We start from the raw sequence: 504,113 nt of genomic DNA on the forward strand, positions 1-504,113 counted from the left end.
CTCGCTCTGTAGCCCAGGCTGGCCTCGAACTCACAGAGATCCACCTGCCTCTGCCTCCCGAGTGCTGGGATTAAAGGCATGCGCCACCACTGCCTGGCTCAAGAGAAAGTTTTTGGAGCTAGCTCTAAAGAATGAAATTAAGCCTTCATGGCCAAGGAATGGAGTGAGTTTGGAAGGGCAAAAAAGAAAATGATGGGGGACCAGAGAGATGGCTTGGTTGGTTACAAGCCCTTGCTGCTCTTGCCAAAGACCCAAAGTTGGGAGTACCCAGCACCCACTTTGGGCTGCTCACAACTTCTTGTAACTCCAGCTTCAGGAGATCCAATCACCCTCTTCTGGCCTCTATGGGTACCTGCACTGATGTTCACCTACCAACACAGATACATATACCTACCCATAAATCAAATCAAATCATTTTTTAAAACAATTATTTTGCCAGGCGGTGGTGGCGCACGCCTTTAATCCCAGCACTCGGGAGGCAGAGCCAGGCGGATCTCTGTGAGTTCGAGGCCAGCCTGGGCTACCAAGTGAGTTCCAGGAAAAGGTGCAAAGCTACACAGAGAAACCCTGTCTCGAAAAACCAAAAAAAAAAAAAAAAAAAAAAAAAACCACAATTATTTTGCTGGGTGGTGGTAGTGCATGCTTTTTAATTCCAGCACTCAGGAGGCAGAGGCAGGTGGATCTCTTATGAGGTTGAGGCTAGCCTGGTCTACAGAGTGAGTTCCAGGACAGCCAGAGCTACACAGAGAAACCCTGTCTTGAAAAACTAAAAAACAAGAAAAAATATTTTAATAATTAGGGGTTTATATTATGCTTCCACATAATCAATTAGCCGTCACTCTTTGCAGCTAGTGTTCTTGTAAAGTAGGTGGGGTTCTAAAAGAATGGATAGGAAGGACTGATGTTTTTGTTGTTTTTTGTTTGTTTCTTTTAAGACAAGGTTTCACCATGTAGCCCCAACTGGCCTGGAACTCACTGTGTAGACCAGGTTTGTCTACAAATTCACAGAGATCTGCCTGTCTCTGCCAGCAAGTGCTAGGATTAAAGGTCCACCCCACAAGAGGGTTTTTCAGGAGGGTGAAGAAAAGGCTCAGCCTGGTGGTGGTGGCGCATGCCTTTAATCCCAGCACTCGGGAGGCAGAGCCAGGCGGATCTCTGTGAGTTCAAGGCCAGCCTGGTCTACAGAGCGAGATCCAGGACAGGCTCCAAAGCTACACAGAGAAACCCTGTCTCAAAAATACCAAAAAAAGAAAAAAGAAAAGGCTCAAGTGAGGACCCCAGCTGCAAGTCATTTCCAACTCTGCCAGCAGGGGGAGGCATAAACTGAATTTCCTGAGAAGGGGAGTGGGCTTGGCCCCTTGGGTTGGATAAATTCTCATTCCAAAACTCAAGTCAGCTCAGCAGCCAGGATGATAGGAATGAGGGTAAAGGAGGAAACTACGAGAATTGCCTGCAGGGTCTTTGCAACGTGTGCTGGCTAATCTCGGTTGTCAATTTGACTACATCTGAAATCAACTAAAATCCAAGCAGCTGGGCATGCCTATGAGGGGTTTCTTGGTTAGGTCATTTGAAGTGGGAAAATCAACCTAAATCTGGGTCTTATCTTCTGCTGGCATCCCACATCAAAGGACCTGGAGGAAGGGACTTCTGCTACTTTTAGCCTGCTTTCCTCTTCAAGACTTCCTTTATGTATTTTATGTATATGAGTGCTCCGTTTGCATGTGTCCCTGCAGGCCAGAAGAAGGCATTGGATCCCATTACAGGTGGTTGTGAGCCACCATGTGGGTGCTGGGAATTGGACTCAGGACCTCTGGAAGAGCAGCCTATGCTCTGAACTGATGAGCCATCTCTGCAGCCCCAGTTCTGTTCCTTTAGAGAACTCTAACTAATACAGGTGCCTCCTCAATCTGCCTTCCAGGGCTGGACGTGAACCAGGTGCCGAAGGGTAAGGAACCCTTCGTAGGAAAGTGTCCCTATCCAGGGCATGGTGTCCTCCACTCTGGGCTACTCACCCACTGCCTAGACCTCAGAACTCTGTCGGTAGGCTCATCCTCTCCTGAATTTCAGACCTCGTTGACAAATTGGCTATAAGATACTGTCATCTCAGAAACTCAAATCCGACATGACACTGAGTCCATATCCCATCCTCCACTAGATAGCTATCCTCCCTCAATATTCCTCATCTCCATGAACAGCACTACAGCATCTCAGTTGTCCATAACAGACACAGAGGAGCAGGGCTGTAGGTGTGGCTCCGTGTTTGGTAGGGATTTACCTAACATGCAAAAGGTCCGGGGTTCCATTCACAACACAGGGAAGGAAAGAAGAGAGAGGAGAAAGGAACTGAGAAACATCCTTGAGACTTTCCTGTCCTTTCTCCACTCACATTCAACAAATCTGGAAGGTTGTGGGGCTCTACCTCTAAAACACATTCCCAGTCCAACCCCTTCTCCCCATCTCCACTGCCACCATGCTGCTCTCAGCCACCATCATCACTTCCCTGGACCACTGCAGTCATCTTGGCTGGCCCGAAGCCCTCAGTCTTCCTGACTCTACCTCCCAAGTGCTGGGATTACAGGATGTGCTACAAGGTACCCAGTTTAAATGGTCTTAGATTTTCTTTTCAGTACTGGGGATCCAACTCTGGGCTTCTGCCTGCTAAGCAAGTACTCTACTACTAAGATAGGTTTGGGAGACAGGATCTCACTGTGTGGCTCACATATGTGTGTGGGAGTGTTTGTTACTGGAGGGGAAGCCCAGGGTATTACACACGCTAGGCAAAATTGCTCCACCAGTGAGCCGCATCCCAAGCCTCCACTGCAGTGGAGCACTGATTTGTGTTGCAGTTTCTATTTGTACCTTTTCTCTACTGTCTGGTCTCCAAGAAACTAGAGTGACCAAATCTTGCCCTTGTCTCAGCTTTCCCAGCCTTCAAGATCAAGTCCTGCCTTCTCATTATGACTTACAAGTGCTTCCAACAAGCTCTCCTACCTCATGTCACACTCCTTCCCACCCCTTACACATATATGCCCACACCCTGCTCAGCTGAGTGTCTGCAGCTGCTCAGCTTTCCTCTGGGCCTTCGCACACTATTCCTATTCCTGGACTCTTCCTTGTCTCCTTAGCATCTTCTATTCACTCAGTTCTCCCTTCCAAGAACTCCCTTCCCTCTTCCTTCCCAAGAGTCCTCCCCTGTAACCCCCACATCCTGCTTTTATTACATGGATAGATTCCATGGAATATAGCTGCCTGGTAACTTATATCCACCCTTCCCCCATGGTCAAGAGAGCTCTGTGAAGGCTTAGCTCTTCTTTTCAAAGTGTTCGCCTAGCACAGAACTATGTGTATAGTAGCATATCAGCAAATGTGTTAGATGAATGAAAAAATGGATGGTTTTTCAATATCTTACTCCAGAAAGGAAGCAGGGGGCACCATGTTAGGGTCAGAATAAAACCTTGGGTGGGTTTGATACATTCCTCTTGCCAGTACTACCCCATCTCCCTCTTAGGCCTGCCTCAAGGTGGCGCTGGAGGTAGTACAGAAGAGTGAGTTACACCCAGGATCAGGACATTCTTCTGTTTCCTTCCTAGATCTTATACTGGGGCAGAACCACCCATACTTGGCTGCAAGATGGGTAACTCCAGCCATTGCCTGGTGTTGGTGGACTCCAAGTACCCAGAATCCCGTCTTCCTAGTCCACAGACACTCGTGGGAATGTCATAAGCTTTTTCTTGGTTTCTCTCCAGTGGAGAACCCTCCCTCCACATAGGCACCTAATCTTGATGTCTGTTTTTCTTCCTGCTTCCTCACTGGCACTGAGAGCAGCTCTCAGAGACAACTGGGGGAGGGAAATGGGATGAGGGGTAAGCTTTTCTAGAGCGTTTGAAGGCTTTGGCCCCCTGCCTAGATCTGAGTCTGGGACTGTGTGTCCTGGAGAACTGGCTTGTTAGCCATCTGCTCTGAGCTTAAAGAGCCTGGGGGCCCTTGGGATGCTCTGTTCAAATTCATCAAGGCAGGGTGAGAACAACACAGCCAGGACCGTGGCCAGTCTGGGTCTCTGCAGGTATGGAGCAAAGGCACACAACTGGCACCAGGGCACATTTACAGTATGGCAGGGCCCAGAGCAGAGAGCTCCCAGAACCATACCTCTCAGCATCCCTTTCAAGAAGCGACGTGGTATGAACAGCTGTTTGATGCAAGACCCTTTCCCAGAATCAGTGTATCTTTCACCAGATGAAGGAAGCAAGGTTCAGAGGTGAGTCACCTTGTGTAAGGTCATACAGCAGTGTCTGGCAGATTCAATGAGACCCAGGTGGCAAGAAAATAATGATCATACCCTTCAGTGAACAGACAGCCTGAGGAGATAGATTTGGAACCCATGACAGTAGAGAGCTTCTGGAGCTGATGTTTAGTTTGCCAGGAATTTTCTTTTCTTTTTTTTAAGATTTATTTATTTATTTATTATGTATACAGCATTCCACCTGCACATATGACTATAGGCCAGAAGAGGGCACCAGATCTTATTCTAGATGGTTGTGAGCCACCATATGGTTGCTGGGAATTGAACTCAGGACTTCTGGAAGAACAGCCAGTGCTCTTAACCTCTGAGCCATCTCTCCAGCCCCTTGCCAGGAATTTTCAACCTCAGATTTATAGTAGGTGTGCTAGAGATCTTTTCTTTTTTAGACAGGAACTCTGTGTGTAGCTGTGGCTGGCCTGAAACTTGATGTGTAGACCAGGGTAGTCTCAAACTCACAGAGATCTGCCTGCTTTTTCCAGTGCTGAGATTAAAGGCATGTGCCACCATACCCAGCTCCTTTCACTAGAGATCTTTTGTTAAAGATTTATTTTTAGTGTGTGTGTGTGTTTGCGTGTGTGTGTGTGTGTGTGTGTGTGTGTGTGTGTGTGTGTGTGTGTGTGTGTGTGTTTGCAGGTGCTTTTGGGAGCCAGAGGTGTTGGGATTCCTTAGAGTTGGAGTTACAGGCAGTTGGGAGCTGCCTGACATGGGTGCTGGGAATTGAACTGAGGTCTTCTGCAAGAGCAGTATGCACTCTTAACCACTAAGCCATCTCCCCAGTCCCACTAGAGATCTTAAATAATTATAATACAAAATTGTCTATCAAAGAATCAATACATAACGGCATTTATAAAGAGCTCCTGGAGGCCGGGCGGTGGTGGCTCACGCCTTTAATCCCAGCACTCGGGAGGCAGAGCCAGGCGGATCTCTGTGAGTTCGAGGCCAGCCTGGTCTCCAAAGCGAGTTCCAGGAAAGGCGCAAAGCTACACAGAGAAACCCTGTCTCGAAAAACCAAAAAAAAAAAAAAAAAAAAAAAAAGAGCTCCTGGAAACCAATAATAAAATTGTAGCCCAAAATAAATGACTGGAATAGATACCTTATGAAAAAAAATGAGTGGTTGATAAACACATGAAATATCTATCATAATAATTAGTCTTAGAGAAATGCAGTTTAAAACTATAGTGAAGGCCGGGCATGGTGTCTCAATATCTATAATTCCAGGCCTTGGGATGCTGAATCAGGAGAATTGCCAGTTTGAGGTCAACCTAGGCTACATAGTAAGATACAGGCCAGACTAGACTACAGGGTAGCCCTATGTCAAAACTATGTAAAAAAAAACCAAACAAAAACAAAAACAAACAAACAAACAAAAAACATGAAAACCAAATAATACCAAGTTTGGGCAAAGGTGCACATCTGTAATTTTGTTATTTGACTAGTGGAAGTCTAAATTGGTATGATCTCTTTGGAAACTGGCAGTCTCAAAAATCAAATGTAAATCTACTGATTTTACTCAGGAATATTTACAGCAACTTTATTTCTGATAGCCAAAATCTGAGAACAGCCCAAAGTGTGTCCCTGAATATGTGGGTTATACCTTGGCATGTTCACATGCAGTGGTTTGAAGCTGATGTTGAGACCTTGATTCTTGATGATATTGAGGGGTGGTGAATCATCTAAGCATTTGAATCGAGGGATGTGCTGCTCGTGAGGAATCCACACCCAAGAGAACTCTTAACTTTTGTGGGGTATGGGATGCTTTCCTGTCTAGCAGAGTTGCCGTTAGATTTTGTCTCTCCCATATCCAGCCTTCCCCTTCGACTTTCTGCCATGAGTTGAGGAATACAGGATCCTCACAAAAACCTGAGCAGATGCTGGCACTGTTCTTTTGGGCTTCCCAAGCTCTAGACTAATGAACCAAAACAGTCTCTTGGTCTCTCTCCTCCTCCCTCACTTTTGACAAAAATCTTCTGTATCCCAGGCTGGCCCTGAACTTGAGCTCTTCTTCCCTGAGCCTCCTGAGGGCTGGAAGTACAGGTGTGTACCCCAGAAGCCTACTTTACTTTATAAATCACATAGATTTATGCCGAGAATAGTGGCACATGGCTTTATTCCCAGCACTTGGGAGGTAGAACAGATGGATCTCTATGAGATTGAGGCCAGCCTGGTTTATATAGCAAGTTCCAGGACAGCCAGGGCTAATAGTGAGAGCCTGTCACAAAAAATAAATAAATAAAATAAAAATTATATATATATACATATATATAATATTACATAGGTTCAGGTATTTCATTATAGCAACAGCAAAAACAAACAAACAAAAACAACAAAAATACCACACAAGGGAATGCCACTCATCAAAAACGAATGAACTGCTTGATCAGTGCAATGATTTGGATGAATCTCAGAGGCACTATACTAAGTGAGATAGGCCAGTCTCCAGATGTTACCACCGCTTGATTCGGTTTCTAAGAAGTCTAAGAACAATCAATATGAATCCCTAATAGAACTCACTATGGAGGTTGTCTTGGCAGGGGTCAGGCGAAGCAGCTAGAGCAATGGGGATGTTTGTATTGGGACACTGTCTTAATTAGGATTACTGTTGCCGTGATGAAACACCATGACCAAAAGCATCTTGGGGAGGAAGGGTTTATCTGGCTTACATGTCCGGAACCACAGTCCAATGAAGGAAGCCACGGACGGACGGGGAACTCAAGCCGGATGGGAACCTGAAGGCAGGAGCTGACAAAGGCATGCGTGCCGCTTTCTGGCTTGCTCCTTAAAGCTCCCTCGGCCTGCTTTCTTAAAGAACCCAGGACCAGCAGCTCAGGGGTGACCCCTCCCATAATGGGCTGGGCTTTTCCACATCAATTACCAATTAAAAAATGCTCTACAGGCTTGCTCACAGACAGATTTTATGGAGGCATTTTCTCAATTGAGTCTCTCTCCTCTCAGATGACTAAGAAAAGTAGCCAGGACAGGCACTTAAGACCTATGCATTTTTTTTGTATCTAAATTATACCTCAATTAAAAAAAATGTCAGGGTCCCATCCCTGACTAAATCAAAATCTCTAGAGGTAGGGCCTGAGAAAAGATACTTTAAATTTTTTTCCCAGGGCTAAGAATCTAGTTTGAGAGGTAGAACACTCTTTTAGCACGTGTAAGGTCTTGGGTTCGATTCCTAACGTTAAAACATATAAATCTTAGCCTGGCATGATGGCACATACCTGTTATCCCAACACACGGGGCTGAAGCAAAAGGATTGTCAGAGTATAAAGCCATCCTGGGCTATATAGCCTACTTAGAGTTCTGGTGCAGAGTGATTGGAGCAAGACATATTTGGTTGGGGTGCTGTCTTATTTTCAAAGTCTTCCAACAAGGCTTTCAGATTTAGAGAGGGAAGAAGGGGTTGGAGATGGAAGGGTTATTTTTCAGTTCCTTGAAGGGAACGAAGCTGATTTTAGTCTTAAGGTCTGGATCTGGCTGAGTGATTAGCACAGTCTTACCTATTCACTAACTGAGGCCCTCCTTGACTAGGAGAGCTGCCTTGGAAATTATCGCCTTTGAATTAAACAGTGAGTCATTGCAGGCAATAAAACAGCACCTCTTTGTCAATATTCTCTGCTTCAAATTTGTCACTAATTCCAGCTGGCCTCATCCCAGCAGATCTGAACAACCGGAAGGCAGAGTGAATAGAATTTGATCAGTGGCTCGCCCCCGCAGGATGAGCTTGAGGTTGTCTCTGTGGGCCTTGTCCCTAAAAGATGTTCCAATGGTGGTGGTTTTGTGCAGAATAGAAGAGAGCTAGCAGGAGCCTTGCTCCTGCTGTGCTACAATGGCAGGCTGTGATGAGGCAGAAAGCTGAGAGAAGCAGAGAAGGCAGCTCCAGGGAATTGGTAGCCGCCGTGATGACTACCTATTATAATGCTAGCAGGCCCTTGTTTTGCAAACTATTCCAGACCTCATTTCTACCCCCAAACTGACACCCACAGAGAAACTGGGGCCGGTGAGGTGACAGCAAGGAGCAATGGCCTCCTAGCTGCCTGTGTCCTTTGTCCTATTAGTCCAGGAGCATCGGAGCACCCCGGCTCCCTGCCCGATCTCTCATGCACTCACTGAGCCCAGGCAGCTGCTAGGTCATTTCCCTGGAATGTCAGAAATGCCAGAAAGCATGCAAATGGACCCCTGTGAGACATAGCCCTGAGCAAAACAACTTCCAATTTACCAGTAGCAGTCGCCGCCTCCCAGATAATAGCCTGTACCCAGACAGGTGAGAAGCGGGTGGTAGGGGGAGGGAAAGGACTTGGAGAAGAGAGGGAAGCAGGCATACTAGACAAGTGGCCCTGCCAGGGTTGGCACTTCAGGGAGGGGTTTGGGCGGTGGGGGGCGGTGGGGGGCGGTGGGGGGCGGTGGGGGGCGGGGGTGGCTCAGACACTGAAGAGGCCTCCGTCCTGTTTGTCTGGAAACTGGAATGTTCTTCTGGACAAGCATAGCAAAGCATTTCCTTTATTACATACTGGGCCCCTATGGTAGTGGGCACTTGGCTTGGCACTGGGATTGCAGAGCCAGGGAATGTCAGCTCTTGCCCACTGCATGACTCATAGCTTCCTGTGAGAGTGAGCTGTAGAGAAAGATCCTGTCAGAGGACTCTGTTCATTCAATCAGGGTTTATTTACTTAGTTGGTTTTGGGTTTGAAATTTTGTCTTTTAAGAAGGTTCTTCCCTTGGGGTTGGGGATTTAGCTCAGTGGTAGAGTGCTTGCCTAGCAAGCTCAAGGCCCTGGGTTTGGTCCTCAGCTCCTGGGGAAAAACAAACAAACAAGGTTCTTCCCAGCCAGGCAGTGGTGGCACACTCCTTTAATCCCAGCACTCGGGAGGCAGAGGCAGGTGGATCTCTGTGAGTTCGAGGCCAGCCTGGTCTACAGAGTGAGTTCCAGGACAGCCAGGGCTGTTACACAGAGAAACCCTGTCTCGAAAAACAAAACAAACAACTTCTTCCCATAGCCCAGACTGGCCTGGAATCACTACATAGCCCAGGCTGGCCTGGAATCACTACATAGCCCAGGACATAGCCCAGGCTGACTTCAAACTTGTGGCTGGTATTACAAGTGTGAGCCAGCACACCCATCTTCAATAGTTACTTATTGAGCACCTAATACGGCAGACATTGTGTTAAGGATACCGCAGTGAACAAAACAGAACAGAATTTCCACCCTCATGAAGCTTACTTTAAGTGGAGGGAGGGACAAATTATAAAAGTAAAACAGTGTCAGATGTGTTCATCCACAACCTCTAGAGACCCAGAACCAGCAGAGTGGCAGCACACACGCAACACTCTTACTATAAGGAATGGACTCAGCCAATTAAGAAATATTGTTTTAAGATTTACTTATTTTTATTACATGTGTATGGGTGTTTTCCCTGTATATGGGTCTGTGCACTATGTGTGTGTTTGGTACCCATAGAGGCCAGAAGAGGGCATCAGATCCCCTGGAACTGGAGTTACAGATGGTTGTGAGCTGCCATGTGGGTGCTGGGAACCAAACCTGGGTCCTCTGCCAGAACAAGTGCTCTTAATTACTGAACTCTCTCTCCAGTCCCAAACTCGACCAGTTTTAGAGACTGAGAACAAGATCTGCAGTTGGCAGTTGGGAGACCAGCCAGACCCATGGTATAGTTCCAGTTGTAAGTGCCAATTAAAGGCAGAGAAGATGGATGCCACAGCGTGAAGTCAGACAGAGAAAAGGAATTCTGACAAGCATGCTGGCGTACACCTATAATTTTGTCACTCAGGAGGCAACAGCGGGGAGTGAAGAGATGCCTCAGTGCTTACAAAAAACCGACTGCTCTTCTGGAGAACCCAGGTCGAGTTCCCAGCACCTGCATGGTGGCTCACAACTGAGTCTGATGCCCTCTTCTGACCTCTTTGAGCACTGCATGCACGTGGTTCACAGGCATACATGGCAGAGAGAGGCAAAAGTTGTAACCAGGGGCCAGGTGTGGTAGCACAGGCCTTTAATCACAGTGCTTGGGAAGCAGAGGCAGCCTGCCTACATAGTATTCCAGGTCAACTAGGGCTATATAATGAGACCCTCTCTTGGAAGGGAGGGAGGAAGGAAGGAAGGAGGGAGGGAGGGAGGGAGGGAGGGAGGGAGGGAGTTAAGCAGTTAAACTTGCTGCTCTTTCAGGAGACTGGTTTGGTTCCCAGCACTCATGGTGCAGCTCACGCCTGTAACTCTAGCTCCAGGGAATCTGATATCTGATATTCTCTTCTGGCTTCCACAAGCACCTGCATGTATGTGGGCACACTAACCCTCACACACATATACACATAACTCTGGAGACAGAGGTGAGTGGACATCTGACTTCTAGGCCAGCCTGTCTACATAAAAAGTTCTAGGCCATCCAGGGGCTACAATATTGGGACCTTGTCTAAGAAAGAAGAAACGTTTGATGGGTGGTGGTGATGAACACCTTAATCCCAGCACTCGGGAGGCAAAGGCTGGTGGATCTCTGTGAGTTTGAGGCCAACCTGGTCTACAGAGCAAGATCCAGGACAGTCAAAGCTACACAGAGAAACCCTGTCTCAGAAAATCAAACAAAAAAACCAGAAAAGTTCAACCAGCCTGGGTAACATATCAAGACCCCACCTCAACAAAACAGAAGGTATTCTTCTCAGCCCTTGACTGTTGTACTCAGACCTTCAAGGGACTGAGGGAGGGAGGCCTACTCACATCAGCTAGAGGGATCTGTTTTATTTATTCTGCTGGTTCAAGCATGCTTTGCTTTTTTTTCATTTTTTTACAAAACTGAAGATTAAAACCAGGGCCTCAGGACCAGGGTCCTGCTTCTGAGTTAATACCTCCAGCCTTACCAATTCAAGTGTTGCTATCATTCTGGGTGCTTCATAGACACCCAGAAATAATATTTAACCAAGTTTCTAGAGCCAGGCAAATGCTTGTAATCGAAGACCTGGGAGGTGGTGGCGGGGGAATCAGGAGTTCAAGGTCAGCTAAATAGTGAGAATGAGGCCAAGTTGGGTAACATGAGACCTAGTTTCGAATTCTTTTTGCTGTCTTCCCTGTGGTGTTGTCAAGTTGACAGATAAAATAAACCATCGCAGCTGGTGAGAAGGGCAGGAAAATAGAATGTGCTGGTGGGATGCAGGCTGCACACTTGTACTGGAGGATGGGGCGGGTTTTACCAAGTAGGTGTCATTCAAATGAAGGTTTGAAAGAGAAATTGGGCGTGGGGTCACACACATTTAATCCCAGCATTTTTAATGCCCAGGTGGGTGGATCTCTGTGAGTTCGAGGCCAGCCTGGTCTACGATGTAGCAAGTTCCAGGATGGCCAGGTCTACGTAGAGAAACCCTATCTCAAAAAAACAGAAAAGAAGAAGAAAGAAAGCAGTGAGTGAGCAAGCGCACAGCTTTCTAACCATGTTCCAGGCAGAAGCCCTAGGTACAAAAGCCCTGAGGCAAGAGAGTCGTGTTGGGTTGGAGAGGCAAGGAACTCTGTCCATCTGGAGTAGAATGAAAACCGGAGAAAGAAGTAGAAAGGCGGTAGACTGGTTCACCACAGCAATCTGAGTGGACAGAGGAATTTATCCTACACTCCAAGTGAGAGCCTGTAGCTAGAGTTTTCCTGCCTGGCCCACAGTCAGGACAAATCCCTCTCACCTGCCAGTCCCACAGCCACTCAGACCCGACCAAGTAAACACAGAGACTTATATTGGTTACAAACTATATGGCCGTGGCAGGCTTCTTGCTAACTGTTCTTACAGCTTAAATTAATCCATTTCCATTAATCTATACCTTGCCACATGGCTTGTGGCTTACCGGCATCTTCACATGCTGTTTTTCATCGTGGTGGCTGGCAGTGTCTCTCTGACTCAGCCTTCCACTTCCCAGCTTTATTCTCCTCCTTGTCCCGCCTATACTTCCTGCCTGGCCACTGGCCAATCAGTGTTTTATTTACTAACCAATCAGAGCAACACATTTGCCAGACAGGACATCCCACAGCAAGAGCCCTTGCAGAGCTGAGAGTGGGGCAGTGACCCACTTTGGCCTGTGGTTTGTTTTTGTTTGTTTGTTTGTTTTTGTTTTTATTGAGGCAGATACTCATTATATAGTGTTGTACTTTAAAAACGGCGGGAAGAAGTCATGCCATACAACAGGGCCCATGTAGGAGGTTTATTGAGGGGAGGGGGCAGGGACCAGTCCCTGGGGATGAGGAAGGGAAAGAGAAAGGAGAGAGAGATGGGAGGTGTACAAGGCCCATCTTTTATAAGAAAACATAGTGAATGCCCACAGGGGGTTAAATTAAATTAATTTAATTTAATTTAGAGAATTTTGCAGGACCAGAGACTAGCCGTTCCTTGCCCCTCCCCCCAGCAGGTAACTAACTTTAACCAATTCAAAAGCTAAGAATGCCATCAGATTGTATCTTAGAGTTTCTGTTGCTGTGAAGAGACACCATGACCATGACAGTTTTTTGTTTTTTGTTTTTTGTTTTTGCAGAGAGGGTTTCTCTGTGTAGCTTTGAATCCTGTCCTGGAACTATTAGAGATGACCATGGCAACCCCTATAAAGAAAACATTTTTTTCTTGTTTGTTTTGTTTTTTTGAGACAGGGTTTCTCTTGTATAGTTTTGGTGCCTTTCCTGGATCTCGCTCTGTAGACCAGGCTGGCCTCAAACTCACAGAGATCCGCCTGGCTCTGCCTCCCGAGTGCTGGGATTAAAGGCATGCGCCACCACTGCCCGGCCTGTCTCGGAAAAAAAAAAAAAGTAAAGAAAAAAAGAAAACATTTAATTGGTGTGGCTCACTTACAGTTTCAGAGGTTCAGTCCTTTATCATGATGAGGAGCATGGCAGTGTGCAGGCAGACATGGTGCTGGAGTAGTAGCTGAGAGTCTTACATTGTGCAGGCATGAGGAAGTGAACTATCTCACTGGGAGTAGCTTGAGCATATATGAGACCTCAAAGCCTGCTCCAAAGTGACACTTCCTCGAACAAGACCACACCTACTCCAACAAGGCCACACCTCCTAATAGTGCCACTCCCTATGAGATTATGGGAGCCAAATACATTCAAACTACCACAGATAGTATTTTGTGCCTATAGAAAGGCTTCTCCCGCTGGGTGGTGGTGGCGCATGCCTTTAGTCCCAGCACTCGGGAGGCAGAGTCAGGTGGATCTCTGTGAGTTCGAGGGCAGCCTGGTCTACAGAGCGAGATCCAGGACAGGCACCAAAACTACACAGAGAAACCCTGTCTCAAAAAAACAAAAACAAAAAAAAAAAAAAAAAAAGAAGCCGGGCGGTGGTGGCGCACGCCTTTAATCCCAGCACTCGGGAGGCAGAGCCAGGCGGATCTCTGTGAGTTCGAGGCCAGCCTGGGCTACCAAGTGAGTTCCAGGAGAGGCGCAAAGCTACACAGAGAAACCCTGTCTCAAAAACCAAAAAAAAAAAAAAAAAAAAAAAAAAAGAAAAGAAAAGAAACAAAAAAAGGGCTTCCCCATCTCTATGTGTCTGCCTCTCATGTACCAACAATGTATTTTATTTTTTTTGACAGTTTCTCTATGTAGCCTGGCTGTCTTAGAACTTGCTTGTAGACCAGGCTGTCCTCAAACTCAGAGATCCTCCTACCTCTGCCTCGCAAGTGCTGGGATTATTAAAGGTATGGGCCACCATGCCCATACTTCCACCAATGTATTTTAAAGATTTATTATTTAGTATTTTATGTGTATGAGTGCTCTATTTGCATGTATACCTACATGACAGAAGAGGGCATCAGACAGAAAAGGGCACCAGATCCCATTAAAGATGGTGTGAGCCACCATGTGGTTGCTGGGAATTGAACTCAGGACCTCTGGAAGAGCAGCCAGTGCTCTTAACTGCTGAGCTGTCTTTCCAGCTCCCCACCAGTGTATTTTATATTTGCCTTGATTTATGACTTTCTCTGTTCTCTAAAACTACAAAAACTCTGCTGCTCCACATTGGAGCATGGAATTTGGGGTAGCCTAAATCTGTGTTCCCATACTATGGTCACTCAAAATGGCTCCAGAATAAACTATCTTCTTATTCCCTTTAAGATGAGAGCTGTGGGGTGTTTTTGCATTGACAGTTGTGAGGAATTCTTTTTGCTTTTGAGATGTGTCTTATGTTGCCCAAGTTGGCCTCAAAGGATCCTCCCACTTCAGCCTCTGTCTACTGAGCCTCAGGTGTGGACTTCTCTGCTAGTTTATGAAGATTTAATAAGATGATTATGTAAAAACCCCAGTTCGACAGCTGGCATAAACTAGGTGTTTCTAAGCCCTTGCTGCCCGCCTTCTTGACCTCCCCTTTGGGAGGCAGCTGGAGAAACTTCTGGGTGGAGCTGCATCTAGAAGGAAAGTGATGGATGAGTGGGGCTTTGTTAGGCAGAGAAGAGGTGTAAAGGGGGTTATCTTTCTCCCAGGCAGGGGAGATGAAACCAGTGGGCAGGCGAACAGGCCTTGTGGAAGATCTTTCTCTGGAGGGGCTGTGTGAGAACATGGAGTTCCTGGGTGTGAAGAAAGTCTGACACACCCAAAGTCATGTGTGTTGGTTAAGTGGTGGCGGCGGCAGCCATGCCGACTACTGGATGCTGCAGTGGCAGAAGAATCACGAGCCAAGGTTACCTTTCTAGAGCTTTATTAGGAGAGAGAGGGAGGGAGGGAGGGAGGGAGGGAGAGAGAGAGAGAGAGAGAGAGAGAGAGAGAGAGAGAGAGAGAGAGAGAGAGAGAGAGAGGGAGGAGGGGGGAGAATACGGAAGGAGAGAGTGCGTGTGGAAAGAGGGCACAGAGAGAGCACGCCCGCTTTTTAGGCTGGGACGCCGTCATAGGCTGGTGATGTAATTAAGGACATAATCCTTACATCGTGCAAGCAAAGGGCCCCAATGGAAGGTTGAAGGTTGATTGGGAGGCCAAGCTTTTGCTGCCTCCCCAGCTCTGCTTTGGACAGGGCCTGGCCAAGAAGACCTTTGAAGCCCTCCGAGTTACACGATGAAGCTAGTTGTAATTATGGCAGGGCAGCTTCTCAGGGTGAGAAGCTGCCGAGGTTATCACTGTGTAGAATCACAACAAATATCTGGGTTGACTCCAGACTAGGTGGACCTCCTCCCACCAGCCGTAGACATACTAATTGCAAACATACAGCCCCCAGGGCAGAGGCTTTGAGAACTGTCTTTGTGTTCTGACCTGAACCACCCCGGGCCTCAAGCTGCTCACTATCAGCTCCTGCTTATTGCACAGAAGCGTGAGTCTCTCTGACCTTTAGTACCTTTAGGTCCTCCACCGAGTAGACATGACTTTCCTCTCAGACTGCACGCGCCAACCCCTCTGCCCCAGGATATCTGATGTCAGGGTGTTTAGATTTTTATCCGGCCTCATTCCTGTTTGTTCTGTAACCCCAGACTTGTCTCCCCCCAGGCCTTCTTTTCTACCTCTGCAAAGAAGAATGTAAATGAGTCCCCTTTCCCAGGCTCAATGGCAGGCTCCAATGGGATTTTCTGAAACTAGGACTTAGGGACTTGGCTGGGTGTGGTATGCACACCTGTAATCTCAGCATCTTAGAGGCAGAGGCAGGAAAATCACTGCAAGTTTGAGGCCAGTCTGGTCTAGAGAGTGAGAGTGTCTCAGAAACCAAACTGGGATAGCAAGAAAAACTTCACGGGTGTAGACAATTACTGAATCAAGCAAGCTTGGTGACCTGGTTTGAGCCTGAGAATTCACATAAAGGGGAAAGAGAGAACTGACTCCATGTCTTCTGACTTCCACACATGTGTTTATGGCATGTGTTCCCACATACATCATGCACACATATTCATTCACATACAATAATAATAAACTATATATATATATAGTTTGTTTGGTTTTTCATATATATATATGTTTGGTTTTTCAAGATGAGGTTTCTATGTATAGACCAGGCTGGCCTCAAACTCACAGAGATCCGCCTGCCTCTGCCTCCCAAGTGCTGGGATTAAAGGAGTGTGTCACCACTGCCTGGCACAACAAATAATATTTTTAAAAACAACAACAACAATAACAACAACAAAAATGTATGTTTTACCTTGCTCTTCCACTCCTTCCCTGAAAAAAAAAGAAATACAAAGGAATGGACTGGTCCCAGGTATAACAGAGGAGAAAGTTTATTATAGATAAAAGGGAGAGCATAGCCAGAGGCAGAGACATCTGGGAGAGTTCTAGCTGGGCTATGTGAGGAGAGGTGGGGGAGGGAAGAGAGGAGAGGAGCTGCTGACCAAGAGGGGCAACCTGGCCAAGAGACAAAGGACCAGGTAGCCAAAATGGCTGGATTATATAGGGAAGGGCAGATGGGGAAGGGCAGCCCAGCCCCTGGGCTGGAGAGTTCCGAGGAGAGGGTGGATGGAGTATGCCAGTCATAACCTGTAACAGGTAGGGATGCTGGGAGAGCCTGGTGGCCAGGTCCACTTTGATATGTCAAATAGGCACCTTAGCTGTTTGTCCTGGGTTTGAGGCCTAACACTCTCCACAGTTAGTACACAACTACCATGATGTGACTCAATGTAAAAACTGGTCAAATTGAAGAAAGGGGAACCAAGCTCTTTAAAGTTTTCTTCTGATGAGTAAATACTTTGATAGAATCTTTAAAATAACAGTAATCATATTATATCCCAAAGCATTTTGGTTATTATCACTGCTTTATACAAATTCCTTGAGTGTTTTTATTGAGCAGTCAGATTGGAGAATGGATTTTGAAGCCATTAGGGGCCAAACCTACCCTTGTTGGACAGGATCCACCTGTCTCTGCCTCCTGAGTGGTGAGATAAAGGCATGTACCACTCACTACGCTTCTCTTTATTTGTGTGTTTTTATTTTGAATTTTTTGCCTTTTTTGAGACAGGGTTCTCAAGCTTGCTATGTAGACCAGATTGGCCTCGAACTCACAGAGATCCTATTGCCTCTGCCTCCAGAGTGCTGGGATTAAAGGCGTGCGCCACCACCACCTGGCTCAAACTCGAACCTGGAGGCAGGAGCTGAAGCAGAGGCCATGGAAGAGTGCTTCTTACCGGCTTACTCCTCATGGTTTGCTCAGCTTGCTTTTTTTTTTTTTTTTTTTTTTTGGTTTTTCGAGACAGGGTTTCTCTGTGTAGCTTTGCGCCTTTCCTGGGACTCACTTGGTAGCCCAGGCTGGCCTCAAACTCACAGAGATCCGCCTGGCTCTGCCTCCCGAGTGCTGGGATTAAAGGCGTGCACCACCACCGCCCAGCCAGCTTGCTTTCTTATAGAACCCAGGACCACCCATAATGGGCTGGGCCCTCCCCCATCAATCACTAATTAAGAAAATAGCAGCTGGGCAGTGGTGGCATACACCTTTAATCCCAGCAGTCAGGAGACACAGGCAGGGAGATCTCTGAGTTCCAGGCCAGAAGGGCTACACAAAAAAACCCTGTCTTGAGAAAAAAGAAAGAGAGAGAGAGAGAGAGAGAGAGAGAGAGAGAGAGAGAGAAAGAAAGAAAGAAAGAAAGAAAGAAAGAAAGAAAGAAAGAAAGAAAGAAAAAAAAAGAAAGAAAGAAAAGAAAGAAAGAAAAGCAAGCCATAGCTTGCCTACAGCTTGATCTTCTGGAGGCATTTTCTCAACTGAGGTTCCCTCCTCTCAGATGACTAGCTTGGGTCAAGTTGACCTAAAACTAGTCTGCACATCCATTTATCTAGTTATTTTTGAGGCAGAGTCTCACTGTGTAGCACAGACCAGCCTCACATTCCTGAGTACTGGGATTGGAAGAGTTCACCATATACCCGGGAATCATTTGTCCCTTTCTTGAAGCCAGGATGCTGGGAGTTGGCCTCCTGTTTCCTTGCCCTCACTCTTCACGTCCAATCAGGTACCAAGTCCTGTGACTTCTGCTGCGTCTGTGTCACCCTCGTCTCTTCACCCTCCGGACTGCTTACCTAGTCCAAGGCCCAGCTGTCCAAGACACAGACCTCTGGCGCCTTCACTACGTCTCTTCTCTCCTTCTGGCCTCTCCCCCACTCAGCAGCCAGAGTGAGTTTTAGAACAAAATTTGAATGTTGATTCTTTGACCCAAAATCCTTTGATGGCTTTATTTAAATCCAGATTCCTATACTTGTGTGATGAGGTGCTGTACCAGTAGACAAACTTAGAGGATGGGTTCTGGAGTCCACTGAAAATTTGATTCTGATGCCAAGCCAGCCACCTCATTGTAGCAGGCTTTCTCACACTGCCAGCCCTCCAATCACGACACGGAGACTTATTATTAGTTATGAAAGCTCGACCTTAGCTTATGCTTGTCCCACTAGCTCTTATAACTTAAATTAACCTGTTTCTCTTCATCTACGTTTTGCCTCAGGGCTTTTTAACCTTTCATTCTGTATGTCCTACTTTCCTGCTTCCTCCATGTCTGCCTGACTGGCTGGCCCCAGGTGTCTCCCTCTCTTTCTCCCTTGTTCTCCGTTTTTTCTCGAGCCTAGATCCCTCTTCCTACTTATTCTCTGTGCCCGCCAGCCCTGCCTGTCCTTCTACTCCCTGGCTATTTGCCGTTCAGCTTTTTTATTGGACCAATCAGGTGCCTTAGGCAGGCAAGGTGAAACAGCAACACATCTTTACATCATAGGACAAATGCACAATAACAAATGTAACACATCTCTACCTAGCTAAACAAACTCAGCATAAACAAATGTAATACATCTTTGCCTAGTTAAAGTAATATTCAGCAACACCTCATAGCAAGGATGACCTTTTGTAGCATTTAATTTTTATTTTACTATTTTGCAGTACTGGGGATTGAGACCCAGGCCTAGCAAATTTTAGGCATATGCTCACTCTATTACTGATCTACACTCTCAGTTTCCTGAAAACATTTTTTTTTCTTTTAGAGACAGTATCCGAGTATGTTGTTGAGTCTGACACCAAACTCATGGGCTCCTCCTACCTCAGCCTCAGGGGTGACTTGAACCACAGGAATACACACACACCACATGCCAGCTTTGGCAATTACACACCTTAATACTATGCTGTCAGTTACCTCTGCTTATTTCAAACTTAGCAGGGGCCAGGCATTATGGCACACCCTTAATCCTAGCCCAGCACTTTGGAGGCAGAGGCAGGTGGCTATCTCTGAGTTCCAAACCAGCCTGGTCTACATAGTGAGCCCCAGGCCAGCCAAGGCTACATATTTAGACTTTGTCTCAAAAACAAAAAACGAAAATGAAAGTAAAAAAAAAAAGAAAAGAAAAAATAATTGTGTAAATAAAATTATCAAGACTAGTAAGATAAATCAGTATTGATTTAGTACACCAGTGATGAAGATTTTAACAAGATAGCTCTTGTTCTTTTGTCTTGTAACCTGTTACTAGGAAGAAGTCATTCTGATATTACTTTGGGTCTTGTGATTCTCCCCTCCCTGACTTCACTTCTCCAGCCCTTTCCGTTTCACTGACTTGTCACAGACTCTCTCTCCCCAGACCTTCTCATTATCTGTTCTCTTCCTGGAACACCTTTCTTGCACCATTGGCTGATTCCCCTTTTTGTCTTGCTAAGAGCCTACCCCAGACTAGTGAAGATGGCCAGTCTGTGGGTCCCCCACACAAGCTTTTCTTCACAGGGCATCTCCTGCACTATATTGTAATCATTTCCTTCTTGGCCCCTTGGAATTCTGGTCATCGATTTAATAAGGAGTTGGATATCCTGCTTTATTTTCTTTAGATGGGGTCTTTCTGTGTTAGCTAGGCTAATCTCAAACTCCTAGGCTCGAGGAATTCTCCAGCTTCAACCTCCAGAGTAGCTGGGACTACAGATATGTGCCACTGAACCAGCTAGGAACCCTAGGAATTATTCGCCGCCATATTGGAATTCTAAGCACTCTGCTGGGCCCATACACCCATAAATGTTTGCTGAGTGAACAAGAGATCCACCTGGCAGTAAGCAGTGTTCTCTCTCACTGCACCTCCCTTCAGGGCGTCTTAGGCCCTAAGGCAAGCTTCTTCAAAGCCCAAAGTATGACAAAGTGGGATTGAACAAAAGTGGATGGGTTGACTACCTGGTCACTCTGAGAACTTCTTGTATCTGCCCAGATATTATATATAATTGTGTGTGTGAAAGAGGATCGCAAGTAGCCAAGGCTGGCCTCAAACATTTTATGTAGCTGAGGATGAAGCTGAAGGTTGATCTTCTGCCTCCACCAAGTGCTGGGATTATAGGTGTATACCACCACACCCAAGTTATGTTCTGGGGATCAAACTCAGGACCTCATGCACCTAGGCAAGTACTCTTCCAATGAGACACATTCCCAACCCTCCAGAGGTATTTCTGTCCTTGAGTTTGTAACACTCTCACTCTTAGTGAAGGGGTGGACATATGTTTTCTTTTGTTTCTCTATGTAGCCTTGACTGTCCTGGAATTCACTCTATAGACCTGACTGGCTTTGAACTCACAGAGATCCACCTGCCTCTGCCTCCCGAGTGCTGGGATTAAAGGCATGTGCCACCACTGCCCAGCAGTGGACTTTTTTTTAATCTGTAAAATGGCTTTCTTGTGGGATCTTCTTGGAGATTGTGTTACTTGGAGATTCTGAGGTAACACACTCAGCCGTGCTTTGTAAGCTACAAAAGGGCTGTACATAGTACTGATAATTGAACATGGAACATGTGTTCTTTGGCTCACTTCTCTTCAAGCCCCCATATGGACACAGGCTGTCCTGTTTGTACAGCAATATCACTTGCAATCTGGTTACAATTGATTGACATTATCACTTTCTCTATATCTGCCAGGTTCCCAGCCTGCAGCAACACACGGATCACCACAGAGACAGAAAAAGCACCCTTGTCTCAGTGGCATCATATTTACAAACAACTCTTAAAGTGGATTCTTTTGCAGATGGCTGATCTCATCTATTCAATCCTGATTCTGTTAGTTCCAATTTCAGAAGGTGACATTTTCCAACTATGTCCCCTTAAGCACAAGTAAAAACTATGGATTTCTGTTTTTGTTTTCAGTGCCTAGAAAGTACTGGCGGCACAGGAAGGAAAACAGACAGATGCAAGGGAAGGCTTCTAGGGAAAATTCAAGATGTACCTCTCATTCATTCATTCACTCACAAACTCCTCTGCTCAGATCCAGTGTGCCAGTGACTGGGCAAGTGCGTGGTACAGAGCTGTGGATGATATTGATCTTATAGACCTCACAGTCACTCAGGGGAGACAGACTTTTTTTGGGGGGGGTGGATTTTGTTAAATATTTTGGGTTGTAGCCTAGCCTGGCCTTGAACTCTCTAAGTTGTCAAGCTTGGTCTTGAACTTCTGATCTTCCTGCCTTCATCTCTTAGGTGCTAGGATTACAGGCATGTACCACTGATACCAAGATAAGCAGACAGTTGTCATATGTGTTGGAAGAGGGAAGAGCAGGAAACAGTGCATATGGGCTCCTAATTTTCCAGAGATTTGCCAGACTAAGCAGCATCTCAACTGAAGTCTGCAGGACAGTTGAGAGTCAGCTGGAAAGTTAGGGAAGAGGGTAGGCAGGAGAGCAGAGTGAAGAAAAACTGTTCCTGAAGGGAAAAAGTGTCCAAAAAGCTGAAGAAAGAAGGGGACAGGGTGAACTGGGGAGCCTAAAGGCAAGTTAGGAGCCAGGTGTGATGCTATACACTTGTAATTCCAGAACCTGGAAGGCAGGGAGATAGGAGAACCACAAGTTCAAAGTTGGCCTGAGCTACAGGGTGAGACCCTGACAAAAAAGGAAACGGAGGGTGCTAGGTGTGGTGGTGCACACTTTTAATCCTAGCACTCAGGAGGCAGAGGCCAGTGGATCACTTGAGCCTGGTCTACATATCAAGTTCTAGGCCAGCCAGCCAGAGCTACATGGTGAGACTCTGTCTCAAAATAAATAAATTAGTAAATAAATAAAAGGAAATATAAGAAAAGAAGTGAAATAAATAAAAGAAAAAGTCAAGGACTACAGGAATAGAAGGGTCATTGAAAATGGGATGGGGGAGAAAATGATGAGTTCTGTTTATGATATGCTGAGGTTTAGTTGTTTGGAGACCACTCAAGAGGAAATGTCCAGATGTTAAGTGACTGTGTAGACTTCAAATCAACAAAGAGGTTGTGTGTAGACTGGAGAAACACCTCAATGGCACCAATACAACAATTCAAAACCATCTGTAATGACATTTCCAAGGGATCTGATACCTTCGTTTGGCCTCCACAGGTGCCTACATACACATTGTATACATATATTCACACAGACTTACACACATGTACATAAACAAAGCATTAAAATAAATCTTATGAGAAAGAAAAAAGAAAGCTGTACTAGTGAGCAATAAATCGGGAGCTCCTGTGTAGTCATTCAACAGATAAGTAGCTTAGGGCCACTGTAAAAGAAGTGGTCTTGCAGGCTGGGCGGTGGTGGTGCATGCCTTTGATCCCAGCACTCCAGGCAGATCTCTGTGAGTTCGAGACCAAGCACAGTCTACAGAGCGAGATCCAGGACAGGCACCAAAACTACACAGAGAAACCCTGTCTCGAAACAAATGAAAACAAACAAACAAAAAAGAAGTGGTCTTGCAAGAAGCCCAAGGAATTTGCTTTTGACTGAATAGTCAATGCCTTTGAACCAAGAGGTGTTTAAGAGCAAGTAACAGGATTCAGGCTGAGGATGGGACCATACTGTAGAGGAGAGACTGGGCTGGGGCCAGATGAAGTAGCTTTGCTTTCTATCGAGCTCTATGAGCCAGGTAGAAGAGGAGGGCCCTCATGAAAGGTACTGAGATAGCACACTTGGACAGGACCAAGATAGCCCTTGTAGCCTGGTAGTGTGGTGTACTGCACCAGGCTTGTACCAGACTGGCAGAGATAACTTAATTTTTCAGAGTCTTCAGCCATAGTGATACATACCTTTAACCTCAACACTTAGGATGAAGAGGCAGGAAATCTCTTTGATTTCTAGCCAGGGCTGCATAGTGAGACCCTATTCTTTTAAAAAAAAATGACAATCACTGGTTTAGAAACAGCTATTATCATGCTAAAAATATTAGGGACATTTAAAAAGTTTTTAATAGACAAACTTAAGATTAAGTAAATTACACTAAACATGAAGACATAAATACTGAACACATTATTTCCTGCAGCTGAGTGTAAGGCTCACTGGTAGAGCATGTGCTTAACATGAATGAGGACCTGAGCTCAGCCCCTAATACAAAAAACCAACCAAGCAAAAACCAGACGGACCAAAAAACCCAGCACCAAAACCAATACAAATAAAAACAGCCCTCATCACTTCATATCATATCACATCATATCACTACTTATGATGCTATATTTTACTATAATCTATGCCCTCAAGGTTACTAGAGCCTGTTGTACCTGCATGGTACCACAGGGGTCTATTCCCAACGCCCTGTTTAGTGAAATCATACCTGTAGCTGCCAAACATTTTAAATCAGTGCTTGGCTAATTATCTAGAACAGCGGTTCTCAAACTTTGGGTCATAACCACTTCTAGGTGAGTCTTTCGACACTTTCACAGAGGTTACCAAAGACCATTGGAAAACACAGATATTTACATTAGGATTCATAACAGTAGCAAACTTACAGTTATCAAGTAGTGACAAAGATAACTTTTTTTTTTTTTTTTTTTTTTTTTTTGGTTTTTCGAGACAGGGTTTCTCTGTGTAGCTTTGCGCCTTTCCTGGAACTCACTTGGTAGCCCAGGCTGGCCTCGAACTCACAGAGATCCGCCTGGCTCTGCCTCCCGAGTGCTGGGATTAAAGGCGTGCGCCACCACCGCCCGGCGACAAAGATAACTTTATGGTTGGGGGGTCACCACAACATGAGGCACTGTATTAAAGGGTCGCAGCATTAGGAAGGTTGAGCACCACTGTTCTAGAAGGACGTGATGGAGATAATGTTAAATGTGCAGATTAGAGTGAGGTGGTGGCGCACACCTTTAATCCCAGCCCTCTGGAGGCAGAGGCAGGCAGATCTCTGTGAATTCGAGGCCAGCCTGGGCTTCAGAGTGAGTTCCAGACACAGAGAAACCCTGTCTCAAAGAAAAAAAAAGATTAGATTTGAAGTGTTTTATGGTTAAGCACACTGGTGTATGTCTGTAATCTCAGTATTTGGGAGGCTAAGACAAGAGGATTGTGAATTAAAGGCCAGCCTAGGCTACAGAGGAAGACTGCATTGTCATTGTCTCTGGTCATAGTGGCCCAACATGGAAGGAGAATCAGGAGTCATCCTTGGCTACATATCAAGTTTGGGGTCAGCTTGGGCTGCCTGTGACTCTGTCTTTTTTTTTTTTTTAAAAAAAAAGCAAAACAAAAACCAAACCGAACCAAAAAGCCAAACAACAAAATAGTAAGTGTATTTCTTTTGTAACCGTTACAACATGAATGTACAAAAAATTAAGGAAATACTGTTACAGGGTTTAAAAACTGGTACAGCAAAGAAGTTGTTTACATCATTGAAAATGTGTGAACTTCCAACATCTGTATCTTTGTTGTTTTACTTTTTGCCTTATTTTTGTTTCAGACATGCTGTGTAGCCTTGGCTGTCCTGGAACTCGATTTGTAGACCAAGCTGGCCTCGAACTCACTGAGATCCACCTGCCTCTGCCTCCCAAGTGCTGGGATTAAAGGTGTGTGCCACCACCACCTAGCAACTTTTGGAATTGTTAAGGTTATAGGGACTGTTAAAGTTGGAGTGAATTAATTTTATATTATAGCATGATCATAACCCTATGGGGACAAAGGTGAAAGGTTATGGATTAGAAGTGATGTGTTTGGATGCCGAATTTATGGGGTAGACTTGTGATGGTGTTATCAACTTGATAGACTCTAGTATCATCTGAGAGAGGGGCCTGTGGGGGCCTGTGGGGGATGATCTTGATTGTATGAATTGAAGTGGGAAGATTCACTCACTGTGGGAAACACCATTCCCTAACTGGGCCAGTGAACTGTGTAAGTTGGAGAAAGAACTGAACAGCAAACAATGAATATGTTCATCCCTCCCTGGTTTGGCTGATGGGTATGATATGACCAGCTGCTTCTCCTTAAGTTCCAACTCCTTAAGTTCCCTGCCATGATGGCCTGTACCTTGAACTGTGAAGTAAAAGAAACCTTTTCTCTCTTAATTTGCTTTTGTAACAGTATTTTATCACCATGACGAGCAAAGAAACTAAGATACTACTACAGAGTATGTCTAAGGTCAGTTTGGACAATTTTGGATATTATTGAGACTCTCTCTCAAAATAAAGAGGAAAAGGAGGGCTGGAACCTGGGAGTATAGTTCCGTAGTAATTTGTCTTTTTGTTGGGGACATAGGTCATTTAGTTGGTAGAGTGCTTGCCTAGCATGCACAAAGCTCTGGATTCAGTTCCAAGCATCACATGTACTGGGTATGGTATGGTGATGCATATCTACAATTCCAGCAGCTGGGTGGTAGAGGAAAGAGGATCAGAAATTCAAGGTCATCCTCAATTGTATAGCAAGTTTGAGCCCAGCATGAGCTACCTGTGACCTTATCAGAGAGAGAGAGAGAGAGAGAGAGAGAGAGAGAGAGAGAGAGAGAGAGAGAGAGATAGAGAGAGAGAGGAAGAGCGAGCGCAAGCGCACAAGTATGAGTGAGCTGGGGACACACAGCTCATTAGGAGCATAGTTGTCTAGCACTGCTTACCCAGCACATGTGGGGCCCTAGATTCAGTCTCCAACATTGAAGTAAAACAGCATTCTGCAAGGATTACCTGTTTATAAGGAATACCCAATGGAATACTATGGTTGGTTGGTTTGTTTTTGTTTTTCGAGACAGGGTTTCTCTGTGTAGCTTTGCGCCTTTCCTGGATCTCACTCTGTAGAACAGGCTGGCCTTGAACTCACAGAGATCCGCCTGGCTCTGCCTCCCAAGTGCTGGGATTAAAGGCGTGCGCCATCACCGCCTGGCGGAATACGATGTTTTTATAGATTTTTTAAATGAGTGTGGGTGTTTACCGTCACGTATGTATGTGCACTGTGTGTGTGGATGGTTGTGAGCTGCCGTGTGGGTGGTGGAACCGAGTCTGGGTTCTTTCCAAGAGCAGTAAGTGCTCTTTTTTTGGACAGGGTCTTACTATGTAACCTTGGCCTGGAATTCACTAAGTAGATCAGACTGCCCTTGAACTCATAGGGATCCCCCTGCCTCTGTAGACAAGTACTCTTAACTGCTGAACCATATCTCCAGCTCTTGAGTATTGTGTTTTAATCTTTCTTTTATTTGTCGGTTTTCTTTTGGACAGTACTGGGGATTGAGCCCAGGACCTCATGCATGCCCAGCTCATGATTTTTGGTAGGATGCTGTCTTGTGATTCCGGGTAGAGGCAGTGAGCCTCAATTCCCATCCTTTCATATGATCCTGGGGGAAGCAGCAGCACTCTATAGTGTGTTCTGTTGCTGAACTATGGTATCTGCTAGGTTAGTGTTATATTTGGGGATTTTGAGGTAGGGTTGCATGTAGCCTAGAAAAACCTCAGACTGTAGCTTAAGATGCCCTTGAACTCCTAAACCTGTCTCCACTTCCCAAGTGCTGGGATTACAGACGTGGGCCACCACTCCCAGTTTAAGTTAGGGTTTTTTGTTTGTTTGTTGGCTTTTTTGAGACAGGGTTTCTCTGTGTAGCCCTGACTATCCTGGAACTCGATCTGTAGACCAGGCTCTGGCCTCGGACTCAGAGATCTGCCTGCCTCTGCCTTCTGAGTGCTGGAATTAAAGGTGTGTGCCACTATCTCCTGGCTTTTAAGTTCAGTTCATTAAAATCCCATTTTAATTTGTAGTTCCTTTAAATTACAGTGGGTTCCACCACACTAGTTCACTTCTCAGTTCTTTCAGACAGTGCATATAAGCCATTTTGTTTGGAAATCTATAGTTTATTCTGATGATACTGGCCTAGTTTCCTAAGTCCATTAATACAACCTGGTATTGAGATAAAAATTTTCCCTTAGTGAACCAAACCCCAGAGAGGGCTGTGGCACACACGTGTAATCCTGTAAGCAGGACAAGAACACCCAGTGCCCCCCTGCCACCTGGGGGTTAGTAGCAGCCTGACGACTGTCACATTAACCAAGTACCACTCCCCTACCCAGAGAAAGAGTGATCCCTGTTATGTAGTTTAAGTCATGAATGTCCTGCTTCCCTCTCTAAAGACATAGCATGGGTACACATTAACAAAGGCCACTTCCCCGAAGTGTAAAATATCCCTTTCCCTAAAAAATTTGAAAGCTTTCTCATGGTGGTACTGAACCCACTTCAGACCCCTGCCGTGTGGTCAGCAAAAGACTTTTTGCCTGAAAAGAAAATCCATCTTCAAACCTACATCAAACTTTACCAAACATTTCCCAAGTTGAGGCTAGTTGCTTAAACAGTTTCCTCAGTGGGCCTGGCGGCACACGCCTGTAGTATCAGATGCTCAAAGGCTGAGGCAGGAGGGTTGAGGGATCAAGGAAGGAAGGAAAGAAAGAAAGAAGGAACGCAGGAAGCAGAGAGTGAGATAAGTAGGAAGGCAGCCAGGTGTTGTGGTTCACCCCTGTATCCCAGCTATCCTGGTCAATGTCTGAAAAACAAACAAAACATCCCCGTGGTAGTTTACCAAACAAATGTAGCAGAGTGTTAATGAGCAACACATGGAGCTTGCGTTTCCCTAGGTGATTTGGATTTGACACTCTGACCTTTTTGGTATTTTTGAGAATGTTCCAAGTATAACAGGCCCCCCCCCCCCCCCCCCCCCCCCCCCCCCCGCCACACACACACACATACACCAGTGTAAAGTGCTATTAATGTAAAACCACAACTCTTAACCTCCGAGAGGGTAAGAGACAGTTTATTCTGAAGTCAAATATGAGAGACTTCAGCTCAGGAATAGAGATTCGGGTTTCCCCAAATACCATGTTCCAAGGTGGTAACAGCTCCAGTAAGTTTTAGATTAGCAGACTAGAGAGAGGCATGAATCAAGACCCTTCAGATACATTGATGCAAACATTGGGGAGGCAGGTTCTAATAAAGGGACATCTCTGCTATAGGCTTCAGCTGCTACCTGACATGCCTCGCCTTTTGGTTGGCGGAGTTTAGGGGGCTATTAATAGGTTGCAAAAGGTTTTACCTGATTAGTCACAAGGATATGACGTCAGACAGGGGTGTGCAAGGAATGGTGATAAAAGGGGCTGAAGATAGCCTGACATAAATTGTAATTGGGCTTCAGACCTGCAACACTTCAACCTCTTCACAATCCCCGGAGTTTTCATCCATTAATTGGCGTCGTAGTTTCAGTGTAAGGTTGTTTCATTGAAGAGGCAAATAGCAAGACACCCGTAATCCCAGCACTTGAGAAGCCTCTGAGGCAAGAGGATCATGAAGTTGAGGCAAGCCTAGGGCACACATTGGGGTCCTATCTTTAAATTAAAAACAAAATAAACAGCAGGTGTCGAGTGAAGTTTCCCTGGGGAGGTGCGAACAAGCATCTCTTCACCCCAGATAGAGCACTAACACAAGACAGACCAATGCAAAGATTCCAAGGCCAGCTTGGTGAACCCTATGGTGTATTGTGTTTAAGAGCACACCCAGGTGAGAGGTTACTTACAGGAAGGAGCCTTGGTGACCCAAAAACATGTGCATTACCTCAGAGTCCCACCCCATCATGAAGGACAGACAGACCTATGGAAGCTTCACCATCAAGTCCCCTGTTAACTATCCTTTTCCCAAGCATTTCCCATGATCACTTGCAGCTGGGGGGGTTGGTTAAACATACAGGTACTTGACCCCATCCCTCTCCTACTCAGGAGTCAGTAGCTCCATTATCGTTACTGTAAGGACGAGGTGTACACTGTTCTGCTCAGTCATTGGCCACAGCTACTGTGCCATGGTAATCTCTATCCCCAGATGATGGGATGATCATGTTATGCCAGGAGGAAAAAGGCGTACAAGGGGGATGGCAGTGGGGCACTAACTAGTCCTGTGGACTCGGAAGGCCTGAGTTGAGACTGGACTGCCTCCAACAGGAAAGGGCACGGAGGCCAGTGTAGCTGGAATAGACTGGGGAGTGGGGGTGGATGGGTAGATGAGGTCTGAGGGCACATTTGTCACATTTTTAAGGGCCTTGCAGGTGATGGCTGCGGCTTTGGTCTGTGAGGTCAGTGCAGCCTCTGAAAGACCTCAATTTACACCTAAAGGTACCATTCCTCTGGCTGCTGGGTTGAGATCGCAGGGATAGAAACTAGGGACAGCTAAGGGTTAGTGCCATAGAATGTTAGCAAGTCAGTGGTGGCTCTCAACCATTCCACAACGTATGTATATTTAATGAGACATTCTTTTTTAATTTTATAATTTAATTTTACATATCAGCCACGGATTCCCTTGTTCTCCCTCTCCCCCCAGCCCACCCCCCATTCCCATCTCCTCCAGGGCAAAGACTCCTCTGGGGATTGAGTTCAACCTGGTACATCCAGTCCAGGCAGGTCCAGTCCCCTCCTCCCAGGCTGAGCAAATGTCCCTGCATTAAGCCCCAGGTTCCAAACAGCCAGCACATGCACTGAGGACAGGTCCTGGTCCCACTGCCTGGATGCCTCCCAAACAGATCAAGCTAATCAACTGTCTCACTTATCCAGAGGGCCTGATCCAGTTGGGGGCTCCTCAGCTACTGGTTCAGTTCATGTGTTTCCATTCATTTGGCTCTTTGTCTTAATGAGACATTCTTTACCATAAATACTCTGCCAATTTAAAAAAGGCTAGTCTAGCCTGGGTGATGGTGGTACACGCCTTTAATCCCAGCACTTGGGTGGCCGAGCTGAGTTCAGGGCCAACCTGGTCTACAGATTGAGTTCCTTGACAGCTAGAGCTACAGAGAAACCATCTCAAAAAAACAAAACAAAAAAGGCTAGTCTTATTTGGAAGAAAAGCAAACATCATGCTAAGTATTTTTAATAAATTTACTATGAAATATGTAGAGCTTCCTGCATGCCTCCCTCCCTCCTTACCTTCAACACCATCACATGGCTAGCTTCTATTTCCACACCTATTCCTAACTCACTAGGTTATTTAATAGAATACTGTACTGCTTCCAGCCGGGCCATGGTTGGCTCACACCTTTAATCCCAACACTCGGGAGGCATTGCCAGGCGGATGGATCCCTGTGAGTTCAAGGACAGCCTGGTCTGCTGAGCGAGATCCAGGACAGGCACCAAACTACACAGAGAAACCCTGTCTTGGGGGAAAAAAAAATACTGCTTCCAGTAGACACATCAGCTGCTCCTCAGATCCTACTGCTGACAGCAGTATAAAGCCCATCCTGCTGCTGGTGCAGGGACATGAACCGCAGTGGATAAACTTCTGTTTATTTTGGTCTGTCTTATCTCAGGGCTATTTGTCTGCTTTACTGTTGACATGAGTGCTTAAGATTTTAGAAATCAAACCAGAAGGCCTCCAGACACCAGCAGAAATCAAAGCAATATACTCTTGGGAGAGACTGATAAGTCTAGGCATTTATGAGCCTACTGCCTGGAGTTTTTCACTCTGTACGTGGCTCGTGGGACAGGCGACAACCAGATTTGGGCTAAGGCCAGCACAGATCTTTTCCAAAAAGGTGATGGGGGCTGGGCATGATAGCTCAGCCTATAATAGCACACTAAGGGCAGGCAGGAGGATCGCTCCAAGTTCTATGCCAGCCAGGGCTACTCAATCAGTCCATTTAAAATGCAGTGATAACGGGGCACTACCTCCTCTTTCAGAGGACCCGGGTTCAATTCCTAGCACCCACATGGCAGCTCACAACTGTCTAACTCCAGTTCCAACCAAAAAAAAAAAAAACCCTCAGTAATACATTACTTATATAGCTATATATACCAAGGCCCTGGGTTAGAGCTTCAACATCGCATCCAAAGTTGCATAGGTGTGGCAAGTTAAGTCTGACTCACCCAGGACCTGTTAACAGAGGGACCCCACAGATAGGAACTAGAAGATCTAAATCAGCCCCAGAATTTGATCATTATTCATGTTATAAACCACCAACAAATTGTTTTTGAAAAAGGCGACACAGAACCACAAGTACTTCATCATGCTGTTTAATCTAGCACATTGCCTAGAAAGGCTTGTACAAATACTCCTCCAGCATGTCTCCTAGAGACCACTTCACCCACTGCTCTGTTTGGCCGCTAGCCTCTTGTCTCTCTCTTCAGCAATGGTGAGGCGGATTCCTTTTCCTCGGGGAAGAGAAATCCATGGTTTGTTGCCCTAGATGAAAAGAATTAAAACAACTCCATTAGCAGGATAGCATAGGACACAACTGGCCTTTAATTTCCCGGAACTAAAGCCAGTGATAGGCTGGCTGTTGGGGAGGTGGTCCTGAGACTCAGATATACTAGTTTACCATCAATTCCTGTTGCTGTGGCTATTTTATTCAATCACTGCCCACATCTGTAGATACAAATTTGCCCTTCATACTTAATCCCTCCCAAGTTTACTGTGTAGTTGGCACAATTAAGGAACACCTAAGGAGGGTCATTCCTGTTTAAGAACACCACCCACAAACCACTTAAGCAAGATTCACCCCATTACTAGCTTGCTCATGAATCAAAGCAATGCCCAGCACTGTCTACACCTCCATGTACTGCTGGGGAAGGGAGACCCAGACTTACCTTGCCAATAACAAAAATGTTGGAAAGCCGAGTGGCAAAGCTGTTGCCATTGGCATCTTTCACATGAACCACATCAAAAGAGCCAGGATGTCTTTCTCTATTGGTGATCACACCAATTCTTCCCAAGTTAGCACCTCCAGTCACCATACACAGGTTACCTAGGCAGGAAGAAACAATCTGCCTCAAGCAAAGTACAGGATAAACTCCTAATCAACCCCCTCCCCAAACAAAAGCCAAGCCAACCTAGCCCTCTCCCGCCAGTCTAGCTACTACTTCTATGCACCTGTAGCCTGAAGATTTGTCCCAACCCTCAATTACAGCTAATGAACCCCTCCCCGACACAAGTAATCGACTGCTTGAGGAATTTCTCAGGTCCTGATTTTATCTCTCCTGCCCGGGTCACTTCTGGGTCACTTCTAGCCCCGAGGTAAAGCTGTCGCAATCGACATATAGCCCCGAGGTGAAGCTGTTGCAATCGACATACTCCAGGGATGTTACCACTACTAAAGGTAGTCCCATCACCATTAGCCTGAAAATGAGTGTCTATATATTCTGACAACCTAAGTTGTCCAGCCTGGTCTTTAACTTGCAGCCTACCTGCCGCCATCTTGATTAGCTGGTAATAATTTTGCACTAATTGGACCAGTGTAGGAGCAGGTGTCTCTCATACCTCTCCCTCAGCCACCAAGACTATTCTAAGCATTTAGATCAGTGAAAATCCAACAAACCCTCAAAAGAAGCCAAGTCCCAAGTGCTCCACAAAGCTTAACAAAACTTGCATCTGGAAAAATCCCAGAAACCAACCAAAACTTTTACAAGTCACCCAGGGGACAAAGGATGCTTACCGGTGTCAAACTTGATGAAGTCGGTTATTTTGCCTGTATCCAAATCAATCTGAATGGTGTCATTCACCTTGATGAGGGGATCAGGGTAGCGAATAGTGCGAGCATCATGGGTCACCAGATGTGGGATTCCTTTTGTGCCCACAAAGATCTTTCTCACTTTGCACAACTTGTACTAAAAGCATAAAAGGGTTAAACTCACTTAGTCTAGTTCAACTCATTAGTCTGTGTCAAGACTGTTTCTAGTTCTTTATCAAAATTAACCTCTAGAGATATTTCTCCTTGCTTCTAAAAGACAACCAGAAGCCACTGCTCTAACAGTCACAAAAATAAGCTTCAAGACTAGAGTGGCTGGAGATAGAGCATGTGCTCACCATGTGAGAAACCATGCTCAGGACCCAGCACCAAAGAAGTTAAAAAAGCAGGACCTCACTCAACTGTGAACTCGTTCCTAAGTGCACACACACGTTGATCGCTGCCTGCTGCCTTCTACCCCCCCCCCCCCAACTTAATGCCCTACTCACCTTGGCCTCCTCAGGTGTTATACGATGAACAGCAAATCGACCCTTGGTGTCATAGATCAGACGGAAGTTCTCTCCAGTCTTGTCAATGCTGATGACATCTGATACCAAAGAATAAGGTTACCATAGCAATCCTCATTACCCCACAATGAACTGGGGGGGATACACTGTTTTTGACTCCACATAGTTTAAAGTAAAGTGAAATTTGGTTTTCAGAAGTTATCCACAAGTATGCCCCCACAACAGTAAAAGTACTAGTAATTTCCTGTTCACCTGCCATTTCGGGGAAGGAGTTAAGGGGTGGCCACTACCAAGTGTCTTTTCTAAACACTCACCCATAAACCCAGCAGGGTAGGTTATATCAGTCCTGACTTTGCCATCAATCTTGATGAAGCGCTGCATGCAAATCTTCTTCACTTCATCTCCAGTCAGGGCATACTTAAGTCTGTTCCTTAGAAAAATGATCAGAGGCAGACATTCCCTCAGCTTGTGAGGGCCAGTGGATGGACGAGGAGCCTGTAAAATATTTTAAAACCGTTATTTTAGGAAAACCATTTATAGGGTTTACTCAAACCTATCTCCTGGTTTTGAGCTCTGCGAAACAGACAAGACTATTTACTGCACCAAAACTTTGGTTATTTACACGGCTATGTTTAGAAACTTACAAAAAGTATCTCCGGTCTTAACTTCAATTCCACAGCATTTCCTCCTCCACCGGATGAGGTCTGCCTACTTTGAGACCTGAGTCTATCTATGTATCCATGTAAGTATACTATGTAACACGTGGAGTAAATGAAACACAACTCTATCAAAACGGAGGTAGGATACAGGTCTAAGAGAGTAGAGAACCAAAGATCCTCTGCATTCCGCTTCATGAATAAAGAAGCTAATTAAAGGTACACTTTAAGGGACTTCCACCACAATACTTACAAACACGCCGGTCAATTTATCCAGCATCCAATGTTTTGGAGCTGCTACACGCTTCAGATGTTTCTTGGGACCACGAGCCTGAAGGAAGTTTTAAACGAAACATTGTTAAATTGTTTCCGGTCTTTTCAACTAGCAGCTTACAAAGAGCACTGTGTAAATTCGTTAATGAACTGACTTTCACATTTTCCTGGTCAACAAAATGTGGGTAATGTTTAAAGTACAGGGTCCAAGTAAAATGTAGAAGAGACAGGTAAGCATTAACAAGCTCCTAGTACTTCACTATACAAAGTACCTTGGAGATTACAATCTTTTACATTTACACCACGATCCTGCTTAAGTGTGCCTGGTCACAAAAATTCTATTCTTTCTATCTATAGCACCATGCTTGTGAAGCGCCCAGTGACTGGACCCAAGACACACAGGCAGACAGCAACAGAAAATGGCCCAGGACGTTATCTCACCTGTCAATCAAAAAGTGCAGTACTAGCACACAGCTGGACAAAAGTTTCAGGTATAGAAATCAATCTAGCTTCGCCATTACCACGTGTACTGCTCCTTTGTATAATAAAGGACTGGTACCAATTTCCACATTCAAAAGCGGAAGGAAGTCTTTTTAATGCTTCTTACAGACGTTTACCCGCTATATAATGTAAAGTCAGTCCGTGTCACAAAGACAAATGCGTCAAGAGCCCATTCTCCAAGCAGAATGCGCCCACCTGCCCCAGGCTTGCGGTCTGCACTCCTGGCCCCTCGAATTTCCTGCCTGGGAGAAAAAACGCTTCTCCAGGGGCTAGGACATGTGTGATCGAGCCAAAGGCCTTGCCTTCTTCGACGGATTTCCCACCCTAGCCCAGGCCAGTTATCTCCCTCGCCGCAGAGGCCATCTCCGCCAGCCCGCAGCAGTGCTGCATTTGCCTCCACCCTGCAGTCCGCTGCACCAGCCCTGATCACCCCGGGTAGCCTCGGTCAGGGAGGATGGAAGCTGATGCAACCCAAGAGCTCACTATACCCCTGCCTTACCATGGCTGCGCTGGGAACGGAAAGAGACTCGCCTTCTTCCGGTGAACGTAGAAATTAGGGTCGGAGGCTGCGCGCGCCGCGCCCAAGCCTGGAATGCTCCGCCCAGCCTGATTGTTTCCCAGCAGGCGGGCACTCTCTCTTGCCATCTGCTGGTGGGAGGTCAGAGGTCCGAAGCTAGGAAACCGAGGCTGAGAAGCTGGTTCCCCCTTACACCTCCACTTGTTCTCCTTTATGTGCTGAGTCCCTTTCCAGACTGAAAGATGAGTGCTGGGAATGCCCAGACCAACCGCACCAGACATCTGCCTGCAAGGAGAATGCTCCCACAGATGGTTGGGTGATAAAAAGATACGTTTTAATACTTGATACTTATACGAGGTTTCTCTCATCTTCCAGTTCCTTTTCTTATACATGATTTCTCTCATCTTCGAGTTCCTGAGCCAGTTAGCCCCATGGTAAGAGATAAGTAGAGCCAAAGGTACTTTGCTCTTTTGCAGATTGCTGAAGCAAGTGGACCATCCCGGGTGAGAGGGTAGGATATCTGCTTGAACCTGGCACCCTGCCCACCCATTCCTGTAGAACACATTGGGCACTTGTCGTACTATAAGGGAAGAGAGGGAACATTAGAGAGTGTCTGGTTACCTAGCCAGTATAGATCTGCTTGTTCTGCTTTCCTCCTTTGAAGTTGTCCTTCATTCTCCAGTTCCTGCTCTGAAGGAACAGAGCCCTCTCAGTTATCTGTGGTCTCCCCCAGGTGAGTGAACTCTGCCCATCCTAAACCCCAGAGATTCAGTCCCTTTAAACTACTATGAAGAGGGAGTTTTTCCCTTTCCTCTTCTCTGCTCTCCTCCTCTTCGCTCTCTCATATGTATGTGTGTGTATGCATGCACATAATTTATAATCATATATATATATATATGTGTATTGGCATTAATGACTGTTGGGGAGGAGTCACACCCTTTTTAGATGTACAGGTATATATATGGATAAAATGCATATGTGTATATATGTATATATATTATATATGTGTGTATGTATACATATATGTATTTCTTTTGAGACGGAGCCTCATTAGGTAACCCAGGCTAGCCTCAAATTCATGGTTCTTCTACTTCAGCCTTCTAAGAGTTGGGTGTGCAGTCATATACCCCCCATCTAACACCACCCCTGCAACCCCCCAGCCCCGCTGTGTAGATGTTGTAGTCGATGGGTTTTTTGTTGTTGTTCTGTTTTGTTGGAGTGATAGATTTTCTCTAAGGCTGGCTTTTAACTTTTGGACTCAAGCAATTTTCCTACCTTAGCCTACCAAGTACCTGAGACTATAAGCAAGCAGACTATATATTTATTTATTTTCAATTTTTTTTTCTTTTTCGAGGCAGGGTTTCTTTGTGTAGCCCTGGCTGTCCTGGAACTTGCTCTGTAGCCCAGGCTGGCCTTGAGCTCACAGAGATCCACCTGCCTCTGCCTCCCAAGTGTTGGGATTAAAGGCGTGGGCCACCACCACCCGGCTATTTTTAATTTTTTGAGACGGGATCTTCTAGACAGGCTAGGCTGGCCTCCAACTCGAGATCCTCCTGCCTCATCTTCCTAAATGCTGGGATTATAGGCATGTACTACTATGACCAGCCTATATAATTAATATTATTGTTATTATTTTACTTTTTTCGAGACAATTTCTCCGTGTCACTCTGGCTGTCCTGGAACTACCTCTGTAGCCCAGGCTGGCCTCGATCTCAGAGATCTGACTGCCTCTGCCTCCCAAGTGCTGGGATTAAAAGTGAGTGCCACCACCACCAGGCTTTGTCTTTATTTTTAGTTAATGTATAGCAATTGTACAGATTTATGGGGCACAGTATGACATGCTTATGCATGTATATGATGTATGATGATCAGCTCAGAGTAATTTCTACATCTTTCACCTCAGACCTTTATAACTTCTTTGTGTTGAAAGCATTCAGAATCTTCTCTCCTGCCTATTTTGAAGCATTCAACCAAATATTTTCAGACATCACTGGCCTACTGTACAATCCACTGACCGTCCTCTTTGCGTCCTTTCCAGGCTCTGGGAACCACTACTCTCTACTGCTTTGTCATAATCGTTTACTGTAGTTTATTTGTTTTAGGTTTATTTTTTTTCCTGTGGGTATAACTGTTTGCTTGTGTATAGTCTCTGCACCACTTGCATGCCTGGTGTCCCCAGAGGTCAGAAGAGGACCTTGGATTCCCTGGAACTAGAGTTCTAGGTTGTTGTGAGCTGCCGTGTTCTGAGAATTAAACCTAGATTCTCTACCAGAACAAGTGCTCTTAACAGCTGAGACATCTCTCCAGCCCCTTTATTTTATTTACAGAGAAATAATATTGTGGTGATTCTCTGACAATTTCATGTGTGTGGATAATGTATTTTGGTCATAGTCATCATACACCCCCATTCCCCTCCCTAACCCCGCCCCAGGATTTCTCTGTGTAGCCCTGGCTGTCCTGAAACTCTGTAGACCAGGCTGGCCTCAGAGATCCACCAGCCTCTGCTTCCCAAGTGCTGGGAGTAAAGGCGTCTGGTCTGTTTCCCTTTCTTATCCTGCTCCCTCTGGGACAATCCTTCTTCCCCTTTGGACTTTAATTTTTTTATTTTGGTTTATTTGTTTATTTGGCTGGCCTAGAACTCACAGAATCTGTCTGCCTCTGTCCAAGTGCTAGAATGAAAGAAAGGCCGTGCACCACCACACTTGGCTGACTTGTGTGTGCGCTCTCTCTCTCTCTCTCTCTCTCTCTCTCTCTCTCTCTCTCTCTCTCTCTCTCTCTCTCTCAACTTACTGAAGTAGCTGGGTGTAGAGGTACAGGGCTACATAGTGAGACCCAAACAAATAAAAAGCCCACTGAATTTAATGTGCATGGGTGTGGGTTGTTTACTGGATCATGGGCAACTTAACAGTGACTACATTCCTGAAGAAAACTAATTCTTCGGGAAAAAAAAAGGAAAAAAAAGAAAGAAAAATGATTCTTCAGTAGCCATTAACAGCCCATAGCTCTCCAGCTAAGGATGGGGCCTCATGAGCCCCTCCCCCATTTCATGCAGGAATGTTAATGACTGGATCTTTCACAGGTCTTAGGCAGGAAACCACAGCTGCTGAATTCATGAGTACACTGGCCATGTCGTGTTCAGAACATCCTCTGGCTCTCAAATCCCCTGGGAGCTTTGCGTGCGCGTGTGTGCAAGCACACGTGTGTGTGTGTGTGTGTGTGTGTGTGTGTGTGTGTGTGTGTGTGTGCGCACACACTATTGTTCCATTTTGGAGGCTGGCTCTTTCAAGACTGCCTGTGAACCCCATGATTCCTCAGTTTGGAACTGTCGTGAGCAGTGAGCAGCCCAATCCTTTCAATGGTACCACCTAATCCCACTCCTCAGCTTTGGAGATGCCTACAGCTCCACTGTCTGTCTGAGAGCTGCCAGGCCCCTTGGGTCCTCCTCAGACAGCGTAAATCCCTCATTTTCCCTGATCCAAAGCTTACCTATGACACTTAGCTCAACAGGCAGGAAGGAGTGATTGGCTTGCCTGCTCTACTAAGCTGAACATCCCCGGGACAGAATTGACCTAACTCGTTCGGGCAGACCCTTCACCACTGACAGAGAACTCGGCACTTCATTCAGCACTTGGTAAAGAGCTGAATGAACAAATTGAGTCAGCAGCCTGCTCATCTTGCCATCCTCCTATACTATTCCTCCCACTGTGGGTCTGAGCTCTGGACTCAAGAGGTTCCATTTTACAGATCTCTGTTTCTGTATTCTCTTTACCCATTAGTAATCTGCAAAGGAACAAAAGAAAAGTGTTTTCTTAGCTCTTTCTCCACCAGACAGTGTTAAGAAGGAGGGAAAGGAGTCCTTGTTTAAACTTTTTTTTTTTTTCAGAGAGCTATGTTTTTTGTTTTTTTTTTTTGTTTTGTTTTTTGTTTTTCGAGACAGGGTTTTCTCTGTGTAGTTTTGGTGCCTGTCCTGGAGCTCACTCTGTAGACCAGGTTGGCCTCGAACCCACAGAGATCTGCCTGGCTCTGCCTCCCGAGTGCTGGGATTAAAGGCGTGTGCCACCACTGCCCGGCTATGTTTTACTTAAATTGTGTAAGTGAGATTCCTATTCATCTTCCTCTTCACCATTTGATTTATGGAAGACATTTTTCTATAGGCTAATCCATAATCTAAAAAGATTTTAGCCTCCCCTCCTGGAAGTACAGCCAGCATATTCTTTCATCAGCTTGATACAGTACAAATTCTTATCTTTAAAAAAAAATCTTTTATTTATTAATTTTATTTTATGTGCATTGGTGTTTTGCTGTTGGTGTTGGGTCCCCTGGAACTGGAGTCACAGACAGCTGTGAGGTGCCATGTGGGAGCTGGGAATTGAACCAAAGTCCTCTGGAATAGCAGTCAGTGCTGTTAACCGCTGAGCCATCTCTTCAGCCCCCCAAATTCTTATCTTAATAGTGAAATGTTTCACTAAAGCTTGCCCAGTGATTGGGCAGAACCAAAACTTATTATAAGCCACAGTCATCCTAGGGTCCCCCCTGGTACGTAGCCTCCCTGGACCTGTGGGTTGCAGTCTGATTGTCCTTTGCTTTATATCTAGAATCCACTTATGAGTACATACCATGTTTGTCCATCTGAGTCTGGGTTACCTCACTCAGGATGATTTTTTCTAGATCCATCTATCTGCCTGCAAACCTCATGATGTCATTGTTTTTCTCTGCTGAGTTGTGTATATGTACCATTGTGTATATGTACCACATTTTGTTTATCCATTCTTCAGTTGAAGGGCATCTAGGTTGTTTCCGGGTTCTGGCTATTACGAATAATGCTGCTATGAACATAGCCGAACAAGTGCTCTTGTGGTGTGGTTGAGCATTCCTTGGATATATGCCCAAGAGTGGTATAGCTGGGTCTTGAGGTAGATCGATTCCCAATTTTCTGAGAAACCCGTAAGTCAACTTTTATAGTAATTTCTGTTATAACTAATTATTGGAAAGAAGCAATTAAATTGGGCATGGTGCCACACACTTGTGATCTCAGCACTCTGCAGGCTGAGGCAGTCAGGAGGATTGTGAGTTTGAGACCAGCTTGGAGTCTATGGTGAGACCCAGTGGCAAGAAACAAGCAAAACAACCAAGGACAATTGACTGAAGATGGGGGGCTAGAAAGGAAATGGAGGGGACCCGATTTAATGAAGGTGGCATGCTTTTAGTTTTGGACTCACTGTGAAGGGAGTGGTGTAGCTAACAGGATTCAAGGAGGAAGGCCAAACACTGTGGGGCACGCCTGTAGTCTCAGCATTTGGGAGGTGGAAGGAGGAGGATCAAGTTCAAAGTTATCCTTGTCGGTTTAACAAGTTCAAGGCCCGCATGGATTATCTGAGACTGGACTCAAGAAAAGAAAAAAGAGAAAAGAGTTGATCTGAGGAGTGAGGGATGACCATGGGATATCCACTTAGAAAGGACAGGAGAAATGGCTGACCAGAGCTGTCCTCTAGATCAAGATCCCAGCGTTCATTAGAGGAAGTGTTGGGGAGACGAGCAGCCTGATCTCTTGCCTCCCAGGCCGTTGATTTGTTTTTATACCACAGTTTGTCAAAGGACTTGAGAGAATCAAAACATCCCTTTCAGTATTTTCTCTTTGCTCTCAATTTATATTTATGCACAAATAACATTGTAACAATAATGAAGGGAATTTGGAACATGGTAAGTAAATTGCAAATAGCACATCCCCAAACACCCTAAACACATCATCTGTCCTCATCTGTCCCTCTCCTGTTCTTTTTCTGATCAGTTTGTGTACATGCATACTTTTACATAATTTTAGTCCCAGCATACAGACCATTTTCTATTCTGCTTTGATTATATTAGGAACGCGTTCTGAATCACTACATAATTTCCATAATTACCATTTTAACAGCTGCATCATATTCCACTAAGTGGTTACCCCATAATTAACAAAAGTTCTCTGTTGTTGAACATTTACTTCCTTTTCTTCATTACTTTTTCTTTCCTAGGAATATTGCTATGGTGGACAGCTTCTTTCAATAGCTGTTTCCTTCAGTTTGGTTATTGCCTTAGACTAAATCCACGACTGAAGGAATTGCTCGGTGGTTAAGAAAATGTACTACTCTTTTTAAAAATTTCTTATTTGTTTACTTATTTTATGTGTATTGGTGTTTTGTCTGCATATATGCCTGTGTACTACTTGAATGTCTGGTGCTCTCAGATGCCAGAAGACAGTTTTGGGTCCCCTGGGACTGGAAGATACAGACAGTTGTGAGGTACCATGTAGATTCTGGAAATCTAACCTGGGTCCTCTTGTAATAGTAACCAGGACCTTAACCACTGAGCCATCTTTACAGCTCAGTATGTACCAGAGTTCGGTTCCTAGCACTCCAGCTATAGGCATATGCACTCAAGTGCTTATATATTTAAGCACTTGATTAAATATATTTAAGCAGTCGGGCAGTGGTGGCGCACGCCTTTAATCCCAGCACTCAGGAGGCAGAGCCAGGCGGATCTTTGTGAGTTCGAGGCCAGCCTAGCCTACAAAGCAAGTTCCAGGAAAGGCGCAAAGCTACACAGAGAAACCCTGTCTCGGGAAAAAAAAAAAAAAGGTTGGGGATTTAGCTCAGTGGTAGAGCGCTTGCCTAGCAAACGCAAGGCCCTGGGTTCGGTCCTCAGCCCTGAAAAATAAAAAAATAAAATAAAATAAAATAAAATAAATATATTTAAGCACATAATTAAAAATAATAAATTAAAAAAATCAAGAAACCAACAAATAAGCAAAAAGAAAAATCCATTCCTTCAACTGCCATTTATTGAGTGCCTACTCTGTGTCAAGCTCTGTATTATGAACTCGGGATGGCGAGATGACTAAGACCTAGCTCGTGCTTGCAAAGAGCTCATATTATAATGGTAGAAGCAGGGCAAGAGGGAACCCGCTGGGAAGCTGGCAGAAAAGTGGTGGTGAAGCAGGTTGGATCTTGGATTGGACTTCAGCCTGGAGGTACACAAAGGTAGATCCCACTGCTCCCTGAACCCTAGCAGCACAGAGAAGGAACAGTCAGGGTTATTGCAGCCATTCAAGTAAGAAAGAGGCCCATGAGACCCAGATCTGTAAATTTGGGGTTAGAGAGGCAGGGCAGATTAAAAAGGTGTTGCAAAGCTGGGCAGTGGTGGCTCATGCCTTTAATCCCAGCACTCGGGAGGCAGAGGCAGGCGGATCTCTGAATTTGAGGCCAGCCTGGGCTACAGAGCGAGATCCAGGAAAGGCGCAAAGCTACACAGAGAAACCCTGTCTTGAAAAACAAACAAACAAACAAACAATAAATAAATAAATAAAATAAAAAGGCATTGCAGATGGAATAATGACAGGATCTGACTGGGAAGTGATGGATGGGGGGCGGGGAGCTCAGCGAGGGGCAAGGAATTAGGGTGATTGCCATGTTTCTGATTTCTTGTATTTACCTGAACCCGAAGGCAGCAGAGCAGCATGCTTGGGGTGAAGGGCAGGAGGTCTGTGTGAGGGGGGGACCTAGGGTGGAAGAACCCTTAGCTGAGAGGTATCTTATACACACAAGCCTGAACTTAGGTGTGTGATCTTGACCACAGGCTCAATTCAGAACTGGTACATCCATGATGTGTCCACAGGAGTGACTGGCAATAACCACCCATCAAAAGGGAGCGGTGGGTCTATGGATGTGGTTCCGCAGAGGACTCTTGGCTAGCATATGCAAGGCCCTGGGTTTTATCTTCACCACAAAACAAGCCAGAACCCAAACAAAGAGTACTGTGCTAAAGCTTCTGGAATTTCTTCGAGTAGCAGCTGTGCATTGCTAAGAATGGTTCCCAGAGGATCTTTGCAATTCTACCACACTGGTGCCAGCTCCGTAATTGCTTACTTTAAACTTTTGCTAATGTAATTTGTTTTAATTTGCACTAAAAGCCGTGCTAGTGATGTTCAGCGTTCCACCAGATACTTGTTTACACATTCCATTTTCTCCTGTGTGGATTGTCTCTGACCATTTACCTTTGGGAAACATGGGAGGGACTTGATCTATTTTCATGAATTCTTTATGAAATACAGAAGTAAATCTTCTGTCATAGCTTGAATATCTACTAGATTGAGGATTCTGTCCTTTCTAGGTTTTTGTTTTCAAACAGTCTTACTATGTAGTCCTGGCTGGCCTTGAACTCATAGAGCTCTGCCTGCCTCTGCCTCTTGAGTTCTGGGGTTAACCACTACTTGTCGTTCTATCTTAAAAACATATTTAAGCCGGGCGGTGGTGGCGCACGCCTTTAATCCCAGCACTCGGGAGGCAGAACCAGGCGGATCTCTGTGAGTTCGAGGCCAGCCTGGTCTCCAAAGCGAGTTCCAGGAAAGGCGCAAAGCTATACAGAGAAACCCTGTCTCGAAAAAAAAAAAAAAAACATATTTAAAATCTTTATCAATTTAGATTTGATAGAGTTATTTTTGTTGTGTTGTAAAGTATTTATAACAAAGTTAATCTTTTGTCTATTTTAAAAAATGATTTAATTATTCATTTGTTTTTATGTGTATGAATGTTTTGCTAAATAAATGTCTGTGCACCATATGTGTGCCTGGTGCTCAAGGAGGCGAGAAGAGGGTGTCAGATTCCCTGGAACTTGAGTTACAAACAGCTGTGAACTGCCATGTGGGTGCTGGGAATCAAACCAGGTCCTCTGGGAGAGCAGTGAGTTTTCTTTACCCAAGCAATCTCTCCATCTTTCCAGCCCCTCTTTTTAAAACACACGCACACACACGCACACACACACACACACACACCCACTGAATCTGGAGCTAGCTGTTTCCTTCGGGTAGACTAGCTAGCTGGCAAGCACTTCCCGGGGCCACCTCTCTGCTGGGGTTACCGATGTGTACCACCACACTCAGAGTTGACCGAGGTCCTCATGCTGGTGCGGTAAGCACTTTCCTACTGAGGCACCATCTCCCAGCCCCGCCCACTTGTCCATTCTTAATAGTAGCATTCAGTGGCATTAAATCCATTCACAGTTTTGTGCAATCATCACCACTGTCTATTTCCGGAATTCTTTCATCTTCATAAAGAGAAAATGTATCCATTAAGTTCCTGTTACCTCTGCCTACACTTCCTTCCTTTCTTTTTTGTATCTTTTATTCTTTGACTTTCCATGTGTGTATGACGTATCTTGACCACATTCCCCTCCATCTCCTCCCTCCCATTACCTTCCACACCCACCGCACCTCCCCTGCCACCTTCAAGTCCTTTCCATTGATTCTTTTGATTTAAGCCACTGATTGACTGAGTCCAGTTAGTACTGCCCCTGGGCTGTTGCTTGATCTCGTTGGCTTACTCTTGTGCAGGCACACATAAGTGCTGTGAGTTTCTGAGGACAACAGCCATGTCAGGCCAGCAGACATGCACTCACAGCACTTTCCCCATCCTCTGGCTTTTACATTCTTTCTTCCTCCTCTTCCATGTTGTTCCCTTAACCTTGGGTGGGGATTGACATAGATGTCCCATTTAGAGCCAAGCACTCAGCATTCACTTTTTCTAAGCACTTTGGCCAGTTATGAGTCCCTGAACTAACTGCTGCCCACTGCAGAAGAAGATGCTCCGGCCAAGGTCTGAAAGCAGCACTAATCTATGGGCATGAACATAAATGTTTGGAAGGCAGTTGGAGGACATATCTATTTAGCAAAACAACAGTAGTAGGTTCATCCTCTAGGGCTTATGGCCTCCTGAGTCACTGGCTTTTGTTTTGTTTTGTTTGTTTGAGACACAGTCTCACCTGTATTCCTGATTGGCCTGGAACTCACTCTGTAGACCAGGCTGGCCTCGAACTCACAAAGATCCACCTGCCTCTGCCTCCCAAGTGCTGGGATTAAAGGCGTATACTACCACACCCATTACCATTGGCTTTTGGCCAAGATTACAGTATCAGGCATGCATTCTTTCAAAGGCTTAAAGGCTAACACCCACATGTAAAAAAATATAGTATATTTGTCCTTTTGGGTCTGGGTTACCACACTCAGGCTGATTTTTTTTCTAGTTCCATACATTTACCTGAGAATTTCATTTTTTTTTTTTTTTGAGACAGAGTCTCTCTACATAGCCCTGGCTGTCCTGGAACTCACTATGTAGACCAGGCTGGTCTGGAACTCACAGAGATCCACCTGTCTCTGCCTCTTCAGTGCCACCACGGCCTGGCTGTTTGTTTTCTTGATGTCCAGTTTTTAAAGTTCTTTATATATTTAAGACATTAACCCTCTATCAAATATGTAATTGGTAAGGATCCTTTCCCTTTCTGCAGGGTGATGTTTTGTTTGAATGATGTTGTCCTTTGCCATGCAAAGGCTTTCCAGTTTCATGAGGTCCCATTTATTAATTGTTGATCTTAGTGCCTGTGCTAATGGTGTTCTGTTCAGGAAGTCTTCTCCTGTGCCAAAGCGTTCAAGAATATTCTCCGCTTTCTCTTCTACCAGGTTCAATGTATCTGGTTTTATGTTGAGATCTTTGATCAATTTGGAGTTGAGGTTTGTGCAGGACGATAAGTATGGATCTATTTGGATTCTTCTACATGCAGTTTGACATGCAGATATCCAGTTTGACCAGCACCATTTGTTGAAGTTGCTGTCTTTTTTTTTTTTTCAAGACAGGGTTTCTCTGTGTAGCTTTGCGCCTTTTCCTGGAACTCACTTGGTAGCCCAGGCTGGCCTCGAACTCACAGAGATCCGCCTGGCTCTGCCTCCCAAGTGCTGGGATTAAAGGCGTGCGCCACCACCGCCCTGCCGAAGTTGCTGTCTTTTTATCCAGTGTGTATTTTTTGCTTCCTTATAAAAAATCAGGTGTACATATATGTGTAGACTTACGTCTAGGTCTTCAATTTGATTCTGTTGATCAACCTGCCTGTTTTTATGCCAGTACCATGCTGTTTTTATTACTATAGCTCTGTAGAACAACTGGAAATCAGAGATTGTGATACCTCTAGAAATTCTTTTATTATTTAGGATTGTTTCAGCTATTCTCTCTCTCTCTCTCTCTCTCTCTCTCTCTCTCTCTCTCTCTCTCTCTCTCTCTCTTTTCCATATGAAGCTGAAAATTTTTCCTTTCAAGTTCTTTGAAGAATTATGTTAGAATTTTGATGGGGATTGCATCGAATCTGTAGATTACTTTTGGTAAGATGGCAATTTTTACTATATTAATCCTATCTATCCACCGGCATGGGAGATCTTTCCATCTTCTGATATCTTCTTCAGTTTCTTTCTTCAAAGACTTGAATTTTTTGTCATACAAGTCTTTCACTTACTTGAATAGGGTTACCCCAAGATATTTTATGCTGTTTGTAGCTATTGTGAAGGGTATTGTTTTCCTGATTCCTTTCTCAATCTGTTTGTCGTTGTATATAGGAGGGCTACTAATTTTTGTTTTTTGTTTTTTTTTTGGTTTTGGTTTTTCGAGACAGGGTTTCTCTGTGAAACAGTTCTGGCTGTCCTAGAACTCACTCTGTAACCTAGGCTGGCCTCGAACTCACAGAGATCCTCCTGCCTCTGCCTCCCGAGTGCTGGGACTAAAGGCTTGCACCACCATGCCCAGCTGGAGGGCTACTGATTTTTGTGTATTAACTTTGTATCTTGCTACTTTGTTGAAAGTGTTTATCAGCTGTAGAAGTTTGCTGTTGTGGTTCTTAGAATCTTTTATGTAGAAAACAATATCGTCTGCAAATACATACTTTAATTTCTTCCTTTCCTATTTGTATCCCTTTGATCTCCTTCAGTTGTCTTATTACTCTAGCTAAGACTTCAATTTCTACGTTGAATAGGTTCAAAGAGAGTAGACAACCCTGTCTTGTTTCAGATTTCAGTGGGAATGCTTTGACTATCGCTCTGTTTAGGTCTGTGGTTCTCAACCTGTGGGTTGTGACCCCTTTGGAGGCCGAATGACCCTTTTGCAGGGGTTGCCTAAGACTATCTGAAGATACAAATATTTACATTACAATTCATAGCAGTAACACAACTATAGTTATGAAGTAGCATTGGAAATAGTTTTCTGAGTGAGGTAACCCAGACTCAGAAGGACAAACATGGTATGTACTCACTCATAAGTGAATATTAGATATAAATCTAAGGACAATCAGACTGCAACCCACAGAACCAAGGAGGCTACATAGCAGGAGGGACCCTAGGATGACTGTGGCTTATAATAAGTTTTGGTTTTGCCCAATCACTGGGCAAGCTTTAGTGAAACATTTCACTATTAAGATAAGAATTTGTACCATATCAAGCTGATGAAAGAATATGCTGGCTGTACTTCCAGGAGGGGAGGCTAAAATCTTTTTAGACTATGGATTAGCCTATAGAAAAATGTCTGACATAAATCAAACAGTGAAGGGGAAGATGAATAGGAATCTCACTTACACAACTGAAGTAAAACCTAGCTCTCTGAACAGATGAAGATAGGTTTCTTCTGCATCCCAGAATCTAATCAATATTTATATGTATAATTCAGCTATTATTTGGCTTAAAAGGGCTTATTGGGAAATGCTATCATTTTTACTATTTTCTACAGAGAAAATATTTTCCATTTTCAATAACCCTGGACTTTTGAATTATAACCTGTTTTTAAGTTTAAAAAAACGTCTGTATGATATACTGGTTTTGTGTGTTTTCTGTCTACCTCCTATAATAAGAGAAGCATTTTTTAAAACTTGTTTTTCATTTTCATTCATTTATTTATTTTTCTATTATCAGCTTGATACAGTACAAATTCTTATCCTAATAGTGAAATGTTTGATTGAGGCTTGCCCAGTAACTGAGTAAATCCAAAACTTATTATAAGCCACAGTCACCCTAGGGTCCCCCCTGCTAGGTAGCCTCCCTGGATCTGTGGGTTGCAGTCTGATTGTCCTTTGCTTTATATCTAGAATCCACTTCTGAGTGAGTACATACCATGTTTGTCCTTCTGGGTTTGAGTTACCTCACTCAGGATGATTTTTTCTAGTTCCATCCATTTGCCTGCAAATTTCATGCTGTCATTGTTTTAAGAGAAGCCTTTTTTAAAGTTTATTTTGTTCAGTGATAGGATTCTCAAATATGTAGAACAGTGCTTTGTACAAGGTTGGCACTTGTATTTGTTCAACAAATAAATTAAGACACTTAAAAAAAAAAAAGATCTAAGGGAACAAAAGGGGGAAAACAGTAGACAAGCTGACCACGGCTGAGAGCTGGCTGCGGAGACCTTCTGGCCTGGAAAGACAGCATTCTCTCTTGCTTAAATAAAACAAGGCCTCCAACATGGTGTCAGTTGTCCTAAGGCCTGGAGGAGCTGTTACAAGGTTGGGAAGGGATTGCTATTTAGTAAGCTAAAGATAGCCCAAGATAAATGGTACCTGGGCCCTGGACCTGCAACATTCCAGCCTCTCCACCATCATGGAGGCTCTAAGCAATCAGCCTTGCAAAAAGTTCCGGTTTGAAGCTGTGGCTTCTTTCTGGGAATATATTTCACGTGTCATCTTCTTGAAGGCTGGGACTGCAGATGTGGACCACCACTGCCAGACTGTCTGGGTTTTATATAGGTGACATTTAAATGATGGGAGTTGAAAGGTTATAGTAACACACGCAAATATACAAACATAGGAAAACTGTCCAACAGCGGTATCAGGACATATATCATGAATGTAATAAATCAATACACTTAATGTAATTAATGAGTATCATAAATATAATTATTGAATGAATACTGTGAATGTAATCAATGAATACCACAAATGTAATTAATATCATGAGTGCAATTAATGAATATCATGAGTGTAATTAAATAAATAAATAAAGAAATAAAGAAAGAAAGAAAGAAAGAAAGAAAAAGAAAGAAAGAAAAAAGAAAATAGTTTTCTGGTTGGAGGGTCACCAAAACATGAGGAACTGTATTAAAGGGTCATAGCATTAGGAAGGTTGAGAAGTACTGGTTTAGGTTGATGTTGGCTGTGGGCTTGCCGTAAATAAATTTTTTTTTTTTAAAGATTTATTTATTTAGTATACAATGTTCTGCCTGCATGTATGTCTGTCTGTCTGCAGGCCAGAAGAGGGCACCAGATCTCATTACAGATGGTTGTGAGCCACCCTGTGGTTGCTGGGAATTGAACTCAGGACCTCTGGAAGAGCAGTCACTGCTCTTAACCTCTGAGCCATCTCTCCAGCCCCGTAAATAATTTTTATTATGTTGAGGTTTGTTCTCTGTATCCCTAGTCTCTTCTATGACTTTTATCGTGAAGAGGTGTTGGATTTTGTCAAAGGCCTTTCTGCATCTAATGTGATGATGATGTGTTTTTTGTCTTTCACTCTGTTTATATTTTGGATTATGTTTACTGATTTTCATATGTTGAACCATTCCTACATCTCTGAGATGAAGGCTAGTTGATTATTGTTGCTTATTTTTTTAAAAATGTATTCTTGGATTAGGTTTGCAAGTATTTTATTGAAAATTTTGCATCTGTGCTCATAAGGGATATTTGTCTGTAATAGTCTCTCATGGTTGGTCTTTGTGTGGTTTAAGTATCGATAAGGGCAATTGTGGCCTTGTAAAAAAGAATTGAGCAGCCAGGCGGTGGTGACACACACCTTTAATCCCAACATTCAGGAGGCAGGCAGATCTCTGTGAGTTCGAGGCTAGCCCAGGACTGGCTCCAAAGCTACACAGCGAAACCATGTCTTGAAAAACCGAGAAAAAAAAAAAGCAATATTCCTTCAGTTTCTCTTTTGTGGAATACTTTGAGGAGTATTGGTGTTAATTCTTCTTTGAAGGTCTGGTAGTACATATTAAGAAATTTATTACTTTAGGTTTAAAATCCTTTAGGTTTTCCCATTCAGTGGAGTACAGGTTTTTAAAGTATGTCCTTATGATTAGCTGGATTTCCTTAGTGTCTGTTATGATGCTCCTATTTCTGTCTCTAAATTTATTAATTTGGATATTCTTTCTCGGTCTTATAGTTAATTTACATAAGGGTTTATCAATTTATTGATTTTTCTCAGCGAACCAACTCTTCATTTCACTGATTCTTTCGTTTTCTTTTCAAGACAGCGTTTCTCTGTGTAGCCATGGCCATCATGGAACTCACTTTGTAGACCAGGCTGTCCTTGAACTCAGAGATCCACCTGCCTCTGCCTCCTGAGTGCCACGATGCCTGGCTTCATTGTTTCTTTTTATTGGTTTTGTTGTAGTTGTTCTGTTTCATTGATTTTAGCCCTGAGTTTGATTACTTCTTACTGTCTGCTCTTTTTGGTATTATTTCTTCATGTTGTTTAAAGCTTGTCATCAACTTTTTAATATGAGATCTCTCCGACTTTTTTTCTGCATGTGGGCACTTTATATGAGCTTGCCTCTTAGACCCACCTTTATTGTGTTCTATAGATTTGGGTATGTTGTTTTCATTAATTCTAAAAAGTTTTAAATTTCCTTGTTAATTTTTGTCTTGACCCATTTTTCACTCAGTAGTGAGTTATTCAGTTTCCATAGTTTGTAAACTGTCTGTTGTTTCTGTTGTTATTGATATCAAGCTTCAATCTGTGGTGGTCAAATAGGATGCAGGGTATTATTTCAAGTTTCTTATATGTGTTGAGACTCACCTTGTGTCTGACTGAGTATGTGGGTGAATTTTGGAGAAAGTTCCATGAGCTGGTGAGAAGAAGGTATATTCTATTGTGTTTGGGTGAAATGTTCTGTGCAGATCATTATGTGATTTTAGCAGTAGTAGAGTTTCTTTTATGAACTTGGGTGCCCTTGTGTTTGGTGCTTAAGTGGGAGATTGTCCTTTGGATGAGTATGTGGTGTCCTTCTTTATCTCTTCTTGTTAGTTTTGGTTTGAAGCCTGATTTGTTATATATTTAAACGACTACACCAGGGCTGGAGAGATGGCTCAGCGGTTAAGAGCACTGGCTGTTCTTCCAGAGGTCCTGAGTTCAATTCCCAGCAACCACATGGTGGCTCACAACCATCCGTAATGAGATCTGGTGCCCTCTTTTGGCCTGCAAGCATGCATGTAGACAGAACACTACATAATAAATAAAAAAAAAAAAGGCTACACCAACTTGTTTCTTAGGCCCATTTTCTTGGAATCTCTTTTTCCATCCTTTGATGTCTATCCTTGATGGTAATGTGTGTTTCTTGGATGCAGCAGAAAGATGGATCCTGTTTTCTAATCCAATCAGTTAGGTAAATGAGACCATTAATATTGAGAGTTGTCTAAGAGCAGTGTTTATTGATTTCTGTTATTCTGCTGTTATTATGTGGGGTCCCCCTCCTTTTGATTTACTGTTCTGGGATTGTTATTCCTTGTGTTTTCTTAGGTGTTGTTAACCTCTTCAGATTGAAGTGTTCCTTCTAGTGCTTTCTGTAGAGCTGGATTAGTCAGTACTATTTAAATTTGATTTTATTGTGGAATATTTTTTTTTCCTCTGTATATCATGATTGAAAGTTTTGCTGGATATAGTCTGGATGGGCATTCTGGTCTCTCAGAGTTGCAGAACATCCATCCAAGCCCTTCTGGCTTTCAGAGTCTCCATTGAGAAGTCAGGTGTTATTCTATTGGGTCTGCCTTTATATGTAACTTGGCCTTTTCCCCTTGCAGCTTTTAATATTCTTTATTCTGTGTGCTTAGTGTTTTGAATATTATGTGGCAAGGGAAATTTCTTTTCTATCTATTTGGTGTTCTGTATGCTTCTTATACCTTGGTTGGGGAAATTTTCTTCTATGATGTTGAAAGTGTTTTCTGTTTCTTTGACTTGGGTTTCTTCTCTTTCTTCTATTTCTATTGTTTATAGAGTTGGTCTTTTCATAGTGTCCCTGATTTTTTGGACGTTTTGTGCCTGCATATTTTTAAATTTAACATTTCTTTGACTGAGTTGTCCATTTCTTCTACCTTGTCTTCAATGCCTGACATTCTCTTTTCCATGTCTTATACTCTGTTGGTGAGGCTTACATTTAAGGTTTTTGTTTGACTTCCTAAATTTTTCATTTCCAGTTTTATCTCAGTTCAGGTTTTCTTTAGTGGTTCTTTCTTTTTATTTATTTATTTTTTGTTATTAATTTTTAAAATTTATTTTACATACCAACCACAGTTTCCCCTCCCTCATCTCCTCCTGTTCTCTCCCCACACCTCCTCTCTACCCCAAGATATGTTCTTGGATTCGGTTTGCCAGCATTTTCTTTTTTTTAAAATAAATCTTTTTTTTTAATTTATAAATAAGATGTTTATTAGGATATATTCCATGAAGTGCAGCATCAAACAACCCAGTCTTTTTTTTTTTTTTTTTTTTGGTTTTTCGAGACAGGGTTTTTCTGTAGCTTTGGTGCCTGTCCTGGACTAGCTCTGTAGCCCAGGCTGGCCTCGAATTCACAGAGATCCGCCTGGCTCTGCCTCCCAAGTGCAGGGATTAAAGGCGTGTGCCACCACCGCCCGGCCAAACAACCCAGTCTTAAAACTTGTACTCACAAGCTGGGCGGTGGTGGCGCACGCCTTTAATCCCAGCACTCGGGAGGCAGAGGCAGGCGGATCTCTGTGAGTTCGAGGCCAGCCTGGTCTCCAAAGCGAGTTCCAGGAAAAGGCGCAAAGCTACACAGAGAAACCCTGTCTCGAAAAACCAAAAAAAAAAACCAAAAAAAAAAAAAAACACAAAAAAACTTGTGCTCACAGACTGTCTTCTGGATGCTAGTGACATCGGCAGATATTTGTACCTTGCACAGTAGTGTTCTCTGCAACATATCACACACTTTAGCTAACAATTTCACCTTTGAATTCTTCCAAAACTTTGAGGAAATTCCATCTGGCCAGCATTTTCTTGAGTATTTTTTGCACCAATGTTCATGAGGGAGATTGATCTGTAATTTTCCTTCTTTGTTGCATCTTTGTGTGGTTTGGGTATCAGGATAACTGTAGCCTCATAAAAAGAGTTTGACAATGTTCCTTCTGTTTCGTTGTGTGGAACAATTTGAGGAGTATTGGTATTAGCTCTTTGAAATTCTGGTAGAATTCTGCACTGAAACCATCTGACCCTCGCTTTCTTTTGGTTGGAAGACTTTTAATGACTGCTTCTATTTCTTTAGGGGTTATAGGTCTATTTAAAGTATTTATGTTCTTGATTTAATTTTAGTATGTGGTACTTATCCAGAACATTGTCCATTTCTTTCAGATTTTCCAGTTTTGTGAAGTACAGGCTTTTGAAGTATGCTCTAATGAAGTATTCTCTGGATTTCCTCAGTGTCCGTTGTTATATCCCCCTTTTCATTTCTGATTTTATTAATTTGGATGCTCTCTCCCTGCTTTTTGGTTAATTTGGATAAGGGCTTATCTATCTTGTTGATTTTCTCAAATAACCAACTCTTTGTTTCATTGATTTTTTTGTATTGTTCTCTTTGTTTCTATTTTATTGATTTCACCTCTCAATTTGATTATTTGCTGGCATCTGTTTCTCCTGGGTGAGTTTGCTTCTTCTTGTTCTAGAGCTTTCAGGTGTGCTGTTAAGTCACTAGTGTGAGATTTCTCCAACTTCTTTATGTGCGCATTTAGTGCTATGAACTTTCCTCTTAATACTGCTTTCATAGTGTCCCATAAGTTTGGTATGTTGTGCATTCATTTTCAATGAATTCTAGGAAGACTTTAATTTCTTTCATTTCTTCTTTGACCCAGTGGTGATTCAGTTTAGCGTTGTTTACTTTCCATGAGGCTTTCTGTAATTTGTGTTGTTGTTGACTTCTAACTTTAAGCCATGGTGATCCGATAAGATACATGGGGAGTTATTCCAATTTTTTTGTATCTGTTGAGATTTGCTTTGTGACTGAGTAGGTGGTCAGTTTTACAGAAGGTTTCATGAGGTGCTGAGAAGAAGGTATATTCTTTTGTGTTTGGGTGAAATGTTCTATAGATGTCTGTTAAGTCCATTCTCTGTTAAGTTTCTGTCTGGCAGACCTGTCCATTGGTGAGAGTAGGGTGTTGAAGTCTCCCACTATTAGTGTGTGGGGTTTGATGTGTGATTTAAGCTTTAGTAATGTTTCTTTTACAAATGTGGATGCCCTTGTATTTGGTGCATAAATGTTCAGAATTGAGACTTCAAGCTGGGCAGTGGTGGCGCACGCCTTTAATCCCAGCACTCGGGAGGCAGAGCCAGGCGGATCTTTGTGAGTTCGAGGCCAGCCTGGTCTACAGAGCGAGATCCAGGAAAGGCGCAAAGCTACACAGAGAAACCCTGTCTCGAAAAACCAAAAAAAAAAAAAAAAAAAAAAAAAAAGACTTGAGACTTCATCTTGATGGATTTTTCCTGTGATGAATATGAAATGTCCTTCTCCATCTCTTTTGATTACTTTTAGTTTGAAGTCTATTTTGTTAGATATTAGGATGGCTACATCAGCTTTTTTCTTAGGTCCATTTGATTGGAAAATCTTTTTCCAACTCTTTACCTTGAGGTCATGTCTGTCTTTGAAGTTGAGGTGTGTTTTTTGTATGCAGCAGAAGGATGGATAGGATGGATCCTGTTTTCATATCCATTCTGGTAGCCTTTGTCTTTTTATAGGCAAATTGAGTCCATTGATATCAAGAGATATTAATGATCAGTGATTGTTAATTCCTGTTTTTTTTTGTTTTGTTGTTGTTGTTGTTGTTGTTGTGTGTGTGTGTGTGTGTGTGTGTGTGTGTGTGTGTGTGTGTGTGTTTCCCTCCTTTGGGATTTGCTGATGTGAGATTGCCTGTGTTTTTGTGGATGCAGCTAACTTCCTTGGGTTGGAGTTTTCCTTCTAGTACTTTCTGTAGAGCTGGATTTGTGGATAGGTATTGTTTAAATCTGGTTTTGTCACAGAATATCTTATTTTCTCCATCTATGGTGATTGAAAGTTTTGCTGGGTATGGTAGTCTGGGCTGGCATCTGTGGTCTCTTAGTGTCTGCAGAATGCCTGTCCAGGACCTTCTGGCTTTCAGAGTCTCCAGTGAGAAGTCGGGTGTTATTCTGATAGATCTGCCTTCATATGTTACTTTTTTTCCTTTGCAGCTCTCAATATTCTTTCTTTATTCTGTATGTTTAGTGGTTTGATTATTATGTGTGGCGAGGAGACTTTTTTTTTTTTGGATCCAGTCTATTTGATGTTCTGTAAGCTTCTTTGTGTCTTCATAGGCATGTCCTTCTTTAGGTTGGGAAAGTTTTCTTCCGTGATTTTGTTGAATATATTTTCTGTGCCTTTGAGCTGGAATTCTTCTCCTTCTATCCTTATTATTCTTAGGTTTGGTCTTTTCATGGTGTCCCAGATTTCCTGGATGTTTTGTGTTAAGAATTTGTTGGATTTAACATTTTCTTTGAACAATGACTCTATTTCCTCTGTATTATCTTCAGCACCTGAGATTCTCTCTTCCATCTCTTGTATTCTGTTAGGGATGCTTGCATCTGTAGTTCCTGTTTGTTTACCCACATTTTCCATTTCCAGAATTCCCTCAGTTTGTGTTTTCTTTATTACCTCTGTTTCAATTTTCAAGGCTGTTTCCTTCACCTGTTTGATTGTCCCCCCCCCCCCCCGGCTTTCTTGGCCTTCTTTAAGGAATTTATTGATTTCCTCCAATTTTTTGTTTGTCTTTTCCTCTACTTTTTTTTTTTTTCGAGACAGGGTTTCTCTGTGTAGCTTTGCACCTTTCCTGGATCTCACCCTGTAGCCCAGACTGGCCTCGAACTCACAGAGATCCACCTGCCTCTGCCTCCTGAGTGCTGGGATTAAAGGCGTGCGCCACCACCGCCCGGCTTTCCTCTACTTCTTAAAGGGAATTTTTCATTTCCTCTTTAAGGGCCTCTGTCATCTTCATAAAGTTATTTTTAAGGTCATTTTCTACTGTTTCATCTGCGTTGGGATGTTGGGTCTTGCTGTTGCAGAAGCACTAGGTTCTGGTGATGCCATATTGCTTTTTATGTTGTTGCATGTAGTCTTACACTGATGTCTACCTATCTGGGTTAGGGATAACTCTAGGTACCGGTGTTGATTCTTGTGATGGCATTGTCCCATGGGTCTTTGTTCCTTTATTGTTTGTTTCCTTTATTGTCTCTTGCCCTGAATGGCCAGGGGTTCTGGTGATTGGCTGGTTGTCAGGCCTAGTAGGGTTGCCTCAGCTGAGGTTTGTAGGGGTTTGGGTGCCTAGACCCAGCATATCCTCCGGTTCTTCTGGCTGGTGTGGGCTTTACTTGTGCCTATGAAGTCTGCTCTTCCAACTGGTGTGGGTTGTGCCTGTGCCTATGGAGTCTGTTCTTCCAACTGGTGTGGGTTTTGCCTGTTCTTCTTACTGTTGTGGGTGGCCCTTGTGCCTATAGGGTCTGCTGACGTTGCTGGGGAGGGCTGTTCATGGGGAAGCTGCTCTTCTTCCAAATAGTCCAGGTGGTGTTTGTGCCTCTAAGGGCTGCTGATGTTGCAGGGGATCGTTGGCCGGGGGAGCATGATGGGTTTGGTGGGTTTGGGGCAGCTGAGTGAGTCTTGTAGGTTACAGGGTCCAATGGGTGGTCACAGTGATGCAGCAGCCTGTCTATAATAGGACTCTTACCTGGTACATGATTCTGGTTCTGATTTCATGTCTTGAACCATTTTCATTATTTCATTCCACTGTTTGTGTTTTTGCATATTTTCTTAAGGGATTTATTCATATCTTCTTTAAGGTCCTTGAACATATTCATAATAGTTATTTTGAAGTCCTTGTCTTGTCCCTGCATTTCTCAGAGCCTACTGTAATAGTGTTACTGTGGTCTGGTGGAGGCATATTGTCTTGGTTGCTAGCATTTGTGCTTTTGTGCTGGTGTCGAGGCATCTGGGGTTGGGATGACTGAGGTGATTCTAGGTGATGCTATCTGGTCTGTGTTGGATGGTGTTCCATTCCTTGGTTTCTGTTGCCCTCTTTGGTGGCTCTGGCTTACCTAGTAGGAAGTGCTTCTGCAGATTGATGGGTGGCAGAGAGGAGTCGAGGTGGGCTCGGAGAAAAAGCTGAGAGGGACTGTAGGAAAGAGCTAAGGGGATCCTGTCCACATCAAGAGGTGGGGTCCCCAGGGAGTAGGAGGTGTGGTGGGAAAACGGGTTCCTGCAAGCAGGTTGCAGTAAGGCAAAGAGTAATTTGGAGGGACAGCAATGAATGGGCTAGGGAGATGCTAGGTCTAGAGCAAGAGTTTGAGTCTCCAGTGAATGGAGTTGAGCTGGCAGGAGGGGCACCTGGAAACAGGTTGTTACAGGGCTGAGGGTGAGAATGGAGAGATCATAATGCAAGACAGGAAGCATAGCATGAATCACCTACTTGAGTCCCAGCCAGATCCCCTGGGGATCTGGGGATGGGGGCTGATGCTAAGAAATGGGGTTAGGCTAGAATGGGGGTGATGAGAAGGTCCACAGGAAGGAGGAAAGCTGGCAGTACACCAAGGTTTGATGGGGTCCCCCAGGAATGGAGGTAGAGTGGGAGGAGAGGCACCTGAGAGCAGACTGTTCCAAGGCTGCTGGTGGTGGGGAGACCACAGGCACGACGGCGAGGGAGGACAGGAAGGAGAGTGAAAATTGCCTACCTGAGTTTCAGCTCAGTGTGGCCACTGGGGGTCCCAGGTAGAGTGTGTTTCTAGCTATTGGTGGCTGACACAGAAGAATGGCAGTGGGCTAGAAGGGGGTGCCGAGAGGGCCCACAGGAAAGAGGAAAGCTAGTCCTGCACCAAGGTTTGGCGGTGAGGGAGGACAGAAAAGAGAGTGAAAATCACCCACTGGAGTTCCAGCCTGGTGTGGCCACTGGGCTATATTTGCATATTTTTGTTTTTATTTTCCCCTTTCCAAAAAGTCTTTACTGACACAATTACATGCAAGTCACAAAGAGGCTTCTGCTTGCAGAGCGTTCCTCTTGCTTCTCTGTTTCTTCCCATGTTTTTCCAACTGTAGACCAAATCCTAGGCGATGGCCCCTTCATCGGTTACCTATCTCTTACCGTAATGAGCAGAGACAGGCAGGCTTGCTCCTCACACTGTTCCAAGGACTTTGGTCATAACCTGCAGAAGGAAGGCTTTGCTGTGTACACCCAGCGACAGAACAGTGTCTCAGACCCCATAGGTCTGGGGGTGAGACAGAAAAGAGTGAAAACCGCCTACCTGAGTTTCCAGTGGTGTAGCGACTGGGGTACACGTATTTTTTAAGTTAAAACTCTTATTTATGTGTATGTGCTTCTGCGTATGCACATGTGTGTATGGATGAGTGCCTGTGGAGGCCAGAAGAGGTGTCTGATTCCCTGGAACTGGAATCCCAGGCAGGTGTGAGCTGTCTGATGCTGGGAACTGAACTTGGGTCCTCTGGAGCACCAGTAAGCACTCTCAACCACTGAGCCATTTCTTCAGCTCCTAAACTGTATGCATCTATTTATTGTTTGTTTGTTTATGTGTTAGATGAGGTCTCTTTGTGTAACCCTGGCTGTCCTGGAACATACTGGATATGTAGCCCAGGCTGGCCTCTAATTCATAGAGATCCACCTGCCTCTGCCTCCCGAGTGTTAGGATGAAAGGCGTGCACCACCTCACCCAGGATCTAAATTGTTCTTTTGTTTGTTTGTTTGTTTGTTTTTTCAAGTCAGGGTTTCTTTGTGTAAACAGGGTTCCCTGGCTGTCCTGGAACTCACTCTGTAGACCAGGCTGGCCTGAAACTCACAGAGATCCACCTGCCTCTGCCTCCTCAGTGCTGGGATCACAGGTGTATGCCACAGCAAATTAGTTTTTTTGGGGGGGCATGTTCTTGATTAGTGATTGATGTGGGAGGAGGGCCCAGGCAACTGTGGGTGGTACCACCTCTGGGCAGGTAATTATAGGAAAGGTGGTTGAATGTGAGCCTAGAAAGCAAGCCAGTAAGCAGCAATTCCCCAGGCTCTCTGCTTTAGGTTCCTGCCTTGAGGTCCTGTCCTGGCTTCTCTTTATGATGGACTGTGAACTGTAAGGTGAGGTAAACCCTTTCCTCCCCAAGTTGCTTTTGGTCATGGTAGAGTAGGACTGTCACTCATTGTATCTTACGTTTCTCTTGTAGCTAAGGATGCTCAGTATTTGTTTTATTGTTTAAGATTTGTTTATTTTTTTATGCACACCAGTGTTTTGCCTGCATGCACGTATGTGCACCTTGTGTGTGCCTGCATGCACGTATGTGCACCTTGCGTGTGTGCCTGCATGCACGTATGTGCACCTTGTGTGTGCCTGCTGTCCTCAGTCAGAAGAGGATGTTGGATCCCCTGTACCTGAAGTTACAGATGGTTGTGAGCTGCCATGTGGGTGCTGGGAACCAAACCCAGGCTTCCTGCGGCACCAACAACCTCTCTTAACCCCTGTGCCACCTCTCTAGCTCCCTGTCTTAGTTAGGGTTTCTAGTTCTGTGAAGAGACACCGTGACCATGGCAACTCTTATAAATGAGCACATTTAATCAGGTTGACTGGCTTACCCTTCAGAGGTTCAGTCCATTATCATCATGGCAGGGAGCATGGTGGCGTGCAGGCAGACGTGGTACTGAGAGCCCTATGTCTTGCAGGCAATAGGAAGTTGACCGTGACACTGAGTGATGCTTAAGTGAAAGAGACCTCAACATCCGCCCCCGTAGTTACACACTTCCTCCAACAAGACCACACCTACTCCAACAAAGCCACATCTCCCAATAGACCACTCCCTCTGGGGGCCATTTTCCTTCTAATCACCACACTCACCGTATTTATGGTTTTTAGGAAAATACCCATGTATAAATATATAATTGGTGCAAGCCTTTAATACCAGAACTTGGAAGGCAGAGGCAGGCGGATCTCTGTGAGTTCAAGGCCAGCCTGGTCTACAGAGTATAAGTTTCAGGACAGCTAAGGCTGTTACACAGAGAAACCCTGTCTTGAAAAAGAAATCTGATCAAACATTTTTACCCATTTTTAAAAAGTTATCTGTTTCTTGTATTTTTCTTCTCTCTCTCTCTCTCTCTGTCCCTCTCTCTCTTCTTCCTCCTCCTCCTCCTCCTCCTCCTCCTCCTCCTCCTCCTCCTCCTCCTCCTCCTCCAATTCACAGAGATCCACCTGCCTTTGCCTCCAGATGCTGGGATTAAAGGCATGCACCTCCACACCTGGCTTTTTCTTTAAAAAATTAGATTTACTATATTTTTACGTTTTCATTTTTTGGTCATTTTATTGTCTTATATGAATGGGTATTCTGTCTACAATTGTGTCTGTGTACCACACTCTTGCAGTACTTGAAGACGCCACAAGAGGGCGATAGATCCCTTGGGTTGGAGTTACAAGGGTCTGTGCACTGCTTTGTGGGTGCTGGGAATCGAAACTGGGTGTTCTTAACCACTGAGCCACCTCTCCAGTCCTAATATATATAAATAAATATATTTTATTTGTTTATGTATGTATGTATGTATGTATGTATGTATGTATGTATTTATGTGTATGAGTGTTTTGTCTGCATGTATGTAAGTGAACTGCCTTCCTACCTGGTGCCTATGAGACCAGGAAAGGACATTGGATCCTCTGGAATTTGTGTTCCAGACTGCTGTGAGCCTCCATGAGGGGGTGCTTGGACCCAAACTGGGATCCTTTGCAAGAGCAACAAGTGCTCTTAACTGTTAGGCCATCTCTTCAGCCATCAAGATTTATTACTTTAAAATTTCAAATTATGTGTATATGTATGTCTGAGTGTGGGCTTATGCATGTGATCACAGTACCTTCTGGGGACAAGAAGAGGATGCCAGATCTCTCAGAGCTGGGGTTATAGTCTGACATGGCTGCTGGGAACCCAAGTTCAATCATCTGCAAGAGCAGGATTGTCATCTTTCTAGCTCCTTTTTCTTTTCTGTTTTGAAGGTGGGGTCTCATGAAGTAGGCTTGCCTTGAGTATGTTGCCTAGGGAGACCCTGGACTTTTGACCCTCTAGCCTCCATCTCCTGAGTTCCGGTATTATAGGCATGTGCCACCATGCTGGATCTGTGGGCTTTCTAGGAATTTTATATTTGAGAGTTCTTTATATATCATAGATATAAATCCTTTATCAGAAGTCATTTTCAAATGTTTTTCCTAGATGGTGGTTTGTCTTTTTACTTATTTTTTGAGAGACAGGAACTTGCTCTGTAGACCAGGCTGACCTCAAAGTCACTGAAATCCACCTGTCTCTGCCTTCCTAAGTGCTGGGATTAAAGGCGTGTCTGGCTATCTTTTCATTTATTATTATTATTATTATTATTATTATTATTATTATTATTATTATTATTTTATTTTGTTTTCTGAGATTATAATACAGCTATATCATTTCCCCCTTTGCTTTCCTCCCTCCAAACCCTCATACATGCCCCTCCCTGTTCTCTTCCAAATGCATGGTCTCTTTTATCATTAATTGCTATTACATACGTGTATGTATATGTATATACATGTATATTTCTAAGTACATGGATACAACCTGCTCAGTCTGTATAATGTCACTTGTGTGTGTGTGTTTTCAGGGCTGATCATTGGGTATTGGAGAACCAATTAGTGTGTTCTTCCCTGGGAAGACTGTTTTCCCTACTGCACATCCCTTAGTTACCCGCAGCTCTTTGTGTTGCTTGAGGCCTGGTGATCTTTCCCCTGTCCACTTGGTGCGTCTATTGGTGTCATCCTTGTTCAGCTTGTCTATGTATAGGCAGTCGCGTGGTGAGAATGTATGACTGTACCTTCTGACATTAATAGGAGAAGCAATCTCACAGCAAACTCCCTGATCTTCTAACTCTTGTACTCTTTCTTTTCATTTTTTGTTTGTTTTCCGAGACAGGGTCTCTCTGTGTAGCCCTGGTTGTTTTGGAACTCAATCTGTAGCCCAGGCTGGCCTCAAACCCAGAGATCTGCCTGCCTCTGCCTCCCAAGTGCTGGGATTAAAGGCGAGCACCACCTTGCCCAACTCTAATGGCTGTATCTTTCAATGAGCAGAAGTACTTAATAATGATAAAGTCAACTTATCCTTTTTTTTAAGACAGGGTCTTGTTATTTAGCTCAGGATGCCTTTGAATTCGTGGAGACCCTCCTGCCCCAGCCTCTTCAGGGATGATATTACAAGAGTGTGCTACCAAGGTCTGGCTGCAATTTTTCTTTCTTTGAAGATTTATTTATTTTTATTTTATGTGTTAAGAGTGTTTTCCCTACATGTATGGCTGTACATCACAGTAATGCAGTGCCTGTGTGGTCCAGGAGAGGGCACTGGATCTCCTGGAATGGAAGTTACAGACTGTTGTGAGCCGCCCTGTGGTGCCGGTTCTCTGGAAGAGCAGCCAGTGCCCTCAACTACTGAGCTGTATCTCCAGCCCTCCAGTTGTTCTTGTATGGGTTATTCGTTTGCTTTCTGAACAATCTTTGTCTAATGGAAGGTAATACTTCTACATGTAGGTCTATGATTTGTGTGTGTGTGTGTTAACTTTCACATACAATGCAAGCTACAGATAGGGGTTGATTTTATCGCTTAAGAATAACACATTGTTTTCTTCCTAGCTAATCCTGCCTTGTCTCCCTCCTCCTTCCTTCCCTCTCCCATCCCTCCCTCCTTCCCGTCTTTTCTCCCCTTCCGTGGTGTCAGGGACAGAGAACAAGCCGTTGTATATTCTGCAGCTACCGAGCTATATCTCTAATCTTATTATCTTGTATTTATAAAGGATGTATTTTATGTACATGTGTGTGCACCTCAGTGCATGTATGTATATCACATACATTCAGTGTCTGAGGAGGCCAGAAGAGGGCATCTGATCCCTTGAAACTGATCTTACCGGCGGTTGGGAACGAAGCCTAGGTCTTCTGCCAGAGCAGCAAGTGGTCTTAACTGATGAGCACTTGTCCAGTCCTCCTATTGAATAAACACAAAAACAATCTGCTGGGCACAGTGACAGGTTGAGGCGGAAGATTGCTTGAGCTCAGGGGCTCTAGAACAACCTGGACAGCATGCTAAGAACCCTGTCTTTAAAACGTCTTTTTAGGGGCACAGGAGTCAAGAGCTTTGGCTGCTCTTCCAGAGGACCCAGGTTCAATTCCCAGCACCCACATGCAGGTGGTGAGGTGACACGCACGCAGGTAAAACATCCATCTACAGAAAATAAAAACAAAATGAAGTCTAAAATTGTTTAAAACAACATCTTTTTGGTTGCCCGTGGTGGCACATGCTTGTAACACTAGCACTTGGGAGGCAGAGTTAGGAGGAACAAAATGTTCAAGGCCAGCCTAGGTTACACAGTCAGATCCTCTAAAACTATTTAAAATCTTGTAAGTCACAAATGAAGAGACTACTATAAAGTATAAAATCAGTTTTTCCTACTTTCACATCTACCTCACACTTTCTACCAGTCTAAGAACAGCACTAATTTGAGGGGATTCCTTCTAGACTTTTCCACATGTCCCTGAGGGCTAGACAGAGGTATAATATTGCACCTTTTGAATTGCTTAGGCAGGCCTATTCTGTAGACAGTATGCTGAGACTAGCTTTTGTATGATATGAGGACACTTCTCGGAGACTTTTCCACACTAGAACACAGAGCTCTGCTCCATTCTCTTTAGCTGTGTCATAGTGTCCCTAGCCCCACTCTGTTTCTCCAGCTTCCTTTTTTTTTTCTTTTCTTTTCTTTTGACAATCTTCCAAAGTAGCCCTAACTAGCCTGGAACTTGACACATAGCTCAGGCCCTGAACCTTGAACTTTCAGGGATTTTTTGCCCAGCCATCTTCTTAATGGCTATCTAGGTTAGTTCCATTTGTTTCTAGTGTTAAAAGTACTGCTGGGCATAGGTGCATAATGAGAAGTGGGATTTATGTAATAAACACATACTAGGGCTTTCCATATGTTGATTAATTTAATCATCATCACAAAGCCAAGCATGGTGGCCTGTGAATGTGATCCCAGTATTACAGGACTCAGGAAACTGGGCCCACAGAATTAGCAATTCAAGGCTGGCTTGGACTACATAGTGAGACTTTCTTTCCAAAAACAAAAGGCAGCCAGGTGTGTGAGCACAGGCTGGTAACCCAGAATTTGGGAAGTTGAGGAAGAAGGATGAGGAATTCAAGGCTAATCTCAGTTAAATAGTGATTTCGAAGCAACCGAGGCTACATAAAAACCCTGTCTTATCCCCCAACCCACCCCCCAGAATATCAAGAAAAAGCAACGCTTATGACATCCTACTTTTGAAAAGGTTTGTTTATTTTTATTTAATGGATATGGGTGTTTAGCCTGCACGTGTCCCTGGTCCCACAGAGGTCAGAAGGGGGCATCGAATCTCCTGAGACAGGAGTTACAGATTGTTGTGAGCCACTATGTGGGGGCTGGGAATAACCATTCAGCCATCTCTCTAGCCTACAACTTATTTTTAAAGACAAGGTCTGTAACTGTATAGTTCAAGTTAGATTCAAACTTAAGATCCTCCTGCCTCAGTGTCCAAAGTTCCAGAGTTACAGGTATATGTCACTACATCCCATCGTTTTGTGCTTCTGGGAACCCAAACCCAGCACCTTGAACATGCTAGGCAAGTATTCTACCACTGAGATATATAACTTCATCTTATTTATTTATCTGCTTAAATTTAGTTTAGCTATGAGGAGAAGGCAGGTACGTGCACATGAGTGCGTTTTACCTGCAGAGGCCAGAGGTGTGGGATCCTCTGGAGCTGGAGTTACAGGCGGTTGTGAGTCACTTGTTGTGGGAGCTAGGAATTGAACTAGGGTCCTCTGGAAGAGCAATATGTGCTCTTCACCACTGAACCATCTTTATAGCTCCTCGTTTTATTTTTGAACCCTATTGGATTTTGTTTGTCTTGTCTTGTTTTGTTTTTTTATGTTTTTTTGTTTCCTTCGAGACAGAGTTTCTCTGTGTAGCTTTGGAGCCTATCCTGAAACTCACTCTGTAGACCAGACTGGCCTCGAACTCACAGAGATCCGCCTGGCTCTGCCTCCCGAGTGCTGGGATTAAAGGCGTGCGCCACCACCCAGCAGACCCCATAGTTTTTCTTCTTTACACACAAGGGAACCAAGGCACAACAGTTAAGCAACTCCTGGAAGGTAGCAAAACTAGTCAAAGGCAGGGCCAGCCTCTGATCCCAGAGCCGCTCCAGAGTTCAGTGCACTGGGCCCTTTAGGATGCAGACACAGTTTTCAAAGACTTCCACTCCGCTTGTAGTGGCATGTGATTGGAGACCCAGTGCTACTCTGTGGGAGAGAGAGAGAGAGAGAGAGAGAGAGAGAGAGAACTCCAATTTGGCCTTTAAAGAGGTTGTATAAATGGCGCTTCTACCAGCAGTGTGCGAGAGTGAGTAGTCATTTCCTTTCACCCTTCCCAACACTTGAACATCAAAAATAGCATTTTGGTGACCATCAGTGTGTAACAACACTAATGCAACACTTGCAGGACTCTGGCCCTGCGCCGCCGAGCACTGGGCACCACGGAGCGCACCAGGCTTCTCTCTTCCTCTCCCGGCCCGCTTCACTCAGAGCGGTCTCTGCTGGCAGGCATCTACTCATTTCTGTGTTTACGTTGCCTGTCTTCCTCACTAGGACTTCAGATCTACTTTATCTTATTATTTTACCTGGCTTTTTGAAATGGGGTCCCGCTACGCGTCTCAATCTGACTGTGAACGTACGGTAATTCCCTTGCTTCAGCCCCCCAGTAGAATTTCAGTTCTTTGAAGGCGGAAGTGGAATTAAGAGGGTGTTGATTGACTGCTTGAAAACTGAAGAAAAGGCACGTTATACATGAGTCAGTGAAGGTGCTGAGAAACGGAGCAACTCAGGCCAATTCACACTAGGAGTAATAGAATTTCAAGACTTGTCTGTACTAACACTTTAGCCTTCGTTCATCTGTTCTCCACGTTGTGAATGTGCCTCTGTGTGCTGGACCCACTGAAGCACATCTCGGGGGTTTCTTGTTCGCGACTCTAGGAACAGAGACGCTAGGAACATTTTTGTATAAGTTCAAGTGGACATTCCGTTCTCATTCATCTCAGGCCAGTGTCTAAGAGTGCAAGCACTGGGTTGTAATGTCACTGCCTGGTCCCTCTCATCATATCTTACTCCACACTGTTTGCATTGCCGCCAGTCATGGCTGAATGGCCTAGTCTTTTTTCTCTAATTTAAGAATATTTTATTCGGGGGCTGTCCAGATGACTTGGTGATTAAGGCTCTCTTCCAGAGAAGCGGAGTTTGGTTCCCAGCACCCATGTTGATAGGCTCACAAGTATAGCTCCAGGAGACTTGAAGCTCTCTTCTGGCCCCGTACTCAGGTGCACATACCCACCCACAGACATACAGACAAATACCCAAATCAGTTTTTAAAGTATTTTGTCACTGGGGCTTGGCGGTAGAGAGTATGTAACGCTCCTTCCAGCCCACAGGGGTTTAGTCGTTAGTACCCACGCTGGGGAGCTCACAAACACTGCAACTCCAGCTCCGAGGATCTGACACCCTCTTCGGGCCTCTCCGGACACCCCCCCATATATACATAATTTAAAAATAATAAAGTATTTAAAATGTATTATTAACAAAACATACAAAAGGTAAAGGTACATGAGGAAAAATCTGTATTTAGACATTATCAGTAATATTACTGGTGTCATCCTTTGTAAAACATAGCACAGCAACACTTCCTCAATATTATATCTAGATAATCAGAAGATATTTCATAGCTTACTTTTATGAGTTTAATTCTATCATGAAAATGTACACTTTTAGCAACTTATGTATCTAGTTAATTTCTTTCTTTTTCTTTCCTTTTCTTTCTTTCTTTCTTTTTTTTTTTTTTTTTTGGTTTTTCGAGACAGAGTTTCTCTGTGTAACAGCTCTGGCTGTCCTGGAACTCTCACTCTGTAGCCCAGGCTGGCCTCGAACTCACAGAGGTCTGCCTGCCTCTGCCTCCTGAGTGCTGGGACTAAAGGTGTGCGCCTCCACCGCCTGAGCCAGTTACAGATTTTATACTATTTGTGTGTGTGAGAGTGCAAATGCCGTGACGTACGTGGAGCAGTGGGGACAGTTTAAAGCTGCCTCTCTCCTTCCATTGTGAAGGTCCTAGAGATCACACTCAGGTTGTCAGCCTTGGCGGAAGCGCCTCTCCTCACTCAGCCATCTTGCCGGCCTCTAGTTAGTTTTTCTCTGTTCAGAATAGTGGGTCTCAGTGTGGTATCTCCAGATACACACACATTCCTTCTCCCTCCCTTACTACCTTCTTTTACTAACCTCTTTTCTTCTAGGCTAGCTCTCTCCTTCCCTCCCTCCCTCCCTCCCTCCCTCCCTCCCTCCCTCCCTCCCTCTCTTTTTCTCTCCTCCTCCCTTCCTCCCCCTTCCTTTCTCTTTCCTAATCTGTTTTTCACTTACAATGATGATCTCCAGTTCATCTATTTTTTGCTGGAAATGACAGCTTTTTTTTTTTCTAGACAAATCTTAGGTAGTCCAGGCTGGCCTTGAACCTGTGTAGCTGAGGATGAACCTGCTGAGCCTCCTGCCAGCACCTCTGAGTACTGGAGCACAGATACGCACCGCTTTCGGCATTGCCCTTGTCAACCTCATGGGATTTAGCATCACCTAGCACACATAGCAGAGGGTGGGGGTGGGGTGTTTGAGTGCATCTCTAGCAGATTATCGTGTCGTCCCCCTGCCGCCCCGTGTGTGTGTGTGTGTGTGTGTGTGTGTGTGTGTGTGTGTGTGTGTGTGTGTGTGAAACTTGCCCTTAAAGGACTCTGAGGAGCAGTGTTACCTGGGGTTGTGTAACAAACTTCCGGGGAGATGGAACACGCATAACCCCTCCGCCCCGGCAACACACACACACACACACACACACACACCGACTTTGCCCAGAAAGGGAATCCATGACAGAACAAAGCAAGGATTGCCCTAACGTCTAGCTTGGTGAACCAATGAGTTCTATTGTAGTTACTTAAAGAAGCATGGGTGAGGAATTACAGGAGCAGAAATGACTCAAAGCTGGCTGCATCACCAAGGCCCAGCCCAGCATGGTGACAGCTCACAAAGCTGGGGACCTGGAGCACACTGCGCAGCCTGCAGGCAGCTCAACAGCTTGGAGAGTGTCTTTTCCAGGCAGCTCAGCTGGTCTTTATTTCTTCTAGACATTCAGTTTGGCTGGTCTCTGCTTCTTCTGGGGGGTGGGGGTGGGGTGGGGGTGGGGGTGGGGGTGGCCTTGTCTGAGAGAGACTCTTAACAGTCTTTACTGCTTATATACTCTTGAAGAGGGAGGGCCTGGTGAGTCTGGTCAGTTTTAAAGACTTCCTGAATCTGTTTTGAGTTTTAATCTCCTGTCTTAAGAGCTTCCCTATGGGGCAGTCTTTTTGGAGGAAGCTGCCGCCTAACAAACACCTGCCTGTGTTCTCTTCCTCCTGAGCACTAGGGACTGGATGGGCACTCCCTTAGTTCTCCGTCCATCCTCCACTGACATCAGTCTCTCTCTTTTTCAGTCGTCTCATGTGGACTCTGCAGGGATCTTCAGGCCTCCAGCGCCAGCCTGGGACTGCTGAGCTTTCTGCTTTGTGGACTGAGCAGCTCCTGGGTTCTCGCGCGTCTCCATCATATGGATGGCCATCGTTGGACTACCCATGTAAGCCGTTCTGGTAAATCCCCTTTTATAATACATGTGCATTCTGTTGGTTCCGTTCATCTAGAGAACATGCCTAATGCAGCCACAATAGCCAGCACCGTACTTTTTAGTGACTGTTACACTGTGTAAATGTATTTTCTCCTAAGAAAAGTGGTTGGACGCTTTAAGCAGGGCTTAATGGGCTGTCCTAGTAGAAACACAGAAGACAGTGCCGAGCGCAGCTTGAACTGGGGGGCCTAGCTCAAGAGGAGAGGCTGTTTTTGTGATATTTTGGCAAAGGATGTGTTGCGGTTTTTGCCCTTGTTCTAAAGATCTGCCTGAGGCTAAATTGAAGAGTTTGGGGATTAATGGCATTGGCAAAGGAGATTTCAAGACAGCCTAGTATTGCCTCTGTGGTGTGGTTATTAGTGGTCAGTGTTGTGGGGATTTATAATGAAAAAGAGCAAACTGGGTGACTAAAAATGTGGAATGCACAGTTTGATGAGAAAAGCAGCACCAGGAACTGTAAAGTTGAAGCCGAGTCCAGTGCCCAAGGAGATAAAAAGTTAAAAGAAAGCCTGGTGCTAAAGGACTAAAGGGAGCGGTGACCTCAGGGCAAGACCCCACCTAGCTAAGCTTCCAACCTGTGAAAAGGAGTTAAAGAAACATTTAAGCAGTGAAGGACACCAACAACAACAGAAAACAGATGCAGGTGTAATTGAACAAGGGGGCCATGTTCTAGCTCCAGCAAGCAGCAGAACTTGGCAGCTTCAGCATTAGAGTCAAGGACAGAAGGAAGAATGGGGTTATGGAATCTCCCTCCATGACTAAGGAAAGCCACTGAGGTCAAGTGTGTGTCAGGGGTGTCCCTGCATGGAGCACCAGAGAGGCCATTGTGTGAAGCTGTGAAGGTGAAGCCTAGATTGCTTTGGAGACCCCAAGACATTGGAGATGCCACAGCCATGGGGTACCTGCCGAGGACAGCTGATAACAGAGAGGAGAAACAGTCCAAGAGAAAGAAGTATGTTACAGTCAATAAAGCTGAAAGGAGTTGGAGATCTGAAGAGCACTTTGACATCAGACATGGAGATCAGAGTTTGGAGTTTGCCCTGCTGGGTTTCAGTCTTGCTTTGGTCCAGTATTTCCTCACTATGCTCCCTTTCCCCTCTTTTGGAATGGGAATATATAGCCTGTGCCATTTGCCAATTGTATGTTGGAAGTACATGATCTGCTTTTTATTTTAATTTTCCAGAGTGTTACGATTAAGAGATTGCCTTGAGTCTCAAAAGACTTTGAATTTTGAACTTTTAAACATTGTTGAGACTATGGTAGACTATGGGGACTTTTGAAGTTGGGTTGAATGCATTTTTGCATTATGATATGGCTACAAGCCTGTGGGGGTCAGGGAGTGGAATGTGGTGGTTTGAATAAGAATGGCCCCTATAGACTCATATATTTGAATATTTGGTCACCAAGAAGTGGCACTATTTGAAAGGATTAGAAGGATTAAGAGGTGTGGCCTTGTTGGAGGAAGTGTGTCACTGTGGGGTGAAGCTTTGAAGTTTCTTTTTTAAAAAAGATTTATTTATTTATTATGTATACTGTTCTGTCTGCACATATCCCTGCAGGCCAGAAGAGAGCACCAGATCTCATTACAGATGGTGTGAGCCACCATGTGGTTGCTGGAAATTGAACTCAGGACTCTGGAAGAGCAGCTAGTAGTGCTCTTAACCTCTGAGCCATCTCTCCAGCCTGAGCTTTGAAGTTTCAAAAGCCAATGTCAAGCCCAGAATCAATCAATCTCTCTCTCTCTCTCTCTCTCTCTCTCTCTCTCTCTCTCTCTCTCTCTCTCTCTGCCTACAAATCAGAATGTAGTTCTCAGCTACTGCTCTGGCACCTGCCTGCATATTACAATGCTCCCTGCCATGATAATACTGTAAGTAAGCCTCCAATTAAATGTTTTTCTTTATAAGAAGAATTGCCTTGGTCAGCCCAGCATTGTGGTGGCACATAATCCCAACACTCAGGAGGCAGAGGCAGGTAGATCTCTGTGAGTTTGAGGCCAGCCTGATCTACCGTGGTGAGTTCCAGGACAGCCAGGATATGCAGAGAGACCCTGTCTCAAAAAAACAAAAAAGAAAGAAAAAGTTGTCTTGGTCATGATGTCCCTTCACAGTAATAGAACAGTGACTAAGACTAAGACTGCCAAGGACTCCTGACCCTGCTGCCTTCACCTCCCAAGTGCTGGAAATGCAGGCATGACCATTCTTGCCTCTATATTCTTTTCAGAACTAGCTGTTCAAGAGAGTGATTCAGGTTTTCTGCATCCTTGTTAGCACCTGATATTCTCACTACTTTTTTTGTTTAGTTAAGACAATTTCTATATAGACTAGGCTGTCCTTGAACTTGCTGCAGTCCTTCTGCCTCTGCCTCCTGTATGCTTTTGCTGCGTGTGTGTGTGTGTGTGTGTGTGTGTGTGTGTGTGTGTGTGTGTGTGTGTGTGTGATTCTGATAAGTGTATAGCAAGTTGTGGTTTTGGTTGACATTTCCCTAATGGCTAGTAGCACTGATGACCTTCTCATGAACTGACATACCATCTATATATCCTCTTCACTGATACTTCTGTGCATGTATTTTGTCCATTTTCTGATTGGATGGTTTGGTTTCTGTTGTTAAATTTGGAGAATTCCTTATATATACTAGACTCAAGTTCTTTGTCAAATAGGTGGTTTGCAAAGTCTTAAAATGGAAACTTTTAAAAATTGAATATACTGGAAGAGAGCAAATGGACTGGGCTGTAGGTATAGTAGCACCTGCAGGTTAAGTCCATGGGCCACATGGGGAAAGGGGGCATGGTGTCTTCTCATCTTTGGATGATGGATGATAAGTTTCTTTTTGTGGAGCTCCTGTTCATTTCATGGGAAGGAAGGCAGCCTAGATCGGCTGGTGTGCAATCCCAGGACGTTAGCACGATCAGTAATGTCTAGTACTGATCTGAGGTTAGGGTCATGGGCATCCAGGTCCTGTGCCATTCCAGTCTGGTCTGGCCTTGATGGCCTGACTTGGCCTCCATCGGGATTTCCAGAGCAGTGAGGGTTTGAAGGGAGACAGATCCACCCACAATACATGTCAATAGGCCTTCGAGATGGTGGGTAAAGGCAGCTGTCACCAGGCCTCAGAACCTGAGTTTGAGCCCCGGGTTATACATAGTGAATGAGAGCAAGAAAGGAGCCAGACTCCACAAGCCAGACTCTGACTATCACAGGAGCGCTACACCATAGCACTGTGGGGGAGCATGCACAGACCTTGAGCATGGGCACCATCCGTCTCCCACAGACACCTAAGTTGGTCCTAGGGAACTTGTTCTTATTTTAGATGAGGGGATGGAAGGAAGGGGGGAAGGAGAGAGACAGTTGGGGGAAAGAGGGGCACGAGGAGAGGGAGGGGAGAGAAGAGAGAAAGAGAGGGAGGAGAAGTGAGGAGAGAGAAAGAGGAGAGGAGGGTGGGAGAGAGGAAAGAGAGAGGGGGAGGGAGACAGAGAGAAAGGGAGAATGTAGATACTTTTTTTTCTGGGCCTTCACAGAGCATAAGGTTTGAATATCGGCAAGATCTGTCTTACTGATTTTCCTTTATGAATCGTATTTTTGGTGTTAAGTCTAAGAATTCTTAACCTAGCTTTAGATTTTTTTAAATTTATTTTCTTGCTTTACTAGAGGGGCTGTGACTTATAGCGCTACCTTGTATAAGAATGGTGAATGATGGGGTGGGAGAGTTGGCTCAGCTGTTAAGAGACTATACTGCTCTTGCAGAGAATTAGAGTTTGGTTCCCACCACCCAAGTCAGGTGGCTCACACCCACCTGTCATTCCAGCTTCTGGGGATCAAGAGCCTTCTCCTAGCCTGTGCAGGTGCCTACATACATGTACACACATGCACACACAGAAATAAATAATAAATTTTTAAAAAGAATGGTGAGTGGCACATTCCTGTAAACCTATATTTGGGATGCTGAGGCAGGAGGATTTCTATGAATTCCAGCTTAGCCTGAGCCACATAGCAAGATCCTGTCTCAGACAAACACACACAAACAATAAAAAGCTGAGTGTGCTGGTGCATACCTATAATCCCAGCACTTGGGGTGTTGAGGCAGGATTGCTGCATGCTGGAGGCCAGCCTGGTCTACACAGTGAGTTCCAGGCCAGCCAGTGCTACAAAGCAAAATTCTGCCTCAAGCTGACAGACAAGTAAACAAACAAGCATGGCAAAAACATACTTCCTTGTCTTTTTCTCAACCTTGAGGGAAAGCATTTAGTTTGTCTCCATTAAGGATGATGCTCTTAGGGTTTGTTTGTCTGACGTAATAGAGATGGGATCCAGGGCTCTGCTAGAGGCCACGTGTCCAGCCCTACCATTTTCTCTCCCTTTCTTTTTATCTTTTTTCTCTTTTCTTCTTCCTTCCTTTCTTTTAAAAAATGTACTTATTTATTTTTACTTTATGCATATAAGCATTTGCCTGTAAATATGTATGTGCCTGGTGCCTCGGAGGCCAGAAAAAGGTGTCAGATTACCTGGAACTGAAGTTATAAATGGTCCTGAGCCAACATGTGGGGGCTGGAAACCAAACCTGAGTCTTCTGCAAGAACATTAAGTGCTCTTAACCACCGAGTCATCTCTCCAGCCCCTTTCTTTCCTTTCCTATTAGCCCTAATTGGTTTAAAATGCTTTATGTAGACTAGGCTGGCTTTGAACCCACAGAGATCCACCTGCCTCTGCCTCCAAAGTGTGGGATTAAAGACCTGTACTACCATGCTTGGTCTGCTTTTTAAATTTTTTATTTATATGTATTTTATGTATCTCTAGACAGCGTTTCACCATGTAGCTCTGGCTGTCCTGGATCTCGCTCTGTAGACCAGGCTGGCCTCAAACTCCCAGAGATCCACTTGCCTCTGCCTCCCTCGTGCTGGGATCAAAGGCATATGCCATCATGGCTGCATATCTTGAGTTTTTAAAATATTCCTTTGATCTGATATTTTTTTTTGAGGCCTATGTTGCCCAGGTTTAGTCTGAACTGGAGTCAAGTGATCCTCCTGCCTCTCACATTGCTGGGCTAATCTGCAATGTCATTTTGAGTGAGGTTTTGGTGGTGGTGGTTTTTTTGTTTTGTTTTTTTTTTTTTTTTTTGAGAAAGAAGATGCTGCTATGTTGCCCACGCTGGCCTAGAACTTCAGATGTCTGGCTGCTAGTTTCCAGACTGTACCACCATTCACAGCACGTTATTGAACGTTGAGTGTTGAGCCAACTTTGCATACCAAAATAAACGTCACTTGGTCGTAGTGTGTGGTTGGTCTTCTTAATTTTTTGTTTAGAATGTTTGCATTTAAGTTCAAGAAACATTTTTGAGACAAGGTCTCACAGTACAGCTCTGGCTGGCCTGGAACTCCATACATAGACCAGCTGGTTTCAAACTTACAAAGATCTGCTTGCCCCTCCCTTTTTTTTTTTTTTTGACACAGGGTTTCTCTGTGTAGCTTTGGTGCCTGTCCTGGATCTTGCTCTGTGGACCAGACTGGCCTCGAACTCATAGAGATCTGCCTGGCTCCACCTCCCCAGTGCTGGGATTAAAGGCCTGCGCCACCACTGCCATACCCGGAGCCCCTGCCTCTTAAGTGCTTGAATTGAAATTGTGTGCCACCACACCTGGCTCAGGAAATCATTTGATGTGCTGTTTTCTTGTTTTGTGTGTTGTTTTTGTCTGAATTGGATATCAGGATCAGGGTAATGCTTGGGAAGTAACTTTAGCCCCTCATTTTTTCAATCTCAAATACCACAAAAGGGGAGAGGGGAGGGAGAGGAAGAGGGAGAGAGAAATCCGTAGCCTAAATTTCTACTTCTAGCATCAAGTGAGGAGGTACAAAGAGAAGGCTCAGCAGTTCAAAGCACTGGCTGCTCTTCCAGAGGACCCTGGCTCTATTCCCAGCACCCACATGGTGGCTCAAAATCTGTAATTCCAGTCCCAGAGGATCCGACATTCTCTTCAGGACTCCTTGGGTACCAGGCATGCAAGTAATGCATAAACTTACATACAAGCATACACATAAAACAATAATTCAAAAATTAAAAAAGCTCTTAAAAAAACCCAAACCAGATGGGCGGTGATGGCACACGCCTTTAATCCTAGCATGCGGGAGGCCGAGGCAGGCGGACCTCTGTGAGTTCGAGGTTAGCCTGGGCTACAGAGTGAGATCCAGGACAGGCACCAAAGCTGCACAGAGAAACCCTGTCTCAGAAAACAACAACAACAACAACAACAACTAAAACAATAACAACAACAACAACAAAAAACAACCCACCAAACAAACAAACAAAAAAACCAAATCAAACCCATGCAGATATACACATGTAGAAAAAAACCAAGTTTGGTGACCCGTGTTGTAATCCCAGCTCTTGGAGTAAAGCTAATGTTAATTTCATTAATCCTTCTTTGAATATTTAATAAACTTTTCTAGAATTCTCTGGAGAGGAATCTTTTCCAGAAATTCTTTAATCTTGTTTCTCAAATGGTTATGGGATTACTCAGATTTTCTAGTCTTCTTGGCAGAGTTTCAGTGGCTTGTGGGTTTTGAGGCGCTGCTGCATTTCTTTTAAGTGGTGGCACACACGAGCACCGTGTCAAGGTATTTTCTCGTCCCTCCGTTGATGGCTGTAGGATTGGTGGTGATACTCTTGTTCATTTCTGATACTGTTAATGTTTTTTTTCTCTCCTTTTATCTCTATCAGTCTTGCTAGAGTTTAGTCAATTTTATCGATCCTTTTTTTGAGAAACAATTTTTGTTTCATTGATTTTTCTCTATTGTTTTGTTGCTTTCGATTCTATTGATTTCTGTATTTTTGCTTGGATTTCCTTCTTTTTGCTTGGTGTGTGTGTGTGTGTGTGTGTGTGTGTGTGTGTGTGTGTGTGTGTGTGTGGTTGTTGTTGTTGCTCGACTTTCAGGACTTTGTGCATGCTAGGCAAACCCTCTGCTAGTAACATACATTCCCAGCGCTTTCTGATTCTTTTGTCTGTTTCTTTTGAGGAAGAGTTTCTTGTAGCTCAGGCTGACCTTGAAGTTGAGATGCAGGCAAGGGTGACCCTGAGCTCTTGATCTGCCTGTCTCTAAGTACTGAGTTCTGGGAATACAGGAGCGTGTCCCCACAGCCAATTTTACGCAGCAGTGGAGAATGAACCAGTGTCTTGGGGATGCTAGGCAGTCAGTTTACCCCCTGAATTGTACTCCCAGCCGTAGTTTTTGTTTTCTGAAGAATTCCAACACTGAGTTATACAGTGGCTGCACCAATTTATATTTACCAACATTTATTGCTCTATGTGTCTTTTAAAATTTATTTTTATTTATTTATATATATTTTTATTTTGTGTGTTTTATTTATGTATTTTTAAATTTTATGTGTATGGGTATTTTGCCTGCACGTATGTCTGTGCATCATGTGTGTGTCTTGTGTTAGGAGAGGGTCAGAAGAGGGTATTAGATCCACTGGAGTTACAGGTGGTTGTGAGTTGCCATGTGTATGCTGGGAATTAAACCAGGGTCCTCTGGAAGAGCAGCCAGAGCCACTGAGCCGTCTGTCCCTCCCCTTCAGTAGCCTTTGTTTTTAAGTTTGCTTTGAGACAGTGTTTCACTCTATAGCCCAGGTTCACCTAGAACTAACTCATTATGCCTTCAACACACGATCCTGCTGCCTGTACCACCACACCTAGTGTGGTGTTTAATTTTTTAAAACTCTTTGTATTCTGAATGTTAATCCCATGTTGGATGAGTATGTGGCAATGGTTTTCTCCCTTCTGTAGGCTGCCACTTCATTCTGTTGACTCTTTGCTTTGCTGTGCTGAAGGGTTTCTTTTTTTATATATTTTATTTTATTTACTTTATGTATATGGGCGTTTGTCTGCATGTATGTCTGTGCATCACATGCATGCTTGGTACCCACAGTGGCCAGAACAGGGTGTCAGGTCATCTGGAACTGGAGTAACAGACAGTTGTGAGCTCCATGTGGGTGCTGGGAATTGAACCCAGGTCCTCTGGAAAAACAGCCGGTGTTCTTAATCACTGAACCATCTCTCCAGCCCTGAAGGGTTTCTTTTTATCCACACATATTTATTGATAATGATTTTGACTATATTAGTATGTATAGTGTTCTTAGTGGTTGTTGTATTATCATATATTGTACCTATATAATTTTTCACACCTTACCACTTTTCAAGTGAGTTCACATTGAATAAATTTTATTTGTATGTCCCCAAGTTCACTGATTTTATTCTCTGTCACCTCTATTTTTTTTTTTTTTTGAGACAAGAGTTTTACTGTTGTAGCTCTGGCTGGTCTTGAAGTCACTATGTAGACCTAACTGACCTTGAACTTGCAGAGATCTGTCTGCCTCTTCCCCGAGTGCTCAGATTAAAGAAGACACCTGGCCCTCACATTTGCTATTGAGTCTGTCCAATGATCTTTGAAATTTCAGCTTTTAAAAATGCTATGATTTCCGTTTAGTTATTTTTCATAACATGTTTCTTTGCTAAGACTTTTCCATCTTTTTATTTATTAGCCTGTTTTTGCAGTATTGGGAATTTGAGGCAAGTGCTTTACCACCAATCTGTAACCTTGACCTTTAAAAAAAAACCTTTTTATTTTAAAATAATGTCTCACTGAAATGTCCAGGCTTGAAGTTATTCCATAGCCTGGCAGGTCTTAAACTTTCAATCTTCCTGTCTAACCTCCACCAACCCCAGGATCTGGAATAGCAGTCTGTGATACCAGGTAGATTGGTTTGTTTTTTAAATGTCAGTATTGGGGGTTGAACTCAGGGCCGCATGCATGCCAGGCAAGCACTGTACTGCTGAGCCACGTTCCCGGCACATTTATTTTTCAGTGACATCATAATTAATTGCAAAACTTTAAAGTCTGTATCAAATAGCTGCATTGTTGGGCTCGTCTTCATGTTGGTGTCAGTTGACTGGTTTATCTCATCGGAGTGGTGGTTTGCCTGGCTCAGTAAGATGAGTGATTTTCAATTAGCATCCTGGACATTTCAGTTATGCCAGGTGTCTCTTTTGTAACTTTTAAGACTTACTTTTAATTATGTGCATGTGCACGGCAGGGGGAGGTATGCTCAAGTGAGTGCAGGTGTCCCCAGAGACCAGAGGTATTGGACTTCCCCGGAGCTGGAGTTACAGGTGGTTGTGCTGGGAACTGAACCCAGGTCCTCCAGAAGAGCAGTCAGTGCTCTTAACCGCTGAGCCATCTCTCCATTGCAAGTTTGGTGACTCTTGATCCCATTTAAATCTTTTATTTCAGGGCTAGAGAGATAGTTAAGCAGTTTGGGCCATGGTCCCCCAAACAGTTTCATTTTCTGAGCCTTGCAATGTTATTTCACTTGGCTTCATTCTGCTTTTCCTGGGTCTCCTGGTCTAGACTTTACTGGTCCTCTTTACAGGAACAGAAGACCTTCCAAGCTCCGAGCTGCCTGATTCTGCTGGGTGATATTCTGGGGTGAGCAAGCAGCTGCATTAGGGTCTTCTTATGCTGCAGAGTGCAAGGCTAGGAAACACGAGGCTTTGCTGTTACTGCTACAGGAAAATGCAGTTCCCCTATGGAGCCTCATCTCTAGATAGGGATGGGAACAGCTCAGAACCTAGATGCGGCAAAGCCCAACATCACCGTCTGGAACTTCAGTTGTGGAGTCAGGCTTAGGTCTTCCTGCTAGACACCCGTTGGGCTGCTCTTTTCCCAGTCTCCTGCTTGGAGAAAACATATCCACTTTCCAGTATCCCTCAGTTTTCCTGTCCCCCTTGTTACTCAGTCTAGGGGGATTTGCTAGTCTATGGGAGATAAACATTGTTGCTCCTCAAGTCTTGGGGTTCCTGGCCAGTCTGGTTTTCTCTTTCTTGTTTTCTGTCTAAGGTATATAACTGTACTTCATGGAGAGAAGCAGGGAAAGGTAAGTCTGTCTAATCTTTTTCTCCAGCCAGAAGTTCCACCTCATTATCAGGGGACCCAGCCTCAGCTCTCATCAGAGAAGCTTCTTCTAGTAGGTAGATCGGAATTAGCACAGGCCCACAACTGGACAATGTGCAGAGAACGACAGACTTTGGAGCACTCAGTCCTCCATGGGATGTCTTCATCAAATCCTTCCCCTCAAGGCCCAGGGATCTATGTAGAAGAGGAGACAGAAAGATTTTAAGAGCCGGAGGTGGTGGATGGCTCCAAGGAAGTTTTACAGACCCAACAGGGCTGATGCACGTATGAACTCAGAGAGACTGTGACGGCGTGCACAGGACCTGCACAAACTCAAGCCAGACAAAATGCCAGCACAGAGAAAGAGAAGTGGGCACCAAGTCCCACTCCTGGCAAAGAAATTGTTTGGAATCAATTGTTGTTAGGAGAGGGAAGGATCAGTTTTTTTTCCCTCAATGGGGTAACACTGGGTTCATCAAACCACACACCAGGGCAGGCCTTATGCTCAGGAGTAGTTTGACAACACAAAATGAATTCTATATTGTTTGTATGTGTGTTCGTTTTTTTTTTTTTTTTGTTTTTGTTTTTTTTTTTAGAGACAGGGTTTCTTTGTCTAACAGTCCTGGCTGTCCTGGAACTCACTCTTTAGAGCAGGCTGACCTTGAACTCACAGAGATCCCTCTGCCTCTGCCTCTGCCTCTTGAGTGCTGAGATTAAAGGGGTGCGCCACCACTGCCCAGTTTTGTTTTGTTTTTAAGAGAGAAAGAGGGCCAGGCGGTGGTGGCACATGCCTTTAATCCCAGCACTCAAGAGGAAGAGCCAGGTGGATCTCTGTGAGTTCGAGGCCAGCCTGGTCTACAGAACGAGATCTAGGACAGACACCAAAGCTACACAGAGAAACCCTGTCTCAGAAACCCTAAAAAACAAACAAACAAACAAAACAAAACAGGGTCCCCTTATGTAGGTTTGTGAGGCCTGGAACTCACTGTGTATACCAGTCTGATCTTGAAGTCATAGAGATCTGCTTACCTCTGCCTCAGGAGTACTGAAATTTAAAGGTGTGCACTTACTATGGCTGACTTTTAAAGATGTATGTGTGTATGTGTGTGTGTGTGTTTTACTATGAATATTTTCTCAATACTTTGTCTTTTTATGTAGCTCAGGTTGGACTTGAACTTGTAATCCTCTTCTACCTCTGCAGTGCTGGGATTAGAGGCAAGGGCGTAGAGACCATGTAGTTTTTAAAATGCACTTAAATTTTGGAGTGGTGGTGCATGCCTGCAATTCCAGTCCTTGGGAGGGTGAGGCAGGAGGTTTGCCATGAACCCAAGGCCCGCCTGGACTGCATAGTGAACTCAAGGCCAGGTGGGGCTGTAGAGTGCGACCCTGCCTCAGCAAACCAAAAGCAACCCCCCACAAAAATGTAGCTAAATAATGTAGTTAAATATATCACTGTTTTCCCTAGCTTCTGGGCTTTGTGTCCTTGAAAAAGCCTCCTCATCTCGAGCTTGTTTTTTTCTGGTGCTTTGTTCTGGTTTCCAGCAGGCCCCGTTCTATCTTCTTGGTAATGTTCCATTTGTGCCTCTGATTGGAGGCTGTGCTCCCACCCTCCGTGGTTTTGCTGCCATGTGCAAGTCCGATCCATCCTTCAAGGCCATGACTGCCCGGGAACTGTGAGTTCCTTGTAATCAGGGACCGGGTCTCTTCTAGCTTATCCCTAGGGAACAGGATAGCCACTGGGCTCTTGGAGACATTGTTACCTGTCCATTGTTATCTGTTCCAGGCTGCGGGGCCCTTGCCAGCAGGCAGTACTCCTTCTCTGTGTGCACTAGGGCCTAAGCTGGGAGAGCCTGGGATTTGCCCCTGGAACTTCATGGTAACCTAATAAATGAAGGTATCTGGCTGTGAAGAAGACCGACTGTGAAACAGTGGGGCAGGAATGGAGATTTGCGCACCTGTCCTCCACTGTGTCCTTTCCTGTCCACGCTGTCCCTTTCCTCCCCTAGTAGGCCTGGCTCTCTCTGGAAGATGCACCCTGCCTCCCTTCCCCCTGCCGCTGCTCTGCCGAGAGCCTGCTCAGGTGACCACACTTCTTGGCTGCTGACACCAGGAGGCAGGGTTGCTCTCTTCCTCTGGGAAGCACCTTCTCTAGGTGTGATGGTAACTACAGGGGAGCTAAGGATGCCCATACAGCTAGTCAAATTTCATCTCTGGATGTGGCTATGAGAGACTGGCATTTTAAGTAATCAGCAGGTTGAGTAATGAGTGTGTGACTAAGCATCATCTAATCAGTCGAGAGCTTGAATAGAACTGATAGGAAGAGGAAAGGTGAATTTGAGCCGAGACGTTCATCTTCTGCCCTTGGACTTCATTCAGCACTCCTGAAACTTTGAGCTTCAGAGCGGGGTGCTGTGACTGCCTTCTGACCCTCTCAGGTCTTCACAGTTAGACTGAGTGGCACCACTGGCTTTTCTGCATCTCCGGCTTGCACACAGCAGATTGAGGGACGGGACTCCTTGGTCTCTACAATCTCATATTCGTGTGTACTGCGTTGTTATAGGTATCATATATACTAGAAATAAATAGCATCTATATGTATGTGTATATATTTTACTGGTTTTCTTTCTTTGGAGAACCTTAATATACGGACGATACCCAGGCTGTTCTCTGCCATCACCTGCTTCCCAGTTGTATTCTTGTCGCCTCTACAATTTTCAGATTTTCGGGTACTGACCCCTTACTTGGGTCTCTCTTCCCACCAACTGCTACTGCCCTCCTAGGGCCCCCAAATGCTCAGAGATCAGGGAAACAAGCCAGGGAACAGGCATAGAATCTGGCCAGACTCATGTTTTTCAAATGCTCCAGCAGGGAAGGACCCTGTCTAATACATCTTATCACTGCACCACACCCTGCCCCCGTACCCACATGCTGCTCCTGGGTCACTAGGAGCTGATTTTTAAAATTATTTATGTGGATGAGTGTTTTGCCTGCATGCATGCCTGGTGCCCGTGGAAGCCAGAAGAGGGTATCAGATCCTGGGACTGGAACTACAGTTGGTTGTGGGCTGCCATGTGGATACTAGGAATCAAACCTGGGTCTTCTCAAAGCGCTTTTAACCGCTGAGCCATCCTTCCAGACCCTGCTGAGTTATATTTAAAAAAAAAAAAAAGACAGTTCCCCTCCCCCTCCCCCTGCTTAGGGATAGATACATCTTCATATTAAGGCCCAAAACAGGGTTGACAAGGATGCCCCAGGAACAGATAAACAGCTATTTCTCTGGAGGACCAGAGGCAGTCAGGATTAAGGGAGAGAGTAGGACAAAGGGTTCTTTAACCATATCTGGACTTTCTTTCTTTAAAAAAAAAAATTTTTTTTTAAGATAAGGCCTTTCTCTGTAGCCTTGGGTGGCCTGGGACTTGCTATGTATTCCAGGCTGTCCTCAAACTCACAGAGATATGACTGTTTCTGTCCAACCCAAATTTCTGTTTCTAAATTGTTACTTTGATTTTTGCAGTGCTGGGGATGGAACCCAGGAACGCATGCACGCTGGGCAAGTGCTCTACCACTAAGCCACATTCCCTAGCCCCTCCTACTTTTTACAAGGTTCTACTATATACTTACTTATTACTTGTGAGATGCGAAAATAAATAAATAAATAAAACATCCCAGGTAGATAGCGCTACTTCTTTTTCTGGGATCAAATAACACTGTTTCTTGTGTTCTGGAGAATACAAGATTTCTTGCAGTGTTTGTGCCCTTCTTTCTTGGAGATGGGAAACATCCTCAAAGGCACAAACTTGATCCAATTCTTGTTCCCAGTGTCTAGCAAAGTGCCTGACCCTGAGCAGGAAGGAAGTCAGAGAGGGTTGAATTCGGTGAGTGCCTTTCGTAGGAGGATTCTTGAATGTGCTCACATGGGACAAGCCTCATGATGTTCCTCAAAGGCTAATTCATAATGTTCAGTGGCCAAGGAAGAACACCTTCAGGACTCTGAAATGTGGGCAGCAGTTTCCAGCCCTTACATGAGGCTAGGGCTGCATTATGACCCAGGATCTGGGTTAGTGTCCTTACCTTGTCACTTTTACATTCTTTTGAAGTCACTGCCTCAAGAGATCTCTAAACATTTTGAACTTGTCAAACCTGGGCCTCATTTGTACGTTTTAGGTTGGAGAGGCCTACCTCACACAGGGTAGGCCAAGGAGGTATGAATTAGGGGACACACAGGCTAGCTCAGAGTCTTCTAGGCTTGGAGGGGAAGAACAAGGAGTTGTCTGAGGGGCTTGAAGAAGGCACCTAAAATCGGGTTTTAATGACAATATCTGAATGCTTGGTTATGGAACATTTGGCCTTATCTAGCTCATAAAGGCAAAAAGGGTAAAGGAATAGCCCTAAATGGGTCAGTTAAATTGGTGACTTAAAAAATTTATATGTATGCATTTTGCCTTTATATATGTGTACCACGTACGTACAAGCCTGATGCTGGAGGTCAGAAGAGGGTGTCCGATCCTCTGGAACTGGAATTATGGATGGCTGTGAGCTGCCATGTGGGTGCTGGGAACTGAACCCCAGTCCTCTGCAAAAGCAGTAAGTGCTTTTAACTATTGGAGCATTGTTTCAACCCTGAATTGCTGGCTTTTAGAGTTGGGAGCATATGCCAGGTAGCCAAGGGTGTGCCAATGCCAAGGAAGCCACAGACAGATTTGAAGCAGCTTGTCTTCCAAAAATGCCTTGAGCACCAGCTCCTGTACCCAACCTTCAACAGGACAGTGTTTGTGCGGTGTTGGGGAATTAAAGTTCAGTTCCCGGACTCTGGAGGCGATAAGGGCAGGGGGTGGCAGCAGCAAGAGTTCTGAGACCACCTGTGCCAGCCCTTCCCACACCCCTCAGACTCTTGCAACCCAGAATTACCAAGGCTGTCAGAGTGTACTCCACAACTTTAGACCCCCATGAAGAACACAGCCAGTCAGCTATCTCTTTGCAAGTTACTTTTATTTACAACAGAATTGGTGGCTTTGTTCCTCAATTTTTAGGGACACTTGGCATCAGCAGCCAGAGGGAAAATCTGCAGTGAAATCAAACTCATTCTGCCCCAGCCACAGCTCGGGAAGCTCATTGGCTCGGTCTAGCCCGAGTTCTACCACCAGAGACATCAGCACCTCCTCATCCACTGGGTCAGAATCAATGATAGCAGGGCTCTGGGCACCAGCAGGAGGAGTGATTGACCCTGGCCCTCCCGCCTGGGCCTGGGCCTGGGCCTGGGCCTGCGCCTGGGCCTGCGCCTGCGCCTGCGCCTGGGCCTGGGCCTGGACCTGGGCCCCAAGGCCCCAGTTTTGCACGGGGCCCGCCTCCCCTGGTTGGCCTGGAGTGGCAGCAGCAGCCGCTGCGGCCCCATGGTACTGGTTGTTAAGCTTCTGCAGCTGCATGCTGGCCATCAGGTGAGGGGCAGGGTGCAGGTTGAAGGGTGGGGGTTTGGTAGAAGGGGTGGCAGTAGGAGAGCCCATTGGAGATGCTGATCCAGAGGAGCTGGTGGGAGCCCCATTGGCTTTGGCTCCATTTGAGGTGACCCCGGGGTAGTGCAGGATGGCCACTGCTTTGTGGTCTTTCACCCCGAGGTTAGAGTAGGCCAGAGAATTCATCTCCTGGTTGGCATCCTAGAAGACAAGAAGGTTCACCATAGTAGCCCTCCTCCTGGTTTTCTCTTTGGCATTCACTGGATCTGGAATGCTCCTGCATGCCCTGCATTTGGTGCTAATAGTGAGCAGGTGGCAGGCAGAGCCCCTGGACAGTTAGGAGCCTAAGTTCAGACCTCAGGTGTAGTCCTGGACAACCCATTATCCGAAGTGGGCCTCCCTCCCCTGCTACTCTCCGTGCCCCCCGTGTAAAAAGGGCACCCCTTTGTCCCTCTTCTCAGCCTCACTACAGTCTCTTTGCCACAGTGGTCTTGCCCCAATTCTGCTTCTTTGCTCCCTTCCTGCTGTCTGTCTTTCAGTACCCCTAGTGAGTTCAATTCAACCACTTTTAAGACAAAAGCTGTTCTCATTTTTCCCAAAGCCCGCTGTATCTTCTCTTCAAGCACACTGGCTACACGCCACACCTAGGAAGGCCTGGTGCATGACCTTCTCCCCTAAAGCCCATCTTTCCAGGCCATAGTATCTCCATCTGTAAGTGGCAAAACTTACCTCCTTCACAGAGGTGCTACCACTACCCCCCTTGACGTCAAGTGCAGGCCTTGACATAGTTGGCATTTCAGAGTCTGGGCAGAAGTCAGATAAACTGGTGGGAGTTGATGCCTCCAGCTGGAGCTGTTGGTCTGTAAGTAAAAGAGAAGAAATGATAAACGCGAATGGTTATCTTGACAAAGGAAGCACTAGAAACTTCGAAGTCAGGGTGAATCCATTCAGCTACACAAAGACGCTGATCCGGTTAAACTCAAAACAGAGAGCACCTGAGCAGGAAGCAGAGACAGAGCTGGAACTCTGACCTGGGGCCAGAAGTATGCTCTATTCAGCCAGGGGCTAATGACAACCCACAATGCCAAGAAAGAACACATGAACATTTACTCATACAGGTTATTTCCAAGGCCAGAGGTAGGGGAGGCACTATTCCTGATTCCCAGAGCAGGCATGTCCCTGAGAACACAACGCACCATGTCAATGGACCACTAACACCCAGGTCTCCAGTGGGACTGGGGAAAAGTGAGAATTCAGGAGAAGGATGACCTAGAGTCTCTTGGGGCATGCCTACAAGAAGACAGCAGACGAGGGTGTTCTGGAGGCTGTGAGGCAGTAGGAGCACCAGAATAGCTGGAAACAGCTCAGTTCTTCCATGTCTCAAGCCCCTACAAGACAGTCCCTAGATTGGGCTACCCCAGGACAACTGTCCCAGGGCCCAGAGGCAGGCCACACCCATGTGTGGATGAGAGAAGAAAGAATTCTTCATGGAGGGAAAATCCGATGGTTTTCAGCCTGGAAGCAACAGCAGCATCTGCAGCGGTTTGGAGAGCAGCATCTTAACAGTCCGTTGCCATATGCCTCTCCTGATCATAGGCCAAGTCCTCATACCTGCAATCACTCAGATGGCTTCTAAAGAAATGATTCTCTTGCCCAAGTGCCAACGAGACACGAGAATGAGAGAAAAAACAAAAACAAACAAAGAACCACCTCAAACTCAGAAAATGAAAAATTCTTATTTTCCTGGAAGCGTATATTTGAAACCCGCATATATTCTAGCATTATCGTCTTAAGGAACCCAAGAGTCATTTTCCCAAAGAGGCTAGAATTTGCTGGGACTCTACCCTCCTTGTTACCCCCCCTGTGGCTGTTAAGAATGTTCTGGCTTCTAAAGGTACCACTATCCCCAACTCCTTCAAACAACCGCCTACTGGGGGAAGAGAAGGAAGCAAAAAAGAGAAAACATGGAGGGCCACTTGCCGGGTCCCACACCACTGCTGGACTGAAGTACAAACAGCGCTCTGAGGTAACCCTAGGATATTTCAGCCCTCTGCCTCAAGACAAGGGCGCTACCGCGCGCCGTCGTCAGGAGGGCCAGCCCCGCCACTATTTCAAGTTCCTCATCGCTTCACCTGCGCATCCATCTTCTCTCTCCCGGACGCCACCCGTCCCCGAATGTCCAAAAGAAAAAAACAAAACAAAACCAAAAACAACCCCAAAGCAACACGAATGGGGGAAGAAAACGTGAGTGAAGTGTGTGTGTTCTGGTGTGGGCTCGCCGGGCAGGCCCTTGCAACAGTCCCCTCGAGGCGCGCCAGCCCGCTCGCTCGCTCGCTCGCTCGGCAAGCGGGGAGCCCGTCTAAGGGGCGAGCTTACTTCCGGCCCCCCACGGCCCCGTCTTCCAACCCCCGCTCCACCCCTCAGCCCACCTGAGGGAAAAACTTGGCTGGCGAACGCCGGGGAGAGAGCCATTAAGTGACCACCGCGAAGGCGCGGCGAGCCGCTGCCAAAAGCCGCGCAACAAGTGCCGGCTCCGCGGCTCGCGCCTCCCGCCGCCGCCCGCCCGGCTTCGCCTGGCCGCCCTCGTCGTCAGCCCCGGCCCGCGCTGAAGGAGGGTGAGAAGGGGTGGGGTGGTGGGGTGGGGGGAGAGAAGGGAGCGGCAGGTGGGGGGGCCTCGAACCTGTCCCGGGGAGCAAAAGTTAAAAATGGCACCAACCGGTAGACTCCATCTCCATTGCTACTGAGAAATCTACCAAATCCAAACAGCGCTGCGGCTTGGCTTGCTCGCCCTCCAAGCAGCCCCAGTCAGCCCTCGCCACCTGAAAACTAAAGGCCCGTTGTTTACCGGCCGCTCGCCCGCCCGGCCTCCTCGACGCGCCGGGAGAGAGGCACCGGCGCGGAGGTTGGCCGCGCGCAGCCCCCGGACACCGGCAGCGAGCGGCCGTGCCCGAAAGCTCGAAGCTGCCGTTACCTCAAGGTGCTCGGAAGCAGACTGGCGACGCGGCACGGGGTCTCCGCGTCCAGCGCGACTTTGGGGACCCGCAGCGTCTCCGCGCGCGGGGGCGCACTTTGGCGCCAGTGGCAGCGGCTCGCGCGCCGCCGCGCCGACACTTCCGAGCGTCCTCGGAGCGTCCGAAGCGGCCCGCCGCTCCCGGCCCGCTAGCGAACATTCGAGGTGCCGAGAGGTGCTAGAACTTACCCAAGGTCACAGCGCTCAAAGTGGCGCGGCCCCGGACTCGCGGTCCCACCCCAGGTCAGGCGCCCCGCGAGGCAGGGGCTGGGCGCCGCCGCCGCCGCCGCCGCCGCCGCTTCCCCTGGAGAGGGGCGTGTGCGCGGGGGGCAGGGAGCGGGGTCGGCTGCCTAGGGGAAAGCAAGTTGCCCGCCGAAGGCTCCAACTTGCAGCCCGCAGCTCGGCGGGACCCGGCCCGGAGCCCCTCTCGCTTCCAGTCCCCCCCACCCCCAAGGAAACGAGAGCTTTGTGCGGGGGGTCCCCCGAGCGGCCTGATGCAGTCCGGGCTATTGGCAAAGTCGGGGAAGCGGAGCCCCAGAAAGCGCGGGCGCGGGAGAGGAGCTGCTGAGGCTTCCTCCGGACAAGTGGGCGCCGAGTCCCGCCGGCGGCCGGCCCCCCGGCCCGGCACCTCCAGCAGCAAACAAGTCCCCCAGCCCCTCGGCCCGCTCGGCCGCCGGCCGTGCCCTCGTCTCCGGCTGCCCAGCCCAGCGCCCTGCCCGGCGGCCCGGCTTACCTCCGCGAAGCTGCCTGCCCGGGAGACAGGGAGAGCTCGCTGGGGCTGAGGATCGGACGAAGCGGCCGAACCCACCCGCCCCCCGTCCCTTGGCAAGCTGGCCACCGCCGCCGCTCGCTTCAGAGTCCCGCGGCCGCACAGGCACCCGACCCCAAGGCGCTTGGGAAAAGCCTGCACAGCCGCGCCGCGCCGCCGCCGCCGCCGCCGCCGCCGCACCGCACCGTGCAGCGCCGAGCAGCCCCGGCCGGCGCTGGTGCCCGCCCGCAGCTTCGGCGCCGGACTCCGAGGCGGTGGCGTTAGCAGCCACCACGTTTGGGTCTGGGCGCGGGGACCCGGCTCTCAAGCCCCCATTGCCGCCCGGAGAGCCCTGGCGCACACGCACACGGCAGCAGGCTGGCCTCGGCTAGGAATCCCAGGAAGGACAGACCCTTTCCCCCCCCCTTTTTTTTTTCCCTCTCCCCCCAATTTTCACGTCTTTATAACCGGCTTAGGGCATTATTAGCACATGTCCTGGATCGTGGACGAGTTGGTGGCAAAATCTGAACTGGATACTTACGGAGAGCCCGAGAGGGTGCAGTGCCTTCCTCCAGTCTGGTCCTCCTTGCCGGGAGCAGCCCCGCGCCGATAGGCTGTGGGAGGAGCAGCCGGGAGGAGCGAGCCTCCTCACCGCAGCTCAGCAGCGCACTTCTGCAGCTGTGCCGCCGGGAACATTTTATAGCGGCGGCTGGCGTGTGTGGCCCTTTAAAGGCGCTCGAGCTGGTGCAGTCACCGTGGATCTTGTGAAAGCGGAGGGCGGGCTAGGGAACAGAGTCCGTGCGTCCCCCTCCTGTCCCTCAGCCCTGGGGGCACGACACAGCTACCGGGGTGGGGCTGATGGTCCCAGATTATGGTCACTTCTGTCCCAGTGCTCTGGCCCGTATCTCTTGTTTCTAAAACTGGTGGCAGCCCGAACCCAGGACGTGGGTTCTCCCCACCACCCTGCATGGACTTGCCCAATAAATTCCACTTAGTAATTTCACCGAGGCGAGGGAGAGCTGTTAGTGTCTGTTTTCTGACCTAAATCAAGCGGGTGGCCAGGACGGGCTTCAATGGATAGAGAGGAGAGCTGTTGGCTTAGGGAAAGACCCAGAGGAGGGACTCGCACTCGGGACGGGGTAGGCAAGGCACGGTCTTAGTTTTCTGCAGGGCTTTCTCTGAGCCTGTTTGCCCTCTTCAGGCTACGTCGCCTGGTCGTGGAATGGCTGAGGTTGGAAGGTGCCTTTCCTCCTAAACTCCCTACATTTTGTTCAGGGCCACTTAGAGGGATCATATGGCAGTCGTGGCTTCCCTCAAGGCCCAGGGTTGGTTTCAAGGCTTTCTGTCCTGTGGTCATCCAGGGCAGAAAGGCTGGCAGGATGCAACGATGCTGAGAAATGCTGTTTTACTGGACCGTGGGGCTAGGTGCATGCATGCAACTCACATGGCTCACGGAAAAGCCAAGAACAGGCAGCGGGTTCGAAAAGCTTGCCACAGAGTTCGCAGAGATTCCTCTTGCCTTCCCACGATGCCAGGTTATTTTATTATGATTATATAATTATTCACATCTAGCAAGAACAACATTTTGCACTTGGAGCACATCTCTCTTGTGTTGGTACGTTGTCTTACAAATCCTTACTGAAAGAGATCTGTGGCTTCTCATTTCAAAGCATGTTCCCTGTGACTGGAAACTCCCACCTCACCCCTTGCAGGAAGGCCACCAAGATTATCCCCCTCTAATCAAGCCCCCCACTCTCATCCTCACCCCCTTCCACCCCTTCACTCAACAACTCAGTTTTTACACTATTTGTAAAACATGGTCTTTTGAAAAAGTACGATGTTAAGGAAACGGGGCGGCGGCGGCGGGGGGGGGGGGGGGAGGAGGAATGTTACAAAGGCATTTTCCCTGTGTGTGCCTTGTGTCTTAATTGGCTCTGAAGACCTGAAGATCTTTTTTTTTTCTTCTTCTTCTTTTAGGATCGCAAGTGCCCCGAATTTGCTCTTCTAACAGAGTCGTGTTTGTTGATGAAATGACCGGCTGGCTGACAAAGAGGGGCGCAGATGGAGGGACAGATCTAGGCCCTTCTTTGGCATTTCGAAGAAGCTGGGGTGAGTACCCTGGATAACTGGGGAAACCCATTACCCCTGTTCGGCTGCTCATTGCTTGCCCCCTCCCACTCTGCTGCAGATCAAACCTGGGCAACAAGCACACTCCACACACCATCGCTACACTTTCTCACTTGGCTCGAAGATTGCGGGCCGTGCCTAGTTTCCTGCTGAGAAAAGGAGCGATCTGTGGGACCCTAAAGCTCTACTGGGGTAGCAGGAGAGTACACCTCCAAAGCCTCTTGGTATTTTCCTGAGGTGAGAAAAGTTTTTGTGAAAGCAGAGGTGGAGAAGGAGCGGGCTTAGGTTAGGCTTTTGAATTACGGTTGCTAATTTGGACCCCTGACCTGCCCCCTCCTCCGCTGTTGGACTCTGGAGCTGGTTTGTAAACTGCAGACGCAGCTGGGCTGCAGGCTCCGGATCCCGGACCTGTGGATCCGCCCTCCATCTATTGGATGGCTCCCAGGCCAATTGTTAGAAAGAGGCATATGTTCATCTCGGCTTCTGGAGTGTCTCCGGAGCAGTTGCTCAACAGCTAGCCCCCTCCCCCATCCGGACCATTGAAGGGCAGAATAAGGAGCGCCCTCCACCACATTTCTATATGCCCAAGTTCCAGAAAGACCCCCACCCCACCGGTGACTTCCTGTCATCTCCACTGGCCACCTCCCAGGGAGTAGAAGTGAGAAGGGCTTTAAGCACTCAGCTTTGAAGCAGAAAAGCCACCCATTTCCTTTTGGGGGAATGGGAGTCGAGGTTAGTGGCAGAGGCTGAGAGGGGGCAAAGAAGACATTTGCATTTCTAGGCAAATACGCCTTGGATCACTGACTTCCCAGCCGGCCCCAGGCTAGCTCAGAGCTCCGCTAAACTCTTTTCTCCAGCTTGGCAACTAGACCCCGAGCTTGTGAAGCCAAGAGAGAAGTGATGCTCACCCAGCAATAACCTTCTAAATGCCAGCTGGGAGCCGGACATCGATCCTTCTCTCCCTTGCATCGTCTCATTTAACTCCTAGGACAGCCCTGTGAGGTTGGGTTACCAAAGGTGAAATGGCCTCAGAGAAGTGCCCAAGTTGGCACAGCCAAGAGGAAGGGAGTTTTGATCCTGGCTGGCTGCAGCCTTTACCCTACACCCCTACACCCTGCTGCCTTGGAGGGCAAAAAAGAGATCCAGAGTGCAGGTTCAGGGGTCAGTCGCCTGGATTAGATCCCTTCTCTACCATTTGCTAGCTGTGTGGTCTCAGGGTAAGAGACTGTGTTGATGTGAGTGTGCTCAACTTTTCCTATTAAATGGATGTCCGAACAAATTTACATAATCTGTAAGGGTTAGGAGGACAACGTTAGCTTGATTGATGGATGCTGTGGAGGAAAAATGGCTACTATATGATGGGATTGGTATTGTAAGGTGCCTTCTGATTCTTTTCCTTTGGCCCCGTCCCTGCCTCAGCTCACACTCTTCAGGTTCAACAACACTTGCCGACTGAGTAATTTAAATATCAGACTGAGAGGGGGATGAAAGAGGTCTATAAACTCAGGAAGGAAAAGGAGATGAGAATGCAGATTTGTTTTCAAAACTCCACTCACCACTGCAAAAGGTGCCTGGACTATATGGCAGGAATAAAAATGGGATCAATGAAAGATAATCACGTTTTACAGGTCAGCTTGTAAATGTGGAAATGGACTCCAAAAATATACTCAATATGTGTATAGAAAAGTTTCAAAGTCCAAAGTGAAATTTAAAAAATTGTGTGTATGTGTGTGTACTTTGATGATTTCATTTGCACCACATGCATGCAGGAGGCCAGAAGAGGGAGTTGGATGCCCTGGAACTGGAGTTACAGGTGGTTTGTGAGCTGCTATGTGGGTGCTGGGAACTGAACCCAGGACCTCTGCAAAGAACAGTAAATGCTCTTGACTCCTGAGCCATCTCTTCATTCCTCCTCTTCACGCTTTTATTAAGTATATTTAGAAAAACCAATGTGGTATAACACACACCTGTTACCCTGTACTCAGGAGGCTGACACAGGATCATTAGTTCCAGGACAGCCTGGGCCACACAGCAAGTTCCAGAACAGCCTGGGCTACACACACACACACACACACAAACAAGCACACACACACACACACACACACACACACACACACACACACATATAAAACCAGTTCTCCTTCACATACATATACATATATGAAGGAGAATTGCTTATAATAGAAATCAACCATAAAGGCCCATGGCCAGGGAGTTTCCCTTGATACCTTAACCACTACCTCCCCAATTCCTGATTTTAAAAACTTTTTTATTTTATTTTTTATTTTTTATTTTTTTTTTGGTTTTTCGAGACAGGGTTTCTCTGTGTAGCTTTGCGCCTTTTCCTGGAACTCACTTGGTAGCCCAGGCTGGCCTCGAACTCACAGAGATCCGCCTGGCTCTGCCTCCCGAGTGCTGGGATTAAAGGCGTGCGCCACCACCGCCCGGCTGATTTTAAAAACTTTTATTCATGACAAAATGTTGAATAAAAACCCTGGGTACAAAGTTGCATAAATATCATGCCAAGGTGCAGAGGGTCCAAAGGCTCCAAACCATATATGAATATGTGAATAAAGCGATGGTCAGAGAAACACCCCAAAGACAATGCCAGTAAGGAATACAATTCTGAATGCTTTTTTTCTGTTTTCTCTGTATTATACAATATATTACTCTTTTTTACTGTAATGATTTATTTGGTGTGTGTGTGAGAATGTGCGCACTTGTACCCTTGTGTCCCTACCACAGTGTATGTGTAGAGGTCGCAAGATAGCGTCACATGTCGTCCTGGAGATGTAACTCAGGTCATCGGGCTCATTTCCTGCTCAATTATCTCATCAACCCAATGTCATCATCGACATCATCGTCTTCTTCTTTTTGAGGTATATATATATATATATATAGTTCTTGTTGGTTTTCGAGACAGGGTCTCTATGTAGTCCTGGCTGTCCTGGAACTCACTTTGTAGACCAGGCTGGCCCCGAACTCACCGAGATCTACTTGCCTTTGTCTCCCAAGTGCTGGTATTAAAGACATGTGCCACCACACCTAGCTTATTTTTCTTTTAAGTAAATATACATTTATAGTTAATAAACTCCCTAAAAAGTACATTTTGCTTTTTTGGAGGCAGGATGTTACTCTGTAGCCTAGGAAGGCCTTGAACTTTCATGTTTGGCTTCAGCCTCTTAAGTACTTTGGACCTAGTTTTGTTGAAATTATATGTACATAGAAAAAATGTTGCGTGCAAATATACCCAAATGTTAATAGTGATTATAATTGAGTAGTGGGATTATGAGTAATATTTTTCTTTTTCTTTTTCAAATTTTTTTTGCAGTATGATTACATTGTTTTCTCACAATTAGAATAGATTCATAACTTGAAAAGTGCATAATCAGTAGTATTCTACTTGTGGTAAAATTATGAATGCAAATTGAAAAAAATGGGAAGGAAGTATATTGAACTATTAACAGTTTTTATATTAACTGCTAAGGGATTGTGGGTAATTTCTTCTCATTTTTCTGTAATATGGTCTTATTATTTTTATAATTAAAATAAAATGATACCTAAAAATAGCATATACAATATGATCCAATTTTTGCTAAAAATTAATATGTGCATAGAAAAAATAATAGATTATTTTGAAATGTGTTTGTCTCTGTGTGTTGGGATATGAGTGATTTTTACTCTTTCCTTTAATTTTTTCATTTTCCAAATTTTCTACAGCTATCATTTATTACTTTTAATTATGAAAAATGTAAAAAAAAATGTATAAAGCAGTTTAATATTGGAGTACTTATGGGAAAAGGGTGCCTATCTGGGATTTGCTTTAAAATAGTTCAGTGTGGGCCAGAGAAGACTGGATGGGGCTATAGATTAAATGAGAAAATTGTTGAAGATGTGCAATGAGGCTTTCTTGTGATTTTTTTTTTTGTGAATGCTTGAAATTTTTATAATGAATATTTTTCTTAAAAAGCCTCTTTCACAAAGACTATTTCTCTTAATTTTATGCCAACTGTATGTGATTATCTCCAATTTATGGAAAGCTGTGATTCAAAGAGTTGGACTTATTTTTCCTGGGTCTTCTCACTCCAAGCCCAGCGCTTTTTCCAAATCCCAGGTGCTGTTCCCAGGTGCTGGTGCTGCTTATCTTCTTTTTCTTCATTGTTTTAAAAGTTTTAAAAAAGGTTTGCTTATTTTTATTTTGTGAGTGTGGATGTTTTGCCTGCATTTTTGTGTGTGTATCTTGCGAATGATGCCTGGTGCTCACAGAGCCAGAAGAGGGTGGTGGACTCCCTGGGATTGGAGTTTGGGATGGTTGTAAACTGCCTGGAAGATGCTGGGAACTGAACCTGGGTCTTCTGGAAGACCGGTATGTGCTCTTAACCCCTGAGCCATCTCTCCAGCCTTTCTTGATTTTTGTTTGTTTGTTTATTTGTTTTTGTTTTGTGTTTGCAATACTGGGGATCAAATCTAGGGCTTCATGCATACTGTAGCAGTGAACTGAATTCTCAGCTCTGTTTTTCCTTTCTTTCTCTCTCTTTTTTTTAGTAATTAAAAATAACATTTTATCTGATTATAAATGTTGTAATTGTTCACTAAACAGGATTTTGAGTGAACAGGAATGTACTGGAGGAAAACATAATAATCAACCCCCAAGCACTGTTGTTAACCCTGTGGTGTTGGTTCTGTGGACTGTCTCAGTATCTTTTACTGCAAAGGTACTGCTGGTGGTAAACCTGTTCTAGTGAGAATACTTAGCCATTTCTGAGTGCAGCTGCAGCTGTCTACCCATCCCATCTACCCTCATTCTCTCTCCTTGTCCCCTTCAGAGGCTGTAGTCTGGGTCCCTTTTTAACAATCACCTCCATCCCAAACATGAGGAAATGAAGTCCATTAGCGGAAGTCCAGGTGACTCATCTTCCCTTACCAATCTTGGGACTCTGCCCAGAAGCCATCTTAGGACCCTAGGCATCTGCACCCACTCCAAGTGTGCCTGTGCCTCCATTTCCCCATCTGGAAGATGCTAGTGAGAATAGCAAACCAATAGGCCCCTGCCAGGGAGTGATGAGCTAACGTCTGTAGTGCTTTCCAGCCCCTCTGAGCAAGGTGCTGGAGCTTCCCAAGCCTGGCCTGCGCCTGCTGCTGCCAGCCTAATCGAGTGCCTGGTCTGGCCTGGCCACTCAATGGAGGGAGCGGCTGCATTCCTCTGACCCCGGCCAGCCCAGCAGGCTTGGACAGGCCTGCTTTTGCTCCTGTATTTAAAAAAAAGATGGGGAAGAAAAAAATGGAACGATATCAGTTACTAGGAAGAAAGGACCCTGAGAAAAAGAAATGTGCAGATAACTGGGCACCCCTTGGTGCCCTAGTCAGGCTGTAGATTCTAGCGGTGCTTTCTTATTTACAAAGGGGTGGGGGGATGTTTGGAGAGGGCCAACAGCTGGGCCCAGTTGAAAAGATTCCCTACTTGAATTCCTGTCATTTATACATAATGGAAAAGATAAAGATAGACAAACAGTTTCAGCCATCAGGGTTCTTTCATCCTTCTGGATGATTCTGCCCACTCTGTTCTTTGAGGATGCTAGTCCAATGTAGGCCCCTCCTCTGTGTTTCCTTCTAACATTCAACCTCCCAAGAACCCTAGGAAGCCAACATTATCAACTCTATGTTGTTGACTTACTTATTAATTATTATTATTATTATTATTATTATTATTATTATTATTATTTTGCTGTGCCAGAGATGAAACCAGAGCCTTCCACATGTTACACTACAAAGACCCCATCCCTCACCCCCATTCTGGAGACAAGGCATTAAGGCTCAGAGAGGTGAAATGAGCCAGTGATCACACAGCCAGTGAATAACAGAGCTGGAATTCACAGCCCGCGCTGACTCACCTTGGAGGTCAAACTCCCCTAGGCTACTAACTCCTCTGTCATCTGTGTCTCTGCTTTCCTTCCTTCTACTAGAATGGATGCTGCTCCACATCCATTTGCAAAATGGCGGACACATGTGGGCAGAAAGTCTAAGTGGTTCCAGTTGAGGGAAGAACCCAGTTAGGTGCAGTCATAGGATCCCAGTTAGGGCTAGTCATAGCCGTCTCTAGAGACCATGGACAGGGTGGGAGAGGGCTGAAGCCTGGTGGGTGGCGAAGAGGATTCTGAAAGAACTATCCTCCGGAGAAAGGTGTAGGGTTCAAAGGGAGGGAGTGGGAGGTGCCAGAGAAGTGAAGAGTCGCAGCCAGGCAGCCTGGCCCTGAGCTGTTGGGTTTCTGCAGTGAAGCTGGAGGCCTTGGGAAGGTGTGAGGCTTTGTGGGGGAAGCAAAACTCTGCTTTAAGCATGTTTAGTTTAAGCTGTTGGCAGAACATCCAAGTGGAAATAGCTTGCACACAGCCAGGAATATAGGACTGGAAAGAAAGTGTGAGGTTGTGTCAAAAAGAGCAATCGTCGGGATGACTTTGGGCCAAACTGTGGAGAACTTTCCCCTGCCTCCCTCTATTGACACAGAAAGGAGCTTTCTCCTGAGGACCCTAGAGACACTGTCTTTACTGCAGCCCCACCTCCTTCCCCCTCTCGGGCCCCTCTAGCCTAGCACAATCACAGACACATGCTTCAAATCCCTGAAGGGTAGGTAGTGCGAGGGGCTCTCAGTCTGTAAATTTCCCCACGCCAACGATTGACAGGGGCCTCCTCTCGCTTCTCTGAATACATGCAGGCCTTAGGCGTGCCAGATCCTCCCTGGTTTCTCTTCAGCTTCTGGAACACAAGCCTTTGGGGTCTTGTGTGTTCTCTCTTTTTTGCCACCCGCCATTCTCAGCATAACACAGTATCTCTCAGCTTACTTCTTTCTTTCTTTTTCTTTTCTTTCCTTTTTTTTCTTTTTTTTTTTGTTTTTGGAGACAAGGTTTCTCTGTGTAGCCCTGGCTGTCCTAGAACTCGCTCTGTAGACCAGGTTGGTCTTGAACTCACAGAGATCTGCCTGCCTCTGCCTCCCGAGTGCTGGGATTAAAGGCGTGCGCCATCATAGCCCAGCAGCTTACTTCTTTTTTTTTTTTTTTGGTTTTTCGAGACAGGGTTTCTCTGTGTAGCTTTGCGCCTTTCCTGGAACTCACTTGGTAGCCCAGGCTGGCCTCGAACTCACAGAGATCCGCCTGGCTCTGCCTCCCGAGTGCTGGGATTAAAGGCGTGCGCCACCACCGCCCGGCTTTACTTCTTTTTTTAAAGGGTGGGGAAATGTTTTTCTATCTCACAGTGGTAGGGTTCGAACTCTGAACCCTGTGTTGTGGGAATGTTCTACCATGAACTACTTCTGAGCCCTAGTTGAAGCCATTTTCTGGCTCCCTGCAACATCAGGCTGATGAAACTTCCTTGTGCTTAAGACCTGAGACAAAATGGCGCTTCCCCTCAGTTTCATCTTTTTTGCCCAGAGCATTTTCCTGCATGTCCCTTCCTCAGGTCAGTGCCTTTTCCTGCGTAGCCTCCCAATTCTGACTTCGCTGAGGCTTCACATTTCCCCTCCACTGCCAGAGCCTCTGTTGCCGTGTATACGTGTCCCCGGTTGAGATCCTAACCCCTATTGCTGCGCTCGGCCTTTGACTTTGGAGGGTTACATAGATGTGTGATTCACTTCATGTGCATAACCTGGGGAACTATGAGTATTTCCACTGCTCCCTACTGCCACAGAGGTTAGTCCCTCTGGGGATCAGCTAGTGAAGCTGGAGGTAAACAGGATCTCAGGGCATGTATCTCAGGAGGTCAGGGTACAGGCTGTGCTGTCACCTAAGCATATAGGGTCACAGGCCTGGTTGCTCAAGGTCCCTTTTGTATTACGGTGTCGCCTCTAGCAAGAGTAGCTAGAATTGTATGCTGGGTCTTCCTGCCTTTGTTCATGTCTCATCCTAGGGCCAAGGGCTTGGTGGGAAGAGCCCAAGCTGAACTGCAATGCACAACCTCCATGAAGCTGACTTTGAGGCCCAGCAGACTTGAATGTGGATCCCATATGGATTAGGTTCCTCATACCCCCAAGTACATGAGCTCAGCGGAACATTATTCCTGTCGGGTTTGAATTTAACATCAGCGGTAATGTTCACTGAGCACTTACTGGGTGACAGACCCTTACTGTTCATAGTGTCCACCTACTCCTACAACAGCCTAAGGTGTTCGCTGAAGATTGCTATTATGTTATCCCTGAGTTCCTGACAGAGAAGAGAGGAACAAGTATGGAACCTTACCAAGGCTGTACATCCTGTGTGTTTGAGGTTAAGGAGTCAAGTCAGGCAGACCAGCCACGGAGTCTCTGCTACTGACCCTGGAGCTTTCTGCCTCCTTAAGAACACTCATTGCCACCTTGCCACTTAGTTCATAAAGACCTTTCTCACCTTGTACAAGGTTAGTTCTCATTCTTTCTCCTTACTCCATGTCAAGTGATCATTATTATTATTATTATCAATCCTACCTTCTAATCGAAGAGAGAAAGCTCAGCTAAATGAAGTGCCTTGTGGAGGACACAGCTAGCAAGTAAGAACACTGGGATTTGAATCCATTTCTTCTGCCTCCATTTCTCTTTTCTCCTCTTCCTCCGTGACAGTTCTTACCTTTCTTCAGTCTGCATGTGAAATGATGGCAGAGGGGAGAGTATTTGGGGAAGGAGAGGAACTAGTGGGCAGGGAGCAAGAGAGAAGAGTGGAGAACAGGAGCAACATCTCTGACGGCATGTGTGAAGATGCCATAATGAAACCCATCATTTTACACAATGGACGTAAGCTAATGAAAAAACAAATAATAGTAATAAGCTGGGGAGGTGGCTCCGTCCGTTAAGTGCTTGCGGTGTAGGCGCGAGAACCCAAGTTCAGTCCCCAGCACTCATGTTGTAGTGCTTAACACCTTTAATCCCAGCATTCGGGAAGCAGAGGCAGGTCAGTCTCTGTGAGTTCGAGGCCTATAACCCCAGCACTCCTAGAATCCCATTGCTAGGCAAGTGGAGACAGGAGGATCCCTGGGACTTGCTGGCCAACAGTCTAGCTAAATCAGTGAGCTCCAGGCTCAGTGAGAAACCCTGTCTCCAAAAGTAAGGTGGAGAGAGATTGAGGAAGATACCTGATGTTGACCGCTGGTCTCCACATGTATGCACATATACATACATCCACATACAAACACATACATATACAAAACAAAACTCCAATATTAGGACAGATGAGGGCTGGGGACTGTGTCCAAATCGCTCTGTGTGACAGAGAAGGAAGCCACCATTGCACCTTGTTAGTTGGGGGCAAAAAGACAGACGAACAAGAGGTATATTCAGGGGAGAAATCAAAAACTGAGTGAGAGGAAGAGAAAGCTAATGATGGGGATAGAGGGAGCAGTGGCGAATAGGCATTTGGGAAGAAAACAAGGTAAGGAAAAGAGATCAAATTAGAAAGAAAAAGACCTAAAGTGAGGTGAAAGCCTAAGTGACCGGCCATCTGGAAGCAGCACAGAGCTTGGTGGGGGGGGGGGGGTGTGTTTGTGAAGCATGGAGCTAGATCGACAGGTGCAAGGGCCCAGCTGCTGCCAGCCAAGAGCTGTCCGGGCCCAGTGCCCAGCCGGAAAGGAGCATGGCTGAGAGAGACTTCTCCAGGGGGATTTTTGGCTGGGGGACCATGGGAGGAAGCTGTCCTCTCTCAGAGCCTGGTGGGACTTGCCTCTGGCCAGCTCCTAGAGAGAAGGGGCCTTGACCACTCTTTGGACTTGCATTGTCTTCAAGCCTCTCCCAACTGTTGCCTTTGGGGCCTGGAATATGGATGAGTCCTTGCTTTCTGGAATATGGATGAGTCCTGGAATGGCCTGAAGGGATTAGTAAATGTCATTTCATGCTACCATTAGCTGGAAAGCTCGTAGGGATAGTGGGATAGGTAGAGAGTGGAATGGTTGCCAGAGCCATTGGCTAATCTCCCATTTAGCTCTATGTGTGGCTTCTTCTCATAGTGACAGTCTGACCCTGGTTCAAGTCTCTAGGCTTCCTCTTCTAGCTATTTGACTTTGGGCAAGTGACTGGATCTCTGGGCCTCAGTTTCCTTAGGTGGAAGGTGAGGAAAAATAAGAATATCTACATCATGAGGCTGTGCCAGGGTTGGATGAGATAATGTCTGTGGCTATAAACTCTCAAGTGCTCTACACATGTGAGTAATTATTCTCCCCTGACCTCTGTTCCCCGCTGCTTGGGGGATGGAGTCAGCCTTCCAATCTGAGTCCAGTTCCAAGCCTGACTTCACCTCCTTGGCCCTGTTTTCCTCTTGTCACACAGGACTGCATGGGAAGTCAGGCCTACTGACCCACTGCAATGGGCTTAGGGTCAGCCATGATTTATTGTGCAGTTTTTATTCAGGCCGCAAATGTGGACTGAACCCCTGCTTCACTCACTAAGACCTCAGAGGGGACCAAGGCACCACCTTGGTCCTCAAAGAATTCCTGATAACTATACTAGGGAGATAGGAGAGCAGATGTGGATGAATGGAGTAGAAGATAGGCAGGTGACATCTGAGCTAAGGCATTGGGGACAGCATAGTCAGAGGCCTTGATGGGAACTAGGAGACTAGTACTGGTGTGGCTTTGTGAGGTTACAGGAACCAGACTTGGATACCACATTAAGAAATCCAGCCTTGATACTGTGGTCATTGAAGGTAATGTGGGCAGATAACCATGGAAGTTGGTACAGTTGGTTACTCAGAAAAGCGTGCTTATTGCCTTGACCTTCTTCCTCCACCTTATACCCCTAGTGAGTGAGCTCTAGGTTTCCTGGAATGCTTCCAGGCTTCTGCCCTGAGCATGAGCATGTAAGGCTTGTTGCCTCTCTGCTCCCCCAAAATTCAGTAAACAGGCACTTCTGTTCATCCTGCTTTTCAGTCCTGAATCCTATCATCATCATTCTCTCTCTTGCCCAGCATCCACCTGATGAGCACAGGCTGTCCCTATAACAGCCCTACAGTAGTACAGGCTGTATTCAAGGGTCTTCTTACCACTTCCACAGCTGCTATCCCAGCCCTTGTTGCTGCCCCTCATTTCCTAATTTATTATTATTATTATTATTATTATTATTATTATTATTATTATTAGTGTTTTTTTTCAAGACAGGGTTTCTCTGTGTAGCTTTGCGCCTTTCCTGAATCTCGCTCTGTATACCGGGCTGGCCTCGAACTCAAAAAGATCTGCCTGCCTCTGCCTCCCGAGTGCTGAGATTAAAGGCGTGTGCCACCATCGCCCGGCTATTATTAGTGTTTTGAGACAGGGTTTCTCTGTGAAGCCCTGACTGCCCTGGAACTTGCTCTGTAGACCAGTCTGGTCTCGAACTCAGAGATCCACCTGCCTCTACCTCCCAAGTGCTAAGATTAAAGGCATATGCTACCACATCCAGCTTTAATTTTTGTGTGTCTGTCTGTCTGTCTGTCTGTCTGTCTCTCTCTCTCTCTCTCTCTCTCTCTCTCTCTCTCTGTGTGTGTGTGTGTGTGTGTGTGTGTGTGTGTGTGTGTGTGTGTGTGTGTGTGAATGTGGGTTGTACATGCCATGGTGGTATATGTGAGAGTCATAGGGATTATTTCACTATGTGGCTTCTAGGGATTGAACTCAGGTCATCAGATTTGCATGGCAAGTGATGCAAATTTGAGGTTGCCCTTCCTTCCTTCCTTCCTTCCTTCCTTCCTTCCTTCCTTCCTTCCTTCCTTCCTTCCTTCCTTCCTTCCTTCCTTCCTTCCTCTCCAGCTGTGTGTCCCCCCTTGTTTCCCATTCTGCTTCTCTCATAGATTAGCTTACAGGTGTTTGCTACCATGGCCATCCCCCTTGATTCGCCTGCTCTTGCCCATTACCTGTTTTACTGCAGTAGTCTACTGATTCATCTTAGCTCTCCAGCCCTGCCTTATTTCAGTCTGTTCTCCAAACAGTGGACAGAAGACTCCTAGCCTTCATCCAGGCACTTTCACTGGCTCTTCATCCTCCCCAGAGGGAAAGGCAAAGTCTGTATGAGCTGCTTCCTCGTACTTCCCACTTCCTTTCTTCCACTCTCCTCTTTGTTTCCCTTAGCTCTGGGCACACTGGTCTTGCCATTTCATGGATATGATATGGTATTTGTCTTTTATTTTTTATTTTCCTCCCCACTTCACTCCCCCTCAGCCAAACATGGTCTCTCTATGAATCCCAGGCCTGCCTCAACCCCTCTGGTGCTGGAATTACAGGTTTGCATCACTCTGTCCAGCTTAAGGCTTTTCTTTCTGTCTTCTTTTCTACCTACCTACCTACCTACCTACCTACCTACCTACCTACCTACCTACCATCTATCTATCTATCTATCTATCTATCTATCTATCTATCTATCTATCTATCTACCTACCTACCTACCTACCTACCTACCTACCTACCTACCTACCTATCTATCTATCTATCTATCTATCTATCTATCTATCTTTTTTTTCTTGAGACAGGATCTCATTAGGCTGTCTCACAGGATAGCTCTGGCTGACCAGGAATTCACTGTATAGACCAATCTGGACTGAAACTCAAAGAGACCCACCTGCTTCTGCTTCTTGAGTGCTGGGATTAAAGGCAGAAAAGCACACACATATTGTATAATTCCATTTACATAAACTAAAGGCTGGTCTTTTTTTTCCCTCAAACAAACAACTTTATCAAAAATACCTGGCTCAACAATGAAAGGCTTTAACAAATCTAGTGCATTCCAGGCATGTAAGCCTAAGTTTCAACAAAATCAAGTTAAGTAAAAAAAAAAAAAGTATGACATTCCAGAAGAAATCACCGTGTAGGTAAACATTTAAATATTAATGAGTGATTTATTTACATCTTTAAAAATGTGTAGTAAATATTTAGAAAGATGCATAGGTTAGGCTCAAGGCTGTTCTTAGGTTTTTTTAAGGTTTTTAAAAATTATTTTTAAAGCATGTGTGTGTGTGTGTGTGTGTAAGCAGGCAGGTATGTGTACATGAATGCAGGCGCCTGCTGAGGCCCTCTCTTGGGTCTGGGAGCTGGAGTTACAACTATCTTCCCAGGCCCTTAATCTTCCAGTCTTTACGTCATTGCCCTCCTGCTCACATACCTGCAGTTAAGTCTCTGGTCAACACTGACCTCTCTAATAGGCTTTCTTCAGGTTTATTTTCTTTTTGTTTTTTGAGACATTGTCTCTCATGTAGCCCTGAGTGTCCTGAAATCTTTTTTTTTTTAAATAGGATCGTTTAAAAGAGCAGCTCTATCCGCTTGCTCCAGTTTTTGTTCAGCGCATACCTCCACCAGGTCATATCTTTATCTCCAATCAGAAAGAACCCCCAGCCCAGCATGACGGTGCATTGCCTTTAATCTCAGCGGTCTGACGTCATCGCAGGCGGCTTGTTCTGGATTTGAGGCCAGCCTGGTCTACATAGCAAGCTCCAAACCAGTCAAAGCTACACAGTGAGACTCTGTCTCTAAAAGTGTGTGTGTGTGTGTGTGTGTGTGTCTGTGTCAAGAGGGCAGGGGCAGACAAAAAAAAAGTGAAAAAGTACGTGGTACTTAGCAGACTTTGAGAATGGCACTTCCCACCCTTGCCAATATACAACTGATTTCTGATTTTGATGGTTTGTTTTCTGCCTGATTTTGCTTACAAACATGCATATAATCCTCACAGCTCAGCACAACCCTCCTCACGAGGTGTTCTTTATCACCACTACCAACAAATGCTAGCCTATGTCTCCTGACACCCACAGTGATTCCCAACAGGGCTGCAAAAGGCACTTAGGTGCCTTTTAGGGAAAGCTTTGGAGAACCACCAGAAGCTTCTAGTAACTGTTCTTCCCCTTGAGTCCTCCCAGCATTGACTTAGGTCCCACTATGTGGCGGTCATGGGTACTGAGCCTGAGAAGGTGGGAAGATCCGCATGTCAGTGGGAGACACTGATAGCTAACTAACCAAAGAAGTGTGGAGATTGTCTCAAATTAAGTGATTTTTATTGGCTCTCTTCAGTGAGCTACAAACTCCCCTGTAATTCAAGAAGAGAAAACCCAGAAGAAGGCGGCCCAAGAGGATCTCTAAAGCAGTAGCTAAACACGCTACTCTGTAAAAGGATTCCTATACCAGAGGTTGGGAGAGGGCAGAATCCTGTTAAATTTTCTCTGAACTGTTTTTCAGCCACGCTGTTTATGGAAATACCAGAAACAACTTATGCTTGTGGTTTGGGGAAAACTATTAGCGTTGAGAAGAATGTTGTGGGAGTGGGAGAATTGAGTTGGGGGTTATCGTCTAATTATTTTGTTTATTTGGAAGAGTGACAATAAATAAGCCTCCTTTAAAAAAAGATTTACCAACAAACATGTAAAACATGCCCAATCTCATGAATGAGACGTGCAAATGCCAACACTGGCTACCTTAACCTCTTAGGCCCGTGAAGCCGAAGTGGAGGGGAAGGTGTCTAACAAGCCTCCTTCACACAGGGAGACTGCAGTGTGAACTGCGGCAAAGTTTCTGAGAATCCCAACCCATCATCTTTTTGTTTGTTTTTAATGCACGTGCCCTTTGATCCAGCTGCTGCCTTTCTACAGATTTGTCTTGAGAAAGTGACACTGCAGATGAGCAAGGGGATCGATAGGGACATCTTCACTGCCATGGGTTTTCTTGAGGTGAAATTCGCAGGACAATCAGCCATTTTATACTGAACAATTTAGTGGCATTTGGCATGTTCACGAAGTTGTGCAACTATCTCTGCTGTCTAGTTCCAAAACATTGTCATTATTCCAAAATAAAACCGTTGTCCATTCAATAGTTGTTCACACTTCAGCCAGGCTCTGGGAAGAGCCAAACTGATGTCTATGGATTTGCTTATTTAATTGATTATTTAGAGTATATTATTTAACTTATTATCATCATCATTTGTGGTTTATTTTTGAGCCAGGGTCTTACTCTGTAGTCCATGCAACTCTCTTCTTACATGCAGGTCTGCTCTACTGGGTCCAGTTTATTCTGAATGGTTTATATAAATGGAATCATACAATGTGTGTGTGCTTTTCTGTCTGGTTTCTTTCACTGAGCCTGTTTTCAAGTACCTTAGCACGTCTCAAAACTTAATGCTTTTTACGGCTCAATAGTATTCTGTTGTATGCAGATACCACAATTTTCCATTCACTAGTTTATGGGTGTTTATTTGGTGTTACAATATTTATTTGGTTACCTTTTAACTATTGCCATTTGTTTGGAAGCCTCTTTTTAGTTCTGTAGGGCATGTAGTTAGAAGTGGAGTTGCTGGGAGGTGGGGTAATTCTATGTTTAGTTTGGTGAGGAATCACCAAACTGTTCTCCACAGCAGCTGTGGGATTTGTACATTCCCCCTAGTAATGCACAAGGGCTTCTGGTTCTCCACACACTCAACTCTTGTAATTGTTTCACTTTTGAATTATAGCCATCCTTGTGTGTGTGAAATGGCATCTCATTATGGCTCTGATTTGCATTCCCCAAATGACTAATTGATGCTCAACATCCTTTCATGCATTTGTTGGCCATTCGTATGTCCTCCTTGGAGAAATCTCTAAGTTCTTTGCCCATGTTAAAAACGGAATTGTCTTTTTTGAGTTGTGTTTTTCCATTTTCTCCTCCTTCCCCACTCCCCCTCACCCCTGCCCAGTGGGAATTGACCCCAAGGGCAACTACACAGTAGGCTATCGCTCTACCATTGAGCTACACCCCAGTCCCTCATTTTATTTTTCTTCTCACAATTTTTATTAGCATATAGAAATTATTCAGAATAACAGTATTCATGGGAACTTCTTTTGAGACAGGGTCTATTCAATCCAAGCTGGTTTCGAACACCCATTTTCTTCTGCCTTTATCTCACAGGTGTGGAAATTACAGATATGTGCCATCATATCTGGTTCATGGTGAATTTTTTGTACATGCATATATATTGTACTTTGATCATATTCACCACTCCATTACCCTGTCTTATTTTCCCTCCCCACTAATCCCCTCACTCTTTCCTAATAGTCTCTCTTCCGTCTTTATACCTTCAATCCAGATTCTCCATATTTGATACTTCTTTCTGAGTTTGACTTCTTTTACTCATTGTGATAGTCCCCAGTTTCATTCATTTTTCTGCAAATCACAGAATTTTATTTTTCTTTATGCTTAAATAATACTCCCCTGTGTCTATTTTCTTTATTCACCTATTGATAGATACTTAGGCTGATGCCATAGCTGGCTATTATGAATATGCTGCAAAAACCATGGATGTCCAGGTATCTCTAGGCATGCTGGCTTTAAATTCCTTTTTAGTATATACCCAGGAGTGGCATTCATGGATCACATGGTAACTCTTTAAAAATATTTATTATTATTGTGTATTTGTGTGTGCATAATGTGTATTCATGGGCATCAATGCCATGAAGTGTGTCTGGAGGTCAGAGGACAACCTTGTGGAGTTGGTTCTCTCCTACCTTTACATGATCTTAGAGCATGGAACTCTGGTCAGCAACTTGCCCATAGAGTAGTTCTATTTTTTAGGTTGTTGAGAAACCTTTATACTGATTTTCACAATGGCTGAAGTAATTTACATTCCTACCATCAGCGTATAAGGGTTCCTTCACCCCACTCCTCACCAGCATTTGTTGTTTTGTGCTTTTTGTTTTTTGAGACAGGCTCTCACTATGTAGCTCTGGCTGTCCTGGAACCCACAGAGACTGCACGAGATCCTGCCTTCCAAGTTGTGGGGTTAAAGCTGTTTGCTAGCATGCTCGGCTGCTCTGTGCTTTCTTGGTGACTGCCATTCTGACTGGGGTGACATGGACTCTCAGTGTAGTTTGGATTTGCATTCCCTGATGGCTAAGGATGTGGGACAGTTTTTAAAAAAAATACTTACTGGCCATTTGTACTTCATCTTTTGCAAAAATGTCAGTTTAGTTCATTTGTCCATTTATTGATTGGATTACTTGTTCTTTTGATGTTAAATTTTTTGAGTTGTTTATACATTCTGGATATTAATCCCCTGTCAGATGAATAGCTGGAAAAGATTTTCTCCCACTTTGTAGGCTGTCTCTTCACTCTGATAATTGTTTCCTTTGCTATGCAGAAGCTTTTTAATTTGATGTGATTCCATTTGTCAGTTCTATTATTTCCTGAGCTATCGGAGTCCTATTCAGAAAGTCATTGCCTATGCCTAGATCTTGAAGTGTTTTCCCTGTTTTTCTCTAGTGGTGGTTTCCTGGTAATGGCCTTTGCAAGGAAAAAACTGTTAGTTTTGATGAGGTCCAATTTATTTTTCCTTTGTTGCTTATGCTTTTAGTGTCGTATCTAAGAATCCATTGCCACATCCAAGGTCCTGAAGATTTACTCCCGTGTTTTCTTATGAGTTTTATAGTTTGAATTCTTACAAAACTGTGATCTCTTTCAAATTCATTTTTGCTTCTCCTGTGAGATAGGGGTTCAAGTTCATTCTTTTGCATGTAGAAATGTAGTTGTCTCAGTATCATTTGTTGAAGAGAGAGTTTTTTTTCCCCATTGAATGGACTTAGTACTCTATTCAAAATCAATTGACTATACTTATATTAGATTATTTCTATGTTATCAGTTTGATTTCATTGTACCCCTATGCCTGGGCTTATGCTAGTAACATACTATTCTGGTTACTACAGTTTCTTAATAATTAAAAAAATTAAACAAGCTCTCACTATGTAGTCATGTCTAGCCTAGAGCTGTCTATGTAGACCAGGCTGGCCTCCAGTTTACAGTGATCTGTCTGCCTTTGCCTCCTGGGTGCTATGATTAAAGGCGTGCACCACTATGCCCAACTGTAATAAGCTGTTTGTTTTTCACTGGCAAGTGGGAGTCCTCCAATTGTATTTTTTCTTTTCAAGATAATTTTCACTATTTAAGGTCCGTTGAGATTAAACATATGAATTTCAGGATGGAGTTTATGCAAAACAGTCATATAACATATAACAGATTTTTTATAGAGATTGTATTTACTTTAGATACTATTGGCACCTTTCCAATATTGCCTTTTCTGTGAACATGGGATGTCTCTCCACTTATTTATGCCTTCTTTAATTTCTTGAAAGACAGCATCAATTTCATAGTTTTAGTATACCGATCCTTTTGCTTGAGTATTTTACTTTGTGGGTGCTCTTGTGAGTAAATTCCCTTCTTTTCTTTTTGAGGCAGAGTCTCAAGTCTCCAAGGCTGGCCTGGAACTGACTATATAGCCAAGGATGACCTTGCACTTTGGATCCTCCTGTCTCTACCTCTCTAGTGCAAGAATTACAGTTGTGCACCCTCATGCCTGGTTGATATGGTGTGGGGGATCCAATCCAGGGTCTCATGCATGGTAGGAAAGTACGCTACCAAATGAACCACATTGCTGGTCCATAGCATTGTTTTCTTTTTCTTTTTAAAAAACTGTTTATTATTTGCTGGGAGCAGTGGCACACGCCTTTAATCCCAGCACTCGGGAGGCAGAGGCAGGCAGATCTCTGTGAGTTTGAGGCCAGCCTGTTCTACATAGTGAGACCTTGTCAAAAATTTTGTCTGTCTGTCTGTCTATCTATCTATCTATCTGTCTGTCTATCATTTATTTATGTGCATGCACACGCACACATCTGTGGCTCTATATTCAGGAGTGGTGTAACTGAGTGATATGGTAGGTCTATTTTTGTGTTTTGGGGGAACTTCTACACTGCTTCCATAGTGGAGGTACTAGTTTACAGAAAATGAATGTTCATCTTTCCCTTCAGCCTCCCCAGAATTTATTGTCATTTATTTTCTTTGTGACAGACATTCTGATTGGGGTAAGATGGAATCTCAAAATAATTTTAATTTGCATTTCCTTAATGGATAAGAGTGCTGAACACTTTTCAAAATGTTTATTCTTCATTTGTGTCTCTTCTTTTGAGAACTGTCTGTACAGTTCACTAGCCCATTTATTAACTGCATGATTTTTGGTATTATTTATTTTTTTGAGATCGATTCTCACTGTGTAGCCCAGGATGGTCTCAAACTCTTTCTTTTATCTCTCAAACTCTCATCGTTACCTCTCAAGCGTAGAATATGGGCATAAGCACTATTTCTAGCATTCTCAACTATTTAATAAACAATTGTGTGTCAGGACTTTCCCTTGATTTTCAAGCTATCTTCAATATATATAAGCATATATATGTGCATGTGTTCTACACATCATATGTGTACACATAATTTTTTTTGAGACAGCTTTTCTCTAAATCCATAGTTTTTTATTTTGTTTTGTTTTGGAGACAGGGTTTCTCTGTGTAGCCCGGGCTGTCCTGGAACTCTCTATGTAGACCAGGTTGGTCTTGAACTCAGAAATCTGACTGTCTCTGCCTCCCGAGTGCTGGGATTAAAGAAAGGCATGCATCACCATGCCTGGTTGCTATTTTTTTCAGGTTTTTAAATATCTCAGATATTAATTCTATGTGTGATATAAAGTTAGCAAAATTTTCTCCTATTCTGTAGACTGTTTCTTCAGTCTGGTGATTATTTCCTTTGCTCTGTAGAAGTTTTAAAACTTCATATAATTCCATTTGTCAGTTCTTGGAATTATTTCCTATGCTGTTGGAATAGCAAGGTAGCTCTTTGTGCATTGGTATGGAAAAGCCACATATAGTGTGGAATTTAAGCAAAAAAAAAAAATCAGGTCACAGGGGGCTGGGTGAGGTGGCATATACTTTTAATTCCAGCATTCAGGAGGCAGAGGCAGGCAGACCTCTCTAAATTCAAGGCCAGCCTGGTCTACAGAGTGAGTTCCAGGACAGCTAGGACTACACAGAGAAACTCTGTCTCAAAAAGCAAAATCAGATCACAGATCAGTATAAATTCATCTATGTACAATTTACTTCATAAATATTATTGGGCACCAAACTACATGCCATGTAGTATGCCAGGCACTGGGGCTACATTTGTGTACAAAAATGTAGTGATATATTGTGTACCCTAATAAAAATTGCCTGGAGATCAGAGAACAGAACAAGCCACTAGATTAAACATAGATGCCAGGCAGTAATGGCACATACCTTTTAATCCTAGCAATGGGGAGGCAATGGATCCAGAGATCTATCTGGATCTATGTGAGTTCAAAGCCACCCTGGACTGCATGAGATTGACTCAGTCTAGGAGAGAAACAGAGCCAGGCAGTGGTGGCACACACCTTTAATCCCAGTACTTGGGAGTCACACACCTTTAATCCCAGTACTTGGGAGTCACACGCCTTTAATCCTAGCACTTGAGATCTCACACCTTTAATCCCAGTATTTGGGAAGTACACACACCATTAATCCCAGAACTAGCAAGGAAGTGATGCCTGGGTGGAGAAAGGTATATAAGGTGTGAGGAGACAGGAACTAAAGGTTTTTTGGCTGGAGAGCTTCAGAGACATTCAGTCAGAGGATTGATTTGTGGAGTTGGTGAAGTGAGATGTGGCAGTGGCTTGTTCCTTTGTCTCTCTGATCTATCAGCATTTACCCCAATATCTGGCACCAGAATTTTTATTAACAGATCTATTTAAGATTTGAGCAACACAAAAACAGACACAAATCATTTCCCAACCAGGTGTTATGGCTCATATTTGTGATCCCAGCACTTGAAAGATTGAAACAGGGGGATAAGCCTGCATTGCAGAGTGAGACCCCATCTCAAAACTCCTAAAAGGGGGTAGCTGGAGAAGTGCTTCAGCAGTTAAGAATATGTACTGCTCTTGCAGAGGACCCAAATTTGGTTTCCATAACCCAAGTTGGGTGGCTCATACCTTAACTCCAGCCTCAGAGGGAAACAAAACCTCTTGTTTCTATGGACACCTACACTCATGTGCACATGCTCCTACACAGACATACACACAGTGTCACACACACACACACACACACACACACACACACACACACACACACTCTTTGAAACACTCTTTAAAAAAAACCCTCCTCCATGTCCTTACATGGCTGGTATTATGTCGTAACGATTGTTTTCAGTCATATCCATTTTCCTGTGAGTGATGTAACATCATGCATATATGACTTACATTTTGGAGCTGGGTCTCAGAAGGCTCCTTATTTCTGTTCATGTGGCACTCAAAGCAAGCTTTTCATGATTCAAATCTGATCAAGCGGCTTCTTTTCTTTTCCTTTATTTTTCAGGCAGAGTCTCACTTTATAGTTTTAGGTTGGCTTCAAACTCATGGCAATCCTTCTTCCACAGTGTTGGGATTATAGACATGAGCCACCACACCCAGGAAGTCAATTTTCTTTTTTAGTCTTTATTTATTTATTATTATTATTTTCTAAAGTCAATACATTTTTTATTTAGGGGATTTTGTATGTGATTCCTTCACTGTCTGGCCTTTATTTTTTAATATGCTGGGTTACAGAAGGCCATTTTCATGTAAATAAATAAATACACTTTGAGCATATTCTCCCCCAATACCCCGTTATCCTCTCATTTCTCACCCCTCCCATTCCTCTTAGTCCCTTTGCTTCTGCTTTCATGTCATCTGTACATATGTATTATCTATCTATGTGAAATCTAAGAACTAGAAATGAGAGGAAAACATGATACTGTCTTCCTGAGACTGAATTAATTTGCTTAATAATTGTTTTCAGTCATATCCATTTTCCTGCGAGTGACTTAACGTCATTCTTCTTTAAGGCTGGAAAACTTCCATTGTGTATATAAATTACATTTTCTTTATCTGTTTCTCTGTTGATGGATACTGTGCTTGGCTCTATAGCTTAGCTATTGTGATTAGTGATGTGATAAACATTGTTGTGCAAGGATCTCTGTGGTATGTTGACTTGGAGACCTTCAGGTAAAGGTCCTATACCAGGAGTGGTATAGCTGGGTCATGTAGTACATCATACCAACTTCCACAGGGGCTGCACTGATTCTATTCCCACTAGCAGTGTAGAAAGGTTACTTTTTGTCTGCAACTTTATCTGTCCTTGTTGTTACTTGTTTTCTTGATAAAAAGAGTTTTAATTTGAATTTCTGTGATGGCTGGTGCTGGTGGACATTTTTCATGTTTATTGGCCATTTGTACTTATTTTAAAAATGCATTGTGTATGTGTGCATGTGTATGAGTATATGTGTGTGCGGGCGTGTGTGTGTGTGTGTGTGTGTGTGTGTGTGTGTGTGTGTGTGTGCCATAGTGCATGTCCAGAAGTCAGAGGACCACCAACCTTGAGTGTCAGTCATGGTTATCACTTGCCACTTGACTTGAGACAGGTTCCTTTTGCTGGTTGTCACTATGTACACCAGGCTAGCTGGACTGCAAGCTTCAGGAGCCTCCTGTCTCTCTGCCTCTGATCTTTCAGGGGGAAAACTGAGATTGCACACTTGTGCTCGAATGTTCGGTTTTACGTGGGTTCTAGGGATTCAAAGTCAGATCCTCATGCTTGCATAGCATATGTTTTACCCCCTGAGCCATGTCTCCAGTCCTGGTTTTGATCTTTTCAGAACTGTCTGTATATTATTTGCATCGTCTCTTTTCTTATTGTTTGATTCTGTGTGTTCTTTGTAGAGTATAGATATTAATCTTCTGTTGGATGTAGAGCTAGCAAAGATTTCTCTCCTGTTCTGTAGGTTATCTTTTCACTCAATTATTTCCTTTGCTGTACAGACGCTTTGTAATTTCATGAGGTCCTATTGCCAGTTGTTGCTCTGATTTCCTGAAAGACTGGAATCCTATTCAGAAAGGCCTTGCCTATGATAATATCTTGAAGTGTTTTCTCTATCCTTTTCTTGATTGGTTTTAAAGTTTTAGGCCTTATATTAAGGTCATTGGTCCATTGTAAGTTGGGTTTTCTACAAAATGAGAGATGGGGATCTGGTTTCAAACTTCTACATGTAAATAGCCAGTTTGGCCAGCAGTTTGTTGAAAAGGATCGTGATGGTTAATCTCAGCTGTAAACTTGAGATTTGGAGCCACTTGGGAGATAGGTCTCTGGGCATGGAATGTGAGCAGCTGTCCCAAGTCTCTGTTACTGTGATTTTCCCAAAATGATGCACTATAATCTTGAACCTTCCTTACGTTTCTTTGTCAGGCTGTCTTGTCACAGCAACAGTAACTAAGATACGGCTGTTTTTGGCAAAATCAAACTGTTTATCTTTGTAAACACTCAGGTGACTGTAGCTATATGAGTGAGTCTCCTCTTCCACGGTCTACATACCTGTCTTTTGGCCAGTACTCTGCTCTTTGTGCAGTATACCTTGAACGTAGGTGTGGGGATACCTCTAGCCTTATTCTTTTCGCTTAGGATTGCATTGGCTCTCTGGAAAGACAACCTACTTTGGCAGAAAACTCTTTGAGGGGGCTGTATGGAAAATGATCACTGATCTACTAAGTACAGTAACAGATGTGGTGTTAGATGTTTCTTTTGGTGTGTATGTGTGTTTTTCTGTGTGTATGCATGTCTGTGTGTGGCTGTGGGTGCCATGTCTTTACTACTTCGCCAATTTTTTTTTTTTGAGACAGGGTCTTTTGGTTGTTGTTGTTTTGTTTTTTGTTTATTTTTTTTGGGACAGGGTCTCTCTGTATAACATTCCTGGCTGTCCTGGAACTCGCTCTGTAGCCCAGGCTGGCCTCGAACGCAGAGATTCACCTGCTTCTGCTTCCCGAGTTCTGGGATTAAAGGCATGTGCCACCTCAGCCCAGCAAGACAGGGTCTTCTGCTGAGGCAGAAACTTCTCATTTTGATTATGCTTGCTGGCCAGTGAGTGAGTCTCCAGGCTCCCCCTGCCTTTGCCTTCCAGTGTTGGCATTACAGACATGTACCACCATGCCCAGCACTTGTATGCTGTCTCTCTGGCCTCACATCTTAGGTTATTTTTGTTATTAGAATTTTTTTAAAAAGTGGAGAGTGTAGTATAATGCAACATAGTTCAGCAGTGATCAGCATTCTTCATATTTTGTTTCATCTCCCTCGGCATACATTTTCTCCTCCAGAGTATTTAAAACTGATCCCAAGATACATTATTTCACATGCGAACACTTTTCCTTGTATCTGTAGCAGATGAGACTTAAAAAAAAAACCCTAAACCAACATGTTGTTATTGTGCTTTGCAGATTGTTGACAGTTTTCCCCTTCCTTTCTTACTTTCCTCTCTCCTGTCTCCCTTCTCTTTCTTTTCTTCTTCCCCATTCTCATTTTTTCTTGCCTTTTTTTTCTTTTTGAGATAGTCTCTAGCTCAGACTGGCCTTAAACTCGCTCTATCCCCAAGGATGATTCTCCTGCCTCAGCCTCTTCGGTAAGTGGGGCTATAGGCACGTACTTGAGTTTGTTATTGTTATTATTAGTGTGTGTGTCCCTCACAGGCAGTTCCCTCCCTGGAGATAGATAATACAACTAAGGCTCAGAGAGTGGCTTACTTGGACAAGGTCCCAGAGCTAATGAGTGTCAGAGAGATGCTCACATTTAGGCAGTGTGAGGTGTGCTGCTTGCCAAGGCTCTCCTGGGCAGCTGTGGGCTCGGCACTGAGCATGGGGTATAGGACCTGGCCCTGGCAAATACAGCAGCCGAATGGCTGCAGGAACCCTCTGGGAAGGGGTTCAGCTGGCTAGCTGCTTCCTTTCCTTTTCCTTCTTTCTCCTCACCTTCCTCTTTTTCTGTCGTCCCTTGTCTGTTGATTGACAATATTTGATTTTCTAATAAAGAAGCCTTTCTGTCCGAGAAAAAGTCCTTTAAATACAGAATTGGAAATATACTGCTCTCTCTGTGACAGCTCACAATGAATGTAGCAGAGGTACAGTCACTCTCCCCAAAGGTAAGCGGGCTTGGGAATTTTCCGTTGGCTTTTTTCTTATTTGTAAATTTTATTTATTTACTTTTTCAGGGACCAGGTAATACATTCACATGGTTAAAAAATCAGAAGGTACAAAAAGAAACAGTGCAAGTCTACCTCACTCTTCCCCAGCCACTTGCCACCTGCTTGCACTGCCGGGAGGCAACTGAAGTGTCCCAGTTTCTTGTGTGTTTTTTTAAAGATGTTTTATGCAAATACATGCATATCCAATATATATATATATACATACATACATACATACATACATACATACATACATATATATGTTCTTTTTCTTCAGTGGTGGGAATTGACTCCAGGGCTTTACACACATATATTCTTTTTAAGATGGCTATTTTTCTTAACCCTCAAGTTGTAGACACACCCTAAAGTTTTCTTATAGTCTCTCCGGCCCTGGCATGTTCTTGGGAGGCCAGTGGAAGCCCTCATATGCACAATATTTGGGCTTTTTCATGCAGGCTCTCAGATAGCCCAGGCTGGCCTTGAACCACTGCCTCTACCTCTCAAGTACTGGATTATAGGCACGTGCCACCACTCAGTTTTTGAGGCTCTTTTCAGATGCTCCTATCTTTGAAAAGTCAGTAGCCCCTCACAAGAGCCCGTGAAGTACAGAATGCATTTGCTCTACTTTCCATGTGAGGAAACGGAGCCCGCAAGGCCGAGCACCTTGCTAAAAAAGCAGGACTAGTTCACGTATTTGTTGTAGGGTGAGGGCCCAGGAGTAGTGTGTGCCTTGATCCAGTATGGACTTTGTAAGCAATCAGAAAGTTGTTTACTTCAAAGTCACGGTTTAAAAAATATTCTAGTGGCACTAGTGTGGGGCCGTGGAAAAAGTAAGGGAGCTTGCAGTTCTGGCTAGGGTGGTTCTCTCCCACTCACTATTGGGCAAGCCTCATGGGTTTGTAGCCTCAGTTTCCTCATCTCTAAAGTGGGTATGATAGTACCTATCCATCAGGAAAGAGGACCTACTTCAAGTAGAAATGACCTAGAAGAAGGGGTGCATTCTAATGTTCGCCTCCTGGTTCTAACTAGAGTCACTGGGTTTGAATTTAGTGTTGCAGTAGACAGGTGGACAGCAGTCTTCGGCTGACGAGAGGGCAAGCTCACACCAGTATACACTTGCCTTACCCTGGAGCCCACTTCTCCTGGGGCTGTACTCAGAGCCTCCTGGGCAGTAAGAACAGCCCTGAGGCTGAGCACAAATCTGTACAGTGGTAGGTTCCAACTGACTTTGATCTTTCTCTGAGAGGATGAGATAAAGACCATTTACAAAAATTTATTCTGACAATTTCATATGTGTACATAATGTATTTTGATCACATTCACCCCATCACCCTCTTATTCCCCATTCCTCCAACTGAACCCCTTCTAACAAGTCTCCTCTTACTTTTTTTTTTTTTGGTGACTGACAGTTTAATTAGTGCTGCTCAAACAAGCAATTCATTTTTAGCTTATTACTTTATTTGTGGGACTAGGGTGGGACCCAGGGCCTCATGGATAGTAGGCAGGTATTCTACCACTGAGTTATACCCAAGCCTGTTCTTCTGTCGTAAAATAAAATGTAACTCACTAGAGGAAATCTGAAAAAAATAGGGGGAAAAAGCTCAAAAGCAAAACAAATCATCTTCTTATTTCCTAGTCCACAAAAGCCCATCTCACTTTATGTTTTGGTGCTTTCCCTCATAGCCATTACTGCCTTCATGCCTTTATAATTTGGAACAGAGCAGATCTTAACCTGCTGTGTTGGTTTTGTGGATGGTGGTTCTACCTTTGGGTATTTCAACTTTATTTTGTAAATTTTAAGTGATTCCTGGTTTTACCTGTTGTTCTTTTTTACCTAATGCTTTCCTGTCTTTTCTTTCTCTCCTTTCTTCTCCTTTGTCCTCTCTTGCCTCTCCTCTCCTCTTTTTGACATGCTAAGGGACAGAACCCAGGGCCCTGTACATGCTGGGCAAATGCCCTGCCCCTGAACTGCACTCCAGGCCAGCAGATCCTCTAGGAATGCAATGCATGGCAGCCCGGAGGCCCCTGCACTAGAGTCTTCTGAGGCCTGGCAGGTGGTCATCAGCTCAATAGGTATTTTGGATCCTGTTTGGCCAGAACTGAGGCTGAACTGGCAGTGCCTAGCCAGAAGGGGTCCCATGGCAAAAGGCTCCTCTGGTACCCCCAGAACCTTTTCCTATTCTCTCCGTATTGGAGGCATATCCTTGACCAGGTCCATTCCCACTGCAAAGGCCACAGGGTACTAGGTAGCCATTGCTTTTACCAGGTGGTTGCCTCTCAGGACTAAGGCCTTCTCGGGGACATTGGAGGTAGGTCCTCTTGAAAGGACTGGAATGGGAAGCTGAAAGGGGGATAAACAAACCTTGGAGAGGGCAAACCTTGGCACCTGCCCATTCAGTGCCTCCCCACTCTTCAACTCTTTGAAATCCCCGTTCTTTTCAGTGTAAGCCAAACTGCCTTAAGCCCGGAGTGGATAATTAGAACAGCGGACATTTGAAGTGACTAGTCCACCAGACCCCCTCACTGTTTAATAAGAGCATGGCTATTCCCAGCTCGGGACACACTCGAGGCTTTCTCACTCCCTTCTGTGGAATGCTCTTGCTTGCTTGGGAAAATTCAAGTTAAATATGCCTTCAGACATGCTGCTGGGGGGCCTGCTGGGCGGTGCCAGTTGCTCTCAGTTTAGTGAGCCCCAGCTTTGTGCGTGCATTGGCTTTCTCTTCCCCTTGCCCGAGGCCAGGACTGGGCTGTGCTTGTGTCTCTTAGACTTGTCACAGGGGCTGAAAGAACTTACTAAACATTTGGTTATAAAATCATGCTGAATGGTCGTCTTGTCGTCACTATTGTACCATGTTTCCAGGTGACACCAGCCACTGGTCACGTGTATCAACAGTCTGCACTTGAGTTGGAAGTGTCCTGTCTACCCATGGAAATGGCCCCTGAGACCTCGAGTTCTTATCCCTGAATCCTTGGCAGGGCAAGTTCCTCCTCAGAGTGCAACAAGCCCCTTTTCATAGACACAGAGCTTATAACCCTGCACCTTCTTTTTTATGGACAGGCCTCAGCATAGGCCAGAGCTGGTCATCTGGGCAGAGGACACATGAGTTCCCGATGAGGGTCCAGATTTTACGGTGAGGGTCCTAGGCTGGCCAGGGCAGAATGTGGAAGTAAAAGGTGACAGGGAAAGTTCAGAACTATGTGTGCTCTCAGTGGCAGTGAGAACAATGGGACAGAGCTGGGTTTTTGAAGATTTTATTAGAAACAACTTGAGTGCATAATACTAAAACAAAAGTGGTAGACTCCTCTTCCCCTCCCAGTCTGCTGATAGCCCTCCCCCACCGAACTCTACCTAGATGGCCCTGGGGTCCAAACTTGCCTGTCTGCTGCCCACCACCCAATCCCACTTTCTTGCAACTTCTAACTTGTCCCCTTTAAGAAGATAAAAATACTCCCCTCCCCAACTTGCTTAAAAATAATTTTGAAAGATTAAAAACTGCATTTGTGTGTATGCTTTAAAATAAACACTTTAAATGTTGGATATCTTCCTCTTCCCCCTAGGCCTGGCTCTGGGGTGTCTGCCTCCTCACCCCAGGAGGCCAGCTGCCACTTGGTGCCCCTTGGAAATTTTCAGGAAGTAATTTCTTCCAAATTTCCCCTGCAGTCACAAATTCCACAAACTGCTTGCATCAACACACTGTCTTCATTATAGGCACTGCTTCCCAGCTCTGGAAACCTGATCTCTTTTTGTCAACTAGACCACATGCTTCAGATTCCCTGCAAACAGGAGAGAAAACAGAATTCAGATTCAGGTAACATATATGAATGACATACCTCAATAGAGCTGTGAAGAAGAAAATAAGTAGTTATATTTTGGGGCCAGTTCTCTTGCTGAGAATGGGAATGCGGTGACCCTTTTTATGTGAATAAACCTTAAATGATGAGGGACAAAGGGCGTAGATACCCCTGTCATCCTAGAAAGCAGTATACAAATCAGCAGGGTTTTTGACCACCAGCTGACTGCTGATATGGGGTGGGTCCAGGCCAAACCAGAACCACCACGTAGCTGATCCCAGCTCCATCACCAGTCCAGATTTATGAACAAAACAAATGGTTGTTTTTACACACATACATACACTCTCATGTGCACGTCCAGGTAACACTTTTCAGAGTTAACAGTTAACTGCATCAAATCTTCTTCTACCCCAACCTTTCTGTACTTAACAGGGCACAACCCTTCTGGCATTTTTTTTCACGTGGGTACCTATGCAGTATGGAGTAATGGGCCTTCCCTTTCCCTCAGGCCCAAGAGTTCTCTTGGAAAAGCACTACACAGGACCAGACTCTAAAAGTGATCAGTTTCAGCTGGGGGTGGTGGCGCACACCTTTAATCCCAGCACTCGGGAGGCAGAGGCAGGTGGATCTCTGTGAGTTCAAGGCCAACCTGGGCTACAGAGTGAGTTCCAGGAAAGGCTCCAAAGCTACACAGAGAAACTCTGTCTCAAAAAAAGTTTCTTCACTTCGTCCTTGGTCAGTCTTCTCCTTGTTCCATTTCCTTGAGTAGAAACACCAGAGTCCAAATTCTACTGCATGCTTGTCCTTAGAAACAGGAAGAATACTGTTCTACTTTGAGTTCCAAAATCTAGCACAGTGTGCCTCACACCAGCAGGTACACAGTAGATGGAGAATGATGGATGAGTGGAAGAGGAAGGAGAGAAGGACGTAATCACACACACACACAAAAAAAAAACACCAGTTGCTTTTCTACTTTAAAGAAAATCTTACTTAGTGTTTGGTGCTGGGGATCAAATCCTGATCCCTGTGCATGCTAGGATAGTGTTCTATGATTGAGTTCTACTTCAGTAATTTAAAAATTAATCTGTAGTAAAATTGACTTTCTTCAATGCACAGAGCTGATTCTGAACACATATACATGTTAATGACACAGATGTTTCCTAGCCCCCAAAGCCTTCCGTGCCATCCTTTTGCAGTCAGATCCTCCTGCCTACCTGGCAGCTGCTGATGGGTTCTGTCAATATAGTGTTGTCTTTTCAAGAATGCCATATAAGAGCCGAGTGATGGCGGTGCACGCCTTTAATCCCAGCACTCCGGAGGCAGAGGCAGGTGGATCTCTCTGTGAGTTTGAGGCTAGCCTGGGCTACAGAGTGAGTTCCAGGACATGCAGAGCTGTTACACAGAGAAATCCTGTCTCGAAAAAGAAAACAAACAAACAAACAAAAAACAAAAGAAGGAATGCCATATAAATAGAATCAAGCAGTACAGATCCATAGGAAGTTGCAAATAACAGCAACAACAAAAGCTACAGTATGGGGGGAGCATGTAGCCTTCACCAGGTTTTTTCAGTTAGCATCTTACATGGTTGTTGTTCATATCAAAACTAGGACGTTGACGTTCACATAATTCATAGATAATATTCGTATTTCATGAGTCTGACATGTACTTGTGTGCTAATAAGTATACAGTTCTATACAATTTTATCACAAGTGTAGAGTCATGTAATCTTTATTCTAAACATGATTCAGAACTATTGCATCACAATATAACTCTTTCCTCTTGCTACCCATTTAAAATCTACATTCTTAAAATTTCCATCCTTCCCACTTTACCTTCTCTAAGGCCTTACAACCGTTCACGTTTTTCCATCTCTGAAATAGTTTCATTTCCAGAATGTTATATAAATGGACTACTATAGTACATAAACTTTTGTGACTGGTATTTTCACTCACTGTACTGCCCTTAAGATCTATCCAAAGGGTTGATAGAGAAGTTGATAAGGCTGAATATGATCAATATATATGATACATATGTATGAAAATGCCAGTGAAACACATTGTTTGTTTGTTTGTTTTTTGAGACAGTGTTTCTGTGTAGCTTTGCGCCTTTCCTGGATCTCACTCTGTAGCCCAGGCTGACCTCGAACTCACAGAGTTCCACCTGGCTCTGCCTCCCGAGTGCGCCACCACTGCCCGGCAAAACACATTGCTTTGTATAATTAATAAGTGTAAAAAAAAATCAAAGTTGTGTTCATGAAATACTTGTGCATGTGTAATAGTCTCTTTAACCACCAATCCACTGAAGGACACCTGAGCTTTTTGGCTGTTATGAATAAAGCTTCTATAAACATTCACATACAGGGTTTTGTGTGAACATAGTGTACATTTAATTGTCTTTTATTTTTGAGACAAGGTTTCTTTGTGTAGCCCTAGCTGTCTTGGAACTCAGCCTGTAGTTCAAGGCCCAGGCTAGCCTTGAACTCAGAGATCTATCTGCCTCTGCCTCCCTAATATGTTTAGTTTTATAAGAAACTGCCGAAGTGTTTTTCAGAGTCACTGTGCCATTTATGCTCTTACCAGGAATCTGGTAGGGAGCTGGGTTCCCCACACCCTTGGCGGCATGCAGAGCTGCTTGTTTTGCCTATTCGATTGGGTATATAGTGGTATCTCATTGTGATCTCCCTTTGATGTCTCCTGATAGCTAATGATCTTAAACGTCTTTTATGTGCTAATTGGCTATTTGTATATCCCCTTTTATGTCTTATGTCCATTCTTTAATTTGTGATTTTTCTACTGTTGAGTTTGGAGAGCTCTTTGTATATTTTAGATACAAATCTGTTGTTGGGTATATGATTTGCAAATGTCTTATCTTGGTACATTTGTTATCTCTTCGTTCTACTAACAACTCTTTTGCAAAGCTAAAGTTAATTTTGATGAGGCCAAATTCAACAGTTTTTTCTTATATTTTGGGTCATTTTTTGGTGTTTGAAACGAACTCACAATCCTTGGACCGTGCCTGATTCTTCACATCTTGGTTCATGCCCCTTTATGTCTTATGGGTTGCCAAAGCTAACTTCAAGATGTGTCTCCTTTCTCCTGCACTGTCTTAACCTTTGTCTCATCTCTTTATTCAGGTCACTGCCTCAGCCTCTTCACTGATGCTTTTGATTGTAGGGCTGCTTCTTGGTCACTGCTAACTGTGGTCATACCCTTTAGAGCTAAGAAACTCCAGTATTCCCTGACCATCTGGGAGTCAAGCCTAAAGCCTTATCCTAGACAGGACTCCATACATAGCCCCTGTCCATACATGTGGCCCTCTGCTGAGGACAGTCCACAGAGGACTCCACTATTAAAGCAAGGATCCCTCCATCTGTAAACATACCAGTGCTTGGGGAATAAATGAATACATGAAAGGATAAGACTTTGTGTCGTGATTTAGCAACAGAAGACCACAGAGAGGAAAGGTGGATGCTGGACTCTATTACGCCTGAATTACTCTGTCATTACATTTGGAGACAAATAAGTAAAACCACAGAAATAATTTCCACCAAAAGTTGATGATGAGCAACGTTGAATTTGGGTAACAATAAACATGTAAGCATAAATAATGCCCATTGTTTTTCTCCTGATGTCCAGCTTTTCTTTTTCTTTTTTTTTGAGACAGCGTTTCCCTGTGTAGCTTTGCGCCTTTCCTGGAACTCACTCTGTAGACCAGGTTGGCCTTGAACTCACTGAAATCCGCCTGCCTCTGCCTCCCGAGTGCTGGGATTAAAAGCGTGCGCCACCACCGCCCGGCTGTTTTCTTTATTTTTATAGTAGTTGAACAAAAAGGAAACTGTTTTTGAGACAGGGTCTAACTATGTATCTAGTTGCCCTGGAATTCACTATTTAGACCAGGCCTGCCTTGAATGGGAAGGTTTGCCTACCTCTGACCCCAAGTGTTGAGATGAGAGGTGTGTATTACCACACCCAGCATGAAACTATTTATTATACTGGTCATGAGTCAAGGTAGGAAAATGATAAAAGCATCATAGCAGCTCCATGTCTTGCCCTAGATGGATTTTGCTCATATGTAATAGGTTCTCTGGCTCTCTTGGCATTTAGGTTTGCACCCCCCCATATGAAGCCTGATCTCAAGATGTCTCTGAGTTATGTATTTGCAACTTTCTCTTACACTTTCCCAGGCCTCAAACTGTGTTAGCCTTTAGAATTTTCTCAGGCTACCACCCACTGCTAGAAAAGATGGACATCGCAGCTTTTGTTCAACTACTATAAAAATAAAGAAAACAGCCGGGCGGTGGTGGTGCACGCTTTTAATCCCAGCACTCGGGAGGCAGAGGCAGGTGGATCTCTGTGAGTTCAGGGCCAGCCTGGTCTACAGAGTGAGTTCCAGGACAGGCTCCAAAGCTACACAGAGAAACCCTGTCTCGAAAAACAAAACAAAACTAAACGAACAAACAAACAAAACAAGCAAAGCAAAGCAAAGAAAACCAAAACAGTGTGAGTGGAAACCCATGCTCGGACTAGAGTAAAACACACAAATGGGAGGGATAGGGCTTGCGGCAAACAAGATGTACAAGCTTGCCAAGTGGATCTAGCCATTTGTTACTAGGTAGGCATATATGCCCCATGTGTCTGTATTTTTTCATTTTCCAAGTAAAGTCAGAAATACACATTTTAATGCAAAGTTTCCACAGTGTTAAATGTGGGTTACTGAAAAATTTAAAGAATATGAATAGTCAAGTCACTTTTGGAAGCAAAATGTAGTTTCTGGCCTGTTTATAATTTCTAGTCTACACTCAGGGCACTGCATTTCCTTCTCAATATTCTGGTTTGGATAATTAAGTATACTAAGTCTTCACCTCTGATATACAAGAAGACCTGAGCCATGACTCAGGAGACCTGGGTTCTTTTGATTCTTTGGTTGATTCTTTCTAGTTTTCTGAGACAAAGTCTCAGAAATGTAGCCCAGACTGGCCTCAAACTGAAGATTCTCCTGCCTCAGCCTCCCAAGTCCTGTGATTATAGGATATACTACCACTGACAGACTCATTCGCTTATCCAGTGTTTCATTGAACATTTATGTAGTCAGTCCCTTGTGCTATGTCCCTTGCTAGGTGCTGATAGGCATTTTTCTTAGTCTTTCTTTTTTCATTTAATAGACTTAGAGCAGTTTCAGGTTTCCAGAAAGACTGAGCAGGAAGTACCCAACTAATACAAAACATAATAGAGGAAAGGAACATAGAATGCTTTCTGTACTTCCTGTAAACATAGTTGATCCATTCACCTACTGAAAGCCATCTTGGTTACTTCCATGTTTGGATGATCATGAATAAAGCTGCTATAAACATTCATGTGCAAGTTTTTTTTTTTTTTTAGTACACCTCTTCTTTACCCACGCATTTTTTTTTTTATGGACATGAGTTTTAACTTATTTGAGTAGATACCAAGGAAGCAATTGCTGGATCGCATAGTAAGACTGCTTCCTTAGCTCTGGCACAAGCTGGTAAACTGTCCTCTCAAGTTGGCTGCACGAGTTTACATTCTCACCAACAAAGACTGAGAGGCCCTATGACTCCACGTCCCCCAGCCCTTGGTGTTGGCAGCGTCTGTTCTAACGGGTGTGCCGCGCTACCTTGTTGCTTTATTTTGCAGTTCCTTTGTGGCACACAATGTTGAACATCTATCTACTCATACAATTTCTTGCCATCTGTGTATCATCCGGGAGCTTCGTTTCACATCTTTTGCCATTTCCAAGTTGGGTTCTCTGTTTTCTTATTGTTGAGCTGGTTCTTCATAGAGTGTATATATTTCTCCAGTCTGAGACTTGTCTTCTAGGATGATTTGGTCTTCTTTAATATAGACTGGTGTTGTCCAGAAGAGCTTTCTGGGAAGGTGGAGATGTTCGGCCCCCCACTGAGGGAGCTGGTGGTCAGTGGCTAGCACTTAGAATATAAAACGGCCCATTGGTGTTTTTGTTTTGTCATGGCACTGAACAGAGGTTTGATTCCCTCCTCTGTCTACAACTTTCCTCTTCAATCCATTATCAAGTCCTGTGGATTCCAATTCCAAAAGAGATGACAATTCCTTGCACTTCCTCCCCCTTCACTACTCTTCCATCTCTGAACCACTGCCACCCTCTGTATGGAGAGCTCTTGTAGCTTCCGAGCTGGCTCCCGGATTCTTTCCCTGTCCCCTATACTAAACTATGTATCAGCCGGGGTATTTCATTAGTGCTCAGGTCAGACCTCACCAGTTCTAGCCACATGGGCTTCTTTGTGTGGTCTGAACACGAGTCTCCCCTTACAAGGCATCCTCTTCCTCCAAACTTGCCATTCATTCTCTCTGGATGCTGTCCTTGGATAGTCTAATTTTTTTTTTTTTGTCGGAGCTGAGGATCGAACCCAGGGTCTTGCACTTGCTAGGCAAGCGCTCTACCACTGAGCTAAATCCCCAACCCCAGATAGTTTAGTTTTTGACCCCTCTCATCACTCTGTCACCTTGAGTCTACAGGTTTCAACCCAAAAGTCACCTCTGAGAGGCCTTAGGAACACCGAGTTAAACAGCCCTTTTCCGCCACGTGGTCCTGTCTTGTTTTCACTGATGCACTAGAAGCATCTGTGGTTCTTTACTTGCTGTCAGCCGTGAGGTGGCAACTGTGTCCACCATGCTCACTGCTCTGTTGTCAGCATCCTTTACAGAGCCTGGCACACAGCAGGGGTTCAAGACCCAGTCACAGAAGGAACTAATGTCTGGAGAGCCACAGGGCAGATGACTGAGTACTTTCTTGCTGAAACTTGGCTCATTCCTCCTAAGGACCTTATTATAACATGTCTGAGGCAAGCAAATACATGGCAATAAATGGAGATTCAGCACTTTGGGCTAGTGGCAAATGAGATTTTAGCCTCCTCCTCCTCCTCCTCCTCCTCCTCCTCCTCCTCCTCCTCCTCCTCCTCCTCCTCCTCCTCCTCCTCCTTCTTCTTCTTTTGGTTTTTCGAGACAGGGTTTCTCTCTGTAGCTTTGGAGCCTGTCCTGGACTCGCTCTGTAGCCCAGGCTGGCCTCAAACTCACAGAGATCCACCTGCCTCTGCCTCCCGAGTGCTGGGATTACAGGCATGCGCCACCACCGCCTGGCTAGCCCCCTTCTTTTTAACTAGTACACATTAATTGTACAAAAGAATGGGTTTCAGTCGGGTGTGGTGGCGCACACCTTTAATCCCAGCACTTGGGAGACAGAGGCAGGCAGATCTCTGTGAATTTGAGGCCAGCCTGGGCTACAGAGTGAGTTCCAGGACAGCTAGGGCTGTTATACAGAGAAACCCTATCTAAAAAACCCAAAAAGAATGGGTTACTTGCCAGCCTCTACTCTCTGCTTCATTGTGACACTTTCATATATTAGTACAATGTACTTTTATTATATTCACTCTCATTACCCTTTTCTGTACGCTCCCCCAACAAATAACTCCAAAGACAGTAATATAGCAGGTTGGAGGAATGCCAAAGTGACCCCAGAAGCCCTGGAGGCTGAATGGCCCCTCAGAAGAACAGAAAAGTGAATTTAGGATTGTTGAAAAATGCTTCTCAAACTACTGTCATATGAGTAGTCCTTTCAGGAATGGTGTCCTAGCTACTTAACATCTCTTAGTTTGAGCCAAGGTCTCATGTAATGTCAGCTGGCCTCAAACTTGCGCTTCTCCTGCTTCAGCCTCCTACATTCTGGGAGCTGCAGGCACCACCTCATCCAGCTCTCCACTTAACCTCTTTACCAGATGGTCACCTAATGTTTTTCTGTCTCTCCATTCACTTTTAAAACTTTAATAGCTATCTGGTGTTATATCTGTTCTAAGGGGCAACAAAAGTAAAACTATAACAACAGATTTGTACTTTTTACATCTTGGAATACATTAAAAAACTGTTACAATTAAAAATGTTTTGATAATCCTCTCTCCTGTAGAGGAGCACAAGGCACAAGTGAGAAATAATCGTAAGAATGGTTCCTGGGAAGTTGCTGTCTAGGCTGTTCTGCAGCCATCAGGAATCTCCTATCCTTACCCACATGGCTCCCTCAGTCCACTGTGGTCCACTGCTCTGTACATTTAGTGCACACACCTTTACTCGGCCAGCAGTGGCCTATGCTCAGTTCCGGGGTCACAGAGAAGGGCAAAGCACATTGCTTGCCTTTAAGGAGCACACCAGTGCAGGGATGTGTAGGACATCACCATCTCCAGCGGCAGGGCTACCTGATAAGCATATGTATAGTGCTAAGGGCAGAAAGGGCACAGAAGGTCTCACAGCAGATGGCGTCGTGAAGGGCAAAAGGGAAAAATATTGCAGGCAGCAGGAACATAGTAGTAAGTATAAAGACAACCACAAGGTTGTGGCCAGAGCTCAGGATGAAGGGCAAGGAGAAGATCAAAGTGACTGGGATTTTAGGGAAGAGAGAGGCACTTGTATGCTCTAGAAGAAGCTTTCTAGTTGATAGACAGTTGTGAGGGCCTTCCTTTTAACTGGGGGCAATGGCAGTCCAACAGTTCTTTTCTTTTTTTCTTTTTTCTTTTTTTTTCAGTTCTTTTCTTAAAGGAAAATTATCACTGCTGAGTCATCCCTCCAGTTCTCCCTTGAGATGGCATCACTTTGTAGCCCAAGATGCCCTGGACCACACTGAGTAGCTGAGACTAGCTCAACTTTGAGCAATCTTCTTATCTCAGTCTCCCGAGTGCTAGGATAAGAGATGCCACACCTGGCTCAGTCCAAAGGAATTCTGTCCAGCCTTGGGCATGTTGCTGACATGGGTGGCTGATTGAATTTTTAGCTAGTAACTGTCAACTGGATTGCTTGCCTTGGAATGGCAATCTTTCCTGTCATCAGAAAGCCTTTTAATGACGATTCTGCAAAACCACCAATTACCATTTGTCTTTCTCTCACCTGAATTAGAACCTGGGGTTGTGGATTAATCTCACCAGGCTTCTGGCACTTCCAGGCGATCAGCACTTAAAGCACATTACCCTGTGGCTTAGGGTGCTCTGCTCAGCTTGCAAGGCACCACTGCAGGCTCAAATGGAATCGAAGCAATTTCTAAAATAGCCTATGATTCATTTTTTCTCCCCTCCTGTGCCTAAATCTGCTGGCTCCATGTGGAGGGATGGGCACAAGTAACTGTAGAGGTGACATCACAGGAGTGGGCTGCGTGCCTTCCAGGCAGCGTGTGGAGCTGGCCTCAGCAGTTGTCCATCTACTGGGCTGGGTGATTGCCTCCCAGGCATTTGGGAGTCACAGCTCCCAGGTTCTTTTGTCAATGTGCCTTCTCCACATTTTTTTTCCAGACAAAAATTCTGTGCTGGGAAATCAAGGATAATGGGAATAACAGAAGTAGGAAGGATAATTCAGCTTTACATCTGTATAATGCTTTAAAGTTTCAAAATGATTTGCTCCACCCAAACACCAGTGGGAAATGGAAGCTGAGATTTTCAGCCTGAACTGGAGACAAACTCTTGCTGTCTTGTACAAAATCTTAAATACCTTCTACTCACTTAAAGGCATATCCCAGTTAGGCCTTGCATGCTACTAGAAGGTCTGAGACCCTCTTCAGCATCTTGGTGTTTCCTAGAAGATGGATTCAAGGGGACACAATGGTCTCTTATCCATGCCATCCCATGGAGGCCATCAAATGGTGCCAGTCTGAGCACTGCCAGCTCCTTTTGCACACCCTGGTTTACAGTCCCAGTGGTCCCAAGACCTTTACTAGAGCCAAAGGCATGGCCACTAACTAACTGTGGAGCCTTGAAGATAGGGTGTGTCATGAACATCTGGAAGTGCCACCCACTGCCAGAGTAGCTCAAAGGCCTCTAGAGGAAAATCCACAATTCAGGTCACATCAGCCATGCTGTGGATCTTGAAGGGAAGGGCCACTGAGCTATGAACAGCTGAAGAGTGGGGTGGAGGGATTCTTTTCTTGGAGGAGCCATAAAAATAGTTTCTAAGCAGTCTCATGTTTACTCTGTGATCTTCCAGCACCTGGTCCCAGCATGGCTTGCTGTCCCTGATGTTCTGCTGTCAGGCTCAACATGAGAAGTCTACCTCCATCTAGCTTTCCTCCCTTGGTCTTGCCCAGCATCATAGCCACCAAGCTGGATGCCAAAGGGGTGGCACTGTCTTGCTTGGTCCTCTCAATTTCGGATTAGATTTCAGTGCCACTGTTTTTTGGGGAGGGGGATGGAGGCAGCAAGCTACATACTCTCAGCAGGACTGCAGAAGTGGCGGGTACTCCTGCTGCTGGTATGCTTCATAGCTGCCGTCACCCCCATCCCCATCCCCCAAAATGAAGTAATAGGATACAAGGGCAAATCACAGGTGTGGCCAGGGTCATGAAAATGTCATCTTTGTAAACCAAGATGCTTATATTCAGTAGTCCGTTTTTTCTGATGGAGAACTTGGTGGAGTAAAAAAGTTACCCCTTGGATGGCTGAATCTGGAAACTGTATGTGACAAGTGACAGGCAGAAGAAGCAGCCGGTCACCACCTCCAAATGAGGCTTTTCAGAACTTACTTGTTCTGCTTGCAGTATGTGTGTGTGTGTGTGTGTGTGTGTGTGTGTGTGTGTGTGTGTGAGTGCGTGCGCATTTGCACACATGTGAGAAAGTAGATTAAGGATCACCACCTCAGTCTGTTTTAGAGATGTGAATAAAAATCTTGGCTTGGGACTGCTTCCTCTCTGGTTGACTGATTTTTCAATTGATTTGTATTTATTAGCTAATGAAATTAAAGTTGTAAAAATGATAACAGAAACACAATAAATCTCTCCCACAACTGGCTGTTTCTGTGTCACTATGGTGCATTCCTCACTTTGATTACTTCAAAGTCTATTATTTTGTTCTCAATTATTCTGTTTTTCTGGCACTGGAGAAAATCAATTTGTTTTATTTTCTCTTATTCATGCACTCAATTATGCTCTTCGGGCACATTTAATCACTTTGATGTTTTCATTTTATGGCCCGTCTCTAGGCACTTCAGCTGCTTTGCTGCCAACGGGCAAGCAGGACTAATTTGCATGTCACAATAGACTTGAAATTCTAACTCAATTTAGAAATCTTTATGAAATCCCCCTCCAAAATATGCTTGGAGCTGCAAAGAGGCAGAAGGATGTGGGCAAACCAGGAGTCATAAAGATGCTTCCCTTTCTCAAAAGGTTGTGACATTTTGGTGACGGTGATGTGGGAATGTCCCCATCCAGGTAAAGTGGCTGAGTGCATGGGCTGCATGTCTGTGGAGTATGCTGCAACTTAGCAGAGAGAATCCTGTAGCAGTTGCCTCTGGGCAGCCAGGCCCAGGAACAGGGCCTGTTAACTCTGCAATCAAATGATCCTCAGTGCTGCTGGACCTGGTGCTGAGCTCTAGACAGCTCCCAACCTCAGATAGTTAAAGAGCCTCTGTGTCGACCAAAAGTTGTCAACAGTTAGGCATTCCAGAACCCTGAAAGACTTACCTTATTTTCTCTAATAATTGCCCACCTTCCTTTTGCCCTTGATCATTTTAGCACTAGGAGCTGGAGGAAGATGAGTGTAGTATCATTGCTTTAGGAATGTGTTTTCTAAACACATTTCTAAACACAAAAATGTTTAAACATATTGGGGCTGCCGGCTGCTCTTGAAAAAATTTTGACTTGTTTTGTGCGATAATCAGCTTCACCAGGCGGAAGAAAAAAATGTTTATTTCCTCTTCTAAGTTTGAGCACAATCCTCACCTATCCAGGTAGAATCCCATCCCCCCACTTTCCTCTTGGTTTTCTCACCTACTGAATGGAACTAACAAATTCTCCAGAGACTCTGTACTTCTCAAACTTCAATACTGCCAAGAATTTCACTGTATTTACATACCACAATAGAAACCTTTCTTATATAAGCTTATTTTAAAATGGCTTCGTCATGAGGAATTCCAAAGTTTCTAGCTTGTGAGATGGCTGAGCAGGTAAAGGTCCTGCCCCCAGGACTACAACCTGATTCTGATCTCCAGCACCCATATGATGGAAACAGAGAACTAATTCTCAAAAGTTCTCTTGTGAACATACACATTAAATAAAACATTTTTTTGAGACAGGGATTCTCTGTGTAGCCGTGGCTGTCCTGGAACTAGGCTGGCCTTGAATTCACAGAGATCCTCTTGCCTCTGCCTCCCAAGTGCTGGAATTAAAGGTGTGTGACACCACTGCCCGCCCGGCCATAATAAAATGTTTTTAACTTAAAAAAGTTTCACGTGATATCTATACTTGTACTCTATATTAAAACATATACAATAAACAGACTCAAAGCATCCCTTCCATGGATCTTTCACCCTGCTTTTCCTTTCACCTAGGTTATTCTTCACCTTACTTTTGTAAACCTTTGCTCACTTCATTAAACTCAGATTCTCAAACACCATTTCCTCAGAAAGACTTTTATTGGCCATGGTCTAAAATGGTGCTCCTTTGAATCAGTCAGTAATCAACACTAAATATTTTTTTTGTTCATAGTGTATCTGTTTCAGTAGAATAGAAGCTCTAGGATAGACAAAGTCTTTATTTTTCCTAGTCCATATAGCTAGTGCCTAGGGCAGCTTTTGGCACAGATTAACACCTAAAATATATTTACTGATGAAGAAAAAGTTGAAATAGAAAATTAGCCTAGCAATATCTTGACTCCTCTCCCACTTCTGTTGAATACCAAGGAGACCCACCTACTACTATATCAGTAGAGGTCACATGGGGAGCAGTAGAAAAAAAAGGACCAAATGTGCTGCGGCAGGAAGGTTGGGAGTTTCAGGCCAGCCTGGGCTACACAGGAATGCTCTGTCTAAAAAAACGTGCTACTTCCATTCCTGCCAAGGGGTAGTATGAGTGGAGGTCAAATGGGAGCATGACTTTGTACTCCTGCTAAGCAACAATGAGGTGCTTCTCTTTGTCCTCAGATTATCAGTGCTGGCCCACTATGGAACCCAGACGTTTGATTTGATTACATGTTTTTTAGGGAACTAGACCTAAATATATTTCAGTAGAAGCTAGGCCTTGGTGGCACAGGTCTGTAATCCCAGAACTGGTGTAGGCTGAGGCAGGAGGATTGTAAATTCAAGGCCTGCTTGGGCTACATAAGAAGTTCAAGTTTAGCTTGGGCAATTTAATATGACCCTATTATGGCTTAACTACATCTGGAAATCACTAAAACCGAAGTGGATGGGCACACTGGTGAGGGATTTTTTTTCTTAATTAAATCATTTGAAGTGGGAAGATCCATTTCTAGTCTGTATCTTTTAAGGTGGGAAGATCTACTTTTTTGTTGTTGTTGTTGTTTTTTGTTTGTTTTTTGATTTTTTTCGAGATAGGGTTTCTCTGTGTAGCTTTGCGCCTTTCCTGAAACTCACTCTGTAGCCCAGGCTGGCCTCGAACTCACAGAGATCCGCTTGCCTCTGCCTCCCAAGTGCTGGGATTAAAGGTGTCTGCCACCACTGCCTGGCCCAGAAGACCTACTTTTAATCCAGATCTTTTTGGGTGGGACGATCCACCTTTAATCTGGACCACACTTTCTGCTGGCAGCCTATATAAAGGACATGGGAGAAGGAAGCTTGCTCTCTCTTTGCCTGCTTGCTCTTGTTCTCCATAGCAAGTTCATTCCTTCACTGGCATTAGAGCCTACTTCTTCAGGATTCCAGAGGGAGGACATTGAAGACTAGCCAAGGCATCAAGCCTCATGGACTGAACAACTACTGGATTCTCGGACCTTCTGTTGGTAGACAGCCACTGTGGGACTAGTTGTACCACAGCCTGTAAGCCATTTTAGTAAATCCCCTTTCTATATACATACATACGTACATATATATGTGTGTGTATACACACACACACACACACACACACACACACACACACACACACACACACAGAGAGTCATTCTATAAGTTTTCTTCCTTTAGAGAACTCTGACTAACACAGACCCTATCTCAAAATAAAGAGTGAAAATAAAGTTCTGGAGCTATAGCTCACTGGGTGGTAGATCATTTGCATAACATGGGTTTTACCTTAGGTTCACCTTTTAATGCCATGGGAGGATCCTTGTCTCAATGTCATGTCAGGGCTTTTTTCTTTTAAGAAAAAATCTTATTTTTCTTATTTTTTTCTTTTCATGTGTGTATACACACACACACACATACACACACACATTATCTTTTTACACTACAGGTTCTTTGTGTATGTATTATGGCTTCCTAAGCGGGTGAACAAGTCTCTATGCTCTGTTTCTTGTGCCTTCCCTTGGGCTCTTTTCCTTCTGTTTGTTTTGCCCAGTTCTGATTTGTTAGTTGTTTTTACAATATTACATTATATTACATTAAAAAACAACTAATAGCCCCTTTTTTCATTTTTAGAAGGTTTTCTTTTTTTTACATTTATTTATACATTGTGTGTGTGTGTGTGTGTGTGTGTGTGTGTGTGTGTGTGTAATGTGTGGGTGTGGGTGTGTTACAGTGCATGTGTGCAGTGTGTGGAGGCCAGAGGACAACTTCCACAATGTGGGACCTGGGGATTAACTCAAATCAACAGGCTTGGTGGCAAGTGTCTTTACTGGCCAAGTCATCTCAATGGCTCTCTCTCTTTTTTTAAAGATTTATTTATTTAAGTATATAGTTGTTTTGTCTGCATGTACATCAGCACACTAGAAGAGGGTATTGGATCTCATAGTACTACAGTTATGGACGCTGTGAGCCACCATGTAGGTGCTGGGATTTGAACTCAAGACCTCTGGAAGAGCAGCCATTGCTCTTAACTGCTGAGCCATCCCTCCAGCCCCCATTTTTTTAAATACTGAGAGAGTCCCAAAAAGCCGCCCAGGCAAACCTCAAACTAGGAATTCTTCTGCCTCAATATCTGGGATTGCAAGGGTGAGCTACCATGGTGAGCCACCACAGTGAACCACCATGGTTGGCTCAGTACTTCTTTTTGTTTTTAGCAACTGAATGGAGTTATATTTTTTTAATAGTTCTAGGTATTTTCTTGATAAATTCCTTTAGATGTTTGACATTAAGCCATCATTCATAATAAAAATAGAAATAATGTTATTTTTCCCTTTCTGATCTATATGTTTTTTAGATTTTCCTTTTCTTGCCTTATTGTACTGGCTAGGATTCCCAGTACTATCTTGAATAAAAGAGTGGCAAGATTAGACATCCTTGCCTTGCTCTGGAGCTTAGAGGGAAAACATTCCATTTCGTTATTCAGTATCATAGAGCAGTACACTTTTTGTAGATTAAGTTTTTTTTTAAAACATTTTCCCCTGTTAAGTTGAGGCAGGGAGACACAGTGGCATATGCCTGTAATGTAAACACTTATGAGGCAGAGGCAAGGGGGTTACCACAAATTCCAGGTCAGTCTAGTCTACATAGAGAGTACTAGAACAGCCAAGACTACATAGCAAAACCTGTCTTGGGCTGGAGAGAAGGCTCAGTATGTAAGACACTTACCACAGTCATGAGAACTCCAGTTCAGATTCCCAGAGTCTGCATAGCATACATATGTAATCCCAGGGCTCCTACTGTGAGGTGGGAAGCAGAGACAGAAGCCCTGGAAACTCAAAGGCCAGCTAGCCTGGCATGTGTGGCAGTGAACAGAGACCCTGTCTCAAACAAGGTGTCCTCTGACCTTCGTGTGTGTGCTGTACACCCGTCTTGGTCTCTCAGTCTCTCTGTCACATAGACACACGCACACAAACCAAGACAGAGAGCACCCTCCTCAAAAACACAACAGCAGCAGCAACAACAAAAAATTTTTTCTTTTCTCTTTTCTGTAAGAGATAATATAGAATTGGTGTTAATTCTTCATTTCAGTAGAATTAGAATTATCCAGTGAAGCTATGTGGGCCTGGAATTTTCTTTTGCAAGAGGCTTATAATTTTTATGTTGATACTACTATGGTTAGAAAATACATTCTATGTAATTTCAATCATTTTCAATTGGTTGAGATTAGTTTTATGACTGAGCATATGGTCCTATCTTGGTATATGTTCCTTTAGTACTTAAAAATATACATTCTGTTGTTTGGGGTAGCCTATAAATGTCAGTTAAACCCTATTCATTGGTAGCCCTGTTGAGCTCTTCTATATTCTATCTCTTTTCTGTCTACTAAACTGGCTGATGAGAAAGGGATGCCGAAGTCTCTAACTCTAATCATATACTTTTTTTTTCTTTGCTGAAATGAGAGTTGAGCCAAGACCTTACACATGCTAGGCTAGTACACTGCTGCTGGGCTATCTTCCCAGCCTTAGTGATGGATCTTCTATTTCCCTGTACAACCATATCAGTTTTTCTTCATGTATTTCAAGACACTGATGTTTGAAGCATATACATTATGGATTGCTCTATTTTGGTAGACTGATTCTTTTATGATATGTTACAAAATGTTAATGAAGAAAATAAAAATATAACTGTCTACGGTGGCTCATACCTGTAATCCCTGGTATGTGGGAGACTGAGGCAGGGGAGTGAAGCTCAAGGCCTGCTTGGGCAACCTAGCAATATTCTGCCTCAAAATAAAAAAAAAGTGAAAATGGCTGAAGATGTAGCTTGGCGGTATAGTGGTTGCGCTAGCATGCATAAAACATGCATGAAGTTCAATCTTCAGCACTGCAAAATTAATGGAAAAGGAAGAAAATCCAAATCTAAAAGTTGAGATGCACTATATTTATAGGTTGGAAGACTCAGCGTAGTAAAGATGTCAGTTATATCCAAAAGAAGTATAGGCTTAACACAAGTCCTTTCTAAATCTTAGCAAAATTACTTTATAGAATTAGATAAGGTTATTCTAAAGTTCACATGGAAAAGCAAAAGAACTGGTTTAGCTTCATTTTTGCTTACATTTATTTATCTAGTGTGCGGATGCATGTGTTTATATGTGTGCGTGGAGGTTAGGATTACTTGCAGGAGTCAGTCCTCCTTTTGAGTAGACACGTGGGTCACAGGGATTGAATTCAGGCCATCAGGCTCAGTGGCAAGAATCTTAAACTACTGAGACATATGACCAACCCTAACTAATTTCTTTTTTGAGACATGGTTTCACTATGTAGCAAATTCTAGCACTGTATCATCAATACTCCTGCCTCAGCTTCATGAGTGCTGGGATTGCAGGTGTACACAGCAACATCTGGCCTTTATCTAAAATGATTTTGAAAAGAAGAAACTATGAGGAATCATTCTACCTGATCCCAGGATTTATTATATAGCTATGGCACCCATGACCATGGAGGAACAGACTTATACATCAGTGGAGCAGAAGACAAAACCCAGAGAGACTGAAATAGCTGTTTTAGAGTGTATGGGCATTTTGGAAAAGGAAACATTTGGATTTTCTACTCTTTTGCAGGACAAAAGAGGATTTATATTTTGTCAGACAAAGGATAATCTGGTTTTCAAGATAAATGGAATCCTCTAGAATTCCTAGAGGTACCTAGAGGAAATGGCACCTGAAACATACTCATTCCCTAGTCCATTTCTGAAATGGTCTGTAGGTGTGGTAGCCATATTTTATAATCTGGAATTGGAAAATAAGACCTCAAACAAAGGATTAAAGTTTTTGTTGACTTTTTGGACAGGCTACATAACTGCTCCACTACTGAGCTGTCTCCCTAGATCTCACTGTCTTTTTCTCTAAACAAAATACATGTTACTTTTTTTCTGACTGTGAAACAATATATATTCATGCTAGAAACTTTGAAAATACAGAAAAAGAATAGAGGAAAGAAAAATTACCCATAATTCTAATCCTTGATAACTACTGTTAAAGTACTTTGGCAAAGTATCATTCAAGATGAAGATAGCTGGATATTGTGGCACTTGCCTGTAATCCTAGCCACTGGGGAGGCTGAGGCAGGAGGATCACAAGTTTGAGGCCAGCCTGGGCTACACAGTGAAACACTGTCTCAAAAAAGTTATCACTGAAGATAACAACTGCTATCATTTCTTTTGAGTGCTTTTCTGTACATAGCCACATACTCACACATTCATTATATATATTTGTAAAATTGAGACTCGATGGTTAAACCATTTTGTTTTTACTTAACATATAATACTTGTCTCACCAAATTATTTCCAAAATTTTTCTTTGTAGTTGGCTGCAACACATTTTTCCACGTAAAAATACTAGATGGAATTAACATTATGCCTCAATTCAGTATATCAAAACAGAATATGTTATGAACAGAATAAGGTATTTTAAAAGCATGGGTGTGTAAAACTAGGCTCCCTCCACTGGCAGCTTCCAAGTCCTAGTTTATGTCTGCCTAGGAAACCCCAGAGTCATCTGTGGTGATATTGTGTCCCCCAATATATTGGGTACCCTAATAAACTTATCTAGGGTCAGAGAACAGAACAGCCACTAGATAGACATAGAGGCCAGAAAATGGTGGCACACACACCTTTAATCCTAGCATTCCAAAGGCAGAGATCCATCCGGATCTCTGTGAGTTGAAAGCCACACTGGAAACAGCCAGACATGGTGATATATGCCTTTAATCCCAGGAAGTGATGGAAGGAAGCAGAAAGGTATATAAGGTGTGAGGACCAGGAACTAGAGGACTGTTAGGCTTTTAGGCTTTTAGCAACAGTTCAGCTGAGATCCATTTGGATGAGGACTTAGAGGATTCAGTTTGAGGAAACAAGATCAGCTGAGGAATTGGCAAGTAGAGGTTGGCTGTGGCTTGTTCTGTTTCTCTGATCATTCAGTATTCACCCCAATACCTGGCTCTGGGTTTGTTTTTATTAATAAGACCTTTTAAGATTCGTCTACAGTCATCTTCCTTCTTCCTTTATCCGTGATCCTCTCTTTATAAGTGACCTGCCTCCAAGGGCTGGTGACACTCTTTACATACCACTTCTCATCTCTAGTCCAGGTTCATACAGGGCCACCTTTAGACTACAACATCATGATCCATCTCAAACATCACTATATCATGTTATATTCTCATTTTCTCTATGTGATCTAGACTATTCAACCTGAAATTCAGTCCAGTCAGCTCTGTCCTCAGGCTTCTGAGATTGCCTTGCAGACCATCAAATCCGTACTGTGCTCTCTTCAAATCCCCCAGCCTTCAGAAAGCAATCTCCCTCCAGTTTTACTCTCAGCTGCTTCTGTGCAGTGTCAGCCCCATGATATCCTCATCTATCCAAGGGGGTTCAGTTTTGTGTCTTCATCCAGATTTCTCAATTATTCACTGGAAGCAGAGAGCATGTCTTCGGCCACTCCTAGAGCTCATGACACCAAACACGTGGGAGGTTCAAAAATAACTTGATTGAGTTGAGCTTTAAAGTGAAGACAGAATTATACCTCTTAAAACTTAACTGGTTCAGATGCATTTTGGGAGCCCATGAAGGGTAGGAAGAGATTATAAAGAGCGATGGGAAAAAGCAGGTGGGATATGATTACTGGGCATGGCACGGCACGGCTATCGAAGTGGAGGCCAGCCGCCAGGCCTGGATGCAAATCTGGAGTTCACTACTTGGTGCTATGTGACCACAAGCATGGTATATTGTGCCTGTGGTTACCTGCCTCCTGCCCCATAAGGACATACATGAGATAGCATACGTGAAGTACCCCGCACGATGAGTGTGTGGTACACTTGCAGTTAGTTCTCCCTTCATGGTTTTAGGTAGAAATTTCCAGTTTTCATGAATAATCTGCCAATGGCCTTCATTTCATGGTATATTAAATTTAAGTTGCTAATTTATCATAACTTTGGAGATTAGCCTCCTTTTTTTTTTAGAATTTGAAAAATTTAGCATGACATTTTTCTAACTTACTTTGCAACAAAACCCACAATAAACCTTCCCATTTCTTACATTCTTTAGTGAAGTAAAGATAGGCATCTGTTCAATGGGAAAGCGCAAGCAGGTGGCCAGCTGCTGGAGAACAGTGGGGGGTGAGGGAGGGGTACAGAGAGGGCAGAAAACAGGAAGGGAGATAAGATGTCACAGAGATCTTTACTCAAAGCCTTGCAAACTGGCTCAGGACTTCCACCACAATCCTGCTCCAAAGTCCAAGAAACTGGAGAGCAGTGGTTAATCTGTCCTTGGGATTCACTCTGCCTCCTAACCGTCTTATGCTTCTCAGACAGCAAGAATGGGTGTGTGGGGAAGCCTCATTTCTATGGCATAGCGTCTCTTCGGGCAGAGCAGAACTGCATTGAGTTTAGGGCTCTAGCAGGCCTTCAAGGCTGAGTCTCATTGGCAACCCATAGAAGGATGCTAACCTCCAGACTTTAGGCTGAAATAGGGGGTGCCTTTTTCTCTATCCCCCGCACAATAGTTCTCCCAAGAATATTAGCAGCAGATGAGCAAAGGGTCTCAGCATGGGGCTGTGGAACTGTAAATAACAGACTAGAGCTGGCGGCCATAGCACACTGGAGGCGGCCATAGCACACTGGAGGCGGCCATAGCACACTGGAGGCGGCCATAGCACACTGGAGGCGGCCATAGCACACTGGAGGCGGCTATAGCACACTGGAGTCGGCAGGAGCTGTAAGGCTAGCACTAGCTCTGTCTATCCCCTGTCCTTCTCTACTTAGCTCAGAATGGAGTTCGAAGCTCCAGATTTCCGTTTGGTGGGGCTGATGGAGGCATGTTATGGGTGGAGGTCTGGGGAGCACTAAAAGGCATAGCTCAGGGGCCAGAACTTTAGGAGTTGCTCATGGACATTTTTCTCTTGTTTCCAGGGAGACACGAGATTTTGAGTGCTTTGGATCAGCCACATGGAAGGAGCAGGGTGAGCAGTGTGGGGGTAAAAAGGGTTTACGGGGTGGGGGGGGGCATTGGATAAAGCACATAGGGGTGGTGAGTAGATATGACAGGGCAATGCTGCCATGACAAGGGGTGGGGGAACCAAAAAGGCCAAAGAGACTGACTCCTAAGTTCCCACTGAGACAGACCCCGGTTCAAATGTCTGCGCTAGCCCTCAGCATAGTGTGTGTGTGACTCACACTGGGAGTGGTTAGTAAGAACTTGCTGGATGAAGGAAGGGGACTGTGGCTAAGTCGCTTCCTCTCTGAGCCTTAGTTTCTTCATCTAGAAGAGACATAGTAGCCATTATTCTTAGGATTTCACCTGCGCCTCCTCTCCCCACACTCACACCAGTCTGTTGCTCCCTCCCCAGCCTGCCCTGTAGAGGCTGCTGGACTGTCAGCTCTCTTCAGCAAGGCCTGGAAAGGGCTGGTGTACCCAGGCCTTGTTCTTCCTTCTTGTACGTTCCTCCTCTCCCGCTTCTTCCTCCTTTTCTCTTGATTCCACTCATTGTTTTCTGTATCCCAGGACAAGTTCTGGGAACCCTAAGCATGTGTCGAAACCTCCCGTTTCAATTCCACCACATACAAGTGCACAGTGCACCCTCCCCTCTTTGCAGAGGGTTGAATCTGCCTGAAACATGAAGCTCAGAGCCCCAGGTGGCCCCTACTTGCTTCAAATGCCATTGGTACTACAGAGCAGCCAGCCTCCTACCTCTACCCCATTTCCCCATGCAGAGCTAGCTGGGCCCCTCTGGGAATTGATCACATCAGCACTGTTCCAACTCTGGAAGGTTCACTATGAGCTAATTCCTCTGGAGTATGTTAACCAGAGGAAAGGCAAACAACGCCAAGCATGTGGAGATGGGGCAAGGACGATTTCACACTAGTAGTCATGAACTGTGTTCAGTCATGCACTCTCTAACGTGGACTTTCTTGGGAGCAATGAAATGTACCTTTAGGATAGATCACTGGCACAAGAAGGACAAGAAAACAGACCTTTTCTGTGTCTAAAGTGAGCAGCTTAAGTTGACGTTCTCTGTTATTATTTTTGTCTTTTTTTTTTTCTTTCATTAAAACTGATGGGCAGAAAAGATGAGTTAGGTGCAGTTTACATTCGCCTCTGCCTTTAGTCCTCCTGTGGCATGTGGAATGCATGCAACTCTGTAAGAGGAATCTTTTGGGGTTTGATTTCTAATAGGCTAAAATCGCATTATTTATGTTTCTAAGGGATGTAGTGAGAAAACAGAAAAACCCAAAACAAAACAAAAAACCCAAGGCTGGACAAATCAACTAGATAGACATGCTGGGGATAAACTCCCTTGCAAAGGGGCTGAATCCATCTACCCCCTTCATGCCCTCTCACCTTCCTAAACAACCTGTGACCTGCACCCTGCTCTGGTTTTTAATGGGATGGGGGAGGCACAGTGAGGATCAGCCAGCGTCACTAAGGTTTTTTTTTTTTTTTTTTTTTTTATATGCAAGAACAAATGACAGTCTTGAAGACAGGTTAAGGAAATCTTTCAGAATACAGAAAACTCAAAAGCCTTTGCACACTGACCATTGCCATGGCAACACACTATCTGATGGCAGCCTGCGTCACGAGGCTGAGGGGCACAGTATCAGTATAGCAGGTTAGCTTGGCCATTTTGAGCAGCATTTGGATTTCTTTCTAGCCTCAATTCTTCTAGGTTGAGCTGAGTTTTTTTCAGTTCTGGACTCATGTGCTTTGTTAATTTGCATGGCTAGGGACACAAAGACTGTATAAAAGGGACAGTGAATGGAAAATCTTAACAGTTCTTGTATTGTATATTCACTGTCCTTGCCGCCCACTCTCCTGGCTCCTCATCACCCGTTCTGATTGACTTCGCTTCTCTTTTTCTCCATGTCAGTTCTTTCCTACATTCAGCATTCCCTCCCAACCCAACACGGTGACTCATCAGCCAACCTAAGCTCCCACCAGATCCTTTTCATCTCTCTATGCTCACTGTAATGTGGAGTGTCCTGGATCTTAGCATTGGAAGGAACCCTCTCCCAAGGCAGGAGCCCTTCTAGCCAAATGATCCTCTGCTCTCCTCACTCCATCTTTAATGACAGTTCTCATTCTCTTCTGGACACCCTGTTCCACTTTGGACAGCTCTAATTGTTATAAACTCCTCCTCCTGAATGAAAATCAGTCCTTTTATGACACCCATCCATGAGTTCACCCCTGTGCCCCACAGCCAGATATATATACCCTGTCCTGTTCTGTGACAGCCTTACAGAGAAATGAGGCAGGGCTCATGTCTCTCCGAGTTTTCGTTTCTCCAGAAAGCCCTAGCTCCTCTAAGCAGACCTCTTGGAGCTTGGACTCCAGTGCTTTCCCCAGACTGGCTGACCTCCTGCAACATGTTCCTATTTGTCTAGAGCCTTTTTAAAGTGAGGTCGATACTGCATTAGCATCTCTGGAGGCCACCTTGACCCGGTGACTCATACTGAACTCTGTGTCAACTACTGTCTCTAATTCTCTTTTAGACAAAATGCTCTTAAGCCACATCTCATTTTGCTTGTATGCAGTCCCTTCTGAGAACCCAGTTCCTAGAGCAGATGTTTGCTCCCTGCTCAAGTTCATTGTGTTACTATCCCAATATTGCCTTCATCTGCTAATACACTTCAAAAACGTGACTTCCATGTCCTCTGGGGTGAACTAGTTTTGTTTTAACTAACCCTCAGCATTACTTTTCATCTTGAGCCACCCTCACCCACTCACTCCTCACTCAAGTCTCTTTTCTAGCTTATTTCCCTCTGCATTACCTTCCTCAGATCTCTTGTTTGCCATTTCATTCCCCCAACAGCAAATGGCGCCTCTGTCTGGAGTGAGGTGCCTGGGAATGTGTGCAGGGAGGCAAGGGCGTGCGCGCACGCACGCACGCACGCACGCACGCACGCACGCACGCACACACACACAACGAGCTAGGAGCAGGGTACTGTAGAGGGGTGTGTGTGTGTGTGTGTGTGTGTGTGTGTGTGTGTGTGTGTGTGTGTGCTTTGTCTGGGTGTTCCCAGAATTTGGAGCCTGGATGGGAAAATGGGAAAGAGTGACAAGAGAAACTGGTCCAGCTTCAATCTCAAGGGAAATGGGACTGTTTTCTGGATCAGAGAGGAGCAGAGGGAAGCCAGGGTGAAGGGTGCAGATCTCCAGTCTCCATCCAGACTGGAGCACAGTGAGAAAAACCAGCAAGAGAAGGAATTTAGAGGATCAGAGGGGAACAGAGGGAAGCAAGGGTGCAGATCTTCAGTCTCCATCCAGACTGGAGCACAGTGAGAAGAAGCAGCAAGAGAAGGAATTTAGAGGTCTTAAAGACTAGAGAAGGGAGGAGGATTTGAAAGACAGTGAGGACTTGTAGAGTTGGTAGCCATTGGGAGATCAGAGGAAGGTGATTTGAAACATTAGAGGCAGAAGAAGGTTGGGTTACAGGACTTTACAAGGGGCAATGAGCTGTGAGTGTAAGTGTGAGAGTCTAAAGTTTATTAGCATAAGAACATTTTCTCAGGTCAAAGGAGCCTAGGAAATCTAGTCCTTACCACAGGCTTTGCTGTTGTCATCAAGTGCATCTGCTAGTGAACCTAGCCTGCAGCAGAGACCCTCATAATACTGCGCATTCCCTCAGACGAACCCTAGCTTTGAGCAGGCCTCTTTTCAGACAGGATTACACCCCAAGGAGGAGCCAAAAGTGGGAGATCTGGCACCATCTTTGTCATTTTATGAATAAACAAGAGAATTTCACTCTTTGGGATAGGCAATATGATATCTTTGGCTTCTTAACTCTGCAAATAGGATCCAAACACATACTCGCTCTCTCTGTCTCTCTGTCTCTGTCTCTGTCTTTCTCTCTCTCTCTCTCTCTCTCTCTCTCTCTCTCTCTCTCTCTCTCTCTCTCTCAGCTAACAGGAAAATGATTGCTCTAAATACTTAAAACAAACGATAGATGAGAAGCAAGTCTCCCCTCTAATGGAAAGCTTGAGGGAAGGACCCCCAAAGAGCTAGTAGTCTGTAGAGTCATGACTACCATTCCTCTCTGTCCTGGGGACAGAATAACTTGGGGGTGGGGGAGAGGGCAGTAGCTCTCCTCCTGGGTTCGAATAGGAATGCTGGAGCCCCCTTCAAGAACATCAGAATCTCTGATTAACCCCTGGACTTCCATAGACATGCAGTGCTCTTAGACCATGCAGCAAGAGAATGTCTAGGGAAGAAATTCCTTCCCTATCCCAACCCCTCAAGTCTAAACTCATTTGAACTTCCCCAAACTTAGTTTTTCTGTTTTGCTTTGCTTTTTCAGTGTTGGAGATGGAGTGGTAGGCAAATGCTCTACCACTGAGCCACATAACCCTAGCCCTTAAAGATGGTTTTACTGTTGGCCTTTTCAAAGAAAAAGGCTCTCAGAATATTTTAGAACTGATTTCCCCTTGGAAGTGCCTTAAAGCTGAACCTTTTGTTCTTCTGAAGGTGACATTAGCCAGCCAAGTGACAATCTCAACCAGAGTGGCTTGTGTAGCATTCCGGCTACAAGATGTCAGGCCAAAAAGAGGTTTCCTTTCCAAGTCAGTGGAATGATTAGCTGCCAGAAGACAAATGGGATTTGAGGAAGCCCCCAGCAGCAGGCCAGCACACACGGGGTGGAATCAGGAGGGCAGGACTGGAGGGTGGCGCTCACCTTTGATGTAGTTGAGGATTTGCTGGATTCGCTGGGGCTCATTGCGGTCTGGCCGGCAGCTTGGCGTGATTTCCAGCACATAATCAGGACCATATGCTGTGAAAAACTGTAAGGAAAAGAGAAAGGCCAAAAAACAAACAAAACCACATAAAACTTCCAAACCAAACCACATACAAACAGGACAGTCGAAAGAAACTCACCATTCCTGACAAGGCCAGGGCAGCCTTCAAGGGCAGAGTGGCATGATGTGGCAGGAAGCTCTGCCCTGGTGGCATCACTGTGCTCACTCATTCAGACCTTCAATGACAGCCACTGTGAAATTTGGGAGCTTGATGTCAAGGGTCCCTCTGCTTGGCCTTCAGCTTTTTTGCTCCGACCACAGCTCTTCATGCTCCCTGTACTCTAGCGTGCTAACCCACTGAGCTCTCTCCAGGCTTTGTTCTTACTTAGAACTTAGTGCTTTCCTGCACTCCCTATTCATGCTGCCTGTGGAAAAACCTCCCCATCTTCCAGGCACAGCTCAAATGTCACCTCCTTCACAAAGCTGTCCTTCGTTCTCTGCCAAACTCGACAGCATTCTGCTGGTGCCTCTCTTACGGCCCCCATTCAGAAAGACAGTGCCTGCTTGCATGTCATATGCAGGCCATAGTGGCAGCTGCATGGAGGGTCCTCTAGGTATTCAGAGGCACTGGACAGATACTTGTCAGCAGTGACTACCCTCTCTTCTCTCCACTGGACAGGGGCTCTCTGAAGGCAGGCAGTCCCTGGGTTTTTAGTAATCTCTTGGCCTCACAGCCCATTAGCTTTTGCTGCCTTGGAGTCCCTGCTCCAGGAATGGCAAATGAGTCTACTAAGACAACTAAGTTTTTCTTTCTCTATAGTGAAATTTACGTTTTTAAATTCAAGGAATCAAAATAAAGACTTGTGGAGTCTATTTCTAGCCCACTAGATGACTCCTTGTGACCTTTGGTAAGTCACAATATCTGATTTAGCTTCTGTTAGGGCCCACTTGGGGAAAAACACTCTGTGACAAAGGGAATCATTCAAATGGGATCAGTCTTTGAATGGGAAATATGCAAAGCTACGACTTCTGGTTTTTGGTTTTTTTTTTTTTTAAACAGAAATAGTATTTGTGTGCACTCTCTGGAGAGAGAGCATATGGTCCTTAACACAATGTGTTTCAATAGTGACATTGTTAGGTTGTAAGTAAACCAGTGAATCCAAATTCCCTGAAAACAAAATAAAACAAAACCTCAAACAGTATAGCAGGCATGGAAACAGGGATCTTGCTATGCCCTGACTTTGATGCCACTCAAAGAACCCAAAGTTATTGCTACTGTCCTTTACATTATCCTTGTTAGGAGTCTGGCTGTACATCTGGCACCGTGGGAGATGTTGTGGAACAATCTCGAGATTCTAACAGTGTCTTTGTGGAATCCATGAGATTAATTTCATGGCGAGATAGCTTTTGCATACCATGAAAGAATATCCTACACGTTTAATTGAAAGGAAAATTCCCAAGATTGTGCCAATGCTTCCCATGCCATGTATGTGAATTGACCCAGAAAGGGACAGACACTCAGTCCTCACCACAGATATTACTCTGTGATTCCCTGTGATTCCCAACACCCCAAATTATGGAGACGGAAGCTGCCTTGAGTAGAGATTGTCTTTATCAAATCCCTATATGAAACAGGAAAACAGGGTTACCCGGGGTGGGGTGGGGGAACACATCCAGAAACTGCCCCTCCCATCATGGCTGAAGAAACTTGAGAAGCATTTATTTTTAGCCAAGGAGGGCCCCTCAGTTCAAGTTGTAGAGGAGAAGGCTTCAAACAGGTGTAGTGGCCTCTTCTCCTGAGAAGTGTCAAGTGATGTGCTCATCTCATGGGAATGGAAAGGCAGGCTTAGAGCCACAGAGTACAGGCAGCCGCATCAAAGCAGCTCTTGGGGAGACTTGGCATCACAGTACTATAAAAATAGGAGGCGGGGTGTCTAGCCGAGATAGAAAAGGAGTTACTGCTGTCCCCGTGTACAAAGCTGGCACTGTGGATCCTTGGTCAGCAAGGCATGCTGGAAACGGTCTGGGGCCAAGGGTTTCGAACAGCATATTCTCACTTGAACACCTACTAGGCGACTGTCCACACTTTCCTACTTTAGTCCCCTTTGGCAAAGAGCACAAGGCTGCTAAGCACTTGGTCAGCGGGGGCCAGAACTGCCTGCCGTGTGACAAAACAGCTCTACTAGGGATTAAACCTCTTACCCTGGCTTCATTTGCACCTGGCTTTAACTGATTGAGCCGCACATTGGTCAGAGTCATCAAAAGACCTTCCTTGCTGAAGCAGACTGACTGCAGGAGACAGCCAAGACCGGGTCCCCAAACTTCCTTCTACCTTTGTCAATCAAATACTCTTTTGCTTGGGTCCTGCTAAGTTGCACTGTTCTTGGCCTGGGGGGGACTCAAATGGTTTAAGAAAGTCCCTGTGTTGGAAGCCAGTTATGCATGGCAGCTGGGTGCTTCCAGTCTTGGAGGATTTGCTTGGGTGAGGCCAAGTGAAACAGTAGGCTGTAGTTAAAGTCCCTGTTCCTGTGCTCTAAGTTTGCACTTGTTGTATCCTCTCTGCTAAACTACGAACTCGGTCATGTTCTCGTTGCATAGCCCATAAAGTCAAACTCGTCACAGTTTTCCCTTAAATGTATGTTGAATTAAGATAATTTGCCAATGGTTTAGCTAGGTGTCTGGTTAATTGTGTGGAATAATTCAGAGTCACCTCAGCACAAACAGCTTTCCTGGGCTGTGGAGGCAACGTGACAAGGTGGAAAGAGCACTGGTGTTGGGGTCAGGGACAGCTGGAATTTGGCACCTGGATTTAGCTGTGTGCCTGAGGTAAGCTTGTTAATCTCTGTTTCGTCATTTGCACCCTAGGGATGATAAATGCTGACCTGTTTGGGCTGTTAGGAGATAGTATCTATCAAAGGACCCAACCTGGAGCCTGGGATATGGAAGGACGCTGATAAATGCGAATTCTTCTCTCCTGGGGGCAAAAGGCTCTTGCTTAACCCTGTCCCCTCTATACTCTGAGGAATGCAGGGCGAAGTGCTCAGGGCTGAAATGTAGAAAGAAGAGCCTGTTCCTTTGTCCAGACCGAGCCTTCTGGAAAGATCGAAGCCTTCTGGCTTCGCCACTTGCTTCAGCCATTGGGTTAGCCCGGGACCAGCTGAGAAACTGACTTCTCTCATAGTTTCTTGTGACTTGTTACTACTGATTGTTGAGGTGGAGAGGAAACATGATCATGGTACGCAGAAAAGATGTTGAGGTGGAGGGATTTGGCTAGCACTAGAAATAACTCATGGCCCCACCCTGGAACTGCCCTCCAGCTCCAGGAGAAAAGGAAATGGGCACACTGCAGTCCCATCCAGGCAGGTGGGGCAGGAGATGAAAGGGGCAAGCCGACCTTCAAGGGAACATACTGGCTTTGATCTCAGCAAAGGAAGAAGAGAGGTGCTAACCCCTCTCCACCCCTTCCCCTTTTCCTACAGCACTCCTTTTGCTTCCTGGGCTTGAGTTGAAATAGTTTCGAGGGGAACAAGGTAGTGTGGAGCCAGGGCAAACGGAAGGTATGCAGTGGGGCAAAGGGCTGGGGGGTTGAAGGTAATGGCTGCTTTAGGGTAGTCATTGCAGGGTCTGAGTCTTGACCCCACGAGTCAATGAATAAAGGAATGTAAATAGTTTGTCTCCAGTTCAGTTCAACCAACTTAATTCTCCATTCTTGCTCAATCCTTTGCAGCTCTTGTGCACACAATGAAAACAGCACACAATTAGATACTTGGTTAAAAAGAGCAGTGGGAGCCTTTGAGGTTGTTCTTCCTCCAGGAAACCCAAACCACAGACCCAAATCAGCTGATCTTTCTGTCTTTCCTCAGCACTTCGGAACTCCCTACTATGTGCTGGACTCGGTTAGTCACTAGGGTACAAAGACAATAAGGTTTGCTTAATAGGGGAGATAATTGCAGAACAGTGAGATGAGTGGTACAATAATAATATAACAATAACAATGCTAAAATAAAAGTAATGACAGTTAATGTTTATTAGAGGCTTACTATTTGTCATGCACCTAAAGTATCTAAGCATTTTTTATGGACTGAACTTAATTTTCACACCCAACCTAAATGTTATGTATCATTGTTTCCATTTTAAAATGAGATCTGAAGCACAGATATTATGCACAAAGCTAAGAGTTGGGACTAGATTAGCCTGGAGATCACTTCTGTAAAGTATACCAGAGGAACTGAATGTAGGGGGTCTGGCCAAGCAGGACAGAGGTGGGGAGGAGGTGGTCCCAGAGCCCAGGCAAAGACAGGGAGCCTGAAGCGTAAGAGCACCAAATTAGGTATAATTATCTGTGTGGCCAGCAGACCAGGAGGCAAGCAAGAACTTCGTGGTAGGCCCTGCCAAGCCATGCCTTTACCTCAGACTAGTGGCTCCATGAAGGCAGAGCATTGTTTTATCCTCTGCCATATTGCCAGTTCTCAAAACAATACTTGCACTTCATAGGTGGTAAATAAATACTTGCAGGATAATGGATAGAAGCTTGGAGGAGATGCAGGAAGTGAATGGGATATCTGTGTATACGAAGGGCTCACTGGCTCCCATGTGGAGACTGTTGGAATTTGAGGAATGAGTGTGAGTAGGGTCACCAGTTAGGAAGCTGGTGCTACAGCCCTGGGGGTTGCTCATAGAATTGGGACAGGGACACTTCTGGGAGGAATGGAAAAGGAAAAACTTCAAAGATAGCATCAACAGGATAAAACAGTAACTTGGATGTGGGGAATAAGGAAAAGAGGGGAGTAAAAGACTTCTGGCTCGAGGGATGAACAGTAAGAGGATCCAGTCTGTGGACCCAGAAGAAGGTTTGTGGGGTGTGAGGGGTGATTCTAGTGGGGAGCACATGCAGGGTCAGGATCCCAGTGACAGTGGTCTGTGTGAGAGAGTAGGCCCAGTGTAAGGGGGGGCTAGACCTCTGACACCACATGTGTTATAGATTTGGGAATTAACAGTGACAACAAAGCCGAGGAAGCAGATAAGATTGCCTTGGCCAGCAGGGTGGAGGGCCAGCAAGGAATGGGGCCGAGAGGCAAGGAAAAAAGTCCTGGCAAGCCGGAACACTTTGGGGTGGGCAGAGGGAGTGGAAACAGGTCTCGAAGAGAGTGGGAAGAGTTTATTGTTATTTCATGTGCATGAGTGTTTTGCCTGCACGTGTGTATGTGCACCACATGTGTGCCTAGTGTCCTTGGAGGCCAGATGAGGGCATCGGATCCCCTGGAACTGGAGTTATAGATGGTTGTGAGCTACCTTGTAGGTGCTGGAAATTGAACCTGGGTGCTTCTGCGAGAGCAGCAAGTGTTCTTAACTGATGAATCATCTCTCTAGCTACTCCCACAGAGTTTAAATGAGATGAGGGCTGAAATTATCTTCTTTATGTGTCCACAGGAAGGAGGGTGTGGACAGAGGCTTGCTCAGAGAAGGGTAATGATTTGGACAGGAGGAAGTGGAGAGGAAAATTAAGATGACTTTGTTTCTTTTAAAGGAGTCTGACCTGGTATGGGGCTTGGGGGAGGTAATTTAAGATGGGAGCATCTTGAGTGTATTTACAGAATTGGGGAAAGGGCCTACAACATGGAGGCAAGAACAGCCTGGGAGAGATTCAGATTTGTTATATCTGGTTTTGTGGCCCATTAGACAAAAGAATCACAGGGGGAAAGTACTGTTTTATGCATCTTTATATTACCCATGCCTCTTAGCACAAGGCCCAGAAAACAGGTGTTCAATTCATATTTGTTGCATGGATAAAATAAAGTGTGATTGAGATTTCACAGTGGTTTACATCCAGTGGGAGAATTGGGGTCTTGAAAGATGGGGGTGATGGCAGATAGGCCGTGGTGGGGTATATGTTGCGGGGGTTAGTTAAATGGAATCAAGATGTGTGTGGGGACCGCCAAGTGCCCATGAGCTCACCAGTGTTGGAAAAAGAGAGCCTTGACTTAGGTGGAGGCGACAGACCTTTCTGTGCTAGGCACTGGGGCAGGCTCAAGGGCAGAAAGGCTAGTGACTAGTGTGGAGGGGACACAGTGACATCTGGGGAGAGGCAACAGAGACTTGAGCCATACAGTTGCTGGGGGGGGGAGTAGAAAGGATACCCTAGAGGGAAATAGCAGGAGTTGGCAGTTTGTTGGCTGAGGAGGAAGGGAGTTTGGCAAGGAGTGGAGCTGACTCCTGGCTCTTGAGTCAGGATGAGTGGGCAAACCTCAGTGACACTGATGGAAAGGAACGGAGGTAAATTAGTAGACAGTGCAGGACTGGCCAAGGGAAGACAGGCTTGGTGTCAGTTGGGTTTGGCTTGACAATGGGGCATCATCTGGGTCATGATGTCTGGCAGGGTGTGACAGTGAAGTCATGACAGAGGACCAGGGTACTCAGTTGGAAGAAGGTTGCTATTTAGAGGGATATTTGGGGGATAAGAAGAGTCACGAACAGTAGGACAAAAAAGCCAGCAGACAGAGAGGGTGCAGTGAACAGAAGCCTCTTATAATCTCAGATGAGAAGCAGTAAAGAAGATACTTGGGCTACAGCTTCTTATGCTGGCAACTCATCCCTGGGGCCAGGGCAGCCTCCTCATCTCCCAGCCAGTTGGAGATAAAATGGTACTGCTTCTGTCTAGCCCTCTTCCTGGAATTGTCTGAGTGACTCTCAAACTTCTAATTGTTAACTCAGATTCCACCTTTTTTCTAAAAATTATCTTTAATTCAATCAAGACAAGCCCAAGGTTAGTGTCAATCTTCCTTAGAGACCTGAGGCTTTTCTCTGTCTCCCTCCATTTGGGAACATTGTGCCTCTGACTGTAACCTGGGCCCTGGTCAGGAAGAGCACTTCTTGTCCTGCATTACCTTGTAAGCGGAACTCATCATAACCAGAATAACATAATACTAGCACTTTGAACTCTAACATGGCCTCATATGATGCATCTCAAAGTTTCCTATATCTTCAATTACTCCATCAAAGAACCTAGGTCCAACCATGATGGAAACAAAAAAGCCCACTTTTTCCCAGAAAAAAACATTTCTGTTTACAGGAAAGTCGGTTATTACATATGTCATTGATGGTACATTTTAAGGACATAAAATTGCAGTGGTATTATTGAGAGTAAATTTTATTGCCATGGCTTTACAACACAAACAAACAAAAATAATAACTCCATTAGTTGCTAGATTGAACCAGCAGGAAGCAGAACATCAAAGGCAATTGCTAGCAGGCAGAGGATGGAAGGTAGGACTATCCAGAGCATGACCCAGAGGTCAAGGTGATATGTGCTATTGTAGAGAAGATGTTAGGTGGACATGAGGATGGAAGAAAAGGCAGATTGTTAGTTGCTAGAATGCAAACCTGGTTCCTGTCTCAACTTCAGGCACATCTCACTGGCACTCCTCACTGTACTTGTTGGCCAGAGCCAGTATGCATGAACTGTGGAAGAGTGAGGCTTATACCCCAAAACTGTGCCTTTGAATGAACGAATGAATGATGGAGTGAGTAAACAGGTTATGGAAATAGTTTCTTATTTCAATATTTTTTCTTATAGTGCTGAGGATAGAATCCAGGACCATGCACATCCAAAATATGCCTCTACCATTGAGCCCTTATTTAGATGGTTTAGGTAATTTTTTTCTTTTTTATTGTAATTTTTAAAACTTTAGGTATTGAAAAGAGTTTATTAAGCAAAATAATCAAGTAAACTCAGAAGCATTATCATACTTGAGCAAAAATTACATTTAATCAGAGAATATGCCCAATATTAGCAAGCTTTATTTCATTAGCCAATGAACTTAGAAGTGACTTGTGCACACAACTATAGCCTGTTTGTGTAATTAACTATCTAGTGTGGTTCCTGAACTAGCCAATGCACAGCATTGTGTATGGACATATAAGCATGCATTCTGTTAGGTGCTAAGCATCATTCCTGACCCCCAGAAAAGCTGGAGTAAATGAAAAAAAGAGGAATAAAGTCCAGTGACAGTTCTCAAGATGTAAATCTAGAGAATGATATAATAACAGGAGAAAAAGGAGTAAATGTAAAAAAATATAATAAATATATTGGTAATAAATGTATTGGTTTAGTGTGGGGGGCACTGGACCAGTTAGGGGGCTCATGATCCTAATGATAATACTATTAACACCATCACAGCTGTGCACTTGGACCCATGGCTTCAGACTTTCAGCCCAGTGGGTTTTTCACTAAGCCATGAGTTAGCTAAAGACAGGAACCTCTGGAGTCATGTGTGATGAACCTTTAACCTCAGCTGTGCCCTTTACTAGCTGTGTAACTTAGAAAAGTTCTTCACCTATTCCATCTCTTGGCTTTCTTGATTGTAAAGTGGGGAAATAAGAGAACCCAGCATATAGGGTTGTTGCAACAATAGAAACGAGGTGATTCACAGAAAGTACCTGGGACAGCACCTGTCCTAGAGTAAATTCTCAACGAACACCACTGGTGCTAGATATTCTTCCTTCTTCTTAGGCCTTATCAACTTCACAAAGAGCTAGAACTCTGAACGGAATGGACAGTGAGTAAAATCAATTTCTGTACAAGTGTCTATTCTGACCAAAGAAGAGCTCAGCCTGTCTCCAAGAGCTCTGAGGACAGAAAGAGGGGCAGTGAGACCAAGAGAAGGATCAAGTGAAAGTGACTAAGAAAAACGGACAGGAGGGATGAGAAAGTGGAACTGGTGGGAAAAAAGGAGGACAAGGGGACAGAAACGAGAACGAGTTAGTTCATATAAAGCATGAACAGTGCCTGGCTTAAAGGAAATGCTCAGCACCTGAGAGGAAGAGGCAGAAGAGACAAAGGTAGGACTTTCCACTTCTCTAGGGTTTTCCCTGAAAGCTAAAATTGTCCTTCAGGGCGTGGTTTTGGGGGAAGAACCCTGGCCAAGACTAATACCTTCCCCACATCACTGCGGATCCTCAAGTTTCCACTATTAGAGAGAATTCCTCCTTCATAAATACATGTCGGGCCAACTCTGGTTATAGCATATGCCTCTGCTGATCAAATGAATAGTTTGGAAACAAGCCTATACATGAAGCTTTTTTTTTCTTTTTCTTTTTCTTTTTCTTTTTCTTTTACATTTAGCTTTCCTTTGGCCCAGGATGGGGATAAAGGACAGGAATACATAGGGGTATTGTTTTATCTGGCTTGTTTGCTGGACAAGCACTAAAATGACTTTGGAAACTTATTCCGCTTGAGGATAAGTAACCGTTATCTTGGTTGGATCCTTATACTATGCCAAGCAACTGCCCTTTCTACATCCCTAAGCTACCTGATATGTTTTCCTCAATGCCTTGATCCCTTCATTTCTTAGATACTTCATCACATTGCAGTTCTGCGTCTTCCCCATACCCCGAGAAATTTCAGTTAAGTGGCAGCTCTCATTAATTGGTAGTAGCTCCTGGGGCCACTGTGTTAAGGAGGATTCTGAAGCTAGTCTGGGTTCAGCAGGAAAAAGTGCCATACTCAATTTCCAGTGTACAAAGGGGGCTGTATGGTGAGGAGGGTGGGACTTAAGTCACTTGATCCTGTCTACATTTGTTATTATTGTATTAGGAGACTGAGGGTTAGCCAGGTCTGGTAGGGCATGCTTATAATCTCAGGATGCTGAAGCAAGAGGATTGCAAGCTCAGGATTTTCCTGGAATGAGTTCCAGGCCAGCCTGGGCTACTTAGTGAAATCCTATTTCAAAATCAAGTTAAAAAGGACTGGGAATATAGCTCAGCTTTCCTGAGTATGGTCTCTAATTCTTGTGCCAAGGGTGGGGCAGGGTGCAGGAAGAGCTCAAGGACCAGGGGCAGGGTGCAGGAAGAGCTCAAGGACCAGGGGCAGGGTGCAGGAAGAGCTCAAGGACCAATAGTGATCTCCTAAATGTGCAATGTAAAGTTTTCTTTTCAGTCACCATTCATCCTATTTGATCTCCTGTCACCAGATGCCAAGCTCCCTTCCGTTTTATATCCTCTTCATCACTCTTCATCATTGCTTCTCCCATTCTTCTCAGGCTAGACCCTCCTCCTTCTCTGTGTCTGAAGTACAGTTCTCTGCCACGCCCTCAGCCTCTCTTTCTCTCTGCAAGAGCATACATTTTCTGCTGCCATTTTGATTAAATCTCTGCAGGGGCGCAGTACGTCTGGGCCCCGATGAAATTGGCCCCTTTCTCTGACTTGCACTTAAAATCATCTGTTGAATGTTTCCACCTGGAAAACTTGAATTCTTGGCCTTCAAAGTCTAATGTGTTCCAAGTAGACCTAATCTAGTTTAACTACCTTCATAGAGAATGCTTACCTTTCTTTGTACACTCCATACAACAGGCCCCTTAGCAAAGATTTGAATTTATGACCCTGACCAGGTTAGTGTCCTTGTGCTTTGTTTAGAGGCAGTAGGTTTTCTGCTTTCAAAATACTTTCAATTCTCTGGCTTAAAAAAGCTATCCCTCACTGTGATCTTTTCATTGTTTGATGAGCAATGATTTTTTTTTCAAAAAACAAATGAAATAAATCCTTTCTGTCTAACTGTGTGCAAAGAGATAGAATGAGCCTGGGGCACTCCCAGGTCTGCCACTCTCTCTTGAGGTACTTTGTAGACTATGAAAACACTGGATACTTATCTTCTGGCAGATGCAGATGCTAGGTGCTAGGGCATAATGGTGAAGGCCTATGGCCTTGAAGGGCTTACCATGTAGTAGGGAATGCAGACACGGGCAGGAATACTTCCATTAAGGGAATGGCAGAGGGCACTTGCCTGTCTAGGATGATGGGAATTCTGAAGTGGGAATTGGAGATTGTGAGGGTGAGGACTGGACAATAGGTAAGGCTTCATGAGGAGATGGGAAGCAATAGAGCTGTCTTAAAGGATGAGTAAGGTCTAAATAGAAGGTAGAGAAGGTAAGAAAGGCTGAAGAAACAGAATAATGACAATGGAGATATAGTCAAACGTGCCACCAAAAATTAATTTATAGACCCAGTAGGCTACAGAGGAAAATAGTGAGTAGATCATGGATTCAATGTCAGCCTGGGCTACAAAGTAAGATCCCATCTCCAAAAAAATTCATTATAGAGGAAGACAGAAGATTGGGTCAAAATCAGTACCAGCACAGACCTCTGGGCAACTTTCTTCTACAAATAGCACATGTTCTTTATGTGCTGACTGCTGACAGATGGACTGGTATGGAAGAAAGAGGGCAAAGCCATAGATGGACCAGACACTCCATCATAGTGGGGTTTCTCACTGACACATCCATCAGATAGATTGCTTCAGCACAAATTGGGTTTGCACTTTCTAGGACCCACTGATTCATTTGCTTACTGATTCACATGCTAGGTATGATTCCTAAGCATGCCTGCATACCACACACGGCCTTGAGTGGATGAATGAGACTGCCCTCACGAGTGAGTGGAGAGCCTGCTCTGCAAAGGATCAACTGCTGTGATCTGAGAGTGCCACCACAGAGGTGCAAAGGGCTCCTGTAGGCCATGGGGAAAATGAAGCCAAATAGAGCCATGCACTTGGAGTCAGCCTCTAACTTATTTTTTGACAAGCTTGGAGTTTTCTGTCAGAAGTTCAGATCTCATCACGTCATTCCTCTTGCTTAAGGACTATCATAGGCTCCACCACTGACTTCAAGGCCAAGTCCAATGCAAAAGCAAGATACACAAAGGCCTTGAGTCTGTTCCAGCCAATGGGCTTTACCAGCCTTATCGTATACCAAGGCTGGTCTGAGGCCCTTTCTCTGTGGACCCATTGAGCTGCAGTGTATCTCCCACTCTTTTATCAATTCCACAGTCTCCCCTGAGCCCTTGCTGAAGGTTAGCTCTGCTACATGGTTCCAGGTCCCAAGACAGACCAGGTTCCTCCCATCATCTCACAGCTCATTGGCTAGTATTCTACACTTATCACATTTAAGGGCAACAGTTTCTTTATGCATCTTTTTCCTTTACTAGACAGTGTCCTCCCAACAGTGGGGACTGGGCTCTAGTTTTTTTTTTTTTTTTTTTTTTTTGCATTCCTGACATCTGTACTAGCCTGGCCAGTAGGTACTCCATACAGTTTTGCTGGGGAAATGAATGACTCTGACATGTGGCCAGTTGGGCCTGGTTGTTGTCAACAGCTGGCATTACTTAACATGAGAGATGCATAAAAAATGAAGGGCAGCCAGAGTAGCTGAAAAACAGGCGGCTCTAGTGACATCATGACAAAAACAAAACAAAACCGGAGAAGGCTGAGACAAACGCTCCCACTCAGGCTCTAAGAAATGACTCTCACTTCTGAGCAGCCCTTTTTGTCTGCTTGCCCATTCACTTTTCGAAAACCCAGCCACTGAAATGACTCTAATTATTCATGGTCAGTGGCATATCCAGGAAACACTCAGTTTACAAGCAATTAAAACACACTCAACTAGATTTATACAGGTTGAACTTGATCGTGCTGGTGAGAAGGGAGTGAGTGGCTTGTGTCTTAGAGGGGAATTTGCTTGCCAAGGCTGCGTTCTATCACTCTTTATCTCCTTGCTGCATTGGGAAGGGACAAACATCCGGAGGTACCGCTTAAGGAGAGCTCCCTGTGAAGAGCATGCAGAATCCGGTCCACAGATGTTGCCTTCATGCAGCTGGCTGTCCTTTAAAGGTGTGGGTCCTGCCCTGGCCCACCCACTGAAGGAACGCTCCTCAGCACTGTCCCCAAGAGCTTGGTTTCCACCATGGGAGCCCCTTGCTATCATTTAATCCTTCAAGGTTCAGTCTCCTCACTGATAAAATGGGGACATGAATCTCTACCCCATCATCCTTCAAGAGTTGTTTCTAAGGATCAAAGGAAGAAATCTGGAGAAAATCTCTAGGGGTTAGCCAAGTGAAGGACTTCGGCTTCCATGACGAAGCCTCTAACGCAGGTCTGGCTGTCAGGTCCCTTAAAGGTTCTGTGGCATTGCTCATCAACTGATTAGCAAAGGTACACTTAGTCTTGTCCCCTAGGTTTATTTAAGAGTCTACACAAGGATGATTCATCACCTTGCCACACTCAAGCCAACAGTTTTAATGTCCCTCACATGAAGATGACAGTTAGCAGCTAAACAAACACAGCATTTGGTCAACAGACACAGGCAGCCAAAGTCGAGCACAGAGTCCAGAGGCTGTAGAGATTTTCTGCCTTTCTCTTCCACAGTCGGGTAAGCTTTCTTGGGTTTGGCTCTAAGGGGGAAATGTTCTTTTGCTACTCTAAGAAACTGGAATAGCACAGAGCTAAGCCATTCAGTGGGCCAGTGTGATGTCACACAATTTAGGATGACCAAAATGAAATGGCATCTTTTAGATTAGCTCTTGGAGTTAAGTTTACTGAGAAAAGGACAACAGACAGTTACAAAAGCAAGGTAGGGGAGCAAAGGTCATATAGAACCAGTAAACAGGAGTGATGTCCATCTTGAAGTCTGACTTTAAACTATGAAAGCCACTAGGTACATTAATGGCCACTTTTTTACTCTACATCTGTAACAGGATCCTGGGTTCCTTCATGTTTTGTCATACCTCCCTACTCTTTGGCTCTCCATCTCCTTTGCAAAGAAAACCCAGACCTCCCTTCTCAACCTAAACCATTCCAACTCATTTTTTTTGTTATTTTTTTTTTTCCAGAGCTGAGGACCGAACCCAGGACCTTGTACTTGCTAGGCAGGCGCTCTACCACTGAGCTAAATCCCCAACCTCCTGACTATTTTTCAAGACTCAGCTCAAATGTAACCTCTTTGAAGTCTTCACTGAGTCTCCAAAGGTATAATTCCCTATTTACTCCTTTGGGCCCCCACAAGGCCTTTTGCAGCCCTCTGGTTCACTCTGTCTTACTGTTTACTGGTATTTCTTCCCCCATTAGGCCAGGAGTGCAGCTCTTAGGAGCCAGAACCACATGGCACAAAGATGTTCTCTTAGCACAGAGATGGCCTGAACTCATTCACTGGGTTTGCACAAGACCCAGGGGGAAGTCCCATTACGCCTCTGGCTGTATTATCCCTGCTTCAACACTGGGTGTACCTGATTAGTAACTACCTTGGTGCCAGCAAGCAATGAAAAAATTTTCTGCCAGAGTGGCCAGAAAATATGCAAGGAGGTACAGCCTTGGATAGCTTTCTGGTGCAGGCCTCAACTTAGTTTTCCAAGTTAACGAATGTGAGCTGGAAAGTACTGCTCCCCACTCCAGCCCTCAACTCAACTCTCTTGTGCTTGTTTCTTCCAAGTTGCCCAATAGCACAACTGAATAAGTTTGAAAAATCCAAATGCATCCATTACCACAGAGGAATGCCTTGTGGGTGGAGTCTGATGGGGCTGTGGCTCCTCCAGCCCTGGCTCATCATCTACAACTTCAGATTTTTTGTCTGGCTCTGCTAATAATGCACTCAATGGCTTTGGACAGATCAGCTAATTTCACATTCCAAAATGGGAGGAATAATGAAAATATGGCATGAGACGAGTCAATAAACTTGACTTACATCCCTGTGGATAGGGAGAAAAGTAGTATTGGTGAAATCTGTAGGCTTTTGCGATTCTGGCCATTTCTGTCTGTGTGACTCACTCTACCTCAAGCCTAGATGTACAGCCCCTGGGGAGGAAGGGCAGGCTAGCACCTCTGAACCAGGCTGCCCAAAGTGGACATGCATGGCAGGCGACTGGATTGAAAAGTACAGAAAGGGATGTTCAGTTGTGGGCTGGCCGACAGCTGGTCTCCTGCTTCCCAAGAGGGACCAGGAGCTACAAGTTCTGAAAGCTGGGCCTCCCACAGCAGTTTAGTATTGAAATAATAAAATAAAACTCATGACAAAGTCAATCTGACACATACTTAATGATATGCATAATGATTATTGTGCTGTAGTGTAATTAGGCGTAATGGCAAGCAACCCCCAGGAATGAGTGTGATTATGACTCATTTTTATACAGCTAAACCAGAGATGTCTGAGGTCAGCCAGTTGGGGGTCAGGACTGAGGTTGGGTGGGCAGGAGGCATGGTGTTCCTCTGGCTCCCCTTTCTCTCCTCACCCTGTTCCTTATTAGGCAATAGAGGATATATTTGAACAGGAGTGTGGATCTTGAATGGCTGTTTTCTCTGGCCAACGGGTGGCTGTCCCCTGGGGTTAGATAATCTGAAATGTTCACAGAGGCTTCAAGATGAATAGTCTCATTTTCCATGAGGTCTGAAATTCTACCAACCAGCCTTGAACCTAAAATTTTTTGATCTTGTTTAGATTCCAATTTGAACAAATCTATATTAAAATGTTTTTTTCCTTAGATGATTGGGTAAAATGTGACAGACACTAATATTAGGTGACGATATTATTAATTCTGCTGTTTGATAATTATATTGCAATTATATTAAGTAAAGGCCATTATTGGGATGGGAACGTACCTTGGTGGTAGAGTGCATGTTTAGCACTCTTAAGGCCATGGGTTAAATTCCTAGCATACCCTAATCCCTTATCTACTAGAAGCTCATATTTACTGGTCCTTGCAGAAAAAAATAGAGGACAGAATAAAAATGGTGGCTGTTGATAACTGTTGAAACCAAGAAGGGGTGGGTATATGGTGGTCCATTGTCCTTTTTTCCCTCTCCTTCATATATGCTTAAAAGTTTCCATCATAAAAACTAAAAATTATGTATCACAGACTGCTCTGGCATGGATTCACACATGGTAAAAATTAATGTGGTCATGTTACCACCACCTAGCAATATGCAGGAGCCTCTGAGAATGGGTTTTTGCTTGGGGAGGCTTGATTGGGAGGTGTATGTTGTGACATGAGACACTTTTGGAAAGCAGAACCCCTGCCTGGCATAGAGAAATGTGTATAAGTGATAGGGAATTTTGAATGGTTACAAGACAGTGCGAACGTTCTGGAAGAGAAGTCAGAAAGTCAACAAGAAGAGAGAGAGAGAGAGCATGGAATAGGTGTTCATGCCCATGTACTAGGTCTCTTGCTAGCCTGTTAAACTCCCAGAGATTGAGCACTGTTTGTTAATTGTCCTTGTCTTCCTGAGAGTTCCTAGTACATGAATTTGTGCATTTATTTCACTCATTCATTTACTAAAGTATATGTATTGAGTGTCTTTAGCTTGGCAAGACCAGTGAATACCTGTGGTAAGCATAAGGGATACAGCACTGAGCAAAGCCCTCAGGGAGCTCATATTCTGTATCAGTAGTTCTCAACCTTCCTAATGCTACGACCCTTTAAATACAATTCCTCATCCCATAAAATTATTTTCATTGCTACTTCATAACTGTAATTTTGTTACTGTTATGAATTGTAATGTAGATATCTGATATGCAGGATACCTGATATGTGACCCCCCAAAGGGGTGGAGATCCACAGGTTGAGAACCACTGTTCTAGTGGAAGGAGCCACGCAGTAAATTACAAACAGGTGTAAAATATGGCAGATGGTGGTAAGTATTGCAGGGAAAATAAAGTAGGGTAAGGAGGAGAGGGAGTGCTGCAGAATTAGTTGTTCAGGACCAAACTTGCATGACACTTGGGCTTTTATGAGCTTTTCAGGTACGTCCCCTGTCTCCTGCAACCAGGCTTTTAGCCATGTTCCCTGCGTTTTACTAAGGGCCTCTGATCCTTTTAACCTGTATACATACTTTAACCTCTTTCTTGATTTCATTCTGACCCCTTCCACCTCAGCAATTCACATGGCTCTTTTGAAATCTCCAGCTGCTGCTTCCTCCAGGGAGTGATGACAGGCCTTTCTCCCCTCCTAAGTCCATGCCACCTGGGGGTCTTCTCATGTTCCATTGTACCCTTGCACACAGTCTCTGCTCAAGTGTAAAACATTGTGGATTGTAATTCACTTCCTGATAGATGGAGCTCTTGGAGGATATAATGTGTCTTTTTTATCTCTGCACAGGGCCTAGAACATGGTGGGGATCTTGTATATGCTGATGAATACATGAGTGGATGGATGGATGCATGGATGGATGGATGAATTTTCATTAGAGACTTAGGGTACACCCTCAATGAAGTACTGGGAAGCAGAGTTATTAGTGTGTACTTAAATAGCAAAGGGAAAAATGGGACCAATATCCCTGATTTTATTTTAAACTTGATGATGATGGTTCACAGTCAACAGTTATTGTACAGACTTGGATCCTGACTGCCCAGGTTTTAATTTTGGCTTTTCCTTTTGCTATTTATGTGATTTGGAATAAATTACTTATATTTTCTATGCTTCAGTTTTTCATATGGAAAATGAGGCTGATAACAGTTTATATGTGTTGAATATGATACATTTCTGAAAGAGAATTAGACTAATACCTGATACACAGTAAGTGTGTATAAAAAGGCCTGATGTTATTTGTTATCCTGAATCAGTGACAGAACTAAGTCCTCTATTCATTCTTGTGCTCTGAAAGCTATCCAGCCCAAGGCCTTGGAGATAAGAGTAACTTCATAGAGTTTATATTTGACTCAACTTTATCCTCACACAATAAGAGGGAGGCACTGGACATAGCCCCATTATATAAAGAAGTGAGGCTTAAAGCTATTAAGTAACTTGTCCAAGGCCACAGAGCTTGTAGGTTGAAAATTAGACTACAATCTGGTCTGTGTGATTCAAAAGCCATTGTTTTAGACCCATCGTCAGCAAATAACAGCCTATGAGTCGAATCTGTCCCTCTGTCTTTTTCTTTGAAATGTAATTCACTCTTTTACAGTATATGATTTAGTATGTTTACAAGAAGTATATTTACAAGGCTGTGCAACTAGTATCTAATTCTAGATCATTTTCATGACTCCAGAAGAAAGCTCCATGCCCATTAGGCATCCACTTCCCCATCTTCCATTTCCTGGCAACTATGAATCTGGTTTTTGTTTCTATGGATGTGCAGATTCTGGACAATTCATATAAATGCCTTTTGGTGTATGTTTTTAAGGTTTACCTGTGTTGTATCTGTACTTTATTATGCTTATGACCATGTTTATGCACATAAGAGCCCAAAGAGGAACACACACACACACACACACACACACACACACACACACACACACAGAGAGAGAGAGAGAGAGACAGAGAGACAGAGAGACAGAGACAGAGAGAGACAGAGAGAGACAGAGAGACAGATAGACAGACATAGAGTTGCCTCTTGATATCCTTCGGATCTTTCCATCCATCCATCATCCATCCATCCATTCATCCATCCATCCATCCTATACTTTCACACCTTTAGTTTCAATAAAATAGATTGAAAATATTCAGAAAAAACAAATCTGCACCAAATGTATATAGCCTTTTGTTACTATTGTCTATAAAACACAGTATAACAACTATTTGCATAGTGCTAACATTTTGTTAGGTACTGTAAAATAGATATTACTTAAAGTATACAGGAGGATGTACATAAGACTATATCTAAATACTGAGCCATTTTATATAAGTGACTTAAACATCCCAAGATTTTGGTATTCTGAGGGTCTTGGAACCAATTTACTGAGGATACCAAAAGATGTGTCTGTGTGTGTGCACACATGTCTAGATACACTTTTTTGTTTATTCTTATACCAGTTGATGGATATTTGGGGTTATTTTTGCTTTAAGCTATTATAAATAATGCTGCTATGAAAATCTGTAGATAGTTTTCATAGGAACATTTGTGGTTATACACCTTAGAGGAGAATCCCTAGGTTACTTGGTAACTTTAACTTTTCAGAAGCTGCCAGACTGTTTTCTAAACTGGTAGCAATATTTTAGGTTCCTACTAGCAATACATATAGGTTTCATTTTTTCCTACATGCTTACAGTGAACAATGTGTGTGCACACAGGTGTGTGTTCATGTGTACATGTAGGTGTACTTCCAGAGTACTGGGATTGCAATTGTGTACTACCACGGTCAGCTCTGAATTTTTCTTTCTCTTCTTTTGTGGTGCTAGGCATCAAATGCAGGGGCATATACATGCTAAGCAGGTATTCTAAAATTAAGCTACATTCATACTGTATGGGTTTTGTGGTGGTGTTCTTAGCTGGGTCTGGTATCAGGGTAATACTGGACTCAGAGTGAGTTGGGTAGTTGTATTTGTTAGGGTTCTCCAGAAAAAGAAAAAATATGCATGCATATGCAGTCTCAGGGCAGAAGAAGACTAGTGTCATAGCTGAGCAGTCAGGCTAGAGAGGAAGAGGCCCAGGTGTAGAAAGAGAGAATTCTTCCTTTGCATTTTTCTTCTGTTCAGTCCCTCAATGGACTGGATAGTGTCTACTTACTCTGCACAGGGCAATCTCCTTTACTCGGTCTACTGACCCAAAAGCTAATCTCTTACGAAAAATCCTTTCAGACATAACCAGAAATGTTTAACCAAATTCCTGGGCATCTTTGTGGCCTAGTCACATAATTTGAGGCATTTTTATTCTTTTCTCATTTTGATGAAATTTTCAAAGAACTAGATTTTGGTTTCATTAATTAAATATTTTTCGGGGGGGGGGCTGGAGAGATGGCTCTGCAGTTAAGAGCACCGACTGCTCTTCCAGAGGACCCAGGTTCAATTCCAAGCACCCACATGGCAGCTCACAACTGTCTTTAACTCCAGTTCTAGGGGACCCGACACCCTCACACAGACATACATGCAGGCAAAACACCAATGTACATAAAATAAAAATAAATACGTTATTTTAAAAAATATTTTTCTGGAGCTTTGCGTGGTGATACACACCTTTAATCCCAGCACTCAGGAGGCAGAGGCAGACAGATCTCTGTCAGTTCGAGGCCAGTCTGGCCTAATAGTGAGTTCCAGGACAGCCAGGGCTACAAAGTGAGACCTTGTCACAAACTATTGCCATATTTTCTGTTTTGTATGTATTTATTTGTATGTATGAATGTTTTGTCTACATGTGTGTCTGCATACTACATGTGGACCTGGTGCTCTTGGATGACAAACCAACCAACCAACCAACCAACCAATCAACCAACCAACCAACCATTGCAGATCTCCTGGGACTGGAGTTACATACAGATGGTGTGAGCTGTTTACAGCTCACATTACATTACATACAGCAGGTCAGTGCTGGCAATTGATCCCGGGACCTCTGGAGAAGCAGCGAGCACTCTTAACCAATGAGCCAGCTCTCCAGTCCCCTATCGTATTTATTTTTTGTCAAAATTTTATTTTTTTCTTTCATTCTGCTTGCTTGGGGTTTAGTTGGTCCTTTGTCTACGTTTCGATGCACCCGAGCCCTCTGTTTTCTTGAGATGGAAGCTTAGGTTTCAAATTGCCATACATCTCTTTTGTTGTTGTTAAATAGGTTTTTATAGATACAGATTTCCCTCAAATTATTGCTTTCACTATAACACATAAATTCTTCATGCATAATTGTATGTATGTATGTGTGCATGTGCTATATTATATAAGTTTTAACATATTATCTTCAATCCCAAATTATTTTATAACTTTTCATGAGATTTCTTAAGCACCTCTGACTGTTCCTCTACAGTCTGACTGCTGTCCTCAGACTGGAATATAGATCCATATGTACACATACATGTGTCTTCTTTCTCTGGAGGACCCTAACAAATACAATTTCCCAATTCACTCTATGTATTATACAGAAGTGTAGTGTTTAATTTCTACGTATTTGTGAATGAATTCCTCCGATGTCTTCTGTTGGTTTCTGATTTCATTCTTTTCCATTTTATTTCGTTGTTTTTGTTTGTTTATTTGTTTTGGACAGGGTCTCACTTTGTAGCCCTGGCCAACCTAGAAGGAACTTACTCTGTAGACCAGGCTGGCCTAGAACTCGGAGATCTGCCTGCCTCTGCCTCCCAATGCTGAGATTAAAAGTGTGTGCCACCATACCTGGTTCTTTTCCAGGTAATTCCAAGGCATGTTTGTATGCCTTTTCAATCTAGTTTTGTGCCCTGACAATGTCATATCCTGGAAAATATTCTATACATTCTTGAAGAGAATGCCGTAGTTGCTTTTTTCCTTTTTTTACCTCATAAATCTATTCTTGCTGACCTTCTGTCTAGTTATTCGATACATTATTGAAAACAGGGTATAAATATTTCCTACTATTATTATTGTATTGTTTATTTATTTCTTCAGTTCTAGTTTCAATTTCATATATTTTGTTGTCTTGTTATATTGCATATACATTTATGATTTGATTAGTATAGCTATCTCGGCTATACTTTTGGTTACTTAGACATGATATACCTTTCACTATCTCTTTACTTTCAACCTATAGGTATCTTTGAGTTTAAAGCATCTTTTTAATGAACAGTATATAGTTGGATCACTTAAAAATCCATTTTGCCAATTTCTGACGTTTTCTTTTGAGATAGGGTCATATGTATCCAAGGATAGCCTTAAACTATGTATGTAGTTGATGATGACCTTGAACTTCTGATCCTCCTTTCTGCATCTTTTAAGTGCTTGGAATTATAGGCATGAACCATCAAGCTCAGTTTATAAGGTGCTGGGCATTGGACCCAGGATTTAATGGGTACTAGAAAAGCACCCTACCAACTGGGCTACATCCTTAGCCTCATCAATCTCTAACCTGAATTGCAATGCTTACTTATTTACACTTACTATTAACTATTGGTAAGACATAATCTATGTATGCCATGTTACAATTCATTTTCTATAAGTTTTAGAGTTTTTATTCCTCTATTCCCCCATTTCTGCCTACTTTTTAATTAGGTATCTTCTAGTATGCCATTTAAGTTTTCTTATTAATTTAAATATATGTATTAAACATATGTAAATATGTATTTGTATGTGTATACACACACAATTTTTCTAATGATTGCTTAGGGATTACAATTAGTTCCGTACGTTTTTTCCCCCGTTTGTTTTTTTTTGAGACAGGGTCTCACTGTGCAGCTCTGGCTTACCTTAACTTTTGATAATGCCATTTGGATTCACAATAGTTATTTAACTTCAATAGCATACACACACTTTGCTCCTATATAGCTCTATTTCCTTACCCCTCCTTTCTGTTGCTATAGACATACAAATCATATCTTTATTTCTTGTATACATATCAAAGCAGATTTTATTACTTATTTTGGGCATCTGTGTTTTAAATTATATAGCAAAAAAAAATTACAAAGGAAAATACATCTTTTTCTTTCTTCTTTGAGTCAGGGTCTCACTATGTAGCCCAGTCTTGAATTCATAATCCCACCATGCCTGGCTTACATTTTTACATTTATATTCACTTATGTAGTCATCCTTCCTGGTGGTCTTTATTTCCTTATGTGGATTCAAATGACTGCTTAGTATTCGTTTATTTCAGCCCTAAGAAATCTCTTTTAGTACTGCCCTCCCCTTTGGTACTGGGGATAGAATCCAGGATCTAATACATGCCGCATCCATTCTATCACTAAACTATAGCCCCATCTCCTAGTATTTTCTTATTGAGCAGGTTTAGTATTTCTAATACCAACAGAATCTCCCAGTGTTGATCTGTTAACACTTTAATTTCTCTTTCATTTTGGATTGGTAGTTTGGCCAGATAAAGAGGTTTTGCACAACAGTTTTTGTTCCCTTTTGGCACTCTAAATAAGTCGTCTCGTAGCCTTCTGGCATCCACAGTTGGGTATCAGAAGTCAGTATCTTACTGAAAGCTGTTTGCACATGCTGAGTTTTACTCTTTTTCAAGTTCTCTGGCTTTGGCACGTTATGATATGTCTCCATGTGGAGATCTTTGAGATGATCGCACTTGGAGTTTGTTGGGCTTCTTAGGCATATACATCTTTTACTAAATTTGGAGAGTTCTGGGCCATTACGTCTTCAAATATTCCCCCCTCCCTGTCCCATTTCTCCCTTTTTCCTGAGATTCTCATTGTGTGTTTGTTAGAGTGCTTGATATTGTCGTCTCATTGTGTGTTTGTTAGAGTGCTTGATATTGTCGTCTCATTGTGTGTTTGTTAGAGTGCTTGATATTGTCCTATGGGTCCCTAAAGCTTTGCTTATTTTTCTTCATTTTTTCTTTATGTAACTTAGACTGAATACTATAAATTGACCCGTTCAAGTTTGGTGATTCTGTCTTCTACCTACTCAAATTTGCTGTGAGTCACTCTAGTAAATTTTGATTACAAGTAGTGTACTTTTTGATTGTAGAATTTCTATTATGTGATAACTTTAAAAAGCAATTTCTGTCCCAGTGTTTATTTAGTAAGACATGTTTCTTACACTTTTCTTTTAATTTTCTTGCACATATTTAAATACCTAATTTATGGGCTGAAGAGATGACTCAGAAGTTAAGTGTACTTGCTGTTCTTGCAGAGGACCTGGGTTCAGTTTACAGCACCCACAATTCCCTATAACTCAAGTTCCATGGAATCTGACAGCCTCTTCTGGTCTCCAGAGGCATCTGCATGCATGTGCTGAACATACAGATATGTAGGCATGCCGTACACATACATGTATAAGTACAAAATAATAAGACTAAATCTATATAAATACCCAATTTAAAGTTTTGATCTACTAAGTTTAATTTTTGTATGTTTGCAGGGGAAACTTGTATGGATTTATTCCCCCTCTCCTATATATTGACTATACATTCTTGTGTGTTCACTGAAATCTTCGCTTGGTTAATTTAGTGGCTAGCTAAAGAGTGTGTGTGTGTGTGTGTGTGTGTGTGTGTGTGTATGTACATATATATATTCATAGGATTAGTAAGTCTCTCAATTTTTTTTTTTTTTTTTTTTTTTTTTTTTTTTTTTTTTTTTTAGACATAGTTATGAACGGTTTTATTAAATAAGAAACACAGAGCCAAATGCAGAGTTAAAAGCACAGAGATCAGAGAGCAGTAGCCAAAAGCTGAGACCACCTTCTTTTTTTTTTTTTTTTTTTTTTTCCTTATTAAAAGTTTGTTCTTTATTCTTATCATACATTCAGTGAATATATCTTTTGTAATTTGAATAGTATGAAACTAAACAAAATGTCACTTGTACAGCACAGTTCTGATGAAGGTATTGTTCAAATGATGATTATTGTTAAGGCATGGATTCCTTGTCTTCCGTCTTAAAAGAATAAGTCTCTCAATTTTTAAAATTGTTTTTTGTGTGCATGCATTCCACTGTACATGTGTGGAGGTCAGAGGACTTTTGGGAGTTGGTTCTCTTTTTCTGTCACGTGGGTCCTGGGTTTTGAACTTGGGTCATGAAGCTCGGCAGCAAGTGCCTTTAGCTGATGAGTCATCTCCCAGGCCTCCTCTCATTGGTTTCAACAAATGTTCCAAGCAAATCTTTTCATATTGGGTGTGCTCTCGAGTTAGATCTAATAAAGAAATTCTTGTAATTAAGGCCTTTGAAGAAACCACTATGAAGGCCAAGTAATTATTTGAGAATGAGGCCCTAACGGGATTCTAATGCTATTTTTTTCCTTCCTGGTAGATATAAAGCTATTTATTGGTTTTCACCATGATTGTAGGCTGTTTGTTTTTAAGGCTACAACTTAAACTTGGGTTTTTGTTTTTTTTTTTTTTTTTTGGTTTTTTGAGACAGGATTTTTGTCTGTGTAGCTTTTGGAGCCTGTCCCGGAACTTGCTCTGTAGACCAGGCTGGCCTTGAACTCACAGAGATCCCAAGTGCTGGGATTAAAGGCATGTGCCACCACTGCCCGGCTTTAACTTTTTTTTTTCAATAGTATTTCACTATGTTCTTCAAGCTAGTCTAGAACTACCAGACATCAGGTATCCCCTGCTTCTGCCTCCAAAGTGCTGGGACTATGGAACTTGCAAACACACCCAGCCTCAACCTGTTTTTGTAAGTAAAGTTTCATTGGAACACAACCATATTCATTCATATACTGTTTACAGCTGCTTTTGTGTGGCAGCAATGGAAATGAGTAGTTGGAACAGAGACCATATGGTTTAAAAATCCTAATTTTTGTGATACATCCCTTTATTGAAAATGTTTGCTGACCCCTGCTCTAAACCAGTGCTGTTTAGTATGATTTGTTTTTTGAGACAAGATCTCGTATAATCCAGGCTGGCCTGCATCTTGATAAGTAGCTGAGGTTGCCTTCAAACTTCTTATCCTCCTGCCTCCACTTTCTGAGTGCTAAGATTACAGGCATGTGCCACTATGCCTTATTTATGTGGTACTGTGAATCAAACCCAGGGCCTCATGCATGTAAGACAAACATTCTACCAACCAAGCCATATCTCCAGCTCTTCCAGGATTATAACGTAAGCTACATATGTAATCAAAAGTACATCGAATAGCCACATTAAAAAATAAAAATAAGCAAGCAAAATTAATTTTAAGAATATATCTTTTTTTTAAGAGAGAGAAGGTCTCACACCATGTAGCTGTTTGGCCTGGAACTTGCTGTGTAGATCAGGAAGGCCTTGAACTCACAGATATTCTCCTGCCCTTGCCTCCCAAGTGCTGGGATTAAAGGATGTACTCCTACCCCTGACCAAGAATATATCTTATTTAGTAAACTCAAAATATTGTCAATTTAACATACAGTGAATCTAAAATGATGAATAGAGTATTTGATGTTTTTACTAAGGCTTTGAAATCTGAAGTGCATTAGGCATATATCAAATGCTTAATATCAACAAGTGCCTAGTATTGAGACTATTGAATAGTATATCTCTAGACCCTTACTATTCAAAATATGGTCCCTAGACCAGTGACATTATATCATCCAGGAGCATACTATCTTAGGCTCCACCTTAAACTTACTGAATCAGAACTTGCATTAACATGTTAATGAAATGTATATTAAAACACATATATATTTGAGACATACAGTTGTATATTCCATCACTGTACTATCTTTTTTGGGATAAAGGCCAAGGGTACTGTTTGAATATAAAATATAACTCTTTGGTTAATTTGTCATTCTCTTCATAGATGATGGTTGAGTTGTCAGAACATGAACTAAAATTGACAGTGTACCAGATGCTGAACTAGACACTATGGGATCTGCTGAGTTAAAAGAGGTACAAGGTCCCTAATTTCAGGGAATACCCATTTGTTCAAGGATTCCTGAAGAACACTACTCTGCACAAGAAATCCATCTCCTTCCCCACTAAAATCCTTTCCATAGTGGTCCAGCTCAGATGTAAATGTGGCAACCAGGCGCTAGATTGATCAAGCAGCATTCAACTCGAGAGGTTCATGGGACAGAAACAAAACAGTCGCACTCCATTTGAAACTGGCTCATGGCAACGGTCTGAAGCAAACACTCAAGCTTTTAGGACATGAACTCAATGGCTCTTCTAAAAGGGTACCGACCCTGTGTTTGTATAACAGGAAAGTTATAACATTCATCATGCTCAGATTCAGGAACTGTGCACTCAAGTCAAGGGAAACCTGACAGTCTGATTTCCAGGTTCCAATGACTTAGAATAGGAATTCCTATTTAAAGCAAAGAAAATAAGAAATGAGGAAGTGCCAGTCCTTGTTTCTCTGTGTAGGTGTTGACAAGCTATTAAATCATTAGGCTGTCCCTTGCCAGAAGCAGCAGAATAAATCTTGGAAGTTGACAAATGGTCAGTGGCTCTGTGTGTGCCTGCAACACTCAGAGGCACACACAAAGGGCACACTGTTTCCCTTGGTTTATCTCCTGGCTGTGTAAATATTTCATCTGACATTTGGATTGGATTCTTAGCAAGGTTCCCACCAAGCTGATGGTTTTTTAATCTGCTTTCACCAGCCTACAATAAACTGTCTAACCTGTCTGCACAGTGTGGTGTGCTCTGCCCACTGGCAAACAGAACAAATGGAAGCAGGAGATCCCCGACATACTTTTCTCAGACGTCTGAAGATGAGGAATTGCACTCAAGCTCTGCCTAGGCCAGAGTCAAAGCTATGAGGCACTTGCCTCGCCCAGCTATACCAGCACCCACGAGCTCTTCTTGATGAGACTGGTGCCAACAGAAGGGCACAAAACACAACTTGGGCCTGCATCCGATTAAGGCAGATCTTTGGCTCAGCATAATTATGTGAATGCCAAAGATGAGGATGGCTACAGTCTCATTCATTCTGGGTTGTATTCATGTTGGCTTCTCTTCAGTTTTAGATGAATTCCTTCAGTTGTCCAAAATATACAAAACATTGTGATAACCCAAACCACAAACTACTGGCTCAGAAAGCTCCTATACAATAATAAAAAGAAGGGACATGGATTACTGCCCCCCCAAACATGTTAAGTGAAAGTGACCAGCAATAAAAGAACACCATGAAGCTCCATTTATAGGAAATGTCCAGAACAGACAAGTTTGGAGAGGCAGAAAGTAGACTAGTGGATGGGAGGAGCTTAACTGCTACCGGGGTTGCAGTTTCTTTTCGGTGATAATGTACTGAAATTAGGCCGTGGTAACGGTTTCAAAACTTTGTGTATAAAACTCCTTGTTTCTCTCTCCTCTCAACCCCGATACAGGGGTTCATTACACTACCTAGGCTAGCCTTGAACTTGCTATGTAACCCCAGCTAACTTCATAATTCTCTTACCTTAGCCTCCTGAATGCTGGAACTAGAGGTAGGCACCACCATGCCTGGCTAATTTCACATTTTTAGTGAGTTGCTGGTACAAGAATTGTATCTTAATAACACTGTTTAAAAAAACTAAAGGAGGGGGTGTTGGTCAGTGATAGAGTGCTTACCCAGCAAGCATAAGGCTCCAATCCAAGCACTACACTCCTTCCAATATGGCCAAACAATTAAAGGGTTGCTACATGATATATTTTTAACTTTTTCCCTAAAAATACTCCCATTGAGCAATCTTTTCAGCTTTGTTAATCTGTATGTTTCTTATAGGAGAAAGAAGGGAAAGACAGGCATGCAAGCTGGTACCAGGAATGTCACAGGACCAGAAGAGTCTAGCTGGAATACTACAATAGTCTTTTGCCGTCTTTCTGTTCATCTCTTTGTGGGCAGCTACTGGCAAAACAGCATGGGTAAACTACGCTCTTTCTACTAGAAGCTTATGATACTAATGCTCTTAATATTGACTCTGAGACATTCTTGACACATGAATTGCCTGCTAGATCCTCCCAGGTTAAAAGGTAAAAATTACAATCTTTGTATTACTCATATTCCAATTCTTTGTTTTTGAAAATGGGAATTCATAGATGATATAGTTTTGTACATGTTTGAATATTCAAAGTGAGAAGTGTACTGGGTAATTTATACTACCAGTAAATATTTAAAGAACAAGGAAAGATGCAAATTTCCTGTTATCCTCAAGATGTTTGAAGCAAGAATTCTTGACAAAAATAACCAAAGCAGAAAGGTAACTGTCTATATGTTGGGGTTTCCTCCTAAAAATGGCATCACTTCTGTGAATCCATAGGCTTTATTAGGAGGTGACATTTTTGTCTCGGTGCAGATGAAGACACATATCTGCTGGTAATACTTCTGGTATTACTGTGGGGAAAGCTGTACACAGGAGATTTATTTTCATTTCTTCAGACAGTGTGTTGGACAGAGAAATAACATTTGATCTTTGGAGCTAGGCAGGCCTGGCCTCAAATCCCAGCTCACATTTTTGATTCAGGCCATGATCCTTTAACAGTGCTGGAGCCACTCTTCCTGTCTTTAGTTTCCTCCCTCTCCAATTCATCCTTTATGCAGCAGCCGAGTAAACTCTCAAAAATACAAATAAGAGCGTGCCGTTCTCCTACAGTAAACCTCTTAGTGACAGCACATCTTTGACAGCAGGGTCTAAGCTCCTTAGCATGACTCATACTAGGCTGCCTTCACAGGCTGGCTTCCACACACTTTCTAGCTGTACCTCCTCACCCTCCACCTACCTGTCTTCAGATGATCGATTGTTTTCGGTTGCATAGAAATACACCCACATGCACTTCCCCATTTGGGTTATTATACTCTCCTCGAATCACTTTCCACCCTTCTGGGCCTGATCCATGTGAGTCATTCTTGCATTGGGACTGGGGTCAGCAGAACTGAGACAAGCACAGGCTCAAGGGCTAGATGCTGGGGGCGGAGGGGGGGCGTGGTCAGGGACCTGAGTTAGCCTGCCTCCCCTGGCTTCAAAAGCCAAAAGATATTGACAGTCATTATAAAAAGGCCATTTTTTAGCATAATGTTTTTTAAAATTACTTTATTTAAAATTGTCATGTAAGTAAAAAGTTCCAACAGAAGAAAAAGGTATTTTGTAAGGGAATATGATCCTACTATGCCCTAGATACCCAATTCTTTTGAACAGTTCTCTCCCCATCCTATTTGGAGAGATAGCCTGTATATGAAAGCAGAAAGATAACATTTTAACACAATATTGTACCATACTGTATGCCTGTATTTGCCTTTTTCATTTCACCATATTATCTTGGAGATCCTTTCATAATGTATTAGATTTAATCAATCGTCTCTGGTGAACAAGCATATAGGCTGTTTTTAAACTTCCATAATGCTGTGTTAATAAACCTTTCACTATTCTTGCAGTGTTCCTGATCACCAGAAGGAAAATTCATTATTTTTTGTTTTTAAAAAATCTGTTTCTTTATTTTCTTCTTATTAAAAATTATACTTATTACTCTTGTTTTCTAATTATAAAAGTAATACTTTCCATTTGTAGAGAACTGGGCAAGTATTTTAAAAACACAAAGAAAAAAAGATCATTCACATTTTAAACAATGGTTAGCAGTTTGGTGAATGTGTTCATAGAAGTTTTCTTATTTATATATCTATATTTTGCCAAAGGCTTATTTTCAAATTTCCGGGAGAACTGTGCAGTAAAGCAGTAAAGAGGAATAGGCCAGGCATGGTGGCGCATGCCTTTAATTCCAGCACCCAGGAGGCCAACCTAGTCTACATAGTGAGTTGTAGGTTAACCAAGGCTACATAGTGAGACCCTCCCTCAAAATAAATAATAAAAAAAATTGCTTAACACATTTGGGCTACTATCCTTTGTGAAATGTTTGGCCCTATTTAATTCACAGCTGACTCTATCAGGTATGTATTTCTCTTCTCATTTTACAAGTGAAACAATTTTTCAGAGACCTACACCCTAGGGATTTGATTTCTTTCTCAGCCCTTTTATTATTTGTTTATAGGAGGGCTACTGACTTTTTTGAGTTGCTCTTGTATCCTGCCACTTCATTGAAGGAGTTTATCAGCTGTAGGAGTTCCCCGGTAGAATTTTTGGGATTTGAATTGGATATATCAAATCCTACTCTTATGTACTGTACTTCCTTGCCTCTGCCAACTTTCTTACTCTAGCAAAACAGAAAAGGCACAGATCCCCTGCAATTCATTAGCAAATCTGTGGGCTTCCAAAATGCACATGTACAAAGAGAAGCACAAAAACAAATACTCATTGTGATGGAGTGAAGTGGCAAAAAAAAAAAAAAAAAAATCAGGACCAGTCCAAAGGTCCACAAAGATGGGAAGAGAAAAATAAAACACAGAATAGTCTTACAATGAGATAGTACCAAGCTGTTGAGCAAACAGAACTAGATCTATATGGATAGATCTCAAAAACAACATCAGAGGCAAGAGAGATGGCTCAGCAGTTAAGAACACTGGCTGCTCTTCCAGTCTGAATCCTGCCTCTGCCACTTAATTCATTCTGTCAACTTGGGCAAGCCATCTGTGAAATGGGAATAATAATAGAGTTGCTGTGAGGATCCAGATGAGTAAATATATTTAAAATGTCCTGAACAGTGCCAGGCAGACAGCAATCCCTCCATGACTGCTTGTGAGGCACCATGCTTCTGGAGAAGCTCCTTGTTTTCAGGCACTGCTGTATGAATGGTGTGGGGCTGGAGGGAAGTATCAGACAATTTTTGTCCTTCAATCTAGGCTAGCTGTGAGAAAGTGTGTGGATTACACTGCAATGTAACAAGGCCTCTTTTTGTGTCAGTAACTGTAAGATCTCCGAGAAAAGAGTGATAAACTATTGAGGGCATCTAGGAAGAATTTTACAGAGGACATGGGAGTTGTAGCCTGAAGGGAAGAAAGAATAGAATTTCACTGAACAATCAAGTGGAAGGAAGACTGTTTCCAGAAAGGATTGTCTTGGTCAAAGGCATGGGTGGAACTATGGTTCAGGGCAGACACTGGGTTAGTATAGTGGGAAGAACAGATGAAGGTCCAAATGTACAGAGTTCTGTGTTCTTTGCAAGTATTTATGAACCTGTGAGCTTTGGGAATGTGTCTATGTGTGCATGTGCATGTGTAAACACTGGTATTTGAGGAGGAACATGTTTAAAGTTGTGTTGCTCAAAAGTAAATGATAAAAAGAATGGTTATATATTAGAAACTGAAAGGAAGCCAATCAAGTTGCCCTGATTCCCACACCCCGCCCATCCTCACCTCACAACCTCCATATTCATTTGTTTATCCAATTGCCCAGTTGGATGATTGGGATCCTTGGTGACAATGTCTATTCTTTCATTCTGGTATTTACTACTGTTATCATGCTTTGTTGCTTCTATCTCCAAAATATATCAGCAATCTAGATGATCCTAAAAGCCCCTTCCCTGGTCTTTCTATTTCAGTGGTACTGCCCTCTGATTCTTTCTCTATAAAAACCCAAAGTAAGCACACACACATGCACACATAACACTGCTAGGACTTGATTTATATCCCCATGTACCTGGCTGCTGCATTCAAATGTCCTAGTTCTTTGTGTATCAGTTTTTAGAGTTTGGAAGTAAAGATGGCTAATGAGGTTAATAAGGGGTGTGTGATCTCAGAATGTCATACACCTTTAATCCCATCGTTCAGAAGGCAGAGGCAGGTGGATTTGTGAGATCAATGCCAGCATGGTCTACATAGTAAGACCCTGCCTTAAAAAACAACTGCATGTCCTTATAAGAAGAGAGACCAGAGAGGACTCAAACTCTGTCACATAGCCATGGGAACATGCACTGGGAAGGCAGCTGTCTGCAAGCAAGAGAGCAAGCTGACTATGCTGGCACCTTGATCTTGGACTCCCAGTCCCCAGAACGGTAAGAAAACAAATTCCTGTTGTTTATGGCAGTGCGTCTTGCGGCATTTTTTATGGCAGCCAGGGATGATAATACACTTGGTTTTAGCTCCGTTACTGACAGTTGTTTATGCACTATGTTGTGCCATTTTCCCTAATTGGTTGTCTGGTACAGTTTCTGCCTTCCTACTAGGCCATAAGCTCCTCCAAGTCATGGATCATGCTTTTTTTTTTTTTTTTTTTTTTTAGAGACAGGGTTTCTTTGTGTAACCTTGGCTGTCCTGGATCTCGCTCTGTAGACAAGGCTGGCCTCGAACTCACAGAGGTCCGTCTGCCTCTGCCTCCCAAGTGTTGGGATTAAAGGCTTGCGTCACCACTGCCTGGCTTGGATCGTGCATTTTAACTAACAGGAAGCACCTACATCCAAGTTGGGGCCACAGTGGTAGTCAGTGAATGCTTTCAGAAAAAGTAGATGCAACCTCACAGGAAATATGCTGAGTGTTCATAGTGAAAGGATCCTGGGCCTGTAGCTGGTGTTAGCTGTCACAGATGTCCTGTGTCTCCAAACAAATTAGCATGTTTCTTCCTTCCTATCCATTTCTGTCTTTGCTGTGTTGTTTCTTCCTCCCTTATAGACTTTTAGCTAGGATAAAATGGAATCTGGTAGTTTCAGAGCCTTGGTGACGAAGCAGAGAACATACCAGGACTTTTTGATGCAGAAGGACCTGGGCTCAAAGTCTAGATGTTGTACTTGCTAACCCTGGTTGCCATCACTGACCTGGTGCTTGCTTTCTGCCCACATTACACTCCGTCATAGCCACCCTGCAAAGTGGTTCTGAGGAGCATTGATTTCAGAGTGCGGAGAGTGAGCTGGGTCTCACTGCTAGTTCAAGAACCCCAGATGATTTAGCTTTGCAAAAGCCCATGTTCTTTGTGCCAGACCACAGGCCCCCAAAGAGGATAAAGCTTAGCATTTAGGACAGTGGTTCTCAACCTATGGGTCACAACCCCTTTGACAAACCTCTATCTCCCAAAATATTTACACTATGACTCATAACAGTAGCAAAATTACAGTAATGAAATAGGAACAAAAATAATTTTATGGTTGGGGGTCCCCACAACAGGGTCACAGCATTAGGAAGGTGGAGAAGCACCGATCTAGAAAGATTAACTTCCTATATGAGACTTAACAGGACTCCATGCACCAGGGACCAAAGTTCTTGCCTTTCTTTGGGAAAACAGGAAGCTAATGCCTTCGTGCTTAAGTAATACAAGACTGGTTAGAATCAGCTTTTTAGAAGGGACCTTGACCCAAGAGATAACACGCTGTTTCTCTGGGCTGAGGGCCCCATAGAGGGCGAAGATGTAGTACCATTATTACTGTTGCAGTCCTAGCGCCCTGCTCTGTGCTCAGCCCCCAGAGGCACTCAGTAACTTTGAGAGATGAATTTCCCCGGGGTAGCTCAGGGGATGAACAATCTTATATTCTGGGGTCTGGTATTGTGGCCACTTGAAAGGTGTGGCTATAGAGATTAGGCCTGAAAGCACCAGTCACATAGCTGCTAAGATTTGGAATTGAAGAAGTACATTGTTGTTACATTTCAGAGTCTACAATGAAATAAGATTCCCTGATAGGAATTTTCCCAAAGACTTGAGTCAGACACCCAATAAAAGGGTTACAAGTGGACCTGCATATAATTTGCAAATGGTTTATGTTGAACTACATTCTCTGTCATCTATTCCCTGGTGATTTTCAAGGCAAAAAATTTATTACTTCTCTAAAGGTTATTGCATAATTTATAAAAATAATAAAAATTTATCTTCTTCTTCTTAAAAAGAGGCTAAGCATTACTGCTTTCACTGTCAAGGCTGTTCAGTGCAGACAACTCATATCTTTATTATTGCCATATAAAATGTTTGATCAATCATATTTAGGTTCTACTATAAAACTGAAAATGTGAGCTCTACCTATCCATATTAGCTAAAATGACTGACATTCTTAGGACACCAAGCTTTATGTCATCCACACTAGGACTGGCCCATTCAAATGGCATTTCGTTTTTGGAATCCAACCAATGACAGGCCCTCCAAATAGAAAGTGTCAGTGAGGACTGAGAGCAAAGGCAGTTTCCCCTGCTTCTCACAAGCACAGTTAAGGTCCAGTGGCAGTCACTCTTCTTGAGAGCAGGGAAGGCTGGGGTGACAGAGAGCAGAACTGTGAACACCCGTTCCTACCTCCCAGGAGGAAGTTTGGCTTTGTAAGCTGATCCTTGACAGGGCAGTAACTTATAAATGGAAAGAGATATGGGTCTCATCATTCAGCAAGCATTTATTGAGGGCCTGCTATGTGCAAGACACTAGATAAGCATCACAGCTTAATAAGGAGAACTTTCAAATCCACCAGGCCTTTTCTTGTCATTGCCTTAAAATATCATGTCCTGTATTTTAAAATGACAATGTAATCATGACAAGCAAATCCAAACTCAACACCACTGCAACTTATATTTGCCTTCTCGCAGTGGTGATAAAAAGAACTGCATACTTTAATGAGATTGCACACACTGTTCCACTGGCTTGGAATTCCCTTTCCTTTCTCCCGTCTGCCTCTTGAAATCCTACCTACCCTTTCAGATACAGTTCAAATAACATCTCCTTTGTGAACCCTTCTGACACCCCCTGAGCAAATTAATTATTCTCCTTTAAACACTCACAGATCTCTTTGTGAGGATTCTCTACTCACATACTCTATTTGTGATTTCTTACCCTTTACTCTGAGCTCTACAAGTAACTACAAACCCCTGATTCATCTTGTTATCCCCAGCACAATGCCTGTTCATGGTGGTAGTCTGTAAATGATTGCTGAAGCTGTCTGGTCAACATGAAAAAAGACATCTATTAATATGTTACAGAGCATGCCAGAGTAACCTAACAAGATCTTGCACATAGTATATGCCCAGAAAAGGCTTGCTGACTTTGAATGTAGTAAATACAGCATTTCTCTTAGGTCAAGGCTACACACAGGAATTCTGGCTGGTCCTTCTACAGCGCCATGACAGCAGGCACCAGCCATACATGAATGTCTTTGTAATGTTCCAGGAACAGACCATTACATGTGCCTGAAAGTATCACCTCTGCTGCCCTACCAGAGGGCATAAAATATTCCATTGGCAGTCAGTTCTCTCGGCTAAGGAATTTGCAACAGAAGTATCTTGTCTATTACTTACAGAGGAGAGAAAAATATACCAGAAGTCACCTGAAAGACTTGACAACTTTCAGAGGACCTGGCGATCATACTGACACTTCCCTTACAGTCGTGATCTGTATTCCAGTGGGAGTCAGAACATAGCAAAGGGTCCTGAAAAGAACCAAGATTTAATACAATTGAAAGTGTACCTTGCAATCACAGTGGACAGTTCCTAACAGCTCAGGGTTATGAATTTACTATTCACAAAGGCACTATGTAGCACAAATGTAAATAAGGCAAAAGTTAGTAAATATTATTTAACATCAAAGGACTAAATCATTTTTGAAACATGGCCTTTAATCAAAGCCATTGCAAAAACCTACTGTTTTCTGAATGTGGGGGAGTAGACCCCTTTTTCCTCTTCTAGAAATTGATGTATACAGTAAGTTGTCTTGTGGTTTGAAAGTTCTGCTTTTATAAGAAATATGCCTATCTTGTAGTCCCTTTAGGTAGTCACCAAAGATCTTTTTCCCCCAGCAGAGGCAAAAAAAAAAAAATGGCTGATCAATGCTATATTTGCCAGAAACCCATTAGATGGGTGTCAGACTTCCCAAAGCATTCTAGTTAGGAGTAACTGAGATGAGGTGCTAGGGACAGCTCAGTGGTAGTGTGCTTACCCAGCAAGTACAAAACCCAGGTTTGATCCCTGACACCAAAAAAAAAAAAAAAAAAAGTAATTAGAATGATCTTTGACTCTTTTGTTAAAAAACCAGGATGTTTCACAATTCACAGACAGATGAGGGAGTTCTTGTTTAGTGTTGGTGGTTTAATGAATTAGGTAGAAGGACACATCTAAATTCTGTTGAGTTTAGCTAAAACAAAGACTAGGCATTGCTTTCAAAACAGCATGCTATTTGAACAGTCCAACCCTCTAGAGTCCAGAGATAAGCAGAGTTTCTCAGTGTAATCTCCTCCTGCCTCGGTCAGCTTGCAGAGGCATGGGCGAGAGAAGGACAATGCCAATACAAATGGAACTGTATGCGAAGGAGGCAAACGGAGGGCCAGAACAGTGGGTGAAAAGTTAACTGACTCCGCTTAGACCACCATATTAAAACCAGATGTGGCTACGCTGGTGGATGAGAAAAACTGGTGTTACTGATAGCGTGAACAAACCCTTTGTGCTTTCCTCCCAATACAGTATCATTACAGGGCGCTGGAGGTGTCATTTTCTTTCATTCCACATGTAGCACATTCTCAACAAGTTAAACCGTTTCTAATCTTGTGTAATTAGATAGGTCTCGCTACATCCCTCAGTTGAAGGATTTTATGAGCTCTCTTGTTCTGTCTCCCTTTTGTGACAGCTTCTTTGGGGCTGGAAACTAACATTTACTAACATTTCTTCCCTTCTGGCACCTGTCAGCTGGATGGGCTCTGGGAAAAGAGGGGAGGGAAGGAATGCAATGCCTACCCCCTCCCTGCCAGGCTTGGTATTAGAGCCCTCTTTGTCTCTACAAGGGCTTGCTCGCTTCTGGAAAGTGCTATTAAGTATACATTCAAAATAAACAATGGGCAGAGGGATGAATAAAATGATGATCTTAATTTTTTATTTATCATAAACTTCAAGTTTCTTTATTTACTAAATGTAAAGCCTGAGTGAGGTGCTAGCCAGAGAGGGAAGCTCTTTCATACAGCCCTAGGGTGACCCACCCCACAAAGTGCTGAGGCTCCGCTCTTTGATCTCACCCGCCAGTCACTCTGGGCAGAGCCCACCACTAGCTCCAGCGACCCCAGCATGACTGCCTTCTCTTTCTTTTGGAGGAGAGTTTGAGGAGTCATCGGACATTTGACATCAGAATCAAAGGCTGTATAAACACATGAGCTTTTACTTCAATGCAGAAATAATAATCGCCTTTTGGAATGGAAAGTTTTGCCTTCAAAAGGCTTTACGGCTTTCCCCCAACAAGAGCTTTTCTGGGGTCATTTCTTGACCATTCTGTGACGTCTTTGTGAGGTCGCTGACTGGCAAATGCTCTCCATGTGTCGACGGGGAAATCCAGAATTAAGGCCGATTTATGCTTCTATGCTGTGGGACTTGTGCATGATTGATTATATGCAGGGCCTGACCTCTTACCACAAAATTCTGTGGTTTTTGTCCTCTAATGAGAAAAGACAACTGAAGGAGCGCAGTATATAACAGACGTGGATGAGTGACAGGGCCACCTGATGTTCCCTAGTACTTTACAGTTTATAAATCGCTTTCAGAGTTGCCCTTTCATGGATAGGCAGCATTCACTTCTATTTCACCAAAGCAACTGGACGGCAGAAATAAGAGCCAGATTTGGCACCGACAGAGCCCTGAATTTCTCACACCAGGGCGGGGCCCCTGAGGCGAGCGCTGTGCCTTCCAGGAATAGTACTGGCTGCCCGAGAACGACTCCTGGTAGATGGTCTGGATCGGAGATTAAGTTGGGTTCTCTTTGCATTCCATTTAGCAGTTTGCTCATGCTTTCACTACAGATCAGGCTCAAGAATTCCTCTGCCAGCTGAGAATCTGAATGTTGCATTGGCTGTGAGACAGTATCTTATTTATTCCCATAAATCCCTCCCCCCTCTTGTCCCTGATTACTTTCACCCTAAAATGGAAAGGGGCGGGGGAATGATGTGAACATTTGGGTACTGGACTGAAGCCACCCTTGGCAGTGTTTTTTCATCTCTGAGACTCTCCCCAGCATTGACCATAGGCCAGTGACTCACCCAGAGTAACACACAGTCCCTGTTGCCTTCATAAATTAGTTCCTCAAAAGTGCTGCTGAGGAAACAAAGTCTAGTTCAAGGGTGCAAAGCAAAAGCTGCTTTAAATAACACTAGCCAGTTTCCAAGGAGAGGATGAAGATGTGACTGCAAGTGATCGAAGTGGTTGGTACTCTTCAGATCTCCTCTCCAGGTCCAAAGTGGAGGCTTGAGTCTCTTATGTCCGAGGGAAGTCAGTTCACCTCAGCCCTGCTCGTGGTCTGACAGTCCAGGGGCTCTGAGCACTCACGCCGCTCAGCATCCCTGGCAGAGGGAAGGCATTCCCAACTTGGGAAGGAAGAAGAGTGAGAAGCCGCGGGCACAAATGATGCCTAGCTCTCCACTCGTGTAGCCAGCCGTCCATTAGCTTCCCCATCAGCCCATCCCTCAGTGACCAAGCTTATTTTGGCACACATAGAGGTCTCCCTGGTCACTGCTGTGGTTGCCACGAAGCACAGGAAAAATGTAAAGATAAGAGAAGTCAGGAGGGCACACACATCTGTGAAGATGTTTGCAGGTGTTCTGTTCTGGAACTGGGCACATGAGGAATAGCACGCAGGAGGGCTCTGCACAGCACCCAGAAGTCACTCTGTCACAGGCAGCATGGAGAGTGAGGACAGGCTGCACCGGCTTGCAGGACAGTTTCACTTACACTTCTATTTATAGTCTCAAAATGAAATATGTAAATGGGAGTTCCTGATTAAAAATGCCCATTTGTAGATGCACGGGGGGCTGTTTTTCTACACTTCTGGAGAGCCGACTCAAATATGCTTTGAAGAGCTCTAATCAATAGTGAGGAGGTTAATTCCTCACCAACCTAGAGACTAGGAGGCTCAATGTGCAAGCTGTTTCCCCTCAGGTGGACTTGGAATTCTTGTCAGGTTAGGCTGGAAGTGACTACAAAGTGTATTCTAGTTAAACCCTGTAGAGGACTCTGGAAGAATTGGATGTTATCTTGGGTCACATGGGCTGGTGGAAATTTTCATTAGAAAAAAACCAAAACCCCTAGGTCTCTGGTGCTTTAGCCGAATGGTTTCTGTCCATCCTCCAGCCCTGAACCTTTGGAGACCTCCAAAGGTACCTACCTTGTCATAGTCTGTCCATTTCAATTGCTATCCTATGACAATGTAGAGAAGCTCAGTGCCTGAGCACATCCTTGACCACTAGAGAGGACGTGATTATTCCTGTACCACTGAGCTTCCTGGGAAAGACCACAGTGTCTGTAATTTGTCCTTGGCTCTACAGGAAATGGTAAGGAAACGGAGAGAACCATGCATCCAGGCCAGCATAGCTACTGTGAAGGTGTACGCTGTTTCAAAGTCATGCTTGATTCTTTTTAATTTTCTTCATAAAAACTTAATTTCAATAAAAGTTGTGTAATGGCTACAGGTATGACTCAGTGGTAGTAAACTGGCTAGCATTCATGGAGGCCTAGGTTCTATCTCCAGCACCCCCACCACCCTGGGAGACTGTATATATTTTTAGTATAAGACATGGTGTTTTCATATATACACATTGTAGAGTGATGAAATCCAGCTAAATAACATGTCCTCTGGGCTGGGAGAGAGGAGGGAGACACTGGTCAAAGGATATACATGTCAGGTAGGAGGAAGAAACACCACGACTAACTTAACACTGACTTGCTGTGTACTTGGAAATTGCCAGAAGGGCAGATTTGAAATGTTTTCATCATAATTTTTCTTCAGGTTTCAACCTGAAAGTCTTAGGAGAAAAGAATTCCTCTCTAGTTCTCATTTTAAAATATGATATAGTTGATATGCACAAATGCTTAATATACATACGTCATCTTTGTATGTGATTTCTACATTTAAACACTTAATATATATGTAAGTTATGGAGCCTAATAATAGAATAAATAGTTGTAAACCTACCATTGCCCTTCACAATCAACTGAATATGACCAGCTACACTGAAGCACCCCCTTCCCTACATAATATCCCCACCCCATCACACTGTATGGTAACATGTAATATCTGATAGAGGAAGTCCTATCTTACTGCTCTTGAAGAATGCCTTGGTTTTTCTTTGCATACCTATACAAAATTTAGAACCAGCTCATCAAATTCCATGAAAGGCTCTGTAAGATTTTTGATAGGAATTACAATAGCTATATTGATTGCTTTAGACTATCTACTGATTATAAAGGATAGCTTTACAATATTGAGTCTCTCTACCTCTGAACAGGACACAGCTCTTTATCTTGATAAAGTTTTATAATTTCCTCCACAAAGGATCTCTGGCACATATTTTGTTTGATTTATTCTTGACACCTTCTATTTTTAATGCTGTCGTAGTTTTAATTGCATTTTTGATTCTTGTTGCTGCTGTATAGACATGACACTGATCTCCTTACATTCTCTCTGAAGTGTGTATCAATCCGACTTTTCCATTTAGCTCCCCTGTGACTACCCTGTTGCTTAGTGCAATAGTCAATTTTCAGTTCTTATCTTGCTTGATTTCCCAGCAGCATGTGACACAGCTGACCACAACCTCCTCTTTGAAACACTTTTGTCACCTGGCTTCCAGAACTGTACGCTCTTGATTTTATTTCTTTCTGTCTGATTTGCTAGTACTCATTTCTCCTCCAACATTCCGACTTGGGACTATCTCAGAGCTCAGTCACTAGACATCGTCTCCTCTTTAGCTATACACACCCCCTTGGTGATCTCACTCATCTTGTAGTTTTAAAATTTACCCATATGTTAACTCCCAAGTTCATAGTGCTAGTCCAACTCACTGTCAGGAAGTAGCTAGATAGCTGTATTTTTCCTTCCACCAACTTAACATCTCCAGCTCAGTCTGTCCAAACTGAACTCTATAACTTATCATTTGAAACTGTGCCTCCCACAGTCTTCTCTATCTCAGTTCCTTACTCCATAATTCCAGTTGCTCAGAAAAATCTTTGAGTCCTTGCATTCCCCCGGCCCACATACAATTATGTCAGAAAATCCTACTCATTCTACCTTTGAAATACATATGGATCTCTGTCATTTCTCACAATGTACTTATATTATCCTAGTTCAAGACATCCTAATTTTTAAAAAGTGGGTTTATTAAGATATAATCTAGACAGCATAAAACTCATTCATTTAGCCTTTTGGTGTATTTACAGAGCTGTATGGACATCACCACAATCTAATTAGAGAATATTTGGCTTCCTCTAAAGGAAAGCAGTATTCATTAGGTGTCACTCTTCAGTGTTGCTCTCTCCACACCCAGTTGCTTTAGGCAAATCCTAATCTACTGTTGCTAAAGAATGTGGTCTCTACGTGCAGTGCTCCATTACTCCTTATTACCATTTCACAATACTCCATTCTATGACTATAGAATACCACTTTTTATTGATATGCTGATCATCTGTGACATCTGGATTATCTCCACTTTGTAACATGAACAGTACTGCTGTGAACATTTGTGTACAAATGTTTTCTTCCTTTTCTATTATATTTTATTATTTAAAACAATTCTTAATCTTAAATATATTTTGACCATATTCTTTCTCTCCCCTAAGTCTTTCCAAATCATTTCCCCTTCCCTACTCACCCAAGTTCTTTCTAAGAAGAAAAAAACCCAAAAAATCAAAATTAAACCACGCTCAAAAAGAAAAACGACAAGAAAACACAATCCAACAAACTGTAACCAAATAAAGGCACACACACACACACACACACACACACACACACACACACCAAAAACAAGAACTGTGGAGTCCATTATATGTTGGTCAACTACTCCTGAACTTGAAGCCTGTCCTAAAGTGGTTGTTGATATACCCAGTGTCACACTATTGGAGAAAACTGATTTTCTCTTCCAGCAAGTGTAAGTGACAGTTCAGTTGTTAACCTTTACCCTAGCATCATTTGTTCATTCATTTTTTTTAATATATAGCAAAATAAAATATAGTAAGATAAAACAAAAACTATCACTTCGGAGTTGGACAAGAAACTAACAAAAGGAAAAGAGCCCAAGAGAAGGCAAAAGAATCAGAGATATATTTGTTCGCTCTCTCAGGAACCCAATAAAAACACTAAATTGAACGGGGTGGCGGTGGCACACACCTTTAATCTCAGCACTCGGGAGGCAGAGGCAGGTGGATCTCTGTGAGTTCCAGGCCAGCCTGGTCTACAGACTGAGTTCCAGGACAGCCAGGGCTACACAAAGAAACCCTGTCTTGAAAAGCCAAAAAATTGGAAGCCATAATGTACACACAGAGGACCTGGTGCACACCCGTGCAAGCCCTGTGCGTGCTGCTTCAGTCTGAGTTCATGTGAGCTTTGCTCATGTTGATTTAGAGGGTCTTGTTTTCTTGGTGGCCTCATGTTTTCACTGGGTAAACAGCTAGGGGTGGAATTGTTGAGTCACAGGTTTAACCTTTGGAAGAACTGCCAGACTGTCCTGAAGCAGCTGTGATAGTATCTTACCACTGGCAGCATATGAGGATTCCATTTTCCCATACACTGGCTCTTGCTAGTTACTGTTTGTCGTTTTGACTGTAGTCATCTTAGTGGATGTGAAATGCTATCTCATATGGGTTTGACACTGACGTCTTTTCATGTTCTTCTCAGCCATTTGAATAGATGCGTTAAAATTGTATTAAATTTGTTCATTCATGTGTGTGTGTGTGTGTGTGTGTGTGTGTGTGTGTGTGTGTGTGTGTGTGTGTGTACAAGCGTGCCATGGTCCATGTATGGAGATCAAAGACGAGTTGTGGGAAGTGGTTTTTGCCTTGCACCTTGTGGGTCCTGAAAGTCAATTCAGGTTGGCAGGCTTGGTGGCAAGTGCCTCAACCTGCTGAGCCATCCTGCCAGCCCTTTGTGTGGATCCTTTTGAAAAATATCCTTTTCAGACTATTTGTCCATTTTGAATTATTTTCCTTTTATTAATGAGTTATAATAATTCTTTACATATCAAAGACACAAATCCCAAAACATATATATGATTTCTAAATATTTCCACCTAGCTTATAGGTTGAATTTCTATTTACCTAAAGACAGTACTTGAAATCAGAATGTTTTTAATTCTGGTACAGTTTCATTTTCATTTATTTTGTCTTTTATTAGTGTTTATGCTTTTGGTGACAGCATAATATAAAGCAATGAAGAGTCATATTCATAGCTTCTTCTGAGAGTTTTGATACATTTTGTGTTATTTGTAACATATGATGTGAAATCAAGGTCCAACTTTATTTTTTTTTAACATGAGTACTTATTTATAAAAATATTTTCTCTTCACTGAATAATCTTAATATCTGTTTTCAAATCCAACTGACCATAAGTATGACTTTATTCTGGACTGTCAGTTCTTTGTATTGGTCTTTAGGACTACCCTCATGACATAACTGTACTGTTTTGGTTACTGTAGCACTGTAGTAAGTTTTGAAATCTATATGTAATGATGGCATCACAAAAATCATTAGGAAATAATCCCCCTTCCTTAAGATTTTGGAAGGACGGGTTTTAATTCTTCTTTAAACATGTGTTAGGATTTACCAGGGTTGACCTTTCTTTGGAGGGAGGCTTTTTTAAAAATAGTCAGTTCTGAATAGACCTATTCAGATTTTTAGCCTTCATTCAATTGGAGCAGAGAACACAGTTTGTATAATTTTGTTGGTGTAATTAAAAATATTCTTGTCACTACTTATTTATGTGTATTTGTGCACTTCTATACTATGGGACATATGTGGAAGTCAGAGGACAACTTGCTGTAGTCAGTTTTCTACTAACATCATGTAGGTATGGGGAATTAAACTTGCCATCAAGTAGGGCTAGAGAGATAGCTCAGAAGTTAAGAGCATGTACTGCTCCTCCAGGGGACCCAGGTTCAGTCTTCAGCACTTTCTATCTCCAGTTCCAGAAGTTCCAACACTTTCTTCTGGCTTCCTTAGGTACCAGGCACACAAGTGGTATACATACATGTATGCAGGCAAAACACTCATAATGTGTAAAATATAAATAAAGTAGAATAGATAAATCTCAAAAGAGCTTGGCAGCAAGTTACTTGCTAAGGCATCTCCCTGGCCCTCTCATTCTTTTGTGCTATATTATTATTATGGTCTAGCCATATGGTGCTAAAGTGCTTAAGTGTTCCATGTACACTTAAGACTGTCTATTCTGTTTTCTAGTAGAGGGTCCACAGATGTTCCAGGTCTGATTAGTTTACAGTGTTGCTCAGTGTTTTATTCCCTCTATCTACTTATGTGTGTACACCCACCCACACACCCACACACCCACACACATAAAGTATATATCTCTCTCTACACACATACACACACACGTATTTACTTGATACTCATTAGTAGGGTACTGAATCCTCATATTATTATTTATCTTTTTCTTCATCCTTCTCTGTCCATTCTGTCAGTTATTTTATTAGGTTATTTTGAGGGTCACTTGTCAGGTACCTACATGGTTTTTGTTGTTACTGTTTTGGTTTTCTGTATGTTTGTTTGCTATGTTTTGTTTTGGGGGGGATATAGTCTTGCTATGTAGCCCAGGTCGGCCTTGAATTGTGATGGCTTCTGGCTCAACCTCCACAGTGCTTGGATTACAGTATGTACCACCATGGACTGACTATAATTGTTTTCATGTTGATAAATTGACCTTTTCTATTTTTGTGGTACCAATGATTGAGCCTAGGTCCTCATACATACTAAACAAGTTCTCTACCATAGAGTTACATCCATAGCACTCTTTTTTCATTTTCAAATGTAAGATAGGCTGGCCTTAAACTCACTGGGTAGCCCACAATTTGCAGTTCTACTGCCTCAGTTTCTTTAATAGCTAGGAAAACAAGACTTGCACCACCAGGCTTGGCTGGTTTTACCATTTTGTTATCATGAAATGTTTGCTTATATTCCCAGTAATATTTTTCTTACAAAGTCTATTTTTTTAGTTTTCTGTATTCAATGTGTTTTTTTATAATTGTTGCTTACATAGCACATCATTTTCCTCTTCCTTTTACTCTCAATATATTTGTATCTTCTGGGGAAGTGTTGGGTCTCACTTTATAAAACAGCACTATGACAATATTTGCCTTTAGATTAGACAGAGCTCACCCACTGTTATTCATTCACTGCCATTTTATTTGTGTGTATGTGAGTGCATGGGTGCATATGGGTGCCCATGCATGTGGAAGCTAGAGGTCAAACTCAGGTATTATCTGTTAGGCACCATCAACCTTCTCTTTTGAGACATGGTCTCTCAGTGGCCTGGAGCTTCCTGAGTAGGCTAGGGTGGCTGTCTAGTGAGTCCTAGGGATCCTTCTGTCTCTGCCCCCCTGATAACAGCCATGTATGCCTGGCTTTTTTTTTTTTTTAGTTTTTCGAGACAGGGTTTCTCTGTGTAGCTTTGCGCCTTTCCTGGAACTCACTTGGTAGTCCAGGCTGGCCTCGAACTCACAGAGATCCGCCTGGCTCTGCCTCCCGAGTGCTGGGATTAAAGGCGTGCGCCACCACCGCCCGGCCGGCTTTTTTTTTTAAAACATGTGTCCCGGGGATCAAACTCAGGTCCTCATGCTGGCATGGCAAGTACTTTATAGACTGAACTATTTCTTCAGCCCTACATTTTGATTTTCAGCTCTGCATTTTGATTTTTGTTTTGTATATGCCATATTTGCCTGTTCTGAGTTTTGATTATCTTTTTACAGTAGGTAGTTACTATATGATTTAAAATTTATTTTTATAATTTAAAGGTTAATTTTGAGTTATTTTCTTAGTGGCTTCCTTAGGGCTCACAATTAACATTTTAATTGACTAGAATGAACTTTAGATTTATGCTGCCTTAGTTTCAGTGAAATATAGGCCCTGTCTATAACTTCACCGCACCCTCCTCCTTTTGGTATTATTACTCTATATGCATATGCACATACTTATGTAAATGATCAGCCTTACAAAACATTACTTCTTTATTCCGTTATACAATTGTATGCTTTTTTAAAAGGCTGGGAGAAGAAAGGAGATTGACTATGTATTTTAGTGTTCATTATACTAATACTCTTACTTACTCTCTGGGTTGTTTTCCTTTCTTCCTCTGGATTTGAGTTACCATCTGGTGTCACTTCCTTACTGCAGTACAGCTTTGTTCTCATTCCCTTTCTTTGTGCTATATTATTAATAATTATATTTCTGTTTATAACCCTAACAATATAATTTTATGCAATTAATTTTTAAATAAGTCAAAAGAGAAAAGGGGACGGAATACGCAATTTTATTATCTTTTCATATTAACCACATAATTACCTTTACTAGTATTCTATATTTTTTCATATGGATTCAGATTATTGCCTGGAGTTCCTTGCTTGCATTCTAAAGAACTTCCTTTAGTACTTTTTAAGAAGGTATCTTAGCAGTGAATTCTGTTTTCTTTTACACTGGGACTGTCTTTATCACTTTTACATTTTCTTGTTTAAATTTTTTTCTTTTAATTAATGTAAAAATTACCCTTGTTTATGGGGGATACAGTGCAATACTTCAAAACACAAGTATAACCTGTGCTAATACGGTTAAAGTAGCTAGACACCATCTCCATCTATTTAGTTTATGTTGACAGCTTCGCCTTGCTATCTGTTAGTTCTTAATCTCCAGTAAGTTGTTGTTAACTGTGATCACCTCATAGTACTGTAGAACATTGCAACTTATTCTCATCTAACTATGTTCTGGTACCCATTACCTAACCTCCCTCTATCCACCCCATCTCTTATATTTCCTAGCCTCTAGTAATTACCATTCTATTTTCAGATTTTAAAAAATATTTTATGTTTTAAAAATTATCTCACAACATAACAGGTTTGCTATGGGATTTTCATACGCATTTCATTTTGATCGATGCTCCCCTCCTTACCCTGCCCCAACCCCTCATCCCCCCCCCCATCCCTCTTATACTTTTGCCCCCAGTACTCGACCTTCCACTTGTTGAATGCTGGTAGGCAAATACTGACAAGGCAGAGACAGAATCATGAGTTTGAGTTCAGAATAAGCAGACCAACTTTTAAAAATCCACATATGAGAGAGAACATGTAATATTTGTCTTTATGTGTCTAGCTCATTTCACTTAATGTCTTCTAATCTATCTCATTTTGCTGTAAATTATAGAATTTAATTATTTTCATAGCTGAATAATATTTGATTATACATGTAATATATAATATATGGTGAAAGTATTTTTGATGTACTGATTTCATTTTTTGGATATATGTGCAGAAATCGGATAGTGAGATCATTTATTTAATAGATTTTTAGAGTTTTTTTTAATGTGAAATGTCCACAATATTCCCTCTAAGAGTTATATTAATTCATATTTCCACCAACAGTGCATGAGAACTCCGTGTTCTCTGTGCTAGCATTTGTCATATTTGCGTTTTTGATATTAGCTATTCTGACTGGGATAAAGTGATATCTCGTCTAACATTTAAGTTTTTAATCATGTGTATATGTGTGTGTACCTGTGCTTGTGAGTTCAGGTGTCCACAATGGCGAGAGATCAGGTCCTCTGGAGCTGGACTTAACAGGAGGTTGTGAGCCTCCTGACATGGTTCTGGGAACTGAACTTGGGTATGTCTGCAAGAGCAGTACATGCTCTTTCCCACTGAGCCGTCTCTCCAGCCCACCTCATTGTACTTTTGATTTGTATTTCCTTAATGGCAAATGATGCTGAATATTTTTCACATACTTCTTGGTCATTTCTATTTTTTTTCTTTTGAGAAATGTCTTTTCTGATAATTCGCCTGCTTTAAAATTGGATGCTCTGGGTTTTGTATTGTTGAGTTCCATAAATAGCCTAGATATTAGTCCTGGGTCATATGAATGGCTTTGCAGCTTCCTTCTTTGTCTCTTCACCATCTCGAGTGAGTCCTTTGCTGTGCAGAAGCTTCTTACTCTAATATGATCTCATTTCTCTACTTTTGCTTTTGTTGTTTGGGCTTTTGGGTGCCACCCCCCATTTCCTCGCACCGATGTCTCTTAAGTGTTTCCTTTATGTTTTGTTCTAGTTTCTTCACAGTTTCAGGTTTTACATTCCTTTAAGTCATTGTGAGTTCATTTATTTGTGGAGGGTGAGCAACAGGGGTCAAGTTTCAGTTTTTTGCATGTGGATATGCAGTTTTTGCTAGGACCGTTTATTGAAGGCCTACCCTTCCTCCCGTGCATATTTTGATGCCTTGGTCAAGAATCAGCTGTCTGGAGATACACGGGTTTCTTCCTTGCACTTCTAGTCTGTTTTACTATTTTCTTTGTTGTGTTTTAATGCCTGCCATACATTGTCTTCGTTACTACAGCCTTATGGTGTGTCTTGAGATCAGGCAGCGATCTCAAAACTGCTTTGGCTGTTCATGTTCTTTTGTAGTTCTATATGAATTTTGGGGTTTTTTGGGGGGAGGGCATATTTCTGTAAAGAATGCTACAAGTAGTTTGACGGGGAATACACAGAATCTGTAAATTGTTCAGGCATTTTAATTATTTGTGTTTGTATATGTGTGGACACAGGTATGCAGTGGCACACACAGGAGTGCAGTTTGTATATGTGTGGAGGTCAGAGAGAACACCATGCAGGAGTCAGTTTGCTCTACCTTCTGGGTTCCAAGTACTGAACTCAGGTTGTCAGGCTTGGTGGCAAGTGCCAACTCACCTGTCCAAGGGCATTTAAATAATACTGATTCTTGTAATCCATGAGCAGTGACATTTTTCATTTTCCATATGTCTTCTTCAAGTTCTTTGTTTTTTTAATCAGTATTTCTAATATCAATTTCACTTTCTTGGTGAAATTTATTCCTAGGTATTTAAATTTTTCATAGCTATTGTGAATGGGATTGCTCTTATGATTTCTTTCTTAACAAGTTTGTTATTGATGCACAAAATTGCTACTGCTTTTTCTACATTGATTTTGTTTAGTTTTTAAGATCACCAAATTTGTTGATCAGTTCTAAAGGTCTTTTTGTGGAATCTTTAGGTTTTCCTTTGTATGTAATCATGCCATCTGAAAACAGATTTTTTTCAAAACAGGGTTTCTCTATGTAGCCTTGGCTATCCTGGAAGACCAGACTAGCCTCCATCTAAGAGATCCATCCACCTGCCTCTGCCTCCCCTGTGCTGGGATTAAAGGCATGCAGCCCCACATCTGGCTTGAAAGACTTTTTATTTGTATCTTTTTTTCTTGCATAACTGGTATGGCCAATATTTTATTTTGTAAAGATGTTTTTACTAGATAATGCTTAGTGCCTTTTAAATTTTATAAGATTTATTTTATGTGTATTTGTGTGTATGCCTAAGTGTGTGTGTGTGTATGTATGTGTGTGTGTGTGTATATGTGTGTGTGTGTGTGTGTGTGTGTGTGTGTGTGTGTGTGTGTGTGTGTGTGTGTAGCACATGCATGCAGGAGCCCCCAAAAGTCAGAAAAGCATGTCCAATCCATCCATGAAACTGGAGTTATAGGAGGTCTTGGGTGCGGGGGACAGAACCTGGATCCTCTCCATCAGCAGCACATGCTCTAAATTGCTGAGCCATCTCTACAACCTTAAGAAAAAAAAAAGCCTGCGCTGTGTGTGACGAGAAGTCAATTGCTAATCTTCTTTGGGTTCCTTTCTATGTGCTGAGTCTTTTGTCTTTTGCTTTTCAGCATTTTACTACCTGTCTCCTGGGTATGACCTTTGTTTACCTTACTTGGAATTAACCGAACCTGGGCATGTAGATAAGTATCTTCACCAACTGTGAAAGGGCTTCAGCAAGTCTTTCTTTGACTATCTTTCTTTGTCCTTTTTCCGTTCTTTCCAGTATTCACTTCCGTACACTGATGTACTTAATTATATCTTACATTTCCTGAGCCTGTTTATCTTCATTCTTTTCACTGTCTCCAGATTACATAATCGCTAGTCATGTATCTTCACATTGTTTGATTCATTCCCTTGCCAACTCTAATCTACTGTCAACCCCTATCTAGCAAATTTTGCGTTTTAATTATTGAACTTTTCAAGTCAAAAGCATCTGTTTGGAGCTAGGTGGCACACACCTGCCATCACAGTACTTAGGAAGCCGAGAAAAGAAGACCACCGCCTAGCCTTTTTCAGGCCACCCTAGGCTACATAGCCAGATCCTGTTCCCTTCCCCCCAAAAAGAAAGAAAGGGAAACAAAAAAATGTAATGTATGTGGTTCCTTTTTTCTTTACAGTTTCTATTGACATGCTATCTTCCCTAATTTCTATTTTTTCTACAAAAGGTCTTGCCATGTAGTGCAGGTTAACCTTGAACTCATGATCTCTCCTGCCTCAGTTTACCAAATGCAGGGATTACTAGTATGTAACATCACATCTCTGAGAAACGTCTGTCTCTTGCCTTATTTCTTTAAGCATTTCTACCTTTAGTTCTTTGAGTGTATTGATAGTAATTGCTATGAAATGTGAATTCACTGTCTGAGCCCCTTCAAAGATAGATTTCATTGAATGCCCTCTTTTCTATGCATGAGGAATACTTTTCTACTTTTTTTTAGTATGCCATAATTTTTGTTGAAACCTATATATTTAAAATATGGTATTGGGACCAAGGCCCTCCGCATGTGGGTGACAGTTGTGTGGCTTGTCTGTTTGGGGGGCTCCTAGAGTGGGATCAGAACCTGTCCCTGGCACTCAAGCTGGCTTTTGGAAACCCAATCCCCAAGCTGGGTTGCTTTCCCCAACCTTGATGCATGAGGAGGAGCTTGGTCCTGCCTCAACTTGATGTGTCCTGCTGTGTTGACTCCCATGGGAGGCCTGCCCCTTGCTGAATGGAGACAGAGGAGGAGTGGATGGGGGTGTGTGTAAAAGGGAGGTGGGAGGAGGGGACAAGAGGAGAGGAGGGAGGAGAAACCGTGATTGGTATGTAAAATAAATGAAAAAAGAATCTAGGGCTGGAGAGATGGCTCAGTGGTTAAGAGCACTGACTGCTCTTCCAGAGGACCTGGGTTCAATTCCCAGCCCCCACACGGCAACTCACAACTGTCTGTAACCCCAGTTCTAGGCCTTCTGACACCCTCACACAGACATACATGCAGGTAAAACACCAATGAACATAAAATAAAAATAAATTATTTGAATGACTTTATTCTATGAAGTCTATCCTCCCTGCAGTGTGAAGCCACTGATGTCGCAGCTGAGGTCCACCCCTCTGTTGATTATTTTAACACTTGGGTTGTACAAGCCACTGACAGAGACTGTGTTTAAGCCACTGAAGCCAGTTAAGGTCTTAAGTTATACCATGATGGTTTTGGTTTGGTGTTTACTACCACAGTTCAGGAGTTTATATTTTTTCTCCCTGTTCATCTAGAGATTAGTAGTCTGGCAGTTTCTTCTGTGATAGGTTTGGAGGATGAAAAGCCTTGGGGCTTGAGTGTAGTCCTCTAGACTATCAGGGGTTGAGCTTGATTTTTATTTTAAGCTTGGTTTCCCAGGAGTACCCTTGGGCTAGAGCAGGTTATTATTCAGTCAATGTTTAGCCAGAACTGCATCATCAAACCTCTTGTGCCCATGATACATTTCCCCTGTGTTGGTAGGTCAGTGAGCAGTTCAGGGAATGCTCAAGTCTGCCCTAGGGCCTGAGCTGATTGTTGCCGAGTGGGTGTAGCCTAACACGCAAGCACAACCTCTCAACTCCTAGAGCTGATAGTGAAACCAGGAGGCCTCTTTGCTGTATTTCCCCATTCTCTCCACTAAAATGGTTGTTATACTGTTTTATTTGCATCATAGAGCGGCTACCAGTCTGTCTTCTCTTAAATTTTCTCTACTAAACTTTGCATTTAAAAAAGTCCTGTCCTTAGGCATGGAATTTCCCAGTCCTCATTCCAAATGTCTGGCCCCTCAACCAGATGCAGCAATTCATTGTCTTTATGGCTATCCTATCTCCCATGGGCAGAACGCCTATGTTACTGCTCCAGAGCTAGGGATGGCAGCTCATTGTTCCATCAGTGACGTCCTAGACCCACGTGGGCACTGAAGGGTATCAGCTCTTAGTCTTCTTAGCATGCCATTCTTTGTGTGCAATCTCTGTGTGTGAGTGAGCTGAGGTGAGAAAAGTCAGGGCCTTTACAGTCTCAATCTGCCACACCTAGAGCAGAGCTTGTGCCCTTCATGGGGACTGTGGGTAAAGGGAGAGAGACCGGGTCCTCCTGACCATATGATTTCTTGTCATATAGCTTCTGCAAAAGGATTGGGAAAGGTAAGAAATACAGCTGCCTGCACCACTTTGAGTGAAATCATAGCACAGTCTGGGAACCAGGGGAGAAAGAGCCTCAGTTTCTTGGCTGTTCTTGCTCAGAATAGTGTATTTAGTGTAGGACTTCTGTAAAGCAGAATTGGGGGAGTTTTGGTGGGGGAATGGGTCCTAGCTCAGATATCACAGGCTAGCATTGTCCTTTTTGTGATTCAGTAAATTTTTCTTGAATTACTATTTTGCCAATTGCTATATACCCTTTGGACAATTTCTGGAGACTTTAAATGATTGGGTTTTATGTATTTATTTAGTCTTTGTTGTTTGTAGCAGTTATCACCAGTTGTATTGTTGCTTTGGAGTGGTTATCCAGAGGTCCTAACTCTTCCATTGCAAAAGTCTTGAACATGGACTTGGAAATAGCTTCCTTTTTTAAAAAAACAAAAAACAAAAAACAAAAAACAAAAAACAAAAAAACCCCAACAAACAACTATTAGTCTTTCATTGTCTCCAAAGAAATCCCAAATCATAGTTATAATCCAGGATCTGGATTCTGAAGGTGGGTAACTTAGGTCTAATTTATCTGCACTGTTTCTTTTTCAGACACATAGGTGCCATCCAAAAACTTAGTAATATCTTCTTCTTAACTGTTGTGGCTTGCTGAATTTGGAACAAGTTCAATATCATTTCCTTCAAAGATTATCTTGTCCTTCTGTGCTTGAGATACAGAACCAGCAACACCTGTCCTTGTCCGAACTCTGCAGATGCATTTTTTCCTATAGCTTAGCAGTTTTATTTATTTCTTAAAATTAATTTTTATATTTATTTTATTTAATGAGCATGAATGTTTTGCCTACATGTATGTGCACTGCATGTGTGCCTGGTGCCTTCAAATATCTGAAGATGTCAGATCACTTGGAACTGGAGTTATGGATGGCTGTAAGCCACCATGTGGGTGCTGGGAGTTGAACCTGTATCCTCTGGTAGAGAAATAAGTGCTCTGAGCCATTTCTCCAGCCTTCCAGTGAATTTGTTCAGCCAAGAAATTCCCAATTTCCTCCAGAAACACATTCTCCTGAGTCATGACATTGATGGGGGAAGTGAGACACACAGGCTTCATCTTGTAACAGAAGCCCAGTGTAACGCCCTTGATCATGTTCTGAACATGACTGCAGATAATTCACATAGTAGCCAGTTTCTTTTTGTTTCCCCACCATTTGTCAACCAACAGCCTCTTTTTTCTTTCCAAGGACATTCAGATTTACAGTGATATGACTGGAGGATTCCTTTGGGGCCCTTCATAATAATTGTACCTCCCTTTAGAGTCCTGTCCACATTTTCTGGAATGTCGGCAGTCTAACTGCTGAGAATGGGCTTCATTTTCACAGTAGATGTGGCAAACGGAGCTTGAAACAGCCGCTAACTAGTCTGCCTGCTTTCACTTCTGCTCTTCCAATGACTATTCTAGAACGGCAGCCAGAGTGAGCATGGGTTTATCTCCAGTGCCGTCAAATTCATTCACAGTTTCCTTAAAGGCCCTATACCTCTGACTTGGTAAAACCTGTGACCTCATCACCTACTATTCTTCCTGCCATACATTCTGCTCCAAACACTCTCCTCCTTCCCTGTCCCTCAAGGTAGGCACACTCAAATAATGTCTTTGTGTGGTTTGGGTATTAAGGTTGTATTAATCTCATCGAATGAGCTGGGAGGTGCTCCATTTTTCTTTTTTTTCTTTTTTTTACTATTTGGAAGAACTTTTGTAAGACTGGGATTAATTCATCTTTGACTGTTTGGTTAAACTATCCACACATACTGTTCTTTCCTTGTAAAAATATTTTAAATTACTGACTGAACTTCTTTCTATTTTTGAGGGGGAAAAAAGCCCAGGCTTCAAAATTGCTAATAGCTAAAGCTGGCCTTGAACCCTTGATCCTCCTGTGTCCATCTCCTAAGTGCTGGGACTCTGGGTATATGGTACCATGTGCTGCTTCTGACTGAATTTTGGTGGTTATGTAAATATCTATGTTTTCTATTTCTTCTTGAACCATTTTGCTAGTTAATGTTTCTAGGAATGTGTTCATTTGGATTACATTTGTATGTGCTTATGTGCTTACACAGATATGTGTGTACACATGGAGGACCAAGATTAGCATCAGATGTCTTCCTCAATTGTTCTCCACCTTGGTTTTTGAGACAAGGTCTCTTACTGAACCTGGAGCATACTGATAAGACTAAACAGGAAGCCTATCTTCCCTAGTGAGTACTGGGATTAGAGGTGCTCAGCTTTTTGTGGGTACTGGAGATTGAACTTACATCCTCATGCTTGTGGGGCCAGCATCATACCTACTGAGCCATCTCCTCAGCCCCATTTAAAAGTTCATTTGCTTTCTCTTATTCAGTTTGTATCTACTACATCTATAGCAATTTCCTTCCTTTTTAGTGACATGTCTTTGGTCTTATCTTTTTCTTGATCAACATTTCTGGGATTTTCTCTTCAAAAAAATTTAAAAATTTTTATGAAGAGAAAGACAGCATTTCATATACAGGATGGCTAGTCTACTGGGTGGAGAGCTACAGAGAAGCTAAGAACTAAAGGCGTGGGCTCTGTTAAAATGGGAAACGAGCAGACAGGAAGGGCCAGGTAAAGACAGCAGAGGAAGTATTGTAAAGCCACTGCATCAAGTCTGGATTTCCATTTGAATGAGCAGGGAGTTGCCAGAGAGTTAGTAGGGGCACAGTGGAAATGATGCCATCACAGATGGTCTACACTGTAAGGCTCCAAGGAGAGAGAGGGCCAACTAGCAGGCAGTTACAGTAACCTAGAGCATACTGGATATGGCAGGACAAAGCAGTACAGAAAAAAAATGAAGAGCTTGGACTTGGTGAGTGATTCCACACAGAGGAAGCCGCAAAGGCAGCAGAGTTGCCAAAAGGAGAGTAGATGTGGAGAAAGAGGAGGCTGCTGGTTAGGAAATCAAGGTCCAATTGTAGTACAAATATTACCTTTTGTCAGGGAATGGTGGTGCACACCTGTAATCCCATCTTTTGGGAAGGAAGAGGCAGAACTGCTACAAACTAGCCCTAGTCTACATAGTGAATTCAAGGCCTGCCAGAGATACATAGTGAGAGCCTGTCTCAAAAACATAAATTAAAAAAACCAAGTAAACCAAACAAAAATGATTTTTTTTGTCATTCTTGCTGCATAGGGTCAAATTTCCTAAGCAGTAAAACAAAGATGCAAATGTTCAAGAAATCTGTTAGTTACCAAAATGTCTCTTGAATTTCTTTCCCTGACTCACCCTAACCTAGCCCTCATTGCCTGTCACCTGGATTCCTTTTATTCCCTACATTCTGAATGACAAATAATTGGTATTATCTTAAAAATGTCAATTTGATTATACGCATATTGCTTCTTTGGCCTGTCATTGTCTGTCTGTCTGTCTGTCTGTCTCTCTCTGTCTCTGTCTCTCTGTCTGTCTCTCTCTCTCTCTGTGTGTGTGTGTGTGTGTGTGTGTGTGTGTGTATAACAGTCGTAGTCTAAGATTATAGTGGAACTGGGCTGGGGATATATAGTCAAGTGTAAGTCATTCACTTAGCATGCACAGGGTCCTGGGTTCAACCCCAGAATAAAAAAGAAAGAAAATTAAAGGGAACTGGGGCTGACCCAATTGTTAAAATGCGTACATAAGCACAACCACCTGAATCCATGTTAAAGTAGGGTGTGGTGACTAGCACAGGCCTGTAATTCCTTCAGGGGGGAAATGAGGACAGACAGATCCCTGGAGCTCACTAGCCAGACAGTCTGGGTGAGTCAGAGCTCCAGGTTCAGTGAGAGACCTGCTCTCAAAAAATAAGGTAGAGAGTGATGGATGAAGACACCTAGCAATGACCCTCCATGTGCATGAGCACACAGGTGCACATACCTGCACACACATATGTACACACAAACACACACACATCAACACAGACAAATAAAAAGTGGAACTGGAAACAAACTTCCTATTGACCAGTGACACCACAGCTGTCATGTGGATGACACATCACTCACGTCATTGTATCCTAGTGTAAACAAGCCCTGAGCCGCCAGTCATAAAAAAGCATAGCACACACAATTACAAACAATACCTACATCTAAATATCATCTAAAATGATGATAATGTATTTCATTTTTTTACATTTATTCATTTCTGTGTGTGCATAATGTGCCCCAGGGTGTACCTGGGAGTCAGAGGACAGCCTTTGGGAGTCAGTTCTCTCTTTCTACTACGTGGGTCCTAGGGATTGAACTCAGGTCATCAGCCTTGAGAGCAAGCACCCTTACTGTGACTATGTTTTAGAATAAAATTGATTTAATTCAGTTTTAAAAGCACTTTAAAACAGTGTGCTAGCAGGATGTGGTGGCACCTATCTAGAGGGTGGCCAGCTCTTTTCACACTCTGTTCCCTCTGACTGGAATTTAACTCTTTGTTAGGGTTCCTCACATCTTTCATACTTCAGGCCTCTCCTTGACTTCCTCATAGAGATCATTCTTAACCTCTGTATCATCTCTTTATTTCCTTCTTAGCACTTACTGCAATGTGTAACTATTTAGTTGTGTGTTTACTGTAAAATTTCTATTAGATTTAGAAGTTTCTTTTCTGTTGTTTTAGGCAGGGTCTCATCACTAGATGAGACCTAACATACACTAGTATGTTAGGCTATAACTCCCTTTGTAGCTGAGGTGACCTTGAACTTCTGATCTTTCTGAGTGCTGGGGTTACAGGTGTGTGTGTCACACTGGTTTTAATGTTGTTTTGGGGGGCCATCTCTGGCTCTAGATTGACAAATTCTATAAGGTGGTGACAGTGTTTTGACTGTGGCATTTTTAGTATCCAGATGTCAACAAATAAATGAAAGGAGTAATGGAGGTAGAGTTCTTTGGAAGTAGAGGGTAGTGAAGGGAAAGGAAGACAGATTTTTAAGACGAGTTAGTTCCATTGCATTTTGAGATTAGCATGCCTAGTTCCCCTCAGCTTGTGGTATAAGAAATTCATAGGATTGCAGACAGTAGCCAGAGGACGTGCCACCAGCGCAGAAGTTAGGGACAGTGGAATTGAGTTCAAGTCCCCAGAACTTTGTTAAGTATTACTGTGTGCTAGACTCCATGCTGGCACTGACTGTGGACCACAGAAAGATGAGCAGGTTTACACTTCAACAGTTTGCATTCAAGAAGCCAGAAAAAGGAGATAAGGATGTACAGATGATAATGAAAGGCAGAATTTAATCAAACAAAGGCCTCCAAGGCAGGGGTTTAGGAAAAGCTTCAAGGAAATTTACTCTGACCTTGAAGTCAACAAGTTCCAGTCCACAATGAAAGAAGAGCACAAACAGTCCCTGCTGTTCTTCCTCACAAAATACTTCATAAAGCGAAGGACGAAAGCAAAATATTTGAGATGACCTTGGAGGCACTGTGTTTCAGGGGAGACAACCGGGCTGGGAGTTTTGGTTTTGCCATTTACTATTTGGGAGACCTTGGACAATTTGTTCCTCTTTTTACAAATGGTTGTGCAGGCCTACTATGTGCCAAGTACTTTATATATGCGATTCTGTTGAATCATTTATCTTCCTAAGCTTTAGTGTCCTGCCTTTGAAAATTAGTTGCTTAGATTTCTGGTTCACAAATGTAACTGGTGCTAGGTTCAGACTTGCAGCTATTTCTTTCTGCCTTCGAGCAGCACCCACACTTCTGCACAAAAACAAGAGACCAGCTTTTGGTGATGGAGTAAAGATACTTGAGGTACTCAGGAGATGGGGAAAGTGAGTCAAATGTTAATGGACTGAGGCTTGAGTGAATTTTTGAACAGTGAACAATGTCCTGCCTGTCTGCTGGGAAGCGGAGGTGTTAAGGTGTCCAGAAACGACAACAGTAAAGTGTTACTGAGAGGAAGACACACTGCAGTGAAGGAAAGGGCAACAGGACATACTGCTTCAGATGAGCAGAAGGGAGCTAGCTGGAGGAGAGGGTGCATGGCAGCATGGTTCTAGGGATGGCCGTGGAAAGCCTAGATGTTGACTCTGCGCATCTTTAGACACAAGTGTTCCTAACCCAAAGGAGGGCAATGTATCAGGTACCTACATCTGATTTAAAAAAAAAAATCGATTCTGACTATCCAATTTCTTTGTTTGAATTACCTGCTCACCAAGCAGCTTCCTAGTTTGTAACTGGTTTCTTGAATGGGAAGACCCACCATCTAGAAAGGCTAAATGCAGGTGATAAGGGTCTGGTCTTGCCAAATAAACAGCCACTTTGAGCTCTGCTTTAAAATAGGTTGTGGCAGTATGGATTTGCTCCCCAGAGACTCCTCATCTCATAATAAGACTGAGAATGGGAGAGAAATGTGTGGCAGCAAAACCACAGAGCAGGGAGCTGGAGAGACGGCTCAGTGGTCTAGAGCTCATTCTGGTCTTCAGAGGACCTGAGTTTGGTTCCCAGAACTCATTGAGTGGCTCACAACTACCTGTAATTCCAGCTCCAGAGGAAATGGAGCCTCTAGTCTCTGTGGGCACCTGCACTCATGCACATGAATGCACATGAATACACACACACACCCCCCAAAACAAAAAACCCTAAAACTAATAAAAACTAATAAAACTAATAAAAAATCTTTGAAGCAAAATCTCCTAGAGCAGATCAGCCTGAGGATCTTCTAGTGCTGGTTTCCTGTGAAGGCTGGCCTGGAGGAGTTGCTGGCTTTACTCACTAAATTACAGCAAAACTAGCCCCTTGCATTTGTTCAGTTGCTTTTAACTTTCAAAGTACATTTATATAAATTATCTAATTTTATCATTTTATCTATTATACCTTCTGTAGCTCACACTGCTTGCAAAATACATTTGCAGAGCAGTAACAATGACACAAAGAAGCAGTGCTATTCTGAGTACGTTAGAAAAAAAAAAAACAACTGTCTGTGGCAGGGGCATGGCAAACTAGAACAAACCAAGAAAACAAAGGTAATCATAGTAGACCGTACTGCAGGGTGACCTCTGAATCTGGAGCTGGGCCTAGAATGACTGAGTGTGAAAAAAACACCAAGGTTTGGCTGTAGATGTGTTGATGACAGAGCCTTAGGAAATGCCCACAGGTAATCACAGTGATCAAGGTGGACCTGCAGGACTAGAGTGCACTTGGAGAAGCTGTAATCTAATCGGCTCACTGGAAACTGCTAAAGAATAGCATGCCACAGAGAGGTGGTGGTGGACACATGATTGGAAAAATAATTAGATAGCTAACATATGTCACTGTTTGTTCAGACCCTCCTCTCCACAGCTGGACAGAAAGGCAGGCAGGGATGAGGGAGGGAGTCCACTTCTCTCTCTCCATCCCAGCAGTGGCTCGACAGCAAACAGAGCCGGGCAGACCAGGCAACCATGTGTATAGTGGTCCCTAAGCAGGTAGACTCAGTCATTCTCAGTCCATGATCATCAAATCACTTCAGTTAATCTGGGAAAGAAAGGCCCAGGAAGAGAGAAGACTATTGTTTGATTGATTACTTGCCAAGTATATCTTCTCCTGCAAATTAATGCAATTAAAATATATTTATAGGTCTCTTTCCCTCATTTTTTAAATTTGGAAAAACCTTCAAATCTATAGGAAAGCAAAAGAAACAGCATGACAAATATCTATGTGTTTCTTTTACAAATTTGTTGATGGTATCTAAGTGCTCTGTATTGAAAAGGGATCCCTCATTGAACTGCTGTGGGACCTTAGTCAAAATCCATTTATTGCGGGTCTATTTCTGGGATCTTTATTCTGTTCTTTAATGTGTCTATTTCCTTCAGTACCATACGATCTTCATTACTGTAGTTATCTATTAAGTCTCAAAACTGGCAGAGTGATTTCTCCCACTTTATCCTTATCTTATAAAGTCTTTCAGCTACTCTAGCTCGTTTGTTTTTCAAAATGAGTTTTACTCTAATTTTGTCTATATCTTAAAAAAGTCATGTGAGAAGTTTGTCAGCAGCTGGGTTAAATCCATACATAAAATTGGAGAATGAACTTCTTTAGTATGCTGAGTTCAGTTTATGAACACACCACATCTCTCCATGTAGTTAGAGATTCATTGATTCTTCTAATCATCTTGGTTGACTTTTCAGCATACAAATCTAGTACCTGTTTGCTGAGATTCATACCTACTGCTAACGGGTACAATAGCATAGGCCTGCAATCCCAGCACTTAGGAGGCAGGAGAAATATGAGTTTATGACCAGCTCCGGCCTATACGGTGAGTTCTAAGCCACTCAGCTCTAACTGTGGCCCACCTAGTGATACCATCTTAAAAAAAAAAACCCAACAACAAGAACAACAAACATAGAACCCTAAAAACAAAATAAAAAGAACTCCCGAAACTATAAAATGAAAAGTATTTAAAAATTTGGATAGTACATAAAAACCTGTTCACTGATAGTATATAGAACTAATGAAAACATTTTTTGAGACAGGTCCCACTATGTTACCGCACTGGCTATAAACTCATGAGCTCAAGCAATTTTCTTGTTCTGGCTTCACAAATGCTGGGACTACAGGTGAGCGCTATCATGCAGAGCTCGAATTGATTTTTGTATACTGAGGTAAGCTGCAACTTTGCTGAACTCATTTATTAGTTCCAGGAGGTTTTTGTAGATTACTTGAGATGTTCTGTGTCCACAATCCTGTCAGTTACAAATAGAGAGTTATTTTTCCTTTCTGTTTTGTGTGCTCCCGAGATGCAGTCTGCTGTGTCTTTCAGATACACAAGGCTGAGAGCAGGGATGCGGGTCGCTTTTTTTTTTCTATGCAATCTTTGTGTGGTTTAGGTGTCAGGATAATAGGACCTTAATAAAGAAAGTTAGGAGGTGTTTCCTCTTTTATTTCCTGGAAGAGTGCAGAGAATTGGTGTGAATTCTTCTTTAAATGTTTGGTAGCCTTCTCAGTGAAAACGCCTAGGCTTGAAGGGTTGCTTCCTTAGGGGATGAAAAAGATTCTCATTTGGTGAATTATGGTAGTTTGTTTTGTGAAGATTTAGTCCATTTCATCTAAGTTGCCAGGTGTGTGCATGCGGATTAGTTTGCCGTGTTGACAGTGTTCTCCTGGTGTCTGCAGGGTCTGGGGTGGTATCCTCTTTTGTTGTGTTTTATTTTGTTTGTGTTCTGACAAATAAAGCTTGTCTGGAGGTCAGAGGGTGGAGCTAGGCACTAGTTAATCACAGAGGCCAGGAGGCGGTGGCTCATACCTTTAATCCCAGCCCTGGGGAGGAGGAAGCAGGAAGATCAGGAGTTCAAGGCCACCCTGGGCTACATGAGATTGAACCAGTCTAAATGAGAAACAGAGCTGGGCAGTGGTGGTACACGCCTTTAATCCCAGCATTGGGAGGTGAAGACAAGAAGATAAAGCGGGTGGAGACAGGATCTGGGCCCCCATTTGGTCCGAGGATTCATAGAAGAAAGAAGTTTCTAGTGGCGCTGCTCGGCTTCTCTGATCTGTCAGGCAAGCTTTGTCAGAACACAAACAAGATATCATAGAATAGTCTTGCATTCCTGATGTGGCTAATTTGTGTCTTCTGCCTTTTTCTTCTTCAGCCTCACCACAGATTTATCAATTTAATGGATTGTTCCAGGGAAGCACTTTTGTTTCAGCAAGTTTATTCTTCTTACTGTTACTGTTTTCTGTTTCATTTACTTCTTCTCTGTACGATTTAATTTCCTTAATTCTACTTGTGTCGGGTCTATTTGCTCTTCTTTTCCAGTTTGTTAAGGATGCTGCTTAAAATTATTGATGAGAGACTATCCTCTTTTCAACAAAAGTTCTCATTTTATAAATTGTTCAGGATTGCTTCAGCTGTATTTTACAAATTTTGACATCGTGGATTTTTATTTTAATTCAGTTAAATGTACTTCAAAAATCTCTTAGACCCATGGATTATTTAGCAGTGTATTCTTTGGTTTGTTAGTATTTAAAGGCTATTCCGTTTCTTCCTTGATTTTCTGATTGATTTAATTTTGGCTAGAGAATACACTCTATTTGATTTTTCTTCTTTACAATTGGTGGGTTTTGTTTGATGAATCATGATACGCTTCATTTAAAAAAATTTGGTCATTTTTTATATTATTTTCCTAAAATATATAAAACATGAAGTATGTCATTGTAACCATCTGAAGTGTATAATTCACCAGTATGTTTCACATTTATAATGCTGTGCAAACAACATCACTGTTCATTAGATTTTCCCATCACTTCCCAAAGAAGTGCTGTATCCATTAAGAACTATCCCCCACACTGACCCCTTTCCCCAGCCATTGGTAATCTCTAATTTACATTCTATCTTCATGAATTTGTCTGCTGTAGATAAGACATAAAAGTGGGGTTATATATTATTTGGAATTTTGTGCCTGCTTTGCTTTATTTAATGTAAAGTTTTTAAGGTTTATCTGTGTTATAAAGTTTTGACTTTATTCCTTTTTAGTGTTGGGATAATATTTAATTCCATGCTAATATCACGTTTTCTTTATCTGCTCGTCTCTTGATAGATATTTGAGTTGTTTCCAGTTTTTGACTATTGTGAATAATGATCTATAAAATTGGTGTTTAAGTATTTGTGTTAGTATTTTTTTTCCAGATATTGTCTCACTATGTAGCCCTAGCTGTCCTGAAAATCACTAATTTAGATCAGGCTGCCTTGAACTCATAGAGATCCACTAGCCTGGAACTTTTAGGAGACAGGCCCTAGCTGGAGAAAATGGGTGACCAGAGGGTGTGTTAAGTTATGGCTTGGTTTCTGTCAGAGTACTGTCTCCTGACTGCTCACACTGTTTGAATAGTCACCTCACCCTCCTGTGGCCAAAGTCATGAGCTGCTCCAACCTCGTTTATCTCCCCTGTTACCAACCGTGAACCAAAATAAATCCTTCCTCCTGTAAGTTGGTTCCTGTCAGATGTTTGCTCACGGTTATGAGAAAAGTAATAAACATACATCTTAAGGAGTGCATTTTATTTTAGTATAAAATAAAATTTATATATCTCCTGAGGTAATTTGTGTCTAGATACTTGTTCATTTCATTCAGGATATCCAATTTGTTAGCTTATAATTGTTAATAGTATTTTATCATAATATTGTTCATCTGTGTAAGATCAATAACTATTAAAAAGATTTTGTTATTTTATTTATTTATATGTATGTGTATCTGAGTATGGGTATGTGCACATGAATGGAGCCAAAAGAGGATACCATATCCCCTGAAACTGTATTTACAGTGGGTGTGAGCCTCCTGATGTGGGTGCTAAGAACTGAACTCTGGTCCTCTTTGAGAGCAGCAAGTGCTCTTTACCAATGAGTTATTTTTCCCACCCCAGATCAATATTTTCTGATTTAGTTATTTGCATATTTCTTATGTCACTCTAGCTGGAAGATTTTTTTCAAATTTTAGTTTACTAATTCTTTTTTTTTTTTTTTAGTCTGTATTGCATTTACCTCCATTCTAATCTTTTTTCCCTTCTGTTAACTGTGGATTTAGTTTTTTCTTGTTTTTCTAGGGCAAAATCAGGCAGATTATTGATTTGAGCATAGTTCTTGCAGAATTTCATAACTGCTGGTATATTATGCTGTTTTTATTCATCCCAGGATATTTTCTAATTTCCTTGGTGATTTCTGCTTAGACTCATCCATTGGTTGTTTTAAAATGTGGTGTTTAATTTAACGAAATTTGTAAGGTTTTTCTCTTTTCCTTCTGTTGCTGAGTTTTAAAAGGCTTTTAAAAGCTTTATTCCATGGTATTCTGTACATGGCATCTCTCAATCCTTCCTTCCCACAGCCAGAGCCTCACACATGCTTGACAGGCACTCTGCACTAAGCCACGTCCTCAGCTCCTGATTGGAAAACTTTTAAAATGTATTGGTATTTGTTTTGACCTAACATGGTCTATTGTGGGCAAAGTTACAGTTCTCTCGTATCTATATGATCTCTCCATTATTGAAATAGTGGACTGAAGTTTTCAAGTATTATAGAACTACTTCTCTCCAGTTATACCACTGTTTACTTTATAGATGTTAGGGCACTGTTGTTTGGCAGATATAACTGTTACATCTTCTCAATGAATTGATCTTTTTATTAGTATGCAGTGTCTGTCTTTGTTTTTCCCAACAGTTTTTGATGTAAAGTCTGTTTGCCTGACATTAGGTTGGATACTACAGCTCTTTTAGGTTCCCATTTGTATGAAATACCATTTTCTTCTTTATCATTTTAACTGCATCATTGGATCTAGAAGTAGATGTTGATAAGCAACATATATTTAGATTTTTTTCTTTTTGAGACAGGGTCTCACTATATATGCCTGGCTGGCCTTGAAATTGCTATGTAGACCAGGCTGGCCTTGAACTCACAGAGATCCAACTGCCTGTGCCTCCTGTCTGCTGGGATTAAATGTGTGTACCATCACACCCAGTATTATTTAATTTTAAACAAAAATTCATTCTTCAAATTTCTGTCTTTTGATTGGAGACTTTTAATCTACTTATATTTATTTTGTTTGTTGATTAGGAAGGATATGTTTTCTCTATATCTTCTACCTAATTTTATCTCTCAGCTCTTCCATTACAGTTTTAATAGTTGATTATTTGTAGAAAATCATTTTGGTAAATTTTGTACACTTTTAGTATGTACCATGAGTATTACACTTAATATCCTAAATTTGTTATAATCTAGTTTTGAGACCAACTTTGTTCGGCTTATTTCCATCTACTTCTATATAATAGTCTTGTTTTCACAAGTTAATCGTTTATATAGTATGTGTACCAATTTAAGATTGTTTTTAATGTATTTGTTACATATAGAATGACAATTTTTCTTTACTTCTTTAAGTGAAACCTTTAAATGATGAGCCAAAATGTATCTTTCCCCCTTTTAAGTTGCTTATCTTAGGTATTTTGTCAAAACAAAACTGACTAGCATACACATGGTACAGGAATACTATGGTTTAAATATCCTTTAATTTAATTTTGACAGTATTGAGGGGGGCCGGTTGTTTAAGGATTGTAACATTACTGTGTCCGTGGGCTAGTTAGAACTGGAGCGGCTTCATGATGAGAAGGATGAGTTTAGCCTAACTTTTGTCTTTCTTTCTTAGGTTCACTTGTCCTTCTGCCATGATATCATGAATCATGAAACAAAGACCCTTGCCAGATGATGGAATCATGCTGCTGGACTCTTCAGCCTTCAAAACTGTAAGCCAAATTATATTGTTTATAAATGACCTCATTTATGGTATTCTGTTACAGCAGCAGAAAAACCATCTGATACAGGGATCCATTAAATTATCTATTCTTGATTTGTTTTCTTTTATAGTAGGTCCCATGTAGTCCAGGCTACCCTCAAACTCACATGTAGCCAAGGCTAGCCTTGAACTCCTAATCCTCCTGCCCCACCTCCCAAGTGCTGGGGTACTATTCTTTATACATACAAGTTTACAAAATTATTGTCAGTTGTAGAGGTGATAGAGCATAGGCAGACAAAACAGTAGGAAAAAGTAGCATAGTTGTATCATACATTTAATTAGTAAAACATGTTAGAATTGTTTTGGATTTTGTGATATTTATAGTAACTTCCACCTTTTTAGAGCTTTCATATTATTGTAGTGTTTTTCCTCATCCTGAATAATCACTTTTACCTAATTTTATATTCACAATTTTGTTGTTTTTATATATTCCCCTGCCTCTGGCCGTACAACTCCATAAACTCAGGTCTGTCACTGCCCCTATGTCAAGATTTAAACTAACAGTTCTGTGTCTCCCCCCACCCCCACCAATCTGAATTCTCAGTGTAGGACCTGGGTCTTTACTTCTGGTTTTATATGCCTGGAAGAATGCTGACACGTTGTAATCATTTAATGAATGATTGTTGAACTAATGAACCAACAAACGAGTAGACAAAAATATAAGGTTGGTGTTCATTAGCTGAGGAAGCGAGTGGTCTGGGAGATTACCTCTCAGGATTTGAGTGAATGAGGGAAGAAGTCAAAGTGAGAGGTAAATGTGAGTTCTGCAGTCACTTCTGGAATAAAAAAGGGCTGCCCCAACAGAAGCCTCTTGTTCTGTTCACATAGCTTTGCTGAGTTTCTCTTACTCCTGTCTAGTACCCAGTAGCTGCTGGACCATGGGGGAACTAGAGATTTTTCTTTTACAGCTGTAAACTCAAGGTTGTTATGAAGGCTAAATGAATTAAGGTCTGTGAAAGCATCTAGCAAAGTAACATGTACGTAGTAGGTGCTCAGTAAATGCTGTTTCTCATTTTTCCAGTGACGTCTGCCAATTCTCTTTAAAGAGACAGGGTTTCCTCATTTTCTCATGTCCTTAACCTGTTTTACTTCTCTAAGGAGACATTCTATTTTTCTCACCTTGGAAGAATCCCATCTTCTTAAAGGGATAGTCTTCCTCCCTGGAGCTCTCTTTCCTGGAGACATAAAGTTTACAAGGCTGGCACTTGATTTAGGAGGAAAGGGTCTCATGACACAGTCACAGCTGACTTCAAACTCACAATCCTGCCTCAGCTGGCTGCGATTATAGGTATGTGCTGCCATGCCTACCTGGCGATTTTTTTAATTAATAGTAAATGGAGGAGTCTGGTTTCAATTTGTATTGAAATTTTGTTCCCTGCCATGTACTTAGAGCAGAAGTTAACTGGCAAACAAGTGAAAGTCTCTAACATGTTTTTCAACCAATTCCTCTGATTTTATTAAATGGTGTAATGTGAAGAGGAGAGCAATTGGTAAGCTGCCAGGGTTTGAGTCTGTCTCCTGCTATGGTACTAATTGGGAGAAAGAGATGGTTTTTCTATGCCAAGGCCAGGAAACTTCATTTTAGAAGGTGTCTTTCACGGAAGTGCATGCTTCTGAGAAGTAACTGTGGGATGTTGTCCTAAAAAGGGGAGATGCTTGGGACAAGGAAAGGAAGCTCTGATAACGGAAGCCTGCACGAGGCAGTTGCTGCTCCATCAGACACCTGCTGCAGCCTCCTTCGTCCAGGTGCCCGTTTTGTTGTCAGCATCACCAATTGGAGGAATCAGAAAAAACAGGGTCTCTCTGTGTGACAGCCCTGGCTGTCCTAGAACTCGCTCTGTAGACCAGGCTGGCCTCGAACTCACAGAGATCTGCCTGCCTCTGCCTCCTGAGTACTGGGATTAAAGGCATGCACTACCACCCCCCAACCAGACTGCACTCATTTGAGGGAAATATATTAAGGAAACATTGTTGGTTTATAAAGGCCAAGAAAAATGCATACAGATTGCAATTTGAGAAGTCCATTACTTTTCCTTTTGATAGAAATGATCTGTGTTGGCTTTCTATCCTTTCTTTCTCCTGATTTTAGAGAAAAGGTTAGTGTAGACCATCAACATGGGCTCTGGATCTCACCTCCCTCTCTGTCCTTGAACTCTTAACTCTTCCCATTCCTCTCACCCACCTAAAACACCTCTTACTTCATTCAGTTAACAAACCTGTACAAGCCATTTTCCTTAAGACAAACACCTTCTCTTGAACATCACACTCCTGGGATACAGACTAGGAAAATAAAAGCCAAAGTGTCTGCCATTTTCCCTTAAAATGGCATCTCCCCATTTCCTGCTACTTTCTCACAACACTGGAAACTAAAACTGGGGTGTGAATAACATAACATCGAAGCCTTCCCTCACTCCTGTCAGCCATCCTAGCCATGGTTCTCATAGCACCACTAGTGTTGTGCTTGGCAAGGTGAAGGGAACTCCTTTATTTACTTTACATCGTAACTTATAGTTTTGTGTTCTTTTGTTTCATGAGTTCATGAAAGGAGGCCAATTCGCATTTATTTCCGTGTCCCTAGAAAAGAAAGTTTCATATTAGGTGTTCAGTAAGTGCTGAGTGGGAGAAAAGGGGACCAATGGCTCTTGAAGCATGACCATGTACCAGCTGTTCTTCAGCCCCTGCTGATGAGGAAACAGAAGGCTGTAGCCTTCAAGGAACTTGCCGTGAATCACATGACTATTTACTCTCAGAACTCAAATTCAGATCTGCCTGATTTCAAAAGCCCTTTTCCCCATGCCGTCTCTGTTGCCTTTTGCTTGCTCTGAGTTCAAGCTCTGTTCCTACCAGAGCTCTGGGGCCTCCCCACAGCACATCCTTCCAATTCTTCTGTCTCCATTAAAGAAAACGACAGCCACTTATGGATCCAACTTGAGACGCATTCTCCAGGCTTCTTCTGACTCTCTTGCTTGGCTCTGCTCAACCTCCTCTCCCATTCTTATCAGTTACTTACCTAACATTGTTTATCAGGTATATGAAGCGATGTATACGCATTCGATTTCTATCCAACCTCAAGCAGTTGAGGCTTAGAGAGGTACTACAGTAACTTGCCAATTGTCATACAGCAGGTAAGTGGCGGAGCCCACAACATAGAAACTCATACAGTTGGGTTACGATTTTATCACTGTGATATAGTATTTATCTTTGTGATTGTATTTTTCCAAAATTTCCCTTGTGAGTTTGTTTTTAATGTTTCCTTAATGAACTTCTCCACAATTCTCTTATTGACCTTATGGTCACCCTCATGATTATAAGTACCTCACATCCACCCTCATGATTGTAAGTCCCTCTCACATGCTCTCACTATTTAGATCTACACCCAGTCATGACCTATCTTGAATGGACTCCTTTGGGCGTCTTACTGGCACTAGTACTTGGCATGAAAAAATGCTTTGCTTTTAAGTGCTCTTCCTTACATTCATTATATAGTCACATCATCCAGTTACCCAAACCAGAAAACATGGTGACAGTCTAGATTTCTCTGTCGCCTTTGCCCCCAGAACTCAATTAATCACCAAGTTGTGCTAATGCAACCTCCTAAGCATTTCTTAAATCTTTTCCTCCTCTCTATCCCTACTTCAAGTTCTTTGCCCCACTTCCCTGATATATTGCAACTGTCTTTAGCCAGCGGGGCCTCTTTAAATCATCCTGAGTCATCTCACTGAAACACAGATCTGACCACGTCACTGCCCTCCCATGACTCAGCCTTGCTAACAGGTACAGTTGCAGTCCTTTAACGTGACGTTTGAGATTTACTGTGATTAAGAGCTAAACTGCTTGGATTGAATCTCAACTTTGATACTGTGAAACTCTGGGCAAAGTATCCAGTATCCCTGTCTCCATTTCCTATTTGTGTTATAAATGTGAGGATTAAGATATCCATGTAATAACCTAGCATGGTGCCTGAGATTTAAGTGCTTGGTAATTGTCAGCTGCTGCCAATATCATGTACCTCGTCTTATTTCCTATTATTTTCTGTCTTCAAATCTGTGTTCTAAGAATAGTGTGTCGTTTGTAGTTTCCTAAATGCATCAACATGTTTCACTGCTTCGAGCCTTTCGATCTCAGTTTCCTTCATTTCCTTTGTTTTCACACATTTTCCTGGCTAATACTCATTTCAGTCTTCAGCTCAGACATCATGTTTACAACATCTTTCCTGACCTCTAACCCACTCTCCAGCCCAAGTCAGACTAATTGGCTCTCTTCTGTGACTTTATAGACTTTGTGCATGCTTCTAAGCATTTAACACAGCCAATTGAAGCTGTCTGTTTATATGTTTGTCTTTCCTGCTGGGCTGCAAGCTCTTTGAGCAAATTATGGTCTTTTAATCTGTTGTATCCTTAATATGTACCACAGTCCCTGTATACAGTAGGTGCTTAATCAATCTGTTGAACTGAATGAATGGTTTCCCACTTTATTGGGTAACTAGTTAGGTAGTCGTAATCGTGGTTCTTTGGACCAAGGAAGGAATACCTCTCTTTCCTTTTTAGGTCTTTCTTTCCCACTTCAGTAAATCACTCCAGTGCCCTTGGGACTGCTAAAGTTAGAAACCCTTCCCTCAACACCTGCATCATTCAACATATGTGTCCATTCTCTGAAAACTAAATGACATCGTTCGTCCCAGCTTCGCTGTCAAAAACATTCTTTGTCAGTTGCTACCAACCTCCCACCTGGTCTCCACACTTCTATTCTTTTGCCTTGGTAGCCCCACCCAACAGCACACAACAAGTAGTTTTAACATGCATATTAAATCAAGTAGAATTTGAAAGCGAGCAAGGAAGGGTCTATGGGAGTTTGGAGGGAGGAAGACATGACATAATTATAACCTCAAAAAGGTCAACTATTAATTCTGTTAAAAGCCTTCAGTAGCTTCCCCGTCTACTAAGAATGAGATTCAACTCTTTGCCATGGTCTCCAGACCCCACAGGCTCTGGTTTGTTGTCTGTTCCATCTCATATCTTTAGTCCCTCCCCTGTCAGCCCCAGCCACTACGGTCTTCCTTCAACATCCAGAATAGACCAAGCTCTGTGGACATGACTGCTGTATTAGTTCCTGTTCTCATTCCTGTGATGAAGTGACATAAGCCAACTTAGGGAAGGAAGGGTATATATGGTTTAAGAAGGGACACAGTCCATCATGGTGAAGGCATGGCAGCAGAGACACGAGGTGAATGTTCATACTGCTTCCACAGTCAGGCAGCAGAGAGGTGAATGCTGGTGCTCAGCTCTCTTCCTTTTTATGCAGTCTGATACTCCAGCACTTGAAATGGTGCTGCCACATATAGGATGGATCTTTACTCTTCAATGAAATCTTTTCAGATTTATGTCCTAGAGGTATGGCTATGGTGATTCTAAATCTGGTCAACTTGACAGTTAAGATGAGCCATCAGTTGGCTAATCTGCCTAAATCATGTGCCTTCTAGATTTTTTTTTCTTTTGGTTTTTCGAGACAGGGTTTCTCTGTGTAGCTTTGCGCCTTTCCTGGAACTCACTTGGTAGACCAGGCTGGCCTCGAACTCACAGAGATCCGCCTGGCTCTGCCTCCCGAGTGCTGGGATTAAAGGCGTGCGCCACCACCGCCCGGCGCCTTCTAGATTTTTGTTGGTGGTGGTAGTTTTTGTTTGTAGTTGTTTTGTATATGTGTGTTTAAACCTAGCTAACTTGTTCTCAGTCTTTAAGTTCTATTCTTAAATGTCACATTTTCGGAGTCCTACCCTAGTTACCCAGTCTAAATCTTTGTTAGTGTGTGCTCAATAATTATGCCTTTATGACACTTATTGCAGTCCAGAATTTTAAAAAATTACACATTTTCATTAATTGTATTTGTGTGTGTGTGTGTGTGTGTGTGTGTGTGTGTGTGTGTGTGTGTGTGTGTGTGTGTGTGTGTGTGTGTGTGTTGAAGGGGCAGTTTTAGATGTGGACCTGTGGACCTACCCTTCTATCATGTGTCTCTGGGACTGAATTTACATAGTCAGGCCTAACAGCAAGCACCTCTACCTGCTGAGCCATCTTGCTGGCACCCAGAATTTCTTCAGCTTATTTTTTACTTGTTATTTAGGGTGGCTTTCTCACTGGATTTTAACTTCCCCAATATGGGTACCATGTCTACATTGTTTATCAGTGTAGCCCCAGGACTTGTCACAATGTTCATTATTCTATAGTCATTGAGTGACCAAATGAATTTTGAAATAAATCAGTTGAGTAGGGCAATCTATATTCAATTTCCTTTGTTGTTTTAGGTAACAGAAACTTTACATATTTAGCTAGCAATTTAATTGTTGTGATTTTTCCTACCATGCTCAGTGTAGCTAAACTTTATGGGGGACCTTAGTCAGTCAAGAAAAAGATAGTTTAAGAAAGTCTGGTATTTAGGATTGTGAGTAACTCAAGAATGATAATCATAATTACTATAAGCCAGCAGTTCTCAACAGAGGGCAACTTTGCTCTGCCCCGAACTACTGGCAATGTCTGGAGATATTCTCAGTTGTCAAATTAGAAAGGAAAAAGCAGAGAATGTGCTACTGGCTTTTCGTGTGTAGATGCCAAAGACATTGTTCAGCATCATCACCACCAGAAATGTCAATAGTACTGGCTGGAAAAAAACAAAGAAGAAATACGACTACCAGCTCCTTTGTAAGAAAAGAACAGACTGGCCAGTGAGGGGTGTCAGTGTTTTCCAGGACTTTTCTAGTTCAACAATGAAGTACTAACATGCATTCTTATTTACTCAGACTTACTCTGTTCTTCCAAGCAGGTTTCTGCTCATTTTAAACAAAGATTCCATTGATATGTTTTAGGAAGTTACTAGATGCTCTGAAATTGTACCAAAACTCTATGTATTTAAGTGCTTATGTGGGAAGAGGAGCCATGAGATTCCCAAAGGGGTCCAGGACCACCCAAAGGGCCAAAAACACTGATATGGATAGACCTTTGTGTTTCTAGTCTGCAGCTAAAAAAAAAAAAATCATGTTTTATGGAATGCGTGTTCTATAATGCTGATAAGAAAAGTGTCCTGCAGGGCTTCCTGAAGTAGCAGGCAAGTGTGGTGAAGGCTAGTATCAGCTTCTTCGTAGTTGTCTGGATAACACTTTTCACTGGGCTGTGAGGAGACTATGAGAGGTAATTTATATAAGCTCCAGTGTAGCATCAAGCACACACTAGATGTAAAATGAGCATTCTATTTCTTCTTCTAGGATTATTGTCAGGCTAAATAACTGAAAATTAATGCACACTGTCTGGCCACTAATACATGTTCAGCAAATGTGTGTTTTTCTGCCATGTATTCTTTACACCAAAATCCTGGGTCCTATCAGAGAAAAGAGGGTAAGCCGCAAAATGTGACAGCCTTGGGTTTCAGTTGTAGCACCGATATTTTACTGCTGATCCTTGGCAAGTTACTTTTCCTGTCAGTAAAAGATGCTAATGCCTACTGCCAGGCTGGGTTGCTATGACACATGCATGAAAAGACATGGGTGAATATATGCGAAGGAGCTAGCATATACATAACTAATTGGTGCTTACTGAATGGTAAAGGGGCCAGCAAGGTGGCTCAGTCAGTAAAAGCCCTTGCAGTGCAAGCCTGATGACTCTAGTTTGATCCCTGGACTATAATGAAGGCGGAAGGAAAGACTCAGGCCCACAAAGTTGTCCTTTCACCTCCACATGCCCACTAGGGCACACACCCTCCCACCACACACACACGCACACACACACACACACACACACACACACACACACACACACAAATACAATTTCAAAATTAATGTTAGGCTCTTTTCTCATTAAAATTTCATAAATCCTACTTATATAAAGTCTGTGGGTAACAGGATAGCTCCCTGAATACTTGATAAAACATAAATTCAAATATTCACGTTCTAGCATTTGTCTTTCCTTAAAGCTATCTTTGTTTACATAAGGTGATAATATTTCATTTAGATATGTGTTTAATGTTTTAGTCCATGAGCTGTCAGTTTTACTAAGGGAATTTGGCTAAATTTATAACACATCTAGTATAGCGCCATGTTCAGTTTCTCCAGTAGGCATTCACTGGGTACCAGAGAATCAGCATTGAAACACGAGAAGAAACAGGTCCTTGGTTGAGAGGAATTTTATTAATGTGTTTTTTGTTTCTTTGTTTTTAGACAGAGCCTCACTATGTAATGTAGAGTGGCCCAGAACTCTCTTTATAAGCTCAGGTTGGCTACAAAGTCACAATCCATGTGCCTCACTCAGCTCCCTGAATGCTGAGAGTACAGGCAAGTGCCACCGTGGCTGGCTTGTCAGTTTTATTAGCAATATTAACATCTAAAATTTATTTACTTTTGTGTAGGTGCAAAAATGTACAGATGTTTGTGTGTACAGGCCAGAAATCAATCTTGGGTGTCATTCCTTAGGAGCTGTCGACTTGTGTTTTGAAACAGGATCTCTAACTGGGACCTGAGATTGACTCAGTAGGCTGGCCAGCAATTCCCAGGGATTTGTCTGTCTCCACCATGTGCTACCACACATGGCTTTTGGGTTCCGGGGCTTGAACTCAGGACCTCATGTTTACATGGCAAATGCTTTCCTGATTGAACTATCTTCTAAAATTTGTTGAGTGCTTACTCTCCTTCAGCTGCCTTTGAAAAGCACATTATTTTCAACAATACGTTTAATTGCATATTAACCTCCATTTTATGGATGAAGAAATTTAGGCAAATGTTTGTTAAACAATTTGTTAATTGTCTGGTACACACTGGTACTATGATTCCTTTCTGGAGCTGACCAACGAAAGTATACCTGTCAGATAAATAAACACAGTTTCCGTTGGGTGGTGTAACTACAAACAGTTAACTTTTTAAAATGTCCTATATGTGTGGGAAGACTTTAAAAGGTATCAAAAAGTATACAATGAATAATAAGACTGGACTACTACCTTCTGTTAATGATGAAATTAGCTTCTAGAAGACTAATCCTTATAATAATTTTTTTGAAAGTTTAAGAAACCATTCAAAACCAGGAAGAAATAGAGATAATTCTACTATTGAAATGAGAGAATCACACCAAAGAGTCATATTTTAGGCATTTGGCGCTCAAGCACAAAATTGCCATCCATCACAGTAGAGTTCAGTGTTGCCATAGTTTTATAAAATGAGATTCAAAACCTAAAAGTCTCAAGAAAAGTTCACTAGGTATAAAGATAATCAGGAAATGTTCGATTTCAATGAGAATGTCAACACTAAGATAAAGAACATGGCAGAATTATTTAATAAGAACTTTAAGGCAGTCAATCAGAAAAATGTTTCAGTTAGCATCTCTAAACACACTAGAAACAAAAAGAAGAAACCAATTAGTGATACAAGAAAATAATAAACAAATGGAAATTTTAGAACTAAAAAATCCAATAACCCAAATAAACATACTAGATGAGCCAAATAGAGTAACTGAGATGACAGAAGAAAGAATTGGTGAACTTGAAAGCAAGGTAGTGTGCAGGCTCAACAACAGAGAAAATAGACTGGGAAAAATGGCTCAGGTTAGCAGGAGGAGAACATCAGAGTTCCAGAGGAGAAAGAAAGAAAGAAGGTAGCAGTATAAAAACAAAGAAAAAAATCTGAAAGCAGTTAGAGGGAAATCATGTACTACTCATGTGGGAATAATAGCTTGAATGACAGGGGATTCCTCACCCAAAGCTATGGATACAAGAGGCACATTTGCTTAAATAAAAGGATTGCCAACATACATTTCTATACCCAGCGAAAATATCCTTTGAGAGCAAAAGGGAAATCAGGACACTCTCAGAGGAAGAAAAATAAAGAGAATTTGTTGCCAGACCTGCTCTAAAAGAATGGAGAAGATGCTCTCTAAATAGAAAGAAAAATGCAAAAGAAGAAATAGTTGAGCACGTGGAGGGAGGAAAGAAGAACAGAAAGAATGAAATTTATGCTTAATGGTTGAAATAAAAATTATAGTACTATCTGATATTGTTCTCAATCAATTCATAGAAACTATTTTATGTTACAAAGGAAAGAGGCTAGAAGAACTGGAGGGAGGTAAGTTTTCTTCATTCAAAGTGGCTAAATAGCAACACAGGGAGACTGTGTTGCTATGAGTATGTAACCTAGTAAGCAAACCAAATGCTACAAAATCTATACAAACTGACCGGTAAACAGGTAAACTAACATTCTTTAACAATAGCATACATGAGGTTGGATGTGACAGAGCATGCCTTTAATCCCAGAACTCAGGAGGCAGAGGTCTACAGAGTAAGTTCTAGGGCAGCCAGAACTACATAGAACAACAACAACGTGAAGACAGGAGGAAGAATAGAACAGAATAAAACAAACCGAAATGGCAGAGTTAAGCCCTGACATGTCAACAACTACAATTAAAAATCATTCCCTTTCTTTTTTTTTTTTTTTCTCTCGACCGGAAACACATGAACTATGAACCAGTGGCTGAGGGGTCACCAACTGGATCAGGCCCTCTGAATTGGTGAGACAGTTGATTGGCCTGATCTGTTTGGGAGTCATCCAGGCAGTGGGACCGGGTCCTGTGCTCATTGCATGAGTTGGCTGTTTGAAACCTGGGGCCTATGCAGGATTGCTTGGCTCTGCCTGGGAGGAGAGAACTGTACCTGCCTGGACTGAGTCTACCAGGTTGATCTCAGTCTGTGGGGAAGGCTTTGCCCTGGAGGAGGTGGGAATGGGGGGGGCTGGGGGGAAGGTGAGGGGGGGCGGGAGGGGGGAGAACAAGGGAATCCGTGGCTGATATGTAGAACTGAATTGTATTCCAAAATAAAAATAAAAATAAAAAATTAAAAAAATAGAATGGAATAACAGAAAAAAAATCATTCCCAATGATACTGTTTTCTGATTTGTATTTGTCTTCAGACAGTAACTTTTGAAATAAAAATAAACCTACAAAAATGGTCTAGAAAACAGCAGCAGGCCAGGTGTGGTAGCAGAAGCCTTTAATCCCAGCAGAGGCAGGTGACTGAGTTTGAGGCCAGCCTGGTCTACAGAGCCAGATCCAGGACAGCCAGGGCTACACAGAGAAACCTTATCTCGAGAAAAAAAAGTGTGTGTGTGAGGGAGGGGTAGGGGGGAGGAGGCAGAGGGGGACAGCAGACAACTAATGAGTTAGAGTTCTGTACCAATAAAACAAACTTCAAGGCATACATGCACACATACATAATAATAATAATAATAATAAAATAAAAACATTCTTGCAACTCTAAAAAATGGTCTAAATGTTTAAAGAACAGAGATTGGCATAATACATTAAAATAAAATTATATTCAGAAATAAAAACTTAGTTAAACTATAATGACAACTCAGTGGTATTCTGAGGCACTGGGTTCTATTCCTAGCCAAAAAAAATGTTTAAATATAATGACATAGGAAGATTGAAAGAAAAACAGCACATTGACTCCTATGTAATTTTACCATGTGTAGAGACTGGTGTAACCATCACACAGTCAGAATACTGCATCCATCCACCCCCACAGAAATCTCCTTTGCCCCACTCCATCCATCTCTCATCCATGGAAATCATTAGTATGATTTTCATTTTTGTGATTTTTTTATCATTTAGACATGATATAAACAGAATCATGTACTATATGGCATTTTTTACTTCATTTTATTATCTTTAATTAGTATAGAAACTAGTGAGTTTCAGTGTGACATTTTTACACACACACACATATGTGTGTGTGTGTGTGTGTATATATATATATATATATATATATATATATATATATATATATAAATTATTCTTTGTTCTTTTTTTTTTCAAGACAAGGTTTCTCTGTGTAGTTTTGGTGCCTGTCCTGGATCTCGCTCTGTAGACCAGGCTGGCCTTGAACTCACAGAGATCCGCCTGCCTCTGCCTCCCGAGTGCTGGGATTAAAGGTGTACGTTGTACTTTGTTCTTATTTGTTCTCCCTGGGATACCCTCTTCTGCTGGTTTCTTCCTTCCTTCTGTTTTCATGTCAAATGTATTCCATTAACTTTTCTTTGCTCCACTCCCTTTTGATCTCTCTCCTTTACAGATCCCTGCTCCCATGACATATGTATGTATGTATGTATGTACGTACATGCATATTTAAATTTAAATTTAGATTATGCATGAGAGAAAACATTATATATGAGTCTGGTTTGTTTCACTTCACATAAAGATCACCAGTTCCATCCTCTTTGTTACAAGTGTTATAATTTCGTTCTCTTTTACAGCTGAATACAAACAATCCTTTGTATACATACGCCACATTTTCTTTATTGATGAGTATTTTGGCTCTTGTGAATAGACTACCTCCAAACATGGGTGTGCAAGTATTGCTGTGGTATGCTGATTTAGGGTCCTTTGGCTGTACATGCAGGAGTGGTATATCAATCTTGGCCATATGGTAGTTGTATTTTCAAGTTTTAAAAGGGACTTCCATACTGATTTCTGCATTGATTACACCAGTTTATATTTCCATCACCCATATCCTCACCAGCATTTGTTCTTATTTGTTTTCTTGATGAGAACCATTCTGAGTGGAGTGAGATAGAATTGCAAAAAAAAAAAAAAAAACAGTTTTAAATTGCATTTTCCTGCTGCCTAAAGATATCAAACAATTTCATAATATATTGGACATTTGCATTTCTTTTGGTGTATATGTATGGATTCATGGGTATGGATGTGTGTGTGTGTGTGTGTGTGTGTGTGTGTGTGTGTGTGTGTGACCTTGAGGTCAACCTTGGGTATCATTCCTTTGTAGCTGTGCACCCTGTATTTTTGAGACAGTCTTTCACTGGGACTTGGGATGCAATGATTTGGCTAGGATGGCTGGCCAGTTAGAGACCCAGGGATCTGCATTGCTGGAACTACACATGTGTGCCATCATACTTGGCTTCTTATGTGGGCACTGGGCATAAAACTCAGGTCCTGATGATTATTACTTTGTTGTGGAGAGGATTCATAATTTCATGTAATTCCATTTTTCAATTCTTGGGGCTAGTTCTTGTGCTACTGGAATCCTTTTGAGAAAGTTCTTGCCTATACCTATATTTTGAAATGTCTTACTTAATGTTTTTCTCTAGTAGTTTATGAGATTCAGGTTTATCATTAAGGTCTTTGATCCATTTCTAATTGATTTTTGTACAGGATGAGCAATACCGATCTAATTTCCTTCTTTTATATGTGGATATCCAGTTTACCAAATACCACTTAGTAAATAGCCTGTCTTTTTCACAATATGTTTTTTAACAGTTTGCCAAAGATTAAGTGGCGGTAGTTGTGTGAGTTTATTTCTGGGTCCTCGTTTTATTCTGTTGGTCTATAGTTTTGCTTTTGTGCTAATGCCATGCTGTACTTGTTACTATGATGCTGTAGCAATTTTACGTCAGATCTTTAGGTCAGAGTGGCTATTTTTTGTAACTCCCTTTAGGCCCATCCAAGTTGTTCCTTACATCAATAGTTCATTGGTTTTTATTGCTGAATAATATTCCATAGCATAGATAGATCATAGTCTATTTAACCATTTATATATTATAAGACATTTGAATTGCTTCCAATTTGGACTATTTATTTCTAGTTTATGTGGATGTAAGTTTTCATTTTTCTGGGAACAATGCCCAGGAATGTAATTGCTAGATTATATGGTAAAAAAAAATAGTTGTTTTTTTCAAAGGGACAGACATTAATATATCCCTTGATTACTGTTTACATATTATATTTTTAAAATGTTAATTTAAAATTGTAATTGACAGATAATAGTAGTATATATTTATAGGCACAGTGGTGTTATAATCTGATACAATGTGTAATGATAAAATAAGGGTAATTATAGTTTTCATCTCCTTCAACATTCATCATTTCTTTGTACTGAGAGCATTCCAATTCCTCTTTTCTGGTTCTTTAGAAATATGTAATAAATTGTTGTGAACTGAAGTCCCCCTACTGTGCTGGTGTTGGCTGAACAAAGGGAGATGAAAAGCATTGCTTTTTCAAACCAGTGCTGCAACATCCATTTTTATAGAAGCCGAAGATGATGAAACGGAAGCATCAGTGAGGGGTCTGACTCATGGAAGGAAGGGATTTACTTCACAGAAACTGGGGGAAATTATAAGTAAGAAGTGGAAATATGATGAAAGTTATTCTGTGTTACTAATTTACCATATAGATTCATACAAAACAGATTTTTTGAATATCTATAATTCATCGTTTAAGTTATAGCATTTCAGACCATCCGTAAAGCAAAATGAATGTGTGTGTGTGTGTGTGTGTACACATATATATTTGAAACAGAATCTGAGTCGTTGGCCTAGGATAGCCTAGAACCGACTGTGTAGCCCAGGCTGAAGCTGAACTTGAAGCAATCCTCCTGCCCCAGCTTCTTGTGTGCTTGGATTCTAGGCTACCATGCCTGGTTAAGAGTTGAGTATTTTAAGTGTGGATATCATAAACTCATTAAAGCTAAAAATTGCTAGGCATGGTAGCTCATGAGACAAAGACAGGGACTGTTGCAGATTTGAGGCCATCCTGGTCTACATAGCAAGTTCCAGATCAGTCAGGTCTATATAGCTCAACCCCCAACTTTTTAATAGAAAAAATAATAATAAATAATTAAACGGTAAACATTGCTTGTTACCACTTTTTGAACTAGAACTGAAAAAGTCACTGAAGCATCTTATGAATCAGTCGTCTATTGATTGGAGAACTTCAGGTCTCAAGCTCAGAGGCCAATAAAGCCTTGAACAGTTAGTTGACACTGCTCACTCCTACTGGATGAAAAGTTAGTGAAAATACTCAAGACACTGTCTTTCTCAATGGCTCAGTAGCTTGTTCATTAACAGATTTAACTGCGAACATGGAAACTTAGCAATCCATTTCTGAATTGTATTCTTACCAACAGAGACCCATGTCAGCATGGCTTGACCTGCTGTTTTTTGCCTATATCACGTGGTAACAGTACTAAATAATCTTGGCAGAAGACTTCCTTTTATGTGAATGACTGGAAACAAGCAGAAGTGGTGCTCCAATATCCAAAGTGCTCAATAACTTGTTTGAAGCTTATGGTTTATCTTTGAACAATGTTGCTCATACTCGCATGGCAGTCGAAAAGCAATGGCAAAGAAAATTGTTGGCACATGTACGGATTAGGTCAGGAGGACAAGCATGCCACCGGGGACTGTCGTGTTTCCTACCATAAACTCATACTAAAAAAGTCCAGCTTTACTTGAGAATGTCTTGGTTGAGCACTAAAATTGTTAGTTTTATTAAATCTTGCTGCTGGCTGGGTGATGGCAGCGCATGCCTTTAATCCCAGCACTCGGGAGGCAGATGCAGGCAGATCCCTGTGAGTTTGAGGCCAGCCTGGGCTACAGAGTGAGTTCCAGGGCAGCCAGGGCTACACAGAGGAGCCCTATCTCGAAAAAAAATACAAAAAAATTGCTGCTGGATTTGGTATTCTGTGTGACCAAATAGGCAGTATGATGAGGTGCTTTTGGTATAAACTCTAGTGCAACAGTTGCCTTGAGGTAAAGCTCATCTGTGATTAAGTCTTCATGGAATACTATTCTTGCCCAAAAGAACAACTGATGGATTATCGTGATTGAATTTTTTTTTTTTCGAGACAGTGTTTCTCTGTGTAGCTTTGCACCTTTCCTGGATCTCGCTCTGTAGACCAGGCTGACCTTGAACTCACAAAGATCTGCCTGCCTCTGCCTCCCGAGTGCTGGGATTAAAGGCGTGCACCACCACCGACCGGCGTGATTCAATATTATGATTAAATATTTGGATATCTGGCAAATGTTTTCTAAAACATGAAGTGAGCCTATAATTTTATGGTAAACAACTGAAATGTTTGTTGCCAATGATAACACATTCATAGGTTTGAGTGAAACTATGGTTTCTGCAAACTTGGTTCTGCTACTGTGAGCTTGACAGCATTTTGAAACTGAAGCTTCCCCCAGTGAATTCAGTGATGATATCCATGGTTTTTTATACTGCATAAAATGTGTGAACATTTTGAACGTTTTTATAACTCAGTGAAATGATATTTTCCAAATACTATATATAAGAGGGGTCAAATATCCCCTCAAAATACAGATTTTAACCTAACAGTATGTAAAAGTTCATTGATATGCTTTCAGATTCCATACTTCATTAACCTGAAAGAAACTACCATCTGTAGAGTTTTGGTGCATTCAAGGAATCCACATAATTATCAGAAAAGATTATTAAAACATTCCTTCCCTTTCCAGCTAAACCTTTCTTCCTTTTCACCTGCAAAGCTGCATTTCTAGCATATACTTTAACTAGGACAGTGTCAGCGTAGATTGAAAGAAGAGCATGATGGGAAATGAGCTGTTTACCTACTAAGCCAGAAGGGAAGAGATGGGTGGAAGTCTATAACGACAGCATTTCTTCTCCTGGAATTCCTTTAAGTCTTAGAAAATAGTTCTTTTTCATCAAAACTTGTTATTTACAGTAGGACAAAGTGAATTTATTATTCTTATTTTAAGGAAATTAGCAAAATAACTATATGGAAAAGCTATTAAATATTTGACAGTCAATTAAAAACAAAGCCTCTATATTTTAAACTAAGTCATATGTTAAAGGAGAAAAAATTTTTACATCACATGAAAAATTTAAAAATGTATCAAAATTTTTGAGAAGCAGCTAAATTGGTGCTTACATAGAAATCGATAGCTCAAAATGCTCATATTAGACAAAAGTGTTAAAAATCAATGAGCTAAGTTTTGAGACATGTTCTCACTATCTAGCCTGGCCTGAAACTTACTCTGCAGACCAGGCTGACCTCGAACTCACAGAGATCCATTTGCCCTGCCTTCCAAGTGTTGAGATTAAAGGCATGTACCATCTCACCTGGCCCAATGACTAGGTTTCTATCATAAGAAACTAGAAAAAGAACTAAAAACAACATAGAAAAAGGACAAGGGAGAAAATAACAGAAAAAAAAGAAACTGCAAAGAAAAATGAAGTCTATGAAACAAAAAGCTAGTTCTCTGAAAAAGCAAAAAGCCCTACAAGCCTGACATTTGACATATTCCTGCAATTTCACCACTCAGGAGGGGGTGGTAGGAGGGTCAAGAATTCAAAGTCCATCCTCAGCTACATAGCAGGTTATAGGTTATCCTAGGCTACGTGCAGCCTTGTCTTACACACACACAAGCAGGGGCTGGTGGTAAATTGCTTGCCAGGTAAGCCTGAAGCCCCATGCTTGATCTCTAGTACCTGTGTAGAAGCCATTGTGTACTGACGAGGCAGTGTTGGGGAGGCAGAGACAATAGGATCTCTAGGGCTTGCTGGCCAGTCAGACTAGCCAATCAGTCCCAGGTTCAGACAGAGACCCCGTCTCGAAAAAACAAGGCGCAAAGTAAGTGAGGAAGACACCTAACATCAAACACCCACTTTCACACACATTTTGTAAACATTCACGTGTATCCACACTCCTAGGTGCACGCACACAGACATGGGCATGTACAGAAAAAGGGAAAACTACACTTCAGGGAACTTGATAGACCATGAGTTAAAATAATAGCAACAAAAAATTAGAAGTTGTCAGTACCACGAGTGAGAGAAGGGGCATCCTCCAGATCTTTAGACATTTGAAACAATAATAATGTGTAAAGGAATACATTTCTTGAAAGACAAACTGCCAATGTGCAATCAAGATATGATCATCAATTTTAACAGCTATAAAATATTACAAATCGAAACTTTTCTATAAAGAAAAGTCTAGGCTCAAAGGTTTTCAAAACCAGTGAATTCTATTTAACAGTTTAGAAAGCCATAATATCCATCTTACACAAACTCTTTCAGAAAACAGAAGAGGTGAATTTTTTTCAAGTAATGATTATAAGATAACCATTGTTGCTGGGCGGCGGTGGCGCACGCCTTTAATCCCAGCACTCAGGAGGCAGAGCCAGGAGGATCTCTGTGAGTTCGAGGCCAGCCTGGTCTACAGAGCAAGATCCAGGACAGGCATCAAAACTACACAGAGAAACCCTGTCTCGAAAAACAAACAACAAAAAAATAGATAACTATTGTTCTGGTATCAAAACCAGATAAATACATTGCAAGAAAACAACAGGCCAGCATTCCTCATCAAGACACAATAACCCTTGACCAAGTTTCAGCAAACTAAATAAACAAGATAACACGTCATGACCACGTAGGTCTTATCCCAGGAATGCAGTTATTTTACATGAAAAAAGTTAGTGCAAATCACTATTCTAACAGAATAATGGATGCTAGATGATCATTTTAGTAGACGAAGAAAAAGCATTTAACAAAATTCTATATTCATTTGTGAGAAAAACATCTTTAATTAGAAATAGAGGAGAACTTTCTTTTCCTAATAAAGAACATGCTTGGAAAAAAACCACTATGGTTAACATCACACTTTACAGGGAAAAATTAAGTGCTTTCTCTCTTTGAATAGGAACAAGCAAAGATAAGGATGTTCACTTAGTATTCCCACTCAACACTGTGCTGATGGTCTTAACCCACAGTTACAATCAGTACAGTAAGACAAGAAAAAAAAGAAATAAAAGCATGAATATTATATAAGGAGACTTAAAATTCTAAATTCATAGATGGCATGCTCATGTACAAGGAACATGCTAAGTAATTCCAAAAATCAAGGAGCAAGGTTATATTATTGAAGATCAATATTCTACTTAAGATCTATATATATTCTGCAACAAACAATTAGAAATTACTTAGGATATTCCATGCATAAAAAAATCAGTATCATGAATAACAAGAATAAAGTTCACAAAATTAATGTAAGGCCTATTTATTGTAGAGTTTAAATTAAAATTTGAAATTTAAGACTATGTAAGTAAATGGGCTCAAAGATTAGATTAACTATTAAGACATTATTACTCACAAATAAATACATATAAATTCGGTGGATTATATCACAAGATGTTTACATTAGTAACATCAATTTGTATATAAATCAATTTATTTTAATAGCTACATGTATTTCTTAATATGAAAAAGATAATTTCCTAACCATTTTATCAAAAGCAATCTGGTGAAGTATTTTTTTGTTAGTAAACTTGATGATTATGTGTATTAAGTTGGCGCTCAAAAAGTTACTTCAAATTTCAGATTTTTGGATTATAAAGGTTCAACCTGTACATAAAACTGCTTTATTCAAACATGTGATCAAAATAGTAAAACTAGATTACAGACTATTTTTCCATGTAATAGTGTTACTTATCCATGTACTGGCCTTCTTATGGGTTCCTGTCATGTTTGGGCTTCCCCATGGTAGAGTTTCAGGGCCCAGTCACACATGCATGCTCCATTTCTCTCAAGCTTTCCCAGTTGTGATATCTCTACCCCATGCTTGTCTGTCCAGCCTGGCTTCCCAATTCCTGATTGCTGGCTTTTTGTCATCATCCATTTGATATGGCATGAGGTTGTGCTCCAGGAGCCACCCCTAAATGCTTGTAGAATCTGTGTTGGGCTTGCTTTTTCAGATCCCTTCCCTGTATGGCAATATAGAACTTTCCTTGGGATAGATGGCTTTCTCATGCTTTGGATACATGGCACTTCTTGAAAAAGACAGGAAGTTGGTGCTATGGGTTGACTTATGTTCCCAGAGAGACTATAGTATATTTCTATTTCTCCCATCTTGAAAACAGAAATCTCTTATAAGAATGCTGACAAATATTATTCAAATACTTGCTTGCTTATTTACTTATTTAATGAAGGAATGCAAGTTAGGTGGGTGCTTAACATTTTACCAAACACAGAAAACTAAAGTAGACAACCAAACACGGTGACCAGAAAAACTGTATAGTTTGAGAATCTTCGATCTGAAATCCAAAATGCTCCAAAATCTAAAACTTTTTCATGTTACTCTGATATCAGAAGTGGTAATGACCATACCTTACATTGTTTCATGCAAGAAATAATTAAAAATTTTGTAAAGTTATCATCAAACTATATGTAGAAGGTATATTTGAAACAAATGAATTGTGTTTAGATTACTGTTTCATCTGCAGGAAATCTCATTATTTATATACAGTTGTTAGTTATAAAGTCTCAAAAAACAAGGCAAAACAACCCAAATCTGTAATGCTTCTGCTCACAAACACTGTGACTAAATGTTCTAGGAGTAACCCTGAACCTTTTAACTTAGTTGTATGACTTTTCAAGCTTATTCCATTAGCAATCACCTTCGACTTTCTAACCAATAAGCTTTTTAATTAAAATATTAGATTTATTTATCTTAACTTACATGTATGTGTTTTTGCCTGCATGTATGTACCACATGCATGCCTGGTACCTGTAGAGGTCAGAAGAAGGTATCATATTCCCTGGAACTGGAGTTATGGGCAGTTATGAGCTACCATGTGGGTGCTGAGAACCAAACCTGGGTCCTCTCTAAGAATAGCAAGTGCTTTTTAAAAAATATTTTTATTTTATAATTAATTTAATTTTACATATCAGCCACAGATTCCCCTGTCCTTCCTCCTCCCACCCCCCATCCTTCCCCCCAATACTCCCCCCATTCCCACCTCCTCCAAGGCAAGGTCTCCTCTGGGGAGTCAGCCCAGCCTGGTAGATTCAGTTGAGGCAGGTCCAGTCCCCTCCTCCCTTCACCAAGGCTGAGCAAAATGTCTCAGCATAGGCCCTAGGCTCCAAAAAGCCAGCTCATGTACCAGGGACAGGTCCTGGTTCCACTGCCTAGGGGCCTCCTAAACAGTTCAAGCTAATCAACTGTCTCACTTATCCAGAGGGCCTGTGCTTTTTTTAAAACCATGGAACCATCTCCAGCCCCAAATTAGCTTTCTAAAAATTAAGTTCATCTTTTTTTTTTCCGGGCTCACCTGTGCAGCATTTAAGGCTCTTCATATCTGGTCACAATCCCCACTAAAGCCCCAAGTGTTCTTAGTCTCTTATGTAGTCTGTGTTATACACATAGTATAACGTTTTTTACTGTTCTTTCCACCTTCTGTCCCCTTGGTGTACTGCGTAGCCCCTCCTCTTCACTCAGCAAACTCTCAATCCATTTTGAATATTCAGTTCAAAGTTTCAGGGTCTCACTGGTTGGTCCTGGAACTGGCTGCACAGGTAGCTCAAGCTGCCCTTGAACTTGTGATCCTCCTGCCTCAGCCTGCTGAGTGCTAGGACTCCAGCTGTGCACCATCACTCTCAGCTTGGTGCTAGGACTCCAGCTGTGCACCACCACTCTCAGCTTGGTGCAATGATCTGTTAAGAGTTCACTTTGGCTCTCTGACTGTCTTGGATTTGAACACACTGCTTTGTTGCCTCAATTAGAGGGCAGTATTTTTGAGGACACTGGGTTTACCTTGTTTGTGTGTATCTGAATCCAGATCTGAAACCGTTCTGGAAAGTAGTAGGGGCCACATGAATTGGTAAATGAATGAGGAAGTAAAGGAATACTCAAAAGGGCTTGGTTGATTTAGGCTAAAGGGCTTTGAAAGTCACGGGGACTGCAGCTAGGCCTAGGAAGACAGTACAGAAGGGGGAAAGGGCGTTTGGAGGAGGATGATGATGACTATTATCCTAGGAGATGGATGAACAAAGTCCAAGAATGAGAACAGAGATAGTGAGGAGGTCAGCTGGGCCATAGCTGACTGTTGCAATAGCTTGACCTTGTGACTGTGCTGACTGTATTTCTCAAGTCTCTTTTTGGCTCCCAGAGGGCAGAGTATTTTGTGCTCTCCTCTGTACTCCCTTCATAGTTGATGCACATCCCCTTAGTCACTGTTCCTACTATCTTCTGGTTACTCTGAAAAAAATTATGTGTAAGGGTGTTTGGCTTGCGTGTATGTCTATGCACCATTGGCACGTCTGGTGTCCACTGAGGCCAGAAAAATGTGTCAGATCCCCTGGAACTGGAGTTATAGATGGTTTTAAGCTACCACATGGGTGTCTGGGAACTGAACCTGGGTCTTCAGTGGTTGAGACCACTGAGCCATCTCTCCAGCCCCGACCTTGTTTTTTTTTTTTTTTTTTTTTTTTTTTTTTCCGTTTGTTTGTTTTTAACTGAGACGAGATCTCCTAAATGGTCCAGCCTGGCCTAGAACTTGCTATGTAGCCCAAACTGGCTTCAAACTCACATTCCTCCTGCATAGTGGCCAGACTGCTGGGATTATAGGTGTGTGTGAACATGCCTGCCTGGCCTTAGAGCTCCTGCTCTGCACTGCATTATCATTATCTGCGCATAGTTTCCCTCTCCAGCCACATGAGATTGGGGATAAGGTCTTCCTCACATTTACATTTTTAAGACACTGAGAGTAGTACACTTCCTAGCGAATATTGGATACACAGAAAATATTATTTATCTATCATTTGTTGATTCGATTGCAGAAGACCACAAGGATATTTGTGTGCAATTGTGTATTGTGACACAAAACTTCTATATGCCTTCATACTGCGTGGTCTATTTTTGGCAGTTTTCATTAAAATGATATCTCATTGTACCAGAATACTGTCATTTCAATTTTCTTCTTTGTTCCTTCTTGGATGACTCATATCTCTTATACAGAAGAATATGACAGAAGGGATTCACAAAGGGTTTGGACAAATTTATGAATGACAGAGCCATAAACGTCTGGGTATAAGAAGTGTGGAACACGCAAAAGGGAAGTAAGAACTTGCATTTCTGAGATGTCTGTTAGGTGCCACGAACTGTGTCTCAGGCACTTGACATGCATTACATCTCATTTAATTTTGCAGAACGAATCCATATAAAGGCAGAGCATCTCAATCCATAAGGCTAAACCTACATCTGTTCACACGCACAGCTTCTCCAGGTACCAGAGGCAATATTCGTGTTTATTAAAATTTTATCACTCTTTTAATACAGATGAATCATTCGATTTGCCTTTGTTTCTGAGGAACACAACACTCACTCTCAATTCAGACTTCTACAGCTTATGGCTGCTTTCTGACATAACTTGATCAGTTTTTAGAGTCCCGGTGCTCTAAGTTACAATCCGAGATAGTCCCACAGCAATAACAGCAATTACATTTGTTCACAGCACTTACCTCTATATTTCATTAAGCTTCCAAATACTGAATAAAGGTAAGTCAAGTCAAGTCAAGAAAAGAGACTTCCATTAACCCTGACACTGGCAAATTGTCTCAAATTACAGTGTGCCTTCTATTTGTATTCTAGACATATTGAGTGGTTTCTCTGAGTTACATATTATATACCTCACCTATGTTTAGAAGAAAATTGGAAGCAAATTAGTTTAAGTTACTTCTAATTTAAAAAAAATAATAGAGACTTCATAAAGCATAATGCTCTCAAGTATACAGCATACATTTGGCAGAAATCATAACATTACAAGCAAAGCACCATCCCTCATCTTTGGGAAATAGCTGGAGAAGGAGGGTTTCACAGATTGCTTTGTTATTCTCAGTTACACAGTCTGAGGTTTGTGGCTATACCCTCATTGGTGATAATGTGTTCCCTGCCAGGGCTGGAAGTAGGTGGGAATAGATGGGGTACACCTTCGAATTAGTGATTATCAGCACACTCACAGGTCCCAGATAGCTTTTATTACTTGTTTTGGGAAAACTAAAACAGATGTCTCGGCTTTGTAAAGACCATCTCATATGACTAGAGAAAATGGCAATGGTTCAGATGACACGCTTCACAGTTTGGATGGTCCAGCCCCAATCTCTGTTCCTCTAATTGCTGGAAACCCACCAGACCTGACTTTCTTAGTGATTATGGTTCCTGAACTTTACACTAGTCAAAGGCAATTGAGAGAACAGGATGACCGTCAAATGTGTCACATATGTGTCATATCACACCTATGGCATCCCTAAAAACAGACCAGAACCTAGCTTATCTATTTCAAAATGAGCCCCTTGCCTTTTGAGGCTAGGGGCTGAAAGTACGCACATACTCCAAAGAGTTCTTTGTGTGAACAGGTGACCCCTTCCCACAGTCTCTGTAATTAATTGAGAAATTAAAGTTGGTTGGCCTTTGAGAGCTTTTGTTAAAAAAAAAAGGCAGAAGGTCTTGGCTATTTTGGAACAAGAGTCCACTATTCTGCCAAAACAGTGTGTTATTGTTATTGAAGTGTCTCTCAACAAAACGGTATTGAGTGGTGAGGACGTGATTTTGATTAGGTAGAATGACTCAGCTCTTCCCCTTAAAGAAGAGAGGACTTGTCAGAGCCTTACTTACCTCATGATCTGGGATCTCAGAGGATAGTGTTTTCCCTAGGATGACCCCGGTCAAGTATGTCCAGCAACGAGCCGTGTTGGCAAGGTTATAGCCTCCTGTCTCCATCAAGAATTGTGAAGTTAGGAAAGAATAGTCACAAAACAGGAGAGGGAAGGGGGTAAGGAAGGAGAGAAAATTGTTTTAATAAAAGGTCTAAAAAGACAACTCCAATTTGCAGAATCTTACTTAAACATCCCTTAATGATATTTGCAAACCACCTGGTAGTGGACTTTATGGGGGCAGTCAGATCATGCACAGAGTAGAACTTGTAATTTCAGGGGCAACACAGATTTAAGAGGCTCTCATCACCTAGCAAATATGCATCCAAGGAAGCCAAGCATCTCAGTTCCACCAAGAGACATTAGTGAGACTGAGGACCCTGGAACTCAGATGTCTGGAGGTGACCTACCCAATGTGATGGTTTCTCAGATGAATTTTGCAACAATTCTATAAAGTGACTGCTGGCTGTGATTTGTATTTTAAAGCTATTGGCAGATCTAGTCCTGAAGGCATCCAGGAAAAAGAAAAGGAAAGTGCTGACAGAAACAGACTTCCTTCTTTTAATATCACCACAAAACGCAGGCCTGCTGGCAGAGATCAAAGAAAGTGAGACGAGGAAGGGACTGATGATTGACACCCTGACCCATCGCGTCAGGTCCTGTCACAGTCACCCAGAAGCCATATTACACTGGTTAATAATCAGCATATTTTTGTGCTGAATGGATGTGTTTGCCATGCAAGCATTAGAACATTGGCCTTTAGCTAAATTCCAAGAGTATAAGTGTAAAATGGAATGATTTCCTAACCTCGGAGCAGACCAAAGGAAATAAAAGCAGCTCTATTTTAGGTAGGGTGACCATATACATTATCATCCAAAAGGATATGCTTTGAAGAGCAATAGAGGACACTATTCATTGTTACGCCGGGCTAACATATAGAAACTGGGACCTGCCGTTACCCTTGTCTTGAGCTTTCCTACTATTTGAAAGGCCGGGGAGGCTAGGGTTTCTGGAGTGTATCTTTCAGGCCTCAGTGGGACCGTTCTGATGAAGCTTGAGAATGCAGCCATCTCTACTAATTGTCTATGTGTTAATAAGAGCAGAGGATCTCAGCTATACAGATTGGATATTACTTGAAACATTCCTGGCATGGAAAATTAGTCTGTAAGACAGACTTATTTGGCATAGTTATTAATTTAAAAAAGAATCACTATAGGTTTTATTTAAGGAGTATGCTGCCTCTAGTATACATACAATATTAGTCCATTTGCAAAAATTTCACTTATGCACAAGCATTTTCAGGAATGCACATATTGCGTAAGAAGAGTTATACTTACATATTCAAGAGCCAAGCTTTAGGTTAAAAAAGAAAAAGGACTTGAGCTAATGCTAATAGACTCTTCAAAAGAAGGCTGTAGCCTCAGACAAAAGTTCAATTCTCACAGATGTCTGTTGTAGAAAGGTCTTTTTCCCCCAGCTGGACCTGTATCATAATCGCCATCCTTAGTGTTGTTAAGGAAAGTAATATGCCATGCAATGCTTATCAATTTTATCTTTTTCTGGAGATGAAGTTAATAAATTTCTTGCCAGCTTTTCATAAGAGAGTGTCTCTTGCAATCAGTTTTAATTTGGTCTCTCTGGGGTTTGAAGATGTCAAAGGACTAGGTTGTGCTGCGTGCTTACTTGCTTACATAAGACCTTCCCAGATTTACCTGGACTTGGATTTTACAAGAGGCTGATAAAACTATTAGCTTGTTCATCATATATGCATTTAATTTCTTTACAAAAATTGTATGTGTATGAGTATTTTGCCTCCATGTATGTATGTATACCATGTACATGCTGGGTTCCCACAGAGGCCAGAAGAGGGTATTAGATCCCCTGTAACTGGAGGTACAAAGAGTTGAGCTGCCATATGGGGCTGGGAACTGAACCTTGGCCCTTTGCCAAGAGCAGCAAGTGTCCATAACCACTGAGCAATCTCTAGCCTATATATATGCACTTTTTTATACATTTTTGAGACAAGGTCTTGTGTAGCCCACGATAGCCCTTAACTCCCAATCCTCTTGATTCTGTTTCCCAAGTACTGGGATTATAGACGTGTGCTACCATGCCTAATGGCATATGTGTGCATTTTAATCTCAATCCACTTGACCATACTTTAATATACTAATTTATTGATCCAAAGAAATAAATATTGTGGCTGGTAAAGAGACAGAAGATCCATTCTAAGGCACCTACCTATAAAGTGACTGAGGTTGGGCAACGTTCTAAACACATGATTCTGTCAAACAGACCTAGCATTCTGTTAGTTTAATAATGCAAAAATCAGTAAGAGGGAAGCAGGAATGAATGCTCAAGAGACTATGGGTCTCTCAAGTGTGCTTCATTAGAACAAAATCATGCTTTAGGGGAAAGGAGTGATTCTTGAATGCATCTTAGGCATTCAGTTAATTCATGTATTTACTATTCATTCTGAGTGGAGATAGAATTTCATTGGTATGTTCAAAAACATGATGGTGAGCAGAGAATTAATGACTACTCTGACAGAAGGGTCCACAGTCTTTGGGGGCTGACATCCTCGATTATTATCCAATTTCTTCTTGTTTTTTGGTTGTTGTTTTGTTTTTTTGTTTTTGTTTTTTTTTTCAAGAAAGGATTTCTCTGTATAGCCCTGGCTATCCTGGCACTCACTCTGTAGACCAGGCTGGCCACAAACTCACAGAGATCCAACTGCCTCTGCTTCCCAGATGCTGGGATTAAAGGCGTGCGCCATCACTGCCCAGCTTCTTTTTTATTCAGTGCTCAGGTTTGAGCACAGAGTCTGTGTATGTTAGGCAAATGTTCTACTTTTAACCTTTTTTTTTTCAGAATTAAAACAAACTTCAGAGTGCCTGGGCATCAAAGCACATGTCAAGCTGACTAGGGATGAGCCAGAGTCTATGCTGAACTGTGGAGGTAATCTATTTCATAGTTAGGCTTCTGGGCCAAGAAAATGTGGAGGAGGACTGACAAGTTCTCTTGGTGATTTTCCTTTGAACTCACCTCCTCCTAAAATCAGAGTTGCCAATTGCCACTGAAGGACATACTTCAGACACTTGCCGATCCCCACTGGCGTCATGTTAAAGGAACACATTGGGTCCCCAGCAATGGTATCTGCTCCCAGCTGTAAAACCACTGCTTTAGGATTGAAGGCCTGGTACACTTCCTTCAGCACACTGGGAAGAAGAAGGACACAGATGATCAGAAAAAGGGAAGTTTTAGTTAGGGTTTTGCAGGGGTAGTAAAGTGTGTTGGAGGGACAGTTGAATTATCGAGTAATTGAAATATAACCCGTCCATCACATCAAACTGTCCATCTTAAAGGGCGAACCTGGCTGTATGTGTAGTATACTTTAATAAACCTGACTTACAATAACAATTCCCCTACTTCCGCCATCACCAATGAACAAATCCAAATCTGCCCTTTTAATTTCAGAACCTAGACTTCACTGAACACTTGATATCTACTTAACTTTCATAGCCATGGGGCATAGTATACACATCTATTCCATTTTAGAACCTAGAGAAATAAAACACATACATTGAATAGTTATGAAGGCTTCCTTCTGATAATCTTAGATAGCAATCACACTTGGAGTTTATCACCTAATTATCAGTGGGGGCAAGAAGCACAAGCCTTGAAAGCCTAGATGGTATCAGCTTACTTTTCATTATGCAAAAGACTTGAGCATTCTGAAATACAGTCCTCCCTGGTGCATATGCAACCACGGTATTAGAAGGAGAACAATATCAACTGATCAAAAATTACAATTTGAAAGTACCCCAAAGAACAAGTTGCAGTGGGTAAATAGGGTAATTTTCAGTAGAATCAATGCTATCAAATCAGCCTAACTGCTATTTGCAGAGGGCATGAAGCCTTACAGATGAAAAGGGAAATGTCAATGTGACAGGTAACCTTAGTCAGGCTTCCAATATTATCATTAATTGAACACTGACAATGTCCAGAATGCATTCCTAGGAATTATAAGGTCCTTGCTCTCAAGGGGCTTACAATCTACTTTCCAGACAAAACATATCCCAGTCCTCAAGGGCCAGAGTGACTCTTACAGAGACATATAAACAAGTGCAAATTAACAGACTTCAGAGTTGAGAAAATACAGAGTCAAAAAGTGATCAAAAATGTTGAAGTTAATGACCCTTTCATAATCAACATGTCAAATTATACCAGTGCAGAAAAACAGAAAAGTCCCAGATCCTTCTGAGATGGCAAAAGGAATTCAGGAACATAAAACACTGCCCTCCCCAATTCATATGTAACCAGGAATGAAAGGATGGTCACAGAGGCATTCTTTGACTTAAAGGACTATTCTGTTTTGATTTCTCATCACACAGATGAATGCTGAGTGATTGTAAAGATTATAAGAATATTACAAAATTTATGACATCTGATCCTTAATGCAAGGATTCTTAGGTCTATTCTCTCTTTCATGTGCTTATCTCATGGGTGCAGAGGGAAGATAAGCCACCTGAACAGTTTAGGCGACATTTATTGAGCATCTACACAAACAGAGCACCCTATTAACTGCTGCTGGGAGACACAGAGGAAGGCGTGATGTCTATTTTAAAAAGGTTTCTAGCAAGGGCGGGGGCTACCGTTCTTTCCACTCATTCTTTTGTTCACTTAGCACACACTTACTGAGCACCCACTATGTGCCCAGAATGGAACTGGACCAGATGCTCCAGGAATCAAGAGGAATCCGGCATGGTCTGTATCATCATGTAGCTCAGAATAGAGGGGAATACACAGACTCTGACAATAAATAATTAAAATGCAATGATCAATGAAGTATCAGAGATGGCACAAGAGAGAGAGAAGTGAGCTGCTCCAGGTGGGGTTAGAAAAGGCTCTACAGAGGCTATAAAGGCTCTCTAGGTCCTGAAAGACGAGAAGCAACATACAGGAGCCAACTCTGAAGATGGCGAGGAGGAACCAGTGTACTAATTCCTAGTGAAGATGTGGAGACTAGATCACACATATCTTGTTAGTGGGAATGTAAAATGGTAGAGCCACTCTGGAAAATAATTTAGCAGTTCCTGTCAAAACTAAAAATAGACTTGCCATATGAGCTAGCAATTGCACTCTTGGGCAATTTATTCTAGAAAGTTAAGGCTTATTTTCATGTAGGAACTCGTACATGAATGTGTGTAGCATCTTTACACAAAATAGCTTCAACTGGAAAAAAATCCAAATGTACTTTGATGGGTAAATGATTAAACAAGCCAGCATCCACAGCAGTGGAATACTATTCATCAATATGAAGAAACAAACCGTTATTATATGCAAAGAATTTGGGAGGATTACAAGGAAAGTATGCAGAGTACATAAGGCCAATCTTAAAAAATATATACTGTGTGATTCCATTCATATAACATTGGAAAATCATAACTACAGAGGGAAGAGATTAGTCATTGTCAGTAGTGATAGATGGCTATGATAGGACAGGGTAGCACGACACAGCCATGTGATGGTATAGTTCTATATTTTCATTATAGTTGTCATAATCAGATATGATAAAATTACATAGATACATGAATGTATGCATAATCGGTGGAATGTGAATGAAGTCAATAAACTATACCAAAATAATTTCTTCATTTTGGTGATGTATACTGTAATTGTGCAAATTGTCACACTAGGCAAAGCTAGAGGAAAGTGCACAGGACTTCCCTTTGTAATCTCCTGTGAATGTGTGATTATTTTGAAATGAAAGTTTTGTGAAAGCCAGTGAGGTGGCCCCGTGGGTAAAGACATTTGCAGCCAAGCCTGATGACCTGAGTTCCATCCCCAGGACCCACATGGTAGAAGGGAGAGAACCGACTCCTGGAAGTTGTCCTCTGACTTCTATAAGTAGCTATGGCACATGTGTGCCCCCCCCCAAATAAATTAAAGAATTTAATTAAAAAATTTAAAAGCCTTTTTAAAGCATAGAAGGTAGCAGGTATAAGACCTGAATTTGATCCCCAGAAATGTTAAGATAAAACATAAAGCCCAGCAGAGAGAGGAAGTTGAAGGCTTGTGGACTGAAGTTAGGGGAGCTGGCTATGGGGATGGTTCTGGAGGGTACTAAGAGGAAAGGAGGTTCAGCGAAGAGCCCATGTGACATACAGGCAAGAAATAAAGACAGAAATACATGAGCCTGACTTTTTACGTAAAGTGTGTGAAATGTCTCAAACATTATGTGCGTGTATGTACATGTGCAATGTGTATGCTGTGTGTGCTGGGGACACAATTAAAATTTCACCTTCGAGATGAGTGAACTCTAGTGTAGAATACACTGAAGGCTGATTTTACAACCATCTACAGGCCACTGACACAAGAAAGACAGGGACTTGAGAGGAACTTCCATGACAGAATTAATAGAGTAACATGGAGCGAGTGATACCCAAGAAAAGAAGATACCTATAATGTTCATGACTGGTAATTAGGAGAGAGGAAGGAAAGGAAGGGAGGTGTTTCTGGAACAGTTGTCTTCATTAGAGCTGTAGGGAAAATGAGTCTTCAGGGAGTTCTCATGAAACGGGCTCTGGATGGGTAGAGAAAACAGTAATCAGAAGCTTGGAAAAAGGTAAGGCATTGTGCACACTGAATACACCCCAGTTCACAGAAAGCTGGACGGTGGACATGGAAAAGCACTCAGGGTCTCACTTGATTTGACAGTCAAACGGGAGCCCCTGGAGGTCTGCAAGTACTGATCTTGCTAGAAATACTTCAGAGCTCTGATGTTTGATATAGTGTGTAAGGACAAAATCGCAAAGCCTAGCAGCAGAGGGAATGGCACAGGGCCATTGAAGCTCTCTAGGCACGAGGACAACACGAGAAGGGGGCAAGGCAGGGTGAGTCTGGAAAGACGAGGGGGTAGGCAGATTGTTGGGGTGGGGGACTACGAATGGGTGGTATGTGGAGAAATTACCATTCCCAGTTCATACCCCTCCTCTCGCTGCTTGTTTTTTGATGTGGGAGATACATAAAATTTGTTTGTTTTGGTTTTTGGAGATATGGTCTCACTATGTAGCTCAGGCTGGTCTAGAACTCATGGGAACCTCCTGCTTTAGCTTCCTGGGTGTTGAAATTATAGGCCTGTGCCACTAGGCCTGGCTTCATCTCTCCACTTTGAAGTCAACATCATTTGCTTATATTAAACAAATACTATTAAAATTCTTGTCTATAGACCTATGAAATAGTCTTCCACCTCCATTGAGGATGTTAGCTTCTGGTTCAATTTTTTTTTAACTTTTATCTTTACTTGTCATTATTCTCTGTGGTTCAGTATTTGTTCACTGACTTAAACCCAGAGTCAAGTACCTATCATTTCCTATACTAGTGCTGATAACATATACTTATAATCCTAGTACACATGGGGTTGAAGCAAAAAGACTGTCCAGTAATTCAGGCCAGCCTGGGCTACTAGTGAATTAGCAGGTTAACTGCAACTACATAGTGAGACCCTGTCTCAACAAAACCAGAGGGGGATAAAAGAAGCCAGAGGCAAAGACCTGATGGTGTTGATGGTTCGGTAGCGGGTAGAAGACAGGGAAGTACAAAACACTGTTAAGTGCTAAAATGTTTGTCCGTCCGTCCGTCCGTCCATCCGTCCATCAAATGAATGCTCATTGAATGCCTACTATCAGCCAGGCAGGTACAAGATTGGCAATAGATTTGCAGAATTGAAAAAACCAAACCAAACCAAAAGCACCTGACTTTTCTCCAAGGACTGTCCTAATTCTCTGGCATTATCTTTCTTTTTGGTTTCAGCAACTGCAGTGTCTGTTTGCACGCCACTTAGTTATTCCTAAGCATGGCCATCCTTGGGACCATTTTATATCTAAGACCCTGAACTCTGAGCTACTTTCTCCGCTGCAGTTTTCTGACTTCCCATGTCCTTATTGTATTTGCCCACCTCCCAGTGTGTTTTTAAAGACAGGGCTTCTCTGTGTAAAAGCCTTGGCTGCCCTGAATCTCGCTCTGTAGACCAGGCTGGCCTCAAACTCACAGAGATCCGCCTACCTTTGCCTCCCAGTGCTGGGATTAAAGGTGTGCGCCACCACTGCCCGGCTTATGCTTGCTCTTTATTCGTGTTAAAACTCTGATTGCCTGATCCCTTCCTGTTTTCAAGCCGCCAGTCCACCTGTTTCCTTCCAGAGGACATAGTTAATGATTTCAGAAACTCTGACAAGAATCTTTAATTCCCTCACAAATGGCCATTTTTTTGGCCTTGCCAACATAAGGCCTTTGAATCAACCACAGTATTCACATTGATTGTCCTCTTCTATTGTAGCAAGCTGAAAATTCAAAAGAATTGTTTTCACTACAGCTTATGTTTACAACTCCAGATCATCAAATTTCATAAACATTTATTGATTACTAAAGACCACTCAGTTACTGTAACTTGGCAATCCTTTATTTTATTTCCAGTTGATAAACAATTGCATTTCTTTCATCTGTCCTAATAAAACTTACAGCAGGACAATGAATGTGAAGGTAGCCTGGACTACATGGTAAGAGCCTGTCTCAAAAGGAAAACAAAATAGGATGAAAGGACATTCTTGATATATTAAAAAAAAAATCCAACACAAGCTGGGTATGGTAGTGCACACTTGTAATCCTAGCACTTGGGAGACAGAGGCAGGAAGAGCTGTGTAAGTGTATACAGGGGGCACCGGATCAGTCAGAGCCATATAGGAAGGCCCTGTTTCAAAGCAAAACCACCCCATCCCTCAAATAGCAAACACAAAAAGACCCCCTCAACTCCACTTCCTCCTCATGGGTAACTAACTGCTGATAAAAAGTTTGAGGTGTATCTTTCAAACTCAACTCTTTTCTGCCTCATACTTGAGGTACCTGGTTGAGGCTCTGTGTAGTGAGTACATTCCCGTACTTCTTGTCTCTACCTGAAAATGTCTTCCATTAGATTCCTTCTCCATGAGGCTGTCTTCTCTGGGTTCTAGATTCTCTTTCCTGTTGCTCTTTCTCTCATGTTCTATGCCTGTACCTCAAAGGATTCACTGTCTTTGGTTAACAAATAGCCGGTATCTCTTCCTCCTTATCGGAACTGCCAAAGTTTTAGCAATATCAGGGCCCCCTATACTTCTTCTCAGGGACAGAGCTGACTGAGTCACCTACCCAAAAGTCTTTTCTCTGTTGGCCTTTGAAACTTCTTAGAAGCATCTGGCAGCTGGTTCTACTCAAAGATTCTTCAGTTGCTCAACAGTGTGTACTGCTACAGTAACAGATATTTTGAAAGTATAAAACAGGGGCTAAGGGGGTTTGGGATTTAGCTCAGTGGTAGAGCGCTTGCCTAGCAAGTGCAAGGCCCTGGGTTCGATCCTCAGCTCCAAAAAAAAACAAAAAACAAAAAAACAAAAAACCAGGGGCTAAGGAAACAGTTTAGTCAGTGAGGATGATCCCCAGAACTCATGAAAGAGCCAGGGGTGGTGGCCTGTACTGGGGTGGCAGAAGCGGGAGGATCCCTGGAGCTTGCTGGCCAGCAAGCCTTGCCTCATTTGCAATCTACAGGTTCACTGAGAACCTGTCTCAAAAACACAAGGGCTCATGAGACACCAGAGGTTGACCTCTAGTGTACACACACACACACACACACACACACACACACACACACACACACACACAAAGTATATTTAAAACAATTGATATTTTCATATCATACAATTCCTCCATTTAAAGTGTACAATTTTTGTTTTGTTTTTTAATGTAGCCACAGAATTGCGTAGCCATAACTACAAAGCACTTTAGGACTTTTTCATCATGCCCTGATGAAACCTTATGACCACAGTCACTACTCATTCTACCATGCTGCAAACCACAAACCCGGGAAAGCATTGATCTACTTTCTATTTTTATAAATTTATCTAATTTTGTCCTTATATAAGTAGAATCATAAAATATGTGGTCTTTTGTGTCTAGATTCTTTCATTTAGCATAGTGTTTTCAAGGTTCATCTGTGTTATCACGTGAACTAGTATATTAGTCTCTTTGGTGGGGATTATTGACATAGGGTCTTATATAGTTCAGGCTGGACTAAAAGTCACTATGTAGCCAAGGATGGCCTTGAACACCTACTGATCCTGCCTCTACCTCCCAAGTGCTGAGATTACAGGCATGCAACATCACACCTGGCTCTTCATTCCTTTTTATCTACAAATATTTCCTTGTGTGCTTCTCTATTCATAAATTAATAGATATCAGGATAATTTCTGCTCTTTCATTAATATGAATAATGCTACTGTTGGCATTCATGCATAGGTTTTTTTGGACACATTTTTAATTCTCCTGGGTGTGTGTGCATGTGTGCGTATGTGTGTTTATCTACCGGGTCATGTGATAACTCTATGTCTAAGCACTTGAGAAATGCCAGACGTTTTTCCATAGTGGCTGCATCATTTTACATTTCCACCAGCAATGTTTGAGCGTTCAAATATCTTTACAGTCTTGTCAACACTTATTTTCTGTCTTGGTTTATTTTAAATTAAAATAGCTATTTTTTCTTTTCAAGAACAAACAAAATTTTTTAAGAAATAAATAAAGAATACTTACTTTATTTCCATTTCATGTACATTGTTCTTATGCTTTGTTTTAATTTATTTACTATAAGATTCTCTTCAAAACTTACTTTTCTTTTAATTTTTATTATTTATTGAGATTATATGATTACATCATTTCCCTCTTCCCTTTTCTGCCTCCAAACCCTCTTTGCTCTCTGTCAAATTCATGGCTTCTTTTTTCATTAATTGTTGTTACATACGTATATGTATATACATATATATATATATATATTATTAAATACATAAATACAACCTTAATGGGTAAGCTATACTGTCTCATTTTATCAACCCCAGAAGCCTCAGGCCTCCTGCCTGAGCTCTGCCACGGAGCTACAGCCCTTTCTTTCACTGTGGCCTCCATTTGTAATGAATTCCTGGATGACTAATGAAGTTGAGTATTTATTTATGTGTTTATCTTTAAAGCAGGGTCCAGTCCAGTCCTTTGCCCATTTTTAAACGGGGATGACTTTTTACCACTGAGTTGTAATGATTCCTAATATCTACCAGTCCCCCATTATCAGAGCCATGGCTCACAAGTATTCACTCTTCTTCTGGGGGTTACCTTTGCACTTTACTGATAGGATTCCTTAAAGTACAGATTTGACCTGAAAACACAGTATAAGTAAATTATACAGACTGAACAGGCTATATTTAGGAATATATATGTATACACTTGGACATACATCCATGTACTAACAATTAGTGAAAAAAAGAGGTCATGAATTTGAAAGAGAGCAAGGGGAGGTGTACTGAGGGGTTGGCGGGAAGAAAGGGAAGGGAGTATTGTTGTAATTATATTAGAATCTCAACAAAGAAAAGTTTTAACTTGTAGCTTTGCGCCTTTCCTGGGACTCACTTGGTAGCCCAGGCTGGCCTCGAACTCACAGAGATCCGCCTGGCTCTGCCTCCCGAGTGCTGGGATTAAAGGCGTGCGCCACCACCGCTTTTGACGGTCTGTTTTACCCATTTTTGCTGTTGTTGCTTGTGGTTTTGGTGTCATATCTAAGAAGATAGCCCTTAATCCAAGGTCATAATCTATGTTCTATTCTAACAGTTTTATATCTAAGGCAGCTGTTTATGTGGTGTAAAGATATAACTTCACTGTTTTACATGTTGCTACCCCGTTGTCCCACTCAGTGATCTGTGAATGTGGAGGTTAAATTCATGAGTTACGTCTCTCTCACTCCCATTGCCCACTTGAATCCAGTCTTCTGACCCACAGTGGATCCACCAATAGCTTCCTAACAACTTGCCCTGCCTCAGGTCTCTTTCCTGTCCAGTCCTTCACATAAACTACCAATAAGTTAATTTTCCTTAGGGAAAACTTTGACCAAGTCACTGGCCCTCTCCCCAAATCCTTCTCTCCATTTTAGGTTATGATTCAGAGTCCCTCCTGCTCTACCTCTGGCTTACTTTTCAAATCCTATTACTCAATAACCCCTTGACCTATGATATGTCATCCCCCAGGCAAACTGGTTACCTCACTCACTCTGCATCTTCATACAAGTAGGTCTTTTGTCACATGCTGCAGTGTGGCTAAAAGTCACCTTTTCCCGTGCCTACATTATAGTCATAGTCCTTCTTTCAAGAATATCCCAAATTCCATCTCCTGCATGAATGGAGAAAACACTAGCAGCTAACATTTTTTAAAGACTTTACCCAGAGCAGAGTACTGTGCTAAGCACATGATACGTATTAGCACATTTAACCCTCATAACAATTCTAAGGCACATGTTTTCTAGTTGGGGAAACTGCGGCACCGTCCAGTTCAGAAGTCCAGACAGTATCATACCTCTCTTAAGTGGCAGAGCTCCAGCCTGGCACCGGAGTGGAACCCCTCAATTATTACACTCTACCTGCTTCATGACTTCCTGAACTATACAGTGAAGCAGGTCAAGTACCAGTTTGTCACTCACCTTGTTCATGTAACAGCAGTGCCACTACAGAACATCATTTTTGAGTACTACTTTTCTCAAGTAGACTCTGGTTGTTTTAGTTCCTCACTTTAATACCTTCGCTGCTTTGTCTAATGCTTACAGAATATGGCACGAATTGTTCGAGCTAGGAATTTCAGCTCCTCCATGTTGCGGTTCCCACCCTCTTTTCCAGTCTTTGTAACTTCTGCCTCTCGTTCACTTTACAGTCCGGCCAAACTAAACCACTGCTATTCTCCATACACAACGCGCCTTCTTCCAACTCTGATCTTACTGCTCCCTCTCTACAGAACATCCTTCCAGACAATTTGTGTATATTCAAACTTGACCCAGATTTTATAAATATGCATACACATTTGCACACTTTGTAAAGACAGAGTAATTAGGTACCCTTTAGAACCCAGATCAAATGTTACCTCCTTAATTAAGCCTTTTTCTGAAGTATTTATTTCCTCTGAATGCCCACAGCATCCTAAATTTTATGGTTCTTGCAACTTCCCATGTTTTATTTTATTCAAATGTGTGTGAATATGAAAATCAATCTCTATCTAACATTTTAAAATTTCCCCTAACTTCCTTGAACATAGAATCAATACTTTAGACATAGTAGACATTCAATAAATAGTCATTAAATGAAGAAGTGAATGAAATGCCACCCTAGACCGCTTTTGGGAGACCTTTCCTAACGGCTGTAACAGTACTACCTTCCTACACTGTAAATCATTAATTTTAGGTTTTTATGAAAGTATAAAATCTCTTCCTCAGAAAGGAGGGGGAAGACAGGCATCTCATTACACTACATTAGTAACTTCCTTATAAACACACAAGACATTCATTTGAAATGCAGTTTTCTTGATGAGAAACCTGATCCCCCAGTTTTCAGTCTGGTTTTCAGAGGGGGCTATGCAAATGAGGAGAAGCAGGCACAGAAACTTCAGCAGCCTTAACCTGGGGGAGGGTGTTGGAGCCTGAGCAGGAAAAAAGCTAGGGTTGATGACAGGCATGATACTTTGAGGTAAAAGAAAAAAACCCCAAAGCTTCGAGACATTCACCCACAGCTTCTGCTCTGCACCCTTGACATCATTCACTGGTGGCATTTTCATTTCCAGCACGGGGTGGCGGTGCTAGTGTTGGGGGAGTGGAGAGCATGTATTTATTATTGGTTGGTTAAGGAATTATGAATCTAAAAGTCTCACCTCCAGGCAGTGGGATGCCAAACTGACTGTACAGTCAGGATCATGGCTGGTGGCAGGACGTGGTAACCCTCACTTGTCTGCCTAGCCAGGCCTGTGATAGAGACAGGCTGCCGGCAGGTCCCATCTCCTGACTTTCTAGTTTATAGCTCAGCTCAGTCAGGCGAGCATCTCTCACGTTTTCTAACAAGTACTATCAACACCTTCTAGAGCAGCGGTTCTCAAAGGACCTTTCACAGGGGTCGCATATCGGATATCCTGCATATCAGATGTTTGCGATTCAAAGCTAGCAAAATCGCAGTTATGAAGTGGCAATGAAAATAATTGTGTGGTTGCCGGTCAGCACAACATGAAGAACTGGATTAAAGGGTCGCAGCATTAAGAAGGTTGAGATCCACTGCTCTAGAGGGTCCCTCGCTAGAAATGAAAAAAAAAGGGGGGGCCACAGAGGGAGAGTGTTACTAATGCTTTGAGCTTCCCCAGTCGGCCTGAGAGAAGTTCTTGCCAGCAGCCAAGCCCCTCTCTAAGATATAAATGCTAAACTCACTGCGTTTAATGGGATTCAGAAGAGGGCTGTGTGAGGGACCCAAAGAATCACTCATCAGTCCCAAGTAGCAGGCCAGTCCACTTTTCTTCTCTGTGTGTGTGTTTTCTACATTCTTTCAATCCTATCTCAACTCAGGTACTGCTGACTCATTCTGCAAAGACTCAAGCTGTCAGGGGACTCAGCATATGGCAAATGCCTCAGTGATTTCAGATCTATTACAAATAGTTGTGGGAGGAAGGGATGACAGTGGGGCTCCCTGCAGGCAAGATGACGTGTCATTTCATTGGGGGCCATGGCTGCCTCCTGGACACATCCAGAAGGCATTTAATTCCCTATGATTTTTTTGCTTTTAGCGTCAGACAAGCTGTATGGGTTCCTCAGACATCTAAAACACCCATACCTATAAAATTAAAAACCAATACTTAAACTCCCCAAGCCCACCAACCAACAAACAACCTCACATAACTTTTGTTCTTTTAATTTTCATGATGTAGTTTTGTAGTACTTGAAAGGCATATCTTTTCTCTCATTGCCGAACCATTACATAAAAACATAGATAGATTCTAACTGCCATCTCTTTCTAGCTGGCCTTGTACTAAGTAATTCTACTCATTAAATATATTTCACCTTGGCAACAGAAAGGGCTGTGCACTATTTTTAGTGTGTTATTACTTATCTCTTGCTGTACCTCTTGGAAGTAAACCACTCTCATTCACACAAGGGAAGTGAGTCATACAGAATTAAAGGACCTACCAGTGGCCCGGAGTGTATCGTCAGAGCTAGAATTAGTATACAAATTCCAATTTGAATCCAGTGGTATCATCACTAAGTCCTATGGCTCTAAGGCTCTTTTCATTCTGAAAGGCCAGACCCACCAGCAAGCAGGGTATATAATATCTGGGCAGGTGGTGGGCTGGGCAGAGAGGCAGGTCTGGAAGAAGACTGAAAGGATATGAATCCTAAGGCTCACTGTGTTAATAGCCTTTATGTGATCTGGGATAGGTCATTTCACTGCTCTGAAACCACCAGGGGTGCTCACAGTGCAAATGACATTGGGCTTTGTGTCATGTTGTTGGAGCATGCCTCCTCAGTCCCCCTTTGTAACCTCCGCAGCACGCAGTTCAGGGAGCACACTGGCACAGAGTTGGAAGAGTCTGGATCCAGTGTGTGCATGGTGAGCTGTACAGACAGCTTTGCTTTTTGAACCCTGTTTTTCTTCTCTATAAAACAAGAATACTAGTCTCCCTCTCCCAGGTTATTGTGGAGATTAAATGATACAACATTTGTGAATGTCTTCTCCCAGCGCCAGGCACATTGTAAGCACTGCATAACGCTGAATGAATAAATGAATGGCCTTAAGTCAGGCCCTTCAAGTGCTATGTTAATTCTTAAAGCCCACTAGGATACTGTCGAGTTCAGCACAGCACACCATAGCAGCGACTTCCTGAGTAGTACTCTAATGGTCCCCAAAGGCAGAGAGAAATTTCATAGTGTCACTGCCTGGTTATACCTGTTCTGGGAATACAGTAATTCATTTTCCAGTGCTGCCAATCTATTACCTTTCACCAAACACAAAACTCACTTGAAGAGGGGGCAGAAACACAAGTGCCTTTCTGTTACATAGAGGTTGGGAGAATATATTATTAAAATTGAAACCAACTTCTCTGATTTCTTAGGCAAAAAATCAGATTGGAAGCCAAAGAGCTATTTGGCCTTTGCAGACCCTGGATAGTGATGCCCTTAGGGGAAAGGGGAGAGCTGGAGCCGTTCCAAACTGTAGTTGCAACATCACTGTGTGTATTTACTGCTCATGCTTATGTGCTCCACACTTGTTGCTACTCTCTAGCTAAGCCTTGAAGAATTCACAATTTACCCAGAGCACAGTTTAATTCGTGGAGGGTAAAATATAGGCAGATAGCTCTGCTTCTCATTTCCTAATCATATTTCTGCCTACCCTATAAAACCTCGTTTTCAATACAACTGCACAGCTTTTCAAACTTGTGTGGACAATAATGACTTGTTAACAATAAACATGCCCCTCCCCCTCCCCTCACCCTTTTTTTTTACTCAGGAGGGCCTCACTAAGATTCAAAGCCCAAATCCTGCCATATAGTTAGCACCTGGTACAGCTCATCACAATATAATATCTTCTCCCAGATGATTGGAAGTCTGTGCAATGCTGTCACACAATGAGGTGTGCAAGAAAAAGTTTGGGGATTGATTTTCATCATTAACTTGATATTGCATGGTTTTTGTGGGACTTAAAAAGAAATGCATTTTTATTACTTTTAAGTACTGCACATCGAGTAACTCCAACTTATCATATTTTGGCAGTTATTTTTCTCGGGCAGGATGTATTTTAAACATGTCTATGTTGGAGTGTCTGGTGGATCATTTAGGATCAGTGTCCTGTTGCTTGATGAAATCCAGATCACTTCAATGAAATCCAGATGGGGAAACGGGGTCTCTGGCAATGGCTGCCAGATCTTCTCCATATGAAATCTCTCTAGTCTGTATGCAAATTCAAAACTCCATATCCTGGAAATCCCAAACCAATCAAGTGGCGCTCAGCTTCTTAGTTACTGGACTAAACACAGGGAAGCGATTCATTCTTCCCTGAGGAAATAAGCATTTCTTACATACATCTATCTTGGCACAAAAAGGGCTGGCTAAGCAAATTAATAGTGTAAACAGGATTGCACTGGGGAATGTTTGTCCTACTTAGGAGAATAAACTTTTTATGCACTTTGTGCACATCCACTTACATACAAATAATTGATATGCTAATTACAAATGATTCTTAAAGCCCCTTCCCTGAGGTGCTGTTCTATGCTGTTAGTCTATTTTGAATTACTAGCATGTCCAATGCTTGAAAGTAATAAAAATGCATTTAAAATATTCCATGATTCAGACTGGCTTTCCTCTAATTAGGTTGAGTTAGTGAGGCTTCCCTATATTTAAATAGGATAGATATTTTTCTGCTTCACCCCTCATACATTTAAGATGCCCCCAGTCCCTCCCCATTTCTCCTTCTCCTCGGGATTCTCCTGCATGGAGCTGGTACACACAAACTCCTTCACCCCAAGCTCCCACAGAACTGCTCCCACAGCATCTCCAGGAAAACACTGCCCTTTCTCTCTGCTACTCTCCTAACCCCCACCCCCCATTCACTCGCTAACTTAGCTGGTTAATTGATAGAGCTATTCTTTTAAGTACCAGTGGATATGGCTCTTTCCTGATAGCATAATTGGCAACAGTGCACGCAGACGAAGATCCACCCAAACTCAGCACCAGGCTTCTTCATCAGGTAGTAGAATCTAGCTTTAACCGAACCTCTGTATGGTCCAAGTCAACATAAGCCAGTTATGACAGCTCATGCATCAAAGTAGCTGCTAGGCATAGGGCAGTGTTAGGTGCAGTCATTCAAAGCCGTGCCATTAATGTACAGTTGAAACAGCTCTCCAAGGCAGGTCTGAAGGGGCAGGGCATCAGCTAAAGACTAAGGGGAGGGTAGAATTACAGTGCAAGTAGGAGGCACATGGTGGAGGGAGCGGTGTGAATTTTGACGTTAAAACATTCCAGTGAACACAGATAGAGTCATGTTTGGGACCCTTTTCAAGAGCAGCCCGCGTTAAAGGGTATGATTATCAAGATTCCATTTAGGACAAGGTCTTCCTGACTCGGGGTAGTTTCAGAATATGTTCTAGCATCAGAACCTATTAAACTGTTGCCAAAGAATCACATCACTTTCTCCAGGAGCAGGGATCAGTCATCACTAAGAAAAGAACAGGGAAAATGTGCACCAGCGTAGCACAGTGACCCCCCCCCCCCCCAGAATTCTAGAACATTGTCCTCCTTGACTTAAATGGAAAAAAAAAACCACCACTGAAGACTTCTGTGCTTCACAGGGTGGAGTAGGCTACTTGATGAAATTTGGATGAGAAGAGAAGGAAGTGAAAATTGCATTGCCTCTCTAACCACATGCCTTTCAGGCCCTAAGGACTAGGTGAAGGAAAATACCAGTTCTCACTACAGCCTCATACAAGTCTTCCAGACATGCACGGTTAGCTTATTGGCTCAGGACAACTCAGATAATGAAGCACAGGATCCCTCCCTCCAAATTATCCTGCATTGTGAGGCTCTTAAAGCCTTTTGAATTTAATATTTTAAAAGACACATCAAACCAGGAAGAATAAATGAACGGCCCACTTTGGCCTCCTTTCCACCTGTGGCTAACATTATCAGTGAATTTAATTAGTGTCTGACTCATCTATTTTCCAGAAACAATAGGCAATTTTACATCTGCTACACTACAGAGAAGCAGGATAGAAGTTTATCAAATTGAACAAAAGCATGTAATAAAAATACCTTACTTACGGAGGGCCAAGTTCCAGATGCAAGGCTTACAGAATGAATTGGCAGCTTTTGTTACCTTTATCACTGGACCAGAGTGACTAGTGATTATCCAGGCAGTGTAGCTGTGACCCAAAGGACGAGCGAGGTAGGATAATTGTGTGATGAGTTTCTGCCAGTTCTCCCATTGTAATGAAAATGGAGATGAAGATGCAAGGAAGTCTATGCAATTATTTGTACTCAAATACAGATTCGAGAGAGTTCATCCCTTTTCATCAAACCAAAGAGAATTGAAAAAATTCGTGCTGCTTCAAAGATTTAAGTGCGAATATATGTGTGATATACTGCTGTTGCCACATCATGAAACCCAAAGGAGTAAATTATAATTGCTGGGCTCTCTTTTCACTGTGGATCTACCTGTTTCTAAATTTCAGTGATACAGAGGACCAAGTGCCAGATGCAAATCCAAATGGAAGGTAATTTCTAGAAAAACCTATCATCATTAAAACATCTCTTCTTTAAATATTAACATTAAAAGTCAACATCAAAAGGCAACACCTTGCATTAAATCTCCCTTAGAGATGGGCTTTTGATTCTCTCATTTTATTCAGTTGTTACTGATGGAGTAGTTTGGAGTGTGGATGGAGAAGTTTGGAGTGTGGATGGAGAATCTCTCCTCTATGTGTATATGGCCTCCTGCCAGGACCAAGAGGTGCCAGAGGTTTTTGTCATATGATGCAAAGAAGTAAACAGTCTTTCACAATACTAGTCTAAAAAAGGCACATGAAAGATGTACTTCCCTAGGAAGAGCTCTATGAAAGGACAGATGATACCATTCGCCTTCTACAGGAGGAAGTCAGAAACTGAAGGGGACAGGAGAACTCACAGAATCTCCACGTTCAAGCTTTCATCAAGAATTCCATATCTAAGATGTAAATTTGGGAACAGTTATTCTTGTTTTCTGTCCATAAAGTTACAAATTAAATCTTGAAGAGTCTTTTCTGGCAAAAATCTCAGCTGCACATTCATACACACAATAGACTGTGTATTGGAGTTGTCATGTGATTCATTTGCATAAAGCTAAATGGTTTATTTTTTTAAAATGTTTTCTCCAAGCTCCTACAGTAAAGTTTTCCATCCCAATCTTAGGGATGGTATCTTTTCAATGCTTGTAACAATTAAATTTCACACTTCATGAGATACTTTAGAGACAACATAGTCAATGGCTAGGGAAAGACAGAGGTTCAAAGTCCGGCTTTATCACTTCCTGGATGTATGTGACCTTGGAGAAGTCAATACTTTATCTAATTTTCTTCCTTATAAAATGAGAAGAATCATATGTGCTTTTTTAAATTTATTTTTTATTGTTTAAAATTAATTTATTTATTTTTCTATTATCAGCTTGATACAGTATGTATTCTTATCTTAATAGTGAGATGTTTCATTGAGGCTTGCTCAGTAATTGAGTAAAACCGAAATTTATTATAAGCCACATTTGTCCTAGGGACCTCCATGCTATATATATAGCCTCCATGGTTCTGTGGGTTGTAGTCTGATTGTTCTTTATTTTATATCTAAAATCCACTTATGAGTGAGTACATACCATGTTTGTCTTTCTGGGTTTGGGTTACCTCACTCAGGATGATTTTTTCTAGTTCCATCATCCATTTGCCTGCAAATTTCATGCTTTCATTGTTTTTCCTCTGCTGAGTAGTATTCCATTGTGTATATGTACCACATTTTCTTAATCCATTCTTCAGTTGAAGGGCCATCTAGGTTGTTTCCAGGTTCTGGCTATTACAAATAGTGCTGCTATGAACATAGTTGAGCATGTATCTTTGTGGTATGAATCAGCATTCCTTAGGTATATGCCCAAGAGTGGTATGGCTGGGTCTTGAGGTAGTTCAATTCCTAATTTTCTGAGCAACCACCATACTGATTTCTTCAGTGGTTGTACAAGCTTGCATTCCCACCAACAGTGGAGGAGTGTTCCATTTGCTCCACATCCTCTCCAACATTGACTGTCATTGGTGTTTTTGATCGTAGCCATTCTGACAGGAGTAAGGTGGTATCTCAGAGTCGTTTTGATTTGCATTTCTCTGATGATTAAGGATGTTGAACATTTCTTTAAATGTCTTTCAGCCATTTGTGATTCTTGTTTTGTGAATTCTCTGTTTAGCTCTTTAGCCCATTTTTTAATTGGATTGTTTAGTATTTTGATGTCTAGTTTCTTGAGTTCTTTATATACTGTGGAGATCAATCCTCTGTCAGATGTGGGGTTGGTGAAGATCTTTTCCCATTCTGTTGGCTGTCTTTTTGTCTTATTGACCATGTCTTTCACCCTGAAAAAGTGTCTCAATTTCGAGAGGTCCCATTTATTAATTGTTGTGCTCAGGGTCTGTGCTGTTGGTGTTATATTTAGGAAATGGTCTCCGGTGCCAATGCGTTCAAGAGTACTTTCTACTTTCTTTTCTATTAAGTTTAGTGTAACTGGATTTATGTTGAGGTCCTTGATCCACTTGGACTTGAGTTTTGTGCATGGTGACAGATATGGATCTATTTGTAATCTTTTACATATTGACATCCAGTTATGCCAGCACCATTTGTTGAAGATACTTTCTTTTTTCCATTGTATAGTTTTGGCTTCTTTATCGAAAACCAGGTGTTCATATGTGCATGGATTAATGTCAGGGTCTTCAATTCGATTCCATTGGTCTGTATGTCAGTTTTTATACCAGTACCAAGCTGTTTTTATTACTATAGCTCTATAGTAGAGTTTGAGGTCAGGGATGGTGATGCCTCCAAGGGTTGCTTTATTGTATAGGATTCTTTTAGCTATCCTGGGTCTTTTGTTTTTCCATATGAAGTTGAGCATTTTTCTTTCCAAGTCTGTGAAGAATTGTGTTGGGATTTTGATAGGGATTGCGTTGAATCTGTAGATTGCTTTTGGTAAGATTGCCATTTTTACTATGTTAATCCTACCTATCCATGAGCATGGGAGATCCTTCCATTTTCTGATATCTTCTTCAATTTCTTTCTTTAGAGATTTGAAGTTTTTATTAAAAAGGTCCTTCACTTGTTTAGTTAATGTTATCCCAAGGTATTTTATATTATTTGTGGCTATTGTAAAGGGTGATGTTTCTCTGACTTCTTTCTCAGCCCTTTTATCATTTGTGTATAGGAGGGCTACTGATTTTTTTGAGTTGATCTTGTATCCTGCCACTTTACTGAAGGAATTTATCAGCTGTAGGAGTTCCCTGGTAGAGTTTTTGGGGTCACTTATGTATACTATCATATCATCTGCAAATAGTGAAAGTTTGACTTCTTCTTTTCCAGTTTGTATCCCTTTGATCTCCTTTTGTTGTCTTATTTCTCTAGCTAGAACTTCTAGTACTATATTGAATAAATATGGGGAGAGTGGACAACCTTGTCTTGTTCCTGAATTTAATGGTATCGCTTTGAGTTTCTCTCCGTTTAGTTTGATGTTTGCTGTTGGCTTGCTATAAATTGCCTTTATTATGTTTAGGAATGTTCCTTGTATTCCTGATCTCTCTAAGACCTTTATCATGAAGGGGTGTTGGGTTTTGTCACAGGCTTTTTCAGCATCTAATGAGATGATCATGTGGTTTTTTTTCTTTCAGTTTGTTTATATGGTGTATTACATTGACAGATTTTCGTACGTTGAACCATCCTTGCATCCCTGGGATGAATCCTACTTGGTCGTGATGGATAATTTTTTTTGATGTATTCTTGGATTCGGTTTGCCAATATTTTGTTGAGTATTTTTGCATCAATGTTCATGAGGGAGATTGGTCTGTAGTTCTCTTTCTTTGTTGCATCTTTGTGTGGTTTGGGTATCAGGGTAATTGTAGCCTCATAAAAAGAGTTTGGTAATGTTCCTTCTGTTTCTATTGTGTGGAAACAATTTGAAGAGTATTGGTATTAGTTCTTCTTTGAAAGTCTGGTAGGATTCTGCACTGGAACCATCTGGTCCTGGGCTTTTTTTGGTTGGGAGACTTTTGATGACTTTCTATTTCTTTAGGGGTTATTGGACTATTTAAATAGTTTATCTGTTCTTGATTTAATTTTGGTATGTGGTATTTGTCTAGAAAATTATCCATTTCTTCCTGGTTTTCCATTTTTATGGAGTACAGGTTTTTGAAGTATGATCTGATGATTCTCTGGATTTCCTCATTGTCTGTTGTTATGTCTCCCTTTTCATTTCTGATTTTGTTAATTTGGGTGCTCTCTCTTTGCCTTTTGGTTAATTTGGCTAGGGATTTGTCTATCTTGTTGATTTTTTCAAAGAACCAACTCTTTGTTTCATTGATTTTTTGTATTGTTCTCTTGTTTTCTATTTCGTTGATTTCAGCCCTCAATTTGATTATTTCCTGGCGTCTATTTCTCCTGGGTGAGTTTGTTTCTTTTTGTTCTAGAGCTTTCAGTTGTGCTGTTAATTCATTGGTATGGGATTTCTCCATCTTCTTTTTTTTTTTTTTTTTTTTTTTTTTTTTGGTTTTTCGAGACAGGGTTTCTCTGTGTAGCTTTGCGCCTTTCCTGGGACTCACTTGGTAGTCCAGGCTGGCCTCGAACTCACAGAGATCCGCCTGGCTCTGCCTCCCGAGTGCTGGGATTAGAGGCGTGCGCCACCACCGCCCGGCTCCATCTTCTTTATGTGTGCATTTAGAGCTATGAATTTTCCTCTTAGCACTGCTTTCATAGTGTCCCATAAGTTTGGGTATGTTGTACTTTCATTTTCATTGAATTCTAGGAAATCTTTAATTTCTTTCTTTATTTCTTCCTTGACCCATTGGTGTTTCAGGTGGGAATTATTCAGTTTCCATGAGTTTGTAGGCTTTCTATAATTTTTGTTGTTGTTGAAGTCTAACTTTAAGGCATGGTGGTCCGATTAGATACAGGAGGTTATTCCAATTTTTTTGTATCTGTTGAGATTTGTTTTGTGGCCAAGCATGTGGTCAATTTTTGAGAAGGTTCCATGGGGTGCTGAGAAGAAGGTATATTCTTTTGTGTTAGGATGGAATGTTCTGTAGATATCTATTAAGTCCATTTGAGTCATAACATCTGTTAGGTCCTTTATTTCTTTGTTAAGTTTCAGTCTGGTAGATCTGTCTTTTGGTGAGAGTGGTGTGTTGAAATCTCCCACTACTAATGTGTGGGGTTTGATGTGCGTTTTAAGCTTTAGAAGTGTTTCTTTTATGAATGTGGGTGCTTTTGTATTTGGGGAATAAATGTTTAAAATCGAGACTTCTTCTTGGTGGATGTTTCCTGTGATAAATATGTAATGTCCATCCTGATCTCTTTTGATTGATTTTAGTTTGAAGTCTATTTTATTGGATATTAGGATAGCTACACCAGCTTGTTTCTTAGGTCCATTTGCTTGGAAAGCCTTTTCCCAGCCCTTTACTCTGAGGTAGTGTCTGTCTTTGAAGTTAAGGTGTGTTTCTTGTATGCAGCAGATGGATGGGTCCTGTTTTCTTATCCATTCTGTTAGCCTGTGTCTTTTTAGAGGTAAGTTGAGACCATTTATATTGATGGATATTAATGACCAGTGATTGTTATTTCCTGTTATTTTTTGTGGTTTTCTTCCTTATAAAATGAGAAGAATCATACGTGCTTTTTTTATAGAGTGTAGAGGGTCACAAAGATAAGTGATATAATGCCTACTTTTAGAGCTACTCCTGTCCCAGTTATGTGCACTGCTAGAAACCAAGCTAGAGGCTGCAAAGTTATTTCCTGTCCCAGTGCCTAGTGTAGTGTCTGTTAGACAGTAGATGATACATTTTTGTAGGATGAATGAATAAAATGGTTTTTTCATATTTAAACATGCACACATACCCAGACTAGAAATACATGTCAGATGTTTAGCACAGCACCTGTACTCACAGGTAGCGTCTCCCCTCACCCCACCCTCCTCCTTTATGTTAACTAATGTTTCATAAACAATATACAGTGAGGAGCTGCTCAGTTCTTTTTCAGGAAGGTCAGAGAGGCTTTGGAGAGGTCAATTTTGGTCCCAGACTCACAGGAACTAATGGTACACTTAAAACACCAAGGACTTCCAGTTCCGATGTGAGGCTAAAGTGACAGGACAGTTCTTATGCTATAAAGACACACTGTAAAGACACTGTATTAAGAGTCAATGGTAGCCGGGCGGTGGTGGCGCACGCCTTTAATCCCAGCACTCGGGAGGCAGAGCCAGGCGGATCTCTGTGAGTTCGAGGCCAGTCTGGGCTACCAAGTGAGTTCCAGGAGAGGCGCAAAGCTACACAGAGAAACCCTGTCTCGAAAAACCAAAAAAAAAAAAAAGAGTCAATGGTGAGTGTGTTTTTACCATTCTTTGTTGGACGTGAGTGACATTGAGTATAAATGTGCAAAGCATTCCACTCAGGAATAAAAGCTTAGGATTCTTTTACTGACCCTGCTGTTGGTCTAAAGAACAAGTATTCTCTAGGTTGGCTACTCTGTCTAGCCCAGTAACAGGATCACAAATGTTCTTGAAAGGCAGGTGATAAGCTTTAAAAAATAATTTGATTCCCCAACACTGCAAAAAAAGTGTAAATTAAAATAGAAAAGTCTAGTGTTCTTTGATAAATGGAAAGAGGCAAAAACATTAAGTTGGGGTAGCCTGGAAAGATGACACCCATGTGAAACACATCCTAACTACCTGTAACTCCAGCTCCAGGGTATTCAACATCCTCTGGCCTCCACAAGGACCCGCAGTCATATGCACATACCCATACACATGCATACGCATAATTAGAAATAAAAATAAAGCTTTAAAAGAGATTAAGAGTTTAAAGATTCATTTAGTCTTTGAGTGATTGAATTTTTCTTTAGATCGGTGGTCTTTGATTGAGACCAAAAGTTTACTTCAGTTTTGAGCTATATAATATATGCCACAGGACACAGGTGAATAATAGCCCAAGGATCAACTATGGGTAGATTTTTATTTTAATGAATAGCATATAAACCATAGTTCACTAGAATAAGAATATTTCTTAGGATAGGTTGATATTTCTTCTGCAAAATCTTCATATATGGATATAGACTGCTACTGAGTGAGAGCTCCAGTTTAACAGAATCTTTCCTAAGTCCTCAATGGAGAATTTGTTCAACAGTGTCTCCTTTGGATAATATATTATGTAGTGTCTTTATTATCTCAAAGCTGAGCAGTTGAATAATATTTTTTTTAAGATTTATTTATTTTGTATATAGTGTTCTGTCTGCATGCATGTCTGTATGCCAGAGGAGGGCATTAGATCTCATTATAGATGGTTGTGAGCCACCATGTGGTTGCTGGGAATTGAACTCAGGACCTCTGGAAGAACAGCCAGTGCTCTTAACCTCTGAGCCATCTCTCCAGCCCCACAGCTGAATAGTCTTAGTAAAACAATTCTTTTCTTTGAGAAAGGGTCTCATGTAGTCCAGGATGGCCTCAAACTCCCTATATAGTGAAAGATAAATTTGAATTCCTTATCCTCCCATGCCAACCTCCCAAGGGCCAGGATTACAGACATGTGCCACCATGCCTACTTTATGCATCGCTGGGGATGAAATCCAAGGCTTCATGAATGCAGGCAGGCAAGCACTGCCAACTGACCTTTATCTACAGCCCTAAAATTGTGACTTTTTTCAAAATGTTTTACTGTCGACTTCAGTACATGTACTCACACACATTATAAGCATCTTGTATATAGCTTTCCTATTAGACAAGCAGATATCTAGTAAAGAGCAATTAATTGCTGGTTGTTAGGGGTGCAAAATGATAGTTAGGATACAAACTAAGAAATACTAGCACAACTCTGAATTTATTCATGCATATGTCAGTATACGACATGGCATTTCACAATAGGCAAGCAGTTGGCTCTTCTTGCTATTACTATTTATCGAAAGCTCCCTTGAACCAACAGCAAAGAAGTACTTGTTTTTGTCCTTGTCTTGAACAGTTCTTGACTGTGACTGCTCCCAAAGTCATCAACATATGTAGCATTTTAGGCACTAGGCAAAACATTATTAAGACAATCTCATACCATATTCATAGAGAGCAAGCAGGTCAAATATAGGGAGAGCAGTACCTCCTTGTGTATGTATAGATGTATAGATGCATATATATCAGGGTTTCATGTATGCTTGCTTGGTAAGTGCCGTACCACAGAGCCATACCCCCAGTTCTATGTGTACTTTTAGATGACAATGCTTAATATTTCTTTCCTCCAAACTTTGTGAGTACGGTATGAAGGATTTTCTGAGTTAGGAGTTATTTTGGTGGGATTATTATCTTGATTCATAGAAACTATCTCTACTGGAGCCATAAGCTTCCGTTTGAGGGAAGAGACACGTTGACAGTAGTAATGTACTATTCCTTTATGTTGGTTGATAAAGGGCTTTACTTACAATGCCAACTCTACTAACTCCCATAAAACTTACAGGAAGCTTGTAGAAATCATGGACCTCTGCCGTTAATATCAAATGACCCAAGATATCTAACATGAAATTGTCATTTCAAAAAAAAAAAAAAAACCCCAAAAACTCCAACTCTTTTGATGGTATTAGAAAATATTCATGTAATATTTCCATATCCAGTCTATGGAAGAAATTTTAAATGTGGGGAGTTTGGTGTTGTGATGAAACTATTAAGTCCCTGCCTGACTAGTATGAAAAGTATGAAAGGTTAGAAGCAAGGAAAAGGTAATCTTTTTATCAGAGAGAAAGTGAGGGGAGGACGGGAGGACGGGAGGACGGGAGGAAGGAAGAAGAAAGGAAGAGGAATGAAAGAAAGAGGAAAGAAAAAACGAAAAGAAAGAAAGAGGAAAGAAAAGAGAGAGAGGAAAGAAGAAAGGGAAAGCTTTTCAGTGAATCCCACAGAGAAAATCAGCTCAGGAGCAAAGCAGCAATTGAGCGACAACTCAGACTCCTATATCATCCATGTTAGCCGCCAATAAGCGTCTTTCTGTGTCTGTAGTGAGCGGTGAGCCAGAGACCCGGCAGGCTTACGGAGCAGAGCCAGAGACCCGGCAGGCTTACGGAGAAGAGCCAGAGACCCGGCAGGCTTACGGAGCAGAGCCAGAGACCCGGCCGGCTTACGGAGCAGGGCAGGTGAGAAGGAGAGAGCAGCCAGAGCAGTCATGCCTCTTTCACCTTCCCTTTCGGGCAGGCACATGGGGCAGCAGTAACAATGGCCAGTGTAAGGGGCTCAAGCCCAAAGCACACTAGGTAGAAGCACTCAGAGGATAATTGCTGGGACCGAAAGGCATGTTTACTGGGATTTAGACAACTGCAAAGCCATTTAGATGGCCAAGACTGTTTTGTCTCCTCCGTACTACTTTCCCCTTGTACTCTGCTATCTGAGCAGCTGACAGCCAGGGCCCAACACTGCAACCTTTGCCAAGTGTGCTGTCCATCCAGTGAAACACCTGGTCCTATGGGCCTGGGGAGGAGACTGTGCCCAGATCTCATTCAGGGCCTTGGTTTTTGGTATAGAAAGAAGTCTCCTTCCTGTTACAGGAATGCCAGGTATAAGTCAACAATGGAGGGGCAGATACTTGGCATAGGAAGTCTTCCTGGCACCCCTGGAGTGAAAGGTGCCTTGCCATGGTGCCCTCAACAGACTTCTGAAGAAAGGCAAAGGAAATAATCACGAAGGTTCATATGAAAGCCGGGAGCCTGGTACCCGGGCGATCACTGCACTCCTCACGAGGCTCAACAGGCAGTCCTTGGCTCTATAGGCTGCTGAGTGTCTGGTTCTTTAGTCAACAAGCTGGAAGACTCTTTAATGAATGCTAGCCTGCTGTACTCAAGAGCCGCCAGTCCTGTGGCAGAGTGGATTCTGTAAAGGGAAATCATATGTAACCTTGGAGCTATATTTACTTTTCAAATGCTTCTCATTATGTTTAATACCAAGGCTATATTAAACATGAATTGCCATGGCATTAACTTTTTGAAAAATCATTTATAAGGAATTGGTGTACATAAAAAAAGGAAAATATAGACGAGAAAGAGACAGTTTTATGACTGAAAGATAAATAGTAGCCTTCCTTCAGGAGAGAAGATGCTGGGAAATCCTCAAGTCTGTACATAATATTCAGTTTTTTTCCCCCAGGCAGTCAAATGCCAAGCTGACGGGGGAGAAAGGAAAATCTCAGGAGGTTTTATGATTGGCAGATGATTCAATAGGGGCACATATAAGGTGATCCAGTTAGAGAGGGCCAGATATTCCAAAGTATACTTGCAGGCTGGTAAATGATGATCTTTCAATTAAGACCCAGGAAAGAGCTCTAAGAAACCCTGTGGACAGTCCCCTGAAGAGAACAACTTAGTGGCCTGCTACGGTTAAAAAAAAAAAAGGCAACAAAATGTTGAGCACTGTCAAGAAGGAGATTAAAAGACAAACAAAATCATTTTCCTTTTCCAGAGAACCACAGGACATCTTCATTGGTAATGTTACATAAGCAGTTCTGATCTGCACATCTCAAGGACAGAACACAGCCTGAGGGGAACAAAGAAGGGCAATTAAATCATCAGTGACAGGCTCCAGATTTTTCTCCCAGTCTGACAATACAGAGTTATCCGGGGGCCACGATGACGGTTCTGAAGAGGCCAGTGCTGCTGAATGACTGCGGGATGACTTGCTTCCCCATCTCTCTTGAGCTAAGAGGCACCTTTGAAGTTTTTATTTCTCATAGTTGTGCTCTGTTTACACAATGGCCAGTGAGGGTGGCCAGGACAGGCAGGCCCCTCTGGGAAGTCCCTGCTCTCCACCAGCAAGTGGGAGAAATGTGAGCAGGGGGCGGGGACAGGGATTAAAAGTGTTTCTGTCCCTACCGCTCACTTTCAGTGAGCTTGACCAGTAGACTTCTAGTCAGACTTACCTTGTCCACTGCCACTGTCGGCAGGAAAACGGCACCTGACCAATCTTAATTTGTATGAATATGAGTTTAACCTCTCTCCATTCTGTAGGACTCTTAAACCCCAATGGTCTTCAAACCAAACTGTCTGCCTATATATGTGTATGCTGGTAATTTGATTCTTAACTCTAGGTTAAAAAATTTTGGGCTAGGGAGGGATGTAGCTTGTGTATACAAGGCCCTGGATTCTATCTCCAGCACAGAAACATTCCCTCTTCTCCAATCCCCCCTCTCTTACTCTTTCTCTGCTCTCTGACTACACTTTTACTCGTGTGGATAGGTAGAACACAATAATGAATGGTAAATAATTAATGTCAAGTCTAATATTCATGCCAGTGGAGAAAAAAAACTGAAACATACCCTGTCGGGCTAATGAAACAGCACACATGCAAAAAAGTAGCAGTGAAGGGATTCCCCAGGACAATCTAAACGCTTTTATTCTGGGATGGTCTTTATCGTACTGTATAGCAGGTTAGGTCAAACCTAGGTCTCTGGTCCAGCTGTTTAGTCCTCTCCAACAGGGGATGGTTACCACATTAAATAAGCATAGTCAGTACTATCTAAAAGCTATGTGAGCCGGGCATCGTGGTGCATGCCTTCAGTCCCAGCACTTGGAAGGCAGAGGTCGGCGGATCTCTGAGTTCGAGGCCAGCCTGGTCTACAGAGTTCCAGCCAGGACAGCCAGGGCTATACAGGGAAACCCTGTCTCAACAACAACAACAAAAGTAAAAGGTATGTGAGCATCCAATGGTTTTCATTTTCCAGTTGTTAAGTAAAAGGTATGTGAGCATCCAATGGTTTTCATTTTCCAGTTGTTCTTGAAAACAAGAATCGTGAGACTGAAAAACATTGCACCTTTCAGAGCTCCAATCTACCTGCAACTAGCTCAGTGTTACTGCCATACCTTTCACAGATGTGGTAGTACTTCTCATCCTGTATGCCATCTTGAATGGGCACATTGACACTGTAGTAGCGGCCTTTCCCCAGGCCAACATCAGACATGTCACCTGTTCCTGTAAAAGACAGGAATGCTGTGATCAGTCACCAGGAACACAAGCACTAGGAAACACAAAGGACTGTCCAAGAGCAATTCAGAACAGCAAAATGCTCAGTTAGAACAATTCTAAATTCTTGGTTGTTACTGAGGAGATGAAACTATGAAAATAATCTAGAGAAATACTAATCACAATGTTGTGGGAAGCATGAAAACAATAAGGCAATTGAGAAATATTAATTTATATCTTAGTGGATGAAATAAAATAATAACAGCTAACATCACATGTTATTTGCAGTTATCAGAGTTACATGTGGTGTGTGATGAAATAATAAGTGGCCTGTCTGTTGACGGGCCATAAAAATCACATGGAATTAAAAAGACTATTCATTGTCATTGTCACTTGAAGTGATAGGAGTTAAAATTTTGCATAGAATAGTACAAATAAGGTGTTAACAGCATGGAAATATATAAAAATAAGATCTAAGAAACATGTCAAAGAATTGTAGTATCTAGACATGTAACGTATGGGGAGCATGCAGTTGACTTGCCTGGGAAAAATCCTGGGGAGAATTTGTGCAGGGACACAGTCATAACTTTGGATGTAAAACTGAAGGCGTCTTCTACACCTGCCCGAGAGAAAAGTCAGAGGGATCACTTCAGATATACAAGTCCTGTTTTCAACACCTGACAAACCTAACAGGCAGCGCTGGGAAGAAGGTGAGAGGAGAAGGCAGCTGAAACAGATAATGAGTGGAGAAATCAAAGAACACCAACTGCTGCTTTCTGCTTTCAGTAATTACAGATGGGGTAGAACATAACCCCAATTCATGGCGAACTGTAACTGCGCTTCCCTTTTCCAAGCGACAGGATGTCCAAGTTCACCATGACTTCTCTTCTAAATGGTATAAAAGAGCAAGAGCCCAGGACTGAGGCTCTAGCCACACAAGTGAGTATAGAAAAGTGGCACCAGCCAGGCAGGTTCATGGTCTGTTTTGTTTAAGCGTTTCTAGTTAAATTCTTGGGACTTTTTTCCAAGAACTCTAATATGGTAATCCTTTAAAATATAACCAGCAAATCAGTGACTAGGCTTTATTTAGTTAAAACTCAATGATGAGGTGCCTCTCTATAATATAGATTTGGTTATAAAAGTGGGTAATCCAAAGTCCCATGAGCACTAAGCAACCTACATCTTTCTGCTGAAAAAAAAATAGTCATGGCCCTGTTCCTTAACAGCTCCTGTAGAGGAAGATGTCTGTTTGTTTATTTATTTACTAAAACAAATGTTTGTATTTTGGAGCTGCTTAAAGGAAGTGAGAGAAATACAATTAAATTCTTTAAACCCAGGATAGTAATAAAACGTTAAAGGAGCTTGCTGCTCGCCAACTTCACACTGGCTTGGTGTGCGCCCAGAGTAAGGGGCACCTTCAGTTGTTAATAGCAGCTTTAAAGCTGTTTTAAAGCCTGGAGGAAGATGGGGGGGCTTTTGTAGACAGATGTCTCCTTTCCTCTTAAACAGTCAGCAAACGACTAGATGCCCAGGAGATAAAAGCTTGGGTTTAAAGTAACCCCTCAAAGCCACTAGTTAGGTCTTGGCCATGCTACCCAGTGCTGCGCCATCCTCTTGGGCTCTCAGTCATACCCAGACACTCTGACATGGAAGGCCCATTAGCAAATCCAGGTACTGTGCTCCTTTCTATTTCAAACAAAGATGTTGTCTCTGTGTTGACTTAAATGTATTTAAGTCTTTATTAGAGGCCAACAGAGACCTTACAAAATATGAACTCTATTTGTATATAACAGGTATGTTTGAATTTCCCAAGCCTTGTGTTTTGCCCTAGGGAGGTAGTTAAAACCAGTTAAAGACTCCAGGCAGAAAGCATTAAGTAAACAAAATAAAGTAAATGAAAATACCATTTCAACAGAGGCAGAAGTACTAAACAAGGGCACTTTATGAAAATGCTAATGATTTATCCATCCAGAAATGTAGCAATTTACATTTCTGCCAATCCTGTATGCAGATTCCTGTTTTCTCCCGTGATGACTAATGCTGGTAGTTGTTTCTTTTAACTCTTGGATGGCTCTCAGCTGCATTTCTCTTAGTGTTGGAGCACTGAACACCATTTCTTGTCTCATGGTAAATGCTATCGGGCATGGTTTAAAAAAATCATACTTTAAAAAGGACATGAGAGAGGCAGGGGACGTGGAGTTAATATGAGGGAGGAGAGAGGTTAGGTAGGGAAAGGTGAGGGTGGGCAGGAGTGGCCAGTGAAGCCCCACAGGATGCCAGTGGTAGAATCACGGGAGATTTCAATAAAGCAAATGTGGAAGAGTCTGGGGGTGGGGCAGAGGTCACTGGAAAGGAGGTGCTGAAGAGGGGAAATAAAGTGAAATGAAACACACCATAAAAGTTGGCTGAAACAGGAAACTCTAAATGCTGTAGAAATAACACTGCAATTGGAAAGAACGGTTTCAGGTGACAGTCTTATTTCATTTTTACATGGCTCGGCAGAGTCGGTCTATTTTTGGACTCTGGTACTAATACTCTGAATTCCATAAGCATTTGCTCATTCATAAAACAAATATTTTACTGAGTTGCTACTATATGCACAGTATGGACAGAAAAAAGTAAGCAACTTGATCTCTGCTCTGGGAAAACTTAACAGTTTCTGTGGGAAGAAAAGATATAGATATTTTATTTTTAAAGGGATAGTACAAAACAATACAACATGAAACAGTGATTAGTGTTACAAGCATACAGGGCATCAGCCCCACAAGAGTACTCTTGGGCTGCAGTGGCCGGGATAGCCATGGCTGGAACTTGAATGAATAGGTAGAATTTAGGGCTGCAGTGAGGGAGGAGGAGGTGGCTAAACTAGGGGAAAGGGAAGTGAAGTCAAGGAGGTGGCATTAGAGAAACGGGTCTGGAACAGGGAGACATGCTCATTGAGTAGAAAAATAGCAGGAGATGCTTAGAAAGACAAGGTGAGGCCTATTTGAGGCCTTGAAAGATGAGATAAAGTCTACTTTTCGAAGCCTGGTGGCAGTGGGGTGCACCTTTAACCCCAGCACTCAGGAGGCAGAGGCAGGTGGATCTCTGTGAGTTCTAGGCCACCCTGATCTACAGAGCATGTTCCAGGACAGCCAGGGCCACACAGAGAAACCTTGTCTTGAAAAACCAAGAGAGACAGAGAGACAGAGACACACACAGAGACAGAGAGAGAGAGAGAGAGAGAGAGAGAGAGAGAGAGAGAGAGAGAGAGAGAGAGAGAGAGAGAGAGAGAGGAAAGAAAGTTTACTTTTCCATAAAGAAGACAGTTTTCAAGGGATGATCTATAGTACAACTGAAGTGTTTTTACAGGGGAGACTATATGACTGACCTACTTCTTCTGAGTATCTGATACCTGTGGCACAGGAATCTGCACTTAAAATAAACTTCCCCAGGTCACCTAGATGCACCATCATGTATGAGAACCATTTCTCTAGGCTAGGGGCCATCAAAGTACATGTTGCTAGACAGTAAACATCCTAGACGCCCTAAACTACTTAGAGCCTCTGCACACATTTATACACACACACACACACACACACACACACACACACACACACACACACACACACACACACGTATTTTACAACCTTGTTAACCCACCAGGAAGGTGGTGGCGCACGCCTTTAATCCCAGCACTCAGGAGGCAGAGGCAGGTGAATCTCAGAGTTCAAGGCCAGCCTGGTCTACAGAGTGAGTTCCAGAGCTACATGAGATCCTGTCTCAAAAAACAAAAAGTAAAATAAAAATAAAAATAAACCCTTCCCCCCCAAAATGAAAACCCATTCTTAGCTCACTAGTCATATAAAAATAAGCCATTGTGACATGTTGCCCCTTTTAATGGGCAATGAAGAGGCTATGAACATTTTAAATCAAGGCTGTGTCCCAACCTGGAAAGTAGTCAGAAATTCAGGGGGCATGGTTCTCAATGTGTGTGATGTTTATTTTAACCCTTTGCTGTTATCTTTAATTGTGTGTTTCTAGCAATGTACTCCAATCCCAAGATTATATATGTTGGTAACACAAAGAAAGTGATCACTCCATGAACTGGTAGGCTGTCGGTGAAAACTCCAAAATGTTGGTCCTTCATATAGCCTTTCTACCTTGAGAGAAACGCTGATGAGAAGAGAGGAGACCATCACCTCTAACCCAAGAGTTCCCCTAGAACCCCTTCAAAGGCCCCAGAGTGGTTCCTGGACATTGGAATAAACATGAGCAAGACTTCCCCATTCTTCTACTCTCTACTATAAAGTTTAGCTTCAGGAGACAGGAGAGAGGCAGTGACAGGGGCCTGCCCACCTTGGGCAGCAGAGGGGAACTGCATTAGTCAGAGGAATCTATGCAGCACCTAGTCCAGAAATGACAATTAGGAAAATTTCAATTGCATTAGGCATTTCTCCTTTTATTTGTTGCCTAGAAGTAGCTTTACTGATCAAAACCTGCTGTCCTAGCAGTGAAGTATCTTTGAAACTGAAGGGCTTACCATCTCCATGGTGCAGATCCAAATCCACATAGAGGATACGTTCAAATTTCCGTCGCAATCTTAATATTCCCAGGACAGCATCATTGAGATAACAAAAACCAGATGCTTCATCTCTGCAAGAAAACAAGTTGCTACAGCCAACAACTAAAAAGCAGTCCAAGGGAGTCTTTACAGCCAAGCGTCTAACCTTTGAGTTCTAGTCCCATAAAGTCCCCCTTCTTTTAAGAAAAACAAAAATTCATCTATATGAATATAAGGATTATATAGTAAATGGCCCAGAATGATCAGAAAATGAAATATTTCCATAAATTAAAAATTCAGAATGATTGGTAATGTTTTCCTACTCACAATCACAGTGTTTCAAAAGCATTAGATTATTATAACTATATTGAATAAGACAATGTTTCTCTGACAATTAGGAGATCGTTAAAAAACCAGCAACCTTGGAGTGCCCTGGAGTCATAATGATAAACACTGAGTTTTCTCTTGTAGCACTCTAAGGAAGCTAAGACCTAGCTGGGGCCTTAAAGACAATTTTACAGAAGACGGAGATTGGGTTCTTTGTACAGACTTTATGATATAGCCCACAAGTTGGTTATTTTTTATTTTAATGTGCCTTGGCACTTGTTACTCAGGAAAACTTGGGTGTAGAACAGACAAATGCATAACCCTTTGGGCACATTCATGTACTTGCCTTTCTATGAGTGTAATTTTACAATGTGTAGTGAAGAAGCCTTTGCTAGAAGTATTTTGCTTCACACAAACCATTGTCACTGATTTCACCGGGGCCCTGTAACTTTTTTGTGTTGGTGTTGTGTCACTTTATCCTCTTATCAACATGCACTTGCTCTTTTATTACACTCTTATTTGAGCCTTGCTGATTAGATACAAAAGAACACTATTTATCAAGAGTGTATTAGACTTATTTTAGAGCCTCATTCCAAGTGCCACAGTCTCTTTTGCTTCCATAGATACTTCAAATATCCAGCAACCCCGCCCCCTTCTGTTTCCCATGAGATTTTACTTGAAACAAAAATCTAGGCATGGACACTTGAAATGGCATCACTGCTACTGTGAGAAACCTTTCTAGTGTTTACGTAATGTAGAAAACTTCATGAAATCTCTTTCCAACGAGATTCCACACTCTAAACGATGCCCTGGTTCACATGCTGAATTGATGAAGACAGGTACAATGATGAGCAGCAGATTGGTTAAAAAAAAATCACTGGATACTGCCTGTGCTTCACTGAGAGGACACAGCAATTGTTCTAACTAAATGGCTTGTCCTTAGGTTTGCAACAGGGAAGAAACCAAGGAGAGAAAGGATGAGTTCAACCACGAATCCTCTGGGAGAATTAGATGTGGGGCTCTGAGTGTTCTTGCATGTGCATGCTATTTTCCAGTTCTGAAAATTGACATTCTACAAATCTACTGTCTTAATGCATCAAAAGAGTTAATGTGTTATCCTAATGATCATCAAACACTTTCGGGATGGAACAGTAAGTACTAGGCAAAAGGAGGGAAGAGAAGATGGTCGTGAATAATGATGGCCATAATACTGACAATTCTGAAGTTCTTTTCTGTGGGAATGTGTAATCTCTTCTTTCCTCTAGATGGGATTACCAAATTAGATGATCAAAATCTCATAAAGTGGGGTATGTGGTATACACATGTAATGCCAGCACTCAGTAGGCAGACACAGAATCCTAAGTTGGAGGCCAGCATGGGTTACATGGTAGAACCCTGTCTCATAAAACCAAGGGCTGGAGATAAAGCTCAGAGATAGAGCAATGACCAGTATGTGCACAGCTCTGGTCTCAATTCCCAGTATTAAAACAACAACAAGCAAACAAGCTCTTAGATGAAGGGAGTTTTGTTTTCTTTGGGGAGGGTGGGGTATTTGCTCTACACTTCCACATCATAGTCCATCATTGAAGGAAGTCAGGACAGGAACTCAAACAGGGCAGGAACCTGGAGGCAGGAGCTGATGCAGAGGCCATGGGGGCGGGGTGCTGCTGCTTACTTTTATTCTCATTGGCTTACAGAAATAAATACACGTTTAGATAAGATTGCTAAAATTCCCACAAAATGAGGAAACTGAACTTTCAAGACCTCCAACATGCTAAAAAGTAATCTTTAAAAACCTATCCAAGCCAGGCGGTGGTGGCGCACGCCTTTAATCCCAGCACTCGGGAGGCAGAGCCAGGCGGATCTCTGTGAGTTCAAGGCTAGCCTGTTCTACAGAGTGAAATCCAGGACAGGCAGGGCTACACAAAGAAACCCTGTCTCGAAAAACCAACAAACAAAACAAAACAAAAAACCTATCCAAGTGCCAGGTGTGGTGGTATAAGTCTTTAATCCCAGCAAGCAGATCTTTGTGAGTTCAAGGCCAGCCTGGTCTACATAGCAAGTTCCAAGCTACCAAGGACTACATAGTTAAGACTATCTTTTTTAAACTTCCTTTTTATTTATTCTTTGTAGCTTTCACATCATGCATCTCCCCCATACCTTCATATCCACTCTGTGCCCTTGCAATCTCCCCCTAAAATAATATCCACTCTGTGCCCTTGCAATCTCCCCCTAAAATAAAATAAAATTTAAGAGAAAAGCAAAGAAGAAAAATCTTGTCATCGAAGCTGTACTGTGACACAGTGAGTTACACAATATACCCTTTAGTCCATATATCTTTACTTGCAAATGTTCATTGCAAACAATCATTGGTCTGGTTTGAGGCCTCTGGCTTCTGCTACACCATCAATACTGGATCCTCACTGGGGCTCCTCTTGGATATCCTGTTGTTGCCCTGTGTCATGGAGATCCTATAGCTTTAGATCTGCAGGACCGGCCCCTTCACATGCTCCAGCAGATCATAGAGGGGATGGATGCTGGGGTGTGCCAACTCATAATCTGGGTAGTTGCAGGGTTGGTCAGTCCACCAGGGTGAGATCTCCAGCACTGTCCCGGCTAATTTACCCCTTGCAATGAGCAAGGAGCGGGGCCAGTTCTGCTTTCATACTCTCAGGGTCAGCTCACCCACACCTACACTACCAGGGTCAGCTCACCCACACCTACACTACCAGGGTCAGCTCACCCACACCTACACTACCAGGGTCAGCTCACTCACACCTATACTACCAGGGCCAGCTCACCCATACCTACACTACCAGGGCCAGCTCTATTGTGCTGCACAGGCGAAGTGCAGGGGCCACTCTCCTGAATGCTGCAGCTAGCTGGTGAGAGGCAGGGAAAGCTCTCCTGTTCTTGGGATCTCAGGGCCAGCTCTCCCAAATGCCACCGGCAGTGAAGGGCAGGGCGGGGATGTCTCTTCCTTGCCACCTTTTGGCAGATGAGGGGCAGGGTCAGATCTCTCAAGCTCACATTCTCAGGCTGGTTCATCTACACCCTGTCAACAGGGTCAGCTCTACTGTGCTGCCCAGGCGAGGTGCAGGGCCAGCTTTTCCGAGTGCTGCAGCTGGTAAGGGGGAGGGTCGAGGCACGCAGGGCATCTTTCCCCTGCCCTCACCACCACATGACAGACAAGGGTGGTATGGCCAGTTATCCCACCCTCATGAGAGGGTCAGCGCCCTCATCTGCCACAGGTGGCAAGGGCCAAGGGGCAGTGAGACTCTATCTTTTAAAAAAAGAGACATATTTTAAGAATTCAAGATCATACAATTTATGTAAAATTTTAATAATTAAGACTAATTTAATAATTTACTAAAAGCAATTATATCTTCTCAGTTGCAGGTATAATAAACAGGAGTATTTTTAGTCCACTTAGATATGTTCTTCCTAAACATTTTACAGGTTTATTGATGGAACGAGCTAGCATTACTTCTAACAAATGTTTAATAGTTCGCAAAATGTACATTTGTTTAACCAAGTTGAGCCATTATTATGGCAAACTTTACTTCAACAGTAATTGTGTTTTGTATTCTATTAGCTTAAGATAATTTGTAAGATCTTAAGGTAACTGAAAATTCTGGCTGATGCCTAATTTAATTATTTCTAAGGAAATGTTGAAGTATTAGCACAGAACCTTGGGCTTATATGCATTTGCTTCTTATCTGTGCATGTGCATGTGAATGCATGGTACATTCATGTGTTTACTGCATGCAGAAGTCAGAGGTTGATTTTGGGTATCTCAGGCTTGCTTTTATTTACTGAAGAAGGGTCTCTTGCTGAACCTGGAGCTCACAGATGCGGCAAGTCTAGCCAGTCAGTTTGCCCTAGGGCCCCTCTGTCACCACCTCCCACGCACTGGGATTACAGGCAGGCCACCAAGCCTACCTGGCTTTTTTATGGGCTGGTGATCCAAACTCTGGTCCTTACGCTTAGGCAGTAAGTATTTTATCCAGTGAACCATCTCACTAGCTCTGCTTTTATTTTTATAAGTTACAGGACGCTATATTTAAGTGTGTTAAAGGGTGTGTTCTTTTTGCCACCAACAGAGGGACTTTGTACTATAAAGGTATGTATGTACTATAAGGATACAGAAAGTTGTAGAGGGTTCACAAAAGAGAATTTTATTTGTTTAGGTCAAAGCTGGCTAAATTTTGGTGTATGATTTATAAAATTTCTCACAAGAACTCTAATTCCAAGCATATTGATGAAAAACTAGTTTTGTTATTTCTGTGTCTAAAAGACAAAGAATTTTGGATTCTTAGTCTGTTCTTACAGCAAGCTGGGAATGGCTTGCCTTACCTTCTGGAAAACCTTCTTAGGTAACAAAGATTCTGTGTCTTCCCAGAATTATCTTCCAGGGTTTCCTACTTTTCATGTCCACTGGCCTCACATATGGCAAACAAGCCTTCTTTTTTGGGATCTGTTCCCATCTTTCTCTATTACTTAAGAAAGCAAAGTCTTCTCACTTAGGAAGGAGCTAACAGCTTTAGGCTTTACCATCACTTTACTTCTATGCTTATATGGACAATATTTTATTGTTACTTAGGTAACAACACATAATCCTATCTTAATCAAGTCTCAGAGAGCCGATAGGACAAAACCACAAAGGATTTTTGTTTGACTTCATAAAAAGAGAGGCACCTATGACAATTAGCTTTGTGTTGTGTTATTATTGCAACATCACATAGGCAGAGCCATCAAGCCAAAAGTGGTAATTTGCCTCTCCTAGGTTAAAATGGTAAAATGTTACCAATATAAATATTTCAGAAACTGTATGCTGTATGAGATCATGTATGTCTCCACCGGTCATGATATGTTTCTATTTGTCAGAGTTAAGCTTGCTTCTTTGTCAAATGTTAGACAACTAGAGGACCACAGCTCTCACCCATCTGTGAGGACTACATGCCAACACCCCTAGTGGGTTCCTGAAACCCTGGAAAGTACAAAACACTTTATATATCACGTTTTTCTGTATGTATGTATGTATGTATGTATGTATGTATGTGTGAGATACATAGCTGGCTTATGATAAAATCCAAATTACAAGTGAGGCACAATAAAAGATTAACAATAATATCAAAATGGAACGATTAGAATACAGCATAATAAAAGTTATATGAAATATAGTCTTGTTCTCTGTCTCTCCAGATACACTTTAAAACATTTTTCTCTTTTATTATTTTATGCATATAGGTATTTTGCTTGCACGTATGTCTGTGCACCACATGCCTATCACCTCATGTGGAGGCCAGAAGAGGGCATCAGATCCCCTGGAACTGGAGTTACTGTTATGAGCTGCCATGTGGGTAATGGACTTCAACCTGGGTCCTTTGGAAGAGCAATCAGTGCTCTTAATGCCTGAACCATCTCTCCAGCCCCTCTCCAAATATATTAATGTCCTGGACTGATCATGGTTCATCATGAGGAACTGAAACTGAGGAATGTGAAATCATGGATGGGGGTTGTTGTAGTTAGGGTTTCTATTGCTGTGATAAAACACCATGACCAAAAGCAACTTGGGGAGGAAAGTGTTTATGACATTTTACAGCTTGTAGTTCATCATCCAGGAAAGTCAGGGCGGGAACCTAGAGGCAGGAACCAAACCTGATGCGGAGACCCATAGAGGAGTGCTGCTTACTGGCTTGCTCCTCATGGTTTGCTCAGCCTGCTTTCTTATAGAACCCAGGACCACCACCCTAAGGATGGAACCACCCACAGTGGGCTGGGCATTGCTTTCAACTGAGGCTCCCTCTAGTTTATGCCAAGTTGACAAACACTAGCCAGCACAGGGGCCTAATGCACGAAGTTTTCACTCAAAATTTCAGGAGTTTTTGGTTCAGTGTTAACTTGATCATAACTATGCTTCTTGATTTTGAATCTTGGATCTTCCTAGTCACTAGTTTTCAACTGGGGATTCATATCATTTCCCTAATACAAATGTTTAAGATGTAGTCTAGATTTCTGAATCTCTTTATTTGCTTTCCCTGATAGAGTCTGGGTATAATCTAACTAAATGCTTGATACATTCATTTTACACTGGGTCCAGATTTTTATATGCTATTTCTGAGTCTTTTCTCTATAAAGATAATGTTCATACATTTTTATAAATTAGACACAATACCCTGTCTTCTTTGAAAAGAGTTAATCATTATGTTTACAGATATTTTGTTGACGATTTTTGGATTGGCTTTTATCTTGTTTTGCATGCCACAGTAACAACTACATCTCCTTGTCAGCTGCATTATTATTCCTGTAATGAACTCTCATCAGATTTTTCCCTTTTGAAAATGAGCAGTAATAAGGTAACCACAGCTATTGTAAGCCTTTTGTCATCTACACATTGCTTTTTATGTTTTCTTTCAATGCTTCCCTGAAAGTACCTACCACTCACTATAAGCTAGAGGGCTTCCATCTCAACAAAATACCCTCTGAGAGCTCTGACAGCCTCACGAGAAAGAACTGTGCTGGGGGCTTTTGTGCGCAAGCTTCTGTCGGATAGTTTACTTTCTTTTATTATGTGGTACTGAGGATTGTACCTAGGGCTTTATACATGCTAGGCAGATGCTCTACCACTGAGCTATAGCCCCAACCCTGGTTTACTTTTTCTTTTCTTCTGTCTCTCACTCTCCCCCCCCCCCAGCCTCAGGGGCAGAACCTACTGCCTCACATATGTGAGACAAGCACTTTAGGACTGAGAACCACCCTAGAACAAGTTTGAAGCCACACTAGTGAATAGTAAACTAAGACAAAATTTTGAAAACTAGCTGAAAAGAAGGTGAGTTAATAATTCTCCTAACTCAAGCCTGAAGGGCATAACTATTAATCATAGAGACCCCTCAAGGAGCTGATGAAGGATGATCAGGAGTTCTGTTTGGAATATTGGTTGGTTTGTTTTGAGACAGGGTCTCATGGCTGGCCTGAAACTCACTATACAGAGCAGGCTGGCCTTGAATTTGTGGCAGCCCTTCTGCCTGTCTCCTTAGTGCTGGGATTGACAAGCAGGAGCCGATACACCTTGCTGGCCACCTGCTATTTCCATGGCTTGCTCTTGTTAAATCCTAGCCATGTTAGTACATACATGGTGGCATCCCATTGAGGATTTGATTTGTGTTTCCATGATGACTGATACCAGACTTCTTTTCAGATTCTGGTCGCCCTGTGTATGTGTTTGAAAGATGCCTATTCAAGTCCTCTGTCTAGTCTGAAATTTGTCTTTTTCCTGTTGAGAAGGATTATTCATATTTTCTGCATAGTAAGACCTTATCTATCAGATAAATGACTGACAAATATCTTCCCATCATGTAGGTTGTCTTTTCCTTTTCCTTAATGTTCTTTGACACATAAAAGTTGTTAATTTGATGCCAGTTACATGGCCCAGTGTATAAAGACACTTCCCATGTTAGCCTGGCTCAGTGTATAAAGACACTTCCCATGTTAGCCTGGCTCAGTGTATAAAGACACTTCCCATGTTAGCCTGGCTCAGTGTATAAAGACACTTCCCATGTTAGCCTGGTGACCCAGGTTTGATCCACAGAACCTATGTAAATATGGAAGAAGAGACCTGACTCCACAATGCTGGCATCTGACCCCTCTACATGTGCACTGTGGCACACACACTCACACACATTATGCACACACACACACACACACATACACACACACACACATTTTAAAAGGTTTTATAATTTGATCAACTCAAGTTTATCTCTTTTTTACTTTTAATATTTTTGTCTCCAAGTGGGTAGGGTTACAAGTATGTATCACATCTGGCTTGCTTGTTTGACATGGGGTATCATTATATACCTACCTTAGATTATTATTATTGTTGTTGTTGTTGTTGATTTGGATTTTTGAGTCAGTCTCGTTATGTAGCTCTAACTATCCTGGAATTCACCTCTCAGAGATCTGGCTACTTCTGCATGCAGAGTACAGAATTAATGTGTTTACCACTATGCCTGGCTCTAGCTTGGATCTGAATTTGTGACCTTCCTGCCTCAGCCTCCAAAATCCTAGGATTATAGCAAAGCATGGTGGCGTACACCTTTAATCCCAGAACTCAGGAGGCAGAGACAGAGGCAGTTATATTTCTGTGAGTTCAAGGCCAGACTGGTTTACATAATGAGTTGGAGGCCAGCCAAGGCTACATAGTAAGAGACCCTCTCTCAAAACTGAACAAACAAAACCAAACAAAAAACAAAACCAACAAGAAACCCACACTAGCACCAAAAGTCCTGGGATTATAGCTTTTCACCATACCTAGTTCTTGTGGTCATTAAGTCATCTATGTTTAAAGACACCTCAATTACTGGACTCTAAAACAACTGACCTTTGGTATTACCGCTTAGCAGATGGCTCACTGAGTTTACAGGAACGACAGTGCCCGAGAGACTTTCATACACGTCTGCTTCGGTCCACGCAGGATTGTGATTGACATTTGTCTTAAACAAAGGGGAGAGATGACTGTGTTGAAGTTTATCTGAGCCCTGCTTACCCTAGAAAGCTGAGATGGCTAAGAAATTTTTCCCACCTCTGGTTTTCCAAGAAAAGATGAAGCACAGGGTTCACCCTCCCTTGGCACATTATTCCAGGTGCAAATCCACCTCCACCCTCCCTTATAAGACTTACAGATGACTCACTTGTTTGTCTGCCACTGGAACAACGCGGGCCCCCTTCCTGTTCTTTGAGATGGCTCTCATTCCCGAATGGCCTCCCATTGCAATAGCTGAATAACTAACTGCCTTAGATGCCCACTGCATTCTGTCTTTCCCATCACTGACACGCATGTCCAGGAGAGACCAGGTTCAACATACATATTTCTGAACACTTTGGGGAATGAGTATGCAGTTCTGTGATCAGGCAATTGCTTAAAAAATAACCCCCCCCAAAAAGACAGAGCTCCACCTACCTTCTTAAATGCCTTGACGAGCTGTGCCCCACAAAGTCAGTCTTTAACAAAAAAGCATAATGCTCAGTCAACTGCATTTACTGGTTTTTATGCCCATTAAAGGTCAGGGACAGCCAGGTGTGGTGGCTCAAGCTTTTAACCCCAGCACTTGAGAGGCAGAGGCAGGTAGATCTCTGAGTTCAAGACCAGCCTGATCTACAGAGTGAGTTCTAGCACAGGGCTACATAGAGAGACTGTGCCTCAACAAACAAACAAACAAACAAACAAACAAACAATAAATAAATAAATAAATAAAAATGTCAGAGAGACTGTGCCTCAACAAACAAACAACAAACAAATAAACAAACAAACAAACAAATAAATAAATAAATAAAAAATGTCAGAGATGCTTGGGTCCTGATGTGAAGACTTTGAGGTAAAACATCAGGTGGCCATCTCACTCTGGCAAAAGCACATGCCAACACTGTTCTATCACTTCAAAGATTCTACAAAAATATTTTATAAAATGTTTGCTGCTGATATTTATTGATGGACATTTAGAGTATTCCCAGTCTATCCCTTTTACAAGTAAGTATTCTGCAGCAGAGAATCTCGAATATGCCATTTTGAATATGTACAAATATGTATGAAAGACTATTAGATGAGTAATCCCCGAATCAAAGATTTTACTTGTAATTTAATTAAAATTGCCAAAATTGTCTTGCATTTAGTCTATAATTGTGAATACCGTGTTAGCAAACTTTTATGCATGTAATAATGTAAAAATGGGAAAATGGGGAAAAGTTAGCATTATAGACTTTTAATGATATTTTCTCATTTGGACCTTTCTAAAAAGACTTAATCATATGTCTGTTTTCTCTTTTAGTGTTAACAAACAGCTTAACATTCTTTGCTTCCATTATAGCTGTTTTGGAACCAGCTGAAAATACAGTTTGGCTCTGTAGGTATACAACAAAAATATCAGCCACTATTTATTGGGTGTTAGCCTGTGCCAAGAACTGTACCAAATGCTTTCAGCGGTGTTGACTCAATCAATTCTCACAACAGTCATGTGAGGTAGGTACTATTATTATTTCTATTTCACAAATGAAGGAAGTAAAGTACAGAGAAGTTAAGTAACTTTTCCAAGGTCACACAGCTAGGAAGTAGCTCAGCTCAAACTGGAATTGTGTAAAAGCACTGTATGAAGATGTGATTGACATATAAAGAGTTATACTATATATGTTTCATTGCATACAGTTGGTGAGTTTGAAAATAAGCATACATTTGAAAAATAATTAGACTTCATGTCATAAGTCTCTAAAATTTCCCATCTTCATCTTTATTATTTATGATAAAAACATGTAGCAAACTTTCCAAGTATACAGTATGGTGTTGTTAACTATAGGTGTTTTGTGGGACTCTATAAATTTCTAAATGTCCGTCAGTGGATAAATGTTTAAAGGCAATGCAGTATACATATAAGAACAGAGTGTTATTCAGGCTTTAATAATGGAAATCCTGCCATTTGCAACAATATGGATGAACTTGTAGGACATTATACTTAGTAAAATAAACCAGATATTCAAGAACAACTACTATTTGATTCCATTTAGATCACGAAAAGTATATGGCCAAAGTCTTAGCAGCAGAGCGGAATGGTGGCCGTCAGGAGCTAGTAGGAGAGGCAATGCGGAAATGCTTGAATTCGCCTTTCAGTTGTCTGGCTCTTTGGCCTACATGTATAGTCATCATGATCAATAGTTTTGGTATCTTTCTATCTCGGCTCTTACTCATTTCCTTCCATGTGATTCTTACACTGTTTCTTCTACTCCCCTTTCCCCATTTCAGTCTTGTTAATGTAGGTCAAGTTCATCTATTTCCTATGATTTTACAAGATTTGGATTGTCTTTTCCATGAACACTTGGCTATTTTTTTGTGTTTGTCTCTGTCCCCTTGCCCATTTTCTACATGTTTGGACTTAGAGCTTTTTGACTACTGATCTTTTAGCAGCAACTTATATCTCAAGGTTTCTATTCCTCCCACCAAGGTTTAATCATTTTAGCTTTCAGTAAGGTTACTTGGATTTGAGATTAATGAGTTGTTGAAATTCTCCCTAAAGGCAGGTAAATGACCCAGGGCCAGATTTTCATAAGCTTCCATGTGATCTTTGCCTCTATAAACCAAATTAAGCCACTGAGCTAGACTCTTCATATTTAGAATTTATACAGGAATATGTGTGACAAACGGTTAGGTCAAGAAGGTCCTACTTGTGAATACAAAGAAATTCATTAACTGTATGAGAAAACTACTGAAAACGTGACCCAGGAAGTAAAATAAATGTGACAGCAGTATAATTCTCTGCAGTATAATTTCCCCCTTTCTGTACAGTTTGATATGATAGGCAGTTACTACTGAAGATAAATGAAGACTTGAGAGAGTAGAAAGGAGGTACTATTTGCCTGAAATGTATCAAGAAAACTGACTCTGAATCCGTTATAGTGAGAAGTATCAGAAGGTTCTTTTCAGAATTGGGCCATATTTCCCTTTGGATAATTATACCGTACACTACAAATGGGTGAGAAAGTGTGAACAGTTCTAGTTCCTACCCAGGAGCTTAGATAGTTCATAAACAGAAGAGTCACAGTCGTGAGTGGGTTCATGAAAACTGCCGAAGATTAATTGAGTTAGGGAATAAATTGAGTAGACAGGTCATCATGAACTAAATTCATTAGTTGTTTTCATTGGACACAGAAGGTCTTCTTTTTCTGGCTCTAAGCTTCTTTTGGACACTTTCCTCAGATGGCAAATAGAATTTTCCTGCTCTGAAACATGTTTTTATTCATAAAATGTAGACTAGCAGATCCAAAGTCTTTACTTGGCTGATGAATTTTTCTTTTATGTACCTTTTTTTTTTTTTAAAGAAAAAGCAGCAAAGAAGAACCCTCACAGGTTCCAAAGCCATTTCCTAGGATGTACCTCAAATTTTTCCAGGTTCAGTCAACAATGTCTACCTCTAATGCTCTTGGTTCAGTGGAGTCCAGGAGGCTGAGAGAAGCGGCAAGATTAAGTCAGACCCACTCTCCTGCGCTTACTAAAGCAGAAATGTATAGGTCCTCATATTTGTGAGGTGAGTACTAACTGAAGCTCTCTCTCCAGCTCTCCATTTTTATTTTACCTCATTATTTTAATGACATTTACATTTTATTACATTTACTTATTTGCTGGGGGAGGGGCCATGTGTGGAGGTCACAGGACAATTTGTGGGAGTCAGTTCTCTCGTGTGTGGGTCCCAGGGATTGAACTCAGGTACTCAGGCTTCACGGCAAGTGCCTTAACTCACTCGCCGTCAGTTTTTATCTTAAACTCCTTTAGTGGACTCAAAAATTCAATGGCTTACCTACAAACACTGGACGGGGGACTTAAACAACAGTTTGAGTGCAATCGATGGAAATTGTGCCTGTTAACCTTTCTAGTTCGAGAAAACACAAACGCCCCGGCAAAGCAGCTGGCCCAGGCACGGTGCATATGCATTTGTATTGCTGCACCTGGGCCTGGCAGACAAGATGGCTGTCTCAAGAGCCAAAGACTTTATGTGCTTGCATCCCCAACCTACGTAAGAGACCCAATTAAATTGACTGGAGTTTAGATTAGGTGTGGATAGGAGGAAATGCCATTGTGTTCCCTGAACTGATCCCAACCTCGGCCAAGTCAAGGGAAAAAGTAAAGTGCTTGTTTTAGAAATGCAGTGAAGGCTTTCAGACTTTCTGGCTTCGGTTGATGCAAATTTAGGGTAATTTCTGACATACAAGAAAAACATATGGATGCTCCTCAAATATCCTTTTGCTCACAGGACTATTCTCTTCCTCAAAGTTTGGCCACGGATCACTAAAGTTGTTCAAAACTTAGATTAAAAATATGTAGGGTCTTGTTATAGCTACATTGACTATAATACTAGCTAGATGGAACACAGGTTGAACATCCCTTATCCAAAATGCTTGGACCAGAAGTGGTGCAGATTTAAGAGTTTTTCAGATTTGAGGATATTTTAAAGACTACCAGTTAAGTATCCTTAATCCTAAAAGTCTCAAATCCAAAAATGCTCTGAAGCCTGCAACTTTCTTTTTTGTGTGTGTGATACTGGGTATTGACTCTGGTCTTTGCACATGCTAGATAAACACACCACCCCTGAATATATATTTCCCAAGCACAACCTAAAACTTATGAATGCTCTTTCTATAAGTTTTCTGAAAATAAGTAGCTAAATTTCAGAAGATATTCATAATATTGTACCTAAATTCTACTTATCATCTTTCATATACAGATAGTGACTTCCTAACAAAAATGGTAATTAGTTCAATTTAACAGTTAAGGAATTTTCCTGAGTAGCCTCATATTTAAAGAAAGGCATCATGCTAAAAAGACAGAAAGTCAAGGGTTTTGCCTGGTACTCAAAGGGCTGATGAAACAAGGCTTGGAATCTTTTTGGCTACTCCTAGAGAATGGACTTCTAGTCCCCAGCAGTACTATGGCTCTGTCATGATGTCTCAGTCTCAGGCAGTTGGCCTAAGAGGGGGCAGTGTATGCAGTCAACCAACAGGTAGGTGCTAAGGAGTTGTTCCATGTTCTGGGGTTGTAGACAACACACAATTTCCTGGATCTTGCCCTTGAAGTGTTTTCAATTGAGTTGAATTGAGCTGAAAGACAATATTTATCTACACACATACATATATAGTTAATACGTGTTCAGCTATATGGAATAGACTACGCTTTCTCAGCCTCCCAGCATCTGGCCCTATACTGGGAACTCCCTTCTAAGTGTCTCTGTGGACTTGTGGTCTCATGTATTCTCATTAGCTCCAACTGAAGCAAGGGAGGAAAAGGCTATTCCTCTTCTACAATTGAAAAACAAGATGATTTATGCCTCTAGGTACTTAAAGAATTGGCCTAAGGTTGCAAAGTCTTAAGCAGTCCTATACTCTTTCTCCTATACTCTCTGCTCACACAGTTTACACTGCCTGTTCAAACTTGTTCAGTGTGAGTCTGACGATGTGACTGCCCTGCTTAAAAGCCCCTTGGTGGGTCCTATAGTACATGGCCTCTGATCTCACTATTCCAAACGTTAGCCACACCACACTTTTCTTTGTTTCTTAAATACAACAGCATGCCTGGCCTCTGTACATACATAGTCTTAGACCTGAGGAACACTTTTTATATTTCCTGAGCCCCCTCATCCTTGAAGACCTGGCTGTGATAACATCCCAGAAGTTCCACATTCTTTCTCCAGGTAGAAGAAATGTATCTCCCCCACTTTGTGTACATGGTCCAAGAATTTATTGGACCATCTTCCATAGTACTTCTCAAACCTGATTATGAGAATTACTTCCTGCAGCCATTTCCCCTGCTAGACCATACACTGTCTGGAAGACGGACTGTATCTACTTTCCTTACCTAGAACAGTACTTGGGCACTTGGTAGAGTCTGAGTAAGTCTGGGAGAGTCTGAACCAACAAATGGTTTTTACTTTCTTTCTTTTTTTTTTTTTTGGTTTTTGAGACAGGGTTTCTCTGTGTAGCTTTGCGCCTTTCCTGGGACTCACTTGGTAGCCCAGGCTGGCCTTGAACTCACAGAGATCCTCCTGGCTCTGCCTCCCGAGTGCTGGGATTAAAGGCGTGCGCCACCACCGCCTGGCGGTTCTTACTTTCAAAGAATTGAACAGAATCAAAATTTTTAGAAAAAATTATTTTTATTGTTTTCTTTGAATAAAGGAGAAAAAAGCCTCCAACTGTATAAATGTGATCAACCAGGAAAATGCTGGAACAGATCATTAAGAAATGGACTGGTTATACCCAAATTAGGAAATTTTAAGGGGCTGTGACTCACTGTACAAATGTCCACCCACTACAACAAATAAACAGAGAAACAAGCATGGATTTTGTAGAAGCCAGCCCTGGGTCAGGAGAGCCATGGCATAAGGCCTTAAAATAAAACATGTGGGAAGAATAGGATATGTTTAATTAGATAGGACTAAAACTAAGTTAGCTATAGCCGTGTTGTTTGGTAGACACACTTGAAATTAAAATGACTTGAAGTTACCTGGGAAACAGGTGGATGTTACTCTGGTGAAACTTAATGCTGGAACCCAAAAGGTAATTCATAAATGTGAAACAACTCAGACGGGTGGGTGCTATGCTGGAAAGCCATATTGGAAGGGCTTCCTGCAGCACAGCATGACCTTCTGGATACCTGATCACAACAGCTTATTGTGCAGTATCAAGCTAGATCGATGAAACTTAGTACTGCTGCTTGGAACCCATGGACAGGCTTTCAACTCCGAAATGACTACTTCCTGGTACATTAGCGTCTGCACTGACAGGCATAGGTATAAGAGGCTACTGCTGTCAGTCGTATCATCTTCCTGTGTTGATGATGAAGATACAAAAAAGTAGCACAAAGTCAGGTATGGTAGTACACACCTATGCTTCCAGCACTAAGGAAGCTGAAGCAGGAGGAATTGGAGTTCTAGGTCAACCACAGCTACAGAGCAAGGTCAAGGCTAGCCTAAACCACAGAGCAAGTTGCTCCCTGAAAATAAACAAAAGCAAAAACCACATCCCCCAGGGCTGGATAGATGGCTCTGATTCCTAGCACCCATGTTGGGTGGCTCACAACCATCTGTAATTCCAACTCCAGAGATCTGCCATCTCTGGCCTCAGGGGGCACCTGCACTCATGTGCACATACACATAATTAAAAACAAAAACCAATCTTTAAAAACACCCAGTAAATAAATATAAAAATATTTCAGAAGGAAATTTATGTGGAATTGAAACACAGAAAACAAAACAAACTAGGGTGTGGTGATATATTGTGTACCCTAAATAAACTTGCCTGAGGATCAGAGGACAGAGCCAGCCACTAGATTAGACATAGAGGCCAGGCAGTGGTGGCACACACCTTTAATCCTATCACTTGGGAGGCAGAGATCTGTCTGGATCTCTGTGAGTTCAAGCCACACTGGGCTACATGAGACTGAACCAGTATAGGAGAGAAATAGAGCCAGGCAATGGTGGCACCCACCTTTAATCCAAGCACTTGAGATCTCATGCCTTTGCTTGGGAAGCACACATGCCTTTAATCCCAGGAAGTAATATGGCAGGGCAGAGAAAGGTATATAAGGCTTGAGGAAATAGGAACTCACTCTCTTTAGGCTGAGGATTTCATAGAGGTAAGAACTAGTGGCTGGCTGTTCTGCTTCTCTGATCTTTCAGCTTTCACCCTGATATCTGGCTCTGGGTTTTTTATTAAAAGACTAAGATTCAAACAACACTAGGGGCCAGCGCTCTGTTTTTTTTTTGTTTGTTTGTTTTAATTAAAAGACCATCAAAGATTCGAACAACACTTGGGGCCAGCGATATGGCTCAAGGCTCAGTTAGTAAAGCATTTGCTGTGTAAGCAGGAGGACTTAAGTTTGGATCCTCAGGACCCATGTAAATAGCTGGTGCAACACAGTCTGTGACTGTACTCCCAGCACTGGAGAGGCAGTGCTTGCTAGCCAGTCTAGCCAATCAGTGAGCTCCAGGTTCAGTGAAAGACCCCCTCAAACAATAAGGTCTCAGAGAGCAGATAAAGAAAATACCTAACATTGCTTTCTGGCTTCTACACACATGGTAGCACATGTGTGCACATATACAAACACATATACACACAAAACAGAAACACAAATAACAGCAGTGTTGTAGTTAAAGTAGGACAGGTGGGAAGTCAGTGGACGTTTGGGAGTCCAGAATCCTATTTCGTCAGCCATTCCTTACTTTCTACAACTGCTTTGGAGGCACCTTCAAGGAAAGCCTATAACAGGTGCTGTGGGAAAGGTTTTGATACATGGGACAGAGCTTTATATTAATTAAAACATTAGCTCATGCTCACTACTGGCTAGCTCTTGCACTTAAAAACTCATCCCATTTCTGTTAATCTATATGTCGCCATGTATTCTGTGGCTTTACCTGTATGCCATTACATGCTGCTCCCTGGACGGCAGGCTGGTGTCTCCTGACTCAGCCTTCCAGCCTTCCCACAATTCTTCTTGTCTGCTTATCCTGCCTATACTTCCTGCCTGGCTGCTGGCCAATCAGCATTTTATTTATCAACCAATCAGACCAACACATTCACAGCATACAAAGCGATATCCATAGCACTTTCCTTTTTTTTTTTCAAAAAGGAAGGTTTTAACTTTAACATAGTAAAATTACATATAATAGAACAGTTATCAAGCAAGAATTACAGTTACAATATCTAGTCTATTTGTATTTGGCAAAATTTAAAAAATATTCTATATTTGTAAGTCTAAAGTTTTATATCTAATTTATCATAACCAAGGAAAATTATAGCTATCTAGTCTTCAACTACATCAAAGACCTCAGAAGGATATAATATTACCTAAGTAAACAGGAAATGCATCGTAAGCAACTTCCAAAAATTTAGAGTGACAGAGACAGCTGCCTGCCTGGACAGTCATCCAAAGTTCCTCTGTAACATTGGGGCATCCATCTTCAGCCCATAGGCCTAGAGTCTTTCTGTCATTTTTTTCTCTGTGTCCTGTAGAATGTCTGGCAGTTTCCTCTGCAAAGCAGGAACCTAAAGGACCATCTCGCCTTGCAAAGTTCAGTGGTCACCTTTCTATGGGTCCTGCATGTCCAGTCGATACATTTTCTCAAGCAGTCCAGGCAAGAGCATTTTCTTGCCCAAATGGCTATTTCTGCCAAGAAGAAGATAAACTCCATATGGAGTTTCTTTGATGCCCATCTTTGGCATCAAATCAATGCTCCTAGGAGCAGACATGTCTCATTGTCCAGAAAGTCTTAAGTTTTAAAAAAACATTTTAAATGCCACATTCTGTAGGTCTTTGAAGTGTTTGAAGATTACCTACCTAATTGAATTATATCTATGTATACCTAGAAAACTTAACATGACTATAAGTTTGACTTTCATAGAAGACTAATTATTGTGTCCTCACAGTTCTGCAGCCACTCAGACCCAAGTAAACACACAGAGGCTTATATTAATTAAAGCTGCTCAGCCATTAGCTCATTATCATATTATCATTCCATTACTGACTAGCTCTTGCACTTAAACTCAGCCCATTTCTGTTAATCTATATGTTGCCATGTGTTCCGTGGCTTTACTGGTATGCCATTACATGCTGTTCCCTGGATGGCAGGCTGGCGTCTCCTGACTCAGCCTTCCAGCCTTCCCACAATTCTCCTTGTCTGCTTATCTTGCCAATACTTCCTGCCTGGCTACTGGCCAGTCAGCATTTTATTTATCAACCAATCAGAGCAACACATTGATAGCATATAGAGCGATATCCACAGCAATTAATTATAGTCAATGTGCTATGCATTAGATCTCAGAACTTACTCATCTTGTAGAAACTGCAGCTTCTTGTCCCTTATCCAACACCTCCCTAAGCCCTTGGCAACCTCATTCTACTTCCCATTTCTGCCTGGTTGACTTAGTTTCTAAGTGGTTTTTTGGTGGTGATGCGGACTGAACTCAGAGCTTCATTCGTACTATCAGTGAGCCTCACTAGCCCACATTCTTGGGTTTAAGGTAGATCATGTGATATTTGTCTTCTGTCTTTCTGTGTCTGGCTAATTTTGTAAATTCATGTTTGTTGCAGATAGCAGGATTTCCCTCTTTTTATGGCTTACTTGTATTGCATTTATATATACAAATTTGAGGACCAATTTTGAGGGCAAACTGGGCTTACTTAACACATGAATCTGTATTGAGTACACTCTGCTGTACACTCTCAGAATAATGATGAACAAAACAGATTAACACCCTCTTCTCAAGGATCTCATCATATAGGAGAAATGTAGAACAGATGGTAAACAGGTTATAAAAATAACAATAAAACAGGACATTGATTAGAAAAATAATACAGAAACATGACAGAATAACAGGGTGACTTAGGGCTTAGGCAGTTTAGTCAGGGAAAGCTTCTCTGAGGAGGTGGCACCAGAACCATACATGAAAAGTGAAGGAGACTAGCCACCTTGAGATGGAAAGGGCTCTCAGTCAGAGGGACTGGGCCTGCCGGAGCTCTGAGGCTCTGAACCTTCCTGGTCTGCGTGGGCAGCTGAAGGCAGTCAGCGCGGCTCCTCGGGTAATGAAGACGAGAGAGTGGCACAAGAGGTGCCCAGGACCAAAGCAATGGGGCTTGGAGGCGGCAGGAAGTTTGGACTTCCCAGGGAGATGGAAAGGCCCTGGAGGGCTTTGTGCAGAGGAAGGGGAGGCCCTGAAGGAAGCTGACCTCACGGTACACAGGGTTCCTGGGTAAGTTTTCGGTATAGGGCAGAATGGACTCAAGTGCACCGGGGGGAACTAGGTGGGGCAGAGAATTTGGGGGGCAGAACTGTTGCTGACAAAGGATATAAAGCAAAAGAAAGTGCCAGAAGGAGGGTTTCTTCAGATTACTTGGAGTTGCCAGCTTTGACAGTTTACTCCTGTTGTCACGGTCACTGAGAGCTCACACTGAGTCCCCTGACTGAAGGTCCTTTTCACTCAATTAATTGCTTCTAATTGCTCACAGAATGAGATGGCAGGAAGAATCATTTCGTTTCTACAGAGTGTCTCTGTATTTCTGTGCAGGAGCCCACCTGTATACTCTCGAGCTACTTTGCCACGGTTAGCGACCCTAGTCAGTTTTCTCAAGCACAACCCTAAGTGCAGCTGCCTATTTTTCCCAGTTCCAGAGCTAAAATGACCAAGTGACACTGGGAAGAAAACAGATACTTAACTGTAGACATACCATCAAACAGTTAGGGCTCCCTAATGGGTATGCCTTCAAGGATGCTCAGCAATTCTTTGACTTTTCTCAAATTGCCTTTCTCATTCCGCACAGGGCCTATTACAAACTTACCAAGATCCAAGGCCCCCTGCTCCAAATTCCATCCCATCTAGACTAAAATTCAAAGCATGGCCATGCTCTACAAGTCCTTGCATGATGTGACTCCTGGCAGTTTTTCTAGCTTCTTGTACCCCTGTCCCTGCTACTCACTCCGGCCATACTGGCCTTCTTTTTGGTCTTACAAATGTCGAGGGGATGATGGTGTGCAACTGCACTTTTACGTTTGCTTTGCAGGAACTTCCAAGCACTTTCTGAAGTGACTGGACCCTTTTACAGTCCACCAGCAGTTCACAGTTGTTCCAATTTGTCTATGTCCTCACCTACACTTGTTATTATGTCTTTGAATCTAACATCCCAGTGGGTGTGAAGAGGGACCTCACTGTCGTTTTAATTTGCATTTGCTTAATGACTAATGATGTTGAACATCTTTTCAAGTGTTTATTGGCCGTTTATGCCTTTTCCTTGAAAAAAAAGTTTATTCAAATCCTTACCCATATTTTATTTTATTTATTTTCTGGAGACTGTCCTTGAATTCATAATCCTCCTGCTTGCCTGCCAAGTGCTAGAACTGCGAGTGTCTAACATGGACTGCACTTCATGTTTTAATTGTGTAGGGTTTTGTCCATTTTTTATTTTTGGTCTTTTAATCAAAATTTTATCATTTATTATAGAAAATTAATTATCATAAATGTGAAGGTACATTTCTGGACTCTTTTTTTCACCAGTATTGGGGATTGAACCTAGGGCCTCACACATGTTAGGCAAATGCTAACTTATTTCTAGATTCTTAATTCTAAATTTTAGCTACTAGACCACCAGAGAAGCACACAATTCTTAATTCCATGACATCAGTTTGTATTTCTGTTCTTAGGTCAGTACCAATACTTCAAACTTGTTCTTTTCCAGGAGTGCCTTAGTGTCGTAGGTTTCTGATACTCCATATGAATTTTTAAATTAGTTTGTCAATTTGTTCAAAAAGCCAGCTGGCCAGGTATGGTGGCACACACCTGTACTCCCAGCACTCAGAGGCCAGAGGATTAGTTAAGGTCATCTTCAGTTACATAGTGAGTTCACAGCTAGACTGGGCTACACGAGGCCTTGTCAAAAAAAAAAAGGGAGCTGGAATTGTGATAGGATTCATGCTGAATTAGAGAAATACTATGGAGGACCATAAAATTCAGTAATATGAAGTGCAAATGATTTTTAATAAATTTACTAAGCTGTGGAATCATCATTATAAATTAGATTTAGAACATTTTCATCCATCCAGTAAGATCCCTCATGCCTATTAACAGCTAATCCCTGTTCCTATTCCCAGACTCAGGAAATCTCCATTCTACTTTCTTTCTCTGTAGATTTGTTTTTCTGTACATTTCCTATAAATACAATTATAGACTATCTGCTCTTTCCTAACTGGCCTCTTTTACTTAGCATAATTTTTCTTTGAGACAAGGTTTCTCTGTGTAGCCCTGGCTGTCCTAGAACTCACTCTGTAGACCAAACTGGCCTCAAACTCAGAGAGATCCATCTGCCTCTGCCTCTTGAGTGCCGGGATTAAAATGTGTGCCATCACTGCCCAGCACATAATTTTTTTTTTTTTTTTTTTTTCGAGACAGGGTTTCTCTGTGTAGCTTTGCGCCTTTCCTGGAACTCACTTGGTAGCCCAGGCTGGCCTCGAACTCACAGAGATCCGCCTGGCTCTGCCTCCCAAGTGCTGGGATTAAAGGCGTGCGCCACCACCACCCGGCTCCAGCACATAATTTTTTAAAATTATGAGTATTTTAGCCAGGCGGTGGTGGCGCACGCCTTTAATCCCAGCACTCGGGAGGCAGAGCCAGGCGGATCTCTGTGAGTTCGAGGCCAGCCTGGACTACAGAGCAAGATCCAGGAAAAGGCGCAAAGCTACACAGAGAAACCCTGTCTCGGAAAACCAAAAAAAAAAAAAAAATTATGAGTATTTTAAAGAATAGTTTTAGACTAACACAATAGAACAAACAAAACCCCCAAACCCCAAGCAGCTAGAACAGAGTTGCCATATCCCCTTCCTCCAGCTGTGAGACTACAGTATTCCTAACATCTTTATTAACACGGTGCATTTATTGCAATATTGACAGTATTACTAACTAAAGGCCATAGCTTACATTAGGGTTCACGCCTGGTATCACATGTTATTTTTTTCACAAATATACGATGCCATATGTTTACTGACACAGAGTCATATAGAATAGTTGCACTGCTCTAGAAAGCCGTGTGTACCATCTGCTCACCTTCCCCTCCTCTCCCACCTTCTCCTCTGAGTCCTTGGCAACCACTAATCTTTTTAACAGTCTTTATAGTTTTGCCTTTCCTAGAATGTCAGAGAGTGGGAATCATACCAAATATAGCCTTTTCAGGTAGTGTTCATTTACCTAATAGTGTGTACTTAAGATTTTGCTGGGTTTTTTTTCATGGTTTAATAGTTCATTTTAAATTGCTGAATAATTTTCCATTGGATGGATATAACACAGTGTATTTACCTACTCAGCTACTGATGGGCCGGCCTTAGATTCACAGTGACTGGATTGCCTCTGCTTCCTAAGTGATAAGATTACAGGTGTGTGCCACCACACCTGGCTAAGATGCATTTATTTTATTTTATGTGTATTAAAATATTTTGTCTGCATGCCTGTATGTGCACCACCGTGTGTGTACTTGGTGCCCAAAGAGGCCAGAAGAGGTTGTGAGATTTCCAGCACCCACATGGCATCTCACTGCCATCTGTAACTCCGGTTCCAATGGATCTGACACTCTTCTAACCTCCAAGGGCATCATCGGGCATGCACGTGGTACATATATATACACACAGACAAAACTCCTACACACATCCAATCCAATCCAATCCAGTCCAATCCAGAACCACTCCTCACACTTCTGCCTTTCATGGCAGTAGCCTTGTGTAGTGCATGCCAGCTGCATGCTAGAGGTCTCAGACTTGCACTTTCTCGACTTCCGTCTTCATATATAGATTCAGGGTACAAATCTGGGGAAAGGACATTTTGTAAGTGGTGCTGTGCGCTTCCTGTCACGCCAGGAGGCATTATGTCAGCTGTTCTGCTGTTGGCAACACTGGGTTGAATCACTCGTATAGCCCAGTGGTGGAAGCTTTTCTCGTTGTAAGTGTGCATTTCCCGCTCTGTAATTAGTATGGAATCTGTGGAGTGATAATTTGAGACTGTGTGAATCTCCTGTTCCTGAAGACCTTTTTGCTCAATGGTTTTAGCATCCATTCGGCGATCTTTGCTAGAATCAATCATTATACGGTCAGATCTGCAAAATAGTGATTTTTGTTTGTTTGTTTGTTTTTTGTTTTTCGAGACAGGGTTTCTCTGTGTAGTTTTAGTGGCTGTCCTGGAACTCACTCTATTGCCCAGGCTGGCCTCGAACTCACAGAGATCCGCCTGGCTCTGCCTCCCGAGTGCTGGGATTAAAGGCGTGCGCCACCACCGCCCGGCTTTATAGTGATTTCCTATCCTACTGTTACTACACATTAACCAGTGCTCTGCTAGAAAGATCTTCCTTTCTTTCAGAATGCCACTACAGACACAAATAAAAACTACTGTAATTGATTTTCTATCAATATAATCTATTTCCATCTATTTATTTACATGTTTCTTTTTTTTCATTTTTCTTTATTAAGAAATTTTCTACTCACTCCACATACCACCCACAGATCCCCCTCCTCCCTCCTCCCACCCCTCAGCCCTCTTTTCCAAGCCACCCCACATCTCCACATCCCCCAGATCAAGGTCTCCCATGGGGAGTCAGCAGAGCCCAGCACACTGAGCCTAGGCAGGTCCAAGCCCCTTCCCACTGCACCAAGGCTGAGCAAGGTGTCACACCACAGGCACCAGATTCCCAGAAGCCTGCCCATGCACCAGGGACAGATCCCGATCCCCCTGTCTGGGTGCCCCCCAAACAGTTCGCGCCAAACAACTGTCTTCCGTATCCAGAGGGCCTAGTCCAGTCCCATGGGGGCTCCACAGCCACCAGTCCACAGATTATGGGCTTCCACTAGTGTGGCCGGTCATCTCTGCATGTCCTCCTATTTACATGTTTCTTATACACATGTATGTATACATACATGCATACACATTCTAGGTTGGCTGGCCTACAGTAAAGACCTAAAAGTGATGTGTGAAAGTAGCAGTGAGCATCATTAATGTCTAGACTGTGGTACTGACCTGCCATTCCCTACTGAGAGGAACCAGGGCTCCCGAGAGAAATGGCTAGGTCCAGGGCTAGAGAACTGTGGCAACCTTACTCACCGGAAGCCAAGATGCAAAACAACGGGTGGTGTCGGACACATGGGAGCTGCTGAGTGGGGCTTTGCTTGGCCAAATTTGTAAAAGTGCTTTGAGTGTGCCTCATCACTTCAGCTTCCTCTTCTCTTCTTTCTTCTCCTGTTCTTCCCTCTCCCCCTTTTTTTCTCTCCCTCCCTTTATTTCCTCGTCATTCATTTGTCCCTCAGTCTGCTCTTTGTATACTCCTGTACAAACAAAATGTGCTAGAAATCTTCTGACTGCCGAATCCAGCAGACCCCTCCCAGTCCTCACCACGCTAAGTCTCCCTGCCACTCACAACCACTCCCCTTCCAGGGTTAGGCTTTCTCTTCTCATCTGATCAGGGATGAATCTACACCTGGCCAAGCAGGAAAAGAACCAAAAGCTAATGGGGGAGGGGAATCTGGCTTCGAGAACGGCTGGTGTGTGTGTGTGTGTGTGTGTGTGTGTGTGTGTGTGTGTGTGTGTGTGTGTGTGTGTGTTGGTGGGCACATCTTATCCATCTTGGTGATCAGAGAGCTTAGTGGGTGGAGACCAATAGGTACACACAGATGGGGCCTATGCTCTGTGGCACCTACAGAAAGCCATTACTCTCCTTAGAGCCTCAGGTTTCAGATGCATCCAAATGGATTTATTTATGAGACTGATGACCCGAGTTCAGTCCCAAAACCCAAACAGTAGAAGTAGAGAACTGACTTGCATGTGCACATCACATATACACACACACACACAAATAAATGTAAGTTAAATTTTTTTAAAAACAATATTCTGTGTATATACACTGTGAACTATAAAGCTTTAGAGTTAAAAAAACGTTTATTTCATACCTCCATTTGGTATTTATTTGCTTATTTTATATATTTTTGGGACAGTTTCCTGGAGCAGTGAATGGCCTTGAGTTCTGATTCTTCTCCCAGGTACAGGCATGCACCATCACAACTAGCTTCTGTTTGGTATTTCTTCCCCCCACACAAACTAAACTTCTCTTGATTCTGGGATTGCCCACAAGCACCTCCCGTTTCCTCCCTTCGGTTTGCGACAGAAGACCTTGCATTCCAGCTGCTTGTTTCTGTGGTCTTCTGCAACGGTCCTGCTGGGATTCCTGCTCTCAAACTCACCAGTGTTGGACAGTTTGATCTTTACCTCACTTGATTAACATTTGACACTAGCAAACATATATGAAATCTTTCTCTTGCTTGAAACAGAGTTAATGCCATCGGTGTGCCAGAACTGGCTGATGGCTGGTTGGTGAATATTAAAGAATTTCTGCAAGCCCTTGGGAGTATTTAAAACATCCAGCTTGGCAACTATTATAAATTGGAGCTTTATCTTTTTCTGAAAGCTGCTTTGTCATCATAGTACTTGTTACTGTTTCTGTAAAGCAACACATGCTCAGGAGAAAACTATTCAGCCATTCATACTTTTAACAAGAAATGCAGTTATCTGAAATCCCACCACCCAGCTGACAAACAGGCAGAAAGTGTTTGCTAGGGAGCTATTTTATAACCTTTCCACACCATGCTCCAGACAGTCCATCTGTAAGTTCAGAGCGGTGTCATGTTAATGGCTGTATAGTACTCTGTCGTTATTGGCTATAACCAATTCTATTGTTGAAAAGATTGCTTTTGTTATCATGATGCTGAAGGCAATATCATTACATGTCTCTAAAAATACATTTGTATAATCTTCTATATCCTCTAGGTTTATTAATTCTCAAAAGACTGAAGTCTAATAGAATCTCTCATTTTTCATTCTGATACATATTGCTAAACGGTTCTCCAGGAATTTACATTCCCATCTGCACTGATGACATAACACTGTGGCATGCCAGAAACATGCTTTTGCTTGAGTGTTAGGGAAACTGCACCTCTTTTCATATTTATAGGCCATGCATAGGTCTTTGAATAGCTGCCTTTTCTTCATGTCCTTGACCTGCTTTGTAAAGATAGAAGACCCTCTTGTTTATCAGTTTCTTTCCTTAGAACCCCTACACTCTGACACTCTGTAGTGCTGCAGCCCATGCTCAGCCTTCCACGGCTTTGTCGCCTGCTTGCCCCTTAGCTACGTGACTCGCTTTCCTTAGTGAACTCATCCACTCTTTTGATCTTAATTAACATTAAACCTATAACAACATTAATAGTCTCGATAGTAATGGTGCTATTAATAGTTCGACTACATTTGCTGAGCATCCACTATGTCAGGATTATGTGAAATAGGCCAGTTGTTCCTTATAGTCATCCTACAAGGAGGCGCTATCTGAATCTCTTTCTTATCCACGAGGAAAGGGAGTCAGGAAGGTTGGAGCAGCTCACTCAAGGTCATGAAGTTAGTGTGTAAGGGCTGAGATTCAAACTCTAGATCCCATGACTGTGTGCTGTATGCCACCTCTCCCACAGTCAGCAAAACGTGGCTCACAGGCCAAATCCAGCCTATCATGGATTTCTGCAAATGCCATTTTTAAAAAAGTTTTTGAGACAGGGTCTCACTATGTGGCTCTGGCTAGCCTGGAGCTTGTTGTACACCAATCTTGCCTAGAATTCCAGAGATCCGCCTGCCTCTGCCTCCCAGGTGCTGAGATTAAAGGTGTGCACCACCATGCCCAACTCTGCAAATAACATTTGATTGGAATACAGATGTCTTACAGTCTACAAAACCTACAACACTAATGGGACCACTAGAGAAATGTGTCTGTCTCTGATGTGTGTGTATATAGATGATTCCCCAAAGCTACAACTGTAGCACTGACCTATTAGAATCTAAGTTCTCTATATACTGACTAAGTATTTGCAGCCAGATGGGTTGGGTTGGGTTTGGAGGCAAATGTTCCATCACTGACCTGCATCCCTGGCTCCACTTCTTCCATCTCAGTACACTCAAAAGTGGATTTGAAGACAGCAGCTCCTGTCATTCTTCACCTTGCACTCTATGTTCTAGCCTTGGGATGTGGCATGCAGGCTGCCAGCGCTCAGTTTCCCACCCATGGCAGATCTCATTATTTTCCCCATTAAGTCCAGAAGAGGCCTTGAACTCTTTCATAATATAGCCTTTTTGAAGGTCTGACCTGACACTGGCAAGAGAAGACACTATGGAGCTGGAGTCAAGGACTGTTTAGTAGGTAGAACCAGCAGAATGTGGAGAGAATGGAGGCCTGTGTGTCTACATTTCATCAGGTTAGAGACACCTGCAGTCAGCTATTGCCGGTCACACAGATATGCATATGATACACAATCTATTTCTCATTCCTGTAGCTGGGCCGCACTGAACTTTTCATCAAGCCATTTCAAAACCCCACATTCCTTTATGTGAGTCTGCATCCTAGAATACCATACACACCCTCTTCTGCCTCCCAGCCCCACTTTCCATGTCTGACAACAGCTCAGATGTCACTACCATAAAGCCTTTTTCCCACACCTCCATGTGAAGTAGCTGTTTCCTACATGCGCCCTGCTGGCTCTGCACTCTCACACTTCCTATATTTATCTTTTCATAGGTTGGTCTGTCTGCCCCATTAGGTGAGAGCTTCTTAGGAACAGGCTCCATGTCTTATTTCTCTTTGCACCAGTGGTGTCCAGAAGTGTCCAGGACAGCTGTCATTCTGACAAATTAAAACACAAATACATTGATTGCAGTTATCATCATTGACCCAGACAAGTACTTGGTATATTCTTGACTTGAACACCTTCTCTGTACTTTCTGCTGTCAGTTCTGGGACAGACCTCCATCATTTGCCTCATGCAGTACTGTTCCAACCTTCTTGAGTCTGACCTTGGCCTCTTGTATTATCCCACGTTCACCAAAATCTTCTGAAGTTTCACTGTGTTCTAAGCTCTTCATCTAAATCTGTTCCCACAGATCGTATGCTGTAGGAGGGGAAACACCCCCATGTGACTGAACTATTTCTACATAGCCCTATGTCACTCTTTAAAACTTTCACTATCTCCACACCTACTACCACAGTCTATTAATCTACAACCTAAACTACCAGAATATGGCACCAAAGGCCTCCTTGGGACAGGCTGTCGGGTTTCATCTTCTGGCTCAGGTAATGCTGAAAGGCCTCCACTGTTTTCTTCTTCCTCTCAGATGTGGCTTTTGCTGTCCCCTTTGTGCAGAGTCCCTGCCCTCTCTACTCCACAGTAAGCTCCTGTTTCTTGTAGACTCCACTGAGACTGCACTTGCTTTGGGGAGCCTCCCTCTTTGCACCCGGGTTAGGGGCTTCTCGGCAAGGCGGCTTCAGCAGTCTGTGCATCTCTCTCATGGCACTCCAGCATTACCCTTGCAGCCTTGGCTTACCCCCAGGCCATGCTCTGCAAGGGCGAACACAATCCACTGCATCTTTGTACCTGAGGACCTCAGAAATTTCCACCAGTGGACAGCACATGCTAGGCACTCAGTAATATCAGCTGGATTAAGGCTGCCGCTTCCACAGGCCATTCCTGTTCCTGCTCAAACTGTTCCACACTCTGCTTCACCCACCTCTCTGGTGCATTGTGGGTTAGATAAGAAGTTTCCCCCTACAAAGACTCAATGCATGTTTGGTCCTCATATGGTGTGCTATTTGGAGAGGTTTTGAAAATTTTAAGGGGGTGGGTCTAGTTGGAGGAAGTAAATCACCAGGGCAGTTTCCTTCGTGGTGTACCTTGTCCAGGGCCCCTTTTCCACTTCCTGTCTTCCATGAGGTGAGTAGCCTCTGCCTCACCACAAGTCCAGAATGAACAAAGTTGAGGACTGTGGATTGAACCCTCTGGAAATGTGAGCCAAAGTCACTCTTTGTTTTAAATTGTTTGGTCACTTTTTCTGTCATAGCAACAAAAAGTTTGATTGCCATGGGTGACAGACACCACAGACAACAGTGCCTTCATTGTTACTTTTGTAACACGCTCTTCCTCCTGTATTCTTAGCATCACTTTTCAAACCAGCAGCCTTAGCGTCCATTTTGATTGTACCGCCTACCCAGCAGCCTCAGTGACCGTTTTGATTGTACCGCCTACCCAGCAGCCTCAGTGTCCGTTTTGATTGTACCGCCTACCCAGCAGCCTCAGTGTCCGTTTTGATTGTACCGCCTACCCAGCAGCCTCAGTGTCCATTTTGATTGAACCGCCTACCCAGCAGCCTCAGTGTCCGTTTTGATTGAACCGCCTACCTTCCTCCTTCTACGGCATCAATGCCCCCTCTCCCCTCTCCTCCCTGTTTCCTCATTATCGCCCCCTGGCTCACTGTACCAGTCTTCCTGCCTCTGGGCTCACCACCCCTGGATTCCATCCTCCACACTCCTGCCAGAGTTATTTTTGTCAGAGAAAAATCTGATTTGTCACTTCCCCACTTAATGATCTTTTCTGGCTTCCCACTGCCTTCAGGATAAGTCCAAACACTTTAATGCAGTACACAAGGTCCTTGAGGATCCAGCCCTCCCCTGAGTTTCTAGCTGTATCTCTCGCCACTGACCCAGACATACTAAACTCTTGCTACAGGTTCTGTTTTCTTGTATCTTCCTACCTTTGCATGTCTACTGCCCTTTAAAAAACCCTTTCCTTTGGCATCTTCCTGAAAAAGTCCTCTTTGCCCCTTAAGACTCAGTCCAAGCACCGTGACACTGGTAGAACTTCCAAAACTCTGTGCAGAAGCCCCAGCTGCAGCTGAGATTGAGTGCCTTTGTGTATGTGCTTCCCCAGGACCATCTACCCATGGTGACTGTCCATCACGTTATGATAGCATGCTAGTTTATGTGCCAGTCTTTGACAAACAACCATGAGCTTCCTGAAGTGAAAGACAGCCTAACCATTGTGTCCTATATGTATTCTAGTGTCTGGCACCACAGGAACATAACACAAACTCAGCAAGTTCATTTTTTATAGTGTAAGTGTATGCCTCTTTGGCTTGACAAATGTTGATCTCTGCCTAGCATCCTATGCCTGGTAAAATCCTAGGTCACTAATGTATTGCCCAACACAGTGTAGGTACTCAGTAAATACTGAATGACTGACTGAAGCCACACAGAGGCATCTCCTTCATGACCTCTTAGCCTTGGTTAGAGCTGCTTAGCTTTAGTGCTGGCTGCCACTGGACATCCTCTCCCTCTCCTAGAATATTGGTGCATTAGATTATCTCATGACTCTCTCTCCTAGACTAGGATTTCCTTGATGATGGAATTTCGCCTGCTCAACTCTATTTAAAGTCACTGTCACAGTGTCCACTATGCAAAGGATGTTCAGGAAGCATTCACTGAATGAATAGATGGACGAGTGAGAAGTCATATGGGGTCTCTAGAAACATGTGGGTAATACTTTCGCTGAAAAAAGAGCTAGGAAGACCAGTGGCATTATTTTAGTTCTCAACAGAAGAAATGTTTTCTTAACTTTTAAAATGACTTGAGCATCAAATGGGCTGCCATCGGGGCCGGGGGGTAATGAGGTAAGCAAGAAGAACTTGGGGGAGGACTTGGCAGTGACATAAAGGAGGGTGTTCCAACAGCAAGCAGACAGCGTTATGGTTGGAAGTTGTCATGGTGATGACCTGTGGGCTTCCTTCTAAATGGAATGGCCATCAATCCACTCAGTGGTACCTGTGCACTGGAACACGGCTTTGCCATCTACCAGCATTCTCAGGCCGCCTAGGTTCACTTGGTTGATCCTTCCTCACAACCTTCTCTTGAGTAACAAGATGCATGGCACACAGCAAGAGCACAGTGGCTGCCTGATGATCTGGATCTGACTATTCAGATGTTCACTGAAGCAGATTTAAATTCTACCATATGACAGGGTTTGGCTTATACATTCATTAATGATGTATGTGGTATCTCTCATATACAACAGGCAAGGCCACACACAAGGCACTTAGAAAGGAACACCAATATGGGCCTTGTGTTCCAGGAATTTCCAGTGTAGCAGGACAGTAAAGCTGTGAATACAAACGGGATAGTACAGGTCTAGCACAATGCCTGTAAATACCCGTGGAAGGCTGCAGAGTGCCCCACAGAATGTCTGTACTTCATGTGTGTGTTATGCATGGTGCTAGAGCTAGGGTTTGCATGTGGTAGGCAGGTGCTCTGCCACTATACCCCTAGCCCAGGTATCCAGATCGTCACACTTGGACTCTATTTTAGTGTTAGATATGTGGCAAGAACTCTGTGTATGTGTGATTACGTTAACGACCTTGGGATGGGGAGATTATTCTGCATTATCTAGGTGGGTCCGAAATGCAATCAAAAGTGTCCTTAAGGAGGAAGGCAGAGGGGGACTCAACGTGGAACAGAAGCAGAGAGAGAGAGAGAGAGAGAGAGAGAGAGAGAGAGAGAGAGAGAGAGAGAGAGAGAGAGAGAGAGAGAGAGAGAGAGAGAGAGAGAGAGAACTAAGCTAAGAGGCTACAGAAAGAATAGAGCTCTAGTTCCTGGCACAGGCAGGGAAGCAGACTTTCCCCTATAGCCCAAGGAGGAATGGATCCCAGCCTGGACCTTTTCAGATACCAGACTCCAAAACTGTGTGAGAATAAGTTTCTGTGGTTTTAGGACAGTAAACTGGTGGTGATTTGTTACAGCAGCAATGGGAAACGAATAGTCACGAAACATTTTTGAATATGTGCTAGTTTTTTTTAAAGTTCCATGAAAGAGATAAAGATACAGAAATCCCCTACTGAGTAGAAAAAGGCTAAAAGCCTTGAAAATGCTCCAGGGAACCCTGGCTCATTTTCCCCTGGGTTCACTTTCTCCCTGACTAGGCCACCTTGGGGAGTGGCAGTGCCGTTTCCCATTTGTCTACCCACCTTGGGGAGTGGCAGTGCCGTTTCCCATTTGTCTACCAGTGCTGAAAGCTGTTAGTCTCCTGTGACCACAGCGGAACTCTGTGGGGGCACATCCAGGGCTGTCAATGGCTGAAGTGCAGTCCCATGCAGCCCTGCTGCTGTGATGCAGAAGGAGAGAGGGCCTCCTTCTCCCAATTAGAAGCTGCTTTCAACCGCAGTCCCTTACTATATATTGCTTTGCGTTCTTTTATAATCACAGCATATATTAGAGTCTCAGCCCTAATTTTAAAATCCTTAATGGCAATGACATTATGTGTCTGAATTTTTTAGGATACTAGACATTCCCAGAGGAGTTCAGGAAATCCTTGCTCAAAAATCAAACACATGGGGCTGGAGAGAGGGCTCAGAGGTTAGGAGCACTGGCTGCTCTTCCAGAGGTCCTAAGTTCAATTCCCAGCAACGACATGGTGGCTCACAACCATCTATAATGAGATCTGGTGCCCTCTTCTGGCCTGCAGGGATACATGCAGTCAGAACACTGTGTACATAATAAGTACATAAATCTTTTTAAAAAATCAAACACTTGAGCCAGGCAGTGGTGGCACACACCTTTAATCTCAGAACTCAAGAGACAGAGGCAGGAGGATCTCTGTGAGTTTAAGACCACCGTAATCTACAGAGTGAGTCCCAGGACAGCCAAGGCTACACAGAGACACCCTGTCTTGTAAAACAAACAAACATCAAACAACTGGGTAGGGGCGGCAAAGAGTGTTTTCTTGTGCTTCCTCTTCCAAACCACAGCCAGCTAGTTGGATCTGTCTGTCTGTTTAGCTCTAGCAATCACTGACTGGGATATTACCATGGGTCATGCTCATATTTGATACAGTCACTGAATACAGAGCAATGAGAATATGTACTTTCTACCTTCTACCTTTAATGGCCAAAGAATACTAAAAAACAAAAACAAAAACTTAAGGAATGATATAGTAAAACACATAAACTAAACATGTATGTATGTGTACACACACACACACACACACACACACACACACACACACACACACACATATATACATAACCAGTGTCAAAGGCTTGGAATGTAGCTCAGTGGTAGTGCACTTGCCTGGAATGTGGGGTTCATCCTCAACACTGGGGAAAGGAAGCAAAAACAATTAATTGTGCCTACAGAGTAGGAAGAACACCATGAAGGGACAGTTAAACTGTTCTTCAAAGGAGAAGCAGCTTTCCAGGAAAAGAGGTGTGGAGGGTATTCTAGAAAAGTGTAGGAAAGCTCAGGTGTTGTAAAAAGAAGAATGAGGGAGGGCAGGGCAGGGCTGGTGGCATGGTGAGGAGGAGGAAGTCTTGGCTGTGAGGCTGAACGCAGGAGTGTCTGGACTTGTAAATTGTATGCGAAGGGTAACTGATATACCTAGTTTATAATAATGTGAAGTACATCTCCACATTGAAAATCTGTAGTGCAAAGAGGATGTGCTAGTTATGGAATTACCATGCAAAGTCCATACTGTCCAAAGAACTAAAAAACAATGATTAAAATTAGTTTGGAAGGGATGGTGTAAAAAAATATGTACACACACACACACACACACACACACACACACACACACACACACACGGAATTTTAGTTTGGTTTTTCAAGGCAGGGTTTCTCTGTGTAGCCCTGGCTGTCCTGGAACTCTATCTGTAGACCAGGTTGGCCTCCAACTCACAGAGATCCGCCTGTCTCTGCCTTTGGAGGGCTGAGATGAAAGGCATGTACCACTACCACCTGGCATGTAATTATATTTTAATTAAATAAATTAAAAGAAAAAGGGGAAAACGTTGTATAGCTCAGTGTGAGAGTACAAAGCCTAGCACTTTAGAGACTAATGCAGGAAGAGTACCGCACATTTGGGGCCAACCTGGCCAGTGTGAAACCCTGTCTCAGAAACACCAACAATGATGGGGATGATGATGATGATAACAAAATTAGTTTTATGAAAAGCGTGAATTGGGGGTTAAAGAGATGACTCTGTGGTTAAGAGCACCTGTTGCTTGTGCAGAGGACCTGAGTTCAATTCCAGCACCCACATGGTGGCTCACAACTACAGCTCCAAGGGATTCAGTGCCCTCTCCTGACTTCTGAGGGCACCAAGCATGCATATTGTACACGTACATACATGCAGGCAGAACACTCATACACATATAATAAACCTAAAGAAATAAAAAAAAGTGAATTTGACAAATTGCTGCGCCAACTCTCTGTTTTCCTATTCTTGTCTTCCATTGACTAGAAGAACCCAAATTCTGATTATTCAGGAAATAAATCATTATTGTTCCTAGTCACTAAAATACATAATGGGTCCACTATGAGAGCAGCTAGTTCTGATCCTCCTTTTCAGAAAACAGCTTTACTGCTTATCTACACAACCAATTTTAGAAGATTCTTACCATCACACAGAGAAGCCCTCCACTACTTGGCAGTCGATCCTCTCTGTTTCTTCCAGTACCCAACTCTGCCCTGGGTGCCAGGACAGATGTACCTCTTGTGGATAGTTCATACAAACAGAACATATAATTTGTGGTCTTTATAACTAGCTTCTTCTTAACATAGTGTTTTCTACCACTGACCGATGGCTCTTTGTGGGAGTTCCTGAACCTAAGTCCCTGTTCAGGTGCCATCTGTGGGAGGCCAGCGCTCACCTTTTGCAGGGTTCCTATGAGGAGGAGAGAGGAATAAGGAATTTGTAGATAGAAAGATAGCAGAGATGAGACAGACAGAAACACAGGATAGCTTCGGGAGGACTTAGGTCAATACCCAACCGCCCCTTCTGTCTCTTCAAAAGAGCTTTTTATAACCATGCCAAGGGGTGGGGCAAAAGGCCTCCCCCTTGCTATATCAAAGCATACTGCACAGTCAAATGTAGACCCTTCCAAACACCTGGTAACCACACACATGATCAAGTCATCTCCTTATGCAGCTCTGCTGGGTAAAGCAAACTCAGATTCTCTGACCCTGAGTAAGTTCTCACTAGGAAACCTCTGTGGGCTCCCACAGCTCTTGCCCCTCATTCTTTGACTATGAAACAAATACCCCACTGAGTGAAATGTAGCTCTATATGTTCATACATTTGTTAGTTAGTATACATTTGAGTTGTTTCCACATTTTGGCCACAATGAATACTGTTGCAGTAAACACTGGCATATAAACTGCATGGGCATATATCCTTTGTGCTTCTACAGTGAGAGGTGGGGAGGGAGAAGAGACCCCATTAATAATATAATTTCTGCCAGGCGGCGGTGGTACACGCCTTTAATCCCAGCACTCGGGAGGCAGAGCCAGGCGGATCTCTGTGAGTTCAAGGCCAGCCTGGTCTACAGAGTGAGGATCCAGGACAGGCACCAAAACTACACAAAGAAACCCTGTCTCGAAAAACCAATATATATATATATATATATATATATATATATATATATATATATATATATATATGTGTGTGTGTGTGTGTGTGTGTGTGTGTGTGTGTGTGTGTGTGTGTGTGTGTGTGTGTGTATAATATATATATATATATATATATATATATATATATATATAATTTCTGGGTCATATGATAAATCTATACTTAACAGTTCTTTTTTTTTTTTCAAGACAGGATTTCACTGTTTAACAGCCTTGGCTGTCCTGGAACTAGCTCTGTAGACCAGGCTGGCCTCAAACTCAGAGATCCACCAGCCTGAGTGCTGGGATTAAAAGCATGTGCTACCACTGCCCGGCTGATAAATCTACATTTAACTTTTGCAGAACTACCAAACTCTTTTCCAAGTGCCTATACTATTTTAGATCCACACCAATCGTATATGAGGGTTCCAATTTCTCTATGTCCCCTTGAATGCCTGTTGGCATTTTTTTTTTTATCACAAGTATCCTAGTGGGTATGAAGTAGTACATCTTGTGGATTTGATTTGCATTTCTTTAATGACTTACTATGTTAAACATCTTTTATGCCACTATTGGTGACTTGTATATCATCTTTGGAGAAACATCATTTCAAATCCTTTTGTTTATGTTTCAGTTGTTCTTTTTATTGTTAAGTTGTATCCGTTATATATAATTTTCTTGGATACAAGAACTTGTAAATATCTTCTCCACCATATGGATTATCTTTCTACTTATTTAAAGATATCATTTGTACTCCAAAAGTTTTTCTTTTACTCTGGAGATAGGGTATCATTCTGTAGTTCAGGCAGGGCTTGAACTGGACATCCTCCTGGCTCAGCATCCCCAGGGCTAGGACTACAGGCCCATATTACCATGGCCATCAAGTTTGTTATTTATTTATGATATTGGTGATTGAACCCAAGGTCTTTCATATGCTGGGAAAGTGCTCTACCACTGAGCTATAAATAATTCAATCTTATTTTTGAGGCAGGGTCTTGCTAAGTTGTAGCTTGAATTACAAGTCTATGCCACTGTGCATGCATGACAAGTTTATTTTTCCTTTTGCTAGTTATAGGGTGTTTTTGTTTGTTTGTGTTCTAAGAAACCACTTTCTATATCAAGATCATGAGGATTTATTCTTAAATTATCTGCAGAGAGTCTTAGGTTTAGGTCTTAGGTCCTTGATTTATTTCGAGTTAACTTTAATATCAATTGTAAATTAAGGTTCAACATCATTCTTTTTCATGTGATATCTAGTTATTCTAGCACTAAATGTTCAAGAGACATTGATTTTCCTCATTCAATGGTCTCAGTACCATGATGAATGTCAAATGACCATGGATATGTGTGGGTTTTTTTGTTTTGTTTTGTTTGCTTTTTGCTTTTCTGGCAGAAATTGAACCCAGTCTTCTGCATGTTATTCAAGTACTCTTCGTCTGAGCTATTTGCCCGGCCCTGGATAGGTTTCTTTTATTGTTTTGAGACAGGTTCTTGGTAAGTAGCTTAGGCTGGCTTGCGGTGTGCTATATAGCCTAGCCTAGAACTCACTATGTAGCCCAGGCAGTTCTCAGGTCTAATCTTCCTGCCTCTGGAATTAGAGGAGTGTAGAGGAGTTAAAGTTTGTTGAACTCTGTTCTGCTCCATTCATATGCCAGGAGCAGGCTGCTCCTACTACTGTAGTGTGCCCTTCAACTTGGTTCCTTTTCAGGACTGTTGGAGGAATTTTTGGAAGGAAGACCAGGATTCACTGATGAATTCTAGCACATAGTTCAAGAAAAGATAATACCAGTTATCTAGAATGTTTTCCAGAAGGTAGAGGAAGCAAAGGAAACACATTTCAGCTCATTTCATGAGGTCAGTATTGTTATCCTGATGACACAAAGACATCACAAGAAAAGCCATAAAAATCCTCAGCAAGGACAGCGAGATGATTCTATACCTTAACCAAGTGAGATTTAGCCCACTGCAGAGCAACATAATATACCATTCCAATAGCAGCAAAGAGTAAAACCAAGTCATCATTTCAGTGGATCCAGAAAAAGCATTTGACAAAATCCAATGCAATCCATGCTACAAATACACATTAGGAGTAGGCTACATCCTTGGCCAGAATAAGAGGAACCTCACATCTAGCATTCATTGTACTAGATGGCAGTAGATGAAGACTGGATACTTCCTTCCTAGGAGAGACCAAGGATTCCCACATTCACCACTTCTACTCAAGATCGCTCTGGTGGCTCTAGCCAGGGCAATTAGGCAAGAAAAAGAAAACCAGGGCCAGCAAGATGGCTCAGCGGGTGCAGACATGTGTTGCCAGGCCTGATGACCTGAGTTCAATCCCTGGATCCCACTAAGTAGAAGAAGACTAACTCCCACAAGGTGGCCTCTTGCCTCCATATGAATGTGGTGGCCTATCCCCCAAAGAAGAAATGTGAAAAATTAAAAACCAAAAGTTCATAGTATTTCTGTACAGTAACAAGAGTAAAATCAGAAAATCCTATTTACAATAGTGTCAAAAGAATAAAATACATGGGTATATATTTTTAAAATGGAAAGAATAGAATATGAAAATTACAAAATGTTGAAACTATAATCCAAATAAACGGGGGTGGGGGAGTTATAATTCTTGAATGTACATTCTCAAGAGGCCTGCCATTGCAGCTAGGGATGGTGGTTCCAGAACTTGGTATATGTTGATTATGATATGAAAAGATAAAGGAAATAGCTGACGCTTTTTCTGATATGGAGGATGCCCTTTAGAAATGTATTTACTTCATAAATTTTGGGTGTTTAACTGCAACTAGCTAGAAGCTGTGCAATGCCTTTTTATACTTCCATCATTTTCTACTGAACTGCAGTTCTTGAACCTTCTGTGAATTTTCATGGCCATTGGCAGGTTAGGAGAAAGGCGCTTTCCTAGCTGGAGCTGTGGCACTGAAGAGCACCCCCACCCCAATCCAAGGTTGTGCTTAATAAGGTGCGCTCGGCTTTTCAAACAAGGTACATTTTCCCGTTTACTTCCAGCAGCCGCTGATCAAACCTCCTAAGCTGTTCTGGGAATGTGCTATTGGTACTTCTATTGTTGCTTCATTAAATGATGCCATTTGTGCCATTATGGGTAATTTCTGTTTGAGAGCAGGAATGCTTACAGGAGATCAGCAGCGGGGACAACTCAACTGATTGAGTGAGGCGGACCAGAGATGGGAAGTAAGATGGCTTTCCCAGAAATTAGCAATGGCCAATTTTTCACTGTTATTTCCTCTTTGAAAAAAATCTTTTGCCCATCTAATTCTAATATGTAGTACCTTGCTCTCCTCTCTGGATAGCACTTGCAATCCTGCCTTTATGCTTTGTCTACATGTAAATCTACACAGCTCTTATGGTACTACACAAAACAGAAAACAAAATTCACTGAAATCCTTTCTGAATTTGAGTGTATAGACTAGTTATTAAATATCTTCATTTTCAAGTAGTAATACCAAAGTATGCTTTGCAATAAGATGTGTTCTTGAAGAATCATGTGATAGCTGATGCTGTCTTATCAAATCTTGAATTTGACGGCGAGGTTAATTTAAGGTACTCAGTAGGGGAATACAGGCATAATGAAGAATCCCTCTATAAAATGAATGCTTTCAGCCATATTTTTGTATCTATCATTGGCAAGCAGCACATCACTTTATTTCCAGAGTTTTCTTAAGCCGACGTACACCTGTACCTGGTCTTTATGACAGTGCCCAAATCCCCATTGGAGCATGCTTGCTTGCTTTCCTATCTGCTGGGTAGAAGGATTTAGAGAAGGGGGCTGGGTGTGGTGGTGCATGTCTTAAATTTTTTATTAATTTTTTCATATAGCATATTTTGATCATATTCTTTTCCCTCCCCCAGCTCCTCCCAGCTCTTTCTCCCCCCTCCTTCCCCATCTTTGTATTCTTACCTGGTGGATGAGCATATTAGCCTTGTCTCTTGAAACATCTATGCCATATAAGCTTTCTGCTCTTATTGTTTTTGTTGTATGAACTGAGTGATCACTGTTTCATGCATAGTAAATATTTCCCCCAAGGTAAGGCTTAACAGCCATAAAAACAAAACAAAACATTGAAAATCAAACAAACCACCCAGTAAGACAAAAATATACCAAAATACGCACAAAAACCATGGCGTCCATTTGGGGTTGGCCAACATTCCTGGGCCTGCCCTGGAGTGTGGTTGATAGACTCAGTGACACTCCATTGGAGAAAACTGATTTCCCTTTCCCAGCGGGTATCAATTGCAAACAGCTTCTTGGTGAGTTGTGGAACTTTGTGTCCACTTTCCTTTTCAGTGCTGGGACTTTGTCTGGTTTAAACCTGTGTAGGTCGTGTGTGCTGTCACACCTCTAAACCTAGCACACAGGAGGCAAAGACAGGTGGATCTCTGTGAGTTCGAGGCCAGCCTGATCTACAGAGCGAGATCCAGGACAGCCAAGACTACACAGTGAGACCCTTTCTCACCGCCCCCCCCCCTCAAAAAAAAATCTATGGAAGGAAAAATAAGTGAGTGTATCATTGTAAGATAGGAATGGTTAATATATTATATATTCCAACATTTCCACATATACTGTCCAAAGCTTGTTATGCTATTTCTCTGGGCTCTCTCCTGACCCTCTTCACTAGCCCTCAGCCCAGTTCACACGGTTGTCGAATGCACAGCACTTGTGGGAACTGACTCAATGGCTTTTACAGATCAGGGTTTAGTATTTACAACGGATTGTTTCCTCCACCAAAGGCGAACGAAAACCCAGAACTCCTTCTGGTACTTTATTTCACATTCATGTCCAGCAAGCCTTAGAGATGTACATCTTCTACAAACAGAAGATAGAAACTGGGATAGGAACCAAGAAACCGAGGTCTCTTTGCTTCAGTTTCTTTTCTACCACAAAATTCCTAACCTAACCTACTGCCTTCAACAGGAATGTCAGCACAATATATTTAAAAGGCATTTATAAAAATGAAAAGTATTACCTATTCTAATTATATACTTCATATTTTTCTTTCAATAAGACCCCAATTCTGATTTAATATAGCTAAATAAATCAGTTATATGTACATCTGCTTCTCACCACACAAAATATGCATGTACACAAAACACATGCACCTGATTATGGGAAATCAGAAATTAGGCCCACACACTGGATTTTCTTTTAACCACCCACTCGACATTTATAGTCCACTTTAAGGGCCCCGTGCCTAGAATTGGCAGCTCTAGGAACAGTGAGATCAGTTTGTCTACAGTTGTTCCCAACCTTTTTTGGCTCTGGTACACCTACACTTGCTTCCAAAAATACATCCCACAGTCTGGTGCTCAATGGAATGAAAATCTTCCCTGAGCTAATAGAATATAAAACAGAGGTGGCAATGGACATAGCTCTGCATTTCCGGGTACTCAACCACACAGCGAGGCGAAGCAGTGTTAGGACCCAGTTGGCCCAGCACCTGCAGAAAGACGGCTTTCAGCTGTTCTGCATTTCCTCAGCTGTTTTACCATGGACTGACATTTATCCATCTCCATCCGTTGGCCTTCCTTGACACTGAAGATATGGTCTTGGAGATGGCTGGCCAGCGGAAATGGTGTGGCCAGTAGTACCATTCAAGTGTATGAAAACAAATGGGTTTATACAAGGACAAAAATCATGGTTTGGGCCTTATTTGCAATATATTGTAACTGCCTGAGTTAACTAGCTACAGATAACGCCTGGAAGAAAACCAATTTTTAATCAGAAACAAAAATGCAATCGAGGGCATAACACAGATAAATCATTCAGTCTCAGTGACCTGCCTTCAATAGTGAACATATTCCAAGTTGTGCACAGTAAGAAGCAAAGATCCTTTATTTATGTGAGCATTCAGAAATGACCATAAAAAAAATTTATACCATTGCTCTCAATAATTTTATTTCTTGGGAGTTGAATCCCAATGATTTGTGTCATAATTCACATAATTAGCATGCATTTCTTAGGTTTTCCTAAATTTTACTATTGCTTATTATAAAATTTCTTTGCTTTTGAGGGCAAACAGAAGTCTTTGAAGTTAATTGACATTACTTTCTTTACAGATATAAATACATCTCCTAATAAATTTACTGTAAGAGAGTCCTGGTCAGGACATTAATAACAAGCATTTAGCAACCTCCACAATACGATCAGTGGTTTTCAACCTTCCTAATGCTGAGACCCTTTAATACAGTTCCTCACTTTGTAGTGACCCCCAACATAAACGTATTTCATTACTACTCCATAACTGGAATTTTGCTACTGTTATGAATCGTAATGTAGATATCTGATATGTAGGATATCTGGTTCAATTCCCAGCACCCATATGTCAGCTCACAATTGTCTATAACCCCAGTCCTGGGTGGGGGTTGGGGGGGGGCACGAGAATCTGATGCCCTCTCTGGCCTCTGCAAGGTACTGCATGTATGTGGTGCACAAAAATAAGCATACACATGAAATAAAAATAATAGCCCAGTGGTGGTGGCGCTCACCTTTGATCCCAGCACTGGGGAGGCAGTGCCAGGCAGATCTCTGTGAGTTATAGGCCAGCCTGGTCTACAGAGTGAGATCCAGGACAGGCTCCAAAGCTACACAGAGAAACCCTGTCTCGAAAACACCCCCCCCCCCAAAAAAAAACACCTAAGAAAGAAAATGAGGGTTCTTACTGTTCTGACATTAGAAAAAACTAGAAAGTAAAAGGTCAACAAATTACAGATACATATTTTGAGTATGTATGTACAAGTTTCCTGAGACAAGGTGATAGCATGAGTTTGCAGACTCTGGATGATGGAAAGGCTTTCTCTAGAGTTAAAAATTAAACACTGGATTAAAAATCACAAATGTAGGGATAGTCACCCTCCTCTTGCAAGGAGCAGCTTCAGGAACTGTTCAGAATTAAAATAAAAATAGATGCTAGAGAAAAAAATTAAAATTAAAAAAGAGGTACCAAGAACAAAAAAGAATAGTTGTATTTCTCAGTCTCCTTGAAAGGATTCTAGCCGGCTCTGGTGGTGCAGGCCGGTAGGATTCGCTGAAGGAGGCAGAGGCAGGAAGATCTGGAATTCAAGGCCAGTTTGGGCTACACAATTTTTGCCAGGCAGTGGTGGTGTACGCCTTTAATTCCAGCACTTGGGAGGCAGAGGCAGGCAAATCTCTATGAGTTCGAGGCCAACCTGGTCTACAGAGTGAGTTCCAGGACAGCCAAGGCTACCCAGAGAAACCCTGTCTCAAAACAAAACAAAAAGATTCCATTAAATAGACTAGTAAAATAGATAAGATATTTAATAAAAAATAAAATAAAATAAAAGATACACCACATTGAAGATCATAACCAGTACTTCTAGAAACTGAAAATCATGAAAACCAAGTCTGAGAAGTGCCTGGGCAGACCTGATGACTAAATGTATGGGAGCCTGGATGGGCTTCTAGTACCGAAGAAAAAGGCCACAAGGGAAAGTGAGCTGAAGTCTGAATAAACTCCGGACTGCAGGGAACAGAGATGCATTAGTATTGTCCCTTAGCTGTACCAAGTGTACCATGCTTGTGTGTGATGGGAAGAGCAGAGGAAACTGTGGTGTGCACAGGAACTCTTACTAGCTGTTCATTTTCAAAATATTTTTCTAGTAAGTAAAGTTTATTAAAAAGTTCTATTTCTTGCCAGGCGGTGGGTGGCATATGCCTTTAATCCCAGCACTCGGGAGGCAGAGCCAGGTGATCTCTGTGAGTTCGAGGCCAGCCTGGTCTACAGACCGAGATCCAGGACAGGCACCAAAACCACACAGAGAAACCATGTTTCAGAAAAAAAAAGTTCTATTTCTTAGCCCATTTGAAATTAGTCTATTAATGAAAATCCACAATACTGAGGGCTTAACTCATAGGCCTAGATTAAGGGCAATAAAAGACTTCAACCATGAGATGCAAACAGGTCAAGGACTCTACATTCCTCAGGAACCCAGCTCAGATAGCCACAAATCCAGAAACGACATCCCTTCAATGATTATGAAGACAACAATAAAGCAGGCTGTTAAATTTTGCTCAACCCAAGCAACTGTAGCCCTAAAGCACATTGTAGACAGCAGGCTTCCCAGGCAGTGCAATCTCTGTGTGCAGAGGTAGAGCCAGTCATTTCCATGGAATCAAACAAGCTCAGGGAGTCAGGGCCTTTATCAGCTGTCAGCCTTCGGGGAGGCGGAGGGAGGGTACACAGGCCAGTCCAGCTTTCAAGATTCTCAGCCCAAGTACCCAACTTACCCTGTGGTCTGACACTACCATTTATACAACTAAAGCAGACCAACTCCATGACTACTGCTCTTCTTGCCTAATGAGTCTTTAAGAACAAAGTACCATGAATATCATGTTTATCAGTAGTTTACGAACTCTGAAGGATGAATTCTCAAGGGAATTCTGACCACAGTTCATTAGTAAAACAGATTTCAAGGTGACAGTGTGTTGATTCTAAACACTCATCCTTCCATTCAAATCATAAATATTTATTAAAGACACATGAAATAAATCAGTTCAGGAGAACACTAAACTGATGAATGACTTTAGATGAAGACTGGATCGATAAATAGAAAAGTGAATGACTAGTATAATTTCATTGAGAACATTCTTGCTTAACCTTGCGCTCCCTCTAGTGGTTGCTTGATTAAAATGCAATCCTTATATAACAGCTCAGTCAGTTAATGTTTGATAAACTCAACTATACTCAGACTGCTTATCTAACTTTGGGATTACACTAATCTCTCTTTCACCCTCCCCTCCTCTCCCCACCCTCAGCCTCGACCTTTCCTCCCCTCCCCACTCTCTCTGCTCTGATAATTGCATTCAGTCTGTTAAGAGATTACCATTGATTCAGTCAACACATATTGAGAGCCTACCTTGATAAGGCATTTGCCAATCTTACCAGTTTTTACTTTAGTTTCTATTTCTTAAGCATTGACAACCAATAGGTTGATTGGTAGTACCATGAGGAACACGCACACCAATGGCTGGAAATCATTATTTCCTACTTTTGTCTTTCTGACATCTATTCCAACTTTCACACTCATTTGTCCCCCCCCGCCCCCCCAAATTGTTACTGGGGATTTGCTATATGCCGGGTACAGTTCTAGGCAGTGAAGCTGCAGGCATGAACAGGAAGGCCCCATGGAGAAAGTAGCATGTGAGGCCTGAAGGGAGTGAGGTGGCAGTCTTTGGGTGAGGAGGAAGTGGGGATAGCAAGGGCAGAGGCCTAGCGGTTAACACAAGGAGTCCAGTGGCTAGACCACACCAAGGGGAGGAGGAGATGAACAGTTTTACCAAAGGAGAGGACACAGGAGGATTGGCAGGGATGAGCAGACTACAGCATGATGGGCTTTTCTCGCTTTTACCCGACATCCAGCAGGGAGGTAGCCAGCCAATGCAGCACTTCAAGCAGAGGGATGATGGGATCTGATTTATCTTGTGAAAGGGTCACTGTGGCTGCTCTGAGGAGAACAGACCGAAGGGTCAAGGCCGGAAGCAAGAATACTGGCTGGGAAGCCGCCGCAGTAAACCAGGAGAAATGGTGGAGGCTTGCACGAGGAGGGGTGTCAGGCAGGAGGTAGGTAGACGACGACGACGACGACGGACATGAGACTGGAGACATCTGAAGACAGAATTACTTTCCTTTCCAAAAGTGTCTAAGGGATTGTACGTGAACCATGGACAGCAAGAGTCAAGAACGACCCTGCCAACATAGCTGGCTTCAGTGGCCCCAAGGATGGGGTAGTTTTACTTTGGACATACTGACGTTGTCGGCCTGATACCCAACAATCAATTTACATGTGACCATTCTCTGTCCTAAGTCCTTTTCCTGGGGAAATACTTGCCTAGGCAGTCACTTCTGAGGATCGGGGGACTCTCTCAGCTTAGGATCCCTTTGGGACACCTTTCCTATTATCTCAGTACAGTACAGGAGGTTTCTCTTCAGTAGTGCTGATCTAGTTATATTTAATAACTACTGCTGCCTTTTCAGTACCAACCTGTCAAACAAATCAATTAGTACATTTTATCTATCTATCTATCTATCTATCTATCTATCTATCTATTTCTTTTTGGTTTTTCGAGACAGGGTTTCTCTGTGCAGCTTTGCGCCTTTCCTGGAACTCACTTTGGAGACCAGGCTGGCCTCGAACTCACAGAGATCCGCCTACCTCTGCCTCCCGAGTGCTGGGATTAAAGGTGTGCGCCACCACCGCCTGGCAGTACATTATCTTTAAATTCAACTTCACTACAGCTTTCAGGACACAGGCAGAATGAAACCAGATACTTGACTAAAATACCACACAAATAGACTCTATCTGGGTTACAGACAGTCTTTGTTCCCCTCTGAAACTTAATGAACCAGGCCTTCATAGTACATATTTCTCTTAGCATTCTTGTCTTCCAAGTTCCTACCAGAACAGCCCAATAAGTTCTACTTCCGGCATTCAATGGCCTTTGTAAGCCCAGAGCACCAAACTTGTCCACATTCCAGCTACAAACAGTTCCAAAGGCCCAAGAACCAAGCAGTCAGATTTATTCCAGCCATGAAGCATCTCCTGGTACCAATTTCTGCCTCCGTTTCTTTTCCTGATGCTGTGATAAAATACTCTGACAAAAGCAACATAAAGGAAAAGCAGTTTATTTTAGCTTACCATTCCAGGTTACAGTTCATCACGGTGGGAGATGGGAAAGAAAGCCAAGGCATGAAGAGAAGCAGCTAGTCACCTTATATCCCATCAGAAGAGGAATGAATACATGCTGCTCCCTAGGTCCTGTTCTCCACGTATACAGTCCAAGATCCTCTGGGAAAGTTCTGTTCACAATTATGATTAGGTCTTCCTACATCAATTAATGTAATCAGGATAACCCCACACAGGCATGCCAGAGGCACATCTCCCAGATGATTCTAGGTCCTGTCAAATTGATACATGTTAAAACATTAACCATTACAGTACCTCTCTATTTTGATGTGTAAGTGTGTGTGTATGCATGTGTGTGGACAACATGTATGGCGGTCCAAGGTTGACATCTGAAGTCTTCCTCACTGTTCTCCACCTTATTCATTGAGGTGTGGTTTCTTAATTGAACCCAGAGCTCACTGACACGGGCTAGCCAGCTTGCTCCACGGATCCCGTCTCTACCTTCTGAGCACTAGACTTACAGAAAGGCCGCCACACCCCCTGGTGTATAGATGGATTCTGAGGATCTGAACCTTTTCCCTCATGTTTGGCACCAAGTGCGCTACCCACTGAACCATCACCTTAGCTTCTATGTGCTTTGTGATCGCTGTTTCCAGTTTCAGCTGAAAACAACATTTTCCATCTACTTAGGCAAGGAGCTGGATATTTTTGACATTCCCCTCCTTTTTACCCTCAGCAGCCAATTAATCACCAAGGGTTATTTATTTGCTACATATCCCAGGCTGGTGTCCCCGCATGGCAATCTTCCTCCTCTGTCCCCATATACTGTGATGAGAAGCGTGTGCCAGCAAGCCTGGCTCAATCACCGAGTTCTCCTGGCAATGGCTCCCAGCCTGCTCTCCAGCACTGGCTTCCCTGTTCACATCTGTTGTTGCTCTCCGTGCTCCTGCTTGCATGACCTCTGAGCTGGCCACTGCGAAGAACAGTGTGATCTTTCTGCCTTCACCGGGCGGGATGGACAGAGTAGCCCAGCTGCTCCAGGGGCAGGAAGTAGGGGTGGAGGAAGGGAGAGGGCCCAAGCAAGAGTATAATTCACTCCCAGTCCTGGTACTTGGGCCTTAAATGAAGTGAATACCAGACTCTCACTTGAGAGAGTGCTAAAGTTGATTGGGGTAAGCATAGCTGTGATAGGATTATCAGAACAGTGTCCCCTGGGGTCCACCAAACTATTTCTTGGTCAACAACTCTGCCAGTGAATCAGGCAGTAGGCCAACTGTGAACCTCCTAGAAATCTGGCTCTCTTTGATGATACAACTATTCTCTCAATAGTCTATTAAAATAAACAAACAAACGAATAAGAAAAATAACTGCTCTCTCTCTCAGGCTTTAGTTATTGGAGCTCATTACAGTACAATGTAGCTGAACTACACCATGGCATAGTGAGAGGTAGGAGGAGTGACCATGGAGGAGGAAGGGCACAAAGTGAAAGTTGTTGTTCTGAAGGAGGAGGAAAGGGGGTAGATGACTAAACTTCATTTCAGAGATGTCTGGGCAAGAGTCCTTCAAGTTTGGCGCTGAGGAATGGATCTGTGCTGAAAGGCAATCTTAACTGGCATCACACAGCTAGAAACTCCACTTAGCAGAATTCACATACAACTTAACAGCATATGCTTTCTGGTGTTTAGTATGTATGAGGTGCCGCTGCTCTTTATATGCTATGTGTAGTATTCCTTAAAATACAGCTGCTTCATGACAGAGGTACTATTATCCTCACCATTTATATGTGAGGAAACAGGAAAGAATGTCTAAGCTGTTCAGGGTCAATATAGGCGGTGACAGTGCTGAGATCGATATAGTTAAAAATATTGATATATTTAAACCTTATGCCTTGTTGGTGAGGACTGACTGAATGTGTCTTTGGGGATTCCACACACGAGTCGTCTAGGAACTTACAAACCCTCGGCTGTTGATGCCGGCCTGCAGCAGGCCTGAAAAGAATATGCTGGGTGAGTTGTTAGGGGTGAATCCGAGAGTCTGATCACTGTGTTGGGTGTGCCCACTGACTCATGGGGCTGAGGCTGCAGAGCAGTGCCCTGGCCCTGGTCAAAGGGGGAAGACCTCTCAGGTGAAGAGGGTGGCAGCACCTAGCATGTTCTGGGCAAACAGTAAGAGGGGTACACCAGTGAAGAAGTTACAGATGTGGGAGGAGAAAAAAAATCTTCAGTGAAGTTCATTCTAACCACATTCGAAGGGCCTGGAGGTTACCTTAGTCTGCGTTCTCTCAACTGGAAGGATCACAGAGGCACACAAGAGGTGAGGCCAGATGCAAGGCACAGAGTTCTCAAATTTTTGAGCCTCAAAAGAACCCGGACAGAAACTGGTTCCAAATGATTATGTTTATGTTACAGCCCTAGAAGGTCTGATTTGGGACTCTTCACTTGGGGACTAACGTGCAGGTAGTTTGCTGAGACTCCATCAGCTTATATGCAAAGTATGAATAGGCTGTGTGGGCCTTGTTGGAAGAGGAACCAACGGGCATGGTACATCTAGGAACATATAAACCTTTGGGCTGTACCATGAGCAACTTGAATCTTTGTGTACTATATCATCTGCCTGCTGTCTATGCTGTTGCTAGAGGTTAATGGCTACAATATTGGGCTGGAACCATTTCCATTGCCTCCTGATAATCTATAGTCTCCAAGTCTGCTCTGGCTACTCCAGAGCTCCTAATAACATGCTGCCTCTTTCCCTTTAATGAAGCACCTCCCTAGCTCCCAAGTGGCCTTGATCACTAAGAGCTCTGGTTATCATTTGGAGCAATAGACCTTGGTTGGGATCAGCTTCCTAAAGAATTGGTACAGGGCAGGGATCAAAATACCCTGGTCCTTCTAGGACAGGACAGTACCCCTACCCCTGAAAGTTGATGACATTAGTCAAGATTGCAGGCTGTCTTGGCTACTTTTCAATTGCCATGGTAAGACACCATTACCGAGGCAACTTATAAGCATTTAATGTGGGGCACACAGTTCTTGAGGGCTATGGCAGCGAGCATGGCAGCAGGCAGGCAGGCATGGCGCTGGAGCAGTAGCTGAAAGCTTACAGCTGATCTACAAGCATGAGACAAAAACCTAGGAATGGCATGGGCTTTTGAAATCTCAAAGCCTGCACCCTATGACACATCTCTTCCAACGAGGCTGCACCTTTAATAGTTTGTAAACAGTTCTATCAAGTATTCAAACATATGAGTTTATGGAGGCCATGCTCATTCAAACCACCACACAGGCCAAAGCTTGAGTAGAAGTAAATGGAGGCTTTAAGGTTGTGTGTGTGTGTGTGTATGTGTGTGTGTGTGTGTGTGTGTGCACGCGCACACACACACACTTGAGGACTAACTTTATCTCAAGAGGATGGATATTGGGGTGATAAAGATGCAGAGGTATCACGGAGCTGCTGATATTTTCAGTCACCTAGGAAACTTCATTTCACAAAGGTTAACGTTTAGCTCATGCAAACTCTGGCGCGCACGCGCGCACACACACACACACACACACACACACACACACACACACACACACACACAAATGTAGTTTGGAGGCACTATGTTCATTTCTGTGGCTTGAGCCTGGAAAAAGTACCACTGTAATCACTGCATTAGCACCTATCCCGAGAGCCTAGCGTCGCACTAGGTGAATTTGTAAAAACACTGCCAAGGGCATCATAGGAGGGCTCAACATCTAATTTCCTGGAGGGAGGCAGGAGTACCTTAGAGGAATTTTCTATTTACTACCTTTCTTGATCTAGATAAGGTCTGTGAAGGGCATAAACTTATGAATTGATTAGAAATTTCCAGATCAATGCAAAGGATTTTCTGGATAGTAATTACACTGAGAGGATCATTTCGATGGAAAGACTCCCCATTTTTTTTCTTTCCCAAAAGCAACTCAAGGCTAAGGTGAAGAGAGAGAGGATCTGATGAAACCTGCTCCAAGATACTGGGCAAACTTTGGTTTTATAGAATGCCTTGATATGAGGCTCCGAGAGCACCTTTGCTGGTAAATCTTGACTATCAAGACTTCTAACTCATCGCTGTTGTCGATTATAGGGTGCCTCGTAGAATACTAGTAGGTAATTTCTTTATTTGCTTCAAAGGTATGAGTTGGATTGTAGTAGAGTGAGAGGCTGGTGGATTCTCTGTAACAGTAGGGGGATTCTCTGTAATAGTATGGGGGTTCTCTGTAATAGTATGGGGGTTCTCTGTAATAGTAGGGGGTTCTCTATAATAGTAGGGGGATTCTCTGTAATAGTAGGGGATTCTCTGTAATAGTAGAGGATTATCTGTAATAGTAGGGGGGTTCTCTGTAATAGTAAGGGGGTTCTCTGTAATAGTAGGGGGTTCTCTGTAATAGTAGGGGGATTCTCTGTAATAGTAGGGGGATTCTCTGTAATAGTAGGGGGATTCTCTGTAATAGTAGGGGGTTCTCTGTAATAGTAGGGGGTTCTCTGTAATAGTAGGGGGATTCTCTGTAATAGTAGGGGGTTCTCTGTAATAGTATGGGGATTCTCTGTAATAGTAGGGGGTTCTCTGTAATAGTAGGGGATTCTCTGTAATAGTAGAGGATTATCTGTAATAGTAGGGGGGTTCTCTGTAATAGTAGGGGGGTTTTCTGTAATAGTAAGGGGGTTCTCTGTAATAGTAGGGGGGTTCTCTGTAATAGTAGGGGGATTCTCTGTAATAGTAGGGGGTTCTCTGTAATAGTAGGCGTGGAATATGAGAGTAGAGAGTTGCTGGTTGCCAAACCCCAAAGTAAAATTCTGATACGGGCAGGAAAATAGTCTAATTTCAGCCAGAGGTGGTATAAACACAAAGAGAAAATGCAAGTGTGCCTGGCCTGATTTCAGCTGCACAAGCAGTTAGAGCTGCTGGACCAAGGACTTGGTCTGAGGGGTTGTCTGAGATGCCTGAGGAGAATCCAGTGTGGGCATGATAAATGACTTTTATCAAATACTTATTGCATGCCATGATGTTTGATATGTTCTTTAATGTGATTATCACATTTAATCATTATAATCCTATGAAGTGGATATTATTACTCCCTGCAGTTTATGAGGTCATGGAGGCCCAGAGAGGTAGTACTTGATGGACTAAGAATTAGTGAAGCTCGGGATGGCTGAGCTTTCTTGGGTGCTGCGTTCAGGATTGATGAAACTTGGATCCCCTATGATATAGTGCCTGGCCCGGTTCTCTAAGGACTACAGGAACGTACCTCGTCCACTGGAGGATAGGGGAGAGTGCCGTAGGGACAAAGCATGTCTTAGGTGGTTGCTGTTCTGGTGGCCAGGTGACAGTTTGGTTATGGAGAAACTGGTCCTTTATCAGTTGGACATGTATCAACAGACCAGTCCAGGCTGCCCACTGATTTCCCTGGTAATGTGCTAGTTCTCATGCAGGTGCCAGCATGGGAAGGGACTGAGCAGCAAGGGACAAGGACATGCCATCCATGGATGAAACGAGCCGTCTGCCTTGGTGGTGAGATGACGTGGCGGCCTTGGGATCCAGGTCTCCTTTTCATGCAGTTATCTACATGTTGGTAAGGCTGGAGCCGAGGATGGGTGGGTGGATGGAGGAGGACGTTTGGCTGCTATGGTAACAAGTTCTGCTATGTACAGAGCTCTTCGGGGAATTGGAACTGTGGTATAGTCACTTTGATTCACTCCATTTGATGCGTAAAAAGATGGGGCTACTGGGACTCCAATTCCTGCAGCTTGAACTTAACTAGATAGTAAGTACGAGCTAAAAGTCCCGCCCTGCACAGCCCTGTGTAGCCTGCCACACCACACAAGACAAAGCCTTCTAACTCAATCATTCACTGCCCCCAGGTGGAACATGCAGAAAAAACAACAGCCAGCACTATCAGGGGGACAATGCTCTCTTCTCCTCCGAGGGAGGAGGCAAAGATGTCTGGGGGGCCAGGTGGAAGGCTGCAGTGTCACGCAGTGAGAGGGAAGAAGACAGAATTGAGGGCTGAAGAAAAGTGTAGCTGAGCCGGAGACGTGGTGTCTTAAGTGCACGGTCAGAACACGATGAGGAAAGACATCTCGAGCCGAAATTTAGAACCAGACACAGAAAGACACACCAGAGAGGTGAAGGGATGAGGACTAGCCAAAGGGACCATCCCAATGTCATCTAGACAAGTCTAGGAAGTTCAGTCACTGTCCTGCGGCAGGTTCTAATAATCCTCTAGCATTGTTTACAGGGGTAGGGTGAGTTTCATTCTAAGAAAATCTGGATAGGACAAAGTGACTTCCTGACGGACTGACCTCAAAAGAATCCAGTGACTCAAAGAAGTTCATGGGCAAATGAAATAGAAAGGCGAGTCATGCCGGGCGGTGGTGGCGCACGCCTTTAATCCCAGCACTCGGGAGGCAGAGCCAGGCGGATCTCTGTGAGTTCGAGGCCAGCCTGGGCTACCAAGTGAGTTCCAGGAAAAGGCGCAAAGCTACACAGAGAAACCCTGTCTCGAAAAAACCAAAAAAAAAAAAAAAAAAAAAAGAAAGGCGAGTCATTCCACACAGAAGCAGGCAGCCAGGCAGGCCTCTCCCCTTGCCGGTAGTAACCCCCACATTCCTGCCACATTCATCTGTGACAACAGCCCAGGCAGGTCTTGAACTTGCAGACTTCCTGCCCCGGCCTCCCAAATAGCTGAGATTACTGGTTTGTGTCACCAGGGGTGATTTTTTCCCTGGCAAAATTAGTACTGTTCAACTGTGTGCTTCTGATACATGTTAAGTCCTTCACGACCACTTCCCTCTATTTCCACCTCATCTTCTGTCATTGTCCCCCAGCAATACTGAGCTATAAGTTGTTCCTGAGACCTCCCTGCTTTTGTGGGTGCTGCTTCACATTTGATTTTATGTTGATTTTCACCCCATATTTTATGCTGCTCTGCCTCTGTACATGCCGGTGTGGCTTTCTACCACGCCCTTTCCCGACCTCTTTAAAGGTTCTGCCCAGCCCTTCTCACCCTCTGAAGCTTCATCTAACTCATTCCAGTTCTTCTCTGCAGTACTGCTTCTCAACCGTTTTCTCATTATTCTGCCTGCCTCCCACTCAAGGATCCCTTTAAGATGGCTTTTCTTGATCATTTCCTCCTGCCATGAAATTTTAATATCATAGACACACTATACATCTGTTTATGTACCGATTCCCTTTAGAGGACCATAAATTACTATAACATTAAAGTTATTTCACCTTCAGTAATGAATTTTTGCTCCTCTGGGGCACCATCAGCCATGTGGCGAATGTACGCAAAACAGGGTCAAACATGGCTACTCCAGTGTGTCTTTTTGTGGCTCATTTTCACTGTTGGGTTTCTATGGTGAAAGGCATTCTTGAGACTTCCTATCTTCTCTCTCTCTCTCTCTCTCCTCTCTCTCTCTCTCTCTCTCTCTCTCTCTCTCTCTCTCTCTCTCTCTCTCTCTCTCTCTCTCAGTCCCTTCCTTCCTCCTTCCCTCTTCCTCTCTCCCTCCCTCCCCCCTCTCTCTCCAGGGTTTCTTGGTGTTGCCCTAGCTATCCTGAAACTCCCTCTGTAGACTAGGCCGCCCTTGAATTCACAGAGATCCGCCTGCACCTGCCTCTGGAGTGCTGGGATTAAAAGCTTGTGCCACCACACCCAGCTGACCATGCCTTCTCAAAATTCCATAGTAACCCCCCAATGTGTGTGTGTGTGTGTGTGTGTGTGTGTCTGTGTCTGTGTCTGTGTCTGTGTCTCTGTGTGTGTCTGTGTCTGTCTGTCTTCTGGGGATGGAGTCCAAAGCCTCAGACATGGTAACCCTGCACTCTACACTGAGATAAACCTCAGTTTCCACATTTCCGTTAATAACTGCCATTCCACAAGGCTCAATATTTGTTTTATATCCTACTATTCTACGTATTCTTTCCAGGAGACTAGGTCTATTTCCTTAGTTTTAATAATCACCTATGACGCTATTAAGTTCGAGTCTATCATTTCACTGAAGATGTTTTCCTTGAGCTCCAGTCTCTTGCTGTTATTAGTATGGTCTATAGACTAGTGGTGGACAGCATCACTGAGAGTTTCTGTCAATGTAGTTTCCCAGATTCTGTCCCAGACCTCTTGAACCAGAGTTTGCATTTTGACAAGCTCCCAAGCTAGCCTGTACGCATACTAGAGATAAAGAAAGCCCAGGGCTGTGCCCTATTACCAGCTCTATAACAGATACTATCAATAAGACATAAGCACATTAATCCTCATGTACCTCAACAGATGAGTCATCTACACACAGAGTCCATGGCGCCCACCTCTTCTATGTCATTTCTATCTAACTGCTCCCATTCCTATCTGTCCTGCTTCCAGATGGCTCTGGACCGCGTTTCCTCGCTAAGCTAACCACTACCGCTTTCATCTACTCTTAGGTAGATTATCATCGCAAGCCCTGACAGATTTCCAGACTCACAGCCTCTCTCCCTGAATTTATCTGCCAACTACAGTTAGAGTCCTGTTTCTAAGATACAAATCGGACAGAGATGTAACTCTTGGCTAAATTCCTTTCGATGATTCTTCAGTGTCTGAAGGGAGGGTTCTTCGCCTGGCATCCAGAACAGGTTTTAGGAAACTTTCTGAAATTATAAGGAAAAGTTTGTGTGGTATACATTTTCTAAGGACAAAGAAACTGCTTTCACTAGACTTTCTGAGGGGTTCAAGGACAAAGACAATTAAGAACCAAAAGGACCAAGTTGACAAAGTCCAAGCTATGTAATTTGGCATATAAAGATCCTCCCAGTACCTCTCTCTGGCCACTGGTCTGCAGGAACCCACACCTCACCAGTCCCCACGACTTTTCTGTCTCTGTGCTTCTGCGCACACTTTCCTGAAATAACCCTGAGATTACACACACCTACCAAGTGGCAGAGCCTGGATTACATCCAGGTCTTCAGAGTTCACAGTCGTTCCATTCTATAGTGGCATGACATTTTGCACTAGGACATAGTACTCACAAGTACACCAGACTCCACCCAAAACAGATTTCATGCAATTCTCATATGTAGATCTCACATATATACCATATATATATATATGATATATATATATATATAACATATATATATATATGTATATGTCACCGTTGCAGTCCATTAAGTTATAATGCTCCATTAATGAGTTACTGCCATCAGTATTAAAATGCTGCACTATTTTGCTGATGCAGGGAGCTCATTTCTGAGCAGCTATTATCTTAGCCTCAGCAGTAGAAAGGTTTCGGGACTTCCTAGGAATGCAAAAGCTATGTTGTTTGCTCGTGAACTGACCACTTTCTATCAGTCTCGATTCAAGCGACCCTCTTAGTTATGCACTAACACCCATCTGTTCATTTTAAGTCTTCTAGGTCATCAAACATCACCTAGCAATTCAATATTAGTTTATTACCATGTAAAGCTATACATCTTATATAAAATGCAGGATATCAGGAAGTGAGCACACAAAATTGAAAACATCAATACAGTAGGATAATTCACAATTGAAAAAGAAGAAAATAAATAAGGACCATGATTTTTAAATTAGTTCAGAAGAGCCGGGCGGTGGTGGCGCACGCCTTTAATCCCAGCACTCGGGAGGCAGAGCCAGGAGGATCTCTGTGAGTTCGAGGCCAGCCTGGTCTACCAAGTGAGTTCCAGGAAAGGCGCAAAGCTACACAGGGAAACCCTGTCTCAAAAAAACCAAAAAAAAAAAAAATTAGTTCAGAAGAGGCTGTTTTGGATACTAAGTAGATTAGGGAGAAGCTTGAAGGAAAACATGTGAAATCGTTGAATATCCTGGCCCAAATCAGCTCTTAATAATCACGTTTCAAGAGTCCCACAGGAGTCAACACATCACCTTGAAATACCATGCAATTTTGTTTAAAAAAAATAGACTTTAAGCAAAATACATCAACCCTTGACATGTTGTTTGTTGGAGGAACTAGTGTATAGTTCTAGACAAAAACAAGACAAAACAAAATAATGGTGGTTTCTCATTATTTATACTAGCATCCTAATCAAGCTCTGTTCCTTCCGTATGCACTCTAAAATCCCACCTTTCAAAAAAGATTGGTTTTTATGTGTGTGGGTGTTTTTCCTGCATGTGTATATGTGTGTGTCTGGTGCCAGTGACATCAGAAGAGGATGTCACATACCCTATAACTGGAGTTAAGAACGTTTTTGAGCCACCATTTGGGTGCTAGGAACTGAACCTGGGTCCTCTGCAAGAACAGCCAGTACTCTGTTGAGCCATCTTTCCAGACCCATCTCCCCCTTTTTAAAGCAAGAGCCTCACTGTGTAGCTCAGGCGATCTCAAACTTGCAATCCTCTTGCCTCTGTCTCCAAAATTCTGGGATTACAGGTATGTACTGCCATATCATGTTTTAGTGCCCCTCTAAAATGGAGTCACTAAGTCACCATTTGTCTAATCTCACTTCCCTTGAATAAGGAGAATCTCCTACATGCTTGTCTCCTTAGTATATGACATACAGCAAGAGCTTAGTGTTTGTAAATGAATGACTGCAATCATACCGGCAGCCTCCGATTCAATCAGCACACTGCAGTACTACCGAAGTTCTTCACTAAATCCTCACCAACACCAGGAAAAATGCCCTGCTCCTTAGTCTGAATCACAAAGCCTTTGTAATGTTGTCTTGACCTGTCTTCATACTCTATTTCACTACTTCTGGTTCTCCAGATGCATCATACTTTTCTGCTCCAATGCTGCCATCAATCCTTCTGCTTGGCAATTTCCAGCCCTACCAGATGAGAAAGAAATTCTGACTCCTTTCTCCTTACATGCCATCTTGTACATGGTTGCAAGCACACACACTCATTATACCACATTAGCACTGCCTCTCATTCATAAAAATAACACAGTACATCAGAGGAAATAGAGGAAACAGAAAATATGTGAGGATAAGTGTTGACATACCCAAATTTTAAAGTGGCTTGAAAACTTGCATGTCATATTGGTTTTAAATTTTTTTTTGGTTTTTAGATCTATTTATTTATTTATTTATTTATTATGTACACCGAAGAGGGTGCCAGATCTCATTACAGATGGTTGTGAGCCACCATATGGGTGCTGGGAATTGAACTCAGGACCTCTGGAAAAGCAGTCGGTGCTCTTAACCTCTGAGCCATCTCTCCAGCCCCTTTTTTTGGTTTTTTTGAGACAGAGTTTCTCTGTGTAGCTTTGGAGCCTGTCCTGGAACTCACTCTGTAGCCCAGCTGGCCTCAAACTCACAGAGATTCACCTGCCTCTGCCTCCCGAGTGCTGGGATTAAAGGCGTGCACCACCACCACCCGACTTTGGTTTTAAAATTTATCTTATGCATATGCATATAAAATACATACCCATATCGTATTTGCAAAGCTAGTTATTTTATTATAAGATTTTTTTCAGGTATACAAAATTTTTACATGAGTCTAAGCTAAGTGAATGTATGTTATAACTACCTGTCCTTTAAAAACAAAAGTGACATTATATGAAGGGCATTTTTTCCTAGCTCTGCAGTAATCTACCCACCTTTATTTATTTATTTATTTATTTATTTATTTATTTATTTATTTATTTATTTATTTATTTATTTATTTATTTGATTTTTTGAGACAGGGTCTCACTATGTAGTCCTGACTGTCCTAAAACTCACTATGTAGACTAGGCTAGCCTCAAACTCAGAGATCCACCTACCCTGTACTGGGATTAAAGGTGTGTGCCACCCCACCCAGCTCTAACCACCATTTTTAATGGGTATATAATATTTCAGAGGGGGATGCTACTTAACCATTCTCCTATTGTTGAATGTTTACATATCCTTCCTTTGGGGGTCATATAAATGAGAAAGTATCGTCATACACACCGTTACCATATTTTGGATTAATTTCCTCAGAATAGATTATCAAGAGTCATCTCAAATTTGGCAGGAGGAAAAATATACATTTCCGTTTCTCTTACTGCCAGGTTAAAGCCAGCCTGGTCTTCACAGTGAGTCCCATGCCAGCCAGGGCCACAGAGTGAGATGATGTCTCAAAACCAACAAAACTCAGGAGTAGCTCTGCCAATGTGTGATGACCACTGTACACATTCTCCCTGTTCCCTTGTGTGTGTGTGATAAAGTAATTACAATATACATACGAGGTAAGTCCTGCTTTTAAAATATATATAATTATTTTTGATATGCCCTATAATTTTCATAATTACCATTAAAAATAATAGCACAAGGCCTTGGGATATACGTAGCTCAGTGGTAGAGTTGTGTGTGATGCATGCAGGAGGCCTTGGGTCCAGTGTTTAGAAAAGAATACACACATAGAAGCAAAACAAATCATAGCATACATAATATCTCAGGGAGTAAGTTCACCATTCCTTTATTCCCATTTTGCTAGATGTTCAGTTTTTTACATTCTTTTAAACACAGGCTTAAAAAGGCTTTCTGTGTTGGATTTGTCTGTAGTACTGGGGACAGAAGGCAGGGCTCTTGTCTTAGTTTGTATTTTTTGATTAGTAATAAACATTTTCTCACAGCTTCTAATTGCACTCAAACTCTTTTGGAAATTGTCTGTTCGCGTTCTTTCTCCATATTTCTTTTAATACAGAATAATGCATGTGTGCCTTGAATAATCCAAGCCTACTGTGCTTTGTCGTATCTATGTCACCTGGGCTTTGACAGTTTGTGTTTATCTTTTACTTTTAAAGTGGCTTAAAAACTTTTATGTTATATTGGTTTTTATTTTTTTTAGTGTCAGATTCGATCTTTTCCCTTCAGAATATTTCCTCTTACTTCCTAAACTTAGAAAACTAGTCCTTGTGAGAAGCTTGATCTTCATTCACCATCGTTTTGTAACTTGCTTTTTTATATTTAACTCTTCAATCCAGCTGCCACCTACTTTAGTTTATTATGGAGATGAGGATACAAATGCTACAAGCTGTCACAACAGGACTCAGTGAACAGCCCTTTCTAGTCTTACCATGCATCCTTCTTATCACTTTATCCAATGCAAATTAGATCAAGAAATTAGGGTTCCAGTCATGGCTGTGTTCGCTTGTGATCTTGGCTCTCGGGAGGATGAAGCAGGAGGATCATAAGTTTTAGGGCGGCTTTGGCCATACAGTGGGATCCCATCTCAAAAAACAAAAGGAAAGAATTGTGTCATACCAGCAATATAAAGTACGTTTATCAGTAGGCGCTGATCCCCATTAAAACTCCTGTCCTACATGGAGTTTTGAGTACTAACTGGATACTTTTGTCTTGATATTCCTCATTCTTCCACATGATTAAGCATTGGTCATGGGCACATGGACAAAGTGGAAACAGCTGCATCCTGCACAGCTTTGATTACTCTCTATTTTCATTTATTGAGGCAGGCTCTCTTAAACCCAGAGCTCATCGATTCTGGCTAGTCTAAGCTACCCTGCTTGCCCTGGGAATCCAAGCCCGTGTCTCTGCCTCTTAGTGCTGGGATTACCGGAAGCCACCAGAGTTGCCCAGCTTTTACCTGAGTTTTTTGGATCTGAACTCTGGTTCTCATGCTTGCATAGCACGCTCTTTACCTGCTGAGCCATCTTCTAGACCCCTTTCCATCTTTAATTTTCCATCTGTGACCTCCATACTGCTTCTCAGCTACACATTCCTACTCTGTTCAGACTCCATTCAAACGAGAACACAATCTGATGTTCCTAATGCTTCCCTCTCGTCCAAATCATGGAGAAACTATGTCCATATGATTGTGAGGAGATGAAAGAAAAAGATAATTAAAAAATTATGGAGACATACTTGACAGACTATAATTCGAAAGTGGTCATTTGGTAAGGGAAAATATCAGTATAGATTAACTAGTAAAGAGATTCCAAGCCGGGCGGTGGTGGCGCACGCCTTTAATCCCAGCACTCAGGAGGCAGAGCCAGGCGGATCTCTGTGAGTTCGAGGCCAGCCTGGGCTACCAAGTGAGTTCCAGGAAAGGCGCAAAGCTACACAGAGAAACCCTGTCTCGAAAACCAAACAAACAAAAAGAGAGGTTCCAGTAGAAATACCTCTTTGAAACCAATGTAAACTATTCGATGAAATACATGGATAAAATACTAAGCAGCGTGTCCAGATAAGACTTATCTTAAATATACATATAGACTTTAGGGCATATGAAAATGAACTCCCAGGTTGGGAATGTAACTCAGTGATAGAGCACTTGCCTAGCATGCATGAGGTCCTAGGTTCAATTCCAGCACTGAAACTTTTAGAGCTCAGTTGCTACAGTGCTTGTACAGCATGCAGGAAGCCCTGGGTTTGACTCTGCACTGCAGAAACCAGACATGCTGGTGCATCCCCAGCACTTGAGGTAGAGGCATGAGGATCAGTAGTTCGAGGTCATTCTTGGCTACAAAGAAAGCTTGAGGCCAGAAGAAATAAAATGAAAATAAGATCTACTGGGCGGTGGTGGCACATGCCTTTAAGCCCAGCACTTAGGAGGTAGAGGCAGGTGGATATCCGAGTTCCAGGCCAGCCTGGTCTACAGAGAGGGTTCCAGGACAGCCAGAATTACTCAGAGAAGGGGAGCGGGGTGGGGGTGGGGGGGTGGGGGGGGGAGAAAGAAAAGAGACCATAACAGTTGACTGCCAGCAGGTGGCGCTTGACCCACAGCACTGTACGGAGGAAAACCAAGTAATGAAATCAAAGAAATGCTACTGAACTCCTAGGATGCTGTCAGTAAAAGTACCCTTCACACGGAAAGCTGGAGCTGCAGATATTTAAGGAAGAAGGTAGGAGTTTGTAGGGCATCAGCCCCAATGACAGTTTGTTCAGCTGTCTGTGTTGGGAAAGGAATAACGCTCCTCCCCCATCTCTTCTAGGTTCTTGGTTGGGCTATGAGTCAGCATAAAAATTGATTAGCCAGAGAAAAATCATTTTATTCATTTTCTTATACACATTGAAACCTTGCTATTAATGAGACTGAAGAAGCCCAGATGATTGACGATGACAGCATCCTGAGGTACTGAATAAGGAGTTCTGGAGGGGGGATGGTGGAGACATAGGACAGGGTACCGAGGGGAGAAAACACATGGCGAGTAATAAAAATGCCTTGGAGCCCCCCTCTTCCTCCTAGATACGGCTGCCGTGTGCTCTACCCCATTGCCGACAGGCCTGGATCTTGTGTAGCAACTGACTCACTGGACTTGGCCAGCTCGCCTATGTTGCCACTGAGAAAGAATGAAGGCAGGAACGAGGAGTTTAGTCCCAGCTCAGCCTAACAGGCAGCTAGCCTGCTCTTTGCCAATGCTTCTGTCCCAATCCATTCAACTTAGAATTGGTCTCGTCGGGGGAAGGGACTGTCTCATGCCACTGTTTTCTTTATCCTAGCTTGGTACACCTAAGAGTTAGGAGCCCCAGCAATTCCGCATTACTGTCTGCAGGCTTTTCTACAATCACTCTTATTTAACTTTCAAACGCAGTGATTGGCTGTACCATCCCCAAGATATCAATTTCTTGATGGCAGGATTGGGTTATTTCATCAGAATAGAATCTAAGAATATTGTTACTGGGTCAACAAGTACGAACACATTTCCCACTTTCAACACTACCAAAGTTTTCAAGAACCCTGTCAGCATCTGAATATTTTCAAATCAAAGATTTTTTTTTCAGTTCTGTGGGGAGAAATATACTTTACTTCAATTCCCCTACCTCCAGTTACTAAAGATAAAACCATGGGCTTGCCACACAGTGTTTACCCCCTGCACGGGATCTAGGAATCTGTGCATGTATCTGGGGTTGAAACAGATAGTGTGATTGCAATGAAGAGAATGGGACAATGAAAACAGACCTGACAGGCAGCTTAGGGCAGGGCTCCTACAGCAGCAGCTCCGGGAATGTCCAGATGCCAGAAGGGAGCTCTGCTTTCTTATCTCCTACGTGCGGGTGTGAGCAGAACTCCAGTCCAGACACTCAGGAGCTTCTGGTAGCCAGCTTTGGAACTGATCTCTGGATTTTCATGATGGAAATGGGGTCCACCCAGTCCCTAATTTCAGCCTATCTCCTAACTGATGTCAGGGTACCATCTTCAGAACAGATACTGTTAGGACATCTGGTGGAGATAAGAAACCAGACTCTAAGCTCTATCTCTGTCTCTGGGTGGAAAATTAACAGTCCAAGCTACCAAAACAAGAGTTAATTAAGGAAAGCCCAGAGCCCACCTAAAGGCATGCTAAATAAATGGGAGAGGAAATTTCACTCCCTTAATGAGAGGATGTACTTTTTCTTTTCCTCCCCAGAGATCCCACTCTGTCTCCCTCCCGCGCATGCCTCCTCAGATGCTCTGGGCTTTCTCATTCTTTCTCTGAAGTTACTCGTCCCTCTGACTCCCAGCCCCTCATTTCTGCCATGTGGTGGCTTACAAAAGCCATGAGTTTTCTCTCTTCCTCTTTTCCATGCTCCCTGGCAGCTACCAAGATTTATAGCTTGCCTGCCTTAAGGGTTTTCTTTTAAAGACTAATAAAATTGTCACTGTCATTGAGCTTCCTGCTGAGCCTATCTAGTTTTTAAAGATAGAATCTCACTGTGTAGCCCTAGCAGGACTAGAAGAGGTCTGTCCGCCTGTCTCCTGAGCACTGGGATTAAAAGCGTATGCCACTATGCCTAGCCCGAGTCTAATCTTAAATTCTTTAATTAGGCCGGGTGGTGGTGGCGCACGCCTTTAATCCCAGCACTCAGGAGGCAGAGGCAGGTGGATCTCTGTGAGTTCGAGGCCAGTCTGGTCTCCAGAGCGAGTTCCAGGACAGGCGCAAAGCTACACAGAGAAACCTTGTCTCAAAAAACAAACAAACAAAAAAATCTTTAATTAATGGGTCTCCAAGAGGAGACCCCAACTTGCCCAGTAACATGTGGCACTCAAGGATGGGCTCCCCAGAATTTCCAGTAACAATAATAGGTAGCACCTAGCTTCGTGTAAGTTTATAAGCCTGTGGTCCTACTTCAGAGAGGATCTAGTTGTGTCAGCCCACCCTGGAATTCAGACCTGAATGAAGTCAATCCCCAGAAACTATAATCGACATTCACTACCAGTCTGTGTGTTTCGAGACGGGAGCGCTGACAGCTGTCTTCAACAGGTAATGGCATGTGAGCACCTTCACACCTGCATGCAGCCTGCCAGCCATGGCTGGCTCCACTAGAATGGACAGCCCCTGGCAGAAAGCCAGGGCTAAGAGGCGGCAAGGTCTGAAAGTGACCCAAGCCCTCCCGCAGCAAATGGAACCTTGGGAAATGACGGCACGCTTGCCAGAGCAGGCATTCTTGGTGAAAGCACAAGGCTTCCTTACTCCCCATGCCCAAAGGACAGAGAAGGCCTGGATGCAGAGAGTCCTGCTCTTCTCTTCATTCTTCAGCTTTAATAAGAAAAAATCTTGTTTTAATTTCGAACTTAAAAAAAAAAAGCTAACAAAAGCAGGCTGTTCTCTTTGTTTAAGACCATGTGAAATCATTACTAAAACATCAGTTTTCTATTGTCTAGACAGGAGATTGTAGTTATTTAGTTTTACAAGGACTACTTTGGCCAGCAAATCTGTCCATTTGGAAAAGAACACCATACTATTATGTAAATTTGCATATGCTAAAACTGTGGTGCCTTTCAGTCTGAAAGAATCCAATGCTGCTTTCTTTTGACTGAAGATCAAGGTCTCGGTTGGCTGCTCTCACTGATTTGCGAATGATACACTGGCAGTCAGTAAGACAGCTGCGTTCTTTCACCCAGGCAGCACATTGATAAATAAATTCAGTTGTGAGATCCCCCTTCCCTACAAGTATTAAGCACTACTAACCCAGCACATGAGATGCCAGATGTGGAAGGCGGCTTGGGGTTCTTGTCAGAGTAGGAAGTTACACACACAAACACAAGATTCTAAAAGGCCTTTTTGTCTCTAAGCAAGCAGTACCTAAGAAGAGCCCCTTTTTCCTTAGAGATAGATAGCCATGTTATCACTTTCCTTGGACATAGTGAAAGACTCCTTGATTATTTTAAACCTTTTGTTCTATGTCTATTCTCATCAATGATCTACTTATTCAAAAACCCATTTCTTACTTATATCAAGTATGAGCTCTGAAACGCACCTCTCCCAAGACTTCCATGATTAATTTCTCCGTACTGACAGTCTATTCATCTTATATACTAGACATATTCCCTTAGTGTCATAATTTATATTATCTTCTAACTAGTCCAGTTCTGTTCCCGTTTCTAGAGCCAAGTCCCCGAGACGGGATTTCCAAGCACTGTAGGTTGTCTAGTTACATCCTTTTCCCTGTCCCTTGACTGATAAAGAAACTGGGGCCTAGGGAGGTTTGGCCAAGTGTGCAGGGAAACTAGGCATGCAGCCCAGATGCCCTGACTTTCAATGGAGTGCTTTCCACTCTATTAGGTCATCTAGCTTTCTTGCGTCTTTTCCGAACACCTTATAAAATGCTAGACACATACGTGGTTCCCAGAAGTGTCAGTATAACAAGTGTACAAGGTTATCTAACTGAGAGATTGACCACGGAAGGAGTTAGAAAGCAGAAAAGCCATTTCCTTACTTCTTTGCGTGATGCCACCCTCCAGACCAGTTAATCGCTATTTTACACTTCCCGTCAATCAGGCACTGGGCAGCTGTGATTGTAGCGCCTCCTATAGCTGCTGCATAGTCAAATATCCCTTGTGTGGCTGGGCAGTCGTAACCTGGGGGCAGAACCCAGAAAAGTCTGTTAAAGATGATCTGGGGAAGGAAGGATAGGTTAAGTCGTGACAACAGCATGGTCTAAGAAGCTTCTGTGCTAAAATCATCTCCAGTGTTAGGGAGGGAAGGCTTTCCAATGTTAGTGCTAGAAAGGATAAAGCCATCAAGATGAACTTCTCATATCCCACCAGCAGTCAATCAAGGCCCAAGAGGGGATGCATTTTGCCAGGGGTCACATGGAACCAGGCCTGGGACCAGGTCTTTTGATTGCTAATCTAGTGTCTTTCTACTAATCCACGCAGTTTCTCTAGAACAGGGGTGCCTAGCCTAACCTTTGACATCATAGTATGTTGCTGTCACCTACAAATGTGTTGGGCCCCATTCATAGCTATCTGGGGAAGCATGTGGCCCATGAGCTACAAGTTGGACACACCTATTCTAGACTATGCTGTTGACAATTCACTGTGATTTTTTTTAGTGCATCTGTTGATAAGGTAGGAAACTTAGCCAGAATTTAAATATTTACCTAATGCCATGCATGGTGACACGCACCTTTAATCCCAGCACTTGGAAGGCAGAGGCAGATAAGTTCCAGGCTAGCCAGGGCTATACGGTGAGACTCTGTCTCAAAAAAAATAAAAAAGACTCAAAACAAATAAATCTATACTTAAAACCTGTGATTATAGAACAGCTGACCCGGCATGGATATAGCCAGAGTAGATCTAAGTGCTGCCATTAGAATCTCAACATCGAAAGGATTCTTCTCCATCAGGCTCATCTTCAGTTCTGTTCAGTTCATATAGTGTACACGGTATGACTAAACTGAGGGATTAAAGTGAACAGTTGGGGCTAGAGATAGAGCTAAGGAGGAGTGCTTGGCTAGCATATCCCAGGCCCCGGGTTTCACCTTAATAACACACACACAGGCACAGAGACACAGACAAGGCAGACAGACAGACACAGAGACACAGATGTGCATGTGTGTGCGCGCGCGCACACACACACGTGCACCAGTTATATTATTTCTTAATTTAAAAGTATTGGGCTAGAGAGATGGCTAGCAGTTAAGAGCATTTATTGCTCTTCCAGAGGACCTGGGTTCAGTTCCCAGGATCCACGTGTGTTGTTGGTTGTTTTGGCTCTTTTGGGGGGTCCATTACCCAGCTCCCAAATAAAACACACATGGAGGCTTGCTTATTCTTAATTATGAATGCCCAGCCTTAGCTTGGCTTAGTTTCTAGCCAGCTTTCCTTAACTTAAATTATCCCATCTACCTTTTGCCTCTGGGCTTTTCCCCTTCTCTTATTTCTGAAAATCTTACTTGTACTCCGTGGTTTACAGTGTATCTGGGTGACTGGCCCCTGAGGTCCTCCTCCTTCTCTGGCTCCTAGCTTCCCTCTTCCCAGAGTTCGCCTTCTATATATTCTCTCTGCCTGCCAGTCCCACCCATCCTTTCTCTTGCTATTGGCCATTAGCTCTTTATTAGACCATCAGGTGTTTCAGACAGGCACAGTAACACAGCTTCAGAGAGTTAAATAAATGCAACATAAAAGAATGCAACACACCTTAAAATAATATTCTACAACACACGTGGCAGCTCCCAACCATCTATAACTTCAGTTCCAAGAGATCTAAGGCCTCTTCTGACCTCCACTGGCACTGCATACACGTGGTACACATACATACACTCAGGCACACACGCATACACATACAATTTAAAATAAGGATAGAAAAGAAAAAAAAAGTATTATGGGTTTGGGAAATAGCTCAGTAAGTAAAATGCCTGGCACACAAGGATGAGGGCCTGAGTTCCGATTCCTAGCACCCTTGTAAAAGCTGGCACAGGAGGCATGAATGTGTAACCTTAGCACTGGAGGAGTGGGGACAAGTAGATTCTTGGAGATCATTGGCTGTCCAACCTAGTCAAAAGTTCAGTAAGAGACTCAAAAACTAAGGTGGGGTGTAGCTGGAACTATCTCCAGTCCCGCCCAGACTGGCAGCCACTCAGACTCAAATAAACACATAGACGCTTACATTATTTAAACTGTTTGGCCTCATGGCTCAGGCTTCTTGCTATCCAGATCTAACATCTTAAATTAACCCATTTCTATTAATCTATAAGTTGCCACATGGCTCATGGCTTACCTGTATCTTACATCATGCTTTTCTTCATGGCGGCTGGCAGCGTCTCTCTGCCTCAGCCTTCTTCCACCCAGCATTCTCCTCTCTCCTTATCCCGCCTACACTATCCTTCCTGCCTGACTACTGGCCAATCAGCGTTTTATTTATTGATCAATCATAGAAACATATATTCACAGCATACAGGACATCCCACAGCAGTGGGGAGTGATTAAAGAAGACACACAGAGCCAGGTGGTGGTGGTGCAGAAGCAGGAGGCTCTCTGTGAGTTCGAGGCCAGCCTGGTCTACAGAGGGAGTTCTAGGACAGCCAGGGCTACACAGAGAAACCCTATTTCAAAAAAAACCAAAAACACCCAGTGTTGGCCTTTTGAACCACCTGTGTACCAGCAGACACATGCATACCACACACAAGCATACATACTTACAACATACATAAACATAGAGTGACAAATTAAGTAACATAATCTGCAGGTACAGTCTATTGATCGCCTATTGCTGCCGGAGAGAACCTTACCTAGTCCATATTCTGTGGAGTCTGGGTGATCCTCATCACCGTCTTGGCTGACCTTCTGGAGATGCTGCAGATAGGCATCAGTGTGGAAGCTGGCCATCTCCTCCATGGAGGCCACTTCGGGCTTCACTATCCTAATAATAACAGAGCGAACAGAGGGGAGTGAGTCAGGCCCAGATGCAAGGTGCTGGAAACAGCAGCCAACAGACTGAAGAGAAAAGACAAGTCCCAGCTTCTGGGTCCAGTGAAGTCATAAACACACCATGTCCTCCACTGCATGGCCCAGTCTTCACTTCCTATGATACTGACCCCACTAATAAGAGACAAGAAGACAACTTTGTCCTTTAGTTTTTAGGTAGGGAACAGAACTGAAAAATTATATTTAACTCAAACAGATGCTCATGCATCAAGGTCCCTGGTTTAGCCACACTCACTAACCCAGGGCCAGCAGGATGGCTCAGTGGGTAAGGCACCTGCCATCAAGACTGTCAACCTGAGTTTAATCCCTGGGGCCCATGTTGTAGAGGAGAGAACCGACTACCCCGGCAAGGTGCCCTCGACCTCTGTGTGTGCTCTGTGGCACGCACATCCCCTAATATATATACTTTTTTAAAAATTAAAAGACTCTGGAGGGATGGCTCGGGGGTTAAGAGAACTTGCTGCTTTTGCAGAGGACTGGGGTTCACTGGAGTCACCCAACTCCACCTGGTGACTTACAACCATGCATAACTCCAGTTCCAGATCTGACCCCCTCATCTGACCTCCACAGGTACCAGGCACACATGCACACACACATGCAAGCAAAGCACTCATACACACAAAATAAGTAATCATAAAACCCTATTTTTAAAAGACTGAAATATCAACTTCGCTCTGTGAGTTACATCTCATCAACAAAGCAGCAAAGCCGTTTACATTTGAGTGAGTTTCTGCTTGGACTAGGTAATCCTTTCAGTCAGATGTGTAGTCACTTGTGTTAGTTTCGGGGCCGAGCTTTGCCCCCCCCCCCACCCCTGTGTGTCTATTTTAATAGGCAGCTGGGTTATCACACAGAATTCTGAGCCCGACAACTGGATTCCTTCCCTCACTCTGTACTTACTGCTTCTGTTAACTTCAGGTGAGTTGACTCTTCTGTGCCTCAGCTTTCTCATTTGTAAAATGGGTCAACTTAGTGGACTTATATACAAACCTTCCTGGACAGCTATCATCAATATTAGAGTACAAAGTAGGGAAACTGGGCTGGGAATGGTGCGCAGTTACGCAACAGCTGCCTAACATCTGCACAACACTGCGGAAAAAGGCAGTAGAAAGACAACATGTGAGATATGGTGGCAAATGTCTGTAATCAGAGCACTTGAGAGGCATGAGGATCATGAGTGTGAGGCTAGTCTAGGCTACACAACAAGTTCCACACCAAACTGGGCTCTATAAGACACTGTCTCAAAAAAAAAAAAAAAACCGAGAAGTCAGATGTAGAAAGTATTTATTTATGGGGGTGGTGCTGTATGGGAGCATATGCATGGGGTTTTGCAAGCCTGTCTATGCACAGAGGCCAGAAAAGGATGCCACACATCCTGCTCTCTAACTCCCACCGCTATTCACTTGAGACAGTCTCTCACTGAATCTGAAGCTGGAGTTAGTTACATTGGTGATCAGCAAGCCCCAGCAATTTTTCTGACTCTTGTCTACCCCTGCCAAGACACTGGGGTTACATGTATGTGTGACACAACCCAGCTTTTCCTGTGGATTCTGGGGATTTGAACTTGTGTCCTAGTGCTTGCACAGCAAATGTTCCTACTTCCTGCTTCCTCTCTCCAGTGTCCTCAAACATCAAGTTTCTATTACTTGGTCTCTTCCATTTGTCTCCCAGAGGAAGGACAGAAGGACCAAATGGCTAGAACCTCTCAATCTGCTCCTCGCAGTGAGAAAAGGAGGAAATGAGAGAAGGAAGGAAGCAAGTTACATGGGATGTGGGGCCTCGAACCTGCTGAGTCCCTGTTGTCTCTTCTGGATTCTGCTGCAGGTATGTTCTCCAGCCCTTGCCACCGAACGGGTAGTCAACACACTAGCAGCATGGCATGCATTTCTTAGAAAGGCAGAGCTCAATGAACCACAATTTGTATTCTAATAAGAACGAATACACACGAACACACACACACACACACACATTGGTTTTTCAAGACAGGGTTCCTCTGTGTAACAGCCCTAGCTGTCCCAGAACTCACTTTGTAGACCAGGCTGGCCTCACAGCGATCCGCCTGCCCCTGCTTCCCAAGTGCTGGGATTAAAGGTGTGCACCACCACCACCACCACCACCACCACCACCACCACCGCCTGGCTTAGTATCAATCTTAACAAGATGACTGCCCACTCAAATTGAAGGAGCGCTATTCTAGCCACAAAGAGGTAACCATGTATATTTTCTGAATGGGGAGTAGAGCCATGAGGTTATTGTGAATTAATACAGGTAAGGATATTTAGGCAACTAGTATAACCAAGGTATTTGAAATCTTGTGGTTCAACTTCAAAAGTTAAATATACAGTCAAAAATCAAGGATCCTTGTTTTTTGTTCAAATACACGTCTATACCATGAGAAGTGAAAAAGTTGTCCATTAAAATAAAAATCTCAGGGCCAGTAAGATGGCCCAGCAGGTACCAGCACTTGCTGCCAAGTTTGATGACCTGAGTTCAATCCCAGGACCCACATGGTGGAAGGAGAGAACCAACTCCTGCCAAGTTGTCCTCTGACCTCCACATGTTCACTTCACTGACCAACCCCTCACCATTCAACACCCATCAAAAGAAAGAAATGCAAGGTAATAAAACATTAAGATAAATTATTCCAATTAATTAATTAAAAATTAAAAATTAAAAATATTTTTAAAATGTTTAAAATCAAAATATCAAGAAGCCTGGTGTAATGGCGCATGCCTTTAATCCCAGCCCTCAGGAGGCAGAGGCAGGCGGATCTCTGTGAGTTCAAGGCCAGCCTGGTTTCCCATATCAAGTTCCGGGGCAGCCTGGACTATGTAGAGACCCAGTCTCAGTTTTTTTCACAATCACAGTCATATTGGATTATATCCCGGCCTCTCTGAATGTTCCCTCTTAGAGCACCTTCCCATGTATTTCCCTGAATCCCCAACTAAAGAATGCTGACAGTCTCTCCTTAGGTCTTGCTTTAACATCTTGTTTGCAATAAAAGATTTTCAATGTTAATTTTGTGGGCGGGAACCTAGGCCTTATGGATGTTAGACAAGTGTTCTACCTGCTGAACAATATCCTAGAGCCCTTTACAATTTTTATTTTGAGACAGTCTGGCTAAGTTACAAAGCGTAGCTTTGCCGCTCTTTTGTTCCTGCACCACCTGGCTCAGAAAAGTGTTAAAATCCTTTAAGGAAAGGCCAGTAGTTATCTTGACAAACACAGGAGTTAAGCAATGATAGAAAAACATTCCTAGCTAGGTTTGGTGATGCATACCTTTTGATGGAGGCAGGCTGATCTTAGTAAGTTCAAGGCCAGCCTGGTCAACATAATAGTTCCTAGCCAGACAGAGCTTCGACAGAGACCTTGTCTCAAAACAGCAACAGCAAAACATTCCTAAAGAATGTACACACTGCCTGGTGGTGGTGGAACACGCCTTTAGTTCCAGCACCTGGGAGGCAGAAGCAGGCGGATCTCTGTGAGTTCAAGGCCAACCTGGTCTACAGATAGAATTCCAGGACAGCCAGGGCTACACAGAGAAATCTTGTCTTGAAACACCAAAAATTGAATGTACACACTAAAAATTACTTAACTAAGGAAAAAAATCTGAAAACCTATTATATTGCTTTCTGGGAGGGAAAGGAAACATTAGATGATATAGCCACTCACCGAGTTGGTTAGTCATGAAAAAACCTGATTTGCCACGGGCCAGGTCCATAATAGTTGCATTTATGACATTAAATACAGACTCGGCAATCAACAGAATGCTTAGTTTTGGTTTGTTTGTTTTTGAGAAGCATGTAGCTAGCTCTTAAGTTCTCGATTGTTTTCAACAGATTCCTTGGGTTAAAGTTTGGTGTGATGGTGGAGTAGCATATCTAAAGGTCTCAAGTTGAACCCACATCCTCAAATCCAGCTTTAGAAAACAAATAAAACAAAACCTAAACCAAATATAAAATAACAACTGAACACTTCCCTGCTTAACCCCTCCCCACCCACATCAGATAGATCTAAGCATCTGACAAGTGCTTATTTAGCAACAAAATCCCTTCTTCCAGATAGTGACTGCTTGGGTACCTTTTCCAAGTGTCAATTCTTCAAAACCTTTTCCTGAGTTACAGACATATAACGAACACTCCCATAAAGGCTTTTTTTTTTAAGTACCATTTTTCCCCTGGTTAGTCTCACTACAAGACCGAGTATTTATTAAGGCTATGAACAAACCTGGCTTCATGGGTGACCATGTTCAGAAAGGTCAACATACTTACCTCATTTGTTTATGCAGGGCATATGCTTCGATCAGAGAGTGAACCATACTGGCCTGAAATGTCAGCATAAAAGAAAAAAGGCAGAAGAGTCTCTTCAAGGTTCAATTTACTGAAATCCCATTACCAACGTCCTGCGGGAAGAACTAACAACTGTATCTCTTCTCCCTTCTTTCACTTTAACAGTTGGGATACACTTAAGACAAAACAGATACAAAGTATCAAAATCGCCAAGACGGACGCTTCCAGCCTTACTTAAGGCAAGTGATGGACTACTCTCTCCCAACAGCTTGTGGTCGAGGGCTTCAATGAACCCCTCCTATTAGAAACTACGGTCACCTCTTCACCATTCCTTCCCCCTCCCCCGCCTCCACCCGCACCCATATGTTGGCAGCCCCGCTGCGCTCCCCAAAGGTAACCACTTCCTTCTGCTTCAGCTTGGTGTGCCTGAAACTGCTAGTAAAATTTTTGCTGAAGGTATCCCTCAGTCCAGTTTTCCTAGCTTCCTAATTGTACTCCCCTTTTCACACCCCCACCCCCATCCCCCAAAACGATGGTCTTTCATCCAGACCTCTCTTACCCGTTTGGGGACCTTGGCGAGGGAGTCGCAAATGCTGACATACTCGGGACTATAAATATAAACTGGGGGTAGCGAATGCCCACTATTACTATTGGCCGGTTCCTCTGGCATCTCCATCTCCCACTTCCAACCGTCCCCGAGCCAAAGTCTGGATCCGACAGTTTTCGGACTCAGCCTGGGCTCCGGTTCCTGCTCCTCAGATCGGCCCCAGCGGTGTTCCCTGGTCAACATTCCCTCTTATTTAGATTGCCGGAGACAGTTTGCTTGGTCCCTCGTCCAGTTGCGGGGATGGATGGGCCCTCCCAGACCAGATCCCTTCATTTAATGACCACAGTTCAAAAAAGGGGCTTGACAGATATAAAAGCCCAAATGGCTGCCAGTTGGGATCGATTTTTTCATGGCACAAGCAGCACGGTCAAAACTAACCAGCCTTGTTGCCCTACGGGGCCATTTGAAATGAGGTCAGACCAGCTTCAGAGCATGCTGGGAGATGTAGTTTTAAGGGAGTAAGGTAGCGGAAGAGTCCCAACTAAACTAAAAGCTGTAGTTTCAAGTTTTGGCGCTAAAAGGGAGCCTCAACTCTTTAAGTGTCCAATCTGCAAATATCACCATTTAAATGTTTAACTTTTTAATAACTACATAGGACCCACCACCACCCAGCTACATCAGCTGACTATACAAAGAATGGGCTTTGAGGGGCTGTGGGATTAATGTACCAAATGGTTTGAAAAACTTAAGACAGCAAATTCTGTGCTGCGATTTTAGTTCACTACTTTTCATCACTGTCCATTAAGAGCTAACACTCTCACCAGTAATCCACTGTGACAAACCAGCTATCACCTTCCTGAAACTGGCTGAGATTGTGGAAATTGCAGGGTAGAATCTAACCAAAGAAAAACGTCAGTGTCCTGGAGCTTTCAGGTGATGGAAAGTGCAGAATGTCTCCCCAGTAGTTGGAAAACGAAACTCCCCTCCCCGCTCTCCCTCCCAAATTTCCTTTCATTTGCTTCTGCAGCTAAACAATGGTGAGAGAGGGTTTTAGGTTTTGTGTGCAGGGTGTTAGTGTGTCCTCAGGTAGTGTTGTTTGTTAGTAACACCAGAAGTTTGGGGGTTCTGGATGCCTCCATGATCTAAGCCTAGCTGGTCAGTTCCCAGACCCCCAACACTCACACCTCCTGAACCGACCTACTGAGGCCTCTAAAACAAGCCCACGTATGTAACTTCTTTAAAATTCTAGCTTGCTTTAAACATTTGCATTGTTCATGATAGGCACTTTGGTTATTATCTCACTGAATCCTTCCAACAGTTCCATAAAGGAAGCTGTAATATGCCCACTTTACAGATGTACTGTGAAAAGAAAAAGTCACTCTCTTTTTGAGGATGTGAAGTAGGGAAACAACCCCAAATCAGGTCTCCCTGACAATGAAAATCGAAATACTCCTTTTACTCTATGAATTTGATTCTTCCAGGTTGACTTTGTGCTACACATATGGTCAGTATTCCATTTATTATCTCAATACTTAATATTCTTGCAATATTAGGTGTGTGCATGTGTTCTCCAATTAGAATGGAACTAGTTATGCTTCGTTTGTAGTTTTCCACAGGAACTAGTTCAAAGCACTGTAATCATTCAGTTACTCAAGCATTTCCATCAACTAAGTGTACAGCTTAGCTATGGATTCAAAGATGCAATGTGCTCTCAAGGAATCTGCATTATTATAGAGAAAATAAGACAACTGTAATAGAAACCATATCGATACATAGCCAGATAATAAATGTAAGGTGCTTAACTTACCTAATAAAATAGGCATTGAGTACTTAAGTAATGAGTATTCAATAAATGGTTAAGCAGGACTCTCAGTAGCATTTGAGACTATCTTAGAGGATGTACAAGATTGTTCTTGGTGAGGATGGGAGGGCATGCTGACTGGAAGCAGCAGCTTACATAAAAATACAAAGAACTGGGGTTGGAGAGATGGCTCAGCAGTTCAGAGCACTGGCTGCCCTTCCAGGGCACCCTGGTTCAATTTCCAGCACCCACGTGGCAGCTCACAACTGTCTAACTCCAGTTCCAGGGGATCCAACACCCTCACACAGACATGCATGCAGGCAAAACACCAATGCACATAAAATAAATTATTATTATTATTTTTTTTTTTTTGTTTTTCGAGACAGGGTTTCTCTGTGTAGCTTTGCGCCTTTCCTGGAACTCGCTTTGGAGACCAGGCTGGCCTCGAACTCACAGAGATCCGCCTGGCTCTGCCTCCCGAGTGCTGGGATTAAAGGCGTGCGCCACCACCGCCCGGCTAAATTATTTTTTAAAAATACAAAGAAGTGTGACAGGCAAGATTGCTCAGTGGGTAAAGGGACTCTTTTAACGGAAGGGACCAGATCATGAAAGGCTAACAATTCAAATATTAGGCTAACAAAAAAAAAATACACTTCGTTCTCTTGGAAACGGGGTGGGGAGCATTTTGTAGTGCAGGTGGGGGGTGGGGGGGATAAAAGGGCTCTGAGTCTGCCAGGCAAGTGAGCTAGACTCCAACCCCTTAGAATCCTCAGAAAACTATTCTACAACAACAGTGTGTGAGGAAATGAGTTATTTGAAAGACTGGAAAGTCCAGATAAGGAGTAATGGCCGATTTCAACTAGGCTGGTAGCAGTGGGAAGACAAGGGAGCAGTAGTGTGCAGGGGAGCTCAATAGGAAGCTCTTGCTCCTTGGATAATGGGGGAGAGTGAAGGAGGTGAGAGAGAGAACTGCTGAAAACCTGTAAGAGCGGAAGATCTGGCTAAAGAGAAGACTACCAGTTCCCGTATAAGAGATTAGGGTCTTAGTTCAGTGGCAGAGCGTGTGCTTAGTGTGTGCAGCACCAAAAAAAAAAAAAAATGGCAGTAAGGCGGAAGAAATGGAAGGGTAGGGCAGGGTGGCCTTTGGAGTCGACTGAAGAAATGTTAAAAAGTGTTAAGTCTCATAAAGCAATAGGTCAGCTGGGGGTGGTGGCACACAACTTTAATCCCAGTACCAGGGAGGCAGAGGCAGGCAGATCTTTGTGAATTCAAGGCTGGCCTGACCCTGTCTCAAAAAACCAAATCAAATAAAAATAAAAATAGTGGATCAAACAACTGCATGCTCACACACACACACACACTTTTCCATATTAAAAAAAATAAAGATGAAGTTATAAGTGGCTAAGATAGCCAGGGTAATAAGAGTGAAATAGTTGGATATAACATAACTTCTGGATATAACTTTAACGTTTTCAAAACTAAACTTCTGATTTCCCCTTCCAAGTCCTTTATACCCCTTTCCCATTTTCACACCTGTCCCTGTTGCACAAGCTGGAAACCTAAGAGCTCTCTGTGTCCCTTTCTATTCCTCCACCTGCACATCCAATCCATCAGCAATTTCCATCAGTTCCATCTCTAAGACGAGCCTCTTCTTCTGCACCTGCTTCTCCCCTATACACAGCTACTGCCCTAGACTGGCAACCATCATCTCTGGTCTGAACTTTCTTAAATATCTACCTGGTCTTTCCTTCTACGTACGTGTGTGTGTGTGTGTGTGTGTGTGTGTGTGTGTGTGTGTGTGTGTGTGTGCGCCCTGAAGAGGCTAAGACCAGCTAAGGCACCTGGAAAGGATACTCTCCAACTTGTTGAGCTGCCTGTAGGGTTGTGCAGTGGGCACCAGATTTTCAGGAGCTTTTGTGAGCTGTCACCCATGCTGGGGTGGGCTTTGGTGATGCAGCTTTGAGTCATTTCTGCTCCTGTAAGTAACCTCAATAAAACTCAGTGGCTCATAAAGTTAAACTTCAGTGGTATCCGTACTTTCGTCTGTTGTGGGATCCCTATCTGGGGTGAGTACACTGTGTGTTATATCTGCCCAGGAAAAGTATGTCACACAACAAGGGCACATGTGCATCTCTTCAGGTATAACTTCTCAGGTGCCATTCACTTTTTTTTGAGACATGGTCTCTCACTGGCCTGGAACTTGCTGGTTGGGTAGCAAGCTCCAAGGATCTGCATCCACATCCCCAGCACTGGGATTGTGTCACCATGCCCAGCCTTTTAAGATGTGGGTTCTGAGTGCTGAATTCAGGCAGAACAAGCACTTACCAACTGAGCTGTCTTCCCAGGTCTTTCCTGTTCTTACTGCCCTGCAACCCATCCAATGCAGCATCAGAGTGAATTTCTTTTTAAAAATTCAAAAGCAAATTGGGACTGGGAGATAGCTCAGTCAGTAAAGTGTTTGCTGTACCATCACGACGACCTGAGTTCAGGTCCCCAGCACCCGCATAAAAGCCAGCTGCCTGACATCTCAGTGCTAAGAAGGCAGAGGCAGGCAGATCTCCTTGAGGGCGAGGCCGGTGAGAGAGCTTGTCTGTAAAAATAGGTGGTGGAGAGTGATTGAAGCAGATACCCACTGTTGACCTCTGTCCTCCATACATGCACATGTGTGTGCAAACACACCCGGGGGTGGGGAGAAAGAGGAGAGAGGGGGAGAATGTTTGCATAAACTGGATGTCATTAAGACCTGTCCCATACCATGGTGAGGATCTTCAAGTCCAGAATCGCTCTTTTAGGAAGAGAGAGAATGGAAGGAGAATGAGGCTGTAGGGATGGCCGAAAGGGTGAAATTGTGATACTCTGCTAGTGTAGGCAGGAAATGAGTCTTGCTCTGGGCCTTCACGGCTAGGCAATGGAAGGAAGAGACTGACTGACTGAAGCCCTAAATTCTAAGCTCTAATCAGATGGTAACAGCTGAGCACTCCAGCACAGATGATTCAACTGTGGAGAATGGTGACTTAATGCTCTAGAACTGACAGGGATTCCTGCCGTGCTCTCACAGGGTGACTGGATGCTTGTTTAGGATTAACACAGTTGAAAAACCATTCTCCAAGTCTAATTGGTTAGTACCTAGACTGCCCTGAACTGGGAAGGAGACCTTCTCAAGACACTGGAGTCAGAGGACTCAAGGGAAGAGAAGGGGGTTGAAGCCTGGCTCTGAGCTTTGCCTGGGTGATGGCCCTACATAGTGACTTGACTGGCTTTCTCCTGCTATTGCCAAAGGTGCTGTTCGAACCTGCAGGGTCACAATGGATGGGGCAGTTTCTTTTGTGGGCCTCCCTTGCCTTCCTTTGCTGGCAGAGGCAGGAAGAGGAACACTAAGTATATTAAGCTAGCACTTCCCATCAGCTGCCTTTGCTCAGTTCACAGCCTTTCACTGATGCTTCAACATACTGACCCTTGATTTCCCGTCGTCTCTAACACATTTTCCTTGAAGAACACAGTTGTTATGAATGAGAACTCCAAAGGCAGTTCAAGAGCTCAGATTGCACAACTGTTGACTCCTTAGCTAATTTACCTTGTGCAGTTTGCTTCAACCATCAGTGCCGCAGTCTCCTCACCTACAGTAAGATGGGGGTGTCAACACTACCTGCCTCCACGGTTGACTGGGAGTAAGGTGGTCTATGTATTTGTTTTAGGGACTATTATGTCAACCATTCTTTAGTATGTGTGCCAAGTTTTACCTGTTACCCTAAATTCTCCGATGTAAAGTATTTCTAGCGATTTGAGGACAGGCTCTTGGCTTTGAGGCACAGCCTTAAAAGCAATCTGACTTCTACTAGATACAAGGTGGTCATATCACAGAACACATATGAAAGTGACAGAAAGTGACAGTGATAATTATGCCAGGAAATAAGTACAAACAAGGGTTCTACTGAGCAAACCAAGATCTGCAGTTACTTCAGCTGGATGAAAAGTAAAAACTAAGGGGCTGGGGAGATGGCCTGTCATGTAAGCATGGGGACCTGAGCTTGATCCCCAGCACCCACAGAGAATGCAGGGCGTGGTGCTGGCACGTGCTTGGTATCTAGCTCAGTACTGGCGACCAGTCAGCCTGGTCTAACTGGTGAGTCCTAGATCCAGAGAGAGACTACTACAAGCAAAAGTGGAGGGCTTCTGAGGAGTAACACCCTGGGCTGACCTTTGACCTCCATGTGCATATGCATGAGCCACATGCACCCGACATACACGAGCACACACATAGACACACACTCTGTGAACTATGGCTGCAGGTGACAACTTTGCCACACCAGTTGCCTCCAATTCCTCGGATGTAGTAAAACTCAACTATCGAGGTAGGGGATGTAGAGACATTGTTTGTCATTGCTGGATTAAGTAATCTCTTGTTATAGAAATGGCTGGTGAGTATTTTCAACAATATGATATGAAATATTGATAATACTTAGGAGAACAAACTATTTTAAGTTCTTTCCAGTAGTTTAGAAACATCACTTATAGAGTTGAAATGGAGTAAAAATCTATCTATAATTTTAGTAAACTGTCTAAAGCACTAAACCTGTATTTTTAAACAGGTTTAATAATGTAAGGTATATAAATGTTACTCAAATTTGACCCAGTTGATGAGCATTGAGTATACTATATAACTAAACATACTATGTGAAATGTCATGAATTAGCTTCAATCCCAAAGCATATAGAAGCTTCTGTACAATGATACCAGACATAGTAGATTCTTATTCTTTATTCTAACTTCAAAACATTATGTGCTTTAAAAAAGTTCCAGCATGGTTTTTTCTTCATATTAACACTCTTAAAATGAACAAGATACTTAGCCGGGCGTGGTGACACACACCTTTAATCCCAGCACTTGGGAGGCAGGGGCAGGCGGATCTCTGTGAATTTGAGGCCAGCCTGGTCGACAGAGCGAAATCCAGGACAGCCAGAGCTGTTACACAGAAAAATTGTATAAGAGAGAGAGAGAGAGAGAGAGAGAGAGAGAGAGAGAGAGAGAGAGAGAGAGGGAGGAGAGAGGAGAGAGAGGAGAGAGAGGAGAGAGAGAAAGGAGAGGAGAGGAGAGAAGAGAAGAAAAGAAAGAAAAAGAAAAAGATTTTTAAAAAGGAACAATATACCAGTGGTGCTTTCTGAAAAGTTACTTTAGAAATGAAATGCCATTGACCGGGCATTACACTGACAGACATTACACTGACAGACATTACATTGACAGTCACTAACTCCAGAGAAATGCAGGCATCAGAGTCAATTCAAAAAAAGAGGTTCAGAAAGGAGTGGGTGTGCTTCCTGTGACGGGATACACTTACAGGTTGTGAAAAGACAAACAAGTTGCAGAACAGGTTGTATGTTCTCCTCAAAAGTGACCAGATCACCATGCACTCGGAAAGCTACTTGCTGTGTGTTCCCATGGCTGGGGAGAGGAGAGGGAGGACCAACCATGGCTGGTGAGAGGGGAGGGAGGACCATGGCTGGTGAGAGGGGAGGGAGGACCATGGCTGGTGAGAGGGGAGGGAGGACCATGGCTGGTGAGAGGGGAGGGAGGACCATGGCTGGTGAGAGGGAAAGGCAGACCATGGCTGGTGAGAGGGGAGAGAGGACCATGGCTGGTGAGAGGGGAGGGAGGACCATGGCTGGTGAGAGGGGAGGGAGGCCCATGGCTGCTGAGAGGGGAGGGAGGACCATGGCTGGTGAGAGGGGAGGGAGGACCATGGCTGGTGAGAGGGAACGGAGGACCATGGCTGGTCAGAGGGGAGGGAGGACCATGGCTGGTCAGAGGGTAGGTGGACCATGGCTGGTGAGAGGGGAGGGAGGACCATGGCTGGTGAGAGGGGAGGGAGGACCATGGCTGGTGAGAGGGGGAGGGAGGACCATGGCTGGTGAGAGGGAAGGGAGGACCATGGCTGGTGAGAGGGGAGGGAGGACCATGGCTGGTGAGAGGGGAGGGAGGACCATGGCTGGTGAGAGGGGAGGTGGACCATGGCTGGTGAGAGGGGAGGGAGGCCCATGGCTGGTGAGAGGTGAGGGAGGACCATGGCTGGTGAGAGGGGAGGGAGGACCATGGCTGGTGAGAGGGGAGGGAGGTTCATGGCTGGTGAGAGGGAAAGGCAGACCATGGCTGGTGAGAGGGGAGGGAGGACCATGGCTGGTGAGAGGGGAGGGAGGACCATGGCTGGTGAGAGGGAAAGGCAGACCATGGCTGGTGAGAGGGGAGGGAGGACCATGGCTGGTGAGAGGGGAGGGAGGACCATGGCTGGTGAGAGGGAAGGGAGGATCATGGCTGGTGAGAGGGGAGGGAGGACCATGGCTGGTGAGAGGGGAGGGAGGTTCATGGCTGGTGAGAGGGAAAGGCAGACCATGGCTGGTGAGAGGGGAGGGAGGCCCATGGCTGGTGAGAGGGGAGGGAGGCCCATGGCTGGTGAGAGGGGAGGGAGGACCATGGCTGGTGAGAGGGGAGGGAGGACCATGGCTGGTGAGAGGGGAGGGAGGACCATGGCTGGTGAGAGTGGAGAGTAGACCATGGCTGGTGTGAGGGAAAGGCAGACTGCCTGCCCTTGGCTTCTACCACTGGTTTGCTAGCTTACTGTCTTAACCAGTGTGCTTGGAAGACTGTCCCTGGTTCTGCGACTGTTTTGAGCTTGCTAGCCCCATGGTACTCATTACTGTTCTAGGAGAAAACCCTTAAAGATCTGAGGGAAAGAGGAGTTGAGTGGGGAATTATCTGGGTAGAAACAAGGGAAATCAGGAGAAGCCTCTACTAAGCCAGGCTACCTATACATGGAACCAGGAATGGGACAGAAAGTATATTTCTGCTATTTGTGTGTCAGCCTGAGGCCAGCTGCAGGGCTCTCTCTGTCTGTCTGTCTGTCTGTCTGTCTGTCTGTCTGTCTCTCTCTCTCTCTCTCTCTCTCTCTCTCTCTCTCTCTCTCACTCACTCACACACACACACACACACACACACACACACACACACACACACACACACTACCTGCTTTCAAATGTTTCTGAGACAGGGTCTCATACCCAGGCTTGCCTGGAGCTGGCTATGTAGCCCAGGCTGGCTTTGAACCCACCATCCTCTCTCGTTCTCAGATTAGCAGTGAGTATGACCAGGCTTGGTTTGCAATATTATCTACATGTTTATTCAATCCATTCAATATAGAGACAGACACATACATCCAAAACACTTACAATTATTTAACCATTACAAACACACACAGATATGTATAATAATAGATGTTTGGCCACAGACACCAAGATTAGAGGATGTAAGTACTAGAATTGAGAAGTAAAGGCAAACAAAAATTGAAGACTAGATGTGGGAAGAAGAGAGGAGGGAGCTGAGAAGGGGTGCTTGGGTGTGTTGGGGAGTGACTAGGTGAGATGGAGAACAGAAGTACAGGAAGGGGGTGCTCAGTAGAGCAGCCACAGAGCAGACTGTTGGACTTCTCTTTGCTCAGGACAGGCAAGGATTTCGTGTCCAAGGCTGTCCGCAAGCAGCCGACCTCTGGTGGTCTCTTACCTCCCCATGTGTAAAGCACCACCTACATAACGTCTCTCCTTTCCCTTCCTCTCGGAAATTGGGCTCCTGCCTCCATTTCTCTGGGTTAGTCTATGTGTTCTCAAATTATGTGCCTGGTAGCATCTGTCCTCATAAGATGTGATTTCAAGTGTTAACACAGAAATCCTTAAACTTACCTGTGAGCTTACATTTTTTAATATTTCACCACAGAGTAGGCACCATGGGCAGATACAGAAAGAACAGCAAAAGCAAAATACTTCTACAAAGAAACTATTTCACCACTCAGAACGAAGCAACCTTTGAGTGAAGAAGGAAGCCATGATCTGGTGCTGGTTTTTCTGTAAAGGCACTTAAAGTAGACATTTCCAATTTACAACAGCATAAAATCCAGAAACTTAGCATCTACTCTCTTGAAATAATGGCCCAATCAAGACCCACCACTCACACACACACAAAGAAAGAAAAAGAAAGAAAGAAGGGAGAAGAAAACAGAGCTTCAGAATAACTTAGTAATGCTGCTCCCCACAGGAGTTAGAAAACTAAGCTGCTAACAGCTCCTACAGAGTAAAACCACATGCAGACTTTTATGAACCATGAAAGAAGTAGGGACAGTGATTGTCCGCCGGGTGAACCTTCACACCGGAAGTGAGTCTCCAAGTCAGGGTTCTTTTCTTCAAAAGTGGTGAGATATCAGCCAAGTTCTCTCTTCTTGGGAGGGACGGGCAGGAAAAGGGCATGGGGAGTGGTCAGGTGTTAACATTTCAGTTCCATGCACAATCAACCAAGCCAGGGACCAGATGGCGAAAGGATCCCAGCAGCCAGAAGCCGCTGCCCTCACTGCATGGCACAGAGGCTGTGTGGCAGAAACTCCTGCACGTAGGTGGCAGCTGCCTTGGAGAGGTAGGTCATGGTGCCAAATCTGCCACTGGGTGCGCTGTCGTAGAGAAGAGTACAGATGCCAGATGCAGGATCCTTTGCCAACATGACATCATCTGCACCGAGGGTTTTCTATTTGGTTTTAGAAGACGGGAAAACACAGTGGGAAGGAAAGGTTATCAGTCCTACTTAGTCAAACTCTGATTAGTGTACCTCAGAGCTTCCTTCCCATCGCCAGGTCTTGGGCTGTTTGAGCAGAAGGGGACCAGGCTAATGAAGGATGGATATGAATGTCTACACATGGCATTTGTCACTAGAGCTCTAAGTTATTTTAATTACTATTTAGAATTTTCTACTATATTTTTGAAAATTAAATATCAATTAAAATTGATTAAATGATTCGTGTATGTTAGTAACAGAAATAATGTTAGCACTTGGAGATAACCCTAGTGGAACTACATTGGGACCTCCATCTTCTAGTCCTACTGATTTTGGCTTGTATTCCTTCATATTACATTTGGTTTTCTTTCTTTCTAAACCACCTTAATTCAAAAAGACTGCAAACATTCCAAATCTAGAGTCTATGCCTAAAATGGATATTTTCTCGTATGTGGACTGATAACATTCCAGAGCATTTAAAACTAGGACTGTTTAGAAAATCTTGGATACTTTTCGTCTTCTCTCATAGTGGCTAAGAGAAGGAAACATCTGTTGTATGTCTTGGGTCTCATGTAGCCCAATCTGGTCTTGAATGCACTATGTAGCTGAGGCTGGCCTTGAACTCCCAATTCTTCTGCCTACAACTCCTGGGTGCTGTGACTGCAGGTGTACACCACATTAGGCAACCTACCTGTTCTTGAAGGAACAAGTCATTGGCAATATGTACTATTTTTTCCACAGCGATGATGCTTCCAATGCTATGAATTTCAATATCTGCCAGCATGGTAAGGACAAGGATGGCCTCAACCAGAAGTTGGCGGTACTCTGGCTGGGGTACACGATTCAGGACAGACTCCACATGGACAGAGAATTTAATCTCGCCTGGGGTCATCTGTGATAGAAAAAGAGAAAGTCACTTTCTAGAATCCTGTCACCAAAGAACATCAAACCTATGAGCAAAGGGGTCAAGATCATGGTGGGGAAACCCACAGAGACAGCTGACTGGAACTAGTGGGAGCTCACTGACTGAACTGATGGCTGTGGAACCTGCATGGGACTGACCTAGGCCCTCTGCATACAGGAGACAGTGGTGTAGCTGGGTGTGTTTGAGGGGCTCCTGGCAGTGGGATCAGGATCTATCCCTGGTGCAGGAACTGGCTTTCTGGAGCCCATTACCTATGGTGGGACACCTTGCTCAGCCTTGGTGCAGAGGGGAGGGGCTTGGTCCTGCCTCTTCTGAATTGTACCAGGTTTGCAGTGGATAGGGGGGGGGAAGAAGGGAGGAAGGAGGGGGAACTGTGGTTGATATGTAAAATGAATAAAAAACTGTTAAATAAAAACAAAAGAAAAGCATTAACAAGCCCTGTAACTGCAGCCCCTTTAACGGAATGGTGTAAATTGGCTCAGTCGTTTTGCAAGTACAATCTGGTAATGCATTACAAGAGTCATAAAAATGTCAATGTCCTCTAACCCCAAATATTATTTCTGGGAGTTTGTCCTAAGAAAATAATCCAGAGAAGAAAAGGCTCCATGTGTATAAATGTTTATGGTAGTATCAGTCACACGTGCAAAAGTTGATGTAACCTAAACATGGCAATGAATGCGTAAATGATGACATGCTATAGCAACTTCAGGAGGCTTTATGAAGCTATTTAGGAGACTAAATCTAATGACCCTGACTAGAGAAAACACTGATATAAAACTTAAAATGACAACTATGATGAGTATAATTATGTGAAATAGCGACATATTGTTAGAGTAAAATGGACCTTAAGAAATGCAGTTATGGGGCTGGAGAGATGGCTCAGTGGTTAAGAGCACTGACTATTCTTCCAGAGGTCCTGGGTTCAATTCCCAATACCAATATGGTGGCTCACAACCATCCATAACTCCAGTTCTAGAAGATACAATCCCTTCTGACTTCCACAGGGACCAGGCATGCATGTGGCACACAGACATACATGCAGGCAAAACACTCATACACATTTAAAACTTTTAAAAAATTTGAAGTAGTTATTTCAGGGTAAAGCAGATTGAGAAATGCGTTTTGGTAAAATTGTATTGAGTTTATACTCTATAGAAGCAAGTAGATTTGGAGTCTGAAGATGGGTTAAAAACTTGTGTCAGGAGTCAAATGACCTTGGATAACCAGTCTCTAAGTTTGTTTCCTTATCTATAACTGGGAAAGACATTCTCTTCTTAAGTATCTTACAAAGTTGGACTGAAAAATCAAATTAAATAAGCTGAAAGTTCTCTGAAGACTCTTAAAGGTATTAGGTTTACATCATTACTATTAATATTTCAACATCGTTTAAATGCACAGAATGTACCTGTTTAAATTCACAGGCAGCATGGTGTTCTTTATTATATAAAGGCTTGTATACAACATTAAAGGTCAAGACATTACACTCAGCATTCAGTACTGGCACATCCAGCTGAAACTGTAATTTTACACTTTCTAAACTCACTAGTCCTAGCTTGTACTAACAAGTACAAAAACAATCAAAAACATCTGAAAATCAATGTCTGTGTTTCATGGCAATGTTTTCCCACCATGGTTATTTATCAGTGTTAGTCTATAGATTAAAAAATTACAAATGCTCAGGTTTCCTCTCTGGAAACTCTAATTCACTAAATTGGAAAAGAAAGTTACTCTAATACAGAGGTTCTCAACCTGTGGGTGGCAACCCCCTGGGGGGGGGTCTGTTGTGGACTATTACTTTAACTATGTAAAGGTGTATTACATTTGTTTATGCTGCATTTGTTTAACAATGTAAGGATGTGTTGCTTTGCCTGCCTAAGGCACCTGATTAGTCTAATAAAAAAAAGGGATAGGTAGGGCTGGCAAGCAGAGAGAATAAGGAGGAGGAGGAGGAATCTAGGCTCAAGACAGGAGAGGGAGAGAGAGGGAGAGAGGGGGGGGGGAGAGAGAGAGACAGAGACAGAGAGACAGAGACAGAGACACCTGGGGCCAGCCAGCCAGACACAGAGGAAGCAGGAAAGTAGGACATACAGAAGGAAAGAAAGGTAAAAAGCCCCAAGGCAAAACATAGATGAAGAGAAACAGGTTAATAAGTTATAGGTTATAAGTTATAAGAGGCTAGTGGGACAAGTCTAAACTAAGGCTGAGCATTCATAATTAATAATTAAGTCTCCATGTCATGATTTGGGGGCTGGCAGTCCAAAAAAGCCTGCTACAGGAGTCAGTGACCCTTTCACAGGGGTTGCATATCAGATCTTTACATTATGATTCATAGCAGTAGCAAAATTATAGTAATGAAGCAGCAACACAATAATTTTATGTTGGGGATCACCACATGAGGAACTGTATTAAAGGGTCGCAGCATTAAGAAGGCTGAGAACCACTGCTCTAATATATAATTAGAGGTCAAGATCAGCACAGGTCTATAAGTATCCTATTAGAGAAAGGTTGGAATAAAAGAGATGGGAGAATGTAAGAAGCCATTCAGTCTTACATTTGTGCCCCCTTTGCCTTCTCCAACTCCCAGTCTCACATAGAAAAAATGTAATTAACCATTACAAGAAGCTATTATTAACAAAACATATAATTATTCATGTGTATGGTGTGTATGTGTGTGTGTGTCATATACATGTGTGCTGGTATACTTGATTGTGTAGGCAAATGTGGAAGCCAGAAGCTGAAATGAGATTTTTTTTATTGTTTTCCATCTTTTTTTGCAGCAGGGTCTCTCACTGAACCTGGAGTGTTCCATTTCCTCTAGACTAATTGGCAAGCTCCTGCAATCCACCTGTCCCCACATCCCAGCGTGTGACCTTACACCACATTACAGGCTTCCACAGCTATGCCCATTTGTATTTTACAGGGGGCTGGGGATCCAAACTCAGATCCTCACACTTGCACAGCAAAGCAGTTTACTGACTGAGCCAGCTCCCCAGAACCATATTATTACTGTCTAATATCTCCATTCCATTCTTACCTCCTTCATACATGTCACAGTCAACTGATTTATAAAAGGATGAGTGGTACAGAATATTAGTTTAAGGTGTGTTACATTTGTTTATGCTGTGGAACATTTGTTTAATGATGCAAAGATGTGTTGCATTCTTTTATGTTGCATTTGTTTAACTCTGTGAAGCGGTGTTACTTTGCCTGTCTAAAACACATGATTGGTCTAATAAAGAGCTGAATGGCCAATAGCAAGGCAGGAGAAAGGATAGGCGGGGCTGGCAGGCAGAGAGGATAAATAGGAAGAGAAGCTTGGGAGGAGAAGAACAAAGAGGAACTAGAAGAGAAGGACATCAGGGGCCAGCAACCCAGCTACACAGCAATCCACGGAGTAAGGAGTAAAGAAAGGTATACAGAAATAGAGAAAGATAAAAGCTCAGAGGCAAAAGGTAGATGGGATAATTTAAGTTAAGGAAAGCTGGCTAGAAATAAGCCAAGCTAAGGCTGGGTATTCATAATTAAGAATAAGTCTCCATGTGATGATTTGGGAGCTGGGTGGTGGGCCCCCCCAAAAGAGCAAAAACAACCAACAAAAAATGGGTCTGTTTCTTTGAAAACTAACTGACATATTTAGTTTCAATAATATCAATTCGATAATTAATAACTGAAATATTTCAGGCAGGCAAGCTTTCCATCATGTAAATGTAAAAGACAGACTCTTACCTCCCTCGTGGTTGAAGAAGGAAGAACAAAACCTTCCACCGAAAGTCCATGACACTACAAGATAGAAAAACATGCTATTACCAGAGACGAAGTAACAAGTGGGAAGGACGAGAGACTTCATATTTCTGAGTGCGCTTCACAGCTTAGGAACTTAGCAACCACAGGCCAGCTAGAGCCCTAGAGCCCTCATGCCCAAGCATGGCTTCATGGTTTCTACGAGCCAAGATTCAGGATGGGACTACCACAGTTTGTCCTCTTCTTAGGGGAGTGGAGTGGACAGGAAGATCTTTCTGGGATAGACAGACACCAGATACAGAGACTACCTAGAAGAGTATCATGCTAGGTCCCAGAGCCATCACCAGGAGGTCTGCAAGGCCTGGAAAGATGGCTTGACTGTGGTGATAGTTTATTTATGCTTTAATAAATAAAGCTTGCCTGGAGATCAGAGGAAACATCAAGCCATTTTAAGTAAACAAAGGAGTCAGGCTGCGGTAGCACACACCCTTAATCCGAACACTTATCAAGCAGGGTCTCTGCGTGTTCAAGGCCACACTAGGGAACAGAGCCAAGAGTGGTGACACATGCCTTTAATCCCAGTACCAACCATAGAGTTCTGGAGGCCTACACAGACATGAAGTGACAGAGCTGGCCAGGAAGAGGAAGTGATGTAGGTAGACAGAGAGCAAATCAGATGGCAGAACAGCAAGGCAATAAAGGCGGGGGTGGGGTGGGGGGTAGGGGGTTGGGGGGACGGACGGGGGACGACAGGAAGTAACTTGCACTTGGAAGCTGCAGAGTTGGTAGGTAAGGTTGGCTGGTGGCTTTCACCCCTATATTTGGCTCCGTGTTTTTATTTAATGAGACCATTTAGAAATCCGTCTACATTTGACAGGTAAAAGGTACTTGCCAATAGCCATGCAAGCCCAATAACAAGAGTTTACTCCCATAATCCCCAAGTAAAAAAGGAAAGAGAGAACTTACTCCATGATGTTGTACTCTGACCTCCACATGGACGCTATGGCATGTGCTCCTTAGCATCATACGCGCGCGCGCACACACACACACACACACACACACACACACACACACACACACACACACACTTTTAAGAAATTAAGTAGGCCTTCAAGAGCCTTAGGCTGGCAAACCTGACTCACAGCATGTGTTAGTGGGCCGGAGCCATCCCTACTTGTTCTAGTTGAGTCCCTCATCAATACTCTTAACCTGTCCTCTTTTCCACCGCCTTTTAACATTTTAATACATCATTTACTGTTTATTATGTATTGCAAGTAATATCAGTTCCACAAGGACATAAATTATTGGCTATTTTGTCTTTAGACACCTAGAACAGAGCCTGGTATGTAGTAGATGCTCAATAAATATTGATATCATCATTATCATTATTTGAGACATGGTTGCATGTAACCTAATCTGATCTCAAATTTACTATGTGGCTGAGGCTGGCCTTGAACACTGGAAGTCTGCCTCTACCTCCCCAGTGCTTTCAAGTATTCATGTGGAGCACCATACCTGGATCAATAGATACATTAATAATTCTTTACCTTACTCCAGCATATCAACTCAACTATTAAAAAGCAATGGAAATTAATCACTTATTTTAGATTCTGAAGAAGCCAAAATACTATATAAAAAAACCACATATGACCAACAGGTTTACTGACTCTGTTGGACAATTATATGCTATATTCCATACACTAAGTAATCTCTGGATAGACAACTAGTAGCTTTGAAACATGAAATTATTGTTACATTCATGCCTGAAAAGGCATGTGTTCTACCTCTTACTTTAAGACCCAAAATCTAGGTTTTGATTCTGCCAAAAAATACCCTTTCTGCCCTGGCAGACTTAACTATTCCTTTGTTTTTATTCTACAGTCTGGATTAAACATCCCTTTAAAACATTTATTTGTGTGTGGTGGTGGTCAGGGCAGGCACGTGTCCACAAACATGGGGAAGCCAGAGGACAGCTTACATGAAGTAGGTTCTTGCTTTCCATCATGTGGGTCCCCTGGAAGGAACTAAGGTGGCAAGAGCCATCTTGTCTGCCTTGTGACTAGGCATCTTTATTACAAATCATTTTGGCTTTGCATAATAGTTGCTTTGAAACGAGGGGGCCACAAGATTTAACTCCTTGATGATAAAGAACAGATGTTTTCTGTAGTTATTATATACTAGACAGAGTACTTAATGCATGCCTGTTGTGTTTAATTGTGGTAATCCATGAATAACTGGAGAGAGAAAATAATACTGGTCTCTATCATGCTATAATAGATGCTACAAAGCAGACTCTCAGTCATCTATGAGGTGAAGATCCTCAGAGCAAATAATGTGAAGAATCAAGTTTCACTATTTCTAACCCACCACCTGATGATGTCCCAAGTCAGGGTTGTGATGTCCTTAATGAAGAATTTCTCACGTCCTTATTAAATCAATGAAGCAAAAGTAGCACCTAAGAGAGTATGAATGAGACCTATGCGATGGAGAGATGGCTCAGTTGGTAGCACTGCCTTACATGCACAAAACCTTGGCTAAAATCCCCAGAACAGCATAACTGGGTGTGGTAGTTCACACCTGTAATTACAGCAGTCAGGAGATAAAGGCAGAAGGATCAGTTCAAGGTCATTCTTGGTGACAGCGAGGCCAGCCTGAGCTATTAGAGACCTATCTCAGAAGAAAGAAAAAGGTCTGCATTTGTATAAATGAAACCAATCAATGAGCATAATGGTCTTCCTGGCCCTCTAAAACTATCACTACCACAATGGCGAGATATGCCCTTACAAGCCTTAGAAATAGGAACAAATATTAATCACAACAAGAGTTTTATTTAGGCCTGGTGTGGTGGTGTATGCCAGCAATCCTAGCAGTCCAGGAGGCTGAGGTGGGAGGATCTTGAATTGGTAGGCCAGCCTGGACAATAACAAAACCCTGTCTCCAAACAAATAAATCAGAGTTGGAGAGTTGGCTCAAAGGTTAAGAGCACTTACTACTCATGCAGAAGACCCAAGTTCAGTCTCCTGTACCCACACGATGGCTCACAACCAACTGCCTGGAACTCCTGTTCCAAGGGATCCGATGGCATCTTCTGACCTCTGTGGGCACTGCATGCACATACATATCTTCAGGCACACACATATATAAAATAATTAAATATAAAAGAAAATCAACAAGCCGGGCAGTGGTGGCACACACCTTTAATCCCAGCACTCTGGAGGCAGAGGCAGGTGGATCTCTGTGAGTTCGAGGCCAGCCTGGTCTACAGAGTGAGTTCCAGGAAAAGCACCAAAGCTACACAGAGAAACCCTGTCTCAAAAAAAAAAATAACAAAAATAAGAGTATTCTTGAACTATGAGCATTATTGCAGCTTTTCATTTGTTTAGTGGTTTTCATCTAAGAAAAAATATCAGTAGAGCTACCTCTGCAAATCCCCAAATACTTCATTGTTTGTTTTGTTTGTTGTTTTGATTTTCGGGACAGGATTTCTCACAGATCTGCCAGCCGTGGCCTCCAGAGTACTGGGACTAAAGGCATGTGCCACCCACCATTCTTGCTTTCACTTGTCTTATGGCAGTGCCTTTCATATAACAACAAAGAAGGCAAGATACTTAGCATCTCATTATTGACTGGCAGCTAATGTAGTGCAATGTCCCCCAATGTCCAGCTACGGCCAAAGGCAGAGATGTTCTGATTCTTTTTTTTATGCCGAATGCTGTTTATTGAAGGAGGGAAGAGGTCTTAAATACAGGCTTACAGCACAATGGGAGAACCCCGGAGGGCAGAAGTTCACTACCGATGTTTTACGAGATGTTCTGATTTTTTTTTTTTTTGGTTTGTTTTTCGAGACAGGGTTTCTCTGTGTAGCTTTGTGCCTTTTCCTGGAACTCGCTTTGGAGACCAGGCTGGCCTCGAGCTCACAGAGATCCACCTGCCTCTGCCTCCTGAGTGCTGGGATTAAAGGTGTGAGCCACCACCGCCCGGCCGAGATGTTCTGATTTTTAAAACCTTATTTAGAAACAATACCCCTGGGTAGTGGTGGTGCACCTTTAATCCCAGCACTCGGGAAGCTGAGGCAGGCAGAGTTCAAGGCCAGTCTGGTCTACAGAGCTAGTTCCAGGACAGCCATGGCTACACAGAGAAACCCTGTCTCACCAAAAAAGGAAAAAACAAAAGAAAAGGTATCATTGTAACAATAAGGACAATAGAGTAAATTATTAATAATGCCACAATAATAAATCAATTGTTTTGTGTTTTTGTCTACACTTTATCTGAGCATTTTATCTTTATATAATTACAGTCATGTTATGATTATGTCACACGTCAGCTAGATAGATTCAGAATTTCAAGAGGGGGATAAAGAACAACACTGTTATACTCACTTTCTGCAAAATTTTCCAGACTTTTTGATAAAATCCGATCGGTACTCTATTTAGTGCTCCATCTAGTCTTCTCCGCCGTTGCCACTGACCTTGACGACTGTCTTTAGATGTCTGCTGACCACACACAGTAGGAAAGGACCCACTACTTGCAGTAATGCAGGCTGCAGGGGACTTGGGAGAAGAAAGAACGTAAATCAAAAGTGATCTCTGGCCCTGTGATCAAGTATCCTAACAGTTATATTTTAATTTCAAAACCTACAAGTTGTATATGCTGTATAGCAAATTGAATAGTAATACTCTATAGAATGAGAAAGCACACGAAAGGGCCACAGTAATGGGTGACAGTAAAGCTGGCCAACCTCTGTACAGGTTGCAGGGTTGTAGCTTTGTATAATCATTTAAAATTAGTTCTTTTTGTTGAGATTATAGTATAATTACTTCATTCCCCCTTCCATTTCCTCCCTCCAAAGCCTCCCATACATCCCTCCCTGCTCTTTTTCAAACTCAGGGCCTCTTTTTCATTGTTCTCATATACATGTATGTATTCCTAAATATATAAATACCACCTGCTCAGTCTGTATCATGTTACTCATACGTATGTTTTCAGGGCTGACCACTGGTATTGGATAACTAATTGGTGTGCTGTTTTCTGGGGTAATGTACAATCATTTTATAAAGCACTCTGGTGATTCAGAGTAACAATGGTAAAAATATCAGTAACAGAGGACAATACAAACTGTCTGTTTATCTGGCTTATCTATTTAACATCTAGTGGTCTATGGTTTTATTTGTCACTCTCATGACTTTTAACACAAGCCTCTGTATGTTACTTTTTTTATTGCTGTGATAAAACACCGTGACCATGGCAACTTACGAAAGAAAGTGTTTAATTGGGCTTATGGTTCCAGAGGGTTAGAGTCCATGATAGCAGACAGAGAAGGCAATAAAAGTTCCAAGAGATTTAAATGGGGGGAAAGGTAGTCTTTTAAACAAATGGTGCTGAACAATTGGATATCCACATGCCAAACAATGAAGCTGTACTCTTATTTCACACTATATACAAAAATGGGAGCCCAAATGAATTGTTTGGGAAAAAAGATATTTAGCCCCCAAACAAATAAAAACCACAAAAGGAAAATCAAAACAAACAAGCAAAAGACCAATAAGACAAAAACAAACCAAAAACCCCATACCCAAACATCCATATAAAAACAAGAAAACCAAAACCCCCAACCCAAAACCCCATGGAGTTCATTTTGTGTTGGCCTGGGTCCTGCCCTTGAGAGTGGCTAAAATAGTCAACACAGCAGAACAGAAGACAGAGTGCTACTTTTGAAAGTCATTTTCCAGGGTTGGCACTTGGGCTGGTATGGTGATATTTTATTTGTGCTGAAATGTGATTTTATTTGTATGTTAATAAAGCTGCCTGGAGATTAGAGGTAAAAGTGAGTCATTAAGCAGAAGTCCCGTGGTAGCACATGCCCTTAATCTGATCACATGGCAGGCAGAGTCTCTGTGTGGTCAAGGACACAGTCAAGCGTGGTGACCTGAACCTTTAATCCCAGTACCAACCATAGAGACCTGGAGGTCTGTATAGACAGGCACTGACAAGGAAGTCTTGTGGCTGGGCTTAGAGCCAATGAGAAGGCAGAACAGGAAAGTAATAAAACAGAAGACACACAGGAAGAAGATCTCTCGCTCTGTCTGTCTGTCTGTCTCTCTCTCTCTCCTTCCCTGGGGGAAGAGACGGCAGCGAGTGGTAAGATAAGGTGGTCTTGGCTCTCTCTCTCTCTCTCTCTCTCTCTCTCTCTCTCTCTCTCTCTCTCTCTCTCTCTCTCTCTCTCTCTCTCTCTTTGGTTTTTCGAGGCAGGGTTTCTCTGTGTAGCTTTGCGCCTTTCCTGGAACTCACTCTGTAGACCAGGCTGGCCTCGAACTCACAGAGATCCGCTTGCCTCTGCCTCCCGAGTCTCTTGGGCTTTTAACTCTATTTGGCTCTGTGTTTCTTATTTAGTAAGACGGTTTAGAATTTCGTCTATAGGCTGGAGTCTGGAAATGTGGGCTTTAGGAGGGATTATGTCATCACTGAAGTTTATGTACAACACCTGCTTTCCTCCTGGGAGTCTGGAGTTTTGGGATATGCCAGACAGAAGCTGTTAACATGACCAGTCCCAAACAAAGACCCTGGGTTCTGTGCTGGGTCTTTAATTAGCTACTCTGGTTAGCAGCACTTCATGTACGCTGTAACATGTCACTAGAGGGATTTTAGTGCATCCTATATGGCTCTGCTGTGGGAGTAATCTAGAATCTTGTGTGGTTTTCCATGGGCTTCACCCCGTGCACCTTTTCTTTTGCTGATTTTGTTGTTTATCCTTTTGCTGTACTACATCACACTTGTATGACTCTATGATTAGTCCTGTGACTCCTAGTAAATTACTGAGGCTGGAGGTAGTCTTAGGGAGTTGCCCTCCCAATATAATCATAGCCCCAAATGTAAGGGCTAAAACTATTTTAATAAAGTCCTTAAAATACAGCATATAGTCCAAAAATGGAATTAAATTTTTGTGGCACTGATTTAGATAACAACTTCTTAGATATGAATAACATAAGAAAAAATAGAAAAACTGATCTGTTAAAATGGAAGACTTCTGATCTTCAAAGAACATTGGTAAGAATGAAAAAGAAATCCACAGGAGGAGGAAATATATGCAAGTCACATAAAGAATGTTGTATTTAGAATATAAAAAGAATCCTTGTAACCCAAAAATGTAAAAAGCCCACTTTAAATTTCACTAAGAAAGCACAGTCTGGTGGTGGTGGTGGTGGTGCACACCTTTAATCCCAGCACTGGGGAGGCAGAGGCAGGTGGATCTCTGTGAGTTCAAGGCCAGCCTGGTCTACAGAGTGAGTTCCAGGAGACCCAGGGCTACACAGAGAAACCCTGTCTCAAAAACAAACAAACAAACAAACAAACAAAAATTCTGGCAAGGATCAGGTGGGGGAAGGGGAACCTTTATTCACTGTTAGCTACTGTGGAAATCCTGTGGCAGCTTCTCAAAAGACGACAAAACAGAACTACCATCTGACACAGCTATACCGTGTCTGAGCATGTAGCCAAAGGATTCTACACCTTACCATAAAGATACTTGTACATCAGCCATGTTTATTGCTACTCTAGTCACCATAGCAAGGTAATGGGATCAACCTAGATGCCTACCAATTGATGAATGAATAATGAAAATGTGTAACATACACACAATGGAACTTTAGCTGCAAAGAAAAATGAAATTATGAAATTTTGTAGGAGATAAATACAACTGCAAATTATTGTATTAAATGAGGTAACCCAAACTCAGAAATACAAATACTGCATGTTCTCTCTTATATGAGTGTATCCTACCCTTTGGTGTTTATATGTGTATATGTGAATATAAGTACTTTTGTTAGGTACTTTTTTACAGCAATGGGAAAGTAACTACTCAGATCATAGAAAAACATCTGAGAGAAATGAAAATGCAGTTTTGGCTAGTTTTATGTCAACTTAACACAAGCTACAGTCATCTGGGAAGAGGGACTCTCAATTAAGAAAATGCTTTCATACGATTAGGCTATAGGAAAGCCTACAGTGCATTTTCTTGATTAGTGATTAATGGGGGAGGGCCCAGCCCACTGTGGGTGGTGCTATCCCTGGGCAGGCGGCCCTGAACTAAGTAAGAAAGCAAGCTGAGCAAGCCATGGGAAGTAAGCCAGTAAGAAGCCCTCTTCCCTGGCCTCTCATCAGCTTCTGTCTCCAGGTTCCTGCCTTGTTTGAATTCTTGCCCTGACTTCCCTCAAGGATGGACTTTGATTGGATTGTGATGTACACTGAAATAAACCTCCCTAAACTGCTTTTGGGCAGGGTGTTTTATCACAGCAATAAATACCCTAAGACACATATCTATGTAAAACTCTGTACATAAAGGTTAATAGCAACACTGTGCATCAAACTATTCAGATGTCCATCAACTGATGAGCAAACAGATAAAGAGAGTGTGGTGAGACAATACTATGGTTATTATTCTGCAATAAAAAGGAATGGAATAGCAATATGTATGACAATATAAAGAACTCTGTAAAATTATGCTAAATAAAGGAGGAAATTCATTGGTTAAAATGATTATTTGACAAATTAGATTCAGAGATAAATACAAAATAAAGGATTATAGAAATATTTTCTAAGACAGTAACTTCTCTCATTTAATTTCCTAAATCAAACTCACTAATGCCGTCATCATTAACATGGAGCTCACAAAGCTGGCAAACTCCTCCTTATTCGATGCAGGGCATTTGCTTAAAGTTAGTCAAAATATCATTTCCAATAGCTCGCTTTTTGTTTAGCCCAAATTTCTTCAGTTTGTGACAAATTAATTCACAACTTGTTTGATTTAAACCAGACAAATGTATATGATTAAAGTACATTATACATAAAATAAAATGTCATAACCAAACTCATTATTTCATAGCTTAATATGAAATGTTAGAATATGTTCTAATAAAATGGTAAAAACAAAAATCAAAGAAATTTAATCAGAAAAGAATCTTGCTAAATTGTGAGCTTCATCAAGTCACTTCCATTTTGTTCAATGCTGTATCTCCAGTGAATGACATCAAGTTGGCATTTAGTTCACATTTACTCAGTGAATTACTTCTCAGAAGAGCAGTCACAACAAGAGTAGCTTTGAAATTTACAAGTGCATCAGAATCCCTAAAGAGCTTCTTAGAACAGATTACTGGGGCCGAGCCCAGTCTTTCTGATTCAGTATCACTAGGATACAGACCAAAATTTGGTTTTTCAATAAATTCCAAACTGCTGTTGATGCTGTGTGGTCTACTGTCTGATACACAGTGATGCACACTTACATCAGACCAAAGAATGAACATATACACAACGAAAACTTATGAAACTGATTATTTTTCTGAAATCAGAAAGAGGTTGGAGTTGAACTCCCTTTTCTACCTTATTAGGAAAGAAACAGACCTCTACCTTTTATATGAAATTACTTTATGCCGGGCAGTGGTGGTACACGCCTTTAATCCCAGCACTTGGGAGGCAGAGGCAGGTGGATCTCTGTGGGTTCGAGGCCAGCCTGGTCTACAGAGCGAGATCCAGGAAAGGCTCCAAAGCTACACAGAGAAACCCTGTCTCGAAAAACCAAAAAGAAAAAAAGAAAAAAAAAGAAATTGCTTTATAGTCATGTTAGTTCACAATCAATTTGTTTTTAATTGATTATTCATTTTTTAGTTTCAGATTTATTTTCTGTGTATGAATGCATACCACAGGAGTTCCTCAAAGTTAAAAAGCTGTGAACCACCATGTGGCTGCTGGGAATGAAACCCAGGTCCTCTGCAAGAGCACCAAGTGTTCTTAACCACTGAGCCATTTCTCCAGCTCCCAATTTGTTTTTTGTATATCGTCAAATACTACGTTACGATCCATAAACAGCATATCAAAGCACTTGTGAATGAAACATGAGATAACACAAGATCAGTTACCAGAAAGGACGGTGACATCAAATCTATACCTGAGGGGTGACCACCATTAGTCTATAAAAGAAATTGAGAACATAAAACTTTTAAAGAGGAGAGGCAAGGCAACCATTATTTGTTTTAAAAAGTTATTAATAGTATTAAACTACAGATTATTTAAGTAATTAGCCAACATGTTATCATTAAAAGCCAATGAAATAAGTTTGCTCCAAATGCCATGGCAAACGGTAAAATAAGTACAGACTACCTTGAAATATCTTCACCTAGAAATTAGAATAGTGGTAAGTGGCAGAGAAAAATGCAAACCACCAGCCAGGCAGGTAAGGATGGAAAGCAATGTTATAAAGTAAGAGAGGGATGACAGTCTGGGCTCCCTGTTCGAACAGTCTGGGCCCCTTTGAAGACCTACACATAGTAAATATGGAGGAGAAAAACCTCAAGTAGCTGGAAAGGTAAGGTTAACCACCATATTCATCTAGCTGGCAATATGGACTTTGACTTGCCATATAAAGAATTTATAAATAATACTGGATATCTATAAAAACTATAATGTGACCTGAGTGTAATGGTACATGCCTTTAATTCTAGAACCCTGGAGGCAGAGGCATGCTGTGGATGATTGGTTGATAAATAAAACACTGATTGGCCAGTAGCCAGGCAGGAAGTATAGGCGGGACAAGGAGAGAAGAGAATTCTGGGAAGGGGAAGGCTGAGGAGGAGGTGCTGCCAGCCGCCACCATGACAAGCGAGATGTAAGATACCGGTAAGCCACGAGCCACATGGCAAGGTATAGATTTATAGAAATGGGTTAATTTAAGATATAAAAACTAGATAGCTAGAAGCCTGAGCCATTAGGCCAAACAGTTTAAATAATATAAGCCTCTGTGTGTTTACATGGGGGATGCAGGCCAGAACACAGGAAAACATCAGCTACAGAGGCGAGCAGTTCAAACCTGCTTAGTAGGTGGCCTTTAATGCACTGAGGAGACAAAGGCAGGCAGATCTCTCTCCCTCATTGGTCCTGTCCACCTTCAGTTAGCAAATTGTAAGGGATCCAACATCCTTGGGGGAGGACAGCAGGGAACAGCTCCTCCTTAAGGAACCAGTCAGTCCCTGTTTTCCATACTGGCCCAACTACCCCTGACCCTCCTTCACCCAGAACCCACATTAAAGAAAAAAAAAAGCCAGGCGGTGGTGGCGCACACCTTTAATCCCAGCACTCGGGAGGCAGAGGTAGGCGGATCTCTGTGAGTTTAAGGCCAGCCTGGTCTACAGAGCGAGTTCCAGGACAGCCAGGGCTACATAGAAAGACCTTATCACAAGAAAACAAAACAAACCCCAACACTATTGTCAGTGTCAACCAAAGCAAGGATCGCTAACTAGTCAAGTCAATGACAAACTTTTCAGCACTGAAGTTGTCCTTTCCACTTTCAAATACAAAAATGTTCAGATAATTAAAATTTCCTGGCAAAAACTGGAACATGAACGCTTGTTTAAAAACAGAATAGCTCCTTTTTTCCTTTAAACTATCTTTGGTATTTTTATTTTACATGTATGGATGTGTTTTGCATACATATATGTCTGTGTACCATATGCAAACAGTGGCCATGGAGGCCAGAAAAAGCTGTCAGATTCCCTGGGGCTGGAGTAACAGATGCTGTGGTTGCTGGGAACTGAACCCAGGTCCTCTGGAAGAGCAGCCAGCGCTCTTAACTGCTGAGCCATCTCTCCAGCCCCATCTTCTTATTCCAATTTTCCCGTTGTATAAAATATGAACACCAAAGGATATTTAAGGAAAGTACTCATTTCCTTCAAAAGTAGGCTTCAAGCACTGGCTTATTCTCCTAAATGGTTTCAGAGCTCCCTTTTAAAGAAACAAAAATATCTTGTTTTGCCTCTTCTATGCAGGATGTTTTAATGTGTAAGCTATTATAATTGTATTTTTAAATTCTATTTAAGCCTTTCTTAAGAAGTGCTATTAATAACTATAGAAATGATCTCTGCAAGTATAGTCTTTCGGTCATAGGCCCTAGGAGAGAACTTACTACAGTCATTCGTCTACGTGGACATAGTATCAAACTGCCCCGAAGTACTCATGTCCATACCAGACTTAGTGCAAGGAGTTTCTTTTGCTCAGCCCTAAACGGGACATCTATATCACAGACCCTCAAGGCTCAGGGATCACTGCGCAAGAGGGAGTGGGAAGATTTAAAGAGGAGCACCGTGGAACAGTGTTTTCCAGAAAGGACATGGTTGTTGCACACATCAACTCATACCATACACAAAATCAAGTCAGCCAAAATCTAAGCATGGATAGGGAAGGGCTCAGGAACTCCACTCCCAGAGGAGGACCTATTGGTAGTTGATGGCTTGTGGGGGAGAGAAAGTCAGTTCTCTTCGGGGATGTGGCCCCTAAAAGGCTGCTCATGCTTCAGTAGACAGCCCTACGCCCACACACCCGCTAGCAGCACTCAGTGGACTTAGTGGGTTTGAAAAAAAAAAAGAGTGCATGAAGTTCTGTGAGGAAAGGGTGGGGGGCATGGAGAAGACAGGAAGGATTGAGGATTAGATTTGATCAAAATGTATTATATGCATGTGTGGAATTCTCAAACAATACAAAGGAAGTGCTACTAAAAGGAATTCAATCAGCACCTTCTCAACTAGGAGATCTTAAAATACTATGATTCCCAGAACTGTCAAAGATACTAGGTACTTCTTTGTATAATGCAACAAGTCATTCATTATTGCCTCCTTGAAAGGAAGCCATAATATATTGTTTGGTGACTCCTATTGATTCCTGGTCCTGTGTAGATGCTCCTCCTCTTCATCTGTATGTAGCACTCAATGGACCTTAATGAGAAAGTCTAACTTTGTGATAAAATCTAGTAAAACCATTCTGTCATTTATTTTTATGGGTCTGGGATGAAACCCAGGGCCTTGGACATGTTAAACCCACCAAAAAGATTAAAAAAACAAAGCCTTAACCTAATCTGGTACTCTCTCCAGTACCTTTTTTTTCCCTTCAAGACAGGGTTTCTCTGTGTTGCCCAGGCTGTCCTGAAACTCTGTAGACCAGGCTGGCCTCGAACTCACAGAGATCCACCTGCCTCTGTCTCCTGAGTGCTGGGATTAAAGGTATGCACTACCACTGCTCGGCATACCTATTTTTTGAATAACTAATATATATTTTTTGAATAACTAATATATTTTTAAATTTTATGTGTATGCATGCTTTGCCTGCATGTGCATATGTACAGTATGTATGTGCCTGGTGCCCATGGAGTCAGAAGAGGACATCTGGTACCCTGGCACTACAGTTAAGAACAGGTGTGAGCCATGTATGTACTGAGAACTGGACCTGGGTCCCCCACCAAGGCAGCAAGTGTTCTTAACCGCTAAGACATCTCTCTGGTCCCCATTTTTTAAAATTTATTTATTTATTTATTTATTTATTTATTTATTTATTTATTTGTGGTTTTTTTTTTCAAGACAGGGTTTCACTGTGTAGCTTTGAGCCTTTCCTGGAACTCACTCTGTAGCCCAGGCTGGCCTCGAACTCACAGAGATTCACCTGCCTCTGCCTCCTGAGTGCTGGGATTAAAGGCGTGCGCCACCACCGCCCGGCTGGGAGGAGGTCTTAAATACAGGCTTACAGCACAATGGGAGAACCCTGGAGGGCAGAAGTTTGCTGGCCCCCATTTTTAAAAAAGATTTATTTTTATTTTATGTGTATGAGTGTTTTGCCTGCATGTACATATGTGTACCACATTCATGCAGTGGAAGACAGCACCAAATCTCCTGGAACTGGAGTTACAGACTGTTGTGAGCCACAATGTGGATGCTGGGAAACAAAACCATGTTCTCTGCAAGAACAACCAGTGTTCCTAATTGCTGATCCATCTCTCCAGCTAGCTATTCTTAAAAGCAGTAACTCTGTCTACTTTTATAAAGAAAAATCCATTATAAATTGCACATTAGGGAACCCAGGGCATCAGTTTCTTGTTATCTGTTGCCAGCTACATTCCTCCAAAAATTAAGTCATTTGATCCAGACAAAAAGGGAAAACTATCTACAAACAGTTGCTGTGAGGGAGCTTCCATGGTTTGTTATTACTTGTGGAAAGCTCATAAGGTCATGCATGCTATATGGAATTAAAGGCTGGCTAAAATATGTTTAAAACATCTTTGTTTCACCTGACTCTCAGTAGAGATAGACAGTCTACGGAATTCCACCTGAAAAAGAAATGGTTCAAGTTATACTCAGGCTATGAAATTAAATAAATTAGTGCAACAATGTCTGATTCTAAAAGGGTAAGTAAAGGCCAGTTAATGTTAAAAGATCTCTTGTTGCTTCACCTGACTCTCAGTAGAGATAGACAGTCTACGGAATTCCACCTGAAAAAGAAATGGTTCAAGTTACACTCCGGATATGAAGCAAAAGAAATTATCCTAACAAAGTCGGATTCCAAAATGATGCTTTGGTTTTGATTTCGTTTTTGGACAGTGCCTCCAGTATTCCAGACAGGCCTCCATCTTGCTTTGTAGCTGAGGAGGCTACCTGCACCTGACCTCTTGATCTTCCAACCTCTAGCCCCTGCATACGGACGGGGTTCCAGATATGCGCCATCACATCCAGCTAAGAATATTATTAACTGTGATACCTCATTGAGCTTAGATCTTACCTGCTTTATCTCACTTTTTAACTGCATGATTCCAGTTCGTTCTGTTTTCGTTGCTCCAACAGCACCAATCTCATGGATGGAAATAGCAGGACTCACATTTGAATCAGTGGGCCGAACTGTACAGATTAAGAGATCAAAGAAGAACACATCTAATTTTCTCTACCATGTTAAAAGGACTTAAACATACATCTTTCTTTTTTTTTTTTAACTAAAAAAACTAGTACAACCTTGCTGTTTTAAGTGTGGTTCTTGGACCAATACCATCAGCACCAAAGGTCCCATATCAAACCTACTAACTCAGAATCTGCATTTTAGAAATACCTCCAGCCTGAGTACTATTTTCTAACTTAAAAAGATTTATTTTTATTTGTGTGTTGTATTTGTGTGTGTGCACACATGCACATGCATATGTATACACAAATGCATGACACATGTGTGCAGAAGAGGGAATTGGATTCCATGGAGCTGGAGTTAGAGGCAGTTGTGAGCTGCTCTACACAGGTGTTGGGAACTGAACTTGGGTCCTCTGGATGAGCAGTAAGTACTTTTAACCACTGTGCTGTCTCTTCAGCTCCTGCTTTCTAACTTTTGTGGGGAGTGGAGGAAGCCCTAGTGAATGAAGTCCTGAGTGAATGTAGGCTGTTGACACTGGCATGTCAAGGACTCCAATGTCGCAGCCCCATGTGTGAGGTTCAGAGGGATAGAAAAGCCTTCCTTGGTGATCTGAGTGTGAATATTGATAGTGTGTGCAGAAAACGTCCACCTTAGTTTTCTTTCCCCAGATGTTTGCAGCCTTAAGACTGTTCCTATGGAAATTAGCTAACTCTGCCTCCTTGTTCAGCTGTGTGTAATAGCCCTAGCTCTCGGTTCAACTGTATATAGGAAACAGGATGAGCTTGGGTGATGCTGTGGTTTCTCCATCAGAGCCCAGTGCACGGATTTTAGCTTTTCTGTGTGTCTGCACATAGTTGTCTTTTCTTCACTCCCTCACCACCCCAGTCAGCTCTGTCCCTGGAAGCTACGCAAGGACACAACAGACTTTAAAAACAAAACAAAACACGCTAAAGTCTAGCCATCCCTCTTTGAAAAAAATAAGATTAATAATAATTGAATATAGGAGATAATCCTTTTTAAAACTTCGTCAGGTTCTTGTTCTCCTTCTTTGGGAGAATAATGATGCAAAAACCCAAAGTACATGTTGGTTTTGACTAACACATGCTCTATGTATGTACTAAAATAACACTTGTAATCTCAGTGATATATAAAATTAACACTTGTTAATAAAAATGTAGAAAGTGCATTTGAAGCTTAGCTTGTGAGAGACTCTTACAGGCATTAGAATTTAAGGCTGAAAGGCTACAGCAGATATGTTGTAACTACAAACATACATATACACCCATAACATTATCAATTTTACTGAATTACCGCCAATTTGAGTACAGTAAAGATTGAGTTTTTAGTTGTCCTCCTGACTTAGGTCAACAAAAGGTAATTTTTCTACACAGTTAAAAAGGAAACATGAGGGCCGGTAAGATGGCCCAGCAGGTACCAGCACCTGCTACGAAGTCTGATGACCTGAGTTCAAGTCCTGGGACCCACATGGTGGAAGGAGAGAACCAACTCCTGCAAGTTGTCCTCTGACCTCCACACATGCGCTGTGGTACCCCTCCCCAATACCACAGACAGACAATAAATAAATAAATGTAAATAAGAATTGTAATGAAACATGACAGCTATTACTTAGTTGTATATCATTTAAGGAAAAAGATATATGTGTATGTTTCCAAATCTTTTTAAAAAAGTGTCTGTGGGGGGGAGAAGGAGAGCGGGGAGGGGAGGAGAGAATAAACATGTGGAGGTCAGAGAAGAACCTTGAGTGTTGCTCGCCGACTTCTACCTTGTTTGAGACAAGGCCTCTCTTGTTCAATGCTGCATGTGCCAGGCTAGCTGGCCCACATGCTTCTGAGATTCTCCTGTCTCTGCCTCCCATCTCCCCATAGGAGTGTGCTGGTTAGTTTTGTTTTGTTTTGTCAAGTTAACAGAAACTAGAGTCATCTGAGAAGAGAGACCCTCAACTGAGATAATGCTTCCAATAGATGGCCTGTAGGCAAGTCTGTCAGGGCATTTTCATGATTAATGATTGATGTGGGAAGGCCCAGGACATTGTAGACAGGTGGGCCTAGGTGGCAGAAAGAACCAACTGAGCGAGCCATGAGGAGCAAGCCAGTGAACATCATTCTTCCATGGTGTCCACTTGAGTTCCTGCTTTGGCTTCCCTCAGGGATGGACTGTGACCAGGACATGGAAGCCAAATAAACCCATTCTCCCCCAAGTTGCTTTTGGTCATGGTGATTACAGATACAAGCTACTGAGCCCAGCTTTTATCTAGGTGCTAGAGATCCCAACTCAGGTCATGAAGTGTGTGTGGCAAACACTTTACCCATTGAACAATCCCCACCCCCGTCCAAAACCTTGTGTTAAACTGAACTATTTCAGTTTTCAAATCTTGTTCCAAAAGACGGCTTTTAAATGTTTCATTTCCTTGAATTTTATTTATTTTGGGGCTAGGAGCCCCTGTGATAGAAGAAAAACATTCCAAAACTGCGATTTGAAATGAAGTACCCTGAAATCAAGTTCAGTGCTTGGGTCTTACCGCTCCGTTCCACTCCAAACTCTTTGCCACTGAGAATGTGATGCAGGAGGTTCTTCATGGCTGAAGGACTCAGATTCATCAGGCCCTCGGTGGCTTCTTCAGCTAATGAACAGAAAGGCAGGCAGAAGGGATTCTAGCTTGTCTACCATAGCCTCCTTATTTTCCATTTTCTCCTTGAAACAGGCTCTCATTGGGTAGCCTAGTCTGAAACTTACCATCCTCCTGCCTGAGTCTGTGAAGTGACAGAACTGCAGGCACATGTGACCACACTTGGTTTGCTTATTTGGATGTGCCCTCTCCTCTAAGCTGGGGATTAGACCCTCAATTTTCTCTCATAGGATTTTCAGTCACTTACTTTAGAAGATGTAGTTATAGAGAACATTTCTAACACCATACCATTGGTTAGTCAGACAGCACTAGATTTTTCATTATTTCAGAACTGACTCCCTACTTTGGAGATTAGCTAGCCCACTAGTTTCTTCTTCATCCTATTTCCACATTGCTGGGTAACGCCATCAGTCTTTGTTTGAAGGTGAGAAGAATGAAGAAGTGGAAGACATTCAGAGAACAGCAATGAATGTACATGCGCATGCAGTTCAACACAGAAGTTCTCAACGTGTATGGTTACAAGAGAACGGAGGAGAGTGCGAATTTACTAAGAATACCGAGGGTAACTCGAACGTGTTCATCAACATTAGTCACTTACTCAGAGTACTCCATAGGAGTCACCATTTTAAGCAATGTAAGTACAAGCAGGTCTGACACATAGTGCCTGACTTTGAGAGGTTGACCATTAATTTTGGAGGGATAGAACAACATGTAAACAAGAGAAACAACATAAAACATAACAAAATATTGTAGACAACACAGCTTAACTGAGCAATATAACCAGTGATTGTTTGGAAATCAGAGGATACATCAATCTCCAAGAATAGAAACTGGTAACACATTTGGTAGGAAGCACTAACAGCTATAGGCTAGACCCAGGAATCTTGGCTTTCATCCTATAAAATGGAGCACCATGATTTTGATGGCACCAACAGGAAGACTCCATTGCAGACAAGGAACAGTAAAGAATGATTGAGAGTTTTATCACGACTGAGGTTTATTACCGAGGAACCATACTGTGTTGTTCTTTTCTGTCAACTTGACATGAACTAGAGTCACCTGGGAAAAGGGACCCTCACTTGAGTGAATGGCTCTATTAGATTACCTCTGGCAAGTGTGTGCGGTATGTCTTTATTAATGACTGATATGGGGGACCTAGGTCACTGTGGGTGGTGCCACCCCTGGGCAGGTGGTCCTGGTTCTATAAGGAAGCAGGCTGAGTGAGCCATGGGGAGCAAGGCAGTGAGCAGCTCCCTCCCCTCCATGGCCTCTGCATCAGCTCCTGCCGTGACTCCACATGATGAACTTTAGGCTATAAGCTGAAGTAAACCTTTTTCTCCCCAGAAGCTGCTTTTGGTCATGATATTTATCATCACCATAGAGACCTAACTAGGACAGACACCCTCTGAAAAAACATCCCTTGATACCACAGTTGCAGAATCCTATACAATACTGGAAATCATTTGAAATCAGACTGACAGGGCTTCAAATTCTACTAAATACTAGCAATGTTGGGCAAGTTATTCAACATCTCTACCCTTCAGTTTCTTTTTGTTGGGGTTGGTGTGTGTGTGTGTGTGTGTGGTGGGGTGAGACAGGGTTTCTCTGTGTAGCCCTGGCTGTCCTAGAACTCACTCAGTAGACCAGGCTGGCCTTGAACTCAGAAATCTGCCTGCCTCTGCCTCCTGAGTGCTGGGATTAAAGCTGTGAGCCATCACCTCCTGCCTGATACTTTTTTTCTATCTTTATTGGCAGAAATAGAAAGATACTGTGTTCTCTTGTGGGTTGTTGAAAGGATTAAATAAGACAATATATAAACATATATATATTTATATTTATTAATTTATATAAATATAAAACCAAATAATATAGTATCTTGTAAATAACAGGCATAAAATAATGGTTGGTTCTCTTCTTGAAGGATATATATATTTTTGTGCACCAGTCATGGTGACACCTGCCTATAATCTAAGTACTCTGGAGGTGAAGACAGGAAGATCACAAATTACAGGCACACCTGAGCTACATAAGGAACATCTCAAATTTAAAAAAACACTGACCATATTTATCTATTTCATGAGTACGGGTATTTTCCCTGCATATGTATATCTATGTATCACATGTATGTAGTATTCATGGAAGCCAGAAGAGGGCAGTAAATTCCTGGGACTGGAATTCAGATGGCTGTTCATCACCATGTGGGTGATAGGATTCAAACTTAGATTCTCTGAAATAGGAACCCGTGCTCTTAATTGCTGAGACATCTCTCCAGCCCCTCAGAAAAAAACCATGTGGGGAAGTGGAGAGATGGCTTAGTGGTTATAGCGCATACTGCTCTTGCAGAGGACCTGAGTTCAGTTCCCAACATCCATGTCAGGTGGCTCACAACCATCTGTAACTCCAGCTCCATGGGATCTGATATCTCCTGAACTACACAGGAACCTATACTCACATATGTACACATAGACATGCAAATATACACATTATTAAATATAAATATTTTTAAAAGCTGCTGTGGGGAATTTAAACGAAACAGGTCTTAGTTTGAGTTTTGCAGCTGTGATTGATTTTCCATGCCCTCTCTAGCTCTTCTATTTTGTCATTCTTGTTGAAACTTTTTTTAAAATGGAAAAGAAGAGTTATGCTGTGGGAGTCTGCCTCACACCCCAATCCTCTTATACTTTAGGAATTTTGTTTGTTTGTGTAGTCCTGGCTGTCCTGGAACTCACTCTGTAGACCAGGCTGGCCTCGAACTCAGAGATCTGCCCTCCTCTGCCTCCCAAGTGCTGGGATTAAAGGTGTGCACCACCACCGCCCAACCTACTTTAGACATGTTTAACTCACAGCCTGTAGAACACATGTAGTCAAGTATAGTTATAAATGTGTCCTAATACAAAATTGTAAACCTATTTTAAAAAATCTGACCTGTTTTTGGAGACACAATCTCAGCATATAGCACTATGTAAGCCAGGCTAGCCTCAAACTCACAAAGAGTACTGTAATTAAAGGCATGAAAGTTATGGGTTGTTTTTTGTTTTGTTTTGTTTTGGAGACAGGGTTTCCCTGTGTAGCCCTAGCTGTTCTGGAACTCACTCTAATGTAAAATGTAAAACTGAGGCTGACCTCAAACTCAGAGATCTGCCTGCCTCTGCCTCCCAAGTGCTGGAATTAAAGGCACAGGCCACCCCCACCCAGCCTTCCTCCATTTCTTTACTTTCTTTCTTTTTTATTGTTTTTTGTTTGTTTGTTTGTTTGTTTTGAGACAGGCTTTTTCTGTGTAACAGCTCTGGCTGTCCTGGAACTAGCTCTGTAGATCAGGCTGGCCTTGAACTCACTGAGATCCACCTGCCTCTGCCTCCCAAGTGCTGGGATTAAAGGCATGCGCCACCACTGCCTGGCTTTTGAAAAACTCAATTACACGGTTCTCAAAGATTGTGTAGCACTGTCAAGGTTGGATACACCTGTGTGACAACTCTACTGTATAGCTTCCTCTGGCCCCAATTACTTTCCTAACTGAAACTGTTATCTTGGCAAACCTATAAATAATTTCAAGTCTTGTTTGTTGTGGAATATTTGCATTGTGAAGATGTGTCCTTGCCGAGGTGCCTTCTGATTGGTTTAATAAAGATCTGAATGGCCAATAGCCAGGCAGGAAGAAGTTAGGCAGGACTTCCAGGGACAGAGAGGACTCTGGGAAGAAGAAATGCAGAACTGCCAGTCAGATGTGGAGGAAGCAGGATGGACAGTATGGAGATGAGGTAACAAGCCTTGTGGAAGGACATAGATTAAAAAATATGGGTTAATTTAAGTTATAAGAACTAGTTAGGAAGAAGCCTAAGCTAAGGCTGAACTTTCATAATCAATAATAAGTCTCTGGGTCATTATTTATGGGCTGGTGGTCCTGATGAGAAAGTACTACTACACTTGTTAGATGAGTGTTAATAAAATACTTCCTTGTTCGATCTTCATACTGACAGACCATTGACACTGTGATGCACTAATTAGCGACTCACACTTGATGTCCAGAAGCTTCCTTCTTTCCATCAGCCCAACACAGTATGCCAAACTCTAAAGCCCTTGAGGTATCAAGAAGAATGTGGAATGCAGAGTCCCCAGGAGGTGACACTTGGAAGTTATTGAACCAGTATACAAATGTGTCATCTTTTTGCTCCTTTAGTTACTGACTGACAAACACAGCTTCTGAGCTATGGATAAATAAACTGTACCTTCCTTTCCTTCCTGATTCCAAACTCCAGGGATCTGCACTAGAAGTGAGTTCCACCTAAAGTTAGTTAGCGAATGAAATAAATACCTGAGCATCGAAGAGACTGGGCCAGTTCTGTTGCCATAACTTGTATGATCAGCCCAATTCGAAGTCGGAACATCTCAGCAAAGAGGCCAGGCTGAGTTCTCATGTACATAGCAAGATACACCATTATTTCCTGTGTGCAGAATGGATAGAAACAAGAGTTACAGCAAGGGTGTCACAATGTCTACTTCGTTGTCTTTGTAAATGGTGAGGTCAATTAAAAACAAATACTGAAATATCAATTGCCAGGTTAGGCTTTTCAATGCTGCCCACCTGTGTAAGGATTGAAATGCTCATGTCTCCTTCACTGGCTTCATCTATCAGCTTAGTGAGTGCCTCATATGGTAGAGGTCTAAGGAAGAAAACAGTGAATAAAGACCAAAGTCTACAATAACTTAACCTAAATACATTTTAAAAGTTAAAAACTCAATGCCAGTCCAAACCACTGCCACAACCCTTCATCACTTCTAGTTCTTTCAGAGCAAAAAGCTCATTCACTGCCTCTGAGGCCCACTCTGGCCATATTCACATCATTTTCATTTAAAACTCACCCCTTGATGTCTTTCCAGACACTGACAAGTAAGTATAATGGCTACAAAGAAATAAGCTATTTTTTTTCCTTTTTGGTTTTTCGAGACAGGGTTTCTCTGTGTAGCTTTGCGCCTCTCCTGGGACTCACTTGGTAGCCCAGGCTGGCCTCGAACTCACGGAGATCCGCCTGACTCTGCCTCCCGAGTGCTGGGATTAAAGGCGTGCGCCACCACCGCCCGGCCGAAATAAGCTATTTTTAAGCTGTGTCCTTTGGAAACCATTTTATTACTTTATAGTCACACCTTATGCTGATCGTTCAAAAAGTTTCACTGGTTTAGCTACAGTTGCAAACACACATGCACACAGATATATATACACTCATATTTGTTACTTTCAAACTTTTCTGTGAGTGGTCTTCTTGTTGTGTATTTTGGGGGGGTTGTTTGCTTGTTTTACATAGGATCTTGCTATGTAGCCCAGACTGGCATTCAATTTTTGATTCTCCTGCCTCAGGTCTCTGAGTGGTTTTAGTTTTAATTGTATCTATGTGTGTGTGTGTGGGAGGGTAGCACGTGCCGAGTGCAGGTGCTCTCGGAGTTCAGAGGTGTCACAGCACTCCCCACCCCTGGAAGCTGAAGTTGAAGGGGTTATGAGCTCCTCATCCAACGTGGAAGCTAGGAAACAAGCTTAGGTCCTGCAAGAGCAGTATGGCATCCTCTGCTGAGCCATCTCTCTAGTCTTGACATGGCATAGTTTGCAAGAACGTGCCAAGGCATTCTTCTTTTGGAATGCCTATATGGACCCAAAACTGATCTTATTCGTGATACAAGGTTCTGTTTATTAAAAACAAGGCATTACAGGTTAAACTGCGTCTTTCAACATAAATTTCAACATACGTTGAAATTCAAACTTTTAGTACCTCAAAGTGTGATTTTAATGGAAAATATGATATTTGGAAGTGATTAAAATGAAGTTATTAAGATGGTTCCTGATCTAATGTGACTGGTGTCCTTATTAAAAGGGTAAACTTGGACACAAAGACATGGATAGGATGGAAAAATATAAAGAAACATAGAGGAAAACAACCAGGTACAAGCCAAGAAGCCTAGTACAAGGTCCTTGACAGCCTTCAGAAGGAACCAACCCCTCTGACACTGGGAACCTGTCAGAGAGTCCATTTCTGTTGTTTGAACCACCCAGTCTGTGATATTTTGTTATTATGGCAGTCCAAGCAAGTTAGCCAAACTATTTTCCCAAAGTATAACTAAGACTTTATCTATAGAACCTGTGACACATGTCCTAGGACATGTCTAAGTCTCCATCCAGAACTCTGAACTGGACCTCAGAGGCAGTTGAAATCATATATATGAACTGGGAATGAGGTGGTCTGCAGAAATCACCAAGGTATCCCTGCTAACTTCTCTCTCATTTATTCCTTGTAAAGTTCTGTATCTAGAGCTCTGTTTACAAAATAAACTCATTAGCCTATGTGCCCACCTATAATCCTAATACTTAGGAGATCAAGATGTGAGAAGACTGCAAGTTCGGGACAAGTCTGGGGCTTACAGTGAGACCGTTTAAAAAAATTAATCAATTAAAAACAACCCTTTTCACTACACTGGTTATTGAAGTAGATCTGGCAGGCAGGGGTTCTTAGATCATTCTTTCATAGGAAAGCAGATTGATTTCTCATCACTTATGAAGTTAGAATCCCTCTAAGAATATTTCTTACAAATACAATCTGCTTGTAGATTTAAATATTGGCACTAGCATAACTTGAAATTAAATAGACTTCATGCCGGTGAGCTTTATTGGAATGGCTAGTGGTAATGGCTACTCACATGTAGGAATTAAACTTCCAGTGTACGTGCTCCATCCCCCACTCTAGCCCCAGCCTATCCTAGGGGACTACTGCTAATCAGAAGCTGCAGCAAACCGGGCCAGTGGCAATCTGATGGCAGTGTTTGTGCAGACATGCTAACTCAGGAGGCTCTGTAAGGGCCCATTGCCCCTTTCAACTTTGACCTTCACACCTTTGAGTCCTTCCTCAGCAGCATGGAGTTGCATCAGTAACAACCCAATGCTCTAGCCATATACTTTCTTCTATTTCTTTTCAGACTATAGTTGACTTGTATGTTGTTAATTCCTGATGTCCTGCGTTTTTATGTGTTTTTAGAATGAGTAGAATTAAGGGATTTAGGAAAAGCCAATAAGAAAAAGAATTAAGTATTACTTCCTATAAGCTTTCTCTTTCATTTACTTCTGCCCCGTCAGTCTCCTGCAGCTCTGTATATAAGATGTTATACAAATTAGGGCAAGAGAACTGTGGTAAGTCACACAATTTCTTAAAGGTGCAGAGAAACCTTATCAAAACCCAACCACAGGCCTCACTCACGCAGAGATGGTCTTCTCTCGAGGTTCTGGAGGAAGTCCTACTGTGAGGTGTTTCTGGTAGGAGAGAAGGTCTGTGCAGGCCTAGAAACAGGTAGCATAGCTTACCCTTTCCAAAATTCTCAGATTTCCAAACATTTTTATCCTCAGCCCACAAAACTTTACTCCCTCTTAACTTACACCAAGCTCTCCTTCTTACGAAATATGATCAGAAGACAGACTTCCAGGAAGAAACCATGAGGCACTTTCGCTTTCTAGAAGGCAGGGACTTTCAGCCTAGCGTAAATTCACTAAGATCTCAAAGTCTTATGGTTTATTACACCTCAAAATCTGTAGTTCTTATGGTTCAGTAACATATACTTGCCATTCACAAATAAAAAGCTAACTGAGTATCAGAAACTTTATGTGTGATTGAAAACAATTAGAAGTTTGGTTGCTTGAAAAACAATTAGGAAAATCAAGGTTTTCCCCATGGCTGTGCCAAGGCTTGAACCGAGGCTCCCAGGAACACTAGGCAAGCGCCCTATCTTTGTGCTATCCCCCCAGCCCCGAGGTAACTTCCCAAGTGTCCCCATGTAGATCTTCTTTGTACCTCATCAAGTGCTTCCACCTTCTTCCGTAAGATCCCAGAGATGGATCGGATCAGACCCCAGTGCCGAAGTTCACCGGCTTTGCCGTAGAGTTCACTAAGAAGTTCCCTGACAGTAGCACCCCCGTCTGCATACAATTCAGTGTCCCAGTCAGGTCCTCTGGAATTGGAAAGACGGACGTACATTAAATATGAGAAAATTACTTCCTTTTAGTGTTATAATGGATAGGCCTGTTTTGGCCTCCTTTAATAGAAAACTATATACTAAAAACTCTTATCAAACTGTAATTAAGAGTCAATCTTGAAATTCAAATGTCTTAGACACAAATTTTATAAGTTAGCTCTGCTTTGACACTACATTCTTTTACCCACATCTCAAGCTTCAACACAGCTGAAATTACTAAAGATTTAACTATTCCAAGTTCTGAAACCATACTGTATTTTAAGAACCAATGACATTAGAATTTGTTTGTGTTGAAAGAAGATAGCTACATGATTGTTATACAATTACTGTTATACAAATCAACTTAGAGATACAGAAACTTTACCTGGAATTGGGAATTCACTATATGATGAATGTAGATTAGTTATTAAATGATGTTAAAAGTATCAAGTAGCTATCTGGAAAAAGTTGGACCAGTGCCTGAAAGTCTGTATCTTACAATTCTGAATGTGTGAAGACACAAATATTAAAGTGCTAAAATACATGTGGGAAATTAGCTCATACTGTCAGACAGAAGAAGATTGCCTAACTACGCAACATCACCTGAAGCCACGAAAGTGGAGTTCAGTCGGTTCACACATATCAAAATCAAGAGTTCTTACTGAAAAGACACTATGCAAAGTATAGGACAAATTACAAAGTAGGGAAAATATTTGTAATTCATAGGCCAATTCTGATAAAGAAATAAAGAACTCCAAATGGATAAAGTAAAAACAACAACAGAAAATTGGGCAAAATAAACATTGGTACCCCATAAATATAGAAGGCAGTCAACTTCACATGTAACAAGAAAAAATAAAATAAACATTATATCAAGTTAACATTTTATTATATCAAGCTGTGAAAGGCCCCCAAATTAATGTGACTTATCATTTAAACAGTCCCTTGTGGGAGTAAAAACTGGAACAATGCCTCTGGAGAGCTATTTGCAAATATTGGAAAGAGCCTGGCAGTTCTGACAATGGGTAAAAACAGAGTCACCATGCGGCTTAGCATTTCCTCTCTTGGTTATACATCCAAGAGAAATGAAAACATGTCTGCATTAACCTATATACAGATATTTACACTAGCATTATTCACAAAACTTGAAAAGTAAAAATGACCCAAGTGCCCACCAAGTGATGAATAAATAAAATGTACTCTAGCCATACAGGCAGTATTTGGCAGTAATGAAATGATGTACTGATATATGCTACAACATGGAAGACAAACTTTGAAAATATTACACTAAATGAGAGATGCTTGTCACATAGGATCACTAAGTGTATGATTCAATTTATAGGAAATGTCTCAAACACCAGAAAGTGGACTCATAGCTGACTAGGGCTGGGTAGATACAGGGATTGGAAGTTGATGGATAGTATAGTTTCTTTTGGAGTTAATAAAAATGTAATGTGCTGGGCAGGGTGGTGGTGGTGGTGGTGGTGGCGGTGGCGGTGGCGGTGGTGGCACACGCCTTTAATTCCAGCTCTCCAGAGGCAGAGGCAGGCAGATCTCTGTGAGTTCAAGGCCAGCCTGGTCTACAGAGTGAGTTCCAGGAAAGCTACACAGAGAAACCCTGTCTTGAAAAACAAAAACAAAACAACAACAACAACAACAAAAAGATGCACAATACTTTTGAGAAAACAAAAAGCTACTGAATTGCACAATTGAACACTTAAATACGTGTGTGTGTGTGTGTGTGTGTGTGTGTGTGTGTGTGTGTGTGTGTATGCATGTACATGTGTATCTACATGTATTGGGCAGAGGACAAAATAAGAGTTTCAAGTAGCCCAGACAAGCGTCATAGCCAAGGATGACTTTGAACTCCTGATTCTCCTGCCTCCACCTCCCAAGTGCCAGTTTTATAGACATGCACCACTAAATCTAGCTTAAAATGCCTACATATTTTGGTCAGTTAAGCTTGTGATCTAACTATAGAATAAATTCTTTCCATATATATGAAGCAATTTCAGTTAAGAAATTTACTACAAGCACTGCTTGTTATAGTGAGTGACTAGAAAATACCCAAGAGGCTGGAGAGATGGCTCAGCGGTTAAGAGCACTGGCTGCTCTTCCTGAGGTCCTGAGTTCAATTCCCAGCAACCACACACAACCATCTATAATGAGATCTGGTGCCCTCTTCTGGCCTGAAGACAGAACACTGTATACATAATAAATAAATCTAAAAAAAAAGTATAAAAAAAGAAAATACCCAAAAGTCCATCATTAGGAAAGTGATCAAATAGATTATAATATATTTAAACAATACAATTTACACATCTATTAAGAAAATAAAAGGTAGGTACCAATGCTCCTGCAAACAACCCTAATGTAATTTATTGAGTCATCAACAAAAAGACATGGAAAATTTGGGTGTAGTACACACACCTTTAATCCCAGCATTTGGGAAGCAGAGATAGGGAGATCGCTGTAAGTTCAAGACCAGTCTTGTCTACACAGAAAGTTCCAGACCAGCCAGGACTGGATAGTGAGACCCTGTCTCAAAATAAAAAGACATGGAAGAATAAGGGGGACTAGCTGGGAAAAGGAATGGGATTAGCAGGAGTGGGAAAAGGGAAGGTAACAGGCATTGGGTTGCATGTAATTGAAATACATTATATACATGTATGAAGACATCAAATGAAATCTGCTGTGTATAATAACTAATGTATACTAATAAAAAGTAAAGACCAAAAGGGAAATGTAAGGTAGATTTATGTAGTATCAGACTGTATTTTCCAGAATGGCTGTAACAACTTTCCATTCACTATGCTCTTCTTACAATGTAATTCTTACACTTCTCTCCTCTCTCCCTTTACATCCAGCTGTCCAAGGCTTCTGTTGCTGTGATAAAGACCATGACCAAAAGCAGCTTGGGAGGAAAGGCTTTATTTCATTTTAGGTTTTCAGGTAATAATTCATCATTGAGGGAAATCAAGACAGGAACCCGAGACCATGGAGGCATGTCATTTACTGGCCTGCTCTCCATGGCTTGCTCAGCTACTTTCTTAAATAACCGAGGACTACCCAGAGGTGACACTGTCCACAGTGAGCTGGTCCCTTCCACATAAATCATCAATCAATAAAATGCCCTACAGACTTGCCTAAAGGCAATCTGATGGAGGCATTTTCTCAACTGAGGTTCCTCTTCCCAGTAACTCTAGCCTGGGTCAGGTTCACACAAAAACCAAACCAAACAAAAGCAACAGGATACCAGGTATGCTTGTGACTAAGGTAAAAGAGGGACTGAATAATTTCGGAGGCTGGGTCATAAAAGAAAATACAGTTTCCACCCTGTCTTCTCTTGTGACACATCATGCTGTGAGGAAAGGACACACGGGGGCATCATTTGAAGGTATTAGAGCTGTAGGTAAGGAGGTTGAATTGGTTGCCAACAGCCAGTACTCCTGAGTATATAAGTGAGCAAACCTTGGCTGACTTCATCCATGGGTCGATGTCTGACAAAAACTGAATGACAGACCTTGAGCAAGAACTGCCTAGTCAAGACCAGGCGATCCAAGAACTATTAAAGATACTTTAAAGTTCCACATTTTTGTTATGTTATGCTCCTGCTCAAGCCACTGGGTATTGAGGTCTTTTTTTTATGAAGCAGTAGGTACTTGGAATATATATGTAGTGATCTTTAAGACATACAGTATTGATGGAAAAAAGTGTGTAGAACAATGTATCTACTATGCTAACACTGGGTACACAGGGCTATAAATATCCACATATATGTCTATATTTACATCTATATGAATAGAATGTACCTAGGAGAATGCACAGACAACATTGCCCATGTAAAAAGCTGGATATTTAGAAATGGGGAAAATATTTGACCCTTTCTCTCTATATAGATCTGGGCAGTGACCAGTGTTAGCTCCTAAAATCATTAGAAGAAAAGCTAGCATAGTTGTTGCTGTATGCTGGTGATAGAAACCAGGGGTTTTTGCACCTTATATAAGTGCTTTACCACTGAGCAACATCTCTAGCCATTATTTTTCTGAAATGGTGTATGTAGCTCAGGCTGGCTTTGAACTCACTATGTAGCCAAGATCAGATTTAAGTCCATGATTGTCCTAGTTCCATCTCCCAATGCTGAGATTACAGGTACACACTACCAAGCCCAGATAGGATTAACCTTAATATGACAAAAAGAGCAACAGTCATGGGCTGGATATGTAGCTCAGAGGTATAGCACTTGCCCAGTATGTACAAAGCTTGGGGGTTTGACTCTCCACATAAGAGAAAAGGTTAACAGCCACACATTACATGCTTTCTGGTATGATATAACCACCTCTGAACCTGCTTTAAAAAGTGAATGCAGATCTACCAAATCTGTGGTGATAACTACCAATTTATAGGCAATACAGAGGAAAGTAGAACAAGTTTAAATAACATCATGAGGGTGCACTCAGCAAAATGAAGACTGTGAACTCTACAGGACAAACCAGTATTGGGAAGAGACAGTACAGACATTTAAAAAGCACTTAGAGAAATAGAGCGTCTCAGTACAATATGTGGACTTGAATTATGTCTGGAATTCAACAAATCAACTGCAACAAAACATTACTGGATAATCAGAGATGGTTTTGAACACTGACAGTATTAAAATATAATATTTAATATTCTAAATAATAAAAGCATTGTGGCCATGTTTATAGCCCTACATGCCCTTGAGGCCCTATTTACTTTTGTGGTCTAAGTCTCTGTTGTTTAGGTGTGGTAATTTCTGGAGTTCACTGTTCAAGTTCAATGCTTCTAACCTCTGTGCTTTACATCCCACTGCTTCATTCTGATTACTGTGGGGAGCCAGGCAGCCGAGACTCGGATCAGCATATGACTGCCTGTCCAATGAGTTTCCCATGGGGCAAGACACCTGTGGAAACAGACTCTCACTTGGCAAGGACCAGTAGATCCATACTGGTGGTTCTTTGGGCGGTTTTTAGCTTTGTTAGTCACACATGAAACAGCTCTAATTTTCCCTGGAAATTCTGTTTCTTTTCAAATATTTTCCCCTACAATTCAGCAGGGGGTTAATGCTTCTTAAATATCTTATCTGGAATTACTAACTACAAATCCTAATCCTAGGAGCTTTTCTGACTCAATAGAGTCAGTTAGGTACATATGAAAAAACAACACTTGGAACATCAACCATGTCCCATAGTTCTGGAGAGGAGAGTAAGGCATGAATATACAGAATAGGGAAAAAACCCTTAGGATTACACATAGTGCCAACTGTTGAGAGTAAGTTCCCTGGGCACCAATCATATAGAATCAATGATAAGACCTAGTATATTCTGATGGGAATAATGCAATGTAAAATATGGGATGGATAGATCCACCTTCACCATACACAGGAGCTTATATTGGTGGAAGAAGTATGGTATAGTGAGATGGGAAAAGAGTACCTTATCCAAGTCTGCCTTTTACAGAGAGATTGAGACATGGACCCTCTTGTAGAAAAAGGAACCGTATAAAAACATATCTTGCAGAGATGAAAGAATTGCCTGGGTTTGAATACTGTTGTCCTTAAAGCATTGTGCCCATGTCATTACTTTGGAACTTTGTAACCGCAGGTAGCTGCCAGCTGATATAAGTGCTGCGAGAGCAGGTTGTGTCTGTCTCGATACTTAGTGAAGCTGCAAAAATGCTGAACTCTGCGTCTAGAATAAGGTCATGAGGGGGTGGGAAGGTGTATTGGGGGAAGCATAAAGGGGAACAATGGGGGCTTTCAAAATGACCATGATGTATTCCTTAAATTCCTTAAATGACCATGATGTATTTCTTAAAGTCAAAATTAGAAGCCAATAATAAGGCTGTTTATGTAATCCTGGTAAGAAAAACTCTGTTTAAGTTTAAATAAAGATGGCCTGAGCTGTTCGAGGCCATCTTGAGTCCAATCCACTTGGTGGTCAGAATTTTTCCTTGTGCTGACGGCCCTTCCCTGTCTTAGGACCTGAACCCGAGTCGAGGCTGGACCCTGACAGGTTTTTATTTAAATATTTTTTAAATATTTTTTATTTCTAAAATTTCCATTTAGCTTTCCTTTATGCTTTCCATTTCTTTGCTCAGGTATTTTATTTTTTCATTTGTTTCTGGGGTATTCATAATTACTTGAAGCATTTTGATAGTTTCTCTACAAGATTTTTTATTTAATACCAGCATATGCCTTATCTCTGCTGACTCTATCAATTACTTTTGCCCATTCAAGTTGAGCACTTCCTGGTTCTTGGTCTAACAATTGATTTTCCCTGGTATCCTAGACATGGGGCAATATGTCGCAATAACGTGGAACTTATTAAATCCATCCCGGCAGGCCTTTTCTGATAATATACCACTAGGGGAAGGAGATGTTGCCTTACTGCTTTCTGGGGATGAACTATAGCTTCCCCATTCAGCCTTCCTTGATACATAGCAGGAGTGTCCCATTTCTGCTGAACGAGGGTGAAGCTCCCCACCAGGCTTTCCACCCCTAGAATGGGAAAGGGTCACTTTGTTACCATTCCTGATGTGGACTCTGCTGACCTCGGATTGGCACTCAGTGATCAAACTCTTGACTAGGCTGCTTCTGACAGCATTGACTGAAGAAGAGGGGTGCCCCATCATCAGGTGGGGATGGAAGTTCATGCTTTCCATATGTCCCCCATTATAAGAGGGCTCAATTCCACTGAGAGGAAAGTCCCAGATCCCTCCTTGTCCTTCACTAACAGGCTGCCAGTGGAAAGGTGAAATAGTACCTGTTAGTTTAAGCTGGACAAGAATCCTGTCTGGGCTTCTTACTCAAGTCCTTGGTGACAGGGGTAGGGGCCCTCAATTTTTTTCGTATGGTATGTGGCAGGAACAGTGTGACTGTTATCTTTAAAAGTTGTCCGTCTTGTTTAGCTGCCCATTTCCTAAGTCTTTTGTTGAAAACAACCTTTTTTCCTATCTTGGGGTTTGATATCCGTGTCCACAGATGTTTTCATATTGCTGGATTCTCCAAGAACCCAGGCTGAATATCAGTGGAAAGATGTTTTACAAATCATGTACTAAACTTAGCAGGAAAATAAGGGAAATGCATCCACTTCTCCTAATAGAGAAATCCCAAGGGCTCCTTCCTTTGGTGCTAGTGAGAATGTAACCCCAGCCTCACCCCCAATCATACATATCAAAACCTCAGGTCTACTCTCCTTACCCTGTTCTCTCAAGCTTTTCAGAAGAAATTTAGGGACCTTGTTTGCTCTCCCAGAAAGTCCCATTATTCCATACTCTCTTTGTATATGTGCATGGCATCAGCAACCTTGGTACTGAAAACATGTTTAGGAGAGAGGGTCCATCCCAACTCTTCATTGTCACCACAACATAAAAAGAACTGCTTATTTTGTGTAGGTTGGATGGGCAGGAAATCATGTAAGTTCATTCTGACTTGCTGAATTGAAGTCAGCAAATACCCACCAGGGTGACTGACACAAAAGCAAACACTCAAAAATAGTGTTTCTTCTTCTGATAAGCCTCTATGATCTTTTTATTGTGGGGGGGTAGTTCAGGCAGGGTCTCACTCTGGAGCCCAGGATAGATGTTTTAAGCAGTTTCCTCCCAGATTGAAATATTCCAACTGAAAGGAAGCACCTTAAGCTACAAGGTAAACAATTCTAACTAGCTTCAGGAAGTCCCTGAAACTGACCAGATTCATTAGGCCCCTCACTCCCAGAGTAAGCAATAAATACTGACAGTTACTCTCAGACAAACTGCCAAAAGGAATCTCAGACAAACCAAACGACAAAGAAGATTCTGAGACCCATCAACTGTCTAGAAGAAGCAGAAACCAGCACAGCTGATTCAACTGGAGGGGAGACTCTTCAAGCTGCTGAGCTGCCTGCAGAGTTCACAGTGTGTTCTAGGTTCGCAGCTTTTGTCATTCAAGCTGGGATGGGCTTTGGTGATGCAGCTGTCTTTGAGTTATTTCTGCTCCTGTAAGTGACCCCTCACCCACACTTCTGTAAGTAATTCCAATAAAACTCATTGGTTCACCAAGTTAGACTTTGGTGGCATCAGAACTCACTATGAAACTCCAGTTGGCTTTGAATACATGAGTGCTGGATTTACAAACATGAGTTACTATGCCTACTTTCTTTTAAGAGTTAGGAATATAGGGCTGGGGAGACAGCACAGTTGGTAAAATGCCTGCCATGCCAGCATGAGACCCTGAGTTTGATTCTCAGAACCAATGTAAAAAAGCCAGCTGTAGTGGCACACTCTTGTAATCCCAGTGCTTGGGAAGTAGAGGTAGCCAGCCTAGGCTAACTGAGACCCTATCTCGAAAAACAAGATGCCTCTGAGTGGTTATTCAGGAACTGGTAGGCAGGACAGACCTGCCCATTTACACATGCATGTATGCATGTATATGTACACACAAAATACACACACACACACACACACACACACACACACACACACACACACAATATACCAGTAGGCCTCCCTAATTAATGGAGGTTAAATAAGAACCATAATACTGATAATATTTATCTGTTATTGATTACCTACTGTGATCTGGCATTGCATTATGGATTTTATACACACATACACACACAATTTTATTCATTTATTTTTATTTTATGTGTATGGATGTTTTGCCTGCATATATGTGTAGCATAGGTGTGACTGACGCCCACAGAGACTAGAAGAGGCTGTTAGAGCCCCTGGGAATATGGCTACAGATGGTTGTGAGCCATTATGTGTGTGCTGAGAATCAAACCTAGGTCTTCTGGGAGAGGAGCTAGTCCTCTTAATCACTGAACCATCTCTTCAGCCCTGACTTTACAGATATTTATAATAATTTATATGAGGTAGGAATAATACTAACTTTTTGAATGTAGACAATGTAGGTTTTGAAGTTATACCATGAGTATATTGCTAAACTGTAGTGAACAGGGACATGAAGGTCCAATGCTGTGCTCCATTTACTGTATGCTATAGTTTAGATCTAGAATAGCCCTCAAATGTTAAACTCCTGGTCCTCTACCTATGGAATTACTGGGAGATGGTGGAAATCTTTACAAGGGAGGGCCTAGTTGCAGGAATTTAGGTTACTGAGGTGTGCCCTTGTAGGAGATACTAGGACATTGGTTTATTATTTTCTCTCTCTCGTAACCCAGTTATGAGGTGAATGGTTTTGCCTTGTACTACTGCCATGATCTGGTACCTCATCACAGACCCTAAAGCAAGAGGGCCAATCAATCATGGAATGAAACCCCCAAAACTAGCAGCCAAAATAAAACCCTTTTTTCTCTCTTTTTCCATATGAAAAAGAGCAATTTTAGCCAGGCGGTGGTGGCGCACGCCTTTAATCCCAGCACTCGGGAGGCAGAGCCAGGTGGATCTCTGTGAGTTCGAGGCCAGCCTGGTCTCCAAAGCAAGTTCCAGGAAAGGCGCAAAGCTACACAGAGAAACCCTGTCTCAAAAAACCAAAAAAAAAAAAAAAAAGAGCAATTTTATATAGTTAAAATCATCAAATTCAGGTTATTATTTAAAGGCTTTTTATACCTCTTACCCTTGAAAAATAATTAAGGATAACTATGTATCTAATATAGTACAAACTCTATTAAAATGAGTAGAAACCTGACCTTTCACTAGAGGAAAAATACAAACTGTTAATTTTTTTATTGTATTCTCAACCAGCAACAAAATAATTTTTGAACTGGGGGACCATACCTTATTGGAGGAGGGAATGGGGGGTGGGGTGAAAGGAGGGAAGAGACGGGGATCTGTGGTTGGCATGTAAAATGAATAAAAAAATTCCTTAATAAAAAATGAGTTTGAAGCAGAAGAAAAACCAGTAAAATGAATACAAGTTATGTATCAATATACTTTTCTATTAAACAAACACTAATATTAGGGCTAGAGAGTTGGCTCAGCAGTTACAAGCATTTGGCTGCTCTTCCAGAGGGCCAGGGTTCAATTCCCAGCACTGGCATAGTGGCTTACAACCATTTGTAACTCTAGTTCCAAGGGATCTGACACTCTCTTCTGGCCTTGGAGTGTACAGACATAAATGCAAGCAAAACACTCACACACATAAAATAATTAAATAATTAAAAAACAAATATTAAAATAAGGAATATTTTGAGCTCTAAAATAAAGCTTTTCTTTTAATAAGCCAACCGTCTCAGGTATTTGTTATAAAATGGAAAGCTGACTAACATGCTATACTTCCTCACAATATGTGCATTAAAGTATACCAATAATATCCATCACTTACTTCATTGAATACAGCATGTAGAGTATATCAGCTTGCTCTTGTAAGCTTGAGGTTTCCTTCAACTGTGAAACCAGTGACTGGAAGTCCACTTCCCCAGACTGGTCTCTAGGAACATGTACTTCTACACGAACAGAAGGAACCTTTGGAATAAGAAGTGATAAAAAGAAACAAAGTTAACAGTGCTTAACTGGATGATACCCTAGAATGAGTTATCTTTGTACCTCTAAACTTTTTCCATGAGAATTTTCTAAATGTTGGCCAGATGTGGTAGGTAGTACACAACAGTAAGCCTAGCATTTGGGAGGTTAAGGTAAACAGATCAGGAACTCAAGGCCATCCTCATCTACATAGTAAGTTTAAGGCCAGTCTGGCTTACTTGAGAGTCTGCCTCACAATATTTTTTCCAAAATGTTGATGAAAAGCAAAGCCAAAACAACAAAACCAATAAGCCCTATGATAGAGCAAAGTAGTTCTCTACATTTACTTTAAGAGTGAACTTAAAAAAGACATACGTCTTCATTTGATGGTGTTTTGTTTAACACCATGTATTGGCTTGTGTCAACTTGACACAGGTGGAGTTATCAGAGAGGAAGGAGCCTCAGTTGAGGAAGGGCCTCCATGAGATTCAGCTGTAAGGCATTTTCTCATTAGTGACTGATGTGGGAGGGGCCAGCCCATTGTGGGTGGAGTCATCTTCTGGTCCTGGGTTCTATAAGAAAGCAGGCTGAGCAAGCCATGGGCACAAGCCAACAAACAGGCCTCTGCATCAGCTCCTGCCTCCAGGATCCTGTCCTGTTTGAGTTCCTGTCCTGACTTCCTTTAGTTATGAACAGCAATGTAGAAGTATAAGCTGAATAAACCCTTTTCTCCCAAGCTTGCTTTTTGGTCATGGTGTTTTGTTGCAGCAATAGAAACCCTAACTAAGACACACCAGAAACCATGCTGGCTAGTTTTATTACTTTCCTTATAGATGGTAGATTTTGAAATACCTGTCCTGGCCCCGAGGCCCAGGGTCAGGCCAGAAAACACCCAAGTGCCTGCCCATTTGGGCCCTGCAGCTATAATGAACAAATATGTGATGGAGAGATGGGAAGACAGAGTATGTGGTGGAGAGATGGAAGAGAAGCAGAGCGGTTTGTGTGTTGTGGAGAGAGGTGAACTGGAGACCAGATGGCGGTAAGAAACAGGCTGATATGAGGAGCCTGCACAACCATCCGATGCCTTGGTATCGCCAAGGCCTGGTTGCCACTGAGGGCCATGTTTGAGTCTGTGGGCCTACAGCAGCTGGGGACTGTGTTGATATCCTGTGTTACCACTGAGGGTCGTTCAGATGTCTGTGGTTTGGGCTGGTGCCTGGGGCCATGCTGATGTCCCCGGGCCATGTTGCTGTGGGTGGGGTGTGTGTGTGTGTGTGTGTGTGTGTGTGTGTTGTCAAACTGATCTGATTGGCCTGTGCTACCACCTGAGACTATGGTGATATCTAGGCCACTGGGTCCATGCTCCTACTGAAGCTGGGATCTGTGTTGATGCCTATGGCCTGTGTTACCATCAAGGGCCATGTAGATGTCTGTGGCCTGGGCTGCCATGTTGATGGCTAAGGCCTGGGGGCCATGTCTGGGTCTGTGGTCCTACCTTGGCGGGGTCTGCTTGATGTCTAAGGCCTGGGTTACCACCAGAGGCCATATGGATATCTGTGGTCTGGGCTTCTGCCTGAGGCCATGTTGATGTCCAAGCTCTGTGCTGAGCTGGTTTGCCCCTCACTGGGGTGGTGTGGGACATCTGGCCCCAAATACATGGGCACAGGAGGGCTACAACCCAGGCCAAGATCCAGGACCTGGAGTTGGCCCACCCCAACATCTACCTCATCTATGAGCTGCTGGAGTGTGTGAAGGACCAGTCCTGCAGAACCAACGCCACAGGATCTCCACAACTCAGGGCATCTGCAGGATATCCGAGAGGAGTCTCGGTAAGGGTCCAGTGATGATGGTGTACCAGAAACCAGAGGCCTTGAACCAGCCAATGACTCATTGCATGAACATTTGCAAGTAAAGCTGTTTGGGCAAATGGTTGTACTGCATGACACACCATAGCTTCCAATGCCACTATGATGAACGAATATGTGATGGAGAGGCGGGAAAAACACAGGAGCAGAGCGGAGCGTGCGCTGTAAAACTGGAGACGCCACAGCTGTGACTGGTATGAGAGAAGGCTGTGATTGATAGAGGAGCAGGTGCCCAGAGGGGTCAGCCAGATGTTTTGTTTTGTTTTCCTTTTTTCTTTTGTGGGGGAGGCTACAAGGGTGGAGGGCGGACATGGAGGGACTGGGAAATGAGTGGGATTGGGGTGCATGGTGGAAATTCCCAAAGAATCAATAAAAGAGATGGCAGATTTTTACAAGCAGCTGACAGAAATTGTACCCAGTTACCTGGTTATCTTGTGAAGACTGAGGTGCGTCAAGTAAATTGAGTGAAGGGCGAGAAGGCTGAAATAACTTCGTAGGGAGGTACATGTGAACATCTGCAAGAAGTTGACAGTTATGGAAAAAGTTAAGTAGGAAACTAATAAAACACATGGTTGACCTCAGTAACAAGGTAACGTATGGCTCAGTTCTTTACAGAACAAGAATGAAAGTTTCCTTCGTTGATATCAATAAAAAGAAATGTGGATATTAGGTACTTTTTAAAATGTCCAATTAATCAATGAATATTTTTACATTTTTGAAAGGATTTTCTGTTGTACCATCAACTAGGTATATGAGATATTAACATGATCACCATCACAATGATGCTATCACTGATATTTTCATATAAATGTATGAAAACACCTAAGAGAAAGAACTCAGTTACATCTTACTTTTTCCGGGCTTTCCTAGGTAAACATTTGATTTCCAGAGGTTGTGACTGGATGACTCTATCTAAGGAATCAAAAACATGTAGTGGCTGATCAACTTTGAGATGTTCCTAAGGTATTCTACTTACATAGTGGAAATACTTACCATAACCTAGAAGGAGCGACCTGTGAAGGAGCCGTTTTCACTATTTACACAGAAGACGATACAGAGCTCAAATAACTGGTCAGGCAAGTAAGTAACAGTGCTGGGAATTAAATTCTGGTGTCCTGATTTACAACCGGCAAATGCAATGTAATGAACTTAAGTTCACGTCCTTGCAGGAACCCCTTCTATAGGGAGCATAACCAAAGGGTATACCAAGCTTCTCCCTAGTCTCAATGTTAAACAACACCCTAGTGCTCACATTTAGTACCTGGTTAGTAATGGTCAATGAAAATTTAGGTAGCAAGAGCATGCATCTCAATCATTCTCATCCTCTGTATAATGTAACATTCAGGTCATCTAGGGGAGGCTAAGGAGTCCTTCTCTCCCTCCACATGTAGCCACCACAGAGATACTAAACAGTCTTAGGAACCATGGCTACTCTTGCAGCATACAGAAGAGACCTTCCAGTGAAAACATTACTAAAGGCAGGTACTGGTTATGGAGAGGACTGTGGTGATGCTGTGAAGAATGACTATTATATTTGAGATCTACTAGAACAAGCGGATACACAGTTACAGTGGGCATAAAGGGAAAACCAATTGTAGCTTACAGTCTATCTCCATTTCTGTCTATCCTGTTTTATAACAGAAATTCTAATGATGCTTTCTTTCTCTTTAAACAAAATTACCCTCAAAGAAGTAATTTTTACAAATAAGAAAAGCTCTTCCACATTTTACTTCTATATTAAAGTTGAATATGCTCTCTTGTTCTGTGTCTTGCTGTTTTCTTGGTCAAACCAGACCACATGACAGTATCTCTCTCAAGACTATATATAATTCAGTGATCCCATAAGGATTTGAGTCTCTACTATATTGTAGGTGCTGCTCAAGAGGCTGGGAACAAAGCAATGGACAAGCAAGTTCCTGCCTCTGGTGTAACTGCCATCCTGCCCCCAGCTTGGGCTTCATGTCATCTGTGTCTGACACTAGGGAGTAATGGCATTACTCACTCTGTACATGCAGCTCCTTGGCCTTGGTCACCAAGGACATTAAGTCGCAAGTTGTTTGCACAGCAGCTCGGAACCGACTTAGCCCTCCCTTCTGTGAGGTAGGAGCTAGTTTAGGATGGGGAACAGTGCGTGCCAAAAGGTGGTCTAAATAGCGAGCAACTTCATCACCACAGCGAGCTGCAAGGTTAGTTGGGGAAGGGGAAGAGACAAAAATGAACATCTTAGTTACTTCCAGATCTGCCCCAGCAGTCAGAATGACTGGCTCTTAGACCTAAAACACTATTTCAGAAGAAGGCTGTTCTTAGTTCCTGGGGGAAAACCCTTGTGATTGTTGTATAAACTCATAGAGTAAGATTTAGAGGCTACAGCTATTTACCAGGACCCACCCGCTCTTCAATTTTGCTGAGACATGGGTAAAGTTACTGAGAGCTGAAAGAAGCATGAGCTTGTTCTAGAAGAAGTAGAGCAAGTGTTTTGTCATTTGTGTGTGTGATGGCAGTGTTGGCCGAAGGGGGACAGCAGTGGAGAAGGAGCAGGACAGGCCCTTCGAGTCCTACTAGTAGAAAGAGACTTTTGTGGAGAAAGGTCAGGGAAGGGCAAAATTCTCCCACCACATACTGAGTGAGCTGTAAAAGGAGTCTATACACACTAGTTCTAATCACTAACAAAAAAGCATCTTTACATTGCCTTTTAGCCACCTCATCTTTTATTCATTCACCAAATACGTGTTATTACTACAGAGCAGGCAGTGTCTTAGGCACTGAGAATTGTTGCACAAAGTACATATGGTCTCTATTGTCTTGGGCTCACCTCTGCCATACATCTTACACATACGTCCAGCCCCATGGCTTGTGGGTCACATGCAGCCAAGGATAACTATGAATAAGGCCTGATACAAAATCAAGAACTTACTCAAAGCATGAGGGGTTTTTTAATTCTACTGCATGGTTCTTGAGCATGACCTGGGTAGATAATGACATCATATCACAATGGCAAAGGTTGGACACATCTATAATCATCTCCGCATACAAATACTGGAAATGTATGAACAGTCATAATGTTTACAGTTAGGGAAGTGCTGGGATCAGTACCAAAGCTGGCTAAGTCTGTCATACATCATCTGGTTCTGGACAATCTTCAGTGACCTCTTCAGAAGTCCCTCTGTGATCTAATGTGACTAATGGGACTAGCAGAGATTTTAAGAATAGAACTCAAATTCAGTGACATCCTAGTGACAGGTATTTTAACTTTGAATATAATCCAGATACATCTAGATACTTGAATAGAGGGATATCAATTTCATTTAATTTTCAAAATGGTTTATACAAAAAGAAATACTAAGCAAATAAAGAGGGATATAAAGTAAACAAAAAATAGTACTTGGTGCTTCTAATGTGTTGGCTTATTCTATGAGACTACGCTTGTTAGTATCTTAAGATAGATGATAAGTCAAATACCCAGACAACAAAGACAAGTCCACCAAGATTTAGATAGTTAGAAGAACCATTCTCTTACTGACCATTCTCTTGTGAAGATTCAAACAAGGTAATATTGTCTTGCAAAGGTCAGTGTTTCCCAGTCATTTTAAATCCATGCTATCAGAATGCTTGCTCATGGCATCGATTACATACATTATTCGTCTCATTTGTCACATAAAAGCAATGGGCTTTCTGAACAGACTTTGTCAAACTACAGAGACCTCCTCAGAAATATCAATACATGTCTCTAATATTATGTAAAATATAATTTCTTGAATTATGTGAAACTTTAAACATAACTCTAACCAAATTTCATATTTTATGCTTTTTAATGCCAAAAGTAATATATAAATATATGTGTGTATTTATGTATGATGTTTTCAACTGCACTATTGATTAAACATTTTTTACTTACCATTGTTTCTTCCCATTTCAAATCACTAGCTACTTCAAGTGCTCAAGAAAGAAATCCTCCCTAATGTTAGTAAGGCATTAATTATCTAACGGCATACTCCACAGTCCGTCACCACAGAGATAGGAGACCAGAGACCAGAGAGAAGTAGAGGAAAGAGAAGTGAAGCCAAACAAAAGTGGGACTCTAATTGGATTAAAGGCGAGTGAGGATCGTACACTATGAGACTGCTGGGAACAGGAGTTGTCAATGATGAAGCTAAACCATCGTTTGTGTTCTGTCTGGCCAGCCAGTGCTGTTTAAGGTTTCCTTACCATTACTTGTTGAATCATAGCTATCCATCCAGTTGCCAGATTCCAGCTCATCATAGTCTTCATCATAATCTTCACTGTACAGCTTTCCCTCAGGCCCAGGGTCCATGAAGCTTAAGTGTGTGCAGCAAGATGTCGTCAAAAACTCTGACAATTTACCTGTCTGGATCCTTACAATTACAGGGTAGATAGAAAACAGAAAATCAGGGAATATCTTTTTAAAAGATACACAAATAAGCCCCAATTGTCACGAAAAGAATGCTTAGCATGTTCTAACATGTTAAGGACAGGATTTGTAAAGAAAGACCACTCATTAGAGTTCACAATCCTCCAACAGATTTGTTCTACCTCTCTTCCATTGCTGTACACTATGTTGAATGTCTGCTAAAAACACTGCATTATCTATTAGAGAAGTAGATAGAGAATGAAGAAAAATCACACTAATCTATCATATTTAAAAAAAGACCTTCGGGGCTGGAGAGACTGCTAAGTGGTTAAGTCTTGCGGGCCGCAAGAATATATCATAGAGATTCAGCTGTGTATTAAAGCTGAACTTTGACCAGCCAAGGGTCTGTCAAAAGGCAAAGCCATTTATGATGAATATTTGGTGTTACCCAGCCTTTAATATTCCAGCTGTCTTCTGCTATGCAATCCTTGTGTGCCCAGACCAATTGGTAAACAGTTCAGCTCCCCAGACCTGCTGAACTACTAAGTTACTAACTCCCCTGCTGAGCTTAGGAGACAAGCTGGCGGGAGACACATAGCTTTGTTTCCTGTGCTAATGAAGCTCAGACCATCCCCCTCGTGGTTCTCCAGAGTATTTTGACTGAGAACAAAAGAGGTTTTACATATCAAGGTGAGAGGTAAAATAACATTCCTGAGGAGGCAGGGAACCACGTGCCCAGGGAAAGAAAAGGCAGGCATTTTCTGTAGGAGAGACAGAACAGCATGGTGAGAGAGAAGAGCGGATGACAGAGGCTCCATAGAGGGTGAGCAGATCTCGAGTAGAGTTTTCTGAGTGCCAGGAGTAGAGAGCAGAAGAGATGGAGAAGGAGGATACAGAGGACGAAGATGAGGCTGGAAGCATAGGAGTTTAGTCGGTAGCAGGGCTATGAGCTGGGGAACTGGACAGAACTGCAGTTATGGAGACAGGATTTCATCCCAGAGAAATAATGTAGACAGATAAAGAGCTTGGTATGTCTAGAGTTGTTCCTGCCTTGAATGCCTGGTGGAACTATAGCTGAATTGATGTAATTTTGTCTTAGAGGAATACAGTTAACAGACATAAGAATATAGTGTACGTAGATTTTTTTCCCCCCTGATATTCCATGCCAGACATACAAAGCCCCCCCTGGACCCTGAGGAATTCAATAGTTAAGAGCACTGGCTGCTCTTCCAGAGGACCTGGGCTCAATTCCCAGCAGCCACATGGCAGCTCACAGCTGTCTGTAACTCCAATTCGAGGGGATCTGATCTCTTATGGCCTCTGTGGTAATCAGGCATGCACACAGTACACAGACATACATGCAGGCAAAACTCTCATATACATAGAATAAAAATAATAAGAAATCTCAAAAAATTTTAAAAATATCTGCTTCCATCAGTCACTGGATATAGGTTCTATGATGACAATTAGGGTAGACATCAACCTGAGTGCAGGGGAGGGATAGTTCTAGAACCCTTTCCACCATTGCTGAGTCTTACCTAAGGTCATCTTTGTGAGTTCCTGGGGATTTCCCAAGTTCCACATTTCTCCCTAACCCTTTAATGGTTCCCTCTGTCAAAATATCTCTTTCATTGCTCTCCTTCTCTGTCCCTCCCCCAACTCGGCCATCTGGAACCCTCACATTCCCACCTCCCACCCCCCTCCTCTGTACTCTCCCTTCCCAGTTTATCCAGGAGATCTTAACCATTTCCCCTTCCTGGGGCAATCCATGCATGTCCCTCTCAGGGTCCTCCTCTTTACCTAGTTTCTCTGCGGTTGTGGACTGTAGCCTGGTTATCCTTTGCTTCGCGTCTAATATTCCCTTAAGGGTGAGTACATACTGTGATTGTCATTCTGGGTATGGGATTATAGGAGCAAAGAGGGTCAAGATCATAAAAGGAAAAACCACAAAGACAGCTGACTCAAGCTGGTGGGAGCTCATGGACTCTGAACTGACAGCTGGGGAGCCTGCATGGGACTGCACTAGGTCCTCTAAATGTGGGTGACAGTTGTGTGGCTTGATGTGTTTGTGGGTCCCCTGGCAATGGGACCAGGACTTATCCCAGGTACACAAACTGGCTTTTTGGAGCCCATTCCCTATGGTGCAATGCCGTACTCAGCCTTGATGCAAGGGGGAAGGGCTAGGTCCTGCCCCAACTTGGTATGCCAGCCTTGTTGACTACTCAAGGGAGGCCTTACCCCCTATGAGGAGGGGGTGGAGGAGGGATGGAGAGGAGGTGGTGGGGGAGTGAGAGAAGGGGAGGGAGGGGGAACAGGGGTTGGTATGTAAAATGAAAAAAATTTAAATGAAAAAAGAACCCCCCCCCCACAAAAACAAAACAAAACACAAAAAAATTTTAAAAATACTATCAAAAGACCATTTTGGACATAGACAATATTTGAAAATTTTATACATTGTAATAAATTAAGTTGAACCATATAATACTCCACTTAATGAGCCAATTACAAAACTACAAACGAAATTAGTATTATTAATTTTCTAAAGAAGTCAGTTTAAAGAGGCTACCAATGGCCAAACTTTGGATAATTTGAAAAAGGAAAGAAATAATGACAGGAATGGGTCATAGTATTTTGAATAAAATAAGAAGCCAAAGAATATAGATTAATAATAAACCACAAATAAGATAATTTTTATATAAAAAATTCCAATCATAGATGGATACCAAGTCACAGAAACACTGTCAAAATGAGCCTTGGTTTATATGTGTGTATGCAGACTGACAAACTTTTAGAAGGCTATTTTACAACTCAGTAATAGTTCCTCCATGCAAGAATCAACAGAAGTGGATGCTCAGGTGCCTCCTGAGATGATAGACTGACCGCAGTGAATTCTTATAACCGTGTGTGCTGTTTCAGCGTCTATCTCAATCTAAACTTACCTTCCTCAGATGATAAGCAGGGCTCAAGCATTCCTGACAGTTTCCTGTGCTACCTCTCCCCTGGTTCAGCGTTCAGGTCACTTACCTTGCCCCACCAAAATAGCCATCCTGCATTTTTCGGAGTGCTGCCAGGATACTTGAATTCAAGCTGGTTCCATCTTCATCTTAAAAGGGAAAGATTATAAAACAACATTTGTTGTTTTAACTTAGAACTAGAGGGAAATCTTTCAATTATTTCCAACCAACACTGTACTGGTAGCACCACAAATGAGACGCCCCATATTGACCACCCTGTGCTTCAACGATTAATGCGGATCAACATCATGTAGAATGGGCAAATGGTAAAGACCAAGTCCTTCAAAGGCAGTACCTTGCTTATCACAAGTCTGCAGCACTGTTAACAACATCAACTATTTATCAAATGTTTATGACACATACTATTGACGAAGCAGCCTGCCTGTATCCTAGGCTACTAAGCTATCTTACAGTGAAAACAAACTAGGTTCCTTCCTGTTTATGACTAAACCTCTATGACCCACTTACAACCTTAACTACACATGGTTCTGTCCTGCCTGTTCCAGGAAACGGCAACTGTGTCTATGTTTCAAACAGTTGGTTTCGCTTGTTTGATTTGGTTTTCTTGAGACAGATTTTCTCTGTGTAGTCCTGGCTGTCATGGAACCTTGAACTCAGGCATCTGCCTGCCTTTGCCTCCGGAGTGCTGGGATTAAAGGCAAATTTCACCACTGTCAAGCTTCAAAAAGGTGTTTTTGTTTACTTTTGTTTCAAAAGGTTGCTATGAGTATGCTGTTATGACCGCTTTGTAATGCTGCTCCTGTAACCTTGCTTATCTGCTTGCCAAATGCCCCATTTGGCAACCCCCCTAGCCCTGAGCTATGAGACCTCTTATGTTCCTCACATCCCAGGCTGACCTCTTGAACTCCACCTTAGGGGGAGGCAGCCCATGTACGTGAGTAAAAAAGCTTGCTTTAATTAATTTGTCCATGATGATGTGGGTTGGTGGTTTTTCTCCTTGAATCATTTGTGGGGGACCAGCCCCCACTTTCCCCCAGAGTACTCTTAAGGAGTGAGGGGTAAGAGATTTAGAAAGAAGTGTAGAGGGGAGAGAAAAAGAAACACCAGGCAGCACCGGGAGGGCCTGGGTCCTTATTCACCCGCCCCTTCTGTCTCTTCTAAAGGGCATTTTATGGAAATGCCAAGGGGTGGAGCAAAAGACCTCGCCCTAGCACAGCCAAGTGCAGACCCTTCCAAACACCTGGTAACCATGCCTATGGTCAATCCATCCCCTGATGCAGCCCCGTTGGGTAAAGCAAGCTCAGATCTCAACCAGGATACCTCTGTGGGCTCCCACAATCATTGGGATTAACATTATGATAAGCATCTTATAGATGACCAAAAAGCAGATTGGGGAGAAAAGGGTTTATTTGGTTTATACTTCTACATTGCTGTTCACCACTGAAGGAAGTCAGGACAGGAACTCAGACAACTCCTGGAGGCAGGCGCTGATGCAGAGGCCATGGAGGGGTGCTGCTTACTGGCTCGTTTCCCATGGCTTGCTCATCCCCACCTTCTTATAGAACCCAGGACCAGCAGCCTAAGGATGGCACCACCCACCATGTGCTGGGCCCTCCCCCATTGATCACTAATTGAGAATATTCCTTACAGTTGGATTTCATCAAGACATTTCCTCAGCTGAGGCTCCTTCCTCTCTGATGACTCTAGCTTGTGTCAAGTTGACACACAAAACCAGCCAGTACAGATGGTATCATGCATAATGTGCCTTGATGTGTGTGTGTGTGTGTGTGTGTGTGTGTGTGTGTGTGTACATAAAATCTTCTGGAAGGGTAATAATTATCTGATTTTTATATGAAACTGATGATAGTCTTGTGATTTGCCTTTTCTAATTTGTCCTTTCTAATAGCACTCAAGAGGCTGACGTAGGAGGGCCATGAGTTCAAGGCCAGGTTGGTTTGTATAATGAGTTCCACAACAGCCTGGGCTATATAGTGAGGCTTTGCTTCAAAAACACAAAACAAAATAACAAAAACCAATAAAAGCCAGACATAGTGGTGCATATCTGTAATCTCAGTACTTCGGAGGCAGCAGCAGGCTGATCAGGAGTCCAGAGTCAGCCTGAGTTAGATATCAGGTTTGAAGACAGATTAGGCCGCATAAGATGCAGTCTCAGACATCAAACAGGGTCAGTGAGCTGGCTCCATGGGTAAAAACACCTGCTGCAAGCCTGACCACCTGAGTTTGGTCCCTGGACACATGACAGAGGGGGAAGAGCAACTTGTGCAAGCTGTCCTCAAACCTCCACACAAGAGCCATTACATGCACCCACACGCGCACATTCACTACATAAATACATAAATCAAGCAAAACAAGAACAAATACAGGAAACAGAATAGCTAGGCACAGTGGCTAATGCCTGCATCTCAGCATTTGGGAGGCGGAAGTAGGAAAACTGCTATGAGTTCAAACCAGCTTGGTGAGATTCAAGTCAGCCTTGGGCCATAGAGTAAAACTGTCTCAAAACAATTAAAGAGCAAAAAGAAAAGAAAGGCAAATCAAACAGAACCAAACAAAGTGCCTTTTGCATCATCTCTTTCTATTTTCAATATAAGCAGTGCAGGGCATTACCTCTTCACCTCACACGTGCAGTAATTTCCTTGATGTCAGTCTATATGACGACAGTCCTGCCAGCAACTAAAATCGTTTCATGTCACCCCTTACTGAAAAACGTTTGGAAGCTTCAACTTCTTATATACCTTGTTTTGAATGTCTCTGCTTATTTTCAAAGAAGTTTTCCTAATCTGATCCCACCTTTCTTTGCCAGCTTTGTTTACCACAGTATCTCAGCTGTTCAGTTGGTCTCTTCAGCAGCCTCCCACACAGGCTCATTTCTCTGCCCAGGCCTTGTTCATGGCATTCCCCACCTCAGTTAAGATCTCATTCTTCTTTCCTCCTCCTATGTGAATATTAACAATTCCATGGGCAGGAGAGATGATTCAGTAGTTAAGGGCACTTGTTGCTCTTGTGGAGGACCCAGGTTCTGTTCCCAGCACCCACATCAGGTGCTTCACAAAACCTGTGCCTCCAGCTCAGGGGGTCTGATAACATTTTTTGACCTCTGTGGACACATGCTCATATGTGTGCACTCACATGTATTAAAAAAATTGTGTTAAAAACAAAAACCAAAAAAGCAAACCCCAAAGCCTACGACCCACATCAGCTGAAATTTTTCCTTTGGTACCTTGATAACTTTCAGTGCTTTAGTAATCTGTAATGAACTGTCTAGAATTTGTCTTCTAGTATTATCATCTATTAACTGCCTTCTAAGTTAAACTGTACACTATCTCAAGACAACTGTGAGAATACATTAGTTATTAAATGGGCACTTGCTAATTGTCCCAAGTAAAGCAAACAGACAAAAGAACAAAGACTACCTACTTTCTCAGCCCCTGTTCTTTTGCAGCCCTTTTCAGATGTGGCCAAAATTCCTAGCAGTCTGTCTGGATTCTAAATTACTCGCGGGATAAAGGGTTCTTTTTCATGCAAAGGAATTCTATGCACTTTGGCAGTACACACAGACCTTTGGAAGCAACAGCAGAGACAGAAAGAAAGCAGCAGGAACTCAGAACAATAAAGCCTTTCCTTGTGAGGAAGCATCTCTCCCTGCCCCCAGTACAAACCAAAAACCTTTGCACTCTCCCCTCCTAGATCTTACTTCTTCAGTAAGACAGGCTTTGGAAGGAGAGGCTTGGGAACTTCCCTATAAATCTTGATGCTCCGCTGGAATAAAACAGATGCAGGATGTACTAGTACTCTCTCTAAAAAGAATTGTACAATGTAATTTTTGGAAAACTGGCTCAGAAATCAATGATCAAAAGCTAGTCTCTGCTCCATTTTTACATTATGGCTCTCAAACCATGTGAACTATTCTTATGCATCCATTTGCTTCATATTTGTCATCTGTCTTTACCTGCTTAAACGTAAGCTTGACTAGAACAGAAACCTTACCTGCCCATCACCCTGTGCATCCAGAGCTTAGGAAACTGTCTGGCACAGAAGATGAGCTGGTGCATGCTGCTCTGCGGTGGGATGCTGAAGGACTACACATACGACTTATTTCACTCATTCCCTTACCGAGCATGGTGTGTGAGATGGGGAAAGTGATGGTGGGCTGGCCTGTCATCCTCCAACGGCTACAGAGGTAGGAGAGATCGGTTCTAAGCATTTCTACTATCATCTTGTTGTCCAGAGCCAGGTAGAACTGTTGCTGGTCTATAAACTAAGAAAAGGAAAAACAATCATTCAGAAAAATTTGCTCTCACAAATATCAAATAATATTCTTCAATGTTCACTTATTCATAAAGCATACATGTCACAGAGGAAACAGTAGTCTCAAATTTAATGCCTAATAATTCCCAAAGTACATGGTGGTCAATGGTATGCACAACAATAGTTTCTGATTTTTTTCTTTTTCTTTTGGATTTCCTGAGACAGAGTTTCTCTGTGTAGCTTTGGCTGTCCTGGAACTCAGCCTAGTCTAGAGAATCTGAACTCAGAAATCCACTTGCCTCTGCCTCCTGAGTGCTGGGATTAAAGGGGTGCACCACCACTGTCCTGCTAGTTTCTCATATGTTTAAAGTGTGTGACTGCCTACAATCTTTTCAAGTATATAATTTCATTTAATCCTACAACCACCTAGTACAGGCAGCTGCTCCTCTCCTTCCTCCCATTCTTCCTAATTTCTCATTATGTAGTTTAGGCTAGCTCTGAACTCAAAATGTCCCTGCTCCAATTCCTGTGTTCTGGGATTACAGGCATGCACCACTATTCTCAACTTGGCGTTTTTCTTTTACTATGAAGAATAAGACTCAGAGACAGTATGTAGACTAGCACACACATCTGATTAGCAAGTGGAAATGTCAGAAATAGAGTCTAGGATAAGTTCATCCTTTGTCTACGTCTATCTTAGATGCCCTGTTTTAGATATAACAGAGAAGTAAAATTTTCCTTCCAGAACATATTTACTGTGCTACTAGGGATCCAACCTTGGCCCTTGTGCATGTTTAGCAAGTACTTTACCATTAAGCTCCATCTTCAGCCCTTAACTGAGACAGAATATTCCTACGTAGCTCATACTGACCTTGCTAACACGTTGCCTAGGTTGGCTCTGAATGCACTGACGCATCCTCCTAAGATCTGGGACTACAAGCATGTGACACCGTGCTTGGTTTCCTCCCCAGAAAATAATTTCTACTACCATACACATACACAATTGATCGTAGCTTCATTATTATGTAGCTAACAAACGTAAGTGTGGTGACATATTGTGTACCCTAATAAAACTTGCCTGAGGATCAGAGGACAGAGCCAGCCACTAGATTAGACACAGAGGCCAGGCAGTGGTGGCACACACCTTTAATCCCAGCACTTGGGAGTCACAAGCCTTTAATCCCAGCACTAAGAAGGAAGTGATATGGCTGGGCGGAGAAAGGTATATAATGTATGAGGAGACAGGAACTAGGCCTTTTCAGCTGAGAAGACTATTTCAGCTGAAGCCCTTTTGGCTGGAGCTCTTTCAGGCTAAGGAGTTGGTGAGGTTAGAGGTGGTGGCTGTGGCTTGCTTTGCTTCTTTGATCTTTCAGCTTTCACCCCTGTATCAGGCTCTGGGTTTTTTTTTTTGTTTTTTTTTTTTTTTTTGGTTTTTCGAGACAGGGTTTCTCTGTGTAGCTTTGCGCCTTTCCTGGGACTCACTTGGTAGCCCAGGCTGGCCTCGAACTCACAGAGATCCGCCTGACTCTGCCTCCCGAGTGCTGGGATTAAAGGCGTGCGCCACCACAGCCCGGCTCTGGGTTTTTATTAAAAGACCGTTTAGCAACTCGTGTTACACATCCAGCCACTAATCTGTATAATTATGGCCTAAGAGTCCTGATATTTTTAAAAAGAGGACATTGAAGATTTCTATGTAAATGAAAGGGCTCCTTCACAATAGGGAACATGTAATTTAGCAGTTAAATAAAGTAGATTCTGTTTCACTCATAAAGGACAAATACAGTCTTAGTTTAATTTCTGAAAATAAGGAAAATGCTGTAAGTCCCTAAATACTTGGAAAATCACAGTCACAGTTCAACACCCGGAACTACTCTTGGTAGTAACAGTCACTTGGCAAAGCTCTATGCAGCAAGTTCAATTCAACAGTTATCAAGCCATTTAATATATGCAAGGCCCTGTGAGACTGCGACTAATCCAATTCCAGCCAATGCTTTATTTCTGCAGTCCCTCTCCCTCTTATTTCCATTCATCTCAACGCATGTTGCAGCTTATCCCACTCACCTGTGGAGTGAAAGTAAAGATTGTTTTGCGAATGTCATAGAGTTTTGACGTTCCAAGCACACCCATGAGCCTGTAGGGTCGTCCACTGAGTTTCATTCTACTGTTGCATCCTGACACAGAATCGAGAAATGGTCAGGATATTCTTAGAGTACAAATGAAAGCAATATTTGTTTACAGATACACACAATGTATGTATATACAGAGACACACATCTATCTGATTTCCTTCAGTTTAAAGTGTCTTCATTTTATGGTTTAGCTTTCTAAAATTAGAATCTATTTTGTAATCCATATCTATGTTAAATACATTATATGTTACTATAAATATAGAACTATATTAAATACAGTTTTAGATACAATACGGGAATTGTTCATTCACTGACAATGCATTTTTCCTATCACCAAAGGAGAAAAATACTTTACATATTGTTCTAAAACGTTTTTCCTCCCACATACATTGAATACCCTTTCTTGTCAGTAACGATAGAACCCCTACTACCTGTTTTTGGCTACAACACATTTTCCTGAGTACTTGACTTGCTATCTTTACCAAATATGCTGCCTTTTCCTGCACGTGTGTGTGAGTACACATGCAGGTTTCCAGTGGAAACCCTTAGATGTCATCCTCAGGAATGTCATTTATCTCCTTTTGAGTTCCAGTCTCTCATTAACCTAGTCCACCAATTAGGCTAGACTTGGGGGCCAGTGAGCCCAGGATCCTCCTGTCTCTGCTTCCCACTGCTGGGACTGGAAGCATGCATACCATTCCCGACATTCTTATGTTTATGCAGGGGATCAAACTCAGGTCCTCACGATTGCGAGACAAGTGTTTCATCAATTGAGCCACCCCTACCCACCACCCACCCCCGCAAACCCTTAAACATGCTACAACTTGTTGCTTCAACTTGTAAGGGAGCAGACCAGAGAATGCTCAATTCCAAGTTCCACTGAATAAAGCACATATTTGCTCTGGGATAAATATCAAGACTAGGTTTATTAATGAATTCGTATTAGTAAAATCTTAACTATTATTGCATATGGAGTGTGTGTGTGCATGCATACATCTGCACACATGCTCATGACATGACACACATGGAGGTCAGAGGGCAACCTCTGTAGCTGGTTCTTTTCACTCTGGGTTTCTGGGATCAAATTCAAGTCATCAGGCTTTTGTGGCAAGTGCTTTTTCCAGCTTAGCCATCGTGCTGGCCTTTGCTAGTATCTTTTTTATCACACTAAAATATGTGTAACATAAAATTCATCATTTTAGTAATTTTAGGAGTACAGTTTAGTGACTTTAAATACATCGTTGTGTAAATGCCACCACTGTTCACCTCCCAGAACTACTTCATCTTTTCAAACTGAAACTACACCCATTAAACTTACCAGTTCCCCTCTCCTCCCAGGCTCTGACTATAAATTTCTACTTTGTGTCTATGAATTTGACTACTCAACTAGAATCATAAATCTCTTTCCTTTTAAAACTTTTATTTCACTCAACACAGTATCTTTGAAGTTCATATATGTTATAGCACATTAGAATTTCCTTCCTTTTTAAAGAAGGAATATTCTATCCTATGAATATGCCCCCTTTGCTTTTCTATTCAATCGTTGATGGATATTTGGAGTGTTCCCATTTTTTTTTGCTACTGTGAACAATACTGTACAGTAATGGAGAAAATACCTATTCAACTTCCTCATTGCGTTCCTTTTGCACATATACTTAGAATTCCTGAATCATATACCTATTTTAGGTTTAACTTTAAAACTTAGATTTATTTTTGTTTTATGTGTACAGGTGTTTTGTGAGTCTAGTGTCAAAAGAGACCAGAAGAGAGTACTGGATCCCCTGGAACTGGAGTTACAGATGGTTGTGAGCCATCGTGTGGGTGCTGGGAACTAAACCTGGTCCTCTACAAGTGCACGAGTGCTCTTAACCACTGAGCCATCTCTCCAGGCCCTCCCTATGTTGAACTTTTTAAGGAACCACCACCCTGCTATCCACAAATCTTCACCAACAGTCATTACAGTACCTGTTAAGTGGTATCTCATGGTAATTTTGATCAGTTTTGAATACTTTTTACAGATAATTTTTTTTTTTTTAGAATTTCACACAAGTATCATACTTGCACAATTTTCACCCCACCCACTCCTCCCTTAAACTTCTATGTCTCTCACACTCCCACTCAGATTCATGGCCTCTTAATTATTATCGTTACACATGCACACACAGACAAATATATACACATAAAATACACCCTTATTTAGTCCATTTAGGATTAGGGTTAGGGTTACTCAGGGTTAGGGTTAGGGTTTACCATTTTTATTAAATTTTGTTTTGGTGTACATTCATTGGACAAAGAAATGGGTTTTATAAAGAGAATTTCTTTCAAGTATCAATTATTTTAACCATATGTGACCGCCATACCCTTCCTGTTTTCCTCCTCTGTAGCACGAATCTTTTTTTTTTTTTTTTTTGGTTTTTCAAGACAGGGTTTCTCTGTGTAGCTTTGCACCTTTCCTGGAACTCGCTTTGGAGACCAGACTGGCCTCGAACTTACAGAGATCCGCCTGCCTCTGTCTCCCAAGTGCTGGGATTAAAGGCGTACGCCACCATCACCCGGCTGTGTAGCACGAATCTTAACAAGCCTTATTAATAAAACAAACCTGAAGCTGGGTATTGGGGTGAATGCTGGAAGATCAGAGAAACAGAACAAGCCACAGCCACCTCACCTTGCCAATTCCTCAGCTGATCCTGTTTCCTCAGGCTGGAAACCTCTGTGTCCTCATCTGAATGGGTCTCAGCTGAATTGCTGCTCAAAAGCCTAAAAGCTTAACCAGCCTAGTCCCTGGTCCTCATGCCTTATATACCTTTCTGCTTTCTGCCATCACTTCCTGGGATTAAAGGCGTGAGTCACCATGCCTGGCTGTTTCCAGTGTGGCTTTGAACTCACAGCGATCCAGATGGATCTCTGCCTCTAGAATGCTAGGATTAAAGGTGTGTGCTAACACTGCCTACCCTCTATGTTTAATATTATGTCGGTTCTGTTCTCTGACCCCCAGATAAGTTTATTGGGGTGCACAATATATCAACCACACTTCTCCATATCCCCTCCTACCATTGACACCTTTTCTACTCCGGGTTTTTCTCTGCTTTCATGGCTCACAAACATAAATACTAAATACAAATAGTTTATGTATTTTATGTACCTTTAATATTTAGCTCCAGTTGTATCTGTTTTCCAGACAATAAAATAATTCCAATTTTCATTAATTTCTTTCATTAACATTTGTCATTTTTAGCAAATGAGTCTTTTACTTATTTGATTATATTCATTCTTACTGTCTTTGAAACAACTATAAATGTGTTTTGTTGATTTCCTTTTTGGTTCATTTATTTTTAATGTATAGAAATGAAAATATGTGATTTTATATCCTATATCTTTGCTGAATTTATTAGTTCTAACAGGCTCTCTCTCTCTCTCTCTTTCGTTTTTTTCTGTGTAATGGTCTCCGGTTTTTCAAGACAGGGTTTCTCTGTATAATAGCCCTGGCTGTCCTGGAACTCACTTTGTAGACCAGGCTGGCCTCAAACTCACAGAGATCCACCTGTCTCTGCCTCCCAAGTGCTGGGATTAAAGACATGCACTACTGTTGCCCAGCTTCTAACAGGCTATTTTATTTATTTATTTATTTATTTATTTATTTATTTATTTATTTATTTATTTCATTCATTCATTCAGTTATTATGTATACAGTGTTCTGCCTACATGCCAGAGAGGGCACCAGATCCAGTTATAGATGGTTGTGAGCCACCATGTGGTTGCTGGGAATTGAACTCAGGACCTCTGGAAGAGCAGTCAGTGCTCTTAACCTCTGAGCCATCTCTCCAGCCCACTAAAAGGCTTTTTCAATACATGTGAAATCTTTAGATTTTTTTTCCCTATCAGAGCACAAATGAACACAGATCATTATTTCAATTCTTTATTTATGACTGGATATATTTTTTTCTTGTTTAATTGTTCTTGGAGAACTTCCAATACTATATTAACAGAGGTCTGTGTATCTGAACCAAACTTATAATTCCTGCACACAGAAGACTGAGGCAAGAAGACCGAATAGCAGGTAGGAGGACTTGAGTTAGAAGCCAGCCTGGGCTACACAGTGAGGCATTCTCTCACAAAAACAAGGAGGAGGAGGAGGAGGAGGAGGAGGAGGAGGAGGAGGAGGAGGAGGAGGAGGAGGAGGAGGAGGAGGAGCTGTTTGTCTAGATATTTTTTCTTTGTCTTTTTGTTCATTTATTCATTTTAGTTTCCTAGGCTTCCTAATGTGTCTTCTAATATTTTCTTCTCCTTTTTTTGTCTATTCTTAGTATAAGGACTAAAAACACTACAAGGTATTCCATTATACCTGGAGCTAAAATTCTGCTTTTTAAAATTTTTTACGGTGTTTGCATGATATATGTGAATGTATGTGCCAAGGCACACATGCATGGGTCAGAGGACAACTCTGTGGTGTTGGATCTTTCTTTCCAACTTCATGTGGGTCCTAAGGCTTGCTCAGGAAGTTTCTTTATCTTCTGAGCCATCTCACTGGCCCTGAAATCCTGCTTTTAATTGGGGTACAATATATCAAAAATTTAGCATCTTTTCTTCTGTACTTTCTTTTATTATCATCAGTCTTTGGAACTATATTGAATGAAGTAATTCAGACCCAGAAGATAAATGTCATGGTTCTCTCTCATCTGTGGTTCCTAGCTCCAACCCTTTAGATGTGAGTATACAACCTGGAGTAACTGCAGGAACCAGGGAAGTAAAAACGGACTACTGCTTGACACAGAGAGCAATAGAGAAGAGAATAGCAGGGTGTAACTGATCTGCTAAGATAGGCATGAAACTGGATTATGAGAGGCTACTTACTAAAATGGGACGTATCACTATGTTGCACAAAGTAGACTGCAATGTCTATGAGAACATTTTTCTAAAAACAAGTGCCTTTATAAAAGCTTAATATAAACAAAACCCCACAAACAAAAATGATGGCTTCTTTAGTGGTTAAATTATAAGTGTTTTAAAATCTTTTTTTTCTAGGTTCTTTTCTATATTTTTTTAGTTTCCAGAAATCAGTATGTACATGTCAGTTGGTAGTCAGACAACTTACAACTTCCAAAAATTGATGAGAACCAGAACAGTGTATGTATTCAGATAAAACTATAGATTATTTTCCAATTCCTAAGGAAGTGAAAAAATATTTCATACAATGAATTTCATATTTTAAAAGTTCTACAAAGGAAATATATATACATTACACATCTGAATAATAAAAGTTTGTCCTAACCTAAGTTTAAAGAAGAAGGGGAGCTGATTGTGGTGATGCACATCTGGAATCCCAGCATCTGGAAGGCTGAGACAAGAGGGTCATGAGTCTGAGTCCAGTTTGGGTTATATAGTTATGGCCTTGACTCTAAACCAAACCAAACCAAAAACCAGAGTCAGGGTTTCAGTGGTACGGCATTTTAGTAAGTGAGTGAGCCCTTAGGTTCACCCAGGAGCACTACACACACACACACACACACACACACACACACACACACACACACACACACACACACACGCATATATACATGGGGCTTTTTGAGACAGGGTCTCAGCCTGTAGGTTAGGCTTGCTTGAGACTCACTAAGTAGCCTAGGCTTGCTTACAACTTATAATAATCTTGCTGCCAAGCCGCCATGCCTGGGAATATTTTTTTAGAACCAATATGTACAAAAGTATGTAGTTCCCACTATATAATCATGCACTAGTAGACAGAAATTTAAAAACAAAGGAAAAAGGAAAAATGTGCTGTTGCTAGGAATGAAAGGAAATTAAAATAATTTTGCATATGAAAGTTAATAATCTAACAAAATAAATAATAAAACCCAACGCCGGTAGGGCAGTAAAAACAGAAAGGTATATTTTATCTTATTGATATAAAAATCAATGCTTAATTAGTTGGTTTTCCTGAGGAATAGTCTGGCAGCATGTTGCAAATGCTAGGAAGTTAATCTTATCCTTACACAAAATCCCTGTTCTGGAAATATACTCCAAAGAAACAATGATCTACACATAGGCATTTATAGAAGAATAAAATCTTTGGAAACAACTCAAACAATCAAAAATAAGTGAATAATTATTAGAATTTTTTGTAATAACATGTCTATTTTAATATAAGATGCATACAGAACAGTAACAAACACAAACAGAACACAAGTTAATATGTACACTATGAAAAGGTCCTTATGTGCACTAACATTAGAAAAGAATTCATATTAAGATTTCTGTTTAATAGTAAGTTTAATAAATTCATAAAGTGGATTGTCTCATAGTTAAAAAAAACTGAATGTGGTAGGTGGATACCTACACTTAGCACCTGAGAAACTGTGGCAGGAAGGTCACTTGAGGCTAGAAATTTGAGGCCAGCCTGGGCACCATAATGAGATCCTGTTGATAGACTAGATAGATAGATAGACAGACAGACAGATATAGATACAGATAATAGACAGACAGACGTAGAGAAAAACAAGATTAAAAAAAGGAGCTGCCCATGAATTCCTATGTATCTAAAATGAAGCAGAGAACTATTTAGCTGTCATACTTAGTGAGGAAGCATCTTTTTCCTTGGTAGGAGTACAGCTGCTGTTTGATGTGTATTTAAAGCAATTTTGTTATTGTGAAACTGTCACAATAATATTTTGAAGCATAAGCTGGCCTGAAATTTGCACCACAGTCCAGGTTGAGATACACAATCCTTTCTTAACCTCCTGGGTGCTAACATAATTGTGGGCTTGGTCACAAGATGTTTTTTTTAAGATGTTTTAAAGAGACATTCATTTGACTGATAAGATTTTTAACTGGTAATCTATATAATTTGGGAGGAGGTACTAGGTATTGAATAGGGCCTTTTTGTACATGGCAGATAAGCTCTCTACTATTGAGCTATATACTTAATAAAAAATCTAATCTTTACAAATATAACTTCTTATGGCTTGATTTAAGATTGTATTAATTTCCTGTTGGTACTATAATGAACTATCACAAATATAATAGCTTAAAACAGTACAAGTTTAGGCCAGTGAGATGGTTTTGGGGGTAAAGGTACCTGGTGCCAAGCCTGATAACCTGAGTTAAATCCCTGGGTACAACATGGTGGAAGGAGAGAATCAATTTCTGAAGGTTGTCATCTTACCTTCATGCATGCACCGTGGCATGAGTATGAATACACACACACACACACACACACACACACACACACACACACACACACACTAAAATGAGTAAACAAATGTAATTTAAAAGTTTAGAAAAAAACAACACAAACCCTTATCAGTGCTAGAGATTAGTAGTCCAAAATGGGCATTACAGAGCTAAAACTCAAAACCTAAGTATCCAGGGAGAAATCCATTTATTGGCTCTTCCAGTTTCTACACTTCAGGATCTAGATATTTATATTCCTTTGTTCATAGCCTCACCACTTCCATCTCCTGCTTCTGTCATCAAAACTCCTACTTCTATAGTCTGATCTTCTTCTTGATTCCCTTTTAAAGAAATATGTGTGATTACATTTAGGGACCACTAGATGACTGAGATTGGAAGAATATTCTCCCACATCTCAAAATCCTTAATTATGTTTGCTAAGTCTTCTTTGACACATAACATAGTGCTCATAGGTTTCCAGGATTATGAATATATGTCTGAGGTGAGACATTACTCATTGTTCCACAGTCTGCCCCTTGGGCCCCAAGGATACACATTCCTTTCACATGTAAAATGCATTCATCTCATCTCAACAACTCCCAAACTCTTTAACATATAATAGCACCAGACCAAGTTCAGCATCTTCCCAATATCATCTGCCCCAAAATCCAATATACTTTAATGAGGTATGAATGAGAATCTGGGTATGGGCCATCCTGGGACAAGATTCCTTTCCATTTGTGGACCATTATAACTAGGAAATACAATTTCTGCTCCTCAAATGCAGTAGCAGGACAAGACTGGTTATAAACAATGGGCACTCTCATTATAAAAAAGAGAAAATAAAAGGAAGAGTTAGCAGTACCAAGAAATTTTGAGACCCAAGTAGGCATGTCATTGTATTTCAAGGCTTAGCAGTAGTCCTCTGTAGCTTGATGGCCCCCTCTCTGAGCCAAAATTCCACCTCAAGGCCCTTTGAGTTAATCTTTTTATTTGGAAGGTAGCATGTGCTTGCAGCTGAGCAGTTTCATCAGTCTGCTTCCCCACTGGAGAATTCTGGAAATCCAAAAGACTTCTTCCAGCTTGTCCTGTGTTTACCATCTGTCTCTTTCAGTCTAAGCTGGAATATTTCTGCTGGTACAGGTAGAATATTCTTTATCCTAAATGCTCGGAACCTGAAGTGTTTTACATTTTAAAATGGGAATAGTCATATATACTTTCCTGGTTGAGCCATCATCATTTACCCAAAGCCTTCAAATCTGAATATAGTCCAAAGTCCTAAATTTAGAATTTAAAAATCAAAATAAGGTATAAATACAGTTGGTTCCTTCTGGAAAGAATTCATTCCTTGCCAATCTTGATTTCAAAAGGCTATGAACATTCCCCATAGCAATACAACCCCAATTTGGTGGTTTGAAGAACAGCCCCCATAAGCTCATAGATCAGGGAGTAGAACTATTTGAAAGGATTAAGAGGTGTGGCCTTGTTAGAGGAAGTGTATTACTAAAGAGGGCTTTGAGGTTTAAAAAGCCCAAGCCAGGCCCAGTGACTCTCCCTTCCTGCTGCCTGAGGATCCTGATGTAGAACTCTCAGTTACTTCTCCAGCACCATGTCTGCCTGCATGCCACCATGCTTCTTGCCATGATGATAATGGACTAAACCTCTGAAACTGTAAGCAAGTCCCAATAAAATGCTTTCCTTTGTAAGAGTTGCTGTGGTCATGGTGTCTCTTCACAGCAATAGAACAGTGATCAAGACAGAAGTTGATACCAGGGAGCAGGGTACTGCTATGACAGGCCTGATCATGCTGCTTGCTGGTACAATATACTTTGGGACTCTAGATTAGGAAAGCAGTTGAATACTTTAAGCAGAGCTTAATAGGCCAGACTATTAGCCAGTTATGATATCACACACTGGTAGGATTTGCTGAAGGAGGTGGAGGCAGGAGGATCACAAGTTTGAGGCCAGTCTGGACTTGGCAACATGGTCTACCACTCACCAAGGCTGACCTGGCTACAACTGCTGCTGAGTGCCAGATCTAGGAACAACAGAGACCACCACTGAGCCACAGATATGGCAGGCTGACTACATTGGACCATGCCCTCCATAGAAAAGACAACACTTTTTCCTTACTAGAGTAGTTACTTACTCTGATTATGGCTTTGCCTTTCTTGCACGTATTGCTTCTGCCAAAACCACCATTCATGGACTTGCAGAATGCCTTATCCGTGGTATTCCACACAGTATTGTTTCTGACCAAGGAACTTACTTCACAGCCAAAAAAGTGTGACAGTAGGCCTGCAATAATGCAACCCACTGGTCTTACCATGTTCCTACCATTCTGAAAGCAGCTGGCCTGACAGAAATATGGGAAGGCCTTTTGAAGACACAGTTACAGTGCCAATTAAGTCACAGAAACCTCAAGGGTTGGAACAATGCTGTGGATGATCAATTGATAAATAAAATACTGATTGGACAGTAGCCAGGCAGAAAGTATAGGTGGGACTAGCAGAGAGGAGAAATGAGAGAACAGGAAGGCAGAGGGAGGAGACACCAGCCTGCCATCCAGGTAGCAGCATGTAAAGGCAGCATGTAAAGCCATGGAACACGTGGTGACATATAGATTAACAGAAATGGGCTGAGTATAAGAGTAAGAGCTAGACAATAGTAGGCCTGCGCTAATGGCCGAGCAGTTTAAATAATGTAAGTGTCTGTATGTTTATTTTATAAGTGGGCTACAGGACTGCCGGGGTTTGGTGGGACCCGGAGAGAAAAACTCTAACTACAGGAGCAGGGTTCTCTAGAAGGAGCCACAACAAACATTACTGATCTGGAAGCTCAGACTCCCCCTGGACACTCTGGGCTTCTGATACCCTTAAACCAACAGGCTAAGAAGGAATACCAGTGTTAGGATTGGTGATTGATTCAGATTACTAAACGGACATTCGATTGCTTCTCAGCAATGAAGGTAAGAAATATTCTGTCTGGAATACAGGAGATGCTATAGGGTATCTCTTGATGTTACCGTGTCCCACGATTAAAGATGGAAACTACATCTACCTAATCCAGGAAGGATGACCAAGGGCACAGACCCTTCAGGAAAGAAGGTATGGGTGAGTCCTCCAGGAAAAGAGCCAAGACCTGCTGAGGTGCTTGTTGATGGTGGAAGAAATACAGAAAGGGTAGTAGAGGAAACTAGTTAAATACCAGCTAAAGTCATGTGACCAGTTGCATAAATGACAATTATAATTGACATGTTTCTGTCATATTTTGTTAAGAATGCATTTGTAGAGATATTTGTGTTTTCTTTCCTCAATTTCTCTATCAGGTGATGTGACAACAATTAAGAGAATGTCAATGGTTGTAATATTTAAGTTTGAGATAATAAAAGGATATCCTTCAAGTTACATTGCTATCTATTCTAAATTTATAATGTGTTTGCAGTTGTATGAGGGATAGTCATATTATGTTAGGCATAATTATGACCTGATTAAATACATAATGAGTGTGTGATTGTATGTAGGATAGTTCTATTGTGCTAGGCATAATTATGATCTGGTTATTGTTTTTCATTTGGAAATTAATCATGACATAAGGAGATATGATTGTGTGTCAAGTTGACAACTGGTGGACTTATGAAGGCTATTACATCCAGAATTAAGTAAAACCCCAAAAATGGATGGACACACCTGTGAAGAATTTTTGCTTAATCATTTGAAGCAGAAAGATTCACTTCTAATCTGCATCTTTAAGGTGGGAAGACACACCTTTAATCCATATCTTTTGAGGTGGGACGATCCACCTTTAATCTGGACCACACTTTCTGCTGGCAGCCTATATAAAGGACATGGAAGAAGGAAGCTTGCTCTCTCTTTGCCTGCTTGCTCTTGTTCTCCATAGCAAGTTCATCCCTTCACTGGCATTAGAGCTTACTCCTTAGGGATTCTGTTGTGTACTGAAGACCACAAGAGAGCCCCAGCCTTGTGACCTAAACAACTACTGGATTCTTGGACCTTCCATTCGTAGGCATCCATTGTTGGACTATCTGGACCACAGCCTGTAAGCCATTCTAATAAATCATATATATATATCATTCATTCTGTAAGTTCTGTCATTCTAGAAAAACCTGACTAACATACCCAGTCCTTTATTTCTGTTAAATGAAAGCTAGTTCTGTAAACTGATCTGTCCCTATAATCGTATTTGGAGTCCACATCAATAATCTACAGTAATAGTCTCATCTCAAGTTCCTTAATTTAACTACACTTGCAAAATTATTTTTTCCATATAAGGTAATGTTCATAGATACTAGAGACCAGGACCTGGATATCTGGGGGGAAGGGATGGTTTCAGTCTCTTGCAAAGATGTTTAGAAATTTTGCATATCCTTTTTATAGTAGTAAGACCAGAACTCAGGGTTTGTGCATGCTAGGCAAGTATTCTGTCACTAAGCTATAGACTCCCAGCCCCTGTATCTTTTTTAGTTAACAGTGTCACAATTTGTTTAATGTAAAAATTATGTCATTAAATTTAATAAAAGAATAAATATAACTGTTTACAAAAAGATATTAAACTAAGGAACTATGTTAATAACTAGTTCATTACATGACAAAGTATAAAAGACCTAAAACAAGTTCCTTGCTCGCTACTCTACATAAAATTAGCATGTATTCAAAACAGAAATACGGGTTCTAAGAATGGGGAGAAAACGGTAGTAAATATACATTTAGAATGAGGATATAGTATTGTCTGAAAATGAGCATGTCCTCCATGCCAAAGGATGCATAAAGCACACCTAAAACTATCAAGCCTGCTCACAAAAGTGTACGTTCAGAAACATGGATTCCAGAGACTAAATTCCTTCTTGGATCTGATGTAATAAAGCAATACCAACTAAAGAAGTAGGTGGTGGTGGTGGAAAGAAACCAGCCAGTGTCACATAATACTTTGATTCTAGCAGGCTGGCCAATCTCCTTACCTAGACTGGAATAAATGTGGCTGAGAATACGAGCTGGCTGTACTCTGATGGGGTACACTTCAGCAATGGTCTCCACATCAATTCCTTTGTCCTTCAAAATGCCCTTGATTTCTTCTGTTTCAGCTAGAATGGAGACTACAGGAAAGAAAGATGAGGTCAACAGAAGGTTTTACTCCAATAGAACCTTTAAAAATATCTCTAAATTTATTTTATGTGTATGAGTGTTTTGCCTGTATGCATGTCCATGTACCACATGCTACTCTGGTACCAATGGAGGTCAGAAGAGGACATTGGATCCCCTGAAATTGGAGTTATGGACAGTTATAGGCCCTCCATGTGGATTCTGAGAAGTGAACCTGGTCCTGGTGGGTCCTATGGAAGAACAAGTGCTCTCAATTGCTGAGCTGAGCCATCTCTCCAGACCCCTAAAAATATTTTTAAGTACATAATTTCTTTTGAAGGGGGAAAGAGGAGAAAATTATCAATGAGGAATTCTGATTAATCAGGAATTATTCTCAATAGAAATATTACATAAATGGGAAAGGAAAAACATGACTAGAGTATGAGGCTTAGTTTTTTGGTTATGTACCTGTGTGTGCCTACTAAATGGCACTTCCAGTATTTATGAGATTCTATGTTGAAATGAGAAAATTTTAACCATGAAATGGCTCAGTATTTAAGAGCACTGGCTGATTTTCCAGAGGACCCAGGTTCCATTCCCAATACCCACATGGTGGCTTACTCAGTACCAGGGGATCTGATTCCATCTGAAGTATACACATTGGTGCACAGACATTCATGCAGACAAAGCACCCAAATGCATTAAAATATAAATAAATAAATAAATAGATAGATAGATAGATAGATAAATAAATAAATAAATGTAGCCTGAAAGAGCTGGTGGCTAACTGGACTTGAAATGATGAGTAAATTGGTCAGGAGGGAAAAAAATGAATGAAGGGCTAGAGAGACAAATCAGCAATTAAGAGCACTGGCGTCTCATCCAGAGGACCCAGGGTCAGTCTCCAGTACCCACATGATGGCTCACCAATTTCTTTAACTCCAGTTCCAAAAGATCTGATGCCCTCTTCTGGCCTCCACAGGCACCAGGCACTCATAGACCTTACAAAGACATACATGCAGGCAAAATGCCCATTTACATAATTTTTTTAAAGTAGACAGGAAATGTATAATTATTCTAGTCTGAAGGTTGGGGAGGCAGGGGCAAACCACATAGACTTCAATGTTATGGTATGAAAAATCTTACCAAGCAGTAAAAGAAATGGAAATGGAGAAGTAGGAGGAGTTAGCTCATCATGGAAGGATTGTAGCTTGAGTTTTTCTCTCAGGGTCCCGCCAAACCCCGGCAGTCCCGCAGCCCACTTATAAAATAAACATACAAGCCGGGCGGTGGTGGCGCACGCCTTTAATCCCAGCACTCGGGAGGCAGAGCCAGGCAGATCTCTGTGACTTCGAGGCCAGCCTGGGCTACCAAGTGAGTTCCAGGAAAGGCGCAAAGCTACACAGAGAAACCCTGTCTCGAAAAACCAAAAAATAAAATAAAATAAACATACAGACAGGGGAGACACCAGCCTGCCGTCCAGGGAGCATCATGTAAAGGCAGCAGGTAAAGCCACGGAACTCGTGGCAACATATAGATGAACAGAAATGGGCTGAGTATAAGAGTAAGAGCTAGCCAATGGTGGGCCTGAGCTAATGGCCAAGCAGTTTAAATAATATGTGTTTATATGTTTATTTTATAAGTGGGCTACGGGACTGCCGGGGCTTGGCGGGACCCGGTGAGAAAAACTCAAGCTACAAAGGATAGGGGTTACTTTAAGGTTTTGTATATTATTGTTGGGCACTGTTTCCCAAGTTGCATTCTATAGAATTTCAGGGTTCTATAGGGAGTAATAGAGTTGTTTACAGGAGCAACTAAAGGGGAAGCATTCCTCAACCTCAAGCAACTAAATGGTTGTTTATATTTATAAAATATTTGGAGTCAGATGTCAGATGCTCAGGATACATACACAGATATAATGAGTCCTGATGGAGGGCAGAAAGGAGTTAATCTGATAGAGGTGATGGTAAAAGTAAGGGGGAAACTGTTTCAGATTAAAGAGACAGCATGCACAAAGTTACAAAAAGTTAGCGTTTATTGCTTTGCTTCCTGTTGTACTGGGGAATGAAGCCAGGCCTTCCCAGAGCAGCCAGCTACTTGTACCACTGAACTAAACCCTCAGCCTCTGAAAAGTCCTTGGTAGTAGGAATATGGATTGTGGAGGAGCAGTGATGAGAAATGAAGTAAAATACAAGGTCCACTGTTAGATCACAAAGAGGCCTTGTAAGCCGTATTAAGAGAACTGAAATAGGAAGGCCCTGCAGAGCTTCACCTTCAAAAGAATACACTCAAGTTAATAATTCAAGAATGAGTGGACATCTCTTTGTGTGGTCTACAATGATTTTTAAAAAGCAAAATAATGAACCAACAGACTGTCCTGGGCCTAGACTGAAGACAAACATCAGTTCAAAATTAACACTGGAATGTAAGGAGGAGATATTGATAACTTACATTAATAGTAAGCTATTGGCACTGCCAAAAACAGTATGCATTTCAGAATGACCTGAGAAGTAAAAAAGCTAGAACTTGTTATATAAATACTGGAAATCAGAGAGGAATAAATATGAATTCAAAGTGTTCACTGGTGTAGCTGGGAGTACAGTGTGCCATTTAATGATACAGGCCCAGAAGAAATAGGAGGCACAGACGACATGGCAGGGGATCGAGATGATCAACTTCAGTGCATAGAAACATTCAAGCAGGGCTGTCAGTAGTCATTAGAAACAGGTGAGATGGCACGAGTATATATTATAAAGAGAAGAGGAACCAGAATGTAACTTTGAGAAAATTCAGGACTATTAAGAAAAGCCTGGGGGAAGGGAAGTTCTTGTCTCATGGCTTATATTTCCTTTATAGCATAAGCAGTGGGGTCATCATGGGAGAGTGAAGGAGGACTGAAGAAGGGGAGGGCATATGACCAATTATGCAGAGCAAGACAAGTGGTAGGCTATGGACAGAACTCTCAGCAATACCAATAGTTCAAGGGAAAGAGAAGAAAAGCCCAGAATAAGTAGAAAAGTTCTTAAAACAGGTTAAGGAGAGATACAAAAGCATAACATCATGGACATTTATAATGTCCAAATAGTAGATGGCATCCACACCAATGCTGAAATCTAGTTTGAGGACGTTGTGGAAATTAAGTTTCTAGAAAGATAAATGACAAGTCGAGCTAAAAGATCTGCTAATATCCTGATCATAAAATATCTACTAAGACTGACAATACCAAGGTTTCTGGAAACTAAGCAAGAATATTTTCAGAGTATTGAACCAGACTATAAAGGACTAGAGAATTAATGGACTATGAAGAGAAAGAAATATCAATGTGAAAAGAAGCCACATATGACAGCCAGATGGAGATGAACATAATAAAGAAACTGGAGTGGGGACGTCTTAATATTTCAAGAAAGACTGTTTGTAAAGAGGACTATAGGATCAAGAAACAATAGGGGAATTTGTCTTGAATAGGAGAACACTTTTTTTCTGAGACTAAAGAAAAGAAAGCAAGTATGGGTAAGAATGCTGGGGGTGGGGAGTGTTGGGAAACTGAAAAAACATCAGACTATTAAGATGATCAGGCATGAAGTAGAAGTCCAAATATTAGGTTGAAAACAAAGGGCACAGCTGAAAAAAATAGAGTATTTGTTACACTGGCTGTGAATAAAGAAAATGCTGACTAATGATAAGAACAAAACAGGAAGTTGAACTGGAGACCGTGGATGCCCAGTGCCACCACTCTGCTCATCATGTGCTTTTTTCCCATAATATCTTTTATTAGGTATAGGATCAGAAAGTGCAGACTATATGACTGATCTAGAACTATAATACTCTGGTGGATACAGCAAAAGTATGAGACAGTTATGACTGGAATATTTAGATGATCAAAATATTTAGATGATCTTTAGGTAGAAAAGAGCAGACTAGGAGAAATTAGAGACAAGTATAAAAGGAAGAAAAGGAAAGCTGAGATATAGTTAGCAGAACACAAGAATTATACACCTATAAGGTCCAAAAGTTTGACCCTTGGTGTGTGTGGTGGTCAGAACGAGAAACGCCCCAACAGGCCTTTTTTTAAATACTTAGTCCCTATTAGTGAAAATAGTTGGGAAGGATTAAGAGGTATGGCCTTTTTGGAGGAAATGTCTCAATGGAAATAGTGAAAGCCCATGCCATTCCCAGTTAGTTCTCTCTCTTTCTGCCATCTAAATGCTGATAAGGATGTTAGACCTCAGCTACTACTCCAGCTTCATGCCTGCCTGCTTGCTGCCATGCTTCCCACCATGATGCTCATGGAATCAAACCTTCTGGAAGGGCAAGCCCAAAATTAAATGCTTTCTTTTTAAGCTGCCTTGGTCATGGTGTTTTGTCACAGCAATAGAAAAGTAACTAAGACAGGTACCTAACATAGAGGTACAGAGAAAGGGTACTTTAGTCATGGGTATCCAAAAATTTTAAGGCTAAAAATAGTGGATGGCATCCACACCAATGCTGAAATCTAGTTTGATGACAAAATTTGAGGAGGATGAAGAAATCTATGAGTTGAGCCTCAAATTCATATTTTATGAATTAGAACAAACAGAATATCAACACAGCAAGAAGGTTTAAACCTCAGAGGAAAACATACCTTCTCATGGGGGATGAAGAGTAATGGTCTTTATAAAACATTTGCTAGAGACACTGAGAAGCAAAGACCACCTACATGATCACACAGAGTATCAAGTACAAGAGGCTTTAGAAAACAGGATGATTTTCCATACAGAATCAACCTGAAAGTCAAATGAATAGGAAGGAATATCTTAAACAAGTTTTAGGGCAGGACTTAACAATCAACATATTGAAGAGTGATGTTGGAGAGTGAAAATTCACATCAAGATGTCTACTCTCAAAAACAAGGACAATGATAATATTATTGAAAGAAACAAGGAAGGCAAAAATATCAACACTTTCTGGGAGAGGTAAAAGGATGGGATGATGACAAAAGAGACCGTCTTTGAGTTCATCATATAAAGATCATTTATAGATATTGAGACTAGGATTTTTTTCTTTGAGACAGGGTCTCTGTGGTAGTTTGAATCAAAATGGCCCCACAGGCTCACAGGGCATGGCATTATTTGAAAGGATTAGGATGTGTGGACTTGTTGGACTAGGTGTGACCTTGTTGGAGGAAGTGTGTCACTGGTGGTGGGCTTTAAGGTTTCAGAAGCTCAATCCAGACCCAGTAGCTCACTCTCTTTTCCTGCTGCCTGCGGATCCAGATGTAGAACTCACAGCTACCTCCCCAGCACCATGTCTGCCCATGTGCTGCCATGCTCCTGCCATGATAATGGACGAAACCTCTGAAGTGTAATTCAATTAAATGTTTTCCTTTACAAGGGTTGTCATGGTCATGGTGTCTCTTCACAGCAATGGAAACCTTAAATAAGACAGTTTGAGTATGTATCCTTGGCTGTCCAGGAACTCCTGATATGGAAAAAGCTAGTGTTGAACTTACAGTGATCTGCTTGCCTCTGGCTCCCAAGTGCTGAGATTAAACACTTGTACTACTGCTGTGGGATGTCATTCTGTATGCTGTGAATATGTGTTGCTCTGATTGGCCAGTAGCCAGGCAGGAAGTATAGTATAGTATAGCCCACTGTCCAAGGAGCAGCATGTAACGGCACACAGGTAAAGCCACGGAACACGTGGCGACATATAGATTAACAATAATGGGCTGAGTTTAAGTGTAAGAGCTAGTCAGTAGCTAATGGCCAAGCAGTTTTAATTAATATAAGCCTCTGTGTGTTTACTTGGGTCTGAGTGGCTGTGGACTGGGTGAGACACAGAAAAACTTCAGTTACATACTACCACATATATGTACTCTAAACATTAATAATGTTTAGTGTATTCAGCTCAGTGTTTTACATAATGTAGATACTCTCACATTTAAGTTGATTCTTGGGGGGAAAATTTTAGACATACTCCCTAGTGAGATAATGGTCAGAAGCACATGTATTATGAGAGATGCAGCCTAAAAGCCTAATGCAGGGAAAATATAAATGCATAGGAGGCTATGAAAATAAAGGAATACTAGCAGGAAAAACATAGAAATGTGGTTTAAAAGAAAGTAACAGTAACCAGGGAAATAAAATGTCATGAAATTTTAAAGAAAAGAGTTTCCAGAAATAAGGTATATCAAATAGTATTTTATAATCCTCTGAGATCATCTTTCATTGATTTGTTTATTATTAACAGTAATTTTGAAACAAAACTGAACCAAATTTATTATGAACTTTTAAAGCCTAACACAAAGCCCCCAAATCTCTTCCCCTAATCAGGCCTTTAATATAACATTTCTATTGCTGGGAGTAATACATACCTTGAACCACCACATCTGGCTTTGGCACAGTAGAAAACCTACGATTCAGGGGATCAATTTCTCCAGGAGCTAAAAATCCCTGAAGAAAACACACAAAAACAAAATTACTAAGCCTCAACAATAAAGCTAGGAGAGATGGCTATGGAGAGATGGCTATGGAGAGATGGCTCAGAAGTTAAATGGAAAGGGGAAAGGAGGTCAATACAAAGGGAGAAGAATGGCAAAGGGATAAATAATACTAAGGATGTTTAAAAAGCCACAGGGAAACATTTTTTGTTTACTTAAACATACATATAGTGTATGTGTGTGAGAGAGCACATATATATTACATATATACATATATATACATATATATACATATATATGGATATACACATACATGTGTATGTATGTATGTGTATATATGTATATATGTATATGTAAACTACTGTCATCTCCCTTAGTTGCCTCATAGAACTTGAAGGTAAGACCCAATAGCTGAATACACCATATATTAAGACACAAAACTTGAAGGAACTGAGCTGGAACTGACCTGAAAGCTTCCTACCTGATGATTAGATCTCTAAATGACCAGAAGTGCTATGCAAGCTACCAAGGGAGAAAAGCAACCAATAGTCCTGACCAGCTGTAAAACCTATGAACCACAATGACCAGCATGGCGAGATAGCCCAAGGGTCCAATAATGCTACTTATCTCATGGAGGCAAACAATAGATGTCTAATTGGACTTAAGGCTAGCTCAATATGAAGGAATGCATGCCTGATACTGGAAACCTAGCCAATTACCCTTGGCTGTTAAGGTCATAAAACTTAGAGAACAACCTATTACTACCACTTTCCTGAACCAGTATAATTTCTAACTGAATTCTAAATACCCATCCTTATACTCGCAGGTATGTGTAGCTCTCACCCCTCGTCAAAAAAGCTTCTTTTTGCAGCAGAGACCAATAAAGAACCCCACAAGTGGTTAAAATGCAGAGAACAATGGCTTGGAGGTACCTAACCCCTATCGACACATCTATAATACCCCTACACCTAAGGCTCAGGGGACATAATAGAAGAGCGAGTGGAAAGATTTTAAGAGCCAGAGAACCAGAACATCTGCTGTGATGTATTGTACTTTCTATATAGACAGGGAAGCTTCACCCATGAAATTTTTAAAAATATGGTCACCTATACAAGACCAGCACGATGATACTATCAGTAGACATACCAACATGAATGGGGAAAATCTCAGAAGACCTAGACGAAGAGCTACAGCCAAGCAATGGCTGCTGAGACAGGAAGAATCAGTCTTCTCCAGGAATGAGACCCTGACAGGTTACCCAAGCCCAAGTGGTCAGTCCTAAATAAATACACGCACAAACAACACTACACGGACCAGGCAGGCTGTGTGTGGAAGGGAGCAAGAGGTGAAAATAATACAAATACAACACTCATGCATGAAATTCTCAGAATACGTAAAACTAAAAACTGGTAATAAACATTGTTTGCTTATTTGCCCATGTGTTTGCTGTGCTTTTTGAGTAGCAGAAATCTTTTTACTTAGTTTCCATATGTTGTGAAATAAGATGAACTCACCCACTTTTTTCTTTAATAATACTGATTCCTTCCTGGTTTTGTCCAATCTAATTTATTGTTGGGTAAGAAAGCTGCTGGGCAAGGATTGTTTTAAAGCATTATATTCATTAGTGCTAGCTCCAAGCTCACGTCAATTATAGATTATCAAACAACCACAGCCACAGAAAACAAAACCAAGACTACAGCTGCAGAAAATAAAGGACCATGTAAACGGGAAAATCTTACTCAGAAATGCCAGCTAAGTTCCAAACCAGGTTTTCCAGGAACCTGGGTCTATCATATCAAAACAACCATGCTGGGTGTGATGGCACACACCCATAATCCCAGAACTCAGGAAACAAACACAGAAGGATCACTGCAAGTTCAAGGCCAGCTTGGTCTATGTGGAAAGTTCAAGCCCAGCTACTGCTACATAGCAAGACCTTGTCTTTAAAAAAAAAAAAAAAAAACCCTACAGTGTGGGAAATAGGTTTTTCAGGAAGTACTAGAAAACTTTTTAGAAGAAATATCCTTCTATATAGGCTCAAAATAACCACCCCCCAAAAAAGCTGGATACAAAATTGTGCCTCATTAAGAGCCGTCTTAATAGAATTTGGTATAAAGAACATTTAGAGAGCTCCTTACCAAGAAGTTAAAAAAAAAAAAAAAGAAATCTTAACAAAGCAAACAGAAAGACCACACAGTTATTACCAAGCATTAGTCAAAGTGTTCAATGTGATCAGTTACTTCAGTTAAGGAATGAAAACTTATGTTGCTTAGAAAGGTTGGCGTTTAATCCGTCACCAATAATCACTAAACATAGCTGCGTTCATCAGTTACCAGGGAGGCACCGAGGGGAGTTTTGAAAGTGAAAGATCCACAGCTTGACTCTTGAACAGCACCAAGTACAATGCCAAAATAGGGAACTGTGGGTAGTGGGCGGACATGGTTGGCAGGGAGCAAGAGATTTCTGTCAAGCACTGGCCACAATCCCCATGTTGAAGACCCGGAGGCAAAGCTATAATTAAGTCAAAGTCCAAAAGGAAGACATCCTTTGAATTTAGTGAGTTCACTGCAAATCTGATCATTACGGTGGCCAAGGCAAATAAATAAATGAGCTAAAAGGCGGGATAGCTTTGAAGTCTTCCCTTACCTCTGCCATCAAGCTTCCTAAAATGTATAGAGACTGACCCCACATGTGAGGCAATTTTCCCATAGGGACTCGATCCACAGTGTGAGGATTTTGATACTCTTCATCAACCTAAATGAAGAGATAAGAGGTCAAATGAGAGGCAATATTAGAAAGCTTAAGGTACTAGATGATAAAAGACAGTCTGGATTATGATTCAGAGTTTCTAGACAATGGATTGAAAAGCGAAATAGGGCAGTGCTCAAGCTGTAGTGTGTGACCAAATCACCCAAGACCTTATGAAAACGTAGACTGAATAAGTGTGTCGTGGTGGATAAAACCTATTCCTAATTAATTCTCAGGTGACACTGCTCATGCCACTAGGAACTTCTCCAAATCCCCACCAGAAGGTAAAACTGTATCTCTATCATGTCTAATTCTCCTTCACAATGGCAAACAAAGACAACGCCTGCTTCATTGTTCCAAGCCTGATCTACTCCAGCAATCCTAGATTACTGGCTGCAGAGGATGCCAAGTTCTCAGAGCTGGCACAGGATATCACTCTGGTTCCACCTACTGATCTGTAGATCATTCTCAGAATTGAGATTTGCTTTCATTCATATTTCATTGTACCATAGTACCATAACTGAGACTGCTTTAACTTATTTCAGGAGGAATAAAATCCTAATCCAAAAACCAAAGTTTTAGAATATTACCATCACAAGATACAAAGTCACAAAACTATTTGACTCACATAACTACTGACTCAGTATCACAGAAATGTGGTTCCTCTCCTGTCAATGGCCCTACACGATCCAACTCACCCTGTCAGGAGGAACACTGTACAGCTCTGGAAGAAGTGGGATTCCATTTTTGCCCTTGATGAGGACTGCATCAAGAGCCTCTCTATATTCTTGAACCTGCAGGAAAAAGAAAAGTTGAAAACCAAAATTTTAGAGACTTTCTGTGGGAACATAGCAGAAGGACACAGCCAAAGAAAGCACTTCTTCAAAGGAGCTTATTTAACCAAGGGAAAGGAAGAGGAAAGGGGGATGGTACTGTGTCAATTTGACACAAACTAGAACTAGCTGAGAGGAGGGAACCTCAATTGAGAAAATGCCTCCATAAGAACCGACTGCAGGTAAGCGTGTAGGGCATTTTCTTAATTAGTGATTGATAGGGAAAAGCCCAGCCCATTGTGGGTGGAGCCAACCATGGGCAATCCACATGGAGCAAGCCAGTAAGCAGCATGCCTCCATGGTCTCTGCACCAGCTCCTGCCTGCCCTGTTTGAGTTCCTGCCTTGGCTTCCCTCAATGGAGGTGATTCAGGATAAGTAAGTCAACTAAACCCTTTTCTCCCCAAGTTGCCTTTTGGTCATGTTGTTTTGTCACAGCAGTAGAAACCCTAAGGCAGGTACTTATTACATGTTTGTTATAGGTCAAATATCACACAACTTTTTATATACTTTAATGCATTTAATTTTAGTTGTCATCCTAGTAGGGATGTGTAATTGAAGTCCTTTAACATGGAGGTTAGGTTCAAATCACTTAGTTTACTAAGCACATACCTGGTTTAGTATAGTTTAGTCTGATTCAGTCTGCCTCCAAGGGCCTAAGTGATCTGCTATGTATTACCTTAAGTATACCTTCTTGACCTGGCTTTTTCTTTTTGTAGCATTTATTTTTTAAGAGGCTATCAACTTGAGAGTGTGTGAGGGGTGAGGTTTGAGATAAGGAAGCTGGGAGGGTCTGGAGGGAGGAAAGGAAGGGAAAAATGATGCAATTCTATTTCAATTAAAATATATATTTGAAAAATGATTTTTTTTTCATAACAGGGTCTCACTAGGTAGCTCTGGCTGCCCTGGAACTCACTATGTTAACCAGGCTGGGCTCAAGCTCACAGAGATCATCTGCTTCCGCCTCCCAAGTGCTGGGATTAAAGGCATGTGCCACTATGCCTGTCAAAAATGTTTTATTTTAAAAATTATATGTATGCATATGTGTCTGTGTGGGGGCATATGATCATGTGTGCTGGCACCCTCGGAAGCCAGATGTGTCAGATCGTCTGAAGTTGGAGTTATAACTGCTATAAGTGGTTGTGAGCCACATGACCAGGGTGTAGAGAACCAAACTTGGGTCTTCTGGAAGAGCATTATGTGCTCTTCATCACTGAGCCATCTCTCTAGCCCTTGACTTGGATTTTATTTATTTTTTAGTTTTACTTTTATTTATGTGTGTATACACCCACCTCTCTCCCTGTGTGTGTGTGTGTGTGTGTGTGTGTGTGTGTGTGTGTGTGTGTGTGTGTGCGCGCGCGCGTGCCTGCAGAGGTCAGAAGAGGGCCTAGCACCCCTGGAACTGGAGTTACATGTGGTTGGGGGCTGTCTGATATGGGTGCTGAGATCTGAACTTTGGTCTTCTGCAAAAGTAGCAAATGTTTTTGACCACTGAGAAATCTCTCCAGCCCCCTGACTAGGCTTTTAAAACTACATTTTTATTAATTGCCTTTCGTTAGCATATAAAATGGATTTTTATGACATTTTTGTACATGTCTATCATTGTACTTTTCTCATATACATCTTCTCATTACCCTTGCCATCTCTCCTCTCTAGATTTGGCTGCTATTATGGTCAGGTTTATGTTATTAACAATTTGACGAAACATAGTAATTCATAAACTATAAAAAGGGCATGAGTCAGGATGCAGCTCAGTGGGCCTAGCATATACAAAGCCTTAGGCTCATAAGAAGTAAAATAAAAACACAACAAAACCATAATTTATAGTTCTTTAACACAATAGCTTCATCCTAGCTGCTTCCTGGTATAATATTAGGATACTGGTAAAATCACAAATTTGTTCAAATGTGTTTAATAGATTAGGGTACAATTTGAGTATTCTGGAGGGTTACCTGCAGGCTTTACAGCATGTAGGGAAAATGATCAGGGTGAGATAAGAATGAAACTCAGATCAGCTGGATTTTGGTAACTTATGCTGGGCCGGGACATCTAGAGTTGACCCAGACCGTTTTACTTTAGCACAATGTTGGAAACAACTATTCAGATAACAATGAACTCGGCCCAATGAGTATAACAAAGCCTAAGACATATCTACATTGAAGCCCTTTACAAAGTACACACAGCTTCATCTGTAAGATGGGTTCTTGTTGACTTAGAAACAATGCTCGAGATACGGGTTTAAGGAGAATGACTCAGATAAATATAATGCCTGGCCCTAAGAAAACACAGAAGTCATTTAGGCTGTTGTAAAGTTCAAGTGACATCTCTCACTTGGATGAGATTTATGGCTTAGATATAATGCTCAGGGTATTATGGGAAAGGGTCTGGGATAAACATAATATTCTGGGTGACCTGGGCAGAGCCTGCCTCAACAGGTAGCAAACGATTATCAGGTTGTAAACTGTATTTCCCCCAGAATTCTGGGAGAAGAGCCAAATATCTCCCAACTTTGGAGAGATCCGCTGTGTGTTTAACTTTTCCTGGCTTCTCCAGTGCTTATCTGTGTGCACAAGGACCTTTTTGCCCTCTACAGAGTATAACATGAATTTCATGTTTGCTTATGTGCAATTTCTTCCTGAGAACCTAACTGTGTTGAACTAAGCTGTCTAAAACTGCACAGACATGCACATACCTAACAAGGCCAAGGAACCACACCAGTCCACACCTGTTGTTGTAGTGTTCCATCCAACTGTATAACACCTTTCTTTAAGCACATCATAACTTAGAAGCTCCCTGACAGATGCCCTGGTTGCAAACTGTGTGCCTTCCTCTCTCTTTAACTGCCCCCATTCCTCTCAGCCCATTTTAATGTTTCCTCTCTATTTCGTAGTTTTATTCTCCAATTTCTATCATTTATCTGATTTCTCTTTTGTTTTCTTCCTCTTACATACAGGCTAGCAGGCAGAGGTACCAGCCAGGTGAATTGGCAAGAAGAAGGTCAAACACCTCTACAACAAAATCCAGGCCCTTTTCAAGGTTTACCTATCAGACCTATTGTAGTACTTACATATTTGACCATTTAGCAGGTAGGAAACTGCACCACTGGTTTTTTTCACTAGGTTCCTATCATTTTGTTATGTACAAACACGCACTTACTTATTATTGAGATAGGGTCTTGCTATAGAGTCTCAGCTGGCCTAGAACTCTATGTAGAGCAGGCTACCCTCAAACTCACAGAAATCCTCCTGCCTCTTTCTCCCCAGTTCTCAGATTAAAGGTGTGCAGCACTATACTAAGCCATGCAAATATTTTTAGTACTGTGCTCCTCACCCCATTTTTCCATTTTGTAGTTTTTAATTTTTTGAACATGCCTTTCATGGTGATATTTTTAAAGGATGTTGTCTCATTATAGTGGAACTAACTGAACTTTGAATTTATAGTATATATTTATTGTCAACTCTCAAAGAAATTTGGGACTATATTTTTGAAAGATTCATTTTTTATTTAATGTATTATGAGTATTTCACCTGCATATATGTATGTGAACAACTTGGGTATCTGCTACTCATAGGGGTTAGAAGGAAGGTTTGGATCCCCTGGAACTGGAGTTACAGATGTTTATGAGCGACCATGTGGGTGCTGGGTATTGAGCCCACATCCTCTGGACAAGCAACAAGTGCTGTTAACCACGGAACCCCCTCTCTATCACCTAAGGATACCTTTTAAAAAATATTATTTGAGATGGTCCTGTTCTGTAACCTAGACTGGCCTCAAACTCATGATCTGCCTGCTCTAGCCTCTGAGTTCTGGGATTACAAACATGTGCCACTACAGTAAAAATTACTTTTAGTATATAAATTTGTGGGGTACAGTGTGAAACTTCAACTCATGTATACAGTATGTAATGATGAAACTGAGGTAATTAATATTTCAACATCCTTACTTGATAATCTTCCTTAATGAAAAGAAAAAAATCTCACCTACAGAGACACTGAAACTGAAGAAGTCAATGACAACACTTGGATGGTCAGGATTGAAGAAAAAAGAAAACAATCTGAGTTTCCCCATTCTTTTTTTGGTTTTTCGAGACAGGGTTTCTCTGTGTAGCTTTGGCGCCTTTCCTGGAACTCACTCTGTAGCCCAGGCTGGCCTCGAACTCACAGAGACCCACCTTGTCTCTGCCTCCTGAGTGCTGGGATTAAAGGCGTGCACCACCACTACCCAGGTAGAGTTTCCCAATTCTTAATTCACTATTATCAGCTACGAGTCTCTAGGAGACAACTCTGGTCTCTTCCCTAGTAGGAAGACTCCCATTTGGGCAATCAAAACAGATATAGCCATTAACTCAAAGAGGAAGACACAACAAAAGCAGCTTGCTGAGAGCTCTTCTCCCAGGTCATTACCTGTTCTATGTTTCCACTGAAGATCCCATCAAGAATAAAGTATGTCCAGAACAATGGCCATTCGCACTCAATGTTTTCAAATAGCTTCAGCTCAGCTGGTTCATAGTACAGACGATTGGGATCCTAGACAAAAATATAACAGACAAAGTCTGTCCTGTCACTCAGAGACTGGATGTATATTCTTAGTTTAGAGGTATTACAACAGGAGTTTTACTACAGACTATTTGTTTCAAAGATGGCATCAGAGAAGGCAGTAAGTACATATTTATACTCCCCTCTCTTAGCAAGTGCTCTATGAAGAAACTCCAACGACTGGTCTTGGGATAATAAGGCATCACAGGAGATATATGAAAATGTGTTACTTTTCTTGGTGCCATGATAATCTGACAAAATCAACTTAAATGAAGCAAGAGTTTACTTTGGCTCACAGTTCAAGGGTGCAAGCCATCATAGAAGGACAGACAAGGTGGCAGAAGCTTAAGCAGCTGACCACAACTGCTTCGACAGTCAAGAAGAGAGCAATAGATGCTGGAATGCAGTTAGCTGTTTCTATCCATGTCGCCCAGGCCCCAAACCCAATACTGCCACTCACTTTTAGGACAGATCTTCCTACTTCAATTAACCTAATAATACCCTCACAGGCATACCCAGAGGCTTGTCTCCTTGATCCTGTCAAGTTGACAATATTAACTACCAGTGCAGGATTCGTTTGTAATCAACCTGAGAGAAGTAACACTAGTCACAGATGGGTTTTGTGGGAAAGTACTACATAAAATGAGTGACCTGCACAAGAATGGAATCCTGGTAAGTCTTCAGAATGAGGTGAGCCAAAGACAGACAAGAATCATGAGTGGAATACTGTGGAAATCAACATAGGGAAAAAGTCAAGGAAACGTAGGAGTGAGTCAATGAAATGCTAGAGAAGTCACGGCGAGTAAGAATTGGGAGAAGAGTACAGGACTGTTCTTTTCGGAACTTATGTTCGGAGTGTGGTAGTGTGGGAATCAAAGGAGGGAGAAATTCAAGAAAGGGCAAAGGTCAAATTCAGGGCTGAGGAAGAAAGCAGAAGTGAGGAAGTAGACCACAAGGTTTTATACTTAACTTAAAAGAACATAGTGCCTCTCTTGTGTATGGGGCTGGGATTGGAACTCAGGGCCTTGAGCATGCTAGGCAAACACTCATAACAGTTCTTGAAAAGCTCACCCAACGCCATATCCATATATCTATATAGCATATCTATATCTATTCAAGGAGAACTTTTGACTAGTAGAACAAAAGGAACTTAAATTTTCACGAACAAGTTCTGTTGATAACTAACCAAATACAAACTACAAATCTTGGAAGGGGCTGCTACAGTTTAGGTTTGGTGTTCTCAAGGCTTGACGTGCTGAAATTCATGCATTTTGTGAGGTATTCGAGGGTAGAAGTGTAATCAAACCTCAGTCCATAGAGGTGGAGCCTGAAGGACAGATCAGGATTTAATAAGGCCGTCAGGGCAGAGACTGAATCTCTGGCTTTGTCGAAAGGAAAGAGACCAGAAGAGACTGAGGCACATAGTGTTCCCTGTCTCTTGCCATGAGTTACCTTATACCACGCCTTGGGACTCTGTCAGCAAGAAGGACATCACCAGATGTGGACCTCTTGATTTTGTACCTACAGAACTGTGAGGCCATTTTACAACTCAGTCTGTGGTACTGTGTCACTGACAACAGAAAATGGACTATGACAGGCAGTCAGAAAGATGTACTGCTGGGAAGTGCCTTTCCTTTTGTACTGATTAAATATTGGGGGGCACATTTGGAGATTATGCAAAGACTGTTTGTATTTTAAAACTTCTGTCCACAGACTTTAGCATCCATCAGTAGTTCCTTCCTTAAACTAACCAACTGAAAGAAAAGATGAGACTGTATTTCCTTTATTAGATTTACTCTTTGATAGTTTATTGATAGTTTATCTACCACCAATGTCAGAACTTGGCAGCAAAACTGAACAAATATAACAAACGTCACTTATTATTTCTTTTAATGATCTGCAAAAATTCTATCAGTGAGGTAACTGTTGTCTCTGAATGAGTCTACAAAGAACAGAGACAATTCTGTCCTATTTCCCTGTGGTGAAAAGCAACCTACCTCTTTAGGAGTTTTATATCCATCTCGTAGAAAACGACAGCAACCATAGCGACCCTGGGGACACAGAGAAAAAGGCCCTGAAGCTTGTACATCTGTATGATTCTATAAGCAGAAACATATCCTCAAACACCTCCATGTATCAATCTCTTACCAACACAGACACAGTACTCAAAAACAGCTCAGCAGCAGCAGCAGCAGCAATGTCCTTTCAAGCAAGAAGTATGTTATCGGTTCTTCCCCAAAGCAGCATGCCAAGTGTACTACAAGCTAATTACTAATCTGTGCAGTCCTTCCCATAGTACACACAGCTCCTAAGAGACCACAGCTTATTTTTTTAAAAATATATGTAAAATTTTTTGAGATTATTTTAGACTTACAAAACTTATAAACACTACATAGTCTCACTTATCAAATCTCATCTCCTTATATTAACTTATGTAACTACAGAACACACACACATCAGAAGTAAAAAGCTAATTTTGATATACTAATACTAATTGAATTATAAAACCTATTTATATTACACTGGGTTTTCTTTCCATCACTGTCCTTTTCAGTCTATTCCAGGATCCAGTTCAAAATCCCACACTACAGGACTCGCAGGATGGCTCAGTAGGTAAAGTGTTTCCTGTGCAATCATAAGGACCCAAGCTGTGATCTCCAGCACCCAGGGAAAAAGCTAGACGTGGTGGCAGTTCCTGTAACCGCAGTGTTGGAAAGACAGGAATAGGAGGGTTCTTGGGGCTCACTGGCCAGGCTAGCTCAATCAGTGAGTTCCAGGTTCAGTGAGAGACTATCTCAAAAATTAGGCTATTGAGGGAGAGACTGGCACCAACTTCTGGCCTCTGCAGTACACACATACATGAACACATATACACATATACATTCAAAAAAGAATTCCATGTTATATTTAGTTGTCACAGCTCCCTCATCTTCCCTAATCTATGACAGTTCCACATTCTTTCCTTGCTTTACCCAACTTCACACTTTGGAAAGTGTTCATCAGTTAGTTGTTAAATTGTCTTTCAAATTAGTTTTGTCTGGTTTTTACATGAGACTGAAGGTACATATTATTGAGAAGAGCATCACAATGGTGATGTGTCCTTCTCATTATACTGTTTGAGGGGGGCACTAGTCCTATTACTGGTGATATTAAACTTAATCATTTTCTTAATTAGTATCTCCTAGAATTCTTCATCATAACTTTCCCTCTTGTAACTATATTTATTGTTATCTATATTAGACTCGTAGATAACTTCATTTTTTCTTTGAGTTATAGGACAATGCTATGATAATTACTTTTTTGTTCAAATAGTTCTTACTCTGTGCATTAGGAATCCTTTCTGGTTGGTTTCTGTGGCCTCATGAAATTAAATATCCTTTTTGTTTAATGTTTAATGATAAAAATTATTATGAATTTTATTTTACATTTAACTGTTTATTAAAAATGACAAGACTGCATACTGATCAAATAAATGTTCCTGTTTGTTTTTATTTAAACAATGAAACCTTGCTGTGGGATGTTCTGTATGGCAAATGTGTTGCTGATTAGTCAATAAATAAAACACTGATTGGCCATTGGCTAGGCAGGAAGTGTAGGCGGGACAAGGAGGAGAATAAAGCTGGGAAGTGGAAGGCTGAGAGAGAGAGACACTGCCAGCCACCATGATGAGAAACAGCATGTGAAGATGCCGGTAAGCCACGAGCCACGTGGCAAGGTATAGATTTATAGAAATGGATTAATTTAAGCTGTAAGAACAGTTAGCAAGAAGCCTGCCACGGCCATACAGTTTGTAAGCAATATAAGTCTCTGTGTTTACTTGGTCGGGTTTGAGCGGCTGTGGGACTGGCGGGTGAGAGAGATTTGTCCTGACTGTGGGTCAGGCAGGAAAACTCTAGCTACAAAACCTTATCTGAATATTTGATGCTATGGGATGTAGAACATCAATGTTTTTCAGAGATGATTGATACTTTGATTTTATCATCAATACTAAGACAGTGACTTTGCATAAATACATAGTACAAAATAGCATAATTATATTTAAGAACATTTCAGATGTTGTTGTAAATTCTGCCCTAATCTAAAACTAAACTCATTTAACATTTTTTTCTGAAACTTGTCAGTAATTCAAACAGAAAATTTAAAAACCAAATGTTTTAACACAATACAATCCAAAGACATACTCATTTGAAACATACTGAGGGATGATAGTGGGAAAATATTAAGTCTTTCATTTCTATAATTAAATCATCATGTTTCTATGACAGCAGAAAACTTTGTGGTATAGTAAACACACTGCAATTTATAACATGACGACAGTTGTGGATTTGAGTTGAGGTGCTTTTGGCAACATTTGTTGGCACTGTGTGGCATGAGGCATGCTCATCACAGAGTGCTCGTGTGTGTTCAGAAACAAGCTGCAGTGAAGTCTCACAATGATACAAAGGTAAGTGCTGCCACCAACACCCCAGGCTCGTTACACAGTTGATGTTTATGTAACTTGTGCGCACTACACATTCAGGACCTTAAATTATTGCCAGATTCTCTGCAACCTTAGCACTCAGTTACACAACATATAGTTTGAGAAGCTGCAGTCTATAATGATGTGGACAAATGCGAAGACCTGAATATTTTCAGCTATCTAAATGAACAAAGGGACAAAAGTCAGAAAGGGTGCTGAGGGCCGTGGGAGTAGTCAGTAGGTGACAACCAGTATTTAACAGGTCGACACACCAGACAATCCTCTGTTGGGGGGTACCACTACGCAAAGTCCGTGGGGTCACTGGCTATGGAAACAGGTTGTTTTCTGGCTGTAACTTTCTCATGTGCCACCACTTACCTCCCTAAAAAGAAGAGCTGTGGGGTTCTTTCCACAGCCCATTGGTAGTGTGTATTCCATCTTTAGGCACACATATAGCTGTGGATGGTTAGGAAGATGATTTATGTTTAATCTGTATAATTCTAATTATTAGAAATAATACTAGAATATTTTTCATAATTGACACAGAAAAGTAACAGTATTCTCAGTCACAAAGACAGCTAATTTTAGATTTCAGAACAAAATCAAAACAGACTAGCTGCCCCTGCAGAGAATACACAAACTTAAGTTTCAGGTGTTTACTGCTAGATCAAGGTCAGAACTAAAGCAACTCTGGTAGACATAACCCCCTGCAGTAATTCTCTTTCTGCACATACCCCAATCACTCAAGGTTCAGCCAACTAACTGTTATTAAGTCCTGAATTTCAATGTCATTCTCTGTCTGTGAAGAGCTACGTGCCTGGCCAAGAGTTACTCACTGAATGACTTATATGTTATGAGAATGGGTCGGACCCTGAAAATGTAACATACAATTTCCAGAGTTTGGCTGTGAGAAGGACAAGGAGGAGTGAGAGAGTATGAGTGTGTGTGTGGGTGTGCGGAGGGAGCTGAGAGAGAGGATGAGTAGCTAGACAGGAGGGAGAGCAAGAGAGATTTTCAAAAGAGATTCTCCTGAGATGTATGTCTGTATAAAGAGCTGGGCAGAGGTGAAAGTGCGTGTGTGCTTGCGTGTGTGTGTGTGCGCGCATGCTGAGAGGGCAGGAGATGTGTGCAGAGAAAGTAGAAGGCAGAAGATGAGTAGCTTTGTAGGAGAGCTTGTGTAGCTATACAGAAAAGAGAGGTAGGGGAGAGGTGTTCACAGAGGAGAGTGAAGGAGTGAGAGAGTGAGTGAGTAAAGAGTGAGTGAATGATGTAGTGGTGTGTGAAGGAATGAAGCAGGGTAGAGAGAAGGAGAAACGTGTATAGAAGAGAGATTGGAGCTATATAAAAGAGATGTAACTGTATATAGAAATATATGGCTTGCAGGAAGACATGTGGTTATGTAGATGAGACGTATGGCTGTGGCTGTGTGGAGATTTGTAACTGTGTGGAGACAAGGAAAATGAAGCTGTATAGAAAAGAGATGGAACTGTGCAAAGAGGAATGTGGCTGTGTGGAGAATGTAACTATGCGGAATGTAACTATGTGGAGCAAGAGAGATTTTCAGAGAGGATTTTTCAAGATGAAGTAAAAGAGAAAGTTACCATCAGATGGTGTGTGAATTATTATAGATAAGAAATCTTTCTATTCCCACTCTTGAGAAATCTTTCTCTGAGTTATCCTGGGTAACAGTCCTGGGAGCTGGACTTACGGGCTGTTAAAAAAGGGGCGAGTACATTGAAGTATTTGGGTCTTAGAATGCTACTCCTTTACTGGCTGATGGAATTTCCAACCTTGCTCTGCTCCACGAAGTGATATTTGCTCTGATGTATGCCCTCACTGGTTCCCAGGACCCACTGTACTGTATTTGGCACCAGGGCAGTATTTGCCAGCAAAGGAGAGAGAGCCCAAAGGAAACAATTTCCTGTCTAGGCTGTGGTTTGGCAGAGGACTGTTGTGGCAGAGACACTAAGGCTATTTGGCAATGACTTACTCCTTATTAAAAGCTTTTCTCATTTTGGAAACAATGCTAAGTTATGGATAAGTCACAGTGTAAGTTAGAAAGGCCTCTCTATTCCAGAACGATTTCCCCATGCCTTCTGCTTGCTTTCCTTTTTTCTGATACTCATCAATAATTAATCTGCTACATATTCTACTTGACATTTTATTTTGTCTTTCCCCCAGAATATTATTCCAGAAGGGTAAAAATTGCTGTTTATTTGATTTACTAATGTGCTTTTAATACTTTGATAGTTAATACATTTCACAATTATCTTTTTGGTAATTTATTTTTTAATTATTTCATTTTTTGAAATTATAATACAATTATTACCTTTTCCCCCAAAACTCTCCCATAAACCCTTTCTTGATCGCTTTCAAATTCATGGCCTCTTTTTAATTAATTGCTTGTGTACACACACACACACACACACACACACACACACACACACGCACGTTTGTATGTATGTATATGTGTGTGTGTATATATATATATATATATATATATATATATATATATATATATATATATATTCTTAAAGACATAAATTCAACCTGCTCTGTCTGAGCAATACATGTCCTCATGGCTGACGATCTGGTACTGATGTGCTCTTCCCTGGAGAAGACCATTTCCCCCGCTCTCAGCATTTCTTAGTCTCCTGTATTCTTTGCATAGGGTTGAGGCCTTGCAGGCTTTCCCTCTTTCACAAGCCCCTTCCATGTTAAAATCTCTATTATTATTGTCCTTGTTCAGCTATGTTTAGGCAGACATGCTGGTGAGACTTTATGGCTGTAACTTCTGACATTCCTAGGAGACACAATCTCACAGCAAAGTCCCTGTTCCTCTGGCTCTTGCAGTTTTTCAGATGCACAATTTTTTTCCATACAGTATTTTGATCATTTTCTTTCCTGTCCGCCAACTCCTCCCAGATCCTTCCCACCTCCTCACTATGCACCCAACCTCATGTTCTCTCTTTCTCTAAGAAAGAAAAACAAACTACAGAAAAGCAGTAAGATATAAAGTACCAAAATAAAGAACATGGCATCCATTGTGTGTTGTCTTGGATATGGGACCTACCCTGGAGTGTGACTGATAATACTCACTGTCACTCCACTGGAGAAAAAGCTGATTTTCCCTTCCTAGCTGATATCAATTGCAAATAGCTTCTTGGTTAAGGATGGTATTTTGTGTTCATTTCCCTTCTCTGTTCTAGGATTTTATCTGGTTTGAACCTGGGTAGGTCTTGTGTGCTGTCACAGTCTCTGTGAGTTCATGTGGTATCAGTCCTACCATGTCTGGATGGCATTGTTTCCTTTGAGTCATTCACCAGCTCTGGCTCCTAAATTCTTTCTGTCTCCTCTTCCACATAGATCCCTGAGCCTTGAGCTGAGGGTTTTGATGGAGACATCCCATTTAGGGCTGAATGCTCCAAAGGCTCCACTCTCTGCACATTGTCTAGTTGTGGGTCTCTGTGTTAATTACCATTTATTGCAAAAAGAAATCTGACATTAACCATTTTCTTTTTTTGTGTGTGGGGGGTCTGAGACAGAGTTTCTCTATGTAGCCTTGGCTGTTCAGAAACTCAATATGCAGACCAGGCTGGCGTTAAACTCACAGAGGATTGCCAGTCCCTGCCTCTCAGGTGCTGAGATTAAAGGTGCATGCCACTATGCCCAGCCATCCCCCACCCTTTTTGAGCTCTTTACCTTCTAAAGCCTTAAGATGCTTCAGATCTTTTGTATCTTCCCTAATGTGATCTTCAAATCAACCATTTATCAGGGATTCCTGACCCACTTTTTTGGGAAATGGTATTTAAAAACCAACATGTAGACAACCTCAACACAAAGATAGGCATGCATCCCTATATTAAACTCTCTCTCTCTCTCTCTCTCTCTCTCTCTCTCTCTCTCTCTCTCTCTCTCTCTCTCTCACACACACACACACACACACACACACACACACACGCATGCAAGCACACATTCACACACACAATTTCACAATAATAGCTCCTACTTTTACCCAGCATAAGTGTTCATTTTAGCTTTCCCCATGATCCATTTGCAATGTCTTTCTTCAATAATGAGGAAACCTAATGTGCATACTACACACTTTTTGCTCAACCCCTTTGAGGAACAATTTTATCAACTAGAGCAGGAGTTTGTCACCTTCACATGACAGGGACGAGAAGGAATGCTTCTGGTTTTTTCAGGCCATGTAGCCTCTATTAAAACGACTGAGCTCTGCTATTTGAAAGAGCAGTAGATGGTATAGAAACATGGCTGGATTAATAAAACTTTATTTACAAGGACAACTGGCCAGTCCACAGGTGCAGTGTTTCTATATGGTTAGTTTTGTCTTGGGTTTAGGTTTTTATAAGATTTAGGTCCTTTCTTCTTTACCCTCTTCAGTACAGTTATACAATTTATCTGTAATGAATTTGAGAGTCACTTTCTAATCTGAATTTCACTTTTCTTACCACATCTTGGTTGATCTTCTAAATTTACTTTTTGTGGTACAATTGCATGAGATTGGGCAAACATAGTCTTTGTCTACCACGACAATTGTTCTCCAGAACTCTATCTTTATAGATAATTTCTCCCTCCAACTTCTTTTAATCACCAATTCTCCCCTCATTTTGGTTTTCCCTTTTTCAGAGTGTCACATTGATGGAATCATACAGTATGCATAGCTTCTGTAATCTGTTCTTTCCTCTCAGCAAAATGCACTTAAGAATCAGACCCTTTTCCTCCTCCTGGGTTGCCTCGTCCAGCCTCGATATGAGGGTTTGTGTCTAGTCTTATTGCATCTTGTAATGCTGTGTTCAGTTGTTATCACTTAGGGGTCTGCTCTTTTCTGAAGGGAAATAGAGGGGCAGTGGATCTTGGGAAGAGGGGAGGTGGAGGAGGTGGAGGGGAGGCTGTGGTCAGGATGTACTGTAGAAGAGAAGAATAAAGAAAAGCAAACAAAAAGAGTCATTCATACTATCTCAGAGATTATTAACTTGTTCTTTTTACTGTTGCGTAGTATTGAATAGGGATATAGTAAAATCTGTTTATTTGTTTCTCAGTTGAAGGCTATTTCCAGATTTTTGCAATTATGGCAGAAGCTGCTATAGACATTTGTGAGTTTTTGTGAGTGTAAACTATCATTTTTAAGGGTAGATACTGAGGAGTAAGGATGTTTGTTGGATCATGTTACATATATGTTTAAATTCATAAGAGCATGCCAAATGTCTTCGAAAGTGCATGTACCATTCCTAACAGTAAAAGTTTTGCAGAAAAACATAAGAGACTTGCGAGTAGGAAAGGTTCCTTGAAATTCCTGGCATATGTTATATTCAAAGGCCCTAAAAGCACTCATCTTCCTTTAGAGTCCCAGCCCTACAGAGAAGAAAGGCACATGTGGACATACCTGAAGCTTGGTGATGATTTCCTGTTTGGTGAGCTCCACCAAATGGCTGTCTTCTACAGCAAAGGCTGGGAAAGAGATCACTGAGAGCAGACTAGCATCAACTTCTTTGGATGTTGAAGCCCGGGGCAGTAGTGAATTCAGGATCGACTAAGAGAAAGGTAGCAAAATATGCTTTATTACTAAATACCTTGGTTAAGAGGCGAAACTGAGGCCAGATGGCATTGACGCAGACCTTTAATCCCAGCACTCAGGAGGCAGAGCCAGGCAGACCTCTGTGAGTTCAAGGCCAGCCTGGTCTACTGAGCGAGTTCCAGGGCAGGCACCAAAACTACACGGAGAAACCCTGTCTTGAAAAATTAAAAAAAAAAAAAAGAGGTGAAAGTGAGAGCTTTGATTCAAAAAGACTTATATGGAACAAAAGCTTTCCGAAGAATAACCCAAATTTTATTAAATAGTGAGATCCTAAAAGAGTAGCTTGCTTGGTATGGAATTCCTTTTCTTAATCCTGCTCTCAGTGTTTCCCCATTCTGACTGTAAAGCAGCTGCTCATAGATTAAGACTCTAACATCTATTGGATAGACACAATCCTGTTGGGTCCTTAGCATCGAGAGAAGAATAAAGCTGAGGCTAGAAAGATGGATCAGTAGTTAGAGGAGCACTGGCTATTCTTCCAGAGGACTGGGCAGCTCACAATCATCCACAACTCCAACAACCTTTTCTGACCCCCATGGGCACCAGGCATGAATATGGTACAGACATACACTCAGGCAAACACCCCCTACACACAAAATAGTTAAAAAATTAAAATAATAAAACTAAAACAAAGTATAGCTTCTTGGAAGAGTAGAGAAGGATCAACTATGCCTCTAATATACTTTCAAATTAATTTTCAGCAAGTGAGGAAAAATAATGGGCTTCTTTATATTTTCAGACATGTACATTATTACCCTTTGCTCATTTTCTCACCCCATACTTTTCCCTGCCCTCACAGTACTCCTGCTAGTCTTCTTCCTATCCACAAAAGGTCCCCTTTCTTCTTCCATAATGTATTTTATCCACAGAAAGTGTTTTCAAAAGTAGAAGTTGGATTTATATTCACTGGACTACCACAGGATATAATCAAGGTTTGAAGAAAAGGAAAGATGTCACATACCAGAGAAAAGAAACTTTCAATATAGGCAGCAATCATAAACAAAACTAAGGATAAACTTTTACCACAGTAACAATCTAATGTCCAAATATCTAACCAGAAAACAACCAGGAACCAGAGACTGTTTTGGACCACAATCCAGAACACTTAAAAGCGATCATATCTTGTTTCCTTTTTATGTTTACAAAAAATGATTCGTGGAAAAAGAAACCACAGGCCCCTGATACACTAGCAGTGGGTAACTGGATATAATGGTGGGTTCATTTTTAATTTGAACTGAGACAAGAGGACCATTATGTTGGTTTGAGGTTTCAGATGCCCAAGCCAGCCCAGTGTTTTTTCCTTCCTACTGCCTGTAGATCCAGATGTGGAACTCTCAGCTCCTTCTCCAGCATCATGTCTGCCTGCATGCTGCCATGTTTCCCACCATGATGACAATGGACTAACTTCTGAAACTGTAAGCCAGCCCTGATCAAATGTTTTCCTTTATAAGAGTTGCTGTAGTCATGGCGTCTCTTCACAGCAATAGAACAGTGGCTAAGACAGAAGTTGGTACCAGGGACTGGGGTATTACTGTGACAGGCCTGGTCATGTTATTGGTGGAATGTGGATTTTGTGACTTTTGGATTAGTAAAGCCATTGAAAGCTTTAAGATGCGCTTAATGGGCCACACCAGTAGGAACACGGAAAACAGTGATGCTGAGAGCAAGGTAGATTATGACAGCCTGGCTCAAGAGGATTCCGAGAAGAGGAATATTAGTAAGTGGCCTAGAGACTGTTCTTATGATATTTTGGCAAAGAATGTGGCTGCTTTCTGCCCTTGTGAAAAAGTCTGCCAGAGGCTAAATTGAAGAATTTTGGATTAATGGTGTTGGCAGAGGAGATTTCAAAACAGCCTAGTGTAGACTCTGTTGCATGGTTATAAGTGTTCATTCTTATGCAGATCTATAATGAAAAGGAGCAAGCTGAGCAAAGAAAAATACAAAATGTATAGTTTGGGGAGAAAAGGGGTACCAGGAAGTGTAATGATGCTAAGTCTAGTGCTAAGGGAGATAAAAAGCTAAAAGAAAGCCTGATGCTAAATACAATAAAGGGAAGTGGTGGCCTCAGGGCAAGACACAGCCCAGCTAAGCTTCTAACTTGTGAAAAGGAATTAAAGAAAACTGTAAGCAGTGAAGGAAACCATAGAAAACTGAAAGCTAATGCAGATGTAATTGGAGGAAATGTGCCGGCCCCAGCAAGCAGCAGAACTTGGCAGTTTCAACCACGTGGTTCTGGCTTAAAAGCCAAGGATACAAGGAAGGGGCTGCAGAATCTCTCTCTCCATGGCTAAGAAAAGCCACCGAGGCCATTGCATGAAGCTGTGAAGGTGAGGCCTTGACTGCCTTGGAGACCCCAAGATATTGGAGATGCCAGAGCCGTGGGATACCTGCTGAGAATTGCTAACGGTGATGGAACCAGCCTAAGAGAGAGAAGTGTGTTGCAGTCAACAAAGCTGAAAGGAGTTGGAGATCTAGAGTGTTTTGACATCAGACATGGAGATGCAGAGTTTGGAGTTTGCCCAGCTGGGTTTTGGTCTAGCTTTGGTCCAGTATTTCCTAACTATGGTCCCTTTCTTCCCTTTTGGAATGGTAATGTAATATATATTCTGTGCCATGGTATGTTGGAAGCATGTGATCTGCTTTTTGATTTTGATTTTACAATTAAGAGATTGCCATGAGTCTCAGAAGGGATTTTGGACTTTGGACTTTTAAACAGTGTTATGACTATTATAGACTATGGATGTCTTTGAAATTGGACTGAATGCAATTTTGCATTATCTTATGGCTACAAGCCTATGGTAGCCAGGGAGTGGAATGTGGTGGTTTGAAGAGTAATGACCCCCAGAGGCTTATATATTTGAATGCTTGGTCACCAGGGAGTGGTACTACTTGAAAGGATTAGAAGGATTAAGAGGTATGGTCCTGTTGGAGGAAGTGTGCCACTAGGGGTAGATTTTGGGGTTTCAGAGCCCAAGCCAGCGTCTGTATCTCTCTCCCTCTTGCCTGCAGATCCAGATGTAGAACTCTCAGCTCCTTTTCCAGCACCACGTCTGCCTGCATGCTGCCATGCTCCCCTCCATGATGATAATGGACTAAACCTCTGAACTGTAAGCTAGCACCAATTGAATGCTTTTATATAAGAGTTGCTATAGTCATGGTGTTTTTTTCACAGCAATAGCACATTGACTAAGACAAAACATGATCTATCTTATAGCTCATGCTAGTATCAGGTTTATCTCAGCATAGAATGCTTGATAAAGACATTTCTGATCACACGGTAATAACAACATGGTGGACCGCTCTCTTTAAGCTAAAGCCTGTGTTAAGTCTGACTCTGGGCAAGAACACCATTTGCTGTAACGTGGTTCATTATTTCCTTACCTGGCAGTGTTGTACTTCATCAGCCAGGACATGGATAACTGACTGCGGCCCACCTTTCACACCAAACAAGTCTAATTCGTCTAGTGCTTCCAGGGCTGCCTGTAAGAAGGAAGGGAAGAAAGGACAACTGCAGTGGCAGAGCACATGTTTAGTACGTACAAGGCCCAGGGTTCAATCCCCAGAACTGAAAAAAGGAAAAGACAATCAAGAATGGTACATATTGCTTCTTCCTATTATCTTATCAACATTATGTGATGTTCCTTTTGAATATATTTAATGGAACGGAAAATAAAATATCATTCTTTATTCCTAGGAGCTTATGATTTTTACTTTGTCTCCCATACTGTCCAAGGGAAAATTAAAATTGAGTTCATATCATTATCCAGTCAAGCAGCATGCTTTAAAAGAGTAATTCGGACATGGCTTATGAATTTATAGTAAAATCATTCTTTCAGTGGGGAAGCTCCAATTAAGATACTAGCACATAAGAAATGCGAAACAGCTGGGCAGTGGTGGTGCATGCCTTTAATCCCAGCACTTGGGAGGCAGAGGCAGGTGGGTCTCTATGAGTTCAAGGCCAGCCTGGTCTACAAAGTGAGTTCCAGGACAGCCAGGGATACACAGAGAAACCCTGTCTCAAAAAACAACAACAAAACAAAACAAATAACAACAAAAAGAAATGCCAAACACAGTCAGACCCTGTCTAAAAAATTAGAGAAAGAAAGAAGAAATGAGTACATGTTAACAGTTATGTGGCTGCCAAACACTGGGCCGAGTTCCTGGAGAGCTGAAGAGAGTTGAAGAGAGGGAGGAGGGATCATATAAGCAAGGGGGGGGGGGGCGGGTCAAGATCATTGGGGGTGGGGACCACAGAGACAGCTGACCCGAGCTAGTGGGAGCTCATGGACTCTGGACTGACAGCTGGGGAACCTGTATGGGACTAAACTAAGCCCTCTGAATGTGGGTGACAGTTGTGTGGCTTGATCTGTTTGAGGAGCCCCTGGCAGTGGGACCAGGACTTATCCCAGGTGCATGAACTGGCTTTTTGGAGCCCATTCCCTATGGTGGGATGCCTTGCTCAGTCTTGATGTAGGCGGGAGGGGCTTGATCCTGTCTCAACTTGATAGGCCAGGCTTTGTTGACTACCCAAGGGAGGCCTAACCCCCTCTGAGGAGTGGATGGGGGTCAGAAGAAGGAGAGGGAGGGGGAACTGGGGACAGTATGTAAAATGAAAAAAAAATTAAATAAAAATATTTATTCTTAATTAAAAATTTCAATTTAATCCCCAAACAGAGGATTTTATTATGACCTCCCATCACTCCCACCTCCCTCCACTGTGTGTGTGTGTGTGTGTGTGTGTGTGTGTGTGTGTGTCTATCTCATTGTACACTGGTGATTTTTCTCTACACATACTATTTCCTTCCTCATCTCCTCTCTGGCTATTTATTGGTGAACTCAAAGCTCATTTATTTGGTTATTTTCTAATGTTTTCAAAATTTTGTAATTTTTTTCATGAAATGAATTGCTCCTATTTTTGTGAATTCTAAGTAAAATATAAATATATATGTAATATGTTATATTAGTTCTGTAAATACAAGACTGCCTTTAAAAACTGCACTTAAGAACCACTTTGGGGCCGGGCGGTGGTGGCGCACGCCTTTAATCCCAGCACTCGGGAGGCAGAGGCAGGCGGATCTCTGTGAGTTCGAGGCCAGCCTGGTCTCCAAAGCGAGTTCCAGGAAAGGCGCAAAGCTACACAGAGAAACCCTGTCTCGAAAAACCAAAAAAAAAAAAAAGAACCACTTTGGGTATGTAGAAATATAATCAATTTTATATATTACTGTATACATATATAAAGTATATTAATGCTTTGTTTAGTTGCATTTCAGAACTCTTTCTAATGCTGACATTTTGTGTATAGAATCCTTTTCATGTTCATTTTCTACAGTGATACAATTATTTAATGATATTTTCTGTCTTCCATGCCAATTCTGATAAAACTTTACTTTTTCGTACTTACTGTGATGATTAAAGTATCTAATTAATACCCAGTTATAACACTCAATAATGAGCCTTCTTGAATTTTTTTAAAGAGATATCTCACTTATTTGAGTATTTAATGGCTCATGGTTATAGATTCTGCATGGTATATAATTAGCTGACAGAGTTCCTGGTCTGTTGCTAGTTGATTGCAATTTTTTTAAAAGAGTTGATACTGTTCCACCCTTGCCCAAGGGGGCATCCCCAGTGGCCCAGGCTGACCAGCTTGGCTACCATCCAGGCCCACAGCCAGGCCTTGGGTTGATCCACCCTAGCATCTACCCCATCTAGGATCTGCTGGAGCTGGTGAAGGGACTGGTCCTGTGGAACGATACTCGCAGGATCTCTAAGACTTGTGGCAGCCACAGGATATCCCAGAGGAGTTCTGGTGAGGAGCCAGTGATGATGGTGAACCAGAAACCAGAGGCCTCACAGCAATGAACACTTTGATGGGACAAAGAGGTACACCATACGGCACACCGAAGCCTCCAGCGCCACCAGGACGCATGAAGAGGTGATGGAGAAGCAGGAAAGAGGAGAAGGAAAGAGATTTCTGTTGAAGTGGTTGTGTTTTGTTTTGTTTGGGGTTTTTATTTTGTTTTTTGTTTTTGCTTTTGCTTCCATTCTTTGATTTGTTTCCTTATGGGGGGCGTAGCAGGGATGAGGGGAGGATATGGGGGGGGGACTGTGAAGTGAACAGAATTGGGGTGCATGAAGTGAAACTCCAAAGAGTCAATAAAGAAGTTTTTTTAAAAAGTTGTGTGGCTGCAAGATAATCCAGGAACTATTAGGCACTGACTTATAGTTTCCATATAGAGGCAAATGCCCTAGAAAGATAATACATTCAACTTTTAAACAAATATTAGTTGGCAATGTAAAGAAGAAGTTTTCATGTTTTTTAAAATACACAATGTGTTTTCATAGAGTGTAGTGAGCGTACAGAGTAACAGATCCACAAAGTTACTCCTCATGTCTACCTAAATCTTTGAACCCCTTGACCATTTCTTCCCCTCCCCTTTATCCCGGTCACCATCACTAGATTCTACTTTGAGAGGCTGATTTTTTAGTTTTAAATATAAGTAAAATCATGCTTTTAAAATAAATTGCCAAAGCCGGGGGTGGTGGTGGTGCACGCCTTTAATCCCAGCACTTGGGAGGCAGAGGCAGGCAGATCTCTGTGAGTTCGAGGCCAGCCTGGTCTACAGAGTGAGTTCCAGGAGAGGCACAAAGCTACACAGAGAAACTCTGTTTCTAAAAACCAAAATAATAATAATAATAATAATAATAAATAAAATAAATTGCCAAGTGTGGGAGCATGTGACTATCTGAGGCAGGAGGATTGGAAATTTGAAGCTATCCTTGGGGCTATATTGGGAGACCCTGTCTGTCTCAAGAGAATTTTTAGAAACTATTAATTTCTTGCTTTTCTACATGCAATTTCTGATCACAAAGGTAAAACATACTTTTACTTATTTTGTGTGCACTGGGGGTTATGTGTGAGTCAATTCCTTATTCTACCCTGTGGGTTCTGGGAATGGAACTTAGGTCATCTGGCTTGGTGGCAAGCACCTCTACCTGCTAAGCCAACTCATCAGCCTGTTAGTACTTCCTTTGACATTACCATATGAACGAACATAGATGTGTGTGTGTGGTGTGTATGTGTGAGTTCAGGTTTGTGTGTGTTACAGCGCACGTGTGAAGGACAGAAGACAACTTGTAGATTGGGTTTTCCTTACCTTTACGTGGGTTCTGGGATCAGACTCAGGTGGCTCAGCTTGCATGGCAGGCGCTTTCACCCATGCAGCTGTCTTACCAGCCCACCGTTAATATCGCTGATGTTTTCTATTAGTTTTTCTCCAGTGCTATCTTGCTTTTTTAAGTATTTTTAACTTTTTTTTTGAGACATAGTCTCAGGTAGCCATGACTGGCCTCAGATACACATAAAGCCCAGGTTGACCTTGAACTCTCATCCTCTGCATTCTAAGTGGTGGGATTATTAGCATGCACCATTGCTCTTAGCTGTATCTTACTTTTTAAAAAATAATTAATATAGAATATAAGTTTTTCCTTGTTATAAAACTCTATTTTGGCATAATAGTCTCTCATATGACTGCAATAAAATATATTTTGCCATTTACCAGTTGCTGTAAATCTAGGCCATCTTCCATTTCATTATTGTAGAAATGGTACTTTGATAAACATCTCTTGCCAAACTGCAATTTTTTTTGAGTTCATGGATGGTGTTTCTAACAATATCAAGCCCATAGAATGGCATATAGTAGCCTTACTGTTAAGCTAACAAATAATTATTTGTTTTCATTTTGAAATATATAAGCATTAATTTCTAGAAGTAGAATCAGTAGGTCAAAGGGTGTGGACAGTTTTTGAGATCAAATGCTAAACTGCTTTTTATGTATATTATACCAATATAACTTACCACTAGCAGTATATGACAGTACTCTTCTTAATACAAAATACCTTAAGTTTTATACTTTGATTTTAAAAGGTGTATGTTTTTGCATTCACTTGCTTTAAACTGCCAATAAGGTTAGATATTATCTCAAGTATTTATTGCTTATCTGTATTTCCTCAAATATGAGGCCAACCTGACCTTGTCTTGGGAGCACGAAGTAGTTCTGGGTAGCTTCCCTGGAAAAATACCAGCTAAACTGAGAGACCTAAAGGACAAGTAGAAGTTGAGCAAGCACAAAATACTCATTAACAAGAATGGTAAAAGTAGCAGATTTACAGTAGATTAAACTAGCAGACAACACCTTGATGAAGTGATCAAAGACAAATTTACACCATGCAATTTCCTGATGACATATGAAGGATACAGCAATGTCTTTGGGATGGTCTTCCTAAAAACACATAACGTGAATAATGAAGAAATACCACACAAAATAAAAGTACTGGTCTGGAGTACACAGAATAACCAGTCTAGATTTGGGTACCAAAAGGTAAGGGGGCATGGAGTGGTGTGGGAAGCATGGAGTAGGGCTGCACACATGTAATCCTTGGGAGGCAAAGGCAGGAGGATCAGTTCAAGATTACCTCCAGCAGAATACTGAGTTCAAGGCCATCCTGGTCTACCAGAGATATTACTACAAACAAACAGAAAAGTGAAGTAAGTATTAGAGGTACAGCTACACCAGTGGTAGAGTATGTAGGCAAAAGACTCCAGCCCTAAGACCAAACCAATCAACCAAACAAAAACTAGTCTGTATTTTTCAAAAGTGCCAGTGTCATCAAAGTCAAGACTATAAAGTATTGCTCTAGACTGGCTGAGCTAAAAAGAGATGTTACAACAAAATATAACTTGCTATCCTGGTCTGGATACTGTGTCGGAGGGATTTTTATTTTATGAAAAATGACATTATTGGGACAATTTTTAAAAACTGAGTAGGTTCTGTGTTATGTATAATCACTCAGTTCCTGATTTTGATGGTCATGCCAAGGTTACCAGAGAGTCTGAGGAAGTTCACAATGAAGTGTTAAGTAGTAGTAATTCATCGTGCCTGTAGTTTGTATATTTTCAATTAGCTCAGAAAAGTGTGTATGTGCGTGTGCAAGTGAGCATGCGTATGTGTGTATAACCAGGAAGACGGAAAGATAAAGCAAATATTAATAAACCTTGCATGAATGATGTATGGATTTTTCCTGACATTCTTGAAACTTTTCTTTAGCTGAAACTCAGCCTAGAATGCTTGCCCAGAACTTCCTATGATCTTATTTGGGCTTTGCTGTCTCACAATGTCTGCTGTTAGATTGTTTCTTTATGTAATTGTATCTGTTTGTCTTGTATTTCTAAAACATTGTGTTCTTTATTAATTGAAACTGCATTCCAGACCACATTTTCTCATTATAGAGTCTATCAAAAGTCTATCATGACCCATTTCTTCTCTTTATTCCATGTAATATTTTTTGCTTTGAATTGTATTTTATTTCTTTTTCATTTTTAGACTTTACTTTGCCTTAGTTTTAAACTTTCAGTATCATTATGACATGAAAAGTATATACTGTATTTACTTCTTTTTGAAAAACAATCCGCATCTTTCCTAAACATTTAGTAGGAATGACTGAGCCATGTACATTTACCATAATAATGTTTGAGCTTACTCCTGCTGTCCTATTTTATACATTCTTACTGTTTCTAGAGAAAATAAGAAAGACACAGCCAAGTGGAAAGGTGATAATGTTATGGGAGGCAGAGGAGAGTAGAGGGGATGGAGGACTCAGAGATCACTATCTGATACCAAGCTTGGTAGACTGGACCATGTGGGGAGAAAAAGCTTCTCTTAGTTTATAAAATGGCAAAGATGGTGAATATAGTTTGAAACTTGTTGTCCTTTAGGATCTATAAACATAGGCAGGCCGCAAAAGCCATATGATACCAAATCTGGAACTTACAAAAACGTTTTTAATATTATATATTCATCTTTTCATATGAAGGAATTTGAATTTTGTCTGTGGTTTAAAGAACAGTTTGATGGTCCACATGTACACTAAATTTTTATGTATGACAAAGGTAAACCAGACTCCACTGACCAGATGTGGCAAAAATAAAAAAGAAAATGTACCTTGGCCATTCCAACTGAACTCGCATTCAATTCTGAGATGCCTTGGTTGGTCTTGTCTCCACGTTCCCATATTCCAAAGTCCTGGCATAAAATAATCAAGATATAACTAGAAAATCATAACCATTAAACATTCACTAGATATGTAATCCTTGAATAAAAAACATCAATAGTAGCAAATTTCCAACACACATACACACACACACACACACACACACACACACACATCCACACTGACTATCAAGGAGCTGACAATGACTTAAATTGGGGCCTCTAAGAAGTTGGGAGTCTCCAACACTTAATCAGGAAGTCTAAGAACTAGAACTCAGTTCATCTAGGAACACTTCTCAAGTTTTCTCCAAAGGCAATTCCCATAAAGTGTAGCACATGGAGGCTAAACAGTAGCTGGTATTTTATGTCAAACACACAGACTAATCTTACTCTCTTGGTCCTGAAAGTGTACAATACGTGCGTTCTCTTCCCTAGTCCTCACATTTTACAGGTGATAAAATTGAGTTACAAAAAGGGCACTAAGTAACTCCCCCAAGGTCATACAGGTGATGTGACAGAACCAAGAGTAGATTCCAAGGAATGGCACTCCAAAACCTAGTCTTAGCCATAACTGTACACATCTCCTTGGTAATATAAAAGTATTTGAAATTACTTTTAAGACCTTTTTATTTTTACTTCAGAATTACACAGAAATTGCAAAAATAGTACAATGAGTCCTCTAATACTTTTCACTTAGATTTGCCTAATGTTAACATTGAACATAATCACAGTACAATTGTTAAAAAGTTAACTATGGACTTCATATGCCTGTACCGCCCAAGAGTTGGGATTATAAGCACATACAACCATGCCTGACTACTAGTAACCTTTTATACTTTCCAAGATTCTATGTCATTCCTGCCATGTCTCCTTAGTGACTTCCAATCAACAGTGGTTCCTCCAATCTTGTCCCTCGGGGCCTTGACACTAAAAACTAGTAAAAGCCCATAGTTTGGTTAGTACTGGCTTCTTCCATTTTACATTTAAATTTATATATATTTTTGGAGACATAGTTTCTCTGTGTCGTTTTGGTGCCTGTCCTGGATCTCGCTCTGTAGACCAGGCTGGCCTCGAACTCACAGAGATCTGCCTGGCTCTGCCTCCCAAGTGCTGGGATTAGAGGCGTGCGCCGCCGCCGCCACCACCTGGCTTAATTAATAAATATTTTGAGAGATAGTCCAAGACTATACAACTATCACCAGGCAGGGTTGCACATGGTTGCAATCCTGAGATGAGACCCTGTCTCAGAAAAACAAGTTAAAGATTATGCAAACAGCCTGCTTATCCTTAAACGGCCACCCACTGCTACAGCATTCCCCCTAATTGCTTACAGAAATAACTGCTGTGCTGTTTTGATGGTAACTTTGATCTGTTTTCCTTATCACTTCTATGGTCATTAATTATAATCCTTCTCCAAAGAAGACAGTCCATTATTCCTTGATTTTTTTCAGTTGTTTTTCATTTGTTTATTGATTGGTGTGTGTGTGTGTGTGTGTGTGTGTGTGTGTGTGTGTGTGTGTGTGCGCGCGTGCGCGCGCGTATGTGCGTGTGCATGTGTGCATTCATTCTGGAGCACATGTGTGGCACTCAGAGGACAACTCTCTAGAACTGGTTTTTCTCCTTCTACCTTTACATGTGTTCCAGGGATTGGACACAAGTTGTCAGGCTTGTATGGCAAGCACTTTGTCGTCTTGCCAGCCCTTTATTCAGTTATCGATACTGTATATCTCTGTGGATATTTAGGCTTTTGCTGATTGATAATGGAATAGTATCCCCATTTTGTTGCTTACATTGTTAATTGTTCAGACAGGCTCCTGCTCCTGTGCCTTTTGTTTATATTTGTCTTGTGTGCTTGTGACATTCCTTGTTCCTCACTGAGCACTTCTGCTTCAATGTCACCAGTGAAAATGTATTCAGCTGGCTATAGTGCTGCACACTCTTAATCCCAGCACTCGGGAGGCAGAGGCAAGTAGAGCTCTGAGTTTGAGGCCAGCCTGGGTTACAGAGTGAGTTCCAGGACAGCCAAGACTACAAAGAGAAACCCTGTTTCAAAAAAAGAAAAGAAAAATGTATTCAGTAAATCACCAGAAAATGTGCCAAGTTTAGAGAAAGACATGGCCATGTAGATACAGGAGGCATTTAGAATGTCAAACAGACAAGACCAGAAAAAAAAAAAAAACCTTTCACGTTACAGTATAGTTAAAATATTACGTACACAGAACAAAGAAAGAATACTGAAAGCTATATATAAAGACAAACCCCATTAGAATAATAGATTTCACAACAGAAATTGTAAAAGCCACAATGGCATGGAATGACGTATTTCAAGTTCTAAAAGACAATAATCACCAACTCCTCAGCCAAAAGGGGAAGATCCTGTTTCCATGAATCCTCAGACTGAATTTGGCTGAGGAGTTAAGAGAGGTGAGAAGTAGCTGTGGCTTGTTTCCTCTGATCTTTCAGCATTTACCCCAACATTTGGCTCCAGTTTTTTATTATAGATGAATTAAGATTCGTGCTACATCTGGTGCCCAACGTGGAGAACAAATTCACAAAAAAGCCACTTGTCTGTGGCTTTGCAGCCACCAGCACAGGCCAGAGCTCCATGCGGCCGGAATCCCTCCCCTGCCGGCTAAGCTTCTGTTGCAGCCTCTCTGCAGCAAACTCCACCAGCTTTGGGGCTCCAAAAGCCACAGGAGTTAGCCACCTTCCCATGTTCCTCCATACAGACAGCGGGCCCTTTCACGTCTTTCCTCTCCTGGTGGGTTGTGGCTTTCTCTGGGCCCCCTCCTCCGGCTGCTGCCACTGTCATCTGAATCGTCACTGTCAGCAGATTTGGTGAGTCAACTGGGAGTTCTTAAAGGGGGCAATTAGTTTTAATAAGAAGTCAGAGAGGGAGATTTTTGCCCACATTAAAAAATGGGAAACACTATGCCAATGGGAGGAGTTTGGTCTCTGATAATACACTAGACAGTTTGAAAACAGAGCAATTAACTAAGAGGATAATTAATTTAGATGGGATTTTATGTAATGGCAATTATAAATATTATTTGTTTGATCATTTGTTTTATCATTAAAAAAGTTGGTTGATATGAGTGCCAAGATAAGTTTTAGAAAAACTTGTTAAAACAGATCATAGAGATATTCAAATCCAGGCAGAGGAATTCAAAGGAGAACCAATCTCAGCACTGCATTATAAGGTTACAGAGAAACAGCTTCTTTCTTTTTCCTTTTCTTTTTTTGTTTTTTTGAGACAGAGTTTCTCTGTGTAACAGTCTTGGCTGTCCTGGAACTCAACTCTGTAGACCAGGCTGGCCTCAAACTCAGAGATCAACCTGCCTCTGCCTCCTTCAGCAAATCCTCCCAGCATGTGCCACCACAACATGCCTTTGCTCCCAGTATTTGGGAAGCACACACGCCATTAATCCCAGCACCAGGAAGGTTGAGACAGGAAATGATGTGGCTGAGGAGCTGGCGAGGTGAGAAGTGGCTGTGGCTTGTTTCCTCTGATCTTTCAGCATTTACCCTGATATCTGGCTCCAGGTTTTTATTACAAGACAATTTTGGATTCGTGCAACATAGATTATTCAATCTGCTTTAATCCAAAAAACATTAATCTCAAAATATGTTACATTGGTATAGATTTTGGTTTACTGATACAAATTTAAAGTTAATTTTGTTATACTGTATGTATATTTCTACTCTTGTTTAGGGTATTGTGTTTATACAGGTCATTTAAACATATAATATATAATTAAGAAATGCAGATTCATAGTCATCTATAATAGTCAAATTTATAGCAATGTTAAGTATGTTTTCAAGGTCATACACAGATACATTTAGATAGACGGATGGTCTTCAAACACTTCAAAGACCTACGGAATATGGCATTTAAGGTGTTTAATAACCTAAGGCTTTTCATGATAGTGAGACATATCTGCTCCAGACAGCACTAATTTACTTCAAAAAAGGGATGATGGGTATCAAAGAAACTCCACATGGAGTTTGCTCTCCTTATGGCAAAAGCTAGCCATTTGGGCAAAAGAAAAAAATTTCCCTTTCTTCAATTGCTGACAGTATACTGTCCAAACTGGACCAGCAGGACAGAAAACAAAACAAAACAAACAAAAAACTCCACCAAACTTTGCCAAGACATTGTAGGACAGTCCTTCAAAATTTCCTGCTTCTCAAAAATGTCTGTCAGAAGCAGGGCGGTGGTGGCACATGCCTTTAATCCCAGCACTTGGGAGGCAGAGCCAAGCGGATCTCTGTGAGTTCGAGGCCAGCCTAGTCTACAGAGTGAGATCCAGTACAGCCAGAGTTGTTACACAGAGAAACCTTGTCTTGCAAAAACAAAAACAAAAAAAATGTCTGTCTGATATACTAAGCCTGTAGGCTGAGGATGGATGTACCAATATTACAGAAGAATTCTGGGTGACTGTCCAGGCAGCCAGATGTCCCTGTCATTAGGTAACATTTCACCCTCTGGGGTCTTTGATGGAATTAAACACTAAGTAATTAGACTTAAAGTTTTCCTTAGTTATGAAAAGGTAAATTAGGTATAAAATTTTAGACTCACAAAGATAAATAATAGAATATTTTCTCTAAATTTGCCAAATACAAATGGACTGTATCTTGTAACTGTAATTCTTACTCAACAACTGTTTTTGTTGTATATAATTTTACTATGGTAAAGTTAAAACCTTCCTTTATAATTAGACAAAAAGGGGAAATGTGGAATATTCCTTTACACTGTGCAAATATATGTCACTGTGATTGGTTTAATGAAGAAGCTGACTGGCAATAGCTGAACAGGATAAGGTTAGGTGGGAAAACCAGACTAAGGACACTGGGAAGAAGGGTGGCGTCAGAGGCGTCACCAGCCAGAGACAGAGAGGAAACAAGAAGTGCAAGATGAAAGAGAGGTAATGCCACATGGCAGAATATAGATTAATATAAATGGGTTAATTTAAAATGTAAGAGTTAGCTAGTAACAAACTTGAGCTACTGGATGAGCATTTATAATTAATATTAAGCCTCTCTGTGGTTACTGAGGAGCAAGCCGATGGGACAGAAAAGTCCCCCTACACCAGAGGGGTCAAGGACACCACAATAACACAGCCCACAGAATCCACTAAGCAGGGCTCATAGGGGCTCTCAGAGACCGAAGCAACAACTACAGAGCCTGAATGCATCTGCATCAGGCCCTTTGCATACATGCTGTGGTTGTTTAGCTTAGGGTTTTTGTTGGACTCCTAACAATGGGAATGGAGATGTCTCTGACTCTTTTGCCTGCTCTGGGACCTATCTCCTCCTACTGGGCTGCACTGACCAGTCTTGATGAGGGTCTACACTTAGTCTTATTGCATCCTGTTATGCTGAGTTCAGTTGATAGCTTTGAAACTTCTACTAAGCATAATGCTTTTTAGATTTTTTTTATGTTTTTGCATGGGTCAATAGTTCATTATTTTTTATTATTGAACAATATTACCTTTCATGGACATACTATAATTTGTTTATCCATTCACCTATTGATGGCCATTTGGATTATTTGAGGGTTGGGGGATTATGAACAGAGTCTCACTGAACAACAGCAACAGAAAATTCCTATCAGTCTAAAGAAAAAACACATTTCTGTAGTGTATAACATAACATTTTATACAGGAAAGTATTATAGATGATGACTTAATATAAACCTACTTCATATGGCAGTTTATAAGGGAAAAACTTTTTGTATAGTACATTCTAAATCAATATACCAACAATAAACACATGAATAAATTTTAATGTACAGCAAAGTGGCCCATAACATCACTCAGTAATCATGCTTTCTTTTTAAGATTTCAATTAAAATAAGACCATAAGGGGCTGGGGATATAGCTCATTTGGAAGAGTGCTTGTCTAAGGCTCAAATACTAGCACCACATAAAACTGGTCATGGAAGCTCATGCCTGTAATTCAAATACTCCCAGGCAGTAGAGGCAGAAGAAACAGAAGTTTAAGATCACCCTCATGTAGTGAGTTCAGGACCAGCTTGGGCTAGTGATGGCTTTAATAAAGTATATTAAAATAGTAATATAATAAAATGACTACAGTTTAGTCTTAGATTGCCAAGTACACACCATGAGGTATGAAATTGGAAAGAAATGAAAGCATAGTATTGGGACCCTCTTGATCGCTGTACCACGTGTGAGAGGGCAAGCAGGGGAATGAGAATCTTAGTAAAGAAACTGAAAATGGTTTTGTTAGGAGCCTTTTTAATCAGTTTATTATAAGGTTTACCATATGAGAAGAAATGGGTTGTTCAGTATGTCAAAAACAAAACCATTATTTAAGTCCATTCTAAAACAAGTACTTACAGCAGTTTTATATGCAGCTTCAATGTAAAACACAAGGTTCTGTATAAAATTGACTTCATCTAGGCTGTGGATGATATGGAGTCCTGAAGGAAAAAGATAGAGTTGGTCAGTTATCACTTCAGGGCCCCAGAAATGGCAATGACTTAGTGAACTCAGCTTACATCAACTTCATTTCAATTGACTTGTACTTACCTGTCCAGCATAACTGGCTTATATCGTTCTTCCCCATTTGTTATTAAACATTTTTTACTGAGATAGTCTATCATATAGCTCACTGATCCCAAGTATATAGTATAACGGTTTTTATTGTGTATACCGTATATATCCATCACCACAATCAATGTTGGGATAGGTTCATCACCACAAAAAGTAATTCTTTACTCACTGGACACTCATATAAATGGAAGTGTATGCAGTACAGTATGCAGGCTTTATGTCAGTGTTTGTTCACCGAACACAATATTTTGAAGGACCCTTTGTGTTGTGAGATGCATCAGTACTTCCTTTACTGCAAAAAATATTGAATTGTGTGAATGCACCACATTTTATTTATGTAATCATCATGTTATAGACATTGGATTGTTTCTACTTTTTAGCTATCATAAATACTGCTGCTATAAATATTCATGTACACCTTTTTGTGTGTGAACATGCTGCCATTTCTTGAATATCTAAATACTTAGGAGAGAAACTGCTAGATTATATGGCAACTCTATATTTAAGCTTCTGAGGCATTACTAGACTGCTCTCCAAAATGGTTGTATAAATTTACATTAATTTTTTTCATTTATATTTATTTGTGCATGTGCATGCCATGGTACACAAAGTCAGAGGACAACTTGAGGGGAGTTGGTTCTCAGATTCCACCATATGGGTCCAGGGATTACATTCAGGTTGTCACGCTTATTACCAAGCACTTTTATTTGCTGAGACCCCTCCTTCCCCTCATTTTACATTTCTTAGAGCAGTGGATGAAGGAACCATTTTTCCCTATCTTCAGGAACACCTTTTATCTGTCTTCTTGATTACTATAATTCTGGAGTGGCTGAAGTGGTTCCTATGGTGATTCAGGTCAGCAGTTCTCTAGTGACTAATGATGCACAGCAGTTTTTCATGTACTTAGTGGTTATTTATATATACTCTTTAAAGAAAAATCAATTCAGATCCTCTAGCCACTTTTTAAATATTTTGAGGTTTTTTTATGTGTATGGGTATCTTTGCCTGCATGTATGTCTGTGTACCATATGTATGCTGTGTCCATGGGGTCCAGAAGAAGGCATCAGATTGCCTGGAACTGAGTTAGAGATGGTTGTTAGCTACCATATGGGTGCTAAGAACTGAACCCAGGTCCTCTGGAAGAGCAGCAAGTGCTATTAAATACTGGTCCATCTTTCTAGCCCACTATGGCCATTTTAAAGGAAGCTATTTTTTCTTTTCTTTTTCTCTTTTGTTTTGAAACAGGATCTCCGTAGAGCCTCAAACTTGAGACCACCACACCTTTACCTTCCAACTACTAGGTTTAGAAGCATCTACCACCCCACCACATCTGACTTAATTATGATGGTAATCTAAATAATGAGTTATGAGAATTCTTTATACTTTATAGCTTATATATGGTTCGCAAATATTTTCTTCTATATCTATGGGTTGATTTTACATACACACATGACACAAATACATACATACATGAGACAGAGATTTAAATTTAAGATTTAAATGTAAGATTTAAATGGAATCTTACAGGTCAGCATCGAATTTGCTATTTAGTTGAGGATGACCATTAACTCTGGATCCTCCTACCTATATCTCCCAAGTGCTAGGATCACAAATGGACATCATACTATACATAGATTCTCTTTTACTTTCTTGAATGGGTCCTTTGAAGCATAAATATTAATTTTGGTAAATTCCAATTATGATTTTTCTTTAGCTGTTTATGCTTTTGCTATCATATCCAAGAGAGTTCTCGCTCTTTTTTCTTTTTCTTCCCTTCTTTCCTTTTTCTTTGAGAAAAGAGCCCTATGTATCCTAAGATGATCCTGAACTCACTGTGCAGTTGAGCCTGACCTTGAACTCCCAATCCTCTTGCTTTGTGTCTAAATTTTTAGTTTGAAAACTGGGTATTATTATAGAGTATGTTGTGAGAACACTAGATGCTGATACCCTCTTCTCTGGGCGGGGATTGTTTTTGTTTATTTAGGGATTTGACTGAACTCTTTCTGCTGTGGATATCGCTCTGTATGGGGTAAATATGCTGCTCTGATTTGGTTGATAAATAAAATGCTGATTGGCCAGTAGCCAGGCAGGAAGTATAGTATAGGCGGGACAAGCAGAGAGGAGGATTCTGGGAACAGGAAGGCTGAGTCAGAAGTTGCCAGCCAGAGATAGAGGAAACAAGAGGTAAAAGTACCGGTAAGCCACAAGCCATGTGGCAACTTATAGATTAATAAAAATGGGTTAATTTAAGATATAAGAACTAGATAACAAGAAGCCTGCCACGGCCATACAGTTTATAAGTAATATAAGTGTGTGTTTACTAGGCTGCTGGCCCAAGCGGGACTGGAAAAAACTCGAGCTACATCTTTCAGTAAAATTTATTCCCCCAGTGCACGCAGCCTCTGGTAGTCCTCAGAGGATACAGCCTTGGGGACATGCACTGTCATCCTTAGAAGACAATGTTGCTATTGGGGAGAGGAGCTCATTAACTATCTTTTTCCAAGATCTGGTAGATATCTGCCTCTGTTGGTATCAAGGTAAACCCACACCACTGACTTCAACTGATCACTCTACTGTTTTGTGGAATCACCAAACATAAATTGCTCCATCATTTTAAACAATTAAACTCAGGCCCTTTCCCATACAATCTTTGAGTCAAGTCTTTGATACTTGGGCTAACACCTAGAAGCACTCCTTAGCTTTCTTTGGATCTGTTAAAATTTCTAGGTAATCTGTCTTTTAGTTTCTTGCTGTTACTGAACAGTTAACTTCATCTAAATTATTTAGACATGTTTTTAAAAAGACTTACTTTGTTGTGTGTGGGTTTTGCCAGCATGGGTGCACAATGTGCATGCAGTGCCTGTAGAGGCCAGAAGAAGGCATCAAATCTCCTGCAACTGGAGTTACAGATGGTTGTGAGCCATCATGGAGGGGCTGAGACTTGAGTCCAAGTTCTCTGGAAGAGCAGCCTGTACTCTTAACTGCTGAGTCATCTGTCCAGCCCTTCGTCTTAATTACTAAGAAACAAAATCTGCATTGAACTTTCCCAAACTTCCTTCAAAAAGTTAATTTTCTTAAGAAGAGCTAAAGGGCTTTGCTTTTGTAGTTTGTTTCTACCCTCCATCAAAACTTCTGTGCCAGGGCTCCAGCACTGGTGGAGTACAGCGGTCCATTTCCTTTGGAATGACACTTCTGTTTTCCACACTAAGCTCTGGACAGGAGTTGGAGCTTCTGATCATCCCAGCTTGCATATTCCAGTGTAGGATGATGGTTGACCCAACCAAGAGGCAGACAACCTAGTATTCTCACTCTGCTCTGTCTAAGGCAGATTCTACTTCACTGGTGTCTGGGGGTATGGAGGACCCCAAAGCTGTACTTGCCTGAACTGGGGCTTCTGCAATACAGAGCTTGGGAGAATGATAAATGATGCCAGCCTATTTTCTGAGAGAGAATCGGGAACATTAAACTAGAGCAGTGGTTCTCAACCTGTAGGCTGCGACCCCTTTAGCAAACCTCTAGCTCCAAAAATATTTACATTACCTTTTGTAACAGTAGCAAAATTATAGTTATGACGTAACAATGGAAATAATTTCATGGTTGGGAGTCACCACAACATGAGGAACTGTACTAAATGGTCATAGCATTATGAAGGTTGAGAACCACTGCACTACAGCTTAGGAGAGAGGAGGCCTTGTGTTCTGGCTGTATCCACCTCTGACAATGCTTCAATTATCCTGAGTTGGGATAGGAGAGGGATTGAGACCAGATACCACAGTCTCTCACTTCTCTAAATAATTACATTTCTTGGAGTGCTTCTCTACTTACTGTATGTCCCTTTAGGCAATTTCCAATGGCTTCAAAGGACTGGTTTGTTCTTAAATTTTCAGCAGTTTGGGCTGTTTTGCTGGAGTCTATGGAGCTCTTCATGCTACCGTCCTATAAGCTACAATCAAATTCTATGTAAATCTATCTTCAAAAAGATTGCTAATACTCTATGAAGATTTTTCACACTCTTTTCACCAATTATATCTAACAAAGTTCCTTTTTAATTTCAATTCAAATGCACTATACAAAATTTGAGTGATTTCTTGCAAAAGTATTTCACTAACATCTTTACTAATCTTCCATCTTGATTCTGTCCCCCATCCAATCTATCTTCTTGTTAGTAGAATGAACCACCTTAAAGTCTCTTGGTTATCTTCATTGAATGGCTCTCTACAGATTGCAGACTATAATTTCAAAGTATTTAGCATGCTATACAAGTCCTCAAATAGCTAGCCTAACTTACCTTGATGACCAGTGCCTTTCAAACTTCTATACTTATTATTATTACTTTCCCTTTCTGAACTGTAAATTTTGATTTATTCACTTATTTCTCAAAGACATAATCAAGTAATATCCACTGTATTACAAGTACCTATCAAGGTCAGCTGATTGAATTGAAAATTAATTAAGTTAGGAATCAATAAACATTTGTTTAATGAATATATCTCATGAGCCTTTTAAATGTATCTCTGCTTCCATCTGGGGGATCACATTTAAAAACCATCAGGGATATTTAGTCAGTACCTGCCCTTGTTTTAAAGCTAGACAGTGGTGGCACACACCTTTAGTCCAGCACTTGGAGGCAGAGGCAGGTGGATCTCTGAGTTTAAGGCCAACCTGGTCTACAGAGCAAATTCCAGTACAGCCAGGGCTACACAGAAAAACCTTGTCTCAAACAAAACAACAACAATAAAATAAAATAAACAGCTTCCAAGGTTGAAATTAAAATATTTTTCAAAATGAAATTATAACTACCATTCTATTTAAAGAAATAAAACAAAATTATATTTATTCTGGAAGAAATTTCTCATCCAAAAGAAAACTAATTGGGTAGCCAATTCATAGTTTTACAGAAAGGTTATTCAGACTCTAAACTATGTGTTCTAGAAGAAAAAAATTAAAGAGTTTATCAGCAAGCATTTATTTGAAAGAGAAAGAGAGAAGAATATCCTGAGGGGATTCCCACTTGGGTGCCTTTAGTATCAAATAAGAAGACAAAGAAATTGAAATGTCAAAAATGCAGAATTCAGGACTGAGCAGACGGCTCTGCTATAAAAGTACCTGCCTTGCAATTAGGAAGACTTGAGTCGTGATCCCCAGAAACCACAGAAAAGCTGGGACGGTCATGCACATCTGTAACTCTAGCTTTGGGGAAGGGGAGAGAGAGAGGCAGATTCCCAGTGCTCACTAGTCAGTCAGTTTAGCAATCAGTAAGCTTTGAGTTCAGGGAGAGACCCTGTTTCAAAAGATAAGATGAAAAGCAATGGTAGAAGACACCTGATTCAACCTCTGACCTCCACACACATAGGCAGACACACAAACATGTACTTCTATCCACATATGAACACACGCACTACAGATACACACACAAGTGTGGTACTAGCTGGATATGATGGTGCACACCTATAATCTCAGCTAATTGTGAGGCTGATAAAGGAAGATTACAAGTTGGAGGCTAGCCTGGGCAATTTAGTGAAACCCTCTCTCTCAAAAAATTTAAAGAGCTAGGATTTTAGCTTAGTGAAAGAGTGCTTGCCTAGCATGTGTGAGTCCCTGCACTGAAACCCTAGCACCACAGAAAAAGATGGTATTGTAAATACGTTAACTTACTCAGAATGATGTGGAAATGTTCTTATTAAGTTTAGGAACTGGATATAATAGGAGGGCTTCCATCTCTAATTTTACATCTATAAAGGAAACTATGTTGTTTGTTTGCTTATTTTGAGACAGGATCTCACTATATAGCTTTGACTGGCCTAGAAATTGCTATATAGATCAGGGCTGGCCTAGAACTTGCAACAATCCTTCTGCATCTGCTTCCCAAGTGTTAGAATTATAGACAGATGTGAGCTACCATATTTCTTACAATTTTCTTTTACATATCAAGCATCAAAATATAATCACAAACTACTTACATAGAATATTAATAATAAAACATATATTTACATTCAGATCCTATTCATAAAGAGTATATAAAGTGGATGGTTCTGTAGCTACACTAATCACAGGCATATTAGTGTATAGTATGAAAATAAGAAAAAAACCTTCAACCTTCCTTCCTATCTCCTGGCAACTGAGAATTAATAAACAATAAAAATGCCTGTCTAAAGACCTAGCCAAGAATTCCAGGTTCCTATTTTTAAAGAGTATTAATTAGCTTAGCACTGCAAATTTGTTTCTCAATACAATAAGATATTGTCTAGACCTCAGAAAACTTATCTAGCTGTATAAAACTTTTTAAAATCCCATTATTTCTAATGTGCTTCTTTGAAGATACTTTATTTTCTGGCCAATACCTACAGAGAAGCCAAAAGAATCAGAGCAGATGCCCCAAGCTTAGGGGTGTGCAGTAACTCTCTCCTTGTACTGACCTGAGGCAGTCATTTGTGCTAGGAAGAGCAGGTACACAGAAGTAGCATCCAACTGGAGGTGTCCCCACTGGTCATCACCCACTACCGTGGCACAAGTTTTGGTATTGTACTTGGCATGGAGGCTATCCTTAGTACTCTGACTATACTTGAAGGACTCTACTTTATCCACCTGGAAAGAAAACAGTAGAAGGATGGTCAGAAAGGTCAACCCATATGCTATGTATCTTTAGTGCTATGGCATACACCAGTGCACTCTGCCTTCCCTAAGACTAACCCTGAGTCAACATTTGAAGGAAATTGTTACCTGTTTCCCCTACACTGAAAAATCTGTTATTTTTAATAAAAAAACAACAAATGGTAAAAAAAAAAAACCACCCAGCTATTTCCTGTTCATCACCTCTCTTCTATGCTTTTCAAATGTTTGCTTTGCCATATTGTAGAGAAACTTTAGTAAGATAACTTAGTGTGACACATTTGTTCCTGAAATTAAAGTAGGAATCTACAGATACATTGAGAGAAGAGAATATTTTTATTTATGCATGTGTGCATAACAGTTTGTAGGTGTGGGTACCCCCAGAGGCCAGAAGAGGGCATCAGATTCCTTGGAGCTGAAGTTATAGGCAGTTGTGAGCCACCCAACAAATTCAGGTCCTCTGCAAGAGCAATATGTGCTCTTAACCTCTAAGCCATCTCTCTAACTCCAAGATGATAAATTTTGAGGATACCATAAAAAGTGTTAATGAGAACCACACAGAGTAATAGAGAAATAGTATTATAGAAAGCTGAAATTACAAATTAGAAGAGAATCATTGGGAGCTGGGGGTATAGCTTAGTGGTAATGTGTTCTGAGCATGCATAAGGCCCCGGGTTCAATTTCTAACACACATACACACGGGGGGGGGGGGGAGAGAGAGAGAGAGAGAGACAGAGAGAGAGAGAGAGAGACAGAGACAGAGACAGAGACACAGAGACAGACAGACAGAGAGAGAGAGAAAGAAAGAAAGAAAGGACAGCAAGCCAGCCAGTGGGGCGGTGGTGGCGCACACCTTTAATCCCAGCACTGGGGAGGCAGAGACAGGTGGATCTCTGTGAGTTCGAGGCCAGCCAGGAAACCTTGGGTAAAAGTTCCGACCTAATTCCTGAAATGTAGTTGTGATTGTATGCCTCTGATGTATAATAACCAGGACATTTTAAATATGTTCATGAAACATGAACTATACCTATTTAATAAGACAGAAAGTATAAATATCTGAAATACAAATGAAGTAAAAAATACAGAGAGAAAAATGATATTATGTGAACAGACTAGTAAAGAGGTATGTACAATAATTAACTGTATATACATTTAAAAATCTTTTGTAGATAAGGAAGTTTAGAAGTTGAGAGTTGATTTCTTTCTATTTTCACATAGTTAAGTCAGATTAAATATGTACATGTTTTGAGATCTTAGAATAAAGTTATCTTACTAAACTATGTTTGTGTGGAGAAAATGTCATAAATTTAAAACATGAATGGTAGACTTTAAAAATATTTGCAATATATGTGACAAATGTTTAATATCCATAATGTACAAGAACTCAGTAGGTAAGAAACAGACAATCTACAAATAAAAAGAGGCAAAGCTCTAGCAGGTAATTCACCAGTAAGGGACTACAGATTTTCAATTCATATATAAAAGGACATTCAGCCACACTAAAGGTCAGGGAATGCTAATCACTTGAAGTTCAAGATCCCTTATCCCCAATCCTAAAATTGAAAATACTTTGATTTTTTTTTCTAACTACATTTTACATCAATACTCATTTGGTGGAAACCCTAAATTCAAATCAATATAGGGCTATTTATAGGCTTTATTCCATTTAGTGTAAAAGGAATGATTCCCTACAAAAAAAATGTTTTTTTATTGTAGAGTATTTTTCTCCATCCACTGAAGACATGAGAAATTATATGATACGTATACTATGTTATCTTTTTAAAAATCTGAAAACGTATTAGTTCTAGAACTGATCTGGATCTAAGAGTTTAAACAGTTTTTAAAAAAATCATTTGTAAAAGGAGGAAAAAGACTGGAAGGAAAAACTCCCGTTGTAACAGGGTGGTAAGTCTGAGTGTGACATCCCCCACATGAGAGTTCCAAACTTTCTAAAATTAGAGTGTACTATTTGTGAATCTGAAAAAGGGCTATAAGCATGATTAGGATGTTGCCAGCTGTTTTCTTAGGAGTTGTTTCCAATTCCATACCTGTCTGATCATGCAGTGCAGCAGTCCCCTCATTAGCTTCACTACACTCTGCAGAAATAAATGGAAACGAGACTGTTATAAACATACCAGATACAAGAACACTTACTCAGCAACTTCAGTCGGTACATGACCTTTTGAGAACAAGTAACCCTATCCTGGGTTCTATTTACATGGTATTTACTTTATAGGTACACAGAACAGATTGCAGTTAAAAGTTGAAGAATCAAAAGCCATAGTTTATGAATACTTGGATTTGAATAATAATACAAGTTTGGCAGTTTTACCTGAAAATAAGCTAACCATCTAACAGGGGAGACTCCACCTAGAGAAAAGGAGCAAGTCAACTCACATAGCTCTAAGGATCCTCTAGTATATGCCCTACAGCCTCCATAGCATCTTTTCAAATTTTTCATTTTATTTCTAAAGATTTCTTTTTCATTTTATATGTATGGGTGTTTGAATTATATATACAGATCACATGCATGCCTGGCATGAGTAGCGAGTATGTTTTAGAACATCACAGCACAGAATAGCTTCTCTACCTTTCTACACAGCTTTCTTGTTTCACAATCTAGAAGATCTTCAATTACCCTTGTGTTCCACAAACCACACTATGAGAATTTTTTTAAGGAATACTGTGAGGGCGACTATAAAATGAAGACACCTTTAAGAGAAACAGCAAGTTGCTACTGTTTGGTAGGGTATTGTGTTTGGTTTTACTTAAAAAGGTGGGTTTTCAGGCACACAGAGTTTGAAGAACCACAGGATACACAGGGAAAACTAGTAAGCAGACAAATAAAAACTAGAGTCTGGGTCTCAAGTGAGATTAGAGTTAAAAGAAGAGATCTGGATATCATTCTCATAAAGGTGTGAAAAGCCATGAAAAAAAAAGATGAGAGATGATACAAGAAAATAAAAGAACCAGAATTGGAGGCAGCCAAAGAGACCTTGATTTACCTGAATATTTATTTTTATAGCTATGAGATCGTATCTATATGCCCAAGCAAGGGGACTTTTGTAAAAGTATACTTGTGTATAATTCTATTTCCAATATACAATATAGAAGTTAGTTAAAGCCATTTCTTCTTCTCATCCACAATTCTCTTCTATTCTCAGAGTTTATGAGAGAGAAGCTAAAATAAAAGTTGGAAGAAAGTATATAAATGATTAACAATGTTTTAGGGGAAATCTACACAGTAATGTTATGTTGGCAATAGGTATAAATTTAATCCATGGATGTATTGGATTTAATTTACTAGTTATAGATCAGATAATTTACTAGTTATAGATCAGTTATTATCTAGGCACATTATTAGATCTGTCTATAATAGAATCTTAAACTGTTTGAAAGTGAGGTCCAGTAAGGCTATCTCTGAAAAGCTTTCCAAGCAATTCCAATGTACCACCAGAGTTTAGAATTACTCATCTGGGTCAGGGACAAATCCAACCCATAACTGTTTCTGTAAATAAAGTTTTATTGGAACTCTGCCATGCTAATTCTTTACATATCATCTCTGGTTCTTTTCTGCTATACCTACAGAGCTGAGTAATTAGAGACAAGTAACCTATATGGCAAAAATATTTATTATCTGACCCTTTACAAAGATGGGTGGGTTTCTAATCCCCACTCTAAATTAATGCTGACAGGTTTTTTAAAACAAGAGATCTAATAATAATATTTGTTTTGATTTATACAACAAGTCCATATAAAATTTAGATTTCCCACAAAAGCTTTTCTGAAGCTATTTCCGATTTCCACAATATTCTGAAACATTCTAAAGTTACTAATATGGTGACATAAAAATATTTTTCAGCTACGTGAAAGGTTATATAATAGGACACTAAAATTTTAGAACTGGCAATTCACCTTTTTCCTCATTTTCCCACTTGGGTCAAATAAGGAAAGACACCAACTCAGCAGGACGATGGGACAACAGATTTATTCTAATAATCTTGAAAAGTTTTGATCAAATTATATCAGGCATGTATTTACAGTTCTGCTGATATTAATTTATAGCAAATCAAAACTACTGAGATAAAAATCCAAAACATTCAGGATAGGATGTAGGCCTAGGGGTTACTACTGAGATAAAAATCCAAAACATTCAGGATAGGATGTAGGCCTAGGGGTTTTAAAAAATACTACTACGTCTTCCAAATTTCTATTATGACGTTATTTCTACAAAAGTCTGTACTTCCTAGGCTAGAGCAAAAACTCCATCAATTTTTGTGTCTCTCAGTAATGGCTTGAAAGAATTACACAAACGCCTGCTGTTGCTGAAGACAGCACAGTGAGACTTGTCTCACTGCCGGGAACTACAACTCCTGAATATATTGCTGCTCTTAAAAATAACCAAATCTCAATATCCTGACTTATAGATCACAAATGGAGCTCTAGTTTTCTAAATTCAAGGGAAACGACAGGAGAAAATGGCTGGTCTGGTAAGGCTCCTTCTCACTAATGGAAAAGGATGCCCATATACTTACAACTGATAGCAGAGTACTTTATCATTAAAGGTCTCATGTAATCCAAATGATGCCAAATCATTGCTTTTTTTAGACACTTCAGAGGATATAGTTCCCTTCGTGTTCAGAAGTTCTATAAAGGATGTTAATTTACTGAGGGGAAGGTGCCTTAAAAGTTGGCTTAAGATCATCTCCTGACTCTGACCTCAATTTGTCCCCAGGCTCTCTAAAATAGTGGTCACAGCTATACAGATAAACATTACTTTTGTCTAGTGAGGACGGCTTGTTGATTTATGTCAGTTATGCTTATATAGATAATTATTTTCCAAAAATAAGTAAAATAGTATATATCTGCTCCCAAATAGTCTTCTCAATGAAATGGTGGAACCTGAAAATACACTTAGGGGATTATTAACTTTAGGAACTTATCAGGGTAGGATTTTTAAAGTAATGAACATACTGTACCCCTTCCCTTGACTCTGCAAGTTTCAAGTTTCCACTGCAATAACCAAACCAAACCAAACTAAACCTAACCAAAACTGCTTCAGCTACAGTACAGGAAACCTTTATAGAAGGCAGTTTCAGCAAGACAGCCTAGGGTTGACATTGCCTTCCACTCCCACTCACCCTACTACAACCACATGTAGCTCCACATCTCTACAGGGGTTTATTTTGATTACCTGCTCCAGTTCATAGGCCTTTGCCTTGTCCTCATCACGGTCTGCATTTTTCCGATATGCCAGGCCCAAACCCCACACAGCCAGGATGCTATACACATTATCTCGGACCCAAGCATCCTTCTGATCATAACTGGCTGGAAGCAATCCTGTTACTGGATTCTGCAAGATCAATCAAGAGAGGACACGCAGTTAAGTTCAGAGTGTTACAGGAAACAATCTATGAAATATTTTATTTGGAAATTTTAGTCTTACTCCTTCTTTCCCATTCTTGAGTTTTAGAACTTTTCTTTTTACCAATTTCAGGCAGACATTATCCCCCAGCTTTACAGAGCTATAACTGACAATAAAATTATAAATATTTACAGCCTGCAACATTATAATTTGACACATACATGAATGTATTGTGGAATGACTAGCACAATCAAGTTACTATGCCCATCACCTCACTTTGATATGGTGGGATTTACTCTCTCAGCAAATTTCAAGTACACAATGAAAGTATTATGGACTAGTCAGTGTGCTGCTGTTGCTAATCTGTGTTGCAAAATATACTCACTTTGTAACAGAAAGTTTGTTCTCTTCCCATGAGCTATCTTAAGACCAAGGAAAGAGCTGGCTGAAGGCTTAAAAATCCAAAATGCGGGTATCATTAAAATAAAGGCATTATTAAAGGTATTATTATTACATGTATTACTAAGAATTTCTAAAATCATTTTTTAAATTCAACTACTAATAAAGTAAAGGAGCAGAAGAAATATAGTAGAAACATATACAATCAGGTGTGGTGCCTTATGCCTATAATTCCTTGGCTGGAGAGACTGAAGCAGGAAGACTGATGTTATTTCAAGGCCAGCCTTGGCTACATAGTGAGTTTCAGGCCATCATGGGCCACAGAGTAAGACTTTGTTCCCAAAACAAACCAAACAACTCCAAAAAGTATGTATTAGCCAGGTGCTATGGTGCATACCTGTAATCTCAGCACTGAGGAGATAAAGCAGGTGGATGGAGAGTTTGAGGTCAGCCTGGGCTACATGGTGAAATCCTGTCTCGAACAAACAAAACAAAAACAACTTAGGGAACAAACAAAAAAAACCCATTGGCTTATGATCTATTATCTAAATTCAGAAGGCTGTGGCAGGAAGATCCCAAGTTCAAGGCCAGCCTAAGCCACTGAGCAAAACTTTTTAAATAGTTTACACAAAGTTTAAAAGTATACACAAAGTGCCTTGACCTTCAAAATAGTCTAAGGTCTCTTAGGATGGCTAAATGTTCTCCTCCATCGTTGGTGGGGGGTGGAAGTAGATGGCACAAACCTGGGGTGAGGGCGTCAATAAACAAGTGTTATCACCTCTTGCAACTCTGGTCCTGGAACCCAGCTGTAGCTGGAGGCGGGGTGGGGGTGGGGTGGGGGGGGTGTACCTCTAAGCTCAGAAACTACTACTCAGGAATTACTGCAGAGGGGTGGGGGTTGTTCATGCCACACTTGGGTTCTTGCCTCGGGTTCAACGTGTAACTTTCCTTCAGGATCTTTTAGGGCTTCCGCACAGACAAATGCATTCCGGGGTTCACCCAAGGTCAGTGTCCAGCCTCTCTCACTTCACCCCTGCTTACACTTACCTGATGGCACAGGATGGTCTGATGCACCAGCCGAGCATAGCCATCCAGGCGAACCCCCGAGTTACTCCGGCTCCTCATTGCGCCACGTCCCTAGTCCCCCAATCCACACTCGGGAAGCTTGGACACCGGGCCTGCGGAAACCTTCGAAGGGCTCGTTCACTTGCGTGGCTAATGGTTCCCGCGCGGCGCCCTGCTCCAGCGGCCTCGGAGTCCGCTCAGGCGACGGCTCAGCTTCCGGTGCTCTAGGCTGCGGCCCTCAACGCCCCGGTCTCCACTCAGTCTCCCGTGACCTCCAGGTGCCGAGGCGGCATCCTCCGTTCCACTGAAAGGGCCCGCAGCGGCCGGGAGACTCGAGGCCGGCAAGTGCGGCGGGTCAGCGGCCCTAGCACCGCCTCCCCTGGCGAGCGTGCGGGGGCGGGGCGTGGGTCCTGCAGCTGCGTGCTGCGCCCACGGGCTGGCCGCTCACTGCCCAGAATGTGTCGCCCTAGGCAATGTGCTCTCCTGGGGTTATTTTCGAAACACTGCAAGTGACTATTTTAATTTTGCACGCCTGTTGTGCGCACAGGCAGTTGCTCTCACTTCTGAGGGACTAGTTGTAGGAACCCACGGGGACTTCAAAACTGAAAGGAGAGACGCGTTTGCGCTCAAGGGCTGAGCGATTCGATTTCCGGATCTTTATTTGACTTAAAAGTCCGTTTAAACTCTGAAGCCAAACAAAAGAGAGCTCCCTGGGGTTATTGCCTCCTTAGAGTCCGCAGTGTGGGAAGGAAGAAGCAGTTAAGGATCTTTGAGGAAGCAAGTGTTGCAGGCGGGAGCGAGCAGCGACCGAGGGTGGCCTTGATGGGACAGCTGGCAGGGGAGTATCTGCTTTGGAAGGCTTCCCTGTAGTGTGTAGGTGACAAAGATTCAGCTGAAAATAAAGCGGGAGAGGGGGTTAGGGAAGAAGGCTGCAGAGGACACTGTGACAGGTTTGGGGAATCGCTTCCTGCAAGCGGTCCCCAGGGCCTTTGCTCTACAGTCCCCACCCCCACCTTTTGCTCTCTGCTGTTCCAAACCCTGCACCCCAGTCAGGGCTCAGCTGGAGTACCACCTGCTTTCTGAAGTGTGGGGTAAGAGAATTAGGCTGCCGCTTGACCTTTCGAGTTCTAAATCTAAGCCTTCCTTGGCCACCTCACTCTGGCCACAGTGATTTTGCATTTTCGTTCATCTTTTTTCTCTCTCTCTTAAGTTTCTTCTCCTTACGAGCTGCCTCTGGGCCACCACTGCCACCGCCACAGCCTGTTCTTCACTAAGTGTAGCAAAGAGCCAGGCACCTTGGAAGGTGACTAGCAAATATTTGATAATGATGATGAAGGGTGAGTGCTCAAGAACACTGAGCTGGGATTTTCAGGTTAAAACAGCCAGTCAATGATGCAGTTCAATACAGTGACACGGATTTCTCGGCAAATAGTTTCCATTGCAGTCACTACCTACGCAAATGCAATGACTGGTAAATAAACCACTTCAAGTCCTTAGTGCACAGGGAAAGAGTTCAGTTTGGAGAGAGTATCCCCCTGCTCAGACAAGTGTCTGTCCTCTGGATTTTCTTCATCTCAATATTATTTAAACACATTTTCAAAACATTAAAATAATATATGATCACCGAAGAAAGCTTGCAAAATACAAAAAAAAAGCAACATAAAACATTGAAATCATCCATAATTCCCCACATCCACCACCTGTTGATACTTAAATGCATTTTCTACTGGTTATGTTCCTTCTGCAGAGCCCTCCCCTCCCCTCATGGTATCATAACTGGATGAGGAATGGCAGAAGTGCGTTATCACGAAGAATGGTAGCTAGCTGGCTATCAACAGACCCTGTTGGCTGGCATGGCCTGGTGCTTTCATCGTCAGTCCAATTTAGATTTTCAGTCTTATAGTCTTAGAAACTTGATCTGCTCAGCGTTCCAGGACTGCTAAGACACAAGAGGCTGACTCATGCTGATTACCTCACAAGAGCTTGGTCCATGAAAACCAGGATGCTGCTTGACAATGAGAAACAGAACTGTAACATAGCTTACATTAACCTGACCACTACCTTTTCCCCTTTACTAAGTTGTAATCCTTATTATATATCTTAAATAACGGCCCTATTTGGTAGTTACTCTTCTGATTAGTATACTTTAATTGTACACCCGAATTTCATCAAAATTTATTCATAATTAAACCTTAGAGGTGGAGAAAGGCACATGAAAATTAACTAGTTGACAGTGTGATCTTCTATGTTGGTTTCATATATTTATGTATCCAGGGCTCATTGGTTCCTTTTTTTTTTTTAGGTATATCAAAGTTATAAATCAAATTACAGTTGTCAGTCTGAAGTCACTGCTTCTTTTAAAAATTATTGACATATACAAGTTGTACATATTATGGGGTACCATGTGATGTTTTGATGCATACACATATTGTATAATATTTAAACTAATATGTAAGTAAACTCTTCATAAAAGTTGCAATATTACAAACAAGGTTAAATTAAGTTCCGTATGTTTAATATCTCCTACGGGTATCTTCCTCAGCCCCTTTGTGAAGGCAGCCAGCATTATTGGATTGGCTTGTGTCCTTCCAAGTTGATTCTGAAGGATTTACACATACATTTGGAAATATGCATACAAAATGTACTATGTCTTTATCTGTATTTTTAAAAAGTTGTCATTTATTTTGTGTGTATGTATGTGATGTATGTGTATATGCATATCTTTGCATGTCCTCGTGTGTGTGTGTGTGTGTGTGTGTGTGTGTGTGTGTGTGTGTGAAAGAGGGGGGGCGTTAACCAGCGGAGGTTGAAGTTAGGTGTCCTTTTCTATCACTTGCCACTTTGTGTTTTGAGAGGAGCCTTCTCATTAAAGCTGTCCAGCAGGTATCCACCTGTCTCCTTCCCCCAAGTGCTAGGGCTACAATTGAACACAACCACATCAAGCTTGTATGTGGCTTGGGGTGTCTGAATCTCTGAGCCATCTCCCAAGACTTCCCTTTTTATTTTTTGAGAAAGGGCCTTACTTTATAGCCTTGGATGGCCTGTAACTCCCTATGTAGATTTGGCTGACCTGGAACTCATCAAGTATACCAGTATAGCTTCAAACTTGTAGAGCTCCTCCTTCCTCGGTCGGTACTTGAAGTCTTAGCTACAGCAAATAAGACAACTGAAGGAGATCAAAGGGATACAAACTGGAAAGGAAGAAGTCAAAGTATCTTTATTTGAAGATGATATGATAGTATATGTAAGTGACTGTAGCTAGAGTTTTCCTGCCTTGCCCACAGACAAATCTCTCTCACCTGCCAGTCCCACAGCCGCTCAGACCCAACCAAGTAAACACAGAGACTTATATTGCTTACAAACTGTATGGCTGTGGCAGGCTTCTTCTAACTGTTCTTATAGCTTAAATTAATCCATTTCCATAAATCTATACCTTGCCACATGGCTCATGGCTTACTGGCGTCTTCACATGCTGATTGTCATGGTGGCGGCTGGCGTGACTCTGACTCAGCCTTCTGCTTCCCAGAGTTCTCCTCTCTCCTTGTCCCGCCTCTACTTCCTGCCTGGCCACTGGCCAATCAGTGTTTTATTTATACAGAACGATATCCACAGCAAGTGACCCCAAAAATTCCACCAGAGAACTCCTACAGCTGATAAACACTTTCAGCAAAGTAGTTACATATAAAATTAACTCAAAAAATCAGTAGCCTTCCTATATACAAATGACAATTGGACTAAGAAAGAAATCAGGGAAACAACACACTTCACAATAGCCTCAAATAATATAAAATATATTGGGGTTACTCTAACCCAGCAAGTAAAAGACTTGTATGATAAAAACTTTGAGACTTGGGGCTGCAGAGATGGCTCAGTGGTTAAGAACACTGTTTGAATCCCAGCACCCACATCACAACTGTCTGTAACTCCAATCCTGGGAGATCAGATGTCCCCTTCTGGCTTTCTTGTTACCAGGCACCCATCTAGTATAGAGACATACATGCAAGCAGAACACCTATACATATAAAATAAATTAAATTAAAAAAAAACTTGGAGACTTGAAGAATTTATTAGAAGATGGAAAGATCTCCCATGCTCATGGATCGATAGGATTAACATAGTAAAAATGGCCATCCTTAGGAGGATACTAGATGTGGAACAAGGATGACTGGACTGCTACTCACATCACCAGGGAGGCTACCTGGAAAACAGGACCCCAAGAAAGACACGGGGATCGCCCAATGACAGAGAAATGGATAAGATCTACATGAACAGCCTGGACATGAGTGGGGGTAGTGAAGGGCCAGGGTCAAGGGAAAGAGAGCTTAGGGGAACGGGAGATCCCAGCTGGATCAACAACAGAGAGGGAGAACAAGGGATAGGAGACCATGGTAAATGAAGGCCACATGAGAATAGGAAGAAGCAAAGTGCTAGAGAGGCCCACAGAAATCCACAAAGATACCCCCACAACAGACTGCTGGCAATGGTCGAGAGACAGCCCGAACTGACCTACTCTGGTGATGGGATGGCCAAACACCCTAACTGTCGTGCTAGAAACCCCATCCAACTACTGAGGGATCTGGATGCAGAGATCCATGGCTAGGCCCCGGGTGGATCTCTGGGAGTCCAATTGGCGAGAGTGAGGAGGGTTTATATGGGCGAGAATTGTTGGGACCTGGGTTGGATAAAGCACAGGGACAGGTGGCCAGACGAATGGAAACGCATGAACTGTGGACCAATGGCTGAGGGGTCACCAACTGGATCGGGCCCTCTGAATGGGTGAGACAGTTGATTGACTTGGTCTGTTTGGGAGGCATCCAGGCAGTGGGACCGGGTCCTGTGCTCATTGCATGAGTCAGCTGTTTGAAACCTGAGGCCTATGCAGGATCGCTTGGCTCGGCCTGGGAGGAGGGGACTGGACCTGCCTGGACTCAGTCTACCAGGTTGATCTCAGTCTGCAGGGAAGGCTTTGCCCTGGAGGAGGTGGGAATGGGGGGTGGGCTGGGGGAAAGTGAGGGGGGCAGGAGGGGGGAGAACAAGGGAATCCGTGGCTGATATGTAGAACTGAATTGTATTGCAAAATAAAAATAAAAAAAATTAAATAAAAAAATAAATAAATACCTAAATGCCCCGCCTGCAGGGCTTCAACGGGTTCTCGACCACCCTAAGGACGGAATGATAGAGACAGGAGATACAAGGAAACACACCAAGTCTAGATTCTGATCAAGGTGCAACTTTATTTTTCTCCAAGAGGGTTTATATAGTTTCTGCAGGGTGGGGGGAGCAAGAAGCTGTCATCTGCATAAGGTGGGGCAAGCTATCAGGATGTTTGTATAGGATGTTTACAGGGTGAAAGGGTCAAGGGCTCTGCCTCAATGTCCTGTTGCTAGGCAACCTGACTGTAAGATGATCTAGTTCCCTGTCTTATGGGGGTCTGTACTTTTCCACTAACTAGAGATTCTATCCTTGTCCCTGACATCTCCCCCTTCTTAATAATAAATCTAAGGGCCAACATAAACCAAGTTCGAATGGTCTAAAAGGAGGGCTCTGAAAGAGGCTTTGCATGGAGGATTACAGAGGCCCTATCCCTCTAAAGGTTGTGAAAAAAAGGGTCCGAGAGGGAATGTCTCTCCAGACTCAAGCACCACAGGCGTCCCCATAGTGCGGGAATCAATGGACCGTGCAGTTTTTTGAGGGAGCGGAAATGGGTAAGCGCAAAGCTGCTACTGCACAACCGCTATGCAACAGGGCATATAATCCAGGCTCTCGGGATTTTGGGGTACCATGGTCCCCAGCCTGTGCAGTCCCAGCTGCACTCCAATCATGCCTTGAGTGAGCCTTTTTCCCACACACAGGTGCAGCCTCCCCCGAGTGAAGGGGTCTGTGTGGGGCACCTCTCATCAGGGGAAATTTCAACCCTGGAGTCCTGCATATCAAAGCAGTGGTAATGAACCTGGATCTGCCTGGCTGGCAGGTCTGTTATTTGGCTTCGGATGAACCGAGTGAGCCAGGAAAGTGCCCATGGCCCAAAGGCAAGGACCAGGAGCAGGCCTACAACAGGTCCTAGGAGGGAGGGAAGAAGGGTTGTTAGCTAAGGGGAGTTGGAAAACCAATTCTAGAACCACCCAAGCTCTTGTTCTCCTTTTCTTTTTTTTTCTTTTTCTAGTCCTTTACTAAGCTACCATACTGACTACCCCGGTGTGGTCTGTAAAGAAGCAACATTCCTCTTTGAGCCCAGTACAAAGGCCACTCTGTTGTAGAAAGAGGAGATCCAGGCCTCTCCTGTTCTGTAAAACTACCTCAGCTAGGGAGGAAAGGGATGACTTGAGGGCAGAAATTCCCTGTTTAAGTTGAGCAATATCCTCGTCTATGGACAGTCAAAGTTCAGAGTAATGTTGGTTGGACAGGACCAGAGAGGCAATTCCTGTGCCTGTTCCCGTTGCTCCAACCCCCAGAAGGACTGCTAAGGTGATGGCAGTAATAGGCTCCTGTCAAGGCAGTCGTCTCAGCGCGGCTTCTCTTCCTAGAGATCTAGGAATTGATCTGAGGAATAATAGGTTAGTCTAGGTGGAAGGGACCTAAGTGCCCTGAGTGGCATCTCTGGTGCTACCCTGTTTGCTGTGCTACCTACCAGCCACAGGCTGTGTCAAGCTGGCCCAACACGGCTATGACCACCTGTGACACCAAGGCCAGCAGGTCCGACAAGTCTTTCTGACATCTTGGATGAAAATTCAGCACTGCTCTTGGAAACATGACCCCTGCTGTCAAACTGGATTTGTGACAAGCAGTGTCCCTGCTCAGCCCAGAACGTGATTGACTATGGGACTTGTATATTGTGTGAAAGGTCTCAAACACAGTTTGCTGTAAAGTTCCCACTGTCCCCCCACAGGAACTCTGAGCAGAGTGATAACAGAGCTAAAGGGCTGGTGGGGGTTGTTGTGGGTGAGGACAACAGCCTGGAGGGCTTGCCGGAGGGACAGCATTTGAAACAGAAGAAGTTTCCTCAGGAGAGGGGCTATCTCTCCTGGGCAGATCAGGTGTATTTACAGCTCTAACCAGGCGTTCTGGTAACCATCTGGGAGCAGAGTGTATCTGGTCAAGAATGCAGGCCGAACCTCGTCCCCATATAAGGACTGGGTCGGGGCCCTTCCAACACCCCGTGAGGGGATCTCGCCACATGGCTAGTGGTCGGGTGGCATCTGGAGAAGGGTGCCAGTGCCTGTCAGCAGCAGAGTGCCCTGCAGCATCTAAGGTGAGGAAGTTGAGAACAAACAGAGCATGGCTCAATTGATCTCTGGAGGAGGTAAAATGAAGGTTAGAAGACTTGAGGCGAGCCAACCAGGTCTTTAGGGTCTGGTGGGCTCGTTCTATTATGCCCTGTCCCTGGGGATTGTAAGGTATCCCTGTGGTATGAATACTTTGTAGACTATCACAAAATTTTTTGAAGCCTGTGCTGGTATAAGCAGGGCCATTGTCTGTCTTTATCTTAGCTGGTTTTCCCAAGGCAGAAAAGGCAAGAATCAGGTGAGAAAGAACATCCTTTGTAGCTTCCCCAGCATGAGGAGAGGCAAAGATAAAGCCACTAAAGGTATCTATAGAGACATGGATAAATTTTTGTCTGCCGAATTCGGGGCAATGAGTAACATCTGTCTGCCAGATTTGGTTGGGAAGGAGGCCTCGAGGGTTGACTTCCAAGTGTGGGGCAGGGTGAGAAACAACACAAGAGGGACATTGTTTGACAATTTCTCGGGCCTGTTGTTTAGAGATCTTAAAAAGAAGACGGAGGGTCTGAGAATTTAAATGGTGGATCTTATGGGCAGTTTGGGCCTGTAGGACTGAGCCGACCATGACAGGGAAAGTTAGCCTGGTGGCGGCATCTGCCTGCGCATTGCCATCAGTTAATGGTCCAGGAAGATCACTATGGGCTCTAATATGGCCTATAAAAAATGGGTGTTGGCAAGTCAGGACAAGCTGTTGAATCTGGGAGAAAAGTGGGGTGGCGTTGGAGGTAGGCCTTATGGCTGGAGAGGTTTCTAACAAGGGGATGGAAAAGGCAATATAGGCACTATCTGTATAGATATTAATAGGTTGATCAGAATAGGTCTGAAAAACCTTTAAAATTGCTGAAAGTTCAATCAACTGTGCTGACCGGAAAGGCGTTAGGAAGGAGGTAGGGCGGCCTTGGGCCACAAAAGCTGCAACACCATTAGCGGAACCATCGGTAAAGACTGTAAGTGCACGAGAAATGGGACCAGTTTTTGTAATTTTTGGAAAGATGAAGGGATGTAGCCGGGCAAAATGGAGCAAGGGGTCATCTGGGAGGTGATTATCCAAGGTCCCCATAAACCCTGCCAAGGCAACACCCCACTTATCTAAGGTTTGGAACAAAAACTGGGTTTGATCCTTGGAATAGGGTGTGAGTATGATATCAGGGTCCTTACCAAAATATTGGCGAGAGGTCTGTCGTCCTTTCATAATGAGTGAGGCCACCTGTTCAGGGTAGACGGAAATGACTCTCGAATGGGCAGCGGGCATGTGGACCCAGAGGAGTATCTTGCCTTTAAGTTTTGGTTCTTGAGCATGTTGCCAAAAGACTCCTGTGGGTGTGTGTGTGGTGTGGGCAGAACTATAAAATATAGAGGTATGGCATAGGAAATCTGAAAACAAGACTGTTGGTTAATGGCAATGGCTATCTGAATCAAAGCCTCGTTGGCTGCAGGGGAAAGCACATGGGGTGATGTGGGGTCAGGGTCACCCCGGAGGATTTCGTAGAGGGGAAGGAGAGAATCCATAGGAAGTTTAAGATAAGGCCTAAGCCATTGGATATGGCCGAGCAATTGTTGGAAATCATTTAGGGTATGGAGATGGTCAGTGCGTAACTGGACGCGAGGAACAAGGACCCCGGTTTGAATGGAGTTCCAACCCCAGGTAATTGAAAGGGTCCTGGGTTTGGACCTTATCTGGAGCAATCTGTAGTCCCAATCCATTAAGGGCTCTACTGAGTTCTGAAAAACATCGCTCAAGGGAGATGGGGTCAGGTGCAGCGAGGAGAAGGTCATCCATGTAATGTAAGATATATATCTGGGGCCAATTAAGTCTGACAGGGTCCACAGCCTGAGCCACGAATTTCTGGCAGAGAGTAGGACTGTTGGCCATGCCCTGGGGTAATACCTTCCATTGGTAGTGAAGCATGGGTCCCTGAAAATTGGGGCGGGGAAGGCTGAATGCAAAATAGGCTCTGTCCTCGGGGTGCAAGGGAATAGTAAAGAAACAATCTTTAAGGTCAATGACCATCTTGTAAAATTTAGCAGGAATAGCCACAGGCGAAGGCAATCCAGGCTGAAGTGCCCCCATAGGCCTCATTACCTTATTTACTGCCCTTAAGTCTTGAAGGAGCCTCCATTTTCCTGACTTCTTTTTGATAACAAATATAGGTGTATTCCAAGGGGAGTTGGAAGGCTCAATGTGGCCAGCCATAAGCTGCTCCTGTACAAGCATAGTGGCGACCTGCAGCTTTTCTTGAGTAAGGGGCCACTGATCCACCCAGACAGGGGTCTGGGTCATCCAGGTAATTTTGTCTGCATGGGGTACAGGAGGGTCAGTGGCCGCTACTAAAAACCCGAATATCCCAGCCCATGTCTATCCTCCTTGGGAACGGGCTGAATTGGTTGGACTCTCCCCTGAGCTGCCTTGCCCAAGCCTGTGCCAGGGATATAATTCATCCGTAGCATTTGTTGTGTGACTGTAGAGTTTGGGTTATATAAGATTACTTGCATTTGTGAAAGTATGTCCCTTCCCCAAAGATTAACAGGCAGGCCCGGAACCACAAAAGGAGTGATAGTCCCCTGGTTTCCTTCCTCGTCCTTCCAGGAAAGTGTCCTCGAACTAATTAAAGGATTATTAGACTGACCGATTCCTTTTAAATCGGTGAAGGATGGAACCAGTGGCCAAGCGGATGGCCAGTGAGACTGTGAAATGACTGTGGTGTCTGCCCCTGTATCCAAGATACCCTGAAACTTCTTTCCCTCTATAGTAAGGGTGAGAGTAGGGCGATCCTGAGTAACAGGCTGGACCCAGTAGGCGTCCGAGGAGCCCAATCCAGCTGACCCCCGAGGGGTGTTTGTAATTGAGGGATTATCACAGACAGAGGAGGGTAGAGGAACTAGCTGTGCCAGGCGCGTACCTTCAGGAATCGTGACCATGCCGTTTACAGCAGTGGCCAGAATCTTAATTTCACCTGTGAAATCACTATCTATTATGCCAGGGTAGACGTGGACCCCTCGGAGGGCCGCAGAAGCACGGCCAAGGACAAGCGCGCAAACATTAGGAGGTAAGGGCCCTGTCACCCCTGTAGGGATGACCTGAGCCCCTTCAAGGGAGTTTAATACTGTTTCGGCGGCGGCACACAAGTCCAATCCGGCACTGCCTGGAGTTGCTCTCCGGAGGGAGGAGAATGGAACTGGGGCGGGAGAATTTGTTGAGGCTGGGGAGGCAGGAGGTGAGCGGACCTCAAGGCCCCAGGGTGCACTCTTGGAGGCATTGGGGCCAGGGGCTGGCCCCTTTGGAAGTTTCCCGGCACCCGCGGAGGAAGGGGCTGACCGAGATAATTGACTTTTGACTTGTATTCTGTCGCCCAATGACGGCCCTTGTTGCAGCGGGGGCAGAGAGTGGAAGGCAGGGGCCTCATAGAGGCGGCCTCCTGAGCCGGCTGGGCTAAGGGCGCTAGGCTGTGACCTTTCTGGGGACATTCCCTAGCGAAATGTCCGGGTTGTTTGCAGAAATAGCAGGTGCGGGCTCCAGGCTGTTGTGAAGCCCTGAGGGCAGCATCTATAGCTGATCCCATGGCATGGGCGGCGCCAACACCCGAACAGAGTCTCACATATTCAGACAGGTCCGCTCTGTTTTTATGAGGGCGGAGGACTTCCTGGCAGGCAGGGTTTGCATTTTCAAAGGCCAAGTGTTTAACAAAGGTGCTTTCGTGTTCGTTCGGCCCAAAAAGTCTCTCAGCTGCATCATTTAAGCAAGAGACAAATTCACTAAAAGGTTCATCAGGGCCCTGACGAATCTTTGCTAATGAGGTGGTAGCCGAACCCTTTGGGGGCAGGCGTTTCCAGGCCCGGACCCCCGCGTTTTGAATCTGGGCCAGGAGGCCAGGAGGGAATTTTGCCTGTGCTGCATTTGTATCGTAAGGGGGGTTGCCGAGGAGTTTCTTTACTGTCCAAGTTTTTGAGGACGGCTGTTCAATATTTTTTTGAGCAACTTCTTGACAATTTTCTGTAAATTCTATTTTCCAGAGGACAAAGTCACCCCCAGAAAGAGCCGCACGGGCAAGAAAATACCAGTCATTAGGGGTCAACCAATGTTCGCTCTGGTTTTCCACCAAGGCTAATGTAAAAGGAGCCGTAGGACCATACTGAGCACAGGCAGATTTCAGCTTTTCAACTAGGCGGAAATTTAATTTGTGATAAGTCTGTCCTGGCGGGGGGTCCTCTGGTGACGCCTCCTCCTCCTCCTCCCCCTCTTCCCCCTCCTCATTTTGATCTTCCAAACCCCCTGAGGGGCCGCTCTGAGTGGCCACCTTGGATGAGTCCCCAGAGGTCTGGCTCCTAGTAACAGGAAATGCCAGGACAGGCTGAGGCTTACTCTTCGATTTACTAGATTTTTGAGATGGTTTTAGCGGACCAGGAGCCACCACTTCAAGGGCAAGATCTTTAAGTTCTTTGTCAAGAGTTTTCAATTCCCTTAAAAGCTCAACATGTTCCCTGCGAGCCTGGAGGGCCCATCTCAGTGAACCAAGATCTGGGACAGGGGGAGCCAACTCATCAAGAATAGGCCCGCAAAAGTGGGAAGACGGAGAAACGTAGGGAGGGGACATTGCGGAAGGGGGAACTGCCGGAGATTTTTGAGGTGGTATAAAAGGGCCCAAGGACTCCTGTTGTTAAGGGGAGATTTTTGCAGGGGGGGGGCAGTCTGGATTATGGTAACGGGCTGCCCCTTTCTCTAGGGAAGCCTCCTCAGTGGGGTGTAGAGGGGAGTTAGAGGTCAAATTATTAACAGAGGGATGAGGATGGGCAAAAGCGGACTCCTGGGGATTCCTAGGTTTAAAAGTTGTGAGCATCCCCTCTTCCATAGAGCGCAGGTCGTGAACCGAGGGACAGACTGAAGGCGGACCAGAAAGCGCTCGGGGAGTCTTAGGGCAGGTAGAGGAGGAGCGAAAGGCTTCTTTGAAGATTTTTTTCTCCTATATATTAATAACCTCATGTATGTCAGGGGAATGTTTATAGATCCTAAAAATATCAATAATCAACAAAGCCTTTAAGGTCTTTTTTCTTTACCCTAGTTCCTTGTATCTTGAGGGGCTCATTTAGGCCAGAAAGGAATAAATCTTGTGATGATGTTGCCTGTCCCATAGCTCGTCACTTTCTTACCTGCGTCGTCTCCGCCCTCCTCCGGGATCGCGTCCTGAACCAGGCGATTTCAGGGAGATCCAACAACTTCACCAAGGCCTTGGTCTTCCTCCGGGAGACGACGTTCCAAATCCTCAAGAAGTGGTTTCATCCACGTTGGGCGCCAGTTTGCCCCACCTGCAGGGCTTCAACGGGTTCTCGACCACCCTAAGGACGGAATGATAGAGACAGGAGATACAAGGAAACACACCAAGTCTAGATTCTGATCAAGGTGCAACTTTATTTTTCTCCAAGAGGGTTTATATAGTTCCTGCAGGGTGGGGGGAGCAAGAAGCTGTCATCTGCATAAGGTGGGGCAAGCTATCAGGATGTTTGTATAGGATGTTTACAGGGTGAAAGGGTCAAGGGCTCTGCCTCAATGTCCTGTTGCTAGGCAACCTGACTGTAAGATGATCTAGTTCCCTGTCTTATGGGGGTCTGTACTTTTCCACTAACTAGAGATTCTATCCTTGTCCCTGACACCTAAAGAGGCACGCTGTCTCAGTTTTCTCATGTGAAAAATGGGATAATGGTGTGTATTTAATAAGGACATTGTGAAAATAAATTGATTCAAATTAAATTGTTTTAAATATGAAAAAATGGCCATCCTATCACAAACAATCTATAGACTCAATGCAGTGCGATCTCCATCAAAATTCCAACACAATTGAAAGGACAATCTTCATCTTCATATGGAAACACACACACACACACACACACAGAGAGAGAGAGAGAGAGAGAGAGAGAGAGAGAGAGAGAGAGAGAGAGAGAGATAGCTAAAACAATCCTGAATAACAGAAGAACTGCTGGAGGTATCACCATCCCTGATATCAAGTTGTGCCTCAGAGTTATAGTAATAAAAACAGCCTGGTACTGGCATAAAAACATACTTGTTGATCAATGGAATTGAACTGAAGATCCAGGCATAAATTCACACACCTATGGACAACTAATTTCTGATTAAGAAGCCAGAAATTCACACTGGAAGAAAAACAAAGCATCTTCAACAAATGGTGCTGGTCTAACTGGATATTGGTGTGTAGAAGAATGCAAATAGATCCACATCTCTCACTCTGCACAAACTTCAAGTCCAAGTGGATCAAAGACCTCAACATAAAACCAGATACACTGAACCTGATAGAAGAGAAAGTAGGGAATATCCTTGAATGCATTGGCAGGAGACAATTTCCTGAAAAGAACACTGATAGCACAGACACTAAGATCGACAATTAATAAAAGGGACCTCATGAAACTGGAAAGCTTCTGTAAGACAAAGGACACTGTCAATAGGACAAAATGACAGCCTACAGAATGGGAAAAGATCTTCACAAACCCCACATCTAATTGATGGCTAATATCTAAAATAAATAAGAACCCAAGAACTAGGCATCAACAAATCAAATAATCCAATTAAAAATGGGGGGTACATATCTGAACAGAGAATTCTCAATAGAGGAAGCTCAAATGGCTAAGAAATACTTAAAGAAATGTTTAACATCCTTATCCATCAGGCAGGGAAATGAAAACCAAAATGACTCTGAGATTCCATCTTACACCAGTCAGAATGGCTAAGATTAATAAAACAAATGACAGCTCATGCTGGCAAGCATGTGGAGTAAGGGGAACATTCACTCATTGCTGGTGGGAGTGCAAACTTGTACAGCTGCTATGGAAATCAGTGTAGTATTTCCTCAGAAAGATGGAAACTTATCTACTCAAGATCCAGCTATACCATTCTTGGGCATATACCTAAGACTCTTCATCCTACCTATCATAGAGACACTTGCTCAACCATGTTCATTGCTGCTCTATTCATAATGGCCAGAAATTGGAAGCAATATAGATGTCCCTCAATAGAAGAATGGATAAAGAAAACGTGATCCATTTACACAATGGAATATTACTCAGCCATTAAAGAAAAGAAATCATGAAATTCACAGGTATATGGATGGAACTAGAAAAAAATCATTCTGAATGAGGTAACCCAGACCCAGAGCAACAAATATAGTATGTATTTGCTTACATGTGGATATTAGCTGTTAATTCAATGATAACCAAGCTAGTCTATAGAACCACAGAGGTTAGATGTAACACGAATTGCTAAATGGTCTTTTAATAAAAAAACCTGGAGCCAGATATTGGGGTAAATGCTAAAAGATCAGAGAGACAAAGGAACAAGCCACAGCCACCTCTTACCTCTAGGACTCCTCAGCCTGAAAAGCGTTTAGTTCCTGTCTCCTCATGTCTTATGTAGCTTTTCTCATGTAGTCCAGGGTGGCTTTGAACTCACAGAGATCCAGACGGATCTCTACCTCCCGAGTGCTAGGATTAAAGGTGTGTGCCACCACTGCCTGGCCTCTATGTTTAATTTAGTGGCTTGTTCTGTTCTCTGATCTTCAGACAAATTTTATTAGGGTACACACTGTATCATCACAGTTAGATATAGAGGAAGGGACTGGGGGAGCAAATAAATCTTATTAGGAAAGGGAAATAGAATAGATAATCATGGATGGATTAGGAGGGGTGGAACATGAGGATGAAGTGGGGAGGGGAAGGAAAGAGAAGGACAAAGGTGGAAATATAGGGAGAGACAGCTAAAATTGAGGGCCATTTGAGGGGTAGCATGAAAAGTGATTACAGTAGATGTTTCCTAAACTATATACCCATATGAAGTTGATCTACAGATAATTGCCAAATAATGGGGGAGACAGAGCCCCAACTGGCCATCTCTTGTCACCAAATGAAGCTTCCAGTGCCAGGACTAGGTTGCATCTAATTGAGTTGTTAGCCAAAGGGGTCCCACGGGAATCTCCAAACAACCAGGCTGTTGCCAAAATTATAGGTTGTTCTTCATAAACTGACAGCAAGGTCCCATTACTGAAGATGACACCTATACAACTCATTGAACATGGAGAAGTCAAGCTGGTGCATGCCTACATGTTCTATGTTCTAGAGTTTCTGGTAGAGGAAAGTACTCTAAATTGTACCAAAAGAGAAATGTAAACCAACCCAACAAAACTTTTTTTGAGACAGGGTTTCTCTGTATAGCTTTGGTTGTTCTGGAACAGACTCTGTAGACCAGACTGGCTTTGAACTCAGACATCCACTGCCTCTGTCTCTTCGAGTGCAAGGATTAAAGGCGTGTGCCACCACCTCCCGGCCCCAAAAACTTTTGACTGGCAATTGTGTCCTGCCTGCAAGTTAAGCAAGTGCAATGGTAGCACAAAGCTTGTGGGAGGAACCAACCAATATCTGATTTGACTTAAGGTCATTCCACAAGATGGAACCCATACCCAACTCTGCTTCGGTGACCAAGAACATGAGACTAGGGAGCTAGGGTAAAACCAAAAACTATTGTTCTAAAAAAAAAGTAGTCATAAAATGACACTTTGGTGGTTTGAAAGAAAATGGCCCCCAAAGGGAGTGGCACTATTAGGAGGTGTGGCCTTGTTGGAGTGGATATGGCCTTGTTGGAGGAAGTGTGTCACTGTGGGGGTGGGATTTGAGGTCTCATATATGCTCAAGCCATGCTCAGTGTCTCAGTTCACTTCCTGTCACCTGCAGATCAAGATGTAGCTCCTCCTCCACTCTCAGCTCCTTCTCTAGCACTATGTCTGTCTGCACACCACCATGTCCCACCATGATGATAATGGACTAAACCTCTGAAGCTGTAAGGCACCCAGTTAAATGTTTTCCTTTATAAGAGTTACTGTGGTCATAGTGTCTCTTCACAGCAATAGGAACCCTGAGACAGACACCTAATGACATTCTGCTATATTCATAGATCAGTGTGCTGCTCAGCCATCATCAGAAAAGCTTCCTCCTGCAGCAGATGGGAACAAATACAGAGAACCACAGCCAGACAGTTTGCAGAGAATGAGAGACCTTAGAACATTCAGGCCTAATCAGGATGTTTACATCAAATCCCTCTGATCAGGGATCAGGGAACCCAATAGAAAAGAAGACAGAAAGAGCGTAAGAGCCAGAGGGGATGGAGAACACCAAGAAAACAAGTCCCTCTTAATTGACACAATCAAAGGACATATGAACTTACTGAGGCAGCATGCATGGGACCTACTTGGGTGTGCACCAGGTCCTCTACATATATATTACAGCTTCTAGTTTAGTGTTTTTTATCGGGTTCCTGAGTGTACAAATGAACTGGGCTCTGTTTCTTGCCTCTTCTCTTGGGCTCTTCTGCTGGATTGTTTTGTTACTCTGTTATGTGTTATTTTTTTATCCTGATGTGTTAGTTTTTGTTTTATCTTTTTTTGTTTTGTTTTGTTTTGTTTTGTTTTGTTTTGTTTCGAGACAGGGTTTCTCTGTGTAGCTTTGCGCCTTTCCTGGATCTCGCTCTGTAGACCAGGCTGGCCTCGAACTCACAAAGATCCACATGCCTCTGCCTCCCGAGTGCTGGGATTAAAGGCATGCGCCACCACCACCCGGCAGTTTTTGTTTTATCTTATTATATTTTATTTTACCGTTATGACTTAGAAGCCTACTTGTTTTCTAATGAGAGACAGAAAGCGAATAGATCTGGGTGGGATGGGAGAAGAGGAGGAACAGGGATGAGTAGAGGGAAGGGAAACAGTAACCAGGATGTATCAATAAAAAAGTATTGACTTAATAGTAAATTTATGTATCATTTATTATCAGTAACAAAGAAAAGAAATCAGTTAAATAAGAAAATAAAGATGAATGGTGTTGCTGGAGAGATGGCTCAGCAGTTCAGGGCATGTATTGCTCTTGCAGTGGACCTGGGTTTGGTTCCCAGCACCCACATGGTGGTTTATTACCATCTGTAACCCCATATTCAGGGAATCAGATACCCTCTTCTGATCTCCTTGGGCACCAAGCATACACATAGTACACATACATTCAGACAAAATACTCACACATGTAAAACACATCTAAATTGCAAAAATAGGAAAGGGTGGGTAATAATACCTTGAAAGCTGAAAGAGAATTCCTAGGGGTGGAAAGGTACAGGAGAGTGCAGGAATGGGTCAGCAGATTGGGAAAGAAGAGCAACAAAAAACAAATTATAATGAAACCTGTATACTTTGTATACTAATCAAAAATCAACCAAAGATTTTTTCTTTGTACTAATTTCAAAAAAAATCCAGTCCAGGTTCAATTGGTAGTGTAATAGTTTTTTATGATTTTTCTTTTCTTTGTCTGTTGGGGTGGGAGTACACATGTGCATGAGGACGAGAGGTCAACATCAGGCATCCTTCTTCAGGTGCTATACATCTTGATTTTTGAGACAAACCTGGAGCGCTCTGGTTGATCAGTGAACCCCGGGGGATCCACCTGTCTCCATCTCCCCAGAGCTGAGATCATAAAGCATATCACCGTGCCTGGATTTTAATGTTGGTTCTGAGGCTTGAACACAGATCCTCATGTTTACGAAGCAAGCACTTTACAAACTGACCTTTCTTCCCAGCCTCAATCCCTTTGTCTTGTGATGTTAATTGTAATACAAAGAAAAAGAAATAGACAACCCTCTTGTTCTCACAACTAACTGGCCATTCTGTTCTCTGTTCTTTGTGATTCTTTTCTTTTTCTTTCTTTTTTTCTTCCCTTTTTTTTGAGACAGCATCTCACTATGTAGCTCTGGCTGTCCTGGGACTCATTATGTAGACCAGGCTGGTCTCCATCTCACAGAGATCCGCCTGCCTCTGCCTCCCATGCCAGGTCCTTTGTAATCTCTTTATCTTCCATATTTTTGAAGTGGTTTCCAATTTTTCACAACAGGTAAGAGCCTGGAGCCAATGTTATTGCCATGTCGGTCCTGTTGCTGCCCAGGAGTATTCTCCCCAAAGAAGAAAAACCTGCCCAAGCCGAGCAGGATGGCACAGGCATTTCATCCCAGCACTTAGGAGACAAAGGCAGGCAGATCTCTGTGAGTTTGAGGCCAACCTAGTTTTCAAAGTGAGTTCCAGGACAGCCAGGGCTATGCAGAAAAACCGTTTCTCAGAAATAATAATAATAATAATAATAATAATAATAATAATAATAATACCTCTAGGAGTTATGGACAGTTTTTTGTCTGGGGCCATCATGACTGATCTTACTAGAATCCCAAAAAAGTTCCTCTTTTAAGCAATAATATGTCCCAGAAAATATGCTCATATTCTACTCCCCCTTTCTACATCTAGGCATCCATTTCCCCTCAGAGGTCTGTGGTGTCTTGTAGTTTCTCGTAAATATTCTATGCCTTTCCCCACCCAAATAGTAAACCTCTATAATCCATGGAAAGTTACATCTTCCCTGCTCTCTGAATAGGATGACAATTTGGCTCTTAACAACATTGACTGGAGCACTCTTGTAAATGCCGTGGGTTTTGCTTCAGGGACACTCCAAATATGAATTATCTATGTATGTACTATGCTCCTAAGACATAACAGCAACAGTATGACAAGGCACGTAGGCCAAAATCTGTGCCGCCATGATCCTGCTGCTCTTTCACAGAGGGTAGAATCACAAATTTTCACTGAAGCTTCCTTTTGAATCCTGGGCAGTGGCCTGTCTTATAGCAAACTACTTTCAATCACTAGGCTGCCAATATCTTCTAGAACATTGCTGCACCAGCATAGACCAATTTTAACCAGAGTTTCTTCTGCTTGGTAACTTGAGACCAGCAGATACTACCAAGCTTCACATATTCATTCCTCTAAGATATTGCCTAAATGTAGGACTATCTGGTCATTTTCCCTCTAGGCTTCTCTATAGGCCACTCATTCTTGAATTAAATCTTCCCTTTAATTTCATGCTTTAAAAGATATTTCTGATGTACTCTGCTACTTTTATAGGGCTTTCTCTAATTCCTTGTCTTATTGAAGCAATAAAAAATAGCTAGATATCATTTTTAGCGTTTGTTATGCTCACCTAGAGAGACCATAGCTCTACAGAGTTTTCCATGAAATGATTCTCTTGTGGTCCTACTTTTGTCTTACATAGACACCAGGGAGCAGAAAAACCATTACCTTAACTTTTCAAGTTAATATAGTTACAGTACTGCAGCTAAGAGCTAATGCTACAAAAGTACATCCGGGTTCAAATTTGCTGTTTCCACTATTTGAGTGATATGGGCCATTAAATTGTTCCTGGTAAAATTGTATCCTTATTATAAAGAAGGATAATAAACATGTCTCTGTTGTGAGGCTCGAACTTAAATGAGGTAACATAAAACATATCTCCTTTTGGTGCTAGGAGCTAGGAACCCTCCACAGGTACGTTACTGCTATGGTCATAGTGACTTTCTGCTGAGCCCTCCACTCACTGCTCCTCTGAGGAACACGACTCATGACAGACACCACGAACCTCATTAGAATACAACCAAGGAGCTGTGCAGCTAGATGCCAAAGACAGAAGCCAGAATGTGGCTTGTGACAGGACCTTCTGAGCTAGAAAAAAAACCATGTCCTCATTTCTCTCTGCTTGAGCGCCATCATGTGGTGTAAAGAGGTATGCAGGACAGCACCTTTGGGAAGAGGCTGTGGTTCCAGGAAGACACTGGAAACCGTTTCACAAAAAGCAGAAAGAAAATTGGGTTGTTTGTTTTCTTGATGTCCAGTCTTTTTTGGTTCCTTATGCTATGGGTGTTCTTTTCAGAAAGTCCTTTCCTGTGCCAATGAGTTCAAGACTGTTCCCCACTCTCTCTTCTATCAGCTTCAGTGTATCTGGCCGTATGTTGAGGTCCTTGACCCAGAAAAGCCATGGGTGCTGGGATGACCACCAAGGGAGGAAGAGGAAAAAGAAAAAGGGTGAGGGCAGAATATTGGATAATAGCAGTCGAGACTGCCTTCAAAATAAAACGCCACCTCAAGAGGCATACAGTCACTGCAGGTCCCTTAGGAAATGATGCAATGTACAACAGTGTCAGGTATAACTTGGGCCACGAAACAGAGCAGGAAGACCTGAATTGCTTCTTCCTCCTTCTGTATCTCTCTTACATATTCCTCCTTTTCCTTTCCTTCCATTTTCCTATCCCTTCCTTTCTCCCTCATTTGTAGCTATTCATCTACCCATCCATTCATCCATCCATCCTTCCATCCATCCAACCATCCATCAATCTATCCTTCCATCCATCCACCTATCCATCCATCCATCCCTCCATCCATCCATCCATCCATCCATCCATCCCTCCATCCATTCATCCTTCCATCCAACCACCCACCCACCCACCTATCCTTCCATTCATCCATCCTTCCTTCTATCCATCCATCCATCCATCCATCCACCCATCCATCCATCCATCCATCCATCCTTCCTTCCTTCTATCCATCCATCCATCCACCCATCCATCCATCCATCCAACCATCCCCCCACGCACCCATCCATCCATCCTTCCATCCATCCACCCTTCCACCCATCCATTCATCCACCCATCCATTCATCCACCCATCCATCCACCCTTCCACCCATCCATTCATCCACCCATCCATTCATCCATCCATCCATCCATCCTTCCTTCCTTCCTTCCTTCCATCCATCCATCCATCCTCCCCATCCATCCATCCATCCATCCACCCACCTATCCATCCATCCATCCATCCATCCATCCATTCATTCATCCATCCATCCATCCATCCAACCACCCATCCACCCATCCATCCTTCCATCCATTTAGTCCTCCATCAGACACTCACCACTGGTACCAGGAGCGTGTCTGCATCTGTAACAAGGGAGAATGCATCCCATGGGGGAACTGAGCAGCAAGTAAGAAGGTATCACAAAGGACTGAAATAGTTCAGTCAAGTTGGGCTTCACTTGGGATGGGATGTTGTTAAAAAGTAGAGAAATCCTATGACTGAGCATCATGGTAAATTTTAAATATTCATTTTATTTTTTACGTGTGATGGCTAAAGAAACTCCTTTTTATGCCAGGCATCCCTCTTGGTAAGTTCCCAGTGACCCTGACTCAGTGACTGCCACCCAAAAATGTACAACTGTGACCATCTACTTGTTATGATATAACTTTTTGGCTTCTGTAACTTCTTTATGCAAATACCCCAAAATTGTTTTGAGTAGGGTTAACCATTGAACTTGGCAGAACAGACCAGTTTTTTGCTTGCTTGTGTAGATACTGAAGGTCTTCTTGCAGTTTTGCCTTTAAAAAAACCTTCCCTATTCCTCTCCTTCATGGCAATCTCAAATTTGGCCCAGAGATTGCCATCCTGCTAACAACTAATCAATAAATATTTTTAACTATACTTGGACTGAGTCACAAGCTCCATAACATTTGGAGGCCCCAGAGGGATCCATGGGAGAGCCTAGACTCAGGGCCAGGGGTTGGGGGCAGGCCCCAGAAGGAGCAAGTCCAAGGTGGACTTGATAAGCCCAGGGGGTCCCAAACTTCAGTCTCCCAAATTTGCAAAGTGGAAGAAAAAATGAAAGTAAGACTTACAAGTCACTGTGCTTCTGAAGTGCTGACTGACCAGTGAGTTACTCTGTTCGGTTTTGGACTCTGCACATTTGGAGAAACAAAGGCAAAATTGGACTCAGTAGTAGACCCAGTCTTTGGGGCAGAGGGGGACACCCTACTGTCCATCTGGTCTTGGTGTATGAATGAAGGTGGCCGCCCACATGTCTGAGTTCCTCTTGTCTTTCCACGATAGCACTGTTGTCTTTGTATGTTGTTTTCTTTCGTCTCTTAGACGTGTGTTTTCAAGGTTGTTGCAGAGATGGGAGTCAGAGTGAGTACATCCAAATGGCCCCTGAGCTGCCTGCTACAACATTTTCAGGATTTCTGCCTGGCAGACTGCTCCTGGCTGCCTCTATGCAAGCTCCTCCATGGAGCTCCTTCTAGCCTGCGCCATCTCTGTCCCTCTCATTGGCTCCCTGGAGCCTACTGTTTAAGTCCTGCAGGTATATCAGGCACTTCTCTACACCTTTCTGTGAGCTACCCTTTTCCCTCACTCTGCTTCTGAAGGATGGCTTTTTTTTTTTTTTTTTTGGTTTTTCGAGACAGGGGTTTCTCTGTGTAGCTTTGCACCTTTCCTGGAACTCACTTGGGAGTCCAGGCTGGCCTCGAACTCACAGAGATCCGCCTGGCTCTGCCTCCCGATTGCTGGGATTAAAGGCGTGCGCCACCACCGCCCGGCTGGCTTTTTTTTTTAAATTTTAATTGATTTTGCAATACAATTCAGTTCTACATATCAGCCACGGATTCCCTTGTTCTCCCCCCTCCCATCCCCCTCACTTTCCCCCCAACCCCCCCCCCCCCATTCCCATCTACTCCAGGGCAAAGCCTTCTCCACAGCCACAGACTGAGGTCAACCTGGTAGACTCAGTCCAGGTAGGTCTAGTCCCCTCCTCCCAGGCCGAGCCAAACAATCCTGCATAGGCCCCAGGTTTCAAACAGCCAACTCATGCAATGAGCACAAGATCTGGTCCCACTGCCTGGATGCCTCCCAAACCGATCAAGCCAATCAACTGTCTCACCCCTTCGGAGGGCCTGATCCAGTGGGGACCCCTCAGCCATTGGTTCATAGTTCATGTGTTTCCATTCATTTGGCTATTTGTCCCTGTGCTTTATCCAACCTTGGTCTCAACAATTCTCGCGCATATAAACCCTCCTCATTCTCGCTAATTGGACTCCCAGAGATCCACCCAGGGCCTTGTCATGGATCTCTGCATCCAGATCCCTCAGTAGTTGGATGAGGTTTCTAGCACATCAATTAGGGTGTTTGGCCATCCCATCACCAGAGTAGGTCAGTTCGGGCTGTCTCTCGACCATTGCCGGCAGTCTGTTGTGGGGGTATCTTTGTGGATTTCTGTGGGCCTCTCTAGCACTTTGCTTCTTCCTGTTCTCATGTGGTCTTCATTTACCAAAGGCGAGGGTCGAGGGAAAGAGAGCTTGGGGGAGCGGGAGATCCTAGCTGGATCAACAACAGAGAGAGAGAACAAGGAATTGAAGGATGTCTTTTTCCTGCTTGCTCTGTACCCCAGCTGGCTTCTGTCTCTGACCCCGCATCTCTGGCTGCCACCAGTCCCTGTGCTGCTGGGATGGAACTACGTGGGTGCACCCATTAGCAGCCCTCTCAGGCACCATCAGCTCCCTGTTCCAGCCCACTGCTCTCCTTACTGCTGCAGGTGGCCTGTGCTGAGAATTGCCCTCTGAGCACTGGATTCAGGTTCCTTTGGGGCATACATAACATTGAAGTATTGTGTTATGTTGTTCTACTGGATTAAAAAGCTCGCTCTGGAGGTGAGTTATAGCCCCCCTTCCCAAACCAAGCATGCTTGTTGAAGATTTCCTCCAAAATCTCTGTCCTAGGTCAGAAGCCCATTTGACTCTAGGATAAGGAGAGAAAACTAAACAAAACAGCGCAAGAAAAACACCATGTGCTTTAAAACAGCTAAAATATCATTTTTTTGTACGTTATGACTTATAGGCTTGTTGATTTTAGTCAAAAATCTGTAAATGAAACAAAAATAACACAATGTCAACATTTTCTGAGTTCCCATAGATATCTGGTTTTTACAGTTTCCTGTTTAGTGTCCTCTAGGACATTAAATATATATAAGCTACAGATACTTATATTATTCTGCAACTTAATGACTTTATAAGAAAAAATATGTATTAATCTTTTCAGGTTGTCTTGCCTCCATCTGCAGACATACAAAAACTGGTTAAAAAATAATATTTGTCAATAATAATTCCAGATAGGCCTGCTTAAAATAATCAGAGCTGGACTTGTAAAAAGTTAATATTATAGCCAGGCAGTGGTGGTGCACACCTTTAATGCCAGCACTCAGGAGGCAAGGCCAGGCAGATCTCTGTGAGTTCAAGGACAGCCTGATCTACAGAGTGAGATCCAGGACAGGCACCAAAACTACACAGAGAAACCCTATGTCTAAAAACAAACAAAGAAGTTCATATTTCTACATAAAAGAGAGATAGGCAAGGTCACTGGACCTTCACCTAAGTATACAGACACTCCTCCCAGCTGATAGTGCACGAAGCCCCAAGGTTTTCTGGGAAAAGAGCCAACTATGGTATAGAGGCTGAAAACTAAGAACAAGGAGGATGGGCCCTGTCTATGCAACAATGGAAAAGCTATTATATATACTGGGTAAAGGCTCCAGATATTGTCTAACACCATCCTTAGGAAAAATTTCTCCCAACAAATGGTAAATTTGCTACTGTTATGTATCATGTTATTTGAATATTTTAATAAACGGTTTACATAAAAATCAGGATGGCTAAATGTAACCAACAGATGTCCAGCTATTTGACTTCTTCTCCAATTCTTGGTTCTTGTTTACAGAATGTTCTCCCATTTAAGGTCATGGATATTCAAACCTCTTGCTGAAATGTAAACTTTCTTTCTCTCAGGATCTGCAGACCATTGTGTGTGTGTGTGTGTGTGTGTGTGTGTGTGTGTGTGTGTGTGTGTGTGTATGTGTGTGTAGAACCAGTAAAATCCCAAGTAAAAAGTTAGCTTAAAAACTTGTAACAAAAAGGGCTAATAGTTTTTAAAGAGCCTATGCACAGGTAATCTTAACTTGCAACTGCATGCTTATATGTAACTTGAAATCAACTCTGGTTATCTCCATTTAGAGTAAGGTAGCAACAACAGTCTCCAAGATATTTTAAATTAAGATGGATTTTTTTTCTGGTATATACTTCTTTTTTTTTTTTATTTTGCAATACAATTCAGTTCTACATATCAGCCATGGATTCCCTTGTTCTCTGCCCTCCCCGCCCCCCTCACCTTCCCCCCAGCCCACCCCCCCATTCCCACCTCCTCCAGGGCAAAGCCTTCCCTGCAGACTGAGATCAACCTGGTAGACTCAGTCCAGGTAGGTCCAGTCCCCTCCTCCCAGGCCGAGCCAAGCGATCCTGCATAGGCCCCAGGTTTCAAACAGCCAACACATGCAATGAGCACAGGACCCGGTTCTACTTCCTGGATGCCTCCCAAACAGATCAAGCCAATCAACTGTCTCACCATTTCAGAGGGCCTGATCCAGTTGGTGACCCCTCAGCCATTGGTTCATAGTTCATGTGTTTCCATTCATTTGGCTATTTGTCCCTGTGCTTTATCCAACCTTGGTCTCAACAATTCTCGCTCATATAAACCCTTCTCATTCTCGCTAATTGGACTCCCAGAGATCCACCCGGGGCCTAGTCACGGATCTCTGCATCCAGATCCCTCAGTAGTTGGATGAGGTTTCTAGCACGACAATTAGGGTGTTTGGCCATCCCATCACCAGAGTAGGTCAGTTCGGGCTGTCTCTCGACCATTGCCAGCAGTCTGTTGTGGGGGTATCTTTGTGGATTTCTGTGGGCCTCTCTAGCACTTTGCTTCTTCCTATTCTCATGTGGTCTTCATTTACCATGGTCTCCTATTCTTTGTTCTCCCTCTCTGTTGTTGATCCAGCTGGGATCTCCCGCTCCCCCAAGCTCTCTTTCCCTCGACCCTCGCCTTCACTACCCCCCACTCATGTCCAGGCTGTTCATGTAGATCTCATTCCATTTCTCTGTCATTGGGCGATCCCCCTGTTTTTCTTGGGGTCCTGTTTTCCAGGTAGCCTCCCTGGTGATGTGAGTAGCAGTCCAGTCATCCTTGTTCCACATCTAGTATCCTGCTATGAGTGAGTACATACCATGTTTGTCTTTCTGAGTCTGGGTTACCTCCCTCAGGATGATTTTTTCTAGATCCATCCATTTGTCTGCAAACCTCATGATGTCATTGTTTTTCTCTGCTGAGTAGTATTCCATTGTGTATATGTACCACATTTTGTTTATCCATTCTTCAGTTGAAGGGCATCTAGGTTGTTTCCATGTTCTGGCTATTATAAACAATGCTGATATGAACATAGCTGAACAAGTGCTCTTGTGGTGTGGTTGAGCATTCCTTGGGTATATGCCCAAGAGTGGTATAGCTGGATCCTAGGGGAGATGGATTCCCAATTTTCTAAGAAAGCGCCATATTGATTTCCAAAGTGGTTGTACAAGCTTGCATTCCCACCAGCAGTGGAGGAGAGTTCCCCTAGCTCCACATCCTCTCCAGCATAAGGTGTCTTCAGTGTTTTTTGATCTTAGCCATTCTGACAGGTGTAAGGTGGTATCTCAGAGTTGTTTTGATTTGCATTTCCCTGATGATTAGGGATGTTGAGCAATTCCTTAAATGTCTTTCAGCCATTTGAGTTTCCTCTGTTAAGAATTCTCTGTTTAGTTCTATAGCCCATTTCTTAATTGGACTGTTGGGCATTTTGATGTCTAATTTCTTCAGTTCCTTATATATTCTGGATATCAGTCCTCTGTCAGATGTGGGGTTGGTGAAGATCTTTTCCCATTCTGTAGGCTGTTGCTTTGCCTTGTTGACCGTATCCTTTGCTCTACAAAAGCTTCTCAGTTTCAAGAGGTCCCATTGATTGATTGTTTCTCTCAGTGTCTGTGCTACTGGTGTTCTATTTAGGAAGTGGTCTCCTATGCCAATGCATTCAAGACTACTTCCAACTTTCTCTTCTAGCAGATTCAGAGTAGCTGGATTTATGTTGAGGTCCTTGATCCACTTGGACTTAAGTTTTGTGCACGGTGATAGATATGGATCTATTTGCAGCGTTCTACATGTTGATATCCAGTTTTGCCAGTACCATTTGTTGAAGATACTTTCTTTTTTCCATTGTGCACTTTTGGCTTCTTTGTCAAAAATTATATGTTCATAGGTGTGCGGATTAATGTCAGGGTCTTCAATTAGATTCCATTGGTCCACATGTCGGTTTTTATGCCAGTACCAAGCTGTTTTTATTACTGTAGCTCTATAGTAGAGCTTGAAGTCAGGGATCGTGATGCCTCCAGAGGTTGTGTTATTGTACAGCATTCTTTTGGCTATCCTGGATTTTTTGTTTTTCCATATGAAGTTGAGTATTATTCTTTCCAGGTCTGTGAAGAATTGTGTTGGTATTTTGATGGGGATTGCATTGAATCTGTAGATTGCTTTTGGTAAGATTGCCATTTTTACTATGTTAGTCCTGCCTATCCATGAGCATGGGAGATCTTTCCATTTTCTGACATCTTCTTCAATTTCTTTTTTTCAGGGACTTAAAGTTCTTGTCATATAGGTCCTTCACTTGCTTGGTTAGTGTTACCCCAAGGTATTTTATGTCATTTGTGGCTATAGTAAAGGGTGATGTATCTCTGATTTCCTTCTCCGCTTCTTTGTCCATTGTATATAGGAGGGCTACTGATTTTTTTGAGTTGATCTTGTATCCTGCTATGTTGCTGAAGGTGTTTATAAGCTGTGTCAGTTCCTTGGTGGAATCTTTGGGGTCGCTCAAGTATACTATCATGTCATCTGCAAATAGGGAAAGCTTGACTTCTTTCTTTCCAATTTGTATCCCCTTAATCTCCTTATGTTGTCTTATTGCTCTGGCTAGAACTTCAAGTACTATATTGAATAAGTATGGGGAGAGCGGACAGCCTTGCCTTGTTCCTGATTTTAGTGGAATTGCTTTGAGTTTCTCTCCATTTAATTTGATGTTGGCTGTTGGCTTGCTGTAAATTGCCTTTATTATGTTTAGGTATGTTCCCTGTATTCCTGATCGCTCCAAGACCTTTATCATGAAGGTGGATTTTGTCAAATGCCTTTTCTGCATTTAGTGAGATGATCATGTGGTTTTTTTCTTTGAGTTTGTTTATATGGTGTATTACATTGACAGACTTTCGTATGTTGAACCACCCTTGCATCCCTGGAATGAATCCTACTTGATCATGGTGGATAATTGTTTTGATGTGTTCTTGGAGTCTGTTTGCCAGTATTTTATTGAGTATTTTTGCATCAATGTTCATGAGGGAGATCGGTCTGTAGTTCTCTTTCTTTTTTGTATCCTTGTTTGGTTTAGGAATCAGGGTAATTGTAGCCTCATAGAAGGAGCTTGGTAATGTTCCTTCTGTTTCTATTGTGTGGAACAATTTAGAGAGTATTGGTATTAACTCTTCTTTGAAGATCTGGTAGAATTCTGAGCTGAAACCATCTGGTCCTGGGCTTTTTTTGGTTGGGAGACTTTTAATGACTGTTTCTATTTCGTTAGGGGTTATTGGACTATTTAAATAGTTTATCTGGTATTGTTTTAACTTAGGTATGTGGTACCTATCCAGAAAGTTATCCATTTCTTTTAGGTTTTCCAGTTTTGTGGAGTAGAGGTTTTTGAAGTATGACCTGATGATTCTCTGGATTTCCTCAATGTCTGTTGTTATGTCCCCCTTTTCATTTCTGATTTTGTTGATTTGGATGCTCTCTCTCTGTCTTTTGGTTAGTTTGGATAAGGGCTTGTCTATCTTGTTGATTTTCTCAAAGAACCAACTCTTTGTTTCATTAATTTTTTGTATTGTTCTCTTTGTTTCTATTTTATTGATTTCAGCTCTCACTTTGATAATTTCCTGGCATCTAGTCTTCCTGGGAGACTTTGCTTCTTCTTGTTCTAGAGCTTTCAGGTGTGCTGTTAAGTCACTAGTGTAAGATTTCTCCAACTTATTTATGTGGGCATTTAGTGCTATGAATT

At 42.4% G+C, this 504,113-nt stretch overlaps 4 protein-coding genes, 1 long non-coding RNA gene and 1 pseudogene across 13 annotated transcripts; 1 reads left to right on the forward strand and 5 right to left on the reverse strand.

Annotated features, from left to right (window-relative positions):
• Positions 1-31,378: 31,378 nt before the first annotated feature.
• Positions 31,379-35,312, reverse strand: Rps4x (ribosomal protein S4 X-linked). Its single transcript, XM_052734130.1, has 7 exons — positions 35,281-35,312; positions 34,261-34,338; positions 33,666-33,846; positions 33,334-33,431; positions 32,813-32,984; positions 31,968-32,125; positions 31,379-31,563 (listed from the first exon to the last, which is right to left on the reverse strand). The coding sequence occupies exons 1-7, from the start codon at positions 35,281-35,283 to the stop codon at positions 31,462-31,464; spliced, it is 792 nt and encodes a 263-aa protein (XP_052590090.1). The 5' UTR covers positions 35,284-35,312; the 3' UTR covers positions 31,379-31,461.
• Positions 35,313-83,835: 48,523 nt separating this feature from the next.
• Positions 83,836-88,784, reverse strand: Cited1 (Cbp/p300 interacting transactivator with Glu/Asp rich carboxy-terminal domain 1). Of its 3 annotated transcripts, none has more exons than XM_052734191.1 (3): positions 88,615-88,784; positions 85,045-85,175; positions 83,836-84,516 (listed from the first exon to the last, which is right to left on the reverse strand). In XM_052734191.1, the coding sequence occupies exons 2-3, from the start codon at positions 85,108-85,110 to the stop codon at positions 83,908-83,910; spliced, it is 675 nt and encodes a 224-aa protein (XP_052590151.1). In that variant the 5' UTR covers positions 85,111-85,175; positions 88,615-88,784; the 3' UTR covers positions 83,836-83,907. The 3 variants fall into 3 exon arrangements, with proteins under 3 accessions (XP_052590151.1, XP_052590141.1, XP_052590131.1); XM_052734181.1 differs by lacking the exon at positions 88,615-88,784 and adding an exon at positions 88,059-88,436; XM_052734171.1 differs by lacking the exon at positions 88,615-88,784 and adding an exon at positions 87,032-87,159.
• Positions 88,785-118,228: 29,444 nt separating this feature from the next.
• On the reverse strand, positions 118,229-343,946 carry Hdac8 (histone deacetylase 8). 3 transcript variants are annotated; one of them, XM_052734141.1, is made up of 11 exons: positions 341,842-343,937; positions 341,265-341,317; positions 336,798-336,928; positions 334,002-334,143; positions 269,047-269,159; positions 265,066-265,143; positions 264,425-264,533; positions 236,992-237,164; positions 233,909-234,003; positions 144,255-144,360; positions 118,229-118,766 (listed from the first exon to the last, which is right to left on the reverse strand). In XM_052734141.1, the coding sequence occupies exons 1-11, from the start codon at positions 342,070-342,072 to the stop codon at positions 118,744-118,746; spliced, it is 1,254 nt and encodes a 417-aa protein (XP_052590101.1). In that variant the 5' UTR covers positions 342,073-343,937; the 3' UTR covers positions 118,229-118,743. The 3 variants fall into 3 exon arrangements, with proteins under 3 accessions (XP_052590101.1, XP_052590107.1, XP_052590117.1); XM_052734147.1 differs by lacking the exon at positions 144,255-144,360 and having other exon boundaries at positions 341,842-343,943; XM_052734157.1 differs by lacking the exons at positions 233,909-234,003; positions 236,992-237,164 and having other exon boundaries at positions 341,842-343,946.
• LOC128107805 (60S ribosomal protein L9-like) lies at positions 196,416-197,765 on the reverse strand (annotated as a pseudogene).
• Positions 269,175-341,834, forward strand: LOC128107816 (uncharacterized). 2 transcript variants are annotated; one of them, XR_008217221.1, is made up of 5 exons: positions 269,175-279,412; positions 281,260-281,465; positions 320,853-321,003; positions 338,665-338,817; positions 341,282-341,834. It is a non-coding gene; the product is annotated as an uncharacterized LOC128107816 (long non-coding RNA). The 2 variants fall into 2 exon arrangements; XR_008217219.1 differs by lacking the exons at positions 269,175-279,412; positions 281,260-281,465; positions 320,853-321,003 and adding an exon at positions 330,045-330,205.
• A 6,825-nt stretch (positions 343,947-350,771) lies between the features above and the next one.
• On the reverse strand, positions 350,772-475,528 carry Phka1 (phosphorylase kinase regulatory subunit alpha 1). 4 transcript variants are annotated; one of them, XM_052734209.1, is made up of 34 exons: positions 475,135-475,528; positions 473,518-473,676; positions 470,372-470,419; positions 468,131-468,299; positions 461,499-461,581; positions 455,092-455,172; positions 448,472-448,570; positions 444,899-445,045; positions 437,030-437,083; positions 434,901-435,023; positions 430,365-430,460; positions 429,565-429,672; positions 426,853-426,931; positions 420,380-420,514; positions 408,168-408,277; positions 405,972-406,116; positions 401,887-401,965; positions 398,700-398,866; positions 396,496-396,672; positions 394,917-395,008; positions 392,492-392,631; positions 382,047-382,203; positions 381,459-381,538; positions 378,806-378,884; positions 378,536-378,665; positions 374,116-374,217; positions 371,463-371,578; positions 371,137-371,175; positions 370,975-371,013; positions 366,788-366,838; positions 361,259-361,429; positions 356,865-356,918; positions 352,905-353,105; positions 350,772-352,186 (listed from the first exon to the last, which is right to left on the reverse strand). In XM_052734209.1, exons 1-34 carry the CDS (start codon positions 475,210-475,212, stop codon positions 352,013-352,015), a joined length of 3,762 nt encoding a protein of 1,253 aa, XP_052590169.1. In that variant the 5' UTR covers positions 475,213-475,528; the 3' UTR covers positions 350,772-352,012. The 4 variants fall into 4 exon arrangements, with proteins under 4 accessions (XP_052590169.1, XP_052590172.1, XP_052590175.1 ...); XM_052734212.1 differs by lacking the exon at positions 371,137-371,175; XM_052734215.1 differs by lacking the exon at positions 366,788-366,838.
• Between the last annotated feature and the right edge of the window lie 28,585 nt (positions 475,529-504,113).

This window comes from Peromyscus californicus, unplaced genomic scaffold (genome assembly GCF_007827085.1).
Source record: "Peromyscus californicus insignis strain IS unplaced genomic scaffold, ASM782708v3 Scaffold_10__1_contigs__length_136768540, whole genome shotgun sequence".
In the NCBI taxonomy this organism is placed as follows: Eukaryota; Metazoa; Chordata; class Mammalia; order Rodentia; family Cricetidae; genus Peromyscus; species Peromyscus californicus.

Coding starts and splice junctions, on each gene's coding strand:
- Cited1 (XM_052734171.1), bottom strand. Junction 84,517..85,044: donor GTAGCACCTCTGTGAAGGAG/GTAAGTTTTGCC, acceptor CTTGTCTTCTAG/GATGCCAACCAGGAGATGAA.
- Phka1 (XM_052734209.1), bottom strand. CDS start 475,212: ATGAGGAGCCGGAGTAACTCGGGGGTTCGCCTGGATGGCTATGCTCGG. Junction 396,673..398,699: donor CTATGATTCAACAAGTAATG/GTAAGGAAACCT, acceptor CTAACCTTGCAG/CTCGCTGTGGTGATGAAGTT. Junction 382,204..392,491: donor TACATGCTGTATTCAATGAA/GTAAGTGATGGA, acceptor TTCCAATTCCAG/AGGACCTGACTGGGACACTG.
- Rps4x (XM_052734130.1), bottom strand. Junction 33,847..34,260: donor ATAAATTGACCGGCGTGTTT/GTAAGTATTGTG, acceptor AATATTTTACAG/GCTCCTCGTCCATCCACTGG. Junction 33,432..33,665: donor CTACCCTGCTGGGTTTATGG/GTGAGTGTTTAG, acceptor CTTTGGTATCAG/ATGTCATCAGCATTGACAAG.
- Hdac8 (XM_052734141.1), bottom strand. CDS start 342,072: ATGTTGACCAGGGAACACCGCTGGGGCCGATCTGAGGAGCAGGAACCG. Junction 237,165..264,424: donor TACTACCACATCTGTGAAAG/GTATGGCAGTAA, acceptor TCTTCTTCCCAG/TGTGCTGAAGGAAGTGTACC. Junction 118,767..144,254: donor AATCCTCAACTACATCAAAG/GTGAGCGCCACC, acceptor TCCTGTTTGCAG/GGAATCTGAAGCATGTGGTC.